We start from the raw sequence: 576,716 nt of genomic DNA on the forward strand, positions 1-576,716 counted from the left end.
GTTAATTCTGCAGAGTTTAGTTTTTCTGTAGTACCACTTTCATGGCCAAATGTTGCTGATGGAAAAACCATAGCTTTCAGTAAATGGACACCTTTATTGCAGGTGATGTCTGCTTATTAGTATCCTGTCCCAATTTGCCACAGCTTCCAAGGAGCAAGTGGTTTTTAATTTAATGGCTGCACTCACTGTATGCAATGATCTTTTAATCTAAGAATATAAAATCTGACACTGCTTCCTTTTTTCTCTCCCTCTATTTGCCAGGAAATGATGAGACAAGTTGACATGATCTTTGTATTTTTGATGTTTTTAAGCTTCAAGTGACTCTTTACACTCTCTTTTTTCACCCTCAACAAAAATTTTAATTCCTCTTCTCTTTTTGCCATCAGAGAGATATCATCTGCATAGCTGAAATTGTTAATATTTCTCCCAGCAATTTTAATTCTGGCTTTTGACTCATGCAAACTGGTATTTCACATCATGTACTTTCCATGTAAGTCAAATAAGGTGACAACATATAGCCTTGTCACACTCATTTTTCATTCTTAAGCTAACCATTTGTTCATATTTGGTCCTAACTGTTGCTTCTTGGCTTGCATAACAAATTCCTCAGGAGACAAATAAGGTGATCTGATACTTCCATCTCTTGAGGACTTGACACATTTTTATGATCTACATAGAGGTTTTATTGAAATCAGTGAAGCAGAAATAAGATGGTTTTTCTGGAACTCCCATGCTTTCTCCATAATACAGATGTTGGCAATATGATCTTTGGTTTCTTTGCCTTTTTGAAAATCAGCCTGCATTGTTAATTCTCAGTTTATATTTTGCCGAAACCTAACTTGAAAAATCTTTTAAGTGTAACCTTGCTGGTATGTGACATAAGCAGTTAGTTGTTCAGTAGCTTGAATGAATATTCTTTGATATTGCCTTTCTTTAGAATTAGAATGTAAACTGATCTTTTCCAATCCAGAAGCCACTATTGCATATTCCAAATTTGCTGACATATTGAGTGCAGTACTTTTAACAGCATCATTTTTAGAATTTTAAATACCTTCAGCTGGAATACCTTCATGTTAGTCCCACTTGACTTTACTCCCCGATGTCTGGCTCTAGATCAGCAACCACACCCATTGTGGTTTTTGGTGATATTAAGGTATTTCTTATACTTCTTTTTGAAGATTTTTTTTGTCCTTACTGTTCAGTGTTTTCTTCTATTTTTTTGTATTTCTAGCTCTCCTTGTCATTTTCTGGAATTCTGCATTCATTTCAGTGCATCTTTTTCTTTTTCTATACCTTTCACTTTCTGTCTTTTCTTAACTACTTGTCATCAGACAGCTAATTTTGCTTTTTTATTTTGGAATGTTTTTTGTTGCTACTTCCTGTACAGTGTTGCAAACCTCTGTTCATAATTTTTTAGGCACTTATCTACCATATCTAATACTTTAAATTGATTCATCACTTTCTCCTTCCTATTCATAAGGGATGTTTGTTATTTAGGTCATGCCTGTAATGGTCTGATGGGTTTTCTCTTCAATTTATGTCTGAATTTTGTGAGAAGCAGCTCATGATCTGAGCCAGTCAGTTCCAGTTCTTGTTTTAACTGGTTGCTTAGAGCTTCTCCAGGATGTTGATATTGACCATTTGGTGATGCCCACCTGTAGTCACCTTTTGAGTTGTTGAAAAAGTGTTTGCTATGACCAGTGAGTTACTGTTAGTATCTGTCCTCTTTCATTTTATACTCCACGACCCAACTTGCCTTTGATGCTAATTTCCTTTTGATTTCCTACTTTAGTATTCCAGTCATCTGTGATGAATGTGATATGTTCTTTTTTTGGTATTCTCGAAGATGTAGTTCTACATAGAACTGATCAACTTAGGCTTCTTTGGCATCAGTGATTGGAGAATAGATAGAATTCTGTCTAGTCCTATGATGTACTCCTATGATGCTGAATGGATTACCTTGGATTCTAACATGTCTTTCTGTCATTTTTGAGATTACTCCCCCAGTAAATGGTTATTCCGTTTTTCCTAAGGGATTTTTGCCCACAGTACTATATGTAATGATCACCTGAATTAAATTTAACCATTTCAGTTCACTGACAAACACAAATGTACTTTCATGAGAAAAAGTATCTTTAAATATCTGTAACTCATAAAAGCAATCACACCATTTTAGAATTTTGAGGTTTTTCTACATCGTTCTCTAAGGGATTTGAGTGATAGGAAATAATAGGATTCAGAGCTATGATTTCAGTGTTATGGGGAATTCTAGGATGAAAAAATTTCATCGGCACCATCTTCTGAAATTGACACCAAATTCTGAGATTTGCCTAGAGCACTGAAAGGTTGTGATTTTTTTCCCAGTCAGCCAGTGTGTCCAGTTGGATTTGAACCCAGTTTACTATATTCATACTAGTTCTCATTTTATAAATGTGAATTTAAAAAAACAAAAAAACTTTTGTGAATGACAAACCACAATTTTCAGAGGACTCAAAAGAAAAGCACATTACTAGCCACATTCAGCCACTGTTACATTGCTGTTACAGTAGGTCTTCTATTGATCCCATAAATGAATAAATGAACCATGAACAATAAATCTCAGAAAGTTACTTGAAAACACTGCTTTGACTTATGAGGTCAAATCCAAGATCAACAAAGATTTGGGGGCCTCGGGGTGGGGGGGAAGGGAGAGAATTCTTCCCCCAAATATAACATTCATTTTCACACCGTTGTAAAGTTGTGGATATGAAGCAGTTTGTGACATTTCAACTTCTGAACTTAAGTAATCATGATAGAAGTGAGATTGATTTTGTCATAATATATACTAGTATTTTACAAATGTCTGAAACCATCATCTTATACACTGATTTTTTTAAGTTTAACTGACATGCTGCTACAAGATGACAACCTAAGGATTTTAAATTTTTTTTAGAAAACTTGACAATTAAAATATGGAGGTCACATTATAGCACCTGTTGATTTTTCTCCTTTTTTTGATCTTTGCTTTTAAAAAGCTTTTTAAAATTTAATTAGTTTTTTTAAAAACTTAACTACAAAGAAGTTTTAAAGATTAAAAAACTGAATTAGTTGATATTTTTAGTATCTCTCAACTTTAGTATCTCCAAAAACATACTGTTGATTTTCACTGACAAATCTATGAGGGTCTTTTCCCCTCTACCAGCAAAAGGAGTTAGAATAGAAAAGTAAAGAAGTTGTGAAAGTTGCTTATTATTTTTAAATCTAAATTTCAATTTAAAATCATATTTTTTGTTGTTGTTCAGTTGGTTCAGTCATGTCTGACTTTGTAACCCCATTTGGGGTTTTCTTGGCAAAGACACTGATGTCATTTCCTTCTTCGGTTCATTATACAGATGAGGAAACTGAGACAGTTAAGTGGCATGCTCAGGTCACACAGCTAATACATGTCTGAGAAAAAAATCTGAACCCAGGAACAGTATTCTTCTTAACTTCAAGCCTGGCATTTTATCCACTGCTGTTTCAAAATTATATTATCATAATTGGAACTATTTTTAGTTTAATAATATTCTGAAACCCTTATCAAATGCCTTATTTGATATGTCCCCACATATGTATTTGGAATCCAAACAATACTAAGTCTGTTAGCATGCTACAATTAAATAATACTGCCATGTACACATAAATTCTGCAATTTATTTTCAAATTTATTTTTAATATGCAAATTAAAATAAACTGAGTTTTTTACATTGTAAATTTGCCAATATTTTATGCCAAAGAAAAGCTTCCAAATGCTTTACAAAACAATACAGAGGCAGGTAAACCTGATTTCAGGATCATCATAAAAAACAAATGGAATCTTCTGGTTGATCCTATTCAGAAATAATGGTCATATGAAAATGGTTTTCTTCAGCATTTAAAATGTTTTATGGGTGTGATAGAGCAACTTTAGTATTCTCTGAATGAAACAATCTCTTTCTCAGAAAAATGTTTCCCGGCACAGTGGACAAGTAGATTTGTTGCTGGATGTAAACCATTTGTACTGCAAAAAATAAACATTAAAAAACATTAAAGACAACAAAATATTCAAGTTACTTTTTTTCTAAGCCAAAAATCAAGATGATAATAATAATAATAAAGATCTGCTCTACATTACTGAGACAGAGTGTATCATGTATTCAGGACTTACAAATATGCAGGGCCTATCATTTTGATCTGTCTCTAATATAAAACTTCCTAAGTGAAAATAAGTAACAAAAGAACTATTTATGACTCTCTATTAACTAAATTTAAGAAATCTGAGATAAAGAAGGCAGCTAGTTGATGTAATGGATAGAGCATTAGCACCACCAGTCAGGAGGACCTGAGTTCAAATCTGGATCACTTAAGCCCAATTGCCTTACCACCACCACCCCCCTAAAAAAAAGAAAGAAAGAAATCTGACATAATACTGGTAAAATTATCATATCCCTTACATCAATTACAAATCAATGACTCGTAATTCTTGAACTTTTTTTTCCCAGTCTTACCAAACAGGCTGAATGGAATTTTTTTTTGCATGTTCTGCAAGCTTTCTTGGGAAGAGAATAGTTAAAACCATGAATGACTGAGAAACAGATCATGCAGTCTTCAACACCCTCAAAACGTTTGTCCACATTATTTTTCCATAATGCCAAGCCTTCCATAATACTTCCATTCTAGCAAGGAAGAAAAAAATATAATATCAATATGCATGCCATGTTACTGGTGTTATTTTTCAAATTACACTTTGTAAACTAAAAGTTTGTTAAAGAATGTGCTTAACTAACTTTTTTTTAACTGTTTGCTTTGTGGCTTCCCACTTTTGGGGAGCCAGATGAATTCTCTCCATCAAAAAGTTGCTCTGATTTAATCTGAAAAACTAATAGACATAGTTGAAACTCACCTGATGAGTGAGGTATGTGCTTAACTGCAGCATCCAATTACGCCACTGCTGAACAGCCACTCCAACTCTTTTTCCACTTTCCACTGTTATTGAGCCCAGTGGATAATTTAAAGGAAGCTGAATGATAAGTTCAATGAATATGTCATCAACTGAATAGGTAGCAATAACTTCTCTTGTAGTAGAGCGAGCTTTTACCTGGAAGAAAAAGCAGCAATCTTAAAATCATTATTCCCATGTCTATTGTAAGCAAGTATCTTAAGAAAAATCAATACATATGGGAATATATAAGTAAATCATAGTGTTAAATGTACTTATACTTATAAATGTCATTCTTTAATGATAGACTCCAAAGTCAAAGACACACTATCAAAAAAGCATGTTATATATATATATAAATTATCATATAATTTTGTAACTTTATATGATGCTGTATCCAAGGCAACCATGCCAAGTGCTAGGGAACATACAAAATTATATAGTTTCTTTCCTTTTAAAGATATAACAAGTCTAATAGAAAGTATGTATTATAAAGGAAAAGGAGATACCTAGACAACATAAGATATTTGATAAGAGACTTTTCATTTTGAAGCAATAAAAAAAGCTATGCCTTGAGGAAAGGAATTATTAATAGATGGAACTGTGGAGCTGATAATGTCTGGGTAAGAAGCACAGAAATATAGGGCATTAAACAAATCCTTTGCAAATCATACTCAATTTATTTTATGAATGACACTGATTGTTCAGGACAATCAACATTATCTTCTATTTACGATAAACTCACAAACAATCCTTTCATTTTAAAAACAAAAATATTCACAAAAGTTCATTCAACTTAATTATTTTGAAAACTATAATTATAGTTATAGCCAGCATTCTAAAAACTTTATGAGAAATTAAAAGATACTAACCGTCATGCCATTAAATAGCTGTGTACTTGTTTGCACAGAAGATATTTCTTGAAAAGAAAGCATATTACTCACATACTTGCTTGTAAATTTATCTACAACATTGAAAACACGCTTCTCGCAGCTATTCCACCAAAGTCTAACCATAGCTGGCAAATCTTTTAATGTGATTTGATAGACAGAACAAGCCAAGTGGGGAATCTGAGATGAGAGGGTTGCTGTCTCTAGGGGAGAAAAAGTTTTAATTATTTATCTACATATCCACACATCTTGAAAAATAAAGTTTTATTCATCAGCAACAACACTGCCAAAAACAAGGAAGTCCTAGAGCAGGGGTCCTCAAACTTTTAAAATAGGGGGCCAGTTCACTGTCCCTCAGACTGTTGGAGGGCCGGACTATAGTAAAAACAAAAACTTTGTTTTTGTGGGCCTTTAAATAAAGAAACTTCATAGCCCTGGGTGAGGGGGATAAACGTCCTCAGCTGCTGCATCTGGCCCGCCGTAGTGTGAGGACCCCTATCCTAAAGACTTGCTTCTTTTTTTACTTTTGCCAGTTCTACCTTCTTTAAGACACCTGGTTTGACTGCTACACCCCCTACTCCTAGTTCACCATTTTGATGGTAGATTTAATGCCAACATCTATCTGATTGACTTAATGTTAGCCCACTGAAGCTCAGAACTCCCAACCTCAAAAGATTTTTAAGCATTAGCTTTCCTTGGACATGGGGATTTTAGGTATGCAACACAATATCTAGCTCTTACCCAGTAAAATGCTGCAAAGGTTTATTAGCATGCTAAAGAATTCAGAATTAGTCAAATTCAATGACCATCCCAACCCCAAGTTCTGTATAGAACCAGAAAAATAATTGGAGAGAAGACATTTTGGAATATCTTAAGTCAGTTTTCTCTTAGCAACTATGATTTCTCTTGCCTTTAGGCTGAAAACAGCCTAAAGAAAAAGCTGTTTTCCCTGGAACAAACGTTTTAATTTCAAATCTGAAACTAGTTTCATAAAATAGAGAATAAAAACAATATGCTTTACTGACCTCTGACATGTAAATGGAGCTCTTCTGTAAAGAATGTTTTCGTCTCCTTATTCGGGACCTCACCAGCTAGTCCCATAGTGGGTACTTCTGGCATAAGCCTGAACAGGTGATAGAGCAGCTTATTCAGACTCTTTGTTCTTCTAAGGTACAATGAATAAAGGGCACGAAGCTGATAGAAACAAAATTATTTGTTAGTAATTCCAGATTAAACTACAATGAAAAAATACAAAAACAGATAAAGAAAGGTATGCAATAACAGTGTGGGGAAGGGAGGCTCAGAATAGGTGGCTCTGAATCCCACCTCCAACACTATCTGTGTGTAACAGCTAAGTCTCTTGACCTCCATGAACTGTAATCTTCTCATCTGCAAAATGAGAGGCCTGGGCCCAATGTGAAGTCTTTTCCAGCTCTAGATCTATGATCTTATGAAATAAGTCAGAAAATGAGATTAAAAACTCCTAAACTAAGAAATACTTACTATTTAAATTATATTCCTGACTTCTTCAAAATTATTTTGATAACTTCATTCTTCTATTTAAAAACCCCATGATAGCTTTCACTTGCCTTTTGCATCAAATATCATTTAACCCTGCATTTTAATTATACATTGCCTCCTCATTTACTCAAGCAGTGCAATGAAATAGGGTGCTGAATGTAGAAGGCAAGAACTCTGGAAAGGTGTACTTAAATCTAGGACAGCAGGGTATTTATAGTTAAGTACCTACTCAATGTGAGATAATGGTTCTCTAAGCACATACTCAATGTAATGAGGTAATCTAGTTGGTAATATGGTGACGTAATGTTCTACAATTGCACATGCTCGGTGTGATGTAGTAACATAATAGTACTGGAGTATTTAAAAGAAGTTTCAGACACAGAAGACTTTCTCTCTCAGCCATAGCTCTCGGCCACACCTCTCAGCCACAGACACAAGAGAAGACATCAGATTCCAGACACCATCTTTGACCAGCCATGTGGCAGCTTTCCCGCCTTCTTCATTTCTCCACTAAGACCAAGGACTTGGGCTGATCCCAAGGTCCTCCAGAGAGCTTGACATTACAGCTGAACACTGAGTTATGGACAGCCCAATACTCTTGAGTGTGGCAGAACAAGATTAAAATACAACTGGGAAATATTTAATAACATAAAAATGCAAAAGAACCTAAATTATGTGGTTTTCTAAGTCAATATGCAGCCTGCAAAAGATCCTTTAGGTTTGTGGCCCTGTTTCTATTTGTGTTTAAAATCATTCTGGTGGGAAACTAGAATATCACACTCTACACAATTAGAAAAAGGAATATGATTTGTCTATCAATCCATGAGAAAGGGAGATGAAGTATGAATGAGTATGAGAAAGGATGAGTATGAAAGTGTGAGTGTGTGTGTTTGCAAAGTGCTTTATATTTCATAAATGTGAATTCTTATTTAACTATTTTAAGAAACAATTTCTGTTCCTTCCAATCCACATTAGTCTTTTTGAAAATAGAAAAAGAGAGAAAGGAAAAGAATAGAGTAGAAAAAAAAAAAACTTGGCTTTACAATTCATTAAAAAATAAGTTTTTCTTCAGAGTTTCAGACTCAGAGAGAATGAGGAAAATCTGAATTCAAGTTCTACTGATAACAAATATTGGTTGAATCATCCTGTGCAAGTCATCTTTCCTCTCCATGCCTCAGAGATAACTATCTAAGAATAGGGGCTAAGGTAGTTTGGGAGTGGAGGCTCCCTGCAACAATGAAATTATGGGTCAAGTCCAAAAACCAAATACATGAAAACAAATTAAAACAACAACAAAACTACTACACATTATCTATTAACGTTCTGGACAACTTTTTTCAACTACAATCACATGCACGAAACTTGATAAATTAAAATCTTAATAACAATGGAGTAAATAATTTGAAGAGCTGCTTAAATAAGATGAAAGATATAATTTTTTTGTGAAAACGAAAAACTGAAATCAAAGGAGGTATCTACAGACTGAAGAAAATGGATCAACAAACTATAGTATAATAATGTAATGGAATATTATCATAGAATAAAAAATAATGAACACAAGGAACTCAAAATTCATGGATGATTTCTATGAAAAGTTATAGAATGAAACACAGGAAAACAATATTCACAATAGATCACAATGGTGTATAAGAAAACCACCCTAAAAAAATTAATTTTTAGATTAAATACAGTGGTCAGTCTTGGCTTCAGAAAACTAGTAATAAAACATACATCTGTCCTCTTAATACAGAGTTGGAAAACTGGTGTTCAGAGTCTAGTATATGATGTCTATCAAGGCATCTGTTATTCTATTTTAAAATTAGCAAAGAGTAATTCAGTCCAGTCAGATGAACTAGGATAGGGAACCACTGAGCATGACCACATCCATTCTGAAGAAAGGGGACTGAAAACCATTTGGAGTGGATACGTTCCCTCCAGAAGCTAGTAGACTACAGTTAGTCAAAAGCAAATTTCACAGAAATATGAAGAATAGATTAGAGGAAGTTTAACTACACTAGATCCAAAGTTAAAAAAAAAATTAGGAAAGGTGAAAAACCACTTTCATCTTAAGTGGGATATAAAGAATAAAAAGGAAGAGAATTAATGATTTTGGACATACCTGAGATGTAGCTGCTTTGAAAAAAGTAAGAATTAATTTCCAGGTGAGGAGGTACCCTAAAACATAGCAGAACTCCTCACTCAATGGCTGAATAACTGCAAACTCTCCAACAGGGTAACACTCCAGAATATTTTCTAGTAAATCTTCCAAGATGCCAAGGACAGTCATCAAAGCTGCAGGTGGTGACCTAGGAATTAATGATAAATTACAGACTATAGAATATTTTCTAAAATTTAAATCTTTCTATAGAACCAACTTACTGCCAAATCTGCCAATATTTAAATGCTTCAGATATCTTGGCGCTAACTTTTTTAAATTACATTTTTTAACTCAAGACACAACAAGGTAATATTGCAAACTGAAGGGCAATTAGCATAAGTCTGGCTACTAGTTAATTCCAAACCAAAATATTTTATCAACTTACTAAGATTATTTCCTTTTTTACTACATGGAGATTTGAAAGAAGGGAAAATGATAGTCAACACTTATTAAGCCCTTAAAATAGTGCAAACAAAACATTTTCTTTTATAATGGCTATTAGTCCTGCATTAGAGTAATAATTATCACATGAAAAATAATATTTCAGTTATTTAAGGATTCATGATATGGTTAATATGTATTCCTCTACTCACATAGATCACAATTCCTCTATGATTTGATGAATAGAAGGTGCTACAGTCAAAAAAAAAAAAAAAAAACCATCATTCTGCAAGCAACTTGTTGATAACTTTTCCAAAACTTAGGTTTGGCTGGCCCTCAGATGACAGACATAAAAACTTTAACTAAGCCTAAACACAAAGCATTTCTAGCTTATCCAGAAAGGCCAAAGAATGTAGCCCATTGACACAGGCTTAGAAAACCCAGAAATTCCACATCAAGATGAGAAATGGAAAAAAAAATTAGCTAATTTTTAGCACTGAGCTAATAATTGGAAACTCTCAGATTTAACATTCACCAAAATTAAGAAAGCTTCACATTTTATTTCTCCCCAAGATCAAAGCTGGCCAATTTACTAGCACTGTTTTTCTCACTGTGAGAGGAATGGATGACATATATTTTGTGCTACTCTTGGCTCCCAACTTCTTTAGTTTGGAAAAACGCTGAAATGCTGAGCTGAAAAAATTCCCAATATCCAATGATAGTTCTTTAAATTTACTGCTTCCTCCACTATCCTATATTAAGTATGCTGTGCCTTCCTACCACAAACATAGAACTTTCAAGGTTCTAGAAATTATTTCTTTCTCTACTTTTTTTTCTTCAGGGGTTGGGATGAGGGGGTGGAAAGAGAGGGTCAGGGTAGTGTAAGGAGGGTAAAAAAAGGACTGACTGTGAACACATTATTAAAGAAACAAATACCATTCCTACAAAAGAAATACAAAACCAAATTTCTCAGGTAATTAAATTGAATTCAATTTAACATGCATATTAAAGATCTATTATGCATAACACATATAGTATTCAAAAATGATACAGCCTATTTAAGTAATTTATCTCCTCTTCTATTAATCTGGGAAATTTATATTTTTGTAAATATTCATCCATTTCAGTTAGATTGTCAGATTTGGTGCTATACAGTTGGGCAAAATAGCTCCTAATTATTGTTTTAATTTCTTTTTCATTGGTAGTAAGCATTTTTTATGCTGGTGATTTGGTTTTTTTATTTCCTTTTTCTGATCAAATTAACCAAATCTTAGTTTTATTTATTAGTTGAATAGTTTTCTTATTTTCTATTTTATTAATCTCTCCTTTGAGTTTCAGAATTTCTAATTTGAGATTTAGTTGGAGATTTTTAATTTGTTCTTTTTCTAGCTTTTTCAGTTGCATGCTTAATTCACTGATCTCCCCTTTCTCTATCCTATTTCATGTAGCTATTTAGATGTAAAATTTCCCCTAAGAACTAACTTGGCTGCATCCCATAGGTTTTGGCATGTTGTCTCATTATTGCCATTTTCATGAATGAAATTATGGGTTATCTCTGTGATGTGTTGTTTTACTCACTCATTCTTTAGAATTACATAATTTAATTTCCAATTGATTTTTAGTCTATCTTTCCCTGGCCCTTTATTGAATATAATTTGTGGTCTGAAAAGGAAGCATTTACTATTTCTGCCTTTCTCCATTTGATTGTGAGGTTTTTATGCACTAATACATCGTCAATTTTTGTGTAGGTGCCATGTGCTGAGGGAAAAAAAAAAGGTCCATTCCTTTCTGTCCCTATTCAATTATCTCCAAAGGTCTATCATATCTAAGTTTTCTAGGATTCTATTAACCTCTCTAATTTTTTTGTTTATTTGGTGGTTAAATTTACCTGTGACTATGAGAGGGGAAGAATGAGGTTCCACTTTTGCTGCCCATTTCTTCCTATAATTGGCTTAAAATCTTTTCTAGGAATCTGCCTGCTCTACCATTTGGTACATACACATTTAGTATCGTTACTACTTCATTATTTATGGGACCCTTTATCAAGATGTACTTTCCTTCTTTATCTCTGGTTAATAAGAACTGTTTTTACTTTTGTTTAATCTGAGATCAGAATTGGTATCCCTGCTTTTTTTACTTCAGTTGAAACATAACAAATTCTGTTCCAGCCTTTTACCTTTATTCTTTATGTCTCTCTTTGTCAAATGTGTTTCTTTAAAAAAACATATTGTAGGGATTCTGGTTTTTATATACTCTATTTGCTTCCATTTTATAGGAGAATTTATCCTATTCACATTCATAGTTATGATTACCAGCTCTGTATTTCCCTCCATCCTATTTTATCCCCAATATGTATTTTTGTTCTCTTTCTATGCTACCCTGTCATGTGTTTTATTTAAATAGTCCCATTTTAGAAAAAGAAATTGAACGAGTCATTAATAAACTCCCTAAGAAAAAGTCTCCAGAGCCAGATGGACGCACAAGTGAATTCCACCAAACATTTAAAGAACAATTAATTCCAATACAGATAAAGAAAGAAAATTACAGACCAATCTCCCTAATGAATATTGATGCAAAAACTTTAAATATTAGCAAAGAGATTACAGCAATTTGTCAGCAAGATAATACACTATGACCAAGTGGGATTTGCACCAGGAATGCAGGGCTGGTTCAAAATCAGGAAAACTATCACCATAACTGACCATAGTGAACCCAACAGAAATCATATAATAATCCCAATAAACTCAGAAAAAATGATACAGCCTGTCTTGAAAGAGTCTACATTCCACAGGAGGCATACACAACATATCTATGTTAGAGATCAAATTGCATTTAACTGTTATTTAAAGCCCATTCTTTTTGATTCACATGCAAAAAAACTGAAGACATGACATGTAAAAGAAGTTTCTATACAACGAATCTGAGGAAATAAGCTCTGCCTCTACCCTTAAAATAGTGCTTGGCAAGATGACAGGAAAAGATAATGACAAATGTTGGAGGGGATGTGGGAAAATTGGGACACTGATGCATTGTTGGTGGAGTTGTGAACGGATCCAACCATTCTGCAGAGCAATTCAGAACTATGCTCAAAAAGTTATCAAACTGTATATACCCTTTGATCCAGTAGTTTACTACTGGGCTTATATACCAAAGATATTAAAGAAGGGAAAGGGACCTATATGTGCAAAAATGTTTGTGGCAGCCCTTTTTGTAGAAATTGGAAAGTGAATGGATGCCCATCAATTGGAGAATGGCTGCAAAAATTATGGTATATGAATATTATGGAATATTATTTTTCTGTAAGAAATGACCAGCAGAATGAATACAGAGAGACTTGGAGAGACTTACATGAACTGATGCTAAATGAAACAAGCAGAACTATACACTTCAACAACAATACTATATGAGGATCAATTATGATGGAAGTGGCTATCTTCGGCAATAAAAGGATCCAATTCAGTTCTAAGTGATCAGTGATGAACAGAACCAGCTACACCCAGAGAAAGAACACTGGGAAATTAGTGTGGACTACTTGCATCTTTGTTTTTATTCTTTCTAAATCAGATTTTTGTTGTGCAACAAGAGAACTGTATAACTATGTACACATATACTGTATTTAAGATATACTTTAACATGTTTAACATGTATGGAACTACCTGCCATTTAGGGGAGAGGGTGGAGGGAAGGAAGGGAAGTTGGAACACAAGTGTTTGCAAGGGTCAGTGTTGAAAAATTACCCATCCATATATTCTGTCAATAAAAAGCTATAATAAAAATAAATAAATAAAAATAAAATAGTGCTTGGCACATAAATATACATTTAATCCCTTTTTCTTTCATTGTCTTTGAAGTCTTTTAATATGGAGTGTCAGGGTATATAACTAAGCAGAAGCTTAGGTGGCTAAATGTTTAGAGCCTTGAACCTTTCAGTAAGAGAGACCTGAATTCAAAGTAAATTTCAGACACTAACTGTGTAAACTAGGTAAGTGACTTCACTTCTGTTTGCATATGTTTCAACATTTGTATAATGGGATAATTAATATAAAGCATCTATCTTGTAGGGTTGCTATGACAATCAAATCAGATAATATTTGTAAAGTACTTAACACACAATAGATTCTGCATAAATGATTATTCCCTCTCTTCTTATTACATATGAAGTTGTTTGAGATGATGTTAGAAAGAAAAAATAAATCTGCCACTGAATCCCTGCGTGACATAGGGCAATTCATTCAACTTCCAAGCTCCGTTTCTTCATCTCTAAAATTTGGGTTGTTGAGTCCCTCTCATTATTCAATCTTCAAAAGTCCCTTCTGTCTAGGTTCCTACTACTATCTAGTACTTTTAATATTCATTAAAAAACATGATTGGTATGAGTCCTTATTTTACATATGGAGTTGAAAGAGGTTTCAAAGAAAGTCCATATAAGCAAAAGAATATCATATAAGCAAAATAATATCAGACTAAGATCCAAGCTAGCTATATGATTGGGGGTTAAATCTATTTACTTCTCTGGCCCTCAGTTTCTTCATCTGTAAAATGAGGTGATTGGATCAGATAAGCTTTCTTCAACTCTTATCATTCTATAATTCTAAGGATGTTGGGACCTATCACATATCCAAAAATATACATAATGATCTTTAATATATATTTACTACTGATCAAATTAATATTCTTTGTTGCAAAAGAATAAAAAGGAAGTTATTTCATTTGAAGTTGACACTATTATTTAAGAAAAAAGGAATAAATATATATTTACAGAATACCAACTATTTGCTGTACATTCTTGGGGATATAAAATAAAATATAAGACACAGGAAACAATATGCCTGTCTTTGATGAAACTATAATTTAGTTTGGGAGAAAAATTTTCTGGACGAAAAAAGAAATTTAGAAAACAATAGTTTACAAATCAATTATTAAACTGTGGTATAAAAATTAAATTTTAAATAATTCTTAAAATTTGAAATAGTCAAAGAAAAATTCTTAGAAGAGTTGTATTTGTGGCTTGAATTTGAATAGGCAGAGAAGAAAGAGAGCATACTGCATTAAGAAAACAATAGAAACAAAGATAGAGAGTAAAAAATGAAAAATACACATGAGTTTTGCATCCAGCATATGAAGTAGACTGACTTCATTCAAGAAGAAAATTTGTATTGTGGAAGAGTAAAATATCAAGCTATAATATCAGAGAGAGGTTTAGACTAAGTATGGCAGGAAAAAAAGAGTGATATTATAAGTTCAGTAGAAAATTTTCCTTCTTTGTTATTATTCCCACTACTAGTAGGCTACCTTATATCCTCATAATTAAACTACTACAATTAAAATCTGACATTTTCAGTTTCACTCCCCATTTCCCTCTCCCTACCCTCAATTTTTATCCTGAAAATCATTTCTAAAGTACTACTATAATCAATGTCATACTTTTATCCAAAAATTTTCAATGAATCCAATGAACCTTACAAAGTAAGATGAAAGAAAAACAGTGTACAGGAGAGCTAAAGACTGAAGTAAAACAGCAACAAACAATTTGGATTCCACTACTGGCTCCACTAACTAGCTGTGTGGATGCCTCTGGGTAAGTCACAAGCTTTATATTCTTGATTTCCACATCTCTAAAATGAGAAATCTGGACTAGAGACTTCATTAATTCTCTTAAGTTCTCTGGCAATGCAACAACTTTGCCAGGCTTTTGAGGTGCTCAATTTCTACTTCTCTCGGGAGTGTTTTCTTTTCCTACTCATGTACCTGAGGTGTACAATAGACACAGGACTGGCTCTGGAATCAAAGAACAAGGGTTCAAATCTCACCTTTGGCATTTACTGAGCGACCTTGGACAATCCCTTAAGCTCTCTGAGACTAAGATTCCTCATCTGTAAAATGAGAGGATTATACAAACAAGATGGTCTCTGAAGTCCCCATCTGGTCCTTTATCCATAATTCTATGATACTATTGCTTACTCCTCTAAATTCTCAGAAGAGTTACTTTCTAATTCACTTGTCAATTTTTTGAACTTTTATCCAAATATTTAATCATTATGACTTTTTATGTTCATATCTTACAATATTCTAAGCTTCTTGAGGAGCAGGGAACAGTCCCTTACTTATATTAAACTATGTCTTCAGTATCAATGCCTTGCAAATAGTTAAATCCTTAATTAATCTGTTCATTTTATGTAAGTAATTTACAATTAATAATGCTAGCCAAGAGAATGTGGCATAGTAGATCAAGAACTGGCTTTGGCTTCAGGAAAACTTGGGAGTCAATTTCCATCTTGGCACATATTAGCTATGTTGACCCTGGGCAGTCACAGAAACTCAGTTACTCTGATAACTGCTGAAGATGATAGTTAGAAGGTAGCCTATCTCTATCGTTGAAGAGGAGCTCCTCTGTGAAGAACCCAGATTTATATGCACTTAAAAAATTGCATGTCTAAAACAACAAAATCTTTTTTTTGTTTTTATTTCTTTCTCGTATTTACTCCCCCCTCCCCTCTTTTTTTAAATAGCTTTTTATATACAAAACATATGTATGGGTAATTTTTCAACATTGACCCTTGCAAAAACTTCTGTTCCAACTTTTCCCCTCCTTCCCTCCACCCCTTCTCCTAGATGCAGATAGTCCCATACATGTTAAATATGTTAAAGTATGTGTTAAATACAATATATGTATACATATTTATAGTGATCTTGTTGTACAAGATCAGATTTTGAAAGAAGATAAAAATAACTTGAGAAGAAAAAAAACAAAAATGCAAGCAAACAATAACAGAAAGACTGGAAATGCTATGTAGTGGTCCATACTCATTTCCCAGTGTTCTTTCTCTGGTGTGTAGCTAGTTCTGTTCATTACAGAGCAACTGGAACTGATTTGGATCCTCTCATTATTGAAGAGAGCCACGTCCATCAGAATTGATCATCATGTAGTACTGACAACAACGAAATCTAACCAAATTTCTCTAATAAATTTCTGCTAACTTAAGGAGCAAAATCCCAAAACCAATGTTAAGAATCATGAGTCACAAACTCTAGGTAACAAAACCTTAAAAATTATACCAATACGATCTACTTGTAAAATATAAAGAATAACTTATTGAATGGGAATTTTAAAAGTAAGTAAAGATATTAAAAGGATTCAAATACAATTAAAATTTTAAAATTATCTCACAAGACAGGTTCTTCTTCTTCATCAACGTATGATTTAACATCATCATCATCAAACCTTGGCAATTCAGGCATCAGCCTAAGGAATAAAAGAAACATAACTTAATTTTTTTTTTCTTCTACAATATGCTCAATGATCTAAATGAACTTTTAATTATTGTATTAAAACATCAAACTTAAATAATCTATAGGGACAAATTTTATAAACTGTGTAAATGTATGTAATATAGCTTAAGATACCATAAAACCAGAACTTGTATGAAGTGATTTACAATGAAAAAAGCCAAATAATATAATGTTCACAATGAATATAGCAAATAAATGCAAATAAGGTCAACACTGAGAGGCAACAACAAAACTTTGTTTTTTAATTTTGCTATTAAAGCTAAACATCCCTTTCTTCCACCTGGCATATCCTTTTCTATCAACAATATTTTGGAAATTTATTTTTCAAAGTAGCTCACTTGCATTTTGTTAGAAAGGATCTGCTATGTTAAAACAAAATATAGTAGTATATTTTAAAATTTTAAAAATTTTACTACATATTAATTCCATGTTAATTATCTATTTGTCTATATTTAACATTACATAAATTTGCTTTTCAAATAATTTGCTTGGAAAATGTTTCTTTTTTAAGAAATATTAAATAATAACAAAAAAAAGAAATTGTATGCTTCTAAGTAAGCCTTTGATTCTAAAGTCAAATGAGTGGGAAGAACTAGATGAACTCTTAAGGGTCCTTCCAATCCTATAATTCTATGATTAATTTTATAAATAATTCCATGACTACAAAAGCAGAAGCAACTAAGTGGTGCAGTAGATAAGACTGTGGGATCTGAAGTCAGGAAAACTATATCAAAATGGGCTTCAGACACTTAGTAGTTGTGTGATTGGGAAAGTCACTTAAAAACAGCCTGCCTCAATTTATTTATAAAATAGGAATAATAATTGCCCCTACTTCCCAGGATTGTTGTGAGGATAAAATAAAGCACTTGAAGCACCACATAAATTCTACCTATTATAAACATAAAATTCCTTAATAATTTAAACACTTAAAATTCACCTAATAAAAATACAAATTTAGTTTTCTAAGAATAGAAAGTAACTTTTAAAATGAACTATTTTATAGAAATTAGCATTGTATTAGAAATATAGCACTTCTTCCACTTAACATATGCTTCATAAATTTATTGCATGGTTTTCTTTATACCACATAAATTTAAATTCTCTAAATTTTTACTAAACAAAATCTGTTATCAACCTTTTTTAATGAAAAAAAAATACATAATTTTCAAAGGTTTAAATCTAAACAAAATCCAACAATAACCAACATATTATTTGAATTCTTACTTGTATAATACATGATAAACTGCAATTTGCACAGGTCTAGCTCTGAAATGAAGTAATGGGGCTAGTGTATTTAATAAAGTCTGAAGCCGTTCTGGAAGGTTGGTCTTTTGGTCAGGTGTTAATCTAATGGCAAGATTATGATTGAGCAGTTGATCCTTTGATATGTATGTTAATGTTTCGCCCAAAGGTATCAGCACTGAATTCTGAAAAGATGTTTCAGATGTATCTTTGTTTTCCTCTAAAAAAGAAAGACAAAAGCAAAACAAAAAGATCCCAGGAGGTAGTTACTCCAATTAATACTTGAGAAAATCAATAGACAGCTGTGAAATACAAAATAATAAATAAATGAAATATAAAAGGAGCTATTTTGTTATCCATTGCATTTGTTACCAAATGCAATATTATGGCATTCAATTGTGTTTCTATGCTACTGATTTTTTTTTTAAATGTCCCATATTCAATTAAGATATTTTAATTAAGACTTTAATTTTGCAATAGCTTTTTAGCCAAAAGAAATATTCTGATCTAACAGCCCCCTTTCACATATATTTGTGGATATTCATACATATGCACATACATTTATTTTACTCCAATTCATATATTTTTTCTATTCATGAGTGGAGGTAAGTTTTTTTCATTGAGGTATATGTCAGTAGAATTTAAATACCACAAAGTTTTGCACCTTAAGTTCTTAATGCTTCATTTATATGTTACCTACTCTGTATTGCTCACCTCCACAACTTTTGATTTTTTTATATTTAATGTTTTGTTTTCCCTCAATTGTTAAAATAATTTTTAACAAATTTTTTTTAGTTTTGAGTTCCACATTCTACCCCTCCTTTCCCTTCCCTGAGTTCATAACCAATCAGATATAGGTTATACATATGCAATCAAGTAAAGCATTTCCATATTATTCATTTTGTAAAAGAAGACCCAAGGGGGTGAGGAGGAAGCATGCTTCAGTTTGTATTAAAACAATATCAATTCTGTCTCTGGAAGTAGATAGTATGCTTCATCATTAATCCTTTGGGAATGTTTCAGAGATCATTGTATTTCTGAAAATAATTAAGTCACTCAACGTTTCTTCATCATATGATATTGCTGTTATTGTGTCCAATGTTTTCCTGGTTTTACTTCATTTTCCATTAGTTCATGTAAGTCTTTTCCAGGTTTTCTTTAAAAGCATTCTGCTAATCACATATGATAGTACAATTCCATAATCATTATAAGCTCTTTTTAGCCATCAGGCTAAAATGAGCATCCCTTCGATTTCCAATTCTTAGTCACCACAGAAAGAGCTCCTATAAATATTTTTGTACAAATAGATGCTCCCCCCATTTGTTTTTTGATGTATTTGGGATACAGACTTAGAAAATGTTAACCTATATTTTAAATAATCAACCTATTAACATCTTTCTCTCCCTTATTAATAATTATAATCCAATGTTTCTTTTATTAAAAAACAAAATAAAACAAGAAACACTCTAAGAAATAGGTCTCCCTGATTTAAAAAGCAAAGGAACTTTGAAATTTCCCAAACAACTAAATGCCCACTGTACCTTTTGGGTTAAAAAATTCCTTTGCTTCAGACCATTCTCTACCTTCCTTTTCCTTTTTTCTCAACAAGAACCTACTTGTACACTGTAGCCCTTAAAAGAAAAGTGAATTTGGAAATGATTTTGTACACTACATATAGTTACTGCTTAGACTTGGATGGCAAGATTTTTTTCAAAGCACTTGTATTCAAAGGTAGTTCCTAACAAGATCAACAAATTGGTATAATTGGCAAGCTAAATTATCTTTCCAATTAGAATTAATGTTTAACTGTTTATGTTACCCTCTTTAAAAAAAATTAAATAGGAAAGATAAGTATTTTTATCGAACTAGAAATAAAAGGTTTGTCTTGTGAAAAAGAACTGGGAGATCACTGTGCACAATAACAGCATTTTTATAAAGATGATCAGCTATGAAAGACCTGGCCACTCTGATCAATACAGTGATCCAATACAAATCCTAAGGAATGATGATGAAAAAATGCTCACTTCCACTGGAGAGAGAACTAATGAACTCTAAGAGCAAAGTGAAATATAGTTTTTCTTAACATTTTTTAATCTATTTATTTTTGAGCAAAGTTAATATGGAAATATGTACTGCATGATTTCACAGTGGTCAGGAATAGCTAAGTTCCTCTCCCTTCCTGAAAAAGAATTTGGAATTCAAAATTTAAAAAGTATTGAAAAACAAAAACTAAGTTTTTTGGGGAAAAAACTTATTTTTGTATTCTCTCTTTCTTCCTTTTGCAACTGTTTTAGGAGAGATTTTCTGTTAGATGTATGCGCAACTCCTAAGTTATAAATTGTCATATTATCTGAATGATATAAAAAAATAAGTGCTATAATTTCTACCTTCTCAGCATTCTTCATCATACCCTTCCCATATTACTTCAAATATTTATAATACCTTTAAATTTCCTTTAGTCTTGAGTTTTTATATCTATAGTTATGAACCTATAGGTAATTTTTTGGATCTTATGATTATCAAGCTAGCATTTCAAGAATAGGACACTATTTCATTTTTTACTTGCCTGTAATCTTCACCAAAAGAGGTAAAAGTAAATTGTGTATGCCTTCAGAAAAAAACTCATGCCATTCACTGATTAGGTTTACAGGAAGATTGCTGCTTATGGAATTGAAATAAGCACTCAGTGTACAAGCCAAATCACAGCTAACACAGGCAAACAGTTGCACAAGTGGAACAGGATACAGTACATGATTTTCACTTGTTGTCTGGAATAAAAGCCAGGTAGAATTAATTATGCAAACTTCTAATAAAATCAGATGTAATAATGGTAATATATTTACAGTATATCTTTAAGACATAATAAAGCATTTCAAGAATATCACTTCATTCAATCCTTAAAGTAATCCTATAAAAAAAAAATTTAAGAAATTTTTTAAAGCTAGGGAAACAGCCAGAGAAGTGATTTTCCCAAGATAACATTTTTAAAATTAATTTATTTTTTCAATCAGCAAAAATGAACTTTTTCTTTCTTCTCTTCCCCTTTAACTCCTCCTGTCCTCTCCCCACCAAATCCCATTCCCTTGAGGACAAAAGAAAAATAAACCCTGTTAGAAATATATATAGAAATAAATATATATATATTTAAGCAAAAAAAAAAAAAAATCTTCACTGGTCACTCCCCAAAAAGAAAAAAAAACACAACACATACATCTATACCCATATATGTATGTATAGGAGTGTGTCTTATACTCAGTCTTTTATCTACAGGAAGTAGCAATATGTTTCATTATTAGTTCTCTGAAATTATGGCTCATATTATCCTGAATAGAGTATAAATTCTTCTTCTGGTTCTATTCATTTTGCTCTGCTTTAGTCCATACAAATATTCTCAGGTTCCTTTGATAGCATATGCTTCATCATTTCTTACACCAACAGTAATCCCATCAACATTAACGTAATTTCTTAAAAAAAAAAAAAAGATTTTTACTTTCAATATATATGGATTCACCCTTGCAAAATCTCTTATTCTAACCTTTAATGTTCTGACTCCTAGCTTTTCTTACCAAACCATAGGTGCATCTGAAATAAGGGATAATATGTACCATATTCTTTACTTATTTCAAAATTCATACCACTCTCCAGTCCCAACAAGAACTATTAAATCTTACATTAAAAAGAAACTTCTTATTAAGTAGCATTAAAGATTTAATGTTCAAAGGTTGTGTTTTGTTTTTTTTGGTTTTTCCTTACATGCTGCAAGTATGAAGAGGTCACATCCTGACTCTCAATTGGCCAGGATAAAAATATAATAAACTCTCCCTTTATGATACCCCTTCCTCTTTGAAATCTAAGGATAAAAATTAGTTTCATATTAAGTAAACTTGCATTCGCTCTAAGTTGCATTCTCTCATTAATTAATGCAAGTCTTTATCCCAATTCATTAAGAATTTATTAATGAATACTCTGTAGAAACCTTTTGCCATTAGTGATCATTTTTGTCTCAATAATTAAACATTAAAATTGCAAAATATATACAACTTAAAATTGCAAAATATATACAACTTACTAACCAATACAACCTATAACAAATATAAAGACATACATGATTTAGAATATTTTGTCCATAGGGAAGATTAGTCAGAGTTACTTCAAACATTCAATATAAAAATAGATGACGCCTCTTCATTTTTATGACAATTTAGTCTCACATTATTCAGTTAATTCCAAATAATGATAAAAGTCATTTAAAATTCTTCCTTATATTTCTTCTCAATATAAGTCTCTTGGGAAGTAAATTAATTGGTTCTTTTTCTTTGACCAAACTTTGATCATTACAAAACACAAGTCTTCTAAAGATATTATGATATATGAATGTAATAGAATATTATTGTTTCATCAGAAATTACAAAAGTAATGATTCAAAGAAACCTGTGAAGACTTGTGCGGACTAATGTAGAGTGAAAGGAACAGAACCAAAAAAGCAATGAATAAAATAACAACAATATGCACTAAAGAAAAATGAATTTGAAAGATTCAAGAATTCTGATCAATCCAATAAGCAATTTATGACTCTAAAGGATGGATGATGAAATAAACCTCATGAGAGAGGTAGCAGACTCAAGGGGAAGTTTAAGGGTCTGGAGAGGAAGCTCATACAGGGCTATAAGGAAGTACAAAGGCCATGAAGCCTGAGATCCCCAGATGTGGTTTTCTGTGACCAGCCCAGATGGCTCATAAGGGGAAGCTCTGGTCGCACTGAGATCGTGTCATCAATAGGAGGCATCTCCTTCTCTAATTGGCTGTGCCTGTGACCTATGAGAGGTCTATGAGACCCTATATAAGCTGCGGGGACCAGGAAGTAGATGGAGTTTCCTAGGAGTTCATCAGGAGTTCACTAGGAGTGAGAAGAAGGTCAGCTAGAACAGGATGTGAACATGTGGAATAAAGACCTTGAACTTGCATGTAGCTGTCCTTGGGTGCTCTGTTAAACAGGAGAACCACCGCTCAGAGAGGTGGTGGCCAGAGATCTCTGAAGACCTCTGACTGAGGTAAGATTGGTAAAGAAACACTGTGCGAGACAGTGGCCAGAGATTTTTCTGAAGGTCTGGGAATTAGATGTGACTGGTAATGGTAGTTTCTGGGTGAAAACTACAGGGAAGAATGACTGAAAGATTTTCAAGTATGATAAATGTTTGGATTTATTACTTGCCCATAAATATGTTACAAAATTTTTTTTGTTTTGTTTTTTCCAATTAGGGAGGGTAGTAGTACAATGGAGATTAAAAGAGTGAAAGGGGCTAATGATAGGCTTCCCCCCCACCCCCAGGTCACTCTAGTATCTAAAATATATAAAAGAAAAAAGAAGGAAAATCATAAAGTAGCAGATAAGCTAGATACATAAATTTCATATATAATTATTTTTTTAAAGCAAGTTCTTTATAAAGAAAAATTTCCAATTTCATATATAAGTTATTTGTTTCTATCACTTTTTGGTATTTAAGTATAACAAAGTATTTGTGAGCAGCCCATTTTTTAGAAGATTTGTTTGTAACCCATCACTTAAACAGCTTTGATGACAGAAGTTTCACATCACCAGAATCATCAGAAGAGAGATGTTGAGGAACTTTTTCCTTCTCCCTTCTGTCTTCTTCACAAAGCCCTCAGAGCTCCTTAAGAAGGCAAAAATACATCACTTTTTTTTGCTGACTCCTTAGGGAAACACACCACTTAGTAAAATATTTCTCAACTCTCAATTCAAAAATGCCAATATGAGCTGTTTTTACTAAATATCCTATGATCTAAAGAGAAAAAAATAGTTTCTCTGGGAAAAACTTTTTGAAACATGGATTACATTTACAGACAGTTCTTACTTTAAGTGGATTGTTCAGAGGAGACTTCTACTTAAAGATCTGCTGGGCTATGTAGAAGCCAGGAGCAGAGAAACAAGAGCAGGAAGGACACTAGGAGAGAGGAGGGTTGGTAAACATGTGGGAACCTGACAAAAGACAGGAGAGAATGGGTGACAAGTTGGAGCGGGGTACAGATGCAAAGTATTTGAGCATGAAGGGGCAGAAGAATATGTAGGGATCAGATGAATGGACAAGTGAGTGGAGGGGCGCAAAGGTCTCCTTCTCTCCAGGCTGAAGGTATCCACACAAGTGCCTGATTAGGCCATAGTGGTGGTACTCTCTCCCTATCCATTTTTCTGCTTTCACATATAGGATATTTTTTTGTTTTTGTTTTTTTTGTTTGTTTGTTTGTTTTAGTTTTTTTTATTTTTTTTTATGGGGGTTGAGAGTCACAGAGTGCTAAGCCAAGGGGCAGGGGTGGAAAGAGAGAAAGAACACACAGTAATAAGAAAAAGTACAGTAAAATTAACATATGGGTTTTTGGAGTGCAGGTTCTTTCAGAATTCTTTTACATGAAGTCAGATTTGTGTAAGGCAGGGGTCCTCAAACTACGGCCCGCGGGCCAGATGCAGCAGCTGAGGACATTTATCCCCCTCACCCAGGGCTATGAAGTTTCTTTATTTAAAGGCTCACAATCTGAGGGACAATGAACTGACCCCCTATTTTAAAAGTTTGAGGACCCCTGGTGTAATGTGAATATACATAATGCTTAAAGCAAGAATTGTTCGCAGCTGAGAAGCATAATCCTGAACTTAAATGAAACCAAACCCAATTGACTCAAGGGTACAAAAGGAAAAACAAGAGTGCTGAGGTCAGGAAGACCTAAGTTTAAATCCTATTTCTGAATAATATTTTATAAGACTATAAGACATTTGCTATATAAAGTGACTGGGGCATTTCAGAAGACTCATTTACAAAGCCAGAGGCAAGTTAAATATGGAGAAAGTTCCTATACCTTAAGTTTCATATAATGATGAACTAACAAATCTTTTGCACATTCACATATCACTACATGCAAGAATAAATACTGAGCCTATTTACTTCCTCTTTCTACATTTTTTCTCAGTACTCTCAACAACTCTTACCAGTAAAAATATCAACTCTACACTGATGTGTCAAAGATCTATATTTTCTACTCTAACCTTTACCCTAAATTTCAGGCCCACGTCACATAAATGTATACTGGATGTTTAAAACTAGATATTCTGGAGATATCTCAAAAATTCAACATGATCAAGAAGTAATTTATTATCTTTTCTAAATGTCCTTATTTCTATAAAAAGCATTACCTTTCTTTCAGCCTCCTAGGTTTCCTCACCTACTTCCCCCCAAGAAAATCTATTGCCAATTCTTGCCATTTCTTCTCTACAATATCTTTCATATTCAAACACTTCTCTGTTCAGGCCCTTTACTCACCTAGACTATTTCAATGGTGTCCTAATTCGTCTCACCAACCATGATTTCTCTCCATTCCAAACTTACCTCCACTCAACTGCTAAAATAATTAAGGTACAGAACCATGTTACACCTCTACTCAATAATCTCCACTTTGTCCTTATTACTTCTAGAATAAAAAATAAATTCCCATTAAGCTTTTTTTTGGGGGGCGGGGGGAAGGGGGACCAGAAGAGTTGGGAATGGAACTTCCCTATCTTGCCCAGTATAGAAGTACAATGGTTAAACATGGGCTCTATCCCATTGCTGATCTGCACAGATTTGACCTGCTCCACTCCAAAAATGGGTTGGTTCACACTTATTAGACTATCTTGTACTTCTAATTCTTCTCCTAGAGATCCCCACATTTTGTGTCAGACTTATTAGCCTGATCAACCACAGCATCTCCAGAACTCCTGAGCTCAAGCAATCCAAGATCCTCAGCCTACTTATTGTTCCTTAGGTACAGGTGGTAGAAGGATGTGTACCACCAAGCCCAGTTCTCTGTTTGGCTCTTAAAGTCCCTCATAACTTTGACAACAAGATTCCTACTTTTTCTTTCTAACCTTATTCATCAAAATAGGTTTCTCTCTATTTCTCACATGATACCAAGATCATACTTCTCTGTGCTTTTGTACAGGCCATTCCCCAGGCTTGAAATGTACTTCATCTTCACCTCGACCTTGAAGTATCCCTCACTTCCTTCAAGACACAGTTTAAGTACCATCTTCTATATAAAGCCTTTTCTGATTTCTCCCAATTGCTAGTGCTCTCTCTTTCTCCTTTGTATTTTTTCTGTACTTATTAATAAGGATTCTTTCATTCTTTTTATTTGTATTCCCAGCATCTAGCACAATGTCTGTCAAAAACAGGCAAAAAAAAATACTCATTAATTGGTTGATTGATCATTAACTGATATACTTCTGTAGAGTACTTGCAATTTCATTTTATGAATTTTTTTGAATATGTACATTCATAAGATACTAAGAAATATGATGTAAAGAGACTCTTGCTTTAAAGAATAAAGCTGTTAAGAACTCTCCTCATGGCAGAAGTTAATGAGAAAGAGCACCTGAAGAGAAATATGAAGATACATATGATACAGTGGTCAGTTGGCTTGCAATTTCTTATCCTTCATTTTATTAATTAATTGACATTACAACTGATGTATAATTGTGAGGGAGAAGACAATATAATGGAAATAATGTTACAACTGAAACAAGAAGTCTTAGAATTTAGCCTCCTTAATAGATCTGTGAATTTTATTAAGTCATTAAAGAGTAGTAACCTTGTTTTTTCATTTGAAAATAAGACTACTGCCACACTTAACCTCACAGAACTACTCTGTGCAGATAAAAGTAAGATATTGGATATAAAATTTATAAGTAACAAACTTATTTTACAGGTATAACATGTTTTGAGCTCCTTTAAAATAATTTTCATAAGAATTAGAGAATTACTAATGCTTATGTAGAAACATAAGAAATTATATTACCTCTAACCAAGCCAACATTGAGCACATGATGAAATCCCAGTCAGTATCCACCAAAAGGGATGAAGAATACTTCAATAATATAGAAAGTAAGTGGATTATTTCTATATTTAAGCCAAGTAGTTGAGGACTTGCTTCTTTCAAATTGCTGCACCAAAAAACACAAAGGATTAAAAATGTTAAGTAACAAAAAACTAAAGATAATTCATTTCAACCTTGCCATTAGCCTTTTGAAAATTATTTTTGATTTAAAAAGGTCTACAATATTGTTAGTTTAACAAGCTATATTTGGAAATACACTTTATAAATAGAAAAAAGGAGGAAATTATAGTATAGTACATGACCTACCAACTGAAAAGAAAAATATCTTCATGGTCACTCTTCCATGACATTATAATTTTTAGTATTCCATAGAGTTTCTCTCTACCATCGATGCTTCCCTTTTTCAGACAAGAATTCAAAATGGAAAGATATCCAAAACTTCCTAAAACAAAAGCCAATGTGAAAATGACATAGCTATTATGTAATAGGACCATCTATTCTTTTAAAGGATCAATTTCTTCTTGAACGAATAATTATTACAAGAAATCTATACAGCACTTACATAGAGTCAAACAACTTCTTTAGACTCAGGAAAAGCAACATAAACTAGACACCTGTGATTTAACTAATACAGGGAACTCCTAACTCCTAAATGAGGAAACTCCTACTACTAAACTCAGGTTAGCACCTTCACTAGTTTGGGCTTATGTCTTAGAAGAACTTGAACCCAGTATTTCTGACTTGGTAGTTAGACTGCTTGTAGTATATTCCTTAAAGTTTTTCCACTCATGACCCCTTTTTGTATGAAAAATTTTTATGTGACCCTGAATATATAGATATATAAAATAGGTATAATACAAATAAAACATTTACTGATAATAAATCATTAATTCTGTGATCCCACACAAACATTCAATTATTCTATATGGGACTGCAAGCTACAGTTTAAGAAGCCAGGTCTTATATCATGCTGACTCAACTTTAACTTAAAGAAAAAATACATGAGAAGCTGATTACAAACTATATGCCTTTGGTATTTAGTTTCCCAATAGTTTTTTTTTTTTAAACATGTTTTTTAATGTGTGTTAAAAACAGTTCCCTCTATTTTCCTTTATCTTCCAAATGTCATTTTCCTTTATATTACCATTTACATGGCAAGCATTAAAAAAAAAAAAAAAAGTCATGGTAATTTCTATGAGCAGTAAATAAAATCTGATTCTTATTAGCCAACCTAAATAATCAAGAGGAAATACTGAATGGATTGAAATTACAGTATAAAAAGAAAAACAGTTATGTTTCCTTTTTCATTCATATGTCCATTCAACAGTTAAGGAAAGAGAAGGGTTAAGCTTTCAGAACAGTATGAAAAAGTTTGAAATGTATTAAACTAGCAATGAAGCAACATATACATTTAGAGCTAAAAAGAAAAAAAAGTTTAACAGTCTGAGGAAGAAGCACCTATATATCTAAAAAGGATATATAGAATTATCTACATATCCTTCAAGTTCAAGGTAATGAAATGAGGAGGAAATTTGCAAGAAGTAATTTGAAATAACTGATGAAGATGCACAGAAAACTCAAAAATCAACCTAGGTTTTTTAAAAGACTATGTATATAATAAGAAATGAGAGTAAATAAAAGGTAAACATAAAAGTGTAGAATGATATTATAGAAATGTAACACAATAATGCAAAAAATTCAGGGAAGGGGCAGCTAGGTGGTGCAGTGGATAGAATCCCTCAAGTCAGGAGGATCCGAGTTCAAATCTGACCTCAAACACTTAACACTTCATAGCTGTGTGACCCTGGGCAAGTCACTTAGCCCCAATTGCCTCAACAACAACAACAAAATTTCAGGGAAGCATGGAAAACTTTGGAAAAACTGATAAGCAAAATCAAAAGGACAAAAAAAAAAAAAAAAAAAAAAAAAAAAAAAGAACCACAACAATGTAATTTCATTAAAAGAATGCTAAAAAGGAAGCTGAAATGTGAGTAAAAATCATAATGATCCAGGGAAAGAAGTAATGGAAATATACATTTTTCTTTATAGCAGAGAAGTATACATAGACAGAAAGGAGTCTTGTGGACAAAATACTGAATACATTTACATTGTCAAATAGGGTCACTGTATTCAAACACTTTTGCTTAATTTCTTTATATATTTCTATGATATGAGAAAAGCAATTTTTCCATTTTTTCCTTTAAAGGATTAATATAAATACTACCCTTATATTACATCATATATATAGAGATATAGATATAGATATATCAAAGGGGTAAACTTCAGAGTGAATTACAGCTGGCAAGAAAAACTAAGAACAACAAAAAGATAATTATAAAATTTTTTGATTTGGTTTGTATGGATTTTTTTTTTTTGGAGGGGGGAAAAGAATCGTATTGCTTAACTGGGGAAAAAGCAGCTCAAAAGAAAGGGTTGGACGGTTGTTTGTGGATGGATAACATGGTAAGTAACAACTCAATTCAAAATTTCCTTCTCTGTCAAGAAAGACTTTTGATAAAAAGAATGATAATGACTAAGTGAAGAGATAATTAAGAGAGAACCTCCTTGGTCTTAATTCAAATATCCTATCCCTATTTGAACAATAGCCTTATTACCAAAAGAATTGACAGATGTTAATGCTGGGGTAATGTCAATGATATCTAAAAGACAGTAGAAAAATGACATCTGAAAAGGAAAAGGCAATGTAGGATTGAACTGGCAAGGCCAAATGTACTAGTTTTCAAAAAATGGAAGAGAATGGAATGTGCAAAACTAAAGAGCAGCTTGAATGGAACAATTTAGACAAGTATTAATTAAACAATTTATCAGAAAGGAAACAATGATTATTAAAAAGTATAACTTCATTAATAATAGCATGCCTTAACAAACTTATTAAATTTATTTTTTTCACTTTTTTACTAAGTTACTAAACAAATAAATCAGAGCAATATCATAGTTTGCCTAGATATTAGAAGATAATATTTGTTTTGCCATTTTTGTAATTAAAAAAAAAAGGAAAAACATAGTAAATTAAATGGACTAAGAAATAGTTAAATGGTTAAACTCTTATCTTAACACATAAGACAACTAAGCAGAACTAATACAATTCATATAACAACACCTTATAAAGAAAAACAACTTTGAAAAACTTGAGAACTATAATCAATTTAATAACAGACTACAACTCTAATTGTTGCTTGTCCTTCATTCTAAAAGAGGACCACGACATCAGGGAGATGACACTATGATATGCCAGTGAACTGGATTTAAGTGAGGGAAGGCTATGCAAAGGCCACCTGCTTCACTTTCCCTTTCAGAGCCATCCAAATCCAATGGCAAGATATACAAGTTGACTGGAGATGGCCCTGGAGAGTTGAAAAAATATATTATTCACTCTTGACAAAAAGGTGATAGACACAAGGCATGCTTTTGAAAAAAATTCTTTTGAAAGGCTTGGTTTTTCTTTTTCTTTTTCAAATAGTGAAGACTTGGAAATAAGAAAGAAAACAAAAAAAAAGGGGGTGTTGTTCTTTAAAGGAAGAAAAGATAATAGAAAGAAGGTAACAAGCAGCCTGGACATGAAAGCTACAAATTGAACTCGTATATTTAAAAGAACAAGATGTTCTAAGTAATAACCTGCAGATATCTTTAATAGCAATCCTATTTTCTGTTCAATCCTATTTTCTGTTCAATTTTATTTGGTGTCTACTAAATTAGACAGAATAAGTCATAATAAGTTAGTTTAAATCAGAACTAAAAAAAAAAAAAAAAACCCTGAAAAAACACCTTTAACAAAATGTTCCAGGAATATATGTTTGGGCCTATGTTCTTTAATATTTTTAAAAGACAAGTGAAGATGCATAAAGGTTTTGTCAGACTAGAATATTGGACTGAATAGAACAAAATTTAATAGGGACAAATGCAAATTCTTACAAGATGAGTTCAAAAAAATCAACTTCAAGAGTGTAACATGGGAGATGCAAGTCAGATAACAGATTGTCTGAAAAAGATCTGGGGAGTTTGGTGAAGTATAAGTTAAGTATATGAATATAGCTGCCCAAAAAAATAATAATAATAATACTGTGAAATTGGGCTATTAAGAGAAGCAAAACTTTCAGGAATGAGGAAGTGGGAGGTCTGCTGTACTTTGTCCTCGTCAGAACATACCAGGAATACTGTATACTATGCTAAGTTCTATGAACCCCAGTTAAAGAATATTTATCAACTGGAGAACATACAAAAGAAACCAAGAGTGGTAAAGGAATTCAAGTTCATAATTTATAAAGATTAGTTTACAGTATAGGGAATGTTTAGCTTAAAGAAAGAAAAGAGTTGAAAAAGAAATGGTAGCTATTTCACAGAATCATAAATAATGATCATAAATTAGAGGCAAACTTAGTCTTTATCTTAAAACAAAACGTCCTCACAATTAAATCTATCCATAAGTGAAATGATCTGATGCAGCAGGTGTGGCAGGCTCCCATTTGCTAAAAGTCTTAAAATAAATATTAATTGAGCAGTTGCTGCATATGCTACAGTGAGAATTCTTTTTTTTTGGCCAGGTGTAGAATCCACTGTGAAATTCTGTGATTTTGTCATCTGGGTTCTCAAAGTCACTGAACTCCTTGGTTTTCTCATCAATAAAATCAGAGGACTTCCAAGATTACAGGGAATCTCCAACTTCCATAATATTTTGGCAAGGTATTCTATGTATATAAATAAAGAACTAGACCTAAAGGGCTCACTATGGCTGTAAACACTTCTTATGATGGTATGAAGCAAGATATTACTATATAACAGAAAAAGACAAGTTATCATTATCTTCCAGCAATCTACACTGCTATGTTATTTACATATCATATATTCTACTTGTTAATTTTTAATTCTAAAAATAAATATTACCTCCAGTAATAACTACTCAATGGAGACAAATAAACATGAAAGTATTTTTTTAAAGTAACTTACCATCAATATTACAAAGATCTTTCTTTGTGCATGTCAAAAGTCTAGCTGTACACTGGTTAACTAGTTCTTCCTTATCTTCTAAAGGCAAAAATGAAGAGAGACTCTGAACAGTATGCAAACTACCTTCTGTTACTGGAAAAAACCTGTCCACAGAGGGGAGAAGATATCACAAATTTTAAAAATTACAACTCTACTATATATTTGTATAATTAATTCAGAAAAATCCCCAATATTTATCCCTCTTATTTAGGCTATTCAACTCATATCACATAATTCATAAAGAGAAATGCAAAAAAAGTCTGGGCAAAAATAAGGATTACTGCAAATACTACACTATCAAAGTTAAGGATATCTCTCTCCTTTCTGCTAATAATTCACCAATTTTCTTATTTTATGTTTTGTTTTGTACTTTTCATATTGGATCTCCCTGTCTTACCCCCACTCAGAAGTAGAATAACCCACTCAAGTTATTGTTATATTTTATATTATAATTATTTGTAAATTTGTCTGATTCCTTTTACCAAAAACTTTTCAAATTGGGATCGTATACCTTGACTTTTAAAAAATTTTATAGCTACATTTTGTACTCATACAGTAGAAAACAATTCCCCTTACAGAGGAAAGTTAAATTTGAAAAAGTTAAAGTATGGGGAACACTTCATACCTCTCAGATTAGCTAAGATGACAAGAAAAGATAATGATAAATATTGGAGGGAATGTGAGAAAACTAGGACACTGATACATTGTTAGTAGAGTTGGAAAATGAACCATTCTGGAGAGCACTTTGGAACTATGTTCAAAGGGCTATCAAACTGTTCATTATCAAACTGTGCACACTCTTTAATCCAGCAGTGTGTCTCTACTGGATTTGTATTCCAAGGAAATCATTTTTTAAAAGGGAAAAGGACCCATATGTGCAGAAATGCTTGTGGCAGTCCTTTTTATAGTGGCAAGAAATTGGAAGCTGAGCAGATGCCCATAAGTTAGGGAATAGCTGAATAAGTTATGGTATATGAATGTAATGGAATATTGTTGTTCTATAAGAAGAGATAAGCAGGCTTTTCTTTCTGATGAGCTTCAGAAAAGCCTGGAAAGACTTACACGAACTGATACTAAGTAAAGTGAGCAGAACCAAAAGAACATTGTACACAGCAAAAAGATTATATGATGATCAACCACTATGGACTTGGTTCTTTTCAACAATGAGATAATTCAAGACTTCTGATGGGAAGAGTCATCCGCATCTGTAGAGAACTATGGAGACTGAATGCAGAACAAAACATAGCATTTTCGCCTTTTTTGTTGTTGGTTGATTGCTTTTTTCCTCGTGTTTTTTTCCCCTTTTGATCTTATTTTTTTTGCACAGCATGATAAATATGGAAATATATTTAGAAGAATTGCACATTTAACTTATATCATGCTGTCTGAGGAGTGGGAAAAGGGGGAAAAAATTGGAACACAAGGTTTTGCAAAAGTAAATGTTGAAAACTATCTTTGCATGTATTGGTAAAAATAAAATACTATTAATTTAAAAAATAATAATAAACTATTGGGAAACATTTATAAACAAAAGAGCAATTGCTAGTAAAGAAGTCAAAGTCACAGTTAAGATAGGGAAAAAGAATTAATACTGATGACAGAACAAGATCAGAAGAAAGAAATGGGTTCCAAAAAATCCAGACAGACATCACCTTAGCAAGAACTATCTCCTCCTCTGAGATAGTAAGGAAGAAAGAAAACTGAGGGAAAATAAGAATTCTGAGTTGAGGGAACTCAAATCACAAATTAGAAGAAATAATGAGGACTAAGATATTGTTGGAAGTAATGTAGTGAAGGAAGTGAAGGTCATGGAAACTGTACAATGAATCTGAGGAAGTCAGAACTGTAAGGTTTGTGTAACAAAGAAGTGAAGAAAGGAGGAACTAGAAGAACACCATGAGCCTGATATTTCATTACCAAGGGAATACTACAATTAAGATAGGTATATAAGATGATGTGGAGTTCAAAACCAAATGGTTCTTGAGTGACAGGGCAAAAGCAATATGTGGAAGGAATGGAATAAGTATGCTTATAACATGTGCCTGAAGGAAAAAGTAACCTTCACTGGAAAGGGTTTCATGAAAAGAAGTGTGTCATCAAATGAAATCTAGATTTTAGTGAAGAAATGATTAAAGAAAAGGTTAATAATGTCCATTATTTATTTTAAAATGTTGATAGATTACTATACTGAATGGTTAGCATTTCTTTAGTGATTTCTTTAAATATAGTAATAACACCAATAGGAGGCGCTTCAACACATACAGAAAAAGCTTAACAAGTTAGTACATGACTGAGACAAAATAATAAAGTGCTCTAGAAAGAGCTTGGATGGGGGAGAATATTTTCAATTGGGGTAATCAGATAGAGAAGTTGTAATGACCTTCCTATTATACCATGTACTTTCTTCACACAATTTGTTCTTCGTATTTTAACTTTTGTACTTCATTACATCTCTTGGTATATGACTAGAAATACTTTCAATTAACTTTTTAATTTAATTATTAAAAGCTACTTGCATACTATCACACAAGATAGTTCTAAACATTTGCTGCCTAACTTTCTTAAAGAACTCTAAGAAACTATTTTATTTAAATGCGATATTTTTCTTTTAACAGCAAAGAATAACAAAGCTTTATTTCTACTACTTTAACAAGCCCCAACAGGATAAAATGTCAGAGGAGTCTTATTTCAAAGGAAACAGACTTTTAAAATATATTGTTTAGATAAACAAAGTGACACCAAAATCAATTACTTTCTCAAATAGAATTAAATTGAAAACACCTGTTACAAAAATGATAAAATTTTAAAAATACACTAGCCTTTCCTAAGACTATGTAAGTTCATTTTTTTCCATCAAAGGCAGCATGATTGCCTAAGAGAAATTATAAAGTAATAATTATAAATTTAAAATACCCTTCTGTTGTCTTATAAAGTCGTTTAACTTCATCAGGTAAAATGTTCTTTGAACGCATCAGTTTAGAAAGAGTTAGAGCCCAAAGTGTGCCACTATCCCTGGACCTAAAAAAAAAACAGAAATAAATTTTAAGAAAATCTATTTTCTAAAATTTATTACTGGTTTTTAAAATTGGTCATAAGGAACCCATCTGTAAAAATGTTATGTCTCTTTCAAAATGCAAATAAAACAACTTTGACCTCTCACACCTTTTAATTTAGCAAAGAAAGAAAAAGTCTGTGTTGAAGCAGTTGTGAGAAGGTAGGAACACAAATTCAATAATAGTAGAACTGATCCACCCATTCCATAAAATTTAATTAGAACTATACCATAAAAGATAATCTTTCATTTAAACTTTTTGATCAAATGATCCCAATGCTGACCAGAGGCCAATTAGAGAAAGGTTGCAAATGTACCAAAATATCCAAAACCATATTTTTAAAAACAAAAAAGCTGGAAAAACAAAGTGTGTGTTCAACTATTCTAGAGAATGCTTTAACTATATGTGGTATATAAAAGTAATGAAAATACAGAAATATTTGCACAAATTAATGCAGTATCAGTAAATAACAGACACTGATGACAACAATTTAATGAAGATAATACTAAAAGGCAATAAAACAGATTAAATATAATAATGTCCATTTCAAGTTCAAAAAGCACACATTATTCCTTTTTTTTTAACAGTAAATACAAAACAAAATTGTTTGAAGCATTTGAGTATTTTACTGGGAGGTTTTATGTAAAGGTAGTATATTATATGTGAAAGTACAATATGTAGTTTATTTATTGCAAAATGGAGGGAAAATACCAAATATGTCAATTTAATGGTTTTTTGACAATTTTCACAGTTATTTACATACCCTATATCTGTATCCAAAATATTATTTCCTTAAGCATTTGCTATCCTCAAAAATACATTATTGCTACTCTTTATATCAGCTAATACTCTTAGCTTCCCAGAAGGATCTAGAACCTCCAAGTCCTATGGGGCAGTGATAGAATGGAGATTAAGGTTAAGCCTGTTTATTATGTAAAGTGGTCATGACTAAACAAACTGTGTTACAGGAAAACTATGGAATATAATTGTTCCATAAGAAATATAGATTTAGAGAAATCTGGAAAGTATTTTAAAAGCAATGAAATCGTAGCTAAAATAAATATACACACACACACACCTTATTTTCAAAATTTTTCATAATGCTTCATATATATTTTATGTAATTTTCTAATAATTAGGAAATGTAAATTGTATTATACTAATAATTTATTTCCTATATAACATCTTATCCTAATTATGAAAATAAGACAAAATGAGATTTGGGAAACAGTAACTGACTTTTTCTTTCCTATAGTTATAAAGCTAGGACATTTTTCTACCTACGATGAAGCATTATCTTCAATACAGTTATTATCAATTTCAAGATAAAGAAAGAAATTTAAATCAGTTATCTTGGTGAAAAAGCAACAGATGATGTCAACTAAGAATTCAGGAACTAAAATGGCTTCTTACCTGATGAACATCAGTTGTAGCAGTCCAGGTATCTTGCTAAGTACACATAAATTATCATAAGTAATGCCCATTTCTTGAAGCATTTCACGAAATTCAGTTAGCATACTATATGGATTTTCTAATTCTTCACACCACTGCAAGGAATACAGCAATTCTGCAACTAATGAAAAAGAGATCAAACTAAAATATGTACTGTGCATAAAACTTCTGCTATTTTGATTTGCTCAATCTCACTTCCCAGCACTGAACATTGTCTGCTACTACTAAAAATTGTAAGGACCACATGAAGTATAAACACAGACCTAAACTAAGTTCAAAGGGATATGTCAGAGCCATGGATTCAAAAATAAAGTATATTTACATTTATAAAAGTCCACTTAGTAGACAAAGAATAAATTCTAGGCTCTTCTCTTTTCCACTCTTTTTTTTTTCTTCTCTTTTCCACTTTGAATAATTAGCTAGCTTCACCACTTACACTTCAACTTATTCTGTTCACAATACATGCTTACTCCCCTGTGAGTAACCCCAAAGTTGTGTGGGGGAAAAAAGTATTTCTTGAAAATTAATTTTATTTCTTTTTTTAATATCCTTTTAAGTTAAAAATTTTCTCCCTCCATATTTTCCCACCCATCATCATTAGAGAAGGCCACCATTTAACACAGATATCTGTATTTACTTATCTAAAACCATATTATGCATATTTCAATTCATTAGTTTTTCCTGGAAGTAAATAGCATTTTCCTTTATAAGTCACTGGTAGCTGATTTGACTACTTTTAAAACTAAGAATAGTTTAATCATTCACAATTATTGCTCAAATAATACTCTTGTTTATATATGTTTGTGTGTAATGTTGTCTTGATTCTGCTCATTTTACTTTTATTACCATTTAGTCTGTTTTTCTAAAATCAACCTACTTATAATTTTTTTCAGTAGAGTAGTATTTTCATCACAATCATATACCATAAATTGTTTAGCCATTCTCCAATTGATGGGCATTCTTTCAATTTCAGTTCTATGGTGCCACAAAGAGACCTTTGGACCTAATAATGGTATTGCTGGGTCACAGGGAACAGACAAAGTTCTTTGGATATAATTCCGGATTCTTCTCCAAAATGGTCTCATAATTTCATCAATAGTGTATTAATATCATCTCCTCTATATGCCCACTAACATTTGTCATTTCCTCCTTCTACAACAGCCAATCTAATAGGTGAGGCAATATTTCAAAGTTTTTTTAATTTTAATTTCTCTAGTCAATAGTGATTTAGAACATTTTTTTGTTTTTTGTTGAGGCAATTACTTGACTCCAAGTGACTTGCCCAGAGTCGCACAGTAGAGAATTTTTTTCATGCTTAGATAACAATTTTTCAGGCAAAATTTCCTTCATATCCTCTTTGACCTTTTATCAATTGGAGAATGATTCATATTTTTTATAAATTAGACAAAGTTCTCTATTTAAGATATGAGACTTTTACCCAAGAAACCATCTATAAAAATGTTTCTCAATTCCTTTCTTTCTAATTTTGGCTGTGTTGGGTTTTATTTATACAAAAAACTTTAATATAGTCAGAATTATCCATTTTAAATCTCAAAATGCTCTTTATTTATAAATTCTTCTAATTGACAAATCTGATATTAGTTCCATGTTCTTCTAATGTGCTTATAATAATTTCTCTTTAGGTCAAGGTTATGAATCCATTTTTAACTTATCTTTATAAATGGTATATGATATTGCTCTGTACCCAATTTCTACTAGAAATTGTAGCAATTTTGTCAACGTTTTTTCCCCAAATACTGAATTGTTAAGCCAAAAGCTTAAATCTTTATATTTTTAAAACATATTATAACCATTTACTCCTGTATTTTGAATGTCTTATATCTTGGCCAGTAGCACATAAGTTTTGATAATTACAATTTAATTTTACAAAATAAATCAACTTAAGATTTGGTACTGCTAAAACTCCTTACATTTTTTCCCACACCTTACTTCTATTCCTGACCTTTTATTCTTCCAAATTAATTGTCATTTTTTTCTAGCTCAATGAAATCACTTTTTGGTAATTTAATTGGGATGGAACTGAAATAAGTAGATTTAAACAGAATTGTCATTTTTATGATATTGGTACCACGTACGTATAAATAACTGCTATTTTTCCAATGATTTATATCTGACTTAATTTGCATAAAGTGTTTTATAATTATGCTCATGTAGTTCCTCAGTCTGCTGAAATGGGAAGACTAGGTATTTTATGCTATCTAAGTTTGTTTTTTTTAATAGGATATTTCTTACTATCTCTTCTTGTACTTTTTCCTTGGTGATTATAGAAATGCTGATGTAGGTTTATTTTGTATCCTATTACTGTGCTAAAATTGTTTCAATTAGCTTTTAAGTTGACTATAGCAGTTTCCAAGTATAACATAATTATTACCCACTCTGATCGTTTCCATGTACTTCTTTCTCTTATTTTTACTGCTTGAACGTCTAATAGAATATTGAATAATTCTGGTTCATGTTATTTTTGTAATAAGATATTTCATATTCTCTTTTATTTTTTTTTCATTCTTTAAATGATTTTGCTTTATTATTTCTTGGTGTCGTCTTATGATATCATTTGCTTCTGCTTCTTCAGTACTATTTTTTAAGGACTTACTTTCTTCCTAAGTTTTTGAATCTCTTTTTCCAATTGGTTGACTTTCATTTCACAGTTTTCTAGCATTCTTTTTTTTTTTCCTCCTAATTTTTCTTCTTTATTTCTTCTCTTGTTTTTATTTTTTAAGTCCTTTTTAATCTCTTCCAAGAATTCTTTTTGGGCTTGGGACCATTTTACATCTTTCTTTGAAACTTTAGAAGAAGCTATTTTGATCTCATTTCTTCTGAGTCTGACCCCTGATCTTCTCTTCTTCATCACCATAGTTGGGTGGGTTCTTTCTCATTTTTTTTTAACAACTTATTTATTGGCTGTTAACTTTAAGTTCAAGTCAAGCCTTAAACCAAAGGTATTGGGGATGATGTCTCAGACATCAGGTTTTTTTTATGATACTGTTTTTCTGAACTTTATCTTAATACTCCTCTCAGGCACAAAGCCACAACTAGGGACCCCCCAAGCATTGTGATAACCACAAATGCTCTTACTTCCTGCCATCACTCCCATGGCTACAGGTTTCAGCTCAGGTTTGTACTCTAGAACTGAAACCTGGGACTCTGCTCTCCTGCAAGCTACCATAAACAGCAGAGCCCCATCACTGTGCCACTGCACTCACCAGTGGCATATGCTCAATCTTTTTCCTCGCCCACAGCCTGGGATTGCATCTCATCAGCACATCTGGAATCCACATCCAGCACCCGCAGACAGTCCTAAAATCTTCTCCTGATACCCAAAATATGTGACTCCCACCCTGTCCATGATTGAATGTTCCTGAATCTAAGGCTACTATATTTATATATCTATCCTCAGGACTTGTGATTTGTTGCCTCAAGGTACTTTCACTTTCCTATTTTCCTATTGTCCATCCCAGTTGTTTTAGGACAGTTAACTACTTTACCCTTACTACTAATTATTTTTTCTCCTCTAAAGCTCACATTAAGACATCATCTTAAATTATCCATAGTGCAATTTAAGAAAGGCAGGTTAATTTTCTGCCTTATTCTGTCATCTTCCCAGAATCCCCCTATGAAAAAAAAATAATATAAATAATACAAGCCCTCGAAATTTCTAATTCAATTAATTTGACAAAAGTCTTACACCTTACCCAGACAAAATTTTAAAAACCACGTTATTTGGATCTCTTATTAACTTTTAAAAAATTAAGGACTGAAGTAAAAAAGGAGCAATCTGACACAGAAAATTGATATCCCTAAAAAAATAATAGCAGTTTTTTTAATTTAAAATACAGAATTCCTAACTAAACACTACAACTTCTCATATATCATTTTCTATAGTGTATGTATCATGAAACACAATAATTCAGTTCATTAAACATCTATTATGATGATGTGTTTATTATTATCGTCATTTATTAAAATTACCCTTTTGATAATTATAAAACTAATTCCTTCTTAGATCAAACAAGACAAACCTACTTTATGCTTAATTGCTTATAATATTCTACTAAAATGCCAATATGCTCCCATTAGATTTAATATCTATTGCTTACATCTTTCAACTTCCCTCAACACTAAAGCAATGTTACATTCAAAAAACTAAAATTGTAATGTTTACTATTCCTTTTCACACATTTTATATGAAACAGCTTTGCTTATTTTTATCAAAAACCAATACTTACTAATTTTTTCAGTTTTATTATCTTCAAGAATTATTTCCTCTTTCAGAGACAACAAGACTATTTTGCTTAATAATGCTGTGGTACACAAATGGCTTGGAAGTTTCACTGTACTATGTTCCTGGAAATCTGTTCTGGAGTGTTCATAGTTCAAACTCAATCTTCCTTCCAGAAGAGGTTTATGTAACCACTGTTAAAATTAAAATTTTAAAAAAGAGTGAGAGAAAGAAATTCTCCTGCTATATCATTGTAATGATAATTGTTAAGTCTGAAAAACCTGAAAAAATATGGTCAGGGATATGCAATGCAATAATAAAATTCCAAATTTATACTATAAGAAAGGTGTACATTAAGATTCAAAGAGGGAGTAGAAAGTTTTACAACTCTTATCAAATTTCACAATAGATAGAAGATGCTAATTTGAATGAACTCCAAAATAATCACTAAGAGAGAGCTCTGAAGGAGACAATGTTTTAAAGAGTTTTTCAGTCTCTAACGTACCTGTGTAGAAAGAGAATGCCTCAAATGTTCCCATTCACTATCATTTGGCATTAGATTTTCAACATAAAGTCTCAGAAGAAAAGGTGAATTAGAAGCTTCTAGAAGATTATTTAGTAAATCGTCAACAGTGGATATCATAACTCGAAGACTAAAAACAAAAAAATATGTTGCATGTTATTTTCATTTAAGGACAATTGTATAAGATAATAACTTTCTTGAACTAGAGATACATAAATAGTTTTCCCACAGTATATAAATTCATAAATGAAAAATACAGGTCTTTTAATTTTAAATCTCATGCTTTATTCACTTCTCTTTTGAAACAGTACCATATACCTAAGAAGAATTTCATTTGGACAAAGAAAATGAAGAGAAAAATAATACCTCATCCTTTTCACCCTTACAGTTTAACTATTCTGTAGAAAATCTGTAGGGGAGATCTGATCCCAGTTCATCTCTAGTTATATCCATCTTTCCTGAAAAACCTCCATTTTCAGAGATACCGGGACCAGAAAACCTAAGGGTGCTCCCAATAAAAATAGACCTCTTCTAATTCTCCTATTACTTTAAATACCTCTCAATGTTTGATTATCCTTAAAAGGATAGCATGGTAGCTTTTAATACTCATTAGTAAGAAATCATCATTCAAGAAACTTTTATTAATTTTATGCAAATATACAACCAAGTACCATAAATCAACAAAGCTTTTAACAAAAAGAATATGTTAAAGAGGATAGAGAACTTACCTTTTAACATCCAAGGATGAAGACTGAATTTGATCCTTGAGCCAAAGAGCAGATAAACGTAAGAAAGTGCTCTGCTTATCTGCATTTCCAAATTGAAGAACCAGAGAACGTAAGCCACATAACCAAGTATGCTTCAGTTTACAAACAAGAAAATCTAAAATCAAGCAGTTAATATGGAATTTGTAACACAAGATATCCAAATACGTTACTCATCTGAATTTGGTCTTAGTTTACAATGTTTCAGCTTTTTAAAACATCATGTACACAGATTCAACCACCAAAGCAAAGAACAAAAGTAAACATATTATAAATATAAATTGACTTGATTTCCTACTTAGAATTCATACAAGTCTTTGCTTCAAATGGTTAGAAAAATGATATTATTTCCAGAGAGGGTAATAATGAGGTCTGTTGTTTTTTTTTTAAATCTGTACTTCTTTTCCTTTCATGCACAGGAGTATACAGGGACAAAGGTGTCAAATAGAGATCAAGAAAGATTCCTGAGGACAAGCATACTGACTTAGAAAATCACAAATTTATTTTGTTAAACATTTCCCAATTATATTTTAATGTGATTTGTATAGTCTGGCACATGCAGGCAGCAAGTCTGGCACCTCTATGTTATAGTAAGGATTGAAAAACATAGCTTTCACAATAGACAATCTGGATATGACACCAAAAGTTGATTTTATTTCATCTTTTAATTATGAGACAGGATAATGTCACACTACAAAATAAGCAATGAGAAAAAGGAGACCTATTTTTTCAGTCCTAGTTTCAATATTAACCAGTTATATGACCTTTAGGAACTTATTTCATTCATTTCTCCATAGTGGTTTCTAATGTTAAATAGAGGGAAAGAAGGGTGAAAAGGTAAATGACAAGATGCTATCTAAGTCCCTTCAAAATCTAATACCTTATAATACTCAAAATGACACGTCACATGTCAAACTATGACTTACAATAACTAAAAATGTTTTATATGCCAACAAAAGGAATGCCATCTTCTGAAATACATTAGATATAAAGTCATGGGGATAGCTATATGGTAACTCAAAAAATTTTTTCACCCTGACATTCATTATCAAATAATCAATCAACATTAAGTACTTTTGTCAAAGCACTATATTAAATGCTGGGTATAAAACGTAGATGTAAAACAATTTATTTCTCTTTCTACATTCTCATAAGAGAACAATCAGATGATTTAGATGTTTTATCCCTAGAAACGCTTAAATGAATCTTATGTCTTAGACAACATGATGGACATTTCTAACCTTCTAAAACAATGTTTTAATTTCCACATTAAAATGAGAACATGTACAAATGTACTTTCCAATTTCCAAAGTTGATATTCCCAAGAATAGAGTTTAAAAAAATAACTATTCAGAAGTATGCATATTGCTACCTGATAAGTGTGTAAAATCCTGATTCTGGGCACACAACTGAAAGATAGTTAATAACAATTCTTCAGATGATGGCATTAAACAACATCCTTTCATAGAGATGAAAAAGCTAGAGGCCACATCACAGATGAAAGATATAGGTGACTCAGTATTTCTAACTTCTGAAATATTCTTTGCTTTGGATAGAGCTGCATTAAGCTTGCCGATAATTCTTTCAACATACGATTCTCCAATCAAGTAATCTATGGAAAAAATTTAAAAGAAACAAAATAGTACAAATATTATCACTGCATTTCCAAGCATCTCTATTAAATAATATTTTATTATAGTGGTCATTCTTTTTCATCAAAACAATTCTCCAAATATACAGGTAGCATGGCATGGCATGGAATGGGAGATGAGAGAAAGACTGCAAAGTTATGCCTCTGATACTAGTTATGTAACCAAGGGGAAGCAATTAGCCCATCAGTGGCCTAGGAAGCCTCTAAAACTGTAAGTTATAGATATTGTGAGTCTCTACTTCACAATAATGAAGTCAAAGATCCAAACCAAAAAGAAAATAACATAAATGAGCATTAATATAAATATACAAACACATACACAGAAAACTCAAGTTGACTACTCTCAATCTATATCCTCAAACTTAGCTCAAAATTGTATAAAATAAAAAGGCTGATGTTTTAAGAAGAAAAGCAGATTAGCTTAACGAAACAAATTAAATTTCTGCCCAGTAATGCTAAAAGGATTAAGAAAGCACTTTAAAGACACCTACAACAGATCCTGCAAATCAAAAGTTTTTACATATAAATAATAAAATTCTTACTGTTTCTCTAGGCCAATTACCAAGAAGCTAAACGAACCTGGATCACTACCTTGTTGCAACAAAAGGGTTTGCATAGAGAAATGAAATTATGAGCTATGACATACAAGGTTTACCTAAGACAGATAGATCATAGTAAAGAGTTCTGATAAAAAGTGATCCATTAGAGGAGGAAAGGGTAAATCATTCCAGTATTATTACTAAGATAAAAGAGATAACACTAGATGATGAAGCACTCAGGTCTCAAGGTATCCAGGGAATTGAGAAAAAATGAAAGACAACTACAAGTAGTAACTCCAGTATTAATTAAGTGGTTGGACCAAGGCCAAAATGAAACTCAGATGTATCTGTGTCTAATGACAAAGTTAGGTCCAATGCAATAAAGATCAGTATTGCACAGGAATCTGGAATGTAAAACCTATGAAGCAAGGTAGGCATGATATGGTCTAACAGGATATGGAAAGATAAACATCAGCATCTTATGGATGAGAAGTTAGTAAATGAATTGGAATGAATGAATAAGTGATCACCATATAGACTACTGTGTGCAAGAATTACTTAGAAGAAATGAAGTAATCCTCCTCATAGCTCATAAAAGGGTGAGAAAAGTAGTCCTAGGGGTATAATCTAAAAAATGATACAACATTATCTGTTTAAAACCAAGGCATATCATTCAATATAATAATACAAGTCTATGCTCCAACTACTGATGCTAAAGAGATTTAAAGTTGTCAGTTCTGTGAAGATCTACATCATTTTCTAGAAATAACACCCCAAAAAGATATCACATTCATCAAAGGGAAATGGAATGTTAAAATAAGAAATCAAAAGGTAACTGCCATAAACAGGCAAGCTTGGTCTTGGAGTACAAAATCAAGCAGGACAAAGACTAATTGTTTTGTAAAAACTTATTAGTCATAACTTTCAACAACCTAAAAGATGATTTGAAATACATGAATATCACCAGATGGTCAATATCAAAATCAGACTGATTATATACTTTGTAACTAAATATGGAGAATTCTACCTAGTCAGTTAAAATATGGAGAATTCTACCTAGTCAGTAAAACAAGAGCTGGCGTGGCTCCGATCATGAGCTTCTTATTGCAAAATTCAGCTGTAAATTGAAGAAAGTAGGGAAAGCTATCAGACCATAAAAGTGTAACCTAAATAACATTCCTTATGAATAAGAAACAGATGATAAATAGATTTAAATGATTGGATCTGGCAGATAAAGTGCCTGAAGAACTATGGACAAGGATTTGCCACACAGTATAAGAAGGAGCGACAAAAAACATTCCAAAGAAAGCAAAATGGCTGTCTGATGAGGTTTTATAAATAGTCAGACACAACTAAATAACAATATTAAAAGCTGAACCTGGACAAGTCTAGGTTCTACAAAAAGTTACTCCCAATTGGCAAAATAAACTCACCAATGAACATACCATTTTTAATACGCTGAGACAATACCAAACTTAATAGGGTCCATCCTTCTGATGTAGAGGATTCTGAAGATACTGCAACTTCCAAGTCCATATTACACAAATGATCAGCCAAAGTTACCAATTTCTCTCCTAGAATATCTCCCTTTAGCCAAATAGATACTAGTAAGTGTTTATCGGGACTTGAACATGCCTGAAAGCATAAAAGTAAAGATAAGCATTAGCAAGATTTGTGCCAAAGATATACCAAGTTTATTTTAATTCATTAGTTTTTCTAAAATATATCAATTCCTTGCCTCAAAACCTCCAATTATTCACTATCTAAAAAAAAGTATCATAAGCTTTCTTCACAACAATCTTGTGAGGTAAGCAGTACACATAAGTATACTATATCTCCACTCTACCGATGATGAAACTGAAGCTTGAGGAGATTAAACAACTTGCTCATGAGCATACATTCTCTGTAGCAGATGTGAATGCAGATCCAAGGCCAGTACTCTAGCCCCTCAGCTGCTTAAACTGTGTTTGTTCACAACCCTATAAGGGGTCTTATATAATTGAATGCAGGCATCAGGAAATTATTTTTTATTATCAGTATATGTTTGATTTGCATACCTATATACCTGGGGTGGGAAAGAGGAGGATCATAAAATTTCTCAGGCAAAAAGGGGTCTACAGTGCAAAAAGCTTAAAAAGCCATGTTCAAGGCAGTATGCCACATTATTTCCCCCTAGATTCCAAACTCCTCAGTTAACCCCAACCAACATTTCAAACTTTTGTTTCCCATTATTTTTAAAATACATAGCCTCTTCCACTTAGGTTTGTCTATGTTAATATTTTCACTTCTGTTCATTCTTAATTTCTTAATGCTATTCCCTCTTACCCCCATACAAAATCTACTGACTGTGTATTTCTGCAACTACTCCAGACAATGATGATCATTTCTCTCTGAAAAATTCTGTCCGTGAACCACTTATTTGGGAATTTACTTATATAACATTCTGTACTTCCATTTTCCAAATGTATGTCTTCTTCCCAAACAGACTGTAAAGTTCTTGAAGATAAGGACTGTTTTATAATTTCTTTGTATTCCCCACAGAATTTAGCATTGTGCTATGCATACTTTATTGTTGATAAAAATCTTGAGGAATAAATTTTAAATAAAAAACCTAACAAATTTTATTTTCTAGTTCTTTAATTTTACTAAAATTACTAAAACTAATCTTACTAAAATTAAAGAGCACTAAATGTCTAAAGTAGCAAGTTACTTCTGTATTAAAGATTAAAATTACACTGCCATGAAAAAAAAAAGAAAAACTTAGGCCCAGAAGCATGTTATTGAGCCCAGATGTCTAACTGCAAATGACCGATCTTCAAGGAAAAAAAATCCATCAATCCATTCCAGAAACATGCTGATCCATGTTCCTCATGCTCCTTTTGTTTTGGGGATTGAGGAAGAAGGGAAATTGCAACTTGGTTCATTTCAAAGCAATCTGGAAAAAAAAAAAAAAACATCCAAAAACCAAGTGCGGATTGGGAAATACCTTACAAATCATTCTTTGGAAATAATCTATATTTTAAAATGGGCTAAATAGCACAAAAGCAAAGCTTAACATGTTCTATTCCTAGCTTTGCCACTAAATTGCTATATAATCTTAAATAACTTCTTGATCTCTATTTCCTCACCTGTAATAAAATGAGAGAACTGAATTGGATAAATTTTAATATTACTTTTGTCTCTAATATTCAAAGATCTTTTTTTCTCAAAAAGCTTATTTTATAATCCTCTTTAGCTTATGGGTAATCATAATCAATTTACTTTTTAATTAACCTTTAATCAATTTACTTTTTAAAATTTGAACCATGATTTTAAATGAATTGTTCAATACATATAAAATAACATAAAACTAAATTACAATAGCAGTAGATTACTACTGGTCTAAGGAGGAAATCTATTTAAAAAGTTTTTTAATTGCTTAGAAATGTAAATCTCATAGTTAAAACAAAAACATAATATGAAAAAGCAAGAATTTTAAAAAGGCAAACACAAAAATATTTTATCATGCTTAGGCACTACTAAGAAAGGATACAAATCATTTCTCTAGTGATAATCTGTGACTTCAATGGTACAATTAACTTCTGAATGAAAAAATACCTTCTATGAATGAAAGATGGCACCTTTTCTGCAATTTGTAGTCTTAAAAAGGTACCTGTAGAACTCAGGATCACTCAGCTAGTATATGTTAGAAGTGGAACTTGAATCTAGGTCTTCCTGCCTTTAAGACAAGGTCTCTATCCACTAAAGTCACATTATCACTCCTAAACTTTTTCCACACAAAATGAAAATGAAAGGGATAAGTAAATTATTATTACAGTGACTATATTGTCTTATTTTTAAAAAATTACAGATTCAAAAACAACTATGACAGAATGGACTGAAGACAAAATATACTATGTACTTTAGTACTAAAGAGAGATGCATTCAAGATACAGAATGAGATATATCCTTTTGGACATGGCAAATATGGGAATCTGTTTTATTTGGTTATGTATATTTGTTTTAAAAGATTTTGTTTTGTTTTTACTGGGTAAAAAAGATAGAAAAAACAAAGAAAAATAAATACTAGCTGAAAATAATTTTAATTAAAAAACATTAATAATCTGTTGCCTTATGTAAGAAATGAAACTATTTAAAAAACAATTTTTCAACATAGTCAATGAGGGAATTTATTTTATTTAGCAAAACAGATTTATTATAAAGTGTTTGCTTTTTCCTCCCAATGGGGAATGAGATAGTAAAAGTTAATAAAAATATTACGTTGGATTACTGAAATTAAAAATTATTTTAAATAAAAGCTGCATATTGTGCGGTAGGAAAACAAACTTCCTCTCCGCCCCCCCTCCCCAAGTCACACTGGATTTCTCAAAATAGGTTCTCCCTTTTTTTCTACTGAAAGCCAGGAAAGAACAAATTATCAAAAAAAAAAAAAAAATCTTCCACCAATAAATTCGTTGGCAGGAAATATATTCTTGAATTAAGGAAGGAAGGACTTAATAATGGCAAAATTTTCCAAAATAACACATTGGCAAATAAATATGGAAATAGATGTAACTGCATCACTGACTTATCAATTATTAAGTTTGAAAAATACTAATTTTTTTTCAAAAACTACAAAAAATTAACCATAAAAAAAAAATAAAGAAAATACCTTTTGTATAATCCGAAGAAGAATATTCCATTTCAGGTCCAACTGAGTGAGGGAAAAAAAAGTTATTTACAATCCACTCTATGGCAAAAACAACTTCTGAAATATCAAAATTGCTAAGGGACACAAAGAAAAATTAAAATTAATTAAGCTAAGAAAGTCACTTAAAGTAAGATGCTTGGCAATTAAGGTTTCCTAAAATAAAAGAACCTATTCACAATTATAAACTGAAGGCAGCAACTGAAAAAAATTTGTTGCTAAATTCTCATAAGAAATCACAGAATTGTGAAATTGGAAGGAACCTCATAAATCAACTAAGTTCTATAAGTTTTCTGCAAGTAACTCATTTATCTATTTTAATATTTCCAGTAAAAGAGAACTAGATACTAAAGCCACCCATTGGCTCTAATTATGATGAAGCTTTTTTGAACTTTTTTCCTATAGTTCCTACTTCTACCTTTCACTGACACCCAAAACAAATTTAATCTCTCTTGCACATGAATAAGTCTTTCAGATATATGAAGACAACTATCAAGTCTAAATCTTTTTTTAAACAGGTATTCCACACATTTGTATAATTTCCTAATATTATCATATTACATCTTTTCTTTAACATATCATATTTTCAACATATCTTTATATCATATTCTTTAATTTATAGCTTTAGTGCCTCCCCCCCCAAAAAAAGTAACCATGTTACAGTTTTTAACATGTGTTTCTGGCACATATCAAGCACTTAATAAAAGTCTTGACTAATAAATGACTTGTTGTTTAGTCCTTTGTTCTCAAAGAGGAACCATGACATGCAGGTGAATTGGATTTAAATAAAGGAGGGCTATGCAAAATTACCTGCTTCACTTTCCCCTCTTCCAGAACCATCTGGATCCAATAGAAAAATATAGATCAAGAGGACTGGAGATGGCCCTGAATGAAATAGACACCTTGGCCTTTTTAAACTCAGATCTTCAAAAAATTTTAATTTGACTGAGACCACACCCATTCAATGATTAAGGCTAGATAGCCATTGTGATAAAGAATCTCCTCTTTCACTTAATCAAAAAAAAAAAAAAAAAAAAAGCTAAGGAGATAAAAGGAGATTCTTTTACCTAGCCTACATCACTGAATAAAATAACTTGACTACGGGAATGTGAAAACAAAGTAATCCCCCCCCCCCCAAAAAAAAAAAAATAATAACTTTCTAAATTTCAACTTATTCCATCCACTTTTAATGTGCTCATTGAATGATATCCATAAAAAAAAAAGAAGCAATAATAAGAGCTGCTATTTACTTATAGCACACTCTAAGTTTTACTAAATGCTAACATCATATCATTTAATCCTTACAGGAATCCTATGAAGTAATACTACCCATTTTTAATGGGTTAGAAAACTGGGACTCAGAAAGGCTTGACTTGAGCATAGCTACCAAGTGTCAAGAAGTAGGCGTCAACCTAGTGATACCTTTGTTAAATCATCCAGTATAGTTTTTCTTTCTGAATTAGTTTCACAGCAACAGAGGATGCTGTACAAAATATCAACCAGAAAATCAGTGTTTTGCTTCTTGTCTTCACCAAGCCAATTTAATAATCTTTGATACATAAATTGTATTGCAGGATTGTCACGGAGAGGTTTTACTATTTCTTGAGGTAGTGGAATGAAGTCTCTGTTACTGGCATTTTTTTCTTCGGCTAAGTCCAGCAGAGCTTGGAATATCTGGCATGAAGAGAAAGACTTTAGAAGAGAAGATAAAAAGCTTAAATGCTGTTCTGACTTCAGTTCACCAATATGTTCAATACTCTGTTCTGCAAGTTTACAAACTAAGTCATACAAAGGTCCTTTCCTTAGATGAGATACAGGAACTGGAAGAGCCTCATCCCAACAGAATTCAGAATCTTCACCATCCTCTTCTTCACAACTATCTGTTTTGTTCTCTTCTTTTTTGTTTTCTGTGCTACTTTCAGGCACCTCAGTTATATATTTGATCTTGCAAACTTTTCTTTTTCTTTGTTTCCATGAATTTTCTGCCTTTTGAAGAACTTCTAATAAGGTAGATATGCCCAATAATGATTTCCCATCAGTTTCTTGCGCATTAATTTTCTCAAGACAAATTTCTGATAGACTTGTCCAAAAAGTTTTCAGTACATTCTTCAAAGTTTCAACTACTGTATCATCTCCTTGAGTTTCTGCTTTAGTTTCCCAGGAATTTAGTGTTTCTGCTAACTGATCAAAGAGCTGTTCATTCTGCAGTCTTGGGTCTCTCAGTGCTGTATCAACAAAAGGGATCAACTAAAAATCAAAGGCAAAAAAAAGCATTATTTTTTTTGAGGAAAAAGAATGTGACAAACTGTGAGAATACACAGAAGTTGTTGAAAAATATTTCTCCCTACAATTCTGAAAGTTAAAGATCCTATAGTCATAACTAGAGTCGTCTTGAAATGCTTCTGTAAACTTTCTTTTTTAGCCAAACCTGTGATTTCCCTTAAGTTGAGCTTCGGTTGGAGCTCTTAGGGAGTAATTTCCCTCTATTAATAAAATTTGGGGCAGTGAAACATTAAGTGACTTATTCAGAATCACAAATCCAACACATTTTTCTGATTCTGAGGCTACCTCTCTATTTTTTCATTAAGCAACATGATCTCTCTTAGATATGAAAAAGATTCTTTGTATATTTGTGTTTATCCAAATCTTTTAACTTCACTAAGGGCTGATAGATGATATAGCATATGGTTAAATCCTCACTTCATGATTTTAAGTTTGGATGTAGTAACTATAAAATTGTAGAATATAAGGTTACTCAATGAATAAATGAAGATAAGTAAAAAATTATAAACATCAATATTAAAAAATAAGATATTTTAAAAATAAGTTATTTTATAAATACCTGATCATTGATAAGCATCTTCTGCATTTTTACTGACTCTTCTTTTATACCTAAATGTTGCTGCATTATAAACCGTAAACACTCAAAAAATGCAGATACTACTGCAGAGCGTTCTGAATGGTTGGCTAGGATTCGTTCTGTTGATAGCCTAAGACACATATTAAATGATAAGAACAATAATTTTGCAGTTTTGATTGGTGAATTATCTCATACTCAAATAATTAAAAATAAGAAACATTATGGCACAATAGGTATTATAGAAACATTCTTCCAACACCAGAATGTCACATTCTTAAAACTACTAAACAAATGAGAATAACACTTAATTCTCTCATTTGAAAAGTTCATATCCTAGTTCTGTCACTGAGATATTTTAGGCAAGTCACTTAAATCTTCTGGGTTTCACTTTATTTTTCTATAGAATGAGGAGTATGAACTGGATAATCTTTAATATTTATGAATAATAATATGAACTGGATAATATTTAATAACAATATATAATCTTCTACACTTATAATATAGCTTTGGAGGATAGTGGATAAAATACACAGGAATTACAGCCTGTTCAAGCTTGAAAGAACTTTGGGTGATGGGATAAAAGGGAGCTTGGAGGCCATCTAGGCCAGTTCCCCCACTTTACTAAGGAGTAAACTAATGAGAATCATAAAACTATAAATGTTCAATTCAGGATTTGAATTTGAGTCTTCCTGATCCCAAGTCTATCATTCTCGCCACTTAACCTCCAAAGCTATTAGTATAGAAGATTATATACTATTAACGATTCTCTAGTTCAATCTCCTCATTCTATAGAAGAGAAAATGAAACCTCGAAGATTTAAGTGACTTGCCTAAAATATCTCAGTGACAGAACTAGGATATGAACCCTTCAAACTTTTTATTCCATAATGATCAGTAAAGTCCTCCTTATCCTCCTTGTTAGGCTCCCATACTGTCCTATTGAATAATTACCAACAAGGTAAGTATTAACTTTTTAAGTATGTTAACGTGTATTAACTATAAGTTACTCCCTCATCCTGTCAAAAGAACACCTGTAAGTTCACACATCTAATCCAAGCACAAAAATATTACTATCTATGATTTTTTTTATCCATGGAGACATATAATATTTTGTTTCCTACTTCTCTACTTCTTGAAGAAAATTACTTATACTTAAAATAAGATTTAGGATAGCTTACCCTTTAGTTATATAACTGAAAAAATTTTTGAAGAATTCCAAGTTCAAGTCTGTAGCAGAAGTAGGGATCTTGCTAATAAAAGGCAAGAGATAAGGATATATAACCGTAGCTAAGCCTCTTCCTCCTTCAATAAGAATAGTTGACAGTTTGGGAAAGACATTTTTTTTTGCATTTACATGATTCCAACAGTCCTACCAAAAACAAAAAAATAGAAATAAAATGAATCATTTAATTCATCTCTCAAATTCATCCCTTCTTGTAATGCTCTCCACCACTAAAAACATGAAATTTAAAAAAAAAAAAAAAGATTCAGTCATTCCATAAGCATTAGTCATATTCTTGATATAGTCAAATAAGATAAATCGAAGTTGATCAGAATTCACATGGATAAACATTAAATTTAGAATAATTCTACCAGGGCTACTTTCCAAAAATGACAACTCAATCTGTCAAGACTCATATATGTTGTCCTTATTTGTCTACAAATTATTAAGTATTAATGGTTGTTGCTTTAAGTAAGAAACTAAATGTAAGTTTTGTGAATTGCTTATTTCTATATCCAGGTTAAAATTTGTACCAAGATTTAAATGAAACTTCTACCATCTTTTTGTTTGCATAATGGACTTCTTTATGTTTAAAGACAGATATTCACCATTAACAAACAAGGGACAAAAATAATTTTGCAGTTCTCTTACATACCTCAATTGTAGTAAGGATATAAAGCACAGCTTCCCAAAGTGGTGGACAAACTATTGGATCACTTTCATCAATGTTAACAAGAACTGCAGGAGATATTTTGGATGATTCAGCTTTCACAGACTGAGGAATATACTGACAAAAGGCAGAAACTAACTCAAAAAAAGCTGAACGAACCTAAAGGAGGCAACAAAGAGAAATAATATAAAAGTTACGAACACTTGAAAAGCTGTGTTAAAACTGAGGCCTAGTTTTTTTCATTTCTCTTACAGACATAAAAATATCCAAAAATAAAATACATGGATATGGTTTTCTTGTTTTTGTCTTAAAAAATAGAGAGCATAGTTAATATGCACATCAAAAAACAACAATTTTCAAACCTATTAACCAGAATTTCAATTAACTCTGATTTTCCATAACAATACAGGAAAATATCAATGGCTCCAAGTTCTTGTGAGGAGAAATGTAGATCTTCTTGAAAATTAGATATGTAAATGTCAAATATATATACAACCAAAACATTAATGACTAAAAAATGACAGAATTTACTTCAAGTAAGCCATCAGAATTGATCAAAGAAATGTAAATATGTAATTACTTAAGGTATTATTCTAAAGTGGAGAGAGATTAAGATAGACATTAAAATTTTAAAAGGACAAAAATACCTGGGATGAACTATGTTTTCCATACTTCCAAAATTTGTTGTGTGATAGAAGAGGTTTGAGTTTCAGCTCTACAGAGGAAATCTCACTAGGAGGCAACATGCAAAGCAGTTTCTTTAAAGCCAACAGGGAAGAAGTTAAAATTCGAAAATATTTGGCTTCTCTTTCTTCTTCTGCAACAGTTCTTAATTTGAAAGGGTAATGGAATATGTATTAAATATGAACAAAACAAATAATAAAAGTAAAAATTATATATTATTAAGACACAAATGCTCATTATAAAATCATTACAACAACTACCAAATTAATCAATAAGCATATATTAAGTATTTACTCTGTCAAAGATTGTGCTAAAGGGAATACACAAAGAGGAACAATCTTTCCCTCAAGGTATTTTCATTCTAGAGGAGACAAAATATATATGTATATAAACACACACACACACACACACATACATATAGATATAAGCATATACATGAAATATGTAATTTTTAACAGAGTGCCTTACATAATATGGATGTGATTTTTTTTTCCCCCTGAGGCAACTGGGATTAAGACAGCTAGGAAGTGTTAAGTGTCAGAGGTCACATTTGAATTCAGGTCCTCCTGACTTCAGGGCCACTGAGCTGCTTCATATGCCCCATAATGTAAGTGTTAAGAAAGATTTGCTGAATAAATGAAAATTTATATTCAGAGGTTTTAGCCTGGAGGATTTAAATCCTTGCCCCACCCTCTGTGGCTGACCTCTAAGGCTCTCTTTTCTCTCTTAGTGAGAATAATCAATTAATCCATAAATATTTATTAGGTTCCTACTGTGACAGGTGAAAGATGAGATGACTGAGGAAACAAAGATATATACTTCCAAGAATCTCAGTTTACTTATCAATACATGCCTATTGCCCAACAAATTGAGAGTAGTAGCCTTCCTCACCTTTGGCACTAAACTCCAAATACAGAGGAAACGAACTTTTATGCATTAAAAACAATTAATCAAAAAAGACCAATTAATTAAAAGAAAATAATTAAGCAGGTTACAAAATTAAGTAATCTGATTTCTAATTGAAGGAAAGATTAGGGAGAATGAACAGGTGCAATTCTCTGAAATCAGAAAAAGAAGTATCCTATTCCCCCCCAAAATGTCTGTATATAATTAAATGAACATAGAAACAATAGCTAACCAGTACAAGGCCGGTTATCAGATAAAAAAGCACAGGTTGCTTGAGATACATAATTGTGAGAAAACACCTTAATCTTTGGATCTGATTGAATACTATACATAACCTAGAGATCTTTTATTAAGAGTCTCTAAGCAGCAGGTAAAGAGGATCCAACTTCTTACCCACACACGCCTAGGTTCAAACAATGAAATAAAGTCCTCTCACAATTCTCATAAATTGAATTAAAATTTTCTCATAGTTCTTAGAAATTTGACTAAACCCATAACTAAATAGGAAGGGAGCTGAGCTAACTCCAAAATTAAGTCACAAGATGAAATCAGTGTGAAATCAGTGTGGCTCACAATCTCCATTATCACTTTCTGTTCTAACATCCTCTGTTCCTTTACTACAATGTGTCAGATACTTTGCAATTCCTGCTCTCAAGGGGCTCACAATTTAATGTGGAAAATAAACACATGTATAGAAGATAAACAGGAAATAAAGAAGAAGCTAGAATGAAGAGGGATTGGCAAAGGCTCCTAGTAGAAGCTGAAATTTTACTTGGAACTTAAAAGGAAATCATGGAAGCAACAAAGACAAGAAGTGAGAGAATTTCAGGCATAGGGAACAGCCACAAATATCCAGAACCAAAAGATAAGTGACTTGAGTTCATGAGATATCAAAAAGGTCAATATCACTGATCAAAGAATATGGGAGAGAGTAAGGCTGGAAAGGTAAGAGGAGGCAGCTAAGTTATAGAGGGCTTTGAATGCCCAGCAGAGGAACTACTATCTGATCCAGGAGGTTATAGGGAGACTTGGGAATCAATTTAGGAAAATCATTTTGTTATTCTCAAAAGAGGACCAATGATATCAGGAAAGAGTTTTCTTGACTTGTAACTGAATTGGATTTAAGTGAGACAGGGCTATGCAAAGTCTCTAGCCTCCCTCTCTCCTTCACAGCCTTCTGGATCTAACCTTAGAGTGAGCTTTTACTCTTCCCTTTCCCTTTCTCAATTTCCCTTAACATTACTGCATTTCAAATTTATCCTGTACACACCTTGTTGGTACATAAGTGTTTACAAGTTGTCTTACCATCAGACTGCAAAAATCCTTAGAAGGATGAACTGGAGGGGTTTTTTTTTAGGATTTTTTATTTCTCTCTCTCTGCATTTAGCATATACTGCATGGAACATAACAGAATTTTATAAATGCTTGTTAAATCACTGACTCCTATATATGGGAGATATAGGAGTCACATTGATGCTTTCTATTATTCCTTTTTCTCTACACAGCTGGTTACCCTAAGTCAGGTCCTCATTACCCCTCACCTTAATTATTTCAAAAGCCTATAAAAACTAGACTTCCACAGCTTTAAAATTTTTCTTCAAACCATCCTCCAAAGAGTTGCCAAAATAAATCTTTGTGAAGCACAAATTTAATCACATTCCTCTGCTCAACTTCTTCAATGGCCCTTAATTGTCTCCAAAAGAAAAATTTTTTTAAGTCTTCAACATTTACACTCTTTTGCACTCAGATTTCAGCCTATCTTTCTAGACTTGCTCTACATTACTATCCTTTCACAAATTCTCTGTTCCAGCTGACTTACTGAATAGGATTTCCTCTCCAACTTCCATGTAACAGAACATGTTAAAAACATGCTAGGCATGCATTCCCTCTTCAGGTCCACCTCTTAGAATTTCTAATTTATTTCAAGGCTAAAACTCATATCCTATTTCCTATGGGAAGTCTTTCCAAATCTGTTCATGTTAAATACCCTCTCCTTTTCCCTCAAATTCCCATGTAGATAAGTATATCCAGTTAAATATTATATCCCACAGTGGACGATAAATGAATTGATAGCAAAGACTCTTTTAGGCCCAGTGCCTGCACATAGCAAACACTTAACTGAGTAGGATTTAAGTTCCCATTGTACATTATATGTCCACAGCATGTATTACACATATATACATCATATATATTATGGGTGTTTTAAAATTACAGTATACTGTTCTCTACTCCTAACAATATACAACATTTTTTCCACTATCCCTCTCATCACTTTGTCTGGAGATAATATATTACTAAATAAGGGATTCTAGAAGTTATAAAATTATTAAAGTTGATGACGGTAAGAAGATCACTGGAAACTGAAATGACTGGATGTAGGAATAAAATACCTCTTTGATGAAGACTCTAAAAGTTTAAACAACCTCCTATTATGTTCACAGGGTTATTTATGATTCTTTAATCATTCTCCATAAGCAGGGATAAATGGGAAAAGGGCTGCTGCTACATTTGACCAGGAAAAAAGTAAGGTGGAACAAATTAAAATATTTTATTTGCAAAATCAAAATACATGGGAAAATATTTTGTAGTGAAAATGTAATAGGTGATTTTGAACATTGCAAGAAGACACACAAGTAGGTGAATCACTATAAATTCTTTCCACAATAAGGTTCAAAAATTATGGAAATTAGGTCTTCCATTCTATAGAGATTCCCAATTATGAGGGTCAGAAATTATAATTACTTGAGTCATATAATGGAAAAACAAGGAAAAAAGAACATTAACAAAACAAAGTAAAAACAAAAAACAAAGAAGACTATCACCTTTTGTTTTCCATATGTGTCCAACATAATAGAGAAAATATACTTGGAAAAAATTTTCATTCATTTACTTTGATAAAAACTACTTTAGTGAATAAAATCTTCATTTAGAAGTCATTTTTTTTTTAACTCAAATTGTCCTTTAATAAATAACGAGCTATATCTAGGTGAATTCATAATGAAAAAAAGTGGCCCCTTAATATGAGATAAATAGAAATGTAGTATAACTTACTGTGGGTCACTAAGTGTATCTGCTGTTTCTTTTAGAAGATGATCCTGTAGCACCTATACAAGGTGAAAAGAAATAGACCACAGTCACTTAATAAGAGATTTAATTGCAGTCAATGAAGGACAGATATAGCATGGATCTGTTAAGTTAAAGCTAATTCTAATAAGATTTTCAAACTCTTCCTTATCAAAATTATTTCCAGAGTTGGTACAAGGTATCAAAAAACTGATTTGAGTTTCTCCTCTTTTATACAATACAGACTACACATTTATATAGGTACCACTTAAATCAATCATCTCTACTACCTGTAATATAGCTAAAAACATAGGAGCAAAAAAAAATATCTATGAACAGGCACAAAATATGTTACCATGTCCATAAACAAAATATCATATATTTTACCCATAAAATGATTTCACAAGCTCTTAACTCAATTCTAACAAGTTTCATTGTATTCCTAATTGACAGGCGTTCAAAGCTTAAAATTTGAAAGGAGGTAGTTAAGAGAGACAGCACACTAACTGGAATTAGAGACAAGCCAAGAAGAAGGGCAAACAAGAAGAAACAAAAATTTCCTATCTTTTACTACTTTATTTCTAAAGTACGGAATGGAAACAAAGAAAAAATTAATTTTACTATATTGTGAATGCTTTCAATGTTTTTAATCCAAAAAAAAGTTAGAGGAAGAAAGGGAAGGAGGGGAAAGGAAGAAGGAAAGGAGAGGGAGAGAGACAGAAACAAAAAAAGAACTTTGACCATAGAAAGCTACCATGATGACAGGGAAAACCAAAACACCATCTCAAGAGTACCAAATGTCTACATGCCAAACCTCAAAGTGGCAAATAAACTGGTCTCAAGCTCAATGAGCCTTTTCTGAAAAATTCATAATGGATTTTAACAGTCAAATAAGAGAATGTAGAAGAAAAACTGTGGGAAAAAAAAGAGATATGAAAGAAAAGAGTCAATAAATTGGAAAAGGACAAAAATTGACTAGAGACAACAACACATTTAAAAGTAGAATTAGTAGTGGCAGCTAGGTAGGACAGTGAATGGTTAGAGCACCAGCCCTTAAGTCAAGAGGACTTGAGTGCAAATTTGACCTCAGACACTTAACATTTTCTAGCTGTGTGATCCTAGGCAAGTCACTTTTAACCCCAACTGCCTCAGGGGGAAAAAAAATTAGAATTAGCCAAATGGAAAAGTAAGTACAAAAGCTAAGTGAAGAAAACCATACATTAAAACTAGAACTGGGCAAACGGGAGCTAATAATTCTATGAGACATCAAAAACCAAAAAAAAAGAATGAAAAAATAGAAGGAAATGTAAAAACAACAGACCTGGAAAATAAATCAGGAGAGACAACTTAAGAATTATTGGACTACTCTAAAACTATGATCAAAAAAGAGCCTGCACAGCATCTTTCAAGAAATCATTAAAGAAAACTATCCTGATAAACTAGAATCAAAGGGCAAAATAATCATTGAAAAATCCATTGATCACCTCCTAAAAGAGATCCCACAAGGAAAACTCTCAAGTAATATTGTAGCAAAATTCCAGAACTATAAGGTCAAGAAGAAAATATCTTTAAGCTGCCAGAAAGAAACAATTCAAGTATCATGGGGCTAGTGAGAATTATCCAGGATTTGGCAGCTTTTACAATAAAGCATCAGAGGGCCTGGAATATCATATACCAGAGGACAAAGAAGCTTGGATTATAATCAAGAATCAACTACCCAGTAGGATTGAGGATAATTTTTCTGGAGAGAAGATGGACCTCCAATAAAGCAGGTAACTTTCAATCATTTCTGATGAAAATATGATCTTCAAATATAAGACTCATGAGAAACATAAAAAGGAAAAGAGGAAAGGAAAAAAAAAAAAAAACCAAACATGTTATTTAAAGAACTGTTTATATCCCTCCATGGGAAGTCGATATTTGTAACTCTTGAGAACTGAATCTTTTATTAGGGCAGTTAGAAGGTGTACACATAGACAGAGTGTATGCATATAAGTTGACTCTGATGTGATGATACTAAAAAAAAGACATTAAAACATAGAAAAAGGATTGTACTGGGAGAAGAGGAAAGAAGAGGTAAAGTGGGACAAATTAGATAGTATGAAGAAGTACAAAAGACCTATTTACAATACAGGGAAAGATGGGAGGGGATAAACAATGTCTAAAGCTTAATCTCATCATATCTGCCTCAAAGAGAAAAAACACACTCAGATGAGTATAGAAATTTTTCTTACTCTATAAGGAAGCAGAAGAAAGGGGAAAGAAAAGGGTAGGGGGCTTGATAGAAGGGAGGGAAGAAACAGTAAGAGAAAGGAAGGATAAGAGAAGAGAGAAGATGTAAGGACAGAGTGAGGAAGGGGTTGGTCAAAAATAAAACACTAGTAAAGAAGGACAAGTTAGAAAGAGAGAAAAAAGTATAAACAAGGGAGAAAATAAGACAGAGGGAAATACACAGGTGGTAAACATAACTGAATGGGAATGGGAAGAACTTTAACAGAAAGAAGTGGATTAAAAAAAGAATCCTACAAAAAGTTGTTTATAAGAAACACATCTGAAACAGAGATACATGCAAAATAGAAGGTAAAAGGCTAGAGCAAAATATTGCATGCTTTAGCAGAAGCAAAAAAAAAGCAGGGTTAGCAATTATGATCTGAGGCAATTTCATCTACTCATTCAGTACTGTAGCGGCCAAAAAATTATTTTCTACCTAAAAAATAATTATGAAATTAATCTGTAAAAAACAAAAGGCCAAAAATATGAAGGGAATTTTTTTTTAAAAAAAGATAAAGGACAGTGGCTTTGCCTTACCAAACCTAAAATTACATTTTAAAGCAGCAGTCACAAAAACCATTTGGTACAAACTAAGATACAGAGTGGTGGATCAGAAGAATAGATTAGGCACACAAGACACAATAGTCAAAGACTCTAGCTTCTGGAATAAGAACTCATTATTTGACAAAAATTGCTGGGAAAACTGAAAAACAGTATGACCTAGAAACTGGGCATAGAGCAACAACATATACCTTATACCAAGATACAATCAAAACTGGTACATGATTTGATTATATAGGGAGATCCTATAGGCAAATCAGGAGAGTAAAGGATAGTTTACCTGTCACATCTTTAGAGAAAGGAGAAATTTATGACCAAACAAGAACTAGAGAACATTATGAAAAACAAAATGGATACTTTTGTAACATTAAATTTAACACAAACAAAACCAATATGCAGCCAAGATAAGGGAAGCAAAAATCTGCAAAACAATTTTTACAGCCAATGTTTCTGATAAAAACCTCATTTCTAAAATATATGGAGAACTAAGTCGAATTTATAAGAATACAAGTCATTCCCCAATTGGTAAATGGTAAAAGGATATGAGCAATTTTCAGATGAAGAAATTAACGCCATCTATAATCATATGAAATAAATGGTCTAAATCACTATTGATTAGAAAAATGCAAATTAAAACAACTCTGAGGGACTAACACCTAATCAGATTGGCTAAGATTACAAAATATTGTGATATTTTGTATATATATAGTACAATATATAATATATAATATAAGATAAATATTGGAGATGTAGGAAAATTAGGACTCCAATGCATTGTTGATGGAGTTTTGAACTGATCCAATCATTCTGGAGAGCAATATGGAACTATGTACAAAGAACTATGCATACCCTTTGATCCAGCAGTGCCACTACTAGACCTGTATTCCAAAGAGATCATAAAAGTGGGAAAATGACCCACATGTGTAAAATGCTTATAGCAGCTCTTTTTTGAAGTAGAAAAAAATTGGAAAATGAGTGAATGCTCATCAATGGAGAAATGACTAAGTTATAATATATGAATGTAATGGAATATTATTGTTTTACAAAAAATGATAAGTTGATTTCAGAAAAGCCTGGAAAGACTTACATGAACCAATCCTGAGTGAAGTGAGCAGAACCAAGAAAACATTATACACACCAATGACCATACTGTGTGGTGATAGACTAGCTCTTCTCAGCAATTCAGTAATCCAATAAAATATGGATGGAAAATATCACATATCTGGAGAGAGAACTAGAGAGACTGAAGGTGGATCAAAGCATACTACTTTCATCTTTTTCTTGTTTTGTTTTTTTCCTTTGTCGTGGCTTTTCCCTTTTGTTCTGATTTTTCTTTCCCAACATGACTCACATGGAAATATATTAAAAATGAATGTACATATATTGGATTTAACATATATTTTAACATATTTAACATGTATTGGACTACCTGCCATCAAGGGGAGGGGGTGGGAGGAAGGAGGGGAAAATTTGGAACAGAAGGTTTTGCAAGGGTCAATGTTGAAAAATTACCCATGGGGGCAGCTAGATGGTACAGTGGTTAGAGAAACAGCCCTGAAGTCAGGAGGAATTGAGTTCAAATATGACCTTAGACACTTAATACTTCCTAGCCGTGTGACCCTGGGGCTTGCAAGTCACTTAACCTCAATTTCCTCAGGAAAAAAAAAAAAAAGAAAAAGAAAAGAAAAATTACCCATGCATATATTTTGTAAATAAAAAGCTTAAAAAAAATGTAGATATAAAACCTATATCAGATTGCTTGCTAGAGTGGCGAGAGGGGAGGAAAGGAAAGGAGAGAGAAAAAAATCTGGAACTCAAAATCTTATAAAAATGAATGCTAAAATCATTTTTTTCATTTAATTAGAGAAATCCCACTTCAGACTGTAACTTAGATGATTTTCCCTCCTTTTTCCAAAACATAGATCTAATATTATACTCCTGTTCAATTAGCTCCAATGGCTTTCTATAACCTCCAGCATTTAAATACAAACTTCCCTATTTGGCACTTAAAAGTGAGTCATAAATCTGGCCTCTTCCTTACATCTTACTCCCTACTCCACACATTTCAAGACAAAGTAACATTGGCCTACTTGTACTTTCTTAAACGTGATACTTCATCTCCACCTCCATGCCTATGAAAAATCATGGAAGTCTCTCTTATCTAGAATGCTCTGTCCCCTCACTTCTGCCTTTCAGTTTCCGTGGCTTCCTTTAAGACTTAATTCAAAAAACAAAAAACAAAGCAAACCAAAAAGACTCATACCATTTTCTGTAGATCTTTTCCCCTCGCACCCCCCAGAATGCTAACGCCATGTCAGATTATTTTTATCTTCTGTGTGTGTATACACATGTTTATATGTGTGTATGAATATATATATATATACATACATACAGGTGAACATGTGTTCTGGGGGAGAGGTAAGGGTATGTGTAGAGAGAGATAGAGTGCATAGTCAGATAGTTACAGGGTGTTTCCTCTACTAGAATAAAAAACACTCCTTAAGGAATATTCAAGAGTTCTATTTTGTCTTTCTTTGTACTTGTAGCACTTACCACAATTTCTAGCACATATTATGTGCTTAATAAATTCTTGATTGACCAACTAGAAGGTAATAATTGAAGGAAAAAAACTTACTGATCCTTGAAAATTAAAAAGAAAAAAAAAGGACTGCAAAAAATTGGAATCTAAGGGGAATACCTGAAAGAATGGTTAAACTTATTAAGATGTATGAATGTAGATTGCTATTCCATAACAAATTGTGAACGAGATTAGAAAAATATGAACCACTGCCAAGTCAAATGAACAGAAGTAGAACAGTTTCTACAAGGACAACATGATAAAGGAAAACAATTATGAAAAATAAAAGCAGTGACCATCTGTGAGCTCCAGAGAGTTAATGAACTCTAGATGAAGAAAGAAAACATTTTGCACATGGCCAGTGTGTGGATCTGTTTTGCCTGATTATGTTTTCTTGGTTTTTAATTGAGGGATAAGTGAAAGAAGGGCTGAAAAAAAAATTAAGGAAAGATACTGAAATGTTATTTTTAAATGTACAAGAGGAAAATAAACAAGCAGGGCAGCCTTTAGAAGAGAAAAATAGACAAACTGGACAGTTTTATTATATGCTGTTTATAAAAAGAGTATAAAAAAATGGAAATTCTAGTTTCATATACAATCTTCTTTTTGCATTCTTCAGTGTATAAAGAAATGCTCAGTCTCACTAGTGGCTCTGTATCCCAAAGAAATCATAAAAAAGAGAAAAGGACCTATAGGTGCAAAAATGTTTGTAGCAGTTCTTTTTGTAGTGGTAAGGAACTGAAAATTGAATGGATGCTCATCAGTTGGAGAATGGCTGAACAAGTTATGGTATATGAATGTAATGTTACTGTTCTATAAGAAAAGATCAGCACGATGATTTTAGAAAGGCCTGGTAAGACTTACATGAACTGACGCTAAGTGAAGTGAGCCACAGCATTGTACATAGTAACAACAAAATTATATGATGATCAACTGTGATGGGTATAGCACTTCTCAACATGCCTTAACTGCAGTGATTTAAGGCAATTCCAACAGACTTGAAATGGAAAATGACATCTGCAACCAGAGAAAAAACTATGGAGACTAATGTGGATTAAAGCACAATATTTTTACACCTTTTTGTTTTGTTTTGTTTTGTTTGTTAATTTTTTTTTTCCTCTTTTGGTTTGAATTTTCTTGCAGAAATGACAAATGTGGAAATATGTTTAAAAGAATTGCACATATTTAACTTATAATCAGATTGCTTGCTGCCTTGGGGATAAGGGAGGGAAAGGAGAAAAATCTAGAACACAAAGTCTTACAAAAATTAATGTTGAAAACTATCTTCATATATATTTGAAAAATAAAATAGTATTGAAATGTTTTTCAATGTATCTAGTGTTAAAAAAAAAAAGAATGTTTATTTTGGTCTTTTAACGTCAGGAAGAAAAAATGAACAGGATGGAACAATCAGAAGTTTCAATAAAACTTTTTTAAAGTTAGTCTATGTTTAGGATAAGGAAATGTATAATGCTTCTTAGGAAGAAATAAATAAATGAATATTACAAAAATGAATAAAAATAGTTTTATCATTTAAAGGGTAAAATTATTTTGCATTTACTTTTTAATATATTTTGCATATTTGTATCTGTGAATTTGGTGCTTCCTTTCCAATAGAATGTAAGCTCTTCAAAAGCACTTTCATTTTTACTTTACCTTTGTAAGTTCCTGTATTCCTAAAATAGTTCCTACTAAAGTGGATATTTAGTAAAATGCTTGCTGAAAGAATAAATGAAAAATTTTTAAATATGTTTTTCCTCTTCAGGTTCATATAAAGCTATCTTCCCCCAAATCTAAAATGTATTTCTCCTCTTTACTTTCAATTCTAGAATCATTACCTTTTTTTCAGGGTCAGTTTAGGTACCACTTTCTTGTGCTTTCTATTTTCCAAACAAAACACATTTTTCCCAGAGCAAGTAAAACATTACATTTTCTAATTCTACACATTTAAACAAGTATCTTCCTATATCTGGAATGTACTTCTTCCCCCCAAACCTTACTTCCACTTCTCTGTATCTTCCTTTAAGGATCAAGGGTAGATACACTGCTTTCAAGCAGTTTTACCAAGTTCCCCTAGTTATTAATGATCTTTCTATCCTCAAACTGCTTTTTTGAAGAAATATTTTGCTGATCCCATATTAAACTGTAAATTTAATAATGGTTTTTTTTTTTAATTTTTGTTTTTATATCCAAAATGCCTAGGACAACATATACTAATGACTTCATGAAACGATTACTGAATTGAATTACAAATAAATACAAAGTTGACAGAAAGCCTTGACAGTCAGAACACTTGGTTTCAACCCCAACCTTTGATACAAACTATCTCTGTCTTCTTGTATTTTACTTCTTTTGCCCTCATTTTTCTCAACTCTAAAATCAGAAGGTTGACAATGATTTATATGATCCCTTTTAATTCTAAATTTATGATTCTATATCTTAGCCTCTCAATGCCCCCAAGTAATTAAGCAGCTGCCCATCTTCATTACTTAAGGGAGTATTCTTACCAGAAGTTCTCTACACCAATAAAGTCACAAGACACAGACACAAGATACAGATAGACACCCAGACATAACACACACACTTTAATAGAAATATAAATTTTTTTTAACTTACATTAATAATTTCATCTTTACAAAACACTAATGCTTCGGACTGCTTGCTTGGAGGGAAAGCTGCTTCAAATGCTATTTTTGCCGCAATTGCAGCTGGGGCAAAAGTATCACATTGCGCTATTAGCCAATATCCCATAAGACTTTTTAAATGAGGTGCCAAATGTTTCTTTACTTTTAGGACAAGTTTTTCAAAAGCTATTTGTGTGGCTTCTCGAACTCGACGGTCATAATCCTATTGAAAATACAAATATTGTTAAAAAACATAATTGCCTCATCCTCCTAAGAATATAACTACATGCACAATTTGACATATGATTAGATTTATTTCTTTTCAAACACCAGTAAAAAATAACCAAGATTTTATGATCTTACTTGGGAAGTACATGTTTTTGTCTGAATTTTTCACTTTTCAAATAAAGGTACTAGATGTTGTATAGCCTCAGCTTAAAAAACAATTGCTTCTGAATCCAATTTATTGGAAGACTTGCATAAGAAACCAATTTAATATTTTATTTCTCTTATCTTAAAAACTAAACAAATAATGATTCAGAATAAGTAACTTTAAAAATGAGACAGTATTTGTATAAGTCCGTAATTAGGATCTAAAATGTTTAAAAAAAAAAAAAAAAAGATTAGACAGTATTTGTATAAGTCCGTAATTAGGATCTAAAATGTTAAAAAAAAAAAAAAAACAGCTATAAATATATAGTCCCCAGTCTCTCTCTGCAGCACAGGCTTTTTTTTTACTTTGCTTTCACAAAGTTCCTTAGAATTTACTGTTCTTAAATTAAAACAATGCTGAGATACCACTACACACCTCTCAGACTGGCTAGGATGACAGGAAAAGATAAAGCTGAATGTTGGAGGGGATGTGGGAAAACTGGGACACTGATACATTGTTGGTGGAACTGTGAATGCATCCAACCCTTCTGGAGAGCAATTTGGAACTATGCTGAAAAAGTTATCAAACTGTGCATACCCTTTGATCCAGCAGTGTTACTATTGGGCTTTTATATCCCAAAGAGATATTAAAGAAGGGAAATGAACCTGTATATGTGCAAGAATGTTTGTGGCAGCCCTCTTTGTAGTGGCTAGAAACTGGAAACTGAGTGGATGGATGCCCATCAACTGGAGAATGGTTGGGTAAATTATGGTATATGAATGCTATGGAATATTATTGTTCTGTAAGAAATGAACAGCAGGATTTCAGAAAGGCCTGCAGAGACTTACATGAACTGATGCTGAGTGAAATGAACAGAACCAGATCATTATATACTTCAACAATGAGATGAACCAAATCAGTTCCATTAGTTCAATAATGAATAGAACCAGCTACACCCAGCGAAAGAACTACAACATAGCATTTCCACTCCCTCTGTTTTTGTCCACTTGCATTTTTGATTTCCTTCTCAGGTCATTTTTACCTTATTTCTAAATCCGATTTTTCTTGTGAAGCAAAATAAATATGGATATGTATATATATATTGTATTTAACATATACTTTAACATATTTAACATGTATTGGTCTACCTGCTATCTAGGGGAGGGGGTGGAGAGAAGGAGGGGAAAAGTTGGAACAGAAGGTTTTGCAAGGGTCAATGCTGAAAAATTACCCATGCATACATATTGTAAATAAAAAAAAATTAATTAAAAAAAAATTACTGTTCTTTTCAAAACCTCATCAAAGGAAGATCATACAAATTTAACTGCATTCTTACTGCAACAAAACAGTAATTTTAAAACAAAAAAGTATTTTAGTACTTACAAGAGATATTTTGCAATAAATTCTTGGCCAATATGGAAGAACACCTTTTACAATCTCTGCATCTCTTATATCGCACATTGTCCCAAATTCTTGCATAGCCTAATGCAAAATGTTAATATATACAATGTTACTAATATTCTGCAGAAACAAGAGTAGCAAAAGACCTCCACAGTATACTTGTCACATTTATTTTATTCAGTTTGGCAAAAAGTTTTAAAAATGTAAATGGAAGCTATCATGTAAATGGAAGTTATCTATTCTAATTTTCATCTCTGTCACTTGGAAATACTGAAGACAATCCCTTACAGGGTAATATATTTTTATTTAGGAAATTTTGACATTTTATTAAATCATCTTAAAATAATTTAAATTCACATTATTTTTCCTAATATGTATCAAAGTAGTCAAAGTTCTAAAGAAATTAATTAATCACCTGGAGGCAGAACTGGCTACTATGTTTCTAAAGTTTGTGCTTCAAAAAAAAAAAACCACTATGTAATACTCATCTAATTTTCCTTATAAATAACATAACTAACATAAGAATATATGTTTTTGACTCTTCTAATGAAATACTATTTTAATAAACAGGCTTTCTTGACTAAATTCTTAGGTAAAGAAATAAACTTGCTTTTAATTTTGTTGTGACATCTTTCTTGGAAAGTTTTCGTAGGACCATCCGGAAATCAGAATCCACCAGGCTGTCTATTTCATCTGCTCCTTGTACAGCGGGTACATAGCCTAGGTCACTCTGAGATGTACCAAAACCAATAAATCCAGGTACTGTTCCACGTTCTTTTGCTAGGAGTTCTGCAGCACGGCCACTGCTTGAGGGCTGATGAAAAGCAAAGAAAATAAATCAAAGAATTATCTGTAAGACCTAATAAATTCCTTTAAATTGTTTTCATAGTTGCTAAAGGTCTCCAAAATTTGTCTTTTGAGTTGCTGTATTTTCCAGAAACACTAGAGTAGGCAGGAGGCCCTGTATATATCAAGAATGAAGTCTGTTCTGAGCTTCAAATTGGATTCAAGATAGGCACCAGTCGGTCTTCACTAGACTGGGAAACTGCTTTTGCAGCTGGCACTCTGGTAGATAAGCAGATTATCCTATCTTCAAAGTCCAGTATAGTTTGGAAGGGGGAAAAATACTGCTTTTGCCACCTTAATCATTCATGATTTCTCTTCAGGGGCAGCTAGGTGGCATAGTGGATGGAGCACCAACCCTGAAGTCAGGAGGACCCGAGTTCAAATCTGATCTCAAGACACATAACACTACCTGTGTGAACTTGGGCAAGTCACTTAACTCCAAGTGCCTCAGGAAAAAAAAGTTTTTTTCTCTTCTGCCATTCCCATTAAGTAGAAATGTTTCTCCTTGTTTTGTCAAAATTTCATAAATATGCAAAAGCTTCTTTTTGTATGGTGAGTTCTTTGCTTGGCTTAGAGTTCCACATGCAAGTTCATTTCTCTTGTAATAAATTTAGTTGCAATACAATGTCTCACGGACTTGTGGTATTGTTTTTTGGTTAGTTAGCACAGTACATTTTCATCTGAGAAATTTTTTTAGTCAGATTTAGGACATCAATCATTCATCTATAGAATGGTCTATCTCAGCCTAGCAATACAGGTATTTCAAACTATGTTAAAAAGCATTAACTATGAAAATAATCTAGTATGGCTAAGAAATTAAGTAGCAGATCAGTGGAATACGTTAAGAACAAAATATACAACAGTAAAATACTCATAATAATATGACAATATTGATAAACTCAAAAATCCAAGCTTTGAGAGCAAGAACTCACCATTTAACAAAAATTGTTGGGAAAACTGGGGATCAATTTGGAGGAAACTAGACAAGCTAACTCACATCCTATTTTGAGGAGTCAAACAAGTAAATGATTTAGACACAGGGGATAATTAGTTAGGGAAGAATAGAAAAATGAACCTATCATCTATGAATAAGGAAAAGAGTTTGTGACCAAACAAGGGAGAGATCATGGGAACCAAAATAGATAATTCTGATTACATGAAATAAAAAAGGTTTTTTATAAAATGCAGTAAAAATTAGAAGGAAAATAGGAATCTAAGAAAAAAATTTATAACAAGTTTCTCTCAAGGTCTTATTTCTCAACTATATAGGGAACTGAGCCAGTTTTTTAAAAATTAAAAGCCATTCCCCCAAATTTATAAGTGGTCAAAGAATATAATCAGCAGTTTTCCAAAGATAAAATCAAAACTATCAATAATCACATGAAAAAATGCTCTAAATCATTATTTAAAATATGCAAATTAACAACTCTGAGATACTACTTCCCATCTACCAGAAGGGCTAACATGATAAAAAAGAAAAATGAAAAACTGGTAAAAGGAATGTGTAAAAATAGGGAGGCCCAATTCATTATTGGTGGAATTATAAACTAGACCAATCATTCTAAAGAACAATTTAGAATTATGCCCAAAGAGCTATAAGACTATATATACCACCCTTTGATCCAGCAAGACTAGATTCTGCATCCCAAAGAAATCAAAGGAAAATGAAAAGGACTAATATATACAAAAATTTTCAGAGCATTTTTTTGTGGTGGCAAAGATTCTTAAAGAGTTGCCCATCAATTGGGAAAAGGCTCTACTAGTTGTGATGTGATAAAATACTACTATATTTATGTATTACAATAAATTTCAAGAGGGACTGTTTCAGAAAAAAACTTTGAAATTTATACAAATTGATGCAAAATGAAATGAGAAGAACAAGAACATTGTACACAGTAACAGCAATATTGCAGCAATGATTAATTACTGTGATTACTGTGAAAAAAAAAAAACAGCTACTCTGATCAAGACAAAGATTTAATATAATTCCTAAGGACTCCTAATGAAAAATGCTATCTACACCTCCAGAGAGAGAAGTGATGAATTCTGAGTGCAAACTGAAGTTGATCTTTTTTCACTTTCTTTTTCTTGCATTGGCGGGGAGGGGGAGGAAGGAGGAAAGGAGAGGGAGAAAGGAGAGAAATAACATAGCTTTTATGGAAATATATCTTACATGATTTCATATGTATAATCAATATCATCTTGTTTGCTTTCTCACTAGACAGGGAGGAGAGACAGGAAGGTGAGAATTTGAAATGCAAATTTTAAAAAATGTAAAAAAATTTTCATGTATTTGGGAAATATTATTTAACAAATATTTTACAATATTTAACAAAAAAACAAAAAAAAAATTTAAAAAGAATGCCTATCCACATATATTGTATCTAGGATATACTGTGCCATATTTAACGTGTATAGGACCTGTTTGCCATCTGGGGGAGGGGGTAGAGGGAAGGAGGGGAAAAGTCAGAACAGAAGTGAATGCAAGGGGTAATGTTGTAAAAAATTACCCAGGCATGGGTTCTGTCAATAAAAAGTTATAATTAAAAAAAAAAAAAAAGTAAATAGAAAAAATAAAAAAATAAAAGAATTCCTGTCTTTTTTCATTAAGGAAACAAATTTGCTTCCCAGTTTCCAAAGCACAAAATATTTATCTAGTTCAAAAGGCCACTGAGAGCTTAGTGAATTTTGCTTAGATGGCAAAAATGTCAGAAATGAACCTTAAAGTTAGCTCACATAAAGAAACCTAAATTTGTTTTTATAAATTTGTTCCATAGTACTCCAAAAACATTTTCTTGAATCTTCCAGACTACTGATTACTTAGTTCTCATAAAGTATCTTGATGCAACTAAAAAGGCATCATTATTTCTAAGTGAAATGAGCAGAACCAGGAGATCATTATAAACCTCAACAACGATACTGTATGAGGATGTATTCTGATGGAAGTGGATTTCTTTGACAAAGAGAAGATCTAACTCAGTTTCTGATCAACGAGGGACAGAAGCAGCTACACCCAAAGAACATGGAGAAATGAATGTAAACTGTTTGCATTTTGATTCTTCCCAGATTATTTTTACCTTCTGAATCCAATTCTCCCTGTGCAACAAGAGAACTGTTCAGTTCTGCACACATATATTGTATCTAGGATATACTGTGACATATTTAACATGTATAGAACTGCTTGCCATCTGGGAGAGGGGGTGGAGGGAGGGGAAAAGTCAGAATAGAAGTAAGTGCAAAGGATAATGTTGTAAAAAAATTACCCAGGCATGGGTTCTGTCAATAAAAAGTTATAATTAATGAAAAAAAAAAAAAAAAGAAAAGAAAAGCCATCATTATTATCACTTGTGTTTATGTAAATTTGTTTATAAATCTCATTTTCATCATCTAAAAAAGGGAAAGGGTTTGGACCATATGCTATTTAAGTATCCTTCCAATTATGACAATGAGTTTTTAAATATTTTTCATTCACCCCCCACTATTCCTTAGAGATGCTAAGTTTCCAGATGATACACACTGCCCAAGTTTTCAACTGACTGAAGTTGTACTGACTTTTTTCTCTTTCTCTAAAGTACTATTTGTCATCTAGGATGACTGTCTGGGTAAATGAGTGGAAGAGAGACAAGGGTACTATGGTGATAGAAATAAAAACTTGGTGATGAAATAGTAATAAAAAATTATTTTTAAAAATTGACTGTCTTTCTCTATAAATTCCTCAACAGCAAGTCCCTGATATTTTATTTCACTTCTTTTTGCAATTCTTCTAATAACCACTAAAAAAACTCTAAATACCATGTATGTCCAAAAAATCTTGCTAGTTAAATATCTGAAAGACAGGTTTAACCTGGTATGTAAGCTTTTATTTTAAACATCCATTATATATGCTCTTTATTCACTTAAGAAAAAAACATCAGACTGCAATGCTCACATCTTATGAGAAACATGATTTCCTGTTATACAATGGAAAAAACTAGGAACCAGAATCTCAGAACTGCAAATACATCTTATTATGAATAAAGAGCATTCTTATAGTGCTTTTGGATAGTACTCCAGTAAATCATATGTAGAAACACTATCCCATATAATATTCACAATAACTTTTCACTCACTTTTCTTATCAAAGAAATAGATCCAACTATGACAGACTTGGTTCTTCTCAGTGGTTCCGTGATCCAAGGCAATCCCAATAAACTTTGGATGAAAAACACTATCCACACATCCAGAGAGAGAATTATGGAGACTGAATGTAAATCAACATACTATGTATACTTTTTTTACCTTTTTTCCCCCTCATTTTTTTCCCTTTTGTTCTGATTTTCTCTCCCAATGGACTCATATGGTAAAAAAAAAAAAAAAAAAAAAAAAAAAAATGAATGTACATATATAACAAAAAAAAGTTGTTTTACATGTAACTGGGAAAAATAAATTAAATACTAAAAAAAGAAAAAGAAAAATATCCCTTTTTTCCATTATATATTTCCATAGTATCTCAAATATTTATAATACCAAAGAATTAAGCAGAAAGGAGCTTGTTAGGGCCTCTTTACTGGTAAGGAAAGTCAAAGTAGGGGGAAAACCCACCATATTTCCTCCACTTAACATTCAGTACAATTTGTAGCCCAGTTGAATTTGTAGCATGCTTGGCACCCCCTTCTCTCTTTTTAGTACTTAGTAAATACTTGTAAAATTGAAAATAAATAAATAAATAAACACCAACTAGTGTAAGATGATCTAATTGGTTTGTGCATAAGAGACTTATACATTCTTTTCAGCAAAAATAAATTTTATTTTCATTCCTCTTTATTAATGTGTCTAAAGCAATCATTTGACACAGCTAATCATCATTCTTTCCTTTCTGAAACTCTCTTCTGCTAGACTCGTAGGGAAAATAAAAGAATGAGGAGTATTTAAGACAACTTCCCTAGATCCTCACAATTTCTCTTAAAAACCATAATAGAAATATTTAAAAAGAACAAACTAGTAAAATCCTCAAAATAAAAATGTTCTGGGGGTGAGGGGAGGGAGGGAGGAATCCTCAAAGAAATGAAAAAACAAGAGACAGGGCAAAGAATGACAAAGTAGAAGGAAGCAATGCAGCTGAGTTAATACCCACAACTCCTCCAAATATCTCTTAAAATGCATCAGACCAAATCTTTAAAAAAAAAAAAAAAAAAAAAAGGTATATATTGGTCAACCTGCCATCTGGGGGAAGGGGTGGGGGGAAGGAGGGAAAAAGTAGGAATAAAAGAATTTGCAACTGTCAATGCTGAAAAATTACCTATGCATATATCTTGTAAATAAAAAGCTATAATAATTTAAAAAATGGTAAAAATGTTTGTAAATCCAATATAGGCATACATTACATATTTATACAATTACCTTGCTGCATAAGAAAAAAAGATCAAAGAGAAAAAAATGAGAAAGAAAATAAAATTCAAGCAAACAACAAAAGAAATGAAAATACTATGTTGTAGTCCACATTCAGTTCCCACCGTCCTCTTTCTGGGTTCAGATAGCTCTCATGATCATAGGATCATTGGAACTGGCCTGAATCGTCTCATTGAGAAGAGCCACATCCATCAGAATTGATCATCATAATTCTGATGGATATGGCTCTCTTCAACAATGAGAGGATCCAAATCAGTTCCAATTGATCTGTAATGAACACACCAGCTACACCTGGAGAAAGAACACTGGGAAATGAGTATGGACTACAACAAAATATTCCCACTCTTTCTGTTACTATTTGCTTGCCTTTTTGCTTTTTTCTTCTCAGGTTATTTTTACCTTCTTTCTAAATCCAATCTTTCTTGTGCAACAAGATAACTGTATAAATATGTATACATATATTGTATTTAACATATACTTTAATATATTTAACCTGAATGGTACCTACCTGCTGCCATCTAGGGGAGGGAGTGGGGGAAGGAGGGGAAAAGCTGGAATTCAAGTGATTCAAAGGGACAATGTTGAAAAATTACCCATGCATACATGTTTGTATATAAAAAGCTATTAAAAAAAAAAAAAGAATTGATCATCATATAATCTTTTTGTTGTATACGATGATCTCCTGTTTCTGCTCATTTCATTTAGCATCAGTTCATGCAAGTTTCTCCAGGCCTCTCTAAAATCCTCCTGATTGTTTCTTACAGAACAATAATATTCTATAACATTCATATTCCACAATTTATTAATCCATTCTTCAACTGATGGACATCCATTCAATTTCCAATTTCTTGCACTACCAAAAAGGATTGCCACAAACATTTTTGCACATGTGGGTCCCTTTCCCTCCTTGAAGATCTCTTTGGGACATGAGACCAGTAGAAACACTGCTGGGTCAAAGGGTGTTTGATAGCCCTTTGAGCATAGTTCCAAATTCTCTCCAGGATGAATGGATCAGTTCACAACTCCACAACAATGTACTAGTCAGACCAAACCTTAATGGAGAAATCCAGAAAAAGTTAATGATTCCTTCCATTTGGCAAGCCCAATCTGGCAAAAGGAAACAGACAAAAAGGTCTACAGTTGCTGGGGACAGGGATAGAAACACAGGACAAAATCTAATGACTAGGGAGAGGCTGCACAGCAGCAGAAAAAAATCTCAGAATCATTATTGGGAAACCTTCAGATCCACACTGCGGGTACAGCAACAAGGAAAAGAGCCAAATGGCAGCCTTGTGACATACTATCCAGTCCCAAATATACATGTGATAAGAGCACAGTAATGACATTCCCCTGTAGGGAATATTACTGAGGAAGGAGGAAGTTCAGAAGACAATAGCAGCAGTGATGTCACTCAAACTCCAAACTCTGAGCAGTCTTACTTCTGCCATTTAACCCAGTTTGCAGAGGAATAATCAAGGCAGAAACTCAGATCAAAGAATAGTCTACAATTCTATCACTTTGAACCAACAAAACTTTCCATGCAGTTAATGGGGACAGATTCTGGAAGCAATCTGTTCTTGCATGGATCCAAATTCAGGTCAGTGTGAAGATAGTGTATTTTTAAATCGACAGGAGTCAGGAATTCAGGTTAGGGGAAAATCGTCAGTCTTTATTCTCAGTGAAGAAGGATAGGAGGTGGAAGAGAATCGGCGATAACAATGTGTGCAGCTGAGTCAAGAAGCTAGCTCGACCAGCAGCCACACAACCAGCATCTCGGAGTCTGGAAACCAGGCCCAATCTCTCCCAGCTTCTCTTCCTCTCTCTCTCTCTCTCTCTCTCTCTCTCTGCCTCCACCCACCAAAATCGTCATTTCCTATACAACACATCAGGACTTGCACGGAGAGTGGGCAGGGACCATTCTTTATCCAATCATGTATATTAATAGAGTATAGCCCAATTACTATTTAGCCTCACGTACTTGGGATCTCAGTGCATCAACTCAAACCTCAGCCCATTACAACTTACAGAGCTCAGAATATGGAGGCAGCCATTAGACTGTGCCCTGGATCAGACTCTTTGGGAATACTAAAAGCTTACAGGTCCCCAGACTGTCCCTGAAGATCTTGGAATAACACTTTCAATAACCCAAGAAAACATCAACATGTCGGAGTTACCAGAAAAAAATAAAACTATTCAATAGAAGGAAACAAAATAATAGATTTGATTACATAAAGAAGGGAGAAGAGGCACAGGGGGAGAGCCATGGAGTGAGAAAGGCTAAGATCAAATTCTCTCCCCAAACATCCTAGACATAAATCTAGAGAAGGTACCAGATTAAATTCTTAAGTGAAGCTAAAAAGTCACAGTGAGTCATTTTTCAGGAGAAGGGAAATCAAACTAGAGCTTGGGTTGTTGCAGGGAGTATTCCAACAACCCAGAGACTGAAACAGAGCATCAGAAAATGATATCAGGAGATCCTTGAGTAAGCATTAGGTATAGGCATGGGTAACATTCAAGTAGTCCTATCACCCACAATTTAGGAAGGGCAGGGCCCTCCAGCTGCACTGAGCAGGGTAACAAATTCCAAGTAGCAAAAAGTAAGGGGGAGTGGCTTCAATGGCCTGAGCACAGCAGAGTCCCAGGCCATACAGGAGCCAGCAATTCAACTGCTATAAATCTAAAGAGCACACAACAGGCCAAGAAGTAAAGTTAAGCAACAATCTATTGAAACTCTGAACCAGAAACAAGTCAATATGGCTAAACCAGGGTCAAGAACTAGCACACAGCTCAGCCCAAGAAGGTTTACTGCTCAATTATAGCATTCAAGGCACTTCCAAGTTAGCATATCCCCACCTAGAACTGTGAAAAGAGCAGAAAGATATAAAATGAGAGTTCAGGCCAAATATCCTCCTAAATATATAGAGATCAATATGAACATAAGGTCCAAACTCAAGACATAAATACAGAATTAGAAAGTTAATCAAAAACAATTATAAACAAAGTCTCAAAGAAAAAATATGGCTAGGATGCAAATCCAACAAGAATTGCTAGAAGAAGTAAAGCAAGAGTTAAAGAAGAAATTTTAAGATTTTTAAAAATCTGTTGAGGATTCTCAGAAGAGGAAAAAATGGGAGAAGAGAAAAGAATTAAAGAAAAAAAAAATATATATATATATAAGAACTGCCTGAAACAAAGAATAAAATCTTTTTTTTTTTTTTTTAATTATAGTAACTTTTTATTGACAGAATCCATGCCAGGGTAATTTTTTTTACAACATTATCCCTTGCACTCACTTCTATTCCGATTTTTCCCTCCCACCCTCCCCTAGATGGCAAGCAGTCCTATACATGTTAAATAAATTATAGTATATTCTAGATACAATATATGTGTGCAGATCCAAACAGTTTTCTTGTTGCACAGAGAGAATTGGATTCAGAAGTTAAAAATAATCCGGGAAGAAAAACAAAAATGCAAACAGTTTACATTCATTTCCCAGTGTTTTTTCTTTGGGTATAGTTGCTTCTGTCCATCATTGATCAATTGAAACTGAATTAGGTCTCTTTTTCAAAGAAATCCACTTCCATCAGATTACATTTTCATACAGTATTGTTGTTGAAGTGTATAATGATCTCTTGGTTCTGCTCATTTCACTTAGCATCAATTCGGATAAGTCTCTCCAAGCCTCTCTGTATTCATCCTGCTGGTCATTTCTTACAGAACAATAATATTCCATAACATTCATATACCACAATTTACCCAACCATTCTCCAATTGATGGGCATCCACTCAGTTTCCAGCTTCTAGCCACTACAAACAGGGCTGCCACAAACATTTTGGCACATATTGGTCCCTTTCCCTTCACAAAGAATAAAATCTTAGTGAAAAAACAACTGTGAAAATTAAAACTGACCAGATGGAAGAAGCTAATGATTACACAAGAAATCAAGAAATAATAAAATAAAATCAAAAAACAAGAAAAAAAATTTAAGTATTTCATAGGAAAAAGTGACCTACCAAAAAAAACCAAAGAGATTTAACAATTCACCAGAAAACCATAAAAAAAGACTGGACCACACATTTTAAGAAATCTTAAAAAACTGTTCAGGTAATTCAGATAGAAACAGAGGGCAAAGTAAAAGTTGAAAGAATTCACATTCTCAAAGGAATTCCAAAATAGAAATTTCTGGGAAAAATTCAAGGCTCCCAATGCAAGGAAAATTATGCAAACAGAAATAATCAAAGTATTGAGGAATGACTCAGAGTCGCACAAGATCCTATCCAGCAAAACTGAGTATAATACTAGAGAGGAAAATTTAAGACCTTTAATGAAATAATTTTCAAAAATTCTTGATGAAAAAAAGTTGAATAAAAAATCTGACATATAAGCATAGGATTCAAGAAAAGTATTTAAAAAATGAAAGAAAAATCACAAGGGACTAAAAATTAAACTGCTTACATTATTTTACAGGGAGATGATACTAGTAGCCTCTCAGAATAAAAAAGTTTAATTAGAGGAGCTAGGTGTGACTCTGTACTGTTTGGAAGATCTCCAAGGAAAAATGGAATGGGATGGACAAGGAAGAGAAATGCAATTGGGGAAGAGAAGTACTATTATGTAAATTGAGTGTTTGAAAAGGAGTTTATACAATAAAGTAATAATAGTAGATAGGAACATGATATTTGAACTACACACAGCTTCATCTGGTTAAATGAAGGAAGAATACAACTACACATAATTTGGTAAAGAAATACATCTTAGTCAAAAAGAAGAGAAAGAAAGGATTAAAGAAAAAAGGGGGGAATAAGAGGAAGAGATCAAGAAAGAGAGGGATTAGTCAGAAGCAAAACATATTCTTAAGTGAGTAGAGGAAGAAAAGGATAAGTGTGAGAACAGGATGGATAGAAATACACAATTAGAAATAATAATTATGAAACTAATTGGGATGAACTCTACCATAAAATGATAGAGGATAGAAACATAACTGAACAATAAATTCACAAGAAAACCTGAAAGAGAAAGATACATATAATTAAAATAAGGGACTAGAAAAGAACCTTTTATGCTTCAGCTTTAGTAAAAAAGGAAAAAATAATAATCCTATTCTCAAACAAAGCTAGTTAAAAAAAAAAGGCATTAAAACAGATAAACAGGGAAACTATATTTTGTTAAAAGATATCATAAAAAAGACGAATTAATATCAGTATTAGACATATATGCACAAATAGCATAATATTTCTAACTTCTCAAAGAAAAAAGGAAAGTTAAATGAGATACAGAATAGTAAATGTGGGGTCCAAAATTTACTTCTCTCGGACCCAGATAAATTCAACAACAAAGAAAGGGAGGGAAGGAGAAAGAAAGGAGCAAATGGATTAAAAAAGAACATAAACCAAGGGATTTGGAGCCTTAAAGACTTATAAAACCTGGTTCTGCCCCAACTAATTGTAAAACCTTAGGCCAGATGTTTCAATTGTGTAAAAAAAAAAAAAAAAAAAAAAATGTATGTGTGGATATATATATATATATATATATATATATATAAACAATGAGGTTGTTGGCTGAGATGATCTCTTAAAATTAAATCAAGTTCTGAATCTTTGAACATATTTATATCTACAAATTCGAGCTAAATCATCTACAAAAATGAGCAATCCATAAAACCTCACTTGAACCTAAAGGGTATGTTGCTACAATTTAGACTCTATCTCGGGACCACCTACATGAAAATGGCAAACAGTTTTGGCAAGATCTCTGTATTTTATGCCTCCCTTGACAATTCGGCTCAGAGTTGCTTTTGCTGTTCTTTGTTGTTTCAGAGCACTTTGTCTAGCATATAGTAAATGATTAATAAATCCAAATTGGCTGATTAAGAAAAAAGTATTCATAAAGTTTTTTTCAAAATACACAAAATAGAGCAGAAGGAAGTTCAGTACAGAGACAAATGAAACAGCATTGATATCACATTAACTGTTACAAAAAAATTTTAAAATCCACAAATTGCATGTAAAAGATTCATTGTTTCATTTTTTCCTAATCTTTGCATAGATATTTGTTTTGTGAAATTTTTTTATAAAATGTATAAATATGAATACATTGAATATACAGAATCATGAGAAAATGTATATGGACTGATGAAAAGTAAAGTAAATAGAATCAGAAAAAAAATATATAAATGGCTACAACTACATCAATGGAAGAACAAATAAAAAGCACCCAAAAATGAATTCCATGAAATTTATAAGACCAGGCTTGATCTCAGAAGCATACATAAACATTAAAAGGCACCTTGTTAAAAAAAATAATAATAAAATAATACTGCTCAGAAAACCACTTAATAAAGTTACAACTCATATCTTTCAAAGAATCTTGTATATTTTGACATTCACAGGAGATATCTTATTAGAGAAAATCACTTAAGAATGTACACTTCCCTCTACCCAAACTTTTTTTTAAACAGCCAATAACTAATGAACATATGGGTATCTCATATTCACTATATGCTTTCAAGGTATCTTATATTCACTATATGCTTTCAATCAAGTGACTATAAAGACACGATCTCTTGCAGAATTTCAGGTACAAAGATCCCATACTTTGGAGATTCCTTCAACGTGAGTACAAATTTCATTAAGATGGAAAATTAGGCATTTAAGTCAGTAATTATTGACATTTTCCCAAATACCTTATTGTGGCCAAAAAACCCCTCTTACAAAACAAAAAACAAACAAAAAAAAAGGGTCTGTGATTTTTTTCAAGCCTTTTGAATTATTCCTTCTTTCAGATACCTAGAAAATCAACTTCAATAATCTTAAAACTGTGTTGCCTTTGGCAGACTTATTCTATATACACTTGTTCTAGTCTAGCAAATCATAAAATCTTTGTTTCTTTATTTCCTGGCCAGACTATGTTTTCTATGGGAAGTGGATTCACCGTTGGACCTATGGCCAAAATGATGATGGAGGAAACTGAAAGGACCCCAGAAAGATCAAAGATAAAGAAAACAAAACAGAAAAACAAGCACCTCATTTAATACAGAATAGAAAAAAAAAAAAAAAAAAAAAAAAAAAAAAAACAATCAAAACCAAACAGACAGAAGTTGACAAGGGAATCCATTATGCCTTGGGTAAACATGACTAGCAGAGGGGGGAAGTCTATCAAGGATTTCCACAAAAGAATCTCAAACTAGAGTCTAAGGATAGCCCATCAAAATAGAAACAAAAAACAGGCTGAGACAAAAACTTTGGTTTGAGATAGAATTAAGTTTTAACATTAGATCTTCTGCAAAGTAGCATTCAGATGAAAGAGAGAACAGAATATCAAAAAAGAACTATTCAACAATATTAGAGAGGAACTGGCTGACTGGCATGAACACAAAATTCCAACTGAACTGAGGTTGAAAAAACAAGCAAACAAAATACTGATATAATGAAGAAATACTATAGCTAAAGAGAAACCCAAGATATGGACCCAGAAAAGGAAACAGAACTCTCCAAGGGGGAAAAAATTGGTTAGATCACAAAGACTATAAAAGTCCCTAGAGAAAATTAAGAGATTAAAAATTAGATTAGTAAACTTCAGAGATTACTGATTTTTACTTTATTACTTGTTATACTCATGTTCACCCTTCACCAAATACTAACACACTAACACATTCATCTGATAACTTTCATCTGCATTTACATTACATTTACATACAATGAGGATATAAAGTATATAGTAAAGTACTGAAAAAGCTTCATGGTGATTTTATAGGGCTATGAATCTGGGAACAAATAGTTTCTAAAGAATTGGAACTTCAGATGACCCCAAAACACTGGGTTATCAATGTGGTGGGTATATTAATAATACCAACTCAAGGTTTGCAAAGAGCTTTAAATACATTACATTTAAATAATTTTTTCTTATGTGTGTACTCTTATTTGTAATATGTCAACATGCGTTTGTTCATAAGATAGGTCCTACACAGACCCTGGATATCTGAAAGGCATTTCAAATTGCACACATTCAAACAAAACATTAAATTCCCCTGCCCTCCTCTAAACTTCCTGGTTTTTGCTTGGGTACCACAATCTTGTCAGGAATCTGAGTTTCAAGAATCATTCCTGAGCAACCCCCTCTTGTCCCTCTCCTTTTATAACCTTATCTGCAACCAGTTCTGGTTGATTTTACTTCCATATCTCTCACATTCATCTTCTTTTCTCCATTTAAAGTCAACACTCTAATTCTGGCCCTTATCTTCTCTTGTTTAAACTACTATAATTATCCTCATAACCTGGTTTCTTTTCCAAATATGTTCTTTTCACTGTATTATGCTATCTCCTTAAATTACATAAAAATACTGGGAACAATTCATATTCATGCTTCCAAAAATGTTTTTCACTGAAGGGAAAATAAAGACTGATATGCTATAAATTGGTTTTTTGAGATTCACAAACATTTCTGTAAGTGAACTAACACAAAAATTAGTAGTGTTTAAAAAGGTTTGGAAAGAAAAAAAAAGTCAAATGGTCATCTGAATAGGAGGAAAAAACCTGGACTAAAATAGAATCTACTTAACTTTTTCTAAAGTTTAGCTTTGTTTTCCAGATTCGATATCTCCATGTCAGGGTGTTTCATGAGGAATGAAAAAGAAAATAATGTAACTTCAGCAAGCAGAAGGAAATGTCTATGTTAAGACATTTAAAATACCTGAAAACATAAGGTAAATCATCTGTTCTCAAAGTGCTATATACACAATGTTTTAGATATAGCTTGTTAAAATTCAGATGGAAGAACAGTTATAATTGCTGAAACCACTAAATAATTTTTGAGAATCAAACTTATTTTTAGTGGAAAGTTACTTTTAAGTAGTTAAGTAGTTTATTTTTTGACAAAGAGAACCTATTCTAGCTATCAAATGGCAGATTTAAATGGGAGACAAGAAATCCTCTTGTTATTTTACTTCTGGCAAATTAGTAAAACAGAGATAAACATTTCGTTAAGAGTTGGAGACAGAAGTTTAGCATTCAGGGCTCGAATTACCTAAACTACAGTTTCTTCATCTAAAAAACAAGTGATTAACATCATCATCTCCACCACCATTTCTACTTATAAATCTTATTATCTTCTTAGAAGTGATTGTTGAACCTGTAAAGTTAAATGGCCTAGACTAAGTGAGTGAAAAATGGAGAAAGAAGAAATAACCATGAATAAAACCTTGAGAAACCACCAAAAAAAAAAAAAAGATAAGCAACTATTAAAAGAGGTAGGAAGAAGCCAGTGTGACACTGTGGCAGGAGCAATGGATTTGAAGTCAAGTCAAGAAGCATGTATTTGTTAAGCACCCACTGAAGTGTCAGTATTGTGTTAATTACTGGGTTAAGAAGAAAGCCCTCTCCCAAAAAAATCCCAACTCCTCAGACTCTCAAGAGATGGCATGTAAACAATCCCACAAAAACAAACTTTGTACAAACTAAATTGGAAATAATCTCAGAAGGAAACAGCAAATTAGGAAAAGCTTCTTGCAGAAGGTGAGTCTTTAGCAGAGATTTGAAAGCAGTCAGGAGTTAAGAGTTGAGGAGGGAAATTACTCCCTCCTCATGAATTACTGCCAAGTTAAAGACACAGAGTAAAAAGATGGAGTGTCTTGTTTGTGGAACAGCAAAAAAGTTGTAATCACTGCATGGCAGAGTGCATGTAGAAAAAAAAGATAAAAGAAGTCTGGCAAGGTGGGAAGGCTCAGGTTTTTTAAAAGGCAGAGGATTTTTACATAGATCCTGGAGCATAAAAAACAAGCCACTTAAAGTTAACTGAATAGTGTCCATGTGCTAGTGACATCCCTAACCTGCTCTAGAGGAAAAAAACTGATTATTTTGGTTATTTGGTTAAAATAGAGGAGAAATTACAGGCAGAAAGACCAACCAAAAGGCTTTTACAAAGTCCAGGAGTGAGGTGATGAGGGTCTGAATCAGGGTGGCAGAGTCAGAGAAGAGAAGGAAGCTTTATCAGAGGAATGTTGCAAAGATGAAATCCACAAATCTTTGCAACAGATAGGATGGGACAGGGCTTCTTAAACTTTTTCCATTGGAGACTCCTTTTCACCCCAGGCATACAGATATATAAAATAGATAATACAATCAATCATTACTGATAATAAATCATAGGTTCGAGACCTCTCCCCCCAAAAAAAATTTCAGTTCCAAGACCCAATGGCGTCTCAAGTTTAAGAAGTAGGATAGGAGGTGCTGAGAGAATGAGGAATGAATAGAGGATGATAGTGTCCTCAACAGTTAACAGTGAAGGGGAGAAAAATATGGGGGAAAAGATAAGGAGTTCAATTCTGAACATGGTGAGTTTCAGATATCTATTGAAAATCCAGTTTGAGATGTCTGAAAGTCAATTGGGGGGATCTGATATCAGCAGAGTTAGGGCTGGAGATTTAAGATTTAAGAACCATCAGCAAAAAAGATGAAAATTAAATCTATGAGAGTCAATAAGATCATCAAATTAATCTAAAAATTCTGCAAATTTTTAAAAGGTTTAAAAACAACAAATGCCAGCAATTAGTAGTAGTATTAAAAAGCAAACCAAGGAGACTATTATCTCTTAAGACAAGAGTGTCCAGAAGGATTGGGTATATAAATGCTGCAGAACAAGTCGAGGAAAGCTCTTTGAGAAAGCAGATTCAAAGAAATTATTAGTAGGGACTGCTAGGTGTTGAGCAGAATTGTTGGGAAGTAGCATTGAGTGCAAAAGCTTTTCCAGGGGTTTGGTTGTGAAAGGTGAAATCAAGGTGCAAACATCTGGGCAATTTCCACATTTAGAAGGGAGGAGCAGGGGAGGAACAGGGGGTGGAGTCTGAAAAAGAAAACTAAGCCACTGACTATGCCTTCACTTGCAACCAGCTCTCAGTAATTAAACCACCCAGGCCTGCAACAGGAACAGACTGCGAATGTGTCATTTTCCTGTAAAGGCGGACTTTGGCCTAAGATGGCCTCTAAAGTTCCTTCCAGAGGTAACAGGACGCTAGGGATGACGGAGCAACAACCCAAAGTGGACTAGAGGGGACAGGCGCCCAACCGTCTCCGGATTCCCGGAAGCAGGAGCCCCGCCTCCACCCAGCCCTCCCCCTCTACTCACCCTCAGGTTCCCCTTCGTCCGCTGCTTGTTCTTCCCACCCATGGCATCTGCCACCGTCCTCCAAGCCCCGGGAAACCCAGACTTCGCGCGAACCAAATCACCCAGCCAGGAGAGTGACTTCCGGGCACGCAGCGCTCGCCGGAAGAGAGCTAGCAAGAAAACACCTTCCCCTCCCTTTCCTTTCCCTTCTTCCCTTCCCTTCCCCTCCCCCCCCCCACCTCCCGCGTCCCGCCTCCCGCCTCCCGCCTCCCTCCTCCCTCCTCCCTTGCCCCAGCCTCTAGAAACCCGGTCCCTATCTTTCTCTCTTTTGCCCCCCCGGAAACGTCATAGTGTGAAGCCCTGCCCAAAGGCAAAATAACCATTCTCATCCAATAGAAACCCAAGGACGGATAGCTAGGAGGGGCCAGGGCAGGTAGAGGGACTAGACAGGTATATGGGTCCGGGAGCGGGGCAGGGGCAGGGCCAGAGGCTGAAGCTGGGATTGGGGATAGAGCTGGGGGGTGGGGGTGGGGGGGAAGAAATGAAGGGACAAGAAAGAAATGCGTCACTTCCGAGATTCCTAGGATCAGGTCTCCCCTACCCTTGGCCACGTGAGCTTCTGCCCTGGGACGTTCTGGACCTAGTGTGCAGTGGTGGGTTTTATTCATTTATTTTTAACGTCAGCACTGGGCTGGCTTGGTTAAAATGTGGGGTTTTATTGGGGAACGGATAAATTAGTGACTAATGATTGATGCAAGGAAAAAAACCACCATTTAAAGATACACAGAATAAAATATAAAAGTCATCAGGAGAGAGCACAAATAGGTCGGTTTTGTTACTACCCTGTTTAATATCCACCTATTACGGGTATAACAAATTTATGTTTTTCATATATAGTCTTTGGCCTTTACATACAGAAATTTTCTTGTCGATGCTTAAATTCTAAATAAAAAAATTTTTCAAAGAAAAGCATTAGTCCCAAAACCACACTCACAAAACTTTAGAGCTAGAAAGGTACTGAAAGATACTTCTTCATCCTTATAAGTGAGATTCCAAAGTCTCGAGAAATGGTAAAAATGACGAGTCAGTCACCTCATAGGTAATAAGAGGAAATGAGTTACCCCCTTGCTACAACATGTCAAAGAACTGACCTTAAGTAAATTAATCTCTGTATTTCAGTTTCCTTTCTTGTGAAATGGAAATAATACCGCCAGCACACTAGCTCTTTGGAAAACCCTTTGCAAACCTTAAAATGCTTTAGAAGTGTGTTAGGGGAACTATGCTCAAAAAGTTATCAAACTGTGCATACCCTTTGATCCAGCAGTGTTACTACTGGGATTATATCCCAAAGAGATTATAAAGAAGGGAAAGGGACCAGTATGTGCACGAATGTTTGTGGCAGCCCTTTTTGTAGTGGCTAGAAACTGGAAACTGAATGGATGTCCATCAGTTGGAGAATGGCTGAATAAATTGTGGTATATGAAAATTATGGAATATTACTGTTTCTGTAAGAAATGACCAACAGGATGATTTCAGAAAGGCCTGGAGAGACTTACACGAACTGATGCTGAGTGAAATGAGCAGGACCAGGAGATCATTATATACTTCAACAACAATACTAGATGATGACCAGTCCTGATGGATCAGGCCATCCTCAGCAACGAGATCAACCAAATCATTTCTAATGGAGCAGTAATGAACTGAACTAGCTATACCCAGAAAAAGAACTCTGGGAGATGACTAAAAACCATTACATTGAATTCCCAATCCCTATATTTATGCACACCTGCATTTTTGATTTCCTTCACAAGCTAATTGTACAATAATTCAGAGTCTGATTCTTTTTGTACAGCAAAATAATGTTTTGGTCATGTATACTTATTGTGTATCTAAGTTATATTTTAATATATTTAACATCTACTGGTCATCCTGCCATCTAGGGGAGGGGGTGGGGGGGTAAGAGGTGAAAAATTGGAACAAGAGGTTTGGCAATTGTTAATGCTGTAAAGTTACCCATGTATATATCCTGTAAATAAAAGGCTATTAAATAAAAAAAAAAAAAAAAAAAAAAAAAAGAAGTGTGTTAGGGTGCAACTCCCAACCCATTTATATTATCTCATTTTGTGTGATATTTTTCCATGACACTTAATGGCTTTTGATATTTGATTTACTCCATTACAAACCTCCGTGTGTCCATCCCTTATTCCTCTTGCTATTTACATTGGTCCACGTCCTTTGTAGATTGCTTTTTATACCACTTCTTACTTCTATGTCTTTGGTAACATTCTACAATCTATTAATATACACCATATTTATCTGTTCAATGGATCTCCTGCATGTGTGATAGCCAGTCAACAAGCATTTGTTAAGCACCTATTATGTGTCAGAACTTGAATAAAGGCAAAAATGAAAAGAAAAAAAAAAAAAACTGCCCTCAAGAGGCTCAAAGTCTAATGGGGGAGAGAGACATGACAAATAAATATTTACAAACAAGATACATACAGAATTAACTGGAGATAATCTTTGAAGGAAGGTACTAATATTAAGGGGGGATCAGGAAAGACTTCTTGTAGAAGGTAGCATAACTGGCATTAGAATGTAGCCAGGAAGATGGAGATTAAGGGGGATGGGAGGGGGGAGAGAGAGAGAGAAAAGAGAAGAGAGAGAGAAAAAGAGAGAGAAAGAGAGACAGAGACAGAGACACCCAGGGAGGGAAAAGGATAGATAGAGAAGGAGGGGCAGAGGAGGGACAGAGAGGGAGAGAAGGAATGGGAGCCAGAGAAAGAGAAGGAGAGAAAGAGCAGAGAAAGAGAACATCACAGGCATGGGGGACAGCAAATGAAAAATGTTTATGAGACAAACATCAAGGATGCTAATATCACTGGATTACACATCATGTACTGGAAAGGCAGATAATGAAAGCCTTTGAATGCCAAATAAAGGATCCTGAAGATTGTAGGAAGTCACTGGAGTTTTGAATAAGAAGATGATAGGATCTCATGATTAGACCTGTGCTTTAGGAATATCAATTTGACAGATGAGTAGACATTACACAAGAGCAGGGAAATACTAGAGTCAGGGACACTCAGAAAATGGGCTATTGGGGACAGTTAGATAGTGCAGTGGATAGATCACCAGCCCCTTTAGTCAGGAAGACCTGAGTTCAAATCTGCTCTCAGACGCTTAACAAGTCTCAGCTATGTGACCCTGGACAAGTCACTTTACCCCACTTTTTTTGCCTCAGCAAAAAAAAAAAAAAAAAAAGAAAAAGAAAAAGAAAAGAAAAAATTTTCTATTGCAAAAATCCATGTGTGAAGTATCAGTGTCAGAAGAGTTAAAAATACATGAAAGATAATACCAAGGTAGAATTTATAGAATTTAGCAATGAATTGCATATGGGGGAGGAGGGAGAAAGAATGAGAGAAATCAAAGATAGCACCTAGGATGACTAGTAGAATGGTACCATTAACCTAACTTTAACACTAATATGGAATTTAGGGGAAAGGGAGGACTTGAGATGATAATGAATTCACTTTTTGATATGCCGAGTTTAAGATAATCTGTCTATATGATATCTAGTTCTAAACGTCCATTAAGCAGTTGAAAATGTGAGACTACAGGTTAGAGCTGGATAAGTAGATCTATGAATCATCAGCCTATAGATGATAATTAATTCCATGAAAACTAGTGAGATCAAATGAAATCATAGAGGGAGAAGAGGCTCCTGGACAGAACATGGGGAGATATCTGTTATTAATACTGTTCAATGGTTGTGAGTTGGATGAAAAGTCAGCAAGGGAGACTGAGGAGTGGTCAGAGAGTTAGGAAGAGAACTATGAAAAAATAGCATCATGAAAATCTAGGGGGGAAAAAATAATACCAAGGAGGAGCGGATGGTCAAAGGAAAAAGATAAGAAAGAAGTTAAGTATATGAATAAAACATTAGAATGTGATAGACCTGTGGTCATTATCAAATAGGAATAGAAAGTTTTACATATTTTGCCATGCAGAGCAGATTTCCAAAAATTGAAATGTTTTAGGATATTAAAAAATGTTTTAGGGATACAGAACTCTCATAAATGCAAAAATATTAAACATATCTTTTTTACTGAATACAATGCAATAAAAATTTGGCATATGAGACCTTGAAGAAAGGATTAACAATTAATTGGAGGTAAAATAATTTAATTCTAAATATTTGGTGGGTCAAGGAACAAAGCAAAGAGCAATAGAAAAATGTATTAAAGGAAATAATGATGAGATGTGTCAAAACTTTTGAAATTCTATGACTACTGTCATTGTTACAGTGGTCAATATTGCTAACTACTACTCCTGGGGTTGGTACAACTGTCTTCTGTGTCTTACATAGCAGTCTGCTATGTAAGTATGTGACTGCTTTAGGGGCTATTACTCCAAAACAGCCTCAATTGCCATTGAAGCAATCCAGTGTATTACTTTCCTGGTCCAGGATTTGTTCCCCTTTCCTTAAACGTGTTGCTGTTTAAAAAATAATAATAATAATAACTTTTTTTTCTTAATTCTGAGTTCTAAAATCTCTCCCTCCCTCCAATTCCTCCCCAATTCATTGAAAAGGTAGGCAATATAATATCAATTATACATGTGAAATTATATAAAACATTGGCCATGTTGCAAAAAAAAAAAAAAGAAAAGAAAAGAAAAAAAGCAAGAGGAGAAAATGAAAAAAAAATTATTTCAATTTTTATTCAGAGTTCAACAGTTCTCTCTCTCTCTGGAGGTGGATAGCATTTTTCATCACAAGTCCAGAATTTTTTTGGTTTATTGTCTTGATGAAAGTAGGTAACCCCTTTCAAATCATCTTTGCAATAGTGCTGTTACAATGTTCTTTTGGTTCTGCTCATTTCACTTTTCATCAGTTTATATAACTCTTCTAACAATTTTCTGAAAAAAATCCTGCTTGTGATTTTTTTATACCACAGTAGTAGTCTATTACAACAATTTCCACTTAATGAATATTCCTTCTATTTCCAGTTCTTTGTCACCAAAAAAAGAGTTGTCATAATTATTATTGTTGTTATTGTAATTATTTTACATAAAGTTCCTTTTCCCTTTTCTGTGATTTCATTAGGATACAGACCTAGTACTAGTCTTGCATGAATAATTTGGAACTATGCTATAGAATGGTTGGACTATCACAATTCCACCAACAATCCATTAATGTCCCTATTTTTCCATAACCTCTCGAGCATGTCATTTTTCTTTTCTGTCATATTAGCCATTCTAATAGGTCTAAAGTGTAAGGTGTAAAAGAAATTCAGAGTTGTTTTAATTTTCATTTCTCTAATCAACAGAGCATTTTTTTCATATGATTATAGATATCTTTGATTTCTTCTGAAAATTGCCTTACACATCATTTGATGAAGGGCTTTTATTTTATAAATGTAAGTTCACAAGAAAAAAGACCTTAATCAGAAAAACTTGCCATAAAATCTTTTTCCCAGTGTCCTTTTTTTCTTTTAATTTTGGCTACATTGGTTTTGTTGCTGAAATTTTTTTTTAATTTCATGTAATCAAAATTATCCATTTTACTTCCCATAAACTTCTCACAAACTCTTCCTTTATCCATGGATCTGACTGGTACATTTTTTCCATGTTCATCTAATCTATACCTAAATCCATTTTGACCTATGTTGGTACCATTACATATTAAGTAATGTTGATTTATACCTAGTTTTTGCCAAATCATTTTCCGTTTTCCCAGCAATTTTTGTCAAATGATAAAATCTTTGAGCAATCCACTACTAGATTAACATAGTCATTTGCTACCTTATATTGTGTATTTAATCATTTCGATTACTACAACACTATTTTTTAGACAGAAACATTGTTTTGATATTTATAATTGATATTACAATTTGAAACCTGGAAGTGCTAGGCCACCTAACTTCATCTTTCGTGCTTCCAGATGTTTATTACTAGTTTTTTCTAGTTCTATAAAATAATTTTTTAATAATATGAGTGCTATGACACTGAATAAGTAAATTAATTTAGGTTAAATTGTTATTTTTGTCATTATTTCAGCCTACCCATGAGTAATTAATGTTTTTTTAGTTCTTTAGATCTGTCTTTATATAAAAATTGTTTTGTAATTGTGCTCATATACTTTCTAGATTTGTCTTAGCGGGTAGATTCCCAAGTATTTTATGTGGTCTGTAATTATTTCAAATAACATTTCTCTATTTCTTCTGCTACATTTTGTTGCTAACATAAAAATGCTGACAATGTGTTGGTATTTATTTTATATCTTGCAATTTGGCTAAAGTTGGTAATTATTTCAACTAGTTTTTTGGTTGATTCTCTAAGATTCTCCAAATATATCATCATATGGTCTACAAAGAGTGCTAGTTTTGTTTTTTTTTTTTTTGCTTATTCTTACTGCTTCACTTTCTTTTTCTTGTTTTATTACTGCATCTAGCATTTCTAGTACTATATTGGAAATTGGTGTGAGAATGGACATTCTTGCTTCAACTCTGATTTTACTGGGAAGATTTTAGGTCATGCCCTTTTGTAAAGGGCTGGAACTCTGGAAAAGTATACTTGAAACAAAGATACTTACAGTAGGATGTTTACTCAGTGAAATTGATAGGATAATGGTTCTCTAGTTAAATATATACTTAATGTGATGTAATGATGTAATTAACTCTAGTTGGCATATACTTAGTGTAATATGGTGATGTAATGATTCTACAATTGGCATGTGCTCAGTTGCTGTAGTGATGTAATGGTACTTAGTAAGGGCTGAGAGGATTGGGAACTCAGGGGTCTCAGACACAGACACAGAGAAGACTCAGACACTGACACAGAAGATTCTTGAGGCTTAAGACTTCAGGCTCCAGACTCCATCTTTCACCAACCTCATGGTGGCTCTCCTGCCTTTTTCACTTCTCCATCTAAAGACCAAGGCCCATCCAGAGAACCTCCAGAAAGCTAGCCCGGATATTATACCCATTACAAAAAATGTTTGATTTCTAGTGCCAAGATGGTGGAGTATAAAGGAATCCACTGAAGTCCTTTTAAATTCCTCTCCACTTCAGAATTGATGTAAGAGTGGGGAAGCAGCTTACCATCTCTGCAGGAAAGGTCTGTTTCACTGGGGTGGGAAGGGACTATTCTCCAAGAGCAATAGAAGGGGCCAGCCTCATAGCAAGAGATCTGAAAAACTCCAATCCTGTGACAATCTATCAGAGAGGCCATGCCCTCCTGCAAACTTGCAGCCCCCTAGTGAGCATTTTGTGCAGCACAACAGGAGACTAGCAGAGCCTTGAACCTATTACTGACCAGTAGTGAAACCCCAGCTTGGGCCTGGCCAAAAACAAGATCCAGCTCCTACCACCAACTACCACCTAGCTACCACCAGCTGCCTTCTGGAGCCCAAGGCCTACCAAAAGAGAGAACCTGTTTCCTAGAAAACCAATAGCAGGCTCTCACACCTCAGGCAAATCAGCAAAAAAAAAAAAATTACTCCTCCAGGATTAACCACCAAAAAGGCTGTTACCACAACATCCTAGCAGCAAGGCCTCACATCCAGGCGAGTCTAATAGAGAGACCCACCCCCAGGTAAAGCCAAAAGGGTAGCCTACTTTCCCAATGAAAGCAAGCAGCTAAGCCCTAAAGTCCAGTAAAAGCAAGCAGTGTTAAAAAAAAAAAAAAAAAAAAAGCTTGAGACAGTATAGGACCAGAGTCTAAATCTCACATTAAAAAAAAAATCAGTTTGCAAAAAAAAAAAAGGCAGAAAAAATAAGCAAAGAACAAAACAAAACAACAACAACAAAAAGTTGGATTATAAAAAGTTACTATGATAAGGATCAAGGCATAAATTTAGAAGAGGACAATAATATCAAAATGGCTACATGTAAAGCCTCAAAGAAAAATGTAATTTGATCTCAGGCCCAAAAAGAATTCCTGAAAGAACTTAAAAAGAGTTAAAAAAACAACAACAACAACAACAACAACAACAAAAACACTAGAGAACTAGAAAAAAATGGGAAAAGAAATGGGAGTAATGCAAGAGAATCATGAAGGGAAAAAAAAGTTGATAGCATGGGGAAAGATATACAAAATTTTGTCAAGGAAAATAATGCCTTAGAAAATAGAATTAGCCAAATGGAAAAGAATCAAGGCTCATTAAAGAAAATAATTCCTTTAAAATTGGGATTGACAATTTGCCTTTCATGGCAGGGTGAAAGATTCCAAAAACTAGGAATTGTAGTGGCATGTACCTGAATCTGGAATGTCACTGAGGGTAATTCTGGCAATTTCTCAGGGATAAGCATACCCCCAAGCAATTTGGAGACAGCACTCTTAAACCTGCTTTTCTTGGGAACTAAGTGAGCACTTATATACTGACCCAATTGGCTATTCCTTTCACTCTGTTATTCTAAGAAGAAAGTAGGACTGAATCAGGGAGAATTATACCAAGGATAGTAACTTATGAATTCAAGGCTAGAAATCTAGTTAGTTCTGGATTTGGGTCATTCCTATTCTGGTGGGTAAATAAATTACACCAGAGAGGCAGTGAAGGGAATAACAGAGTAATTAGATGCCACTAGCAGGGAAAACAGAATGAATGACTCTGGACAGTTTATTGGCAGGAAGAAGAGGTGGAATGTGTGTTGAAACTAGAAGTAGTTTTACTTCTAGTACAGCCCTGTCAGAAGAATTAGCAGGGAATTCTGTGTAAGGAGATCTGTGCAGAGGTGAATAGACTTTTATGAAGTGGGATGTTTTAGTCAAATATGAGGGGTTAGAAAAGGATGTGGAAACCAAATTGCAAAAGAAAAGAAAAAAAAGAAAAAGGGAGGAAGGAAAGGAAGGGAGAGAAGAAGGAAAGAAGGAAGGAAGGAGGAAAGAAAGGAAAGTAAAGAGAGAAGGAGGAAGAGAAGGAAGGAAGCAAGGAAGCGAGGAAAGGAAGGAAGGAAAGAAGGAGAAATGGAGGGAATGAAGGAAATAGGGAGAGAGGGAGGGAAGGAAGGAGGAATGGAGGGCAAGAAGGAAGGAAGGCGGAACGGAAGGAAGGAATGAAATAGAAAGGGAGGAAGGGAAGGAAGGAAAGAGTAATGGAGGGAAGGAAGGAAGGAAGGAGGAATGGAAGGAAGGAAAGGAAGGAAGGAAAGAAGGAAGGAAGGTAGAAAGAAAGGAAGGAAGAAACAAAGAAACAGAAAACAAAAGAAAAAAGGGGGAAATTGTGAGAAATGGATGAGCATACATTTGGTTTCCACAATTATGAAAACTGGAGAAATGAAATTTAAATTAGAAAATTGAAACTCACAAGGATATCAAAGAATAACCAAGAGTGGAGATTAGTTATTTTTCCCCCAAAGAATGTAAGCTTCTTGGGGCAGGGACTGACTTTTGTAATCAGGGGTGATGGCCTGAGATTTGAAAATAATTTTTTGTTATTGCCCTAGCCCTCCATAGATATCTTCCTTCTTCTAGAATGTAAGCTCCTTGGAGGGCAGGGACTGACTATGTAATGAGGGATGGAGAGTCAGTCAGGTCCTATAACTTCTATTAATTGATGCAATTAATGGGGAATTGGGGAAGAGACTTGTGCTTTTGGACAGGAAATAAAATGCTGCCCTTGGAGTTTCAAAAGTGTGTCTACTCACCTAGGCACCCTTTTTTTTTTTTTTAGTACTGGGGAAGGAGTTTTTTTTTTTTTTAATTAAATAACTTTTTATTGACAGAACCCATGCCAGGGTAATTTTTTTACAACATTATCCCTTGCACATCACTTCTGTTCCGATTTAGGCACCCATTCTTGCAAGAATGCAAACTAAATCTTTCCAGCATTAAAAATAAATAAATAAAGTAAAATTGGGATTGAGCAGCAAGTGCAAGCCAATGACTTTGTGAGACATCAAGATACTGATAAAACAAAATCAAAAAAGTAAAAAAAAAAAATGAAAATATGAAATTTTTCATTGGAAAATCGATCCAGGAGAGAGAAGAATTACTAAACTACATGAAATCCACAATTAAACAACAACAACAAAAAAAAAACCTGGATATCATCTTTGAAAAATTTATCAAAGAATATTTCCTTGTTATATTGGAACCAGAGGGCAAAATAGAAATTAAAGAAATTCACCAATCACCACCTAAAAGAGATCTCAAAATGAAAACTCCCAGAAATATCATAGCCAAATTCCAGAGCTCACAAAAAAAGGAAAAAGCACTGCAGGCATTCAAAAAAAAAATTCAAATATCATGGAGTTATAGTCAGGCTTACACAAGATTTAGCAGTTTCCACATTAAATAACCAGAGAGCTTAGAATACAATATACTAGAAGGCAAAGGAATGAGGATTATGACAAAGAATCACCTACCCAGAAAAAGTAAATCTAATCCTTCAGGGGTGAGGGGGGGAAATGGACATTTAATGAAATAGAGGACTTTCAAGGTTCCTAATTAAAAGACTAGAGCTGAATAAAAAATATGATCTCTAAATAGAAGATTCAGGGGAAATATAAAAAAGTTTAAAAAAAGAAACAAGAAAAAAAAACACAAAAAATTTAGTAGGGTTAAACTTTAGATTTCTACATAACAAGAAAATATCTATAACTATTAAGAGCTATATTATAATAAGATCAATTAGAAGGAGTATATATAGACATAAAGTGACTTTGATGGATAATACCCCCAAAAAACAAAACAAAGCAAAAAAGAGAAAGATTGTGCTGGAAGAAAAAGGAAGGAGGAGATTGAATAGGGTAAATTATCTCATATAAAAGAGGCATGAAAGAGTTATTATGGGAGTTATAATGGGAAAATGAGGGGTGGGGATAAGATAGTAGACAAAGCTTAAATTTTACTCTTATCAAAATTGGCTCAAAGAGGGAATCAAATTCACAGTTGGATACAGAAACTTATCTTACCCAATAAGAAAATAAAAAAGGGAAAGGGATAACAGAAGGGAAAGAAGGACTGATAAAAGGGAAAGTAGAGTGAGGAAGGTGGTGATCATACATAAAGTAACTATGAGGAAGGAAAGGAAGGGTAGGAGAGAGAAGGAATAAAAATAGGGGAAAATAGCATGCAGGGGAAAAGACAATTATTTATCAAATCAATAAATGTGAATGGGATGAACTCACCCATAAAATGATAGCAGATAGCAGAATGAATTAAAAACCAGAATCCTAGAATATGTTGTTTATAATACATTTGAAACAGAGATACACAGACTAAAGGTAAGGAGCTAGAGCATAATTTATTATGTTTAAGCTGAAAAAAAAAAAAAGCAAGGGTAGCAATTGTGATTTTAGACAAAGCAAAAGCAAAAACAGATCTAATTGAAGAGATAAGGAAGAAAACTATATCTTGCTGAAAGGTACCATTAATAAGTCATACGAATACTAAATAAATATTCACCAATTCTAAGTTTTTAAAGGAGAAGAAATTAATGAATTATGTGAAAGTATAGACCGTAAAATTATACTATTAAGCAGCCTCAATTTTCCCCTCTCAGAACTAGATATATCTAATTAAAAAGTTAACAAGAAAGAAATTAAGGAGGTGAATAAAATTCTGGAAAAGTTTAAATATGATAGATCTTTAGAGATAGATTATGAATGGGCATAAAAAGAAATATACCTTTTTCTCCGCAGTACATAGCACCTATGCAAAAAAAAAAAAAAAAAAAAAAATCATGTATTAGGACAAAAACTTCACAATCAAATGTAAAAAGGCAAAAATTGTAAATGCATCTTTTTTTCAGATCATGATACAATAAAAATTACATTTAACAATGGACAATCCAAGAGAGATTTAAAATTTTTTGGAAATCTAATCCTAAAGAATGAGTGGGTCAAAGAACAAATCATAGAAACAATTGATAATTCCATTAAAGAAAATGACAGACCACATGCCAAAATTTATGGAATATAGTCAAAGTAATACTTTGAAAAAAATTTATATGTTTAATCACTTAAACAGAGAAAAAGCAGGTCATTGAATTGGATATGCAACTAAAAAAACAAACTGTAAAAAATTTAAAATCTCCAATTAAATAAATACAACATTGGAAATCCTGAAAATCAAAGGAGAGATTAGTAAAATTGAAAATAAGGAAGCTATTGAATGAATAAATAAAACTAGGATCCAGTTTTATGAAAAAAAATCCCAAAAAAGACAAACTATTGGCTAATGATTTAAAAAAGGAAAGGAGAAAAATTGATAGTATCAAAAATGAAAAGGGTGAATTCATCACCAACAAAGAGGAAATTAAGACAATTGATAGGAGTTATCTTGCCCAATTCCTTCCAATAAATTCTAAATGAAATGTATGAATATCTACAACAACATAAATTACTCAGATTAACAGAAGAAATAAAACTCTTAAATAATCCAATCTTAGAAAAAGAAATTGAACAAGCCATCAATGAACTTCCTAAGAAAAAATCTCCAGGACCAGATGGATTCAAGCAGATTCTACTAAATATTTAAAGAACAATTGATCCCAATACTATATAAACTACTTGGAAAAATAGGCAAAGAAGGAGTCCTACCAAATTTCTTTTATGACAGAAACATGATGCTGATGTCTAAACCAGGAAGGTGCCAAAGAGAGAAAAAAAAGTAAGACAATAAATAGGCATTTATTAAATGTTTATTATGTGTCAAACATTGTGCTACATGTGAGTAAGATATTAAAAATCAGATAATACACTGTCATTGCCCTCAAGGGCCATATAATTTAGTAGGGCATGGAGACATCAATACAAAAGGCTACTTAATAAACATTACATGGTAAATGCATTAGAGTGCTACAAAATAAAGTGTTACATGAGACTTGGAGCAGGTTATTTCCAAGGAAAGATTTAATATAGGGAGTAATATTTAAAAGTTAGACTGTCAAAAGGCAGAGAGAAGTTGAATGACTACATTCCACATTCAGAAAACAAATGAGTCAACCTGAAGGCCCCACAATATATATTGAATTGTCATAGTGTTATATTTTTGTTCAAATTGTTCCCTATAGATGCCCATCAATTGGGGAATGGCTGAACAAGTTGTATATGATTGTGAAGAAATACTATTGTGTTATAAGAAATAATGAGCAGGATGTTTTCAGAAAAACCTGGTAAGACTTGCATGCATTGATACAAAGTGAAATAAACAGAAAGAGCATTGTACACAGTAACAATATTATTGTATAATGATCAACTGTGAATAATGTAGCTATTCTCAGCAATGCAAATGATCCAAAACGATTCTGAAGGACTTATGAAGAAGACTGTCATACACCTCCAAAGAAAGAAGTGATGGAGTCTGAATGTCGATTGAAGTAAACTGTTTTTTACTTTATTATTCTTGGGTTTTTTTGGTTTGCATTTTCTTTTGCAACATGGCTAATAAGGAAATGTTTTGCATGATAACACATATATAATTTTGATCAAATTGCTTATCTTAAAATGGGGAAGGAAAATAGGGAAGGAGAGATTTTGGAAATCAAAATATTCAAAAATGAATGTTAATTTTTTTTGTTTACATGTAATTGAGAAAAAAACAAAATAAAAATTAAATATCTAGAAAAAGATGTTTCTTTTCTAAAAAGAAATTGTTTAGTATATTTGAAAAGCTCTCATCTTCCCATATTAAGCAACCCATTTCATGTAAGGATAGAGATTGGACCTGTAATTTTACTTGTAATGAAACTTTGATGAGACACTCTCTGTCAAAGGAGGTGAGCACTTCTCTGCAATTCTTCAAATATATATATATAATTCTAATATTAGACTACTTCTTAGGTTTTTAGGGATCACTCAGACAGATTGGAGTTTCTAATACATATACATTCTAGTATATAGGTCTCTACCAAAAGGGCGTTTTTACTAAGGTGGTATAACAAAAATAATTGTTATAAGATAGCCTTCCCTCAACTTGGAGTACTCTCCTTTTGCACACAGAAGGAGAAACTTGTTTTTCTAAGTATATAAGTTGAACCTGTAATGTGAAAAGTTATTCTACATCTCTGTGATCCTTTGTGTTCTCTTTGCTATATTATTTGGGGAAAAAAGTTTTAATGTCCTCTGTTTTTTGTCTTCCTTTTTTTTCTCTTTCTTTCTTGCCCTGACCTTTCTCTGAACTTCCAACTCCTTTTATTAAAAAAACAAACAAAAACAAAGACCTTTTAACAAATATGCATAGTTAAACAAAATGTTGTTGTTTGATTCTTGCATGTCTAGCTACTTTATTGCATAACCATTTCATTGGCTTGTTCTTTTTCCTTTTTTGTTGATGAAACCACATATAGAGATACTCATTTCCCCCTTATGACTACGTTAGCTGCATTTCATAAGTTGTGGTCATTTTGACTGATGAGAATTTCCATTATTTTTATGGTTTGTTCTTATACCCACCAATTCTTTAGGATTATTAAATCTTTTTGGAGGGAAAAAAAAAAAAAAAAAAAAAAAAAAAAACAAGCAAACAATCTTTGCTCCACATTTAGTCTTCATAGTTCTTTGTAGATGCAGATGGCATTTTCCACCCCAAGTTTTTTGGAATTGCCTTGAATCACTGTGATGAGGTTTAGGTTTCGGGAACCAAAATGAAATTAGGGTTTCTGGTGGTCAGGGAGTTAAATAATAAGGTCTAGTGGCAAATAGAGAGATTTGGCTCTCCTGCAACCCCTTGGTATTCGGCACAAGGATGGTGAATTTTGGGGACTCCCTTCTGGCGGCGCAGAGGTTCTTTGTAAAAGAATTTACAGACCTGAAAACCTAGATTGATAAAAGGGTTTATTATAGGGATTGGGAGTAAGGTTAAAAATCCTGACAATGAGGCATAAAGTCTGGTTAGGAAAATAGGTGAGGATAAAGAGAGGATGGTGCTGGAAAGAGTATTCCAGTGGACAGAGGCTCTTAGCATGCCAAGCATAGAGCTGGCATCTTTGGAACCTCTGTAAAGAGAGGGGTTTAGTTTGGCTCTTTTATAATAGGGGGCTTTGGCTGTTGTGCCACAGTTCCCTTTTAATGTCCTGATCCAGTTTCCCAATTGTCCTATTTAGTTACTCTGCCTCTGGTTATAACCTTTCCCTCTGAATGTTTGATGAGATAAAGGTCTGTCTCAGTTGCTCTGTCCCAAAACCTCAGGCTATAATCATTTCCTCTTAAATGTTTGATGAGATAAAAGTTTTATATCTTTTGGTTATAATCATTCCTTCTTAGGGTTTGACAGATAAAGGTCTATTTTAGACATCATTAGAATATCAGTAACCTCTCCAGTATTTCCCTCCATTATGTCATCCTAGGTGCCTCCCCCCATTAGGTTATCCCCATCCAGATTTCTCCCCCATTATGTCATTGTTCTTGTTATCCTATAAAAAAAATCTTGCTGTTTGTCTAATACTCAGGGCTGGATTCTTTGAGATGATAGTCTCATTCAGCCCTGGGACCAAACATGGATCTGTTTGGTCCCCCAAAAAATCTCTCCATTTAATAAACTACTAAATTGTTCTCTAATCTCTGTCTTGCTCAGTTTCTCCAGCATTACATTTTGTTTTTTGGTTTTTTTAATTTATTTATTTATTTTTATTTAATAGCCTTTTATTTACAGGATATATGCATGGGTAACTTTACAGCATTAACAATTGCCAAACCTCTTGTTCCAATTTTTCACCTCTTACCCCCCCACCCCCTCCCCTAGATGGCAGGATGACCAGTAGATGTTAAATATATTAAAATATAAATTAGATACACAATAAGTATACATGACCAAAACGTTATTTTGCTGTACAAAAAGAATCAGACTCTGAAATATTGTACAATTAGCTTGTGAAGGAAATCAAAAATGCAGGTGGGCATAAATATAGGGATTGGGAATTCAATGTAATGGTTTTTAGTCATCTCCCAGAGTTCTTTTTCTGGGCATAGCTGGTTCAGTTCATTTCTGCTCCATTGGAAATGATTTGGTTGATCTCATCAGCATTACATTTTGGAGCTCTCCAGGGAGATATTAGAAAATGAGCAGGATTAGAGATAAGAGACTTTCAGGTCTCTGCTTTGGGCAGGGTGGCTGCGGATCTGAATTCTTGGCCTGGAGAGACCGGGTCCCCCTAGGTTTTTTTTTTTCCAGAGCCTCCAGGAAAGAGCGGTTTCCAGCCATAACAGCCTGATGATAGACAACCCAATTCCGGCCACAGGAGAGTAAGTCTGTCTGGGTACCTTTTGGGGTACCATCTGGTTATGTCTTAAGACCTGATCTGTTCTGTCTTTATGCTAGCATCTGTATTACCAGAATTATGAAATGCTAATGGGTATAAATTCTGGGAGTATGTCTTCTGGACACAGGGAACCCTACCTGGATGTCTAAGCCACATCTGTGTGCTAGTTGGCACAACTCTGGGCATTCCAGAGTATAAATTTGGGGGTCTTTTTAAGACACCATCTGACTAAAAAAAAAAAAAAAAAAAAGGCTCTCTTTGGATTATGGGAGGAAAGACTGGAGCCAACAACTTCCCTCAGGGCTATTCTTTCCAAAAAGCCCCTAGTCTGTGTTAAATGTTTTGACTGCACAGTCTATGTGTGTTCTGTGTGATTTGTTTGTCTGTTTTGTCAATTTTAGAGCTCTGTTAAATTTAAGAACAATGATCAAATTTGGGAATTGGTTATTTCAATACTGAACTCCAGCTGGAAAAAAACATTTGATTAGGAATTTTATGATGATTCTAAATTTGGGAAATTTATTAGTTTGCATCTGCATACCAGATTTGCTCTGAATATTCTTTTGGGAAGTTTTAAAATTGTGGGAAATAATTTTACTGTTGCCTATGCTGGCTAGATTGAGTTATCTTTAAGTATAAGATCTTAAAAGAACAATAACTTGTTAAAGTTCTGTTAACTTGCCTGAAAGGAGTCATGTGCCTCTAATTAGGTAAAGTATGTAGCAAAAAGGTTCTGACTTTTCTGAAAGCTTCAATTATGGCCAAGTTGGAGCTTAGGAGAAGTCCATTGGGAATAATGGCCACATAGGGCCAGAGGGAGAGAAAAACTACCTATATTATAACATTGTTAACTTATGCTTTAAATCCAACAGCTCTGCTGGACATGTGGGTTTTATGGAATCTTCCCTACCCATCCCCCACTGATTTCTGCTACTTTAAATGTTGGGTGGGGTAGGGATCTTTTGTCTTCAAAGGTAAAGATTTAAACTTGCCCCTCACTGCTGTTACTTGAGCTATTGGAGCATTTTGTTAGCCTGGAGTGAAGTTTAGTTTGACTTCTCTCCCTTCCCTGTCTTTTTGGAGATGGGGTGGGGGGAAGGGCAGCCACATAGAATCCTCTCCTCCTCCCTCCCTCTAAACTGTTCCAGGCGTTCTTTAACAAGTTGTAGCTATATGGTTTTTGGCTAAAAGCAGCAAACTGATTTGTATAAATATAAGGTTATGGTAAATATCTGTTTAGGATTTGTTATTGGAGGTAAAATTTCTTGGGTTTATAGTTAATATGTCATTGCATTTTTTTCCTCCTGTAAATGATTTCTATAATCAGAGCAATGGTCAATAAGAAATTGTTAATGCAATTCAATTATGTCATACTTTGCTGTTTCCAATATGGTTATCTATGATCATTATATCTTAAATACTTGAGCAAATAAGTATTTAGTCTGGTCATCTATTGGTTACTAGATATTGTGTCTGGATATTCAAGTTTTTTTAAGGTTTATAACTAATGAGAGGCCACATCTTATAGCAGTCCTTGTGGACTAATCTTTCTATCTCAGACTGTTCTAATCTTTCTTTGTTAGATTTGTTTTTGTTTCTGTTTGGTTTCAAGTTTTGTTTCTGTTTGGTCAAATTACAGATATATTGATTTGATTCTGGGATCTAGATCAAGCTTTGATTGTCAGCACGCCACACCACACCCATCCCCCTTCCTGGACTGAACATCTCTGCCATCTTTAACAGGAAGCAGCTTTTGAGATAACCATCGCCCCTGCTCCTGATGTAATTTGGACTGATATGGGGGAGTGAGAAAGTGCTTGAATTGTTAGAATTTTAATTGTATTACTGTGTGTTTAAGACTTGGGATGGAAATTGTTAAACTTGTGTAACTATTGCTGTTATGTTTGAGGGATTTTTATTCTGTTATGTATATGTATGTAATTTATATGTGGGATGGTTATTTGATAATTCTTTTCTGTGAAGAAAAAAAAGGTAGGAAGAAATAGGAAATTGGGGAAACTGGTGTATTTTCTTAGGCACTTCTGCTCTACTCTCTATCTTACTAGTTCAGATTTAATTGGAAATCCTTTAAACAGTCCTTTTCATTTTTTACTACTTGTTTAAATTTACTGGACTATGATTTGCTTGTTATGCTTTAACTTTGAAATCCCTTATTCTGTTGGAATTGCCCTGGCAGACTCAGTTTTTGGGATTATTTTTTTTTAGAAACAACCAGAAATCAGATATCTGTCTTGGGACTGGCAATCTCTCTGATCTGTTTCTCCACTCCTGTTACCCCAGGTTCTTAATTAGTATTTCAGTGTACTTAAAAGGAGCTTGTAGTTTGATATTGGGCCTCTAAAAGTTTGGGGTTTGCTTGCCTTGGTCTAACTGTGCATAATTTGCTCAGGAATCTGATCCTTTCTGCAGCCCTGTCTGTTCCTCTGGGCAGGGACAGGTGGAGCTACTCCAAGCCTCACCCTTCTCCCCTGGAGCAGGCTGCCATTCTGAACGGGCAGCGCAACTGTCTTGAGCCCTGCTGCGCTGTAAGCAGAGGCAGAGTCATGCACAAATTACCACAGTCCTAACTCACAGTACACTGTCCATATGCTCCCCAACTTCAGAGGACCTGATATAATTGTAATAAGGAACTTTGTGTATTTCTGATTAACTCTGGGGTTATAGGGGAGAGACTTGACCTTGCCATAAATCCTTGCATTGTTCTAGCTTTATTTTGATTTTTATTTGGTCTATTTACTTCACATAGGGTTAGTCTAAATTTGAATAGTTAGAAGAGAGAATGTGGAATGTTGTGCCACAGTTCCTTTTTAATGTCCTGACCCAGTTTCCCAATTATCCTATTACTCTGCCTCATGTTATAACCTTTCACTCTTAATGTTTGATGAGATAAAGGTCTACTTCAGTTGCTCTGCCCCAAAACCCCAGGCTATAATCATTCCCTCTTAAATGTTTGATGAGATAAAGGTTTTATATCTTTAGGTTATAATCATTCCTTCTTAATGTTTGATAGGATAAAGGTCTATCCATTTTAGATGTCATTAGAATATCAGTAACCTCTCTAAGTACTTCCCTCCATTATGTCATCCTAGGTGCCTCTCCCCCTTAGGTTATCCCCATCCAGGTACCTCCCCCATTATGTCATTGTTCTTGTTTTCCTATAAAAAATCTTGCTGTCTAATACTCAGGGCTGGATTCTTTGAGACTAGTCTTATTCAGCCCTGGGACCAAACATGGATCCATTTGGTCCCAGAAAAATCTCTCCATTTAATAAATTATTAAATTGTTCTCTAATCTCTGTCTTGCTCAGTTTCTCCAGCATTACAGGCTACAAGCTGAAGGGGGCTCATGGGTGGAGTCCCAAGTTGGGTCCTAGCTGTTTTTCAGCTTGAGCTGGAATTTGAATTGAATTCAGTGAGTTTTAGGACTGAGCCCACCCCACCCAGATAACAAGGGTGAAACTGTTTGTCCTTCGGGGCAGGGTCCCTTGCTGAGGCAGAGTTGAGATTTTCTCCTTTAAGGATTTTCAGAGTTTCAGGATCCCCTCTTCATATATCTGGCCTCCAGTTTTCCTTCAGTTTTTCCCTCTGGCCTGGAACTCCAATCTAAGAACTTCACCCTCCTGTAAGTTTCAGTAGTTAGCTATGATCCTGCCCCACTGCTTTTACACTTACCAGGCATGAGCTGGTTTCTTCTCACCCACGGCCCCATATGGGAAGCACAGGTGGACCTGGTGTTCCTTCTCAGTACAGGTTCCCTTAATCCTCCCTGATTCAGAAGCCCAAGTCTGTCCAGGTGCTAAAAGTTCTTGGGGCTTGGGCTACTTTCCAGTTATCCCCAGGGCTTGCCACTTGCATTAGTTTTAGAACTAATTTGAAGGTGTTTACATTTCACAGGGGCCAAACCTGGGCCCTGGGGTCTTTCTTGGCTCTTCTCTGATGTCCCAGGAGGAGTTCTATTCTGCCCTCTTATTTGTTTTTAAGCATTCTACATTCACCCTGAGGTGCAACTTTGTCTTGTTTTGGGGAAAATCTGGAGAGCTTCAAATTTTCTCACCTACTTTGCCATTTTCCTAGAATCCTCCTTCTTAAAAATTATTTTTTCAGGGGCAGCTAGGTGAGAGAGGCAGTGGATAGAGCACCAGCCCTAAAGGAAGGAGGATCTGAGTTCAAATCTATTCCCATACACTTAACACTTCCCATCTGTGTGACCTAGGCAAGTCCCAATTGCCTCAGCAAAAAAAAAAAAAAGAAAAAAAAATTTCTTCAGAGAATCTTATAGGACAAAATTTTTATTGCACTGTGTTCAGTAAAGGATGTTTAGTATTACTGTCTTTCTGCTTTTGCTTGTAAAGGTTATATGCATTTGTACCTAGTACATAGTCAATTTTTTGTGAATGTACCAATACCTTCTATATATAGAAATATATATATGAGGCCAGATTTGAACTTGTCTTCCTGACTTCCAGCCCAGTTTTCTATCCACTGTGCCACCCAGATGCCTACAGAGGTCTATTATCTCAATTAAAAAAAAAAATCTATATGGCCTCAAAGTTCGTTGTTCTTTATTTTTTCATTAGTCTGTTTATATATGTTTATTGAGGTCTCCTGCTGTTTAGTGTCCATTTCTCTCTAAAATTTGATGATCCTTATATCCATTTAATTTCTATGCACAAATACTAAAGAATGTGGACTTGTCTCTGGTGCCTTTAAGCATAATATAGTGTTATTCTTTTTTAAACCATTTTTACCATCACTTTTTCCAACATTATGATCACTACTCATGTCTTTTTTTACCTGAACAATATTAGATTTTATTCCATTTTTTTCATTTTAATTGTGAAATTTTGTTTCTTTTTTATTTCCATTTTATTTTGTCAGGTCCACATTCTCCCTCTCCTAACTTTGCTATCTCCCCACCCACTTTGAGAAAGAAAGAAAACCAAAACCCCTTACATATGTGTTTGCAAAACTAATTCCTGAATTGGCTTTGTCCAAAGCTCGATCTGCACTGTCTACTACTTCTCTATTTGGAGATGGGTAACGTGAGTCTTTGTTTCATATAGGTTTCTAATGAACAACATAGCATTGGTTTCTGCATTCTACTATCCTATTTCATTTTAAGAATTCATTCCATTTGTTTATAGTTATAATTGTTAATTATGTATCCTTTTTCATCCTGCCCTTTTGTACTTTGCCTTTTCTTTAAAAAGATGGTAAATGAGTAGTTTGCCTAAAACTTGTACAAATGACACAATCTATTTCTGATTCTTTCCCCGCTATTCTTCCCCTCTCTTTGCCTGATCATACATTTTTATTTCATTTCATGCTCTACTATAAGGTAGAGCCAAAGTTGTAAACATACATTTTTGGTGTTTTTTCAAAATGTTTTAAGATTTCTTGTTCTGTCTATTCTATTCTAATTTTTAAGAAGCAAATTCCTGGGTGAGACTTATCACTGTTTGTTCTAAAGTATTAATTCTTCTTGTCATTATTTCTCTCTAGTCATTCCATTTCATTCCTTCCAAGTTTTCTTGTAATTATTGTGGCTAGGACATTCTTTTCTCTGGCAACTTTCCTTGGAATGGTGAAATAACTCTATGTTTACAACTTTGGCTTCTCAAGATTGTTCTATATTACATTCACATTTGCTTTTATTTTCTTATATTTCTAGTGTGTTTCTATATTAAGGGATTTATGCTTTAGTCAAATTCTGTTACTCTATTTCTATATATTAGAAAGTTTGATCTGGAGGTTGATGGTTAAAGCGAAGTAGATTCTGCCTTCCAAAGGAATTCTCTGGTCTTATCTTCTGCTGTTTCAGACCCAAACTACATGAATTTTGGGTTAGGTGTAAGCTGCTAGTATGCCAACATGGCACTTTCTTTTCTTTTCTTTTTTTTTTTTAATAGCTTTTTATTTTCAAAATACTGCATAGATAATTTTCAACATTTACCCTTGAAAAACTTTGTGTCCAAAACAGAGATAGTTGGGCTTTCTTTTTCATGCCAAATCAGTTATGGCTGAGCACCTCCTAAGTCAGCTCTTTGCCATTCAGCCAATTAGAAGATTTCTTTTAAATCACCAGACAGTACCAGACCCTCAATTATGCAAAGCTAGAAAATTTCCCCTTAACTTTCTATGAGGTCACTTGGACTGAAACTCAATAGGAAAAAATCTGCGCTTGTTTGAGAGAATGGCATCAGGCAGAAAATCTTATATGTACATGCTTCAATAACTGGATCCTTATATAATATCTCTTAATTCTATTTTTAAAACGTCATTGCCCAGAACACAACACTATATACACATTTAATGGCAAAAATTTTCACCTCCTTAACGTATCCCAGAAATTTATTAGCTTTTTGGGGGGTACTATATGAGCTTGAGAAGGAAAAAGCAAGTTCTTTCTTTTTAAAAAAAATTCACTGTGTTTAGTACTATGTTTGGCATGTAGTTAACTACTACTGCTACCTTTTTTCAAGCCACTGATAAAAACATAAAATAGCAATGGCTCATAGATAACGAACTGAGACAAATAGGGTTAAGCAACTTACCCAGGATCATACAACTAATAACTTTCTGAGACCAGATTTGAATTCAGAAAGACGAGTCTTCTTGACTTCAGATCTAGCATTCTATCTATTGTGCCATTTAGCTGTCCCAAGTAAAAAGGACAGATCCCTAGTAGACACCACTGCTTTATTCCTTCTAATCTGATATTGAACCATTAATGACAAATTTTTGACTATTTCCAAATCTATTTATCATCTAGGCCATGCCTCTCCATGTTTTCCACTAAAAAATAATTTTTTTTCTATTCCTATTGCTGCTACTCTCAATTTATATTTACATAAAAGATATTACAGCATTATTAGATTCTCTGTCTGAACCAAGCATCATAAACACCACTGGAATTGGACTCTGGTAGAATGAATTGGGTTCAAATACCACTTAGGGCATTTAGTACTGTGTGACCATTGGCAAGTTCCTTATTCTCTTTGAGCTTTTCTCAACCATAAATGTGACAACTATATTTACCATATAGAACAGTTGTGTGCTCAAATGACTTTATGCAAAATACTATTATCAATTGTTACCTACCCTGAATCTACCATACATGGTCATAATACATTAATCTTTATCAAATAGCATTTATATCAAGTCACTGGTATAACAATTATCGATTACCACCGTCTCTAGGACAAAATCTGGAATTTTTTTTTTAGGCTGTCATTCCAGGCCCATTTTAGCTAATCAACTTTACTTTCCAGCAAGAATTCTCTCTTCCACCTAATTTCTGCCTTTGTTCTTTATCACAGCATTCTATTAAAATCCTACCCATTTTTTCAGAAGCAAGGTTCCTTCCTCTATAAAGACTCTGCCAAGTCCACATTCATCTCTTCATAATCTAGATTCCTATAGAACTACTTGTAATAAGTTGTCGTGGAACTCCCTTACTTCATTTAATAGCTTCAGAAACTTACTTTATCTTTCTCTCCTGCAAGATTGCACTAGCCTTAAAAGTAGAACTATATCTTAAACATATTATGTATTTTCCATAGTGCCTAGTCCACAAAAAGCATTCACTTGAATTTAAATATCTAGAAGGCCTTGAAAAGAGGGCAGTATATTTTGATTTGATGCAATAACTAGATCCTAAATAGTGACGTGATGCCTAAATCATGTAGTGTGATTCCTCATTGTGATATAAATGTGATCCTCAGTTCTTCAACACTATGTAAATAAAATCTTAATAAGGCACAGCAAGACCTATTTTTTTTTTTTTTTTTGGTCTGAGAATTGTATGTGAAACTGTACATAGCGATTCCCTACCAAAGAAAAAAAAAGTATGTAATAAATAAAACATTACTTTTAAAACTCTCAATTGTCAAGAGAGGCATTCAGTTTGTTGACCTGTGCTGATGGCTTTCCTATCACCTATGGGCTTTTGGTTAATATTCTGTGTAGTTCTGGGATAAAGTCAATTAGTGTAGTTTCTCACTGGATTTCACAATCAATTGGCCTTATACTACTTTTAGCTTTTTAGTGGAATTGGTCTGTGGGAGCTGAACTGCTTGTTGTGGTTCAGTCTGAAGTTTAAACACACCCAGACCCTCAGCAAAGAAGTGTAATAGGAATGAAAATTCAAAAGTCTATGACTGGAAAAAAAAAAAAAAAATGATCTATGTACCTTTTATTCAATTACTGTCCCTCTATGCCAAAATAAATCCGAAAAATATCAGCACATCCCTTGGCACTTAAAAACTGATAAAGTTGACCCAAATCCATATGATTTCCTCTGTTTCCATTTGTATCAAAAACTTTTTCTTCAAAATTAAAAAATTTTCTTTGTTTTTGCATTTCATCATGTGTGCCATCAAAAGTAATGTCCTCTCGATGACGAATTAATATTCTCTTCCATGATAATCTTCGGAGTCTGGAAAGAAATTTTTAAAGAAAAAAATTTTCAAAATGTAAAATACATTCAGAAACTTTAAAAAATAGAAACTGTATATACAAGAAAGAAATTGACTTACTAATGTCAAAAAATTCCCTTACTTCATTTAGTAGCTTCAGAAACTTACCTTATCTTTCTCTCCTGCAAGATTGCACTAACCTTAGAAGTAGAACTATATCTTAAACATATTATGTATTTTCCATAATACCTAGTCCACAAAAAGCATTCACTTGAATTTCAGTGCAAAATCTGTTTTTACTCCATTGTACTTAGGATAAGGACTGATAATCATATATTTAGGTATAGGAAAAGACCCTCATTTTAGAGATAAGGAAACTCATATCCAGAGATCAATTGATTTGCTTTTGGTTATGCAAAGTGAAACTGTCAAATACAGAATTAGAACCTCGGTTTTCTGACTCCAAATTCAGTACCATGCTATTGGGGTTTTTGGTTTGTTTGTATTAGTTTTAATTTTAGGCCAGTTATTTAACCTCTAATCCTTAGGATTCTGTAAAATAAGGAAGCAATACTTGCACTAGCTACTTAACAAAGTTGATTGTAAACAAAATGTAAAATGAGAAATTCTCTAAGTATCCATTAGTATAGAGGCAGTTGAATGTGTTAGAACAGTGGACATGGATTTTGAAGATTTGATTTTACCATTTACTAGCTGCATAATGTGAGAAAAATCACTTAATATCTGTGCCTCAGTTACCTCCTCGGTAAAATAGAGATAATAATAATTGTCCTATTTTTCCTTTAGAGTTGTCTCAAGAATCACATAAGACAAAATATATTAAAGTTGTAAAAGTATAGGTTACTATATAGTTACATTTTTATATAAGTATGATGGATGTATAGTATTTACTGACCACTTAGGCAAAAAGAAGAAATATACAAGGAGTCCTGAGAAACAGGATCACAAGACTGACAAAGAGGAATAATAATATTGCATATAAGGAAAGCTAACAAGAAAAAAAAAATTTTAAGCTATTCTAAGAAAAAGAGAGGGATTATGATGGATACAAAGGAAAATAAATGATAACTAACAACATAGAGAAGGTTCAGTTATTTTGTCTTTTTTTCTCCCTTTGGATAGATAAGGCCAGAACACAAATAGATAACAATGAATTGATAGTAGATAGTAATAGATAGAAACACCAAGCAGTCCATAAGAATTCTCATCATTGAGCCAAGATGAATTATGCCCTTGAGAAATCACAGAACTGGCACATGTGATTGCTGAGTCATTGTTAGTGATTTATGAATCACTGTAGTGAATAAGAGGTATTTTAGGATCCGGAAAGTACAAATGCCTTAAATTAAAAAAAAAAAAAAAAAAAAAAGACAAGTGTCTAGAATCAACAAACCATAGAATCAACAACCATAGGGAACTTGACTTTGATTACTTGGAAAATTTTAGATTAGAATAATAATTTTTTTTTTTTTTCCCAAATGGCTGCTTGAATTTATTTGCTTGATCCTTAATGGTCCTGGTACAAAATAAAAATTAACCAATATTAAGAGAATGGAAACGCCAATTAAAAAACCATAACAGCTTGATAAGAAATTAATGTTTACACAAACAAAAAAGTAACTTTAAATATTTTTGCCAGCAAATAGAAAAATGAATGTAACAGAACACTAAGAAGGCTTTATACATTTACTACGTTCATCACCTGACCATATTTTAGTCACCATAATATCTTCTCTCCAGATTTAAAAAAAACAGTATGTTGTTAGAATAATAATTTGAAAACATATTATTGTGGGGGAAAAAAAAAGAGGGCTTGTGGGCTAGATCAGGGGTTCTTAAACTTTTTCCTGTTATGACTCCTTTTTGCCCAAGAAATTTTTAGGCAATCTTGGGCATAGGGGTATATAATATTGGTATACAAATCAAACATATGATAATAAGCTATAATTTTGCCACCCCCTCTTTCAGTTATACAACCTCATACACAGTTTAAGAAGCTTTGGGCTAGATGATAGTACCAGATGGATATGGTACTAGATGAATGGCCAAGCTCATATGCCAACCTGTGCTTGGTCCTGAGCTGTTTAGCATTTCTTCAGTGACATGTAGCTAAAGGCATAATGCTATATTTATCTACCCTTTAGATGACAGAAAGCTGGGACTACTAACACTTTGAATGTTGACAGTCAGAATCCTGGCAATCTTGAGCTTACTCTAATAAAATGAAATTTAATCAGGGATAAATATTTTCTTAGATCTGGATTAAAGAGATCAATTTTACAAGCATAAAAATGAGGGACAAAATGTTTTTTCTGAAAATTATAGTTTGCAGGCTCAGTATGAGGCAGTGGACTGTAAGCTAATGATAAGTCAATAGTGTCAGAAAAAAGAAAAAAAGCTAACAAGATTTTGAGTTCCATTGTGGAGGAACCCTTCCGGCAATAAGATATAACTGTATCTTTGTCAAACTACATCTATCTGAAGTACTGTGTTCAATTTGGGTGCTACAGTTTCCAGAGAACCACCAGTATGGTAAAAGATTTTATGTCTTAAAAGGAACAATTGAAGAAACTAGGTAGCTTTCCATTGGAGAACAGAATAATCAGACCAAAAAAACTGTAAAGTGCTATCAAGCGGAAGACTTGTTCCATTTGGCTCCTGAGGAACAATGTATAAAAGTTTCAAAGACTCAAATTTCAGCCTGATTTCAGAAAAAGTTTCTAACTTTAGAATTAAAGTTATCAATAAATGGAAAGGGTGGCCTCAAGAACTGGATACTACTTGTTTGCTATCTTTGTAATAGTGATTCCTTTCTGAGTAAGAGCTGGATTAGATGTACAATGGAAATCTACAAGGACAAGTGAGAAAAGTATAAAAGTGAACTATATCTTTCTGTCCTTAGTGTGCTGGCCCAAACTGATTGGTTCTTCCTTTCTTTTTCCTGCTAATTAGTTCAAGCTCCCTAGGGGCTGAGCAAAAAGCAAAGAGATAGCTACTTTTGCTCAAACTGTATTTGGTATGTGGTACTGCTGTCTACTTCCATTATTGCTACTCCCTGTGCTAGAAGAAGGGATCATCTAAGAGCAGGCTTATTTTCATGTGACTATTTTCTTTACCCCATTTTATGGCTGCCCTAAAGGTTTACTTGATCAAAGTTACACAGTTAAGTCTGCAATACAGCTTAAACTTCAATCAATCAGACTTCCTAGCTCAGTATTTTCATTAGTGTATGACACTTATTTCTAAACATAATCCTGGATTTTCCCTATTTGCCTCCTCTATACCTACTTATGAACTGCTAAACGGAGCTTGAGAAAATTGCATGCCATGATGATTAAGTACATTACAAATTCAAAACATTTAACCTAAACAAATTTGCTGTAGCACAGCAAATTCCCCACAGCTATTCCAAACTTTTGCTTCTTTCCTCAAATCTTCCACATCTCTCTTCCTCTCAACTGAGAACTTTGACTTAACTTTATTAAGCAAATTGAGGTTATTTGCTGTTGAGCTTTTCTTTTCAGAATCCTGTGATATCTTCCCATTCTCTTCTCCAAGCCTTCACTCTCTAATGATGTGGTCCCTCTTACCAATGCCTAAATATGCCCTCAATCTTATTCACTCCAAATTTTCCAGTACTTTTCCCTGTCTATCTAATCTACAATCTCTCTCTACCTTTTGATTCCTTCCCCACTGCTTTCAAACATGCTCAAATCTTGCCATCCTTAAAAACAAACAAAAACCCTATCATTCTCCTTAAACCATTATTCTGCTCAGCCAAACTCCTAAAAATGCTGATTGCAATCATTGCCTCTATTTCTCTTCTGAAACCTGGCTTCTGATCCTATCGCTCAAATGAAACTGTTCTCCAAACTCACCTTTTAATTGCCAAATCTTAGGTTTCTTTCTCAGTCCTCATTTTTCCTGACTCTCCTGCTGTTTATCAATCTCTCCTCTAAGATATCCTCTTCTTTCTGGATTTGATGACCCTACTCTCTACTGGTTCTTTCTTTACCTATCCAACTGTTCCTTCTTAGTTTTCTTTTTGGCTCAACTTCCATATCAGGACTTCTATATTAGGACTTCTAATGATTAATGTAACCCAAGAGTCCATCCTAGGATCTCTTTTTATTTCCCCTCTACATTCTATACAGATGACTCACCAATCTATACATCAAGCCAAAGTTCTCTTCTGAGCTCTAGTCCCACATTAACTGCCTACTGAATTTTTCAAAGTGGATGTTCTAGACACATCTCAAATTCATCATATCCCCAAAAGAAGTTATCATCCTCATTACCCTCTATCCATTTCTATCCTCTTTCCAGCAATTCTATTTGTGTTAAAAGGTACCATCATTCTTTCCATCTTCAAGGTTCATAATCTTAGTATTATCTTGAACTCTTCATTTTCATTCAACTCATATACCTGATCCATTAACACATCTTGTTATTTTTCTGTTCTTACATCCAACTCCTTTTCTCTACTCACACAGCTACCATCTTGTTTTAGGCTGTCATTATTTTTCACCTAGATTACTGCAATAGTCTTCTAAATGGAGTTCCTGTCTTAAATATCTCCCCGCTCCAATTTATCCTCCACTAAGCTGAAAAATTATCTTAAGTGGAGATTTGACTATGTCACTCCCCTCCTCAATAAAACTCAGTGGTTCCATTGCCTCTGGGTTTCAATATAAATTCCTCTAATGTGTTTAAAAATTTCATTTTGGCTTTAAACATTCTGTTCAGCCTCATTACACATTAATTTTCTTCCAATATTCTACAGTTAAACCAAATTAGCTTTTTCTTTTTTTTTTCCTCTACACTGAACTCCATCTCCAATTACACTGCCCTGGTTTTCACCTATAACTGAAATGTACTTCCTTCTCACCTTCACCTAAGATCTCTCACTTCCCTCAAGACACAGCTCAAACACAACCATCTACCAGAAAACTTTCCTGATTACTCCAATTGCTAAAATTTCCCTCCCTCCCAAGAGAACATAATTTCCTTAAAAAAAAAAAAAAAAAAAAAGTATTCATGATGCTGTATTTATTACTTAATAACAATACTTAGGTAATTAAGTAATAATAAGAACTAATTGCCATCTATGTACCCAAGCACAATACTAGACTCTAGAAAGCCAAAGACAAAAAATGAACTTTTTTTTTAAAGTAATAAATACAGCATCATGAGTTTTATGATAATATTTTGGGAGGAAGGGCCACAAAAAATAAACAAACCTTGCCCAGAACTCTTCACATGTACTTTGTGAACCTTCAACACAAATAACCCCAGGCTTCCCAGGCATGCTAAATCCAGAGAGGGAGAGATCCTTTGCCCATTCCATAATATATTTCCTTTTCTGTTTGTTGTAAATATGATGGCTATAGATCCAAAGTCTGGTGAAAATGACATCTGTTGGATAAGTTGGATTTGTGGTGGTGATGGTGGAAGATGTGGGTTCTCTTTTGATATAAGTTGATGCATGTTCTTTAACCCATTCTGTTGCATTTAGTATACAGACTTCTCCACAGTATCCTTTCTGAAGGTAGGCAGTTAGGTCTGTGTTCAGCTGAGCCTGTTGGGTTCTACTTAATGAAAGTGATCTGATGAAAAATATAAACAGAGAAAAATCTTTCTTAATTTTCTTATGCCAAATTTTGAAAATATTAAAAATAATTTAGTTCTTTATTGTAATCTTTGGCAAAGAGTCTCTATAACATTTATTGTTGTTGTATGTTCCATAACATACCTGACAGTAATTTCAGGCAGGACTGTGGGATACTGAAAAGGGAGGGCACAAGATAAAGAAAACATAACCTGAAATTAGAGAACAATAATGTTTTAGGATTTTGTACTAACAACTGCTATGTCTACATTTCCTTTAAAAATGAAAGTAAATTACCATAGATTCGTCAGGAATCTCTACTTTTATATTTATAGTAAAGTGAACTTTTGAAGATGGAATTTCTGTGGTCTTCATTTCCACGTAGTCTTTCAGTTCTGCTAAAGCCAGATGATCATGCATTAGGAATTCATTCTCATCTGGAAACATGCTAGCCAGCAGGTCTAATTCAGATAGCTGAGCTTCAGCTTGCTGAACTTCAGTCATTTTAGGCTGTTTAGGGGAATGAGATTTTAAAAAGATATTTTAAAAACATGATTTCTAATAAAGCAAATATAAAATAATCAGGCCTTCAAAATTGTGTTTGTCATTTAAATCTCAAATTTAAGTATATCTATTATTTCTCCTTTCCCTCAAATTCAGTTGCAATTTGAAGGGGGATATTCAAACAGTGTAGGGGTTTGAAGTAGAAGTATGATCCATATACTAAACTTATTGGTAAGAAAGCAAAGTGACCCAAAAGTCCAAAGATCATAGCAATAAATATGACCAGAATGGAATGAGTCCTCTAAAGAAGAAACAGCCATTTTGGGAGAGTCACAATGAAATGTGGTGTCTCCAGGAACAAGTTAAAATTTCTAGCAGGTACTAGACGAGGTTTAGAAAACTTGAAGGATCACAGATTTAGGGCTTGTATCTCAAAGGAACTTTGGAAGTCATTTAATTGAACTCTTTTTTTTTTTTTTTTTTTTAAATTAATAAGATACCCAGGAAAGGAAAGAGGCTTGATTGCCCAAAGTCACAAGGGAATAGGAGAGTAAGGATTTGAAACTAGGAGCTCTACCTATATAATAATTCCAGTTATCTTCTTTTGTATCATAACAGAGAGAGGTTCTCGGACGACAGAATGGAAAAGGAGATCAGAAGACATTAACTAGCAGGTGGGAAGAGGAGTTGGTCGAATTTACCCTGCCTGGTCTCTTCCCATTTCCCCGTACATCTTGTCAATTAATTGGAAAAGGAACGATCTGTCAATAGTTTAGAAAATAGGGGTGTCTCAGGCACTGCATTGGAATACTTCCCTCTAGAAAATTGGATAACATCGCAAGACGATTCCTACGCAGGCTACGCCAGTCTGCCCGGCCTAGCTCTGATTAGGGAGGAACTTTCGCTGCTTTTTCATGCTCACCTAAGGTTTGATTACAGATGTGAGTCGGACAACTCTCATTCCCCACCCCGCGTCTCAAGTTCTGACGCAGCCCAAAAGGCACGACCTCTGCGTTTTCTTGCAACCCACAGCCTGGAAAGGCCAACGTAGAATCTGCTTTTCCAGAAAAATGGTTTAGAATTAAATATGGATTCTCTGGATCCCTTTGAGAAAGGCTCGGGAGGTCATAGGTAAACTGAGGAGCTGCAAGATTTTGAATTAAAAAATCTCTCCACTACGAATACAGGAACCGAATAGAGATTCCGGAAGGTGGAAGTTACCCACCCCAAGGGTGGGAAGCAGGACTTCCGGGTCCTCCACCCTGCGCGCGCATCTCGAGGCGGACGCGCCTGGAAGAGCACAAACATTTAATTCCTATCCCATAATCCCCTTTTCCGGAAATTAACACGGGGCCTCGGGCTGCTCTGGGCGTAGATTTTGTCGTGGTGGAGGCGTCACTTAGAAGAGGTGGGGCCGAAGGGTAATCGCGGACTCTTTAGAGGGGCAGCTATGGGAGCAGTATCTGTAGGTGAGTCCCGTTTCTCTTGACACGCCATCAGCGCCGCTTCTCGTCCTCCGGACTGTGAGTCTCACACCCGCGCCTTCTTTTCCTTAGACCGGGAGCTGCCCTCTTTAGGGCCTTTTCCTCCTTCCTCGAATTCTTTGCTCAACTGCAGGCTCTTCAGTCCTACTGGCTGCGCGTTCCGTCACTTAGGTGAATTGTCCAATGAGAGAAGTCGATGGTGGCTTCCCCTTATCTCGGTTGAAGCGACCACTGGGTTTGAGACCTCCAAGTTGCATAGTTGCTGGGTAGCAGCACCGTGTGGGGGGCGAGGTTCGGGACTCGCGGGCAGCTTCGGGAAACCACGTGGTAGGAAGAGCTTTTGTGTTAACTCTCACGTGGCGCTGAGTCGGGGCGTCCGAAATACGGGGTACCCCCTTGAACTTGAACTTGGATAGAATCTTCTCGGGCCTGCTTCTTGCTCCAAATTCGATCCTGTGACTATTAAGAGTCTTTAATGTCGCTTCTAATTCTAAAATTTTGTGATCTACCACAAACCCTTGGTGATCGAACATAAACTCACCATACTGAAGAGCTAGTGGTTATATTCAAAGGAGATGTTATATAGTTTGAGGGAGAAGAAATTGACTGGGAGGAAGAGACGAGGATTGGAGCCTAGACTTGTCTAACTGGTTGTGGTGTGGTGTGCGCTGCCTTAAAGATGTAATTCACCTAAGATCACTTCCTCTAAAAACTCTCAGGCTTTGTGGCTTTAATATAGCTGATGCTGCCCACTTGTCTATATACATATACATATTATAGCATATATATAATATACATATTATAGCAGTATACTTGCTTTCATGATGTTCTGTATAGTTATAAAATGTTGTGTACTGTGTTTCTCGCTCTAAGATTAACTCAGCTCCCTTATCCTCAACATGCGCCAAGTTTTTAGTGGATTAAAAAATAGTTAAGTAATGGAAAGAGTACTAGCCTGAGATCGGGGGACCCATCTGCCACTATATAACTTTGTTACCTTGTGTAAGGCACTTTTTCTCCAGTGCTAACATGTTTTGGTTTCATAACTAATTATAACTTTAGGAATATAAACATCTCCTTTCCTTCTTTTTCCTATTCTCCCAGATCTCTTTTCTCCCCTTCCTAATGGTTTTATGTGATTTGTCCCTGGAATATCTTCTTACCTATATATTGAGTAGTTCAATCCCAAATATTTACTCATCATCTAGTTTCCACTAATATTCTGCTAAATGTTGTGAGAAAATGCAAAAGAAGATAATAAATTCAGTCAATCAATAAACATTATATGCCTATTTGTGTCAGGCATTTTGCTGGTTTGGGGATACAAAGAAAAAAATGAAACAGACCTTTCTCCCAAGAAAAGTTATATTCTCTTGAGGGAGACAATGAATACATATGTAAAAGACACATATAAATTAGATACAAAGTAGCTTTGGATGGAAAGGCACTGGTAGTGAAAGGAATCAGGAAAGGCTTCCTGCAGAAAATCAGCACTTGAGCTGAATTTTAGAGGAAGCCAAGGATTACAAGAGTTAAGGTAAAAAAGGAAAGAGAACATTCTAAGCTTGGGAGGACAATGCCAACAGTTGGAAGTGGAAGTTTGAGAAACACCCATGAAAGAAAACAAGTAGATTTTTATGGTGAAAGACTAATGTATAAGACTAAAAAGATAGGAAAGGCCCAGGTTTTGAAGGGGATTGAATGCCAAAACAGTTTGTATTTTACTCTAGTGATAATATGGAACCACTAGAGTTTTTTAATTGATTTGGGATGGGAAGATGACATGCTCAGACTTGTATTTTAAAAAGCTCACTGTAGTGATGGTGAAAAGGAGGATGAATTGAAATTTGGAAATGTGTAGCTCAAATTGGTGAGTGGTCACCATTTAATAAAACTAGAGAGATCTTTAGGAGCAAAGCAAAAGTTTATTGTACATTCTGGAGAGAATCTGGCATCCCTCCTGTGGAGCAAGCACCTTTTAGGACAGCTTTGACACTTTAAATAGTCCCTAACACAAGTACTCCTCCCAGCACTGACCATTGGTTGAGGGTCTTAAATTCTAAAGTGGGGAACTACCCCAGAAATTGTACTTGGCCAATAAGTACATAGATGCCCATATTTGATAGAAATAGGGAGAAAATGATGTTATGGGAGTATAGCAGGAAGGGGACTTAAGTATGCCCTTGAGTCAGTGCTCAAAGACCTTCAGGCCTACTCCAACTTTGAAGTAGATGAAGCCTTACTCAATTTTCACAACTGTCTTGGGAGATCTCACCTCATCTTGTTCTTTGGGGGAAAAGCAGAGAGACTATTTATATGGCTATTGTAATAATCCATATCAGAAGTAATGAAAGCCTAAACTAGGTTGGTAGCTGTGTGAATGGTAAGAAGAGGACATTGTTAGGAGAAAGGAGATTGTGAATTTTGAGAACAAGAATTAGCATTTATATAGCACTTTAATGTTTACAAAACACTTTACAAAATGGTATCTTATCTTGCCCTCACAAAAACCCTGAGAGAAAGGTGCTGTTATTTCTATTTTCGGAATATTATTTCTATTTTACAGATAAGGAAACTAAGGCAGATAAAATTGCACAAGGTCACACAGCAAATGTCTGAAGTTGGATTTGAACTTTGATCTTCCTGACCAAAAGTCTAACACTTTATCCATGGTACCACTTAGCTGCCTCAACAGTACAGTGGAACTCTCAACAGGTAGAGCTTGTATGGAAGAAGAATTTTGTTTTTGTTTGTTTTTAATGTATCCAGGTCGAATAGATTGAAATATCTAATGGGCTCCTTGTGATGTGAGATTGATCCTCATGAGAGCGTTTGGGAAAGATATTTTATCAGGGGGAAGCCATGAGATAAATGCTTGAGAAACTCCTTGAAGGGGAGAAATTCTTGAACTCTGGAGAAACTCCTCTAGGAGAGCCCTGCCTCTGGGAATCAAGATAGAGTGGGTTTCATTCTGTTATCTTGGTGGGCTACCTCTATTGAGCTGAAAATTGGCTCAGGACCATTCCCAGTAAATGGTCTCATTCTATTGGAAATCTAGGCCTGGGGGGGCAGTGACAGCATTGAGATTAAAACTTCTGTCTCATATTTCCTTATAAAAAGGGCAATTTTAAACTTATTTCTTTGCAAAGGACCTAAAAGCAGGGCCATGCTATCTTCAAGGACCCTCTGCCCTCTGAGAAGACATTCTTTTTTCAACATTAAACCCTCTTTATCTCTCTCACCTACTTCTCTGTCAGGACTTGGCAGAGGCCCAAAGCAGGACCATAACTTGTCAAGGAACCTTTCTTCTCTGATCACATCACCACACCTTCCTTCCAAATCCCCACCTCTAATTATGTTTTGCTTTTTGTTTCTTATTCTGAGTCTCCGTTTCTGAGTACATTTTACAATCATTTACAAGTCTTGAGTCTCCCACTCCTGATTACATTTTCCTTTTATCAGTTTTATTTCTGTCTTGTGACTTCCATTTCTTAAGTTTCAGTTTTATTTTTCTAATTTAGGTTTCATTTCTCTGTTTCACTAGTTCTCTAATTCTCATAACTGTGGAAATCCAATTTCCATATCCAGTTCTGTGAGAATTCTTCCCTTGACAGCTCCCTTTCTCAGTCTTCCCTAGATCTCTGATTCAGAAATGGGTAGTGGATATCAAAGCTACAAATTGGTACCTTTTTCCTACATGGTGCAGGAAGTACCCAAGTATAGAATTGGAACCTTCTCGTGCCTTGGTGCACAAGTACTTTGTGGTTATTAGAGTGCTCCATAATAGAGTACTTCTAGCCAGACTCCATTTCCAATATCCTAAGAACTCTGAATCAGTTTCCCTGATCTAACCTGTACTGGACAAATGATTCATGGACTTTTTCCTCATCAGTATTCAGTCTGGTGAGTCTTCTAGATATTTTTGCAGAAGCTTGGAAATAGGGTGATGGAGTAGTCTTCCTTTTACTGTACCAGTTTGGTTCTACCTTCCAATTCCTAATAAATAAAACTTCTGAAAAGTTCAGGACTTTCATACCTTACATGCCTTTGGAGGGTGGGTAAGGTATGAAAGTATTTATAAAAATACTCATCTATTTTATTTAAATTACCAGTTTTCCTGGCCTCTAGTTGGGCATAACACCTCCTGATAATTATTTACAGATAAAATAAGTGCTTGAAGGGTAGACTTCCTGGAACCTTGGTGTATTGGCAAGAGGGGGTCTGTCTCACTTGCATAGTAGGGGAGCTCAATGCAAGATTGGAAGTTTCCCAGCAGGCCAGCAGCAAGTGCTACCTTGGCAAATCATCAAGAGAACTGGAGCTCCTGTAGGGTAAAGCAGATAGACACCAACACTAGGACCTTCTATATGCGTAATGTTCTTTTTTTCTAAAATATGATCGTTCTCTGGGAGCAGATTTCTTGGGGAGCTTCTGGAGGCAGCCTTAGTTTCAGTTCAGATCAATAGTCATCTCAAATGCAGCCAGCTGTTGAAAATTCAGATCCTTTATTGTCTCTTTCAAAATAGCCCGGTAAGCTTTCCTTGGTTCCACGAGCTCTTGCTTGTCCTTTGCTTCTGCCAGCTTCAGCTTCCAGCTCTCTCTGAATCTCCAGTTCAACTGAGTCCTAACTGAAGCTCGTCCTTTTATATGCTCTTTTAGAGGTGTGAATTCAAAGGTTGATTCCTCCTCGGAGAAGTGGGATTGTGGGAGGTGTGACTTCTGAATCTCCGCCACTGAATCCAGACTTGTGAATCTCGAATGCTAATGCGTGAACTAATGTGTGAACTCTTAAAGGTGTGAAAGGTATGAACTCTGAACTAGAGAACTGCTAAGCACAATGCTAAAATTAGACAACTGACTTATCACTTTGTAAGAATCCTAACATGCATGCACTGGCATGACCAGTGTAACTTGTGGACTCTGACTCCAGGAACCAAGTACTTCAGTGTGGCCCTGGGTAAACGCGCATCTTTCAGCAGCTAGACCTCAACATGTTTCAGTACAGCTCCTGGCAAAAAAGTAGATACCAATCCAGTGGATACCTGGACTAAAAAAGGAAGCCTGCAGACTTCTATGCCATGTGCTTTCAGTATAATCCCAGGGAAATGCAGAAACACCCCATCAGACTTCAGCACATCCCAGATACCACCACTAGATCCCAGCTCAGCACCATATAAGCTGCCAGATCCCTAGGGCCACCTGCAGCACTTGCCACCACTCAAACACCACTCAAATGTCCTTTGGGCTTCAGGGAAACAGCAGTATAGCACTAAGTAACAGCCAGAGTCTGCAGCCACTGACACAAGAAGCCTGAAATAGTACCCCTTCCCCCATGGGAACAAAGTTCAGATTTAAAAGAAGGGAAAAAGGCCAAAAAGAAAGATGAGTAAAAAACAACAAAAATAAAAATCTATTCATAAAAAGTTATTATGGTGACAGAAAAGACCAAGACAAACTCAGAAGAAAACAGTATCAAAACACCTGTGGGCAAAACCCCAAAGTAAAATAGGAGTGGTTTCAGTCCTAGAAAAAACAGTCATGGAAGAGTGTAAAAGGGAGCTTAAAATCATATTAAGAGAGGTAGAAGAAAAATTTGGAAAAATAAATGAGAGAGATGGAAGAGAATTATGAAAAAAGAGTCAACAGCTTGAAAAACTGCTTAAAAAGTAGAATTGGCCAAATGGAAAAGAAAATACTTTTTTTTTTTTTTTAATAGCCTTTTATTTACAGGATATATACATGGGTAACTTTACAGCATTAACAATTGCCAAACCTCTTGTTCCAATTTTTCACCTCTTACCCCCCCCCCCCCCCCCTCCCCTAGATGGCAGGATGACCAGTAGATGTTAAATATATTAAAATATAACTTAGATACAATAAGTATACATGACCAAAACATTATTTTGCTGTACAAAAAGAATCAGACTCTGAATTATTGTACAATTAGCTTGTGAAGGAAATCAAAAATGCATGTGTGCATAAATAAAGGGATTGGGAATTCAATGTAATGGTTTTTAGTCATCTCCCAGAGTTCTTTTTCTGGGCATAGCTAGTTCAGTTCATTACTGCTCCATTAGAAATGATTTGGTTGATCTCGTTGCTGAGGATGGCCTGATCCATCAGAACTGGTCATCATCTAGTATTGTTGTTGAAGTATATAATGATCTCCTGGTCCTGCTCATTTCACTCAGCATCAGTTCGTGTAAGTCTCTCCAGGCCTTTCTGAAATCATCCTGTTGGTCATTTCTTACAGAACAGTACTATTCCATAATTTTCATATACCACAATTTATTCAGCCATTCTCCAACTGATGGACATCCATTCAGTTTCCAGTTTCTAGCCACTACAAAAAGGGCTGCCACAAACATTCGTGCACATACAGGTCCCTTGGAAAAGAAAATACTAAAGTGAATGGTGAAAAACACCACCTTAAAAGTTAGAATTGGGCAAGTGGAAGCTAATGACTCTGAGACATCAAGAATCAGTCAAATTCACAATGAAAAAAATAGAAGATATAAAATACTCATAGGAAAACCAACTGACCTAGAAAATAAATCTAGGAAAGATAATATCATTATCATTGGACTACTTGAAAGCTGTAATCAAAAGGAGAACTAGATAACATTTTTCAAGAAATTACCAAGGAAATGGCCTGATATCCTGGAATCAGAGGGCAAAATAGGCATTAAAAGAATCCACTGATTACCTCAGGAAAGAGATGCCAAACTAAAAACTGCAAGGAACATTATAACCAAATTTCAGAACTGTTAAATGAAGGAAAAAATACTACACATGGCCAGAAAGAAACAATTCATGTATCAGGGAGTCACAATGAGGATTACACAGGATTTAGCAGCTACAATATTGAAGGATTAGATCATGAAGTATGATATTCCAGAAAGCAAGAGAGCTAGAACTACAACTGAAAATCATTTACCTGGCAAAATTAAGCATAATACACCAAAGAAAAAAATGGTCATTCAATGAAATAGAGAGATTTCAGATTTTCATATGTAGATGACCAGAACTAAACCAAAATTTGATGTAACTATTCTCAGTGTACAGGGATTCAAAACAGTTCCAAAGGATTTAAGGTAAAAGACGCCAGATAAAGAACTGATGGTCTGAATGCAGACTAAAGTATGCTTTTTTAAACATTGAAAAACATGTTAAAAATTGTTTTTAAGTGTAATTAGAAAAATATATTTCACAAGTTAAAAATTACAATAAATCTTTAAGAAAAATAAAAAGTAATCCTCATTAACATTTTAATAGATATCAAATACCACTATTTTCAACATCTCTGTTTCAGTTACCTGATGGCATACAAATCATACAAATAATCATACAAAATTTAGCTTCTAAATTTATCTTGATCACCTTGATGCTGTTAACTCCTTTCAAGGAGGCAGAGCCAAGATAATGGAATAGGAGGTCGATTTTAGTTTTTTCTCCTCCATCACCCTCAAAATGATTTCATTGTTGCTGAATCATTTTTCAGTAGTGTCTGATTTCATGAGCTTTGAGGTTTGTTTGGTTTTTTTTTTTTTTTTTTGGGCAAAAATACAGAATTGGCTTGCATTTTCTTTTTCCAGTTCATTTTATAGCTGAGGAAACTTGAGGCAAACAGGGTAAAGTGACTTCCCCAGGGTCACATAACTAGTAAATGTCTGAGGCTGAAAATTTCTGATTTCAAGATCAGAATTTTATTCACTATACTACCTTGTTGCCCCCTGGGGTGCAGTCAAAGCAATACTTTTAGGAAATTGTGTAACTCTCACTGCTTATAGCAGAAGAAGAAAGACTAGATGAACAAGTTGGGCACAAAACTAAACTAGAAAAATAAGAAATGTAACAACCCTAATTAAAATCCAAGTTTAAATCCTACAAATCAAAGAAAATAAACACATCACTAAACTGATAATTAAAAGAAACTAGATGTTGCTGTTTCTTTTTTTTAAAAAACAAATAATAAAACAAATAACTAATTTTTAAAAAATTACTAGTAGTAGCATTGAAAAGCATCAATTGATAACCAAAATATACAAGCACTTTTTTTTATTAATTGGGCATTTACTTTATTTTTAAATAGTATTTTCTGCCTAGTTACATGTGAAGAAACTTTTTAGCATTTATTTTTTTTTACAAGATTTTGAGTTCCTTCCTTTCCCTATTCTCTTCTAAAAATGGTAGGCAGTTTGATAAAGTTTATAATTGTGCTATCATGTAAAACATGTGTCTATTTTAGTCACAGTGGTAAAACAAGAAAGTGATCAAAAGGAAAAAAGAAACCCACAAGATAGTCTTAACCTTACGTTCTAGGTGAATTTTGGATATAATTAAATTTGGTTTTAAAGTTTATTTGGGGATTTTGTTTTTTATTTTCTTTCAAGTTTTTCTTAGTTTTTACGTTCTAGGTGAATTTTGGATATAATTAAATTTGGTTTTAAAGTTTATTTGGGGATTTTGTTTTTTATTTTCTTTCAAGTTTTTCTTAGTTTTTAGAGTATAATGGAAATTTTAGTTTTCATTCCTTGAGAGGATCATAAAAATTATCTAGGGAAACAAGCACTTTAAAAAAAAATGGTAATTTTAAAATTGTCATTTTCAGTAAAGTCTTTAATCAAGAATTGAGCTTGATTTAGTAGAAAGAACACTATATTGATCACTAGATTAAGTATGTGGAGACATAAGTACCTTTTGCTTATTAGACCTGTAATCGAGAACAAGTCTTGTAAACTTAGCTGAAGAATTAAATAAAATGAAAATAACAATACTTGTCATATATATGAAAATACTTTATGAAACATAAAGCATTCTCAGAATAGAAATTATGGTATTTTAGGTATTTCTTAGTTATGTTCCTGTTTCACATATACTCACAGTTTTTGTTTCTTTTATGTTCTAGGAGATTGTTTATGCATTATTAGGTAATCTGCAGAGCGCTAATATGGGAAAGAAACGTACAAAGGGAAAACCTGTACTGTCCGATGATGCTGCTGAAATTTTAGGTATAGTCAATTGGATTTTTTTAATTGCTTGGAGGGGATAATTTTTATATTCTGAAATGTATTGTTTTTTTACTGCATTTCTTGATTAAAATAGGATGAAACATTAGAAGGAAAATTAGTAGAACTTCATATTATGTATGTATGTCTTTATAAACTATTTAAAATGAGTTTGGTCTGTTATTTTTAAAACATTTTAAGTAAGATAAGTTTTATTGTTAAAATGTTTTTTTACAAGTAAACTCAGTTTTTGTTACAAATTTAAGATTAGAAAGTTTTTTTCTAAAATTTATTTATAAAAAGTTTCTATATTGTACAGAATATGCATATATCATGATCCAGTTTTAGCTTTCAGCTTGTAAAAAATTTGATGATAGGCTATGCAGTTATTTTTACACTTATTTGCCATATGCCAGCAAGGAAGTTTTGACGCTTAAGTTTGAATTTTTTTTATGTGTGTGATTGACATTTCTTTTTTTTTTTAAATTTTTTTTTATTTAATAGACTTTTATTTACAAGTTATAGTGATTGACATTTCAAAAGCAAAGTTAACAAAATATCTTTGTTCTTTAATGCTTCTTTTTTTTTTTTCTTTTTTTTTTTTTTTTAAATAGAACATCTGTGCAGACATATTCGAAAAGGAGTAGAACAAAGTAATTTGAAAAAATCTTTGATGAATGTTTGCCAATGGAATGTTTGCCAAGAATGCAAGACTGACAACAGAACAAAAGATAAACCTGAAGGGGATGATGAAGAAAGCCCTTCAATCTGGATGTGTCTTAAATGTGGCCATCAGGTATTGTTTTGATTTTGTTTAAGAGGTAGTGGAATAAAGAAACCTCGGTTCGAATCCTGCCTTAATAAAATCCTGTGATTTTATTCCCTTACCCTATGACAGTCTTAGTTTCATCATCTGTAAATTGGAGAGAATAATACTTGTACTGTCTAATCTACAGGGTTGTTGACTCCTTACCAATGTTAAAATATATAAATGTCAGTTATGTGGCAATTAAAATTAATAAATGTAAACAGAGGTATAGGGTATTGAGCAAAATCACTTTATTAACCATTACTCATATAACTATTAACAAAGCAGATCAGAGTGTCTAGGGCAACTAGGTGCCACAGTGGATAGAGCATCAGCTCTGAAGTCAGGAGGACCTGAGTTCAAATCTGGTCTCAGACACTTAACTACTTCCTAGCTATATGACCCTGGGCAAGTCACTTAACCCCAATTTCCTCTGGGAGAGCAGGGGGACAAAGCAGATCAGTTTTGACAGTCTCAGTAAAACCAGCAACCCTAGGATGAGAAGGAAGAGACCCTTGTTATCAACTCACAACAAAGAAAGGGGTCTTGGTAGGCATTGAGAAAACGTTGATAGCTTCAAGGGTTTGGAGCATTACAGTTGGCTATCCTAAGAAAGGTGGACATTGTTTTACAGGACTTATCTGTATCTTGTAGTCTTTGCTAGAGAACCAAAACTATCTGACTTGCTATCTTCTAGGAAAAGATAAATCAGATGACATATCTTTTGGTATATACCATTGTACCAAATGGAGTTAACTTCTGGAGCTTAATGGAGCTACTCATTTTCTTTTAGTTAGAATTTGAGACTGACTCAGAAATCTCTCAAGCTTCCTAAGGTCAACTCAAAGACATAGAAAGATATTTTTAGGAATCAAAGTAGTATTAATTTCATTTTCTTCAGTTATTATTAAATGTGGAAATGTAGAATCAATCCTTTGCTGAAATGAGCCAGAGATATTTCCCTAAAAATAGAATTTTCATCCCATAGGATAGTATATGGTCAGAACATAATTTCTAAAAATTTTATTTTTGCAAAAAATACATTTTCTATGATTTACTTAATGTTTCTAAATTGTTTGTGCCAAATAACTTAAGATTGAATGCGTTGAGCTAACTCGACTTCAGCAGCAGTCTCTTACCTGCAATGAATAAGTTTATAGTAATTTCATTTATTTTACTACCTCTATATTTCCCTAGGGAAGGGTATATATCCTGCTACTAGCATAATATTTTTCCAACAATAAAACCCCCTTTCACTCCTGTGCTATGAGCTTTCCTCCTTGTGGGTATATTACCAGAGGTACTCATTTCAAGGAGTGTTACAATTATTGAAACTATTCATTTTAATCCACTTTATTTACCTTTCTGTTAATGTGATAACTCTTAGTGAGAGAAGGTTGGGCTGAAGATTCAAGGAAGAAGAGAAATCAAATAATATAAATGTTCATAGTGAAAAGTTTGGAGCCAGTAGTTTAGATTTTTAGTTGTATGTCAATTATCCAAGGTAAATTGGATTTGATCAGTAGCCTAAGGCAATTTTTTTTGGTCCAAGCAGTGAAGAACTTTACATTTGGACCAGGTCCTGCCCCCTGTTGAATTTGTGGCTCAAGTGTTGGCCTACTAGGTCCTTAGGCTTATGTCTACCTCCAGAATTTAGACTCCCTGAGATTTTTGAGTTTCTGAGCACGGTTATGTTTTTTTTAAAGTTTGACTGTTTTAATATTATGAAATAAAAGCATACAGCCTTTACAAAAACACCATTTACTACTTGAAAGCAGAAGAATATGGTTCTAATTTTGGCAAACTGCATCATGCAGTAGACAAAACAAATTATTTTTTTCAGTACAACTCTTTTATAATCCTATGTAAAGTTTCATTTTTAAGACAACTTCTATACATTCTTTTAAAGGAATTAACATCAAAATTAGTTTCCTATGTTGAGATTCTCAATTGAACTGTTAGGCTATTCACCATAGCTTAAGCCAGGAGATTTTCAGTATATTACTTATTACATAGGAGCAATAGACATTCAATTTTCTTTTTAATTAATAGGAAACTCTGGAAAGAAGATAGGCAAAGAATGTGTGGCCTCAGCAAGCCTTGATACTGTTTAAATATATTCCACTTCTTATAAGAATATAGAGAGATCCCTTCATGACATCTCAGGACAGAATAGAGAACTTATTCTATGTCTTATAGTTTGGGCCTTGTTGGACTGTTTTCATCATGTCTTCTCTAGTGATTTGTAGGGTTCTACAATGTCTTCCCAGATCACCCTGGGGTTTTTTCAGGGAGTCTTCCTCTCTGCTTCTAAATACAGTGCTATAGTATTTGGCAGGTTATATATTTCTACTAGAAGTGGATCATGGCTGGCTTGTTTGCCTTTGATGGTTCTAGCATTGCTGATAGCTTTCTTTCGTATTGCCCATGGATTTCTCCCTGACTTGTGCAAAATTTGTATAGTTTTGGAAGAATTCTTTTTGTAGTTACGTAATGAATTCCTTAATAATTTTTCAGCCTGTTGCATTTTTTGGGGGGAGGGGGGAGGGAGGATTGTTGGAGTTGTGTCCCAGAGTAAATTACTGTGCTTTGTAGTTGGCCTCTTGCCTGTTCTTCTTTTAACTCCATTCTTACATCATCAGCTGCTTGCTGGACATTCCTTGTTAGATGTCCCATTCATTATTATTTCAAATTCAACATGTTCAAAGTGAAAGTTACTTTAAACTCAACTCTTCATCACACTTCTAGTTTTATTGACATGACCATTGCCTCTGGTCACTTGGGTTTGCTGCCTCAAAGTCATACCTGGCTCTTCCTTATCCATCACATGTATTAATCATTTGCAAAGTTTTTTTGATTTTAAGTTCTTGCTCTATTCCCATAGCTGTTACTGTCTGTTATTTGCCGTATCACAACAATGTCTTAATAGGCATCTTTATTTCCAATATTTCCCTGCCAGTCCCTCCAATAGATAACTGCCAAATGAATATTTTTTGGTAGTAGCCCTACATTGGAAAATAAAGAAATGCATACTGGGGAATGGCTAAACAAATAGTTGTATATGAATGTAATGGAATATCATTGTCCCATACAAAATGAGAAAAGTGGATAGTTTAAAGGAAACTGGAAAGTTTTGAACTAATAGCAAAGTGAAGTGAGTAGAAATAGAACAATTTATGCAGTGATACCATCATAGCGGTTTCTCTCTTTGATGACAAAACTTGAAAGACTTTAGAATGCAATCATAAAATATGAGTCTAGAAGACTGAAGATGAAACATGCCATTTACCTCTTTCCAGAAAAGTAATGAACTTAAAATTCAGCCTAAAACATCCATTTAGGCATGACTAATGTGGGATTAATGTGGACTAAGAATCATAAGAATTTAATTTTTGTTCCATGAGAAGCAGTGAGGGAATAGATTATAAAATGCATGTAAAAATAAACAAGTAATTTTTTTTTTTTAAATTGATGTTTCTGAAACAATTCCAATAGTTTTAATCCCATTCCTAAAAAAATTATCATTAATTCCCGGTAGCTTCTGGGACTGGAAATTATTAATCTGGAGTCCATGAATTTCAAAAAAACCTTGATATCTATATTTCACTATAATTGGTTTCCTTTGAAATCTTAATACTTTAACAAACTGCTGCAATGATTCATGATACCAAAAAAGTTGAGAACTGCTTTAGGGTGAAATACACAAAACTTATTTGTGTGTGTGTATACTTATTTTAATTTAATTTTAATAATATAATTTTTCCTATTGACAGTTTTTTTTAAGCTTTTTATTTTAAAAACATAGGCATCGATAATTTTTAAGCATTGACTCTTGCATAGCCTTAAATACACAAACTTAATCTGATAATCTAATTTTTAAAAATAGGACTCTCACATAGCTTTTGGGACTTGTTTCATATCAATTCTCTTCATGTACTTTGTTCTAGCCAGACTTAAATCAATTAGTTGTTCTTTAAATTTGACATTCTGACTCTTTCTGCTTGCTTGCATATACTTGCTCCCGTACTTGGAACATTCCCACAGTGTCCAGATGCCAGCTCTTCTATAATTTTTTTTCTGATTTCCAATGGCTGATTCTCCTCCTCTTTTTTTTTCCCTTCTCAGTAGTATTTTATTTTTCCAAAACCATGTAAAGAGAACTTTTAACATTCATTTTTATATTATTCCGTATTATGTGGAACTTTTGTGTTCCAAATTTTTCCCCTCCCTTCCTTAAGTCTCCCAAACTCAAGACAACAAACAATCTGTTAAACTCAATTTCCAATTCCTTGCTGCTTCAAAAAGAGCTGCTACAAACATTTTTGTACATGTTGGGCTGACTCTTCTTAGATTACCTTGTATTAATTTTTTAATGATTATAGGCTTCCTCTTTGGATTCAATATTCAGAGAATTTAAACTCATTAGGCTTAATGGAGCTTATAAACTCATAAAGGCTTAAAGGGCAGGAGCTATTTCATTTTGTCTTTGAATCCCAGGCCTTAGTTTAGTGCTTTGTATATTGTTGTTGAGTCCTTTCAGTAGTGTCCAACTCTCTTTTACCCCTATTTGGGATTTTCTTGGCAAAAGACAATCGAGTGGTTTGCTATTTCCTTCCTCAATTCATTTTACAGATGAGGGACTAAGGTAAACAGGGTTAAGTGATTTGCCCAGGATCATACAGCTAGTAAATGTATGAGGCTACAGCACTCTATCAGCTCTGACACCTAGTTGCCATGCTTTGTATATAGTGGGTACTTCATATTTATTGCATTGAATTGTGAAAAGGATAAATGAAAGGTAAGGATGACTTACACTGAGATTTAGAGGGAATGGAAAGAGGAAATGGTTGTGAGAATTACTTTCAATATATATGACTATCTTATAAATATCAACATATACAAACATATAAAGAATATGTTTACATATGTGTATACAAAAATTAAGTGAACTGAATAGACAACAACAAAAACAAACATTTCCACAAAATACACACAAGGTGGTATTTAAAGGCATTGATCTAGAACATACAACTTATTTTTTCATTACATGTTAATTTTTAATCTAATACCAGAACCTCCCTGAATTCTTTTTTAAATGTTTCATTGACCTAGTTTTCTTTTTTCTTCTTGCCCAATACCTTCCTTTCTGCAAAAGTCCTCCCTTATGAATATGTATCTGATTTTTTTCATAATTACCTTCTTCCTCAAACTTAAATTTTGGCTTTAATTACTTTGGAGACTCTTAAGTTTTAATAAAGCATTGGAGTCTTAATATTTAATTTTTTTAAAAAACAAGTCATCTTCCTTGTTCATGTTAACTTGTAGATTTTTGCATAAAATTTTGTAATTTTTAGCTTCTTTCTTTCATTAGGGTTGTGGCAGAGATTCTGAAGAACAACATGCTTTGAAGCATTATACCACACCAAGATCAGAACCTCATTGTTTGGTGCTTAGTTTGTACAACTGGAGTGTGTGGTGAGTTTGGGGAACTATTGAACACATTTGCTTGCAAAAGACTTTGAACTAATGAGGATTTTTGAAAAAATTTTAAGAACTAAACAGTTAACCATGTAAAATATATTTCAAGAAAGTAGACTATGTAATAAATTTTTATAGTGATTTCGTTAATGATATTCTGCTTTGCAGAAAAATGTTATGAAATTCCATTTTAAAAAATAGTTCTTAATGTGAAAGTAATCACAGTTCAGTGTAAAAATTCAAAGATGTTGAGAATAAATGAAGTTTTTACAAAATCTTTGCAGGGAAACAAACATAAGTTATATTTTATTTTAATGCATTCAGCTGTGTAATATAAAGTAATTTCTCAACTCTAGCCTTTCAGATAGGATTCACCCCACATGTAATATTGCTTAATTGTAAGATCTGATAAGCACATTGTTGTTGAACTTTGCTTTGAAATTGGTTTATACAAAATTCGTTGACATTTTTCATTTTAATTCATCATTCCACTAATAGATTACATTTGGATTTTTGTTGATATTATATTGTTTTTGAAATCTTGCCTAACTTCGTAGTAAAAACAGCTTTATTAAAGATGTACAGAATTCTAAAAAAAAAAATTACTTATATGATATGACAAAATGCTTTTTTATTTTTTATAAGATTTGACATTTAAAGTTAATGTCTAAATTCTAAGACCTTTGAGGTTTGGTTTTTTTTTTTTTTGTTTTGTTTTTGTTTTGGTTATTGTTTTCTTCTGGTACTTTTTGGGAGGCAGGTGTTACTTGTGTGAGGAAGAGGTCCAATATAGCAGCTCAAGTCGATTGGGTCAACTTGTGGATTATATTAGAAAACAAACCAATGTCAAAACTCCACGACCAGGTAAAGTCTTGTAGTGAATATATACTTTTAAATATTGCTCTACACTTAAGCAGATGGGTGAATCTTATGTATAAGGCTTAGATCTAAATCTCTTTATCATTAATTATTGAATTCTAATTATATGGGAGTCTCATTCTGATATAGTCGTTAGCATCTATACTCTGGTGTATACAGGATTATAATTATTTCATGTGGAAAAAAAAAGGTCTTAACATCTAAAAAATTATTACCTTCTGCAGTATTTACTAGATCTTGTTAAAATCAGGCTATTAATAAAGCACCTATTAATTCATTGGAATGACTTGTATTCATGTTGACTTGTTTCTCTGATTCATCTTCATTTTAGATGTAATTGTTTATAAATGAGTAAAATAATGCTAAATATGTTAAAATATGAAGCCATTGCAGAGTTGCCTTATATTTATTGTTTTTTACTGTCATCTATTTTATTTTATTTTTAATTTTTAATAATAGCTTTCTATTTTCAAAATATATGCAAATATAGTCTTCACCATTGCCCCTTGAAAGAGTGTTCCAGATTTTTCTACCATCCTTCTCCTCACCCATCTCCCCTAGACAAGGAGCAATCCAATATAGGTTAAATATGTGTAGTTCCTCTAAAAATACTTCCACACCCTTCATGCTGCACAAGAAAAATCAGATCAAAAAAGAGAAAGAAAACAAAAAGCAAACAACAGCCAAAAAGGTGAAAATGCTATATTGTGATCCACATTCAGTCTCCATAGTCCTCTTTCTGGCTGTAGATGGTTCTCTCCATCACAAGTCTATTGGAATTGGCCTGAATCACCTCATTGTTGAAAAGAGCCACGTCTATCAGAATTGATCATTACATCATCTTATTGTTGCTGTGTACTATGTTCTCTTGCTTCTACTCACTTCACTTAGCATTAGTTCATATAAATCTCTCCAGGCCTTTCTAAAATCATCCTCCTGATCATTTTTTATAGAACAATAAAACTTTATAATATTCATATACCATAACTTATTCAGCCATTTCCCAGCTGATGGGCATCCACTCAGGTACCACCAAAAAAAGGGCTTCTACAAACATTTTTGCACATGTTGAGTCCTTTTCCCTTTTTTTAATGATCTCTTTGGGATGCAGACCTAGGACAGACCTGCTGGATCAAAATTATGCACAATTTTGATAACACTTTGGTCATAGTTCCAAATTGCTCTCAATGCATCAGTATCCCAGTTTTCTCACATCCCCCCCAACATTTATCATTATCTCTTCCTCTCATCTTAGCCATACTGAGGTGTGTAATGGTACCTCAGAGTTGTCTTAATTTGCATTTCTCTAATCAGTAGTGATTTAAAGCATTTTTTCTTATGAGTATCATCTATTTAAACAGTAAAACAGTGCACTGTTAATGGTATCTTGAGTCCTCAAGTACCATTTTTGATGAAGAATATGCTATTGAACTATTGTTTTAATTTGCATTTGAGTTGTAAATTTAAGATGACCTTGAAATTGTCTTGGAAATGGAAATTTTTGGTCAACTACTTTCCCTTTATATCTGCATTCTTCACCATTTTTCTTTTTTCTTTTCAATAGTATTTTCTGAATATATGTAAAGATAGTTTTCAACATTCATTTTTGTAAAACTTTGTGTTCCAAATTTTTCTCCCTCCTTCCTTACCCATAACCTCTTTCCCATCCCCTGCTCCTCAATATAGCAAGCAATCTGATATAGGTTAAATATGTATCATTCTTTTAAATGTATTTCCATATTTCTCATGTGGCTTTACCATTTTTCTTTTTCTTTTATTTAAAAAAAAATATTTTTTTTTGGCTTTACCATTTTTCAAGAAGAGCTTATCCTTATTATTCAAGAAGAATAGAACCACAAATTTATATTCATCTTGATACTCTTCAATGTTAAAATAAGTACTTATACCAATTTAAATTCTTTGAATTAAACAAATTAAAAATAAATAAAAATTACTTCTGTTTACCTAATACTAATTACAAACTTTGTGATATAAGAGGCATATTAGCAAAAAAAAAAAAAAAATCACAAGTCCATGAGACATGTTAAAACTGAATGTATTATAAGACAAATGAACATGCATGTGGAACTCCTATACCAAGTGCAAAGGAATTTACAGTCTATGCTGAAGCTGAATATTTATTATGAGTTACAGAAAGGAAAAGTCTCATGTGAGAAATGAAGGACAGTTTCTTCCCAAATGGGAGTGATGGGAGGAAGAACAAGGGAGCAGTAGGGTAAGGAGAATTGGAATTCAAGTAGGATGGCAAAAGTAGCATACTTTTCCCTTGGAAACTGCTAGACTATGAAGATATAATGGTCTGCTTATCTCTAAGGTTCCCAAGTACACACAATTTCTCAATCTGGTACAGACTGACTGGTGTCTGTCTTGTAGGTGGTTTGACCTTACAAGGACACACGAAAGCCTCAGAGGTGAAAATTAAGTCAACATGGGAAGAGATGCAGTACAGGGTGCAGATGGGAGGCTGGGTGCCATCCTTGACTTATTCTGGCTCCTGTATATCCTAGGACCAGTGTTTCTGGAAAAATTTGGCAACCCGGGAAGACAGGTTAAGATGGCTCCAGAGCAACAGGCAACACTGTTTCAATCATTGGAGATACAGAGTTATTAAATAGTTCAATATTGCCCCCAAATTGCTTATGATGTGATGGAGTGTATCATGTGACATGTTTATAGATAGGTGTGATACAAGGTAGAATGTCATAAAGAGAAAAAAGAGATCCAAATAAAGTTTGCAGGAAAATTTGAGGAAATAAGTAGGTAGTTGCCCTCATTTTTTTTTTTTTTTTTTTTTTTTGAGGAGAATTTTTAAGAACTATAGGTGGTGTCACCTAAACTGGATCTTGAGGAAAAGTGAAGATTTCAACAAGCAAATATTAATATAGGTGTAGTAGCAGCGGCCATGAGAGAGTAAGTTTTAAGGAGGAAGAATGGTGTGAAATGTTTCAGAGAGGTTTAAAAAAAATGTGGATTGAGAAAAGACCATTGAATTGATCTATTTGGTAATTTTAAAAGAAGAGATTTAGAAGCCACGTTAGAAGGAGTTGAAAAATTAATCAGTCATTAAATTTATTAAGTTTCTACTATGCACCAGGAATTGTACTAAGTAAGGAGGATGCAAGTAAGGAAAATAGACAGTGTTTGCCCTCAGGCAGTTTATAATCTAATGGGGGAAGACAAAATAGAAAAAGAAACTGAAAGGGAGAAGGGTGTTAACTGCCAGCCAGTGCCCTGCACAGATCTACAGTCAAAGCCAACCAGAGCAGGCTAATAGCAAAGGAAATGAAATCACCAAGTTTAGAACTTTCTTTTTAGAAATTGAATAGTGAAGAAGTAAGGGGTAAGATTATAATACGGTCAAGCAAAAGTTTATTTTTGTTTAAAATTATTTGTAGGCAGTGATAAAGAATTCAGAAGAAAAGTAGGGATTGAAGATGAGAAAAGACATCTAATTTTTCTTCTGACATTAAAGCAAAGGAGGAGAAGATTGGTAGGGACATATAGAGATTTTGAAGTAGACAGAGGAGCTCATGATATGTGACCTCAGTATTGATAAATGAAGGAGAGGCAATCTACTAAAATAATGATAGAGGTTGGAAATTTAAGGAAAAGGTCTGCAGCAACCCCATTAAGATTGTGATAGGGCATCAGGAATACATAAAAGGAACTATTGAAAACTGTTGATTCATTTATACTTCATGTAATTTAGCAATGAATTCTGTAATTGTGCAAGTGTAAAAAAAATCAGTAAAATCAGATTGGTTCCGTTTGAATTATACTATTAAAATTCTTAAGTCTAGCTACATTCTCACTGATCCTTTATGAAATAATGAATGTTTTTTACACATTGATTAAACCTTTATTTTTTTTTAATTTTTTTTAGCATTAAAAGATCAAGGGAAAACTGAAATTGAAAATAAAAAATTAGAAAAAGACAGCAAAAATGAATTGGAGAGAGAAAAAAAGGAAAATATGACTAAAGAAAATTCTCCACTGAATTCTGCTATTCAAGTGACTGTGAAAGGACTCAGTAATTTGGGGAATACATGTTTCTTTAATGCAGTTATGCAGGTGATCAAGTGTTAAATATTTATTTTAATGCTGCACATTATTTTATAGCACTTGTTTATTTTATAAAATATTTTATTGCATCTCACAAGATAAATTAATGAAATGTTTTACTTTTCAATAACTTTATGTATAATTTTGCCATCATTTATATTAAATACTTTAATATTTTGCTAGATCTTTGATTTCATGTATGTGGATTTATCCTCCGAGAGCATAAATCACAACCTATCCATACTTTCTCATCAAAAATCTTCAGCAGAGGTTTTTTTTTAAGATCTTGTGGATCTATTTATAGATATTTTGACATTACTTAGATAGTAATAAAATACCCCAGATATTCTTCTTTGTTTTTAATACATGAATAGCCCATCTCCTTTCCCATTCATTCATCTCTAGTTAGTTTTATGCTGCTTCTGATATTCCAGTGTTTATAATTTGCTCCATCCTATTTCTGTGTTCTTTGTGTTTTTCTCTTTGCTCCTTTGGTGAGCTATTGCATGGATTCAGAGACTTTTTTTGTGGCTATATAGCCATATAGCATAGTTAGAAGAAATTTTTTTCTTTAACAAAGACATTTTTGGTATTCATAAAGTCACTGTATGAAGCAGAGCAGTAAAGCAAAAAAGTCAAAGTATTTTACTTTTTTTTTGTTTTGTTTTTGCTTTGGGGATTTTTTTTGTTGTTGTTACTTGCCTAACATGCTTGTGTTATAAAAATAATTAATAGGGAAATAACTTTAGATGATGGCTAGCTTTGTTTAATGTTACACAGTTTTCATGAACAATCCAAGTGTAATTATTAAGAACATGCATATTAAATTGATGTAATTGAAATAAAAGTTTTATAAATGGGGAGAAGAAAACAGCTTGGTAATAGACAGCTAGCTCAAAGTTAGCAAGTCTTACTTTGTCAAACTCCTCTGCTCACATACTGATCCTGGGCTAATCCTTTTTAACTTCTAAGTATCCTAGGTAACTTTTCTAAAACTGTGTTACAGAATAGTTCCTGAGAAGTATTTGGCAGTAGAAAATTTCATCATGAGCTCCCTATACCAAATTCAGAATTGAAATAAAAATTATGAGCTTGTAATTTAATTTTAATTAGTGTATTAGAAACTCAAATATCGAAGAGGTAAAAACTGAAATGTGAGAATTATATTCTTGTTAAGAATATATTTTAAACTGAATGTTAACTAGATGATAAAATAGTAAACATTTACTATGTACCCATCAGTGAGCCATAAATTACTTTGAGAATTTTATTGAATTATTATTATTGAATTACATAAAGTCAGTTTTTGTAATATACAGACTAGCCCTCTTGAGGATCTTGGCATCAGCCTGAGTCCTTGGTCTTAGTGGAGGAGTGAAAAAGGCAGGAGAGCTTCCATGAGGCTGTTCAAACATGGAGTCTGGAGTCTAGAATCTAGAGTCTTCTCTGTGTATGGCAGAGGGACTCCTTCCGAGTCCCTCCAGCCCTTAAATACTTCAGTACAATTACATCACTACAGCACACAGAGCATGTACCAATTGTAGCCATTACTTCACCATATTATACTAACTATGTGCTTAACTAGAGAATCATTATCTCATCACACTGAGTAGGTGCTTAACTATAAGCACCCGCTCTCAGTATCTTAAGTATACTTTTTCAGTCCAGCCCTCTACAAGTTTTTGTACATTAGTGTTTTAATACCAATGTAAAAGCTAGGCATGTTCAGGAAATTTGATGTTACCCTGAGAAAAATTTTCCAAGTTACTTTATTGGTGGAATGAATACTGAATATTGAACACATTGGGAAAAAAATGTTAAAATGGAAAATAAAATTCTCAAGAAGATATTCAAATTTATAATTCCTGATCCTAAATTTGAAAGAATTTCTGCATGCCTTAAAGTTAATAGATTGCTTATTTTTAAAAGTAGAATATAATTATTTTATCATAGTGCACCCCTTCACTTCGAGAAAGAACTACATTTGTAACACTGATATGGCAAGAATGATGTACCTGTATCTAATGGAGCTTTTGCCAATTTTGAAAAAAAGTTACACCATATTTTTTTAGAGGTGTAATTCTATTGTTTTTCTTTTACAGTTTACATTATTCAAATCTAAAACTTTAATAAATGAAGCTTTAATCTTTTTTGCTTTCTTTTCTGGCTAATTTTATACTTTTCATCTAAAGTAATTTTTACTTTTTTTCCCCAGAATTTGTCACAGACTCTAGTGCTAAGAGAACTATTAAAGGAAGTAAAAATGTCTGGAACAATAATGAAAATTGAACCACCTGATTTATCCCTAACAGTATGTATTTTTATTTGTTATAATGAGAATTTTCTTTCTTTGAAATAAATACATTATCTTCTAAGATTAAAAATATTTTTATATGGATGTTCAATATGATCTTGAATCCATAACATTTATAGGTTAATAAAACTAATTGAATAATTATGAAACCTTTTTATTTAAATAATTTTTAAGAGTTGTATATTTTGTATGTATATCTTTATGCATGTTTCCTTACATACATTTTTTATTCTAGAGAATGCTATTGACAGCTTTACACATTGGCAGTATCATAGCTAGTGAAGTTTATCTAAGGCAGTTATTGCTAATTGAGAATGCTAGTAATACAGATATTTTGGCAGGCATTGCCAAAAATATGTTTTGTTCATAAATAAAAGGAAATAATATTTTATTACCATTACTGTATCTTGTTTTCATTCTTGCATTTTGAACTCAGCAATCTACAAATGAAAATAAACATTTAAAACTGAAAATTGTGAAGATAAACACCATAAAATTTTAAGCCAGAAAATAACATTAGTTAAAAGTGAACAGATTGTAGGATAAGGAAACAATATGGTGGAGTGAGTAGAAAGAACATTTGGGTTGGAGTTAGAAGACCTGGGTTTCAATCCTGCCTCTCATAACTTAACATCTGTGTGAGTAGGCAAATTGCTTTCTGGGTCCAAGTTTCATCGTTGGTAAATTAAAGGTGTGGTGGGACTAGATATTCTTCCTGGTATCTTCCATTTTTTTGTTGCTATAAATGTTTTAATTAGATAATTGTCCCTAGTGTTGATTGAACAATTTTTATTTTTTTGCATTCAGGAACCTCTAGAAATCAACCTTGAGCCTCCAGGTCCTCTTACTTTAGCCATGTGCCAATTTCTTAATGAGATGCATGAAACCAAAAGGGGAATTGTGACACCTAAAGAGCTATTTTCTCAGGTCTGTAAAAAGTGAGTACCTGTTAAGATTGTATATTGAGCATTTGAAAAGGCACTGCCTAAAACACATTTTTATTTAGGAATAATATAGAAAAGATGTGATTACATATTCTTTTAGGTGAGCAAATATATTACATTATTTTTCTTGTATTCTCAAAATTGTAAGTAAAAATTAGATATTCCAAAGATGGTAGTATCAGATTAAATAGAAGTTAAAATAAACTGAAAAGACCCCAGAATTAGAAATGTGATTATTGGGATTTTATAAATGTGTTTGATGTTAGTAATTTTTGCTTTTTTCCCCCTTTTGGTTGATATAAATAGAGCAGTGCGATTTAAAGGTTCTCAGCAGCAAGATAGTCAGGAACTGCTTCGGTATCTATTGGATGGGATGAGAGCAGAAGAAATCCAGGTAAATCTGTCATTATAAATTTTGCTGTTTATAATCTGATCATTTATTTGTCTTTGAGTTAGTAATAGATTTTTAAACTCGATAATGAATGAATCTGTAAAAGTGCTTTGTTAAGTCTTTGAATACAAATAGATATTTCCTGCTCTCCAGGAGATCATCTTGTATTGGGGAGACAACATATGAAAGGTTTCAGGTACAAGTTAGTGGAAAGGTACCCACAGTTTTTAGGTTCAGTCACAAAGTAGATAGTAATGTTTCTGCCTTTATATCATTTCTATTGATAAAATCATTGCTGGTTGCGATATTAAACAGTACCATGGAGTTAGTTGAAAAGAACTTCTTTCCTGGGTCTTCAAGTAGATGTGGCTGCAGCACAGTTGTCAGATTGTGTCTCCACCTGGGTTGCTTCCCAAGATGGTGGCATTAGATTGGAAGCATTGCTATTGCCAGGACTTTGGGATTCAGAGTCCTGGATCATGTTCATTGGAGTCTGAGGGAAGAGATGAGAAGTTGGGGGAAGCAGGTCTGTTGGTTTGGAGGACACTTTTCTCAGTGCTCTTGGGCTGAGGATACTGGGCTGTGTTCAACAGGGTCTGAAAGGAAATAGTGGTCACAGTGCCCTGGCACATGTTTTAATTCTGTGTCCCATTGCATCAACTAAACTGATTTACCTGCCTATGAGTGTGGTTTTATAGCACAATTTTGATTCTTACATTTCTTGGAAGTTTTCACTCTATTATCTGTTTAATTAAAAGGCTTTATAAGGAATTAAAATAAATTTCTTAATGTTTTAATAATTATTATAAATCGTTGATTTTATTTTAGTGACATTTTTCATTTCTTTAAAGTCTTTTAGACCTTAGATGGTAAGATGGTAAAAGTGGTAAAATGTAGAAGAAATTATTGGCTAAAAGCTATGTTTGATTAGCTCCTTAGATACAGAATTAATTTTTTTCTGTAATTTTTACAGATTATTAAGTCTATTACTTGGAATACCCATGATGACGCACACTTTCCCATCTCTTCATACAAGTGACACATAGAAATGCAGAATGAGACATACATTTATAGGCAGCCAGTGTCTGGATTTGTTTTGCTTATGTTTAATTTTTATAAAGAACATATTTTCTTTTGATTTTGGGGGGGTTAGAGTGATCATAAAGATTCCCCTAAAAAGAAAGAAAGAACATCAATGAATTGGGGGGAGGAGGGTATTTTTGTTGTTTTATTGAACAGACAAGACTAGAACTAAGTTTAGAGGAAGAATTAGACAAACTGTAGTTTTTGTAACATGTAGTAACATATTGAACTTATGATATGCTTTTCAAAAAAATCTATCCTTTTTTCTCTTTTGCATATGGAAATTTTGTTTGCTGTCTTTAATTCAATATAATAAGAACTTTTGAAAATCGGTTAACTTTTTCTGTATTATAAAAGGTTAATTGAGTAGAAAGTTTTTAAGCATTAGAAATATTTTGAATTAGTAGGCTGTGTTTTTATCTATCAGTAGGACTTTGTTAGAAGACTTTTTACTCAGTTATTTTTGTTAAGTGTTGTGATTTAAAAGTACACATATGGAATACAAAAAAAATAGAGGAATGGCTTGCTAGTTTAGATATTTCAATTCTTCCCCTAATCAATAATGTTCACCTTAGGAATTGGAAAGAATAAGAATATGATTAATTTTTACAATTGTTTTTATTGTAGATAGTGTTTTATAGGCTTCTATTTTAACTGTGATTATGCAGAAATTGATAAAATATAATATATGTACTCAATTTGTTACTTTCAGAGAGTAAGTACTGGTATTCTTAAAGCACTTGGCAATTCCTCTGAAAAATTAGATGAAGAACTTAAAAAGAAAATTAAAGGTAATGTCTGATTTCCAGAATACAAACACCAAACTAAAATCATATTTGTTATTAGCATATTTGTATTTGAGAATTTTTTATGTATGAATCCTTTGATACTTCCATTTTGCTGTTAGTGAAGCAGTTCAAATATGGATATACCAGAAAAGGACATTATGGTAGGCTTTAGTTGTATAATAATGTTTATTAGAGAAGTTAAACCTGTGGCTATTCCCCACTTTACCTGTTTTAGTGTATTTAAAAGCATTAGAAATTACTTTGATAATTGACTTTTTACCATTTGATGATATCCTTTGGAACTAGGCCAGTGAAACAAGTATTTGACACAGCCTTGCCTTAGATACATTTCTGTTACCTAGATCAAAACTTCTTAAACTGAGAGTCATAACTCAGTGTGGGGGTCAGGAAAAGTTAGTAGTAACTTTTACTGTAGCACCAGTAAAAGATATCAAACTAATTTTTTATGTAAAAATAAGCATTCATATCCATCTCATTAGTATGCACATTTGCTTTCTTAAATGATAAAATTATATGTATAGCAAAGATTTTTTTGAGGTAAATTTCTTTATGATTTATTATAAGTAAATTTGAATTGTAACCTATTTTACGTATCTGTATACCAGGGGATCACATAAAAATTTCTTGGGCAAAAAGGGGTCACAAGTGGAAAAAGTTTAAGAAGTACTGACCTAGATGACCAAAGTTGATAAATATATTTAGTATCTGTAGAAAGTATGACTTAGCTTTACATCCCTGGGGTTAATATAGTGGAAAGGAAAAAAGGAGAAAATGGCTTTGGGCTTATATTTGATAACATATATCAAATATAATATTTTTTATTATTATGTCCTTTGAATATATTTTGGGTTTTTTTTGTGAATATATAACTTCATTTTAGAATGATGTAATATTCTTGAAGACAGGAATGCTTTTTTTTTTGTATTTATATTCCAAGAGTCTTAATACAATGCTAGGTACAATTCTTGTTCATTTGAATTCAAGGAAGTGAACATATTCTCATACTGTATTTTTTAACCATATTGTGATTAAAATTAGTAAACCAAATCTACTACCTCCAAATATCAGAATTTCTTATTGTAATTTTTCTCTAGTAGCAAGATTCATAGAATTTTAGAGGGATAAGGATAAGAGACTTTAGTAATAATGTTCCCTTCCCTCATTTTTAGATGAAATGAGTGTGGTCTAGAGGTGACTTTGCTAGATAGTAGAACAGGGATTAGAGGACATTCCTCCTGGCCTTGTTCATTATACCACCTTTCTACTTGAAGCCCATGAATATTAGATAATATTGCCTTTATGTAAGTTTGTTGATTAGGGGACCTTAAATTTTATCCAGTTTATAATGACTAATTGCTGTATCATCTAGTTTATTTTTTTCCACCTGCTTTATCTGTTAATTTTATAGAATTATTTTGTTAAACCCATTTTTTTATAGAGCATGAAAAAAAAAAGACAATACCAAGCTTTGTGGATAGAATATTTGGTGGAGAACTAACTAGTACAATCATGTGTGAGGAATGCAAAACTGTAAGTAGATCTTTTTGATAATGGCTAGATTTATTCAATATATAAAATATAAGTTTAAATTTCTACTTTACAAATAAGGTTATAACTTCTAAATTGCAATATTATAAACATCTGTTCAGGTGTATATGGTATTGTGTTAATACAAAGCTAATTTAAAAAATTTTTAGCCTTACCCTGAAATATTTCCTAGTTATTACATGATCATATTTCTTTCCATGAATTTATACTCGCAGCTTACAGTGATAATGATAATATGATGATATAATAATAGTATATTTTAATAATAATGCAGTTTAATTTTAATTAGCAATTAATTGGATATTGATAATATATTTTGAAATTACATTTCTACCTGAAGTATTTTTGTTCATTGTAATTTGTTAGCCTCACAATACTTTCTTCCATACTATAATACAGAATTACAATAATTTCTTCAATTGTAGCAAAATTTATCCAAAACATTTTTAGTGTGTTTTTAGGCTATGTAGGCATTCTGGAAAAATGTGGAAAGCTGGGCTTGGAATCAGGAAAGCCTGAATTCAAATTTAATCTCAGACAGTAATTAGCTTTATGACCCTGGGCACTCAGCTGATAGTTGTCTGCCTCAGTTTTCCTCAGACTATAAAATGGGGATAGTAACAGTTCATTGTTTTGAAAATTAAATGAGATAATTTGTAAAGTACTTACTATAGCACCTAGTACTTAGTAATTACTCTATATATGCTTATTCTCTTCTCCTTCACTTTTAAAATAAAGAAATCTCCTTATTTTTTAATGCTTTAAGTAAAATTTTCTTTGCCTTTAAAAAGTGTTTTTGGTGTTTGGTTAAGGTCTCGTTGGTTCATGAATCTTTCCTTGATTTGTCCCTCCCTGTTTTAGATGATCAGGTAAGATTACTGAGTTTAATTTATGTAAAAATTTTCATATTATATATATAGAGAGAGGAATAAAGACTTTAAAACATTTATTAAAGAAGCTATTTACTATCAGCTTGCTTTAGATTGATATTATTTGCAAAGTCTCCTGAAAATAGTGAAAAGTGTGAAAAAAGTCAATTCTATTTAATTATAATGGATTTACTGAAACCTCCTTAATAGTCTTATGTATCATGTTATAGCTTAGGTATTAAGAATAACACTGTGTTAGAACTGGCTTGTACAAGATGATAGAGAAATCTCTGTATCTTTAGTATATTAATTTTGTTCTTATAGAGTAAATGTTAGGTACAAAACTGTCACATAAACGGGATAGGCTTGATTTAGTAAAAAAAAATGAATTGCTATAATTATGTTACGTTTACCTCCACATAATACAACAGAATATTTTATGTAGAAATGTTCTTAGTTGCATAGCAAATCTAGTACATATTGATTGCATACCTGATTAATTCAACCCATTTTCTTTTTTCTTCTTTTTGCTTGAAAAAGTAATAATTTTTATCCTGATTAATTTTAATATTTTAGGAAAATGTGTGTTAAACTATAACATAAAAAATTTAAGCAAAGTTAAGTTCTTTGTTAACTACTGTTACTAATATTTAAAATTTACATTCTGTTTTAAGAGCGGTAAGAAAAGTATAAATAATAAAAATATCAAAAAAACAAAGGAAGATGAAGACAGTGAGGAAGAGAAAGATAACAATAGTTATATGAAAGATAAAAATAATATTCCTTCTTGTACAAGTAAGCACTTGCAGAAAAAGGCAAAGAAGCAAGCCAAAAAGCAAGCAAAGGTTAGTAATTACAAATAATGATCTTCTACCTTGTTTTTTTTATAATGTGCTGTTTGGCTTATAGTTAAGAGAATTTTCTTTTCCACCTTCTCATTTTATGAGTGATTATTTCATTTGTAAGGGAATTGGTTATATTTGAAATTTTGATTCATGATAATATATTTTTAAACTGCCTTTTCTGCCTGGAGTATTTTTTGTTCCATGTGATTTGTTAGACTTACTGTATCAATAATAGCCCTCTTTCACTTACAGCAAGGTTATTGACATAATCTACATTTACTTAAATTTCTGATACTGAGTTTGCTGGCATATTTAAAAAGACCCAGTAATGGGAGTCAGATGACCTGAGTTTGAATTGCTCATGAGATGCTGTGGTCATAGACAAATCACTCTGTTTCTGTAAAATAATGCACATCCAATATTTACTCCCAGATTTGTTCTGAAGAAAATTTTTTTGCAAACCTGGAAATACTACAGAAGTATGTTATTGTTTTATTATTGGTTTTGTTGACATTTTAAGCTCAGTATATAAAAAATAGAGAATTCATTATTTTTTCCTCTAAACCTTCCCTGTTCCTACATTCTTTATTATTGTAGAAGGGAACACCATCTTCCCAGTATCAAAAACCCACAATGGGAGTCATCCTGGATTTCTCATCATCTCCCACATCCCCATATCCAGTATTTTGCTACGGTCTATTAATTTCACTTTTGCAGTATCTCTCAAATACATCCTCTTTGTTCCTCTGACACTCCCACCATTCTAGTGCAGACCTTCATTATCTCATCCCTTGATTATTGCCAACAGCTTGCTGGTAGGTCACCCTGCCTCAAGTCTCTTCCCACCCATTTTATCCTGATTTTCTCAAAAGTTTAGATCCATTCATGTTACTCCTCTTCCTCAACAAATTCATATTATTTCATATTATCTCCATGATCAAATACAAAATGCTTTGTTAAGCTTTCAAAGCCCTTTATAACCTGGCACCCTCCTGCTTTTCTATTTTTTTTTTTTTTTGTCTTTTTCCCCAAAACGTCCTCTTAACCCAGTGACACTGACTCTCCTGGCTGTTCCCAAAACAAGAAACTCCATCTCTCAATTTCACACATTCTCTCTGTGTCTCATTCCTAGAAATGGTTTTCCTCTGCTACTCTGGTTTCCTTTGAGCCCCAACTAAAATCTATTTTCTTTAGGAAGCCTTCCTCAATACCTCTTAATTCTAGTGTCTTCTCTATTATTTCCTATTTTTCTTGTATATAGCTTGCTTTATATGTTTGTTAGTATATTGTCTTCTTCATTGATTGTGTGCTCCTTGAGGGCAAAAACTGTCTTTTGCCTCTTTTTCTATCTCCCAGGGCTTAGCATAGTACATGGCACATAGTAGGCATTTAATTGATATTTATTAATTGACTGATTGATTTTAACCTCATTAAGAAGCTCCCTGAAGGAACTTGACTTTTACATTCCTGTCCCCAGCATTTCTTAGTATGGTATTTGATAAACAGCAAGAACTTAATTCTTTTCTATCATCTTCCTGCCCATTTTTCAAAGCCCTGCTCAACTTCCACTTCCATGACTACTCTAGTTCTCATTGATTGATCCCTTCCCCAAATTTCCATTATACATATAATATTTGCTATATGTATTTTTCTTAACTGTATATACACCAATGCCAAATAGAATTAGGCATTTTTTTGCTGTTCATTGTTGATTGACTGATGGCCTTGGTTTAGGTGGCTCCAAATATAAAAGTATTGTTTGGAGTTTTGTTTTTCTTTTTGCTTGCAAAGTGTTTGAAATAAGAGTTCTAGACACTGATACACCTCTACTAAATAATTCTTTTTTTCATTAATAATCTTTATTTTTGTCTTTTGTCAAACTTTATGCTTTGTTTCATAGAACCAACGAAGGCAACAAAAATTTCAAGAAAAAAGTATTCAGTTAAATAATATCTGTACTACTGAGTATCCTGAAGAACATCAACACATTAATGAAACTTTGCCACAAGAAGGAATGGATGATGAATCCAATTGCTTTTCACAAGAGAAAGAAAACTCTGAAGAGTGTTGCTTAAATCAAAACGATGTAAAAGACAAAGAAAATACCATAGAAGCTTTTCCAGAAAATCCAAATTATACAGAAGAGGAAAATGTGAAAAATGTAAATGATGCAGGTGACACTCTTAGTGTTTCTTTTCCTGTTGAATGCGCTAGTAAATTAAATGGCATATGTCTCAAGAAAGAAAGTGATGAAGAGGAGGACCTTGCCAGTGATTTTAAAAACCTTAAGTTGGATGCACTTCTTCAGCCTGATGAAATAAATGTAGAGATTATGAATGATCCTTATCCTGTTGGGACAAAGATCTATGAAGTAGTAAATGAAGTTCCAGAAACTGCTTTTTGTACTCTAGCAAACAGGGAAGCTATGAATATTGATGAATATTCAATCTATCATTGTTTATATCAATTTACTAGTAATGAGAAACTCCAAGGTTCAAACAAACTACTTTGTGATGTTTGTACACAGAGGCAGCATAGTGGACCAAAGACAGATTTTAAAGGTAATAGTTTTCCTTATTAAATATAAATTAAAAAAAAAATTTTATTATGATGAATTTCCATGGTAAATAAAAGTTCCCTTCTTCCTCTTACATACTTTTCATTTACTTATTTTCATTAAAGTCTGGCTTTACCCAGAAAATCTTATACCTCTTCATTAAATTTTGTCATTCTCTCTTTTTCAGTGAGGCAAATACTTATCTTCTCCTTCCCAGATTTGCTTTTATACTAAGAGCTTACAACATCTGTTTGAATGTCTCTTAACCTCATGACTAATTCTTTGTTCCACTTCAACTGTACACAGGAATGGTCATAACGTGAGCCATCTTTCCTAAACTGATTCTTCATCCTCATAATTTCCAATCTCTGCTACTCTTACTTCATTTTCAAGCTTACCATTTTTCAGATTTTACTTTTATTTCCCCCAGTATTGACCCTCTAATTAATTAATTGCAGTGTTGTCTGTGGTTGTCTATATCACTTGTCCCCTTCCTTACCTTATTACCTCTCATTCCTTGCCAAATCACAGCCCTTTCTCAACCCTCTGAAATGCTAATGCCCTTCCCCTTCCTAAATACTTTTATCTTATCATTATTTATTTTATTTGAGTTAAAATGTAAGCCCTTTCTGAGAAGAGGATTCCTCTTGTATTTATATTCTTAGTGCCTTAAGAAAAATCCCTGGCACATTGTAGGTTTGTTGATTGATTTGTTTCCCCCATTACTTTCCAGGAGATTGGGAAATAGTCTAAGCCAGAACTATTCTGAGTTAGTTGCACATGCCTTTCAGTCTTTTCAAATCTTGCTTCATGTATGGCTAGAAAAAGATGATTTTAGCAACACCTAAAATGGTTTTATGTAAACGTGGAAAGAATTTTTTTTTTCCAGTTGTCTGATGGGCTGCAAAAATGCTCTTTCAAACTTCTGGGTTTTTCTGTTTGTGTGTATGTGTATGTTTTTTTTTTTTAGGTGAAAAGAAGCATGTTTACACTAATGCCAAAAAGCAAATGCTGATTTCTCTGGCTCCTCCCATTCTGACTCTTCATTTAAAGAGATTTCAACAGGTATCAGTGTTTAAGATTTATTGTTATCTTTGTTAATATGTTATCTTTACTATTTTTAAGTAAAATTTTTGAGAAGCAACATGATGGAGTGGAATTTTGAGTCAGGAAGACCTGGGTTCAAATCCTTCATATATTTACTATATTCATGATTCTAAGCAAGTCATTTAGCCCTTCTGTGCATTCATTTCCTTAACTCTAAAGTGGATTGGACTTCACATGTTACCTAAAAGGCCCTTCTAGCTCTAACTCGGTAATTATTTTTTTTAACAGCTTCTTGAAATCTTTTTAAAATTTCAATCTTAAAAAGGGAACTAAGTACCAAGGATTTGAAAAGTTATTATTGGTAGAGTATAAGAATTACTGGAAAATGTATGAAGTTCTGATGGAGAAATCTAGAAAATATTACTATTTACTGTTGCTATAAAATTAGTTTCAGAGGAATAAAGGCTAAGGTATTTATAACCATAGCCAGGCTGTTTCCAGTGCCCCATAGCAATGTGGGTGATTTTTTTCCCTCTGCCATTCTTAGATTTTTGCCTTTTCAAGGATTTACTCATCATGAAAAGTTGTGATTACTAAAAATATTTTTTGCGTATAAGTCAATGTATTATCATTTTGTATTGTCATATTAATACCATCATGATGAGGTTTAGGTTTTGGGATTCTCTTTAGTAGGGAACCAAATGATATGGTCTAGATTTAGGGTACCAAAATGAGATTAAGGTTTCTGGTGGTCAGGGAGTTAAATGATAAGGTCTAGTGGCAGTTCGGGGTTCAGGGAACCAAATGGAGAGGTTTGGCTCCCCTGCATCCCCTTGGGATTTGGCGCAAAAGTAGGGAGTTTTGGGGAACTCCCTTCTGGGGTCACAGAGATTCTCTGTAAAGGAATTTACAGACCCGAAAACCTAGATTGATAAAAAAGGTTTTTTATAGATTGGGACGTAAGGTTAAAAATCCTGACAGAGAGGCATAAAGTCTCCTTAGGGAACTAGGTGAGGATAGAGAGAGGATAACACTGGAAAAGAATATTATTCCAGCGGGCAGGGGTTTCCATGGCATAGCCTAGCATGGCATGTTTGGAACCTCTGCAAAGAGAGGATTTTAGTTTGGCCCTTTTATAATAGGAGTTTTGGCTACAAGCTGAAGGAACTCGTAGGTGGAGTCCCAAGTTACCTCATCTACTGGCTGGGTTTCAGCTTGAACTGGAATTCAATGAGTTTCTTCAGTTCAGTAGGATTGGAATTCCTTTTGCTAGATAACAGAATGAAACTGTCTTGTTTGCTTTCCCTGTGCTGGGGTCCCTCACTGAGGCAGAGTTGAAGATTTTCTCCTTCAAGCATTTTTAGAATTTTGGGGTCCCTTCTTCAGGGATCAAGTAAAATAATCTACGTAAAAGCACTTTGGAAACTTCAAAGCATAAATGGCCTATTATCATCATATTTGGGGTCTCTAGTTTACTTAAGCAAACAAAAGGTAGATAACCTCCCATTGATGCTCTGCAGTGATTTTTGTGGCCCTTCCTTAGATTAATTTTGATTGTTAAAGGCTAACTTTAGAACCATTTGGAAGAGCTCTATCTAGTCAATACACCAATAAATGGAAATTTAGACCTACACCTAAATTAGAGAGCTAATACTAATGATTTTGCCAGATAGTAGCAAAAGGTGGGACACCATGGGTTCTTAAATTCTTGGTCAAACTAACGAGAAACACAAAACTAGGATTTTTCTTAAGTTTTGACTCAATTGTCTCCTTTTAGGCTGGACTTAATCTGTGCAAAGTGAACAAGCACATAAAATTTCCAGATGTGATAGATTTGGCTCCTTTTTGTACCATAAAGTGTAAGGTAAGTAAAAATGTTCCTTATATTTAAATGATAACTTAGAATACCAATTTTGTTCATGTAAGAATGAATTGTAATTGTGGTTAGGGGAATGGGAGAATTTTAAAGTTAAAAAAACATAAACAAAAACTAAATTTTAAGTGCCAGAAGGCCTGAAACACTTTGGATAGATGTTATTATATAGTTATGAGAGAATATGGAAAAGATTCTGGAAAGGTTCTACGCAGTATAAGAATGCTATTTAAAGCTACAAATGCCTACCTTGCTGAGATTTATAGATCTTTTTCAGAACTTATCTGATCTCATCAGTAATCTGAAATGGCTATTTCTGATTAGCACTCAAATCAGTTTACTGTCTTGACCAGTTTTTAAATAGTATTTACTCAAAAGAGTGGTACTATCTTCCCATGGAGATGGAAGTGCAAATGCTTTGAAGGAAATGCAATTGTTTTGAAATCTTTCAATTCTTACAGAATGTTGCTGAAGGAAATACTAAAGTATTGTATTCCTTATATGGAATTGTGGAACACAGTGGTACTATGAGACGGGGGCATTATACTGCCTATGTGAAGACAAGAACTTCAAATAGTCATCTTTATAATCTTGTTCTTGATGGATCTAGTCCACAAGGTAAATATCTGGGAATATTTATTACTACTTTAAATAGGAAAAATACATCTGTATCTTAATCCTGTTTTAAATTTTCTTCTTGATAGAATTTGAAAATGAATCAACGAAGGGGCAGTGGTTTCATATCAGTGATACACATGTACAAGCTGTGCCTGCAACTAAGGTTCTTAATTCACAAGCTTACCTCCTGTTTTATGAGCGAATTAATCTGAAAAACTAATCTGAAAAAGATTTCCACCCCATGTTTGTTTGGTTTTTAATAAAAAAAAAAGTCAATCATGTTCATATAAATTTGAATATTCCAGAAAAAATCATGTCTCCTGAAATGCTGCAGGGAAAATGCTAAATAGAATCTCAAGTGGCAAATGTTTTGTTTCTGTCTATGGTTGAAAGGAAAAATAAAGATACCATGTACTGGTCTAATAATTTTAAGACTTAGTTTGCTGTGTTGAAACTTGGTTAGCAAAATTTACACTAATTTCATAAACACGTTACTCAAGTGTGATGACTTTTTTGGTACAAACACTGGACAAAGGATTGATAAGCAACCTTATGAAATGTTTCCTGGATACTTACTTTAGCTAGCATAGAGTGGAATAATGGAATTGGTTTTATTTTATAGGTGTTTGAAACTGGTATTTGAAACCAGGGGCTTTCATCTGTCTACTCTCATAACCCCTATCAATCAAAATCAAAATCTTGAGAGGCCTGACCTGGGAAGGAGACAGAAAAAGGAGGTGTCCTGGGGAAGGGGAAAAATTCCTCCAATCCAGACCTAACCATCTCCAGCAAGGACCTCCTTCCAACCATGCCTCTTTCCAAGAGAAAAAAAGCAAATAAAGAAAACTAAGTACAGCCCTCCAGGGTTGGGGGAGGGCCAGACCCCAGGGGAAATTCTTAAAACAGGGATTCTGGCTGGTCTGGCATATTGCTTTTCTCCAACCATTCATTATTACATAGGCACATTATCATCTAAGTGATAAACCTAGCTTCTCTTAAGTTTAAATAATTCATATACCTCAATCAACAAAGTTTTTTTTTTTGAGGGGCCTTACATTCTAAGAGGACCTGGAAAAGAACTTCTAAGGACACAAACTTCAAAGTGGGGATATTGGGAGTTGTTTGCTATTTTAAAAAACCAGTATGTATGAGTCATTTTTCACAGCATCCATACACTTCCAATCTGAAATATGGCAATGGAAAGATTCTTTAACTTGGACAGAGGATACCCTTGGATCTGACATTTAGTCAAGACAAGACAAGCAATTGCTGTAAAATTTCTCTCTAAAATAATCTGGAGATTTCACCTTTGTAAAATAAAGTAATTCTAAACTTAACCCTATGTTTCATCTTTACATTTGTTCGAGTGCCTTAAGATTTAAATTGTCACACAAGAACACTGAAATCCTGGTAAAGCTCACATTTCTGTCATTTTAGTATAGTAGAGTTTGAGACAGTTTTTTTGGAATCAATTTTCTCATCTGTAAATGAAGGAAATTTTATTTCATGTAGAAAAATCCTCAATCCACTGGAAAACTGATATGCATTGCAATTAAAATTGGGAAAACCACCCTCCCAAAAAGAAGCAAATGTGAAACAATATTGGCCATAAAAATTTGATAGCATTTATTTATCATCATGGAATACAAACAGGATCTTTTAACTTGAGATGTTTATAGTTAACCTGTTCAGTCATTTTGATCATCATCCCAATCCTTTTTTCCTGTTGGAGGTTTTGGCCCACCAGCTGGTCGTGCCATGATTATCTTTAAAAAAAAAAAAAAAAGAAAGGTGTAAGAAAGGTGTATAAATATTAAAAAGTGAGCTACTTTGCAAGTTATTTCCTCCCCCCAATTTTGTTACCACAAATCGCTAACCTGACAAGCTTAGTCTTTTTATCCCAGCTTTATTTTGGAATAAAATCTCTATATATGCATCTAAAATTTTATGCTGCTTAGAACATTAACTTTAATCCCATCCACAAAGACATTATAAAAGCCTCATCAGATGAAGTTTTTGTTTACAATTACTTTGTTTACAATTACCTTTACCAAAAATTTCAGATATACTTTTCAACTCTATTCTAGTCTAGGGGGGTGTACACTCCTTATATTCTAAGATACAAAGATATAATTTGAGTATTCTTTTTTCTTAAACTCTCCCATAAAGACGACATTCATTCACTTAAATTAATTAACATATAACCAAATTTAAAAGTTACAGGAAACATTTGTGATCTTTAGAAGGAAAACAATTTAATTTAGAAAATTTAGTTTTTCCAATTATAATTTTACTTTTCCAACACACCTGATCAACTCTGAGTACAGTAACTGCAGCATTAGTAGCCAACTTGATAGCCCAGTATTTTCCAAGATAAGTATCTAGAATGCCAGCTTCCAACATATCCTTTACTGCAGCAGTTTCAGCCTGCCAATAAAACACAAAACTTTTATTTTTCTTTCTAAATACCTATACATTCAAAAGCAAATTATAAGCCACAAAAAAAATTCTTTAAATAATTTTGTCAGAGGGTTTATTTAAAGCGATGAAACCTGGATTCTCATTTAGTGGAACCTATTAAGGAATTAAATGCACCTCAATTTTATATCACTAAAGCTTCATTAGTTGCAGGAATGCTAAAAAAAAAAAGCTTATAACAATCATACACTTAAAAGAAAGTAGGTGTTCTCCAACCTCAATATCTAATCCAACATTTTTGTTTCCTTCTTGATGAACTGCATAAAGTTTAGAGATCACTTCATTAGCCTTAACTCCAGAATTTTCTGCCAATGCCCGGGGAATAGACTCAAATGCTTCTGCAAATTTCTTGATAGCATATTGTTCAAGTCCAGGACACGTCTAAAACAAAATAAAATGTTTTTAATATTTTAATTTTGACCTAAGTTAGAAATGAACAATAGAGAAATTGGCATACCTCTCCATAAGATGTGATTTGTTTGGCCAATTCAATTTCTGTTGCTCCACCTCCAGGCACAAGACGTTTATCCTACAATCAAAATCATACTCAAATTTGTAACAAAACCTTTTATTCCTAAAAAACTTCTTACAGTGCTCTAACATTGAGATATTGTCTAATTAAAGAGAACTTGAAAGCTATTGTGGTGGGAGTATGATTGGAAAAAGGTAGTGGGAAAGAAAAGTATCTTTACTTTAGAAGATTATAGATTTTTAGAAATATCAAGACATACAAAATATCTGTGGATAAAAAAGTTCCCTTAAATCTCACACCAAACAAGTTGTTTTTCACATACCCTTGTGAGAACTTTGAAAGTATTAACACCATCATCTACTGCTCTTTCTATGTCATCCATTAGGTTATCTGTAGAACCTCGAAGTACTATAGTAGAAATGGCACCATCTTCCTTTTCTGTAAGAAATGAAAGGGGGGAGGTATGTTTTACATTCTTGTTTTTAAGGCAAAGAAAAAACACTGTCAACAGAATTATTCTTGAAAAGCATACTTACCATGTTTAAAAACAACCACTTGTGTGTCTCCAACTTCTGATAAATAAACACTGTCACAATGGCCCATTTCTTCAAGTACAGGGGCAGTCTGGAAAAATAATTTAATATAATCAAAGTAATAAAAATATTCCAAACATGAACTTAATTTAACTTGCTTACCAGTCTAGGAAGAGCAATAGCACCAACAGTTTTACATAGTCTTCGGAGATCCCACTTTGAATTCAACCTTTTAAAACAAAAGAAACTTGTAATTCACTGGGTTACTACACACAAAACAGCTGTCATATAGACTGCACGTGTAAATGCAATTTTCTACCACAAATCACCTCTAAAATATTTTGCAATGAAAAATTTTGCCTTATGACAGAATTTTCTGGTGTCCTTCAATTTATACTATTTATTTAAAAATCTTTTAGAGAAGGGGTTTAAAAGACTGATTTTGGAATCAAAAAAAGAATCCACGTTCAAATTCCAGGTCTGGTGTGTACTATCTGTATGACCTCAGATAAATCATAAACTCATTCTTAAATTTCCTTATCCACAAAATGGAGAAGAGGAAGCATGCTGGAATGATGTCCAAGGTATCTTTTAGTTTCCAATCTACATACGTTCCAATGAAAAGAGAACTGTACATATGCTTTCATAGTCAGGACATGCTCATTCTTGAAGGCTTAAAAAAAATTGTGTTCCTCACAAGCAGTATAAATTATTATTCCCTATTTCGCACATAAAAAATTAAAGTAGTGACTTGCCAGAAGCTCAGAAGTACAAAAATAGTTGGGACTCAAGCCCAGGTCCTCTGATTCTTGGTCTAGTGCTCTATTATACCTTCCTAGAACTATTTTTCCTCCTGAGGTTGTCATTCCACAGTAAATAAAAGTAAAATTCAGTGTAAAAGAAAATGAAACTCATGTTCAAAAGGGGCCTTATTTGCTCTATATATGGAAGGGCATACATTCTTCTGTGCATCAAAACCAATGGGAAAGGGGAAATGTATAAACACCAAAGATGAAAATCACAGAATTTCTCAATTCATTATATCAAATTCTGTCTTTAAAGAGGTGCTTAATTGAGTTGCCAAAGCCTATATATACATCAATGAAAATCTAACATTAAGATCTTTGTTCAACAACCATGTCACATATTGAACTCTACCAATAATATTCATGCACTACATAAAGCTGAGGAGATATCGAAACAGAAACAAAAAAAGCTTTTCATGGACTAGCACAGTAGGCCGAAATGAATAGATAAAACTTAACAGGATTAAATGAAAAGTTTTATATAGGTTTAAAAATAAAAGACAGCAGAGATAAGGCTTTACAAATGACTGTCTAAAAAAGATCTGGTCATTTTCAGCATTTATGTGAAATGACCCTGTGATATGGCAGCCAAAAATTTAGTTTTAGGCTAGGCTCCACTAACAGATAAGCTTAGGGCTATGGAAATAGTAGTCCCACTTTTTCTCATGTATTATTTGCTTTCCAAGGGAAAAGATCCTTGTTTGGCTGCAGCTTTACTTCTTTTTGATTCATTTAGATTCAAAGCATAAGATGCAAGCAATTATGCCTTATTTTCATTGATTTTATGAGTAAAGATAAAAAAAAAAACTAAATACTTGCAATTTGACAGGAAACAAATGGCAATCAGTGGGGGAACTGTTTCCAAACCACTAATCTGTGTAAAACCTATCAACATGTTAGAGCAAAGGTCAAAATCAGTATCAAATTAGAAGAATAAAGATAAGAAGATACTGAATGGAATTACTATTCCATTTAAAAAAGCAGAAAAATAATAAAGGACATTAACAAATATCGTCACAGTTTTCTATTAAGGTTAACAAGGAAAACAAATAGTCCCAGAACAGCTTTGATACTTTTTCTTTACCTGTTAAGCAGGGATATACATAAGCCAAAGGCAATTACCACTTTAGCAACCTATGACCTACTGCCTAATACAACTAGCTGCTTATGTTTTATGTAGTCCATGAGCTTGAAAATGTTTAGTTGTTTTTTTTTTTTTTTTTTTTTTGGGGGGGGGGTGAGTTTGGGGAAGTGAAGGTTGGAGGTGGGTGAGTTTGAGGGTTTTTTTTTTAAGTTATTTGATAATATTTATGAGAAAACTTTCCTCAAAAATGTTGTTAATTTGCCACCCATAGGCAGTCAGCTTTCATATTACAGAACCAAGGACAACAAATAATAAACAAAAAATTAAACAGATCTATTAGAATTTCATCATTACTATCAGTTTCAGAATCTTATTTAATCTAAAATCTTTTTAATTGAGACTGGTTTTTAATTAGAATTATGGAGGATTTCCTGTTGACACAGCTAAACAGAAATAGAGTTCCATTTTATATAACTACAAGTCATCTGGAAAATTATAAGGCTTTCCTAAAATTCACTGCTGTTTAAAAGATTGCAATGTAATGTGAAAATTAATTAGTATCGATTATTTCATACAGTAGTCCATTTCTTGTCACATATTCATAAGTGGTACCTATAGGATCACAATTTTTGAATTTTTGTTTTTTGGCAGATTGCCTATTGACAATGAGAAGTAATCTACTGAATCATTCCATAGCTTTAAGAGATACTGCAGATGAATATATGAATATATGAAAAAGCAATACTGCATTAGGACGTGGTAGGAGGCAAAGTATACTAGGAGAGTTCATTCAGCTTTAGGGCAGATAAGAAGGCCTGGAAATTCCAAGGATACAGAAATAAAATGGATGTCAAAGCCCAAAAGTTTGTGTAGTGTGTAATAGTTCAGATGAGTGATCAGAAGACCTTAGGACACAGTGTCAATTTAATGGTATGGGACTGGTGGTCCTCCATCACAATAGGAGAATTAGAATGGGAAATTCCCACCTCATCCAAGAGGTGTGAGCAGCCAGGTTTCTGTTCTGCACCATGGAATGTGTATGTAGACTCATAGTAAGGAAGGTGGACAATTAGTTGGCCCTAAAATGAATAGATCTGGATTACATTTGGGAAACTACATCCCTTTTAAAAATATTCCAACCTTTTTCCTAAGAGAGAATCCCAAATACCACCATTATTCTTCAGATTACACTATATGACACAAATCATGGAGTATTTAAAATTCCAAGTGACTCAAAGGGTATATATATTGGCCACTCATATCACAATGGTTTGTGTCTAAGAAAAACTATTAAACAAAACACCAAGGAAATTCATGATCAGAAAATGGAGTAAAGGGTGTTTATGGAACCAAGTGGGGGATAAGATGACCACCCAAATTATGCTGGTACCCATGGGATTCTTTTTCAGCAGCTTTCAAAAACTGGGAGGAATGGGCTGAAGATCATAAGAAGGGTCCCTGACTTTGAATTTCAGGGGGTCCACAAAGTAAAAGTAATTTTATGATATCAAGAGATTTTAATTTTGAATATAGTAAATATTAATAGATCTAACCCATATAATTAATAAAAATTCATTAGGGAGAGAAGACTCAATTTTTAAGAACATAAAGTGATCGTGAGACTCAAAAGTCTGAAAACCACTATTCTAGAGAGATTTCAAATTTGTTGCATAGATCTCCTATGTAGGATTTACGGAAGGGCACTGACAAGAATCAATGAGTGATTGCTGGTTTCTTCATAAATATTCCAAATATGCTTTTTAAATGAAAGTAATATGCAATTAACCTTTCTTAAAAATATAAAATGGCATTCAATTCTTACCTGACCAACATTATATTGTATTTGTTAGCATAATGAAGAGCCATATCTGCAACTTTGCCACCTGTAACTATTACATTTGCACCAGCATCAGCAATAGCTTTAACTTGTGAATCCATAAGATTTTCTTCTCCTTTGCTAAAATTCATTAGTTCTTCTGCCGTCTTTATCAGTACTGTTCCCTGTCAAGATAAAATTTCATTTAAATTATAAAAATCTTTTTCAACCATTTTCTTTAACAAGTAATTTCTTATTTGTGCATTCTGAAAACACAACTTCTTTTTCTCCTCTGGCTCTGTCATAATACAGGAAAAAAAAAAAAAAAAAAAATTGCACCAAAAAACCCTTTCTGTGTTTCTCAACTCAAACTTCAATCTCAATAAGCTAAATAATTCTTAAATGGGTTTTACAGATTCTCAAGATCACAGAACCCTTAAAACCCCTGTGAGGAAATCCAAGAGTACTGTTGAAACTTTGCAGTATAGAGTGCAAGTATGCAGCCTGGCCCTCTGAGTTTACAGATCTTTTATTAAAATGTACACTGTCATTTTGTATAGCTATATTCTATATTACTGTACACTATTTTTTTTTATTTTTTTAAAAAATAATTATACCTTTTTATTGAAGGAACCCATGCCTGGGTAATTTTTTACAACATCCCTTGCACTCACTTCTGTTCTGACTTTTCCACTCCCTCCCCCAGATAGCAAGCAGTCCTATACATGTTAAATGTCTACTGTACACTATTTTTTTTTTAAACAAATACTTTACTGTATTTAAAGGAAGATAATTTGTGGGCTTTTAAAAATTTGGTTTTGCAAGGCATTTGGGGTTACGTGACTTGCCCAGGGTCACACAGCTAGGAAGTGTTAAATTGTCTGAGGCTAGATTTGAACACAGGTCCTCCTGACTTCAGGGCTGGAGCTCTATCTACTGAACCACCTAGCTGCCCCCACGCTATTCTTTTTCAAGAAATGTTACCCACACAAAACTAACCAAAAATTAAATTATCTGTCATGTTCCCATAAGAAGAGAATTGTTTATTACCATTTTCCTATGTTTTCAAGATTGCAATTTAAACATAATTCTTTTTTTTTTTTTTAACATGGAAGGAAATCATTTACTAAGCATACACTATAAACAAAGAAATTTTCAATTATTTCATTTAATTCCCACAGTAATACTATGATTCTAATTATCCTTATTTTAAAGATAAGAAAACCAGGTCAGAAAGAGATTATTAAGTGACTTGACCAGGGTCACAAAGTTATTAATTGCCTGAGGCAGAATTTGAATCCAGGTTTTCTTGACCTCAGATTGAGTATAAAACCTAACTGCCTCTAAGAATGCAACCCATTTTTTGAAATCAATATTCTGGCTATGACTTTAGAAAGAAAAGTGAATGCACATCTCAACAATCTTTGAGACCATTAATTCCTAAGTTAAAATCTACGTACCTTAGTTTCAGTTATCATGCCATCAAAAGGACAAGAATACACGGCTATTTTAGCATCTTTCACTGAAGTTATATCACCTTCAGTTTCTTTCTTAAAAACCATACCATGCAATACTGAAGAGGAATAGATGCCAGAGCCCTGTGAAAGAAAATAACATCCTGAGAAGGCACATATCTAAATGTATTTTTAATGTTATTCAATTAAAGCCTCTTATTTTCAAAACATGCGTGGATAATTATTCCAACATTAAACATTGTTCCAAATTTTCTCCTACTTTCCCCCCACCTCTTCCCCAGATGGCAAGTAATCCAATATATGTTAAATATTTTAAAATATATATTAAATCCAACATATGTATACATATTTATACAATTATCATGTTGCACAAGAAAAATCAGATCAAAAAGAAACAAAAACAAGAAAGAAAATGAAATTCAAGCAAACAGCAACAAGAAGAGTAAAAATACTATGTTGTGAACCACTCCATTCCCAGTCCTCTCTCTGGATGTAGATAGCTCTCTTCACAAGATAATTGGAACTGGCCTAAAATCATCTCATTGTTGAAGAGTCACGTCCATTAGAATTAATCATCATATAATCTTCTTCTTCTTGTGTACAATGATCTCCTGGGTCTGCTCCTTTCACTTAACATGTTCATGTAACAGTTCATGTAAGTCTCTCCAGGCCTCTCTGAAATCATCCTCCTGATCGTTTTTTTAGAACAATAATATTCCATAACATTCATATACCATAATTTATTCAGTCATTCTCCAATTAATGGGCATCCACTCAGTTTCTAGTTTCTTGCCACTGCAAAAAGGGCTGCCACAAAATTTTTGCACACATGGGTCCCTTTCCCTCCTTTTTAGAACTCTTTGGGATATAAGCTCAGTAGAAACACTGCTGGATCAAAGGATATGCAGTTTGTTAACTTTTGAACATAGTTCCAAATTGCTCTCCAGAATCCGTTCACAATTCTACCAACAGTGTATTTGTGTCCCAATTTTCCCACATCCCCTCCAACATTTGGCATAATCTTTTCTTCTCATTTTAGCCAATCTGAGAGGTGTGTAGTGGTATCCCAGGGCACATTTCCATATGATTAGAAATGTTTTTAATTTCTTCATCTGAAAATTGTCTGTTCACATCTTTTGACCACTAAATGTATTTTTAAAAAATAAATTAACACAAAGAAACATAATTAGCTAAGACTCAAATGAACTAAATAATCAGAATACCTTCCTTCCCAAAACAAAGCAGTTCTATCTAAGGTATTGAATTTGTAAAACTTCAGTATGCTTCAATCAATTTGAATTAAATTGACATGGTACTCTTCTTTTAAAGACACAGATCATAATTCTACTATTACCCAAGAAAGCTACTATTTTAAAGGAAAACAATTTATTATTCCATAGTTAATCTGGTGATAAAAACCGTCTGAATTTAGCTAGTCTAATCCTAAAATATCAGATATAAACACCTGCCCGATCCATACTTTTAAGTCAAATACTTCAATAGAGAAGACGATCCAAAGTTACAATCAATTAATTGGCATGGCCTTTAAGAACCAGGCGTCTATCCCTATATGTGATTAGCATTAGAGAAAAACTCAATGTACAATCAACAAGTACTATTTTATTATAGTGAGTAAAATCTACCAATTTCAACCGCCTTCTGGGTCCGTTTACAAATTCATTTGCTATAGTCTAAACATTACTAAAAATAGTAAATTTTTAAAAACCATGATTTTTAGTGCCTGCATTTTAAAAAATTAATTAAAAATATCAAATTTAGGGTTATCCCCAAATAGAAAGATATAAAATGATCACATTTTGAATTAAAGGCTAGAATTCCTAAAAAGCCAGATGTTAACTCTGAGGTACCACTTCACACTTCTCATATTAGCTAAGATGACCGGAAAAGACTATGATAAATGTTGGGGGGAATGTAGGAAACCTGGGACAATACTACATTGTTGGAAGTATCGTGAAATGATCCAGCCATTCTGGAGAGCAATTTGGAAATATGCTCAAAGGGCTGTAAAACTAGATACCTTATGATTCATCAATGTTACGATTGAGCTTACATCCCAAAGAGATCATAAAAAAGGGAAAAGGACCCACATGTGCAAAAATGTTTGTAGAAACTATTTTTTAGTGGCTAGAAATGGGAAACTGAATGAATGCCCATCAATTGGAGAATGGCAGAATAAGTTATGGTATATGAATGTAATGGAATATTATTGTTCTTTAAGAAACGATCAACAGGATGATTTTGGAGAAGCCTGGAGAGACTTGCAGGAACTGATGCTAAGTAAAGTGAGCAGAACCAAGATAATGTTGTACAGAGTACAAGATTATGCAATGAGGGACTTGTTTCTTTTCAACAATGTAGTGATTTTCAAAGCAATTCCAATAGACTTGTGATGGAAAGAGCTGCCCAAATCCAGAGAACCTTGGAGACTAAATGTGAACTGAATTAAGCATAGTATTTCCACCTTTATTTGTTTTTTTCCTTTTTCATGGCTGTTCCCCTTTCCTGCACAACAAATATGGAAATATGTTTAAAAGAACTGCATATTTAACCTATATCAAATTGCTTGGGCTCTTGGGAAGGATGAACGAGAGGAAGGAGCGAGAAACATTAGGGGCTGTTGTAATTTATTTTTCCAAATACATGTAAAGATAACTTTCATCACAAATTAAAAAACAACCACCACCACCACCACCACCAAATATTAGTAGTAATTAATAAGTAGTAACTGGGACTTGAACAAAGGCATGATGCTAACATAAATCAGTGGTACTCCTACTATGCTATTCAGTTTATTATAATCTCGGGTGAAGAATTTCTAAATAAATCTCAAAATTAATTATATACAGACTATTTTGGTTTTTAAAAAAGTTAAATAAGTTTGATTTTCCAATGTCCAAAGTTAAAGATAAAATTTAACAAAATGTTTTGTTGAAATTAAAATTAAGCAAATGATTTTAATAACTTACCAGAATTTTACATACTCTGATGTTATCAACATTGAAGTGACCGGAATCAGGAAAAATAGATACTGTTGAAGAAATAATATTACCAGTCAAAATCAATCAATCAGTAAGTATTTATTAAGCACCTTATTCTGTACCAGGTATGCTGGAGATATAAGTTCAAAGAATAAAATAATCTTTACAGAGAACTTAAATTCTCAAGAGGAAGATAAGTACATACATATATGAACAAATACAGCATAAAAACAAAATAAATAAAAAATAAAAATAAAATAAAAAAGAAGATTCCTGTTCCTACATCTCCCATCTGACATGCACTCTGACAACTGTCATTTGGTCACAAGGCAACTTGAAGGAGGGAGAATAAGAAAAGACTTCATGCAGAGGATGTGTCTTAAAAGAAGAGCTGCTTCTCTCTGGGGCAGAGACAAGGACGAAATATATTCCAAGTATGAGAGAATGGAGTGAGGGATTTAGCATAAAAGCATGGAGACAGAAGATTAAAGTATTGCCTATGAATTGCAGAGAGAAGGCCAGTTTGGCTAGATCAGAGTGCAGGAAAAAGAATAATATCCAATGAGGCTGAAAAAACAGGTTGAGGCAGATTGTGAAAGAGTTTAAAAGGGGGGTAAAAGATGGGGGCAGAAGGATCTATTATGTTTGATATTAAAGGCAACAGTCACTAGAATTAACTGCCTTATTAGGACAGCCACATGGTCAGCTCTGTGCTTAAGTAAAATTACTTTAATAGCAGTATGTAGGACAGAAAGGAGTGAATGAAGACTTTAAAGAACAGAGAGAACAAATAGGAAGGAAGAATTCCAGAGCTGATGTGAAGGTAGAAAAAGCAACATTTGTAAATTGATTGGATATATGGCATAAAGAAGAGTGAGGATCTTGTCCAGGAGCCAAAGTTAAAAATATGGAAAGGAAGTGGCTGCAGAAAGGTTGGAAAGCCTTAGATGAAAAAAAAGATGATTACATACAGCATCTAAGTTATATCACTGATAACTGCAAAATGCCATCAACATCCAGACTAAGATATGGGTTTATTTCAGATTAAGCATAACTAAAATAAAATAAAATAAAATAGAAATGCCAAGAATTTACAAACAGAATAGAAAAGACCATGAACTAGGAATCCTCCCTCCCCCACTGAGGGAAAATATTCTTGAAATAGCTTCTCTTTATGTGATTTTATTAAGAGGTAATTAACTATACCTCCATAGAGCTTTTTTTTTTTAAATATAAAAAAAACTCTTCTTTTACCATATAGAGAAAGAACACAAGAAGTTGTTTAAAAGAACACAGAGGAATTTTCTGATTAAAACAAGAAAGAAAAGGAATTTAAAACTAATGTTACCTCTACTTTTTAATTCTACTGGCTTAACAGACTGTCTTGACCATGGGTGTCAAACAAGCATCCCAAACCAGATTAAAACTAAGTCACTATACAGCCCCCACAGGGATCCTGATTCAATGATTCCTATTGATACCATACTGGGCTAATAGTATAAAAAGATTTTTACTGCAGTGAAATGCTAACATGAGAGATACATGAGAGAACTAAGACTGAGAAAAAAGAAGATTCCTGTTCCTCTATCTCCCATCTGACATGCACTATGACAATTGTATTCTTTTGGTTTTCCCCCCTTTCAGTTCAAGCACTACACATGCACACACATATGTGCATGCTCACATGTATATTTATTCCACTAATATTTTCAAGTTTCTTGAAATCACCACCTCACTATCAAACCAGACAATAACATATTGAACTTTTGGAGGAAAAGGGCTGTGTGCATTTGTGAAAATTTTACTCACCACATGCTTGGGAAATAAGCTTTGCCAAAAAGACTTCGCTTCCATACTGCTTGCTCATAATGGAAGTCTGAAGCAGAGATGATACTTCATCTACATCGCGAAGATTTTTTGCAGAACAACAAACCAAATCAGGAAGAATTTCATGGGCTTTTCTACAAGCTATTTCATAACCTTCAATGACCTAAAATATAAAAGTAGAATTACTTTTCCAAACAATAAATAAACCTATGATTTTAAATCGTTACTTTGGTTATTTTAATGTTCTAATATGTTGTAGAGTGCTATATCATTCCACAAAATGTCTGTGCTGAAGCCGGAGCAGAAGAATTGTAGATATGAAAATATCTTTGGGAGAAAATACTTTTTTTTTTTTTTTTTTTTTTTTTTTTGGCTGAGACATTTGGGGTTAAGAGACTCGCCCAGGATCACACAGCTAGGAAATATTAAATGTCTTTGAGACTACATTTGAACTCTGATCTTCCTGACTTCAGGGCTAGGAGAAAATATTCTTGAAAGGGCTTCCTTCAGGTATAAGTGTGATTTTACTAAGCATGTCCCAGGAGCTTCGAGAAGATCTGCTACCAAGACAAATGAAAACATCTACTTAGTGATTCTTAAGCCCACAGTAGGAGATAAAACCAAATTCAGATTCTAGATTGAGCAAGGAGAAGGAAACAAGACCAAAACCTGAATCAGATCACCAGTAGATTAAGCAAAAAATCAGGTATGCCTGTAGATTTTTTTGGGGGGTAGGGAGGGAGATGGGAATAAGGAGGGGACTGGGCCATGTAGTCACAAAAAGAGAGGCAATGGCATCTAGACCAGACAAGGTCTGCCCACACCATCCAAAAGGAAGAGAGGGAGTGGAATATAACTCAAGTATCTACTTCCAATCAACAAATTGAGGCTACATTAGTAAACGAAAGACAATGTTCAATAAATAAACACTATGAATTAAATGAACACCAAGAGGCAAACTGAAAAAAAGTCAACAATTCCAAAACGAGTTCAAATACAAGCTTAGAGAAGACTAATGGCTTGACAACAGTACCAGAAAGAAATGTAGAAAAAAAAAATTCAGAGGACAAATTGGAAGACTAAACAGCTTAGAATAAAAGATGAAAAACCTTATAGTCAACAATCTAAAAAACATTAGAACTCAAGCCTCGATGAAACAAAAGTAAATAATAGAACAAAGTCTTAAGATTAAAAGAAATGTATTCATCTACCATTAAAAATAAGTGATCTTGGGGCAACTAGTTGCTATAGTAGATACAGCACCAGCCCTGTAGTCAGGAGGACCTGAGTTCAAATCTAGCCTCAGACACAACACTTCCTGGATGTGACACTGGATAAGTCTCTTATAACCCCAATTGCCTCAGCAAAAAAAATTATACAAATACACACACATATATATATAAAAAGGAAATGAGAAAAGAGATGTTTGACTAAAAAAGGATAATGAAAAGGAGAAAATAAGTCTTCCTTCACTTCTGATTTATTGTAAAAATCCCTGTTTCTCCACTGCAGATAATTCTGATTGTTGGTTTTAGATAGCTATTATTTACTGTTATAAAAGAAAATCCATTACCTTTTGTTTTAAACAAATTATTATCTTATTAAAAGATTTTTCTACATCTATTGATAACATGATTTTTTATTGTTATTAAATCATGTTTACAATTTTTCTAATATTAAAGTAATCTTCTTCTTATAACTACAACCGTATCAAAATTTGTAATATTAATATTTATTTCTTCTGTGCTAAAGATTTTTGCATTCATATTCACTGACAAGATTTTTCTCTAATCTTATTTTTTTCTTCCATCTAAATGATGTGGGATTATCATCACCATAATGATTTAAAAATGCAAAAAAATTACATTCTTGGATTATCTTTCATGATTCTTACAAATAGTTTATAAAAATTGGAGATATATACCCAATGTATTTTATTCAACCAAGTATTTATTAAGTGCCTACTCTGTGAAAGATAAGTAGAGTAGTACAGAGAGATCCTTACTTGCCGGAAGCTTAAATTTCATGGGACATACAAAATGAGTAAATACATATATACCCAAAATAGTTTGGGAGGGGAAGGCACTAAGTAATTTGGGGAGGGAGGTTAAGCAAACAAACACTTAATGCAGGAGCTGGAGCTGGGGGGGGAAAGGCTAACTTTTCAGATATCGGGGAAAAGATATTAAGGAGTTCTGAGATAAACAGAATGGGTGAAGAGGGAGTAGTTCATACTTAATGCTTCCTGGTTGTTTTTTCCTTTTTCAGTTAGAGATATAAAAGACCATAACCGAGGGCAAGCAGAGTAAATAGTGGTTTAGGATCTTATGGAAGAAAAAGATTTGTAATAGTTTCTATGGGGAATGAAATAGGGAATCTTTCAAGACTCATTATTCAAGAAAAACTGAAAAGCAGGTGGGCAGAAATTAGGTTTAAACCATATCCCAGTATATACCACAATATTTTCCAGATGTAAAAGATTACATCAAGAACATATTAGAGATATAAGGAAGAAGATTATCTTTCCCTACTAAGGATAGGGGAAGAATCTTTGATCAAAGAATAGATAAAATTGGAAAATTCTGATTACATAAATTTGAAAGGCTTTTGTATAAACAAAATCAGTGAAACCAGAATTTTGCTGCATTTAATTATCAGATAAAGGTAGAAGTTGTGAAGAAAAAGAATCATTCTCCTATAGTCAAAGAAAATTAATAATTATTTTTGTTTTTCTTTTGGGGGGAGGCAATTGGGGTTAAGTGGCTTGTCCTGGGTCACACAGCTATCTGAGCTAATCTGAGGCAGGGTTAGAACTCAGATCCTCCTGAATCCAGGGCCAGTACTCTATCCACTGCATCATCTAGCTGCCCCAATAAATAGTTCTTAAAAGAAAAAATACTCCAAGTCATTAACAATAAAAGTACATTAAAAAAACAACATGAATTTCATCACATACCTATCAATTAGTAATGATTAAAAAAAAAAAATGAAAAAGACAATTGTCAAAGTCTACGGGAAGATAAACATGCTGATGTATTCGATACTAGTGAATCTGTGAATCGGTCCAAACATTCTGGAAAACAATTTTTAATTATACCCCAAAGTCACTAAATTCTATTTGCTCTTTGACCCAGCAAATACCACCACTAGGGCTTGTACTCGAGAGATAAAGAATGTTACAATTACAAAATACAAAAAATTTGTAACAGCACTTTTTGTTGTAACAAAGAACTAGAAACACAGTAGGTGCTCACAAATTGGGGAAACCATTAATAATAATGGTTTATGAAATGAAATGGAATAGAATACAACTGATGAAAGGAATGGATTCAGAAAAACTTGTGAAGACCTGTAAAAACAGCTAGATTAAGTAAGCAGAACCAGAAGAATGATCTACAGTAATTTATAATGAGTACAACATAAATGATAAATTTTTAAGACTAAACAACTCTGTCAATGAAACAAACATTCACAACTCTGAAAGACTGATGATGAAGCCTATTTCCCACCACCTGGAAAAGTGGGTACAGAGAGACACACATTTTCAGGTATGATTAATATAACACAAATTTATTTAGCTTGACATATTTATTACAGGGAAATATTGTGGAAAGTAGTGATAGTGATGCCAAAAACCCAACCCAACCCAACCCAACCCCAAACCAAAAACCAAAAAACAAAAACAGGACATCAACGAAAAACACAAAAATATATAGACAAGAGCAGAAGGCAGTTCAGAAGTAAACATATAGTAAGGACAATCCCTAATGCTATATGTTCAACTTAATGGACACTTTAAATACAATGTAGATTCAGTGTCATAAGCAAATCTTTCTGATCTTTATGGAAACAACATTTTTTGTTGATGAATAAGTTCCTAATTAAAAAAAAAAAAATCAACAACAGAACAGTAACATACAAAAAATCAGAAGTTTCATTTATGGCCTATACTGCATTAAAACTAATTACAAATAATATATATTAAGGCCTCATCAAAATGAAAGAGGAAATGATTTAAAAGTATAGACAGATGTTTAATAATCTTGTTTTTAATTACATTTCAAATGAGAACAAATTACAAAATGAAATACTTGCCTCTGAAACAGATAATCCAATTCTTAGCAGTTCTTCAGCTAACTCTAGAAGGGCTCCAGCAAACACAAGGACAAAATTTGTGCCATCCCCAACCTCTTGCTCTTGCATGTGAGAAGCCATCACAATCATTTTTGCAGCAGGATGCTGCACCTATTGAGGGATACAAATTTTAATTGAAAAAATTCAAATTTTTTCTTTGAAACTGCCTAAAATTTAGCAAAACTTCCAAAATGTGTAACTTAGCTATACATCGGGGGGTGGGGGTGGGGGGGGGGGGAGGCGCACATTTCATTGAAGTTATTATATTAATTAGACCAAGGTTGAATATTTAATTCCTAACACAGACAAGATAATTGTTTGGGAAAAAAAAATAACCAATTCATCATTACTACTGAAAACTATGTAACAGAGCAAAGCTGTTCAAGAAAAACACTGACAGGAATGACAAGACATAAAAAATTCAAGGATTTTTAAAATTTAAAAAAAAAAAAGGGGGGGGGGTCCACATACTAAGGGAAAAGGCCTTATACAAATTATATCCTTAAGTCCAAGCATATCTATTACACAACAGAAGAATCATTTATGTTCAGAATGATAACCCTAAGACATAAAGAAGAAAAAGTCCAAATTATGAACACAAGGTCAGGAAAACTTTGAATTTGAAAAGATTTCTCAAAAAATGCTCAAAATAAATGCTAGTTCTTAAAGAGGTGACCAGTTATTTAGAAAATTCCAAATCTAAAACACATCATTCTCTGGAAATGCTAGCTAAATGAAGTATTGCTTTACTGTTATTACTGGAACAAAACTTTATGGTAACATTTGTTACCATACAAATGAGCCAAGACAGATGAAAAACAAAAAATCTCAGTCCTGCTTTGCAATGTCAAAATTGGCTTGGCTTTTTTTTTTCATTAATGTTACTACACTAACCAGTTCTGGAAGCATGAAGGTAGCATGTTTCTGTACTTTTATATCTACCATGTCCCTATAAAGCTTAAATCAAAATGCTATGAGCCTTAACATTTCATGAACAGCTCCTGGAATGTATGTCATCCCTTCTTTCACAAATCCTATCATCATTTCTAAGGCCCTTTAAGTCATATACTTTTCTTATCATATATATATATATATACATATGATATGTTTTGTCACATCTTGTCCATACATGTTGATAATGGGCGACAACTTACATTGTCTATGTTATTGTCTATATCACTCTTTGAATCATGTGCTGTGTTAATTCTTCTTCAGAGATCATGGTTTAATCAGAAGAAGATTTGCTGGTTTTAAAACAGAAGTTGTGTGTCAAAAAATAGTTTGAGACTTTTGAAAGTGTTGTATATTTCCCCAACTGCAATCCATTGCTCTCTTTTTATTCAATTCTGCTTCCAGCTCACTGCCAGGCAGTGCCTATCTAATACACATACTTAATGTACTAATCCAAAGAATTGCCCACTGAATGTCATAATCTGGCTAATATACATTCATTTCTATTTACAAGAAATTTCATACATTTTAACCCAATGAATTATTTATAGTCTAAATATTAATTTCCAGTGTATTTAACTAGCAAAATAGAAAAAAAATATATATATATATATAAAAACAGCAATGGATTTCAGGAAATCCCTGTAATTTTATAATTTGCTGAAATAAATTCCTAAAATCTATCTTTCTTTCTGCGTACTACATTCATTGAAAATCCTCCATAATAAAAATCTGAAGTAAATGATATTTCTTGAATATGACAAGTTTTTATTATTCTACCAAAAAAATCCTTATTTACTTACTTCTAGCTCTCTTAAAATAGTAGCTGCATCATTTGTCACAAACAGCTTCTCCAGATGATTGATAACCATTTTGTTCATTCCTAAAAATAACATAGCAACTCTTATTTCTATATCCCCTTAAGGCAACAATCTAAAACACCCCCCACAAGTACTGTCTTCCCGTTACTCGTAATTTAATTTCGTTAAAAATTTTTTTTTTTTTTACTCTTTATACAACTTCACATGATCCTAAAACCTTTGAAGGCTAATTTATTCCATACCTCTTGTATAAAACCTTCTGGGTCAACCATAAGTAAAAGTGACCTCTCCCACCTCTGTAGGAATTCCTAGAATTTGTGGCCTTCAAAGCACTTCAGAGAATGCCAAACCTAACCATTTCATTTCAGAGATGAGGAAATTGAAGCCTAGAGATAGAATGATTTGCCCCAAAAATCACACATTTAGTGTAATTGCAGGGGTTGAGGATGGGTGAGAAATAACATCTCTTAAATTCACAATCTTTCCATTACAGAAAATTGTGGAATGGAATCTTTGAAGGCAAAGATTCTGTCTCACTTGCTTTTCTATCTTCTTAGCTTGCATAACAAAAAAATAAGATCAAAAGTTATTAAAAATATTCTTAATTAGTGACATTGATCTCTGCTCTTTCAATTCTAGATTCCTAGCCCAAGGTAGGTAAGACACTTATATAGTGTCTTAAAATTTCTAAATTACTTTTTCCAGAGCTACAGATTTATCAGAAATGTCTAATTTCAAATAACTGTAAAGTAAATCTTACAACAATAGGCAATAATTATTAGTAACTCATATGATAAGATTTAGAATTACCATTTGGTCCATATGCTGTACGGGTAGTCTGGGCAAGCTCCTTACATGCTTGTATATTCCTATACACAGCTTCCTCTAATCCTGAAAAATGCTTAAAAGAAAAAAGTCAAAATTTTACAGCTGATAAGTGTAATCTTTAAGACAGGAATTTGTGAAATATAAAGTATATCTTATTCATTTTTATGCAACATCCCCTTTCCCTACCCCTTCCCTCCCATCTGTCAAATCCTTCAGGAGCACCAGGAACACAAGAGATACCGATTTTTTAGAATTATAGATCAGTTTAGACATCAAAAAATGCTGCTCTTTCTCAAAAGGCAGTGAAATATTAATTGTTAATTTGTCATATTTCAATTTCAAAGGTATTGTGAGATCCAAAATCTTCCCTTTATGATGATTCTCAACTCTTATCACAAGATTTGGAGGAAATTCAGATTTTGTTTCAGACTACAGGGACATTCTATGTAAGAGATACAATTTTTGAATGATATGGAATGCCAACTTTGTCATTAACACATCTGCTTCTCCAAACTACTGGGCTTCTAATAAGTTCTTTGGGATGAGAACTGTTCTAGAATCCGTTGTATATACTAATAGCCTCACAATATGAAAAACATCATTATCTTACTTTATTTTGACAACTATCCTGTGAGATAGATACTAAAAGTAATAATGTTATAGATTACCTTATTACATACAAGAAAATGACTCTCCAAGAATTCTAGTTACTTCAATGTAAGGAATTCCTATTTATCCAGATTGTGACCCTGAGGAAGTTCCTTAATCTCTCATAGTCTCGATCAATTCTCTAAATTTCTTTATTGCAAGGCAGGTGCCAAACCCAGTCAAGGCCTAGCACCAAAGTGTTCTTAATTCTGAAGATAGTCAATGTTCTCTATTCACTATAATAGTTTGCATATTGCCCCTAATAATAGGTACGATGGAGTGATATACTGTTTTTTTTTTATCGTAATTATGACCATAATTTACAGAGACAAATTTCTTAAGTTTCTATTAGGAAGACAGTTTTCAAACAAGCAACTGGAATGTATTGTACATCTCCATGCTACTTGCAAGACTCTAGACTCCTCAAACCATTTAGCCTCTGTTTTTTAATCACCATTCAAAACCTCAACTTTTTCAAAATATTCTTTTGCTCTGCAGGTGAAATTACATATCCAGATATGTAATTCAGCATTAGCAAGCTTAGTCAGTTAAAACGATAAAAATGAGAGAGCACATTATAACGTTACCATAAAAAAAAAAAAAAAAAAAACAACTCTTACCAAAACTGGAACACAAGGTTTTTTGCAAGGATTAATGTTGAAAAATTATCCATGCACATGTTTTGAAAATAAAAAATCTCTTACCTATATCCCTGAAATTACATTTAAGACCTGGCCTTGGGAACATGATCACAATCTGACTAATTCTAATCTTCTGGGAGAAAGAAAAGTAAAAACCACAAATTTAAATAAATTTAGAATTAGGCAAGACTTTGATTTAAGTCTCGAGTAAGACATCTTATGAGGTAAAACCATGGAAAAGTCCGAGCCTCAGTTTTTTTAAACAAACAAAAAAATAGGGATGATGACAAAACTTGTACCAATATCATAGCGTTGTTAAGAGAATAAATCATTAAATACTAGCAGACCTAAAAGCTATGAAAATCAGAGCACTTTTCAGGATCATAGATCTATAGTTGGAAGGAACATCAGGGACCACCTATTTATAACACTTTCATTTTAAAAATCATTAAATGGAAGACAAGTTCACACGTATTAAACACCAGAGGAGGGATTTATATCCTGGTCCCTAATTGCGCAGACAGCGCTCTATCCACTGTGCCATGCATCCCATGGTATCTCCATTCAACACAATCCTTGAAAGGAAGGAAACCTGCTCCCATGAACCCCCCAATAGAGTTTTCTTTTTCTCTCATACACTTATTGGTGTTAATACAGGATCTCGGTTAATAGGTGTAGAAGCCCTTTAAGACTATAAGCCCCTTGACAATAACGTAACCATTTAAAAAAAAATCTGCAGACGAAGCTGTTAGTACAGTAGGTGCGTAAGTTAAAGGCCGCTTCTTTCCCCCATAATTCCATGCCTACATGCACAACGTCCCTTCCTAAACGGTCTCAGCAGGGAAATGAACTCGCTTAGGGCCAGGGTGATTTGTTTCATGAGATTTAAGGGCCAAGAGCTAACGCGTGTCCCAGGGTGGCGGCCCCGGAACACGTGATCACGTTCCGGGGCGCCGCAGCGCCCTTTTCAGTCGGAGTCGCGCGCCCCAGCCTCGGGGATCGCGGCGCATGGGTCGCTCCGGTCTCCGCCCCTCACTTCTGGAACCTTCTCCTTTCTAGCGGCCCGGCCTGGAGGACGGCCCACCCACGTTAGCTCGCCTGGTTTTTTTTACCCTTTCTCCACAGTCGCCCGTACCAAGCCGGCATTCCCCCCGACCGATCCCCTCTCATTCGCTTACTTTAGCTCCTTCTTTCAGCATCTGGGCGAAGCCCGGGGGCTTGGGAACGTGGAGAGCCATAGCTAGATGGTAACTATGGATCACAACGCACAAGGAACCGAACAAACCGGAGAGAAAGCACGCACTGCCCGCTGGGAAGCCTGCGCGCGCAGCGCCCCACGCCCCTTCCCTGCAAGCTCCTCACTTCCTTTCCCTCCTTCCACCGTTTCCCCCTCCCCTCCTGTAGGCGGCTCCAGCTAGCCCAGCCCACGTGCTAGGGTTCTGGGCGTGGCCGGCGCGGTCTCTCCTGGAGGAAGACGCCCCGGAGCCGGCCGAGCTTCGCGTGTCCTCCCCCTTGGGGTCTGGCGGCCTTCGTAGCCTCCCCCACCCTCTGGAGTGGGGGCCGTCAGTCACCGGCCGCAGATACGGCTCCTTGTATCCCAGAGTTGTACCCCAGCATCCTTCTCTCGCGCCATACTCTCGGTGATATTACCAGCTGCCCTTGATTTTAAAACAGCTCCATACTCGGGCCTCCATCCCACAGGCTGCGCCGCAGACTCTACAGCTAAAACGGACCTCGCGATCTTTCCCTTTCACCCCACTTATATACCCATTTTTGTGGAAGATGTCACCCCGGCCCGAAACCTCTGCAATCTGACCAACCCAGTGGTCAGATCTCGGCTTCTCTCCCGCCCGGCCCATCTCTTTGGCCCAGACTGCTGCCGCTGACCCGTCTCTCTCCATTCCCATCCCTTATTACATACGCCGCCTAAATAATCTTTCCCAAAGTGCTGCGATAAACCTTGACACTCCCCTGGTCAGTAAACGAAAGGACATCCCTAACCCTCTTACTTGAAGGATCAATCTGCATAATAATAGCATTTATATAACGTTTAAAATTTGCTAAGTATTTAAATATGAATTAGAAAAGCCCTGAAAGATAGATACGATTATTATCCTCGTTTTATAGATGAGGAAACTTGCCTGAAAGGTTACAGTGACTTGCTCAAGATGGGTCACTCCGATCTTCCTGACTTGAAGTCTGGCAGTCTTATCATCTAGCGCTTAAAGCCCTTTACAATCTGTCTCTAATCTACTTTTCCAGGTTCCTCTTCACCTACACTGAATACTTTAGCCAAACTGACCTTTATAATGTTCCTCATACAGGACAGTCTTCCCAATAACTATGCCAGTTGTACCCTAAATCAATTCCCTTCCTAATCTCTGCCTTTTAAATTCTTAGGTTTACAACAGGATGATTTCAGAAAGGCCTGGAGAGACTTACACGAACTGATGCTGAGTGAAATGAGCAGGACCAGGCGATCATTATATACTTCAACAACAATACTAGATGATGACCAGTTCTGATGGACCTGGCCATCCTCAGCAACGAGATCAACCAAATCATTTCTAATGGAGCAGTAATGAACTGAACCAGCTACGCCAGAGAAAGAACTCTGGGAGATGACTAAAAACCATTACATTGAATTCCCAATCCCTATATTTATGCACACCTGCATTTTTGATTTCCTTCACAGGCTAATTGTACAATATTTCAGAGTCTGATTCTTTTTGTACAGCAAAATAACGTTTTGGTCATCTATACTTATTGTGTATCTAATTTATATTTTAATGTATTTAACATCTACTGGTCATCCTGCCATCTAGGGGAGGGGGTGGGGGGGTAAGAGGTGAAAAATTGGAACAAGAGGTTTGGCAATTGTTAATGCTGTAAAGTTACCCATACATATATCCTGTAAATAAAAGGCTATTAAATAAAAAAAAAATATGCAAAAAAAAAAATTCTTAGGTTTATCAAATGCCACTTTCCATATGAGGCCTCCTAGTGTTTTCCTGCCAAAACATATCCATTTTGCATATATTTAAATGTATGTTGTCTAGGTTGTTATTTAAATTAATAAGCCAATCAGGCAAGCATTAAGTATTTACTATATGTCAGATGTGCAACAGAAAATACAAAGAAGAAAACTAACTCGACAAGGAGATTACTTTTAATAGGGTAAAATAAATGTTTGTATAAATAGCATCTCTAAAAGAGCTACTTTCCAGGTTCCTGCAGGACTTGATTACTTCTCACAGTTGTAAGGGTAGCTTTAAAGCTGATAAAGAGTTAAGCTGCTAGAACTACTGCTTAATAACTCCCAACTTGTGCACTCCCTAATATTAAATTAGCCACAGTTAATGAACTTTTAGGTAAATAATTAGCTTTATTTACTAAATAAGTATAGCTATAGAAACACTTTGAACTGTTGAATGTTTTCCCTTTGTGGCAAACAATAAAATGAAATACATAGGTTATGAAGCAAGCCAATTATATTGATATATAGTTTATATATAGATTCTCCAGAGAATTCATCAAACTTTTAAAAAGCAGTTAATACCCACACTTCCCAAAATAGTTTCAGAAATTGAGAAAGAAAGCACCCTAACAGAATCCTTTCATGTGACAAATATAATCCAAATAAACTATGGAAAGATTAAACTTTCCAGAAGGAAAATTATAAGCCATTATCACTAATAAAAATTGACTCAAAAATGTTAAAATTCTCTCTAACATACCACAGCAATCCAAAATATTCATTATGACCAAGAGGGCTTAATTCCAGGGATGCAAGGTTCAATATTGAAAGAAATAAAAGGTAAGCACAGAAAAAAAAAAAAAAAAACTATTCCCACAACTTTACTAAATATTTTCTGCATATATTGTTTTGTAGATGTGTTTTTGATAACTCCCTCATTTTGGGATTTTTATCCTTGTCACTCTTTTTAGTTTTATTGGTTTGTTTAATCCATATTTAAGTACGAGTTAGGTTTCTCTTTTCTTCCATTTGTTCTAATATTGTTGGGTTTGATTTTTGTTTGTTGTTGTTTTTAGGAAGAGAATCGCAATCCCTTCCTTTTTTTTCCTATTTCAATTTCTCTTCACCTCACCTGCTGCTTATCTGTGCTCTGGTGAGTCCTGTCTTATCTGTTGCATGAATTATTTCTTCTTCTCTGTTAACCTTTGACTTGATTAGAATACATTTTACATATTCTCTATGTTATTGCTCTTCTTTCCATTTTATGTGATAATTTAGTTCCAGAAAAGCAGAGATTCATCTGTAGTTGGGTACTGTGAAATTTAGTCCATAAGGCCTGAAAAGGCTTGTTTCTTCATTATTACTTCTGTTTACCTTCTTTCATCTTTGTCTCCTGACATATCTTCAGAAAGAAACCTCAATACTTTGTTATTTAGTTGTTGTCCTTGGTTGCTCTATTTGTTATCTTGTATTTCTTTTCTTTGGGGTGGTGAGAAGCAAATAATTTGTTTAGCTCTGGTTTTCTTTTTAGAAATGCTTTGAACACCTCCTTTTTATTAAATGGCCATCTTTTTTTCAGGAATGATTAGGTTTAGATTTTTCAGGATATGAAATTTTGGGTTGCATTTTGAATGTCTTTGATGTTTATTAACACAGTATTCCATTTCCTCCTTCAGTTCAGATGCAAAACAGTTTTATATTTTTAAAAATTTCTTTTCCTTTATATTAGAAGATCTTTCTCCTGGTGGTTTGAAGAATTTGTTAATTTTTTTATTGGAATTATTATACTTTACCACTTGTTTCTTAGAGTATACTGCATAGGTTTATTTGGGGTATTTTTCAGAGTCCAGAAGTTCCTGGTAGTTTTCTTGCATTAAGGAATTCATGTTTTTTAACTTGTCACATTCATTTCTGAGAAATCTTTTATCCTTAATTTGTTTCTATGCACTCTGTTTCTAAGATCAATAGAATTTGCTTGAATGGAGATTTTGCTTTTTTTTAATACTATTTTTTTTTGCTCCTTTTCTTTTCATTGCTATTTATTTTCATTCTCTCATGGTTCTGCTCCTAACTGTTTGATCTCTCCTCCTTAGTATTCTTTATTAGATGAAGATCTAGGTCATGTCCACTAAATGTGAGTATCCCATGAGACTCTGTCATAGGCCCTTGTCTTTCATATTACTTCACTTGGTGATCTCATTAGCTACCATGAATTTCATTATCATCTCTAATACTGATGATTCTAAAATCTATTCAGTTCTAACCTTTCCCTCCCAGTTCTGTTCCTTTCTCTAGATTTCAAAACCATTTCCCTTCTCTTAAAGTTTAGTCCTTAAACTTTCCTTAGTGTCTGGGGTCTTCTTGTTCTGGAACAGCTACTTAGGAATGATAAAGTTTGGCACAGGGCAGAGAGTTGTAGGACTCCCTTCTGGTCGGTGCAGGTCCTTGATAAAAGAATTTACAAACCCAAAAAGTTAGACTGGCAAAAATAAGTTTATTGGCACTGAGAACTCAGCTTTTGCTAGGAGGCTGACTTCCTCAGTGGCAAACTGAGAAGCAAAGGTTTAGTAGAGAAATCCTGGCAGAGAGATAAAGAGGGGTTAACACTGAGAAAAGAGTGTCTTCTCAGTGGCCAAGGGGTCCTTGCAGGCAGCTATGCCAAGGAGAGGCCCCTTGGCCTGGTATGATTTCTGCTTTTGGCCCTCTGCAAAGAATTGAGTGAGCAAAAACCTATATTTATCTTGGCTGGGAGCTAGGGACAGTTTGAATTAAAATCAGACTGAAATCTTCCAGTTGAATAGAAGATTTCCAATTGAATGAATGTCCCTGGACTAATGTTCAACTCAAAAGAGGATAGAGGGTATAACAGAATGAAACTACTTCTCTTGATTCCCTGGGGTGGGTCTTTCTCAGGGGACAGCAGAAGCTCTGAACTCTGAGAGTTCAAGAAGAATTTCTTGGAGGAGTTTCTGAAGCATTTACCTCATGGTTCCCCCCAAGTCAGGAACTCACATGGAATATTACTCCAAAAGTCTAACACCTTTTTCCCAATGTCAAATTGCTCCTGGAGCCTCCATTTTTGTAGAAGGGCTCAGGCTGGCTTACCTCCATTCCCTTTCTGACCTTGCTCCTGAATGTCTTAGGGTTTCACAACTGTGCCTCTCAATTTCTGGCTCATCCTAGCCCTTTCCTCAGTCATTTTATTCATTCTTTGATCACTTATTTTCAGCTTATTTTTGTGTGTTGTGTTCTCCCATGAGAATGTAAGCTCCTTGTTTATGGACATTTTTCTTTTTGCTTGTATTTATATCCCAAGATTTAGCATGGCTCCTGGCACATAATAGGCACTTAATAAATATTTTCTTCCATTCTTCCTTTTTTCCCCTTCCATTTCTCTTTCCCTCTTTTCCTTTTTTCCTTCCATCCTTTGGCTTAAAGGACACAGGATTCTTTCTTCAGTGGGAGAGACTAATTACTCAATTTCCCATGACTGTGGGAGGACTCAGGAGAGAAGGAAGTGAAGGAGAAGAAAAACCCTAAATTTTAAGAAGCTCTAGTTTAATATATATTCTCTTATGTATATTTCCTCTGATTTATTTTATTATTGACTTGGAAAAATGAACTTATTTGCTATTTGTCATGTATGCTTATTGTAGATCTGGCATTTGGTGGTAAGGGAGTCAACTTGGGGTCATCTTTTGTCATCAAAAGATAGCTGTCAGATTAAAGATGCTGGGGATGGAGCCAATATATTGGAGTAAAGTCAGGAAGCTGCTGGAGCTCTCCCAGATTCCATCAAAAACCACATGAAACCAAGCTTCTGAGCAGAGTATGAAGGAATGAAACCCCTCTTTAGCTCAAGATACACTGAAAACACTTCAAGAAAGCTCAGTCTCACTAGGCTGAAAAGAGTGTTCAGGCCAGCTCAGATAGAATCTGGGAAAGCCTGTAAGAGGATCTTAATCCCAGCCAATCAGCAACTCAGACTCTCAGTCCTAGCTCAGAAGAGAAGCACAGTAGTGGGGCAGCCTCCAGTCCCAGCTCAAAAGGCAAACTCTGGGAAACCAGGCTGTTTCCTAAACAGAGCAGGCAAAGCTACTCTTTGCAAACACAAGATGGTGCTGTGCTCAAAGCCAAGGCTCAGAACTGCACAGGCAGCTTGGGGTCAGAGCCCCTCATACCCCAGTAGGCAGATCTTGACCTCAAAAATAAAAAAAAGGAGAAATATCAAAAGAAAAGGAAAGAAGATGAGCAAGAAACAGAAAAGAACCTTGGCCATAGAAAACTACTCTGGTGATAGGGCAGACCAAAACACAAACTCAGATGAGGACAGAATGTCCACAGAGAAAATCTCAAAGAGTGGGATAAATTGGTCTCAAGGGCAAAGAGGCTTCTTGGAAGTGTTCATAAAAGATTTTAAAAGCAAATAAGAGAGGTAGGAAAAAAAATGAGAAAAGAAATGAGAGGCATGAATGAGAGTAAACAGCTTGGAAAAGAAAGTAAAGAAAATTGAAGAAAATAACACGATCAGAAGTAGAATTAACCATATGGAAAAAGATATACAAAAGCTAATTGAAGAAAATCACATATTAAAAACTAGGACAAGACAAATAGAAGATGATATGAGACAGCAAATGAAAAAAATGGAAGAAAATGTGAAATACATACAACTTAGATTGAGGATAAAGTGGAAAGAGAGAACAAAAGTATATACAGGGGAGAAAATAGGATAGAGGGAAATACAGAACTGGTAATTATAACTGTGAATGTGAATGGAATGAACTTTCCCATAAAACGGAAGCAAATAGAGTAGATTGAAAAACAGAATCCTACAATATGTTGTTTACAAGAAACACATTTGACACAAAGGGTAAAGGTAAAAAGCTGGAATAGAATTTTTATTATGCTTCAGCTGAAGTAAAAAAAAAAAAAAAAAACAGGGGTCGCAATTCTAACCTCAGATAAAGCAAAAGTAAAAATAGATCTTATTAAAAGACATAAGGAAGGAAAGAACATCTTGATAAAGGGCCCCTAAATAATGAAGTACTAACGATACTAAATGTGCATGCATCAAGTGGCAGAGAAGGAAAATTCCTAGAGAAGATTTTAAGCCAGTTACAGGAAGAGATAGCAAAACTATTCTGGTGGGAGACCTCAACCTTCTCAGAATCAGACAAATTTAACCACAAAATAAATAAGAAATTAAACTAGGGAGGTTAATAGGATCCTAGAAAACTTAGATATGATATATCTCTGGAGAAAATTGAATAGGGACAGAAAGGAATACATCTTTTTTTTGGCAGCATATGACACTTACACAAAAACTGACCATATATTAGAATATAAAAACCTTACAATCAAATGCAGAAAGTCAGAAATAGTAAATGCTTCCTTTTCAGACCACAATGCAATAAAAATTACATTCACTAAAGGGCTAGAGAAAGATAAAATAAAAAATCAATTGGAAATTAATCTAATTCTAAAGAATCAGTGGGTTAAACAACAAATCACAGAAACAATCCATAATTTCATTCAAGAGAATGACAATAATGAGACAGCATACCAAAATCTACGGGATGCAGCCAAAACAGTTCTTAAGGGAAATTTTATATTTCTAAATAGCTATATGAATGAAATGAGATCAATGAATTAGTTACACAGCTAAAAAAAAGGTAGAAAAAGAACAAATTAAAACCTCCTAATTAAATACCAAATTAGAAAAATGAAAGGGGGTGAATTCACCACCAATGAAAAAAAAAAATTAAAGCAATAATTAGGAACTGTTTTGCTCAATTGCAAGTCTGAGAATCTAACTGAAATGGATGAATATTTTCAAAAATATAAATTGCCCAGGTTAACAGAAGAGGAAATAAAATTTTAGAAAAAGAAATTGAACAAGACATTAATGAGCTGTCTAAGAAAAAATCTCTAGGGCCAGATGGATTCACAAGTGAATTCTATTAAACATTTAAAGAACAATTAATTCCAATAATATGTAATCTATTTGGAAAAATAGGTAAAGAAAGAGTACTATCAAATTCCTTTTATGATACAAATACAGTTCTGATACCTAAATCAGGAAGAGCCAAAACAGAGGAAAAAAATTACAGACCAATCTCCTTAATGAATATTGATGCAAAAATTTTAAATAAAATATTAATAAAGAGATTAGAGCAACTTATCAGAAGAATAATACATTGTGACCAGTAGAATTTATGCCAGGAATTTGGGGCTGGGTTTAATATCAGGAAAATTGTTACTATAATTGACCATATGAATAACAAAACCAACAGAAATCATATTTCAATAGATGCAGAAAAAGCTTTTGACAAAATACAGCACCCATTCCTATTAAAACCATTAGAGAGCATAGGGATAAAGGGAACTTTCCTTAAAATAATAAGCACTATCTAAAACCTATAACAAGCATTTTTTTTGGGGGGGGTTGCTGAGGCATTTGGGGTTAAGTAATTTGCCCAAGGCCACACAGCTAGGAAGTATTAAATGTCTGAGGCCAAATTTGAACTAGATACTCCTTACTTCAGGCCCAGCACTCTATCCATTATGTCATCTAGCTGCTCCCTACAAGCATTATTTGTAATGAAGAGAAGGTGGATGCATTCCCAATAAGATTAGGGGTGAAACAAGGATGCCCATTATTGCCACTATTATTCAACATTGTGCTAGAAATTATGGCTTTAGCAATAAGAAAAGAAAAAGAAATTGGAGCAATTAGAATAGGCAGAGAGGAAATAAAACTATCACTCTTTGTAGATGATATACTTAGAGAATCCTATTAAATTTTCCAAAAACTATTAGAAACAATTCACAGCTTTAACAAAGTTGCAGGATATAAAATAAAACCACATAAATCATCAGCACTTCTATATATTACTGACAAAGCCCATCAGCAAGAGATAGAAAAAATTTCATTTAAAATTATGGTAGACAAAATAACATACTTAGGGGTCTACTTGCCAAGACAAACCCAAGAACTATATGAACACAATTACAAAACACTCCTCATACAAATAAAGTCAGATCTAAACAATTGGAAAAATAGCAACTGTTCATGGGAAATCTGAGCTAATATAATAAAAATAACAATTCTGCCTAAATTGGTCTACTTATTTAGGGCCATACCAATCAACTGCCAAAACTATTTTATAGAACTAAAAAAAAAAAATAATTCATCCGAAAGAACAAAAGGTCAAAAATATAAAGAGAATTAATTTTAAAAAGTAAAGTCTGGTGGCTTAGCAGTATCAACCTAAAACTGTATTATAAAGTATCAGTGATCAAAACCATTTGGTATTGGCTAAGAAAAAGAATGGCAGATCAGTGGAATAGTTTAAATACACATGACATAATCAAGGCCTATTGCAATCTTGTACTTGATAAATCCCCAAATTCCAGCTTCTGGAATAAGAATTCACTATTTGACAAAAATTGTTGGGAAAACTGGAAAATAATATGTTAGAAACTCAACATAGATCTATATCTCACACCCCATATCAAAATAAGGTCAAAATGGATACATGATTTGAGCATAAAGGATGATAACATAAACAAATTAGAGAACAAACAATAATTTACCAATCAGATTTTTGGAGAAGGGAGGAAATTATGACCCAAGAAGAACTAGAAAACATTATGAAGAACTTTGATTACATTGAACTAAAAAGTTTTTGCACAAACAAAATCAACATACAAGATTAAAAGGGGAAAGACAAAGCTGGGAAAAAATCTTTACAGCCAGTATTTCTGATAAAAGGTCTCATTTCTAAAACATATAAGGAATTATGTCAAATTTATAAGAATACAAGTCATTCCCCAAATGATAAATTGTCAAAGAATATGAACAATTTTCAGAAGTTGAAATTAAAGCCATAATCATATGAAAAATACTCTACATCATTATTGATTAGAGAAATGCAGATTAAAATAACTGAGATATCACCTCACACTGCTCAGATTGGCTAAGATGACAAGAAAAGATAATGATAAATGTTATAGGGGATGTGGGAAAACTGGGACACTAATGCATTGTTGGTGAAATATGATCCAACCATCTGAAAATATGACCAAAGGGCTATCAAACTGCATAACCTTTGACCTAGCCATGCCATTACTGGGTCTGTATCCCAAGGAAATCATAAAAGAGGGAAAAGGACCCATATGTGCATTATAGCAGCTATTTTTGTGATGGCAAAGAATTGGAAAATGAGAAGATACCCATCAATTGGGAAAGGTTTAAATAAGTTGTAGTATATGAAGCTTGTGACTATTGATCTGTAAAAAATGAACAAACTAATTTTACCAAGTCCTGGAAAGATTTACACAAGTTGATGCTGAGTGAAACAAGTAAAACCTGGAATACATTGCACACAGAACAAGAGTTTCCATGATCAATTATGAAAGATGTGGTTTTTCTCAGCGGTCCAATGACCCAAAGCTATCCCAATAAACTATGGATAGAAAATGCCATCTGCATCCAGAAAAAGAACTGAGGCTGAATATAAATGAACATCCTATTATGTTCACTTCTTTTTTTCTATTTTTTTCTCTTTCCCATGGTTTTTCCCTTTTGCTCTGATTTTTCTCTCCCAACATGATTTATAGGTGTGTTAAAATAAACAAATTAATAAATGGGAAAAATAGCCGGCAGGAATTTAGTTTGAACCTAAAAATTATGTCCCCTAGGCAAATAATTTTTAAGGGAACAGATAGTTATAATTCTAGCTCAATACTTCTCTTTGAAAAGAGCAAAGAGACCACACTCTGGTCCCAATATCCTCCTTTCTTGGGGAAGACTTGGGTAGAAGAGATTCTAGGGTCATTATTCTTGCCTCCCTTTAAGCTACCTTTAGACAGACTCATGTGGATATATATAACCCACATGAATAAAACAAAATAGCATCCACATACCACATTTAATTTCCTTTCCTTCCCTGTTTCCCTCCTTTCTTTCTCTCCTTCCCTCCTTTTGTCCTTCCTTCTGTTTTTATTTCTTTGCTTGATCTCTCTCTTACTCCCTCCCTCCCTTCCCTCCTTCCTTTCTTCTAATGAAGTAGCAATGAGTTGTCTTTTCCCCACATGCATTCCTTGCACATAGGACCCTTTTCATAGTATTTATTCCAGGTAGGCATTGTGTGTGTGTGTGTAGTTGAAGAACTTCTAGCAGCTGAACTTCCAAGGACATTTAACTTCCTCTTCTGTATTTTTAGTTTCTCTAGGTCTCTGTGACCTGCGTGAGTATGTTGAATGGTAGCCAATATATACTTAGATTTTAGACATATGTATTTAACCTCGAATGATGACATTTATCACTGTTCAAGTTACCAACATCTGGCCAATTAGTTGCTTGATGTATGGTTCCTCCCAGAACTAGGAATCTGCTGTTTTTGGCATGAATAACATTCAATTAAGGGGTGGGGGTGGGGGGCACCTATCTCTTAATGTTCTCCAACTCATGATGTATCCTTTGTATCTAAACCCTATAAAAACTGTATACCTTATCCCCTTCTTTAGCCCTTCTACCGTGAGCTCTCTCTCTCTTTCCCTCCTCGCGGTGGAATTGCTCATTCTCATGAGAATTAATTAAATAAACAACTTTTCTGCTTTTTTACTTCAAGAGGTCTCTGAATAATCATTTTTGGATAGGATTTTCTATCCCTCACAGCATAAACAATACAGAAATACAATCCTACTTCCTCAAACAGGTTTTCACATGGGATGAGCCCTAACCATACCACCCTAAGGGAAAAGTAGTCACCTCCCCTCTAGCTAACCAGTCCACCAGTTTCAGTAAGGAATTAAGGAAGTAGCCCATTAAATATTTACTTTACAAGGAGATATTTTATGACTTCTTTATAGAATCTTATAAAATTGTTCCTTTTAAAAAAAGTCACATTTACCCATTTTCTTCATCCCCTTGGCTCAAAGGGCACCAGACTCTCTTCATTGGTGGAGACTTATTAGTCAATTTCCCATGCTTGTCAGGTGAGAGGGAGTTGGGGGAGGGGAGAATAGAAGAGAAGAAGTCATGGGTGGAAAAAGTTTTAGAAGCTCTGATCCAGTATATATACTCCTATGTATATATATTCTGATTTATTTTGCTATTGATTTGGAAAAATGAATTTATTTGCTATTTGCTATGTGTGTTCATTGTAGATTTGGCATTTGGTGGTGAGACAGTCATATTTATCCAGGTAAGTGTGTTCTAAAAAAATAATTGTTTTTGTTATCTAAATTCACAAAACTCCTTAATGATTTGATCTGTATAGTCACTGGGGAGATAAACTCAGGTATGTGTTTAGCAGATATTTTTGGTTGATCACTCAAGAGTTACTCTGTATTTAACCCTCATTTTTTTTTTTCTACATATAACTCCCAAGAGTTTGACATTGATATTTAATCTGATTCACAAAATGTCACAGGAAATTATTTTTCAAAACATGCCTTCGAGAAGATTAATGTTTTGGTTTAGAGATATATTAGATAACCTCTGGGTCATTTCCAACTTTGAAATTCTGTGATTATTGATATAATGGAAAACATTTCAGATTTTTCTAAATAATTAAAATAAAGTTATCAAGTCATAAGTCCATTTATGGCAGAGTTAACACTTTCCAAAATTAATATAAATGCAACACTTTATTAAAGTAAGAGATCTTTACTATTAATTTACAAATGGTGAAGAGTGACAAATAATTTTGATATACTGTAAGTATAATTTCAATGTATTTCATAAATACAAAACCTCAACATTCTCAGTATAATTTTTACAGTTTAGTTTAAATATACATTTACAGCATTTCAGAGGGACATAGTATTTTAAAACAAAAAGCTAACCTTGTGATATCTTACTTCTCAACACAGAATTTGAGTAGTATACAATCCAAGTATACATGTAAAGTAAATTCTATTGAAATATGACATGTAATTAACATGTATTGTACACACAATGGAAAACACATATCAAGTGTTTCAAGTGTATTTATTTCTAATAGTTTACATGTTCATAGCAAGATTTAAAGGCAAACTCTACACCATGAACCACAACATTCTTTCAAGGGTCAGAAACCAAAGATTCATGATGTTTTAAACACAGTGTCTTTTATATTGTGATTCTCTCTACATTAGCCTATTTATGATCATAACCTGGAGTTCAATCCTGTACATTTGCATAAGACTATTCTAATTGATAGAACTGTTATTCAGCATTATTCTTATGAGGGGATAGAGTTGGCTCAAAAGTTTGGGAGATTTTCTTTTGCTTCAAAAGAGAACATCTTGGGGTGGGAGGATGACATATTTTGGAAGATAGACATATTTGGAAGGTATTTCTTCTCTCCAACATATTTTTGATTTCAGGTTTGCCTACTTAAAGACCAATGAGAAAGTTTCTTCTCCAAAAGTCTTGAACCAGTTTTACCCTTCATACAGGCATGTAGCATTAATAGTTATTCTGTCCTAAGGACAGGTCATATGCAAATGTAGCAAGATTGAAACTAAGGGTTAAACAAAATAGAATCACTGAGGTCTCTCTAATGTAATGTTAACTCTCCTGTTCTTCAATCTGGGTTCAAAATCTAAATGTTTTTTCCTCCTCTGGATTTAGTTCAGTATTTCTTCCTTTTAAAATTTTCTTTAAAAATAATATTCACATATACATTAGTTTGCATATTTTTAGTTTTTAATCATACGAACTCATATCAGAGTTTGAAAGATTCTTTAAATATAAACATTGATCTTTCCTTAATTTAAATGATCATGTTGAAATTTTTAAAAATGTATATTATGTGGCAGAAATATTGCAATTTCTCCATTATCAAAACAGAAGGTTCTGTGTATTTTATTAAACCTGTGGGCCGAATGATATACTAAATGATGGATTATCTTAAAATAATTTTTAAAAATTTGAATATTGTAGTACAGAATGCACCAATATTTATAAAAATAAAAACCAAGCATTATTTTTTACTTTACATGAAATCATGATTTTTAGTTTCAGGGGCAAATAAATTACTACATAATATTTTTGGTATTTGTTTCTAATAATATGAAATACACTAATAAATATATTGTTAAATGGTCTAATTTCACCTGGGAATATTGTAACAACTCATGTATCAGTTTTGTTTGAAATATTTCCGATATAATAAACTGTTATAATTGAAATTGTTCCTGCCATTATTTTAAGCTTAACAAATGTTAGATTTAGATCAATAGTATAAGCTTACAAAATTTCTCTAAAAATAACTTTAATTGAGGGAAACTGGGCAGGAATTAAAAAAAAAACACTTCAATATATACAAAACTTTTGTTTTTAAAGATAATGTTAGGATATGTTTGTTGAAAAATTTCTTTACCTCATCCAGTGTTTTGTTTTTATTGTATTTAAGATTACCAGTTTGAATCTGTAGAATAGTCTGTAAGAAGAATTTGAAATTAACATTTTAATATTTCCAAGTTAAAAAGCAAAATGCATTTTACAAAAAGCTAATAGTGTAAGTAAAATTTATCACTTTTAGTCTGTGACTTAAAGTCAGTGATAGACTCCAATTATTTGAAACAAAAAGATAAAAATCGATTAATTATTCAAGATGTGTGACTTTTTAGTGTAGGAGTTAGAATGGGGAAGTACACTGGCATAGATAGCTCCATGGAGTGTGATTCAATCTGATCTCTTTTATTCCCATCACCATCAATAACACCAAAAAAAAGTTTGTGGTCCTAAATTATATTTTAAATTGAAATAGGTGGAAAAAAGGCCCAAATTAGATTACAAAATGTCTTTTTTTCTATCAATTTAAAAATTTTGAAGAATAATTTTTAGTCACAATGTTGAGGCTATTTATTTCTCAGAATTGGTAAAATTTAGTGTCAACAGATTCTGAAGGAAACCAGTACATGGATATATTTAAAAAACAAACAAACAAAAATGGTTAATCTCAGTGAAAAGTTCAAAAAAGGGTGGCTATAAAATCTTTATACAGCTTTAAACACATTGGATTTGTAAATGATAAAAGCACATTGTAAATGACATTAAATTTTTATGTTTTATTATTGTTAATTTCCATTTTTTTCAGAAATTCATTCATGAAATTACTGTGCAGCTACTTAAAACTTTTGAGAAATGTTTTACAAATGATGGTAGTAATTATAAAGGTTAAAATCAGAATATATTTCTTTAGAACACTAATATGTCAGCTTTTATGTAACATATTTCTATCATATGTATATCAAACTTACCAAAGTTTAAAGTTGCACTAGAACTTTATAATCACCCTGTATATTTCAGTTGTTTTTTAGACTTCATATTCATGAAAATTTATGTATTTTGAAAACTAAGAATTAAATTTCCAGTCAAAATAAATTTATACATATCATCAAAGTGTCAAATTTTTTGGCAAAAATCTATCAATAAAGGTTGAAAATATTTTAAACAAAATTTGTGGGAAAACTGAAAGTTTTTTTCTTTAATAAAACAATTTCATATCAATCAAAAGCACAAATACACATTAGTACTTTTAGAGAAACAGAAAATACAAGCAAGACTTAAGTTTTAAAATTCAGTATATGATACTTAAATAATTTGTTTATGAATAAAAGACACTTGCAAAAGGAATTTTTTTTTATTAATTTCTTTGAACTAAGTCTCTTGAGGGCAGACACTTTTTAAATTATTTTTCTCCCTTTTGTCCCCAGAATCTACCACAATGCCTTATAAACATTACAGGCATTTATTAATGATTGTTGAATTAAATATAATACTCAATTCAGAAAATAATATCAAGTAGAATTTGCTATATCAATTTTAATGTACTTTTTACTTTGTTAAAGTTACAAAGATTAAATGAATTAACTTATCAATAATAAACATTAGAATCAACAGAACAGTAATATTTCTGATCTAATTCATGATATATATATATATATATCATGATATATATATATATATATATATATATATATATATATATACACACATATGTCAAATATAGGCATGTGTATCATAGGATCCATAAAATTCATTTGCAAATAATTTCAATAATATAACAAATTCATTCATGCCAGTGTAAATGAAAATTGAGAAAGGCAGCATGGAATAGCGGAGATAGTGCTGGATTTGGAGTAAAAAAGAATTGGGTTTAAATTTTGCCCTATTTACTAGCTGCATGGCCCTGGGCAAGTCACTTAAACTCCATGCCTTAGTTTCTTCATTTGTAAAATGAAGGGGTTGGACTTGATGTTCTCCAAGTACCCTTCCAAGACTGTATCATTCTATGATGTTACTCTTTCCTTTAATCTCTTATTGAATGTGATTGTCACTGCCTATTTTCATTTAAATTACCAAAAACTGTCAATATTTGAAATGAGATTCTGGTTTAAAAAGTATATAATTCAGATTATTTTATCAGTTCTGTCAGTTATATTCAGTCAACTCTTCTGAAAATTCATATGAACACAATATTATTCTCAGACAGTAAAAGTAATATTTATACAAGTATCTGCATAATTGTCTAGAATAAGAAAAGGAAATTGAGAAAAAATGTCATTTAAATTCTATGTTTATCTTACAAATTACTATAAGCCATCTCTTATTAGGAAACTTTTATACACGAAGACATATTTGACAATTCTATTGCATGTAAAAAAAAAATCAGTCAAGATTTTGTCTTGATCTTACATGGCATTGATTCTAAGGACAAAAGGCATAAACCACTTAGGAAAAGAACAGATTACACCTGTTACAGGCATTTGCTTTGTTTAGCCCCAGGTACTATTCATCTCAGATTGTCATTTATTATGCGCGGTAAGAAGTTGAACTATGGATGAAACGGAAAAAAAAAATTCCATAGACTGACCTTTCATGTATAGCCCAAGAAAGTGAGAAAAAAAGATATTGTTAATACAACACACAAATCTTTCTCTGTCTCTCTCTTTCAGAGTACAGCAGAAGTACTGTATAAAAATGAGTAGAGAACCAACTCACATTTTGGGATTTGTGGTTTCAGAAGGACAAGCATTTACTCTCAGCCTTGGGAGTAATTTTGACTATGCATTACTATTCATAAGGTAAAATCTATTTTGAGTCACATTTAGAAATTTGAAAAAGACACACAGATTGAGAAGTACTGCATGAGCCGAGAAAATACCAATAGTGTTAAGATGGTATTCTGTGCTCCACCTAGGACTTAATTGACTGAGGTAGGAAGACATTTTCTCCTTCAGACTCCTGCAGGCTTATTTGTAGTGAATTTTAATTGATTCTTCAAGGGCTAAGTGGAGTTCCAAAAGATCTACTTTTCTCCCATCTTCTTCCTATGCTTGTTCATTACCAGATACTATTTTATATCTTCTTTCTTCTTTTACATGTTTCCTGTATCTTGATTTTACTTCATAAGTAAAGAAAAGTGAGTTTGGCCATAAAATTTGTACTGTATAATCAGTCCATGTTGAGATAAGGAGATTGAAAGTAGCTAGGGATTACTAGAAAAATTAAAAAAAAAAATTAATCCTGGCAAAGAGCCAAACCTTTGTCTAAATTTGACTAACTTAATAGACTCTGGGTTATTGTCTGTATTAATAAGTTTTCACTTAACATTAACTACATAAAATAGCATAGAAAGGGACCACCCTTTTTTGAATGCCATTATATTTGGTCTTAGGCTAAAAACAAGCTAATCCTTATAATAAGGTATTTCTGCTTAAATCTCCAGAGAAGAAAGGAGCTGGGGATAGAGGACTGAAAGAAACATAACACTTATATTCCTCTCTCCCCTCTCCATTCAAGGGAAGAAAGACAAGGCTTAGGAAAGATTCAACTTTGACCCTTTCCAGAAAAAAACAAACAAACAAACAAAAAAAAACAGGAGCAGAAATGCTCAAGCCGAATTCTCCAGCCCAGACAAACTCACAGGTTTTACAATGATTTGCATGATATCTAGACATTCCAGCTTTTCTAATTCCTTCCCTGTCATTAATTTGTCAATTTAGAGCCTAAATTAATCTCCAAAAACTATTCCAACTATTTTGACTGCCATTATAACAAATTAATTTAGCAAGTTGTTAATCAAAAAACTAGTTATGCAGTCAAATCTGTAAGAATGGTTCAATATGTTTGTGATAGGGATATAATCTACAGCAGTTTTATAGTAATAACAATAGTATGCCTTGAGAAAATTTCATAGTAGATATGAAGGGATGATAAGCTCCAATTTCTATTTTGTAGTTATAGCTAACTAGCAACTCACTGACTTAAGAATGACTTCTGTCTCACTAAGATCCAAAACAGTAGTGGACAGTTAAAAAAAAAAATAGTTGTTTTTGCTTGACTTGATGTTTCAGGCATTAATTTGAAACTGAAGCTGGAGCATAATATTTTTATTTATCCGTTACTTTAAGAACAAAGTTCCAGAGCAGCCATTCTTCACAGGTGTTAAAATTCACCCAATGCTCTTTTAGATAATTTCTCTAAAGATGAGGAAGATGCTTTCTACCATTTCAAAATTAGAGTTAACAAAACATCACTTGAAATGCTGAAGAGAATTTTGATACTTTGGGAATAGGAATATTTTAAAACTTGCTCCTAATGGAATAGATATATACATATACATGTAGTTGTGTGTATGTGTATTGTATGTGTGTGTATGTGTGTAAACACATACATATAGCATTATATATATATATATATATACACCTATCTTTTTATGGGTATATTTCTATTTAGAGATATACATAGTTAATTTGCCTTGTATAAAGGCCAAATTTAATAATCAGTGGTTGCTTTTTTTTTTCCTTTGTGAATTTTGCATAGTTTGTAATTTATTCTGGATTAGGTTTTAAAATAATACTATTCCAAACAAGTGACATTAGCATATCATCTAGATTGTATATATTAGGACTTACAAAAGAAAAAACAGCTGATCAGGAAATTATATCTCTAATATAATAATAATATAATAATAAAATCCTTACTGGAAAGATATTCTGACTTACACTACATATTAATCAACCAATCAACAGGCATTTACTAAGTGCCTACTCTGTGCCAGCACTGTGTTAATGTGTGAAGATACAAATATAAAGAATGAAACATAAAATATTTACCCATTAAAAATTATTTTGGATTTTAGTCAAATGTATTTTTTATATTTCTTTTAACCTCAAATCATTCATGAACAGACATTTAAGGTTGGTAAAATACAATCTTAAAGTATGTATGGCAAAGATTAAGGATACATCCATTAAAAAATACAGGCAATGTCATTTGATATATTTGAAAATCATGGCTCCTTGATCTGATAAAATCACTAAAAATAAAATAAAATGAAAATAACCTAAATATATACATATATACACAATATGTATGTATATATTAAGGTAAGGTAACAAACTGAATGTTTCCATTTAAGCTTGTTTGAGGGCCATACCATAAATATATTTTCATTTTGATTTCTAAGGTTTCAATTTAAACATGATTTCTTCATAATGGATACAGAATATGTCTACATAATAGATAACATGAGGGATTTTCTAAGCCATACTTTCAAATATGGCAATAATATCTTTCATCAAAATATAATCATTTTGATCTATATCACATGCTGATTAGTTTTTCACTCTGTAAGAAAGATCAATCATGGATATGCACTGTAGTTATAAAGTAATCTCAAGTCTTGTCAGTTATTATTATCAATAATTGGAATATCCCTCTAGACCATGGGTATGCCATATTTCTTACTGTAATCAAATGGCCTCTTCACTTTTCCTTTAAAGGTGACTTAATGTACTTTTTAAAAAAAGACCAGATTCAAGAAAACACAGTACTTTTTTTTCTTATTAGTTTAACTTGAAATTATGATTTTTTTCCTATCTGGAATATAGTTTCTGGTTAGAATTATATTTTAATAATATATTTTCTTTAAAAAATTTCACTTTGTAATAAATTACACTACTTCACTGGATTGATCAGAATATCTCAGAATCATTGTCAGGCAAGAATACACACAGTGGCAAGATAAACACAAAGAGAAGGGTATCATGGACCAGAATAGTTTGATCATCTCTATAGGGAATTGATAAAAAAGTTGGCCAAGAAATTAAGGTAAGCTGTATAGTTTTGGTTACAGGGTCATTGCAGTTTGCATTTGTTGTTTTTGCTGTGGCACTCCTCCTATTACGCTTTGCTATCTTCTTTTGACTGAGTTGTATCGATGGAAATTTTTGCTTCTATAATTTCTGGGTTTAAAACTTCTTTTTCATTTTCTTCTTTTAATGGCAGTTTTCTGGATAGAAATAAGAAAGGAAACAACTCTTTAAAAAGTAATATAATCAGTTTGTTCTTGTTTCATAAATTGCTTGGGTCAGCCAAGCTTTCGTTTGAAAGCTACAATTCTTTAAGACAGCATGTTATGATGATGACTGATGACCACTTGCTTTTTATGAAAAACATAAGAATATTTTACGTAAATGTGCATTAGAATAAAGTTTAAACTCTTTTCATTTGTCTTTAGTATTGTATTTTAATAAGAAATAGCATCAAATTTGACCCCAAAATTTTAAACTGACATTAAAAATTGACTATCTATAAGGACTTACTAAATGTTTATTACATCAGTCAGTAAATAAATATTTATTAAGAATCTAATATGTGCCAGATGCTAGACACTGTGCTAAGTCTTGGGATTATCAAGAAAAACAAAAGACAATCTCCTCTCTCAAGGAGCTCACAATTTAGTGGAGGAGACAACATGCAAATAACTATGTACAAACAAGATACATACAAGATATATTGAAGATAATCAAAAGACAGAAGGCGCTTAACATTAAGGAGATTGGGAAAGGTTTATTATAAAAGACTACATTTTCACTGGCACTTGAAGGAAGCCAGGGGAGCCAGAAGGTAGAGATGCTAGTTAATTATTATCCTGCATCTATTTTGTTCTTTTTGGATAAACTCTTTGAGAAGGCAATTTACAATACAAGTGGCTCTGTCCTCTGCTCTTATTCTTTTTTTTAATTCCCTGACATCATTATTCTGCCAAAATTGCCCTCTTCAAAGTTACCAGTATCTTAATTGCCAAATCCAGTGGCTTTTCTCAATCTTCATTCTTCTTGACTTCTTCATAGCCTTTGACATTGTTGATCACCATGACCTCTTCCCTAGGTTTTTTTGGACACTGCTCCTGATTCTTTTCTCACATATTACATTGTCCCTTTTCAGTTTCCTTTGCTGCATCCTTATTTAGATCACACCAATAACCATAGGTATTCCATAGAACACTGGACCATTTTCTTTTCTTTCTATATTATTTCACTTGATGATCTCATCAGCTCTCATGGATTAAATTATCATTTCTCTGCTGATAATTCTTAAATAAACTATCCTGCTCCCATCTCTTTGCTGACCTCCATTTTTTTTGTTTGTTTCTCCAACAGTGATACTTTGGATCAGATGTCAGTAATTCACTCATACACAGTCTCACCCTTCAAGTGTTTGCAGTTATTTCAGTGGCTGTCCCCTATGACCAGAATGCTTTCCCTCTTCAACGTAGTGAGCATTTATTAAATGCCTATTAGGTGCCAGGCATTGGACTAAGCAGTGGAGATACAAAAAAAGAAGCTCACAATCTAACAGGGGAGCCAGCAAGCAGATAAGTTACATATAGGATAAATAGAAATAATGAAAAGACAATTAAGAACTAAGTGAGGTTGGGAAGGACTTCCTTTAGAAGGTTGGATTTTAGACTGGACTTGAAGGAAACCAGAAGGCAGAGATGAGAAGGGAGATCATTCTAGGCCAGCAGAAATAGTCAAAGAAAAGTCCTAGAGTTAAGAAATGGCACGTTTTATTTGTGGAATAATAAGGAACCACTGTCACTGGATTGAGAAGTAAACAGTGGAAAGTAAAGGATTGGGAGGGGGTAAAGGTAGGGCATAAGGAGCTCTGGATGAGGCTGGATTGGAGTAGAAAGAGATTTGTGGAAGGCAGACTAACCAGCAGAATAGTAGAAGCATGATGGCCTGCAGCAGAGTAATGGCAGTGTTAGAGGAAAGAAGGGGGCATATTTGAGGTATGTTGCAAAGGTAAAATTGATAGACCTTATCAATAGATTGGATGGGGAGGGTGGAAGATTGAGAGAAGTTAAGGATAACAGCTAGGAAGTCAAATCTGGGGGACAAGGAAAATGGTGATGCCCTTGATAACAATAGAGAATTTAGGAGAGGTCAGAGTTTAGGAGGAAAGATAATGAGAGGTTTTTTTGGACTTATTGAATTTAAAATGTCTACAACTAATCCATATTGAGTGTCTAGTGTGGAACAAGCAGAAAATGTTAATGATGGTTAGGCCAGCAACGTGAAATCATGCTGATGTTTCTAATTGAGGCATGGCTTTGAGGAGGTGTCAAACTCTGTTAATACTTAAGTACTATAAGTAGTTGTAGTTGTGATTTCAGAAATCAATTGAAAGGTTAGAAGTGGGTAAGCAGACATACAGATGACAACTGAATCTTTGGGAGCTGATAAGGTCATCAAGAGAAAGAAGAGACAAGGGCCCAAGATGGAACTCTGCACTCAGGCCTTGCAGTCCTAAGAATGACAGCCAGGGTTTCAGATTCACTTGGATGGAGACAGAAAAACCTGCTAGGGGTTTGTTAATCATTCACTAATGAGATTAGGTAGGTTATTAATTTTACAAATACTAAAAATTTTAATACTAAAATGAAAGTTCAATACCAATTAGACGTTATTTCATTGGTTATAATACTATTAAGGAAAAGGAACTCATAGCACAATAAGGCAAGCAGTTTAGATCTGCTTAAAAGAAAGAAAAGGAAAAAAGGTCAGGTATTGAGCTATCTGTGGCTAAATAGTTAGGTAATTTTTAATATAAAATAATATAGTATAGGAACATAAAAATTATTAATACTTAACCATTCTAACAAATAAAAATTATCTAAAAGGAAGTGGTCTGAATTGTAAGGAAAATCATGGGAGATGACTAATTACAGTTTTTAAAAAATGGAGAAAAAGTATTTTTTTTCTAATGGGTACTTGAAAATTACAATATTAATAAATGAGCAGTCTGGATGAACGTCCCTAGTGGGTCCTTTATATAGATGACTCTAAAATTATCCTAGATAAGCTCCTGCCCTAGTGTACTAGTACTTTGAGGGGTACTTTCTCAAATATGGACTCACAGAGGCTGGATCCACAGATACACAACTACTTTTTTGCTCAGTGTTCTAGGTCTAATTTTGGGATTTCTCGCTCTGGAACTAGAAACTAATGTTTTCCTAATCAATAATAATTAGTTAATTCCATTAGGAAATGGATTTACTAATAACACTGTACAAAAATCCTCCAAAATGTGGAGCATATTCTTTCACAAATATATTGAGTCCCTGAGAAGAGTGGACACTAATTTAAAGTAAAATGACAATGTCACGTACAGAATACCTGTGGCAAAATGGTAACATAACTTGTGCTTGCTGGAAATCCTTGTCTCCTTTTGTAGTTTCCTCTTAAAGCTTACATTAAGTTCTGCTTTCTAGATTCCAAAGGTCCTTTAGGATTTTAGTCCAAAGCTGGTATTTTTCTCTCCAAAGTTGCTTCTTCCTGTCTGTTTTTCTTGTGTACTGGCTGGATGTTTTGTGTTATACTAGTTTTACCTCTTACCCCTTCCTCCCACCCAATCTCATAATTTTGTTTTTGATTCAATACTTGACTGACTTTGATTTTTTGAATTTATCCTAAGACTAACTGTTCTTTTTATAGACAGTCAGAGAGATGTGTTGTGCCTATATATATATTTTTGGCACATCAAAGATGTTGCTTATGCAGCATTATCTGACTTCATTCAACAGTCAAAAGCACTAGAATCCTCTGAAATTGACAAAGACTTATTCATACTTTTACGCTTTTGGCTGATTAATTTAAATGATATATCTAGGCTTTCTATAATTACTAGGGGATATCCATAGGCAGACAGAAGCTTCTGAACCCTGGGGCTGTGACATAGTTATAATGAGAATATCCTTCCCCATTTGCATGGGAGAGAAGAAAACTTAAAATGTCATAAGAGGAAAATTCTTGTGAGCCTGGGCTGAGTGGTGGAGGAGGTCTTGAAAAAGAATGAGAGGCCCAATTATCTCATTTACCAAATATTGTTACATTTGTCACTAATATAGATATGGTACACTAAAATTTTTTCTTATTTTTCTTTACAGACCTTCAATTTTCTTGACTATTTAAATTCTGTGATTATGAATTCAGAATATATTAATTTCAGGATTTAGAATATTCAAATGGATGTTTTACCAAAAAAAAAAAAAAAAAACAACCCAAACCAAAACAAAAAAACAACTCACATTTGAGAAGGCCAATTATATTTTTCAAGTGTTTTTTTTTAATGACATAAAATTAGTGTCTATGAGCAAAATTCTGCTCCTAGTTAATGACTTAAAAAATCTGAATTAGAATTCAGCAATATATGTTGATAAGTGATTTCTGTTCTAGGCATTGTTCAGAAATAAACTGTTCTGCTTTTCAAAATTCAAAGGGCCTTTGAAGTTCATAATTATAATACTTTTAAAACAATTAAAAAATTTTAATTTTACTTGTATAAAAATCTTTAAAACACATTATGGATCTCACTAATGTTTATTCAAAATTTTAAATTCTAGGCTACATACTCGGGTTCTGTGAGTGGAGTGGTTTCATTTGGCTCATTTATTGGGCTTCCATCTTCGTGACTGGTAATTCTTTCATCCTCTGTTCTCATTTCCACTATTGGCTCTTTTGATCCGTCTTTCCTAAAAAAGTATGGGAAAAAATTCTTAACCTGAATAATGTAATCAAAATGTCATTCATTTTGTGACACAATCTAAAACCCAAAAAACAATATTTCCAGATTTGGAGAACCTTCAAGAATTTGTTTTTTAAGTTCCCAATAAATTTTTGGCTCAATACAGAGAGGAGAGAGAAATAAAATTATTTTAAAAGAATGTAATTTATTAGAAAGCTACTTGCAACAAACAAAACATTCAAAAGTTATTTTTTTTTTCTACTGCAGCTTTCTGGATAATAGAGTCATATATCTTATAAAGAAAAAAGCAGATTATAGCATCTGAGGGCTAAGAAGCTCTTCTGATTTAATTCTTTCATTTACTGATGAGGAATCAAAGGTCCACAAAGTGAAGTGATTTGCCCAGAGAATAACTGACAATGTGGAAATTAGTGCCCAGACTCCCTAACTTATAGATCACTGTTCTTTCTAATAGATTATGCTGAGTTTTCTAATAGAGCTCTATTAGCTCTAATAGAAAGCTCTATTAGAAAACTCAGGGTACCTCCACATGATATAGTTGCTAAAATGACTAAATTAGTCTTAGATGGCATTAAGAGACTCAGGTTAAACCAACCAAGGAAAATAGTAGCCATTTCATATTCTTCATGGAACAGTCACCATCTTTAATATTAAATCATATTTTGTATATGTACTCCACAAAGTGACCCTCCAAGGCCTCATCAAGGTGTGGTGATGATTCTGGGTTCTCAAAAGTCATGCTAATAGAGCAAAAGAAGAAATTTTTAGATCCTAGAAATAGACTAACAATTTTCTGAATATTAGCCTAGCTAAAGACATAAAGAAGCTCATTACTGTACTTGCCATTAAGTGAATTATTTGGCTATGATGAAATATAAAATAAAGATATATGCAAAGTAACCATCAGTTCTCTGAAGCTCCCTTTTATTTCTACAGTGGTGATGGCAGCATAAAGAGGCAAAGTACGAAGTACAAAGTACAAAGAATAAGACAGATTTTAGACTACCTATAAATATTATCAACTTGGGATTCTAATTATGAGATTCTTGTCCAGTGACTAACAAACAAGGAGACACATCCTAATGCAACTGGATTATATTAAAAATAAGATTCTTACTTTTAATTAAGCTTGCAGACAAAAGTAAGTTGCACTACATGGAATGATGGTTGATGAGGTAAATATAGGAGTTATAAAATTGTTTTTATTATGCAAGGTACTGATTATGTAAAGGTACTGATCCAAGCCTAATTTCTTCCAGACTACTTTGCAGTTATCACAATGGTTTTTTTGGTAATTGGATAAGGAAATTTTTTCCCCTAATAATTTGTTTTCTACTTTATCCAACACTAGGTTACTGAGTTCCACTATTTCTGATTCTCCTTTGTTTAATCTGTTCCATTGAATGATCTCTATTTTTTTAAACTAAAATCATATGGTTTTAATGACTGCTATTTTATGATATAGTTAGGTGTCTGAAAGAACTACTCTTCTTCATCCTTATTTCTTTTCATCATTTCCCTTGGGAATATAGCTCTTCCGTTTGTCCAAATGAATTTTATTATTTTTATCAAGTTCTATTAAGAATCTCCTCAGTAATTTGATTAGTATGTCATTATAATAACTTCCAAAAGTGATTATGAAGCCTCATAATTTTTATCATATTGGCATGACCTAGACATATGCCCTGAATATTCCTTCAGCTATTTAAATCATTCTTGATTTCTGTAAGCTGCATGTTATCATTTATACAAATCTTTTATGTGTTTTGGTTTGTCCATCATAAGATGTTTTATGAATTTATAATTATTTGGAAAGATATTTCCTTTTCTATTATAGCTTCTTGGATTTGTTATTTTTTAGAATTTATTTCATAGCTTATAACTATATGAAAGCAATTAATTGTATCAATTAATATCTTTCCTGATTCTTTAAGATTTTATAAGTATACCAACATATCATCAACAAACTGGAATAGTTTATTTCTTCTTTCTCTATCTCTATGTTTTTAATTTCCTTCTCTTCTATTTTTGCTGTTGTTAGCATTTTTAGAACCTACATCTTAAATAACGGGAGTAGAGTGAGCATCTTTGCCTCACTCCTGAATTTATTGGAAAAGGTTCTAAGGCATTCTCATTGCATATGATATTTTAATTTAATTAAAATTAGATAATTAATTTAATTTTAATGATTTTTTTACCTTTTTATTATTATAGCTTTTTATTTACAAAACAAAAGCATGGATAATTTTTCAACACTGACCCTTGCAAAACCTTCTGTTCCAACTTTTCCTCTCCTTCCCTCCACCCCCTCCCCTAGATGGCAGGTAGTCCAATACATGTTAAATATGTTAAAGTTTATGTTAAATACAACACATGTGTGTATATATATATATATATATATACACACACACACACATATTTATACAGTTATCTTGCTGCACAAGAAAAATCGGATCTAGAAATTCTAGAAAGAAAAAAATCTGAGAAGGAAAACAAAAATGCAAGCAAACAATAACAGAAAGAGTGGAAATGCTATGTTGTGGTCCACACTCATTTCCCATAGTTCTCTTTCTGGGTGTAGCTGATTCTCTTCATTATTGAACAGCTGGAACTGATTTGAATCATCTCATTGTTGAAGAATGCCACGTGTTATGATTTTTTAAAAAAAGAATCTTCTATGCTTCTAATTCACAGGATTTTTATTAAAAATACTATATTTTGACAAAGGCTTTTATGAATTTGTTGAAGATTATCATGTGTTTTTGGATGTTCTACTTTTTAATATGATTATATAAATCATTTTCCTGATGCTAAACCACTTTTACATCCTTGGTATAAATCCCACTTGATCATAATAAATATTTCTTGGATAAAACACTGTAGTATATATGATGGGATTTTGTTAAAAATTTTTTGAGTCAATATTCATTAATTATATTGTCCTTTACCTTCTTTTTATATTTTGTTATCTTGGTTTAGGCATTGAGATTGTATTTGTCTCACAAAATGATTCTGGTAGGGTTTGAGAATAATTTGTAAAGTATTGATTCTAACTGTTCTTTTAAAAGTTTGATAGAATTCTGTGAATCAAGATCCAGCTTTCTTCCCCTTCCCCACTTTGGTAACTCCTTTACAGCTAGATATATTTTCTTTTCTGAGATTGAGTTATTTAACATTTCTGACTGACCTTCTGATAGTTTGAATAATTTAATTATTTTGATGGTATTAATTTCTTTTGTGTTCTCCATTGTGTTAGCATATAGCTATGCTTATATATGTTCTGAATATTCTTTCTAGTTCCTCTAGTTTTATTGTAATTTGCCTTGCTCATTTATTACTTAATTGGTTTCATTTTTTGTTACTTGCTTTTTAATAAGATTAACTAAATTTTTATCTCTTTTATTAGTTTTCTCAAAAAACCAGTTTTTAGTTTTAATTATCATATCTCTGGGTTTTTTGTTTTCTAACATTTTTTTCCCCTCTAATTTTAAAAATATCCTCATATTTGCTTATTTTAGGGTTTGTTTATTTGTTGACCTTCTAATTTTTAAAAAATTTATATTCAGGATGTTAATCCTATTATAATATAAAATAAATATGTATTTATTATTTCTGCCTTTTTACATTTTGCTTGCAATATCTCTGTGTTCTAATTTATGGCCAATTTTTGAAAACTCCCATGACTCACTGAGATAGTCTATTTTTTAAAATGTCAATAACATTCACACAAATATAGATATATATATATATACAGAGATACATACATACATATATACATATACACACAAATATATACTTTTATAATCTCATCAAGATGCCATAAATCTTTTAGTTCTAGTTTCTTCAGAATCTGTTCAGTTTCATATATTCCTTTTTGTTTAGTTTTCTATTAGATTTATTTTAAATGGAGAGAGGAATATTGCAGTCTTCTGTCACAATTATGCTACTGTATATGTCTTCTTTTAGCTCAGTTATTTTTTCTTTAAGCATTTGAACGTGAAGGCATTTACAACGTATAAGTTTATCACTGATTTGGTTTGTTGACTATGGTTTCTTTCATTATAATGTAGTTTCCTTGTTTATTCCTTTTTATTTTTTGAATGCTAATTTTCTTTGTCATATTGCTTGGTTACCTCTGCTTTTTTGAATTCACCTGATGTATAGTAAATTTTTTTCTGTCCCTTAATTTTCATTCAATTTTATCTTACTAAATTTGTCACTTTTTCATTTAATTGGATTGTCATTTACATTTAAAGTTATGAGAGTTATGCTTATCTTTTTCTCCAATTGTTTATAATATTTTTTCAAGCTATAATTTCTCTCAGTATTCTGCTATAAACACAGTACTATTTTCCTCAAGTTCCTGGAACTGATCTTTTTAAAGGTGGTCCAGTTATCAATGGTTCTCTTTTCTTTACCACCAATGGCCCCTCCCATTTGTTATGTCTTGCTTTTTAGAGTTTTACCTATTAATTCCTTTTTCTTTCCTGATTTAATTTTTTAATTTAATTCTTGTCTTCTTTTTTCTCCCATTTCTCATTCTCAGTTAATCATGTGGATTTTTGCTTCCTTTCCTCTTCTTCAACTAATTTTATTCATTACTTTTTAATATTTTATTTCCAAAGATTTCTCCTATTTTCTTTATTATCTACCCTCTTTTTTTTTTTTTTTTTGTCTAGATATGCATTCTCTAGTTTGGAATTTTATAATTATCTAGTCCTCAATTATCTGGATTCTTTATGAAAATCAATGCATTTGAAATATTTGTTACAGGACTTTTACTTCTAGGAAGTTTCTGCTACTGCCTTATAAATCTTGGCCTGTGAATTCCTGTTTTCCCCTTGTCCTTCATTCTCAGAACAATACTAATTTCTGCAGGTGGCATAAAAGACACTTTATCATGGCAATCCTCTCCTTTCCCACTTTCCTAATTAGGTAGCCCATTTTCCTTCTGGTTCTCTTCTTTTTACATTTGCATAAAAATCCCCCTCCTGGATCTTTGTTCTTCTACTCTCCTAGGCGACAGCTGCCCTTGAGTTCTAACTCATCTACTCCTGAAGTAGAACAAGTAGTCTTTTCAAATAACAAATTCTCCAGATCATATCTAGAATAGGGTTCCCCTCTTTGTTCACACAACATCTTTTTACTCACAGTATTCAATAACAGAACTCCATTTTACCTCTAAAGAGAGATTCCCTCATTTTTCCTTTTAAAGTCCTTTCCCCCCTCTTTTTCATTCATTCCCTTTCAGTCTCTTCTCTTCCTAGAGAGCATAAAGGTCGCTCTCCTCTCAAGTGCTCTTGATTTGACATGGGCACATCACTCACTTCCATCTATTTCTCTGTTCCTTTTCTCCATTTCATGCAGCCTTCCATTTTGCAGTGTGGTGCCACAAAAACAACACAAAAGCAAAAAACTTCCTCACTGATTTGCCCACAAGGTGGGTCCTATCAAGTTCTGTTCAGAGGGATCCTTATTCTGCTCTTCACTTTTACCTCCTCCTGATTTCTGCCTTCATCACTGTCTCCTTAGAAAGAAGTCTCTGCTGTCACTCTGTTGTTTTTGCTATCCTTGGCTGATATATTTATTTACCTTTCCTGTATTTCTTTTGTCTTGGGTTTTGAAAAAGCAAATAATGTCTTCAGGTCTGGTTTTTTTTCTAAGAATGTTTCAAATATTTGTTTATTATTGGATATTAGTCTTTTTTTTTTAGTTAAGGTTTGATTTGTTGTATTTTATCATTAAGAATCAGACATGACTGAAACAACAAAACAACAAAAACATGTAGAAAGGGAAGCAGTGATAATAAAGAATCAATATGGTTTCAAAGAATAGGATATAACAGTAACTTTATTTTCTTTTTTTTGGAGATAGAATTACTAATTTTGTAGAGGAAAGAAATTCAATAGGCAGTCTGCCTAGAATTTAGGAAAACTTTTCACAAAGTATTTCATGTTAATTTTATTAATGATTCAATGTCAACATAGTTGGGATATTGGTTAATATTTTGAACATAGATTTGGTCAAAGGTATAAATAGCGTGCTTATAAAATTTACAGATTACACTAAGCTTGAAAGATAACAATAATAATGTACTAGATGATAATATACTGAATGACAGTATGAATATACAAAAAAAAAAATGCCAAAAGCACTGAGATGAACCTGATAAAATGAAACTCAAGATTCTTATTCTTGGGCATAAAAAATCAACTTGAAATATCAAGATGAAGAAGGCATGGTTAGTTAGCAGTTTCCCTGAAAAAGATTGAGAGGTTTGCTTAGAATATAAACTCAATATGAATCAATTGATAATCTGGACAGTGAACAGAGGAAAGAAATCAGGATAGTGAAGGCCCTTGAGTTTTTGTCATATGAGAATTACATGAAGTGATTGGAGATCTTAATTTGGAGAAAAGAAGAATTAGGGAGACATTCTAGTTATCTTAAATATGAAAGCCTGCCACATAGAGAAGGAAACAGACTTATTCTGTTTGGCCCCAGAAAGTATAACCTGTGTAAAGAAGTTTCCTGAAATCAGGAAAAACTTCCTAACTTTTAGAGTTGCTCAAAAATTGAATGGCTTCCCCTCAAGAAATAATGCATTCCCCCTCTCTGGAAGTGTTCAAGTAAAATCTGAATAACTAATAATACACAGCATAGTGCAGATTCCTTTGGGGTATGGGTTGGACTAGATAGTGACTGAAGTTAGTTCTTAAATTCTGTTATTAAATAATTTTTTGATTTTTTGAAATTATATTAATTTATGGAAATATAAGTATAAGAGGGAAGAAAATAGCATTAGATATAACAGTCTTTCTAGAAAAATTGACAACTCAGTTCATACAAAATAATTTTTATTGGGGCAGCTAGGTGGTGCAGTATATAAGAGTACTGCCTTGAAGTCAAGAGGACCTGAATTCAAATGTGACCTCAGACACTTAACAATTCCTAGATGTGTGATTCTGGGCAAGTCACTTAACCTTAATTGCCTCAATCCCCTCCCCACCCCCCCAAATAGTTTTTTGTTTTTAATGTGCTCAGAAATTACTTGAAATAAATAACAGGTTAGAATCTGAGATTAAGATGTTCTTAAAATTTCATAAATGATACTCACAAATATGCAGCCTTTCCATCTTCTAGATCTTTACTTTTGCTGTTGGGACCACTTTTCTTTCCACAAATTCTTCTAGTAATGCACATCAGCAATCCACATTGTCGGATAAAGAAGCAACTAACATCAGTTACCACAAAAATTAGTAGAAGTGCAGCAACTCCTATGCCAATAATTGCACCAAGTCCAAAGCCATTAAAAAGTGTGTCTTTAAAATAAACAAAATATTACATTTTAGAAAATTAGTAAGAAAAAAAGGAGTTGTGCTATTATTCCCTGCCCCCCTTCACTTAACCCCATTCAGGAATGTCCAGCATCCTTGGGCTCAGACAAGAAAAGGAACTTTGGGGTAAAGGAGGAAGGGGTCAGGTGTGAGAGGAGGATAAAGGGAAGGGAAGGAATTGAGGGGCAGAAAGATCTTGAATTGCTCACAGTCCTCTTTCCTGACTTGGGGGAATGGAGACCTTGAAGTGCATCATTCTTTTCTTTTGTCTTTTTTTTGTAAAATGTATTTATTTGATCAAATTTTAAATTCCTGTTTCTCTCTCCCTTCCAATCATGTACTATAGAAGGCCACCATTTGATCCACAAGTATGTATATGTATAATATGTACATATTATATATGTATATATGTGTAATATACACATATACACATGTCAAACATAATAATACTAAAATCATTTACTACTAGGTATTTTATGTCTACTCTGTTCCATTGATCTACCTTTCTATTTCTGAGTCTGTGCCAAATATAATTGATAATTACTGCCTTATAATATTGTTTAAGATCTGATACTACTAAGCCTTTTTCCTTTACATTTTTTCATTAATTCCTTTGATATTCTTGATCAAAATTTTGTTCTTTCAAATGAATTTTATTTTTTTAGCTCAATAAAGTAATTTTTTGGTAGTTCAATTGGGATGGGACTTAATAAATAGATTAGTTTTGATAAAATTGTCCTTTTTATTATATCGGCCCTGCCTATTCACAAACAATATAATTCCATTGACTTAAATCTGACTTAATTTGTATAAAAATGTTTTATAATTACATCCATATAATTCTTGTATTTGTCTTGGCAAGTATACTCCTTAGGCTTTTATGTTATCTATAGTTATTTTAAATGGGGTAACTTGCAAAGTTTTGTTGGTTTATATAGAACTGTTGATGATTTAAGTGGGTTTATTGTGCTTTTTAGCTAAAATTATTAATTTTTTCAACTAGCTTTTTAATTGAATCTCTAGGATTTTCCAATTATATCATCAATTATCTGCAAAAAAAGAGATAATTTTATTATCTCATTGCCCATTCTGATTCCTTCAGTTTATTTTTCTTCTCTTAGCACTTCTAATAAAATGTTGAATAATACTGGTAATGATGGGTATCATTGTTTAACTGCTTTTCTTACTGGGAAGGCTTCTAGTTTATCCCCATTACAAATAACGTTTGCTAATGGTTTTAGGTAGATGCTTCATATTATTTTAAAGAAAGATTCTTTTATGCCTATGCTTTCAAGTGGTTTTTTTTTTTTTTAAATAGGAATGAATGTTGCATTTTGTCAAAATCTTTTTCTGCATCTATTGAGATAATCATGATTTTTGTTTCTTGTGTTATTAATATAATCAATTATATTCCTAGGTTTCCTTATGTTAAACCATCCTAGCATTCCTGGTATAAATTTTACATGGACACAATGTAGAACCTTTGTGATATATTATTGAGACGGTGTTATGTCCAGATTAGTTCTCTGGAGGACCTCAGTACCAGCCCAAGTTCTTGGTCTTAATGGAGGAGTGATGAAGGGAGACTCACATGGATGTTCAAAACATGGAGTCCATTTATTCCAAAATTTCTCAGCCTTATATATCCTAACACCTTTATATAACCAAAGCAGCACTGCACATGTGCTAACCTGCAGGACCACATAAACAACTTGCTCTTGTATGTAGGTGACTCTTTGCCACCTGGTATCACTCTGCTTCAATCACAAAACAGGTTGTCTCCATCCCCTGACTTCTCAGGAAGGCTGAGAGCCCTTAGGGGAGATAGGGAGCTGAACCAGACACCCTGGGCTGAAAGGTCTTATACCTCACCCAGAGTTCCCCCACTGTGGCCCTCTACAAGACTCCTAGCTAGTATTTTATTTAGGATTTTTACATCCATATATATTAATGAAATTGATCTAAAATTTTCTTTCTCTGTTTTTGCTTTTTACTTTATGTATCAGCACTATATGTCATAAAAGGAGTTTGGGAGGGCTTGTTGTTTGCCTATCATTCCAAATAATTTATTTAATATTGGAATTAATTGATATTTAAATGTTTGGTAGGATTAGTTTGTAAATCCATCTGGCCCTGATGCTTTTTTTCTTAGGATGCTCTTTATGGCTTTTCAATGTCTTTTTCTAAAATAGGTTTATTTAGATATTCTATTTTCAATGTTTTTTTTTTTACATTCAATTTTTATTAATTTTTTCCTTATATTCAATTTTTATTAATCTTTAATTTTTTAGGATTTCCAGTTTGGTGTTTAATTGGATAGTTTTTATTTGTTATTTCTTTAATTTTAAAAAATTCCATGCCCAATTCATTGGTCTACATGCAGAGAGCATGAAGATGGGAATTGACTTGGAGGACAGTAAAAAAAATTGATCTAAATGAAGCAGAGAGTAGAGGGAAATTAGATTTGATACACAGGGTTTGATCAAATTATAAAAGCTTAGTCAAGGAATTTAAACTTGAGGTAGTAGGTAACACATCAAGTTTCTTTGTAGCATCTTGAATTATAAGTCATACTTAAAAAGTGAGTTTTAGGAAGATATCTGTAGCCTATTGAAAATGAATAAGGGAAGCAAAACTGCCTTTGGACACCATGCTGGAAAGAACGGTGAGTTGGTCTAGAAGTCTAGTTTTTGAGCTTAGTATGGTTATGGTAATAGTCATTCAGAGGTCAATTATAGGAGGAATTGCTAAAGTTTGGCATCAAGAGACAAAAGAAAAAGGATTCAAATCAAATTCATGTCAAGATATACATTTGTTGTTATTATCATCCAATAAATCAGTTACCTCCTAACTCTGTGACCATAGGATGCTAATGTTCTACAAGGTTTTCTTGGCAAAGATAGCTGAGTGGTTTGCCATTTGCAATATATGTGTACCATAAGTAGACCACACAAACAACATAAGTAACATGTGTCTGTATAAAATCAAAGACTATGAGCCTTTTCCTAGGCATGTGTATGCATTTAGTCCTTGTCCTTAAGGAATATATCCATGCTCTAGATGAAAAGACAAGTACAAATGCAGGATGTGGCCTATGGTAATGTAGATTAATTGTGGAATTTAAATGTACTCTGAGTTCAGCTCTACTATAGACTTTGAATATTTCATGGAAGAGAGATCTGATATAAGAAGAATAAATATAGAATCATAATGTTGGAAGGGACCTGAAAAGTCCTTTAATTCAACTGTCTTCCTACTTCAGAAATCCTTTCTCCGATGTATCTATTAAGTGATCATGCAGCTCTTTCTTGGTCATATAATGATAGGAAGCCCATCATTTTGCAAGGTAAAATCTCTGGATTTTTTTGGATAGTTGTTAAATTTTTTTCTCATCTTGATAAGCTTAAATTTGTCTTACTCTAACTTCTACTTTAACTTCTATTCATTTTTTTCTCCTACTCATTTATAGATCTAGTGGTTGGAACTATATAGATTGTTTATGTGACAATCTTTCAAACATCTACAGACAACTCTTATATTTTTCTCTTTTCCAAAGTAAGTATCTGCAAGTCACTGAATTAATTATCCCATTCATTTATTTATTCAGAATTCATTAAGGGCATATATGCAGTGCTCTAAACTAGGTGGGGTAAGGTATACAGAGATACAGAGGTATTCAGAGATAAAGAAGAAAAAAATTCCTGCCTCCAGGGAACTCACATTCCACTAAGAAGAAAAAACACATAGGGAAAACCAAATTTAAAAAATTACATGGCATGTGAATCAACTGCAACAAAGCAAAATAAATTTATTTACATATTAGAAATTTAACAATTTTTAGCTATCTAAAAACATTTAATGTGTAAAATTATCCCTTTTTATTTTATTATTATTATTATTATTATTGCTATTATCACCTGTTTTTACAAATTTTGGCATTGAACTCACAAGATTAAAAAAATTTTTTTCTTCCTTATTTTACTCATTCATGTATTCCATTCTTTTAAAAATATTTTTACTTAAATTTTTGAATTCCATATTCTACCTTTCCTTCTCTTCCTAGCTTTCCCTGTCCCTCAGATAGTAAATAATCAGATATAGGTAATACATGTGCAGCTATGTAGAACATTTCCATATTTATCATTTTTACAAGATTCTGATACATTTTAAAATCATAGATCATAAATCTAAAGATATTAGGGAACTCGGTGGTCATCTAGTTTAATCTTTTTTTTTTTTTTTTGCCATGGAAGAAAACTGAAACACAAGGAGTTTAAAAAAGTAACCCACAATTATACAAACAGTAACTGAAGTGGAATAAGACTATAAAGCCTCTTTTCTCTTCTACTAAGCAAGATATTCTGCTTTTCAGAATATTTTTCCCTGTTCATCATTCCTCAATGGTGATTTTCAGACCATCTGAAAGCAAAAATCTCTCTTGAGTTAGTAATTTTTTTTCCAACTGTTGTTTTTAGTTTTGGATCACACTTTCATTGGTGCTTTTGATGCAATTGATAGTGTTTCATTGTGGGTTTGAATGATCCTTGAATCACATACTTTCTTATACCTATATTTGTTGCAATATTTTTAAGTCATTGAGATATACTCTTTAAAACCTACAACCTTTGCATGTTTACCTAATCCAATTTTGGGGGTTGGGCATTTGGGGGTGACTTGCCTAGGGTCACCCAGCTAGTAAGTTTAAGTGTCTGAGGCCAGATTTAAACTTGGGCCCTACTAACTTCAGGGCTCTAACCACTGTGTCATCTAGAGGCTCCAACTTTATCCATTCTTAAAAATGACAAAATTAAATTAAATTAGAATAAAAAAAAAACAAAAGAAAAAGAACAACAAAATGTTTATATGACATGAAATCAAATCATTTATTTATGGAAACATAGGTAAAAGTTGAGGAAACTAATTTATTCTGATTTCATCTTGCTAAGGCCTGGTAGTCACAAGCTATAATCCTTTCATTAAGATGGAAGATCACTAGGATTTACCACTTATTATTTCACAACACCCTCTAGATCCCTCCCAATATAGGTCAAAATGCTGTTGATATTTTGTATCCTGAAAACTTACTGAAACAGTTAATTTCTTTACTGATCCTCTAGGATTTAAAAAATAAAGCATTATCTCATAAGCTAACAGGGATAGTTTTATCTTCTCCTTGCTTATCTTAACACCTCTTATTTATTTCTATTATTTTATGGCTATTGCTAACATTTTTAGAATTATGTCAATAACAATAAGGATAAGGAGAAATTTTTGCTTTACTATTGTAATTTTAAAGAAAGTTACAAGTGTTTCTCCATTGCATATAATGTTAACTTTTGGTTTTAGACAAATATTTTTAAGTACACATAAAAAGGAAAACATATACTCATATACATGTATATCCATATGTCTATTAAATGAGTTTGCTTTATTTACATCAGCATAATAACTATAGTACATCACCATAATTACTCTCAGAATGTTTCTACTCCCTCCTCCCTGTTTTCTCATAGCCATTCAAGTCATATTCCATCTTTACCTTTTATAATATTCACTTCTGCTTTTTATGTATGGTTGCTGAATTTTTTATTTATATTGTTTTAATTACTGTGTACATTGTTATCTAAGCTCTGCTTATTTTACTTTGCATCAATTTCATATAGATCTTTCCATGCTTCTTTGTGTGTGTATATATATATATATATATATATATATATATATATATAATTTCTTATAGACAGTAATACTCAATTAAACCTGTGTATAACAATTTATTTAGCCATTTCACAATAGAAGGAAATCTACTTTGCTTCTAATATCTTTGCTGTCACATAAAACTGCTGCTATAAATATTTTGGTATATATGAAGACTTTTTTCTTATTGACAGTTTCTGCTGGATATAAAGCCAGGCATGGAGTCTAGTTCAAAAGGTCATGGATGTATCAATCACTTTTTAACATATATGCAGGTTGTTTATAAGTTTTATATACCAAACCCTCCAAAGAAATTTGGAAAAAAGATTTTTTACCCTATTTTACCACTTCCTTCTTACCCTAGATACATTAATTTTGTCTATGCAGAAGTCCTTTGGTTTCATGTAATCAATATTAGCTCTAGTATTGTTGAAGTAGCATCTATCTCGTTTGGTTAAAATCTGCTTCTCTTCTGATTTTTAAAATCTGATTTTTAAATGTTAAGATTAATATAGATATAGAATAACCTTATATTCTAATAATATAATATAATAAAAATAATATAATAATATAAGTTTTTCTTCATGAAAGATAGTAAGTTATTTCAGCATGTAAGTAGAGCTTTAAAGTGTCACTTAAGTGATTTGTCTAGATTCTCCTTTAATTTCATAATTCTATATAGTTAGAATACACCACTTTAAAGATAATGAATAAAGTATGTCATATAATTAATTGATAGAAAACAAATAATTAAATATTTTTATAATTAAGAATCACTAAGTGCAATGAAAAGGCACACGACCCCAATATCATCTATATTTCCAGCTTTAATATTTCAGATATATATATATATATATATATATATATATATATACTTATACTTACCTTTAATTATATTGGGTTTTGGTGGCATGTTAAATTCATATACTGTTGGTTCAGAGTATCCAAGTCTATTTGCAGCTGTAATTTGTACTTCATAACCCATGGTCCACTGTAAATGTTCCAAAACTATGTGATCTTTGTTACCCTGAACTTTTTTCTCAAGCCACTGGTCTTCCTTATCTTTCTGTCAAAAGGAAGTAAAAAAATGCATTTTGAATATCCAATAGCTAATAATTTTTTTTCAAATGTTGGGACATATTTAAAAATGATTTTATGAAGATTATCTGCTTTATAAAAGAATATACATTTGTATCCTTTTTCACTTTTTTCAATATTTTCCTAAGAGAAGCAAATTTATTTTTATATATTAAGGCAATGCATGTGTGATATGAAGGTCTGTAATGTAGTAGTATGCTTAGAGTAAAGCTTGTTGGTCATTCAGTCATTCAGTCGTGTCTGATTCTTCATGACTGTGAAACATAATGTCCATTGGGTTTCTTGGCAAAAACATTGGAGTAGAAAGGCTAGACTATATTAATATCTTTTTTCTAGACAGAGACAAATGCTCACAATATAATTATGGCTCTTTCGTTAATCTTAAGAACTGATTATTTTCTAAGACAAGGTATCTTATTTAACCAATATTTTCACTTAAATCTTTTTCACATTTTATTTTGTATATCATCAGATGTTCATGTCAATTTTACTCCAGTTTCATTTAACTTTTTCTGTAATAATGCCACATTTTATACATCTGAGCCCCATTCCCTGGGGGCCAGTATAGAAACATGAGTTATGTTCTTCAGCATACAATATCTGCAGAACTTTCTCCTCATATGTCAAAATAATTCCCGATAAAGACATCATGATGATGTTTGAACTAACTGGTGGTCCAGGTTCTGGGCCAGATCTAAACTAGGCCAATCTAGTAATTTTAGGCTTGACAGTAAAATGCAATAAAAGGAATTTAGGGATCATAAGGGCAATAAAAATCACTCTGATTAATAATAATTAATAAAAATAATTTAATTAATTTAATTTATTAATTTATTATTTATTATTATTAATTTAATTAATTAATTTAATAAAAAATAAAAATAAATAATTAAATAATAATAATAATAATTAAAAGAAATCATTTGAAAGAAAACACACTTAAAACAAAACACGATTCCCCCTGCTTTTGGAATAAGCCCAGCCGACTGTCGAGTGACAGTATATTCGAGTGACAGATATATTAGAAAAATATCCCCTAGAGGGCAGCAACCACTTAGATACAGCTTCTTGGTATTTCAGGCTAGGCCCCTTTTAAATCTTCCTGTGACCAAAGAGCCTATCAAAAAACAAAACAACTCCCCTCACCCCCCAAACTAGCCTAACACCATGCCTGTGTGGGACTATCAAGAAGGGAGGGAATGGAAGGGGGATGATGGCAAAAGGAAAAGCAGAAAGAAGCTTTGGCAAAAAGTGTGTGTGTATGTGCCCCTAGCACAGATAAGCACAGTTAGCTTTTAGGTAGTATGGATTTTATACGTCTTTACTAATGCAGAGTTTTAAAAAAATTATATACAATAGTTTTTTTAGTTTTTGAAAGATGTTATTGGCCATTAAAAATGATTTTTAAGATTTACGAGAAATGTAGTTTTTACTTAATCCTTACTTTGGATTAAATAAATAGCAATCATTCTTGAGGTGATTTCACGTTTTGGGATTTATTATAAAAAGTATATGAGATTGATTTTTCTATTAATTTTAAATTATTTGGAGCATAGATATGTTATATATGTATACATATAACACACAAAGATCATGACTGTGATGTGAAAATATTTCTTCTGAGGAATTTGTCTTCAAAACATCTTTAAACTGTCTACTCTAGAGTGAAAATTTTTCATGTCAAAGACCTCCATAGATGTTTTAAAAAATTGATTTAGCCAAATCTGAATTTAGCAATTCTTGCCCTGAAATAATTATTCTTTACTTTCAATCTATAAGTATGTAAATACTCACAATTATGTCATTCAGATTTAGCCTTTGTAGGCAGATCTACAAGCAGAGTAAATTTCTAAAGACTGACAAGTACATGGACCCTGTAAGTCTATATTATATTGTAAGCAACAGTTGTCAAAGTGTGGTCTTTCCTCCCCTCTCTCCCCCCAAGTCCTTCAGATCCTTTCATGAGATTCACCAGGTCAAAACTATTTAATGTAACAATACTAAAATGCTCTGATTTGTATTAAGGTAAATTTTCATAGATGTGACCTGTGAAGTCCAGCCTAGGTCTCTGGAGACCTCAGGATCAGCCAGAGTCGGGATAAGTTTTGCCAAAGATCTCTTCTCCATAATCTCCACCTTTCTTCTCACCCTGTGGCCAAGAGAGTTCTTGCCTCTCTCACCCCACCTTCTAATCCTTGCCTACTATTATCTTAACATCAAACATTGAGCCAGGATCAACTGTGAGAAGAGCCATTTATCCAAACATATGCTAATAGAGTCATTATCTCATATAGAATATATTGGTAATTAGCCTTAAGTGCGGTTGTCTGATTCAAACAAACCTTTTTATTGTTTCAGCCCTTTACAGTGACCCATATAAATAAAAGTTCTTTGGGGGAATGATCAATTTTTAAGAATGCAAAGGGGTTCTGATATGAAGTTGAGTATTGTTAGTGTAATGGATAGAACATTGGATCTGGAGTCAAGAATACCTTGTTCAATTTCTGCCATAGATGCGTATTAGCTGTGTGATCATGGGCAAGTCATTCATTTGTCTGTGCATTATTTTTCTCACTTGACAAATGTAAGGCTTGGACTTGATAGTCTCCAAAGTTCCTTTACATTTAGTTCTAAGATCCTATGATTTTATAATTAGTAGTCCCATGGCTTAAAGAGCCCCATCACTCTAACCTAAAAAAGATGGAAGGAATATTGTATGATTTGGGATTGAACTGTATGGGATTACAGATCACCACATACACAACATGTGGGAAGCCTAAGGGGCTCTGGAGTAGAAAGTACAACTAGGAGCATTAGCAGGGCAAAATCTAACAAGTTCATAGCATTGTAGCAATGGACCTGGCTGTCATCATGGCCTGCAACTGAAAAGAAAATGAAAACAATAACAGTGGTCAGAAAGACAGAAACTACCTATGGTTGTTTCTGTCAAAGCTCAGATCATGTGGTATTAATTAAGGTCATAAGAACATACCTTTGTGGAAAAAGTAGGTGAGCTATTCTGGGAAAGAATAGCAAGGTTTTTCACTTTTTAATTCCATTTCTCCTCTATAGGTTCTTTTGTTAACATGTATCTGTTAACATTTGTTTTTTCATTATAATCTGTACTCCAATTTTATTTCTGTTTTCCTTCAGAGAGAAAAATATGCAGTCTATTTCAGAATTGTGAATTTCCCTATGTGTAATTTCTGTTGTGTATTTATTAGCAAACAGTGCAAACAGGGGAGTTTTTTGGTTGTTTGGTTTCATAGAATATAACTGGTGGATAACTAGTCTCTCCAGCTTCGTGGATAGATGCTATATGGGGTCATGACCAACTGTAATTTGTATTTTATTTCTAATTCTATAAGCTACATAAAACAGCAGAGAATAGATTGCACATGGCTTCAGTCTATTCCTTCTGGATGTTAGCAAGTCTGTTATTGCAAGCTGAATTTGGTTCAGAAAGCCTTACCAAAAGAGAGGGGGAAATTGGAGGGAAAAAAAATGACTGAAATGGAAGTTGGCTTCAGTGGGAAGAGATAGTTGCTCCAGCAATGTTTGATTTATTGTATGTCCAGAAAATAGGAGAAAGTATTCCTTAGTCACTTAATGTTTCTGTCCAAAGATACCAGTAGCTAATTATACAATTAGAGATATGATTGTTAATTGACTATACATATACATATATATTCACTCACTACTTAATCTCAATCACTAAACTTTATTTTCTCAAGGATATATAGAGTGGTAAATTATGTACAACTAATTGTAAATGATCTATTCCCTCCAACATTTATCATTTTCTTTTTCTATCATAAAAGTATGAGGGATTATATGGGAGTTATTTTAATTAATATTTCTTTAGTTATTAGTGATTTAGAGCATTTTTTCATATGACCATGTATAACTTAGATTATTTCCTCTAAACAGTGCCTGTTGATATCCTTGATGTCCTCTGACCATTTATCAATTGGGAAATGACTTGTAATCTTATAAATTTGATTCAATTCTCTACATATTTGAAAAAGAAGGCCGTTATTAGAGAAACTTACTGTAAAATATTTTTTAGATATAACTATTGTGTATTTCCTTACATCCTATTATTTCCCCTTTATATGGTATAGGTTCCAGGGAAATATAGAGGTGGTTTTGGGATCCCCTGACCTTACAGGGTTTGTTCTGGCAATCTTTTGATTCCAAAGTTCTCTGGCTTTGCCTCTTCATGCTCAACCTAGGAATGCTATTGTTCTGATAATCTGCCTGATTTTGGGGACCACTCCTCAATTCATTGATGACTGATAATCTTATTTTAGGAGAACCAAATTCCTGACATGACCACTCTTCTCTAACTCTAACCCTAAATTACTTTATCTCTGCCCAGTTTTCTGATTTGTCAAGAGAAATAATTGTTTGTGAAGACCATATGATTGCAAAAAGTGCTTAGCATAAAATATATTATACACATGTTAACTGCTTTACTGGATATAACTGCTTCATCTTTGATAACTATGTGGTTTTTTTGTGACCAAAAGAAAAATGATTTTTATGTGTGCATAAAATAATTTGGGAATTTGTTTAAGATATAATAGTAAAAGTAATTTTAAAGGAAAGCTCACTAAAGGGATTTATTTGAACTGATAGTGTTAAGAGAGTTTTGGAACTTTTTAGGAAAACAGAAAAGCAGTTTGCCACTACTTTAAAAATTCTAGTTATCTAGAGTCAGACTTCTGAGGGCCCTGTCAGTAAAAACTGGTACCTTAGCTTTTTCCTGGCTCACAAAAGAGAAATGATTTGTGTGAATTGGAAAATAACCAAATTGCAATTCAGTTTGTCTAAAACATTTTATTAGAATCTAGGAATTCTCATTAACTAAAGTTAAATCAATTTAAAAATATGTTCTATCTCAATTTTAAGGATTGTCTTGTTTTCTCCCTAAAACAAAAGGGAAACTTATTTAAGGGAATAGAAATTACAGCTATTATTTAGGAAAATTCTAAAATTGTTAACTAAGTTACTTGGAGTTATTTTCATCATGTTAACCCTTATCAATTTAGCTCCAAGTATGACTTACGGATTCCTTTCCCCCTTCACAGAGTGGGGGGAGATATAAAACAGCAAGCTTAGCTCCTTCCCTGGGGTCTCTGTCCTAAGGGGTCCCCTTAGTTTGTAAGCTTGCCAGTTTTCTTGAAACTATCAGGGTAAACAAGGTCATCAGTCCTGAAAAATAAGTCTGTTTAGGATTTATAGTTTCTAAACAAGGAATTATTTTATTAAGGAATTGTTTATTAAGAATCTATATGCTTGTTTAATGATAAATCCTTTGAACCAGGATAACTTTAAATATATAAAACAAGATTAACAAGATCTCCTATGGGTTTAAGTCCTGGTAAACTTTTAAAATAATATAAATAGCTCTAAGCTGCGATTGGTAGAATTTGCTATTAGAGAAGAAATCTCTTGGGACTGTAAGTGAACTTTTGAGATCTGAATTTGATTGCCTGATCATTAAGTCAGTAGCCTACCATTTGAGAAAAAAAAATTCCATAAATTACTCAGAGAATGCCTTTCTGAAATGTCTAAGTGGATGACTTATCTGGGCAAAAAGCTGGGAGGATACAACCTTAGTCTCTGCCTCAGACTCAGTTTCCCAGTTCTGTTTCTTTATTTCTCACCTGATTATTCCTGAGTCTGAGGTGGAATTATTACTGTATGATCAGTTGTCAAACAGATCTAAGGATGTTTTATCTTGTTATAGATATGTTCTTAGGCTGAGGCCTGAAGTACTGTTTTGATGCTGTTATAATCACGTCCCTGCTTTTTCCTCTTATAGCAAATTTCTATAATCAGAGCAAATGGTCAGTAGAAGCCATGAGCCCAATACAAGTCTTTCAGGGCACAAAATTGTTTTCTGTCTTAGATCTTAACGATGCTTTCCTTTGCATACAGATTTACAATTTATTTTTGCCTTTGAAGGGACAAATCCAGGGGAATGCAACCCCCTCACCAATGCACAGGGACAGTATGGGTTAGATGGCATCTTGATCTGCTGCTCAATCCCGAAGGCTTCTCTGACTGCAGCATACAAACCCTTAACTTCCCTTCCTCCCAGACAGGACTTTGAAGTTTCTTTGTTTATAAGGTTCATACAATCTTATCAGTTTATTAAGATCCTGAAAGCTCAATTAATCTCTTGCCCACTTCTTAGCTCTATCTAAAGCTGCCCTAGGAGTCTTGACTGGGGCCCAGACATCTTGTTTACTTCTCAAAGAAATTTGGTGTTTTGGGGGTGGCAGTGGCTGCCACAGCCCTTCTAATTGAGAAAGCCTCCAAGCTCACCCTAGGCCAACCATTGGAGTTTTTAAACCCCCACCAGGTTCAGAGCATTTTTGCCCTCAGAGTTTAGAATTGGGGAAAGGAATGAGAATGAACTTCTATATTGACTTCAATATACTTTTCATATTTTGCACAGTCATGGATTATATGTAAAGAAAGGGAACTTTTGACAGCAAAAAGCTCTCCCATTAAATATGCAGATTCAGACGCCTGTGCCCATTTGTCTTTGACCATGGCACCTTTAATTCCCCAGCTCCCCACCCCTACACTCTTCATATATCTCTTTTGGGGAAGAAAGGAGACACAGCCTTTCTCTTTCTGGGTGGTTTCAAACATCCTCAGGCCAGCTTCTAATCCCTGAGACAAGCCAGGGGAAACTTCTGTTTGGCCTGTCCAGCTCTTTGCAAGTGACAAGGGCCCAGCCTTCACTTACCAAATAACTCAAAAGGTGGCTGAGCCACTTAAGATTAGCATTTTCTCTCCAGCTCTCTTGGTCACTCTGTGCAGTGGGGAGATAACTCCTTAGTCCTTGGTCAGGCTAGGGAGCTCCATGGGCAGTGGGGCATCCAGAATTGTTGGATGGGCCCTCAGCATCCTCAAGGGAGCCCACAGATGCGACCTGATGCATTATGTGCAAAAGCCTCATTCCCAAATGTCACCATTCCCACCCTAAATGCTGCCCCATTTGTTCTAGCTACCCCCAGGAGAATAACTTAAACCTGACTATCCTTTGTCTTGCCAGAAAGATAATAATTGTAGGATATCCATTCCAAAACTATTCTGGTCATAATGCTTCTACACCACCTTCCTTGAAGCTTCCTTGTGAAACCTATTTTCACTGGTCACAAGCTAGGAGAAATAATTAAACATCTGTCATATATGCCCAGTTTGTGAAAAGGCTGCTAAACCCCCAACCTGAAGACTCTCTGGAGGAGGAGTACATACTTAGGAAAGAACTGGCAGACACGTTTTACACATATACCCTCTCTCAGGAGCTTCAAACTGCTTTTTGGTTTTTATTGTCACCTTTACTAATTGGGTAAAAGCCTTCCCTTGTAATATTGAAAAGGTTCAGAGGTTTTTGCTAAAGGAGATCAAACCCATTTAAGATTAATTATTATCTCCACTCTGCATGCCATCCTCTCTACCCAAAGCTTAACACTTTTTTAAACATTATGGGCGCTTGCACCCTAGATCATCTGAGTGCTCCTTTCACTGTGTATATTGCCACTCCTTCAGACACTGCCCTCACCCCTTCAAGGAGACAAAAGCAGGGATTTGGGGGAAAACATTCTTTGGTATTTATCCTAGGAAAAGCTGTCTGGACGAGAAGCCTTAGCCTCATCTTTCCCCTCCCAGCCCCGCCAGCCTTCCTCTAGGTGGGGTTTCTGGCTATTGTCCCTATTAACTCCACTTTAATTCTTTTTGCTTATATTTGGCCTCTGCATTCTAACCTACTTGTGAGATTTGTTGCCTCCAGGAACCAAACTATAAACTTCCAACTATTTGTTCACCCTGAAATCCATTGGCTAACTGATTCTGATACTCAGCACCTAACTAAATGCTGCTGCTGCTGCCACCTTGCCTCCCCTCCTCAGTAACCTACTGGGCTGGGCCAGCTCTACACCCCTTGTCAGCCTGAAACAGCTCCAGAAGATGAGACCTCTATCCCTTTATCCCAAATTAATTTGGGGATGACTGCTTGAGAGAGGAAGATGATATGGTATAAAACTTCTAGGGAAATATAGAGGGAGTTTTGGGGTCCCCTGACCTCGGGGCTTCTGTTCTGGCAATCTATCTGATTCCAAAGTCCTCTGGCTTTGCCCCCACCTCCAACCTAGGAATGCTATTGTTCTGACAATATGCCTGATTCTGGAGACCACTCCTCAGTTCACTGCTGACTGCTAATCTTGTCAGCAAGAACCAAATTCTTTAGACCACTCCTCTCTCCTACCTATGAGCCATAGAATTAGCCTATCTATAATAAAAAGCTGGAAAAATGTGTCTCCTTGCTTCTGTTTCTCTGCTAATTTCTTTTGGAAATGCCACACAATTACAATGAACTTTGACAATAAACTTTGCCCCTTGACTTGGAATGGGTTCAAGCCTGCACATTCTTTTGAGACACCTCGTGACACCAGTTTGTGACCCCAAACTTTTGGAGTCCCCTCCCCAACCTCAACATCCTCATTTATCCTTCTCTCTCTCCTTTCAACCCTGTTGATCCTCAAAAGTGTTTGCTTTTACCATCTCCTCCAATTCACCCTCCCTTCTATCAGCTTCCCCCTTTTTCTTATTCCCTTGCGCTCCTACTTTCTTATAAGACAGATTTCTATACTAAAATGAGCATATATATTATTTCCTCTTTTAGATAAAAATAAGGTTCAAGCAATGTCTGCCATGACCTCCCTCCATTTCCTTTTCCACTATAAAAGCTCTGTAGTGCTTCTTTTATGTGAGATAATTTACCCTATTCTACCTTTCCCTTCCCTCAGTGCATCTCTTTTTCTCACTACTTAATTTTATTTTTTTGTATATCATCCTATCATATTCAATTTATATCCATGATGTCCTTCTAATTACCCTAATAATGACGAAGTTCTTAGGATTTATAAGTTTCATCTTCTCCTGTAGGAATGTAAACAACCTAACTTTGTTGAATACCTTACCATCTCTTTCATATTTACCTTTTTATGCTTCTCTTGAGTCTTTGTATTTGTATTTGAAAGTCAAATTTTCTATTCAGTTCTGATCTTTTTAAACAGAATGCTTGAAAGCCTTCTATTTAATTGAATATAAAATTTTTTCCCCTGAAAGATTATACTCAGTTTTTCTGGGTAGGTAATTCTTGTTTATAATGCTAGTTTCTTTGTCCTCCAAAATATCATATTCCAAAACTGAATCTTTAATGCAGAAGGAGTTAAATTCTATGTTATCCTGATTATCTCTCTACAATATTTGAATTGTTTCTTTCTGGACACTTACAATTTTTTTCCTTTGACTGGGGAGCTCTGGAATTTGGCTATAATATTCCTGGAAGTTTTCATTTTCAGATCTCTTTCAAGAGGTGATTGGTGTATTCTCTTAATTTCTATTTTATTCGTTGGTACTAAGATGGCAAGGCAATTTTCCTTTATAATTTCCTGAACTATGAGGTCCAGGTTCTTTTTGATGATGACTTTCAGGTTGTCCTGTAATTCTCAAATTAAGATCTCTCCTCAATCAATTTTCAGATTCAGTGGTTTTTCCAATGGAAGTTTTGATATTTTCTTCTATCTCTTCATTCTTTTGATGTTGTTTTTATTTTATTTTATTTTTTTAATGGCTCATGGAGTCATTAGGTTCCACATTTTAAAGGAATTATTATCTTCAGTGTATCTTCTTTTCTATCTGGCCAATTCTGCTTTTTAAGGAGTTTTTTCTTCAGTGGACTTTTGCATTTCTTTTATTATTTGAACTATTCTGTTTGAAAAGTGTTGTTTTCTTCAGCATTTTTTGTGCCTCCTTTACCAAACTGTTGACTTATTTTTCATGATTTTCTTACACTACTCTTATTCTCTCTCCTCCCTTTTCCCCTCTATCATTCTTATTTGATTTTAAAAATCCTTTTGGAGCCTTTCCAGGAATTCCTTTATGGCCTGCAACCGATTCACATTTTTCTTTGCAACTGCATATAGCTGTTTCAACTTTGTTGGCTTTTGAGTTTGTATTTTGTGATATCCTTCTGACCAGCTGCCCAACCACCTGACTGAGAGCAGAGAACTCTTGAAGCCATTGCTGCTGCCTTCCATTTTCCATTATATTTCCTTGATTTCCTTGATAGTCTTGACTATTTGTTCTTCCAGATGAATTTTGTTATTATTTTTCTATCTTCATAAAATAATTCTTTAATGATATGATTGTTATGGAACTGAGTAAATAAATTAAACTAGATAAAACTGTCATTTATATTTATATTTATATTTATTTATATTTATATTATTTATATTTATTTTTATATTTATTTATATTTATATTCATTTATATTATATTTATTATTATTTATTTATATTTTATTTATATTCTATTGGTTTCGCCCACCCATGAGCAATTAAAAATTTTCCAGTTATTTAGGTCTATCTTTATTTGTATAAAAAAAAAATTGTAATTGTGTTAACATAATTCCAGGATTTGTCTTTGCAGGTAGATTCTCAAGAATTTTATATTGTCTGCAGTTATTTCAAATGGAATTTCTCTATTTCTTCCAGTTGGCTTTTTAGGGGGTAATATATTTAAATTTTGATGGGTTTGTAATGTGAATTTATTTAAATCTTGCAACTTTGCTAAAGTTCTTAATTATTTCATCTAGTTATTTTAAAATTAATTCTCTAAGATTCTTAGTATATCATGCTTATGTGCAAAGATTTTGTTTCTTCATTTTCTATGCTTATTCCTTCCATTTCCTTTCTTTCTCTTTTTGTTAGAGCTAACATTTCTAGTACAATTTTGAATAATAGTGGAAATAATGGACATTCTTGTTTTGGGCTGATGCTATTGGGAAGGCTTCCAGCTAATCTGTATCACAGATAGTGTTTGCTTTATAGATACTGCTTATCATTTTAAGAAAGACTGCATTGATTCTTAAACTTTTTATTATTTTCAATAGGAAAAGATGTTGTATTTTGTCAAAAGCTTTTTCTGTATCTTTTGAGATAATTATGATTTTTGTTGTCTTTGTTAACTTTCCTAAAATTGAATCAGCCCTGTATTCTTACTATAAATCCCACCTGTTCATAGTGTATGATTTTTGTGATATATTGTTATAATCTCCTTGCTAGTATTTTATTTAAAATTGTTGCATTCACTTCATTAGGGAAATTGATCTATAGTTTTCTTCCTCTGTTTTTGTTCTTCCTGATTTAAATATCAAAACCATATTAGTGGGAATAGAAAGAATATACTTTTTTCTTGGTGGTACATGGTACCTTTAGAAAAACTGAACATATAGTAGAACATAAAAACTTGATAGTTAAGTACAGAAAAACAAATAATAAATGCATCCTTTTAGATCTCAATACAATTATATTCAATAAGGGACAATGAAAACAGATTAAAAACGAATTGGAGACAATAATCTAATCTTAAAGAAAAATCATAGAAACAATTATTTTATTAAGAGAATAATAAGGCAACATGTCAAAACCTAAGGGATCTAGCAGAAAGAACAGATCAATAAATTGGGTATGTAATTTTTAAAAAATAGAAAAAAACTAAAATTAAACATCAAATTGGAAATTTTAAAAATAAAAGGTTAGATAAATAAAATTGAGTGTATAAGAGGACCATTGAATTAATTAAAAAACCTAGGAAGTGGTTTTATGGAAAAAAATCAAATAGATAATCCATCATTAATATGATTTTTAAAAGGAGAGAAGAAAGCCAAATCACTAGCATTAAAAATGAAAAGGGTGAATATACCAATAATGCAGATGAAGTCAAAGTAATTATAAAGCTTTGTTTTGCTCAATTATGTGCCAATAAATTCAACAATTTAAGTGAAATGGAAGAAATTTACAAATATATAAACTGCTTAGATTAATAGAAAAGGAAATAGAATAATTCTGTTTTAGAAAAAAAGAAAATGAATAGGCCATAAACAAACTTTCTGAGAAAAAAAGTATCAGGATTAGATAGATTTACAAGTTAATTCTACCAAACATTTAAAGATCAACTAATTCCAAATCAAGTATATAAGACCTATAGAGAAGATACTATCCATATTCAAAGAAAGAACGGATAAAACATGTATAGCATAGTTTATGAGAGAGAGAGAGAGAGAGAGAGAGAGAGAGAGAGAGAGAGAGTGTGTGTGTGTATTTGTGCCTTCTCAAGAGTAGAGTAGGGAAGAAGAAAGGGAGGAAAAAAGTACACAATTTAAATTATCTATTTTATTTTTCATAAAATCAGATCCTAATTTTATTTATTAGTTCAATGGCTTTCTTGCTTCCAATTTTTATTATTATTTCCTTTGATTTACAGGTTCTCATTTTGGTATTTAATTGGGGATTTTTAATTTAATTTTTTTCTAAGTTGTCTTAGTTGCATGCCTAATTCATTGATTTGTTCTTCTCTGTCTGTTTTTCCTTGATGTGTTTTAAAAAATAAAATTTCCCCCGAGTACTACTTTACTACTTCCCACAAATTTTAGTACATTGTCTCACTGTTGTTATTATTTGAACCATTCATTCTTTAGAACTGGATTAATTATTTTCCAGTTGATTTTTAATTTATGTTTTCAAGATTCATCGATTATAGTTTTTATTGCATTTTGTCTGGAAATGGTTCATTTAATATGTCTGCTTTTCTGCATTTATTTGTGAGGTTTTCCTGTCCTAATACATGGTCAACTTTTGTGACAGTGACATGCATAGCTGAGAAAAACGTATACTCTTTTCTATTTACATTCACTTATCTCCAGAGGTCATTTATATCTAACTTTTAAAAAATTCTATTCATCCTCTTAACCTTTTCTTCTTTATTTGGTAGTTAGATTTATCTACCTCTGAGGGGAAATTTGAGGAACCTTTACTATTTCTATAACTCATTTAATTTTTCTTTTAGGATTTTGGATGCTATATCATTTGTTATGATTGCTAACACTTTATCTTCCTCCATCCTAGTTTTTTCCTTCTGTTTATCCTTTTATCCCTCTTTTTACCTATTCTCAAAAGTCTGTTTTACTTTTGACCACTAGGCAGGTAGTAGATAGAGTGCTGGGCCTGAAGTCAGAAAGGCTTATCTTCCCAAGTTAGTTCCCAATCTTACTTCATATTTACTAGTCACTTAACCCTGTTTGCCTCAATTCTTCATCTGTAAAATAAGCTGGAGAAAACAGCCACAAATCATAAAAAAAAAAAGAAAGAGATTAAGGAGATGAACAGAAGAAACAGCAAGCTATTTTGTCAAGAAAATCCCAAAAGGGATCACAAAGATTTGGAAATGACTAAAATTAATGAATGATAACAGCATCACTTTCTTTAGTCTTCTCTCTCTCATCACCACACCTCTCTCATACTCTTATCCTCTTACTTCCCTCTTAGGTAATGTAGATTTCTATACCTAACTAAATGTGTGTATATGTTCTTACCTCTTTGAATGAGTTCAGATGAGAATAAGGTTCAAGTTTTGCCCTTTCATTTCCCCCTCCATTGCAAACTTCCTTGTGCCCTTTTTATATGTGAAATAATTTCTACCATTTTTTCCCTTTCCCCTTCTCCTAATACATCCCTTTTTCTTTTCTTTCATATTTTTGAGATAATTTCAACATAATCAACTCACACCTGTGCCCTCATGTAGAAGCCTTTTAATTGCTCTACTATTGATAAAGTTCTTAAAAGTTACATATATCATCTTCCTGCATAGAAGTGTAAACAACTTAACCTTTTTGAGGCCCTTATGATTTTTTTTCATAATTATTTCTGCATACTTGAATACTTAGTGTTTTGAGTCATGTATCTGAAAGTAAAATTTTCTAATCATCCCTGATCTTTTCATCTGAAATTATTGAAAGGTTTTGCTTTCATTAAATGTTTATTTTCCCCTCTGAATACTTATATTCAATTTTTCTGGTTGTTGGTTGGTTGGTTGGTTCTTGATTGGTCATTTTTGGTTGTAATCCTTTGCCTCCCAGAATATTATTTTCTAAGCCCTCTCTTTCTCTAATGTGATAGGTATTAAATCCTTTGTGATATATATGGCATCTTAATATTTTCTTCTTAGCTGATTGTAGTATCTTCTCTTTGAATTTTACAGAGCTTCTTGGTAATTTGGCTGTGGTGTTCCCAGGAGTTTTCATTTTGGTATCTCCTTCAAGAGGTGATTGATGGATTCTTTCAATTTTTATTTTACTTTTTGATTCTAAGATACTGGGAAAGTTTTCCTTGATAACTTCTTGAAATATGGTATCTTCTCTTTGTTGATCTTAGTTTTTATTTAGTCCAATAATTCTTAAATTATCTCTCCTGTATCTATTTTCCAGGTCAGTTGTTTTTCTAATGAGATATTCCATATTATCTTCTATTCATTTTTTTGACTTTGTTTATTGTTTCTGATTGTCTCATGGTGTTATTAATTCTCACCTGCTCAATTCTAATTTTTAAGGAGCTATTTTCTTCAGTGAGGTTTTATATTCCTTTTACTATTAGGACAATTCTGTTTTTTTTTTTTTTTTCTTAAAGATGTTATTTTCCTCAGTATTTTTTTGGTGCCTCTAACCAAGCTTAATTGTTTTTTTCCATAATTTTCTTGCTTTGCTTTCATTCCTCTTCTGTTTTTCCTGGACTATGCTTATTTGATTTTGAAAATGATTTTAATGCTCTTTCAGGAAATTTCTTACTGGGCTTATATTAAATTCACAATTTTTCTTTGAGACTTTTTCTTCTGAGTTATGGCTTGATCTTTTCTGTCACTACAATAGCTTTTTATGGTCAGGTTTGTTTTATTTTTGGTTGTTGTTTGCTCATTTTCTCAGCCCATTTCTTTTTTTTTTATTATAGCTTTTTATTGACAGAACATATGCATGGGTAATTTTTCAATACTGACCCTTGCACACATTTCTGTTCTGACTTTTCACTTCTCTCCCTCCAACCCTTGCCCTAGATGGCAGGCAGTCTCATACATGTTAAACATGTTAAAAGTATATCTTAGATATATGTGTACATATTAGTACAGTTCTCTTGTTGCACAAGAAAAATCAGATTCAGAAGGTAAAAATAACCTGGGAAGAAAAACAAAAATGCAAGTAGTCCACATTCATTTCCCAGTGTTCTTTCTCTGGGTGTAGCTGGTTTTGTTCATCATTGATCAATTGGAACTGAATTGGATCTTCTCTTTATCGAAGAAATCCACATCCATCAGAATTGATCCTCATACAGTACTGTTGTTGAAGTGTATAATAATTTCTTGGTTCTGCTCATTTTACTCAGCATCAGTTCATGCAAGTCTCTCCAAGCCTCTCTGTATTCATCTTGCTGGTCATTTTTTAGAGAACAATAATATCTCATAACATTCATATACCACAATTTACCCAATCATTCCCCAGTTGATGGGCATCCACTCAATTTCCAGGTTTTAGCCACTACAAAAAGGGATGCCACAAACATTTTGTCTCAGTCCGTTTCTTGACTTTGAACCTTATTTTAAAATTGGACTCTGCTTAACTTGAGGTTCATACTGTCCCAAGCTTCAGGCTTATTTGTGCTGCCTTCTTTTGGAGTTAGTTCTTAGGGTTTGGAAGTTTCCAATGCTTCCAAGGTGATGTGATCTGGGGAGAGGACTGGTCACTGTTCTCCTAGTCTTCATTCTAGCCCTTTCCCAAGAAGGAATTCCTACTGCCTTTAAATTGCAAGCACTCCTCTATGATTTAGAACTGAGATCTGGATCTAAAATTATATTATAAAGCAGTGGTCACCAAAACCATTTGGTATTGGCTAAGAAATAGATTAGTTGATCAGTGGAATAGGTTAGGTTCACAGGACAAAATAGTCAATAACTATAGCAATCTTGTGTTTGACAAACCCAAAGATCCCAACTTTTGGGATAAGAATTCACTATTTGACAAAAACTACTGGGAAAACTGGAAATTAGTATGGAAGAAATTAGGCATGGACCCACACTTAACACTGTACACCAAGATCAGATCAAAATGGGTCCATGATTTAGGCATAAAGAATGAGATTATAAATAAATTAGAAGAAAATAGGATAGTTTACCTCTCAGACCTGTGGAAGAGGAAGGAATTTGTGACCAAAGAAGAACTAGAGATCATTAGTAAACACAAGATAGAAAATTTTGATTATATCAATTTAAAAAAAACTTTTGTAAAAACAAAACTAATGCAAACAAGATTAGAAGGGAAGCAATAAACTGGGAAAGCATTTTTACAGTTAAAGGTTCTGATAAAGGCCTCATTTCCAAAATATATAGAGAATTAATTCTAATTTTAAAAAATCAAGCTATTCTTCAATTGATAAATGGTCAAAGGATATGAACAGATAATTTTCAGATGATGAAATTGAAACTATTTCTACTCATATGAAAAGGTGCTCCAAGTCACTATTGATCAGAGAAATACAAATTAAGACAATTCTGAGATACTACTACACACCTGTCAGATTGGCTAAGATGACAGGAAAAAATAGTGACAATTGTTGGAGGGGAAGAGAGAAAACAGGGACACTGAGGCATTATTGGTAGAGTTGCAAATGAACCCAACCATTCTGGAGAGCAATTTGGAACTATGCTCAAAAAGCTATCAAACTGTACATACCCTTTGATCCAGCAGTGTTTCTACTGGGCTTATACCTCAAAGAGATCTTAAAGAAGGAAATGGGACCCACATGTGCCAAAATGTTTGTGGCAGCCCTGTTTGTAGTGGCCAGAAACTGGAAACTGAGTGGATGCCCATCAATTGGAGAATGGCTGAATAAATTGTGGTATATGAATGTTACGGAATATTATTGTTCTGTAAGAAATGACCAGCAGGACGAATACAGAGAGGCTTGGAGAGACTTACATGAACTGATGCTGAGTGAAATTAGCAGAATCAAGAAATCATTATACACTTCAACAACGCTACTGTATGAAGATGTATTCTGATGGAAATGGATATCTTCGACAAAGAGAAGATCTAATTCAGTTCCAACTGATCAATGATGGACAGAATCAGCTACACTCAAAGAAAGAACACTAGGAAATGAATGTGGATTGCTTGCATTTTTGTTTTTCTTCCCAGATTATTTTTACCTTCTGATTCTAATTCTTCTTGTGCAACAAGAGAACTGTACGGATCTGCACACATATGTTGTATCTAGGATATACTTTACCATGTTTAACATGTATAGGACTGCTTGCCATCTGGGGAGGGGGTGGAGGGAGGGAAGGGAAAAATTGGAACAGAAGTGAGTGCAAGGGATAATGTTGTAAAAAATTACCCATGCATATGTTCTGTCAATAAAAAAGCTATAATTAAAAAAAGAAAGAAAGAACTGAGATCTGGAAATGGATATAGACAATGGAATTGCCCAATAGGGCCTCATTTTGCATCCAATGCTAGCACAGGATTCATCTGCAATCTCTTTCTGACCGGTTGTCCAGTCTCTGGGCTAAGAGTTCATGAAGCTGCTGCTGCTGCTGAATCACAGCCTCCAAGGCTTACATCTGGTGTTACTGTCATGTATATTGTGGGGCAACCCTCACCTAAGTGCCATAGACCTCTGCTTTGGCTCTCCTAAATTCTCTTGAGCTGGCAAAATGTCTCACTTTGACCTTTCATTGGCTCTGCCACTCCAGAATTCAGTTTGAGACATTTTTTTAGTTGTTTGGAAAGAAATGTTGGAACTGCTTAACTGTAAAGCTTTCTCTATTCCACTCTCTTAGGTCAGCCTCCCCATACTCTTTGATAAGATTGTTAATCACCTCATAATGATTTTAGATTGATGAGTCCTGTGATATATTAACATTGTATTTTTTTTGACACATCTTAGATTGATGTTCAAATTAACTATGCAAAAGTATACATTAAGCATGTTATTATGTAGGTATTCAGTGCTATAAAGTATTCAACTTTGAATTCAGAATGCTATTCATTGTTGATACTTAGCTTTAACTTTCTTCTTGAAAGCCTTATGTGGCTTTCCTACAGAAGATAAAAGTATTTATTATAAGTATTTCCTTCATCCACTAGTTCAGTTTGACTTCCACATTTGAACAATCTGGCTTAGAATTTCTTTGCTTTTTAATTTTCTATTTCCTCTATTTCCTCAGGAAATGAATGATGTTTTCGCTTTTTTGGGGGGCGACGGGATGTCAATTTCATCATTAATTTTTTTTTGAATTTAAAAATTTCTTAATTTGCTTTTTCATAATGTTCAATAACACTGAGTGAAATGGTCCTAGAATAATTCATCCTACTATTAGTATCTTGTAAAGGTATGGATAAGATGATGGCTTTATGTAATTTAATGTCTTAGAATATAAAGTTGTCTCTGTTAGAGTCACTGAAAAAGTATCTTTGGGATAACTCCAGGAGAAGACTTGATATCAGAAATGATAGTTCTTCCCACATGCTTTTGATATACACAAGGCCTCTATGTTTGGAAAGTTTTCATTTTGAGTATTTGTTATAGTGAAATCTATCAAAAAAGTTTTTAATTTCTTATGAATCAATGTTTTATCAGCAATTTGATCAATAGTTTTAAAAAATGTGATAATACTCTCATTTCAGTAAAGTTTATTTGTGGAATTTTTTTTTTTTTTTTTTTTTTTGGCTGAGGCAACTGGGGTTAGATGATTTGCACAGGGTCATACAGCTAAGAAGTACTATGTTTCTGAGACTGAATTTGAACTCAGGTCCTCCTAACTTCAGGGCTAGTGCTCTATCTACTGTGCCATCTCACTGCCCTTATTTGTGAAATTCTTAAGAATAATTTGAGGTTTGTGTTTATAATTTGGGCAGCTAAGTGGTTCAGGGAATGAAATGCCATGTCAGGGGGAAATCCAACCTCAGATACTTACTGATATGTCATTCTGGACAAGTAACATAACCCTCTTCCCCCGAGTTTCTTTTTGCAAAATTTATTTCATTTTAAACTTTTGGAATAAAAGAAGCATTTCTATAACATAGGACAATAAAGAAGATGCATGCATATAAAACTGCAAACCTATTTTATATAACTTGCTATTTTGTTTAAATAGATAAGTAAATGTATATTAAATGTGTAAAATTCCCATTTAAATATATATTCCTTTTAAATATATATTATTATGTTAATTTTTCTTTTTTCTTCCCCCTTTCCCCTTTGCCTAGAGATGGTTACCATTAGATACAAATATATATGTAAAATTATTTTTATATATTTCTGTTTATCAGTTCTTTTTCTGGATGCAGATGTCTTCCTTTCCATGTCTTTATAATTAATTTGGGTGTTTATAATAATCAAAATGACTGATTCACTCAAGGTCATTCTTAAAATAATATTGCTGTTACGATATACAACGTTCTCTTGGTTCTGTTCATTTTGCTCTTCATTATTTTGTGCAAATCTTTTTTTTTTCCTTTTAGGATCACTGAGATCATTTCTTATAGCACAACAATATTCCATCACAACAGTATTCCATACAATAACTTGTTCAGCCATTCTCCAATTGATGGGCATCCCTGTAATTTCCAGTTCTTTGTCACCACAAAGAGATGTTACAAACATGTTGAAACAAATAGGTTCTTTTCCTTTTGCTCTAATCATCTTTGGGAAAAGACCTAGTAATGGTATTGCTAGCTCAAAGGCTGTAAAGGCAATTTAATTAATTCTTTGGGAAAAACTCCAGATTGCTCTTCAAAATGGTCAAATTGTTTAACAATTTCACTGACAATCGATTAGTTCCCAATTTTTCCACATGCCCTCTGATATTTGTCACATTTCCCTTCCTTTAAGCCAGTTTGATAAATGTAAAATAATATCTCAATATTATTTAAATTTTTCTCTAATCAATAGTGATTTGGGGGATTTTTTTTCTTATAATTATAAATTGTTTGATTTCTTCATTGGAAAACTGCCTGTTCATATTCTTTCACCACTTTAGGTGAATCAATTAGGGAATAACTCATATTTTCATAGATTTAATAAAGTTCTTTATATATCTGAGATATGAGACCTTTATTTGAGAAACTGTCTATACAACTTCTATTTGCCTCAGTTTCTTTATCTAAAAAATGAATAAGGAAATGGCAAACCACATTAATATTTTTATCAAGAAAACCCTAAATGGGGTCACACAATTGAAAACCAACTGAACAACAAATTTATATATTTGTTAATTTATAATTATAAGCTATTAAAGAATCTGAAAATAAGCTATTAAGAATCTGAATTAAGATCTTTCTGATTCAAATCTAGCACTATTAATTATGCCATGTAGACTTCTTTATTCCTTTAAGAGGTGTGGAGTTCCTTGATTATAAATTTATTGAAAATGTAGGGTCAGATTTTCATTGCAGAAAGAAAGTTGATTATTTTATGCAAACCACTGGCTGGCTGAAGAATCAGATATGCCTCTGGTGGCCTAAAAAGGTATGAACAAGCTCTGAGAAAGGAGTCATGAAGAATCCAACTAGAGAGACAATTAACCTTTGATTTTTCCCTTTTCCTGTTTCCAGAATAATTCAGTGTAGAGAGGGAGGAATTTTCCTCTCAGAACCTAGCTTCTCATGTATAATTATGATCACTCAATGATGTCTTGATTCAATATGTGTTCAATTTTTGTAACCTATAATATGTTGCATAGTTTTAACCTTTTTTTTTTTGCTTAATTATTCTTAAAAAAAATCTTTTTTTTTTTCTAATTTCTGATGTCAGTGATCTGATCGTATACTTATATTTAACTTTCTTTACACAAATTCAAATGATTCAAACATTTATTTGACAGGTATTTTTCAGTATATTATTTTGTGAGTGTATTATTTAGTTGTCCTCCATGATTTCCCCCTTAGATCTTAGCCTTTTTATACTATCAGGGGATAAATTTGTTACATTTGTCAAATCCAGCATTATGCACTTATTGTCAGCCTATACCATTACTTTAAAAAGCTATGTCTACTTGCTCAAAAAGTATTTTTGTAAATATTTTTTATAACAATGATGACAAGGATAGCTAACATTTAAATAAGTCTCACTATGTGTCAGGCACTATGCTAAGTGCTTTACAATGTCATTTGATCCTGAAAATAATCCTGGGAGGTATTATTTATTTCCATTTTGCACATGAGGAAACTTCAGGCAAAGTGACTTGTTCAGGGATGTTCAGCTAGTAAATGTCTGAGACCAGATTTGAAATGAGAGTTTTCTGACTATAAACCCATTTGCTATACTACTTATTTACGTATTGTATTCATTTTGGAGGGGTTTGCAAGGCAATTGGGGTTAAGTAATTTCCTCGGGTCACACAGCTGGTAACTGTCAATGGCTGAGGTCGGATTTGAATTCATCCACCCGGCCATTAAGCTGTTCCTTGCTATACCACTTATGCTTACTTAGCATATACTCTAAGATCAGCTATCATCTATCTGCGTCCTTTCTGATGATATAGTGTTAATCTTTCTAAGCTATCTTGATATGATGGTCATTAATATTAGAAAGGTTTTTGTTTGGATTCCAAGTCTATCTCATTGCTCCATAAGTGCCTGTTAGTGCATGTGTTATTTCTTTTAAATGTGTTTTCCCCAATAAGTTTTGATTTACTAATTGTGACAAAAACTTGTATTTGATAGTCAAAAAGTCAATGAACATTTATTAAATACTTATTTTGGGCTAGGCATTGGGCTAATAAGAAATGGAAATATACCAGAAATAAAGATAGCACCTGTTCTCAAGAAGTTTATATTCTAATGAAATAACACAAAAGGAAACTGAAAATATGTATGTGTAAGGGAAAAAATAAAAATACTCAATGTAAGGTATGATAGAAATAGTCCAGGATATTGCCTAGAAATGAATGGAATCTAGCTGTCCTGGGAGCCTTCTTTAAATGCAGGGTTTGTGGGGAGCCATCATTTCTTATTTTTTCTATATCTTTAAGACCTGGCTCATACATGAGATGTCTTGGCATTTGTAGAAGCTGAATTGATTGACTTGCAGAGCTAGATAGTCTCTATAAGGAAAGCACATTATTTACACAATCTATTGGTTGGCTAAAGGATCAGTTTAGCTCCTGGTAGCCTACAAAAGCATGAGCAAGTACTGAGAAGGATATTTGTTAAGGAGGAAGAACCTAATTCATAGGAGGCAATCATTCTTTGATTTTTCCCTTGTACTTCTTCCAATGGAGGGAAAGAAGAATTCCTCTCTCCTCTTCTCCTCCTCTATATGGAAACAGAAGAGCAAACGCACTAGTGAAGACATGGCCATCAGTGGAGACCAGACCCATGGCACCTGGCTGCAGAGTCAAGTTAAGGGGCAGGTCTATGGAAATTAACTGAACAACCTGCTCAGAAGATGCACAGTATCCAGAGGGGACAGAGGAAGACATCATGAGAAAAGATATCAGTATCCTGAAGGGCTGGAGGTCTAAGTTTCCTTGTCTGTAGGTGTGTTCCCTTTATGTGTAACGTGTATCCATTCTTCCCACTGCTTTGTGTAGCCCAAACTGTTTTTTTTTTTTTTTTTTTTTTTGAAAATGGCCAGTTTGGTTCAATAGAGAGTCTTGCTACATTTCCTTCCTTATGTGTGTGGGTGGCCTCCTAGATTAGCTGCCTGCATTTAACAGTGGTAAGATTGAGTCATTTGCTCTTTCTGCCATTTTTTCAGCTATGCCCTTTTAGCTGCAATTCCTTTCTTCTCTGCCCAGTGTGAATGCCATGAACTGAAATGGTAAAAGAGGAGACCCTTGCTTTTCCCCTATTTCCTCTGTTTTACCTCAGCTGAGAAACAGATCTGGTGGTGTTTATTTCTGTTCTGTGTTGTTTGTCCTCCTCAGTTTCTGTTTTGTGCCACAAGTGATCTCTACAGGACCTGGAAGTCTGAGCCATGATGACTCTGGAGCTAGAAATGCAGGTGGGAATTGTGCAGCCAGCCAGGCAGCATGGAAAACTTAAGAAGTCAGGATGTTTGGAGTTATGTTCTAAGCGAACCAATTTTTAAACCTAATACTCTTTCCTTCCCAGAGACTGAGATGGTACAAAAGGGGATAAGGATTATGCTTCTAGAATAAGTTTGTGTGTTTAAGATTATACTTTCTGAAGTAAGTGTGTTAAAGCTCCACTGCACTACATGTGTATTTGTGGAATAGTACACCATAGATTTATGAGAAGAAAGTTTTGTTATTATTATTCTTGTATTGTCATTTCAAGTAATACCTTTGCTTTGAGGTTCCCTGGTTGACTATTGAAAGTGAAGGTCTGGTGGGGACTTGTCAGCTGTACTTTTAAGAGAATGGTCCCATAGAATGCCTTGAGCATGAGGTAATTAAATTTGGGGGTGGGGTGAGGCAGCAAGTGTGACAAAATGGTAGATGGTTTTAGGGGGCAGTATACTATGAGGATTCATCCATGATATATTTGAGATATCTCTTTTTCAGACGGATTGAAATTTTCAGTTGAGATATAGTGGAAAACAATGCACAGAAACACCTAGGACAATTTTAATTTCTTTCTTCTTTTTACTAATGTAACTGTTGCACACATGTGGACAAAACAAAAAGTATGGAATAATTATTAGAGGGCAAGATGTGAAGCCAGGAAGATGTATGATCAAGTACTGCTTCTAAAAGTAGGTGTATGAAACATGGATAAGTCATTTAACTTCTTTGATCTTCATTTTTTCTCATCTGTAAAATGGGAGTAGTAATTCTGGAGATAGTCAGGAATATCTAGCTTCAAATTTCATCTCTGACACATAATGGCTATGTGACTTTTGGCAAGTAACAAACTTTCAGTAACCCAGGCTACTTTCTATGACCATAGGGAATTTCCTGATAGGAAGTTTCCTTTAACAAAGAAATAACATCTGAAGTAAACCTATAGCAAGGTCCTTCTACTCCACCCCTGATATGATGATCAAATGAATCGTTCATGATTTTATTACTACTACAACTTGTTATAAAATGTACTTGGGTAATCATTTACACACATTAATTTCATCCCTACTCTTCATTCACACTGGGTAAAGAGAGGCTAGATGAATAAGTAAATATGTAGTCTGGGCCTATAATATCACCTTTTTCATCTTTGTGGAGATCTAAAATATCTTCTATATAAGAAGAAACATCAAAATTGGAAACTAACCATGGGAAATGAAACGTCTAGGATTCTCCCTAGATCAGAGAGAAGACACTGGAAACTTTCCTGACACAACTCTGCTCAGGGGCAGTATGACAGCCACCAGGACAAAAAGAAGGAAACTTGTATTTTTCAGTGCTCTCTTTATGCTTTCTGTATTCCTTTCTCCAATGTTGCTGTTGGGATTTTGATGAGTGAAGAGAGACTAGAGATTAAGTAGACATTTTAGTAACCATTCAGAAGTTATGGTGCCATTAAAATGGGTCAGTTTGAGTGGTAGTTGTGACAGGTTCTAAACAGTTAGGATAGCTACTGCTTTTGAAGAAAAGCTAGTAACTGAGAATTGTATAAAGGAATGAAATCATCAGTTGCTAAAATCATGTGTCAGGAATATTTACAAAATCTAGAGCATTATGGGAGTAGGTAAGGTACTAAGAAAAAGTTTGCTAAATCATTCAAATTTAGCTATGCCATTCAGTAGAAAGGAGAAAAGTCCCCTCAACTTCTGATACAGGTAGACAGCTTACTCTATTACTCCATATACTAGTAGCATGATGGCAGACAAGGTCAGACAGACAAATAAAGAAAAGATATCTATTCAATATCATACAACTAATGAATACTGTATTCATTTTGAGAATATTTGAGAATGGACTGGATGTCCAAATTGGAAAAAATTCGCTTCTACTAATCCCTTAACATCTTTTCATATATGAGCAATGGATCATCCAGACATAGAGAAAATAGAAAAATAGAACCATGGGCAAATTTGTTTCACATGGATGAAGATCCTCTGGATCATAGGAGTCTGAGGTAAGAGCATCTTTAGCAGAGCACAAATGAAGGGGAATAACTTTTGCTGTTACCATGATTCAGAAGAATATTCAAATGTAGTGATGTACTGAGAGGTGAATAATGAATTGAGTTAGTGGAAGCTGCCACCTTAAAGGATAACTTCTGGGACCAGGAATCAAGTCAATTCTGGACCCTGTAAACATTAAGTTTGAACTTATTTATTGTAATCCAGATAGGAGGTACAGTAGATAAACCTATCACTGTGTTTGCAGTTAGGGAAGTCTCTTAACCTCTCTCTACTTCAAGTTGCTCAACTATGAAATGAGGATAATAATAGCACCAACTCTCACAAGGTTGTTGTGAGGATCAAATAAAATAATAATTATAAAGTCCTTAGTACGAAACCTGGGGCACACTACTCTGTCCACTTAATAAATGTTTATTTCTTTCTTTTCCCACTCCTTCAAGACCTTGAAGATCCTATGCAGAAAATACATAGTACACTGCTGTGCTGAACAGTAGATCTCAAGTGAATGTTAAATTTAAAAATAATTTTATTTTAAAATTATTTCATCAAATAAAATTCAAGCTATCTTATTTTTTAAAAATAAAATTTTATTTTTTTAATCAGTAAAATTTTTGATACCCCCATTCCTCCCACTGAGAATAAAAGAAAAATATAAACCCCTTTATAAACATTTGTAGTCAAACAAAACAATCCATATTAACCATGTCAAAAAGATATACATATATTTACATATATATGTGTGTGTGTGTATATATATATATATATATATATATATATATACACACACACACACACACATATATATATATATATATATCTCATTTTTCACAGCGAGTTTTCATCTTTCCAACAGGAGGTGAGTAGCATGCTTCATCATTATTCCTATGAAATTCTGGTTGGTGATTACATGGATCAAAGTTTCTAAGTCTTTCAAAATTGTTTTTCTTTATAATAATGTTGTAACTGTACAAATTGTTCTCCTAATTCTGTTCACTGCATTCTATATCAATTCATATATGGCTTCTTGTTTTTTTCTGAAATCATCTTCATCATTTATCATAGCATAGTAATATTTGATCTATTCTCCGATTGCTTCTTCAGATTTCAATTCTTTGAATTTTTTTGGTACATCTTAGAGTTTGTTTTGTTTAGGATTAACCTCTGCCTTAATCTACTTTCCCTCTTATTTCCTTGAATTAAATGTACTTCTGTACTGAATTCATGTGAGCTTATATATATATATATATATGTATATATGTGTATATATATGCATATATTCATATCCATCTATCTATCCATTATCTATCCATCCACCTATCTATCTATCTATCTATCCATCCATCTTTTGTAATCTTTACAAACTGTTAAGTCATTAAAGTTGATAGAGACAGGAATTATCTAATTTAGCATGGTTCAGTATGATTAATCTGATCCTACAAGGAGATGTTATAGGCCAGAAGAAACAAGGTACTAAGTAAGACTGATAGAAACAATGCTTATTTTCACACCTTTAGAGAGCTCATATAAGCAAGAAGTATTTAAGTACTCATTGGAGTTTACACGTTTGGGAGATTTCAGGATTTAGTATGAGATATCTGAAATCACACCTCCCTTAATCCCTGCCTCCAGAAGGAGGAGTTAACCTTTGGAAGATCATATATAAAGAGGCTCTTGGCTTCGGGTGAATTACTTCGGAACATTGTCAGGGGTCGGAGAGGAGCACTCTGAGAGATACAGAAGCCCTAGAAAGCTGCCCAGCCCCAGGCAAGGAGGTGCTGGCTGGAGGATGAAGAAAGCAGAGGCAGAAGCAAGGGACAATCTGCAAGAGCTCTTGGAACCAAGCAGAGAAATAGGCCTCTAAAAAAACTAACCGGGCTATTTTGGAAGGAGAAAATAAACATTTGGATTTTAATCAGTTGGCTGCATTTTGGAGTGATTAATACTTTTAACTGAAACTAAGGCTGCCTCCAGAAAACCTCCCCAAGAAACCTGCTCCCAGAGAGAACCATCTTATATTATATTTTAAAGAACAAGAACACCATATCCATCCATCTATCTGTCTATCTATCCATCCATCCATCTATCTATGTATTCTTCCTTCAGCCAGTCAACCAGTTCAGATAAGATAAAGGTCATATGCTCCCTGCCACCTCCCTTTACTTCCTATTTGGATATATTTCTACTTGAGTGTCCCAATTAAGAATACATGAGATAATTTCCCCCCAATCTTTGTTTCCCTTCTTCAAATAGTGTATTGCTCTTCTTCTCCCTTTCTATTGTCTTTTTAAGATAATCAAGGCATATTAGAACCACTCCCAGGTCTTCTTTTACTAGTCTCCCTTTTTCACCTCTGATGATAGTGTTAGAGGGATCACAAATATCATTCTATAATGAAAGCAGTTTATCTTTGTTTAGTCCCTTATTATTCATTCATGTTTATATGCCTGTGTTTCTCTTCATTACAGGTTTTAACATCAAAGTTTCTACACAGTTCCAGTTTTTTCATCAGGATTATCTTCTATTTTATTAAAGATCCCTCCTTCTTCCTCTTTCCTCACCTGCACTATGATTACAATCAGCTTTTCTAGATAAATTATTCTTATTATAAGCTTAAATCTTTATTTTCTGGAATAAGCTCTCCACTCTTTTACAATAGTGGCAGCTAAATTCTGTATGATCCTACTATGATTCTTCTGTACTGAACTATTTCTTTTTGATGCTTGTAATATATTTTTCTATGACTTGGGAGCTCTAGATTGTGAGAATTTTCATTTGAGGATTTCTTTCAGGAAATGATCACTGAATCTTTTTCCATTTTCATGTTCCATTTTCATTCCATTTCATGAATTCTTAGAGATCTAGGCAGTTTCTCTTATTCTTGAAATAAGATGTTCACACTCTTTTATTTGGTCATGGATTTCAAGTAATCTATTGATTCTTAAATTTTTTTCTTCAATCTGTTTTCTAGGCCAGTTGCTTTTTCTATGAGATACCTTATATTTCCTTCTTTTTTCAGTCTTTAGACTTTGTTTTAGTATTTCTTGTTATCTAGTGATGTCATTTGCTTTTATTAGATCCATTTTAATTTTCAAGGAGTTTTTGGTTTGGGCAATATTTTCTACCTCTTGTGCCAAATTATTAATTCTCTTTCCAAGTCTTTCTTCCATAGCTCTTATTTATTTTCCATTTTTGGTAGTAATGTCATTTCATTCATAAAAATATATTAATTTCTAACACTTTAAAAGTTTTTTGCCTTATCTTTAAGAACTTTCTTTGAATGAGTACACAAGTAGCATTTTCTTTGAGGCACTGCTTATAGATGTTTTGGAATCATTCTCTTCTGGATTTGTGTCCTGAGCAATTATGTAGACACAATAGATTATTGTGATGGGCTTCTTTTTTTTTGTTGTTGTTTATTCTTCTAGTCAACTTTCTGACTCTGGTCTTTATAATTAGGACTGACCTCTGAGCACTTCTGGAAGGAAGGCTGGTCTGATCCTGTGACTGCTTTCTTGGAGTGTTATGTTATTCTAGACATTCAAGACAGAACAGACTGGCTTTCTGAAAGCTTTTGGTGTTCCCAGTGCCGCAAGCCTGATTTGGCTTGGGACTAAACCTGCTATTAGTCATTATTAGCTGACTGGAAAATTTTGCTGGTTTCAGAAAGACAAAACTATAGACTTCCCTTTGGTCTTGGATTTCTACCCTGGTTATTTCTCTACAGATTTCAGATTAGGCTAGATGCTGGAAGTGAGATCCTGCTTGGTTCTTGGGGTTCAAACCAAGCTGTTGCTTCCTGCTTCTGAACTTGCTCCTTGCTTAAGGCACAGGTAGTGCCCACAACTACTCTTCACCCCAAAATGCTATCTCAGGTATGCCTCTTCCTCATTCTGATTTAGACCTGTAACTCAGAACTGAGTAGGGGGAGACAAAGCTGCCTTTTCCCATACTCCAGAAAGAAGTTGAGATGCTTCAGTATGGGTATCAGCAGGTGAACATCATGGGTCTGATATATTCAAATCCAGTAACTACCTCTGGAATATCACTGCAAGAACCATCTTCTACCTGTTTTAATTATTAGTTGGATACTGTAAGCAGCAAGACTGAGATTCAATATACATATACTTTACTTATTTATACAGCCTAAGTAAAAGTTTATAGGAAGATGAAGAGCTTAATTTGCAAAGAATAAACCAAGAGCAATGGCTCTATGACTTGAAATTAGATCATAAGAATTCTGATTTTGGTGATGTATCAGTTTTTTTTTAAATGGAGGGATTAAGGGAAAAGTTCAGCATGAAGACAAGTATCTTCTCATTGTAACACTGTACAATGGGAGGCACCCAAGGAATAATTTGCAGAATCTATATCATTTTTTTCAAGAGCAGCCTAGGAAGGTTCTGCTATATATTTTAAAGGACTTCAGAAATCATCTGAAAGATCTTCTGGGCAATGGCATCATCCAAGAGTCCGGTAGCATACACTTATTGTGTACAATGGGAGTAGAAAAAAATGAGGAAAGATGAATGTGTGTAGACTACCAGAATTGGCACAAGGTAACTAAAATGGCCAGGAGCTCAAGATTTACTGGATTATCTGCTAGACAGCAAGTAGTTCCTAATACTGATTTCCATATGAATACTATCAAATTCTTATGGCAGAGAAAAAGAAAAAGCACGAACCATTCATCTGCTCAGCTAAATTTTTACCAGTTTAAAATGTCTCAATTTTGGAGGCTCCCAAAACATCTTGGGACATCTTGTACTTTTTAAAAGTTAATGAAGAAAATGGGGATGTGAATTACATAGAATTGTTTGTGTACTTAGATGATGCTATTTTCTTTGGAATGATCCTGGAAGTACATCCTCATTTCACATTTCTCTTGATGTTATCCTCTACTATCTCTTCCTTCATAACATGAAGAGGTACCATTTCTCACCAAGTCCAACCCCTCAATATTTATTCTTGATCCCAAGAATGAAAAAGCATTTATTAGCCACATGCTCCATGGCCAATCATTCTGCTAAACCCTGAGGATACAAACAGAAAATGCAAGATGGTCCCTTCTCTCAAGAAATTCACAATCAATTTGGAGGAGACAGCACAAATAATACAGTTTAAGTACAGGACAAATAGAAAAGCTCTGAAAGTAATAAAGGTGATATTAATATATTTGATCATATTGGGTGTGTGTGTGTGTGTGTGTGTGTGTGTGTATCTGTTGGTGTATCACCAGGACTGATGGTACCTGATCACAAGGCTATAGGACACAGTAACACACCAAATAGTGAGGTCTGACAGTTTTCCATCTTGCTAGCAAGACTAGTTAATAAGACCTATTTCATCAAAACAGTATAAGAAGCCATGTGGCTCTAACTACCCAACCACTCTAAGTTGGCCCAGGTGGCTGGAAAAGTAGGACAATGAGGAAGCAAGAAGAAAGTCCACATCTTCAATCTTGTCCAGCAAAAGCTTGTCACTTTGATCCTTCCTCTCATCTTCAATCACTCTCTCTTTGTTCTTTCCCTACTTCCTACAAACTAGCCCAAACATCCTTATCCTAACAACAATAACAACAATAATTCTCATTAGATCCTACCAGCTCTACTGGCTGCCATTTTAATACTTCTTAGAAAAATTCCTTGAAAAAGTTTCTACTTCTCTTTATAAGTAGAATCAATGCTTCTACTTATCTTTATTCTCACTCTCTGCAAAACACCCTGCATTCTAGCCTCTGTCTTTATCACTCTACTGAAACCGTTTCTTCCGTTAATCTTAATTGTCAACTCTAAATGCATTAATCAACACTGCTGATCATTCTGTTGGTATCTGTTGGGGAGGGTGAGAATACATCTACAGAAACCTGGTAGTGACAGCAATACTGTCTCCTTGATCCCAAGGATGTCAGATTAGTTTATCCTTAAAAACAGCATTAGAACAATCCTCAGGACTTAATTATATCAGGGAATTTAATTAAAGGTTTGGGATATTGGCAATACTTCCTAATCACTTGGGTACAAAATAGGCTTGAGGAACTCAGAGTTTTTTGATGCTTGTTTAGTGGAATGGTGACTCAGATGGATTGTTCACTTACTCACTGAAGGTTGGTCACTTACTCCAAGGGCAAACTGACTGCAAAGCCTAGATTTTCCTTTTCTGCTTATTCCTTACACACCATAGAGGGCAGCAGAGAAACAGGCTACAATGGGAGACCTCAACTCTTTCACAGTATAGATAATGCTAAAAGGCAATTCAGAGACTTGTCAATTAAGGGGTCAGTAGAAGGAGAGGGTGCAGTGACCCTAAAATTAAGAGGACCTGAGTTCAAATTTGAATTTAGATACTTAATAGCTGTGTGATTCTAATCCCAACTGTCTCCAAGGGAAAAAAAAAGATCAATGGAGAGAGCAGTTTTAGCACAAGGATAAAGACAGAAGCCAGACTTTAGAGTATTTAGCAGAGAGTGAGAATATAATAAGTAGAAGCACTATTATAGATAACTTTCTTAGAAAAAATTCTTTGAAAAAGCTAAGAGAGATCTAGGATGGCAGCCAGTAAAGATAGTAGGAGCTAGTGAAAGTAGGTTTTTTTGTTTGTTTTTGTGGTGTGTTTTTTAAAAGGATGAGGATGCTTGGACTAGTTTTCAGGCTGAAGGGAAAGTGAGCATAGAACAAATTACCTATTAGATCCATAGTTAGGGGAAGAGTTTATGAGCAAACAAGAAGTTCTTAGATAAAATGAGGAAGTAAAATAGACAATTTTGATTACACAAAATCAAAGGCAAATGAAGATCAGAAATAGGATTTTCCTTTGTTTTCAACTTTATTAATCTGATGAAAGTTAGGTGATACCTCAAAGTGATTTTAATTTGCATTTCTCTTAATTCTTATGATTTAAAGCATTTAAAAATATGACTACTGATATCTTTGATTTCTTTCTCTGAAAACTGTCAATTTCTATATCCTCTGAACAGTTGGAAAAATGGCTCTTATTTTTATACATTTGAATTATTTTCAAATACATTATAGAAATGAGGCCTTTATCAGAGAAATTTGGCACAAAGATTTTTTTTCCTCTAAGTTTTTTGCTTGCTTCTCATCTAATTTTAGCTGCATTGATTTTATTTGTGCAAAAAACTTCAATTTATATACTGATTTTAGCAGTTTCTCTCAAACAAAGTTCTTTTGATCTTTCTAGCAGCCTAACTGTTCATATATTAAAGGAATACATTCTTAAAAGAAATGGAGAAGAAAAGAGAACTAAAAGAGTAATCAAGACTGAAGAGAAAATTCATGAGAAAGTGTTCCACAGTGTTAAGTGCTGCAAAATGGACAAAAAAGATGGGGACTGAGAAGAGGTTGTTAAAGTCGAGAATTTAGAAATACTGAGTTTAAAGGTGCTAGAACTAATAAGTAAATATAAAATTTAATATGTAAGAACAAATATCATACTATCTGAATATTTATAGAAAAATTGATCAAATTGGAGAGATAAATAGTAAATCTACAATAGCAGTGGACTTCAAACCCTTCCAGACCTAAATAAATCTAATCAAAGATAAAAGAAGATATAAGTTAAGCATGCCTGAATATAACTTTAGAAAAATTGTAGATGACTGATCTTTGGTGATTACTAAATGGGAATAGAAAGGAATTATATACCTCTTATTTTGTGAGGCACTTAAAAAAACCATTATATATTGGGATTAAAAAAAATCATCAAAAATGTAGTAAAACAGAACTAATAAGACTGAAATAAAACTATATTAAATAAAGGGCCCTTGAAAAGAAAATTTAAATACAGTTGAGACTAAATTACATAATTCTAAAGAAATGGTGGGTCAAAGAAGAAACTATGGAAACAAAAGAAAATTTAATCAAAGAAAAATCATAACATGCAAAACTTTGGGAGATACAGCTAAAACAGTTCCTGGTAAAATATATTTCTAAAAACTTTCAAGAACAAATGAAAGAAAGAAATCAATGGCTTAGATACGTAAGTTAAAAAAAAAAATTGAACAAGCACAAATTCAAATCCTTTTAACCAAGCAACAAAGTAGAAGTTCTGAATACTTAAGAAATTAATGACAACAAAAACAAACAAACAAAAAAACCCAGTGAATTTATAAATAGTAAGAAAAGCTAACATTCACATAGTACTTGAAGTGCTTTATAAATATCTCATTTTATTCTCAACAACTTTTAAGAGTTAGGTGTTAACTAGGAACTATTCAAAAAACTAATTAAATAAAGTTAACTAAACTAAGCTTAAAAAAAAAAAAACCAAACGGTTCATATCAAAAATGAAAAAGAATTCATTATCATTGAAGAGGAAGTAAAGTATCAGAAATATGTTGTCTAACTATATGCTAACAAAACTGATAACTTAGAAGAAATATATACTTATAAAAATATCAAATAACCAAATTAACAGAAGAAATAAACCATTTAAATAACTACATATAAAAAGAAATTTACAAAGTTATAAGCTCCTAAATAATCATGATCAGGACTTACAAATAAATTCTATCATTTGAAGAACAAATTAATTATATTATAAAAACTGTATAAACTATTACTATATGTAATAACAGAAAAAAAGACATCCAATCTCTTTTTCTGATACAAATTTGACCTTGATACCTAAGCTAAGGAAAGATAAAAGCAGGGAATGAAAACTATTAATATCCCTAACAGCAACGAAAAAAAAATCAAATAGAATATAACATATTGGAAAGATTATACTCTCTGACCAGGTTAGAGTTATATCAGGAAGGCAGAACTGGTTCAACATTATGGATACTATAAATATAACTAAATATATTAAAATGTAAATAATAAATACCACAATTATATTAGTGGATATGGAAAAGACTTTTGACAAATATAGCACCTATTTTATTAATAATCTGGAAAACTGAGTTATAAAAGAATCTTTTCCTTAATATAGGAAATAATATCTATCTAAAACCAAATAAAATAGATAATGGATAAAGATTATAGACTTTGCAATGAAATCAAACATAAAGCAAAGATTCTCATTAACACCTCTACAATTTAACATGCTAGAAATACTAGTTATAGGAATAAGACCAGAAAGAGAAATTGAAGAAATAAGTATAGGCAAAGAAAAAGTAAAAATTATTAATTTTTTTCAGATGATATGATAATTAATCATTTAGGAGAAAAGGGTCAATAAAAAATTAAATGAAACAATTAGAAACTTCACCAAAGTGTCAACATACAAAATAAATCTACATAAGTCATCAGCATTCCCGTGTGATACCAACAAAACCCAGCAGGAAGATCTAGAAAGAGAAAATCCATTAAAAATAATTACAGAAGTTAAAAATAAATATTTGGGAGTGTATCTACCAAGATGGACAATGGGAAGTATATGTATCCAATTATAAAATATACTAACCAATTGGAGAAATATTCATTGCTCATGGTTAATCCAAGGCAATAAAAATAATAAATAATGACAATACTATTTAAATTCAGTGCCATACCAATTAAACTATTAAAAGCTTATTTTAAGGATTTAGAAAAAAAAAGAAAATATTTTTGGAATAACAAAAGGTCATAAATCTCAAGTATAGCGATTTAAAAGGTGGGAAGGGACTTTATCTCAAAATATACTATGAAACAGTAACTGGTGAAATGATTAAAATGGTTAAAAAAAAATGTTGATTAGTGGAACAGAATAGGAACACATCATACAAAGGCAAATGGATATTCTATCCTAGTTTTTGAAAAAAGCCCAAACCCTAGTTACTTGAATAAGGACTGTGACAAAAACTACTAGGAAAAATGGAAAACATTTTGGCAGAAATGAAGTACAGACCAACATCTCACATATACTATGATGATCTCCAAATGGACACATGACTTAGACATAAGATATAAAGTCAAGTTTAAAGAGTTGAAGATGAAACATAGCATCTACCTCTTATCATAGAAATAATAAATCTTAAATACAGGTTGAGATGTATATTTTTGTATTTGCCTATTGTAAGAATTTATTTCTCTGAATTATGCCTGAGGAGGGAGGCAAGTAGGCAAAAATAATAAATGTAAAAATTATTTTTTAATTTAAAAAAAGATCATTGATAACTTTGGATAGAAGAGTTTTTGTTGAATGATGAGGCTGGAAACCAGAGTATAGAAAATTTAGAAGAATGAGAAAAATAGGAAGGAGCAGCACCAGTTGTAGATTACTTTTAAAAGAAGTTGAAACTGAGAAGGAGAAAAAAAAGATATAGTTGGCAGACATGTTAAGATTTACCAGTATAAAGCTGAAGATTGTTCATATTCAAATTTTCCTTAATTCTCTTAAATTTCTCTTCTCAAATCAAATCTTGAAACTCTTGTTTTGTTTTGAAGAATGGTTTACTTGGCAAAATGAGAAACTATCTATAAATCTTGCAGATTCAATTTTGATCAGAGAAATAAAGCATGATACTGAATCATGATAAAGAAATGATATTGAATCAGTAAAGAAATGTTCAATTCCATGATATGCCAGGTTAACTATATATTAATTGGAGTTGGCAAAAGAAAAGAAAGAGGGGGGAATTTTAAAAATAAATTAATGATACATTGAAACAATACAGATTTGAAAATCAATTAAAGGCACTGAGAGGTTTACAAAAGTATTCTTAAATGTAGACAATTTTAAAAGTACCTCAGATTGATTTCCAAACAGAAGGAATATTGAACTAGTGATTTTTTTTTACCCAAACAGGAACATCACAAGATTCTCATCTTTTCCAACCATCAGAATTTCCAGGAAAGGCCAGAAAGAAAAAAACAGAATTTCAGGAAGTTTTTAATTTATTGAGATAAGGGAATAGAATTATTGTTGTTGTTGTTTAGTTATTTTTCAGTTGTCTGATACTTTGTAACACAATTTGGTTTTTTGGTGAAGATACTGGAAATGTTTGACATTCCTTCTCCAGCTCATTTTTCAGATGAAGCAAATAGTGTAAATTCACTTGGATAGAATCACTAGCTTGTAAGTGTCTGAGGCCAAATTTGAATTTAGGAAGATGAATCTGACTTCAGGTCTGGCACTCTATCCACTGCAACAACTAGTTGCCTAGAAAGACTATCAGCTTGTAAAGCTGTGAACTACACTTAAGACAAATACATTTTCAGGAAGTTGTAATAATGAGATTATTTATATTTTCTAAGTTGGATTTCACAAATCTTAAAAAAAATTCTTGTGGATGTGGAGAAATAACTAGAATCATGTAACAAGGTTTAAAATTGAGTGATTTGAAATGTGGATTTACATTGGGATTCACAAATTAACTGGGGAAATTATTATTTGAGTATGACTGATGTGTGCTTTGAATGGTACCTGTTGGCAATACACTTTTGTAGCTATGACAGCAAAAGGGATAACTGCTCTACATTGATTTTTGAATGAAACTAGTATAAGTTACCAAAACTGATAAATGAATGAAACTTTTTTTCATATGTCTGATTTGGAGATTTATTGAACAGATTTAATATTACTTGACAAGCAATAAGTTTTTATTTATGCTTCGTATTTTAATTTTGTCATACTGTTTTATGTTATGCTTATAGTTGCTTGCTTTGTGACTTTAGGAAATCACTGTATAAAAGTACTATTGATTTGAAGGAAGATACCTAGAGTGAGAAGCATTTGTATTATTAGATCAAATACCCTTTTGATTTGTACGCTGTGATTTTATAACTCTGAACTAATACTTATTATTAGACACATTTGTCTGAAAGACAGAATGTTCTAGTTAAAAATGGTCTAATTTATTGAAATGGGCATAATCTGGTTTGTCAAAGTTACACTGGTACCCAGGGGAGTATCTATGTCTCTGGGAACCTTCATGTGAATTTACCAGAACCTCTGGATTTTCTGTCTTGATTAGATCAAAAAAAAAAAATCATCAGTTCTGTGAATGAACTTATAGGAAAGTGAATGTAAATTGGATGTAAGACCAGAGAAAATTAGAACATTTATACAGAGGTACTAAAATCCCTCCCCCAACATTAACACACAAACAAATGTTTGTCTAGAGTATAAAAATTTTTCATATGGTGAATTGTCTGATTATAGAATATATGGAAAGTCATTGAATAAAGTGATTCATTTAGTATTTATTAAGTTTGGATGAACAAACTAAAGTTTAAAAGTTTTCACTTCTGTGAAAAGCATTCAAGCCAACTGTAACCACAGCCTTTTGGGATTTGTATGGATTCACTCTATGTGTAAACTCTTGACAACTATTTTCTTACTTTCGAATTTTCCTTTAAGTATCTCTCCTGCTTTTGAAATGCCCAATGCTTTCATCTTATAAAAAACTATGACTATTTCTCAAGTTCCAAACTTTCCCTTCCTTTACCTGTCCTTCAAACTCTGCCAAATATCCATTCAAGTGTAGCTGATATATCAGCTCAGTGATTATTTGCTTTAAGTTGTTTCTAATGAGGTGTGAATAAATCATTAGTTTAACTTTCCAAGGGTCTTCTTTATTTTAAAAAAAGGAGTCTGTAAAGCCAAAATGAATCTCTAATTGATAGAATGTGTGAAGTAGCTCTTTGTATCTACTTCTCAACACTGATGTGTAGAAATGATTAAATGCCCAACATATAAAGCTAAATTATCATTTCAGTAATGTGTTTAGACTTTGTCTAGAAAGATTCTTACAATTTTCAAAAACCTAGAATAATAAATTTCAGTTAGAAAAATTTACATTTGAATTCATGTAATTTTTTTATTGTTTCTAAACTTGGAAAATGTTCAAAATTCAAAAGTGTGTTGACTTAGATTTAACGAATCTCAGTAAAATTTTAAAAATAGACACTGAATATAATGAATTGGGTACTTACACTTCTATATTTCACAATATATTCCAAAATGGGTGCCCCTCCGTCATCTTGTTTCATTATGCTAAGTTTAAAACTCTTTCCATTGCTAGGCTGTCCATGGATTGATGGAGGACTTGGTTCACCTAAACATAAAATATAGCATGTTTGAGATTTATTTTCTTAATGACAATTAATATTAGTTTCTCTTGGTAATGTATGTTAATTTTATTATGATAGAATGAAATAGCACAGTTGAAATTTATCTGGTGATACTTTTTCTTAGTGATAATTGATAATAGTTTCTCTTGGTAATGTTTTGAATAATTTCCAGAAGTTTGGGTATTATTATTTTATTATGGTAAAGGTCTGGACCAGGAATTGAAGAACAATGTTAGTCCAAATTCTGCTACTAACTAGGCCATATGACCTTGAACAAATTTTCTAACATTTCTAAGCTTCAGTTTTTTCATTTGGAAAAGAACAGTTACCCTGCTGATCTAACAGGATTGTAGAGAATGAAATAACTTTCAAAACTGTAAGATGCTATGCAAATATATGTTAATATTGACAAGAATCCTTTTTAAAGGCAAATTCAAATTCAAACATGTTAAAAAATTATATGTATAATAACAATAGTAATAACAGTATCATATAATGGAAAGAGTGCAATTTCTAGATTTAGAGGATCTAGGTTCAAACCATGCTACTGATGCTTATTGCTTTTGTGATCTTGGACAAGTCAGGTTTCTTCAAATACTAACTTTATGATCATTGTGAGCACAAGCTTGTTCACAGCACATTTACCTACTGATTTAAGATTTGCAATTTTTATCCTGTTTTACATACATAATCTCTTCTGAACTTCATAATAACCCTGTGAGTAGATGTTATTATCATTTTTATTTTATAGATAAGGAAATTGAGACTCAGGGAGGATCATTATGACCAGTGATCTTAGTCCTCAGGGATGACTACTATCACTAGTAGTTATCTAGGACAGGAGTTGAAGGCTGAGTCTCTGAGTCTGACTTCTATCCACTATGCCAGTTATATAACCAGCATGATTATAATTTTATAAAAGATAATTATCTAGTAATCAGTTGTCTATTCATAACAGATTTCATTTGACAAAAAAATCTTGAAGATATTTTGTAGCATCTTATTTTATAACAATTCAACATTTTTCCAATTTAATTAAAACATTAGCCTTTGGTGCTATTTATCACATATGGAAATTGTATTGTAAAAATGACATTTATAAAACTATTTCAAGCAAAATAAATCTTTCAAGAATTTTGCATTCATACGACACTCAGAATACTTGAAGACCTAGGTGGATGCCTGCTGTATCATTTAATTGACGTTCAGATATGCTGTACCATCCCTCTGGCTTTGATTCTTCCAATCTTCTAAAAAAGCAGTGCATTATAAAGATTTAAAATATTATACATTGTGAGCAGAAGTTCCTGGCTTGTTCAGAATAATGTAAAAGAGATATGCATAATGAAGCAACGTGATACATGGATTGCATATCCATTAGGATGAAGGAAATAGGAGATCTTAAATCTTATTAACACATTTTTTTTTCTGATATTAATGGTTGAATTTTTTAAAATGTTAGACCAATTTGATTTTTAAAAAGAGAAAAGCTGATTGAGCTATGAAAATAGAATCTTAGAATGTAAAAAGAGGGCTTGTTAAATGTTAGACAGCTTGGAGATCATTCACACCTCACATGCTTACTGAATGAACTAATTTAATCCAATTATAGATGAAAAGCTGGGGCCCAAGGAGGTTGAATTATACTCCTGGAATTATACTCTTTCTAAAAACCAGGTCTGGAACCCAGGTTTATTAAATCTCAATTCTGTACTCTTTCTACTACACAATAAAGACTTACCAATTAAAAGTCTGTAGGAGAGATCTGATTATGAGCCCTCAGATTAATGGATTTCCCTTTAGTACACCTGATGAAATTACATAAAGTAATAGGCAAATAACAGAGATAACAAGGCTTTAAAGCCTTAAATGAAGTGCACAATGGCATTTACACTTTGTTACCTATTTACTAGGTGTGAAGTTTTTCTTCTGATTGGCCAAGTCCTTTTATAATCAAAACATTCTCTGTAGTGTCACAAACAAACAACCTTGGAGTAAGCCCAAGGATAATTTGCAGTGTGGGGAAGGGGTTCAGAGCAACCTGAGGACACTGTGAATAGGAAATAACATCAAGAGCTTGCATTACCAGAAATGTGAATCATCTTGGCCAAATGTATCCCTTAAGCATGTGCCTCTCTACCATATGTGTACGTATCCACTCTTCCCACTGATATTATATATAGATATTTGTGGGAATGTATAATGTAGGCTTATAGGGGGAATGTTTTATAGCTATTATTCTTAAAATGCTATCCCAGCAAATGACCTTGCTTTGAGCTAACTGTGTCAAGCTGACAATTAAAGGTAGATGCACCAATGAGGCTTTGTAAGCAAAAGTATTTTGAGTAGCAACTTCTTTGGGAACAAACTTGTGATTGTGTAGGGAAGTGCTTCATTATGAAAGTACTCCAGGATGTATTTAGGACTCTTTATACATTTATAGATTTCTACTAGAAGGATTGTCCAACTGGAATCTCTTCTCTGTGTGTGATATCCTAGTTTTGAAAAGAACAATTGGTGACATTTCAGGTCCCCTATGTTTCAGGCACCCAGAGGCATTTTCACTTAAGACAGTTTGGTTTCTCATCTGAAGATGAGGGGAAGACTCACAGTCAATTCCAATGCTGTCTCTCTTTTGAGAGGTCTGCTTGAACTGGGCTCTCCCTCTGAAGTTCAATTTCCCTTTAAAAAAAATTGTCTTTAGGCAAACCTTTTTGTATCTACTAGTATGATCTTAGGCCCTTATGGAAATTTGTTAATTTTCAGATTGTCCAAAAGTCGGTGTCAGGATTAATCAATATTTATTAAGTATCTAATATGTGCTAGTCACTGTGCTCAGTGCTAGGTATACAAGGAAAGGCAAAGAAACTCACAATCTAATGGGAATAAGATGACATAAGGGTACATTATCTGGCATAGAGCATGATGAAGTTCTGTATCCAGGGAGGATAATGATCTTAAGAGGTAAGTTTCAGAATTGATTTTATCTTACAGAATGAGGAGTTTCTATAGATTATGAAGCAACTGGGAAGGAAATGATGAGGTGAATTTCCAGAGAGACCTCCTTATATGGTGTAGAATCAGGAAAGAAGCCTCCAATATCCACATTTAACTCTCCAAACAGAGCAGGAGGGTCCCAAAGTTTGTAAGGTGTGTGTGAGGACTAATTTCCAGAGCTAATTTTATCTTGTAGAATGAGTTTCTGCAAATAATTAAGCTCAGGAAAGTAGATAGATGGGAAATGAAGTCCAAAAAGTGTGTCATGTGGACTTTGTTGTGACCCTTTAAAGCAAGACCTTTTTTGAGGGGGAAAGGCACTTGATATTATACTTGATATTCTTCAACTCATAAGAGACCTGTCCAGAATAAAGATGGACAAATGTATTGAACAAATGTTTAAATTTAAGGCCAAGCTATAAAAGGATTTTTCCCTCTAGCCTACTTGAGAATGAATTAAATGAATTGCAAAGAAATGTTTATATTTTGTTAGGTCTTTAGAAATATGAAGAAATTTCTTTAAATGGGAAGTTAGTCACTAACTGGCTAAAGGATCAACTATATCAATTCAAAAAGCAAGACACTCTCTGAAGGGTCACTTGAAACAGAGAAGAAAGTCATCCAGGGAGGAAGAACTCGATCCTTGAGAGAAAACATTTTTTTCACTCTTAGGAGGAAGAAAAGATGATGTGGGGGTAGAAGAGGGATAAAAGAAGGAAAAGGTGGAAGAGAAGCAAGGAAATTTCCTTTTCTCTACTTCCCCATTGGCTTACCTGAGTAAAGCTATCTGCCTAACAGCAAACATTTCCTTTCCCTTACCAGGTAGGCCCAGTGATCGAAGGCATAAGATGGAGGAGCTGGGTGAATAACAGTATTAACCTTGGAACTGTGCTAGTTTCAAGGAAGAATTTGTCCATGGGACCCAAATGAATGACTTGTCTGACTGCAAGGAAACAGCATCAGCACATCTTAAGAAGAAAAAGGATACTAGGGCTTCAAAATATCCTTTGATAGAATTAAAAGTGGGACTCAGCTTGTTAACCTTTCAGAGTCAGGAAGAAATGAGTTCAAATTTCATTTTAGAAATTCTAGCTGTTTGATATTGGGCAAATCACTTAACTTCTTTGTGAATTGGTGCTTCTTCTATAAAATAAAGGGATTGGGTTTAATAGTCTCTAAAGTTCCTATTAGCAAGTGACTCTTGAAATACTTTCAGGGAATGATCCAGACATGTTTCACTTCATTCCTGAATTTCTGGTCATTTTTCTTATAGCCTGACCAACTGCCCCTTTCAGAGAAACTTCTGCCTTGTTGCCTTGCTGCCTTGTTTCAATAAAAACTTCACACTTACTTCATTCCCAACACTCTGGCCATCTTCTCCACAGTCTTGCTAATCGTTTTGTCCTTGCCTAGTTTCAAACATCAACCATCCCTACCTCCCAATTCCCTAGTTCTAGAGTTCTGGAATATGATTACATTTTTGCTGTCATCGCCCTGGATGGACTGTGTCAAATTATTCTCCTTTGGTTTTCTGGTTCCCCTCTTACCACTTCTCTAACTTTCTGGGCCCAAGTGCTCCTGTCTGGACATCACTTCTCTTTATGTGTTGTCTACCTGTTAGAATGCAAACTTCTTAAGGACAAGGACTTTCTTTGTTTTTGGTATTTTTATTACAAGAATTTATCATGATACTTGGTAACAGCTATAGTTTAAAAACTCCCCCAATGCACACAGATACATTTAAATTTAATCTGCGTAATTAACATTTTTCTTCATCACTTTCTTAAATCTAGAAATCAACAAAACAATAAAATTAGCCCTAATTGGCATTCGCCAATTTTGTTCACACTGAAAATTTAACAATCGGCTCTCAGGAGCCAGTTGAAGCTACCTCCAGTATATTCTTGAGTATGTCTTTCTCTATTATGTCTGTTCTTCCCAGGGATGCCCATGTAATTGGGAAAGAGTACCAAAATTATGGGGGAACTATTTTGTGGCTTATAATCTTATGCTGACATTTCAAGAAATGACTTTACTTTGAGACAATTGTGTTCTCTATTAAAGCCAAATGTTCCTAAAATGTTTTAAGCTAGTCTTAGAAGTGTGGACCTGAATGGGGTGTGCCAAAATTGATGAAGGGGGGGTAGTTGCCCCTCCTCACCCCCACTTCAGGCAACTAGATTATTAGCATCTCAATTGCTTCCTCACTTTTTACTGAAGAACTTCACATATTTTAAAGGGGTAGACAAGTCTAGTCACTTCTTTTTACTTTAAAGTCTTAGCACTTTCCTCTTTGTTATCTCTTCCTTTGGCTCTTACCTTTGGCAATTTCCTCAAGTGAGCTGAGGGAAAATCAATTGATCAGGGTTGTCCTGAAAAACTTCCCTCCCACATTCCCCCCTCCCCCACTACATCTATAAGTAATATGGTAATAAAAATTATTTTTAAATGTTTGTAAAATGTTTAATGGTTAATGAATCCATTTGGAAACAAAAATGAATTATAACAGGAATTGTATAGTCTTCTGAGAAGTTTAAATTAAAATATAAATTTAAGATGGCATATTATTGTAAATATTTTAGATGAAAGTACTTTTATAAGTTTCCTAAAAATAATTTCTTATACATTTTAGAGTGGTTTAAAAAATTTGAAAGAGAAACCTAAAGAAACTTAAAAAAGAATTACATACTTCAGAGTTCATGCAATTTAGCAGCAATTCTGAAGTTAGTGTCTTGCTCATTTTATAAGTATTCAATTCACAATAATAGGATTTCTTTGAGATAGGGACTATAATTCATTTTAAAAGCCTAATTTATCATGTATATTTAGCTTATTCATAGCTAATGATCCTCTATTTGAACTGTCAACAATATTTATGTAATAATGACTGAATAGAAAAAGAATTGTAGAAGCAATAAAGGTTTTATCAGAAAAATCAATTAAAACCAAAAGGAAGTAAAATCAAGTGATAATCTCAACTTACTTTTTAGATGTAATTAAATGCAAAATATTTTAATTTGTAGTATAAAAGAATACATGTTATTTATGTGCTCTAAACATTTTTGATTATATATACAAATGGTGAGGAACAAAGATTTGGACAATAAAAACCATGGAAAATATGACAAATTTTAAAAGATTCATACAAGTTAAATCTCCTCTAAATTAAGCTTTACCTTAAACTTTATTTACTACATGCTTATAGTGATGAGTTAAAAGTGGATGTATAGAACCTTGTGATGACCGCGTATTTAAAATTAGCCAGAGTCAGGAATTCAGGTTAGGGGAAAATCTTCGATCTTTATTCTTAGTGGAGGTGAAGAAGGATCGGAGGTGAAGGGGGATCATGATAGCAACGTGAGCAACTGTGACAAGAAGCCAGCCAGCAGTCTCTCTCCGCCTCTCTTCCTGCCCCTCTGCCTCCACCCACCAAAATTGTCATTTCCTATACAACACATCAGGACTTGCCCAAAGAGCGGGCGGGGGCCATTCTTTCTCAAGCATGTATATTAACAGAGTATGGTCCAATTACTAGTTAGCCTCATGTGCTTGGGACCTCAGTGCATCAACTCAAGCTTCAGCCCATTACAGAACCTCAATGTTTATTAAGTCTTAGGGGCACTTACATAACTATAACTTTTGAAAGAATTACTAATAATATAATATCTCCACAGTCTATTCTGACCTGCAACAACAGGAGTCTAAAATGTCACCTGTGGCCATCTGACTGAACTGAATGTGTGTGGCAAAATTAGGAGAAGGAATTCCTCTAAAGAGAGAGGGAGGGAAAAGGGGAAAATATAAATGGGAAGAAGGATCACAGAAAAGGAAGGGAAGGCAGAAGGCAACAGAAGAGGTTTTAAAAAAAGGATAGAAAACATCAACTCCTTTGCAAAGCATTAGATTATAATATTTACTTATGTTGCCTCATCTGGAATATTCCTTTCCTCCTCATTCCCCCAAATTGGTTGAAGAAAATGGTAGAATCCTGAAGGCAATGTAATGATTTAATAACTGCTTATAACATTTCTTCCACTTGGCACATGACTGGTAACTGATAAAAATAATTAATAGTCTTGGACAATTTAAGTAATCTAAGGGACGATTTGAATAATAGCACAAATTTAACAAGAGTAAATGGGGGATATTAATGCTGTTTTGTGGCCTGGAAGGATAGATATTCCTTTGGGCAGAGAGCACCCATGTCTCGTGTCAGAAATGGAAAGAATGTTAGGGCTCTTTGAATTTATAGCTGTTGTGAGAGATCATTTAGTTCAATTTTTCATTTTACAGATAAGGAAGCTGTGGACTCAAGGAACTAAGTGACTTTCTTAAAATTGTAAAGGAATTAAAAGTAGAACCAGAATTCCTCATCAGATATTTGGATTCTAAAACTAATCTTTTTTTTTTCAACTAGACTGTTCAAATTTTGTGATAAGGATTTGTGTGTTATTGGATCAGTGGTAATAAGAATTCCTAGGGAAAAGCTTCAAGGATAGAGGGTATACAATTTTGGTAAGGTGAATCTAAGAGCCTCTTCCTGATCATCCTTCACAGAATTAAACCAACAAAATTAAAACAGTGCCTTTTGTGCTTTGAATATTTTGAACAAAAGAATGATGTTCTCATTTAAATAAAAGGAAAGCTTGGACTGTTATTCAGAGCCATAAATTCTCAATGAGATAGAGTTTTAACCCTAGGTAGGATAGGAAAAATAACTCCTAAACCTTACCTTAGAGCAAAAGGCAATGGATCTCCCAATAGCTATCAAAATATACATGAAAGAAATACTAAAAACACTATCAGAGGCAACAGAGCTATGGCTGAAGACAATGAATAGAAAAGAAAGCAGGAATTTGCCAATCCAAGGAGAAACATTTGAAGAAACTTAGTGGTATTATAGAATATTTAGTATCCAACTTTGGGAATACTATAATTAATATAAATAATATATAATGTTCTTTAATTCTTTTTCTATGAATTAAATTTCTTTTGATATATATGGTATTCCAAAGCTTTTAGAGTTAAAAACTCCTCCCTGTATTATAATGGCTAACATACTTGCAAATGTGGAATTGGTGCCATGATACTGGGATGTATTTACTTGAGGCATTTTTGATACAAAGATTATGTGAATACTTTATTTTACAATGCAGACACCTAGTTATATATTCACCTTAATGCTCGACTCTAATCTGATTCCAATTTGGTAATATTGCAGGACCAAGGGAAACATTTTAGAATAAGTGAGCAATATAATCAGTGGGAACTCTGGAAAATCTGTCTATGGTAAAAGAAGAAAATGGCTTGCTATTAGAACAAAATCTAAAAATAAGTGAAAGTGAATGAGTTTATTATTATTTTTCCTGATAGACAGTAATCCTGTTCTTATTTGATATTTAGAGGCCTTATTTCTGTATTTTTAGATAGGATTAGACAGAATATGCCAATGAACATTGTTGATTTTTGTCCTTCACATATTTGGAATGAGACAGCTGATCAGCAGGACTTCTGAAAAATAGATTTTCCTCAAAGTCGCTTGATGAAATATAAAAGGCAGGTGATAGAGACAATTAAGTATTAAATAAATGTAAAGATTTATGTTTTTGTGGAATTATTAGGTACTTAGCTACTGACTAAAGAATCAGCCATTATTGTGGTGGCCTTTAAAAAGCAAGACATTTTAAGTTGGATATAGTGAGTCAGTTAAGACAAGAAATAGCTCTGATGAGTGTGACCTCTGGATATGGAAGAAGAATAATTTCTTGGGGGATAGGCATTTTTCAACTCTCAGAGGGCAATTTCTCTCTCTCCCCCTCCCCATTTTTTATTGTGCAGTGGAGTTACCCAAGAGACTCCATGAGAAGAGAAATGACTTAGGGTCCTGCAAATGTGAGCTGCCTTGGCCATTTGTATTCTCTAATTGTCTGCTTCTAATTGTGTGTTCTCTCTTCCCACTGACATTGTTATATTTGTGGGAGATTATGCCCAGATTGGGGGGGGGGGCTAAGATGACAGAGAGTAGACAGGATTTTGCTCAAACTCTTCCTGGCTTCCCTTAGAATCAACATTAGAACAAGCCTCTGAACATATTTTAGAGTGACAGAAATAAATTTCCAGCAGAAGACATCTTGGAAAAACTTCAGGGAATGCCTATCTCAATTGGGCAGGGGGGAATGCAGCACAGCGCAGGAGCGGGGAGGCCCAAGGTGGAGAGTTCCCACATGGGGAATCTTGAGGGAGGCTCTTAGCCAGAATACAGCAGGTTGGCTACTCTGTCCTGGTTCAGAAGCCAGCGAATCAGCAGACTGGCTGTGAGACCTCCAATGCAACTACAGAAGGCAAATAGTGAGCTCCTAGACCCCAGAATAAAAAGCAAGCCTTGACCACGCCCAGCCAGCTCAGGGAGGAAGCCTGGAGCAGTAGGGGCCCCAGTGTAAAGTTAAGCACCTGTCACCCTATAGGGGAAGCTTGGGACAATCTCCCCAATGCCCTGGGAGCAGACATCATCTTTTAAAAATGAACAAAAAAGCAAAAAGTGTTCTGACCATAAGGTATTTGTTATGGAGATAGGGAGAAGAGATTGCAAACCCTGAGGACACCAAAGGCAAAATGCTTCAGATGAAGCCTTAAAGGGAGATACGAACTGATCTCTAACTCAAAAGGCTCTCTTGGAAGAATTTTAAAAAAGAACTTAAAAGAGTAAGAAGAAAAACGGGGAAAGGGAATTAAAGTTTTACAGTAGAGTTTGGAAACAGAAGCACAGAAAGTGACTGAAGAAAAACAATTACTTAAAAAAATACATTTGGTAAAATGGAAAAAAAAATATATTTATACTGAAGAAAACTACTTCTTTAAAAACAGATTTGGCAAAATAGATTTTGGCAAAAAAATTACTCCTTGGGGGAAAAAAGAAATTATATCCCAGGTTTTTGGAAATGAATGTTTTGTAGTTATTGCTCTTATAATGCCATCTCAATAAATGCCTTTGTTTTGAGTTAAAGCTCATGTGGTAATTGTTACCCTGGGGATCCTACCTGTGAATGTTAGTTTAACACAGTGAGGGGCAAGGGAGAGTTAGCTCAGAGGGTGCATGGTATTAATGTCAAATACTGATTGACAAAGCACATATCTTTTGTGAAGTATTGTTCTAAGTGGAACTAACTTTTAAATTAATAATAATTCATAAAGTTCTTTAAGGTTTACAAAGTGTTTTTCTTATATATCTCTGTGGTAGAGATAGGATAAGTACCATTATTTTCATTTTACAGATGAGTAAATTGAGCATTAATCCTATAATAGAGATATTAAATTATATATATATATATATATATATATATAGAGAGAGAGAGAGAGAGAGAGAGAGAGAGAGAGAGAGACAGACACACAGAGAGAGAGTGTGTGTGTGTGTGTGTCAGACAGACAGAGAGGGTGAGTTGTGGATCAAGAAATTCACCACTCTGGCCTAGCTGTATCTGATCTAAAATTATATTATAAAGCAGCGGTTACGAAAACCATTTGGTATTGGCTAAGAAATAGACTAGTTGATCAATGGAATAGGTTAGGTTCAAAGGACAAAACAGCCAATAATTTAGTGTTTGACAAACCCAAAGACCCCAGTTTTTGGGATAAGAACTTGCTATTTGACAAAAATTGCTGGGAGAATTGGAAATTAGTATGGCAGAAACTAGGCATTGGCCCACACTTAACACCATACACCAAGATAAAGTCAAAATGGGTTCATGACCTAGGCATAAAGAATGAGATTATAAATAAATTGGAAGAGCATAGGATAGTTTATCTCTCAGACCTGTGGGAGAGGAAGGAATTTATGACCAAAGAAGAACTAGAGATCATTATTGATCACAAAATAGAACATTTTGATTTATCAAATTGAAAAGTTTTTGTATAAACAAAACTAATATAGATAAGATTAGAAGGGAAGCAATAAACTGGGAAAACATTTTTACAGTTAAAGATTCTGATAAAGGCCTCATTTCCAAAATATATAGAGAATTGACTCTAATTTATAAGAAATCAAGCCATTCTGCGATTGATAAATGGTCAAAGGATATGAACAGACAATTCTTCAGATGAAGAAATTGAAACTATTTCTAGCCTATTGAAAAGGTGCTCCAAATCATTGTTGATCAGAGAAATGCAAATTAAGACAACTCTGAGATACCACTACACACCTGTCAGATTGGCTTAGAATGACAAGGAAAGATAATGCTCAAAAAGTTATCAAACTGTGCATACCCTTTGATCCAGCAGTGCTACTACTGTGCTTATACCCCAAAGAGATATAAAGGGAAAGGGACCTGTATGTGCCAAAATGTTTGTGGCAGCCCTGTTTGTAGTGACTAGAAGCTGGAAAATGAATGGATGCCCATCAATTGGAGAATGGTTGGGTAAATTGTGGTATATGAATGTTATGGAATATTATTGTTCTGTAAGATATGACCAACAGGATGAATACAGAGAGGCTTGGAGAGACTTACATGAACTGACACTAAGTGAAATGAGCAGGACCAGGAGATCATTATGTACTCCAACAACGATACTGCATGAGGATGTATTCTGATGGAAGTGGATTTCTTTGACAAAGAGATCTAACTCAGTTTCAATTGATCAATGACGGACAGAAGCAGCTACACCCAAAGAAAGAACACTGGGAAATGAATGTAAACTGTTTGCATTTTTGTTTTTCTTCCCAGGTTATTTTTACCTTCTGAATCCAATTCTTCTTGTGCAACAAGAGAAGTGTTTGGTTCTGCACACGTATGTTGTATCTAGGATATACTGTGACATATTTAACATGTATGGGACTGCTTGCCATCTGGGGGAGGGGGTGGAGGAAGGGAGGGGAAAAGTTGGAACAGAAGTGAGTGCAAGGGATAATGTTGTAAAAAATTACCCAGGCTTGGGTTCTGTCAATAAAAAGTTATAATTATGAAAAAAAAAAAAGAAAGAAATTCACCACTATTTCCATTGTGTCATATCTTCTCTTTTAATGATTTAAAAAAAAATATCCAAATGAGTATTGTTCTCAAAACAGTTTCTCTGGAATATTATACATGGATTTTGGAATTATTGTTTTGGAGGTGCCTTAATAATCAACTTACAAACTAAATAAAAAAAAATTCTCTATTACATTATAGCTATAAAATTTTTGATAGTATATTGTGGAATTTACCTGAAGCACTTTTTCACTATAATTGCTTCTTAGAGTTGAAATAGTAGTAGATAGCATTTATGTAGTGCTTTAAGATTTGCAAAATGATTTACAAAAATTAGCTTATTTTAGGTCCACAATAATCCATATCACAAATGAGGAAACTAAGGAAAATATTTAATGTAACTTGCTCAAGGTCACCACTAGTAAATGTCTGAGAATGGATTTGAACTCTGTTCTTCATACTTCCTCTACTGACTATGCCAGTGATCTGCCTACATGAGTTCTGGATAATTTTTATGGTTTTTTTCCCTAAAAATGAAACTTTCTTCAACAATGAATATTTGCCATTTAAAGTATATTAAAACAATGTGCACTGACGAAGACAATTCCAAAAAAGAAATTTTGAAAAAGACCTAAACATCTTTGGAATAAAAGCAGAGCTTTCTAAAATGACTGTTTGAATATTCATCTGCATCTACAAGTTTTCTGCTTTTTACGGAAAACAAATAAACAACCAACCAGGCTTATATAAAATATGCCATAAAAAGAACCAAGAATAAGAACATGGGAAAAGAAAAAAAAATTAGCTAATATAAGGCAAGTGCTAAATTGTGTAGTCATTTTGATGAATGGCTGTGTTCAGAGAACTAATTCATCAAGAGTCAGGGGGAGAATTTATGAAAAATATATGACTTCAGCTGGCTGTGAGAAAATAGACTTGGGAAATGTAGAACTAAGTGGGGAGATCCCCAAAGGCTTGTTAAAGCAAGGGGTTTTTATCTTTTTCTGTAATAATCATCAAACCTTTGGAAGTCTGATGAAGGCTATGGACCCTATATAGAATATCTTTAAATGCATAAAATTATATAAGATTATAAAGGAAATGAATTTCACTGAAATACAGTTATCAAAATATTTGTAAAAAAAGAAAAAGATCAAAGACTGTTGGGTTTGAGGAACAAACATTTATTAAGCACCTATTATGAGCTACGTATTACCATAAGAACTTTTCAAAAATTCAAAAAACTCATTTGTTCCTCATGGGTTCTTTAAATGTCCCCATTTTACAGTTGAAGAAACTTAGGGACATAGAAGTTAAATGACTTGCCCAGTTTACAGATCTGATAAGTGTCTGATTTTGTTTTGAATTCAGATGTTTTCGGCTCTAGGTCAACTCAATGTTTTATTCATTGAACCAGGAAGTGAGAATAAGTTTATTTCTAGTGCATATAAAGAAATCAGCCTGAATGAATGGAGAAATTAGCTATAATGAGAAATATGGGGCATAATTCTGCCATTTCTTTTTAAACATTTTAAATTCCATCTAGTAAATTTCATAATCCAAAAATGTCATGTATGAAAGTAGGATTATCGAAAACTTTTATATCATTATTTTTGTCATTGATCTTCCTTTTACCTAAAATCAAGAAAATTTAATTGTCTTTACAAGAGCCCAAGAGGGGAAGTTATGTGAATGAGCCTATCTCAGTTATTATTCTCATATCATCACTGTTAAAGATGTAGATTAATTTAATGGTTCTATTTTCTCTTATAACTTATAAGAGAATAAAAGCAATAGCCACACTAAATTAAAGTAATAGAATATTGAACATTATAGTAGACAGAAAATAGAAAAACTATGACCTCATTAATTAAGATATAAATAAATAATAACCCTTCTTTATTAGAAAAATTTTCCCTTGAGAAATTTGTGTTTTAATGCATTTCTTTGTATTAGTGTAGCACAAAGAGGCTTCTAGAATTCTGAATAGATTATATACTTCCCAATTTACCTTGAGTTAATTTATGATTTTGCATGCAAAGAGAGTAGCAATTTATAATACTTTTAAAGTCTTGTATTAGTTAAAAAGGTTATTACTTACGGACTGGTAATGTTTGAAAGATTTCAGTTTTACTGTAGTCCCCTTGACCTTTTCCATTTACAGCTGCAACCTTGATTTCGTAGGTTGTATTTGGTTCTAAATTGCTTAAAACAACCGTTGCTGAGGAGAGAAAGAAAGAGAGAGAGAGAGAGAGACACAGACTTAATACAAATGGAAGGCTGAAGGAAGATATAAAAGAATTACAATTTCTTCACCATATTCAGATTATTTTTTTTTCCTGTAAGTTACTAGGAAAAGAGAGGAAAGAATGAGAATTTTATGATGAAATGGGAGAAAGGGGCATATCCTCAAACTGTTAAAACCTTTCCAGCCTAGTAACGTGGGCACAGTTGTTTGCAAAGGTTAAGAGACACCAAGGAACTTTTAACTGAAACAAAGGACATATAAAAACAGAACAAAAAAATTAATCCTTTAAAAACCCCCTATGAATACAGTAATAATTTTTTTATTAAAAATTCCTTTAAAATATTTTCCTTGCAAATGTACCAATAGAGAAATTCTAGATTTCATTCAAAGATGTTAATGAGAAAGGCTCCAACTAAAACCTAATTTTACTGAGAAAAGCATAGAAAAAAAAAAAAAAGACTCACATGAAACAAATATTCAAAAAAACTTCAGAGGCACTTCCAGCTTGTCCAGGATTAAACCAGAAGATGACTATAAGTCTGAGGTTTTTCTATTCAGGGGATTTCTGGGAAAGGTAGAAGTCAACATTATTTCCTGTAAACCAGGGCCTAAAACCAGAAATGGTCTGGTTAGGGTTAGTTGGGGCCAAATCATAGGACAAGTTAAAACTGGGAATCTATTGGACAGGTGACAGCACCAGGAGATAGAGATGGAGCTGGGGCAAAGTCAGTGCATAGGAGGAGAAGTCAGTACCTGACCTGAAGTCAGTACAATCTCTGGAAGATGAAATAAGAGACTAGTGAAATTTTAGGTCCTGTTGCAGCAAAATCAGGAGACAAGCCAAGTCCTAGTTGATGCACAAAGTGATAGAAAGGCAGAGGGTTAAAATGTGACTATGATCTTTCACCTGTAATAAATCCCTGTATTCATGTGGGTAGTTATAAAAGAAGATAAAGGCAGGGACCGAGGTAGAGCACGGGCCTGGTCTCATACCTAGATCTAGCTCCTCATCTTCGGCCAGAGCTACAAAAGAAGTCAAGAAAGGAGAACAGGATCCAGTTCTCCTATCTAGAACTACAGCAGGACGAAAGGAGGGACAGAAATTGGGCTTCGCTATCCTACTGAAATGTAAAGGAAAGAATAGCATCTGTAACTAGCACCAAGATCCAGTGGAAATATAAGGATGCTCCTAAAACCAATAAAAAAAAATAATATGGATTGAGAACCTGAGAAGAAAAACCCAGAAGAGGAAAGTAACTTTGTAATAAGAACACATAGAATACCAGAAAAGAGAATGCATTGATAGCAACGACTATAAGAACGGGATAATGAAATGAAGAAAAAAATGAAATGTGATAAAGAGTGAAATTAAGAGTGCTTGGAAAGAAAATAAATAATTCAGAACAGAAAGTAGAAAACTAAATAGATATCTAAAATATCTACTATATCAAAATAGAAAAATCCAAAAAAAAATTGGAACAGAACAAGTAGAACTTAATGATTCAATGAGATAAAAATATGAAAAGTAAAAAAAAAAAATGGAAAAATCATAATATATAAAATACCTGCTATCACAAACAAGTGACCTAATAAATATGATGAAGAGAGATAATTTAAGACTCATCAGACTCCCAGAAGACCTTAGCAAAACAAAAACCCTCAAACTGGGACATCATATTTCAAGAAATCATAAATGAAAACTACCTTGAATTATTAGAACATAAAGGAAAGCAAAAATGACAAAATATCAACACATCAAGATATGTCACCAAAATTGTTATATACAAGAACTAATAGAATTTACTGTCCAGAAGAATTGAATTCAACTTTTGTGTTGCCAAGAAACATACAGAGAATTCTTGAGAAAAGAATTTTATTGGTGTCCTGAGAAAAATAAACGGTGGGCCTGTGTTTCCAGAATTGAGAAAGTCAGTAGTTATGGTAAATGGTGATTTTGGTCATAATCTTTTTATGATTAATTAATAGTCAATCAATAAGCATTTATTAAGCAGTCATTTTTTGCCAGCCACTATGCTAAGCAATGGAAACACTAAGAGGTAAAAATATGTTAGAGTACTGAGCTTGGAGCTAGCAAGATGAATCTTCCTAAGTTAAAACTGGCCTCAAACACTAGCTATATGAACCTAAGCAGGTCACTTAACTCTATTTTTCTCACTTTCCTCATCTGTAAAATGGACTGGAAAAGGAAATGGCAAACTCCTCCAGTATTTTTGCCAAGAAAACTCCAAAGAGTTGGACATGAAATGAATAAACAATCTATGTGGAAGCTACTTTACAAGTTTTGAATTTTTTTTCTTTCCCATAATCATTTTCTCACTTGTTATAAACCCATTATAATCGTAAAGGCAAAATGCCTGACAGTGTTGTTGCTAATATGTTCATTTTATTGTTTTTGATACATATTAATTACATATAGTTATTACTTCATCATTTCTTACTTTACATGCTGAATAAACATTTAATGATTATTTTTAAATTATTACTTTGTTAAACACAATTTTATTTTACCACTTCTTGAAAAAATAGAACATAAAATGTTTAATAAATATTATGATTTTTTGAACTAGAAATATATAATTATTTCCTGATTTTATGAGTCAATCCAGAGAATAAAAACCAAGACAGTATAAGGAAGGATGTTGAAAAGAAAGGTCAAAACTGAAATACTGCAACGTAATTCATAGCAGTGTCAGAACTCAGAAGACTTTGTTAACTAACTGATCTATTAGATAAAGTAAAAATATCAGACACATTAACAGGATGAGACAGCAACTGGAAACTGACTTTGACATTCTCTTTTGAGGAAGAATTGTCAAGAAAGTTTAAAGGCCATAAATTCAATGTACTTAATAATAAAGGGCAAGATAATAACAAAATTAGACACACAAAAAGTTTGATGTGTAAATACATTTAATTCATCTGGGAGATAAGTAAGAATAGGTAGAGATGAGGGAAAAATTAGAAGGTAGACTTGGTAAGAGAATGATTACAAGACATACCAACTTCAACCAGGACTGATCATAAAGGAAGGATTAAATAAAAAATTTAATAAAGGGTAAGAATTAATAACTCTTATTTAGCCTGGGTGAAGAGAAGAAAGGCAAAAAAGCAAAATCAAATGACTGTAATTATACATTATTGGTGGTGTTCTAATCTCTTTTTAAATGAATGTTAATGAATAGGGTATGGAGTAAAAATTAACAAATTAAAAAATGAATTAAAAAATAGAAATTCAGAAAATTAAAGTGACAAAATTAAAAATAAAAACAACCATGTAATTGGAAATAAAACTAAATACTGTTTTTAGGGGGGAAGAAGCAATATGTTAGTTATTTAGAATAAAGAGAAAACCAATTTGCAAAATTCAGAAAGAAGACTTTAATAGATGAAGAGAAAATAACTTATTTTAAACTATTTTTCCTATTATACCAGCAACACAGAAAACAGAATAGTTATAAATATATCTATAAAATATAAAATACCAAAATTAACCAAACAATAATCAGAGAAATTTTTAAAAAAGAACTTAGAATATTTTATTGAATAATCTATAAATAAATTTCCATGGCAGTAATGAGGGTGGGGAGGAGGAAGAACTTAAGGCTTGAATGGATTAATTAATAAATTCTACCAAACATTTTTTAAAAATTTAATTTATATGTAAATTACTTTTTGCTCAGAAAACAAAACTATTCTCTGATTTTTGACAAAGAAAATATTAGTGACGTGGAATATTTTTTAAATGATCCTGAAAACTTGGATTTCTTCATTTGATAACTACCTTGACATAATTTTTGATTTTATATATTTTTGAGACTGTCCTTTATATCTTGGCTATCAGACCCTTCTCAGAGATGTTGGAAGCAGAAGATTTTTTTCCTCAGTTAACAGTTTTGCTTTATATCTCCTTTGCATTTCAAATTTATGTCTACACCTAATTTCTGCCAGATTACTTTCTGGTCTTTTCAGTAATTATATTTTTAAAAGATTTTATTTAACTTTTCTATTTCATATATTACCATAGTTATCCTAAAAAAAACTTTTCCCTGTCCCTCCCACACAAAAAAAATCAACAAAACTGATCAATATATTGAAAAAGGAGTCCCCCCAAAATATACTATATGTAACATCTATGGTCTTTTTACTTCTGCAAAGAGGTAGGTTGTGGATAATGTCACACATCTCTTCATTCTGAGTCCTTTTTGGTTGTTATAATTTTATCAGATTTATTTTTGACTTTGGGATGTGTTGTTCTTGGGGTGTGTTTGAAATAATGATGTACAAAACTAACACTTTTGTCTATGATATGATCAGTATGCTTAGGGAACCCTAAAGAATAACTAAAAAAAACCTAATTGAATTGAAATAATTAACAACTTTAGCAAAATTTCAGGCTATAAAACAAACTCATACAAGTCATCAGCATTTTTGTGTATTACTAACCAAACACTACAGGAAGATATAGAAAGAGAAATTCCATTTGAAATAATAGCAGACAATATAAAGCACTTGACAACTTACCTGCCAAGACAAATACAGGGACTATATAAACACAATTATAAAATGATTTCCACATGAATAAAGATAAGTCTAAACAATGGAGTAATGTTGATTGCTCATAGGTAAGTCAAATCAATATAATAAAAATAACAATTCTAAGTGAATTTACTTTATTCAGTGCTACACCAATCAAACTATCAAAGAATTATTTATAGAGCTAGAAAAAAAAATTCAATTGAAGAAAAAAAAAAGTCAAGAAAATCAAAAGAATCATGAAAAATAATGTGAAGAAGGATGACTTAACAGTACCAGATTACTAACAATATTGGTGATCATCAAAACAATTTGTACTGGCTAAAGAATGCGGATCAGTGGAATAACATAAGTGTATTATATGCAGGAGTAAATCATGATGGTAACTGAGAAACCCAGATTCAAGCTTTTGGGGCAAGAACTCACTATTTGCCAAAAACTACTAAGAAAAATGTGAAGCTCTTTGGCAGAAAATAGGCATATGCCAATATCTCATACCATATATCAAAATAATGTCAAAATGGATAAGCGATTTAAATATAAAGGCTGGCATCATAAGTAAATTAGGCGAGCATGGAAAAATGTTCCTGTCAAATTTATGGATGAGGAAAGAATTTATGACTAATGAGATAGAAAGGTTCATAGAAAGTAAAATGGTTCATTTTGATTAAATGAAATCAAAAAAGGTTTGCACAATGTAGTCACAATTAGAAGGAAAGTAGCAAATGGGGAAAATTTACAGCAAATTTCTTTTATGAAGCTTTATTTTTCAAATATATAGGGAACTGAGCCAAACTGGTAAAAATAAAGAGTCATTCCCAAGTTGATAAATGGTCAAAGGATCTGAACAGGCAATTCTCAGAAGATAAAATAAAGCTATCAATACTCATATGGAAAAAAATGCTCTAAATTAGTATTGATTAGAGAACTGCAAAAAACCAATTAATCAAAAAAATAACAATCCAAAAAACTCACACTCTGAGACACCACTGATTAACATGATAGAAAAGGAAAATGATAAATGCTGGAGGAGATGTGCATTGTTGGTGAAGTTGTGAACTGGTCCAACCATTATGGAGAACGGAACAACACCCAAAAGGCAACAAAACCTTGCAATAGCACCATTAAGTCTGTATCCCAAAGAAATCAAAGAGAAAAAAAAAAGACCCATATGTATAGAAATATTTATAGCAATTCTTTCTGTGATGGAAAAAATTGGAAACTGAAGGGATGTACAGCAATTTTGCAAATGGCTGAACAATGGGGAATATTATGAAATGAAGTAAACAGAACTAGAACACTATACACAGTAAAAGCAATATTGTAAATGATAACCAATTAAGAAAGACTTAGCTGATCTAAATCTGATCAAGAGTATGATCCAACACAATTCCAAAGGACCCAAATTGAAAAATACTATCTACCTCCAAACAGAAAATGAATGAATTGAGTGCAGATTGAAGCATACATTTTTCAGTTTCTTTAACATTCTTTTTTATAATGTGTATTATCTGAAGGAATTTCTTTTGTTGTGTTATCTATACTTACAGTTTAAATATCAAAAGTAAAGATAAACAAAAAAAAAAGTCTTTTCTATCTTTTAATTGTGGTCAAAATAAAGTGACGGACAGAGAAGAATTTATAAAAGCACATAAATATGAAAGTAGAATCTGAGAAGGATTTTTTTCTTTGGGGCCTTTTCTTGAAATAAAAATCAAGACTTTTTGGGAGGGTGACATGGAGTGGGAGGGTATGTGCTGAGATAAGATCTCAGGACTGCTTCCCACAGAATCTATTTTAAAACAGATTGGTTCTGTTAATCCAGTCAATTTCTAAGGGAAATTCTTAGATCAGTTTATGAATTCTTATAATTATGGGAACTAATACTAGTAAAAGTAGCATAGCTAAAGGGATTCCTTTATATAAATCAGAGAAAATATTGAGGGAAAAAATCTCTAGATGACAAATCTTTCTCCCTCTGATCTCTTCACCTGGAGAAATAATATCCCCAGGTATGAAGAAAATTCAGGAGGAGTGATCATTTTGATGAAGTCCTGGGTAGCCAGAAGGGTCTGAGCAGAGAAAGCCTGAAGCTCTGACAGGATAAAGATCTCAGCCTTAAGTGAGTCTTTTGTTCTTAAGTAGGTCTCTAGACACCCCACTTTTACTTATCTAATCAGAAAGCCAAATTATGAGGTCAAACTTTTACCCTCCCTGATTATATTTCCCCTGTAAAAGATCTGTTCATAGGGTAGATCTTTCTGGTTAATTGTGAGCTAGCCCATCATGGGTACTCCTGCCTCATGGTATCTTTTTTCTTGTAATAACTAACTTTTAGGGTACTAAAGCCTTTTTAGAGGTTAGCCCACCAGTCAATAGTATAATTCCCTTTAATCCCCAAAGGAGGTTAAAAGAGGAGTCTGCTAAACATCTCTGGATTTAGGTTGCCAATCAATGGCATACTCCCACTTTTGTGCCACAGCTTCCTTTTATTGTCCTGCCTCAGTTTCCCTAAATTGTTCTGCCTCAGTTCCTTGAATTGTTCTGCCTCAATCTCCCTGTTTGCAATACTCCCCCCCCCAGTTCCTGATTATTAGGACTGATATCACTTAGGGTTGACTACTCTAGGGTCATAAATTGTAAATGTTTAATCTCAGATAAGGGAGAGTTCAGACATCCTGGCTCCTAAGTCCTCCTAAGAGTTATCAAGAATTTATAAGAGTTATCAACCTGTCAGAAACAAATTTATGGTCCCTGCCTGGAAATTCCTGTGCTCACCAGTATTCAGACTTCACCCCTTGCCTTTGACTCTCCTGATCATTTGGAGCCATATAAAAATCATTGGAGAATTCTTTGAGATGAAATTCCTGGGGGGAATAATGGATTCTGTTCTGCTCCCCAGAAAATCTCTCCCTCTCAGAAACCCAAACAAAATATTAACAACTCTCTAATCTCTATCTTGCCTCAGTTTCTCTGGCATTATACCACTCCTTAGGATCTTGAATAGCTTTTTCCTCTTGATTAATTGTGTTTCCTTAGGGAACTTGTCTTTTCCCCTGATAAGTGTTAAAACCTCTTTCCTTACTAATTCCTGTGTGCTATTCACATAATAAAATAGCAAAACCTTAGTAATCTGTGATAGACGTCTTGTCATGGTTGTAATGTAAATTGTGTCTCCCTTAACCTTTGGGGGAGGCCGGATGTAAACTGTGTCTTCTTTGGGGGGACTCTCAAATCCTGGGAAAAGCACACATTTCTGTCTATGAGGGAAACTCCTCGTTAAGTAATCTCATTCAATTTTGAATTGAATTGAAGCCCCCAGCCTCAGACAGCTAATAAAAGACAACTCTGAACAACTAATCTTTGCAGACATCCTAACAAGACTATGTCCACTGTTGAAGATATATTCCCTGCCCACTAAGAAGGCTGACTTCCTAGCAAGCTGTCTTCTTAGGGGAAATAAAATTCCTTTTGCCACAGATTTTGGGTTTGTGAATTCTTTCACACAGGACCTGCAGCTCTGACCAGATGGGATCTCCCACCCCAATTCTTGTACCTCATCAGTTGCTCTGTGTTGTGAACTTTTATATGATATTCTTTTACAATTATGCTCTCCCAAATCTATTGCTCTTCCAAAACCACTCCTGATGCTTATTTTACCTCTTCAATTTTAATAATTAAAAAAAACCATAATTCATTTAATGGTGACTTCGCTCAACCCAAATGAAGGACCAATTATGGAGGCAGCTAATAGGTTAGCCCCCACAAAAGGGGGAATCCCCAATTGGTCTTTATTAGATCCACAATGGGACTCTAATAATCTTGACAATTACAACAGAATGTAGTAGGCCAGACAGTTTTTATTTGAGGCTTTGGTTATTTGAGCTTCCCCAGCAAACTGGAATAGGCTTTAGGAGATAGTACAAGAGGATGAGGACCCTATTTATTTTTATAATTGGCTGTGCAAAAATGTTAAATTTTATGGGAGACTAAACTCCTCTATTTTGAGAGATGCTCGGATCATTTGCACTCTTTTTTATTAATTAGTCCCTGCCTGAGACATGAAAGTATTTCCACAATAACTGCTCAGGTTAGCATGAAATGACTGTTGTGTAGTTAGAGGGAATTGCTTTTTAAGTCTCTGAAGGAAAGCAAAGGGACCAGAGTGTGAAGCCTGTTTTAGCCCAAACCATTCTTTTAGGAGTTTCTATACAGGTCATTAGAGAGATTGTTGTACAAGCTGTGTTGAAAATGATATCTAAACAACTCTGGGCATTTCAAAAATGTTTCTACCATGGAAGGAAAGGTTACATTATCCAAAATTATTTTAAGAGAAAAATGGAATCTAGAAATCAAGAAGGAAATGGCTTTAAGAATTCTTTAACCAGAAATAATGCAGGAAGAGGGAAGTGGTAAGGACTATGGAGCTTTAGGATAGATTTTCTTTTTTTTTTTTTCAGACCCCAAGCTGCCAGATTTTCTCCAGTTTCTTTTACCCCTACTTTCCTTCACTGATTTTACAAGTTGGATAATTAATCTTTCCATTGATAGAAATTTAATAAGTGCTTAATGACTAACTGAAGCCGAGTGTGGAAATGAAATTTTTTTACCTCAGAGAATCACCAGATAATGTAATTTATCCCCCAAATCCACCCATGAACTATTAGGGACAAGATCTTGTAGTCAAATTTTAGAATTTTCTATTTTAACAGTATTTTATTTCCTACAAATTGCTCACCCCAATCTGACCAATGGGTTTAAAACTGCATAAATAGTCTTTTAAAGGCCTTAAATGCAATCACTTTAGAATTTCAGCAATTTATGTCCTAAATTATGTTATGAATTATTAAGTATTAACTCTCTGCAGATTCTAAAAAGTGAAGAGTAAGTAAGCAGAAGAAAGACGACAGTATTTTTAATTTGGAAAACTGCTTTGAGTTAATTTCTGTAGGTAACATAAAAGAACTCTACTGTTAATTGGATTGGGAATAGACAGAACCCCACTCTTGTGTTTCATCTGGAATATAATGAGACACTGCATGTCTCCTAAGTCTTTGCAATCACTTAAAACATCTTAATGATTTAAAAGAGGATTTGTCCCACAAACTTTTTCTTGGACAAGGAACAGGTAGTACAGTAGATCTCTCGATCTCCTGAAGAATAGCTGATATAGCTAATTGAGCAAGAGATTTATGGTAATTGGGATAGCAAATTAATGAAGAGAATGGCTTGGGTTGAAATTAACTCTATAGCTTGTGAAAGTTGGGTTATAATTTAACAATACCATGTGTAGTATCTGTAAACCAATACAGAAAGGTTAGATAGAAGGTTATATATATAGAAGGTTAGAAAAAATTTAATTAGCAAGGTGTTCCCAAATATGATAAATTGGGTTTATTTTAAAATGTTTTATATAATAGATTAGCTAGAAAAAGTGAATCTCATAATATAAAATAAGAATAAATAGTCCTTGTGTAAAATATAATATTAAATAATTGAAATTATATATTGACATTCTATATGATACCATTTGGTAAATAGATCCAGGTGTAATTGAATTTATTCTGGTCTCATTGTAGGGGAAACTAGTTATTTATTATTATTATCATACTCTATTGGAAAACTTGTTATCTGTGTGGTTTTTAAGCCAAATTATCACAGTTATGTGATTTGTAATATGTATAAAGACAATGCTTAAATTAATTTGAAATTTTATTGTATTAGAAATATTGTTAGAAAAGTGAACTTGTCTTTTATTCTTGTGGGCTATGGATTTAATTGGTAAAAGACTAATGTAAATAGTCTTATTTTCTTAAAAACCTCCTTAGAAATTTAGAAGATAGTAATAATAGGTTCCTGTGAAGTAGGCATAGAAGGAACCTTTTGTCATCATCTTGAAAGGCAGAGTCCTAAAATCTTACTAAACCTGCTAATACTTTAAAGTAATGCTGAGTGCTTGCTATTGTGGCAGATTAACAACTGTGTAGGGTATCAATATTTTAAGACTTCAAGCTCTGGAGCCATTCTCAGATAAAGGTACAATGATTTTATTTTAGTTAAGAACTAGAAATTACAAAGGAAAATATGCTTATTCTTACACATATACACAATTTATATTTTTATTTATTAAGTCTCTAACCATTGTATCTTACTGTCTTAAGAATGATTTTTCAACTCTGGCTTTAATCTCCTACAGTAAGATTAAATAAGTATCTTATTAGTTCTCTCCATCCATATTTCAGGATATTCTATAGAAAACTTATATTGTGTATCAAACACTATAAATATAGGACATTATAAAAATATTGGTTACTATAGGACACTAAATATTTCCTCATATTGTTCAAATTAAGAATTATTTAATACCCCTTTTGTGAAAACTCAGACTTTTGCCTGGGGAAAAGAGATCACATCCTACAGCATTAAATCAAAATCCTTAGATCTTTTTTGCCTAGGCCAAAAACCAGCCCTTCAATTGGACTTTTAGACTGAATACATAAGCACATTTTAAGTTACCTAATAATAACAGATGTGAATTAAAACTGATAAAACTTTATGTATATTTCTTAGTATTGTTAATGTAAAGATACATTTATTATCATCAAACTTGGTAATACCAATAGTTAGAAAAATAGATTTTCTTTCAGTCAGGAAATTGTTACAATATACTTTCAGTGTAAAAAGTATTTTATTCAGATTACAATACTGAAAAATATTTTTTCTTCTGTCTTTATCTAAGAAGTTTGACATAATTATAAGTTTGTTTCAATTCTGCTGTGACATGTTATAAATGCTATAAGACTTACATCTAAAAGACAGGTGAAAGTACTTACAATGTAATTAGAAGGCTCATTAATCAGTTTCTGTAACTTCAGAATGATTTTGTGGCATAAGGTAATTTAGAGATGTTTTCAACTGAACTGAGAAAGCTTTAATAGAAATAGATTTTGTTATATGTTTCAAATTCATAATACTATTTATGATACTATTAGGATTACAACTCATTTCTAATTTAGATGTTGCTACATTATGAGCTAAACTATTAAAAGAAAAAGAAAATGTTTGCAGACTATTAATATTCTGAAGTACTTGCCGAGAGTAAAAAGGAAATTTCATCTAAAATTATTTAGCCATCACTTAGGAAAATTATAAGATCATTCATTAAGTTATTAAGGGTTATTATGATAAGGCCAATTTAATTGAGTATATTTTTGGCATTGCTTCACTTAGAAAACTAAATCTCCTTCCCCACTGAGAGTAATTTTTGATGAGAAGAGGGTGGTAATTAGGAAAATATTTGTGGTAATTAGGAATTTATAGCATAAAAATATTATGGATTCTGAAGTTATATCTGGAATGATCTGTACTGAAATTAAATTTTAACCAAATTAATCTTAACAAACTCTAATTTAAAACTTTTTTTTTTCTTTAAGGGTTGAATAAGAGATAGATATGTTACTTTAGAGGTTTCTTGCTATGTTACTTAATGGAAGTCTAATGATTATCATCTTTTTACATCAGGATAATTTTAAGGTGTTTTCAGAAAGAGAAATACTAGTAGAAAGGAATGTTAAGTAAAATTATTTTGTGTGGTTTTTTTTTAGAAGGCCTAATTAATTTTTCTTGCTAGTTAATTTATTACAACAACTTGAGAGTATTGATGAAAACTATCTAGCCCTACTATGATAAATGAGACTTTGCTATTTGAAGCAAAACCTTTTTAGGATTCTGAATATTCTTTTTCAGCTTCATTCTTAGTTTTGTTGTATTCTTGGGCCAAATTTAAATGAGTGCTTCAGGAAAAATGCCAGTAGTTTAAAAGAAGTAACATCAGAGATCTGAGGCCAGTGGATACATGTCTTGGCAATAAAGATTGGAAGGGCAACCTCAGGAAGGCTAAGGTTGGACTCTTAAGTATATGGAACCAAGAAAACCCATGTCTTGTATGAATTGACTACTTATAATTATTCTAACCCTTGGGCCATTAATACTTGCTCTCCATGACATGTGATCCTTAATAAATGAATCTACCCAAAACTATGATTACTGGAACTTGCTGTTTAAGATCAAATGGGATTATAATTGAACCTGCTTCCAGGTATGCTCATCAAGATGGACTGAAGGTGGACTTCTGATGGGAAAGGTTGGGAAAATGACTTAAGTACAATTAATCTGATTTGATTTTCTCAGTATGGATTTCCCCTTGAATGGAAAGCATCCTTGTAAGCCTCAGTCACAGCAGTTGACTATCTATAAATCTATAAATCTCTAGCCTGGAATTGACATCAAGAAAAAGGAATATTTTTCCCTTACTATTTTATGGCAACTTTCTTTAATCATGTTGGGTAGTCAGTATGAATATAATATTAAATCTTTATCTCATAGGCTAATACTTGAGCATATCTCAGCTAGTATAATAAGACGCAAATGTTGGAATTTTAGTACTTTCTGTATTTTCAACAACAAAGTAGGTGAATATTTAGTCTTGGCATCTTCCTATAGTTCAATATAAGATAAAGATCTTTAATATCTCACAATAATTAGGCAATGATGTACAGATTTGCAAAATTAGGATAAAATTCACTTAGTAAAGTTAATATAAACTGTTATCTGTTTGGATTTAATGAAAAGAATTTCTGAACAATTAGTTATTTTAAAAGAATAGCTTGTGATTTATCTTATATTGCTTTAAAGAGACAGCTCCTTTTACTCATTCATTTGTACATAGTAATTGAAAATGTTGTATTTATTATAAGCAACCTATTTTGATATATACTGTTTGTAAACTGGTTACTCAATGTACTTGTATATCTCATCCTAGAACATTTTGCTACAATTGAAATTATTCTGGAAACTTTAAAATTAATTCATTCTGGTATTAGAGGTCATCTTCTTATCCATAGCAGATCTCATCCTCCTGAAGGGAGAATGAATAGTTAAAAGAAAATAACAAAAATAGATAATGAAATGAATAGCTAGAGTGAATTTTATTTTTGGTGAAAATTTTAAGATTATATATGCCAAATATATATTCAAAATATATTTTAAAGAATCAAAGAAGGAAATGAGAAAAGTGATTATTTTTCTATTATATAAATAACCAATTATTAAACTGGTATCCAGGCCTTTTTTCTTATTTCCTCTTCCAGGAGCCAGCTCCTTTAGGTCAATTAATAATCTCTGAAGGACAAGTCTGATAGATAAGATTGTCTAAATCTTACAATCCTAGAAAAAAAAAAAAAAACCCTTTTGATCTTGGACAGGACTCCATCCACCCAAGAGACTTTACTTCTGTTTAGAGTATAAACAGAATCTAATCTTGATAAATTTCTGCCCCAAAACAATGAGCTCATGCCTTTGTACCCTTCCATGGCAGTTTAAACGATCCAGTTCATGAAGAAGAAAACCAAGTGACGTAGGTCAAGAAGGACTGAGGTGATAGGGAAGCAAGAGGGATAGGTCCCACATATTATGGAATAAATATGTATGTTTCTGATTATACAGACAATTCTAACTGTGTAAATTTGCATGATGCAAATGTGACTTTACATAAAGAATTCTGAAAGAAATTCATATTCTATAAAACCCCACATATGTTAACTTTACTGAACAATACTGCGCTTGCTCGCTCTCTCTCTCTCTCTCAGCTCCTGGCTCTTGATTTAGCACTCCAGAGTCTTCCATCCACCAAAACAAACAAACAAACAAACAAACAAACAAACAAATTCTAGTTCTTAAAAGATGCTTGCCTTGAAGGGAAAGGAAAAGAATGAATACCCAGAATTAACATTAGGGAAAAACCACTTTTTGTAGAGGTTTGCAGAATGGTTCATTTACATAAAGAGCTGTTTGTATCTTTGAAATCAATATCTCCTTGTAAAAGCCTATCTGTTAGTAGCTAATTGTAAATGGGGTACGGGGACCACCTACTACACTCCTCAGAGAGCTTAGACAATTCTTCCCCAATCCCATTAAAATTACCAGAGAACCTTGGGGAAGGAGTAACATGTGACATATTTGCTCTTCAGGCAATGGGATGTTCAGGGTTATCAGTGTTAAAGCTTCAAATACTTGCCTCAAAACAAACCAGGGTTTAAAAATCTTTATGATTAAAATTATACAATTTTCCTGATTTGGGTGTTTTCTAATTTTTTTTTTTAATTTAAGAAGCATCCTCTATAAACATTGTTACTATGAATCAAGTAATTTCAGTTAAACTTCCTATAATTTTTTTCCCCAAAGTTTTGTTCACTCAATTTAGGGCAATGAAACTTTTATTCCCATTCCTCTGAAATGCAAAATGTAACAGATGAAACAAAAATAAGAACTGACTTTGAATTGATAAACAGGATTCCAAATTTGTTGACTCACTTGAAATTCCATGGGAACGAAACACTTTCCATGTTTCTGAAGTCACTTCTTTTACATCCAATTGATAGTGATGAATAGGTACACCACCATGAGAATCTGGTTTGTTAAAAGAAACTTTGGCAATAGTTTGTGACAACTCTATAATTTTTACTTCATAGGGACTGGATGGCACATCTATAAGAAAATAAAAACATGGAAACATAAAAAATAAATTGAGAAAAAACAATGCTAAAATGTACAGTATATTTAATAATATAAATAATACAAAATTCTTATTCAGGTAGTTTAACAGATATGAACTTCAAAAGTGTATAGTTAGCTATTCTTTTTGAGTAATGAAATCAAAAGTGGGAAAGTCAGCATTAAATCAATGCAAAACCAAATTTCATTTTATTAATTTCGGTTTCCAATGTCATTTTTTAAATGAGATGATGTTTTCACTAATTCAATTATTTGGGTGAGTGCATGGTTACTGAACAGATCTGGAACAGTAGTACAATTTAAAAATTAAAATTTTAAATTCAGACTAATTTACATGGCATCTATAAAACATAAGTTATCATTCTTCAGAAAATCAAAATAGGAAATTCAAAGGATAGTTTCATCTACTTGATACTCATTTAGAATAAACATTCAGTTGAGATGGCCTGACTTGAATACACTTATTTTTAAAAAAAGATTTACTAATATACTACAAATGGAAATATTCATTATTTTATTTCTTACATGAAATCTAAATCCTCAAAAAGAAAAATCTGGGATCACATTTTAAAAATTATATTCTTCTGTGTCCAATGAATTTGTGAAGATTAACAAGTAACTGTCCATATCTATTTTAATAAAAACGTATCAAAATAGAAATAATAAATCTAGTCAATTTTATAATAATCTGCACAGATTAAAATTCCAAAGTTGTCATTTTTTTCTTCAAAATCTTTGATATATTAGATTCAGATTTTTTTTAACAATTTTTTTCAATCAGCAGAAATGTCTTTCCCCCCTCCCATTTTTATCTCCTCCCATCCAATTTAGAATGAATGAAAAACTAAACCCCAGTCACAAATATGTATAGACAAGCAAACTTCCATGTCTGAAAGAAAAAAATGCAAGTGTGTATATGAACATGTATACATGTTTCTTTCATTTAATGCAGAACATTTTTAGGAATTATTATATTTTCTTTCAATGAAATTGAGTTCAATAGGTAGATTTGAATTTTAAAGAGCATTATAACTTTATGTTTTTGGAATTTCTTTTTGAGATGGCTTTGACAGAAAGAATAAAAAATTAAAAATTTTTACGATTATTTTTTCCTTTGTTTTGTTTTCCTTTGATATTTATTAAGTGTCTCTTCTGTGCCAGGCATTGTGCTAAATGCTAGGAATAAAAAAGAGGCAAGAGATAGTCCCAGTCCTCAGGGAGCTTACAGTTTAATAGGGGAGACAGCATGTAAAAAAGGGGAATTAGGAAAGGTTTCTCATAAAAACATGGAATTTTAGCTAAGGAATCCAGGGAAGTCAGAGGGCAGAGTTGGGGAACATGAAGGACAGTCAGAGAAAATGTTCAGAGCCTTGAGAAAGACTGTTTTGTTTACAGAACAGCAAGGAGACTGAATTGAAGAGTGTGTGGTGAGAAGTAAAGTATAAAAAGACTGGGTTGCACACTTAACACTGTACATCAAGATAAGATCAAAATAGGTTCGTGATTTAGGCATAAAGAATGAGATTATAAATAAATTAGAAGAATATAGGATAGTTTACACCTATGAAAGAAGGAATTTGTGACCTAAGAAGAACTAGAGATCATCATGGATCACAAAATAGAAAATTTTGATTATATCAAATTAAAAAGCTTTTGTACAAACAAAACTAATATAGACAAGATTAGAAGGGAAGCAATAAACTGGAAAAATATTTTTACAGTTAAAGGTTCTGATTAAAGCCTCATTTCCAAAATATATAGAGAATTGACTCTAATTTATAAGAAACCAAGCCATTCTCCAATTGATAAATGGTCAAAGGATATGAACAGACAATTTTAGGATGATGAAATTGAAACTATTTCTATTCATATGAAAAGGTGCTCCAAATCATTATTGATCAGAGAAATGCAAATTAAGACAACTCTGAGATACCACTACACACCTGTCAGATTGGCTAAGATGACAGGAAAAAATAGTGACGAATGTTGGAGAGAATGTGGAAAAACTGGGACACTGATACATTGTCTTTTTTTTTTTTTTAATAGCCTTTTATTTACAGGATATATGCATGGGTAACTTTACAGCATTAACAATTGCCAAACCTCTTGTTCCAATTTTTCACCTCTTACCCCCCCACCCCCTCCCCTAGATGGCAGCATGACCAGTAGATGTTAAATATATTAAAATATAAATTAAATACACAATAAGTATACATGACCAAAACGTTATTTTGCTGTACAAAAAGAATCAGACTCTGAAATATTGTACAATTAGCTTGTGAAGGAAATCAAAAATGCAGGTGGGCATAAATATAGGGATTGGGAATTCAATGTAATGGTTTTTAGTCATCTCCCAGAGTTCTTTCTCTGGGCATAGCTATTTCAGTTCATTACTGCTCCTTTGGAAATGATTTGGTTGATCTCGTTGCTGAGGATGGCCTGGTCCATCAGAGCTGGTCATCATATAGTATTGTTGTTGAAGTATATAATGATCTCCTGGTCCTGCTCATTTCACTCAGCACACTGATACATTGTTGGTGGAGTTGTGAATGAATTCAACCATTCTGGAGAATAATTTGGAACAATGCTCAAAAAGTTATCAAACTGTGCATATTTTTTGATCCAGCACTGTTACTACTGGGCTTATACCCCAAAGAGATATTAAAGAAGGGAAAGGGACCTGTATGTGCCAAAATGTTTGTGGCAGCCCTGTTTGTAGTGGCTAGAAACTGGAAAATGAATGGATGCCCATCAATTGGAGAATGGCTGAATAAATTGTGGTATGTAAAAATTATGGAATATTATTGTTCTGTAAGAAATGACCAGCAGGATGAATACAGAGAGACTTGGAGAGACTTGATGTGAACTTGATGTGAACTGATGCCGAGTGAAATGAGCAGAGGAGATCATTATACAGTTCAACAACAATACTATATAAGGATCAATTCTGATGGACGTGGCTCTCTTCAACAATGAGAGGATCCAAATCAGTTCCAAATGATCAATAATGAACAGAACCAGCTACACCCAGTGAAAGAACACTGGGAAATCAGTGTGGACCACAACATAGCATTTATACTTTTTCAATTATTGTTTGCTTACATTTTTGTTTTTCTTCCCAGGTTATTTTACCTTCTTTCTAAATCCGATTTTTCTTGTGCAACAAGATAACTGTATAAATATATACACATATATTGTATTTAACATATACTTTAACATATTTAACATGTATTGGACTAGCTGCTATCTAGGGGAGGGGGTGGAGGGAAGGAAGGGAAAAGTTGGAACAGAAGTTTTTGCAAGGGTCAATGCTGAAAAATTACCAGTTGAAATTAGTAACAAACTTGTAGTGGACTCAGAAAGAATCATTGTATAATTTTCTCCATTTTAGTCCAGCAACATAATTTAGGAATAAAGGCAACAAATGGTGAGCTTATCCAAGGCTGATGCATGGGAGAGTATAAATGGCAATATGAAAAGAGGGCTAGGAAATCAAGAGAGAGGGAACAGCATGGAGTTGAATTACTTCACTAAGATTGGGAAAAGAGGAGAGGAGGTGGCTTGAGCAAGTTGATGATCTGGGATTAAAATTGGAGGATCAAGATATTAGAGGCTGTGGTATGGACAGAGTAGAATTTTGTAATGAAGGCAGAGGAAGTGGTGAAAAGTCAGTAAGTTATTGTACAATAATGGAACTTTGTAATTCTTAATGTGGAGATGGTTATATTTGTGGGTAAGGGCAAGAACAAAAGTATGATCATTTATGTGTGTGGCTAAGGTGGGATGGAAGAATAGCTCATGGGAGATGGATAGATTAAGGAACTGAGTGGTTAGAGTATTTAAGGGAGAGTCAATATGTATATTGAAGATAGGAACTGGAGAAGACAGAAAAATTGTGAGCTATGTATCACTCACTGAACATAGAAAGGAAATGATCTAGGCATATGTAGCATACAAATACTAGGATTTTTATTAGATAGCAGATATGAGTAGCATAAAGCACAAAGGAAGAGATATTGTTGAGTGATGAAGATGAGGGAAAAACTGGAAGTGCCAATGGAGAGGAAGGAATCCCTCTACCAGTGAGCCAAGGGAAATGAATGAAAGTGTAGTTAGTACTGGAAAAGAGTGGCTATGGAGCCTGTGTCATCTGGGGAGACTCGGGTATCAGTAATAATGGAAGGAGGGGGAGAAGAAAGGATTTAGGATGAAGGGAATCTTGTTGGGGACAACAAATGGATATTCCAGAAGGCACAGTGGAAAGGTTAAGTGGGGTTTGCTCAAAACTTTGCAGTGGGAAGGATCATTGGATGGGAATAAGAAATTAGATGGTGAAAGATAGGAAATTTGTTTTGGATGATGATCTAGGAGAGGAAGGGAATGGTCAAGTGTGAGAATGTTCATCAATGTGTGGAGAGTGCCTCTCATCCAAAAAGAGGTTGGAGATCAGAATGGATATTAGTTATATATGAGATGAAAGGTTCATGGTCAGATTGTCTGATGGCAATTCCTGTTTCATTATTCTTCCATAAAAGGGCAGGAAAAGGATGCAATAAGAGATGGAAGTCAAAATTGCCCAGCAAATGTTTTTTTCCTGGTATTGGAAAGTAGCAGATGGAAGGTCTGAGATCAAAGGGTAGGTTGCTGCTCCTTGCCCTGGGAGATCAGACTGGCAGTAACAGAAGTTGCCTTGTGCCAGTACAGATGGAAGTCACTGCTCTGGGGCAGATGGAAGCTTGTCCTTCGCTGCCTTCCCTCAGGAGGACATGCTGCAACCAGCAGGAGATGGAAGGCCCAAGGAGTATGGTCAGAGCAATGTTCAGGTCATCTTCTCAGCTGGGGGAGTTGGCAGTGAGGGAGCAAAAGGAAGCAGTATAATCCTTGTGCTGGGAGGAGTCCTTTGGACAGGTGGAAGCCACCTGGCCTTACTACCTTCCCTAAAGGGGCACACTGTTCTAAGGAGGGGAAAGAAGGCACAAGAAGCTCTTCTCTTCACACGAGGAGGCTGGCAATAAAGCAGCATATAATCATTCAAATCTTGGAGATGAACACATCCAAAAATAAAAGAGGATTTTGGTATAGAAATAGAATTTTGTTATACATTTTACAAATTTCCACATGAATGTTGAATGCAATGTAATTATAGACTCAGAAATTTGTATGTGAAAAGGACTCTCAAGATAATCTACAGAACATGAGAATTTCTGGCTCAGGCTTCTTGCCACCACTAAGCCAAGAAAAACTATATCCCAGTCTTAGACTTTATCTTGAGCTTCTTGACATGGCTTCAAGCAAGCAGGCTACACATCCTGCTGGTCTGAAAAAAATCAAGTTTAGGACATTTAACTTATGCTCCAATACTGACCATCTTGACCTATAGCTTTGACCAAACTTTCCTGACCTTCCCAATGTAGACATCCTTATCTACCCTTTCTGTTAACTTGTTTCCTGATGTGTATACCCTCATCTTCCTCTGTTCTACTTTGGCCAAGTTTCTAGTGTTTCCATCCTGCTTATATATTCACATTCCATATAAAGTTGTTAAAACTGATGCTCTTGGCTCATTGACAGACGTAAGCTCTCAGTGAAGCTTGAACACTGAGCATAATAAAACTGCAGTTATTATTGATTCACAGCAGTACTGAATCAGTGGACCCTTGGATAATTTTTGTTTTATCTATTCTGACTCTTATTTTCTCATCTTTTAGAGGAGAAAACTGAAGTCCAAGAATTGTGACATTAGCTTCTTGAGAACAGGGACTGCTTTTGCTTCTTCTTATATATCCTATACTTAGCACAATGCCTAGTATATTGTAAATACTTAATATATGTTTACTGTTTGATTGACTAATTAGAAAAGTAATTGAAAAATAAAAGACTACAAGTCTCCTACAACCTAAAACAACATTTATTTTATTATAATTATTAACATATGATTTTCTTGCTTTCCAAACCTGGACTTACAGGTGAATTTTTTCTTTTAGAGAAATCCTGATTTAGTGTAAGAAAAGGATCTCACAGGATAATAAGATAAGGTTTGCAACATGAAACACAGAATCAACTGAATTGATGAAGTCATAGATACACTATGGATGCTAAAGAATGTTTTAAACAGCAATGATTTATGCTGAAACCCTAAGAATATTAAATAAACATCCACTACCCTGGAGCATCCTTTTTCAAGCACTCTTACTTATTAATTTTATAGTCCTTGCTATTACAGACCTGGAATTGAATCTTGTGAATAGAATATTCCTTAGATGGAAGTTGAATGACTTTTCATGTCTACATAATTCCCATCACTGTTGACGCCTTTTAGTATATACAATGGCATTATCAAGTATATATAATACACTACAATGTATCACTCAAATATCTCTGCTTCTATATTTTCTGAAAGAACCTTTGGCAGGATGGAGTCAAGACGGCAGAGTAGCAGGAAGAAGTACATTCAAAGATCTAGAAAACATACCAAATTGAATTCTAATTGAGGAATCCAAGAATAATCACAATAAATCATTTTTCCAGTCCAGGTTGGCTTAGGGAGAGAAAAAGAGATAGGTCTGTAGACTTTGGGAATTGTGTGTAGCCAGAAGAACGCAGCATATTGAGCATTCTAGCATTCAAGTACTGAAAGAGATTTGAGACAAGAAGTAAACCCAAAAGGATCCCTGAACTAGCTCAGAGTACAGAAATGAATGCTGTCTAGCAGGTTTGTTTCCAACCTAGTTCTAGGTAGGACTGAGGAATAGGTTTGGGGGGAGGTGGAAGTCTATATCTAGGGGAAGAAGAAAGAAGTGGCTCCTAACAGATCTTAGCTGTATAGTAAACAAGGAGTAAGTTTGGAAGCAAATGGAGCTGTGTGACTCTATAAACAAGAGAAGAGTCTTAGATCTAGACTCTAGACCAGGCTAAAGTCTACAACAGAATAAGCAGGAGTCTTATACCAAAGGGAGGTATGAACCTGTAGATCCTCCCATTAGGCAAATACAGGCTGGGTTCAGCAGTAGTCTACTGAAACAAGAACAAGGTAAAGGGGTCTTGTTCAGACCAAAACATGGATTAGGAACATGTAGCAGATTTCACCCTGAATCATATAAATTTGGGAGCACTGAGCTAAAAGGAATAAAACCTGAAATGTGAAAGAAGTAAAAGGAAGTAAGAGGACCAAAACTTAGGGTAGATATTCCCTGCTAAAAAGAGTACAGAGCCTGGTGCAAACATATCTGTAGTAAAAAAAAAAAATAGGTTTGAAAAATGAACAAACAAAAGAATCCCACCAGAGATATTATGGTGACAGAGAAGCCCAAAACACAAACCAAGAAGAGAAAGACATGTAGATATCTATGAGTAAAGTCTCAAAAAAAAATTATAGTTTGTATTCATGTCCAAACAGAATTCTTAGAAGAATTAACACAAGAGTTAGGAGAAGAGCTAAAAATGGCTTTAAGAACTAAATAAAAGTGGCAGAAGAACATATAGGAAAAGAAACTAGAGCTATGGAAGAAAGATACAAAAAGAGAAATAACAACTTGAAACAAAAAGAACAAAATCTAACCAAAGAAAATACCTCACTAATAATCAGAGTTGGCCAAATTAAAGATAGTGACTTCAAGAAATATTAAAATATGACCAAATAGAAATTGATGACTCCATGAAACCTCATTGGACGACTTGAAGCCATGAACAACAACAAAATAGCCTAGTCTTCATATTTCAAAAAATCATCAAAGAAATTTCTCCTTAGACCCAAAAGGCAAAATAGAAATTGAAAAAATCCACCAGTCACTTCCTAAAAGAAATTCAAAACTAAATATTCCCAGGAACATTATATACAAAATTCAGGTTAAAGAAAAAAAATGTAAACAAAGAGAATAAAGTACTAAAAAGCCACAGTCAAGGTCACACATAATTTTGCACTCACCAGAAAGAAGAGCTTCAAGTATATTTCAGAGGAAAATAATATAGGCTTACAACCAAGAGAAATTTACTTAGAAAAACTGAGTTTTAATATGCTGGGGATAAAAAGAGATTTATTGAAAGAGAGGATTTCTAAGCTTTCCTGATGAAAAGACTAGAACTGAATAGAAATCTGACATACAAATATAAAAGACAAGAGAAACTTAAAAGGTAATTTTAGCAAACACTCATAAGAGACTAAACAAGATCAAACTGTATTCTTATGTGTGGAGTGTGTGTATATTTTATATTATATATGTGTAAGTGACATATTTAACATATGTATAATATACATAAAATTAATATATATGAAAACCTCACAGAAATGAAGTATTCAAACAAAAGTTTATACAAGAAGGAAGAGGGAGTGGGAGATGGAGTAGGAATACTTGAAACTCATTCTCATCTAAATTTGTCAAAAGATGAAAGAATACATATACAACAAGCTGGATATAGGAACATATTTCATTCAATAAAGAAAAAGAAAGGAAAGAGGTTAAGGGAAAATAAAGAATAAAAAAGTAGGTAGATTAAGGGAGGGCAGTTAGGATAACGGATAGAGCACGGGGCCCAGAATCAAGAGGACTCATCTTCCGGAGTTCAAATCTGGCTTTAGACACTTACTATCTGTGTGACCCTGGGTAAGTCACTTAACTCTGTTTAGCTCAGTTTGTTTATATGTAAAATGAGCCAGAGAAGGAAATGGCAAATCTCTAGTATCTTTGCCAAGAAAACCCCATATGGTGTCAAGAAAAGTCAGACATGATTGAAAAACTGAACAAGAACAACATATGAAGGAGTGTTCATCAAGTGAAGAATGGAGGAATACATTCTAATACATATGAATGATTCAACAGTATTGTGTTGAAATGATGAAGAAGATGGTTTTAGAAAAATCTGGGAAGTGAACATAAAATTGCAATATTGTAAAAATAATCAACTTTGAAAGACATAGTAACTGTGATAAATACAATGCCCTAGGACTCATCAAAGTTCCAAAAGACTTATGATGGAAAATGCTATCCACTTTCAGATAAAGAACTGATGGACTCAAAGTTTTTTCTTTTTCTTTCTTTCTTTCTATTTTTTTTAAAAGGATGTGGCTAATAGAAAAATTTGTTTTGCATGACATAATGTAATGGATTTTGTATTTTTTATCTTCTCAATGGATGGGGGAATGCTGTGAGAAAAGTAAAACAATTTAGAATTTAGAATCAAGTAAGACAGAATAAAAAATTGGAGTGAATTAGCTGCTAATTAAATATCAAATGGGCAGTAGATTATGATTACTCTTTGACCCTTAGAATTAGTTCTACAGTTGTAGAATAGGACTTCTCCTATTGTTAGGAACTGTCTTGTTCCTAACAATGCTTTGAAACACTGAGAGATCCATATTTATTGGAAGGGGGCACTAAAATTATTTACAAGACTCCAATATAGATAGAGCTCTAAGCATAGGAGATTTTGAAAATTGGGTTGGTAGAGACAGGGAAAAAATGGTGGTAGAATCTGGAGAATCTTGAAGATGCAAGTCTAAGCAGCAGAGAGTCAGCTGAAAAACAAGGGATTTTAGTGAATTTATTCTGTGGTTTGTCTCCATGTCATTGGGCTGAGTGAGCTGAATGGACAGTGTAGTTCACATTCTATGCTTTAGTAACATAATAGATAATAAAACAGTGAGCAGTTTCAGTATGTCTAACTTTTGATGAAGGCTGTCCATCCTACTAGGTCAAGGAAGGTGATTTGGTGGGACCATTTGTAAATGTTACCCCTTTATAAGACCTGTGCAAGAACAAGACTGATAATCTCTCTAGAATATTTAATTTAAAGTTGACTAATGCTTACAATAATCACACTAGAGAAGTGGCAGCAATTTTAGGAATGGATGCTAGATACCTTTATTGTTTATATTAGTTGACTTGAATTCTTAAGTTAGGGCATCTAGTTAAGTTAGATTCTGCATGGATAGAGCACTAGCCCTGGAGATAGGAGAATCTGAGTTCAAATCCAGTCTAAGACACTGAACTCTTACTAATTATATGATCCTGGGCAAGTCATTTAACCCTCACTGCCTCACACACTCTCTCCAAAAAAAAAAAAAAAATGCTTATGTAAATGTCCATTTTCACTACTGTGATGTCATATGATTAATAATTTATGTCTTTTTTAGGAGGGAATTCAGAGAAGAAAAATTAATTGTCATTAACAGTGGATTTTATCAGTTTTTGGTTTAAGGAATCTGTGCCATGGTTGGGGAAAATGAATGTGCTTAAGATATAGTGAATGAAGGTCATGAAGGATACAGGAGGTAATAGGATCAGGGGTACTTGTATCTGAGTTTCAAATTTAAAACATTGTTCTGTTTGATTTTCTGGCAATAATTAGTGCCAAATATTAAAGAAAAGTCTGAGATGTTTCAAAGAAGCTAACAGAAATATTCAGACACTTAATAAATTTATATTTATAAATATCTAGACATATGATAATAATGAATTTTCATATATATATTTTAGTTTTTGGTTTTCAAAAGTTAAAGACAAAATTTGCACATCTTTCTTTAAAAAATAACTAAATTTTTGTAAATTAAACAGTTGTTTCTAAAAACAAATGAAATATCTATACAATAAAAATAAGATTTATAAAGATTAAAAAGTGGTATTTACAGAAGAATGTAGTACAACATTTAAAATATTAAATATTTATTATAACTATTAAAATAAATAATTATTTAATAATTCTATTAAATTTTCTGTATATTTAAAGTATTTGTCTCATAAGATCTGATATTAACATATAAAAAAACTTAAAAATAAGGATAATTACATTATCACAAATAGACAAAAATAATCTTTAAAATTATTTATTTGGAAATGTATAGCATTGTATAAAATATAAACATTGTACTTACCAGCCAAAGCAAGAATATATTCCTGAAATCTTGTTCCAATTCGATTTGTGGCAGTGCAATTATACCGTCCAAAGTCATTGTCAGATGTAGGTGCAATCTTAATGAGAGAGACAGACAGAGGGAGAGAGATAGAAAGACAGAGAAAGAGTCAGAAACAGATAGGGAAAGAGGGATAGAGAGAAAGGGAGAGAGACAGAGACAGAGACAGTAAGAGAGGGAGGGAGAGGAGAAGGAAAGGTAGAAGGAGGGAAGAAGAGGGGAGAGGGGGAAAGAGAGGAAAAGGGGGAGAGAGAGAAGGAGGAGATGGAAAGGGAGAGGGAGGGGGAAAAGGAAATAGGAAGAGGGGGGTAGAGAGGGAAAAGGAGAAGAGCAGAAGGGAAGAAGACGAAAGGTCAAAGAGGGGTGAGGAAGAAGATAGGAGAGGGGAAAAGGGGAAGAGGGGAAAAAGGGAAGAAGAGGAAGAGGGGAAAGAAGAAGAAGAGAGAGAGAGAAAGAGGAAGAAAAAGAGAGAGAGAGAGAAAGAAAGAGAGAGATTTTGAAAGCATGTTCTATCCATATCTAATTCAGGATAAGTAATATTTTAAAGTCAATCAGCAGTTCTTCCTTGTATTCATCCATAAGCTTGGTGGGAATAACTAATAACAGAATATTTAGAATAAAATTTTATTTTATTAGAAATTTTTTTTTCTAAGAAGGATGATCCACATTAATATGAAGAAATTCCTGGGAAGGAAACTGCTTGGAAACATTTAAAGACAAGTCATTTAACTCCAACTGCCTGGGAAAAAAAAAAACAAAAAACAAAAAAAACAAAAAAAATATTTTTAAAACCTTCCACAAGTGAGAGTGTTTGGATTTTAGAGAAGAGGGAGACATTGCTTCCTGTCTAGTGGCAAAATGGAATTTGGCCAACCTAAAAAGCAGTCTCTCCTTCATAGACTGAAACAACAACTCACTCCCTCTTACTCTCATTTTATCTCTTTTTTTTCCTCTCCCTCTTTCTTCTTCTGTCTCTCTTATTTCCTTTCCCCTTTGGGGAGAGAAACTGAAGCAGTTATGTGGATTATGCATTTGTGGATTTGGAGTTTATGGATTGGGAAGGAGGAGACAGTCTGCTCTTAAGTAGTTTCTTTCCTCAGGGAGCAGTTAAGGGTGATTTGTAGTTTAAGAACAAGATGAGTTGCATTTGTCCAGAAGCCCTAAGGGAAGAATTTCTGGACTTCAGGTTGCTGGCCACCTCTGCTTTTTTTTTTTCTGAGCACAGGTTGGATACTAGAAATATGATAATGGATTTCTCTAGCTTAAAAAAATAATAGCAGATGTAGCGCTGAGTCATTTCCTCCAAAAGCACATGGAAGAAGCAGACATGTTAAGACAAGCTTAGATGTTTCCAAGATTTTAATTATTGCAAAAAGGTTCCTTGGAAAGAAAATCCAGTGCATATATTTGGACAAGGAAATGGAACTGCTTGCTCAGTAGCTCTAATAATATTTAGTTTCCAGGGGAATTCTAAACCACAGGGAAACATTATGTATGTGTCAGAGATTATGTGTAGCCCTGTGGAAAAGGTAAAATTTACCAGTATGTCAGTCTTATTCTGGAATCAATCTCAAATTTCAGGTCCCTTCTGAAAGAAGTAGATGCACCATTAAAAAAAAAAAGGAAAGATTTGTTAACTATGTGTCAGACATCGGATAAGTGCTGGGGATGCAAAGAAAGGCAAAAACAAAACAAACCAGTCTTTGCCCTCAAGAAGATTGTATCCTAATGGAAAAATAGCATGTAAACAGCTAGATACAAGACTTATCTATGGAATGATAGCTAGTGGGGATGGTAGGATCAAATGAAGGTTTGTTAAGTATGGAGGATACATGGGAATAGGAAACAGGGAAAGAGCAAGTAGAAAGGAATAAATGAAGATATGAGATAAAGTGGGTATAATAATGGGGTCAGTCTAGTGGAGAAGTCAGGAGGGGCTGGGCCCTTTATTAAAAGTACCATATCTGGCATTAACTCTAGCATTTCTTAGCACTTTGAGGATCTGTAGTACCCCAGGGTTGTTGTGAGGATCAAATAAGATAATAATTGTGAAAGTCCTTGATACATGCTTGGCACACAGTATGTGCTATATATATGTTAGCCGTTATTATTGTGTTAGCTTTTAGCCGTAACGGAGCTGAGGATACTTTCTTCCCCCATTATTTGGATATAATATAGCTTAATATAGAATACATTGTATATTATACATTACAATGTATTATATGTAATATATGTAAATATAATTAATATATAGTATTACAACATTGCTTACTATAGTATTTTAGATATCAACTAGATTCTTAAGTATATTAGAAAATTTCCTAGAGTAATTATAGGTAAAGGCAATGAGCCATAGAGAGAAAATTTACCTTTTTGGAATAAGGCCCTATAAGAAACTGGGAATTGGTGGATGATTTTATAGGAAATCAGGTTAAATAAAAGCTTTTCTTCAATTTCAGTGATAATAATGACATTCTCTAGGCCTGATCTATAGAATTATATACCCCAGCTCCTTAAGTAAGGTAGTGAACCTGCCCAGGTAAACTGCTTTTACTATAATTGTCTACAAATTCTCCAGGTTGTAAATCTATGCAAACCTTCTCTCATCTCTTGCCTGGAGATGGAGACAAACAATCCCAGAGTTGAGGCTTTAAGAGAATCAAAAGCAAGAAGTTTCTTCTGATTCTTGACCAATGGCCATTTCCTTAGCTGAAAGATCTCTGTGCTCTCCAGCTAAAAATAACAGGGGCATGAGGTGAAAGCATGGAGAAGAGAAAAGGAATTTAAATATTATTAATATACATGTCAGGCACTGTGCTACACAGCTTTTTGCAAATATTATCTCATTTGATTCTCATAATGTTGTGCCACAATTTCCTTTTACTGTCCTGCCTTAGTTTCCCTAATTGTTTTACCTCAAGGAAACTTGAATTGTTCTGCCTCAATCCCCCTTCCTAATCATTAGGACTGATATAATTTAGGGCTGGCTACCCTAGCATCATAAACTGTAAATGTTTAATTCCAGATAAGGGAGAGTTCAGATATCCTGGATCCTAAGCCCTCCCAAATTATCAGAATTTATGGTTCTACCCCCAACCTGTCAGAACTGAATTGATGGTCCCTGCCTGGACATTCCCAAGCTTACCAATGCTCGGACTCCACCCCTTGCTTTTGTCTCCCCTGATCTTGGAGCCACATATAAAAATCATTAGAATCTCACATTTGCTGCTGGATTCTTTGAGACAAAAGTCCAATTCAGCCATGGAGGCAGAATGGATTCTGTTCTGCCTCCAGACTATCTCTCCCTCTCAGAAACCCAAATAAAATATTAAAAAACTCTCTAATCTCTATCTTGCCTCAGTTTCTCCAGCATTACAATAAGAACTCTGGGAGATAATTGATATTTATTATATCCATTTCACATTTGAGAAAATGGAGAAAACAAATTATTTGCTCAAATCACATAGCTAGTGTCTGAGACTTTATTTGAATTCACTTCTTCCTGATTCCTGACCCAGTGTTCTACACACTGCATCATTAGTTGCCTCTTATCTGTATAAGTTTAAACACATATATGTATATATCCACATATGCACATATATCCATATGTAGTTCCCTCTCATATGTATATATGTAAATGCTTATATGTACACAAGTGTGTGTACACATTTATATGTGTGTGTATATATGTATGTATGTACATGAATCTTGGAGTATAGGTAGGGAATTGAACCATATATTGCATTAGTAGATACCTATATGAGATCATGAATAAACAGGGCAGCTGAAGCTTATCTATCTTACTAAAATAAATGCTTGTGACATTATTTGTTGTCCTCAATTATATAGAAAAAAAATCATAAAGTATTTTACAACATAAAGAATATACCAGTAAGCCTTTGAGGATATAACTGATCTATGGAATATAACTTAATGTGTTATGTGATAGTTATTTTTTAATTTTTACTCTATATTTACTACCTTTATAAGAGACTTGATAAAAATTTAGGAAGGATTCAACAAGATTTTAATTAACCTTACTTTTTTATGGTATTACCTCTAAACCACAGGGTTGGGAAGAAAAACTATTTCATTTTAAAAACTCCCCCTGTAAAATTTCTTAGTATACCATAAACAGGAATCATTGGCATGTTTAGCAGTCCTTAAAATCTCTGGCACAGAGGAAAGAGTACTAACCTTGTTCCTCAATTCAAACCCTGACTTTGCCTTTTAAGACCTATGTGACCTCGGGCAAATTCTTTCTGGGTCTCAGTTGGACAAGACAGTTTGTGAGGGCTCTTACAGTTCAAAATTTATGATCTTAATAAATGCTTATTGATTGATTTTATAACTCTCTTGATATTTAAGACCAGTTTTTAAAATTGAATTTGAGCTTAATTTCTATGATTTTATTGCTACTCTAGATAAAGAAGGGGTTAAAATTATTTGAAATACATTCAAAATTAATTTGAAATGCATAATTAACCTTATAGGCTGTTATGCCTTAGTGCTCAAATTTTAGTCTTAAAACACACAATTTTGAAGGATCATTTCAAGGGAAATAATTGCCAGTAGAAATGGGTTTAATTTCAATTTCCATAGCTATCATTAAGAAAGTGTGTTTGCATCAGATTACTGTTAACTTCAACTCTAATTTAAAGAAAAAGCAAAAATATGTGACTAATAAAGAGATAATATTAACTAAAAGGTCAGTTTCAAAGTTTATGTTAATTTTAAAAAGAAAAAAGAATATGTTAATTATATTTGAGATAGCTATTAATTAGCAGATCATCAAATTGTGGGCTTCAAATGGCTAACATTTGTTGTAAATGACACAAAAATTGTTCAAGTATGTTGAAATTTTTGTATGTTCAATTCTAAAAATAACAAAGTAGGAAAGTGTTTAATAAAATTTTTCAAGGTTCTTATGATGACAGAATGCTAAAATAAATAACTTATTTTAAAAGTAAGGAAATGCAGTGACAAATTAATGAAAAGAAAAGTTATCTTTTATATAATACTTTGAGTTTGAGAAGTACTTATAGATCTTATCTCATTTAATCTCTTTATATGTTATCTCAAAAACTCTGTGAGTAAGTTACAATGAATATTTCTACTTATGGAGGAGAAAGGCTTAGAAAGGTTCATTAACTTGTGTGGAATCACATAGAGTTCAGTAAGTGTCTGAGGCAACATTTGAACTCAGGTCTTCCAGTCTCTAAATCTAGCACTTATATTCTGGGCCACCTAACTGTCTATTAATTATTATAGTTAATCAATCATTAGTATTTCCAAACCCCTGAGGCTGGCAGAATGATTTCTTATGTAAGGCTTGGCCCCTTTCATATGTGAACAGCTTGGTTGCTAAGAGGGGTAGAAAAGGAACATTTGTGTAAGGAGAACTGATAAAAATCAACTCAGAAACAGTCTTTCAGAGAAAATTTCGAGGAAAGACAAAGATTATTCTGAGAACCAGATTGAGAACCATTCTTCAGATATCTGAGAGCCCTTTTTTGAAAGCAGAACAATAACTAAAGTAATGACGGTTGTAGAACACTGTGGTCCATCAGCTCATTTACATTTGACTGTTTTGAGTTTTAAAGTATGTTAATGATAAATTATGAACCCAATAATTGTGAATTATGAAAAGATTATATAGGGACTGTTGTACTTTATAGAAAGGTAGCTTTCTTTCTTTTGTCTCTCATGTATTTCTGCTGGATTTCTATAAATGTGCCACACATTGGTGAAAGAGGAGCACTCAAGTTTTTGAGTGATGTGGTACTTTAATTATTCCTACTTTTTAATGATTATTATTATTATTGTGTTTATCAAATATTTTGTGTTTAATAACAGTCACTATGACAAAGTAAATGGAAAGAATACAAGTACTAATTATTTGAACATATTTTACTTATAATTACTTGTACTTTTAATTTTTTGAAAGTACAAGTATCAAGAAATAAATGCTTTACAAATATATCATAGAGGTCATTCTCATTTATTATATGGTTGTTAGGTATCATGATACAACTTTATAACATAGTTTATTATTACACAGATTTATTTATTATCTACCCAGAAATCATCTACTCTAGACCAATGGTTCTCAAAATGTGGCCCAGAAAACCCTAGAGATCTCTGAAAGCTTTTCAGAGAATTTACAAATTCAAAATTAGTTTTTAATTTCTAATATGACAAATATCTATAAATATAACTCATAAAAACAAAAACTCTTTGGACAGATCCTCAATAATTTTTGATAGTATAAAGGTATACAGAGAACAAAAATCCGATAACTACTGCTGTCCTTCTTAAATTTTTCCCATTCATGACCCTTTTTTACTTTAGAAATTTTTATGTGACCCCAGGTATATAGGTATATAAAGTAATTTTAGAAATCAAACATTTACTGATAATAAATCATAACCTCCTGACCCCTATATTCAGTTATGAAACCCCCATATGGAGTTGTCCATTATAGTTTAAGAAACTGGGTTATAGAAGATTAGCTTAATAGAGATTTAGATGAAAAGGCTGATAACAATTTAATAGTTTAGAGAGATGTTTATAAAGCCAATGTTAGTAAATATCAATTTTGTAGAAAAATTTCAAAATAGATATGCTATTCAAGAATTATATTAACAATATTGATTGCTATAATTTATCTAATAGTAGGGATATCTCCATTTGAAACCTCTTCTTATTTAATATCCAATTGGGCAAACTGTATTCAAGATTTGTAAACTGTTTGCAAAACTGACATGAAATATCAATCATAGTTGGCAAAATTTAGACAGAATTTGGAATATTAAGAAGGTAGAACAATATAATTATTGAAAGAATTGATCTATTTTTCTTCAATATTTCTTCTGAGTTCCAAGCACACTTCTGTAATCACCTATAAGTCATTTCTACCTGTATATATTACTGGCATTTCAAAATCAACAGGTCTATGACCAAATTAATTATATTTTTGAATTTAATTTTAATTTGAAGGTTACTTCTTGACAAAAGAGACTTGTTATATTTTTGTCTATGTATATCCATTTCCAAGTTTGAGAACTTGAGATTATCTTTGATTCTTCTCTTTCCCTCCCTTCTGACTTCCAAATTATAAAATTCTGTCAATGTTACTTCAACAGTCTTCTTAAATATCTCTCATTTCTATTCCATCCCAACCCTACTTATGAATGAAGCAATTATTAATTTTCCACTGACTGAACTACTGGAATAACTTCCTAACAGGTTCTGTCACTACTTTTCCTTTTTCATTAAAATAACAAAAGACACACAGACACATAGCTCCCCAAATGGAAGAATTTTACATATATTAAAGTAGGAGATGATATTATTTCTTAATTTCCATGCTAAAATGGAAAAAGTCTATCTAAAGTGGCAAATAGTATTCTATTCACATTTGTTTTTTAATGCAACAAGTTTACTTAATTCTAAGCTACTTTTAAAGAACTTTTCATTTGTTACAGAACATGGCCTAGGCCCATTTTACTTCACGATGAAATCAAGAACACTAAATAAGATGTTGAAAGTCTTCTTTTAGAAACTGGCTCTTTTATTGATTGATTCATTTTAGCACATTAATAAAGTAGAACAACAGGAGGAAGAGCCAAGATGTTGGAGTAAAGGCAGGAACTGGTGCAGCTACTTCCCCAAACCACTCCAAATTCCTTTAAATAATGACTCAAAACAATTTTTAGATCATCAGAACACCCAAAAAGACATAGCGAAACATTTTCTAGGAGATGACAATTTAGCAAGTCAGCAGAAAAGGGCTGTGGAACCAGGACGCAGTCCCAGTGCAGGAAGCGCCAGTGGTCCGGTCCCAGCCTGACCAGGCCAGTACAGTAGGATCAGTTCTGGGATCTCTGAATCAATCTCAGCACTGATGGTTTCCAGATCTCTCAGCCCAGAGATGCTAAAGACAATTTGGAAGGTCATCAGAAAAGGTCTGTGGAACCAGAGTGAGAGCCTACCGGGCAATCCCAGCACTGGATATGGGAGCACAGCCCTGGCCCAGGTGTTGGCAAAGCAGGATTGTTGCTTTAGCATGCACAGTGGGGCAGGGGCACTCCTAACAGTTCCAGGGCAGAAATGAGGGCTTGTGGTTAGGTACTTAGAAGCTGAAAACAGCTTGGGACATTGAGTCTGGAAACAGAACCCTACTTTATCAAGCTGAGTAATAGGCTAAGAAAATGAGCAGACAAAAATTTCTGACCATAGAAAATTACTGTGATGACAAAGAAGATCAAAACACATATTCAATTATTGTTCTATAAGAAACGATCAGCAGGATGATTTCAGAAAGGCCTGGAGAGTGTTACATAAAATGATGCTAAGTGAAATGAGCAGAACCAGGAGATCATTATATACAGCAACAACAAGATTATACTATGATCAATTTTGACAATCATGGCTCTTTTCAACAATGAGATGATTCAGACCAGTTCCAATGATCTTGTGATGAAGAAAGCCATCTACACCCAGAGAGAGGGCTGTGGGAACTGAATGTGGATCAATAGCATTTTCCCTCTTGGTTGTGTGCTTGCCTTTTTTTTTCCTAATTTTTTCCTTTTTGATTAATTTTTCTTATGCAAGTGTAATCATTGAATAAAGATGTATACATATATTTTTAACATGTTTAACATATATTGGATTATGTCATCTAGGGGAAGGAGTGGGGGGGAAGAGAGGGAGAAATATGGAACACAAGGTTTTGGAAGTATCAATTTTGGAAGGATAATTGAAAAATTATCCATGCATATGTTTTGAAAATAAAAATCTAAAAAAAAAGATATTAGTGAAAGGGGCAACTAGGTGGCACAGTGGATCAGCCCTTAAGTCAGGAGGACCCGAGTTCAATCTGGCCTCAGACACTTAATACTTCCTAGCTGTGTGACCCTGGGCAAGTCATTTAACCCCACTTGCCTCAGCATAAAAAAAAAAAAAGTTGTAATAAAAAACAAACATATTCAGAAGAAGATAACAAAGTCAAAGCTTCTACATCCAGAGTTTCCAAGGAAAATTAGAATTGAGTTCAGGCCATGGAAGAGCTCAAAATGGATTTTTGAAAATTAAGTAATAGAGGAATAATTAGGAAAAGAATAGAGAATGGTACAAAAAGAAATAAAAAAAACTAACAAGGAGAGGAATACCTTAAAAAGCAAAATTGACCAAATGGGAAAGAAGGTATAAAAGCTCACTGAGAGGAAAATGATTCCTTGAAAATTAGAATTGAATTAGAGGCTAATGACTCTCTATGAGAAATTAAGATACAATAAAGCATTACCAAAAAAAAGAAGAATAAAGAAAGAAAGAAGAAAAAGAAAGAAAGAAGAAAGAAAGAAGAAAAAGAAAGAAGAAAAGGAAAGAAGAAAAGTAAAGAAGAAAAGGAAAGAAGAAAAGGAAAGAAGAAAAGGAAAGAAGAAAAGGAAAGAAGAAAAAGACAATGTGAACCACTGATGTGGAAAACAAATCCAGGAGAGAGAGTTTAAAAATTAATGGAATACCTGAAAGTCATGATCAAAAAAAAAAAAAAAAAAAAAAAAAAAAAAAAAAAAGAACCGGGACATCATCTGTCAAGAACTTATCAAAAAATGCCCTGATATTCTAGAACCAGAGGGTAAAATAAAAGAAAGAACAAAAAAGATCCCAAAATAAAAACTCCCAGGAATATTATAGTCAAATTTCAGAACTCCCAGGTCAAGGAGAAAATATTGCAAGCATCCAGAAACAAACAGTTCAAGTATGGTGGACTCACAGTCAGGCTAACACAAGATTTACATTTAAGGATCAGAAGATGTGGAATATGATATTCCAAAGAGTAAAGGAGCTACTTTATAACCAAGAATCACCTACTCCGCAAAGCTGAGTATAATCCTTCAGAGGAAAAGGTCAATGAAATAGAGGATTTTTAAGCATTCATCATAAAAACACCAAAGCTGAATGGAAAATATGATTTTCAAATACAGGATTCAGGAGAAGCATGAAGAGGTAATCAAGAAAGTGATAACATAAAGGACTTAATAAGGTTTATCTGTTTACATTCCTATATGGAAGGATGATACTTAAAATTCATTAGAAGTTTCTGATTATTATGGTAGTTAGAAGGAATATATATAGACAAGAGGGCACAGGTGTGAGTTGAATATGGGGGGACAATATTTTTTAAAAAAGATGAAAGTAAGGGGTGAGAGAGGAATATACTGGGAGAAAGGGAGAAATGGAATGGTATAAATTATCTGCCATAAAAAAAGAGGCAAGAAAAAGTTTGTTTAGTGGAGGAGAAGAAGGGGAACAGTGGGGGAGTGAATGAACCTTACTCTCATCAGAATTGGCTCAAAGAGGAAATAACATACACATTCAATATGGATATAGAAATATCCAGGAAAATAGGAGGGGAATAAGTGGGGAAAGGGGGAGTATGAGAAAAGAGAAGATATATTGGGGGAGGGAGTAGCAAAACACTTTTGAGAAGGAACAGGGTGAATGGAGAGAGAGAGAGAATAAATGGGGGGAAAGAAGGTGGAATAATAAACTTATTTTAATGAAGTATGTCTCCAGCTCAAACCTTCTCTTAGATAAATATTTCTAATTTCTTCATCTACAAAACGAATACACTGCATCTTACACTGTTATTTATATTATTAGTTTATATTAGGTACTTATATAAAGTACAAAACACTATATAACACATATAAGCATATTATTATTATAATGATATTATAGCCAAAAATTGATTTTTGTTGTTTGAGTATATTTTAAAGCAATGAATTAGAAAATGTAGGTATATATACATACATAGAAGATGGGAGAGAAGAAAGAAGAAAAAACATGATATAGTCAATAAAGAAAGTCATAAAGAACTGGATTAAAGACCTGACATGACATTAATAGTTGGATGATCTGGGCAAATAGTCAATCTAAGTTTTACTCATCTGTAAAATTGGGGGGAGGTTGGATTCAATCACCTCCAAGATTTTATCTCTCTATGATTCTATGATTCCTCAGTGTCCCAGAAAACTCTCTAAGTTAAAAGCAAAATTATTTGCAATTGAAACAGTTTGCTTAATCTAGAGAGGGTGAGAAGATCTTCCACCATTTCAATTATGTGTATATACACATATATATTTATACACATGTATGCACTCACACATTTGTATTATTACATATATCTATGCACACATACATTATGCTATTTATTAATTTGTCAATAATATGGACAAATCAAGAAATGCTTAATACAGTATGTCTTTATCATGACATCTTAAATGACACCAGAAAAAACTTAAGGAGGAAGTAACATAAAGAAAGGAGACAAAGGAAGGATCTAGACATGGTAGAATGCATTAAACTCCATCCATCAAATTCTGTTATAATTATTTATTCTCTCCTCTTCCCCTCCTTTTATAAGAAGAAAAAACAAAAGATAAAGAGTGAAATCAACATTCAGCATTTGCTATTATAAAATACTGTTTGAAACAATACAATTTCCTCTCTTACTATATTAATTTTTAAAAGCCTTCCCTTTCTTGGCCTAGATAGAAGAAAAGCTTATGCTATACCTACTCTCCCCACCAACACCAATATATTTGAATAATCTTTTCCCATATTTTGCCCTAATTGCAATGAATAATAAAAACTATGCTTCCTCCCTATATTTTTCAGCTTCATTTAAAAAAAAATACTCAATCCTACAACTTCTCTTTGTTCCCTAAGTGACACTTAAAGATAAGGGACTCTGAAGGGACAATAACAGCTTCATTCCTTTCAGAAATTAAGAACCTGAACATTATTTTAAAATGTATTTTGTCTTCTGAACTTGCCTATCAAAGGCTCTTTTGGCTCCATTTTTAAAAAATAGAAATTGTTCTGTTAAAATTTCTTTTCCCCACTCCAGGCTTCCATTATAAGATCAATTATTCTCTTGAACAAGTTATTTCTTTTTTGCTTTTTGGAACATCATAATCTAATCTTTTCTTTCTTATATAAAATCACTAATACATAATTCTAACTCAGTTTTGACTAGTGGTCTTTGTTACCTAGTTTTGTTTCTTGTTCTTCACTTATAATAGAAATTTGGCTATCACATTGATTCTCTTTCTAGTAAAGACCCATGAACTCTATTTTCCACTTTGCCCAGTTGCCCAGTGGTGTCAATATATCTTTGGCAATTAAAATTTCTATACACCTGGCATTTATTTTTATTCCCCCCACACACAATCTTTTGAGAGTTTAGTAATTCTTAGATTATATCTCTGAACTCTGTTTTCTGGGTCATTTTTTTTTTTTTTGACAAGAGATATCTCATTCTTCCAATTAAAAATCACTTTGTTTTTGTACTGTTTTGTTTTGTCATTGCATTTTTTTTTTCGAGTTTTATTTCCTCTGATGTTTTGAAGATAGCTTGCTGGTACTGGATTGAGCTCTGGGCTTGGAGTATGACAACCTTAATTCAAATGCTGCCTCACAAACTTATTAGCTAGGTGAGACTGGTCAAATTATTTAGTTTCTTTAAAACAGCCTATTTTTCTGTCAGAATATAATAAGAGCATCTACTTTACAGGGTTATTGCAGCAATCAACTGAAATAATAGACATAAAGCATCTTGCAAACCTTCAAAGCATTCTCTAATAGTACCAGCCATTCACTATGATTTTTAAGAATTTCTTATGCTTGGGGCAGCTAGATGGTGTAGTGGATAGAATGCTGGCCCTGAAGTCAGGAGAACCCGAGTTCAAATCCAGCTCAGACACTTAATACTAGCTGTATGACCCTGGGCAAGTCCCTTAACCCTAACTGCCTTAGCAAGAAAAAAAAAAATCTTATTCTTTGCAAAAGATTTCTTTCTGTTCTAAATTTTCTATTCCATTCATTATCTTACCTTTCAGTTCTTTTATTTGCACTTGAAACGACATTTGTTTCTGAGGTACTAATGCTAAACTTTTCTCTTTTACCCTATTTCTTTTTTCTCTCAGCTAATTTTTTTTATGCAGGGCTATAACTTTTGATCTACCACCATTTGATTAATGGATAATTTAAACTGAAATGCTACCACTGGGAGACTGCTACATTATGATGATGTTGGGGTACTTGGTAAAAATCTTTTGTGGAAGTTGCCTACATGGCCACAGTTCCATTCCCAACCTGATCCTATTTTGGCAACTATTTGCCAATTAATGTGGCAATGGGTTGCCACGTTCCATAGAAAAGCCAGGATTAGAGGGTGGGAGGAGGCAAGCATGAAGGGGATAAAGGACAAAAATATGGGAGATCTTTGTTAGGGTGATTGGTTAAAGTTTTGGTGGGTGACTTCATTATCCATTATTCTTAGTCATCCACTTTCTCTAGGTCCACATTTGATAATGATAACCCATAATGCAGAGGGAGGCACTCAGGGTAGGATAGAGGCTGGAATATAGATAGGATAATGTAGAGATAATGATATGGGAAGGTTTTAAAACAATTTTTCTGTGAGTTTTAGCTTACAGAAATTCCTTTTTTTCCTCCTCTTTTTAGTTATTACTCTTACTCTTGCTTTCTTTTTTTGGATGTGAATAGTAATTGGAGTAATATTCAGTCTTTTACTTGACCATATTGCCACAAGTCTATTTTCACGAACAAGAAGAGCATGTCAAACCCTCTGCATTATGGCTAAGGCAAAATGCAAATGAAGGTCATAGTTTTATAGGGAGAAGGTTAGCTCTTTTTTAGCCATGTCTATTAGCCAGCCAGTCAGTCAATAAGCAGTTATGAGGTTACCACTATAAGCCCAGCATTAGGACAATGAGTCCCTAATTTTAAAGAACTTGTAGTTTAATGGGGGAGACAACATGAAAACAATTATATATGAACAACATAAAATTGAAGATAATCAACAAATGTGGAAAATAGACAAATTTTAGCAGAGACTTGAAGGAAGCTTGGGAAACTAGAAAACAGAGATGAAGAGGGAAAAATCTCTCAGGCAAAGGGGGAAGACATTAAAAATGCTCTGAATTAGGAAATGGAGTAACTTTTGTGAGAAATGGTACAGAGATTAGAGGCCAGTCTCACCTTATCACAGAATTTGTGGAAGAAATTAGGTTTACAGTAAGACCAGAATATGATGGACTTTACAAGCCAAAGAGAAGATTTTTATCCTGAGGGTAATAGCAACTACTGGACTTTACTGAAGGAGGCTCTGATGGGATGAAAGTCAGACGTATATTTTGGGAAGATCAGTTGGAGAGCCGGGTGGAAGATGGGTTGGAAAGGGGGAGAGATGTGATGCAAGAAGGCAATGTACTAATTCTGTTATGAGGTGATAGTGACCCTCAGTGGGATGGTAACTTGTAAGTTGAAAGGAGGTACATGAGATGTTATAAAAGTAGAAATGTCAGGAATAGCTAATTTAATAGACAAAGAATGGGATTATACAGTGAGAAAAGTCAAAAATGTCTCTGAGGTTGTGATCCTGGGTGACTGGAAGAATAATGGTATTCTCAACAGTAAATCAGAAGTTGGAAAAGTTTTGGGGGTAATGATGAGTCCAATTTTGGACATGCTGAGTTTAAGATTTCTACAGGACATTCACTTTGAGATGTCCAATAATAGATATGTGAGTCTGGAGGTTAGGGGTAGAGTAGTAGATATGAAAGGTATCTGCAGAAAGATGATAACTTAACCATAAGATCTAATGAGATTGCTCAGAGATTTCTCAAGGAAGAAGAGAATTCCAGTGGGTGGAGGAGACCCACCATGACTGAGAACTAACTGGTTAAGACTCAGCAAATGCGACTGAAAATGATAAAAAAGGTAGGAAGAGAACAAGGAGCGAGTAGTGTAATGCAAATAAAGAAAAGTGAGTATCTGGGGAAATTGTCAAAGGCTGCCAAGAGCTCAAGAAAGGTGAGGATTCAAAAAAAGACACTTGATTTGGTAATTAGAGATCACTGGTAACTTTAGAGTCAGCAGCTTCAGTTGAATGATGAAATCAGATGCTAAAAAGCAGATATCTGAGAAGAAAATCAGGGGAAAGGAGAAGCTAAATGATTGCCTTCTCAAAGAGTTTGGTCCAAATAAGGAGGAAAGATGTGGGGTGAAAGTAAGGATGGATGGATCAAGTTAGGGTTTTTCAGAATGGGGAGATGTAAGAATATCTGTCTGTTTAGATTCGTATATCTAATAATCACAGGAAAGGAAAAAGGGAATTGGTTAGAAAGGTCACATATATACCATAATCATGGAAATTTCTTAGGAATTTCATTAGAAAGGGATGAATATAAGGTAGCAGCATCTCGTGGGAAAAGAAATGTTTTGGAATATCATAACAACAGGTTCAGTTACTCAAATAAATCTCAAAAAATTAGAAATCAAATTGGGACAAATCTAATAAGATTGCATATATACATATACACACATTTTTATACATATGCACATATACAGACACAAACATACATATATATGTGTATATATATATATACATACATATATACACATTTTAAAACTTGATAATAGCTTTTTATTTTTCCAAATACATGCAAAGATAGTTTTCAACATTCACCTTTGCAAAACCTTGTGTTCCAAATTTTTTTCCCTCCCTTCCTCCACTCCTTTCCATGTATAGCAGTAATCCAATATAGGTTAAATACGTACAATTCTTCTAAACATAATCAATACATATATATATATACATATGTATATATACACATATCTATACACACATATATATTAAAAACCTTTGTTAGCCTCCTTTCTAGAGTATTATGTTTATTCTGGACATTACGTTTTAGGAAATATTTAGAGGTGAACTCAAGACTAGGAATCCAGGACATATAGCTAATATATAGCCTTTATATAATACTTTAAGATTTGTAAAGATCTTACAAATTACACTGGCTCCTTGTAATATTATTTCACTGGATTCTCATAACCCTGGGAGGTAGTTGCTATTATTATTCCCATTTTACAGATAAAGAAAGTGAGACAGACAGAAATTAAATGACCTGACCAGAGTCACACAGCTAGTAAGCATCTGAAGTAGAATTTCAAGTCTTCTCAACTCCAAGTCCAGTGGTCTCTCCATTGTACCATCTAGAAGTCTCCTACATATGAAAAATTATGTGAAACAACCAGGATGTTCAGCCTGGAGAAGACTGGGGGAATATGACAGCTAGAGGCTGTTGACAGTAGTAAGAATGAATGACTAATAAAATGAAGAAATTTAAAGTTCTTACTATGTGTCAAGCATAGTACTAATGGCTAAAGCTACAAATAAAAAAAGAGAGATAGTCTTTAACTTCAAAAAATTTAAATTCGAATGGCAAGAAAGCAGCACACAACTAAGTGTTAGTTAAGGATTTTGGTTTGAGAATTCACCAGGATGGCAAGTGGTACCCTAGGGTAGTCATTTGACATGTTCATTCCAGAAACATCAACTCTGCTAGGCTCTGGACAACAGAACCATGAGGAATGAGTTGCAAAGAGATGATTTCAGATTTGATATGATGAAAAACTTTCTAATAAGTGATTATCTGAAACTGAGGACTGTGTGAGATAAGCTGTCTTGGCAAACAGTGTGTTCTAGTTCCTAGCTGAAGGTTTTCCAGTTGCCCACTTTGGGAGATGCCAAAATGGCAGCATGGAGTATTAGATAAAGAACAGTCTTTGGAGTAAGGAAGATCTGGGTTCAATTCAAGTTCTTACAAATGTTGGCCTGAAACCCTAAGCAATGGCTAAGACCAGAATTTGCAGAATACGTGGCAAAATATATTTGTAGAGTAAGTTTCTTCTTCATACTAATGAAATCACATCCAAAAAAAAAAAAAAGAAAAAAAATGACTAAAATAAGCAGTAACTTTTCTGTCTATATTTATGAACTATTATAATTTATTATTTATATTAAAATAAAATAATTACATTATAATTATTTGTTTAGTGTTATAATTTAATATGTACATTTGATTTATAATCATATACAACTGCATATTAATAATAATGAGGCATTTCATAAAATTGATTTTAGAACACACTTACCTCTAAAATCATCTTTCTTCCTGCACTGTAAGTCTTTAAATTTGTGGCATTTTTGGAGGGTAAAAATGATTTTTCTCTACTCCAAAGGATCGATGCTGGAGGATTAGCTTTCACATCACAACTTATGTTGATGGGATTTCCTTCCCAAGAATAATAGATTGTTTGATTTGATACAAACTTGGGAGCATCTGAAAAAAATAAAATTAGCTTATTCTCTGCCTTTCAAAAACAAATAGATATTTAAACTTCAAGGCAATTTTTTTTTTAACCTGGGCACAAATAAAAATGTCCATTGATGCTAGTACAAATATTAAAATAGTGGTTATTGTAACAAATGTTTAGCTAGACTCTTGAAATATTGGTTATTTGATCAGCAGGATGATTTCAGAGAGGCCTGGACAGACTTAATGAACTGATGCTGATCAGCAGGATGATTTCAGAGAGGCCTGGACAGACTTACATGAACTGATGCTAAGTGAAATGAGCATAACTAGAAGATCATTGTACATGGAAATAACAAGATTATATATGATGATCAATTCTGATGGATGCGACTCTTCAACAATGAGATGATTCAGGTCAGTTCCAATGGTCTTGTGATGAAGAGAGCCATCTGCACTGAAAGAGAAGACTGTGGAAACCAAGTGTGGACCACAACATAGCATTTTCACTCTTTTTGTTGTTTGCTTGCATTTTATTTTCTTTCTCATTTTTTCCTTTTTAATTTGATTTTTCTTGTATAGCAAGATAATTATGTAAATATATATGCATATATTGGATTTAACATATATTTTTACCATGTTTAACATATATTGGACTACTTGCTATCTAGGGGAGGGGGTGGGAAGAAGAGGAAAGTGGGACACAAGGTTTTGCAAGGGTTAATGTTGAAAAATTATCCATGTATATCTTTTGAAAATTAAAAAGCTTTAATTAAAAAATAGTGGTTATTCTAACAAATGTTAGAGTTGGATTCTTATTACTGTAACAAACGTTCTAGCTGGACTCTTTGAATAAATATTTCTTGATGTATTAATTTACCTAAAATATGATATACTATAGATTACAAAAATATTGATTAAAATTATTTTAACCTTAAAGAATATCAATTAAACAAATTTGCAAACCCTTTTGTGGGTCATTGTCACACTCCACATTCTGTTTTGAGTTTCTAATAAAGGATCATCTGGCAAAAACTGGTGATTCAGCAAAATATTTGCTTTTACTTCACATGACTTTAAATTGTATTCATAAATTAATGATATTTCTATCTACTCTATCTACAATTCTTATCCCTATTTCATTGTATCTTCTTATCTGTTTCTTTTTCATATATATGTTTTACTGACCCTTATCTCAAAACTAATATCTTTATTTTCTACCTTCTCATAATTTAATAGATCCAAATATATCAAAATAGTAAAAAGTCTATATGAGATTGACCTCTCAATAGGATCTGAAAAAGTGAAGATAACAGTTTATTTCTATGATTTGGACTACATAAAGGAGAAAAGATATTAAACCATAAGAGATAATAGCCTGTGTGAAGGTTTTGTTTTGTTTTGTTTTGTTTTTCTTCCAAGAAGAACAGGGAAGGAGTAGGTAGGGAGACATTAAAAATTATCTTGTAAATGGGAATGACTAAAGGGTACAGGATCTGGAAGAGACTTGAGCTAATGGAATTAAAGGCACCAATAGAGGTGGACAGGGATTGATATTTTTAAAAATATCTTAAGAGACTGGAAAAAAAGCAGGAGATTGAGAGCTGGTATTAAGGTGATGTATAGTGTTGAGATGGGGAACAAACAGGATTTAAGTTTTTCAAAACAGCAAGAGCAAAGGTTTTAGATGACAAAAGGAAAAAAGAGGTTTGGAATAGATCTTGAGACAGAGAAAAGTAAAAAGAACAGCCTCAAATAACAAGAATCAAATTGAGATTGGATAATAAATTTGTAAAAAAATAAAAAAATAAATAAAAATAAATCAGCAATTGTGGTTGATTGGCTTCTCCAAGGGTGTTCAGTCATGAATGAGTAAGAACAGAGAGGAAAAGTGTTGGGAATAATCCAGTGTCTGGATTTGCTAAGGGCATCAAAAGTAAGAAGGCAAGGGGGCAAAGGATTTAAGGATGAAGGATCATGTATAAGTGAATTGGTTAACTATTGAGTCAAGATTTTAAAGGGAGAAAAATAAACTAAAATAAGGGTGATGGCCTGGGAAATCAGGCAGATGTTAGAGTGGTTAAGAAACAGACTGAAGGTTAAAAATAGGTTTTAGGGGGGCAGCTAGATGGTGCTGTGGATTGATCACTAGCCCTGAAGTCAGGAGGACCTGATTTCAAATCTGATCTCAGGCATTTAACACTTCCTGGCTGTGCTATCCTGGGCAAGTCATCTAACCCCAACTGCCTCAGGGGAAAAAAAATAGGTTTAGGAAGGTGCACAGAGGTTATGGTGAGACAGCAGAAATTCAGTTATAGATTTATGGATTCTAGAGCTAGGATACTAATAAATGTTGATGAGATTGAGGGTCTGATGATCCTTTATTTGAGCTGGAGAAAGAAATGAAAATTCCAAAAACTGAAAAAGTTTATGAATTCAAAAGCAAGGGTGACATCAAATAGTAAATTGAATTTCCTAGATGTAAGAACAATGTTTGAGTAGAAATATGACTTTGAGCAAGATACTGAACTTCCTGAGAAAAGAGGGAAGACATAGATCTCAGGATCTCAATAGAGTGATATTATGGATAGATTGAATCTCAAAGGAAAATAAATTGCTGAGGGACAGCATTGGGGAGTCATCAAAGTAGCAGCAAAGAACAAGGACACACTAACTCCTCCTGTTGACACAATGTGCCAGGGAGTTATGAAAAAAATGGCACAAGTGCTAGAAAGCAGACTGGGATTCATGATCTTCTACTTCTTTTCAGGAAGATCCACTTTTCTAGAGATTTGTTCTGTCAAAGATTCTCTCCCATTAACTGAGGGAAAATGAGGCTCTTTAATTCACTTTTTGAGATTATGAAATCATGCTTCTTTTTTGTCTGTTTTATTTGATGTTTTGCTGGCTCCTTCTATTTTTCTTCTGTGAATTACTTGGAAGGGATGGGTCTCAATTCCTTTTCTTTTTTCTACATTACAATTATGTTTCATTACATATTATTATATATGATTATGTATTATATATATATTATTCCATTATTTCATATATATATATATCTATTATATAATGTAATATTATTTATATTGTCATTACATATCTTATTACATATATGTAGGGTAAAATAACTAATATATATTATACATATATGTATATATAAGAACATTTAGCATAGCAGTGAGCATTTTAATAAGTTTCCTTCCTTTGTCCCTTCATTCTCCTACACACGATTGTCTTCCTATCATTTCCCTTTCACTTTTTAAAAATTAGATTTGCAAGGAAGATATTGAAGCCCTAATAAATGGGACTCCATTCTTTAAAAAAAAATCTATTGTACCTATATCTTAATCCATCATCCAGAAATATAAATTCTTTTCTCAGAACTACCTTCTTAATCAGTGATCACATTCCAAATCTGTCTTTCACTTCAAAACCCCCTATTATCAACTGGAAAAAGTAATAAAAATGCCAACTTGGATTCCAAGGTCTTTAATTTCTTGCTCAGAACATTACCATTCAGTCTTGCTTTCTTGATTCCTTCTGGCAGAATGGTTTATACCTTTATTTGTCACAAGAATGGAAACTGGTTATCCTCTCACTACTCTCAGCAGGGAGTTCTAGTGACCACTATTCATTTCTTCTTCCTTTGACCTTGATTGAACACTCTCCTCTGAAAGTATCTCCTAACACTATGGTTTAACATCATATTATGTGAATTGCAACAAGCCCTGAAACCTCTTCAGTAAAATCTAATAATACCAATGAAAAGAATGAACACATGAAACCAAATCTTAGATGGGCGCTTTAGACCAACAATTATGTTGATAAATGCGATGGCTGATCTTGCCAAAGGGAATGATTAATTAAAGGAATTAATGATGTTTAACTTGGAGAAGAGGAGACTCAAGGAGATTATGATGTGACAATAATGGAAGGGCTCTAATGTGAAAGTTAATAGTCTGCCCTTCTAGCTTCATGTCAAAGTCCGAGCAGCTGCTTTTTTAATATTGTTTTTCTAGTATATCAGTGATTAGATTTGATTTAGTGCTGCAATAAATTTTATTCAAGAATCCTGAAGTATTATGAATTTGGTACAATTAGTAGTAGATTGAACTTATTCTTTCTTTATTCTACAAATAGAGGAAATAAGTAGAAATTACCAAAAGAAAAAACAGACTTGAAAGGAAAAAACTTCCAGTTAAGAATGGAATGGGAATATTGAGTTCCCTCTCACTCTAATTTTCAAGAAAAGGTTTGTTCAGGTATAGTATAAAATCATTAATTTAGATATAGGATGGAATAGGAGACGGCTCCAACTCTGATTCTGTTACTCCTTTAGGCTCATAATTTGGCAGAAGGAACAGATTAGGCCGCATTATTACTTTTACAAAACTCTATAATATGATCAATAATACCAAAATTAGTAGGGGCAAAAGTCAGTCTATTATCCATACTTTTCTGATAATGTAAATGCTTGTGAATAAGGGAACACTATAATCTCAGAAAAGTTTATATTGGGGACAGGTTTCAGGGCAAGGTACTGCAGATCTCAGGGTTGTGTAGGACTCCACTATAGCTAAGAAAAGGAGCACAGTATTCAAAGAGGGCCAGTTCTGATCATCTAAAGCTCAACTGAGTCAGAGATCTGGGTTGGTTAATTGTGAATTACCCACTGTAGAAGATATTGTTTGTCTTCTGTTCTCCAAAAGAGTTGTGACATAAGGGAGGAGATGCCATGACATGCACATAAACTGGATTTAAGGGAGGGAGGACTGGACAAGGTCACCTGTCTCCTTTTCTTCTCCAGAGCCATCTGGAGCAAGATAACCAGAGATGGTCTTATATGCAGTGGGAGATCCATTGCAAAAGATGTTTTGAGATTAAGCCCCCAAGGAAAACACGATTACAGAGTCCAAAATGAATGATAAGGAAAATAAGAGAGAGGCGTGAGACTGAATGTAAAAAGAGTTAAAGTACCAAAAATCTGAGGAAGAAGAAAACTCAAAGATCTTGAACATAAACAGATTAAATCAACAAGAAAGACAATATGAAGAACAGAAGGAAATATAATCTTCACATCTATTAAATGAGTTAAGACATGTATAATTACTAGAAAATAAAGGAAAATGATTTAACACTTGATGAGAGAAAGAAAATGTACAATTTAAGGAGAATATGGAACCACACAGACTGTCTCTGAGTAGTCCAAAAGAGAACTGAGAATTATAAGAAGAGAATTTATGTCCTACCACAAAAATAAAGAACAGAAGAGAAAAATATGAATTTGCAATGGCAAGCTCAAAGAAAAAAAAAAAAAGAGAATACCATATTAGGAAAACAAATACCTAAAGGAAAAGGAAGGTCTGGAAGAAAAAAAGCAAAAAGAAAAAAATTAGTATGCATTAATACCATTAATAGATTTGTGCCCCAAGGAGATCAAAGAAAAAGGAAAAGGGCATACACACACACACACACACACACAAAATATTAATAGCAACTCTTTTTGTCGTGGCAAAGAATTGGAAATTGAGGGGATACCCATAAATTAAAGAATGGCTGCACCAGCTGTGATATATGATTGTGATGGAGTACTATTGTGCTAGAAGAAATGACGAGGGAACTGGTTAAAAAACAAAACAAAACATACATACACAAAAAAAATATGGCAAGGTATATGTGAACTGATGCAAAGTGAAGTGAGAAGAACCAGGAGATCAGTGTGCATAGTAGCAGAACTGTAATGACAATCAACTGTGAGATTAGGTTATTCTGATCAATACAATTATCCAAGATAAGTCCAAAGGATTCATGGTGATCAAATGCTATCCACTTCTAAAGACAGAATTGATGAACTCTGAGCACAAACTTAAGTCAAAATTTCTTGCTTTCTTTAATTAATTTTTGCAATATGACTAATGTGGAAATATGTTTTATTGCACGATTTCAAGTGTATAATTGACATAATTGTGCTTGCCTTCTAAGTGGGTGGGTGGGAATGGTGAGAAAGAGGGAGAGAATTCAAAATGCAATTAAAAAGAAAAGAAAGTTAAAAATTAATAAATAAATTTTTAAAAGGAAAAAAAATTACTCATAATGCAAGCAAAAATACTGATCACAAAGGTAAAATATACAGAGGCAACCAAGGATTATAGGTCTCCCAAAACCCCTTAACACCATAATGAAGGTAATAATAGAACTAGAACTTCTGAATTCAGAAAATGAAATTCAAATTGAAAGAATTTACAAATCACTTCAAAAAAAAAAAATCCAAGACTGAAAACTCCATGACACATAATGATTAAATGTTTAAACAGTTCAATTCATAAATAAGTTCTACAATCCAAGGAAAAAGATATTTGAATAAACCAAGATTATTCTGCATCTCCTAGAAAAGGGAGAAGGAAATAAAGAGTTCTAAAGAACAACAGAGCTCAGGATGTAGTCTAGGGTGACCCATCTTGCAAACATGAGCTTAACCATACAGGACAAAAGATGGACATTTAAGAATAAAGAAGAATTTGAAAGATTTAAAAAAAAATCCTAACCCAAACTGAAGAGATTATTTGCTTCTTGCAAACCCATAATCTCCTACCTTTGCAAAAAAGGGAAGGAGGTGTATTTTTATTAACTCTTCTCAGGGCTAATATTGGTCATTAAATACACAATTTTAAGTTTCATTCTTTTGTTCTTTCACTTATATTGTTGAGGTCTTGTATATTGTTTACTTGCATATTCAATTCATATAAGTCTCTTGATACTTCTCTGAATTCTTTGTATTCATCATTTTTTGGTGTAGTATTATGTCATTATATATTCAACGTACTTCAATCTTTAGCATTTTTTCTCAAGAGATGGTTACTTTGTTTCTGATTTTTTTTTTTGCAAGCACAAATTTGTGCTGTATTTTGACATACAAGATGATGTTTTATTTTCCTTTTAATTTCTGATCTTTTGGGATATATGCCGAGCAGTGAGATTTTTGAGTAATTTCATGCTGTTTTTAGAACTGTTGGACCAATTCACAGATTCATTAACAATTCATCATTATGCCTGTCTTGTTATTGCTCTCCAACACAGACTATTCCATTTTTTGTCACTTTTGACAATTTACTGAGATGTAAGGTAAAACTAAAAAGTTGTGAGGATTTACATTTTAATTAAGTATTTGGAGCAATGCTGCATGTGCTGTTGCTAGTTTGCTATTCCCCTGAGAACTGTTTTTGCATATCCTTTGGTTACTTATCCATTATGGAATGATCCTTGGTCCTAAAATTTTGTGATAATTCTCCATATAACTTGGGTATCAGGTTCCTGCTAGAGATATTGGGTAAAAAGATTTTCCCCCCCTCCAACTTAATACTTAATCATTTTATCCTACTTGCAGTGATTTTTTTGTGTGTGTTTATGCAAGCACAAAAGCTTTTCAATTCCACATAAATGATATTGTTTGTTTTCTTTTTTCTTTTTTTTTTTTTCCTTAGTGAATATCTCTATCCCTTATTTGGTTAAGAATTGGGTTAAGTAATTTAATCTCTCAGTGTTCCAAATTAATTTTTTAAGAAGATAAACTACTATAGAATAGCCACTGATCTGCATTGTAAAGGGAGGTTTCCTAGCATCAGATCTGTTTTGTTATTCTTTATTTGTTTAGTTGTATCCCACTTTTCACGGATCCATAGACCCATGGACCATACTGTCCACTGGGTTTTCTTGGCAAAAATATGCCATTTCCTTCTCTAGTGGATTAAGATAAATTGAGTTTAAGCTGTTTACTTAGAGTCACACAGTAAGTATATATAGATAGTAAGGTCAGATTTAAATTTAGGTCTTCTTGATTCCTGGCCCAGACCCCTACCCACTGAGCCATCTAGTTGCCGCCATACCATCCAAGGCTTAGTCTAAAAAAAACTGTAACTATGTCAAACATTTTCCTAATATTGAACTATACTTACATCCCTGAATAAACTATGCTTGTTCATAGCGAATAACTCTTTGGAATTATTATAACATTTTTAGAAAACTAGAATTTTGTTTTAAAATCCTGCATTAAGATTTATTAGTAATATTGATATATGAGAAGAGTGTGACACAGGAGATAGAGAATTGCAGCCAGGAAGATGCCAGTTCAAGTCTGGCTGTATCATGGGTATATCAGTTGATTTTTCAGTGTCTTGGGCAAATCTCAAAGACTATATGTAGAAGGAACCAATCACATTTCCCTTATCTGAGAATTCCCTAGACAAATAAAGTCACAAATCCAATCCCTAACCCAAATGGCCTACAACATTTTTTCTTTGCTTTATGTTCCCCAGTATAAGAATCAGGATTATATTTATTTTAAAAAACATATCTGGTTATGAGATATGGAGCCTACAACTTGGTTGACTTTTCTATTTCAAATTATAAGAATTTTTGTGGTGCATAAATTAATTGTACTTTAATGTACTTTATTGTATTTATTTAATTATATATTATTATATGTATTAATATAAGTATTAATATATTATTAAATTATTTATTTATTTAAAGTGCTTAAATGTACTTTAATGATTTATAGCATTCACCATTAGCAGATTTAAAACCATAATATCATTAAAACTATTTGGAACTGGCTAAAAAAAAGAGGAGCTGATCAGTGGTACATAAGACATGGTAGAAAGTGACTATAGTAATCTACCGTTTGATAACCCCAAAACTGATGGTTATAAAATAAGAACTCACTATTCTACAAAAACTGCTTGGAAAATTGGAAAACAGCATGGCAGAAACTAGGTAGAGATCAACATCTCATACCACATACATATTATTGTTATTTTTTGCCCTTTGTTCTTGAAGAGGACCAATGACATCATGAAAGTGTTGTCTTGATTTGGATTTAAGTAACACAAGGCTGGACAAAGACACAAGTATCACTCTTCCTCCAGAATCCTATGGGACCTAAGATCAGGGCAATGGATGCTTCTGGATGTCTTAGGAGATAGGATAAGCTTAAAATGGGTATATGATTTAGACATAAGCACATTTGTTCAAGCGGGAATAGTTTATCCATCAGACCTAGGGAGAATGGAAGAATTTGTGACAAAACGAGAGCTAGAAAACATTATGAAATGTAAAATGGATGATTTTGATTACATTAAATTAAAAATGTTTTGCATAAACACCACCAGTGCAAGCAACATTAGAAGGAAAGCAGAAAGCTGGGAAACAATCTTTACAGCAAGTATCTTTGATAAAGGACTCACTTCTCAAGTATAAAGAGAATGGAATTCAATTTATAAGAATACAAGTCATTTCCCAATTGATAAATGATCAAAGGATATTAATAGGCAGTATTTAGATGAAGAAATCAAAGCCATTTATAGTCATAAGAAAGAATGCTCTAAATCATTATTGACTAGAGAAATGCATATTAAAAGAACTCTGAGGTCCCACCTCCCACTTATTAGTTTGGCTAATAGGACAAAAAAGGAAAATAATGGATGCTGGAAGGAAGTAGGAAAAGTGGGACTCTAATGCATTGTAAGTGGAGTTCTGAACTGATGCAGCCACTCTGGAGAGCAATTTGGAATTCTGCTCAAAAGGTAATCAAACTCTAAATACCCCCTAACCTAGTATTACTGCTAAGAAGTCCATATCCCTAAGAAATCATAAAAAAGGGAAAAGCACTTACATATACAAAAATATTTATAGCAGCTCTTTTTTTAAGGTGTCAAAGTATTGGAAACTGAAGGAATTTATATCAATTGGGGAACAGCTAAACAAGTTGTAGTATATGAATGTAATGAAATATTACTGTTATATAAGAAACAACCAGGAGGCTGATTTCAGAGAGGCCTGGAGAGACTTATATGAACTGATGCTGAGTGAAATGAACAGAACCAGGAGATCATTGTATATGGTAACAACAAGATTATATGATAATCAATTCTGAAGCATGTGACTCTTTTCAACAATGAGGTGATTCAGGCCAGTTCCAATGATATTGTGATAGAAAGAGCCATCTACACTCAAAGAGAGGATTGTGGGAACTGAGTATGGATCACAACATGATATTTTCACCTTTTTTTGTTGTTTGTTTGACTTTTTTTTCTTTCATTTTTTTTCCTTTTTGATCTGATTTTTCTTATGCAGCATGATAATTGTGAAAATGTTTCTAAGAATTACACATGTTTAACCTATATTGGTTTACTTGCGGTCTAGGGAAGAGGTGGGGAAGGGAGGAAGAAAAATTTGGAACACAAGGTTTTGCAGGGGTGAATGTTAAAAACCATCTTTGTATTGTGAAAATAAAAGAAATCAAAAAATTTGATAAGTAGGAAGTAGGCTTTTAGAAAAACATGGAAAGACATAAAAACTGATGCTGAGTTAAGTGAACTTCATATCAGGAGAAAATTCTACATAACAGAAATATTGTGAGATAATCAACTATGACAGACTTAGCTCTTCTTAGCAATACAATAATCCAAGACAATTCCAAAAGATTCATGAAGGAAAATGCTATATACATGCAGGAAAAGACTTTATGTAGTTTGAAAACAGACTGAAGCATACTATTTACACTTTTTAAAATGTGTGACTTTTTTCCTTTTTCTGTTTCTTCTTTCACAACATGATAATGTAGAAATATGTTTACATGATTGCATATGTATAATTTATATTAGACAGCTGAAGGGGAGGAGAAAAAAGGAGGGAGAAAAATTTGGAACTCAAAATCTTGTAAAAAATGAATGTTGAAAACTATCTTTACGCATGAAAAATAAAATACTACTTACAATACAAAAATCCCTATTAGAGATCATAGGACCTCTAATGATAAGTAGTATCTATTTAAAGCCATCAGCAAGCTTTTGTGTAAAGAGGATAAGCTAGAAGCCTTCCCAATAAAATTAGAAGTGGAAAAAGATGCCTATTATTACCACTATTATTCAAAGTTTTACTAGAAATGTTAGCTTTAGCAATAAGAAAAAGAAATTGAAAGAATCAGACTAGGCAATGAGGAAACAAAACTATCATGCTTTCCAGATGATATGATGGTTATACTTTAGAGATTACTAGAGAATTAACTTTAAAAAAATTACTTGAAATAATTAATCACTTAGGCAAAGTTTCAGGGTACAAAATAAAGCTACATAAATCATCAACAACAAAGCAAAAGACTGAATGAAAAAACTGACTTAAAATAATTGTAGACAATGTAAAATATTTGGGAATTTACTTGCCAAGACAAATCCAAGAATTATATGAACACAATTATAATACACTTAACATACAAATAAAAATCAGATAAAACAATTGGAAAAATATCAGTTGCTCATGGTAGGTCAAGTTAATATAACAAAAATGACAATTCTACCTAAATTAATTTATTCAGTGCCATAACAATTAAGCCACCAAGATTAGTTTATAGAGATAAGAAAAATAAGAACTTCAAAGAAAGATAGCTTAGTGATACCAAATCTCATTCTAAACTGTATAAAATGGTAATCATCAAATCTGGTGTTGGCTAAGACATATACAATAGTGGAATAGATTAGACATACAAGGCACAGTAATAAATCACCACAGTAATCTAGTATTTGATAAATCCAAAGATTCCAGCTTTGGGATAATAACCAACTATTTCACTCCTGGGAAAAAAACAGAAACAGTATGGCAGAAACTGGGTATAGATTAACATTTTACACTGTATACCAAGATAAGGTCAAAATGTGCACATGACTTAGATATAAAAGGTGATATCTAAGCAAATCAGGGGAATAAGGAATAGTTTACCTCTTAGATCTATGGAGAAGGGAAGAATTTACAACCAAACAAGAAGAAAGCATTATAGTATGTAAAATGGATAATTTTGATCATATTAAATTAAAAAAGATTTGCACCAACAAAACCAATGCAACCAACATTAGAAGAAAAGCAGAAAATTGCAAAACAATCTTTACAACACATTTCTTTGATAAAGGTTTTATTTATTAAATATATAGAGAAGTAAATCAAATTTATAAGAAGTCATTAATCAATTGGAGAATTATCAAATAAATTGAAATAAGTGAATTACTATCACTTATCAGATTGACTAATACATGTAGAAAAGACATATAAGGAATACTAATGAAGATGTGGAAAGATTGGCACAGTAACTTATTGTTGATGAAGTAGTGAATTGAATCAACCATTCTGGAGAGCAATTTAGAACTATGCCCAAAGGGCAATCAAACTTGCATAACCTTTGTTCCAACAATACCACTACTGGGTCTACATCTCAAAGAGATCATAAAAAGGGAAAAGGACTTACAACATAAAAATATTTATAGAAGCTTTTTTTTTTTTTTTTTTGTGATGTCAAAGAATTAGAAATTGAGATGACCTTTAATTGGGAAATGGCCAAACAAGTTGTAAATACATACATGTTATAAATGTATTACATGTAAATACAAAAGAATTCTATTGTGCTATATAGAGTATGATGAATAGGAGGTCTTCAGAAAAACCTGTAAAGACTTATAGGAACTGATAAAAAGTGAAATGAGTAGAACAGGAGAATGTTGTACACAGTATTAGCAATACTGATTGATCAACCATAACCGATTTAGCTCTTCTCAGCAATACAATGATCTAAGACAATTTCAAAGACCCATGATGGAAAATACTATTCACATCCAGAGAGAGAACTAATTTTAGTCTAGATGCAGATTGAATCATACTAATTTCACTTTATTTAAAAATTTTTTTCTTTCATTTTGTTTTTATTTTACTAGTCTAATATGGGAATATGTTTTATATATTTACACACATATAACATTTCATTTTAGGGAAGGAGGAAGGAAAAGGAAGGGAGAAAATTTGGACCTCAAAAATTTTATACGAAAAATTGTTAAAATTGTCTTTATATATAATTGGAAAAAATACTGTTTAAAAGAAAAGTTAAGATTATCTCATTTATGTTTATTTAGAATGTTTATTTTGTTGTGCCATAGTTTCCTTTTATTGTCCTGCCTCAGTTTCCCTGAATTGTCCTGCCTCTATTTCCTTAATTGTTCTACCTCAGTTTCCCTGAATTGTTCTGCCTCAACCCTCCCCTTTCTGACCATTAGGACTGAGGAATTAGGGCTGGAAGCCCTGACCATCAGCATTCCATAAAGCCATAAATTGCAGATGAGTTGCTAAGAGATATGCTTACATATGTCTAGATTTCAGACTTTCCGTCTCTAGTGACTACCCTCTTCACTCTCAGTTTATCAGAGTTTATGATCCTACCCCCAACCTGTCAGAACCAAAGTGATGACTACCCTGCTTATCAATGCTTGGACTCAACCCCTTGCCTTTGTCTCCTCTGATCTTAGAGCTACATATAAAAATCATTGGAATCTCAAATTTAATGCTGGATTTCTTTGAGATGAAAGTCCAATTCAGCCCTGGGGGCAGAATGGATTCTGCTCTGCCTCCAGACTATTTCTCCATCTCAGAAACCCAAATAAAATATTAAAAACTCTGTAATTTCTATCTTGCTTCAGTTTCTCTGGCATTACAATTTTATATTTTAATTGAAAACTCAGTTCACGAATATTTTCTTTTTTTCTATTTTATTTATCTATATATTCAAAAATACAATATTTTCCTCTGAAAATGTTTTAGCTTCATCATAGAAGTCTTGGAATATTTTTTCATCACTATCATTCTTTTTCATTTAATTGTTAAACTATTTCCATGTGTTTTTAAGAGTTCTTTGACTAACCTGCTATTCCGAATATTGTCATTAAGTCTTCATTTTGGTCAAAAATCTAGAATTATTTGCAACTGACAAATAATAGAAGCTTTTACCTTGCTACATAGAAGCTGACCTTGCTATATCTCAGGGCTGCAAATATCTTGAAGGTGATCAAAACCATTTCAAAGAGACTTTTTAAGAACAAATTGAAAAAAGAAAAGAGCACCTTTCAGACTGAAAATTTAAAAAAGAAAAGAGCACCTTTAAAACCTGAAGTCATTACTGGGAAGCCTACACTAACCTTCTTTATGGACTTTTAGTTGTTATGCAAAATAGTTTACTTAATTATGTCTCCAGGCTGTGTCACATAGGAGACTATCTCCAGCTTGAAATGTATTTAACCTTATTTCCCTATATGCTCCTTTTGGATGCTCTAGCATCCTTGTGCTAAGGGGTCCTCTGGATTACCATTTCCTTGCCTTGGTAGAAAAATATAGTTTTTGTTGTTTGGGAAATCTATTTCATACTGACATAACATAATATATTTCCCCCTCTCCTCACAGTTATTTGGTTTCTAGAAATGTTAATGAGAGCAATAATACAAAGAAATTAAAGGCATAAACATAAAGAAGAGACAAAATTATCCCTATTTGATTATTCATAAAAAAACCAAGAAGTACCAGCAGAGACTTTCATATAATTAATAGCTTCGGTAAAGTAGCAGGAAGCAAGACAAATTGGCTGTATGTATGCATACATGTATGCATGTATGCATGTATGTACGCATGTATGTTTAACAAAGTCCAGGAAAAAGCAATAAAGGAAAATAAACTATAAAAATGCATAAAATATCTGGGAGTAAATCTAATGAGTAATAAGGCACATTCAAGATTTATCTAAATATCTAAACTGTTTAAAGAAGTAAAGATTGAATTAATAATAGATGAATATTCAATGCTCATAATTTGATCACATTAATGCATTAAAAACTGATGATGCTACTTAAATTAATTCACAAATTTAGTACAGTGCCATTTAACCTACAAAGAGGATACTATATAGGGTTAGACAAAGTAATTAAAAAATTTAAAGAACAAAAAGAATATCAAGGGAAAGAATAAAAGAGATAAAATTAAAGATGGAATAACATTTCCACAACAAAATTGTATTATAAATCAGTATCTTCAAAAGTATTTAATACTTGTTAAAAATAAGTAAATAAATAAAAAATAATCAGGAGAACAGCTCAGTTAAGGAAGAATAGGAAATATACTTGATAACTCACTGATAAATCTTGATAAGAGTATGAACTCTAAAAATATACTGGGTTTCAGGCTCTCCTGTATGGTCCAGCAAATGTTGGGGAGAGGTTTTATTATTATGTATTGACTGGCATGTTAAGTTCCAAAAGGGAGTTTTAAAAATTAACAAAGAGAGAGATGAGAATTCTTAACTCACAGTTAACTGGGGAAAGATGCCATAAGGCAAGCAATGTTAACTGGGGCCATAAGCCAGGCAGTCCGTAATGAAGCCGTGGAGAAGTGGGAGATTATGCATTGACTGGTTAGCAATGAAGGAAAGTACAGATAGATTCTTTTATGAGAGAAATAACTTCAGGGATTGACATCATAACATAATTTGGATACAGAAACTATAGGGTTTGTCAATGCTAGGAACTGAGCAAGGAATTCAATCAGGGCCTACTGCAATAAAGGCCTACTTAGGATAACAAAATGCCTAATCAAAATCCACTTTAAAGAGATAACAGTAACAGCACTTCTTCCTCTTGCTTCAGGGAATAGTTTAGCTGCCAGATTGTTTACAGTACCACCTAGCTACTAAGAACCCCATCAATCTGAGAAGATAAATTACTTAAAAGGAAGAACTTTCTGCTAGACAAGAATTTGGGAAAACTAGAAAGCAGTTTCCAGGTATTAAGTTTAGACTAACAGTTTATAGCATACAAAAATAATGCCTGCCTGCATATCATGAATTTTAAAGATGTAGTGAGTTCCTAACTAAACTCAGAAAAGAGGAAATCAAAAAAGATAAAATGATCTTCATTATATGACACTGAAAATCTTTTGTGATAAACACATCAGTGATAGGATAAGAAAAGAAAATGCCCGTTGAGGAAGGGGGGGACCTGCATCTCATATGATATCTAATACTCAAGTTATATGGAGACTTAACACATAAGTCCAAGAACAATTCCCCAATGAATAAATGGTCATAAGATATGAAACAAATAGTTCTCAAAAGAAGAATTTAAAAAGATTAACATTTGAGATTACTGCAACTTATAAAAGTTAGAATACTAATCAAAACAACTCTTTGAGTTTTTACTTTATGCAGAGAATTTGAAAAGATGCCTAAGACTAGGAATTGTGAAAGTTGTACAAACCTAGCATTTATGAAGTTCCCATCATGTTACAGCCACTGACTAAGATATAGGAATGCAAAGAAAGTTCTCAGGGAGCTGGTAGTTTAATAATGGAGACAACATACAAACAACTAAGTACAAACAAATATACAGGCCAAATTGGAGGTATACAAAGAGAGGGATAGCACCAGTATTAGGGCAGACTAAGAATGGCTTCTTGAAGAAGACAGGATTTTAAATGACTTGATTTAAAGCTGATGGGAACTCTAAACCAGCTTATTATCAGGAATTACTAAAAATGAGCCCATCCTGCTCCTCTTATCAACCATAATGGGAACTCTTGTTTCCCAGACTGCCTTGTAAGCATCTGTCTCAACATCTCATTATACACACCTGTCACTCCCTAAATCCTGCCTTTATTTCCTCCTCCTTCCTCTGAGCTTTAAAAGATCATGTCCCTCTAAAAGCAAGCTGACTCTGCCTTGCATTTTAGTTATGGTTAATTAAATCCATGAGGCTATTTCACGAAATAAATGGCAAACCTTTGTAACCTGTGAAGGATGTTTATCTCATGGTTGTTCCATGTTATCAACCACTATGCTCTCCCAAATCTATTTTTATCACTTCTTGTGCCTTTATTTTCATTCCAAAGCTAGAAAGCAAAGATGAAAAGGGAAAGAAGAGAGTTCCAGGCATTAGTGACAGCTAATGAAAGTGCCTGGAGTAGTAAGGATATGGAGAATTTTGTGTGAAGGACATCAAGGAGACAAGTATATCTGGAAGAGGAAATATAAGCTCTAAGAACAACAGAAAGACATAAAGTTAGAGAGAGGGCTTTAAAAGCCAAACACAGGGTTTTATATTCAATCCTGGAGGCAGTATAGAGACACTGGAGGTGATTAAATTGAAGGACGTGATCAGAATTGCCTTGTACAAAGAGTAATTTGATAGCTGAGTAAAAGGATAGATTGGAGGCAGAGATCAATCTGGCTACTGAAATAGTCCAGGTATGAGGTAATGAGCGCTTGTAATGGGGTAGTGAAAGTTTCAGAAGAGAGAAAGGGATACATAAGAAAACCTAGGTTGTAAGCATGGGTGATGAAGAGATGACTCCATGATAGTAGAGAAATAAGAAAGAGGGGAGGAAAAAATGATTTTAGTTTTAGACATGCTAAGGTGAAAATATCCTGAAACATACAACTGGAGATGTCTAGTAGACATCTGAAGATGAAACATGAGATTAAGAGAAATTTCAGAGCTGGACAAATAAAGCTAAGAGGTATCTTCATAGAGATTAGTTGAATTCATGGGAATTTTATAAGAAATGTGTTAATTGGAAATTGATATTCAGAGAGTGATACAATTCTATTGTTGGAAAAATCAACTCCTCTTGTGATAGAGACTTGCTATCATGGTTTTTAAAATATCATGTAATTAATAGTGTATAATTTATATAAAATGAATGCTAATGATTATGCAATTACTTAGAGTTTGGGAAAAAACCGCAAATTTGGTAAATATCTGAGAAGTTCTTTGTGGACTTTCCAGATTTTTATTTCCCTAGATCTTTAGTCTTATTTGAGGTTATAAATATTATAAACTGTGAGAAGCTGCTGGGAGAATATTGTAGAGTTCTAAATTATGAGATTAATAAGAAATTAATATTGAAATAGAGGGTTTACAAACTTATTTTATAAAAAGTGATTTTTGCTTGATACACTCATCATTGCATATGAAAAATATTTGTATACCTGGAATAGTATGTATTGAAGTTACATCTTTGAGCCAACTTAATAACAACACATCCCAGATTTATGATTTTCATTTTTCTTGTTTTCTAATGACAGATTTCTGCACTAACATAGACATACTAGAAAGGATGAATAATAAAAGGCTTTTATGTTTTTATTGTTAACTGTTTTATTATAGAACATAAAAAATATAATTATACCTAATTCAATCATCTGAAGTAAAATCACGTGGGACCCTAATTTGATAGTATTCTGAGTTTTGATTTCAGGTATGACTGAATTGTCAGTGAGCCAATAACCCATCATTTAAGGTAAATGCCAGGTGCTGTTCAAAGGGAATACAATCAAGCACTGATATAGATCTGCGCCTGGAAAAGTTGAGGGGGCGATATTGTAAATGTTATGATTCAGTTCCATTTCCCCATTGTGCTGTCTCCTTTCTCAACAGAATATTTTCCTTCTGATTGATTTTTCTCTGTAAACAATGTGGAACTTTTTTATATGATTGGTTATTCCAAAATAAAGGTTAACTATGACTCTTACCTGGAATCAAATAAATTTAAAGAAGCTTTATCCTGTTATGCTTATGTCAGGTCAGTCTTGGTAACCATGTCCATGTAGCAAATTTCTATAACAAGGGTAGGGGAAGTGTAGAAGTTTTTATATGATGAATTCTGTTGTAATATTCAAGATCTCTGAGTTATTCTAATAGGATGCAAGTATGAAAGATCTTACTGTTTTAAATTTTACTATTCTAAATTTGTGTCTACTAATAGATATTATACATAATGTTTTATATTATGTAATATATATCATTAAATCATACTATAATAGCTATATATTTATGTATAGGATTAGGCAAAGTATTTCATTCTTTCTAGATAATCTGAAGGTAGTATATAAGATAATTAGGACAAAAACACGATATGATAAAGATGTAAAAGTTTTGAATTGTAGTAGAGTAGTAAATTTAATTTTGCCAGGAACAAGATTAGATCCTAAGAACTAAAATATGTGGGGGTGTATATACGTATGTATGTGGGGCTGTATATATGTAAACATGTTTGTGTATATATATATATATATATATATTATATATTTATGTGTGTGTAGATATTTGTTTCTGTGTCTGTATGTGTATATGTACACATGTAGGCAGGTAGATGGTACAGTGGATAGATGCTAGACCTAGAGTCAGGAAGATGAGTTCAAACCCAACCTCAGACACTTACTAGTTGTTTGATTCTGGGCAAGTGACTTAACCCTGTTTGCTTCAGTATACTCCTCCATAAAAAAAAAAAAAAATGAATTGATGATGGAAAAGGCAAACCACTCTAGTATTTTTGCCAAGAAAACACCAAATGGGTTCATGAAGAGATGGATATGAATAGATATGAAGCACATATAAATTATGTTTACCCATCTATCTTGTTTACATATAGTTGTTTGCATGTTATCTCTCATTAATAAGAACGGGAGTCCTTTAAGGTAGCAACGGTTTTGATTTTTCTTTGTATCATCAGTGTTAACTAAGTGCCTGGAACACATTTAGGGAATTAATAAATGCTTGTTGACCTGATTTTATGTTCCGATAAAGTTTACTATCATCCTCCCAATAATCCTAGTTAAAGTTTACTGCATCCTCTTCTATTAATGAAGAAAAGGAAAAACATTTCTTTTGTGTGTAAGAACAAATTACTTGGCTTCTACCTGATTAATATTTTATACCGTGTATTTTTTTCCCCACTACTCTTCCCCTTTGGGGGATTTTCTTGGTATGAGCCATCATCTAATTTATTATAATTGAATTTGTCTCTGGAATGATGAGGTAGAAGATTTAACACTCTAATAATTTTGAGAATAGAGAGTCTAACTTATTACATTCAGGTTCCTCTAGGACTGAACTAAATTGCATGTTTGTGCTACGTAGTAGAAAAAAAAGTGGCACAGAACCTTAGCCCCTATGGGCCCCAGCAGCAGGGCCTCAGGTTCACTGAGGTCCAAAGAGATTAAGCATTATAGCTGGTTCGTGGCACAATTAGGACTATTATAACTGTATCCTTTCTTGGTCTATCTTCTTCCTAGTTGTCATGGCCTTGGTACAAGGTTCATATGGTTGTGATAATAAATATTATGGCCTAATCTATCACAACATTGGCCTTCATCCTTTCATTATAGTACTGGACGCTGAAAGGATTTAAGGGAAAATATATATTTTTCACATTTAGTATTTTTTTAATGAATAAAGAGTTTAGAAAGACTTTATTTCCTTCTAAGTTATTTGTGTAACTTAAATCAATATTTTAAATGTGATTTAAATCAAATCTACTATTTCATTTTCAAATTAATAGAAGCAAATTTTAAATGTGCCAAAATTCTACATTTTTTTCTTCTATTTCAGTCCATATTCTCCTAAGTTTTACAAATCTCATCATCACATAATTCATTTCATAAAATAATGGGCAATTTTCCAATATTTTTGAAATTTACAATCCCAATTCCAAAGCAAACACATTAAATCAAGAAGTATATATTATATATATTCTTATCTTTATCAAAATTTTTAAACTATGTTAATGAATTAAGCACTAATTTTATGTTAATAACTATTCTTGACTTTTCTTAATATATTACATATTATAATACCTTTAATATATTCCAATTTGGGATGTGAAAGTATAAAAATAGATGGAAAATTGAACATTTAAAATTAGGTTAATCTTGTTTCAGTTTCATATTTATATAGCTATATTTTCTGAAATGAATAGAAAGTGACTTTTAAGTCAGTGTAAAAGGTGAGGAGGGGCAATGGTTTGGAATAATAAGTTGAACCTATACCCTAGCCACTTCCAATGACTCATTTTCTGATGGAATTTGCCCATAGAGCAGAAACTGAGTTATGACCACTTCTGAAAGCAAGAGGCTAGAGTACATCAGTCATCAGAAGTGGCCAATGTACAGGTTCAGCTCGTGTGTGCTACATGGATTTGTTCTTTGCAAGTCTATCACCAAGCATGTACCATGTGGGGAGTGCCAATCCATCTCCCCTGTAAAAAAAAATCTGAAAAAATAATGTTAAGACAAAAACATACCAAGCAAATTAAATTCTTTTGTCCTACCTCCACTAGTGCTTTAACATGTTTAACAGTGTTTGAATATATCACAACAGGAAACCTAATTTAAAACTACTGAATAAAAAGTTTTTATGCCTTGTCACCAACAAAATTGGGTTCTTCTAAATAACAAAATAATGCTGAAAATTCTGAGCAGACTACACAGGCTTAAAAGTCTAGAATCACATATTTTAACATTTATTATTATTACATATTCATTTATGTTTCTATCAAATCAAGATTGATATACTCTGATGTCTGCCAAACTTTTTACTCCCTCTTAGCTTATATATTTCTAAAATCTCACATTATGTTTAAGTCCCTTAACATATGCTATAAATGTTCAGAATACTTCCCAGTTACTCCTTTTCCAGATTACAGATATCTATTTCATGATATTTTTGGGGGTTAACATTACTTAGTACTTAAGCAAATTGAGTATTGAAACCTCAAAATATAGTTGATAAATAAAAATAAATGGCTTTTTACTTTGTATTAACATTTCCATCATATTTCCCAAATAAATTTAAAATATTTAATATTAAATAGCTATGTAAATAGCTATATTAAATATTAAAATATTTTACACAAGTAATAGTATTATTGAAAAGGGTTCTAATCAATTAGAACATATGATTAAGAGGATTAGGGAAAAAACCCTCAAATTTTAAAATAGAGGAATAGTTAAATAGTAAATACTAAAATGTAAACCTATTCCAATTCAATTCAAGATCTACAATTAAAGCTACACAGTATTTTCAACCCATTTGTCAGTGAAAAAACCTAGGAAAAGGGAAAACTCTCTAAAATATGTAACATTTTGAATATCAAAATGTGTCCATTATATACCTCTGCTTATTAAATCTGAAAGAATATTTTTCCTTTACTATGCTATACTATTAATACTACTATTTTGACTTTTCACTCAAACTTTATTTCTATTTCTAAATATAATCTATTTTTAAAAAAGATACAAAATATGAATAACTTACATTCAATATCAAGGTACATGCTTTTTTGGTGCCCACCAATTCTACTTGCAGCTTCACAGTCATATCTCCCTGAATCTGACAACTTCACATCTTTAATGTGCAGTAACGATCTTCCATGTTGCCCTTTGACTTCAATATGGCCATCTGGGCTCTGTTTACATAAGTTCAGGAAAAAGAAAGGTATTATGCTTGCTATATTTAATTATGAATGAACTTATGGCATTCAGCACAAAATCATTTAATAATCTAATGAATTTAAAGAAAATAAAATTTGACCAATGCATTTTTATAACATCATTACAATAAACATTTGCAACAAATAACATGAATAGCTATATTTCTCTACCTTAACTCTTGAGAACTGATGTAACTTTAAAAATATTCAAATGTAGAACAAATTATTATTTATTTACTTTTACCTCTGTGAAAAGGTAAAAGCAATTTAACAATAATTTGAGCCCCATGATTGTAACATATAAGTTACTAAAATTTTATTTCATCAGTATGAGGGAATTCTAGTACAATAACTTTCCCCACTGATGCAGAATGGCAACTTAACTGAAACTAAAAGTCATATTTATTCCCCAATTCTCTTCACCTAATTCAGATCACTAATTTTTACCCTTTTTTCTCTTATTTTAATCTTGTTTTTATGATTTACTCTTTGGAGTTGAAGTTTGATCTTTTTGGTGATGATTCTCTCCTCAGTTTTGCTCTCCCTCTTAATCCTATCTTTTCTTTGTCTCCATCAATTTTTCTGTTGAGTTTTAATGTATTCATACAGCAAACTGTCTCTCTCTTTATATATATATATATATGTGTGTGTGTGTGTGTGTGTGTGTGTGTGTTTATATGTGTTCAACTTTCTTTTGTCTAGTTCAGATTAATGGTGAGGATTATGTGATACGGAGCTCTTCCTAACCATGTTTATATGGCTATTTGCTATTCACTCATCCTAAGAATGAGTAATAGTGAGTTCTCACTTTTTCCCTAGTGTATTTCTTTTCCTTCTTCCTCTCTTTTATATCACCAAAATATAGTTATAAACAATATCTAAATTCTGTGTTTGACTTTCTCAATTCCATTTGTGATCTTTAAAGATAGTAGGATTCTAAAGGTAATGTTTCTTTTCTTCCTATTAGCAAGTATTTCACCATTATGTAACAACTTGTAATTGCTCCAATGTAATTTATTCCTCTTGTTTTCTAAGTTGGAATTTCAAAAATTCTACTTAGCTCTTTGCCTTTTAACTAGAATGTTTTAATATTTATTAAAAGCTAATTTTTCCCTTTTGGGTCATAGTGAGTTTTTCAGGGCAAGCTATTTTTGCTTGCTCTTTTGCCTTTTAAAAATATCATATTCTAAAATTTCCTTTCATCTATGGTAGTTGTAGCATTGTCTTATGTATATGTGGTTTTTTTTTAAAATCTAATTCTTTCTTCCTGCCCACTTACAATACTTTTTCTTTGACCTGAAAGCTCTGAATTTTAGCTAATACATTATTAAATAGTTCTAATTTGGGGTTTCTTTCAGGAGGTAATTAGTACATTTTTTCTATTCTCAAATTACTCTCTCTGATTCCAATCATTCTAAGTAATATATTCTTATGATTTCATCAATATAGGGTAGTCAGGGTTTTTTTTGTATTGTATAATCATGGTTTTCAAGAAGTCTGATGATTCTTAAATTTACTTTTCTGTATCTGCTTTCCAGGTCAGTTGTTTTTCTATTTATTCAATATTTTGACTTTGTTCTACTATTTTTTGTTGTTTCATGGAATTGTTAAATTTTATTTGCTACATTAAATTTTCAAGGAGTTCATTACAAAAGATTTTCACATTCTATTTTAAAGTATTTATTAAGCTTCCATTTTTTCTTCAAGCACTCTAAATTCATTTTTTCAGCTTTTTTTCTTCATTTTACCCTTATGAATTCTTGTAATTAATGCCATTTTCTTTCTTTAAGATCTTATCTGAACATGTTGTTTTGGATTTGTCTTACTTTATAGTGTTTCTTCATTGTGTCTCATGTTTTCCTCTGGTTAGCTACATCTTCAACTTCAGTTTCTGGATTGGTACTCTATGCTAGATTATTCTCCGCCTCTACCCACACTTTTGGATGAATTGTACTGACTTGATTTGATTTCTGTCCCATCTGAAATCTAGATTATACACTGATGTTTACCCTTTGAAACTTTCTAAGTTCTATACTTCTGTCTCCCTTTTTCACAATCTACCTAGAGATGGCACAATTTATTAACTGAATAATATAGACAGTATCCATCTCAGATCTTTCTGAAGACCCAAGGTAATTAGGCTATAGTTATGATCACTCTGTTCCCAATGTTGTTCTGCAAGACCAGTTGTTTTCAGTCTCTGATTATCAAAAATCATTGTCATTTACTCTCCCTAGAGTTTCCTCACTCAGAGAATTCTATGCTGGTTCCATCCTTCCTAACAGTACTCATAGACCTTCTCTTCTATGAGAATGCCAGTTCAAGGCTTTCTTTGATTATTTCCATTAAAAAATTTCTGTAGGTTTCAGATCATTTATTAGATTTCATAATTAGTTTTTGCATTTCCTGCCATAGCCCATTCTATACATTTTGAGGAGGATTCAAGTTAATCTTGGTTCTACTTTTTGATACTTATAGTTTCTTGTATGAGTTTCTATATCTGTCTAGGTTTTATATTTTATCTTCTATAAAATGAGACTGGGGTTGAACTAGAATCACTTCCAAGGTCCATTCTATTTCTAAATTCTATGATCCTTTAACCTTGCCTATAACTTGTTATGGAATAATTTTCTCAGTAACTATCTTTCATAGAAAGAGGTCTTTCCTTAAAATGTATTGAACACACTGCATTAAAAGTTACTTTAATTAATTTAGGGAAATTTGAATTCAAGAATAAAAATAAAACTCCTTATTCATTAAAAATAATTTGCATAGAGAATTTACTCTAATATGTCTTGATTGTTCAAAGAGAAAAAGCAAGTACAGAGAAGGAAGATGGAGTTAAGAATTCAGGAAAGAAAAGAAAATACCTATACATACAGCAGATTGAAAATCCGAGAAAGAAATATAGGCTATAACTCTTAGGACAGGAATATTTGAGAACATAGTATAGAGCAATAATGATATTTTAAAGGTATGCTGAAATGTTTGAGTTGCCACAGCTGTCAGGGTGCCATGGTTCTGTGATTTCTGATGGAGACACAATTCAGATAACAGAGAAGGACTCAGAAGGCATTGGCAAGAATATACTTGTCATTGACTTTGAGATATAGTTAAATGCTGAATTCTGTGTCTAAAGGTCATTATTCAGTAAGAACCTCTAGAAAATGTAAACACTCACACATACAAACACGGTAACATAATGATATGAATAGATTTTTTTTAAAAGTCACTTTCTTTTGCCCACTATGCTCATGCTTAGAATTTACTCTGGATAATCTCAGGAGATTGCTAATGTTTATGTTTCACAGATATGGTTGAAAGAACCTCCAGGATTCATATGAATACTCAAGGTTATTGGATACAGAACAAACTTTATTTAGAGTTATAGATTATGCAGAAAGTGCAAAAATTCACTAAAATAAAAAATATAATAAGAACATTTATATAGCTAAGTACTTTACAAATCTAGTTAGATAATAATCTACTTAGATAATAACTTTTTGAGCCTCAAAACACACGCTGGAAATAGGAAATATTATTATGCTCACTTTATAGATGAGGAAACTGAGGTAAACAGGGGTTAAGTGACTTGCCCAGGATCAGATGACTATCACCTATATATGGCTGCATTTGAATGAAAGCCTTCCTAACTCAAGGATTAGTATTCCATACACTGAGCCCCCTTGTTGCCCTAAATATACTCCTAGATCTTCTCCAGTTAGTTTCATATCCAAGAGGACACATACAGTGCCCAGAAGGAACAAATAGCCATACTGTGATTCAGACTCATCCCAGAGAGAGGACTGTGGGAATTGGATGTGGATCACAACATAGCATTTCACTCTTTTTGTTGTAGTTTGCTTGCATTTTATTTTCTCTCTCATCATTTAATTTTTTGATCTTTTTTTTGTGCAGCAAAATAATTATATAAATATGTATGCCTATTTTGGATTTAACATATATATATATTTTTACCATGTTTAACATATATTGGATTATATGCCATCTAGGGAAGGGAGTGGGGAGAAGGGAGAGAAAAATTGGAACACAGGGTTTTTCAAGAGTCAATGTTGAAAAAATTATCCTTGCATATGTTTTGAAAATAAAAAAAAAACTTCATTAAAAAAAAACAGAAAAGAAGGATGACAAACAAAATATCCTGAATATGTTCAATTATCAGAGGTAGTCTTTTTTTTTTTAATTTTTTCCAAAGGTAATAATACAATTCTGATATTTGGTCATAAAAAAAAAAGCATGTCCAAATCCTTTCTGGAATGAAGAATGTCATCCTCCACTATGTGACAAAGTGAACTAGAGGAAACTTTGGCTTCTTCAAGCCTCTTCCTGGAGCTATTAGCTTTAAACTTCATTTTTCTATCCACTGGAACACTTGCAGCTATTGAGGACCTGGTGTGGTTTGGAAAGAAGGGAGGCAGATGAAAGCTGCAATGATTTTGAGGTGGCTATTGAAGGGCTTCTTCCAACTTCACACTTTCATAAACTTCACTATTTCACTAGCAAATAGACAATACATAGTGAAAGGAAGGACAGAGGATAGGCCAGAGGTACCTAGACTGTGGCTGCTGAAGTCCCCCTTACTGTCTATTTCACTGGCTACTGCTTCAAAGCTTTTTGGGGGGAAGAAAAGGAGGAAGGGATTATCCTGAATGAGTATGCAATTTTTTTGTTTGTTCTTCCCACCTCTAACCTCAACATAATCTCTACTACTGTTTCCCCATCCTACCTTCACTTTTCAAGATTTACCTTGTGGGTACTTTATTTTCTCTCTCTTTTTAAAATTGTTTTTCTTTCACTTCCCTAGACTCATTTATTACTGTTTCTGAAATGGTTATATAATGAGTCATAGTTCATTCTGCTTTTTAACTAATTTTCTTACTCTGTGATGAAACATTTTAGAGAACATGGATGATTAATAAAAGTACTTCCAATATAAAGTAGTTTGTCTGGCAGTGAAAATTTCTCATTCCTTTGCATGAAGGATCACTCAAAAGAAAAGAATGATTAAAATTTTTGTACTATGTTGAAAATTATTTTCAATAGTTCTATAAATAACTAAATAAGGAAGTCCTGAACCATAGAGGAGAAGGGGAAACAAAAAAAAAAAAGAGAGAGAGAGAGAGAGAGAGAGAGAGAGAGAGAGAGAGAGAGAGAAAGAGAGAGAGAAAGAGAAAGAGAAAGAGAAGCCTAGAAATATATTTAAAAATACATTTACTTAATTTTTTTTGGTTGATTAAGGAATTAGAAAAAAATCACAGGCCAAAATTTCCAGGGAAAGAAAGAAGAATTGCCCAGAGCAATCATCTTAAAAATCTCAGGCTGTTCAGCCTGAGAAATGGTGTTTTGTTTTGTTTCTAAGATAGCTAATTGAGAAAATGATTTATGTTGATGCTCTATAACTCAGAAGAAATAGTATCAGAAATACTAACCAAAGAATTGCTTAATTGGCTCATGATCTGAAGAAGAAATTGAAGAATATCACAATTCAGAGAGAAATTTTGATGGGTGTTTCTGGGGGGGGGAGGAATAAATAATTGATAAATGTTTCTTAACTGAATCTAGATTTTTTTTGTTTGAATTTTGTTCAAAATGATAATTGTATCTTTATGTAACTTACATAATTGTATCTTGATGTAACTTACATAATTTACTACAATATTGTAGTAAAAATGACTTTTACTTGAGAAACATGACTTGTTAAGTTTCTCTAACTCCCATTCATCAGAGGGGAAACAAACAACAAGACTTTTATCCTTGCTAATGCAGAATTCTGGTTCCTATTTTCTCCAGAAGATTCACCTAAATCTCACTGCCCATCTCTCTAATCTTCAACTTCTGTCTATCTCCTTTTTACCTCCTTGCTATACTAAAAAATACTTGGGTTTCTCCAATCTTTGTTGTTTCTCTGATTTTTAAAAAAACTTTTACCATCCTCTACCATTCTCTCAATTGCCTACCCAACATTTCTTCTCTTTTTCTCAGCAAAATTCTTAGAAAAATGTGTCACCATTAACTATCTTCGTGGACTCTCATGGACTTCTCACTTCACTGAAACTTCTCTAATATTATCATTGACTTTCTAATTGACAAATTTGATAGTCTTTTCTCAGAATTCATTTATGTTGCTCTCACTACTATCTAGATACTTTCTCTTCTCTTACTTTTCATGTTATTCTCTCCAGGTTCTCTTTCTACTTACCTGAAATACCTTTTCAATTTTTACTTTTTCTCTTCATTAGCTTCAATAGATTTAATTACCACTGCTACATATATGACTACAAATCTATATATCTAGTCCTTCTCAAGATTTATTCTCCTATCATCATCTGCTTTTTCTATATTCCAAACTGGACGTCCTTGAGAATTCTCAAACATGATATGTCCAAAAGCAGAGCTCATTATCTTTCTTCAAAATCTACCCTCCTTCAAAACTTCCCTGTCTTTGTTTAAGAAGCCAACAAAGCTTCCCTTCCCTTCTTTTACTCAAATTGATACCAAGTCAAGTCAAAAAGAATTTATTAAACACTTAATATGGATCAGACAGCTTGCTAGGTGAGGAAAGAAAAATAAATACAGTCTCTGATCTCAAGGAGCTCACAATCAAAAGATACAAACAAGATATATACAAGCAAAGTGGAGATAATCCTAAAAGAAAGACATAAACACAAGCGGGGTGAAGGGGGGGGGACTGGGAAGGACTTCTAGTGAGATGTTAGCAGAGATTTGGAAGAAAGCAGGAAACCAAGATGAAGCTGAAGAGGAAGAGAATTTCAAACATGGGGGATCACCAGTGAAAATGGCCTGAGGAGGGAAATGACTATGAGGAACAAGTAGTTCAGTGGATTTAAGGATTGTAGAGAAGGAACACAGTGAAAAGTATAAGAAGGAAAGAAAGGCAAAGATTATGAAGGACTTTAAAAGTAAAAAAGATGATTTAAATTTAATCCTAGAGGCAAAAGGGAACTGTGATTTAATGATTAGGAGAGTGATGTAGTTACCTTGTGTTTTGGGAACATGACTTGCAAACTATTATCAATTGGCTCTTGAAAGAAACGATAAATACATTTATGTGAATAAGCAGAATAAATATAAAGCAAAGAGCTCAGACTCTCAATTCTAGCCTATATTATTGCAAACATCCTCCTGAATGTTTTTGCCTCAAGCTTTTCAGCACGTTGATTTACTTAAATGTAGATCTGATTTGGTTCTTCTATGTAATAAACTCTGGTACTTCCCCAGTGCTTTTAAGATAAAATATGAACTTCTTTATTTAGTTTTTAAAACCTTTAATAACAGGAATACAATCTATCTTTCCAGCCTTATTGTATACTGCCCTCCTCCCACACGCTGCTGTGATGTCTAACAGTAGCCTTTTCTCTGTTGTTCACACATGGCTTAAATCTCTCATTCCTGTACTTTTGCCACTGCCCGTCCTATTTTTCCTGGAATGCATTACTTTCTGACCTCTTCATCACAGAAATCTCTTCCAGTTCAATTTAAGCATCCTTTTCTGAATGACGCCTTTCATTCATCTTGCAACTGCTTGTACCCTCATTCCCTATGTTACATTGTATTTAACTACCTTGTATTTCTTTGCTTTATATTTATTCTGCTTATACTTATAAATGTATTTATTATCTCTTTCTTTAGCCAGTTGGTAAACTTTTTTTAGGTGCCTATTATGTGTCAAGTACTGTGCTAAATGCTGGAGATTCCACAAAAGCAAAAAACAGTCCCTGTTCTTAAAGAGTTCACAGTCTAATGGAATGTAAGCTCCTGAGGAGGAGGAATTATTTCATTCTTTTTATTTGTATCCCCAGTGGCTAGAGCAGGACATGCACAAACCTGGCATTTAAATGCTTGTACTTATTGATTGATCATTACAAACTATTGATCTGAATTACAACTATTTACTGATATAAACCACCGTCATGATTTCTACAGCTCTGGATGACTGTATTAGGCATATATTTTCTATGTCCTTGAAGCACTTTATTTAACCATCTTCTGTCAGTTCATAAAGAATAAGCAGTTTGAGAATTTATACTCTTCCATAGTATATTGAGATTTTTTTCCATTACAGAGTTGAGGTAGCATTTCAAAAATTGGGCATAATATTCTTTCTTTATATGAAGTGTTCAAAGTAAATGGTTCATAAAAAGATTTGGACTCTTAAAAGAAGTAGTAATAATTCATATATAGGCATTGCTTTTCAAAAGTTTTCAAACTGCTTTCCTATCCATTTTTCAAAGAATTCTCATAATAGCAATGTGGATAGATATTATAGGCACCTTTATCCCCACTGGTTCAGAGAGATTGGCTATTTTATAATTGTTATGCTCAAAAACTCATAATAAATTCCCAAGTAAAGTTGTCAACTAAAATTATAGTTTTGTACATTTTTATTTTAGCTTCATGTCATACTGCTATAATCTCATCCATAAATTCCTTAACCTGTCTCATCAAATTCTTCACTGGTAGGCAATAAAATATTAATTGACTGATTGTCAGGTTCCAAAGATCTAAGATATATAAAATACTATGGAAACGTAAAAACACTATATAAATATCAACAAATATTATCATTTTTATCATTATCACTATTTTCTTTTTTTTTTTTTTACTGAGGTTCAGATAGAAAAAGGGCTGAGGAAAGTCATGTTTGCTTACTTATAGTTCCTTGGACTATTGCTCATTTGGAAAGAATAGGTAGTGGAATATAAGATAAACATATTGAAAACACCAGGAAATCTTCAGTAGTAGACAATGGGGATAATATGTGATTCATTCTGGTTTTATTCAAGTCTCACAGGTTACATTAGAAATCTTTCAACCAATTCACACAGCTTTCTTATGTGACATTATTATGCTTAAGCTTGACTCCATGAAGTCTAGGCCTTTTTCTACAACCTTTTATGACTGCTTGTTCTCACTTGACAAAGGTATAAGAAATATGGCATTTTTGATACTTTATGTGGGGTGGAAATAAGTTCATCAACTCAAAGTTCCCCACTTTCACATCAGAAGAGACAAGGATCGCAGCAGCTAGGTGGCACAGTGGATAGAGCACTAGCCCTGAAGTCAGGAGGATCTGAGTTCAAATTCAGCCTCAGACACTTAACACTTCCTGGGGACATCATTTAACCCCAATTGCCTCAGCAAAAATAAACAAAAAAACAAGGACTGTAATGAATGGGGAGAGCCACATGATGGTGGAGAGAAGTCCCCAATATCCTTAGGAAATAAAGTTAAATCAAGCCTTTAAATGGATTCTGAAGTGACAGAACTCATAAAGAGATAGAATTAAACAATTTTCTTGTTAAATTAAGATTAATTAGAAGTCCTTAAGCTTAAGATAAATTAGAAGTCCTTTAGGAAAGGTCTGTCTCACTTGGGCAAAAGGGAACACAGTCCAACACATAAGGGATGTGGGCAAGCCAGTGGAAAACTCTTAGCTGCAGTACAAATAAGCAACCAAGAACCCTTGGTCCTGGCCTCCAGCACCAGTGCAGAAGGCAAATTGCCAGCCTTGGAATCCTGGCACAATTAGGCCAGACCAGCACAATGGGCAAGCGGCCAGCACCTCCAACACAAGCGGGGAAATACAGAGAGGAAGCTCCTGGTCTCCAGCACAAGAAGCTTGGAGCAGTGCCCTAGGAACAAAGTAGAACCTAATTTTAAAAAATGAACAAAAACAAACAAAAAGAGCTTTGATCACAAAAAGTTACTATGGTGACAGAGAAGCTCAAAATACAAACTCAGAAGACAGCAATGGCAAAATGCTTACATGTAAAACCTTAAGGGGAATATCTTCTTGGAAGAGCTCAGAAAGGATTTTAAAAATCAAGTAAGAGAGGTGGATAAAAAATCGGGGAAAAAAATGAGAGTTATGCAGGAGAATTATGAAAAAATAGTCAACAGTTGAGAAATGGAAGCACAAAAACTGACTGAAGAAAATAACTCCTTAAAAATAGATTTGGCAGGGCAGCTAGATGGCGCAGTGGATAGAGCACCAACCCTGAAGTCAGGAAGGACCCGAGTTCAAATGTGGCCTCAGACACTTAACACTTTCTAGCTGTGTGACCTTGGGCAAGTCACTTAGCCACAATTGTCTCAGCAAAAAAAAAAAAAAAAAAAAAAAAAAAAAAAAAGGCCAAATTGGGAAAAAAAAAAATCCACTGAAGAAAAAAAAAAAAAGGCTTTTTTAAAAGCACAATTGGCCAAATGGAAAAGGAGGTAAAAAAGATAATTGAAGAAAATAATTCTTTAAAAATGAGGACTGGGCAAGCAGAAGCTAATGACATCTAATGACATCAAGAATCAGCAAAACAAAATTAAAAGAATGAAAAAAACATAGAAAAAAATGTCAAATACTTCCCTGGAAAAAGAGTTGACCTGGAAAAATGGAACCAGGAGATATAGTTTAAGAATTATTGAACTACCTGAAAGCCATCATCAAAAAAAGTGAACAATTATCTTTCAAGAAATTAGCAAGGAAAACTGTCCTGGTATCCTAGAACCAGAGGGTAAAATAGTGACTGAAAGAATCTGGTAATAACTCCCAAAATGAAAATTCAAAGGAATATTGTAGCCAAATTCCAGAATTATCAGGTCAAGAAGAAATTGCTGTAGGCAGCCAGAAGGGAATAATTAAAATATTAAGGAGCCACAGTTAGATTACGAAGAATTTAACAGCTTCTACATATTTCAGAAGGAAAAGGTGCTTACATTACAACCAAGAATCAACTATCCAGCAGAAATAAGCATAATCTTTCAGGGGAAAAGATAGATATTCAAAGAAATAGAAGACTTTCAAAATTTTCTGTTGAAAAGACCAAAACTGAACAGAAAATTCAATCTTTAAATATAAGATTCATAAGCCATTCTCCAATTGATAAATGGTCAAGGGATATGAACAGACAATTTTCAGATGAAGAATTTAAAACTATTTCTTGTCATAAGAAAAGGTGTTTCAAATAATTGTTGATCAGAGAAATGAAAATTAAGACAACTCTGAGATACCATTACACACCTGTCAGATTGGCTAGGATGACAGGAAAAGATAATGACGAATGTTGGAAAGAATGTGGAAAAACTGGGACACTGATACATTGTTGATGCAACTGTGAATGGAGCCAACCATTCTGGAGAACAATTTGGAACTATATTCAGAAAGTTATCAAACTGTGCATACTCTTTGATCTAGCAGTATTACTACTGGGCTTATATCCCGAAGAGATCTTAAAGAAGGGAAAGGGACCTGCATGTGCAAAAATATTTGTGGCAGCCCTTTTTGTAATGGCTAGAAATTGGAAATTGAAAGAGAATGACTGAATAAATTGTGGTATATGAATGTTATGGAATATTATTGTTCTGTAAGAAATGACCAGCAGAATGAATACAGAGAGGCTTGGAGAGACTTACATGAACTGATGCTAAGTGAAATGAGCAGAACTAGGAGATCATTATACACTTCAACACCAATACTACATGATGATCAATTCTGATGGATGTGGCTCTCTTCAACAATGAGATGCTCCAAATCAAATCTAATTGATCTGTAATGAACAGAACCAGCTACACCCAAAGAAAGGACACTGGGAAATGAGTATGGACTACAACATAACATTTCCACTCTGTTATTGTTTGGTTGCATTTTTGTTTTTTTCTTCTCAGGTTATTTTTTACCTTCTTTCTAAATCCGATCTTTCCTGTGCAACAAGATAGCTGTATAAATATATATATATATATATATATATATATATATATATATATATATACACACACACACACACATATATTGTATTTAACGTATACTTTAATGTATTTAACATATATGGGACTATCTGCCATCTAGGGAAGGGGGTGGGAGGGAAAGAAGGGAAAATTTGGAACAGAAGGTTTTGCAAGGATCAATGTTGAAAAATTACCCATGCATATGTTTTGTATATAAAAAGCTATAATAAAATTAAAAAAAATATATAACATTCAAGAGAATCATAAAAAGGCAAAAAGGAAAGAAAAAAACAAGAACATGTTTTTCAATAAGATTAAATTTTTAGGGCAGGTAGAAAAAATACATAGATATGAATATGTATTCATATTCATGGGTATGTATATATGAATATAAATTGACTGTGATGTGATGATATAAGAAAATTAAGAGGTGGAAAAAAGGGTTATACTAGGAAAAGAAGAAAGAGGGAGGCAGAAAAGGGTAAGTTATATCACATGAAAAGATACAAAATACTAGTGAGGGATCTTGTTTATTTTATGATTAGATTTACCACAAATGTTCAATAAACAAGAAAGAAGTTAAGGAGGTAAATTAAATTTTAGAAAAACTAAATAAAAAAGCTAAAACTCCGGAACAAACTAAATGGGGATAAAAGAAATAATTTTTTTTTTTTTTAACAGTACATGGCACCTATGCAAAAAAAAAAAAAAAAAAAAAGACCACATATTAGGTCATAAAAACCTCAAAATCAAATGTAGAAAGGTGGAAATATTAAATGCAGTCTTTTCAGATCATGATGCAATAAAAATTATGTGCAATAAAGGGTCATGGAAAAATACACTAAAAACTAACTGGAAACAAAATAATCCAATTTTTAAAAAATGAACCAGTTAACAAATCACAGAAACAATAATTTCATCTAAGAGAATGACAATAATGAGACAATATACCAAAACATGGGGTGCAGCAAAAGCAATTTTTAGGTGAAATTTTATATTTATAAATGCTCAAATGAATAAAATAGAGAAAGAAGAGCTCAATGAAGTAAGCATACAACTAAAAAAATTAGGGAAAAAAATTAAAATCACCAATTGAAAGACAATGATTATAAAGAACTGACCTATTATCAGGTGCTAGCTGACAGAAGTGACTTCATGTTTGACCAGTGACTAAAACTTTAAGTGCCAAAAAGTTCCCCTTAAGCAAGGTTCTCCTGGTCATAATCAGTTTGGCAAAATGTTTTTTTAATCCTAATGCTCTTTCTTGTGATTGATAAGTGGGGTCACAGTCTCTGCCATTCACTGATTGACTGCGGCTAAGGTCTATCTCCCACTTGTCCCCTGTGACTCTGCCTAGCAATAGCAATCAGATATAAGGCAGAGGCAGAAAATCCTGAGCTATTAATCAGGGTATAGATCCAGTGATGCGCAGGAGTCATCTTGAATCTACTCTTTATTTTTCAGTGCGAGCATATATATCTTAGAAATTAGGAAATGCAAAAAATCAGGGCTTGACATTGTTTTGCTGATTGTCTAGACTTTAAAAAAGTGATGGAGAAATTCTTAATAATTCATTATGATTACATACATATCCATCTACACTCACTTTCCCCCCCAGAGAGCTTATTGTTAAATGTTTGCCATCATACTACTAAACACATTTCACCATATGCCTCTCAGAGAGGAAGACAAGGATCAATTTGTTTTCAGGAAGGAAGAAAGGGAGGGAAAAAAGGAGGGATGAAGGAGGAAAAGAAAGGAAGGAGAGATGAATGATGGAAGGGAGGAGAAAGGTAAAATTTCTCCTAATGATTAACATTAACATTACCTAGATATATCCTATACCTGAGGTGTCAAACACATTACCCATGGTCCTACAAATGTAGCCTGAAGCAGATTAAAATGCAATTGGGGAATATTTAGCACAATGCATGAAAATATAGAAAAAAAAACCAGGTAACATTAAACTAAGTCAATAAGTGCCCTGCAGGGATTTTTATATATGGATTAATGGCCTCCACTCAATTTGAGTCTGACATCACTGTCTGACAAATCCCCAAGATTCTGAATCCCTGGAGGATCATCAAAAAAATTTCTGTTCTACAGCCAACAGATTTGCCTTCATCTTCAATCTTTTCCACTCCCAATCTTGGTATCTCATTAGGGAGACGTAGCTTCCCTCATTCACTCTCCTGTACTTTCACACACTCCCCTCAGTTCACTGGTCAAGATGGGAGAATTATAATATTCCTTGCTCTCCAATGACATTCCAGAGTTCTCTCCTATATCCATTCCTCAGTAATCAATTCTCCTTTTGGGGTCTATACCAGATATATCTTCCACCCAATCAAAAAATTTGCTAACTGTTGTCTACAGACATTTAGGACGCTCCGTCCTTTTTCTTTCTACAGACATTTAGGATGCTCTGCCCTTTTTCTTTCTTCCTCACTGACAACCTCTCTCCTCCTCAATCCCTGCCTTCATTCTAAGCATTTATTTATTTATTTTGCTGAGGCAATTGGGGTTAAGTCACTTGCCCAGGATCACACAGCTAGGAAGTGTTAAGTGTCTGAAGTCAAATTTCAACTCAGGTCCTCCTGACTTCAGGCCTGGTGCTCTATCCACTGCACCAACTAGCTGTCCCCTTACCTTCATTCTAAGAGACTCCAACATATATACTGATTTTTACTAGCAGTTCTCCAATTTCCTCCCCATGACTTACTCTAGCTCACCTCTTTTCAATCTTTTCCAGCTGTATCCAACTTTTTGTGACTTCATTTGGGGTTTTCTTGGCAAAGATACTGGAGTGGTTCGTCATTTCCTTCTCCAGTTCTCTTTACAGAGGAGGAAACTGATGCAAACAGAATTGAGTGATTTTCTTAGGGTCACCTAGCAAATGTCTGAAGCCAGATTTGAACTCAGCAAGATGAGTCTTCCAGCACTCTAACCACTGCATCACCTAGTTACTCCACCACAGATGATTCTACCTTTTAATTCTGCCATAAGCCACAAAAGGCTGTTGAAGATACCATTGTTCTCCCAGTCCCTGGGGCCTGGCAACCTGGGTGTCATTCTTGGCTCCTCAGTATCTCTTATTCCCAATATCCAATTTGTTCTCAAAGCCTATTGATTTTACCTTTGTAACATTTCTTGAATAATTCCCCTTAGCTCCTCCAATTTTCCCACTACTCTTGTGCAGGCCCTCATCACCTAAGGCTAGAATTGCTGCAATGGGATGATGATTAATCTGACTATCACAAGTCTCTCTCCATGTCAATCCATCTTCTATTCAGTAATCAAAGGGATTTTTCTAAAGTGACAGTCCAACTATGTAACTTCTTCATCCCTAGTAAATTCTAGTGGCTCCCTATCATCTCCAGAATTAAATACAAAATTCTAATACCTTATAACCTGCCCTCCCTTTCCACTCCACCTTAGCACTTTCTTAATCTTCTTATACTTTACACTTTCCAAGTTATTTTCTCTTCAGTCATACTGGCTTTTTCAATGCTGTAAAAACAAAATATTCATTCATTTATTTATTATGAAATACATATTCTCCGGCTGCTTCCTATTTCCTTCTGATTTCCCTGGCTTCCTTTGAGTGGTAACTAAAACACTTTTACAACAACAATAAGAGTTAACATGCATAAAGTGCTTATTATGTGTCAGGCATGGTGCTACATGCCTTACAACTATTATCTTTCCCAATTCCTCTTAATTTTAATGCCTTCCCACTGTTAATTATTTACTATTTATCATGTATATGGTTTCTCTGTATATATTTGCTTGTTGTCTCCCTCACTAGATTGTAAATTCTTCATGAGCAGAGACTGCTTTTGCCTTTATTTTTCTCTCCTGTACTTAGTACAATGCCAGCACATAATAGGAACTTAATGTTTACTGACTCATTGAATATTATCTCTATTTTACAGTTGAGGAAACTGAGACAAGGAGAAATTAAGTAACTTTCTTAAGGTTGCACAGCTAGCAAGTATCTGAGGTTGGACCTGAAATCAAGTTTTTATGTAATTTGTGGTCTAGGGATTTATCTACTGAGTTACCTGGTTGTTGTATCCTACCAGAGATACTTGAATAGTCGCTCAATTTGTCACCAATGAGTACAGTGGATAGCATCTAGAACTCTTGCCTTTTGGGATTATAGTCCTACAAATAAATAGATTGCAATGCACTATTTGACCAAATGGAACTTAAGGTGGAGTGAACAGATTTTTCATTTCATAACTCTGTAAGGGAAAGGATGAGCTAATGACCTTGATAATCCTAATTCAGTGATGACTGAAGGATTTAGCTAAATAAACTTGTCAATAGAATAGCTGAATCAAGAATGTGAGATTTTTAGATACCTGAGCTGTCAGTACTTTTAGAATATACCATGATGATAACAACTGACATTTATAAAGTGCTTTAGTGTTTATAAATTTCATTTCATACACATTTATCCTCGGAAAAACCTTCTGAGATGGTATTATAGGTAGTATTATCTGAATCATATGGAAAAGGGAATGGTCTCAAAGAAGTAAGTAGTTACCAATCTGCAATGTTTTGTTTTTCCAAAACAGAAGATCCTTGAGGACAGATTTTCCTTTTTATCTTTCTATTCCTAGCCTAATACGGTTCTCTACATATTACACAATTAATAAACATACACATACACACACAGAGAGAGAAAGAAATAGAGAGATTTCACCTCCTTTTAACTTGCTAAATTTGCTTCTTTAATCAGGGTTAACTGAAATAAAAATTCCTTTTAAACACATATTTACCAATTTAATATTTGAGGTAAAAATTCAAAATTGTTTAACTTTTCATTAATCTCATTATTAGTGGATTTTTGACATTTTCATATGGGTTTTTAATTTTCTACATTAAAAAATCCCTCTTTTTAATCTTTGACCATTCAGGGAAAGGACACTTTATCTTCTTTAGCATATCAATTGTCTATATATCTTCAATATTAGACAATTGATCAACTATATGATGTAAAGCGGTCTCTCCATTCAGCAAGTTCTTTTCTTATTTTAGTAATGCTGATGTTTCTCGTGAATTTTAATTTTATATAAACTGCTTTTATTTTATGACCATCTTTTTATGAAAATTTTTTTCTCCAAATGACATACCTGAACGTTGCCTGAAATTTTTGGTTACTCATGGAATAATAATGTTAAGGGAAAGTCAGGTCTCTTTGTTCCCTAGTTGAGAGAGGTTGTTGGGCTGGGTGAAACCAATTCCACAGGATGTGAAAATTTACTTAAGGTCTTAAAAATTCATTAGATAAGAAATCTGAGGAAATATCTCACTTATCCCTGAGCATTTGGCAACATATAAATCTTCCTTCTCAATTACTGTATTTGTGAACTCTCTAAATACATTTTAAAATATAATCTGACTTACTTTGCCTATAGAATTTGTTTGATGAAATTTGTTTCCTTATCGGCTATATGAGATTGTAACTCTTAGTATGCCCTCCAATGTCATAAAAGTTAAAGTTAAAGAAAAGGAAGATTCATAATAGTTTATTTTATTGCCTAAGAGGAATATACAAGACTGCTATGTGTAAAAGAATTATTTCTCTGTCACTCTGATGTAATTTTGCTTATAACAAAGAAGCTTTGTTAGAATCCTAATGATAGTTCAGGGATACTATTTTCTCTAAGATAGGAACTTATGCTTATTTTTTAAAGCATAATAATAAAACCTATGTTTTTATTGTTATAATTTCCATGTTGCAGTAAATATATTTTGGCAGCAGTTATCTACTATAAAAACTCATAGAAAAGACATTTCTCCCATAACACTACTCATTGATTTTTGTTTTTAATCCAAATGTATAACTTAGTCATCTTCCAAATTTAATTATATTAATTCTAGATCAAAACATACAGGATCTATTAATAAGATCCATAATACATGAAGTCAAACGGATGAAAAATGTAAATTCTCCAGACTATGCCATATATCTTAATCGACAACTCCCTGAATTATTACATCAATATCAGTATCTAGAACAATTATTTCAAATCAATAGTGAGTTTCACCTGAAATTGTATAAAAGAAACCATTAAGTTATAATTAATCTGGCAAAATGGGAAGTGTTTTTAATTATCCAAGGTTTTTTTTTTTTTGAGTTACAAAACCCATTTTTTGAATATATATTTTCCCAGTGATGCTGAATGGTTGCAAATCTTGAAATATCACAATCTATGAAGAAACAAAGTTTCCAAAATGGAAACAGCCAATTTTGGAGGAGGTATATGATGAGAAAGTATCATTGGTAGATATGTGAATGCACACAACTATTTTGGATTTCAATTTATAGAAATATATTGATTGAGAAGGGAGCTGGGGTAGAGCGCTATTTCTGAAACATTCCTAAGTTTCTGAAATTTTGGCACAAATTGCGGCTTCAGCCCATGTCTTCTTAGTCTGAATTACCTATATGGTGAATGGCCTTCCTTGGTCCCTGAATCTGCTGTAGCTCAATCCTATTTTTTTCTTTCTCCTGCTTGTTGTCCCTATGCTATAGATTCTTTCCTGCTCAGTTCCTGAAGGCAATCTCTGTCTCTCTCTGTCTGCATCTCTCTGCCTATTTCTCTGTCCCTGTCTTTCTTAGTTACTTTTCCATATTGCTGTCAGGGACTTGGCTGGAACTTCGGTCTCTGTTTGCCACTTGAATCCTAGTTCCAAACTGGCTTGCTATTTTATGGAAGATTACATTCTGGAGAATGAAGTTGAGTGAGCTTTAGGAAGTATTGCTAACAATAAGGTTAGTGGAGGTGATGGAATTCCAGAAAATGCTATTATTAAAGTGTGACACTCAGTAATCTAGCAAGTTTGGAAAATTCAAGAGCAGTCATTGGATTAGAAAAAATCAGTTTATGTTCCAATCCTAAAGATAGGCAATGGCAAAAAATGTTCAAATTACTGAACAGCTGCACTTATTTCATATGCTAAGCTTCTGTAAGTGAGGCTTCAGAAATATATGAACTGAGAATTATTGGAAGAACAGTCTGGCTTTTGAAGAGGTAGAAGAATTAGAGACCAAATTGCCAACATTTGCTGTACTCCAGAGAAAGCAAGGAAGTTTCAGGAAACTACTTCTGCTTCATTGACTACAGTACGTTTTATTGGATGGATAACAACAAAATGTGAGAAATCCTCCAAAAGATAGGAGTACCAGATCATCTTTTCTCCTGAGGAACCTGTATGTCAGCCAAGAAACGGTTTGAACAGAACATGGAGTAATTGATTGGTTTAAAGTTGGAAAAGGAGTAAGACAAAGCTGTATATTATTACCTTATTTAACTTGTATGCAGAGCACATCATGCAAAATGACAGACTGGATGAATCAAAAATCAGAATTAAGGTTGCCAGAAGATAAGCACTTCATCCCACTCTGATGGCAGAAAGTGAAGAGGAATTAAGGAACTTCTTGATGAGAATGAAAGAGAAGGGTGTAAAAGTTGTGAACATCAACCCCCCCCCCAAAAAAAAAAAAAACTAAACAACCCACTACAAACAACCCACTAAGATCTTGGCAACTGCTCCCATTGCTTCCTGATAAACAGAAGGAGAAGACATGGAAGCAGTGTCAAATATTATTCTTGGGCTCAAAGATCACTGCATTGTGGCAACTGCAGCCATGAAATTAAAATATGCTTGCTTCTTGGAAGGAAAGATACGGCAAATCTGGATAGCATCCTAAATAAAAAGCAGAGACAGCACATTGCTAACAAAGGTCCATATAGTCCAGGTTATGGTTTTTCTAGTTGCAATGTACGGCTATGAGAGTTGGACTATAAGGAAAGCCGAGTGCCACAGAATCAATGGTTTCAAATTGTGGTGCTGGAGAAGACTTTTGAGAGTCCCTTGAATAGCAAAGAGATCAAATCAGTCAATAATTAAAAAAATTAATTAGATTATTCACTGAAAGGTCAAATACCAAGCCAAACGCTTAAATATTTGGTCACATGTTAAAAAGATGGGAAAAGACACTGATGTTGGGAAAGACTGAAGGCAAAATGAAAAGGGGATGGCGAGATCGAGATGGATGGTGTCATGGAAACAATGAACATGAACTTGAACAAACCTTGAGAGAGTGAAAGAGAAGGACCTGGGATGCTATACTCCATGTGGTCACAAGCTGAACACAACCAAACAACAACAGGTACATGGTTTGGAAGCTAGGTGGTACAACAGATAGAGCATCTGGTCTGAAGTTGGAAGCATTCATCTTCCTGAGTTCAGATCTGGCCTCGGACATTTACTAATTGTGTGACTCTGGATAATTCACTTAACCTTATTTGCCTTAATTTCCTCATTTGTAAAATGAGTCAGAGAAGGAAATGGGAAATTACTTCAACATCTCTGACAAGAAAACTACAAATGGGGTTACAAAGAGTGGGATACAACTGAAATGGATTACCACCACCATGCAAGAGAGTATGGCAGTCTTAGCAAACACACAAGCATCTCCTATGTAACTTCAGTTCATCTGATGGCCTTCAATCCTGCCATATTGATAAATTAGGTTATTTGAATACAACAGGATTGAGAGCAGCTAGATGGCACAATGGACAGAGCAACCAGCCTACAGGAGGGAGGACCTGAGTTCAAATCCAGTGCAGACACTTAATATTCACTAGCTGTGTGACCCTGGGCAAGTCACTTAACTACAATTGCCTTGCAAAAATAAAAGAAGTCAATATGATGCTTCTGATTTACTGATTAATTCAGTAGAGGTGTTTTCACCTGGCAGAGTATTTTTTACTTAAAGTGGGGTAGAGTGAATTGATTCAGTTGATCCCCACCTTGTGCTACTAGAATTTTTCAAAATCAAATTCAAGTTCATTGTCATATTGCTTACATATTTCAACATCTTCCATTTACATATGCATCTGTTATGTGTGTGTGTGTGTGTGTGTGTGTGTGTGTACACATGTGTAACTCCTGTCCCAAAGCCAGTTGGTATTGTATTCTCTCTTTTTGGTGAAGAAAGCCTTGTTCTTCATGGCAGATAGGACAGAGTTGGTCAGAAGGAAAAGCATCAGTTCTTAGCCAGTCCCTTTCCTTTCTTTAACTGTAAAATGATTTGCAAGTGCTTCATTTCATTCCAACATAAACTATGTTGAATGTTGTTGTTTAACCCACCTTTTTAAGCTCCATGCATAAACCAAAATTTAAACGTTCCTGGAAAATATGACAATGAAAATAAACTATCTTCATTAGCCTTCTGACTAGTAATACCAGATGAAGTGCAATGCAAAGGGAAGTATGTATATTAGTCAAAATTGTTCATGGAGGAGATACAGTGCAAAGTCCAAATTATTTCTTTTTTTCTTTTAAATTCATTGTTTTATTTTTTTCTTGGTCATACATGCATATTAACATTTTAAGTACACGCTTCTTTATGAATCATGTTAGGAGAGAAAAATCATAACAAAAGAGCAAAACTATGAGAGAGAAAAAAAAACAGAAAAAAGAAGTGAACATAGCATGTGCTGATCTACATTCAATATACATATTCCTCTTTCTGGATGCAGATGGCATTTTTTATCCAAAGTTTATTGGGATTGCCTTGGATCAATGAACCACTGAGAAGAACCAACATTTTCATAGTTGATAATAATTCAATCTTGCTGTTAAATTGTATATAATGTATTCCTAATTCTGCTTGTTTCACTCAGCATCCGTTCACTTAAATCTTTCCAGACCTTTCTAAAATTAGCTTGTTCCTCATTTTTTAACAGAATAATATTCCATTACCTTCATATACTACAACTTATTTAGACCTTTCCCAATTGATGGGTATCTTCTCATTTTCAAATTCTTTACTACCACAAAGAGAACTGCTGCAAACATTTTTGTACATGTGAATTCTTTTCCCTCTTATGATTTCCTTGGGATATAGACCCAATAGTGTCACCGCTGGGTCAAATATGTGTTCACAGTTTGATAGCCTTTGGGCATAGTTTCAAGTTGCTCTCCAGAATGGTTGGATCATTTCACACCTCCACCAACAATGCATTAGTTTCAAGGTCCACTTTAAAGAAAGATTTCTTATAGGATGGTCAAATATTCCAGATGCTCCCTGCTAGTGGATGACATTATTCTGGTTATTCAAGCCTTGGAAACCCTAAAAAAAATCCCTCAAAAGAGTTTTTGTTGTTATTCAGTCATTTTTTAGTCATATCCAACTCTTTATGAACCTATTTGGGGTGTTCTTGGCAAAGATACTGGGGTAGTTTGTTACTTTTTTCTCTAGCACATTTTACAGATAAGAAAATGAGGCAAATGGGATTAAATGACTTGTCCAGCTAATAGATATTTGTGGCAAGATTTAAATTGAAGAAAATTAGTCTTCATGACTCTAGGCTCAGTCCTTTGTCCACTGTGTCATCCTGTCCAGTTGCCAAAAGAGTTTGGACTACAACCTACAGCCTTACAAGGGAAAAAATAAAATAGAAAAGAATGTCTATTTTATAAACTATTGTATATAAATGGATGGACAACCTAGATAGTTCATCTATCACTATAAATGGAAAATAAATGGGGCATAGAATTGAGAGTAGGTTAAATTTCCTTTGGGAAATGGCAAACTTATTCTAATGACCCCAGTGCTTCTTTCTGTAACAAAGGCTGATCTTTTTAAATTCTGATTTTCTTTCAGTGATTTTGTATGGCTGCAAATTATTGAACATAAAATTCTTCAAAGAATTGAAAGTGAGGTGGGTATAGAAATCTTTTTTTCCCTATATAAAAGTAGGAACAGAAGATGACAAGAGAAGGGGGAAAAGTCTGATAGAAAGGAGGGAAAATTGGGGGAGGTGACAGAAGCAAAACACTTTTGAGGAGGGATAAGGTGTTAAAGGAAAGAGAGAACAAATTAAATGGGAGGGAGTGGTAACTGAATGTAAGGAAACATGTTTAGTAATTATAACTTTGAAAAACCTTTGAAGCAAATTTCTCTGATAAAGGCCTCATATCTCAAATACAAAAAGATGGAGCAAAATTTATAAAAATAAGAGACATTCCTCAATTGATGAATAATCATAAGATATGAACAGTTTTCTTTCTGGTGAAGTAATCAAAGCCATACAAAGCCATCTGAGAAGGTGCTCTAAATTGCTATTGATTAGAAGAATACAAATTGAAACAATTCTGAGATACTACCTCTTGCTTATTAGACTAGCTAATAGGACAGAAAAAGAGAATGACAAATGGTGGAGAGGACATGATAAAATGAAACATTAATGTACTATTGGTGAAGTTGTAAACTGATTCAATCATTTTTAGAGCTATTTGGAAGTATGCCCAAAGGGCTATAAAAACATGTAAACCCTTTGACCTAGCAGTTGCCACTACTAGCTCTGTATCCAAAGAGAGGTTTTTTTTAAAAGGGTAAAAGAACATATATGTATAAAAATATTTATAGCAACTCTTTTTTGGTGGAAGGGAGTTGGAAATTTGGAGGATGCTCATCAATTGGGAAATGAATGAACAAACTGCATTCTCCTATTTCAATGGAATATTATTGTGCTATAAGAAATGAGCAGGATGCTCTCAAAAACATGCTAAGATATGAGCAGATACAAAGTGAAATGTGCTGTGAACAAAGTAACAGCAATATTGTAAGATAATCAGCTGTGGGACTTAACTATACTTGGCAATACAATGATCAAAGCAACTCTGAAGGAGTTATGATGAAAAATGCCATCCATCCCCAGAGAAAGAACTATTGGTCTCTGAATACAGATTGAAACATACTTTTAAAAAACTTACTTTATTTTTCTTGAGTTTTTTTGTGTCTGTTTTCTTTCACATCATTATTAATATGGAAATATGTTTTGCATGACTATACATAGAGAACCTATTAAAATTGCTTTTTTTCTCAATGGGAGGGAGAGAAGAGGGAGAAAATTTGGAGCCCAGAGTATTAAAAGCAAATATTAAAAATAGTTTTTGTATGTAATTGGGGAAAATAAAATAATAAATTAAAAAATTGAAATTTAGGGTCATACAAAAAGTAATATTAGAGGGCTCATGGTAGGCTTGAAATAATTAGTTATCACATAACAAATGAGAATTTATTCAGGAAACATGACATAAAATATATCCTCAAAACATGTGTGAATCAAAAATTTGGTTAGGATGGGGGATAACTAATGGATAGCATGCATGTTCCATTGGTATCTTTACATTATGAAGAGAATACAGGGAAAGTCCCCAAGATGTTGTGTGATGAATTTATTTATGCTAGATGTGAGTCAGGAATAGATAGGCTATGAACTGCAGCATATCTTGCTGTTCCTTACATGCAATGCTCAGCTATGGGCATTTTCAGTGGCTCAGCTTTATGTCTGAAACTCTACCCCTCTTCAATTTCTGCTTTTTGGCTTTCATGGATTCTTTTAAGTTTCAGCTAGAGTATTATTTTTTTCTATAAGAAGCCTTTCTAGATCTTCCCTAATGTTAGTGATGTTCCTTGGAGATTTTCTCTAATTCATCCCATATAGATTCTGCTGTACTTTGCTTGAAATCACAGAGCTGCTGGAGAATAATGACCACTGACAATATGAAATGGCTTACTGAGTGAAGAAATTTTTGAACCAACAAGACTTTGTTAAGCAAAGTAAGAATTCTTCCATCCCTTGCCAGGTGACAAAAAGTCTCAAGGTTGAAGCTCTTCACAAGTCAAAGGGAAGAAGTTTCTCCCTACACTTAGCTAAGATTCAGTTTCCTATTCTACAGTGCTGAAGATGAAAAGATTAAAGTATCATGCAGCCAAGCCAATGATTGATGGTGAAAAAAAAGACCATGAGGGCCACTTAGGAGAATTTAGGAGATTCCAAGAGACTGACTTGTACAGCTTTAAGAGGTCTTTCCACACTCTTAGAAGAGCACAATGGTTAAAAATATTACTTACTATAAAGCAGAACTCTCCTAAATAGCAGAGGTACAAAGCAGAATGCATTAAAAACCAGAACCCTACAATATATTGTTTACAAGAAACACATGTGAAGCAGAGAGACACAGAGTAAAGTTAAGGTGCTGTAACAGAATTTATTTTGTTTCACCATTAGTTAAAAAAAAAAAAAAAGGCAAAGACAGCAATCATGATCTCAGACAAAACAAAAGCAAAGATAGATCTAATTAAAAGAGTAAGGAAGGAAATTATCTTACTCAAAGGTAACACAGACATTGAAGTAATATCAGTATTAAACATATATGCACCAAGTAGTAAAAGTAAAGTGAGCTACAGTAGGAAATAGAAACAAAGCTATACTAGTGGGGGGGGCAGAACTTTCCCCCCTCTCAGAACTAGATAAATCTAACCACAAAATAAATAAGAAAAAAAAATTGAGGATAACAGAATTTTAGAAAGATTAGATATGATAGATCTGTGGAGAAAACTAAGGGGGGTTAGGAAAGAATATACCTTTTGTTTTTTTTAGCAGCACATGGTACCCACCCAAAAGCTGGCCATGTATTAGGGCAAAAAACTTCAAAATCAAATGCTGAAAGGCAGACATGTATGCTTTTCAGATCATAATACAATAAAAATTACATTCAATAAAGGGCTTTGGAAAGACAGATTGAAAATTAATTGAGAACCAAATAATTTTATCCTAAAGAATAAGTAGGTCAAAGAACAAATCATAGAAACAATCAATCAATTTCATTAAAGAGAATGACAACAATGGAACAACATACAAAAATTTATGAAATTCAGCCAAAGAAGTACTTAGGGAAAATTTATTTATTTAAATTCTTACATCAATAAAATGTAAGAGAAAGAAAGAGCATATTGAACAGGCACATCCTATACTTCACAAAGAACAAATTAAAAATCCCTTATTAAAACAGTACCAAACTTGAAAACCAAAAGTGAGATTAATAAAATTGAAAGAAAACTTATAAGTAATAAATAAAACAGATAAGATACCAGTTAATCTGATTTTTTAAAAATATAAAGAAAACCAACTATTATCAAACAGGAAAAAGAGAATTCACCAACAATGAAGAGGAAATTAAAGCAATCATTAGGAAATATTTTGCTGAATTATATACCAAAATTTGACAACCTAAGGAAATTGTTGAAAATATAAACTGCCTAGATTAACATAAGAGGAAAAGAATATTTAAATAATCCAATTTTAGAAAAAGAAATTGAACAAAATTTCTTAGGGAAAAATGAATTCCCTAAGAAAAAATTCAGATGGTTCCACAAGAAAATTTTACTATGTATTTGAAGAACAATTCTAATACTAAATGAAACTATTTGGTAAAATAGAGTCCTACCAAATTCCTTTTATGACAACACAAAGAAAGTGTTGATGCCTAAAGTAGGAAGAGCTCAAATAGAAAAAGAAAAGAACAAGACAATTTTCCTAATAAATACATATGTAAAAATTGTAAATAAATTATTAGAAAGGTAATTATAACCAAGTGGGATTTATACCAGGAATTCAGGACTAGTTCAATATTAGGAAAACTATTAGGAAAACAGCATAATTGACCATATCAATAACAAGAACAACAAAAAACCATATGACTATCTCAAATAATGCAGAAAAACAACTTTTGATAAATATAGCACCCATTCCTATTAAAAACACCAGAGAGCATAGGAATAAAAGAAGCTTTCCTTAAAAAGATGTAAATTATCTATCTAAAATCATCTTCATGCATTATCTATAATAGAAATGTCAGAAGACTTCCCTATAAGATCGGGATGAAGCAAGGACATTTATATTCTCCATCTTTGTTTAATATTGTTCTAAAGATGTTAGCTTTATAATAAGAAAAGAAAAGGAAATTAAAGGAATTGAAACAAGGCAATGAGGAAGCAAAATCATCATTTTAAAGGTGATATATTTTAAGAATCCTAGAAAATCAACTAAAAACTATCTGAAACAATTACCAACTTTAATAAAACTTCAGAATACAAAATAAACCCACATCAATCATCAGCATTTCTATATATTACCAACAAAGCCTAGCAGAAAAATGTAGAAAGAAAATTTCTATTTAAAATAATTGTAGACAATATAAAATATTTGAGAGTCTACTTACCAAGACAAATCCAGGACTATATAAACACAATTACAAAACACTTTTCACAAAAATAAAGGTAGATCTAAACAAATGGGGAAAATATCAATTGCTTATGAGTAGGTTGAACCAATAAAATAAAAATGACAATTCCACCTATATCAATTTTCTTATTCAATGCCATACCAATCAAACTACCAAAAATATTTTGTAGAACTAGAAAAAATAATAACAAAATTCATCTGAAAGAACAAAAGAGTCAAAAATTTCTTGGGAATTAATGAAAAAAATGTAAAGAAAGGTTATCTAGCTGTAACAAACCTCTTTAAAATAGGAATCATCAGAACTATTTGGTATTGGCAAAGAAATAAGAGTGGCAGATCGTGAAATAGATACCATAAGTAATAAATGACTACAATAATCTAGTGTTTGATGAACCCATGAAAGATCCCAGTTTCTGGATAAGAACTATTTGACAAAAACTGTGAGAAAATTGCTAAATAGTATGACAGAAACTAACATCTTACACCATATACCAAGATAAGCTCAAAACGGGTACATGATTTAGAAATAGCAGAGTGATACCATAAGCAAATTAGGAGAGCAAGAAATAGTTTACCTAACAGATCTTTGGAGAAAGGAAGAATTTTTGACCAAACAAGAGACAGCAATCATTACAGCAAGTAAAATGGAGAATTTTGATTATATTAAATTAGAAAGTTTTTGCACAAACAAAACCAATACAATCAAGATTAGAAGGAAAACAAAACTGGGAAGCAATTTTCATTACATATATCTCTGATAAAGACCTAATTTTTCAAATTAATGTATAACCGAGTCCAATTTATGAGAATACAAGCAAGCCATTCCCCAATTGATAAATGGTCAAAGAATATGAACAAAGAATTTTCAGACTAAGAAATAAAAATTACCTATAGTCATAAGAAAAAATGCTCTATACCACTACTGATTAGAAAAATCAAAATAATTCAGAGGTACCACATTATACCTATCAGATTGGCCAATATGACAGAAAAGGAAAATAAAATGTTGGAGGGGATGTGGGAAAACTGGGATATTAACATACTACTGGAGTTATGAATTGACCTAACCATTCCAGAAAGCAATTTGAAACTATGACCAAAGGTCAATTAAACTGTGCATACCCTTTGATCCAGCAATACCACTACTAGGTCTATATTCCAAAGAGATCATAAAAAGGGAAAAGAACTTACGTGTACGAAAGTATTTATAGCAACTCTTTTTTTTTGCGGTGGCAAAAATTGAGGATATGTACATCAATTAGAGAATGGCTGAACAAGTTGTGGTATATGAATACAAAGAAATGGATATATTATTGTGCTCTAAGAATGAGACTTACATGAACTGATGCAAAGTGAAGTGAGCAGAAGCAGGAGACCATATGATGATCAACTATCAATAACAGCTCTCCTCAGCAATACAATGATCCAAAACTTATTCCAAAGGATTTATGATGAAAAAAGCTATCCACATCCAAGGAAAGAAATGATGGATTCTGAATATGTATCTAAGCATATTTTTAAATGATTTTTTTACTTTTTGGTCTTTTTCTTCTCTCACAACATGATTAATCTGGAAATGTTTACATGATTGCACATATATAACCTATATCAAATTCCTTACCATTTTAGAGAGAATAAAGAATATTTGGAAGTCAACAATTTTTAAAAACAAATGTTAAATTTTTTTACATGTAATTGGAAAAAAATACTATTTAAAAAACTGGTCCCTTTGCTCCCTACCAATTATACACTGACATTCCTATTCTTTGCAGTTCCCCTAGGCAAGTCCCTAACTTGGACCAATCTGATGAGGAACTAACACATCAAATGACTTGCCAGACCCAATCCAGAAGTATGCTGGCCCACCGAGTCAAAATAACAAGAGCAAGCCCAGGAGAGCTACTTATTTGAATGGAGATAGCTGTACAGTGCCTTGTGGATGACTAATGCCGAGACTACTTTCTTAATGAATGTCATCAGTATCTTTCAGAAAGAGAAAAACTACTTAAGTCTTGTAGTTCAGGAGCTATGAGTTTTCTATACTTTATACCCATTTTTCTCTTCTTCTCTACTTTGGATGTATTTGTGGAAGAATGTTCCTCTGGTGTTTTGTAATTACTGCTCTTGCTATGCCATCTAAGCAGTAAATAACTTGCTAAAGAATTGTTTATTGGCTAATTATTAAGGAAAAGTACCTGGTGGAACTTGTGAAGTAATGATTAAAAGTAAAGTTTTATTCTTAGAACTCTTAAAGTAGTAACAGCTATCCCTTGGGGAACCCTACTTGCCAGTGGAAACCTGAGTAGCGTGAGGGAACTCCGAGGGTATTAGTTACAAGTAAAATATATTAACATGGATTTGGGATTACTATCCTGGAAGTGAAAAAATAGGGAAGTGAAAGGAGTAAGCAGCTAAGCTAAAACAGGTATGAATTTTTAAATCAGACTTGGCTCACCAGCCTAATAATATGAGAGAGAATGTACACTTTTAAGCTGAAACTTCATGGAAATTTCAGGACAGAATAAGAGGTGGATTTATAGGAAGAATCATATAAATCTTATAAAAAGAATCTTCTTTTTCCTAAGAAATCATTCTGGCAGGATATTTCAAGGGGCTAATTCAAAATACTAATTAGATTGGAAGGAGAAGCTGACATAGCTTCCCGATGCTAATCTTTTGTTTTATTAGGACAATTCCAAGATAAGACACATTTGTTTTATAATTTCTTAACTGTGTACTTTGCAAACTATTTTTTTTTTTTTTGGTTGACAGTAGCATCTTTTTGTCTCAGGTAAATTATGGAAAAGTGACTGCTAAACAACGTTGTATTGGAGTACTTTTGAAACCTAGTAAGAAGGGGTGACACTGATAAAGGGAAAGATACTGTCATTCTAATAACTCTAGAGTATGGGTCTATTAGAAAAAAAAAGTTGAGAAACTGTTAAGACTGAGTTGGGCTATCAGTCTTGCACCTCTTCTTGACTGCAAATTTATTTAAAAGTCAAAGCTGGGAAGAAAACATATTAGATTATTGAATTTTTTTCCTGTCTTACGACTACTGAAGTCTCACAAACATAGAGAAATAGAAAGGATTTTTTGTGTCACATAATCCAACATTTTATTTTACATAAGAAGAAACTGAAATACAGAGAGGTTAGTTGAACTTTGTCATAGTAGGAGAAGTTGAACTAGGGATGCTTAATCTGGAGAAGATAAAGCCCTTGTATAAGAGATTGCAATTTAGCTGAGATGTGAAGGAAGCTTGGATTTATAAAAGGTAAAGGTCAGGAAGAAGTATATTCTAGTTATGTGATATGGGACCTATATACAGGCAGAATGTTCTTATAGCTTTATTTATATTTTTATTTTTGCCATGAATATTTTAGGCAGTCTGTGGAAGCCTATGAATCTCTTCTTCTCATGTATTTAAAAGCCAAAGAAAGTGCATAAAAAAAAACAAAAAAAAGTATTATAATGAAATATAATTATAATATCTTTAAAACATGGAAATTCATAGATCTCAGATTAAGAACCCCTGATTTGGAAGGTAGTGTGTTTGGGGAAGAAAAAGGAGATCAGTTGGATTGGAACATCAAATGCATTAGAGGGAACAATGTAAAATGAGTGTAAGGGGTATTTTAGAAACATGTGAAAGACTTTAAATGAGCAAGAGAGAGAAGGCAAATATATTGTTAGTATTTCTCTGAAATAATGGTAAGGCTAATTTATTGTACTTTGGGTGAAAGTTATTTGTGCCTTTTAGTGATCAGTTTTAGTATTTTGTAGTAACATAAAGAATTCAATAAAATTTCTAAATATTAAAACATGATTTTATAACAAAATAATTAGGATTTTTTTTACCTTGTCTCCTTCAGAAAAAATTATTCCATCCTGAGCTCTTTTCCATGTGATTTCAGGAATGGGTTCTCCTTCTGCCTCACATACAAGTGTTATTTGACTATTCTCAAATGTCGTTTCATTTTTAAGTTGTATTATGTGAGGCTGTACTGTAAAAATAAAATATATATATATTAACGAGTAAAATCATTCTAGGACTTAACAAAAACATTTTTAACTGCTTAAAACACATTTAACATAATCCCTGAAGTTATTTAGTTACCTAATACAAGAAAACATAAAATATTAATAGATTTAACTTATTTTATGAAGAAAATGATGGTCTGATATTTTATTTAAGGCGACAATGTCTTTTAAATATGTCTACCACATTTAATATTTCCTTGCAAAATGGTACCAATATTTATTTTATGATTCATCAAAAGGTTTAATAATTTAAAATTAATCTGATTTTATCCCATGAAGCCTACTTTTCAGTGATTTTACTTTTTCTTCTCTGCATATTTTCTATTGTAAAGGTCAAGTAATAGATTTAAAAGCTGTGTTCTACATAAAGCAGTCAAATAAATGTTAGAACTTTAAAACAACTTCACATAAGAGGAAAATATTGAGTGATTTTTCCTTATCTCAAATACAGAAAATAGTTATTATCTAGATAAACACTAACATTTTGATTAGCCCCAGGCTTACATGTCTTAAAAATCAGTTGGCAATGTCTTTATAAGGGATTACTTATGTTCTAAATTCCTCAAAAACTTTCAGTCCTGAAATGAAAAAAAAAAAGTTTGGATGATTTAGATGTAGTAACTAATTATTTAAAAGAGCACTTATTATTCATGTAATATCCAAAGGCTGGCATCACAAGGAAAAATGGGAAATATATTCTAGCATTTTACTAATTTTCATAAGTAATATCTTGTAGTATTCAACATTTTTTATGTATTTTCATTTGTATATGTTGATTTAATTACATTTAATGTGTATATTATAATCATATCATGTTTGAAAGTATTAAGAGAATGCATATTAAAGTTAGCAATTAAATCTGTAAGCCAAGAGAATCTAGATTAAAAGAGAATTTAATTTTCTAACAATATTTCTAATACAATGATTTACAAAATTTATGTTAGGCACCATGTTAAGTATTTTATAATCATTACATTGTTTGTTCCTCCCAAAAATGGTGGGGATACTATTTTCATCCATTTTACAGATTAGTAAACTGAAGTAAACAGATGAGAGGTAACTTGCTTAAGATCAAACAGCCAATACATTTCTGAGACCAGATTCTGAAAAAAATTTGTTTTTTCCAATTTATACATATTTCAGCATATTACCTTAATGCCAAATAATAAATGTAATTTGCATTAATTTCTGATTTACCACAATTTTCCTAATAGAACATATTTAGAACATATTGTGATTTAATTTTAAGACAGACTTCAACCAAATAAAAATCTAGATTGTATAACCACTAATGTAACATTTAAAATCTCGAAAATTTCTAGTAGCACTTCAAAACTGAAAGGCCACTCTTATCAATTAGCTCATTTTCAAAGATATATGGATGACATTCTAAGGTTCCTATAACCTTTTATATTTTTCCTTTTAAATCATCCAAAGAGCAGGATCAAATTCCTTTTTTTCATAACTCAGTTCCCATTCTTTCATCTGTCCTCAAGTTTTAACCATGTAAGAGAGAAAGGGAAAGGCTCCACATGGATGGTTCATCCTTCTGTTTTGGACCGTGGGAATTTCATGCTGCAATTTGCATCATGCAAACAGAAACTATTACTACAGTTTTTATATCATAAAGAATAATCACAAAATGTGCTCACTAGTAAAATGCTGTATTTCCCATTTTTCCTTGTAATGTCAGCCTCTGGATATGACTAATAAGTGCCCTTTTAATATAATGTTTCTCTTTTTGTTTCAAGAGCTCAAAAAAAAACTCCCTCACCTAATTGCTTAAACTTTTACATCTTGAATTTCATAGTCTTATTACAACTTGGCAACTTAGCTACTAATTTACTCAAATATTATTTCAAAGTAAGTTCAATTCTGTTTATTTTCTAGTAGGCAAAAAAAAAAAATCACCTTTTAAACTACAGCAATACATTTATCACCTCCAAAAAGAGGAGAGAGCTAGGTGTTGTTCTTAACAGATTTTTAGAGGTTTGTTAAACTGATTAAGATATTTTTAGCAAGTATAAAAAAACCCTTTAAATCATAATAAAGTTTTCCATAAAATATTAGAATTTAGTTGCAAATTTCAATTTCTAATACATCTCACAATTTTTTCCTCATAAATTGAGTACAGTCAGAAGGGGTGACAAAAGCGATGGCACCCAGAGGTCAAATACATCTGAAATACAGAATACAGGGAGTAAGCTTGCAGTAGGTTATGCTTTCTAATGAGACCCAGAAAAGAATCTAAGTTCTCCCAGCCTTGGTTAACAACTTTCACTTCCTAGTCTATTCAAACATCAATTAAATTGTTCGCAAAAATATCACAAAGAATTTTTTCCATATTAAATTTTACTTACTTTTTAGTGTTCCCTAATTTACCCAAACTCTTCTTTTTTGTAGGTCAGGAAAGAATTAATAATAGGGAGTTCCTAATAAATTGGTTAACTGCAATCTGCTTTTTTCCCCTTCACTTTGTAGTGGTCAAATGGCCCAGTCCCTTTATTATTAAGATCTTTCCCAAACACCTTGCAGGGGTCCTCAAACTATGGCCCGTGGGCCAGATGTGGCAGCTGAGGACGATTATCCCCCTCACCCAGGGCTATGAAGTTTCTTTATTTAAAGGCCCACAAAACAAAGTTTTTGTTTTTACTATAGTCTGGCCCTCCAACAGTTTGAGAGACAGTGAACTGGCCCCCTATTTAAAAAGTTTGAGGACCCCTGCAGGGTTCTATAACTTGCATATCAACACCTGAGTCCTATTCCCCTTTATCATCAGTCAGCTATGGTACTCCTCAGCTTGGCTAACTTCCCTGGGTTTAATTGCTTTGACTAAAGGGTGGAACAAAGGGACCACTTGGATACTATTTTAACCACTATAAAAATTCTGCTATATAGACAAAACCATCTCCATGGTTTTTTGTTGCTTCCTAAGGACCTCGTGGAAATTCAGAAACATTAAGGGCAGAATAGAAGGTAAATATGCAATAGAGAAAGTGGCAGTCTAAAATGTTTTGGTTCTTCTTCTTATTTTAAATGGAGATGTCAATTATAATCTCCCTAGTATTGCCAGATTATAATATACTTGGGAAATATTTAACAAAATTGAAATATAATAAAGCATAGATATTATATTTTAAAAATAAGTCAGTATGTGGCTTCAGGAATCCTTATGTATGATCCCTATTTGAGTTTGACATTATTTTTAAAGTAAATTTGTTACTGTCATAACACTAGAGGACATTGTTAATGATTTGCATTTATATGATGTCTTAGATTGATTTTGAGGCTTCAAATAAGATTACTCTTAGGTCATTCCTGCTTTGGTAAATGAAATGGAAAAGCTGGATGTATTTTTGTCATATTAGAATAGAAGTTTCATAGCTCTGCAGTCAAAAATTCATGTCTCCAAAAGGACTATTAAATGATACCTTAATAAAAAAAAAACCTCTCCCATATTCAAAAAGAAGTATAAAACTGTCTTCCAAAGACAATTATAAATGATTTGGAGGTCTTTTCCTTTGGAATTTTCTCTTCTCTAAAGTGCTTTCCAGTCCTTAAAGCACTATAAATAGGGGTGTCAGTTATACAACCAGTAATATAATTGATAGATGACTATAATTCAGTCTATCATGCAGACTGAAGACTTTAGATAGTAGTAGCAGCACAATTCCCTTGTTCATGTAGCTTGTAGTTCATTTTTCTCACAGCCAAACTCCTGCTCAGAGTTTGGCAATTCCAATTTCAATAAGCTATAAAATTCTAATCAGCCATTTTGCTACTTTTTAGTACCTCTAAAAGAGAATTGGCTAGTGAAAAAGGTAAAAAAAATTAAATCATCTTCTGTATTTTCTTCTTAATAACTATAGAAGAAAGGTAGGCATGAAAGGTGTTTGATGCTTAGTGTTAAAATATAATTTAAGAGAACTGTTTATTAAGATATCTATCATTATTGGAAAAATTTACTTCTCAGTAGTAAGGCCTGTTTCATCATTTAAGAGTTCATATTTTGAAATGTTTCTTACTTTGTAAAATTCATTTCAAATGTAAAGACTTGGCAAAACCATCTTTTCTTTTTACTTTCTAGTTCTAATAGCTTTAGTATTAGTTGTAGCTGGATCATTAATATTTATTTATTATAAACATGAATTGGTTTAATGTTCCATTAAAGACATATGTGGGGCTGGGGTGAATGGTGTTTTTTATTTTTATTTTTTAATAAATATCACTATAGGGATAGAAGTCCTTTTCCCTTTTATAGTTCTTTAAAGAAGAAATAATAATTGTGAGGAATAGTAGTATTTTGATTAAACTATAAGGAATGGTGAAGCAGAAAAAATTTTTTTAACCATGAAAAGAATTATTTCTAAAGAAGAATAAACAGAATTCCAGAGAGATTTATGGTACAAGGAAATTACTTGGCTGCTCACCTCAAGAAGCAAGAATCTAATCATTCCAAAGTTTCTAAGGAATCAGTGAGTTCTAAGTTTGAAAATAGCCAAGTAGCTTGGATCTTATTTCCCAGAGATTATTTAATGTTTTAGCATTAGAAAAAATGTTTTAGCAAAGCAATCCCAAGGAAACTTCTACATCTTGCCTACTTATTCTCTTCTCTCTGCTTAGTTAAGCAATATTTTAACAAAATAGATGGGTAACACCTACAAATTTAAACCAACATATAGAGTATTTTAGTGTATTAAAAAGAAACAATAAGATTTTAATGTGAAAATTAAATATCCCTCAGTAGACAAAAAATTTTAAAACTTTGTTACATATGCCAGGGTGGTTCTATTCATATTCTTTAAAGCCACCATCCCTATGATTAAGCCATATACACAATTACTCTCAATTGGTCATTATTTTTACCTTTAGGAAAGGGGTATTACAGTTATAAATTAAAGATCAATGTCTACTAATTATAGCATTTTTGATTAATACCTATTAAGATCTACCTATAGAAATAAAATTCATTCCCATGTATTTTTGGAAATCATTATTAACCTGTTATATTGTCATCTAATTTAGGCAGGCTGTATAAAGCAATCAGTTAATACTTACCAAAGACTTGTAGGAATGACTCCTTTTCATCTTTTCCTGCTATGTTTGTGGCTCTACAGACATAAGGACCCCCATCACTATTTATAATATTCCTGACACTTAGTTCAGAATTATTTTTTTTCAATGTGTATTTTTCAGTGTCTTCAATAAGTTTGCCATTTCTGAAAGAGAGAGAGAGAGAGAGAGAGAGAGAGAGAGAGAGAGAGAGACAGACTACTTACTTTTTATAGTTTACTTCATAATTTTATTAAAATTCACAAAAATTTCTGAACTAGAAATAAATGTTTATCATTCTGCAGTTACTAGTATTGACAGTTATGGTCATACTGCCATAAAAAATTATTCTTAGATGTTCAATTCAAGCTCATTTTGGTATAAAGGATTATACTTGAAGATGTTCTTTAAAATATAGAATCATATTTTAATAACCAGAAAATATTACATTACTAATAACTCTCTAAAAAATTCAAACATTAAAATTTATTTGTATTTATTTATTTTCCTTTAGTAAAGGGACACTTTGGCTCCATTTTTTGCTAAAGATGGACAAAAGGAGGAAATCGATGGAAAAAATAAGAATAATTAATTATTTCCTAAATTCCAAGTTCTGTGCCAGGTGCTGGTGATATAAATGTAAAAGTGAGAAAATTTTTATAAGACTTCAGATAAAGATAGGAAGAGTTGAAGCAATACATAACAACCCTGGCAGAAGAAGGAAATAATAAATATAGGGTGCTTCACAAATTATTTGGGCATCTGGTAAAGCAGATGAAACTTTCACCATGTTAAGAAAAAAACAGCTAATGAATTATTGGTTTTCTTGAATGATAATCAGATAAAATAAGAGCTGTTAAATGCTTTGAAATTTTTAACACTTTTGTAAATTTTATATTTATGTTACTATAAAATGCTATTATAGAAGTAGCTGGTTGGCATAACAAAGTGCTCATTTTATGGTAGAGACCCAAGTTCAAATTTTGTCTCAGTGACTTAACCAGCTATATGACTGAGCAAGTCACTTCTGTAACTCTGAACAAGTCACTTAATATTGCTCTGCCTTAATTTCATCATTTGTAAAGTAGAGATTTTGTGAATGATAAAATGAGAAAATATGGTGTTATATAAATTAAGATAAGATAATAGCTGATATTCTGAACCTAATCCTGATTAATGGAAATTAACTTGGTTTTAGGTAGAAATATTGACTGTTTTAGGAGAAAGCAGTCACTCCTTCTTAGACATTGTAAAAGAGGAAAACAAAGTCTACAGTTTTGTAGAAAACAGATTTTCAAAAAGTTGAGAGAAAAGATAGGTAGAATCCTATGGCTTAAAAATTCATCAGCAAAGTTTAAGGAGAGATGGTTTCTTAAGAGTGAAATTTTGAAGATTCAAATAGAAACAAATCCACAGAGATACCTCAAAAAGGTGAGACCCTCTCAAAAAGGAACTAAAGAGATTAAATAAGTACACAGTTTATTCATAGATCAGCAGAAGTTTTTAAAAGACATATATGTTAAAAGAGAGAAAGAAAATATAAGAACTAGTCAGAGTCTGGATCTGATGAAGAGAGGACTGGCAAAGGAGTAGAATAAGATCACTTCAATAATAAAGCACTATTGCTGATCCTATTACCTTTGTTTCAAACTTTATATTTTTTAATTTTTGGTGACAGTATTGGGGTAAGTGACTTGCCCAGGGTCACAGAGTTAGAAAGTGTTAAATGTCTGAGGTAGATTTGAACTCAGGTTTTCTTGATTTCAGAGCCAGTTCTCAATCAGCTGTGCCATCTAATTGCCCCCAAATCATATATGTATACACATAGATACAAACACACACATATATATTTTTAAATTGTAAAAATGGCATGAAAGGTCAGAGAAAGGTAAATTTCCAAGAGGATATGATGAGAGAAAAACATTAATTAACAATCATGAACATGAATATAAATTAGATGAACTGACTTCCAAAACAGAGAAGGGTAGCAGAATGGACTGGAATTCCAATTGTAGGTTGTTTATAAGAAACATTCTCAAAACAAAAAGATTTTCACAGAATTAAAATGAGAGGAATTTGTATGATAAAATTTATTACACTGAATTCAGAAAAGCAAATTTAGCAATCATGATCCTAGACAGGACAACAATAACAATACACATGGTTAAAAGGGATAAGCAGAGATCCTACATTATATTTAAATATATCATAGATATTAAAATAATTTCAATATTTATAGATTACATAATACATATATAATGTATATACATTTATATATGCAAGATATACACATATACTTGAAAATGCAATATTCTGTTAAGTTATGGTCCCTTCATCAGGAAAGATTTAAAGTTCCCTATTTCATTGAATATCCATTTTTTTTCCCTAAAAGCTTATGTTTAATTTTGCTGAGTAGTTGTTTCTTGGTTATAATCCAAGTTTTTTTGCCTCCCAGAATATCATATTCCAATCCCTCAGGTCCTTTAACATGGAAGCTGTTAAATCCTGTATAACCCTTATTATATTATTATTATTATATTATATTATATTTGAATATTTGATATTCAAATTGTTTCTTTCTGGCTGCTTACAGTATTTTCTCTTTGACCTGATAATTCTGGAATTTGGCCACAACATCCCTCAGAGTTTTCATTTTGGGATCTCCTTCAGAAAATAATTGATAGATTTCAATTTTTAATTTCAAATTTAAAAACAATCAGTTTTTCTTCCAATTTCCATTTTCCTTTCTGATTCTAGGATATCAGGAAATTTTTCCTTGATAATTTTTTGAAAGATGCTATCTAGTCTCTTTTTTCACTCTTGGCTTTAAGGTAGCCCAATAACCCTTCAACTGTTTTTCCAATGAGGTATTTTACATTTAAAAATTTTTTTCATTCTTTTAATTTTGTTTGACTGATTATTGGTGCCTCATAGAGTCAATAGCTTCAACTTGCTCAATTCTAACTTTTAAGGAATTATTTTCTTCAGTTAGCTTTTGTAACTTCTTTTCCATTTAGCCAATCCTATTTTTTTTTTACCTGAACAGCATTTTACTTTTCCAAATACGTGTAAAGATGGCTTTCAACATTCATTTTTTGTTTTTGTTTTGAGGCAATTGGGGTTAAATGTTCACAGGTTCACACAGCTAGGAAGTGTTAAGTGTTTGAGACTGGCTTTGAACTCAAGTTCTCCTGTATTCTGGGCTGATAACTCTATCCACCGTGCCATATAGCTGCCCTTCAAAATTCATTTATGTAAGATTTTGTGTTCCAAATTTTTTCCCCCTCCTTTGCTTCCTTTCTCATATCTCCCTCCCCTTTTTTTTTGCTGAGGCAATTGGGGTTAAGTGACTTGCCCAAGGTCACACCGCTAGGAAGTGTTAAGTGTCTGAGGCCAGATTTGAATTTAGGTCCTCCTGACTTCAGGGCTGGTGCTCTATCCACTGCACCACTTAGCTGCTTCCTCCATCTTCCCCCTTCTCAAGATAGCAAGCAATCCAATATATATTAAACATGTACAATCCTTATAAATATATTTGGATATTTGTCATGTTGTTCAGGAAAAATCAGACCAAAATGAAAAAAACAACAAAAAAAGAAATAGCAAACAAACAAACATAAGGTAAAAACACTATGCTTCCATTGATAGTCAGAATTCTCTCTCTGGATGTGGATAGCATTTTCTTTTCTTTCTTTTTATTTTTTAAAAGCTTTTTATTTTCAAAACATATGCATAGACAATTTTCAACATTCACCTTTGCAAAACATTGTGTTCCAAAATTTTTTCTCCTTCCCTTGCCCTCACTCCCTCCCCTAGATGGCAAGTAATCTATGTTAAATATGTGCAATTCTTCTATACATATTTCTTCAATTATTATGTTGCACAAGAAAAATAAGATCAAAAAGGGAAAAAATGAGAAAGAAAACAAAACACAAACAACAACAACAAAAAAGTAGAAATACTGTTGTTGTGATCAATCCATCTTCAGTTTCCACAGTCCTCTCTGTGGGTGTAGATGGTTCCCTTCATCACAAGACCATTGGAACTGACCTGAGTCACCTCATTGTGAAAAGAGCCATATAATGGCATTTTCTATCTTAAGTCTGTTGGAATTGTCTTGGATCACTGCATTGCTGAGAAGAGCTAAGTCTATCATAGATGATCATCACATAATCTTGCTGTTAACTGTGTATAATGTTCTGGTTTTACTCACTTCACTCACATAGGTTCATGTAAGTCTTTCCAAGCTTTTTGATTTAAGAATCAATCTGTTCATCATTTTTAAAGAATAATAATATTTCTAACATTCATATATCATAACTTATTCAGCCACTACTCAACTCATGGGCATTCACTCAATTTCCGGTTCCTTGTCACTACAAAAAGGGCTGCTACAAACATTTTTGCACATGTTAGTCATTTTCCCTTTTGTCTTCCCTTTTTAAAGATCTCTTTAGGATATAAGCCCAGTAGAAACACTGCTGGATCAAAGGGTATGCAGTTTTACAGCCCTTTGGGTATAGTTCCAAATTGTTCTCCAGAATGGTTGGATCACTTCATAATTCTATCCACAATGCATTATAGTCCCAGTTTCCCTGCATCCCCTCCAATCCAGTTTATCATTGTCTTTTCCTGTCATTTAGCTAATGTGAGAAGTGTGAAGTAGTATCACAGAATTGCCTTAATTTGCATTTTTCTAATGAATAGTGATTTAGAGCACTTTTTCATATGAGTATAATGACTTTAATTTCTTCATCTGAATATTGTCTGTTCATATCTTTTGGCTATTTATCAATTGGGGAATGACTTGTATTCTTATATGAGTTAGTTTTCTATATATTTCAGAATTGAGACCTTTATCAGAAACAATGGTTGTAAAAATTGTTTCCCAACTTGCTGCTTTCAATCTAATCTTGGCTACACTGGTCTTGTTTGTGCAAATGCATTTCATAATGTTCTATAGTTCTTTGGCCATAAATTTCTCTCTTCTTCATAGATCTGACCAATAGACTATCCCTTGCTCTACTAATTTGCTTATGTCTAAATCATGAATCCATTTAGACTTTATCTTGGTACAGAGTGTGAGATGTTGGTGAATGCTTATTTTCTGCTATACTATTTTCTAACTTCTCCAGCATTTTTTGTCTTATTCTTATTACAGAAACTAGAGTCTTTGGGTTTATCAAACAATAGATTACTATAGTAATTACTATAATTAATATTAATAACTAATATTAATAGCAAGTGATTACTTAGTATTATATTAATATTAGTTATTAATATCAATTATAGTAAGTAATTACTATAGTAACTTAACCTATTCCACTGATCCACTATTCTACTTCTTAGCCAAATAGTTTTGATGACTGATGCTTTATAATATACTTTTAAGTCTGGTATAGCTAGGTCACCTTCTGTTGCATTTTTAAAAATTAATTTTCTTGACATTCTTATCTTCTATTCTTCCAGATGAATATTGTTTTTTCTAGGTCCAGAATTTCTTGGCTTTCCCACTGTGCTAGGATGGCCTGGCCTAGTTGTTCCTGCTGTACCCTGTGGGACTGGCAATTTGTTGCATGAGGGTTGGAGGCCTTACAGCTGGTCTGCTGTACCACTAGCCTTATAAGATCTTGATTGTCTGATCTTTGCTGTGGCTAAATACCTCCTTGTGGTTTAGTGAACATCACCTGCACTGGGCTGTTCCCCTCTTTTACCCTAATTAAACAGACTTTCCCTAAGTTCTTCTAAGTTATATTACAGCTGGAAAATTATTTCACTCTGTCTTTTTGTGGGTTCTAATTATTCCAGAATCCATTTAGAAGCTCAATTTAATGTTGTTTCCTAGGGAAACTGGGGAGAGATAAGGGAATTTCCTGTTTTTTTTTCCTGCCATTTTGGTAAATACAACTTTAAATGACCACAAGACAATTAAAATTATAATCAACAAAGCTCTGAAAAAACAATATTTAAGTGAAGACTAAGTGATATAATCCTTAACAATATAGAACTCAAAGAACAAATTGTAAAAATATTTTAAAAGATGGTAATAATGACACATCATTACACACCTTTTGGGATGCAACCAAAATAGTACCTTTTGGAAAATATATTTCTGTAAACAAATTCATCAAAAAAATGTTTAATTGGACATGTAATTAAGAGCCCTTCTTTCCCCCCAAAATCAAAGAGATAATGATGATAAGGCACAAATGAACACAAAATAGAAACTCTGAAGATTAATGAAGATATGAAAAAGTTACTAAATTGTTAAATATAAATAGTACTTTAAAATGCTAATAAAACAAACTATTATATAATTTGATAAAAGAGGAAAAACTAATTACAAAAATGAAAAAGGAAATTACCAGAAACTTTCTTTGCCCCCCCAAAAAAATTACTTGAAAACATGGATGAATATTTTAAAAGTATATAAAATTTATAGATTAATGGAACAAGAAACAGAAGTTTCAATAATCTGATCTCAGAAAAAAGTCATCAAGAAATTCCCAAAGTAGGGATAAAAGACCCATGATGGATTTACAAGTGAATTCTATAAAGCAGTGAAAGAAAATTAATTTCAAAATTCCATAAACTATTTCCAAAATAGGGAATGAAAAAAACTTATGCATTTCTTTCCCTGAAACATACCTAGGACATTAACAGGAGATTAAAAAAAAAGACTAAGAAAACCAAAAAAACTCTAATGAATATCAACCAAAATACCAAAATCAAATATTAGCAATAAAGCTATAGAAGCATATTCAAAAGACTGTTACACTATTATCAGATTGAATTAGTCTAGGTTTGAGTCCACATTAGAATAAAAAATCATATGCTTATACCAACAGATACAGAAAAGGTTTTAGATAAAATAACCTTAATTTATATTCAAAAATGACAAAAACAGGAATGCACATATCATTCCTTAATACTAATAATTAAAGTATTAAAGAATAAATCTAAATCTAAGAAACAGAAGCATCTATAATGAAGAAATGACAGAATTTTTTCCAGTTACATCAGAAAAAAAATTAGGGTAAGTGTTGTCAGCATTATTATTTAATATAATACTAGAAATGCTAGCTATTACAGTGACACAATAGAAAGAAGTTGAAAGAATAGGCAAAAAAAGAAGCAATCTCATTGTTATTTACCCAAGATACAATGGTTTACTTAGAGATCCAAGTAAAAACAATGAAACCAATAACAACTTCATTAAAGAAATAGGAAATAAAATAAATCACCAACAACATATATTACTAATAAAATATAGTATATGGCATAAAATATAATACATATTAGTAACCAAACCCAAAAGGAACAAACAGAATTAAAATAGGATTCAAAATAATAACTGAATTTAACGATTACCTACCTGAAAGTCTACTTTGGAAGACACACTCAGGATATTTGAGAATACAATTACAAAACTTCATAGGAATAAAAGAAGACAAATAACTGAAGAATTATCTAAACTTATTTTTAGGCCATGATAACATAAAATAATAATAATAATATTATCTGAATTTATATAGAGATGCATAGCCATGCTAATCAAGCTACTAAGAGGATACTTTATAGAAAGAAACTATATCTCTAAATGCATCAGCAGTATAGAGAAGCAGATCAATGCATTGGCTATGTAATTAAAAAAAAAACAGAAAAAAGACAAATGAAAAAATCCCCACTTAAAAATTAAAATAGAAATTCTAAAAATCAAAGGAGATATTAATAAAATTGAAAATAGTAAAAAAAAAAACAGGCCACTGAATTAATAAATAGATCAAGGAGTTGGGTTTTGTGGAAAAAAACACAATAAAATAAATAAATCATTAGTTAGTTTGATTTAAAAAGAGGAAAACCAAATTACCAACATCAAAAATGAAAAGAGTGAAAACTTTGAAAGAAGATGAAGATGAAACTAAAGCAATTATTAGAAAAATATTTTGCCCAATAATACGGCAATAAAACTGACAATCTAAGAGAAATAGATGAATATTCACAAAAATATAAACTGCCAAGATTAACATAAGAGGAAATAGAATGCTTAAATAATTAGAAAAAAAATTTGAAAAAAAAAACTATAACTAGCATCCTAAGCAAAAATTTCCAGGTCTACATGGACTTACTACTGAATTTTACCAAATATTTCAGAAACAATTAATTCTAGTATTATATAATGATTTTTAAAAATAGGAAAGAAGTCTCATCAAATTTCTTTTATGATACAAATATAATTTTGATACGTAACCTAGGAAAAGCAAAAACAGAGAAAAATACAATGGGTCAATTTAAATAATGAATATCAATGCAAATTTTAGAAATAAAACACTAGCAAGGAGATTACTGTAATATATCACAAAGATTATATGCTATAACCAGGAATTCAAGGCTGATTCAATATGAGGAAAACTAAAAGCCTATTTGACCCCACTAATTACTAAACACAACATGAATTATGTAACTACCATTGTACTCCAACATTATATCAATAAGACAAGAAAAAGAAAATGAAAGAATAAAAATAGGCAATAAGTTTCATCTAAAATAACTGCAGATAATATATAAAATACTTGAGTCTCCTTGACAAGACTCACATAAGCACTATATGAACACAATTTAAAAAGTTTTCATGAAAATAAAAATCTAAACAGAGAAATATTAATTGCTCAGGGAGAGGCAAAGCCAGTGTAACAAAAATTCTGCCTAAATTAACTTATTTATTCAATATCATGCCAATCAAACCATGAAGGCTTATTTTTAAAGCTAGAAAAATAATAAAATCCATAGGGAGGATTCAAAGGGTCAAGAATATTAAGAGACTCAATAAAAAAAAAAAAAAAGGTAAAGAAAGGTGACCTAGCAGTACTGGATTTCAAACTACATTGCAAAATAGTAATCATGAAAACAATTTGGTACTGCTTAAGAAACAGAATGGGCTGATCAGTGTAATAAGTAAGTACTCAATATATAGAAGTAAATGACCATGGTACCTAAATGTCTAATAAACTCAAGAAGCCAAATTTTTGTGACAAAAACTCACTTTTGACAAAAAACTGTTGGGAAAACTGCCAAGTTTCAAAGTGAAGTGAGCAGAACCACTAGACAGTATACAAATTGTAATTTTATAAGGATGATAGACCATAAAGACAAAGCTACTCTCATTAATACAAGGATTCAGTCTAATTCCAAATGACTTGTGATGAAAAGTGTTATCTACTTTCAAATGATGAACTCTAGATGCAGATTGAAGTATAATGTTATTTAATGTTTTCTTGTCTTTTTTTTTTTTTTTTGGAAACATGGCTAATACAGAAATATATCTGGCATGACTTCACATCTATAATGGGTATCATATTGTTTGTTTTCTCAGTGGGTAGAGAGGGGCTTTAGGAAGGGAGACAACTTGGAATTAAAATTTAAAAAAATAATGTCAAAAAAAAAAGAAAAATAGATTAAAAAATAAAAATTTATTTGGAAGAATCAAAGGTCATAAAATTAAAGGGGAATAATGAAAAATAGGAAGAAGGCTGGGTAATACTAATTCTCAAAATCTGCAAAATTATAATTATAGAAACTGTATAATTGTTTAAAAAATACAAAGCTTTATCAGTGGAAAAGAGTGGAACTGGAATTAACCAAATAATGTTGTACGGTGTTCAGTTAACTCAAGGATGCTAACTACTGGGAGAAAGACTTATTATTTATGATTCTTGCTTACCTAGTCTATTCCACTGATCTTTTCTTTCTTTTAAAAAAAACCATTACCAAATGGCTTTAATGATTACTGATTTGTATAACAGTATGGAAATGTTTAAAAATAGTATGGCATAGGATTCGCAAGCTGTACTTGCAAACATAAAGAAATGAATCTTATTTTTTAAGGTAAATTTTATTTTATTTACTGAGGAAAAATATATAGAAAACTGGGCCATTTCTACTTTTCCACTCCTACATTTTCCACACTTTCCACTATCAGTCAAAAATCATTAGCATGCAGAAGAAATTAAGGAAATCAATGATATCTTCTTCAGAAAAAGCATCTGTGTAGCTAGTTATATAAACATCAGCAAATAGGATAAGTTTAAAGTAACATCAAAAGGTAAAAAATGGGTTTTAATCTCTTCTCTGAGAACACATGAACTCTCTGACCCTAGACAATGCTATAACAACTTTTTAAGACTATAAATCACAGAGATGATAACCTGCATTGATTGAGAGAGTTTCTTCACCTGGGAATTTTCTATGCCAATGAAATCACAGGATCTGCATCCCTATTCTCTACAGAAGTACTATTCTTTAATAATTCTCTGAGATTTTCTAACTCATTTTTATCTAACCTTTTTTTTTTTCACATCCCATCAATAAAAAAACACTTTTGAGTAGCATGCCACAATATGCATACTTATTTATGTTATATGCATTTAACAATATGTTAATATATGCATTATAAAACAGAGAAACATGCATTAAAAAGAAAAGCAAAATATTTAAAATAATTTTATCTCTTAATAATATAGAAAACTTTATTCTCATTAAAAAGTGTTTGAATGACTGAGTATTTTTGAAAAATTTAGTCTCACACTTTGTGGTACAGCAATAAAAATGTCTGGTTCTAACCAGTTTATTTGCTATTTTTAAATGAGTTGATTATTTATTGCCTTTGGACATAATGGTTGTCACATATGAAAAAGATATCACACAAATCCGTAGGACCAAATGGAAGGAGTATATCTTTGGCTATATTACTAAATCATAACACTCATTTTTTATTCCTGTTCCACTGATTATGCAAAGCGTTTTGTTGACCTCTGGCTAGTAAATCTCCATATTCCTTGAATTGCATCACCATCCATAATGTCTTGGAAAGGTATACTTTAGCAAAAGAAAGCGTTTATATTATATTGATGGTTATTACAGATATAATTATTTTTCATGCATGACATTACTTAATCAAATTGAAGGAAAAATGTCCTAGCCAATTAACCTAAGTAAAGTAGAAAAAGTTACTTCAAAGGCAACATCCAAATCTTTGATTTCACAAATTTCATTAGTGAAAGGTGACAGTTTCAATTTAGTGCTTGTTTGCTGATGTACTATTTAAAATAAAACTTACCTATACCAGCTGATATTTGGCTCAGGCGAGCCAGTAGCCCTACAAGATAATACCATTTCTTCTTGTCGATCTGCAGTAGCGTTGAAGAATATAAGTGGCATTGTAATTGCTGGTGGAACTAAGAAAAAAATAAAATTATATCTGAAGTAAATATTATTTTAAACCAACATTGCCAAAGATCATTTAAAAATAATTACTTTTGATTATTATTTGTATAAATATCAAGTGCTCTCCCTCTCTATACACAAGGCTATTCCTTTTCCATATATGTATATAATATAAATATACTGTGCATGTCTATATACATGTATAGAGACATGTGTATATACACATATATTTATACATATATACATATTATATATGAGCTCTTATTGCTATTAGGCAATTACTTTACAACTTCCTAACTTATCTCATTACCCCAATCACCACAGCAACTCTTTAAAACCCTTTCATCACTCCTGAACTTCCCATGGCTTCTTCTCTCCCTTACTCTCTGAGCTTGCCTGATATTTTATTTAAAAAAATGAGGCCATTTTCTGAAATCCCTTTCTCCCCTTCTCCTCACCTTGTTATTCTGATGCATTCTGCCAGTTTTTTATCCTTGTCTCAAATGAAAAAAAAAACTGCCTTTCTCTTTCTTTTAAAATAGTGATCCCATTTCATCCTGTCTTCTTCAGCAAATCGCCCCCTCCTTTCACCTATAGCCTCTCATTTATCTTCAACCTTTCTGCTTCCTTATTGTCTACAAACATACCCATGTCTCCCACATCCTTAAAAAAAACCCTCACTTAGTTCACCCATCCCTGCTAACTATTATTTCTTATCTCTACTCTCCTTTGTGACTAAACTCCTTGGGAAGAACAACTTTAATAGGTATTTTCACTTCCTCTCCTCTCACTCACTTTATAAATATACAATCTGGTTTCCAATCAATCTCATTATTCAACTTAAGTTGCTGTCTCCAAAGTTACTATTATTCTTCTTTAGCTCTATGCAGCCTTTGAGATTATCAAACTAACCTCTTTTCTCTCAATTTTCATAAGACCTTTATCCTTTGGTTCCTTTCTTATATATATTACCACTTCTCTCAGTCTCTTTTGCTGGATCTTCATCTAGGTCATTCCTACTAACCATGGGGGTCCCATAGGGCTCTGTCCCAGAACCTCTTTTTTCTTTTCCCTCTAAACTATTTCACTTGATCTCCCATGAATTTAATCATCTTAATATTTATGATTCTCAATCTACATATCCATCCCTGAACTTTCTGCTCCAGTCTCTATTATTCAACTCATTATTAAACATCTCAGACTAGATATTTTGTAGACATCTTAAATTCAACATAGCCCAAACTGAACTCATTCTCTTCCTTTAAGGCTTTCCCTATTCCAAGCATCCCCAAAATCGTTGGTTTACATTATCCTTGATTCCTCATCATATTTCATCCTCCTCTCATTCATTGGTTACCAAGGCTTGTAGATTTCATCTTTTCAACATCTCTCAAAAAAGCCTCCATCTCTATGTAGCACTACCAACCTGATACAGGCCCTCACCTCTTCATCCCTGGATTATTATAATAGCCTAGTGTTTTGCACAGAGATGTAATAGGTATTTAATAAATACTTACCACCTAAAATATAATTAGCTTAATCTCCCCATAGTAAGATTACCTTCAATAAATCGATTGAAAGTAATCAGCAATTTATTAAGTTCCCACTAAGTGTCAGGCACTAATACTGTGATAATAATAGAAAGAATGAATCAATCCTTATTAAAAAAGAGCTCATATTATAATGAGGAAGACAAAATCAAATCAAACACAAAATAAAAAGTTAAATAAAAATAAAAAGTAATGTAATACATTGGAGGAAGGACATTAGCAGTTGGGGGTATTTAGGAAAGGCTTCACATAAAAGTTCTTGACTGCAACTTGAAGAAAGGGACTTTATAAGGTAAAAATAAGGAGAGGTTATTTTAAGCATGGGGTGCCAGTGTAAAGACAAGGAAATGGGAGGAGAGTCATATGTGAGGAATCTCACAGAGTGTGGGGGAAAGACTCATGGGAAGGCAGTGACTGGTTCAATGAGGCTACTTTGGAGGCAGATGGCAGAGCTTTAAAAGTTAAACAGAGTAGTTTATAGTTTATCTTTGAGACAATAGGAAACCACTGGAATTGAATGAATCCCTGGGGAGTCATAGTGTCAACTTTGCACTTTCAGGAAAATACTTTGGCACCAATGTATAAGTGGGGAGAGACTTGGGGTTGGAAGACCAAATAAAAGGTTATTCTAATAACTTAGATGTAGAAGTTACAAAAGCTTGAAATGAGGTGGTAACTGTGTGAATGAAGAGAAGGGCTCAGATAGAAGAGAAATGGTGAAATCAGAAGCATTTACAACTGGCAGCTCAATGGAATGAGGAATTCCTCAATGAGGAATCAAATAATAAATACATTGGAGACAATAAATAAATTGGAGAATAGAAGGTTGGAAAAGGGGAAATTTAAAAAAGAAGGATTTGGGAGGAAAGATAATATATAGAGTTTTGGATATATGATTAATCTGATGTCCCAAATGGCCAACAAATGCCAATTAGATCCAAAATTTATTGGACTGAAGATAAGTGAAGAGACCTGATCAACTCGATAGAGATGATACTTAAACTCTTGTACTTCAAGTACTTGATAAAGTTACTAAAGAGAGTGTAGAAAGCAAAGAGAAAACAACCTAATGAACTTTAAGAGGACAATAAGGAGCCACAGAAAGAGATTAAGAAGGAATAGTAAATGGGCAGAACTAATGAGAAAGAGAACAGTGTCACAAAAACTCAAAAAAGACAAGAATATCCCAGAGGAGTGGTCGATAATGTCAAATGCAGGAGACTCGTCAAGAATATGAGAACTGAGAAAAGATCCTAAGATTTGGCATTTACAAAATGATTGGTAACTTTGAGTAGTGCAAATTCAGTTGAATGATATGGTCAGAAGCCACATGGTAAAAACTGAGCAATGAGAAAAAAGGAAGTGGACACTGCTTTTTTGAAGTGTTTGGCTAAGGAAGGAAGATACAAAATGATAATTTAGGAGAACAGTAGGGTATGGAGAAGATTTAAAAAAAAACAATCTGAAAGAAAATAATAGGAAGAGGAGGACATTTCAAAAGAGAAGGGATGACTGCTGGTACAATCTGGTGGTAAAGACATGAAAGGATGAGATCAAGAATATTTTTCAAGTGATTGGTCTTGGCAACAGAGAAAGGGGAAAAAATTTGATGAAGATGTTAAGATATTCTAAGGTGAAAAGAAAGGGAGAAGAGAGAATTCACTTCCTTTTGGTCCTAATTTTACTGGCAAAATTTGATGACGATGTTAAGAGATTCTGAGGTGAAAAGAAAGGGAGAAGAGAGAATTCACTTCCTTATGGTCCTAATTTTACTGGCAAACTGAGAAGAGGGAGAGGAAGTGTAGGAAGTTTGAGAAGGGTGTAAATTAGAAAACTTCTAGGGTGACTGAGAAATGGAATTGGGAAAAAATACAAGGGTTGCCTTGCTGCACTGAAGATCCAGTTAAGATTGGATAATGTGGATTTTTTTTTATAGACAGGAGCTTGTGAGATTTGCTCCAACTGTGTTCAGCTACTTATGACTAGAATTGCAAGAAGCAGATGGTTTGGCAATGAGCAGTGATAGAACAAAAGAAAAAGAATTTTGAGAGCAGGGGACAGAATAATTAAGGAGATGACCTTGTGTCCTTAAAGACCATACCAGCAAAACACAAGGTCCTTTAGTTTCTCTGATGGTGTATTATGTTGGTAAGACTGAGCTCTTGGTTGAGGAAGAACAACTCAGGTAAGCACAGAAAAGTTTGACACAAATCCACTAAGTGATAAATTAAGCATGGAAAGCCCCCAAAAAAATTAAAAAAAAATTTTAAATGCTCTCAGGTCTGTGCAGCAGCCTGCTATTGCAGTAGTGATGGTAGAGAAGTGAAAGAAATTGAGACAGAATAATTGGTTTTAAGACCATCTATAATCATAAGCTTAACTCCAATTACATTAAATATGAGGTCTTTGTTCAATGATCAATAATACACTGAAACATTATTGAAAGAAATTAACCACATCAATCAATGCTGATATCTTCACAATAAATTAAATTAAAAGTTGCATCTAAATGAAAGAATGGCTCAAAGTTTCTCCTTGAAGAGAGAGAAAAGGTGATAGGAGGATAAGCAAAAAAAAATATCATTTCTTGGAATACTTGGTAATCTTGATTTATAGTGCTCATGAGTATAATTTTAAAAAGATCATGTAGAAAACTGCAATTTATGAACCAAGATTTGTTACACTGAATGAAATGGTAGAGAATTCTTTGGAGAACATTGATAAGATCCTCCAAACAAAATCAACATGTATTTGTCTTTTAAAAAGTTTTATTACTTATATTTTTATATTACTATAACCTTCCAATGACAACCCTCCCATCCACTATATATATAGTAAGCAACTGACAACAAACACAGCCCCTTTGAGTTATACAAACATATTCTTCTTTCTTAAATCTCCTTTTTCTACTATGTTTTTCTTTCGAAGTCTTTGACCCTTTATGGTTTGTTTGGTCAACAAGAGTTTTTGGAAAACATACTTTATTACAATTCCTATTTTGTTACCTATAGGATTCACGATTGACTTTTAGGTGAAATTATTCTGAGTTGCATGGTAATTTCTTTTGATTTTCAACATAACATTCTAATCATCTCTTTCCTTTATGCATAGTATTATGTGATTCTGAATGTAGCTCTGGTTACTTGTAGACTGTTTTATCATTTACAATTTTTTTTTTTTTTTGGCTTGGGTGTTTTGAGACCTTAAGATTCACATTTCTGAATCCATTATATAAGTCCATTACAAACTCTGGCTTATTTCTCATGGGTGACCTGTAAATTTTATCAACTTGCACTTTCTCCTGCTTATAGTATTTCTTGGCAATTTTTATGGCTTCTTGGAATATGCTATTCAAGTTTTTTGTTTTGTTTTGTTTTATTCATCATTCCCTCTGGAAAACAAATGATAGTGAGATTATTTCTCTGTGTATTCTTTTCCATTTCATTTCTGTTATTTAAATTTTGTTTTCTTTTTTCAGTGTTCTATATTTTCCTATGTTATTGAATTTTGAAATGTTTCCTCTATTTTCAAGGGTGTCCACTGTTTCATTTAAGACTTCCAGTCTCTTTCCTAATTTTTTTTCCTTCATTTTTTTCTCTGGGCCTTCCTTTTACCACTTATTTTTGGAAGACTTCTGGTCATTTCATATTCTTTCTTGGAGTTATTGAAGAATTATTCATTACTTGTGGAATTTTATGCTAGGATTCTCTAAATCCACAAGGTTTCTCCATTACAGTAAGAGTTCTCCTTTGCTTGGTCATTTTATCAGCTGTTTCATTATTCCCCTCTTCTAACATCTATGAAGTTTAGCTACTATTAAGAAGTGGAGTATTCAGACTAATTTTTTCAGAAATTGAAAGTAGCTACTAAAATCCTTTGATAATTTTTCCTCTGAAGAATTAGAATAAATTTTTCTATACAGATTATTCTTGGTTGTAATCTTAGCTCCTTTGCTCTCCAGAATAATATATATCAAGCCTTCTGATCTTTGAATATAGAAGCTGCTAAATCTTATGTTATCCTGACAGTGGTTCCATGATATTTGAATGGTTTCTTTTTGGCTACTTGCAATATTTTCTCCTTGAACTGGAAGTTCTGAAATTTGGCTATACTATTTCTGGTAGTTTTAATTTTGGGATATTTTTCAGTAAGTAATTGGTGAATTCTTTCCATTTCTATTTTATTCTCTGATTTTAGAATATTAAGACAATTTGTTATATATTGTGTTAATCTGTGTTTTCTATAGAGTGATATGGCTGCCAGTTATGGAGTACTCATTAAATCCTCTAACATTTATAGCCAATTAGAAGCAGGAAACAAATAAACAAGTTTGTGCAAGAACAAACAAACAAACAAGTTTGTACAGAAAGAGTAGAGAAGAATGCTATAGATTTATATGCATTTTTCCCCTTGATTTTATTATCAAAATGAGGAGCAGGTAGGAAAATGGGGAGTCAAAAATACTATTTATGAGTGAATACATAGTGTTTGTCTCTTTTAAACCAATATATTCCATCATTATATTTTCATAAATATTGTAATATGTACTTGTTAATAGTGGCAGAGAAAATTTTATAACCTAATTGAATCTTACTAAGATTTAAAATGTAAATCTACTTAACCTTTAAAATATCTCTATATGCAGCTAATTTTTTCAGAGAGACAACTAGTTAGATAACAATGATAAAATATAACATTTTAAAACTATTATATTAATAGAATTTTAGCCTGGGAAAGGATCCATGAGTCCATGTGGTACCACTCTCTCATTTTAAAATTAGGGAACAAGGCCCAGAGAGGTAACATATGTTATGAATGAACAATGCATGATGAATCTCTTGACTCATTTCATTTGCCATGATGGCCTAATTATTTTTTCCTGTAAAGCTGTAGGACAATCCTTTTAATCACTTAAAACTCACATTGTTTCTAAATGATAAATAAACAGCAACTAAAATTAAAACAAAAATGAATTCTAAGTATATACACTGATTTATGGCTTACCATTAACAATAACTATGATATCTCGAAAATCAATTTCTCCTCTGGCTTCCACTCTTCCTTCACATCTGTATATCCCTTCATCACTTTTGTTGATATTAAGGATCTGGAGATTATTATTCGCTAACATAGCAAATCGATCTGTAAAGTTCAAAAGTAGAAGAAATGGCATCAATAATTGAAGGTAGAGTCTGATATGCTTTAATTACAGAGTTAACATATGACTGATTTTATAGTTTTCTTCAACAAAAAATTGAAAGTTTAATTGTAATTTAATAAACTCCAAATAATATTGCCCCTCCCCTTTTTCTGAAAATGAATTACATATTTTCTTTCTGTATAAAATGGAAAGACTATTATCCTTTTCCTTTTTACTAGCCCTATACTTTGATACCTAGATACCAAAAATCATATCCAGAATAACAATACATAGAGACTACATATATCATCCTAACCAAACGAATCAATGTTTTGATTACCTTTAAGAAGTATTTTGGGGCTAGAAAAAGAGCTGAATAATTTTCTTTATAAAATATTCCTAATAATAAATCTACATATACTAAAGAATTAAGTAACTCCATAATTTTTAAGTCACACAATAATAGTACATATGATTACATTATTAAATTTCCTTTTGGGACTTTGTAGTAGGCATAATATACTAAGGTCTCAACTCATGTGGGTTATATTAGATTTTCTTTAAAAGGGACTGAAATTTTCCTTGTCATTAACTGGCTCAGGGGACTAAGGCTCAGATTGTTGATATAATGTCGTGGTTGTCCAGTTACAATTACAAAAATAGCTAGTTCATAAGGGGCTGAAGTTCCTCCCTCAGGTAAGCAGTATGATCAACACCAGCAGCACAGAAGAGCTGCACTCAGCTAGAGCAAGACTACATACTTGATGAATATCCTTTCCTGCTTCTGAATATCCTTTTACTATAGCTAAGTAAACCTTCTCTTATCAACTATTAAGCAGAATGAGTCTCTCATTTTAGTCCTATTTCTGAATTGCCAGGCTGGCTAGCTCTAGCCTAATATATATATCTATATCACTAAAATACATCATATAGATTGTAATTAAGACTATATAATATTTCCATATTATGCAGGTAAACCTGCATCTTTATAATTCATGAATTACATAATCTTTTATGGCCAATAATGAAATGCTAGCCAAGGAAAAGTTTATGATACAATTTATTCAAATACACAAGCTCTCCTAATACCTTGTATTTTGGAACCTGAATGCCCCCACAATCGTATTGCCTCCAACAATGATGTCTACATGCAAAATATTTGAAGGAGGGGAATAGTACATACATCTTTTCAAAAGGATAGGAAAAATCCAGGACCTTACTATACCTGAAAAAAGAACACTAAAGAACATCAATAGTTGTCAAACTATTTTCTTGCCATTCTATAATTTATACAAGAGTCAAAGGTATCATCAATTAGAAAATTATAGAAGCCATATATTAACCTGTGCCCCATGAATATTATATTAGTTTTTCCTCTAAAATGTATTAATACACAAGACTTGGTTGACTCAGGTGACTAAAAGCTTGGGCTGTAGATATCACTTTCTAATCACCAGAATTCAAAATTGCCACAAGGAGCTTCAGTAGTTCTTTAATGCTTGTCTATGGATCCCAAATGGCCAATTCAAGCAAAGGGAGCTTCTCTCAGATGAGGTGTTGCTTCAGTGACCATACTTTCTGAATATCCTCCAATTTTGACTAAGTAAATCTCCATTTAAACAATCTACAATTATCTCATTTTGTTCTAATATCATATCTAACCCATCTAAAGAATGGGTCCAGAATACAGTATATTAGAAAAAAAGCAGGTGAAACTCAACAATGAACCAAATCTTTATCATTTTACAATTATTGCAGAAAGAAAAATGTAGAAAAATTGTTTTCACCATGCTTTATTACTTGCTGTTAGAATAAAACAAACCTGATAATCTTTTGTAACAAGGTACCTCCCAATGATGTATCAGAATCATTCAATGTTCTGTGTAATATGTAACTTATATAATTATTTAACAATTAAACCTCTTATTGTAGATGCCATCAGAGGCATTAAAATGATACATATTCTGAATCCTTGAGTATCAGTGTTCCTCCTCCATCCCCATTGCCAATTGGTTGCTCCCTATTTATATCCACCTCACTTTCTCTTCCACTCCCCCCCCTCCCCAATATTACACTTCAGATTAGCCTGTGCTCTCTGGATTGCCTTAAAACTTTTCTTTTCTCACATATCCCTAAATACTCATCTCCCTCCTGATGATGCTGCACCCCTTGCCACCACCTTCAGTGCATGCACTTTTATTCAGACATGGTGACTCACTGGTTGGGATGTCAGAATCATAACACTGAGCTCCACGGTACCACTTCAAAATGCCTTTTACCATTTTTGGTAAATGGTCCTCCTGTGGGGTCCATGCTACTTAAATTTATTACCCAATCCAGATTCTGATAGCTGCTACCTTTAGATTCCCCAGGGCATTCTCCTTCTTTCCTCAGTAAACTCAACACCCAGTTCAATCTTTGACTACTTTATGCACTGAGAGACCTCCAAATATATACTGATGTTCCTTCAGTTATTCTAATTTCCTAATTCTTCAAAGACCTTAGCTTAAAAAGGCCAAGGTCTCTCAATGCCTCCAGGGCCATCTATGGTCTTTCACATTTGTATCTGAACACTGGATCCTCTCTCTGAAAGAGAAAGTAGGGCAGGTGACCTTGTCCAGTGTCCTTCACTTAAATCCAATTTATTTTCACTGCAGAATATCCTCTCCAATGTCACAGTCCTTTTCAAAAACAAAGAACAAACAACAATTCAATCCCCATGACTATCTCAACACAAAAGTGGTTGATTCTGCCATGTTTATGAATCTCATAATTCATGTATATGATCATTAATCTTTTATCATTTCACATTTTCTCATGCCTTATGACCCCTAATTCTAAGCTTCATCCTCAAGATGTCATCTCTCCCTTTATCATTTGGTTCTTTCCCATCCTTAGGGCACTGGTCACACTATTCTCCTTTTTCCAATTCCATCTCTTATTGAATCAACTTAGTTCTATGCCGTCCTCTACTCTTGATTCATCTGTCCTGTTTTCCTATTGTTAAAATGATTGGACCAATTATTTGGATCTTGTCAAGTACCAACTCTAGATTTTTATCACATTCTACCTTTTTTGCTCCTATTTACATATTTCTGAATGGTGGAGGAAGTCAGATCATTGCACTAAATTGAGTTTACTAAAAATTTATCTCAACTAGTACTTCATAGTATCAAACTGAATTATTCCCCCTTAATCGATTGGTTGTTTCACTCCACAGTAGCTATTCCTAACCATAACATCTTTCCTTAAGTTCAAAGCACCCCTATAATTCATCCTCTTACTTTAAGACTTTTCTTCATTGAGGTCATTTTCTGAAAGCTCTTTTTTATCAGCTCATCTCACATCATTCAGTCATCTTCCCTTATTCTCTGCTTCTTTACTCCTGGCTCAGATGGAGACCCCTTTCCTTTCCAATTCAAAATAAAAATTTCTACTTGCATTTGTTTTAAATGCTTCTCACATTCTCTAGCACTTTGTAGATAATGAAGTGTTAAGTAACACCCTAAAATGCCACTGATTGTATTTTAATAGTTAGGAAATGATTCTTTATTGATATGGGAATCATTCCTGAATAAGTTGCATGTACAGTCAGACCACTAACTTGTCAGAACAAAGATAGGAATTAATGCATCATTAGAAAAATGAATGATGATAAAAAAGATGAAATAAAATTGAAACAACTTGAAAATTCATTCTCCACTGATAATGAAAACTGGGGAAGATGCAGAAAAAATGACATATAAAATTATGATAATTTTATACAAAAGGAAGTCTGAACAGCCTAGAACTGCCTTAGTTAGTAAACACTCGATGAGCTTCTCAGTTATGGAAAGATAAAAACAAAAGATTATGGCAATTTAGAATATAAAATCATTTATGAAATGTCATAAAGAGTAATGAAAGCTATTGCCTCATTTATTTGATGTTTTTCTTCATATTTGAAGAGGGCCAAAATGACATCATGATGTCAGGGTCAAGGCAGAGTGTGTCTGGCTATGGCTGATAAGAATAATACAAACCCAGAAGCCTCAACCACAAGTCAGGTACAAATAATCCATATGAAATAGTTCATAGATATTTCTAAATTTGTGCATCTCATGTTTCTTTTGAACTATTTTGATTCTGCTTTACTCAGAGAATAGCACCTTCCCACACCATGCTAGTAGTCTCCTGTGTCTCACAATTAATACCAAAGATCTTCAGAGAGATCTTGTGGGTGTCCTTTTATCACTTCTTACCCCAATGTGAATGTTTGCTTGTGTGAATTTTCTGTAAAATAGTCTTTTAGGCAAACATACTTTTGACTTTTGAACAACATGGCCAGCCCATTAAGAGTTAAGCTGTCTGTATGAGTTTGAATGCTTGCTCAATTCAGTGCCAGTTCAGTGTCTGGTACTTTATCTTGTCAGATGATCTTCAGAATCTTCTCAAAATAATTCAAAAGGAAGTGGTTCCTTTTCTGGCATACCACAATGGGGTAGCACAATGGCTCTGTAGACCTTTAGTTTGATAGGCAGCCAATAATACCTTTATTTTCTCAGATTTTTTTAAAGAGTTTCCCAAATACCAAGCTAGTCCTAGAAATATGTACATCAAGTTTATCATCTATGTGACGCATCCTTGGAAAATATACTGCCAAGGCAAGTGAACTTATCCACAGGATTCAAAATCTCTCCAGTTGCTTTAACTAATGGTTCCACGTATCGATGGTGTGGTACTGGCTGGTGGAGAATCTCTATTTTTGTGGTGTTGTTAATTGTCAGGCCGATATTATTAGCAAAAGTAGCAGAGAATCGATGCATATTCTGCTGCATCTCAGTCTCAGAAGCTGCACTGAGTGTACAATCATCTATGAACAAAAATCACACACCGACTCTCCCTCCACTTCAGTTTTGGTTTATAGTCTTTTTCAAGTTAAACAATTGACTGTCAGTTTGGTAGCTGACTTGTAGTATTTAGCACAGCTTTTACTCCTCTGGGCCAGAATACTTGCAAATATCAAGATCTGTTTGATGGGAAATGATGGGGCAGTCCAAAAGCAAGTAAACAAAAAATGAGAACTCTATTGGATTTTCCAGCGGGATAGTTTGTCCAGTCTCTATGAAGGCAGTGTTATGAATCTCTTAATTCATTAATATGATCATAACTCTTTTATTATTCCACATCTTCTCATGCCTTATGACTCCTAATTCTATTCTTCATCCTCAATATATCTTCCTTCTCTCTCTCTCTCTCTCTCTCTCTCACTCTCACTCTCACTCTCTTTTGGTTCTTGGAGGTTCCTGTCCTGTCCTCTCACTCTCTTTTGGTTCTTTCCCGAAGTGTAAGCAAAGGTTACAGAGTCAGGATTCTTGTCTCAGTTTTATGTAGAGGGCCAGTATTGAATAAGTTCATAAATAGAAAGGACCTGGTCCTGGTATTACTTTAAACCTGCTCTTTGTTAGGGAGAACTATTCAAACTATATCAGCTCACCATCTCCCTTTCAATTGTAAAGATATACTTGGTAAATTCAGGATGATCTTGATGGAGAATGCATGCACAGGAACATAGCATTTTAACTACACAATGAAACAAAGACATACTTAGTAAATCCTGACAGGTACAAGGCATTTTTACTATATAATGAATCAAAGACATACTTTGTAATTTAGGATAAGTTTGACAGGAACAAAGCATTCTTTACAATGAATCAAAGACATACTTAAGGTAAGTACATTAGTATGATAATTTCTGCTCTGTATTGATAAATATCACAACTATTTACAATTCTGTTGATGCTGATAAGTTTCACAATCATGCTATTTAAAATTCTGTGTTAATAAGCACCTTGGTATTGACAGTTAAGGTGGATACGGAAATGCCCTGGAAGCTTATAATTTTGTAATACTAATCTAAAAGGTATATAAACACTGATATTCAGATTAATAAATGGAGACTGCAAAGCATATCTCCTGCCTGCCTTGAATATTCATTCACACTCTTAATATTTCACTGGAGCTGGACTCCCAACAGTTTTGCACTGATAGTAACAATCCAAAGCACTTCAAAGCCCTGACAGCTATTTGCAGAAGAAGGACTTATGGTGCATCTCAACTACCCAGTGATGATGGAACTACATAATGAAAGATGATTAAAAAATACTCTTTTTTTTGTCCTTCATTTTCAAAGAGGACCAATGACTTCATGGGGTGATGTTTTGACTTGTGCATGAATTGGATTTATATGAGTCCAATTTGCACAAAGTCATCTGTCTCATTTGTGTTTCTGGAGTCCTAGACAGAAGTTAGGATGAAGTTAGTGATGGTTAAGGATAAAGTGGATGACCTTGAAATCTAAAATGTCTGAATAAGTGCTGCATAGAGCCAGTTCCAGTTGTCTTAATGGCCTGTGGAACAAATCATTCTCATTCTGTCACGAGAAGTCTTCAAATGCTTGGGGCAAACATTCCCCTGAATCATTGGTGGGTTTGAGGCCTGTTGGTTATTCTCTATATGCTTTAGTTCATCTGCCAAAGCAGTCTTTTCAGGGTATGGCTGCTTCACATGCTGCAGCTTCTTGGAGCCACAGTGGGAATTGGGTGAAAGGGGGACACCAAAGGTGAATATATAACCTTGAAAACACAGAGATGCTAATCCTCCTTGAACATCCCATGGACCTCCCCATATTGCTTAAATATGTCATAAAGAGGGGAATACAGTGTCGGACAAAACTAGTTTAAAGAAAGCTCGATAAAATATTTAATGAAATAAATTTACCTTAAGAGAATTTGAGAACAAAAATTGAATGAAAGTGGAAAAGAGAATTGTTTAATGCACTTTGTACATCAAAGACAATGTAGCCACTTCACTTGCGTGCTAACACTGCACTGGGTACTGGATACAATTATTAAAAGGCTTAGAATTGAGCAGCAATATAAGAGTCTTCAGGAAACTGGAAAACATCTTTAATGTCAGTTTCCTTCCCAAAACAAAGGTCATCTTTTAAAATATCAATATTCTATCATTATTATGGCGTGGTAAATGGTAGTAAAAACACATAATAGAAGAGTTAACAAAAGAACTAATGATGAATGTCCACAACAATGGAGAGGCTGCATATGAGAAGGTTACAGTTTATAATCAATAGAAAGCCAATGAAGAACAAGGATAAAAAATAATAAACTCCAGGGACGTGTACAATAGGAAGAAATGGTCAGTGCAAGTGGAAAGGGCAAGAGATGACAGACAATAAAGTGCTCCAATTGTATCCTCATAATGTCAGATGAAAAGAAGGAAAGACCATCCAGCATATGAGGTGGACCATGATGAACTTAAAGGATATGGACAACTTATGGAAGATGATATGTTCCAGACTGTCTCCAAGATAGTGAAATCCTAATTGGCTTCTAATCCACATTCTTAGAGGAAATATACAAATTTTATAGAGCTCAGATCCTTGATTTTATGTGTTTGCATTAGATGTACATTTCAGATAACCTTTCTAAACCTATAACTTATCAGTAGTATATTAATATATCATAATTCAAATATATCACAATAGTATCAAAATGAAATTTGGCTATTCAAGAAAGAACAAAAAGGAAAGCAATGAAATGCTAACATTTAAATAGCATTTTAACAATTATGCTCCACAATCATTCTGATTTTTTGTCATCTTGGATAAAAACGGTGACATTAGGAGCTTAAAGACATTGCCATATAATCTCTGAAAGATTTTATGATGCTGAAACATAAATAGTCTTGGTGAAAAGACTGAGTCTGTTTTCTAAGAATCAGCCTCCATAAGAACAAAGAACAACAATATTAGTAGGATGAGTAATAGGCTGTGTTCATCCATGAAAACAAATATGGTTCTCAGTCCTTTGTTTCAGTTTTCCTCTAGTGGCAGGAGAAGAAAGGTGGAAAAGGAGGCATCAGGCACTCAGAATGATATTGCTGCAAAACCATCCATCAGCATTAATTTTTGGTTACTATGGAGCCAGAGTTAGCACATAAGATTTAGCAGCTTCCATGTTAAAGGAGAAGAGAACTTGGAAGATGATTTTTTGGGGGAAAGCAAAGGTACTAGGATTACAACCAAGAACAACCTACCCAAAAAACTGAGTCTAATCCAATTAGTCGGAAAACATTTAATGAAATAGAGAATACCCACGCAAAGCATATTTGATACAAAAAGAATAGAGCTGACAAAAAAAAAACAATACATTCAAATATGGGACTTAAGAGAAGCATAAAAAAAAATAAATGTAAGTGAGAAAGCCCTTTAATAATTGTATCCAGTACCCAGTGCAGTGTTAGCACGCAAGTGAAGTGGCTACATTGTCTTTGATGTACAAAGTGCATTAAACAATTCTCTTTTCCACTTTCATTCAATTTTTGTTTTCAAATTCTCTTAGGGTGAATTTACTTCATTAAATATTTTATCGAGCTTTCTTTAAACTAGTTTTGTCCGACACTGTATTTCCCCTCTTTATGACATATTTAAGCATTATTGGGGAGGTCCATGGGATGTTCAAGGAGGATTAGCATCTCTGGTGTGTTTTCAAGGTTATATATTCACCTTTGGTGTCCCCCTTTCACCCATTTCCCACCTGTGGCTCCAAGAAGCTGCAGCATATGAAGCAGCCATACCCTGATAAAACTTCTTTGGCAGATGAACTAAAGCATACAGAGAATAACCAACAGGTTATTGACAGAAATAACCAACAGAAATCAACTCTTATCTGAACTAGTTCAAAGAAGGAAGCGTGTCTATATGTGTATATACACACACATATATATGTATGTATTATATGTGTATTATATATGCATATGTGTATATATACACACTTACATAGAGATAGCAACATACATATGATTTCAGACAAAGCAAAAGCAAAAATAGACCTAATTAAGAGATAACCAAGAAAACTATGTTTTGCCAAAAGATACCATAGACAAATAATATCAATATAAAACATAAAAATACCAAATGGCATAGCATCCAAATTCTTGGAGGAAAAGTTAATTACTTCAGAGAAGAAACAGACAAACAACTCTACTATGGAAGGAACTTAATTTAACATTCTCAGACCTTGATAAATCAAACCATTAAAAATAAATTAAGGAGATGAATAGAATTTTTAAAAACTTAGATACTGCATATGAATAGGGAGAAATATAACTTGTTCTCAGTTGTATATAGCACCTTCACAAAAGTGACCATTTATTAGAACATAAAACTTCACAAACAAATGCAGAAAAGCAAAAATATTATATATGCCTTTTAGAAATTATAAGGAAAGAAAAATTACTTTTGGAAATCACAGAATAAAAATCAAGTGGTAACTAACCTAATCCAAAAGAGTAGGAAATGAAAAAAATCACAGAAATAAATCAATAATTTTATTAAAAAAAATTTGTGGGATGCAGCCAATATTGTACTTAGGGGCAAATATTTTACATATACTTACTTCAATAAAAGCAGAAAGAGAAGATCAATGAATAGGGCATGCAATTAAAAAAGAATACTAGAAAGAGAACAAATTAAAAATCTCTAATTAAACATGAAAATAGAAATACTAAAAATTAAAGATTAATAAAGTTGAAAATAAAAATACTCCATCAAACTAATAAAAGAGCTGGTTTTATGAGCAATATCAAAACAATAATAACAATGAAACAGATAAATTATTAGTTAATTTGATTTAAAAAAGAAAACCAAATTATCAATATCAAAAATTAAAAGAACATTTTAAAAGAACACAACCAATAAACATGAAATTAAAGCAATTATTAGGACATATGTAAGCCAATAAAACTGTTATAAGCCAATAAAACTGACAACCCTACAAATGAATGGTTACAGAGATATAAATTGCCCAGATTAACAGAAGAGGAAATCAAATACTTAAACAACCATTTTAGAAAAACAAATTAAACAAGCTATAAATAAGCTCTCTAGGAAAAAAAAATCCCAAGACCAGTTGGATCTGTAAAGAAATTCTACTAAAACATTTAAAGAATAATAAATTTCAATAACACATTAACTACTTAAAAATAATTTAAGAGGCCTATCAAATTATTCTATGACATAAATGTCATTTTGCTCCAGCAAACATACACATACCACACAATTCACGTATATGTGCATATGTATATTCATACATATGTGTATATTACATATATGTATATACAGACTAATTCAAATTTGAAATGATTAAATAGTATGTATCTAAAACCAAGAGAAAACATAATCTTAAGCCTTCACAATAAAATCAAGGGTGAAGAAAGGCTATCTATTATTACTACTATTATTGAATATTGATTAGAAATATTATAGAACAATAAAACAAGAAAAGTAAATTGAAAGAATGAAAATAGACAATATGGAAATAAAACAATCATTTTTTGCAGATGATACTAAGAGAATCCTAGAGAATCAATTAAGAATAACTTAAAAATCAATCAAAAATCAATAACTTTAGTAATTTTGCAAGGTATAAAATAAACCTACATAAATCATTAGCATTTTTATATATTACCAACAAAAAGATCAAAAGAGAAATTCAGTTTAAAAGAACTGCAGATAATACAAAATAATAACAGAATATATAACACTTGAAAATTGCCCTGCTAAAACACACAGGAACTATTCAAACACAATCATAAAACACTTTTTCACCCAAATAAAAACTTATCTAAACAACTGGAGAATATCAATAGCTCATGGATGGGCCTAACCAATATAATAAAAATGACAATACTACCTAAATTAATTTATTTAATGTCATACCAGTCAGGCTAATAAAGAATTATTTTATAGAGCTAGAAAAGCCAAAGTGCATCTGGAGGGACAAAAATGTGGAACTGTTAGGTTACCTTCCCTCACTTTTTTTTCATTGATTTCCTTATATTCTTGACATTTTGTTCCTCAAGATGAAGTAGTTTTATGATTTTTTATTATACTGGTTAGGCCCACCTATGAGCTATTAATATTTTTTCTCATGTTCCTTTAAATTGTTTATGATATCCCCCTTTATGTCTAAATCATATAACTATTTTTATCTTATCTTGGAATACAATATGACATGTTGGGCTAGGTCTAGCTTCTGTTGGATTGCTTTCTAGTTTACCCAGCAGTTTCTGTCAAATAGTGAATCCCTATCCCAATATCAGGGATCTTTGAGGTTATCTAACATTAACTAACTGTGATCATTTCTTTTTTATTTTTAGTTTATTAATTTTTAATACACATTGTTTTATGAATTATGTTGGGAGAGAAAAATCAGAGCAAAAGGGAAGAACCATGAGAGAGGGAAAAAAAAACAGAAAAAAAAAGTGAACATAGCATGTGTTGATTTGCATTCATTCTGTTTAGTTCTTTTTCTGGATGCAGATGACATTTTCTATCCAAAGTCTGTTGGAATTGCTTTGGATCACTGAACCACTGAAAAGAACCTAGCCTTTCATAGTTGATCATCACATATTTTATTGTGCATAATGTATTCCTGATTCTGCTTGTTTTGCTCAGCATCAGTTCATGAAAATCTTTCCAGGCATTTCTATAATCAGCTTGCTCATCATTTTTAATAAAACAATAATATTCCATTGTCTTCATGTAACACAACTTGTTCAGCCATTCCCTAACTGATGGGCATCTACTCATTTTCCAATTCTTTGCTGCCACAAAAAGAGCTACTACAAACATTTTTGCACAGGTGAGTTCTTTTCCCTCCTTTATGATTTCTTTGGGATGCAGATCCAGTAATGGCAATGCTGAGTCAAAGGGTAAATATTTTTACACTTTGTGCCAAAGGGCACAGATTTATAGCCCTTTGGGCATAGGTCCAGATTGCTCTCCACTATGGTGACTTCCTTATGTATATTGTGTACAAAATCTGTTTTAGTGATCAACTACTCTGTTTCTTAGCTAGTCCCTGATTGTTTTGAAGATTACAACAATATTGTAACAATAATCAATTGTGAAAGACTTAATTATTATAATCAATGCAATGATCCATAACAATTCCAAAGGCCTCATGATGTAGTAAACACTTCCAGAGAAGGAACTGATGGAAATATGAGTATATATAGATTGAAAACTTTATTTTTCTTAGTTTTTTTGCAACATGGCTAACACAGAAATTTATTTTGGACAACTTCATATGTATAATAGGTTAATACTTCTTGCTTACTCAATGGGCAGGGAAAGGGATGGTGGAATGGAGAAAATTTGGAAGTTTAAAAATTAAGTTAAAAAGGAGATAATAAACTCAACATGTTAAATTTTTTTTAAAAAAAGGAATCTAAAAGGTTCGCTATATCACCACATTCGTTCAATTTCCTTTCTCTTACAATAATTATTTAGACAGTTGCATTCTTCTTTATGTCTTGATAGTCATCTTCCCTTTTGTTTAAATATCTCCCTGCTGATTTATCTATTTGTACTCTTAAGTTTTGTCTTCCTGGGTTCTTTGATGATTATGTTTTCTTTTTCTTACTTATTTACTTTGTTTTTTAACTTACATTCCAGTAATGCTTACTTTTTACTTTTTCAGTTCTTTGATGGCAGTATAACCCTTGGAGCTGGAACTCAGAACTGTCTCAACCCCCTCACACATTAGGAAATTCCTTTTTCACTGGCTTTATTCCTTACTCCAAGTTACATCTGAGGTGACAGACTAGCCTGGACAAAATACCTCTCCTCTCCAGCAGTATTGATGTAACTCAACAGGAATGTTGGTACCCAATTCAGTTCCCTCCAGTTGGGCACAGTCTCCCCAGTCAGAGTGCTCTTTCCTTCTTATGCCTTCCCTTCCTCCATAAATATCTGAGCAGAGCTGAGGTGTGATGCATCTTGTCATAGAATTGTGGGCAGTAGGAACTACAGCAGCAACAGGGGAATTGTTGAGTTGCTTTTAAAGCATAAGGTGTGAGTCAGGTTCTAAGCCTTCCCAGAGTATGGGGGCTGTTGGAGGGGGAAGAGTGTTGAAGAGTGAATACATTAAGGTTAAGCATTTTCTGTTAATGCATGATACTGGTATCTTTTCAAGCTTTGGCTTGTAGAGCCAGCTGTAGTTATTATGCTTCTGACATATAATTCCTCTTTTGAGGTATTTTGATAGTTAAGTGAGAATTGAAGAAAATGTCAAGTCCTCCATCGTGTTGTCATATAATCCCCTTCTATCACATTTTAAAAATATATCTCCCACTCCTCTACCCAGTTTGCCCTTTTAAGAATCTAAAAACAATTTTTTAAAGTTTAACATAATCAACCAAACAATACACCAACACTGATGGCACATGCAAAATTATGCAAGCCCAACCTTCGAATTTTCCAATGCAAAAAGGGAGGTACATTTTCTTATCTATTGTTTGTGGCCAAACCATTCCATTAAATAAATATAAAACTACTTTTTAAAAAATGTTCTTCCCTCTAATATTGCTGCTTATAACCCTCATTGCTCTTATTTCAACTTGAATCAATTGATGTTTCCCAATTTCTTTGATTTTTTTCCCCCTGAGAATCACAGAATTTTGAACTGGACAGGACCTCAGTGGACACCTATCCTAGCTCATATGCAAAAAGAATTCCTACTACAATATACCTGACAAGTGACCTAGTCTTTCCTTGAAGATTTCCAAAAATGTGGAATTGATCTTATCTCTTGAAGTAGCTACTTCCATTTTTGGATAATTCTAATTGTTCTAATTCTAAATTCTAATTCTAGAATTCTAGAATTCTAATTCTAAATTGGGATTAAGTGACTTGCCCAGAGTCACACAACTAACAAGTATTAAGTGTCTGAGGTCACATTTGAACTCAGGTTCTCCTGACTCCAGGGCCAGTGCTCTAGGTATTATACTATTTAGCTGCCTCTAGCCCTAGATTTTAAAATCTGTTCATTGTATAACCTTTCTAATCCTTCTTGATCCTATTCCTTCTTATGTCATAGGACCCAGAATGAGAAAAGGAAAAATTCTTAAATCTAGACTAGTATTTGGACAGAGAGGTTTTTTCTGTGTATTATCCTCAATTTTATCCTAAATATCACTTTCCAAATAAATTCTTTGATCTTCACTGGTCCCAAACCTCTCCTAATCGCCTACATAATTGCCTTGTCATTCACAAATCTTCCTCCTTCTTCCTTCCTCTCACAATCTTCTCCCATAAAACCATTCAGTACAATAATGTTCCACTATATTCACATGCCTTAATTTGTTTAGGCCTTCTTTAATTAATGGGCAGTCACACTGTTTCTGGCAACTTATTACCACAAAAAGATGCTTTTATACATATAAATAATTAGTAGGTGTAGGAATTATTTCTGTCTGAAACACATAAACATATATGCTTGGAAAATGGATCTCCAAGTCAAAGTTCAAAGATATTTCTGTCAGTTTACATAAATTTTAATTATCCACAGAATGGATGAGCAAATTCCCAGTTACAGCAAAAGGGAATTATTGTGTCATGTCAATCCCCCTGAACACTGGCAATTTTCATGTCTGCCACATCTGCCAATGCGCAGGATATAAGATGAAATTTCCATGTTGTCATTAGTTCTAATAAGAGAAATCACTTATTCTTTAAAAAATAAAATCAAACACCACTATATATGATGAGCATTCAAAGAATATTACAAAAAACCATGAAATTGACTACATGCATTAAAATTACATACATTAAAAGAAAGGGAGCAACAGCAACAGAAACTAAAGAAATTTGAATCAGTTCTGCATGCATTCAAACCCGGGGTGGGCTATTAGGGTAAATTTGAAAATCAGCCACTAATCAGAAGAGTAATAAGAAAAAAAATATATAACACATGCAATTGATCAAATATATTCAACCTACCATGTTGCTTAAATAAGCTACTGATGTTGAAGAATGGGAAATAATTAAAGGAAATGATTGACATAGACAATCACCATTTCCCGTGGACGTTTAATTGATAGAAAGTAATTACCACAACAAAGAAATTAAAAGATTCTGGAAATCAACACTGCTAGTATTTAATATGTTTGTCTAGTAGAAAGAAATGGTTGTCCAAGGGCAAAACTAGTGCAGAATACAAACTAATCTATAAAATCTTAAGGAGGAATCTGGGGGAAGATTATAAACAATATCACCTCATAAATAAATGAAAAGATAAGGTAGGGAAAATGAGTTTAAATATATCTTTTTGAGAACCTGGATCATCCTGAGAATATTTATGGATGAATCTGAAGAGAAGACAATAAAAATGTGAAAAATGAAAAAGTTCTGTCAAGATTTTTATAAAACTATTGTCCATCAATTGTAAGCAGAACCATAAAATATATTCACAATGTGCTACATATATAAGAATAAATGGGACTTAAGAGAACCAAAATGAGAAGAAAAACTGATAAACAGATGGGGTTCCTGGTATAGTCACTATAATGTTAATGGTACAGAGGAATCAATTCAATTTCCAAGATATGCAAAAGAAGGGAATTTTCTACAGGATAAGGAAAAATCATGGTCATTATTACTATATAAAATGGTTGTAGAGGAGATATTAATAATGAACCAACCATATGTCTACTCTTTCATTTCCACATTATTCATGAAAATTATCTGGCTCAGTTCAAGCTGAAAAATTTCAGCTGAAGAATCCAGGCTGGGCTCCACTAAGTGCATAGTCAATCTTACAATACTACCATCTTCATTTTCCTTCAAGGTTAAAGCCACTAGTCTTCATTTTTGTCTCTCATCAGGAAATTTTATCACACTGCCAAAACTATTCAAACTTGAAGCTGGGCCTGACCTGTGTTTGTCTAGCTCCCATATCTTTAGCATTAGGATGATTATTTTTTTATGTATTTGCTACATTTTTCCCTGGGGCAAGAAATTTTACAGTCTCTGGAAAAATCCTTAAAATTATAGGATATTAGACACTGAATTCCACAGTCCAACTTCCTCATGTTACATTTGTAAAAATTAAGGTCAGAGAGATATATGTCACTTTATGTCACATGTCACTTTGACATACAAGTAGTAACTGCCAGAGCAGTTGGAACTGACTCATGCTAATTCATTAGTAATCCAAAATTTGAATAAAAAATATTCCTGTGCTCTAACAATTAACCCAACGTTTACTTAGACATACATTCAGAGCAGGATGGGATTGTGTTTTTTGTGATAATGTTTTCAAACTAGGAGCAGAGCTAGGAGTTAGGATGTGTCACTGACCCAGAAAATGGTCACAAAAAAGCTTACAGATGTGTACCAGGGCAAGAGACCAGGTTAGAGGTTCTAGCCTAAGTATGGAACAGGGAAAGAAATAAGCAGCCAGGATGTGGCTCTGAGCTTAATTCAACATTTTAGATTTCCCAAATAAGAGTTGAAGCCTGCAACTTAGTAATAAACACTGCAAGAAGATGAGTCCAAGGAGGAGCCCACAATTTTCTTTTTTTAGAACCTATCTCAAACTCAAACACGGGCAGCTAAGTGGTACAGTGAATACAGTGCCAGGTTTGGATCAGGAAGACTTCTTGAGTTTAAATTCAGCCTTAGACACTTATCAGCTGGGTGACCCCAGGAAAGTCACCTAACTACTAGCCTCAGTTCTCATAAGTAAAATGAAAAAGAAAATGGTAAACCATTCAAATATCTTGGCCAAGAAGACCCCAAACAGGATCACAAAGAGTCAAACACAATTGAAACTACTAAACAAAAACAAAAAAAAATATTTAAAAAGAGACTACAGCAATATATCACAAAGATTAAAAATATTATGGCTAGGTTAGTTTTGTACCACAAATGCAGGGTTAATTTAATATTAAAGAAAATATCAAATACAATATTTACTTTTATTAAAGTTACTAGAAAAAATAGAAATAAATGGATGATGTCTTAATATGATGTCATCTAAAATCAAGAATCAACATAGTATGTTACAAAAATAATAAATGCATGCCTTTATAACAAAATTAGGATACAATCTTTACATCAGGGATAAAGCAAGAATACTCTTTATATTACTGTTATTTTATAAGTGTTATAAATGCTAACTATAACAATAAATGAAAACAAAAGAAACTGAGAGCATAACTTTGATAGGACAAATATCTACCAAAGTCCTCTCTGCTCAGGATACAACATTGATTAGGAAAATATCACCAAAAAGGACTTGAATGACCTATAGTTGGTATAAGGCTCAAACCGTGCCTCCCTAGTGGTCTCAAATGGGCTACATAAAGTTCTAGCTTACCAAAGGGCATAAAGGTTCCCACTCATGTGAAATTGGGATAGCTCCCTGGGGGATAGCTGAAGACCATGAAGATCCTGATATGTGGCCCCTGTGGAAACCAGGAAGACCACAACTATAAAAGCTAAGAGGTATTATATTTTTGCTGCATATTCTTGCTATATTAGAGATAAGTAAACCTATTTTTGTTACTTGGTTATTGATCTATGAATGCTTTATTTTGTCCTAATATTGAACTTGAACTAACACATTATCAGGATCTGGTCTATTATTATTGGGTGCAGTCAGTAATTGGGATGAAATGAAATGCCCACATGGCATAGATCCTGGTAGAGTTTGGAGAAGTACATTAAAAATCTGGTGGGCAGGGTGATGAAAGGACAGCCAGATATAACTGAGTGGTACTCAGGAGCACTGGACTTTCTGGTCATGTATAGGCAGGCCTATCAATTGAATGGGAGGCAGGCTCTTGTTCGTGTTAAATAATTAATTCAGCAAGTGCCAGAGGAATCTGCCAGGAATGGTAAAAAAAAAAAATGCCAAGCCTAGCATTTCTTGGAAGTTGTTGATCATCTTGAAGAAGTTAGAGTTTCAGAATAAATGGCCCATTTAGCCAGGAATTAGAAGTTGAGCTTTTGACTTTTAAGTAAGGCTTTTTGGTATTTAAATGAAGACTGATTGATGGACAACTATTGGAGTTAGTGAGGTCATGTAAAAAGATCTCTCTTGACGAGTTTTGGTACTGACAAGCCACATTCAGGAACCCACTAATTATACTGGTCCCTGACCTAGGGGTTCCAGTTCTGCTGAAGTCATGATAAAAAAAAAATGGGATTAAAAATGAAAAAAAAAACTTGGGAACTCCCACTAATATGAAAGAAAATAAGATATTATTACTATATATCTTTACTGCTACTTTTGGGGGGAAAAGGTGATTTCCTCCAGTGAAAAAGCAAAGTCAGAGAGTCTTCACAACCAAGGGACTGGGTAGGTTTCATGTAAACTTCAAAGAAAAAACTAATGAGCCATAAATTCAATTGATCCTATTATCATGGTCTAGGAAGTTGAGTTCAAGAGTTAATTAGTCAATTAGTTTCCAGATAGAGTTGCCCTTTGTCACTTTTTAAATGGATGAGATGTTATTAAGAACCAGCTACATAAGAATGAATTGCATAGGCTTTCCAATTTGCAGAAGAATGGTGAAGTTCCAAAAGGAAATGATTTTGATAAACTGGATCAATGTTCTTTTCCTGTGTCCAGTCATATATGTACAGCCTGGCTCAGGAACAATCAAATCTTGCCTTTTGGTGGAGCCCCAAAAGAATGGCTTGAGACTTTAATTATGTTTCTCCACTTCAAAATTATACTGACAAAATTTAAATATGAGGTCAGGATAGCTATATCTGGGGCAAATGTCCGAAGAATAGGCACTGGGAAGAAATAATGAGAGAAATATAATTAAAGCAGCTCAGAGATTCCACTTTTATCTATTGGATTGATAAAGATGACAAAAATGGGAAATATTCATTGTTTGAAGGGCCATGGAAAGACAAACACCTTAATGTACTATTGATAAAATAATTTATTAATCCAGTCATTCTAAAATGTATTTTATAGCTGTGGTCCCAAAATCACTAAATGTTGTGACAAGAGATAATATTACTAGGCTTACACCTCAGAGTGATCAAAGAAAAAGGCTCATATGTATAAAATATTTAAAATTTGGTTAGACCACAAGAATTTATTAAGCACCTATTATGTGCCAGCTATTATGTTAAATGTTGGGGTTACAAAAAAAAAAAAAGCAAAAGATGGTCCTTCCTCTGAAATGGCAAAGAACTAGAAACTAAAGGAGTGCTCATAAATTGGAGAATGGTTGAATACACTATGGCAAATGAATGTAATGGAAATACTATATTGTTGTAAGAATTGACAAAAGAGAATTTCATTGAATCCTCGGAAGTCTTGTATAAACTGATTTGTAGTAAAATGAAAAAAATGTGCACAATTTATATAATAGTAGCATTTTTAAAACCAAAGAATTTTGAAACACTTAAAAATTCTGATCAAAATATAACATCTAGCCATAATTGCAGAAGACCAAAAACCAAAATAACGTAAAAGCACAAATAACCAAAATATCACAGTCACCCTTATAATGTGGCTAACTATCTTCCCACCACTAAATGCACTATTCAGGAAGGAGAATAGGTGGCACACACTTACAGAAACCCAGAAGGGAGGTATTTATATGATTTGGGAAACCCACGTTTTGCAACTAAGAACTGGTTCTGAGCATCATGCCTTGTACATTTTTTTCTACTCATGGTTCTTCTAAAAGCCAATTAATGACATCATATAAGGATTAATGACATCATATAAGGTATGGTTATATTTCTTAAAAACAAACACACACATAATCACAAGGAGGCCTTGATCTCCCTGGTTACTTCTGAACCACTTTATATCATATGGTCCTCTCTGCTATCATCTTTGGGAAAGCTGTTATTCCACTCAGATATGCAAATTGTTGCTTTGTCCATTCAACTCCAAATCTTTCCTCACAGCAAGATACAAATCACAGTAAAAAAAAGATATGAAACCTATTTACCCCCTGTTTGTCTTTCTCAAATCATTGTGTGTGTGGGGGAGAATATTGGGTTAACATGTAGCTGAGAGGTTTCCTTTCTCTCATTTACCAGCAGGATTCTAATATCAGCCAATGAGTGTCTAAGCGCTGCTGCCTTTCTCCAGCCAATCAGCAAAGCAACTGTCATTCTTCCAATTAACACATTCCCAACAAAGCTACCGAAGGGTCAGTTTTCTCAGATAGAAACCTTTTTCTATTTCTTCACAAAGCTTCTTCATAGCCTGGGGAATAGCTATGTAGGATTTTTTTTGCAGGGGAGGGGCATGATATTATTACAAAATTTTTACAAAACTGGCTTCTTAACTACTTTCCTGCTGATTTCTTAACTGCCTTTTACACTTCAAAGCAAATCTTCCTGATGATTCCTTATGAAATAAAACTAAAAAAAGAAAACTTTTCTGTCATATATGAACTTTACACTACTTGTATAACCTTCTCATAGCCACTGAACAGCTATTTGATTTTTACAATTATGATTTTATAATTCTGACAGTTATAAACTTCAAAATGCTAACATTCATCATATAAAAATAAGTGGATAGACCACAATGAACTGCAGTCATTGTTACCTCACTTATTGCTCTCTGCAAGTAAATCTTTTTAGCACATTCTAGGGCATAGCACAAGTCAAGGACAGTTTCTCTAATTGTTTTTCAGCACATTCCACGTCCTTCCTTAACATTTTATCTATAAATGTTCTTTGAAAATGGAACTTTGTGCATTTTCCTTCCACAAATATATGGTCAAGAGGATTCCTTATGTACAGGTTAACCAGGTGATCTGCAAAAATCCTTACATATGAATTAGTCCCCAATTTCTGTTTGAGTTTAACACCATTGGTTGTGTTTTAAATATCTGTTAAAAAAAACATGGTTATGAATTTTTTTGCATTTTAAACATTATTTTGTGGTTGATGAAACAAATAGCGTTCTTATTTTTTACTTTTATAACTTTCTGAAAGGGATTATGTCATTCCCTTCTTAAATAAGAGGCATATCTTAAAAATTATTTATAAAATTTTCCTTAGAGGATGTGTGTGTGTTTATGTTTATATGTAAGTTATAAGGCAGACAATGGCAGAAAAGTTTAATTTTCTCATCTAGTTGTCCTTTCCGTAGACATGAACCTACTCTAGGTGAGTCTATAGCCAGTGGAGAAGGGGGAAAAGAGAAGTTGGATCAGAGCAAGAAGGCTTATGAAAAGCCTCCTATAGAAAGGTGTCCTTGCAGTGAGCTTTGAAGGGAACTAAGGAGAGGTAAGCAGGGAGGCCTTTCAAAATGCAAGACAGCCTGTGCAAAGGCCAAAGTCAGAATAGTTTATGATCTGCATCATTTGAACAAGTACACAAAAATACAAAAACAGACACACAGACAGACACAGATATAGCTAAGACCATCATAATGTTAAAAGTACTCAAGTGCTAAAATAGTTATAGTACTTTTCAGACCATAACCATTCAGAGTCATGTAATAAGTAAGATTAAGTAACATTATTTGATACTATATTCATTTTATAGATAAGAAAATGAAGAATTGAAGGTATTAAGTAATTTTTCCACTACACAAGTCCATGCCTTCTAACTGCAAGTTCAGTACTGCATCTTGCAATTTTTTTCCTACTTATTTTTTTAAAAAATCAATTAATCGCATCATGTAGAGTACGATTATATTTCTTTCTTTTTGTGTGTGAAGCAATTGGGGTTAAGTGACTTGCCTAAGGTCACAATGTATTAAATGTCTAAGATTGTATTTGAACTCAGAGCTCCTAACTTCAGGGCTGGTCCTTTATTCCTTGCACCATCTAGCTGACTGCATGACTGTATTTCTTAAAAATACATATGTAATAATAGTAACAAACTTACTGAGATTCTTGGGCACCTAAGTGGGCAGTAGATGGAGTCAAGGACTTGATGATGGAGTCAAAAAGACCTGATATTACTTTGGAAACAAAGACAATATGACACAAAAATGCAAATGGAACTAACTGCCCTGTGGTTTTACATAGATATGTTAATATTGTTATCAATTAAGTAGTATTCTGCAGATTAGTATTCTTTGCACATTTGCTTAAGAATATTTATGGGGAGTGGGGGAAAGGGAGGGAGAAAAACTTGGAACAAAAGATTTTGCAAGGATGAATGTTGAAAACTATCATTGCATGTATTTTGAAAATAAATAGCTATTAAAAATTTAAAAAACTATGGGAAAAATATTTACAAATCCATATTTCACAGGAAGAGAATGATGGGAGGGAAAGAAGGAAGGACTACGGAATGGTGTAATATGTAAGAATACATATTAATTATGACACAACTGAATAAAAAAGACTAATCATATGCTCATATACAATTACAATTAGTACTATTTCCATTCAAATTGCAAACTTTTAATTTCTGAAACATGCAAAAAATTTTTATATTTCAGCTAGGAAACAGAATGTAAAGTGATTCATTCATCTTATACCTTTCCATAAACAGATATAAAAGAAATGCTCTATTTTGAGATTGCTTCTACTACATGATAAATACCATAGTATAGATAAATGATTATTTCCAATTCTAATGTCAAATTAATTTACATTTTTAGTTCCCTCAATAAAAACCTTGAAGTTGATTTGAACAAATGCTCTCATATTTATAGCATTTAATAGTTATCCATGAATTGATCTTAGTCATACAAACTTATAAATGGAAAGAAAAAATCACTAGGCTGTGTTATTTATAGCTGGACTGCCACATGACAGACCCTTTTACTCTTAGTGTCACATTGATAGCTTTCTAATATTTGGCATTTTATTTACCCCTAGAGGCATATGAGCTTTCCAAAATCAATCAAGATGTATTTTTGTGAACTTACAAATACTTTAGTCTAGCATGTTAAGGTTCTAGAAATCGGTTACACATATAATGAAAAATAAAGCTTACATAGCATGCATGTAGAAAGTCTTCCCATTATCTTTTAGGAATATTAAAAAATATATTTTCCAGTCTGAAATTTCTTCCAGACTTACTGGAATGATAAACTTTATGAGTACTTAATTAAACTTCTAGGAAGTCCTTTTCTTCCCTTTATTGAAGCCATAACTATTTTCTGTGTAGAAATTGTTTAAAAGTACAGTGGGGTTTTGGAAAAAGGAGAGAAATTCTACTTTCTCTGAAGATGGAATTAGAACTGTGACCAGAAAAAATGGGAGTGGGAGGTGCAAATCATGAGTGAGTATTATGATCACACTAAGAAAAGGAAGATTTTTTTTTGACTAATTTAGTTAACATAACTATCTGATGAGTTCATCTTTGACCAGGTAGAAAGTAGAATCTTTCAAGGAAATTGATGAACAGAAAACTGAATGGCTTAGGAAAATTAATTTTAAGTAACTCCTTTTCTGGGTGATGAATCAAGCTATTACTTAAACCTTGTTATTATTGTAAAATTTTGTCTAGTACTTGGGAATAATATAAATTGTAATACAAACAGCTTGATGAGAAAAAGATGTCCAAAAATAGGATGAATTTCTGACCCTTTGGATTCTTTCTCTAAATAGAGGAGATAAAAGCTAAAAAAATTTAATTAATAAATTTTATCTATCAGGCTTTGTGCTTCAAACACAAAGTATAGTATTTTTTTTCTTCCACATACTTTACACTTTCAAAGTGTGTTTATGTTATTCTGTCTAATCCTCACAAAACTCTGTGTAAATATAGGGTTATTATCCACATTTTACAAATGAAGAAAGAGTTCATGAGAATGTCCAAAATCACCAAGTAAGTAGTAAGTATCAGAGTTTAGGCTTAAATCCAGATCTTCTGACTTCAAATATTGTGCTAATTCTTTAAAAGATAACTTATTAATACCAGAGCATATTCTCATTTTACTTAACATTAATTATAGATTTTAATGGGAAAAGCTTAAATTTTGGAATTAAGTCAGAGAAAAATAAATGTCTTTTAATTATGCTGCAATTATAACTTAAAGCTTAGCAAGTTACCAAGATACTAACTGTTGGGATGAGTAGTGACTTCCTCATTATGATACAACCAGCTAACAATGGGTGCAGGTGAGCTGCTAACTTGGCAAACCACTTCAGCATCCTCTCCTTGTTTAAATTCTTGAGGAGATACCACTTCTTTGAAAGTGAGTTTTTCTGTAATAAGGAAAAACAAACAACAAGAAGATAAAATGTAGTATCTTTTATTTTTCCACTCAAATCCATGGATGGATTTACAAATTTACACATTAATTTACAAATTCATGTAAATTAATGTAATAGCAGATTTGTAATTTAAGCCAGTCCTGCAAAACCTGTCATTCTTTTTCATAGCATTACATGATTTAAAGCTAAATAAAATATTAACTAGATCACTTAATCCCACCACCTCATTTTGTAAGTGAAGAAAATGGTTACAGATATGATATAATGTGCCCAGAATCTTATGGGTAAAGATCAAAATTTGATCTGAAGTCTTCTGACTCTAAACTCAATGTTTTCTCCACATGCATGTTTTTTTAAAATAAAACTTCATTAAGAGTGATATATTATTTTGTATAAAATGCCTTTTTCTTTTCTAATGAATGAAATTTCAAAAGTGAAAATACCAAATATCTTCTTGTGAGAAGTTTAGTAGAATGTCATCAACCTGTCTAAATTTCCCTATTATAGGCCTATCAACCTAAGTTGTTTTAAAGAAAGATTTCATTGCCACCACCCATTACAAAATTACTTCTAGAGTGATCTTTCTCTAAATGATGTTTTTGCCTCTGAAAGATTTTCCCTAGTAACACTATAAACTAAAAAATTATCATGTTAAGTATTACAAATATTGCATAGTGGTCTAAATGAATTAAAGCATTTTCAATTCTTTCTATTTCACCAAAAGAATCAAAACTAAAAGATTTATATTTCCTTTGCTACTATAATACTATTATTACTAAAATGTAATTGTGTTCTATGTGGAATTATCCAAATTTCTTTACTGAAATGATTTTTACTTTTTTTTTTTTTTAGTAATAACCTTTTATTTTCAAAATACATGCAAAATAACCTTGCAAAACCTTGTGTTCCGAATTTTTCTTCCTTCCTCTTCCCCAGATAGCAAGTAATTCAATATATGTTAAACATGTGTGATTCTTTTATAGAAATTTCCATATTTATCATGCTGCACAAGAAACATTAGATCAAAAAAGAAAAAAAAATGAGAGAGAAAAAGAAGCAAGCAAACAACAATAAAAGTTGAAAATACTATATGATCCACATCCAGTCCCCCAAATCCTCTGAAATGATTTTTAAAGTACTACATTGAAAATCAATTAAAATTTATTTTAAAATGACTTACGGTAAATCACCAAAACAACTGTAGCTTCTTGAGTCTGTCCCTTAGTATCTGTTCCTTGACACCGGTATATTCCAGCATCCTCTATATTTGCATTATAAATAGTTAGTCGGGACCTAGCACCTTCTTTTTGTACAACTACTCTCCGTGTAGAAACTATCTTCTCTCCTTGAGGATTGTACCAATCTATATCTTCCAATTCTCCAATTGCTGCAAAGAATAATTTCCAAAGAGAAATTTAAAATGCATTTAAAAATGAATTTACTGGAATTAACATTTGTTTCTATTCAACTAACAATTTGAATAACTTAGAAAAAGAGGTAAAAGTATATGTTTTAAGGCCTGATACATCAAAAAATAAGCACTCAGTCAAGTCAGTCAATCAGCAAGCATTTATTAGATACTTCCATTGTGTTATGAAAAAACAAGGCAAAATCCAATTCTTGTTCTCAAGTATCAGACATTGTGATGGAGAAAGCAATCTGTAAAAAGCTGGGTATGTACAAGATAGGGAGAGTATTGCTTGGTCATTTGAAAATAAATAGACATTAGCTGGTAGCTAGATGCAGGATAATCTTCCTGCAGAGGTGGGACTTGAGAGGTAAAACTATAAGTCAGAGATGAAGGAGCAAAGCAAGGGAAAAGAGATTTTTTTTTAATGATGGGAAGGACCACTGACATTCTTTGGCTTTTCAGATCAAAAAACACAAAAATTTTAGTGATTCAAATTTTGTATATTTCCAGAGTAGAGAAAAAAAATGGAATTTGGTTCCCCAAGGCAAAATTAACAATTTTGGTTGGGGGACCTCTGGAATGAATGGTAGTTAATATTCAAAGTATCACTTTCCTTTTTCTATTGTTTCCTTCCTATGATCATTATGAGAGTTAAGGTTAGAAAGAAAGTCCCTCCAGAGGGACAGGACTGGGAAAGAATGGCACTATCCATCAAGGGTGGAAATCAGCCTTCTCTTCAACAGCTCCTAACACTTAACTGCTGGACTTAAAACATGTAAGACTCCAAAATGTGCAGTATTAACTTAGAATAGGAAAGAGCAACCTAACGCTCCTACTATGTTCTGTGAGGGAGTTGATGATTAAAACTTCAAACATTAGACATTTTGTGGGACTGAAGGGTTATTTCTTGACTCTACACTGCCCAGACAGTTTTTTCAAAATTCCTGTCTTCTGATCAGACAGTGGATGGCTTGGACTCTCTCCCCTATTTCTTCTCCATATTATCTTCTCCAAGGACATACTGTCAGAAAATCCTAGCTGATTTCTGTCAGCTCCAAATGAAGAATCCTTAACTTGTCTCCAACGCAAGAACATCAATCTTAGAAGTGTTCTTTGATGACCCATGCTCAAGGAAAGAGACGCATGCAGAAGAGGCAGCCAAGGAAATAAAGTCCAGAATAAAGTTTTTAAAGTCAGAACAGGTGTTCAGTGCTATATATGAGTAGTTGCGATAACCATGGAATGGGAAAGTACTCTCAATGAAGAAATTGCCAAAAATGGACAAAAGGAAGCAAGAAATCTGCTCCCTTTGAAATCTGCTGAGTGATCAGTAGTAGTCAATTCTATTAAAAATTTTTTTTCATATCAATAAAAATCTATCTTCTCTCTTTCCTACATCTCCCTCCCTGCAATGAGAAAGAAAAACAAAATTTGCATGCACAGCCATGTAAGACAAACTTTATCAAGAGTTATATATATTTTAAAATCTTCATTTGAACTCTGAGTGCCCCAATTTTTTTGTTTGGAGGCTGAGAACATATTTCATGATGATTTCTTCACAATCGTGATTAGTTATTGTGTTAGTTGATTGGTGTTCTAATATATTTTAATGTTTGTTTTTACAACGATGGTATTATATCAATCATTTTCCTGATGCCATTCATTTCATTCTTAATAAATCTTTCCAACATTCACTGAAACTATCCTCTTCATCATTTCTTATCACACAACAACATTCTATCATATCCCCCAATTGATGGGTATCTCTTCTCTTTCTAATTCTTTCCAACCAGAAGAAGAGGTTCTATAAATATTTTTGAACATATGTGTCTTTTTTCCTATTTCATTTCTTTGAAATATAGACCTGTAACCAGGGGCTTAAATCTATTGCCTAAGACATTTTTCATTGGTGGAGAGTGATTACATGAGACTGTGCCTTTGAGAGCATTAGAGCTGTCAAGGACTTGGGAAAAGTGAGATCTGTTCTGTTCTTCTGGCTTCTGCTTTTGAGAAAGGACACATAGGGAGATAGAATCAAGATAGTATGATGAGAAGTATTTTTCTCTAATTCACACCTCTGCAACCTAGAAGTTGCATCAGACCAAATTCTCATTGGTAAATCCAATAAAAAAAAATCACAATGAGTCATTTTTTCTAGCCCAGGGCATTTTAGCAGAACAGAAGTCTGCAGACACTGAGCTGGGGATTGTCCTGCAGCACAGCAGGAGCAGTAGTGAAAGAGAGCATTCCAATCCTCAGATATAAAAATAGAGCTAGACAGATCATCAGGGTAGGAAGAACTGGTGTAGAAAGACATCTCTGGTCTCTGGCAGGAACTTTTTGTAGGAACAGGTACCATCCAGTATCTCTGTTACCCATTACCCAGTCTTAGGTCACAGCTGGGTACTGAGAAAGGAGTGAATTCCCAAAATTTAGCTCTGTGGTTGAACCTAGATGCAGAACAGTGACTCAGTTGTGGTTGTGAACCCAGCTTATTAATCTACAGTGGAATAATCAGGGAAAGAGACCAGCAAGCAGTCACTATGAACTTGCATCATTTCCCAATAAGCTAATAGTCAATGAATTCAGAAGTAGTCTATTAAACTCAACTACAAACAAGCCAACAGGTCCAACTTGCAGAGCTTAGAGTAGGAAGGCAGGGAACAGACCTTTTTGCATATTACAACACTTTGGAAGCACTCAACATTTAAAAGACCACAGATTGAGATGTGAAAACAGCAAGACAAAAATGGACAGTCTGAGATGCTGTACTACCCCAGCTTCTCCAAGTGAACTGAGACCAACAGTAAGAAAGTAAAAAGTCAAGAAGTTGGAAGACTAAACAAAAAAGCACCAAATAATAAGTCTAACACAGAAGATGACAATGTCTTAAAAAACACATAAAAACAAGGCTGCAAAGAAAAGTGCAGATTGGAATAAGCCCAACAAGAATTCCTAGAAGTGTTAAAGAAATAGTTAAAGGAGAAGCTAAAATGATTTTAAAAATCATACTAGAGCTATGAAAGAAAGATATGAAAAATAAGTGTGTTAAAAAAGGTACAAAGTCTTAGGAAAGAATATAAAAACTGGCCAAAGAATGACTCCATGAGACATCACTAAATGATAAAACAGTCAAAAGATTAAAAAATAGAAGAAAATGTAGACATATATCATAAGAAAAATAATCTGGAAAATATAAAGTGAGGGGAAAAAATTTAAGAATAATTGTACTGCCTAAAACCCATGAATAAAAATGATACTACATACCATATTTCAAAAAATTATAAAGAAAAACTGTCCAGATATTCTAAGATATCTTAGATCCAGAGAATAAAGTAGAAATTTAGAGAATTCACTGGTCACTTCCTGAAAGAAACCCCAAAGCAAAAACTCCCAGCAATATTAGAGCCAATTTCAAGAAGAGACAAAAATGGAAGGAACCAGAAAGAAAGAATTCAGGAGCCACTGTTAAGATCACACGAGATTCAATAGCCTGGATCCAACATGGAATATGATATTTCATAATATAAAGGGTTTAGTATTATAACCAAGAATGACCTACTCAGCAAAACTGAAAATAATCCCTATGGGGGGAAAATTTACATTTAATTAAATTGAAGACTTTCTTTTCTTTCTTTCTTTTTTTTTGGCCTATGTATTTTATACAATTATCTTGCTGCACTAGAAGACAGATCAAAAGGAAAAAAAATTAGAAAGAAAATAATATTCAAGCAAACAACAATTAAAAAAGTAAAAATGCTATGTTGTTATCCACACTCTGTTCCCACAGTCCTATCTCTGGTAAATCAAAGACTTTTAAACATTCTTGAGGAAAAGATCACAGCTGGATGAAAATTTAACCCAGGGTTCAAAAAACACACAGAAAGTGAGCAGAATCAAAAGAGCACCATACAAAGCAACAACAAGATTATGTGATGATCAATTCTGATGGATGTGGCTCTTTTCAACAGCAAAGTCATTCAGACCAATTCCAATGGCCTTGTGATGGAGAGAGCCATCTAAACCCAAAAAGAGGACTGGGGACTGAATGTGGATCACACAACATAGAATTTTTACTTTTTAGTTGTGTTTCCTTGCTTTTTAAAAATTTTCTTTTTTTTTCTTTTTGATCTGATTTTTCCTGTGAAACATGATAATTTGGAAATATGTATAGAAGTACTGTACATGTGTAACACATATTAGATAGTTTGCTGTCTGAGAGGGGAGGGAGGAAGAAAAATATGGAAAACAAGGTTTTACAAGGATGAATGTTGAAAACTAATTTTTTATGTATTTTCAAAAAATAAAGTTGTTGTTTTTTTAAAGAAAGGCACAGAAAGACAAACATAACAGAAATTGTAAGGAATTAAATAAGATTAAATGGTGTACATTTTTATATGGAGAGATGATGAATGTAATTGCTCAGAATTTTATCATCACTAGGAATCTTGGAGGGAGTCTAATTAGACAATGGCTTGGATGTGATTCTCTTATGTTTGAATGATTAAAAAAAAAAAAGAATAGAAGGGCTGGTGAAGAGGAGACCACTGGGAGAAAGGGAAAGAGAGAAATGGGGAAAATTATCTCACAGAGGGTACACAAGGAAAAATGTATACACTTTAGGGAGGAGTGGGCAAAACTTGAAACCCACTTTCATTTGAACTAATTGAAGGAGGCAAAAATAAACAAACATGCACACACAGTTGAATATAGAAATCCATCTTCTCCAACAGGGAAGTCAGAATAAAAAGAGATAAAAAGAAAAGGGGAAGGGAGGTTTAAGAGAAAAGGTAAATTTAAAGAGGAAATGGTCAGAAGCAAAAATCATTCTTAAAGAAGGATTAGCATAAAAAAGGAAAGGATACTTGTAAGAAAATAGAATGGAGAGAAATATACAATCTTAACTGGGAATGTGAATGGGACGAACTCACTCATAAATCAGAAAAAAATAGCAAAATGGATTAGAAATCAGAATTCAACAATATGTTGTTAATAAAAAAGCACACTTGAAATAGGAAAATATCCAGAGTTAAAAATAAAAGACTAGAGTAGAATCTATTATGCTTCAGTAAAAGCAAAAATAAACCTAATTAAAAGAGAGAAACAGGAAGACTACATTTTGTTGAAAGGTACCATAGAAAATAAATTAATATCAATACTGAGCAAATATGTACCAAATGGCATAGAAACTAAATTCCTAAAGGAAAAGTTAAATGGAGGAATAGTAAAACTATACTACATTTAGAATTTCAATTTACTCCCTAGTTCTAAATAAATCTAACTATAAAATAAATAAGAAAAACATTAATGAAATCCAAAAATTTTAGAAAAGTTACCCCTGGAAAATAACGAATAGGATAGAAACAAAATGTATCTATTTCTCAGTTGTGCAGGGCATTTTCACAAAAATGTACAATATATTATTGCAGAAAAGCAGAATTATTAAATGTATCATTTTATGAGTATAATGCAATAAAATTATTCAGCAAATGCCTTTTGAAGAATAGATTAAAATTGATTATTTAATCCTAAAGAATCCTAAAGGGTGTCAAAGGCAAAACATAGACACAATAATTTCATTAAAGAGAATAAAAACAGTAAGACAACATTCCAAAATTTTTAGAATATAGTTAAAGCATTGATTAGGGGAAATATATTCCAATAAAACTGACTACCTAATTGAAATAAATATTTAAAAATATAAATCACTCAGATTAATAGAAAATAAGATAAAATGATTAAAGAATCTTTTCTTAGAAAAAGAAATTCAGCAAGCCATAAATGAACTCTGAGGGGGGAGGGAAACTTCTAATCCAAGATTAGAAGGATATACAAACAAATTCCATCAAAATTTTTAAAAAATGATCAATTTAATACTATATAAATAGAAAAAAAGTAAAGAATGAATCATATCAAATTCTTTCTATAACACAAAAATGGTCTTGAAATCTAAACGACAAACAGAAAACAAAAACTATAGATCAATTTTCCTAATGAATACTGACACAAAAAAGTACAGAAAAATATCACAAAAATCCTATACTATGACCAGGCTGGATGTGTACCAGTAATACATGACTAGTTCAATATTAGGTAAACTATAATTATAATTAATCAAATTAACAAAAAATGAATATTTCAATGGATATAGAAAAAGATTTTAGAAATCCCATTTCTATTCAAAACAACATGGAGCACACTAATAAATGGTGCTTCCTGATAAGGTGTATCTAAAACCAAAAGCAAACAGTATTTGTAATGAGGATAAGCTAGAAGTTTTTTTAATAACATCAGGAAGGAAGCAAGGATGTTCACCATTACTATTCAGTATTATATTAGAAATGTTACCTAAAACAAAAGGACAAGAATTTGAAAAAATAAGCAGAGGCAATAAGGGGGAAAAACTCACTTTTTGCAAATGATATAATAGTTTATTTAGAGAACTCTAGAGAGTCAATTAAAAACCTAACAAAACAATGATTTCAGTAAAGTTGCAGGGACAAAACCAAACTACACAAATCATCAGCATTTCTATACATCACCAACAAAATCCAGCAAGAAGATACGGAAAGGGAAATTTCAAGTATTTTATACTCTCTGTAGTTTACCAAAGGAAACTTTGAAGGTGAACACCTAGTCACCCATAAAGAGTGGGAAAGACTAATGAAGCTTGTACCTGAAACAGCTGTTCCAACCATCTGTAATATTAAGGAGCAACTTACTTTCACTGACTTTTTTTAGTAGATTTTCAGGGAAAGAAAAGAAAGAAAACTTTAATTTTTTTCTCTGCCTTTACAACTCTGATCAGATTATTAATTACAGAAATACAGATAAGGAATAAAAGGAAGGAAATCTTTTTCCTGGTTTGTATAAATTTATGGCACAGTAAACTAGAGACCAAATTTATAAGTAATATCTTTACTATAAATTTCCAAATTGTGGTTTAAAGGATTTTGTAGGTGATAAAAACATTTTAGTGGATTTTGGGAAGTTTTTTTTTTATTAAATGTAATTATTCTACATATATTTTTAATGCAATTGGTATAGAATGCCAAAGTGATGGTGATTTTCTACATAAAAGGATTTTGAAATGCATTCAACTGAATTGCTGTTGACTAACAAAAAATTTTTGTGTTGTACATTAAAATTCCAAAATATTATTTATTGTTAAACTCCTACATTTTACCATATTGTGATTTTTGAAAAATCGTTGTATAAAAATGATGTTAATTTGAAAAATGATATAACAATTTTATCACTAGAAAAGTAACATTTTTTAATCTGTATGCTGTTAAATTATAAATTGAGCTCAAAGAATTTTGTCACAATGTATGAGAACTGTTAAGTATTTAACTGAATACATTTTGCTTTAAAATGGATAATAATATTAATTTATTGTTGGCAGGGGGATAAAGGCACCACAGACTTCTTAAGCTATCCTTAACTGTGAGATTCTTTGAAACTTTCTATTTGGGTAGAGTCATAAGATTTTATTAACTCTTGAGAAAAGCAACTGATAACAGATTGTAAAATTGTAAAGAAGTTACAAATTTCTTATAATAAAGTTTTGCCATTGTTTATAAGAATTATGAAATTGTACCTGTTAATAAATAGTATGTATTGAAGTTACGTCTTTGAGTCAACGTAATAACAACAGGCCTTTGTTCAAAAATTTTATTTTGTCTTACTAGTTAATGGGCAATAAAGATAGCTGTTAGTCTGAAGGCTTAACAACAGCAGCATTTTTCAGAGGGTTGTGAATCAATTATGTATTCACTGTATATTTGAAATATAATTATTCTTAATTTATTTTTAAAATTATTCTTAATTTCTAATAATTGATTTTGACTTTAGGATGGATTTAAACTAAAAAGGATAAGATAGGATTTTATATGTCCTTATATGTCCTTTTAACTATTATTCCAACATTATAAGAAAACTATAACTTAAACCTAAGCTATGATTAGTGAAATTTTGCTATTTGAGGAAAATTTTGGGGGAGACAGTGATTTGATATTGTTTTGAGTTTTGATTTCAGATATGATTATCTGAATAGCCATTATTCAAGGGAAATGGATGTCCATGCCTGGGAAAGTTGAAAAGCCAACCCTTGTATAGACAAAGGTATGATCCTTTTGATTTGATTTCCCCATTATGCTATTTCCCCATTGAACAGGAAAATTTTCCCACTTGATTACTCCTGAGCCTGTCTATGATACCCTGTGAATAATGAATAACTTTGTTATATGAATGGTTGTTAACTAGGACTCTTTCCTGGAATTACAGAGCAAAGGGAGTTTATTCCCCGTTTATGGTGATGTTAGACATGACGTGGTCAGTCTGTACTCTTTAAGGGACAGACTTGATATTGTTATAACCATTTCTCTCCTTTTTCTTTTCATTGAAATTTACATAATCGGTACAGGTGAACCACAGAAATTTTTGTCATCGCAATACTAAATCTATTAGCAAAGTAACATTAAAACATCTCTGTGTTACTATAATGAGATGCAAGTCTGAAAGATCTTACTATTTTTAATCTAAATTTGTGTTCAATTTAAACAAATAGGTAGATGAATTCTCAGGATCGTTATCCTTAAGTATCTCATTCTTTCAGGATGATATGAGAAATAATCTATATCCTCAAAAGGAAAGGATAAAATAAAAATGTAAACATTCTAAAATTGTAATGAAGTAGTATACTTCACTTGGAAAATGCAACAAAATTAGCTTTTAGGAATTAGGATATCATGCATGTACATATCACATACATACACATATGATTTACTTCTAAATGTTTCTAATTGTATATGAATGTTTTGATTTTGTTTTAATAATAAGTTCTAAAACTTCGATTAAAGATTTTTAGATGTAAAATTGCATCAATAATTGTAAAGAAAAATTTTTAATCATTTTTTCCTGTTTTGAAGTCTCTGATAACATTAAACACAAAAGGGCTCTCTTTATAATTCATAGATCCTTTTAAGATTCTTCCTTCAACCTGTAGATGGCATTGTCCATATCAGGTACAAAGTTCAAGTAAAAATATAGCAAGTATTATATAAAACTGAAATTCTTTTAATTTTCAGATAAATTATGGGTTCCTAATTTGATGTTCTTTTTACAGCTCTGTTAGTAGGATTAGCTCCATAAGGTTTAAGCTAGTTTTCACTAAATGGACCAGTTACTGGAAAACCAAATTTAGATGGTTTGATTAAATTGTGTTAAGGCCTTATTACTGGTAGATTTAATATCATTAAATAGCGAATCTCTGCAAGTGACTTGGAACCAGAGCAGTAGGTCTGATAGGAGGAGCCCCCTCCAGAGTTGCCCTGAGAACAAAGCCTATTACAAAATATCCAAGGGAAAACATTTCTAGGCACCAGATGATTACATGGGGAGTCTGGGACTCAAGATGAAATGTGCTGATTAAATAGAAATTGGGAGTGGGTCACAAGGAGACAATTATTTAATATTGTTGATCATTATTGTATTAATTTGGCTTTGATGTTTCATGGTGTCTTTTTGCCTGGAAGAAGGATACATCCTAATTAATTCCTTTTATTTATTGTTTGGAAATCAGGGCCATTCTTCCAATAACTTTTGGTTAACTGAAAGCCTATCTTCTATTTTTATTAATCTCACTTCTCCAAAATTTGATTTATGGAATAATAATGTTAAATATATAACATTCCTCAGGTAGAAGCCAAAGGGAAGTTTCCTAAAGTAATTTAATTATTTTTCAGCAATCCTATATAACTGAGTTTTCTTGGTTACTTTGGTTATGTAAAACACCCCCTCTCAATCACTCCACTGTAAAATCTCTAAGAAATGTAACTAATCTGTAACCTGATTTAAATTATTTCTACAATCTATTTAACAATGTTTGTCTCCTTAAGAGAAAAAGGACTTACATATACAAAAATATTTATAGTAGTTCTTTTTTTTTAGTGGTGACAAAGAACTGGAAACTAAGAATGACAAGTTGTGTACATGAATGTGATGGAAAACTGTAATAGTTATGTTGAATGAGGGTATTTTCAGAATAAGACAGGAAAACTTGTATGACCTGATGCAATGTAAAGTGTGAGAAGAACCAGGAGAATAATTTATATATTAATAGCAATATTGTCAAGATAATCAGTTTTGACAGTTTTAATGATGCTAATCAACCAAATAAGCAACCAAAATTCTTAAAGACTCATTAGGAAATCGAGATAGAGAACTGATGGATTTAGAATTAAGATTGAAGCATACTTTACATTATTTTTGCTACTAAGAAAACATGAAAAGTAGAGTTGCATGGTAAAAAAAAAAGCTGGCCTTTCAACCTGTAAAAACTGGGTTCAAGTCCTGCCTCTGGCAGTATTCAACTTCTCAGTAATTCTCTAAGACTGGACACTGCAAAGCAGGTGCCTATCTGCACTGATGGAAACAGTTGACTCACCTGGAGATATTTATAACAGTGAAATTTCAGATCCAGTTTAAAAAAATCTTACATTTACTGATCAGTAAGCATGCTGTATCCCTCTAGCCTGTTAGTAATGGTGATGATGATGGTGATGGTGATGATGATGATGATGATGATGATGATGATGATGATGATGGTAGTGGTGATGCATGCTCTTTGAGAGGGTATGGACAGTTTCACTTTTGTATTTGTATCACCAGGACACAGAACAAAACCTGGCACATCATAGACAATTAAAGTTGTTAATTGACTCATTTATGCAATATTTTGTAAAATGATGCTTTAAAACTTTTTCTCACCAAAATACTTTCTAATTATTCCAGAAGTTCTGGGTATTAAATTTTTATTTATATTAATATTTAATTTCTAATTTATATTTATTTATATTTAATTTCCAAATAAATCCCTCCCACATTCTCTATCCAGAGTGATTTCCTTTATACCAAAAAAAAAGGGGGGGAGTAGTTGAACATATTAGCTGAATCTTATTAAATATATGTATACATATATATGTGTTTATGTCTATCTACATGTATCTGTGTATGTATATTCATACACATATACATATTTATTTCTACATCCAAAGTTCTTCTCACCTCTTCAAAAAATAGAGGAAAGTTTATCTTCTTATGTTTCCTTCAATGGGTTTTTTTCATTTATACTGTTGCAGTCATTGTGTATATTGTTTTCCTGATTCTCCTCACTTGCCTTTGCATCACTTCATATAAACCTATCCATGTTTCTCTGAATTCTTCAAATTCACTGCTCTTTGGAGCAAGATAATATTCCATTCCATTACAACCACTATTTACTTATTCCCTATATTAATGGGCATCTGCTATATTTATACTTCTTAGACACTATAAGATTTTGATGAATATTTTGACATACATTGGGTGTTTCTACTTTTTGGGGTATGTCTACTGGATTTTTGAGTCAAAGGAAATTTTTGTCACTTTCTTAATATTATTCCAAATTATTTTCCAGCATAGTTGAAGCAATTCTACAATTGTATCAAGACTGTATTAACAGAGCTTTCTTTCTATAGCTCTCCCAAGATAAATTATTCATTTCTTTCGAATATTTTTGCCAGTTTGGTGTGATTAGGTATTACTGAAAAAAATATAAAATTCCTATTAGAAACCTTTTTTTTTATCAGAGAGAGAAAAAATGTCCACAACAAACAGAAAACTGATTTTTAACTAATTTTGGAGTTAACAAACCTACCATATAAATGCAACCTCTAATCCATGTTTCTTGAGAAACTGGCCCTTTGAAAATATTTAAGCTAATAATCATTAAGTTAGTTTGAATCTGTAGCTTAGGGTAAATCGATCAAGTAATGTGATCTTTATAGTTATACAGATAACTGGGAGAGGAAACAAGCTGAACCCAATTTTTGTTTGATTTGGAGTATATTTCAATTATTGCCATAATGGAAAGGGAGACTGAAAGTAATAAGTATTTATATAGTACCTACAATGGACCTGAAATGCTACTAAGTGCTTTGATATTCACATAACAACCCTATCTGATAAGAGCTATTATTATCTCAATTTTAGAGTTTAAAAAAATGAGACAAACAAAAATGTCTTGCCCAGAGACACACAGCTCTGAACTCAGGTTTTCCTGATTCAAATCTCAACACTATCCACTATACCACCTAGCTGGGGGAGGAAATAAGTCATCTCTAGCTTATTATTTAAAATAATAATGCTACCTATGTGACAAACTCAACTGTTTTCTTATACAAAGGTTCTCGGTTCACTCTAAATATCAAAATCCTAACTGATATGTCCTGCTTAAAATACTTCTGAGACAACCGAAATTATTTAAATGAATCCATCAGCATGAACACATTACTTATATAATGGAATTATTTTCAAAATAAATAACCTGGCCAGTCTAGCATTTAAAAATAACAGGGCATATATACAAATACAGAGACTATATTAACCAATGCTATTTCTCACAATATAATTTTAGGAAAAACAAGCTGACAGATAATACCATTTTTTGTAAAGTTAAATTTATGAATATTTAACAATTTTTCAAGAATAACATTAAGCCTGAAATGTATCGAGTATAATATTAAAGGAATACTCAAATACATACCTGTACATGTGAAGAATTTGGATTCACCAACACTAATTTCTACTTTACTAAGTGAAATTGTCACTTGTAGAAGAGCTGAAAAATATAATTATTAAGCCATGATTAAAATAATGATTTAAATGACCTTATATTAGCAAAATGTATTTCAATATTTGGACATTTTTCTCCAAGATAATATAACTTAACTTACCTTCCATGTTGAATTAACCCCAAAATTTATTAAAGTGACTGATTAATTTATATCTTAACACTCATCTTAACATTTATTAATCACAGTTACTATTTAGGTTAAGCTGATTTTGTGTCAGAGAATGTAGTTTTGAATCCTAACTTGGCTGCTTATTGCAATTATTACCTTGACCAAATTGTCTCACTAGGAGTAGCAGCTTTCCCTGTCAGAAAATGAAGGATTCTAACTAGATGATTTCTAGAACTAAGGCTAGAGTGAAGTCTATTGAGAAAAATGAGAATTAAGGAAGAAATAGAATGAGGACAATAAATGGGTGCAAAAGGAATAACTATAGTGCTCAGAACTCAAAATAATACTCCCAATGTGGTCTAACAAGAGCAGAATTCAGTAGGAATTTCAAAAGTATTCCCTTCTTGATGCAGCCCAAGTTTAGCATTAGTTTAAGGCTGATATGCCACACTGTTAAATCAAATTTAGTTTACAGTTCAACAAATCTCATAGAAGCTTTTCAAAACAATTGCTTTTTAATCATTTTAATCACCATTGTATACTTAGGAAGCTGACTTTTTTTTTGAGAGGAAGGATGGTATTTCATCTTATTAGATTCAGCTCAATGTTCTAGCCCAAAAATATAAAATTCACAACCAGGCAAAATTCCCAAGTGCTGGGAATAAGATTAAAATGAAATTGTTTATCAAAATAATACAAATACAATAGAACATATAAAATATTAATTTGTGGTTTTCTGAATCAATATGTGGTCCACAGGATATGTTCAATCTGAGTTTGACATCAATGCTCTCTTCATTCTGTCTTACCAACTATTCTTTCCAGCACTGTGACTTGCAAATTTGATAAGCATATCATTAATGCTTGTATCCAACCCAATATTAAAAAGAAGAAATTAAACTGAGATTCCTGGACTACTACACTATGGAGAATTTATCCCAAATTGACACCAAAATAAAGAACTACTCTATGAACATGTCCATCCAATCAGTTGTGAATCCATCTGACTATATTGTCATCTAATTCATATCTCTTCATTTTCTCTGCAAGAATAATAATTTGATACATTATGAAAAGCTTTGCTAAAATCTATAACATTCCCTTCATTTACTAGTTTAGTAATCCCTGCCAAAAAAAGTCAATGGATGAGGCTGATAAAACTTATTCTTGAAAACAGACTGCCTTTTAACCACTGCTTCCCTTTCGAGATGTTCAACAGCTATTCTAATAAGTCTTTCAAATATCTTCCCAGAAACTGAAGATAAGTTCACTGGCTTATAACTTTTACACTCTTTGCTGAGAAAAAAAAGGAAAAAATATCGACCAGTTTTGCCTTCTCTATTTTCAGTTATAATCTTTCCATTCTTCTCAAGCGAAAGTCCTATCTTTTCTTTGATACCCTGTTTTCTCTCAATATAGCTCAACAATAGTCATCCTTTTCTTTGTCCTTATCTTCCCTCACCAGCCTCAAGTTATTTTCAGCTAGCTTAGCATTCCTGATACTAACTTTTACTCAGTATTACTACACTGTTATATTTCTGTTCTATTACTTGGTCTTGCTTTCAACTTAGGTACAATTTCAGTTAGTGTGTTCACTGTACATCCACAGTGATTTTTTCAAATTGCAATTACTTCCGTGTCTCCTTAGAATTTCACTTTCAAAAACATGACAATTTTCCAAAAATTGTCATCTTAACAAAAACAATCCAACTCCCCCCCCCCATTTTTCCTTTTCCTTGAAAAACCAAAATTCTTAGAACAAATAATGATAATAAAAATAGCTAACATTTATAAAGCACTCACTATATGCAATGCATTGTGCTAAGTGCTTTACAATTATTACCTCATTTGATCTTCACAATAACTCTTAAGATCAGGTACTATATGCATAATCAAGCAAAATAAAATTCCATATTAGTCATTTCTCCCAAAAATCAATCTTTCTCTCTGTCTCTCTGTCTCTGTCTCTGTCTCTGTCTCTGTCTCTGTCTCTCTCTCTCTCTCTCTCTCTCTCTCTATATATATATATATATATATATTCCATCATATTTTTAAGAGGTGGGTCACATGTTTTACCTTGAATTCTCTAGAATAGTGCCTGTATAATACATTTATCAAAGCTCTTAAATCTTTCTAACAGTTTTGTGTAATTGTTTTTTGAGATTGCCTGAGCTATAACTATAATAGAAAAGCTCTGATCTGCTTTGTTCTAACTAAAGCAGATCTGATATTCCTTAGCTACTTGATATCCACACAAATGAGTTCTGGACTCAGTGTGAAATTCTACTGGTTTAAGTCAGTTTAAGTTTTAAGTCAGAACTTCAGAGCTCAAGTAACGTACAGGCTTTAGCCTCCCCAGGGAGAAGAAATTACATGTGTATGAAAGCAGATCTGATGGGTATGAGGCAGAACTTCAGAATTGCTTTAATCTGAAATTCTCTATTGGTGATTTGGAACATTTATTTTTCATATGGCTACAGATAGCTTGTATTTCTTCCACTGAAAAATGCTTGTTCATATCCTTTTGCCATTTGCAATGGTAAGGCACTGTCTCTCATTCTTATAAATTTGAATTAATTCCCTCTATGTCTTAGAAATGAATATTTGATCAGAGAAATTTGCTAGAAATATTTTTCTCTATTACTTTTTTTTGGGCACATAAAGTAGGTGCTTCATAAATTCTTGCCAATTTGTTGACTTATAGCTTCATTGGTTTGTATTAGATAAGATAAAATTTCTGCTTTTTTTACATTTGTTTGTGAGGTTTTTATGCTCCCAGATATTGTTAGCTGTAAATTAAATGGTTACATTTTGCAAATGAATGTCTAATTTTTATAAGGGAGAAAAAAAGGGAATAAATATTTGCATATTATGTATTATGTGCTAGGCACTTTACAAATATTATCTCATTTGATCCTCAGAAAAACCTTGTGATGGAGGTTCAGTTTTTTTTAATCCCCATTTTACAGTTCAGAAAAATAAGGTAAACAGAAAATAATTAACTTACCCACAATCATAATGCTAGTATCTACTCAGGTCTTTCTGATTCCAGGCAGAGCTTTCTATTTATTATACTTCCTAGCTGCCACTGATTCTATTCTATTCTTTACTTTTTTTAAAAAAAAAAATTAGATTTTATAGATTTATTTAGGGCTAAAATGAGTAAAGTGAGGAAGCCCATTCCCACCTCCACTGTAGCTTTTTTGTCTATTTCTCCCTGTAAATCATTTAACATTTTGATGCTATGTATTCAATGTATATATGTCTAATATTGAGGTTAATTCATTCTCTATGGTACTTTTTAACCAAATGTTGTTTTGCTATTCATCTTTTTAAATTAAGTTTATTTTTGCTCTTGCCTTGTCTGAATTATGATTTTGGCCTCTGCTTTTTATACTTAAATTGAAGCAACCTGCATTTTCCTCCAGGCCATCATTTTAATTGTGTGAATCTGAATGTTTCAAATATGTTTTTTATAACGAACTAAACTTTTGGGTCATGTAACCAAGAAGATGGAGGACTAGATATTTTCTTTGATCCTTATGTCTCAAAATTCTTCAAAACATAAATTACGTGCCAAAAATAAAGCATCTTCAGCTGTCTCTAATAGAGGTGTTAAACTTGCAAAACTCCCTGCAATCTGAACTAGATTAAAATATAATTAGGAGACGCTTAACAAAAGAAATAAAAATACAATAACACAAAGATGATATTAATTTGTAGTTTTCTAAGGGAATATGTAACCTGTAGGAATCCATTTCTATTTGAATTTGAAATCTCTTTGTCTAGGATAACAAGAAATCAAAAGTTAATAAAATTCCAAAACATAAAGCCTAATTTATCTAAAGTAAAGCCTAATTTATGTTCATTTAGTACATTATCATCCAATGATTGCTATTCTTCTGGAAGCAGGATTGCACTAGCCACCTAATCCAAGTATTTGCAACAAAATATAATCTTTTTTTCCAGTGTCAGAAGGTTTAAGTTCCAAACTGCAGAAATTTGCTGTGGATTTAATAGCCAGCACCATGGCAATATCATGAACTGCAAAGGATTTCTGCATGAGAGTCAAGAAGAAGTTAAAGGGGCAGGACATGTGTCTGCTCTTAAAACAGAGATCAATTCTACATTCTCATCCTTTTCCCAGAGGTGAGGACATCCAAACTCCTCACCACAGAGTGAGCCCAGGATTAACATGAGTGCTTTGTTCTACCAGGCCAGAAAACTGAACAAGAGAGGGAATGGAACAGGACGCTATATCCATATATACCATGTGGCAAACTGCTGAGGCTGAGAGAAAAAGCCCAGTATGTAATAGTCAGGTAGGTTCAGTTCTGTTCTTCAAAAGTCTCTTGGGACAGAGATCTAAGTTGGTAAGCCATGGGAACTGGCATAGGAGGAGGCTCAGACACTTTCAGATAAAGCCTCCAGGGAAAGTACATCAGAGGTATATCAGAAAATTATCAATAAGAGAATATAAGAGGGAAAAGACAAATCACCAAAGAGCTCAAAAATATGAAAACTTAAAGAGTATAAGCAGATTAATAAGGCAGAAAATATTAACAAAAGATTTAAGAAATGAATTTAGTAATTTATGAATAAATTCTGGAAAATTAAGGAAAATGTTTCAACGCTTGATGAGACAGAGGACTTAATAGACTTTGAGAATATGGAATCACAATTACATTGTTTTCAAGTGGTTTAAAAGAGAAATCAGAATTGTGAGGGAAGTTTATGGCCTGCACAGCAGAAATAATTGACAGAATGAAAAAAAAAACTTGAATCTGTAATGGTTTAAGTTTCACCACAGAAACAAAAAAGAAGGCAACAGATTGGAAATATAAATACAGCAGATTGAGAATATAAATACTGAGAAGTGAAGGACAATTAAGAAGAGAAGCCACAAACATTAAAAGAAAATATGCCATCTATTCAAGCAAAACAAATCAATGGATATGTAAAGCAGCCTCAGTTTTTATAGGTCTCTCAGAAGAGCATAAGTCAAAAAATCTGAACACTACACAATAAAGGAAATATTATAAGAAAATTGCCCAGAACTTCAAAGAATCCATAGTTGACGTCTAAAAAATTAAACCAAGGTTGAAAATTATAATAAACAGAATGGTGAAATTCCACTGAGAAAAAAAAAAAACAAATTCTTTAAGCTACCAAGATAAAGACTTTCAAACACAAAAGAAAAGAAATTTGAATGACAAGACCCTTCTTCATTTCCCAGAAAACACAAGATGGAATGAAATAATGAGTCCCAAAGAACAATGACGCATAATTGCAATCCTATCTTGCAAATCTGAGCTTAACTATAAATGAATAAAAGAAGAATGCTCAGAAATAAAGAAAATCAGACCTGAAGAGATAATTTGCTTCTCAGACATTCTAGACAAAAGAAATGTAGGCAAGATATATATATATATATATATATATATATATATATATATATATATATATATATTTATATATTTATATATTTATATATATATGTATATATGCACACATCTCAATAGAGTGATAGAAGTGTAACTAATAAGATAAGTCATTATTTTTGATAAGTAGACAAAAGAGGGATTGAAAAATGGAGGAAAAGAAAGAAGGAAAGGACTTGTTTGGGAATGGGAAGGGCTTCCACTGATGAATACTCCTATAAATAAAAAGAGATATTCTCTGAAGGAAGATGGGCCCATTGTGCAGGGTTTGGCATTGAGGATTTGGTGTATGAAAAAGATCATTTTTCATACTGGAGCAGGGTGGGAGTGGTATGTAGGAGTTAGAGCTAATTGTTGAGGGAAATATGGGAGGAAAATAACCAAAGGAAGAGTACAGGGCAGTAGTGAACTGCAAAATCACTGGAGGAGCAGGGTGGGAGAAATTTCCCAAAGTTAAGTTTGCTAAAGACTTGTTGAAGTAAAAAACGTCCAAATCAAGTACAGTTGTATGAGAAATTAGATATCTTCTGTTTTATAGGTGAATGTATCCCATTCATACTCACAGTAATTATAAAGTATATTTTTACCCCACCCTTACTCTCCTCCTTTATCACTTAGCATATTTCTTTTCCTTTCCATTTTTTCTTAATTTCCCCCTCATATTTTCTTAAGATTATGAAAACATAATATTACTGGCAAGCTTTGTCTTTAATCGGGCTGCATGACCCTTAAGGATAATAGAATTCTGAGGATACAAACTTAGCATCACCCTCATTATTCCTTATGTTTGATTGCTTATATTTCCTTTTTATGAGGTTACTGACCCCTATGTTTGTGTTTCAAAATTTCTACTCATCTCTGCTCTTTTTCATTCCAAATGCTAAGAAAAGTACTATTTCATTAAAAATCCATTTTCCTGCTTTAAGGCATTATATCAATTGAGCTGACTAAGTTATTCTTGGTGATAATCCTTTATCTTTTGCTTTCTGGAATATCATATTCTATAATATCTCCATTCCTTTACATGAAAGCTATTGAATGAATTGAATATTATATAAAAGCTTCTTGAATGATTTTTTTGGAGAGTAAATGTATAACTTGCTTACTGTAATTTTTTTTTTCTGTGACTTGGAAACTTTGCATTTTGAATATAATTTCCTAGTGTTTTGATTTTGAGATTTCTCTCACTCTGCCTTCTGATTCTAAGAGATCTAGGAAATCTCCTTTTATAATTTCTTGAAATATTATGTCCAGGCTTTATTGTTGATCATTCTTTTTAAGTAACCCCATGATTCTTCATTTTTTTCTCTTTGATCTCTTTTTTCAGATTAATCATTTTTGCTGTAATATATCACAAATTTTTCCTTTCCAAATTTTATTTTATTCTGAACTTAAAAAATGAAATGTTCCATAACTAAGACAGAAAAAAATTTGATTGAATATGAAATCACCAAGTTATTATGTAAAACGTGCTATTTCTTTTAAACATATAAAAGTGATCATGTAACTTTCTTTCACCACCACCCCCTTTTTCTTCCCTTCTGTTTCCCTAGAAATGGTAACTATTGGCACAAATATGTGTATATATGCACATATATAAATAAAATCATTCTGTATATATTTTTATTTATCAGTTCTTTCAATATGCAGATAGTGTCTTCCTTTACAAGTCCTTTGTAGCTAATCTGGGTATTTATAACAGTAAAAAATGGCTTATTCACTCAAAAATACTATAACTTGTTTACCATTCCTCAATTGACTGGCATCTTCACAATTTCTAGTTCTTTGCTACCACAAAAAGAGGGGCTATGAATAATTTACAACATATAGATTCTTTTCCTTTTTTCTTAATCATCCTGGGAAACAGATCGGGTAGTGGTATTGCTGCATTAATAACTCTTTGGGCATAATTCCAGATTGCTCTCCAAAACGATTGGATCAATTCATAAATAGTGAATTGGCACCCCGATATTTTCACAACCCATCCAACATTTCTCTCTTTCCCATTCAATCACTTTAGCCAGTCTGATAAGTATAAAGTGATATCTTAAGATTGTTTTAATTTTCATTTCTCTAGTCAATAATGATTTGGATCATTTTTTCATATGACTATAAAATATTTAGATTCCTTCATCGGAAAACTACCTGTTCATATCCTTTGACCATTTATCAATTATAGAATGACTGGCATTCTTACAAATTTGACAAAGTTCTTTTCTTTATATATTTGAGATATGAAACCTTTATCTGAGAATATGGTTATAAATTCCCCCTTCCCCCATTTTCTCCTTTTCTTTTGATCTTGGCTACATTTATACACAAACTTCTTAATTTACTGTAACTAAAATTATCCATTTTATACTTCATAATGTTCTCTATCTCTATTTTATTCATAAATTGTTTGCTTATCCATAAATTTTATAAGTAATATGTTTCATGTTCTTCAAATTTTCTTGTAATACCTTTCTTGTAATACCTTGCTAATATCTAGGTTATATATCCATTTTGACTTTATCTTGGTCAATGATGTAAGATATAGATCCATGTCTAATTTCTACCAGAATGCTTTCCAGTTTTTCCAATAGCATTTTTTAAAACCAGATAATGATTACTTATACCTCAAATTTAAATATTTATATTTGTTAAATACAGTTAAATATTTATTAGCTAACTATAGATTTTATGTTTACTTTGTTCCACTGATTTATTGTTCTAGTTCTTGGCCAATACAAGATACTTTTGATAATTACAGTCATATAATATATTTAAGATTTGGTATGGTAAAACCTCCTTTATAAATATATATATATGCATACATATTTCATAAGCGTACATCTTTCCCTTAATTCCTTTGATATTCTTGATTTTTTGTTCGTCAAAATGAAGTTTGTTATTGTTTTTTTCTAATTTTTTTGTAATTTAATTGGAATGGTGTTACATATATAAATCACGTTAGGTAAAACTCTCATTTTTATTCTATTGTCCCTGCCTACCCATGAAGAATTAATATTTTTCCAATTATTTAAATATGATTTTACTGGCATAAAAAGGTTTTTTATATATTTTTATTCATATAATTTCTGGGTTTGCTATGGTAGGTGTATTCCAGTATTTTATACACTGTTGAGTTATTTTAAATGGGGTATTCTTTCAGGGTTTTATTTGTAATATATGTAGGAATGCTGATGATTTATATGAATTTATTTTATGATTTTACTACTTTGATAACATTACTAATTGAACTAATTTTTTAGTCGTGTCTTTGGGACTATCTAAACATATCATCTTATTATCTACAAAAGAAAAAAGTTTTATCTCACTTTTTATTCTGATAATTTCTTTTTTTCCTCTTATCACTTTGGCCAGGATATTCCATACAATATTCATTATTCTTGACAGTGAGCACTCTTGTTTCACACTTGGTCTTATTGGGAAAATTATGCTTATCCTTATTACAAATAATATTTGCTGATAATTTGAAGTAAATACTTAACAATAAGAAAAAAAATTTCATTTATACCAAGACTTTTAAGTGCTTTTAATAGAAAAGAACACTGTACTTTATCAAAAGATTTTTTTCTATATCTATTGATAGTATTTTAAAATTTTTATTATTGATATTCTCAATTATGATAATAGTTTTCCTTGTATAAAATATCCTTGCATGCTTGGCATAAATCCTACTTGGTCATAATATATAATTTTTGTAATACAGTGTTGTAATCTTTTATCTAGTATTTTATTTAGGATTTTACATCCATATTCGTTAATTACATTGGTCTATAATTTTCTTTCTCTGTGATATACCACAACTCATTCAGTCATTTCCCTACTGATGGGTATCCACTCAAGAGCTACTGTAAATATTTTTGCACATGTGGGTCCTTTCCCCTTTTTTCCCCCTGAGGCAATTGGGATTAAGTGACTTGCCCAAGGTCACACAGCTAGGAAGTATTATGTGTCTGAGGCCAGATTTGAACTCAGGTGCTCCTGACTTCAGGGATGGTGCTCTACCCACTGGGCCACCTAGCTGCCCCCCCCCCCTTTTCCTTTTTTATGATCTGTTTTGATGGATCAAAGGTTATGCGCAGTTTGATTGGCCAATCACATATCTTAGAGTTGTTTTAATGTACATTTCTCTAATCAATCAAAAGTGATTCAGAGCACTTCACATATGTATAGGTAGCTTTGATTTCTTCATCTGAAAACTGTCTATTCATATCCTTTGATCATTTATTTACTGGGGATTATGTTCTATGTCCTTGTTAAATTCTCTTGCTACTTTCACAGAGTCTTGAGTAACATGTCATTCAACAATCTCAGGGACAACTCAGAATTGGGACCTGCAAACTTTCATTATTGCCAAAGTAGTCTGATCGAGGGCCAAATCTGGTTGCTGAGCTTCTGGTATGAGCTCCATAAATTCCTGACCTGGGTTTGTATTTGAGCAACATAACTGTGAGCTTGTCCCTGTTTTAGGTTCCAGTAAACTGGTGCTGGACAGCTACTGATGATGATGGTGGAAGAACAGACTTAAAACACCATGAACTAAACCCATAACTCGGTATATAAATAGATTTTGTGGAACTAAGTTACAGACTGAGAAGCTGCATAAAGAGGATAAAAGGAGATGGAGGGCAGAAGGGGAATTGGGTAATATAGCTCAAACCAATCCATTGACAATAAAGGGAAAGTCTATATAAGGATGGATGAGGCGATAAAGATAGGAAACAGAAGTTGTAAACTCAATGGGCAGGGTGAGTCCCACAAAAGAATATTCCCATAATGGGGAGAACATGGTTATACTTTTTTCATGTAATTTTATTTTTAAATTTTAAACATTAATTTTTCATAAGATTTTGAGTTTTAAATTTTTTCTTCCTCCCTCCCTGCCATCCCTCCTCTCCAAGATAGCAAGCAATCTCATAGAGGTTATACATGTATAATCATGTAAACATATTTGCATTAGTCATGTTGTGATAGAATTGTAAAAGCCACCAAAAAAATATGAAAATACATATGCTCCATTTTCCATAGCTCTTTCTCTGGTTATAGATAGCATATTCCTTCATGAGTCTTTGAAACTTTCCAAACTTTCCACTTTGAAACTTTTCTTTCTTTTTTCCTGAGGAAACTGGGGTTAAGTGACTTGCTTAGGGTCCCACAGCTAGGAAGTATTAAATGTCTGAGGCTACATTTGAACTCAGGTCCTCCTGACTTCTGAACCGGTGCTCTATCCACTGCGTCACTTAGCTGCCCCCCCCCCCCTTATAAAATGTTATTTAATGGTAGATCTAATCTGTAAGGATTTGGTGCTCAGAAAGTCCACTTTTTGAGAAAGAACTAAAGCATCTCTCAGATTTCCTAGGGGCAATGGGATCAAGAGGAAAAAGGGAACAAGACCCAGGGAGAAGACCATATGGCAAATAGAAAGAAAAACTATCATGTGGAAGACTCAGGCATAGAACTAGACTACATAATCTGCGATGGAGGGAAATGTCTACATGAGGTAAAATCTAATATCTTCTATCTTCATTACCCTCTCTTGGACTGATAAAATAAGGAGGGGAGAGGAAGAGAAGAAGAATAAAATAACTAAATAAAAGGGGGAAAAGGAACCAATAAGTGAATTAAAACTTCAAGTTAAAGGTTGACAAATTTGGGGTAGTGAGTTTAAGAGTAAGAGAAATAGAGGTTATGGGAAGTTAGTTTGATCAAAACTATTCACAGAGACTAAATGCTAACTTAAAAGAGGAACAAAAAAAAAATCCTAATTCAGAAAAAATATCATAGAAACAAGTAGAAGAAAATGTAAACCTCTTATGACTCTAATTGTAAACTGATTAAATAGTAAAATACAATGAAGGAAAATTGGATTTTATTGGATAAGAAAAGAAAACCACAATTTATTGCTTATAAGAAACATAACTAAAAATAAAGACATGCAGAATAAAAATGAGAGGGAGAAAGAACTTTACTACACATTAAACAAATCCAAAAAAACCAGGCACTACAATTATGTTATGAGACAAATCAAGCAGAAATATTGCAAATATAAACAGAAATGAAAAATAAAACACATTATGCTAAAAAATGCCAAACAACAAATCAGCATCAAATACATATTCATCAAATATCATAGCACTTAATCCATAAAGCAAAAATTAACTGAATTGCAAGGTAGAAAGTAATACAATACTGCAGGAAACTGTTTTTCTCTGAGAAATCTCAGGGAAGTTTAAACAAAAGGAAAAATATAGAATTGAACATATTGCTGAAGAAAACAGAGTTAAATGGCTTATGGCTTCTTTTGAATGAGACAACTGATGAATATATGTATTTTTTAGCACTGCAAGAAACTTTTTAAAAAATTGAACAGAGCAGAGATATTTTGAAATGGCAAATTCATCTTTTGGGGGATCATAATAAAATAAAAATAATAATTAGTGAGGAAGAACAAACAAAAAGAGATCTAAATGGAGATTTAATCATGAAATCTTCAATGATAAGTAAATTAATGAAGAAATCATGGAAATAATGACTGTGAATTATAAATACTAAAGATACTAGAATTTCTGAGATGTAACTAAATTAGTTCTCTCTAAGGAAATACAATATCCTTAAAAACATATATTAGCAAAACAGATAAGATAAGATTTTAAAACAATAAGAAACCCAACACAAACCAAAACAAAATAAGCATAATCTTGAAAATCAGAGGAGAGATAAATAAATTGGAAATTAAAAGAATTGTAGGGATGATAAAAATTAAAAAGATTCTTTACAGCCATAAAAATTGATGAATCTGACTAAAAAGTAGAGGGCCAAAACCCCCAAAATTAACAAATTACAAATGAACAAGGTAAATTCAAAACAAAACTATGAGAAAAAATTATCAAAACCTCACCTGAATGGTTATAACCCAACAACCCTGTGAATCCTGCTTTCAGAAATACAAAATATCTAACCAACAGATATCAAATAGTGATTTTAAAAAGTGTAATATCATAAATGGGAATAGAACCAGCAATAATATAACCAGCAAAGAAAAACTTCCAGTTTTGATAGATCTACAGGACAATTCAAAAAAAATTTTTAAAAAAGAAATTAAGACTATTCTCAAAAATTGAGGGAAAAAGCACTACAGAAACAAATAACCTTTGTGGATTTACACAGACTTTTAATATTTAAATGAGGGAAAATGAAGCAAAAAATTAAAACTATGAGCTAGTATCATTAATCAATATAAATTATTAATTTTTAAAAATCCTATCAAGTAGATTACAACTTACCCAAGACATCACTCATTATGACCAAGTTGCATTAACAAAGGGATGCAAGGATGCTTCAACATTAAGAAACAAATAAAAGCATTTAATCATATTAAAAAATAAAGATATGACATGACATTATTATCTCCATAGTTGCAGAAATTTTTTTTGACAAAAACAACCAGAGTTCATCTCTTTTTCTGCAATACAAGTTAGGCTAGCTTTCCCCTGAAAGGTAAAAATGCTGTCTTTGAAATGTGATTGATGCAGTATCAAAGGCTTAAACTTTTCCCTCTTTTGGTGAATCTTCCCAGCTACCTAAAACATATAAAGGCTCACTGACATGAAGTCAAAACAATTCAGAGTTGGTACAAGCCCCAGCTCAATCAAATTGCTATACCCTGTCCTGCTAACCAGACATATTTCCATATGGCAATAAGGGGGGGAGGGAGTAGGTGAGGCATTTTTACCCAAGCTAATTATTATGGATATCCTTGTTATACTACAGTTAAATAAACCTCCTTTTATTACCTGCTGAATGACCTACAAGTGGTTCTTTTTTTTTTTTTTCCCAACATCAAGCCTGAACAAAGTAGTGGCCTGAATAAGGACCACTATGAAAATGCAGCATGATCAGTAATTAAGATAAGATAATTTTATGTTTCAAATCATGAGTAAAGTGGAGGGAAGATGCTGTAAATATGGAGGATGAGGTGATCAGATTTGATGCTCTATGGAGAATGCTCTCCATGGAACAGGAAGAATAGTTCTGTTCATGTGGAGCAATTAGTTCTTTGAATACTGCAAGAAGTGTTAAGGGAGGGTAAAGAAAGTGCCAAGTTGAGCATCTTCTAGTTGTTGTTGACTATCCTGCAGAAGTTGGATTGTCAGCATTATACAATTTAAAGTGAAATAGCCTAGCACATTCAGCAACTAGAAATAGCTCTTAGCTTTTAAGGATCATGCAACAAAAGTTTATAGGTCAATGAATGAAGCTAGTAATCACAAAAGAGAAGAGAGCTCTTCAAATGATTATACAGACCAACAGCCAAGGGACCCACATACATGGAGATGGAAGTATGATCTCTAATCTAATCTAATGATCTTCTCCTGCTGAAATTAATGTCATTATATAGAATGAGAGAACTGAAGAAGAGACATAGATTTCTGGAATCATGTGACCAACAAGCTGGTAGAATGAACATTTTCTCTGATTCTTACCATTTTAAAAATCTCTATAAAATAAGAATTATGTGCAAACCCCTTAAGTCTTTACCTCATGAATCTCTTTCAAGAACTGGGGAACTGAAAAGAAAGGGAGTGTTGGAAATGGTGAGCATCAAATAACATCATAAAAATGAAACTGGTTATATTTTTACAGAGAGGGAAAAACTTATTATTGATATAGTGGCCATTCATAAACCAGTTGTTTATGTAGAGTAAGACCACCAACCTGTTAAAGCAAAAGTCAGAATTAATTAAAAGGTAGAAAAATAATAAAGAGAAAAGGCTATGGCTAGCATGCAACAATTAAATCCTGATTAAACAAAGTAAGTAATAATAAACGTGGATAATGAATAGCAGAAATTTTATCAACATGGATAATAATTATATATATATATATATATATATATATATATATATATATATATAAGTTTGACCAATACAAATCAACTGCCATAAGAAGGCTGAACAAACTTCAAAAATGCCTTAGGAAATATTTTGGTTTCCTACCCACTGAGGAGAAATATGGCAACCATATGCAAAAAAGTTAGAATATATATGTATCTATTTGCTTAAGAAGACTTCATGGATGATTTTGAGCAGCACCCCCTCATAAAACAGGACAAAGTAAATAGAGAATATTCAGCAATACAATTAAGTAAAATCATTCCAAGGTCAAAATGAAGAAATTCGAAAGAAGACAATAAATAGAAGAAAAAAAGATAAGGGGGAAGGGGAAAAAGCTGCAAAAGCTTTTCTTTTCTTAAAAAGAAAAACTCTTCATAATCAAGGATACTAGACCACTCCATTTTGCCTCTAACATCAAAGTCAAGACTTTGCTTAAAGAGGAAGCAGAATTGTACAAAAGAGAATTAAGATAGGAAAAGTAGCTAGATTTAACAGAGAGAACCCATCCTGGAAGTGACAAAATTAGGAGATTCACAAGGTAACTGAAAGAAGAGGAAAAAAAGACGAGGACAAAAATCTTGGATCTTATTACTCACTACTGGAAAAAGAAACCAAACGAATTACAACAGCTATGGACCTATATTCCTACTTTAGCATCTATACAAAAACTTTTGACTCACCTATACATGCATCAGGAGTATCCTTGATGAGGGTACTAGTAGGGAACAGGCAGCTTTTTGAATGCAATATTCTACAATGGACCACATCTTTACCATCATGCAGTTCACTGAAAGAAGTAGAGAATACAAGGTGTCACTGTGCTTTTTGTTTCTTGATTATGAAAGAAAAAAACTCATTTGATTTGATAGAGCAAAATCTTCCTAAAAGGCTTTGATAGCTATCGGTCAAAGTTATTCATGATCATTTTGAAAAATATAATAGTAGATCATCTTCTTCAATGACCCTTGCTTACTGGATAAAGTACAAAACATGGAGATCGTTGCTTTGCCAAGGGTTTTTGCTCCTGTGATTAATGAGATGCAGTTCAGAACCAAAGTTCCTTATGGATAATAAAGTCCTTGGGATGACCTGTTTTGTGGAAGGCATTGTGATGGTTATTTGAAGCACCAGAATATATCAGTTTCTCCTGGAATTATATCATAGCTGCTCAAAAGAGTTTGTTCTGACTATCTAATATACTAAAAAACAAAGTGGATAAAGAATATCTATCACTTGAATTATGGACCACTTGTAGAATTCTGCATCAAAATTTGGTAGCCAGATGGCAGAGTTCAAATAAAGTTTAGACATTTAACTGATTAACTGTATGACCTAGGCAAGGTAACTTAATTTTTTTAAGTCTTAGATTTAGCATTTATGAATTAAGGATTGTAAGATCACCCACCTCATAAGGTTATTGTGTAGATCAAATAAGATAACATGAAAATCACTTTACAGATCTTAAAGCATTATATAAATGCTAGCTATAATTGAATCTGGAACAAGTCAGGCACAGAATTAAATAGGAAGAGAATAAGCTGGATATTGTATTGCTTTAAAAAAAAATGAAAAGATCCTTTAATAATACCGAACTCCTCCAGGAAAGAAAGGCCCATTTTTTAATATTCACATTCCAATGGTGTTGCTATGTGGCTGAGAGATGAGGAACCCCAACAAGCTCCCAGGAACTGAAAATAAATATCACATGGAGGGCTGTAGGAAGGTTCAGGGTAGGTGTGAGTGGGCTGCATCTTAACCAATATAGAACTTCAAATGAGAACTAGAATAAAAACTGGCATCTGGGTCTATCATCAGTATGATAGGAAAAGAAGATTAGCTATCTTATGAGCAAGGTAAGGGATGAAAGTGGACAGTTTGAGGACTCTGATGATGATTTCACACCATCAGAAAAATAATTAAGGCACAGTGATCCCCTTTGGTGAACTTACAGGAAGATATAAACAAAAGTCTCATGGGATAGGTAGATCTGTCCTATTTGAAGATAGTAAATGATAGCTGTCTTTTTCTCTCCTTTATCAAAAAACTGAAGACAAACTGTTTTTCATTTTTCAAAGAATCAGATTCAAAATAGAATTTCTCCTTGTTTCTTCTGTACCTTAAGGATAAGTATCAAAAAAAATTATTAGCTTCTCTACATTTGGTAGAGAAAGAATATCAACAGATGTCCTGGGGATGGATAGAATCTCCTGTCATAATTATATCATGCTGTTTTTCCAGACTTGCGATCTGTCCAATAAATTCTGCATCAATTTTTTTCTTTCTATTCAGGTGGTATATTATTTCTATTCAATGTAGTATATTGCAATGACAAAAATAACTTCTGATTTTCATCATTCAAACACTCCACCAAGTCATTTAACTTCTGTTTACCCTAATCTATTGAAGAAAGAAATGACAAACCATTCCATTATCTTTGCCAAGAAAACCTCAAGGATGGCACTGGTGTCCTATGGTCCAAACAACAACATACCTACATACCAAAGAAAACTATATTGAAAACATTAAATATTCAATGTTGTATTTCATCTCCTCTATGCTTTATAACCTAAACTGGCAATTATCTATTCATAGTTCCAGATAATGATCTGGATTCCTTTAGCTAATTCAACATTTTCATCTGTCCTCATTTTTTTTTTTAGGACCTTTCAAAAGATAAGATAGAACAACCCTTTCATGTTTTCATTCATGTCTGCAATTACTTTCTCCATCAGTCAGTGGAAACTGGAAGATGCCCCCCAAATACCTTGGGGAATATGCTCAAAATCCTTCTAAACAGACGAAAATCATATTTTTCTTGTTTTCCTCTGCTATGGGAATCTAGCCACTGTGTAAATTCCACTACTGAGAATTACTTTGTTTTCCCTGCTAATCAGTAAACAATTGAGGGTATCTTGAATTTTTGTCATGGTGACCTGGTTTATTTTGGTCTTTGCATCCAAAGTTCAAAACTCTATGCACATTCATATATTTCCATTCTTCTTCCATGATATACTATAACTAATCTATATGAGCTGCTAGAATGATGATACTATTGACTGGCAAATGTTTTAAGTGATTTCTGAGGTTTTCCATCAGAGATAAAAACATCTTCCTATATTACTCCTGGAGTCCTGGGAAGTAAGTAAATTAGCCCATGTGTGTTGTTCACCAAATGCATTTTATGCCCCACTCACATCAGGGGTACTCTTGCTGAGCTTTTGCTTCAACTCAGCATTCTACTTTTATAATATTGAATAACTGCTCTAGTCAATCATCTCAGGATCATTGTACATGTATCCCCAGCACTTAGTAAAGTGTTTAGCAGATAGTTGTGCTTAATGAAATTGATTCCAGGTAGTACTGATGGTAGAATACATGGGGTACAGTTTCTAAGGGAAATATAGCAGTAATCCTGAAGTATTCTGGCCTTAGGAATATAATAATATAGTTATACATTTCTTTCCCTAGATTTTAGAGAAAATATAGCAGTAATATTGAGACCCCCTTACCTTAGGAATGCTATTGTTCTAAACAATCTGTCTGCCAATCATTCTAAAGTCTCCTGGCCTTAGGATTACTATGGTACAGTTTTACAACATTACATTGCTGACTGTCAGATAAACAATCTGTTGGTCAATGATAACCAAGTTCCTGAGACAATAATGAATAGAGCATTCCTCAAATCTACCTGTAAGCCATAAAATTAGCAAATAAGTAACATGAAGCTCTGGTTTCTCTAACTTTTGTCCTATAAATTTATCTTTTTGCTCCTGGTTCTCTGCTAAATCCTTTTGGAACTTAGCCCGCTTCAACTGTATTACAATTAGAATAAACTTGGCTCCTTGACTTGGAAATGGGTTCAAGTCTGCAAATTCTTTTGAGACACCTCACAACACCAGTCTGCAAGCCCAACCTTTTGGGGTCTCTTTTGAACTTTAAGATTGATAGATTAAAGATGTTTTCTGGGTTTGTGTATATCAGAGCCAAAGTGCCCACTTTCCCATTCATATCAACATTTTATCTGGCAAACTCCCTTTTTAACATATCCAGTATATGGGTAGTACTTGTCACTCAGTCCATCAAATTCAAACCATTCTAAAGGCTATGATGCATTTTAAAAAATATCTCTTATAAGATGACTAGAAAATGATGGTCACTAGTGACTCATGATGCAAGAGTCTTGTATTCCAAATCATTAATATTCATAGCTTGAAGTGTAGGGTACTAGGAATCCTGAAAGACAGGAGACTTTAGAATCCTTGCCAGATTGTTAGAACAATAACACTTCTAGCTGTACATAAGGTGAGAAGTGAGTTTTATGGGTAAGACCATAGGGCCTTTCCCTTTCCATCCTTCATTGCTTCTACTGTGGAGCAGGAGCATGGATTCAGCAAACTTATCTGGGATAAATAAGACCTGCATCTGAGTAACCAGAGCATGAAGCAGAAGCATGGATCGGGGAGGCCGTTAGTTCTTTCACTCTGAATTTGTAATGTCTTCCAACTATCTTACCAGGGTTAAGGCCACCAGCTGTTTGCCAGAGCTCTGACAGTGGCAAGGATACGGCTGACTCAAACTACAGTCAAAAACCTGTAAAAGCTCAAACAGAGAAGGCAGTGACCCAAATGCATCCTACATCAGACCTCTCATGGAAAGCTGCAAGATTACAACGTTCAGACCTGTGCTGTACATAACTTTCTTGAAAAACACAATATCAGGAGAAAAAAGCAGAAAGATCCAATCCAACACAGATCAAGCCAGTTTGTCCTTGGTACAAAGTTCCAAATCAGGAAGTAAGATATTAAGAACAAATAAACAACCACAAAAGGATACTGAAAATATTTTTTTATAAAGTAGTAAATGCCCAAGTCATAAACTTATAAGAAGAGAGTAATTCTATATAACATCTATCTACAAGCAAAGTAGCAAAGCAAAACACAATTTGGCCAAAAGGTTAATGAAAATTTCCAGAAGAAATGAAGCAAAGGTTAAAAAGTGATATAAATTCAAGGAGCACTCTTGATTGGAAAAGAAAATAGAGTTCTTTCTTAAAATAAGACTCAAAAGGAGAATTATAGTTAGTTCCAATGGAATCAAAGAGAAAAGTGAAAAAAGTGAAAGAATTCACTAATCAGGTGGTTCCTGAAGAACCATCAAAACAAAAACTCCTAGGGATGCCATAGATAAAATCTAGAGGTTCCAGGTCAAAGAAAAAAAATGCAGACAAAAAGGATTATCAAGACAGAAAAGTCATTCAGAATTATATAAGATTTGGCTTTCACTTTAAAGGAGAGTTCATAATATAATACTTCAAAAATCAAAACAATATTATAATTAAGAATAATTTACATATCAAAACTAAGTATAATCTTAAAGCAGTAAAAATGCATCTTTAATGAAAAAGAGGATCTGATAAAAAAAAAACGGCTTAGTAGAAACTTTGAAATGCAAGCATAAGAGTTAAGATATATAAAAGGTTGCTTGAGAATTAGATGAGACAATATAAAGATAAAGTATTTTCATTCTATTGAGGAAGAAGAAATCCTAATATCTTCAAGAATCATGGAGAAAGTTAAAGTCAGAAGGCCTGGGAGTGCTCTTGTTATGTTTAAATGATTTTTTAAACAAAAAGGAAAGGGAAATAAAAAGGAATACCCTGGGGGAGGAAGATGAGGAGGAGGAGAGAATTCAGTTATCTTATATGATTTGGAAGCATAAAGAGAAGATTATACAAACTAGAAGGCAAGGGTGACAGGATGGGATACAATTTGAATCTCATTTTTATCTGAAATAGCCAAAAAAGTGCAACACATACATAAACAAAGAGTTTGGCAAAGTAATACATTCAACTCAATAGAAACACAGCAGGGAAAACAAGAGGGCAAGAGTATTTAAGAGGGAGAGGATAATAGCATAACTATATGCTCTGAAATTGGTAAATGGGACCTTCCATTATAGATGCCTGGAAGTAAGTTCCAAATCTCTACATAAATTAGAACTCAGTATTGCATTTGGACATGCTCCAAAGACTAGGCCTTCACCCAATATATAAAGTTTAATCATCAAAAACAGAAACAAAGCAAAACAGAAGAAATTAAATCAACAGAACTATGCAAAATTACATGCCAGAAAAAAATAAAGGATTATTGGTTTGTTTTCTAAAAGACTAAGTCTCCCTATTTCTCCCAGATCAAAAATGTAGGGGCTATTTACAAGCCCATTTCCACTACTGATCAGCACAGGAGCTTTTACCTTTTGGTGCACCCCTCCTTAAGTCAACTAGTGACCTCTGAAGGCTTACTATACTAAGGCTGAACTTAACATGGACATCTCAGGCTTAGCTCAATCAGTGCAGAACTGACAATCTCAGCCTTCCAGTAAATGGGATTATAGACCATGTCCAAATGAGATAAAAAAAAAATAGATTACTAATAAAAATATATAATATCCAAACTAATGGAACATGAAGAGACCTTAAACAACATATCTCTATCTATCTACCTATCTGTCTAAAAAGAAATATAGATAGATTTATCTATAAAATAACAATATATGTAGATATATAGATAAATCTATATATCTTTTTTAAAAGGTCATTTTATATAGTCAAAAATGCTTAAAAAGAGAAAAGACCTAGTTGCAGATGAATTTATGGGTAAATTCTAAACAATACTTAACAATAACACAATATTTTCAAGAATTAGAAAGAAAAAAACCCTCCAAGTTCCTTTAATGAGACAAGAATAATGTTGATACCTATACCAAGAGATGATAAAGCAGAGGGGAAAAAAAACTATAGACTAATATCACCAATGATTATTGATGCACATTTTAAAATAAAATCCCAGAAAAAGATTACAACAAAATGTAGCTAAAATATATTTACCATGATCAAATTTAATGTACACCAAGGATACAAAAATGGTCCAAAAATTAGGAAAACAATTATTATGATTGATCATTAAAAACAAAAACAGCTCATGATTATAGGGGAGGGAGTTTTTTGATAAAAGACAAAAGTAAAACACTTTTCTTATCTTCCTAGATCCTCACAACAACCCAGTGAGGTATCCCTTTTTTACAGATTAAGAAACGGAGGTTAACTAACCCCTAGTAAGTTTCAGAGCCAGGATTCACACTCAGGTCTTGTTGCCTCTACTTGTGGTATTCTTAGCCACTATGTCCCCTAGCTACCACAGTATAGCACTTATTTGTGCTAAAAAGCTGGGGGACCAATGAAAAGGGGAACAAATAAAATCAAGAAACAGTAATAAATTAAATTACCATTTTAAATATGTGAGAAAATTTTTAAGGACAGCTGAGTTTTTCCTATGAGGTGTTAAAATTAGCTGACGACTCTCATGAATTTTCTTTCTCCAAGATAAGGAACCAGACCAAATAAAAAGGAATTTATAACACCTGCCCCTCATGGTCTAGACTTCCAGACCATTCCTCTCTCTTTGTGTATTGATGTATCCACAACCAGGCTTTGGCTATGTAGTCATCTTTTGGCATGTAAATCTCCCCTCTCAATTGGTCCATTGTAAACTCTCCAAATGTAGTCTTAAAGTGACTCTCACAAGCCTAGCTTTGAAATGTAATTCTCTTTAGTTTATATCTATATGCCAAACTGTTTCTCCAGGGTCTATCAGGTGCTTGAGTTTTGGGTGAGAATCTGTCTATTCTTGCCACTAGGATAAAATTAAAAATTATTTTGTCTCTAATGTAACTGAAAACTATATAAGTTTGGGAATATTCTAATCAGCATTCCGAATTTTGTTCTCTTTTGTTTTAAATTCTGGGCCTGTGCTTAAAGCCAAGGTTTTGCCTCCTGATCTCTGGTTATTGATAGTGTCAAACCTAGAGAGGACTCTGATTATTTTCCCCATAACACTGGAATAAAAGAAGAATTCCCATGTCCACAATGTTATTTGACATGGTTTTAAAATTTTTTACTGGTAGCAATTAGAAAAAAATTAGTCATAAAATTATCTTTATTTGCTGATGTCAAGAAATTGAGTACATTATTTTCTCTTTCAATTTTAAAGAAAAATCTGTTTAGCTTAGTCTTTACTCTGAAAGCTAAGAGAAATAATAGCTTCAGTAAAGTAGCAGAGTTCAAAATAAACTGAGAAAAAAATCACCAGTATTTACATAAAGCAATAACAAGTTTCAGGAGAAAAATATGGAAATCAAAATCCTATTCAAAGTAATTATAAAATACATTAAATGCCTAGAAATCAGTATATGGACATACACACTTAACAACTACATAAATACTATATAAATAAATAAAATATAAAGAACTAATATAAATAGAACAAGAAATGATGAAAGAGTGCTTGAATGAATGAAAAAGAATATAGAAATTATTTACTAAATGCAAAGTATATACAAAAAACAAAAGTGAAAAAAACCCATTGTCAAGGAATTTATATTCTAATTGGGAGATTCAATACATGAGAGTGAAGACACAAAGGAGTTTTTATACATGGGGAATTCCAGGACAGCAAACTCACCCCCCTTTGCAACAGCAAAGATTAAATTAATCTGGTTACTGTTCCAAAAGTAATATAGTGAAAGTAGTGAAAGGACCACAAAACAAATGAGAAGATGCTCAAGTTGGGTAGGTCTCCTTCCCTGGGACAACTCCATGAAATGTGATGCATGAGTTGAGGTGAATAATCAGAATAGTTCAGCCAAAGCTGGATTGAATTCCCTCAGGATGGGAGCCATAGTCTCTGCAAGTTTGGATCTGGCTGGGCTGTTTTTAAAAAGAAAAATGGGTAAAGCAGGCCTAGACTCTAATTTCTCTTATGGAAGACTTGAAGGCTAATTTAAATAATTGGTGGAATATCCATTGCCCATAAGTTAGACATGCCAATATAATGGCAATTACCAATGCTGCTGAAATTAATTTATAGATTCAATAATATACCAATGAAACTTCTAATAGAATATTTATAAATCTAAGAAAAATTATAATAAAATTTATTTGGAGCAACAAAAATTGTATAATCTTTAAAAAATGTACCCAAGTAGGAATGAAGTGGGAATATCATTTTACTTCTCAAATTATATTATAAAGCAATAATAATTAAAATTATAGTGGTTAAAAACAAATAAATAGAACATAAGGGCAGAATAATAAAAATCAATCACATTCAATAATCTATAAATTTATAAATAAGAAAAATTAAATTATTAAAGGAAGAATTTCTTATTTGACAAAAATTAGTGGAGAAAATGAAAAGTATTTTGGCAGAAATTTGGATATTATCAACATTTTATAACATATAAGATAATAAGCTCAAGGTAGGCAATTTGAATAAAGGTTTTACCACCCACTTCCAAAATTAGAAGAAAAGATTAGATATCTTTTACAGATATGACCAAAGATATATAATGCTCAACTAAAAGATCAGAAAAAGTTTAAAAAAGAATCATTTTGTTCACATTACAGTTGAAAGCTTTTGCATAAAAATAAATCAGTGCATCTAGGATAAAAAGGGATATGCCAAATATCTCCAAAAAAGGTCATAATATCCTAGACTATATAAAGAATTAAGGTAAATATATAATCTAAAGAGCCTCATGAATAAATGGCCAAAAGTAAGGACAAAGTTTTCAAGATGAGAAATGAAAATTATTAAGAACAATATGAAAATTTGATGAAAATTACTAATAATGAAAGAATTGTAAATCAAAACAACTCTGAAAGTTTTATTTCACACCCAGCAAATTGGCAAACACAAGAAAAGATGGAAATAGGTGATGATTAAGATGGGAAATCAGATACATTAGTACACTCATGATGGAGTTATTGAATGATCAAACCCTTGGAAAGCAATTTTAAATTATGAAAAACAAATATAAAATGGTCATAACATTTTGCTTGGAGATTCCACGGGTACCCAAGATGAAAAAAAATTCCTCTCCACTTCTTTCTGTATATAATGATATAATGCTAGCATAAAGTGCTTCTATGAGAATATGTGCATATGGATTATGTATAATACTAAGTATTATATTGTTTACATATCACATACTATGTTATATGTCATATTATATACTATAATCTTTGTTACATGATAATTAATATGCACCATATTACCTAATATATTGTATAATGTATATTATATAGTATGATACAGCATATCTATATATTAAAGGTAGAATAAAATAAATCTAATATTTAGTAGTATATATTATATAATTTATAGTAATATTTTATATATAATACATGTTTGTGTATTATATAAAATACTACATGGCATATAGTATTGATAACATAGTATTATATATATTATATTTTATGTATTACACTAGACACATAATATCCCCTACTATATTTGCCACATAGTATATAAACAAATTATATGGAATACATATCTAAATACATTCATTTACAGCACTTTTACAGTAACAAAGAAAAAGTAGCTGTTGATTGATTGGACAATGGCTAAAAAAGTGGCAAGTGTGATGGATTTTAGTGCACAATAAGAAATTATGAACAATATAGAAAAAAGGATAAAAACATATAATAGAAAGTGAGAAAAGAGGAACCAAAAAAAGAATATGCACTATGATTGCAATAACACCAAATGAAAAAAATGGCAAAAAAAAAAAAAAAAGAAAAGAAACTGTAATTATGCACTTCTTCCCCTTCTTTGAATTTTGTGGATTACGGGTTTCATGTCATGTTTTATATGTTGGTTGTTTTTTGCTAAACAACTTTGTTTCTTTCTTTAAAAAATTAAACACATGTTATATGACAGGTATTCTGTTAACCACTAGGAGAAATTAATTGGTGAAGACAGGCACAAAAGGAGGCTACCTAAATAGAGGGCCTGGAATATTCTGTCCTGTAGTGTCAGGGGATCCAATCAGAGGACAGAAGGCACTGATGAGATGAGTGTCAAGGCAGAATCATCTTGCAGGATGTTAGTTATAAGGAATGAATGGGTCTTTGTGTATGGAATAGTAGCAGGATTATATTCAGAAACAGAGATGATTTTAAAACAAAATATCAATATAAAAATAAGACAAAAAAGGAAATGCACCATATATATTCAGTTTTATTATTGTTATTATTATTATTATTATTATTAGTATTATTAGTATTATTATTATTAGAGGCAATCTTCCACTAAAGTCCTTCTTTGATGCTTAATTCCATACAGAGGTGAGCCTGGTTTCTCAAAACTGTGCAAGCAAATAAAAAGTTAAGTCAAGGAAGATCAGCCAAGCTGGGAAAGTTTTGATTTTCAACCCAGAGAAGTTGTGTAAATTTCCCATTCGAGAATCCATGTCACTAAATGTAGATAAGATGAACACCAGAAAGTGACAAATTCTTTCATTCTCAATAAACCTATATAACTCTTTAGTAAGAATAGAAGGGTTGTGATCTTTGGTGTAAAGGATCAGAGATCTCTGAAGTAGTTATTTCATAAACATTCTTGTTTAATAAACTGTATTTTAAAAAAATCTATATGACTCAGATGCTCATTACTCAAAATTACAAAATCACATAATTTTAGAGTTGGAAGAGATCTCAGCAACCATCTAGTCTTACGCGTACCCCAAAATGAAGAAGCCCTAAAATTGGTCACCCAGCTTTTCCCTACAGACTCATCTTAAAGGGGAGACCACTTTCAGCAGCTTGCTTGGAGTTCATTTCTCTTTTAAATAGCAAGTTGTATTTTTTTCTAAACCTATTATTATTATTATTTTACCAATTTTCCAATATATTTCCTGACACTTAACTTCAGATTACTTTCCTGAAACCAAATCTAAATTTGCTTCTTGGCATTTTTTCACTTATTGTACCTGACTCTTCCCTCTGGGGCAAAAATCAATGGGTCAACTTTCTTTTCCATATTTTCCCTTCAAGTATTTGAAAATTGCTATCAAACTTCTTTCTCCCGTCTGGCTTCTCTTCCCTAAGCTAAACATCCCCCAGTTTTTTAAAATGGGCTTTATATAAAATGGCCTAAAGGTCCTTCTCTATTCTGGTTGCTTTCTTCTGGTACTTTTAACTTAGCAATATCTTTCTTTAAATTGTAGCATCCAGAAATGAATGTAAAATAATTCCCCAGCTATGTTCTGACATAATACAGAGGGGTAACACTTTCTTATTCCTTATTCCTGGAAGATATGAATCTCAGTATAGCCCAAGATCACATTAGTTGTTTGTTTTCTGACTCATGTTGAAATTATAGTCCACTAAAACCCCCAGATAAAGGGTTATTAATCTGTCGTCCATTGAACCCTTAGGTTAATTGGATAGATTTCAGGTAGTCTGTGAATTTGGATAAGAAAAAAAGTGCATCTTTATTCTTCTTAACTTCTAACTAAAATTTGGCTATTCTTTAAATTATTCTAAGAAAGGTCCATAGGTGTAATTAAATGACCTAAGGAGTCTATGATATATATATATATATATATATATATATATATATATGAGAACCTCTATCTTAGATCTTTTTCAAATAATCTTGTCTAACCATGCCTTAGTTCCCTTGTACTTAATTTTTTGAACTCAAATATAAGATTTTACATTCACATAACTTTACTAAATTCAGTTTACTGGGCTAGCCACCTTCCAAGATTTTTTCTGATTCATCATTCTATCATCTAGTATGTTAGGCATCCTTTCCAGTTTTCTGCTATCTGCAAAGTAGATGAATATGCCATCTATCCCTTTATTATTTCATTGATAAAAATGTTAAACAGCATGGGACACTCCATTTGACTTCCTGCCAAGTTAAAGATCAAACTTAATGTAGTTAACAACTACCATTTCAGTTCAGTCATTCAGTAATTCCAAATTTAGCTAATTTTATTATAATTTACTCCACATCCCTTCATCCTATCTGCAAGAACAGAAAAGGATGCATTATTTAAAAACCTTGCTAAAATTAAGCAAATTATATCTACAATTTCTCTTATCATTTCTAAATAACCTTATCAAAAAAGGAATCAAGGCTACTTATTTCTGATGAATCAATGTAATTACCACTTCTATTTCTATATGTTTGTTAACTATCTCCTTAACATTCCATGTAAGAATTTTCCCCGAAATCTAAATTAGGTTCATTGTCCTACACTTTACAAACTCTTTTTCTTTTTTTTTAGAAAATTCTCTAATCTTATGACACTTCTCACTTTCTCGGTGATCTTTTCAAATATTTTGGACAGTAGCTCAATATCCGTACCTTCTAGTTCAAAAGGATGTAAATCTGGGCCAGATGACTTTAATTCAGAAAGGAAAAAAAAAGTGATTTTTTTTTTACTACATTCTTACTTATTTTTAACTATCGGCACCTTACTAAATATTTTTGTTCCCTCATTTCCATTGAAAAGTATATTACACTTATTAGAGAAAACAAAAGTTAAAGTTTTTTGTTAAAGAGATGGTTGGTGAACATTTAGGGAAGCTGTAATTATGAAGAACCTTCATTAAGAACAAGTCATGGCAAAATTTGTTTCCTTTGTTATTAAACTAAGGGGAATACGATAAATATATTTAAACTAAACCTCAGAAAAAACTCTTGATAAAGTATATATCACTTACAGAAAAGATGGAGAGATGTGGACTAGATGATAATGCAATTAGATGGATTCAGAACTTATAGGATTTCTGAACTCAAAGTTGTTAATGGTTCATTGTGAAAAGGGCTCAGAGTCTCTAATGGTGTCTGTTATCATACATGACCCTATGTTAACCAATATTTTTATCAAAGACTTGGATAAAGGTATAGATGACATGCTCATCAGATATATAGGCTGCACAAAGCTGGTTGTAAAATCTGGATCCAAAATGATCTTTAGATCATTGACTAAATCTAAGAAGAAAGGAATAAATGTCAACTCTTACATTTGAGCACAAACCCCCCCGACAAATTATGTGTCCTAGATGGGAAACATTGTTAGACATCAGCTTTTCTGAAAAAGATCTGGGAACTGTTAATACATTATAAGGTTAAATTAACATGATATGAGCAAAACAAATAATTTTGGATTGTAGACATAGTTCCCAGAAATAAAAAAAAGTGACCGCTCTTTCTTATGCCCTTAGTATGTCATCCCACAGCTAGAATACTGTATTTAATTTAGAGCATGACAATTAACAAGGAAATTGAAAAGCTGAAAAGCTTCCATGGAAAAGCTACCAAGACAATGAAGGGACTTTCCATGTGTTATAATCAGAGGTAGCTGGAGATGCAATGGATATTTTGCTGGACCTAAATTTGGAGATGTTGTCTTACCTTAGGTATAATACTTAAACTTTAAGGAAGCGGGTTTGTTTTAGACTTCTTGACTCCAGGAGGGAAAAACCAGAAGCAATAGATGCAAATTGAAATTTATACTTAATTTCATGGACAAACCATTAGCGCATACTAAAAATACAATGGTTTTTCTCAACAGTTGCCTCTTCTTTGAGTTCTCTAAGCAAAATTTAATGACCATTTGTCACATATAAAATTGAGGATGACTTTCAGGTACAATCGAATTAGCTATCCATTAAAAGTGCCTTCCAATTTGTAGATTTTGTGATTCTGAATTGAACCAATATAACTAATTTCTACTGTCAGTTATTATCATTCCATCCACCCCAAACAGCAATCCTTTTTGATCATTCTCTTTCCTTCAATATAACTCTCTGAATCTTGTTATATATGTGTGTGTGAATTATGTTATATTCCGTTAGATTAAGCTTAAAAGCCCACTTTGGGCAATTTTAAGCTTTAACAGCTCAATACACTAAGTTTGCACTGACTTTTGGGATGTGCTGTATATGTTGGACATATACAGTTTTAATGCTATAGAATAACAGACACTTTTCTCCAGTTTTATGCAAATTATCTCCTAAACTCCTTTAAAATAGAGATTATTTCATTCTTTCCAAATGTATACCTATCATTTAACACAATTCCTAGTACACAGTGATTCTTTAATAAAATGTTTGTGATTGATAGCAGGAATATGTAATTAGTTCTTGAAAACAAGATAGCAGGAATATGTAATTAGTTCTTGAAAACAAGTTAGCCATAACAAGTAGAAGTTTCCTATTCTGAACTGTAAATATGTAACAAAAAAGGAACAAATTAATGAAAAATCAAGGAAACTTTGGAAGTATGAACTTGAAAAGTAATTGAAACCTGCCATGAATGAGTCTCAAGCTACTGTTATATGTTTTGTAGTTCTGTCTTGAGAGTTTAAATATATGGAAAAACAATAATAGAAATGTTATAGAGCTCTTTCTCTAGTTAAATACAGGCCTTGCTAGCATCCATTAGTCCTACAGAGTAGATAGATTTTTTCTGCTATTATTTAGGGAAAACCTCCACTTAAAAAGATTTCCCTGTTCATTTCCCCTGTTATTTTAAAAGTTGTCTTATTAGTTCATTATGATAATGATATGCTTTTAAGTCAAAGGTAAAAAAAAGTTTTACTTTTCTCCTATTCAGGTATTGTAATTCAAAACATCTCAACTTCTAACATTTTCTTTTCTCCTAGTCTAACTGCATCCCACTTTTCAAAGCAATAGTTTCATGATATCAACTGTGAGCATATTGTTGGAATCATAAATTAAAAAGCTGAGCTTTTAAATGTTTCTAAATCTAAAAATTTACCAGTGCATCCCTTCTTCCTTTTTTTTCCCTCTCCCCTTCCTTCAGTCAAGTAGCCACAGGATTTAAACACAAATGATTAGGTATTTACGCCCCTTATCCCCTTGTCAAGTGTGAATCTCAATTTCTCAATCTTGGTATTTCTCCTTTCCCCCTTTCCTCTGCCTCCTTTCTTCTTTGTCCCTCTTCTGTCCCTTTCATTAAATCAAAAGGGGAAGTGGTCATAGACAATCTGAAAAATTGGCACCGTTTTGGAGATTTAAAATAGCTTAACTAGAGAGTTAAGCAATTGGAGAAGTAATCAATTTAAATCAGTCCAAGCTGCAACCAGACTGGAGCTACTTGGCCAAGAGGACATACTTCATTCAGCAGCAAGAGTCAGGTCCAGACAATTCAAGGCACAATTGAGAGATATATACTCTCCAGACAAACACAGACATGGAGGAGAGTCAGTGGAGGCCAAAAGCAGCTTCAAGGACCATGAAGCCTAAAAAGAAGGAAGGAAGCTAGCCCTGGCAAATTGAGCGATGGGCTGCATAAAGAAACAACATTCAGGCCCTACAGTACCAGAAAAGTACCACAGCTTTGACTACATGTATTTCATATATTGTTCTCTACTACCATTGTAATCTAAGTTTGTGTCCACTTTTATAGTGGGTGTTGTTAATTTATTTGTGGGAAATTGGGCTGCAAGCTTCTGAAAATGTTCTGTAGCTACTGTTCTAAGTGAGCCATCTTACTAAATGCTTTTGCTATGAATTCATTACGTCTCCTACCAGACGATAAAGGGGAGACAAACTGGCGGGGCTGTAGTGCTAAGAGTGCATACTTATAGGGTTCCTTTATAACCTGAGAGTAGCAGCTGCCCTCTGGGGAACCAATTCATGAGGGTAAGTGCAAGTTGAGGAACTAGCCTAAAGGGGATGCTAAAGACAAACCCCAAAGATTCCCAACTGACAGCTTTTCCTTATCCCTATTTACAATAGAATTTATAAAATTATGGGTTACACCAGTCTCGTTTTCTAAAATACTTCTCACTGTTATGACTGGTACTTGCCAACATATCCCCAGTTAGAGAATAACACACAAGCATGTAAGATTAGGTAATTCTCCATTACAGTTAGGAATCCTTCAATTAAGATATGATTCAACCCCACATCGTTTCTGTAATTATTTGGTGCTTCAACTTATAATGGGCCTCTGTTAAGTTAGTTTAACCATAAGCTTATTTCTATTTGTGCACATTTGTGCTCACAGATGCAAATAACAGTTACATATATATACCTCTATATTTGCAGAAATATATAGGTGTATGAAGATATATAGTTATTAACAGTATTTAAACCTATCTGTTTAAAAACTTCAAGCTTCCTCTTGCATTTCCAAATTTCAGCTGCTTGATATCTGCAGTATTAGTTCCCAAATGTGCCAATTGAATCCAATAAGCCACAAGTATATTCGTGTCTAACAAATTTGCTTCCTATAATGTCTCTTGTTGTTATTTACTGGAAAATGAGTACGTTTTTCTCAGTGACTGCTGCTTATATTAGGAAAATTTTATCTAAATCACAAATTAATATCTGAATACAATGAGCAGCTCTCCAATGCTGCAGCTTTTCTGCAGAACATAACAACATCTACTACTGCACCTTCACTGCCATAGCAATGACTGTCATACAACAGCTTCAAATGGACCTACTTGTAATGATCCTAATATTTGGATGTTACATATTCACTGTTATTAATGAAAAACATGAGCAACTCAGGCACTTGATAAACACCACCACAATCTCAGCTTTTCCCTTCATAGTTCTGGCTCTCTAACCTATTCAATTGTATTATCTCAGCTCCTGGTTCTACAGATCTGAAGAAAAAGATATGGACACCAAAGCTTCACATCACAAAATGTCAAGCTAGATTACATAAAGATTTAAAAAATCTAAGTTAATGAGTATGTATGATATAGAAATAATTTTTCCTTAACAAACCTAGAACAAACAAATCAAACCCCCAGAAAGGTATTCTACCACCCCCTGTTGAAAGAAATGAACAGTACATTAATAGGTACGGTGAAAAGAGCTTGGAATCCAGTAGATTAAGATGTTCTTATTCATTTTATAATTTGTTTTTTTTCTTGTGAAAAACATGTTTTTGTTACATTAAAAAACATACCACAATTCCCAATTTACAAAATATTTAAATGAATATAATTGTGGATTCTAAAGAAACATGCTCTAAGCTCCTCCTGTGTTCTAAATTAAATGTCCAAACTTGTTTGCACAATTGAGATAATTGCTGTTCATTTTTGATAAAAGTCACCATGAACATAGTTCTATAACAACAAAAGGAGAATAAAAACCTATTTAATCTTTACGTCTGATACATGTAGCTGTCACAAGAATCTCTCAAAGGCCAATTGTTCTGGTGTTGACTATTTAAGAGACAAAAACAAAAAACCCTAACCATAATCTATTTTATGACATTTTTCTAGATGCTTAACACGTTAACATTTTAAAAAATAGAAAATGAATGGCTGCAATGCATCCCTAGTTTTACTCCTTTGCTTTCCTTTACACAGCATCCAAAAACCTTCATTTAGTTTTCAACAGAAATGAACTTATTCAGAAAATGAGATCTTGAACTATTTCTTCTTAAACAACAGGGAAATTTCCTCCAAAAAGCAAGTTTAATGATCATAATATCTGTGACTTCAGAAAAACTAATATCTGTGGGATATTTTAAAATATTTAACATGAATACACACATAGATGATAACCACATTTTGGACAATACAGTAAAAGAGGAGCTTTCTGAGAAGAAGCAGTTTATCACATCCTGTTATTTCATCTTTCTCGGGTTCGGTCATTTTCCTCTTATCCATAGGAATAGGAGGGGGGTCCTAATTTTTAGTGTAAACAAAAAGAGAGGTCAAAAAAGGTGCTGCTTTAGCTCTTGCATTTATTTTCTTCAGTCGTTCCTTTATCTCTCTTTTTGCTTTGTGCCTTTCTTGGGTTGAAGGGAGAAGGGACAGGTAAATGAAAAAACCCGACTAAACAACAGCCCTACACATACATCGCGGTCCTACCTTGCCCGTTACTGACAAACAATCCCAGCAAGTAGAAAGCAAAGAAAAGGTTCATCTTCTGGAGATGACACTGGTGGGCAGCTCCAAAAACGACTGTGTCTAACAGGAAAAGAAAAAAAAATCCTCTGCTGCTGCTGCTGCTGCTGCTGCTGCTGGTGCTGCTGCTGTTGGTGCTGCTGCTGGTGCCGCCGCTGCAGCAGCTTGTGCAGAAGCGGCTGCTCACGATCCTAGCGAGGGATTGCAAGCACCTCTTCTTGCCGCACTGTATGCAAGCAGGAGCCGAACTGGATAAGGAGGGAAGGGAAGGAGGAGAAGGTGGAGAGGGGGAAAGAGAACTTGTTTTGCAGATTGCACGAAGTATCCCTCCGCACGCACCATGATCAGGTGCACCGTGCCTGAAGAGGATTCGTCCGCGCCAGGATTCAGCCCAGTCGCGCGGCCCCTTCCCCCACAGGAGGAACCCGAGGGCAGGACATTCTGCACCCGTGCGCAAGGGCACGGCACTCACCCGCGAGCCGGCCAGCCTTCCTTTGGGGAGCAGGGCACTTGGTAGTGATCTCAACTAACTGATGTGTGTGCAAGAACTCTTGTAGCGGGGACAATGGCTGAGTAGGGCTTGTGGCTGTGCTGTGTCTTTAGTAAGCATCTATGTTACTACCTTTTTTCTATCTTCAGTATAACTTCTCCCCTCTCTACATTCCCCAGAGCATCACTGCCTGAGATGTGAAATTCGGGTTTTGTCCCTTCCAAAGCCTCCATCCTGGGAGAGCAGACGGGAAGACAGTTCTCCATGTCTATTTACTGTAGTGGTATCTGGGATTCAGGACTATTCTGGGCTTTGAGAAAGTCTTAATGTTTATTTTCCATCACTCTCTACCTCTGAGACACTCAGAGATGAAAAACACTTGTGGATGCTTGGTGATATGGGATGAACCTGGAGAAACTCAAAGGGAAGCTACCTGGAAATATCTCTTCCTTCAGATTCCACCATTGTCCCCCAGATTCCATTAACACCCTTCCAGCTTCTGATCACAAAGACAGATTTCCTCATGGTGTAATTATTTTTTGGAAAATCTAGGTGGATTGATAATGGAATTCTACTTACCTTCCCACCACAAGGAGGAAATGAAGATTATTATTTTTTTTAATTTTGAAGTATGGTGTGGTTCCTCCAGAAAAAGGCTTCCTTTAGGTCTCTACTGGAAGGAAAATAAAATGCTTATCGGTTAACATGTCAAACCTGGAAACAAGAATAGACATGAGGCAGAATCACTGGTCCCATTTCCACTGCTTGTGTTTCTACTCAGAGTTTCTGTATCTGGAGGAGAAAGCTGACTTTTTTGTTTATTTTGCTCCTGTGTTTTAACAGCTATTCTTGCAGATACCCACAATGACAAAAATCACTAGGAATAGAGATCGCTATCAAAAACAACTGAATCCAAAATTTTAATTGTTAAGGGATAAAGGAAAGATGCTTAGGATAACATACATACAGCTCATGGGGCATGGAATGCAGCATTCCAAAGAGGTTTTGATTTGAAATGTAAGAGTGGAATTGAAACCTCTTCATTTGGCAGTCATGCCTTGACTTTGTATATATATATATATTTTGTGGTTGAATTGAACAATCAAAACAGAGTGTAGGGAGGTGGAGTCAAAATGGCAGAGAAAAGGCAGGGACTTGCCAGATCTCTTCCCCAAACCCCTCTGAATTCATTTAAATAATGCTCTAAAACAAATTTGGGAGCAGTAGAACCAACAAAAGGATGGGATGAAATAATTTTTCAAACAAATACAACTTAGAAGGTTGGCAGGAAGGGTCTGTTACATCAGAGTGAGCATGCACCTTACTTGGGGACAGGCCACAGCCCTGCAGATCTGGTTCCAGGGTAGACCAGGCCCTCCTGGTGAACTAGTTACAGGCCCTGGGAGCCTCTGAATCAGCCCCAGCACTGGCTGCTTTAGGAGCTCTCAGCCCACAGATGATAAGGGGGCTTACAGCTGGTCAAAAGGAAATTATAGAGGTCCCTTTGCTGGTCCCTTTGCTGGCTCTGGGGACGGAACTCTATTATTTTACTCACATTTGGATGCAGGTCACAGGCCTAGGGTGCAGTCCCAAAGTTAAAAGGAGCACTAGCCCATCAGTTACAGGGGAGCAGGGATCCTCACACAAGAGGAAAGGAATGCTTGTGGTCCCTCAAAGACAAGGGCACAGGCTAGAAGAATAGTACATTCATTTTTTTCTTAAGGCATACCACTTTGGAAAAACTGAAAACTTAAATGTCCCTAAAAATATTTCTGAAAATAGCTGCACAAAACTCCTAAGGCTTGGGACAAGCAGAGCCCCACTTTATCAAAGAGTTAAAAATCAAGAAATGGCTGGAAAAATGAACAAAAAAACATTCTAACCAACGAAAGTTACTGTGGTGACAAAGAAGATCAAAATAAACTCAGAAGACAACAAAGTCAAAACTTCTACATCCAAAGCTTCCAAGAAATATATTAATTAGTCTTACACCATGGAAGAGCTTAAAAAGGATTTTGAAAATCAAGAAAGAGATATTGAGGAAAAATTGAGAAGAGAAATGGGAGTGATACCAGAAAATCATGAAAAAAGAGTCAGAAGCTTAGTAAAGGAGGCACAAAAATTAATGAGAACTATACCTTAAAAAACAGATTAGGCCAAATGGTAAAAGAAGCACAAAAATTTATTGAGGAAACAAAGTCCCTGAAAAGTAGAATTGGCTAAATAGAAAAGGAGGTATAAAAGTTCACTAAAGAAAATAATTCCTTAAAAATTAGAATCAAGCAAAATGGAAGCTATGACTATGAGAAATCAAGAAACAATAAAACAAACCCAAAAGAATGAAAAAAAAATAGAAGACTGAAATATCGCACTGAAAAAAACAAGACCTGGAAAAATAAATGCAAGAAAGATAATTTAAAAATTATGGACCACCTGAAAATCATGATCAGAAAAAGAGCCTATGAGTTTTTTTTCAAGAAATTACCAAGGAAAACTGCCCTGATATTTTGAAAAGAGAGGGTAGAAACAGAAATTCCAAGAATCTACCCATCACCTCCTGAAAGAAATCCCTAAATGAAAACTTCTAGGAACATTATAGCCAAATTCCAAAGCTCCCTGGTCAAGGAGAAAATATGGCAAGCATCCAGAAAGAAACAATTCAAATAATATGAAATCATAGTAAGGATAGCACAAGTTTAGCAGCTACTATTTTAAAGGATCAGAGCAGGGCAGGTATGTTTATGGTGGTTAAATGGAGGGGATTTGGAATATGATAAGAGTACAAAGGAGCTGGGATTACAAGCAAAAAATCAGCTACCCAGCAAAACCAAGTATAATCTTTCATGGGGAAAAATGGATATTTGGTGAAATAGAAGACTTTCAAGCATACTTAATGAAAAGACCAGAGCTGAATAAAAAAAATTGACTTTCAAATAAAAGACTGGAGAGATGCATAAAAAGTTAAATAGGAAAGGGAAATTATAAGGGTAACTTAAACTTAATTTATTTACATTACTATATGGGAAGATGAACTCATATTTCTCATTATTAGGGCAATTAGGAAAATGTATAGACAGAGAGTGCAGGTATGAAAATTAAATAGAATAAATAGAAAAGGATATCTAAAAAAATAAAAATAAGGGTTGAGAAAGAGGAATGCAGTGGCAGAAAGGGAAATGTAGAGGTAGAAAAGACGCAAGAAAGCTTTTACAACGGAGGGAAAGCTGTGGTAGATGGCAGGGAATGCTTGAGACTTCCTCATCAGAATTGGCTCAAAGAAGTATTAACATACACACTCAATTGGGTATAGAAAATAGGAAGGAAACAGAAGGAGAAGGAGTGATAGAAGGGAGGGTAGATTGGGGGAGATAGTAATCAGAAGGAAAACACATTTCAAGAGGGCAAGGTGAAAGGAGAGAGAGAACAGAATAAGCAGGAGAAGGGAATAGGATGGAGGAAAATAACATTTCATAACTAGAAAAAATTTGAAGTCAAGTTTCTATGATAAAAACTTTGTTTCTCAAATGTGTAGAAAATTGAGTCAAATTTATAAAGAGCTATTCCTCAAGTGATCAATGAGCAAAAGATATGAAGTCAGTGTTCAGATAAAGTAATCAAACATATCTATAGCCATATGAAAAAAGTGTTATAAATTACTATTGATTGGAAAAATGTAAATGAAAAAACCCAAAGATACTAGCTTATATCTATTAGGTTGGCTAATAGAACAGAAAAGGAAAATGGCAAGTGTTGGAGGGGGTGTGGGAAAATTGAGATATTAATGCATTGTTGGTAGAGTTGTGAACTGGTGTAATCATTCTGTAGAGTAATTTGGAATTATCCAAATGGCTACAAAACTATGCATACCCTTTGACACAGCAATACCATTACTAGTTCTTTATCCCAAAAGAGGTAAAAGTAAACCCAAAAAGGAAAAGGATCAAGGTGTACAAAAATATTTAAAGCCGCTCTTTTCTAGGGGCAAAGAACTGGAAATTGAGGGGATTTGCATCAGTTGGGGAATGAATGAATAAATTGCGGTATGTGATTATGATGGAATATTATTGTTCTATAAAAAATGACAGGCAGGATGCTCTCAGAAAAACCTGGAAAGTCCTCCATGAATTCAAGCAAAGTGAAATGTACTATTTACAAAATAAGAGCAATGTTGTGGGATGATTGGTTGTGAATGACTTTACTATTCTCAACAGTATAATGATCCAAGACTACTCTGAAGAATTTAAGATGAAAAATGCTATCCATACCAGAGAAAGAACTGATTGTGTCTAAATACAGATTGAAGAATACTTTTTTAAACTTTATTTTAAGGGTTTTTTTTGGGGGGAGGAGAGATCTGTTTTCTTTCACAACATGATTTTTATAAAAATGTTTTGCATAATTTCACATTTGCTTTCTCAATGCGGGGTATGAGGAGGAAGGAAGAGAATCTGGAACTCAAATTTTTAGAAACAAATGTAAAAAAATTGTTTTACATGTAATTGGGGAAAATACAAATATTGAAAGAAAAAACAAGAAGTAATGAACAGGATACTCTCAGAAAAACCTGGAAAGTCTTACATGAAGGAGGCAAAGTGAATGTACAATGTTCAAAGTAACAATATTGTGGGATGCTCAGCTGTGAATGACTTAGCTATTCTTAGCAGTACTGTGATCCAAGACAACTTTTTAGGACTTATGTTGCAAAATGCTATCCATTCCCAGAAAAAGAACTAATGGTGTCAAAATACAGATGGAAGCATGCTTTCTTTTTACTTTCTTTTTCATAAATTTTTTTGGTCTATTTTTTATAATATGACTAATTTGGAAATAGATTTTGCATGGTTACCCATGTATAATCTATATCATTTTGCTTACTTTCTCAATATTGGGGTAGAGATAGAGGAAGAAAGAATTTGGAACTTAAAATTTTAAAACTGAATGTTGAAAATCGTTTTTACATTTAAGTATTTTTTAAAACACTGTATAATAAGGGAATGAGTGTCTTGAATCAAACATTTTGCAAGAGATTAAGGTCTCCTATAGAGCCAGCTAAGTCTCTAGTGGATAGAGAGTACTGGGCCTGGAATCAAAAAGACTCAGCTTTGTGAATTCAAATTTGGACTAGGCATCTACTAACTGTATGGTCCTGGGCAAGTCATTTAACCCAGTTTACCTCCAAAACCAAAGTATTCTCCTTTGTAAAATAAGCTAGAAAAGGAAATGACAAATCATTCCAATATCTTCGCAAAGAAATTCCCAAATGGGATCACAAAATATTGGACAGACTGAAATAAATGACCAGTAACAAATCCTACCATAAATATATAAAATAGAGAAGTCATTTCAGAATGCAGGAGGCAAGAGATGTTAAAGGAAGCCTTAAGAAAGGTTAGCTTTTCCCTCAACTTTGCTTTCTAATGTCTATTTAGCCCCAGACGTTATCCATATAGATTGTTCATACATAGCTACTATTCATTACACAAATGTTTTTACATTTTGCCTCAACCACAAAAAGACTAGTTGTTGAGTAGACATACAGATAAGTTTAAGGTGAGGTATGGAACTCAACATTACACACACATATGTGTTTATATGTGTGTGTGTATAAACAAACATATGTACATATGTGTATTTATATGTGTATATATACAGAATTTCCTCAACTAGGAGTTTGGAGCAAGTGTGAGAGAACAAAGAGCTTAATTTTTTCTTCTTTTTTTTTAAGTTTTTGTTTTTGTCTTCTGTTTTATATTATCATAGTTTCCCGCAGTATCTCTATCTTCTCCTTCCAAAGAGCTATCCCACATAAAAAATGGCATTTTTTAAAAACAAAAAGGAAAAAATCTCCATAAACAATAAATTGGAAAACATTTGACATGCAACACCTGTTGACCCCTCTCACAAAAAGGCAAGGAAATTTCATCTCTTTGAGACATGCTTGATGTTTATAATTTTATTAAATTAATTTATTTTTATTTTATTTTTCTCAATACATGTAAAAATAATTTTAATATTCATTTTTTAAAAAAAATTTGAGTTCAAAATTCATTTTCTCCTTCATATGATTTTTCCTCCTTAAGAAAGCAAGCAATTTGTTAAAATTACATTTTGCAATCATGCAAAATATATTTCCATAATAGCCAAATAGCCAAAACCAAGAAAAATAAAGTAAAAAGTATGCTTCTATCTGCATTCAGACTCCATCAGTTCTTTCTCTGGAAGGGGAGAGCATTTTTTATTTAAGACCTTCAGAATTTTCTTGAATCATGGTATTGCTAAGAATAACTATGCCATTCACAGTCAAGCATCTTACAATATTGCTGTTACTGTGTAAAGTGTTTTCCTGATTTTACTCACTTCATTTTCTATCAGTTCATATGAGTCTTCTCAAGATTTTCTGACAACATTCTTCTTGTCATTTCTTATGACCCAATAGTATTTTTTTATTATAGCTTTTTATTTACAAGATATATGCATGGGTAATTTTTCATCATTGATTCTTGCAAAACTTTCTGTTCCAGTTTTTCTTCTCCTTCCTCCCAAACCCTCCCTCACATGGCAGGTAGACCAATACATGTTAAATATGTTAAAGTATATGTTAAATACAATATATGTATACATATCCATATAGTTATTTTGCTGCACAAGAAGAATTAGAATTTGAAATAAGGTAAAATTAACCTGAGAAGGAAATCAAAAATACAAGCGGACAAAAATAGAGGGATTGGAAATGCTATGTTTTGGTTCATACTTATTTCCCATAGTTTTTTCGCTGGGTGTAGCTGGTCCTCTTCATTACAAATGGAACAAAGGGAACTGATTTGGTTCATCTCATTGTTGAAGAGGGCCACATCCATCAGAACTGATCATCATATAGTATTGTTGTTGAAGTATATAATGATCTCCTGATGAACCAATGGTATTCCATCATTCTTAATTGATGGGTATCTCCTCCATTTCCAGTTCTTTGTCAACAATTCTTTGCTCTATTTGAGAGCTGAAAATGATATTTGTTTTACTCATAGATCCTTTTTCTTTACCCTTGATCCATTTGGGATACAGACCTATGGATGTATTTCTGGGTCAAATGGTATGAATGGCTGTAAAGCCCTTTAGACATAATTCCGAATTTTCTCCAGAATGGTTGGATTACTTCACAATTCTACTAACAGTGAATTACTGTTCCAATTTTTCTACATTATCTTTAATAATTATCATTTTCCTTTTTTTGTTATATTAGCCAATCTAAGAGGTATGATGTGGTATTTCAGAAGTATTTTAATGTGCATTTCTCTAATCAATAATGATTCAGAGAACTTTTTACATAGGATTTTTTATTTTAATTTCTTTTTCTGAAAACTGTTTTTTTTTTCTTTGACCTTTTTATCAATTAGGGAAAGACATAAATTTGGCACAGTTCTCTATATATTAGAAAAATGAGGCTTTTATAAGAGAAACTAGCTTTAAAATTTTCTTCCAGTTTTCTGCTATCCTTCTAATCTTGGATACATGCATTTTGTTTAATTTAATGTAATCAAAATTATCCATCCTACATTCTGTAATGAGTTCTTCCCTTATCTATCTAACAGATAAGCTATTCCATGCTCCTCTAATTTGCATATGGTATCACCCTTTATGCCTAAATCATACATCTTTTTTGACCTTATCTTGGGATGTGTTGTGATATGTTGGTCTACCTAGTTTCTGCCAAACCACTTTCCAGTTTTCCCAGCAGACTGAACAAATAATAAGTTCTTATCCCAAAAGTTTTCATTTTTTGGTTTATCAGACACTAGATTACTATGGTCATTTATTACTGTGTATTTTGTGTGTGTGTGTGTGTGTGTGTGTGTGTGTGTGTGTGTAATCTATTTCCTTGATTCCCCACTCTGTTTTTAAGCCAGTGCCAGATTGTTCGGGGGATTATCATTTTGCAATACAATTTGATATCTGATACTGCCTTTTTTCACATTCTTTTTCATCGATTCCCTTAATATTCTTGAGCTTTTGTTCTTCCAGATGAATTTTGTTGTTTTTTCTAGCTCTATAAAATAATTTTTGATAATTTGATTGGTATGGCACTGAATAAGTAAATTAAGATAGAATTATCATTTTTATATTTGTATGGCTTATCCATGAGCAATTAATATTTTTAAAATAGTTTTTACATGATTTTATTTATATGAAAAGGCTTTTATAATTCTGTTTATGTAGTTCTTGAGTTTGATTTGATAAATAGACTCCCAAGTATTTTCTACTTTCTACAATTATTTTAAATAACTTTAAAAATTTATATATTAATTAATACAATTAATTAATTAATTAAATTTAAAATTTAAACTTCCTGCTGAACTTTATTGGTAATATAGGTAAATGCTGATTTATATGTGGTTTAGTTTATACCCTGCAACTTGGTTGAAATTGTTATTTCACCTAGTTTTTTAATTGATTCTCTAGGGTTCTCTAAATATACAATTATATCTTATGCAAAGAGTGATACTTTTATTTCCTCGTTTTCTATTCTAATTCCTTCAGTGTGTGATGAATGAAAAACCTGAAAGACAATTTCAGAAATTAATCATAAAGTTATTAATTAGGCTAGTTAATAACCAATAAATTGATAGACAGATAGACAGTGGTAAAGAAAGACCAAGATATGGACAGACTAAAAGCTTTATTATAATTTTAGAAATGGGATGTCCCTGATAAGTAAAAATCAACCCTGACTATTCAACAATTAAAGAGGAAGGCTAAAAGTTTTCAGCTCCTCATGCTGAGAACATGGCTAGCTTATGATGAGACTCAACCATCTCAGCAATCTGGACAAAGGAATTTGTCTCTATCTAGACTATTCTGGTTGGTTTTCTCCTTCGTGAACTTGATTGCCCTGTATTCCAATGAAGGGGGATACAAGAACATGGGTTTATTGCTTTGGGACAGAGATTCATCTACTTTAGATTCTTTACACTCTAAACAGAAATAGGGTTGGATAGGGTTCTGTCCAATATTGAGGAGCTTGTACCCCAAGAATCAGAGCAATCTCTTTTATCAGGTATGCCCTTCAGAGAGTAGTTGACTGACTTACAGGGGCTTGTCCCATGAATGAGGAAATGTGGAGAAAAAAATCTAAATCCTAGTTTAATTGAGTATCAATAAAATAGAGAAATAATTTCCCTTAATGTCTTTTTTCTTTTATTACCATAGTTAATTAATGTTTCTACTATAGTATTGAATAATATTGGTGATGATGGGCATCCTTGCTTCAATCTTGATTTTATTAGGAAGGCTTTGAGTTTAATCCCCGTTATAGATAATATCTACTGATGCTTTTAGAAAAATATTTATTATCATTTTAAGGAAAGCTCCATTGATTCTTATGTTTTACAATGTTTTTCAAAGAAGATTAAATGTTATATTTCCTCAAAAGCTTTTCCCCCCTCCAATTTTTAAGATAATCATATGATTTTTGTTGGTTTTTTATTGATACTGGTCAATTATGTTAATAGTTTTCCTGATATAGAACCAGTCCTGCATTCCTGGTATAATTCCCATTTGATCAGAGTGTATGATCATTGTAATATATTGCTATAGTCTCCTTGAAAGTATTTAATTCAAAAGATTTGCATCACTGTTGCATCAACTAGTTCTTCCTTTTCTTTAGTTTAATGGTTTTTTATCATTGGTCCAAAGTTTTTCTTCCAATTTTATTAGTCTCTCCTTTGGTTTTCAGGATTCCCAATTTTGTTTTTGATAAGAGATTTTAAATTTGTTCCTTTTCTAATTTTGTTTTTAAGTTGGAATGCAATAAATTAACCTGCTTTTTCTGTTTTATTGATGTAAGCATTTAGAGTTATAATTATTCTCCCAAGTACTGCTTTTGATTGCAACACATAAATTTTGGTATATGGTCTCACTATTTTCATTAATGAAATTGTTGATTATTTCTTTGATTTACTCTTTGACCTCCGCATAATGGTTATTTAGTTTCCAATTAGCTTTTTCCAGGTCTTATGTCTTTTATTCATAGGATAAGCATATTGCTTAGAACTTTGTAAGTACTTAATAAATGCTTTTTTCATTCATTCCAGGCTTAGATACAGGTCTGGATTCTACTCTGGAGATGAAGAAAAGAGCATCATTAAGGAACATATTAAGAAATTAAGGACTATCAAGAAGGATTATAAATTAGAAATTAAAGAGCTAGACTCAAGAAAATGAATGTAGTTGGCAAGACAAGGCAAGGTAGATAAGAAAAGGTAAGTGGAACAATTGGAACAAGGATTTTTAACCATTTTTCTATTATGGTACTATTTTCCAATTAACTTTTAATTTAAATTTCCATGGCTCTTTATTGAATATAATTTTTACTGTATTATAGTCTGAAAATGATTCACTTAATATTTCTGCTTTTCTGCATTTGGTTGTGAGTATTTTATGCCCTAATGCATGTTAGTTTTTGTTGGGTGCCATATACCTCTGAGAGAAAGATCTATCCCTTTTTATTTCCATTCTGTTTCTCCAAAGGTCTTCCATATCAGACTTTTAAAAATTCTATTCATCTGACTTAGTTTTTCTCAGAAATGCTATGATCCACGACAAAAGATTAATGATGAATCATAGTATCTGCCTCCAGAGAAAGAACTAATAATGTTGGAATATAGACTGAAACATGCCATTTTTCACTTTATGTCTTTCACTCTTTTTCTTTTATTTGTCTTCTTATATAAATTACTCATATAGAAATGTTTTACAGGACTGAACATGTATAACTTATGATTGCTCACTATCTCAGAGAGAGATCAAGGAAGGGAAGGGAGTGAGTGATATTATTTAGAGCTGAAAACCTTAAAAAAATGCTGTATGTATTTGAAAATACATATATATGAATGATAGATGAAAGGAAAAAATAAAATCATATAAATACTGTTATTCTTGTTAAAAAATAAAATTTTACTCCTTAATTTCTTTCTTGTTTATTTTTTGGTTCGATTTATCTGGTTCTGAGAGAGGAAATTTGAAGTCCTTCTCTAATATAGTTTTTACACTCTCTTTCCTACAATTATTCCTTTAACTTTGAATTTGGATAGTGGATCATTTGGTGCACATATGTTTAGTATTGAAATTATTACTTCATTGTCTCTGGTATCTTTCAGCAAAATGTAGTTTCTCTGCTTATCTCTTTTCATTGTATCTGGCTTTGCTTTTGCTTTATTTGAGATCTTGATTATAATCCCTGCTTTTTTACTTCATCTTTTTTTATAAACATAATGGATTCTACTCTAGCCCTTTTCCATTACTCTGTGTGTGCCCCTGTGCTTAAAGGCTATTTCTTGGAAACAACATATTGTAGGAAACTGGTGGTTTTTATTGTACTCCGCCATCTACCTGTATTCTTTGAATGAATTCATCAAATTAACATTCACAGTTATTACTGATAATTGCATATTTCCCTCTATCCTGCTTTTTTCCCTTCCTGTTTAATTCTTTCTCCTCTTACCTTGTTTCTCTTCAAAAGTGTTTTGCTTCTTAACACTTCCTCTCCCAGTTTCCCTTCCATTTATCATTTCTTTCTTCTCTCTCTTCCCTCATACTTTCATGTAGAATAATATAGATTTCTATACCCAACTGAGTATGTATATTGTTTCCTCTTTGATTCCAATTAGAGTAAATTTAAAGCATTTCCTGCCACTTTTCCCTCTCTCTTTCCATTGTAAAAGTTTATTTATAACTCTTTAATGTGAGATGATTTACTCCATTCAACCTCTCACTTTCCCCTCCTTTCAATGGATCCATCTTTCTTACCCCTTAATTTTATTTTTTGGGGGAATATCATGACATTATAATCAACTTTTGCTCGTGCCCCTTTTATATGCACTCCTTCTAATTGCTCTACTTTTGATAAAAGTCTTAGGAGTTACAAGTGTCATCTTCCCATGTTAGAATGTAAAAGTTTAACCTTACTAAATTCCATATGATTTCTCTTTCCTGTTTACCTTTTTATGCTTTTCCTGAGTCTTCTGTTTGAATGTCAGATTTTCTATTAAGCTTTGTTCTTTTTATCAAGAATGCTTGGAAGTCCTCCATTTTGTTAAACATCCATTTTATTTCCCCTTTGAAGAATTATACTCAGTTTTGCTGAGAAGTGATTCTTAGTTGCAGTCTTAACTCTTTTGCTCTTTGGAATATAGCATTCTGAGCCCTTTAATCTTTTAACATAGAAGCTACTAAATCTTGTGTTATCCTAATTATGGATCCATGATATTTGAATTGTTTCTTTCTGACTGCTTGTAATGTCTCTTTGATCTGTGAGCGCTGGAATTTGACTGATATTGCTGAGAGTTTTCATTTTGAGGTCTGTCAGGAATTGCTGGATAGATTTTTTTTCATTTTCTATTTTTACCCTCTGCTTCTAGGATATCAAGGTAACTCTCCTTGATAATTTCTTGAAATATGATATTGGAATTATTTGGTCTTGTTTCTATCATGGTTTTCAGGTAGTTTAATAATTCTTAAATTATCTATTCTGAATCTACCTTCCAAGTCAGTTGTTTTTCCAATGAGATATTTCATAATTTTTTTTCCTATTTTTTTCATTCTTTTTATTTTATTTTATTGTTTCTTAATGTCTTTTGGAATCATTAGCTTCTGCTTGCCCAATCCTAATTTTTAAGGAATTATTTTCTTTTTTGAGCTTTTGTATTTGCTTTCCCCATTTAGCTAATTCTACTTTTTAAGGTATTCTTAAGTTGATTTTTGTGTCTTTTACCATTTTGCCTATTCTGTTTTTAAGGCATTATTTTCTTCAGTATTTTCGTGCTTCCTCTACCAGTATCACTATTATTTCTTTTCCCATTTTTTCCTCTCCATCTATTATTTGATTTTTAAAATATTTTTTGAGATCTTTCAGGAATTCAATTCATATTTTTCCTGGAAACTTTGAACATACCTGTTTTGACTTTGTTTGACTACTATGTTTGTGTTTTCATCTTTCCTGTCTCTATAATAACTTTCTACAGTCAGATCATTTTTTTGGTGGTTTGCTCATTTTCCCACTCATTTCTTGATTTCTCACTTTATATTAAAGTTGGGTGCTGACCTGACCTTTTTTTTTATCATCTATGAACTGAAAACTCTGACAGCCCTCATCATTGATTAGCTACAGTCATCTTCAAAGCCTCATGCTAGCTTGCTGGGCCTGTCCTGCTCTGCACTGGACTGGACTTCATTCTCATCCCAATGATACAGACTTTTCTTGTCAACTTTCTAAGTTGTTTTGTAACGATTGTTTCATTCTGTCCTCTTATTGGTTCTTCTACTCCATTCGTTTTGATGTATTATTTGAAATTTATAAAGGAGGGGAATTCAGGAGACCTCAGGTGGTATGTATTCTATCATCTTGGTTCTACATGAAGTATTATTTTAAAGTTGTTTAGAGGGGAATTGGGGAAAGTTCAGTTGAGTTCCTGCCTTTTCTCCACTATTTTGTCCCTTCTTGTTAATTTACCTTTGACTTTTGGGTATATAGTAGTTTTTTCCCATCATTATAGTAATTTTGCACATTGCTTCTTTGGCTCTGTTTACTTCATTCTCATGTAGATTTTCATCACATATAATTTCTTAAGGCACAGTGATATTCCATTACATTTATCTACTACAATTTCTTTAGCCATTCCCTAATTGACAGACATCTATTTTTTAAAAAGTTTTTTTATTAATAGCATTATTTTCAAAATACATGAAAATATAGTTTTCAACATTCATCCTTGCAAAACTCAAATTTTTCTCCCTCTTCCCCCTACCCTCCTCCTCTAGATAGCAAATAATCCAACATAGGTTAAACATATGCAATTCTTTTGTGTATATTTCCACATTTATCATACTGAACAAGAAAAATCAGATGAAAAAGGAGAAAAAAAAGAAAAAAACCCAAGCAAACAACAACAAAAAATTAAATTGTGATCCACATTTAGTCCCCATAGTCCTTCTTCTGGATGCAGATGGCTCTCTCCTTCACAAATCTATTGGAATTGGCCTTAATCAACTCATTGTTGAGAAGAGCCACATCCATCAGTATTGATCATTGTATAATCCTGTTATTGCTATGTATAATGATCTCCTGGTTCTACTCACTTCATTCAACATCAGTTCATGTCAATCTCTCCAGGCCTCTCTGAAATCATCCTGCTGGTCATTTCTTACAGAACAATAATATTCCATAACATTCATATACTATAACTTATTCAGCCATTCTCCAACTGATGGGCATCCATTCATTTTCCAGTTTTGTGTCACTACGAAAAGGGCTGCCACAAACATTTTTGGGTCCTTTTCTCTCCTTTATGATCTCTTTGGAATATAGACCCATCAGAAACACTGTTCGATCAAAGGATATGCACACTTTTATAGGCCTTTGGGGATAGTTCCAAATTGCTCTCCCGTTCACAACTCTACCAACAAACAATGCATTAGTGTCCCAATTTTCCCACATTCCCTCCAACATTTATCATCATCTTTTCCTAGATATCAATCTTGTTTTCAGTTTTTTATTTGTTTTTTGCTATCAAAAGACATGTTATAATAATAATTTGATTTATATTAGGACTTTCTTCTTAGCAGTGGTCTCCTTAGTAGAAGCAAAATAATGAAGTCTTTTGATCACATTATATAGACATTTTAATCATTTTATTTGCATGATTCCAAATTGCATTTGAAAATGATTATACCATTTCACAACTCTATCAATAATGCCTCAGTGTGCTTTACTTACCACAAGTACTTTAACTTTTTTGTTCACCTTGCTGATCTGTAGAATCTGAGATGAAACCTCAAGATTCTTTTGATTTACATTTCTTTTATTTTCAGTGATTTGGAATATTTCTTTCATGTGATTGTGAATACTTTGTAATTCTTCTATTGAGAATTGTTTATTCATATTCTTTAACAACTTACCTTTTGAGCATGTGATGTTTACAAAGTTAGAGAGACATAGTTTCTAAGTAATTTAATAATTGTATTAATAATAATAACTAAAAAAGGAATTCAGTAACACTTTCAAATGCCAAAAACTCCTCATAGCAGTGAGCTCACAGTCTATATGCCCTTGGAAAAATAGATGTTCCTAAGGGTGGCAACCAGTTCTGATTGGTTCATAATTAATGAGAAAATGAATGATACAGTGGGAGGTAGACTATATTGCAATGAGGGAATTGCAGCTGCATGATTTGGATCACCCAAGTCTTGGTCAAAGAGACTTATCAATTTCCATATCACCTATATGACAAAAGGAAGAATCCATACTTTTGCAGATCTGTCTGAATAAACACAATGAGCTGGAATCCTCTCATTAGTCAAAACTTAGAATTTTTTTTATTGTCTGATTAGATCTTGACCTGTGTAAGCCTTTGTCTAAGATTTCCTATGCTGGTTAATTTCTGAATGAGGAGGTAGAAAAGAAGAACAACCTCTCTCAATACAACAATTATTTATTAATGCAAGAGATAAGTGATTATTTCTCTTGGGAAATAGGTAATAGTCTAACCTTTTAATTATACTACTAACCTTTTAACATATCTTCAATATTAAGCCCTTATCAGAGAAATTCGATTTTTTTCTTCTAGACTGCTTTTCTTCTTATCATAAATGTAATAATTTTATCTGTGCAGATACTTTTTCATTTCATGTAATTAAAGTTATCCATTTTGCCCTTTATAATTGCTTTGTTAATAATATATCTTTTATCCATAGTTGTGAAAAATATAAAATCTGCTTCTCTTCTGACTTTTTTGCAGTATTATCTTTAATATCAACATTGCATTTTGCTTTGAATGTATTATATAGTATAAGGTATTGTTCTAAGCCTAATTTTTACCATACTTCTTTTCAATTTTTCCCAACAAATTTCATTAGATAGGCAGTTTTTCCCCTAATAATTCATGTTTACTATTTTCCCAAACACTTGGTTATTGAGTTCCATTGTTTCTGATTCTCCCCTGTTTTGTGTGTTCTACTGATCAATCTCTGTTTTTCAGCCCATGCTAGATGGATTTGATGACTGATGTTTTATAATATAGTTTGATATTTGGAAGTATAATTTTTTAATTATAGTTTTTTATTTACATGATATATGCATAGGTTATTTTTCAGCACTGGCCATTGCAAATCCTTTTGTTCCAACTTTTTCCCTCCTTCCTCCCACCCCTTCCCCCATATGGCAGGTTGACCAATACATGTTAAATATGTTAAGGTATATGTTAAATACAATATATGTATACATGTCCAAACAGTTATTTTGCTGTATAAACAGAGTTGGACTTTGAAATAGTGTACAATTAGCCTGTGAAGGAAATCAAAAATGCAGGCAGACAAAAATAGAGGGATTGGGAATTCTATGTAGTGGTTCATAGTCATCTCCCAGAATTCTTTCCCTGGGTGTAGCTGGTTCAATTCATTACTTCCCTGTTGGAACTGATTTGGTTCATCTCAATGTTGAAGAGGGCCACGTCCATCAGAATTGGTCTTTTTTTTTTTTTAAATAAATCTCTGTAGTCTGATACAATTTTGCTTAAATTTTTTGAGTTAATATTCACTAGAGATATTAGTCTATTATTTTCTTATTCTGTTGTATCCTTTCCTGGTTTCAATTTATTCTCCTCTAAATTTTAATTTATCTTATTTTGTGCTGATTTTAGTGTTTATTTGTTAATGTTCTAATTTTTAAAATTTAAAATTAAAAGAATTAATGTAAAAAATTAAAAGAATAGAAAAAATTCATATTCAGTTCATTGACCTAACTTTTTATCTCCTCAATTAGTCCTGCTTATTAATTTTTTTAAAATTTTGAGTTTTTATGCTTATTTCCAGAGAACATTTTATCTATGAATCTCTTCATTATCTACCCTCTCTTTCTTTTTATTCTAGGTCCTCATTCTCTGATTTATGTCCCCTTTATTTATTTATTTCCTCTGTATTCCTCATAGAATCAAAATTTCTGAAGCACCCAATATAGACTCTCCCCCTAGAAGTTTCTCCACATCTTGTAGAGTTTCCCTTGCAGATTTCCTTTCTCTATTGTAATCTTTAGCAGAAAATGGCCAATTCCTGCAGGCGGCAGAGAGTATACTGTACCATGGCAGAAAACAGTATTTCTACTGCCTCCAGTCATTCTTTTACCACTTCGAGTTATACAGCCCACCACTGAACTCTTCCTTCTGTTCACCTTCCTTCCCCATGTATATCAAAATCTCTTCCCCCGGTCCATGTCCTCCAATTCCCCCAAGTTCCAGTTAATTTTAGGAGTTTTAACTTCCCTCCTAAAATTCCCTCCATTCTGACAGAGGTAAGACAAGTTATCATTTTAAGCACCAAATATAAGGATACCAGATTTATAGGGGACAGACTCCTGCCAACTATGTCATTGTAAGGAGGCTGATCTTTTCAGCCCTGATGTATATAGTTACTAGCTTTTTAATATATCTTGAATATTAAACTTTTATGAGAGAAATTTGATTCCTTTCTTCTAGATTGCTTTTCTCCTTATCTTAAACGTGTGGGATACAGATCCTCAGAAAGAATACTGAGATACCCACAAAAAAGGGGAGCCCATCCCAGATCAGCAGGAAATACATGTAGATTTATTAGAATTTGGTAGGTTAATTGGATTTTTTGGCTGCTTTTACTCACAAGACCCAGTTTTTGATCAACAGGAGGACAAAATGACATAAAAGATCTTTGCATGAATTCCAGGCTAGGTTAGATATTATTTGGAAACAATTATTATTGTTTTTATTATTTATTATTTATTATTAGAGGCCCAGATAAGGTTTGGGCCTAAGCTTCTCTGACATGAACCTTATTCCTTTCTCTCTTTTCTTCCATTCTCCTGCAGAGATCTTTTTTTTTTTTTTTTTTCTTTTTTAGCATGTAATGCTACTGAAGTAGGAATTATTGAGGCTGTAACAAATGTCTGCATTTTGGAGTTTGGATCTCCATGGCAATGGAAAGAGTAATGGAGAACTAGATTGTAGGGTTATATTTTGTTGTAAATTCTTGAGTCCCATAGTAAAGCATTGATGGCAGGAGCATTGTGGGTGATGGCAAAGTGAATGAACATGAGTTAGGGGTTAGTACATGGAGGTTCTTTTTAATCTTCTTTTAGATTCCCATTGCCTTGGACTATTAAAATTACTGAAGCGACTATATCTTTGGCAAATAACTTTTTGGCTTTGAAGAGGTTTGAGAATCAGATCAAAGAAAATGTCCACATGATCTGGAAATCTCAAATTACAACTTTTCATATGTAAAAAATTCTCCAAAGCCAAAATTGGAGTTGGGTATGAGTATGCATGAAGGATTAAGAGAATTCTGAGAGCATTTCTTTCTGCATACTTAAAAAAATTTTTTTTTCACAAGATGACACAAAGGCTTTATTGAGTCTATGGAAGGGAAAAAAGGAGAATATGATATAGCCACAGGGGAAAATATATGGAAAAATGGATTTCCTTTTATCTAGGTCCTTAGATGGACAAATTTCGCAATATTCATTTTTAATTGTTTTTAGTTTATTTGTTTACAGGTTAGTCTGTTCTATCACCTAAACTAGGGCTTATAAATGTTTTGTAGGGTGTTATAAATAGTTTAATTGGGCATGTCTAGGACTAGATCTAGCTCAAAATGGTCAGGATTAGCCGAAATCTTTTAGGTGTAAGCTAAATACTTTATTTAAGCTACATTTTGATTGTCCAAGTGCACTTTCCAGTACACTTACCATGTTATCACTTTTCTCCTCTTTTTGGCATATTCTTATTAGGTATTTGAAGTTACTTTATTGAGGAGGGTGACAGGTGTGTGTATGCACCCTATTGCCTATTTCAATTAAGCTCTCTATTCTTAATTTACTACTAAATCCTCCTTCATGTCTTTGTTTCAATAGACAATCCATTGTGTTCTAACATAGAAAATGTAGCCCATTGCTTCCCCCTTCATATGCTACACCTTGACCTAACGTTTTTATGGTTTCATGATTTTGGAACCCTGTTGGGGTGAGCTGATGATGGCGGTATATAGACTGATAAGCGAGAAGGGGTGAGGTGTATCGGGGTTTATCGATTATAGAATAGGCTCCTCTAGGAGGGTCTAGGGCACCACCAAGTCCTTTGAGTTTTAAGCAGTGGCTAGTAGTTCTCTGGCGAGTAATTTTGTTATTTAATTACCTCAGTTTACAGCTAAGCATAGTGGGGTCTCTAATCCCAGTTTGTGCCTTAGCTTTAGTGTCTTCAGCATGGGTAAAGTCACATAAGTTGTGCATTTTAATATTAACTAGGGCTTATTACAGCACACTTGAGCTTTAACTTTATTTGGTAGATTGACTGCTTAAACACCTTTTATGCCTTTCTTCTGTTAATTTGAGTTAATCATATGACCGCGGTGGCTGGCACAAGATTTACCAACCCTTTTTATTATGATTTAGTCAAACTTTCGTTTATAACTGAATGTTAGTCACTGCTGTAACCTGTGGGGGTGTGGTTAAACAAGGTGTCATGGGCTACTTTTGGAAATGTGCCTGATACCCGCTCCTTTAAACTCAATGGAAGTTAATAGGGCATACTCACAGGGTTGTGGAAACTTGCATGTGTAGGTCTAATAAAAATTAACAGTAAGGCCAGGACCAAACCTTTGTGCTTGTGGAACTGATTAAAGCCCATCTAAGCATTTTCAGAGCTTTGCTTTGCGTTAAGCTAGCAAAATTTGTTATATGAATTGTTTTATGAATTATGTTGGGAGTGAAAAGTCAGAACAAAAGGGAAAAACTGGGAGAGATTAAAAAATAGAAAAAAGAAGTGAACATAGCATGTGTTGATTTACATTCAGTCTCTTTAGTTCTTTTTCTGGTTGCAGATGGAATTTTTTGTCAAAAGTCTATTGGGATTGCTTTGGATCTCTGAACTGAGAAGAACCAAGGCTTTCATACTTGATCATTGTACATCCTTGTTGTTATTGTGTAAAATGTATTCTTGGTTCTGCTTGTTTTGCTCAACATCAGTTCACATAAATCTTACCAAGTCTTTCTATAATCAGCTTGTTCATCATTTTTTATAGAACAATAATATTCCATTACCTTCATGTACTGCAACTTGTTCAGCCATTCCTCAATTGATGGGCATCCACTCCTTTTCCAATTATTTGCTACCACACAATATTCATTTATATGAATCCTACAGACAAAACAGTAAGATTCTATTTTGTCTTGTTTGTTTTCTGGAACAATAACAAACATGGCACAGCATAGAATACATCCTTGATCTCTCCCTTCTCTGCCACAGAGTTCTACTTTCATATGAATTCCACAATTCACCTATTGAACTGGCTATTGGCATTTTTTTTATAGCTCAGCTTGTTAAGTCCTTGACAGTGTCATTGCTGCTAATTTTCAGCTACTGAGATCCCTACCATTTCCCCTTAGTCTCTCTTTTCAGCCGTCTCCTACAAAAACTTAAAGCTCCCATTCTAACGGAAAACCACCCCAACAATTCTCAGTCTTCATTTTGCAATCCCTTAATAGTTTCCTGCTTTCCTCATCTGGAAAGAAATATAGCTCCCTGAGTCTTTCGTGACCTTGTGAGGCTGACAGTTATAAGTACATTTGGTAAATGGAATTAACATTGTAAAGGGTCTACTTTGGGATGTAAGTATTATGTAGGTCTGCCAGGTTTGTGCTAGACAGAATGAATACTGCATAAAAGGCCAGGGGCAGAGGTTGATGGCTCCATCTGCTTTCTGCTCCCCAGTTGTCCTTGTCCTGGCTTTATTTGCATGACAATCATGATGAATAACCCTTTCCCATGCCATCCTCAGCTCCTAATTTTTATCTTTTGATAGGTTTACTGTAATAGGAATTGGAACTGTAAATTCACAATCAGAGATTTAACAAGAGTTAAATTTTCTAACCCCAAATCATTAATTGTTTAAGACCAAGAATACCAAATAGGTACCAGAGAATAGAAGAACATTGTGTTATATTCTATGTCCTCAAGAACCTCTATCTTTCCCTGCCTGAATTATGTTTTCTCTCTATTGCATTCCACTAGAAAATAGCAAATACAATAACAGATGGCTCTGAAAAGAATAAATAGTTGAACCTTAACAGTATCAACAAGTACTCGAGATCAGCTTAGTGTCATAAAGACCAGCAGAGAAGATGTTCAAGAGAAATCATGGACCTAGCAGAGTCCTGTACCATGACATTACCTGAAACAGCATTTCTGTATTTGAAGAGTGTATGGAAAATGACTCACAACTAGCTCTTTGAAAAAAAATGTGTGAATGATATGCTTTTAAATTTAATCGGCATCATTATCATTCTTCTTCATTTTCTTAAGTCTAAATAATCAGCAAAATAACGAAGCAAGCCATGATTTCTTTTCTTATTTCTGAGGTATAAATGCTCAAATTAAAAATTATACAGCTAGCTGTAGCAGGCTGGTCTGAGCTGGTTCCAGCATATCCCTGATTTAGAGGTATAAGTTGCTTTGAATATATGTGTTTTTTGTATGTCCTAACATGAGTGCTTTCCATGTTTGAAATGCCTTTTCTTCATGGTTTCATGGTAAGCATTCTTGCATAGTAGTAAAACCAATATGAGAATAATATATGTTTCAAGGAGAACCATCCCCAAAAATATGTAGTTTTCCTCAGCCAAAGAGAAAAACTAAAAAGAAAAGCAATTGCTTGGTAGCTTTGGTGGGGACATGAGAAAGGAAATGCAAATAGTTGATAAATTCTTAAAACTCTCCTTTTAAGATAATAGTATCCTAAGTATTTCATTTTATGGAGTTCATTATTTGTCCCATGTCCAAATGATTGAATCCAAATGGATAAGAAGAAACTCACAGAGAAACAGAAAACAGAACTGGGATTCTAAATTGTTATCCTACTAATAAGACAATATTAGTATAGAAATAGGGATGAATGCCTTTACTATTAAGAGACACCTTGTTTTCTAGAGCTAAGGTCCAGCAAGCTAGCTTTGCCCTGAGCTTGGCTTATCAACAATCCTTTATACTCACCCTCTGAATAAACTCAGATGCAGCAAAATCATAAATTGTTTCACACTATCCCAGGTTAGATAAACACCTGCAGGGACCATGTTCTGGTCACGAAGCCTGGCAATGAATCAGATTTGTCTCATTATCACTGTTACTCCTCATTGTCATAACTAGGGTAGCCACTGCTATATGTATTAAGGCTTTCCTTCGCATCATGAGGTGTCCTCCTAGAGCAGGACCCAACATACATCTCTAGTTTTCTTTTTCCAATAGAATAAAGAGAACTTTTTGCTTATATAACCACTATTGGCTCTTTTGTTTTGTTTTGTTTTATTTTTTTTTTCAGAGTGATTAATTCTGTGTGCTCTTTGGTAATTAAAAAAATAACAGAAGCTGCATAATCTCTATGACTCTTTGGTCATTTATTTTTCAGGGTTTGACATCTTAAAAAGATGATGAGATTTTCACACATGTCAGACTTATGGGTCGTAAAGATAGAATAGAAATTTGACTAGACTGGTAAATCAGGAGAATGTAATAGATTGTATTTCCCTAGATTTCAATAAAGCATCTGACAAAATCTCTTGTGATTTTCATGTGAATAAGTTGAAGAGATATAGGTTAGGCAAGAGTAAAATGTATTAGATACTAGTCAAATACCCTAATAAATTGTTGTGGCAATTTTGAATAAATATTAACTTGTTTACCACTGTCATAGTATGCTTTCAAGACTGCAGGCCAGCTCAGAAAAATTCTGTTAAATCAAATATCTAAGTTATAAGAAATTTAATAAAAACTATTTTGTCTGTTTTTTTGAGTTTTGTTTATTTTGACATGAGGTCTATCTGTTCTTTGCTTTGTGAGCATTAAGATTTTTAACCATGATCCAATTTGTATATGACACAAAGCTGGGGGAAAGCTTAAACAGTGGCTAGATGGATGGTTATAAATCAAAAAAATGGTCTAGACACTTGACCAAATGTAATGAGTTGGAATTTCAGAGTGATAAGTGTGAGATTTTAAACTTGGATTAGGATGGAAAGTATAGGATTCAGAGTCAGAAAGATCCAGAATTCAAATCTCACTTCAGATATTTGTCTCATCTATTGTGAGAGAAGTATATAAAGTTGTCTTTAGTATCCCTCCAAAATCTGAATATATTATCTTCTGACTCCATGAATTTCAAAGTATAAGCTGAGGGAAGTGTGAATAAATAGTAGGTCTTTCTGATTAAGACCTGAAAACTTGGGAGATTTTGAGATGTATATGAATCACAATAAGATAAGGCAGTTTTAGGTTACTTTAAGACAGGAGATCCAGGACTAGAGAGTTAATAGTTTATATTATGCTCTAGTCAGACTACATCTCGAATATTGTATTCAATTCAGAGTGACATATTTTGGAAGGACAATGATAACCTGAAGGATTCTAGAAAAGAGGACAGAGTAATGAAGAATCTTGAAATTAATTGTTACATTTTAGTTGAAGGAACTGTAACCTAGATCAGACTAAAATTTTAGGGGATATATGATGACTTTATTCAAGTGTTAGAAGGGATGTTATGTAGAAGAGAGATTAGACTTGGCAGAACTAGGAACAATCATTAGAAATTGAAATGAGGCAGATTGAGGCTTGTTATAAAAGGAAACTTCCTGGCAATTCAATCTATTCGAAAGTAGAATGAGCTGTTCTGGTAGTTAATGGGTTTTTCTTCACTATAAGTTTTCAGGCAAAGATTGAATGACTATAAGAGTATGTTGTAAAGGGAATTTTAAAAGCTGTTCTTGGGAGTATGTTGTCTCTGATGTCCCTTCCATCACCAACATTCCAAAATTGTATTTTTAAAAATTTCTCAAAAAGATTTGGCCTGGCACATCCAAAAGTATTTCTTCTTGCCATATACATGTGAACACATACTTTATGCATGCAACAAAGGTCATCCAGGAGCAAGATTTAAATTGTTTTCTTTTGTGTCCTCCATGTGTTAATGTTATTTATTCTTTGTGTTGACAACATTCATATGCATTAATATTATATTACTAGGAAACAGAAAATTTTATAGTTCATTTATGACTTAAAATACTACAAATTTTTCTACATGTTCATTTACTTTCCAGGTAATTGTTTATTTTGACCATTTTTTATTATTACAGAACAGGGAGAAGGAGGATATATGCTGTTTAAGTGTAGCCTCAAACCACTATAAAATAAATTACCTTCTGCAGTTTCCTCTTTATTAATGCTAGTTGCAACTTGGACCTCATTTTAGAGATTTACTTCTTTATTTTTAAACACCAATATCATGGATAGTTTAGTGGGATATTTTTAGCACCTTTTTACCAGCTCAACTGGTATTTTGTCATTTTCCCTTGTAAATATTTCTCTTTCTTTGTTGTGTTTGATGTTAAAAAAACAGAGAAGAGATATTTGTAGTGCTGTGAAGCAACAGATTTACCAGATAGTTTTAATTTCTTCTAAGATAGATGGGATCATTTTCTTTCATGGATATTTCATGTTCAATGGCATAAATATGGCTTGCTTTTCTAGGCACTTATATGTTAAATATCCATAATTTGAAACTGACAACACAAGATGTTCTAAATTTATCAAATACGAGAACATAACTTTCTATACCAAAGAACCACTTGGAAATAAACAAATAAAATAAGATAAAATTTTATAAGACATGTAAGAAACACTGAAAGACATGTTTTAAATAGTAAAATGATAATTAGAAATAAACCTTTAAAATAACATATGTGAATGAGGAGCATTATTTGGTGATGACAAAGATCATGATATTTTAAAATCATAAATTTAGAGATGACAACTGATCTATCAGATAAACCTCTATACAGATGAGGAAATCAAGGTCCGAAAAAGGTTAAGTTACTTATCCAAGATCACATGTGTAGTCAGAGCTAATTTTGAATTTGGGTCCTTTGACTCCAAATCCAGCTGTTTTACTTATTTACTTGAAGATGATATTATTACATGAAGATGATAAATGTGTTTGGGTTTTCAAATATTAAATTAGGAAATATAGTGGAAAAAGCAGTGACTCATTTCAGAGGACCTGAATTCAAATTCTATCTCTAACATTTGATTGACACTTTTGTGAATTTGAATCACTTAATCTCCCTGAACTTTAAATTCCTCTTCTGTAATATGGAGTTGAGATAAATGATACAGTGAAAATTTTTCCAACTCAAATCAGAATTAAATATTAAATGTAATAAATTAAAATTTAAAATTTAATTTAAAAATTAAATAAGAAAAATTTTACCTTCCTAGGCCAAAACAATCCACAGGAGAACTATCAAACTATGGAAAATAAGATTTGACCAAAAAATCTCTCATAGTTGATACAAGTTATAGAACAAGTTGTTAATCTAATCAAACGTGCTCAGATAACCATAAGAAATTAAATGAATGACAACTAATTATTTGATAGAAATAAAATCTCAAACTAAGATTAATGCTGAAATCTATTATAGAGAAGTTACAGGTTCATGAAATTTGGGTATAGGAAGGGATCTCAGCATCTGTGTAATTCAAACCTCATTTGAAAGGAATTTCTGTTTTAAAGCATAGCCATTAAGTGGTCCTCCAGCCTCTTCTTGAAAACCTCCAAGGAACAGTGATCCACTATCTTTGAATGCAACAAATTCTATTTTTGAACAGCTCTACTTATCTCTTTTGATTAAATCTATTTTTTGCTTTTGCTTTGTCTGAGCTGAGGATTATTACCCCTGATTTTTTTTTTTAACTTCAGATCCTCCATTTACTCTCTGTGTGTCTCTGTACTTACTACCCATGTGTTTCTTGTAAACAACATATTTGTAGGATTCTGATTTTCATTCCATTCTGCTGTACACTTCTGTCTTATGAATACATTCATTCCATTCACATTTATTTTTATAACATTTATTTCTCTCCATCCTATTTTTCCCTTCTTTATCCTTCTTTATCTCCTAAATTTTCCTGATCCTTCCCACTGCCTTCCCCAATCTGTCCTCCTTTCTATCAGTCTCCCACTGGTTCTCTTATCTCCATCCCTTTTTACATTGTTCTAGAGTAAGATAAACTTCTATATCCAACTGGGTGTTTATATTTTGTTGTTCCCTTTTTGAGCCAATTCTGATGAGAGTTCAAGTATTGTCTGCTACCTCCCTCACCATTTTCCCCTCCAGTTTAATAGCTCCTTCACTCTATTATATGAGATAATTTACCCTACTCCAATTCTTTCCTTTGCCTCTTTTTCCAATGCAATCATCTTTTTCACCCCTTAATGTTGTTTTTTTAATATCATCCCATCATGGTAATTTCACATTTCCATATTCTTTTTATGTATTCTCCTTCTAATTGCCCTTTTAAAATTCTTAAGAGTTACAATTATCATCTTTCCATGAAGGAATATAAATGGTTTAACCTTATTGAATCTCTATTGTTTTCTCTTTCTTGTTTGTTGAACTTGGTTTTTTTCTTGAGTCTTGTATTTGAAGATCAGATTTTTTATTCAGCTCTGATCCTTTAATTAAAAATGTGAATATTCATTCCCCCTCCCCAAGGATTATGCTCAGTTTTTTCTGAGTATGTGATTCTTCATTGCAATCTTAATTCTTTTGCCTTTCAAAATATTATATTTCAAGTCCTTTAGCTCTTTAATAAAGAAACTGCTAAATCCGGTGTCATTCTGATATTTGCACTGTTTCTGGCTGCTTACAATATTTTCTTCATTACTTGGAAGCTCTGAAATTTGACTATGATATTCTTTGGAGTTTTCATTCCGGGGGCTCTTTCAGATAGTGATCATTGGATTCTTTTGATTTCTATTTTGTCCTCTGATTCTAGGATATCAGGGCAGTTTTCCTTGATAATTTATTGAAATATGATGTCCAGACTCCTTTTGTTTTTAAATCATTATTTTCAGGTAGTCCAGTATTTATTTAATTATCTCTCTTGGATCCATTTTCTAGATCAGTTGTTTTTCTAATGAGTAGTATAACAATTTCTTTTTTTGTTTTTCTTTTGATTTTTTAATATCATTTTTTGATGTTTGATGGAGTCTTTAGCTTTTAATTGTTCAGTTCTAATTTTTAAGGAATTAATTTCTACAATGAACTTTTGTTTCTCCATTTAGCCAATTCTGTTTTTAAGGAGTTATTTTCTTTGGTGATTGTACATCTTTTCCCATTTTTGATGTTTCTTTTACCAAACCATTGACTCTTTTTTCATGATTCTCTTCTGTTATTTTTTTCTAACTTTTCTTCTTCTTATTTGCTTTTAAAAATCCTTTTTTTGGGAGGGGGTGGTCAAATAGATGGCGCAGTGGATAGAGCACCAGCCCTGAAGTCAGGAGGACCTGAGTTCAAATCTGGTCTCAGACACTTAATACTTCTTGGCTGTGTGACCCTAGGCAAGTCACTTAACCCCAATTGCCTAAGGGGGAAAAATCCTTTTTAAAAAAATTCTAGGACTTCTTTTTGAGCCTGAGATGAATTTTTATTTTTCTTTGAGGTTTCACATGTAGATATTTTGACACTGTTGTACTCCTCAACGTTTGTACCTTAATCCTCCCTGTCACCATAATGACTTTTTATAGTCAAGTTTTTTTTTGTTGTTGTTTTTGTTTTTTTGCTTATTTTTCTATTTTGTGACTTTGTACTTTTATGTGAGAGTTAGGCCCTACCCATTTATTGTCCCAAGCTGCTTCTGCTGGGGAATAGGGCCTTGCTGCTGGCTTTCATGAGCCTTAAGGCTTTAGCTGCTGGTTTGCACTGGAGGTGTGGAGGGAAGGTCTGCTCATTGGCTGACCTGAGGGGGCCATGAGGCAGGAAGTCTTTTGTACTGGTAGTCTGAGACTGCTAGCTTGGCCCTGGTGCTGCTAGCTGGCACAGAGGGCAGGGTATGCCTAGTAGATTGCCCTCCAAGTAAGATAGACCTTTTCTACTGTTCTAGTAAGTTGTTTCCTGCTTCTAAAATGGCTCAGAGGCATTTTTCAAGGATGTTTAGTAGAGAATTTGAGAGGGCTCCAGGGAGTTCTATTCTCATGCCATAATCATTGTACCAGAAGTCCAACATTAAGATTTTAAAGGGACACTTTTTCTTCTCCTTTTATTAGAATGTTAGCCCTATATCATCATGCAGTTCCTTTTATTTGTTCAAGTAAATATACTCATCTAGATTTTCCTGGATTCTTGTGCTTTTATTTTATAATTTCACCTCATCTCTGATTTTTTGATCAAATAATGCTTTAAAGTCTTCTTTCCCCTAATAGTCCATTTTCTCCCCACCCACTTTTCAAAATACATTATACTCACTTTTAAAGAATACATTATTTTATTTTAGGCATATGTATTTGGCCTTTTGATATATATTCTAAAAGCTATTCTGATTTATAAAAAGCAGCTTCCAGGTTTTATGTGATCTAGACTTTATTTCTTTGGTACTTGAACTACTTCTTTATGGATATTTACAATATTTTTTCTTTGAAATGGGAGTTCTGTATTTTGGTATGATATTCCTAGGATTTTTACTTTGTCATTCCTTTGAGGAGGTGTATACTATCTATTGGTGTATAATAATTTTTTTTACATTACTTTCTGGTTTAGCTAGATCTTTGCAATTTTCATGTGTGATTTCTTCAACTATAACACTTAGGCCTTTTAAAATTTTTTTTTAATTTATCTTATTCTGAATTTACAAAATGAAACAATATTTCTATAACATAGTTGAATAGAAAAACAATGATTTCAATGAAACTGAAAACCTATTATATAGAAATTTTATTACTTTTAGATATATAATAATGTTACAATGTAGTTTTTTCTCCCTTTTTTCTTTCTTTCCTCTCCTCTCTTTTATAGAAATGGTTACTATTTGTGTATGTATATGTGTGTACACACACACACACACACACACACACATATATATAATGATCCTTCTACTAATCAGTTTTTTTCTGGATGAAGATAGTGTCTTCCTTCATATATTCTTTGTAGTTAATGTGGGTGATTTTAATAAATAAAATGACTTAATTGCTCAAAGTTGTTGTTAAACCAATATTGGTGGGACAGCTAGGTGGTACAGTGGATGGAGCACCAGCTCTGAAGTCAGGAGGACCTGAATTTTAAATCTGGCCTCAGACACTTAATACTTCCTAGTTGTGTAACCCTGAGCTAGTCACTTAACCCCAATTGCCTCATAAAAAAAAAGAAACAGACAAACAAAAAACAATATTGTTGTTGTAATGTTATTACTTTTTGTAACATTCTCTTGGTTCTGCTCTTTTTGCTCTTTGTTATTTCATGCACATATGTCTGTGGTTTTCTAAAATCATTGAGCTCATCATTTCTTATAGAATGTTAGTATTTCATCGCAATTATATACCACAACTTGTTAAGCCATTCCCTGATGACAAGCATCACTACAACTCCCAGTTTTTTACCATCACAAAGAAAACTGTTATAAATATTTTAGAACATATATATTCTTTATCTTTTTCCCTGAACTTTGTTGGAAGCAGACCTAGTGCTGGTATTTTCAACACGATTTTAAGAGAGTACAATGATTTTTAAGTTATTTCTCTACATGTCTATCATACATTTAATATTTTCTGCTCTTTAAAAATCTTAATTTTGTGCCACTATTTCTTACTGTCTCATTGGGTCCCTCATTTCTGTTAGGCCTATTTTAATTTTCAGAAAATCCATTTTTTGGATATAGTTTACTTCTTTCTCCTCTAAGCTACTTATTCTCTTTCCAGTTCTTTTCTCAAGAGCTTTAATTTAATTTTAAATCTCATTTATTCTAGACTTTGTATGGTCCTTGGTAAAATTCATTATTTCCTTTGAGTTTCTGCTGACATTAGATTTGCAAAAGTTTTTGATACTGGTCAGTGATTTCATCTCTGCAGCTTTAATTCCTGAACTGTTTTTTTGTTTTATTTTGTATGTACCTGGAGCTTAGGGAAAATAGGGGAAATGAAAGAGTTCTTCCCTATTTGACCTTGCCTGGATTCCTAGGGTTTTTTTTTTGCTGACCTCCACTTTCCAAGGTTTAAATTCTCTTCTTTTATGATCTCTCTTTCTCTGCTGGCTCAGGGCAGAGCATTAGAGACTTAGAAACCCTTAGAACTGGGATGACTATTGGTCTGAGTATTTAAACACTTAGTTTGAATCAATTTGAGTATTTCCACATTCAGCACCATCATGATCAGTACTATGACAGACTTTCCAGGTTATCACCTGGAGCTTCTGTGGAGAAAGCTGCCTCTGAATACAAAGTTTTAAAAGCTGCAAGTTTTTTTCTCAGGTGACAGTAGAGTTGGGTTTGTTGGAAAGGTTCCCTTTCCTTTTGCTTATGGATTTCTGCATGACTAGTTTTGCAATTCTGGGTTGTTAGAAATCACTTAAAATAGTTTCTCATCGGATTTCTTTATAATTAACCAGTCTGGTGTGAATTTAAGGCTTTTATTGAAATGGGTAAATGGGAGTTACGTGGTATGACTCCTATTGAAGGAGTTATCTTGGCATTTAGCTTCTATTTCAGTTCAATCAGTAAGTCAGATGCAAGTAAAAACAGATTGAGTATATTTCTTTGAATCATAGTCATTGGAGAAGTGACATTTATTATCTTAAAGAATTTGTATAACAGCAACAAGAAGATTATGAAGTGATCAATTTTGATGGATGTGACTCTTTTCAATAATAAGGTAATTTAGGCCAGTTCCAATGGTTTTGTGATGGAGAGAGCCATCTGCACCCAGAGAGAAGACTGTAGGAACTGAGTGTGGATCACAACATAGTATTTTCACTTTTTTGTTGTTTGCTTGCATTTTGTTTTCTTTATCACTTTTTCCTTTTTGATTTGATTTTTTGTGTAGCATGATAATTGTGTATGCACATATATATATGAACTACACATGTTTGACATAGATTACTTGCTGTCTAGGGAAGGGGTTGGGGAAGGCAGGGAGAAAAAATTTGGAATACCAGGTTTTATAAGGGTGAACATTAAAAACTATCTGTGCATATGTTTTGAAAATAAAAAAAGCTTAAAAAAAGAATTTGCATAGGGACTAAGAAGGTAGAGAAAGTCTTTGAACCAGCTAGAAATGTCAGTGGCTGGAAGTAGAAGAAGGAACAGGGTCATATACAGTCAAGCCATATATAGTTAAGCTAAAAACTGGTATCACTACACTAACCAGCAAAAGGAGAACGAGAAGGTAGGACCAAGCTGTGAAAACTATGAATTCTACAAGCATCTTGGAGCAAAAGACCCTGAGTGATACACTAGTTCACCCATTTACTCAAGAATTGAAGTAAGTCTAGTAAAAAAGGTCAGCTCTTTCCCAACTTCCCTTCTAGTTGTTTGCTGAAATTGTACAAATGGATACTTATTTTGGATTTTGTATATAAATATTGTATTAAAAATTAGGAGATTACCTTCAAAAATCATTTCAGAGAAACCAATTTTTAAAAGAAAAAATCGATATAGTATTTTGGCTGAGCATTTATTCAAAATAAATAGAAACACACATATGCACAAAAAAGTCTTTTTCTTCAAAGGCATCACAATGTAATGGGGAAGACAAAACATAAAAAGAAATTGAAAAGGGTGGAGTGAGTGTCTCAGCTTGTGGTGGTGGGATGATGAAATCTTCCAGCCAAATATGGAATAGTAGGATGATTTTTCTGCTACCTTCTTAGGCAGAGGATTTGGAAAGAGCTCTCTAATGTGCATCTTGTGCTCTTTTCTACCAGATCCATAGAGGACCTCAAGGGCAGGGAATACTGAGGAGGGATGAGTTTCAGAGTTCTTATATGTGATCTTATAGGATGATGATTTTCTGCAGACCAAGATAAAGTCCAGGAGAGCAACTGGGTGGGAAATGGGCATATAACCCTCCCACTCACCACCTGCCACATTTTAAAACCTGTTAAGTGTCACATAAGTCTAAAAGTCAATTTCAGCTTATTCAACTTCATTTCCTGATGATAAGAATGCTTTTCTTCACCTCTTTTCCTTAGTGTTAAATGGACAATGATTAGTGAGGAAAACTGTAACTATTCCCAGCTTCTCTGGGAATTCTACAAACTTTGTGATTCCTTCTGACATAAAGTGATATTTAGTATTTTTCCCATACTTGGTCTATGTGGTTCTTGACCTATGCTTACAGATGGAAAAGCTGGTTGTGGTTATAAGAAAAACAGAGGAGCTGTTGTGGGAGACAAAGCAGAATTAATAGAAACTTATACAAGACCACAATTAAAAAAATAAAAACTATGAAATTTGAGACTTAGGTCAGATTATTCCTTGTCAGTGAGGTTTAAAGTCAGGTTTTAAAAGTGAGTCAGTTCAGTTCTAGTTAGTAGACTTTGAGACACACCACAAAATAGGGAACAAAGCATGAAAGGAGAGTTTCCCCTTTAAAAATGAAGCCAGCACTTTTATGTATAACCACAATAGAAATGAAATCTATAAATTCTAAGACAAATTGAATTCATGTATTAAAGCTTTCTTTCAAAAGAAGGCTCCTTTGATCTGAAATAGAGGGCACCAAGTAGATTTTTGGTCGAATGAATAAATGGTTGCTTGCAGTGAAATGTTTGTTTTTATCATTCACTTTTGTATGTGATAAAATGTGTTCAGTGAAAAGGGTGTTCAGTTCCTGGTCGAATTGAAATGATTTTTTTTTTCTCTCAGAAAAGTAGAGATAAACCTCTAAAGCAGTTTTTGCAGCTCCCTGAAGTTCAGTTTATCTGGTGTTCTAGACTCCACCCTGCAGTTATTGTCCTTTTAACTTTTTTTTCTCACATATCTAAACTAGAAAAGGGAACCTTTTCTTGAACTCTTAGAAAATAGTCTTGAGGGGAAGTATATCTCACAGGAAAAGTGTAAATAAAATATTTTTGAGAAAAAAGTTTTGTTTTTTTTTAGTAAGTAGTTTTTGGACCTCTCTGAATGACTGTTAAAATGTAATTGTTAGTAAATTTAGAAACAAAGTCCCTAAAAGGGGAGAGGAAATTAGAATAGACTATAAAGTTGAAAATTCTCAAGTAAAAATCCAAGCTGGAAAATGTTTTATGTGATAAAAATGGAATGATACCTGTTAACTTAGATGTTTCACCAGTGATTGCCTTTAGCAAGGTTTTATAGTGGATTGCAGTTTCATAAAAACACAGTACTAATTAGCAAAAGAGACAATGTAGAAAAAATGGAAAAAAAGAAACTCGTTCCTACACATCTGAAATATGATTTTGAAGCAGAGAAATATAAAGTTATGAAAATGAAATACAGTTAATAAAAATGCAATTTTATAATTTGTGACAATCTGACATTGGAAAAAGAATGAAAAAAATTTAAAGAATTTAAATTGGAAAAGTATAGTCCAAATAAAAGGCAATGATAACTGTAGATATGCTTTTGGGTGTAGTAAATAGAAAAATTAAGGGCAATTTTGTGTGTGTGTGTATTTTTAATACATACATGTGTATATATATATATATATATATATATACACATGTATGTATATATGTTATTGTTCAGTTCATTGTTTTTAGTTAGGTTCAACTCTTCCTGACCCCAGTTAAAGTTTTTAAGGCAAAGATACCAGAATGGTTTGCTGTGTCCTTCTCCAGTTTGTTTTCCAGAAGAGGAAACTGAGGCAAAGTCACTTGTCCAGAGACACATAGTAAGTGTTTGAGGATATATTTGAACTCTAGAAGATGAGTCTTCCTGACTCCAGGTCCAGCACTTTATCCATGGTACCATCTAACTGCCCAGCATATGCATATGGCAAGCCATAATTAATTAAGTGAATGACAATGAACTAGTAGTGACTTTTCATTTTAAAAAAGTTGTCCCCAATACTTGATTGGCCAAATCTCAAGCTCTGTCTCCTTTGACATAGCTTCAGATTAATCTCTGGATGTTTAATATAATTTCTTGGTCACCTAAAGGCATCCAAGTACTCTAAATTTGGAAGTCCCCAGACTACAAGAGTCACTGCACCCTGATCTACAATCCAGATGCATTTCCATTCCATATGCACATGAGGTTAGACCAAAGTCCTTGTTAACCAGTAGAAGAGAAAATCCTTGCAGGGTATCATTTAAAAACAGTTTTATAAAAATGGACTCTTCAGGATGCACCAAAAATTATTGTTCATTTTCATGAAACAAAAATTTAATTGAACTTTCATCTGAACTCTTTATTATTAAAGCCTATAAATTGCAATTCAGAAATAGTTTATGTAGATATATTTAATCTGTCCCTTTTGGAATTTTCTATCTAAGCAGAAATGCCTAGAATTAGATTTGCTTCATTATTATGCTTATCTCTGATAAAATAAGGAATAAGTGAGAGCTAAATTGTAAAATAGTATGATCTTAGGGCATAGTCACCTAAAATCAACCAATCAATAAATCAATTAATTAATGCCAAGAACAGGTATATATCCTTGACAAATCTAAACATAATCATCATCCAATGTTATCATTGCACCCAAGCTCTGATAAACTTAAAAATAAAGAAACATCTGGATGACAATTCTGAAAGATAAGTCCAAGGAAATAGTTTTATTATGCATGAGTTATTTTTAGTTAACTATAATAGTTACTACTGTGCTACCTATGTAAAAAAAGTGCTATTGCTGATTTCTTTTCATAGTCTCTCTCAGACTACCTATTTGCATATACTCTGGATACTCTTTTCAACAGTTTTCTATTATGTCAAGGATTGTCTCCACATGGATTCATTTCAACCTAATAGTAGGCTTGTGCCCAAAATTTAGAGTGCTGAATTTTTTCTTCAGCATATCTTATTTATAAAAGAAAAATAGACCACATTACAGGTAGAAAAGTCATATTGGACTCCAAAGGAATTCAGGCAGGTAGGTGGGACAGGAAACAAAAGCTTTGAGCCTGAAGTAGAAAAACTTCAGTTAAAATTTGGCCTCTGTATAGCAGTGTGACCTTGAGCAAGGTATTTAATCTTAGTTTTCTTCAGTTTTTCTCAACTGCAAAATGGGGATAAAAACAGTACCTAACTCTCAGGGTTATTGTGACAACCAAGTAAGGTTCTGTTTATAAAGTGCCTGGCTATAATAGGGACTATAAAAATGCTGCTTATCATTGATAATATTAATATAGAATTCCAGAACCAAAAGGATAATGCAAAAAAAAAAAAAACTAGGTTGATTAAAAAGTATGAAGTGAATGAAAATCTAGGGTGGTTTGGAGTGAGGAGGGAAGATGCAGGAAGACCAATTGATAGGTAGTAGTCTAGACATGACATGATAAACATCTGAATCATGTATAGACTGGGGAAGGAGAAAAAGGGAAATATTTATTTATTATTTTAAAATTCTTTATTAATTGTTTTATGTTGTACATGTATATAAACTTTTTAAATACACATGTCTTTATGAATTATGTTGGGAGAGAAAAATCTGAACAAAAGGGGAAAACCATGAGTGAGAAAAAAAATCAGGAAAAAGAAGTGAACATAGAATGTGTTGATTTACATTCAATCTCCATCATTCTTTTTCTGGATGCAGATGGCATTTTCTGTCCAAAGTCTGAACTTCTGAGAAAAACCAAGTCTTTCTTGGTTGATTGTCGTACAATCTTGCTGTTACTGTGTACAATGTATTCCTGATTCTGCTTTTTTCACTCAGCATCATTTCATGTTAATCTTTCCAAGCCTTTCTAAAAATCAGTTTGTTCATCATTTTTTACAGAACAATAATATTCCATTATCTTCATATATCACAATTTGTTCAGCCATTCTTCAATTGATAGTCATCTATTCACTTTCCAGTTTTTTCCTATCACAAAAAGAGCTGCTGCAAACATTTTTGCCCACATGGGATCTTTTCCCTCTTTTATGATTTCCTTGGGATATAGACCTGGTAATGGTACTGCTAGGTCAAAGGGTATGCACAGTTTTATAGCCCTTTGGGCATAGTTCCAAATTGCTCTTCATAATAGTTGGATTATTTCACAATTCCATCAGCCATTTAATGCATTAGTATCCCAGTTTTCCCACATCCCCTCAAACATATATCATTATTTCCTGTCATCTTAGCCAATCTGAAAGGTATGAAGTGGTAAATCAGGGTTGTTTTTATTTGCATTTCTCTATTCAATAGTGATTTAGAGAATTTTCTCATATGACTATAGATGGCTTTAATTTCATCATCTGCAAATTGTCATATCCTTTGATCATTTCTTAATTGGAGAATGACTTGTATTATAAATTTGACACAGTTCTTTATATATTTTAGAAATTAGATCTTTATCAGAAACACTGGTTGTAAAACTTTTTCTCCAGCTTTATATTTCCCTTTTACTTTTATTTACATTGGATTTGTTTGTGCAAAAACTTTTTAATTTAAGGTAATCAAAGTTGTTTATTTTGCATTTCATAATTCTCTAATTCTTCTTTGGTTATAAATCCCTCTGAGAGGGAGATATGTCAAAGTAGAAAAGACAATGCTTTGAATCACCTCATTGTTGAAAAGACTTAAGTCCATCACAGTTGATCATCCCATAATCTTCTTGTTGCTGTGTACAATGATCTCCTGGTTCTGCTCACTTTACTCAGCATCAGTTCATGTGAATCTTTCCAAAGCTTTTCTGAAATCAGCCTGCTTATCATTTCTTATGGAACAATAATATTCCATTACATTCATATACCATAACTTATTCAACCATTCCCCAACTGATGAGCATTCATTCAATTTCCAGGTCCTTGCCACTATAAAAAGAGCTTCCATAAACATTTTAGCATATACAGGTCCTTTCCCCTTTTTTATGATCTCTTTGGGATACAGACCCAATAAGGACACTGCTAGATCAAAGGGTATACCATTTTTATAGCCTTTTGGGCATTGTTCCAAATTGCTCTCCACCATGACTGGATCAGATCATAACTCCACCAACAATTCTTTAGAGTTTCAGTTTTTCCACATCTCCAACATTTATCATTATCTTTTCCTTTCATTTTAACCATTCTGAGATGTGTGAAGTAGTACCTCAGGGTTGTCTTAATTTGAAATTCCCTTCAATTTCTTTTTCTAAATTTGGGTTATTTAGATATTATTTATTTATTGTTATTTTTATTATTAAAATATCCATTCTTTATTAACCCGGGTGATTTATATTTTTGGAAATATTCTTTTATTTAATTTAGATGGTTAGTTTTCCTGGCATTTAATTGTGCAAAATATCTCCTAATAATTACTTTAATTTAAATTTTTTTGATGATGAATTCACTCTTCATTTTTTTTATACTGGTAATTTAGTTTGCTTTTTAAAAAATCAAATTAATTAGTGTTTTTTTTTCTTTTTGTAGTTTTTTCATAAAATCAACACCTAGTTTCATTTATTAATTTAATATTTTTTTACTTTCAAATTTATTAATCTCTCCACTGATTTTCAGAATTTTGGTTTTGGTGTTTATTTGAGGGATTTTAAAATTTATTTAAAAAATTTTTTTAGTTGCATGCCCAGTGCATTGACCTTTTCTTTTCTTTTCTCAATACATTTTGAGATATATACTTTTTTCCTCAGTACTGCTTTGGCCTCATCCCACAAATTTTGGTATGTTGTCTTATTATTAGCATTCTCTTTAACAAAGTTATTGGTTGTTACTAGACACACTCATTCTTTAGGATTCCATTATTTAATTTCCAGTTAACTTTTAACATATGCTTTCAAGAGACTTGGTTAAATATAATTTTATTGCATATGAGTTGATATAGGTACATTTTTTGCCTTTAGTTGTATGGTTTTTATACTCTAATAAACACATGGTTAATTTTTGTGAAGCTGCTATGCATAGAAGAGCAAAAGATATGTTGTTTTCTCTTCATTTTTTTTCAGAGATCTATCACATCTAATTTTCAAGGATTCTATTCATTTCTTTGATTTTTTTAAAATTTATTTTGTGGTTAGATCTAAATAACTCTAAAAGAGGAAAGTTGAGGTCCCCTACTAATAAGTTTTACTATTTTTTCCTATAATTAATTTAATTTCTTTAGGAATTTGGATGCTATGTCACTTAATACATATATATTTAGTATTGACATTGCTTCATTGTCTGTGCTTCGTTTTAGCAAGATGTTTCCCTGCTTGTCCCATTCAATTAAGTCTGGTTTTGCATTAGCTTTCTCTAAGATCATGATTGCTATCTTTGCCATTACAGAACATACAGAACATAAGTTCTGCTCCTGCCTCTTACTTTAACTCTGGATGTGTCTCTATATTTTAAGTGTGTTTCTTGTAAATAATATATTCCATTCTTCTATCTGCTTCTGTTTTAGGAATGAGTTCATCTCATTCACATTCATAGTTATGATAAATAACTGTGCATTTTCCTCTGTTCTGTTTTCTTCCATTTATTGTTTTCTTTTGCTTTTTATCCTGCTCTAAAATCTATTTTACTTTTAACTAGTGTTTTCTTTTATCTGCTCTCCTTTTTATCATTCCCCTTTTCACTTCATCCCTTCCCCTTCTTTTTCCTTGTTAGGTAAGATAGATTTCTATTAACAATGGACTATGTACATATACTTTCTGTTATTGATCCAATTTAGATGTGAGTGGAGTTCAAACATTGTGCTCTTCATCTTCCCTTTCACTTCAAGTTTTTCCTTGCATGTCTCTTTTATGTGAGATAATTTTTCTTCCATTCTTCCTTTCCCTTTCCCCTTTTTCTAGGAGATCCCTCTTTCTTAGCCATCTATGACTTTTACATCATCCCAACATAATCGACTCACTCTTGTACCCTCTTTCTATATAGAATCCCTCTAACTGCCTTAATGATAAAGTTCTTAGAAAATACATGTATCATGTTTCTATGTGGAAATATACATTATTGAATATCTTATGATTTCTCTTTCATGTTTACCTTATTATACTTCTTTTGAATCTTATATTTGAAAGTTATTATTCAGTCCAGGTCTTTTTATCACAAATTGCTTGAAAAATCCTATATTTCATTAATTATCCATGTTTTTGCCTCAAGAATTATGCTGTTTTAATGGGCAGATCATTCTTGGTTGTAATCTACTCTTTTGTCTTTCAGAATATCATTTTTCAACCCTTCCATCTCCTCCAACATAGTAGTTGCTAAATCTTGTGTGATACTGACTGTGACTCTGTACTATTTGAATGATTTCTTTCTTGCTTCATGAAGTATTTTCTTTTTGATCCAAGAGCTCTGTAATTTGGCTATTACATTTTTCAAAGTTTTCATTTTAGGATCTCTTTCAGGTGATGATTGGTTGATTTTTTTTCATCATGAATTCACACTATTAACTGGAATCTGCAACTTTCTGGTGGTCTCTTCTCTCACATGAGGAGTAGGGTCCTTTTTCTCCCTTATCAAAACCCCAATACAGCCATCCCCTCTAAATTCTGCTCTTTGAGAAAAGTGGCACACTCTTGGGGAGGAACATTTAGGGTTTATATTCCTTTATTAATATCTGATTTTTCCCAAATTAAGAAAAAACTTGGTCTTTACTCTGAGATACAACAGAATTCATCTGAAAAGAAAACCTAAAGAATATTAATATTACTGTATTACAAATCAGTAATCATCAAAACAGTCTGGTACTGGCTAAGAAATAGAATGGTAGATCTGTGGAATAGATTAGATACACAGTACACACAGTGGTAAATGACTATAGTGTTCTAGTGTTTGATAAATTCTTATTTATGATGATATCTTATCTTCCCTTTCTGGCAAGAATAAAAATTTCCCTTGGCAAAAGTTGGGTAGAAGAGATTCCTGAGATAATCGATCCCCTCCCTGTAAACTATATCTAAACAAGCATACATACACAGACTGCATAGAGGCTAAATGGGCACTTACACACATACATTACTATACATCTCCCCTCCAAAGGGATGGACTGGTCTTGAAGAGTTCCCACGAGGGACTCCCACTAGAAGAGTCTCCAGTAAGAGAATGGCTAAAAACTAAAGTTCATGCCTCCCATCAACTCTACCCTGCCTTTCATGTAATGCAGGGCGTTCATGTACGCCATGAGAAAATCCCATTCCAGTGGGCTTTGGGATAGAAATTACATTATCTACCTCTCTCTCTCTCTCTCTCTCTCTCTCTCTCTCTCTCTCTCTCTCTCTCTCTCTCTCTCTCTCTCTCTCTCTCTCTCTCTCTCTCTCCCAATCTATCTAATCTTTATATCTCTCTATATAGCTATTTCTATCTCTATTTCTATTTCTACATCTGGTCATCCACAAAAAATTGTTATAAATATTTTATAAATATGATTCTTTTTTTCTTTCTTCAATCTCTTCAGTGTATAGAATTAATAGTAGTACTGATGGCTCAAAGGGTACACACAGTTGAATAGTTCTGTAGGCATAGTTCCAAATTGCTTTCTAGAAGGATTGGACTAGTTCAAAGCTCCACCAGCAGCAAATTAGTGCACCTCCCCCACTCCCCCACCCACAGCCCCATATGCCCTCCAGCATTTATCATTTTCCTTTTTTGTTAGAGATTTAGATAATTTTTAGTATGACTATTGATAGCTTTGATTTTTTTCCTCTGAAAACTGCCTATTCATATCCTTTGACCATTTTTCTAAAATGGTCTCTTACTTTTGTAAATTTGACTCCATTCTATGTTTGAAAAATAAGACCTTATCAGAAAACTTACAGCAAAGATCCTCTCCCCATCCCAGTTTCCTGCTTTTCTTCTGATTTCAACCAGATTGATATTGTTTGTACAAAAAGTGTTTAATTTTATGTAATAAAATTTGTCTCTTTTACTTCCTGTGAATCTATTTCTTATTTGACCATGAACTCTTCCATCATCCATAGATCTAAAAGGTAATTCTTTCATATTTCAGTAATATGCGTTACCATTTATGTCTAAATCATATACTCATTTTGAGCTTACTTAGGAATACAGTTTGAGATATTGGTCTATGCTACAGTTTTCCTGACAATTTTTGTCAGAATAGTTTTGCTTCAGTAAGTGGTTTGGGCTTATCAAAGCACCTCAATGTACTCATTTTTTCCTGCATCTTATGTACCTAATAATTTTCATTGAATAACCTCTCTATTTCTTACCCTATACCAAATTGTTTGGGTTATTACAGTTTTTTTAGTATAGTTTGAGATTTAGTTTTACTAGTGCCACTTTCCCCCCTTTTAAAAACTAATTCCCTTGAGATTCTTGACTTTTACAATAATTTTGTAATTTTTTTTCCTAGTTCTATAAAGTAATTCTTCAGTAGTTTGATTAGTATGGCACCAAACAAGTCAACTTAGGAAATATCATCATGGTTTCACCTACCTATGAACAATTAATATTTTTCCAATTTTTAGTTATGTTTTTATTTGTGTGAAGAATGTTTTATAATTGTGTTCACATAGTTCCTGTGCATATCTTGGTAAGTGAATTCCTAAGTGTTTTATACTCTCTGTAATCATTTTAAATAGAATTTCTCTTTCCATATCTGTATGCTATGTTTTTTGGTTAATGTACAGAAATTCTGTTGATTTTTGTGGGGTTTTTTTGCATTCTTCAGCTTGGTTGAAATTGTTGTTTTCCATAGCTTTTTAGTTGACTCCCCTAGAGTTCTCTAAATAAGCTATTTTGTTAACTACAAAAAAATGATAGTTTTGTTTTCTCATTGCCTATGCTTATTCCATCAATGCATTTTTCTTTTCTTATGCTATAGCTAGCATTTCTAATACAATATTAAATAGTAATTGTGATACTAGATATCTTTACTTTGTTACTGATCTTATTGTGAAGACTTCTTGCTCATCCCCATTATAGTTAATACTTGCTCTTGATTTTAGATAGATATTACTTATCATTTTCACAAAAGTTTATGCAATCTTCTTATATTGCTAGTATCATTTTCTGTAGTATTGGAATTGTTTGGTACAATTTCCTTGTAAATTCATCTGTTTATGGGTATTTTTTCTCAGGGAGTTCTTTTATGACTTATTCAAAAGTTTTTTTCCTCCTAAGATAGATTTATTTAAACATTCTGTTTCCTGCTCTGTTTGATCCCAACAATTTCTGTTTTTGTAAATATTCATCTATTTCATTTAACTTTCAGTGTTATTGGTATAGAAATGGGCAAAGTAGTTCCTAGTCATTTCATTTTATGCTTGTTGCTTGTGATTTCCCTTCTCCCCCTTTTGATCCTGATAAGTTGGTTTTATTCTTTCTTTTTTTGAGAATCAGAATCATCATACTCATCTATTTTATTGTTTTCCCAAAAACAGTTCCTTGTTTTTTCATTCAGTAGTTTTAAAACTGTCAATTCTGTTCATTTCTCCTTTCATTATTTTAGGATTTTTATTTGGTGTTTAATTGGGAATTTTTAATTTGTTAGTTTTCTAATTTTTTAAGATGGATGTCCATTGATCTGTTCTCTTTCATTAACATATGCATTTGGACATAAACTTTTCCCCCTGCAAACTACTTTGTATCATACAAATTTTGTTATCTCATTGTTGATATTTTTAATGAATTTATTGTTTCTATGATTTGTTCCTTGTCCCACCCATTCTTTAGGATTAATTTAGTTTCTAAATAACTTTTAGTCTATGCTTCAAAGATCTTTACTGATTGTAATTTTTATTGAACTGTGGTAAAAAAAAATACATTTCACCATTCTTTTCCGTATTTACTTATGAGATATTTTTGTCATATATGGTCAACTTTTGTGAAAGTGTCATGCACAGGTGAAAAATAGATTCTTTTATATTCCCATTCAATATTTTCCAAAGATGATCTATGTCTTTGTAAAATTTTATCCATCTCTTTAACTTTTTACTTCTTTATTTTGTGGTTAAATTTATCTAGGTCTGAGAGGAGTAAATTGATTATTTTCAACATTTTAATCTCTTTTCATTCTTTACTATTGTAGAAGTAAATAGTTAAATTTATGAAACTTTTTTCCCTTGAGTTTTACTACTTATTACTGGCATAATTTTCCTATTAATAAGAGCTAATTTTCAGAGGCTATTGAAGTAATGAATCTCTCTATACATTGCTCTTCATTTAATATCAAATTCTAAATGGATGGTTGGTTTTATGGTAATTTAACTGTCACACTGGGGAAAGGAAGTGACAACTCAACAAAATATTTATGTATCTTAGCAAAACTTAATGAAGTATTTTTTTTAGTATAACTCTGCTACCTCTTCTGGATACTTTCAGGAAGGGAACATTTTTGTTTAGGAAGATTCTTTTTCCTATACCAATTTTTATCAACACTCTCATGTTAAATACCAGCATCTCAGGATGAACTTACTCCAAGTGCCTTTGATTTTCTTTTCATGTTTTCTTTGATGTTTCTTTTTGATGTAATTATTAGAAAACACAGATAAGCCTACGTAGAGACAAGGCCAGCTGTAGGAGAGCAAGCGCTCTAAGCACTCTTGCTCTCTAAGTCATCGATTTTCTTCTTAATCAGGCAGAGTTTCAGTGAGTCTGGCTAATTGATTTGGTATTTGGTCCAATCACTCATTCTCTTGAACCTGTTTTCAACTTGTAATGAAAAGTACATAGGTTCAATAAACAGGTTAATATTCACTCATGGTTATTGCAGAGTACTTCAATATTAAAATATTTTTTATTTGTGAGGTTGGCTGAATAAATTTACTATAGAAAGCCATAGAGATTATTCAATATAATAATTAATACCCATCAATATATTAAATGTAAACAAATGGTCATCATTTCAATTTAATACATTTAAAAAACAGAAACTTAATTCAGCACCAACTCATCACTTTTATTGTTCAGGAGATTTAAAAAATTGATGAAGTTTTGAAAGTATTTTGAACTTTCTAAAAAAAAGTCTCCTTATAAAATACCATTATTTAACAGGCTTAATACTATCTAATAAATTTGGAGTATGCCATACTATATCCCATCTCATACATATTAAAAGATACATATTCTATGCATTAGAGAAAGAAAAAATTCAGTGATGTAGTTGGTTCTTTATTTGTGCTGACAGAAAAATTTTATATATATATATGTGGGAGATGTATATTTATTTAGCCTATAAAAGGTATCTTTATTAATCTACTTATTATTAATAGAAGGCCAGCATGGGATAGTAGTAAAGTTCTGATCCTGACATATACTCTATTATTTTGGTAAAATCACTTAACATCTTGGTTGTGTATTTCTGATACTTATTAAAGGTTTCCTCACTATGAGTTGTTGTCTTTAACTGAGTACTCCCCCAAACAATTTGACTACAAGGAGTCAAAAAGTAGGGATATGACTCCATACTATTCTTGCAATGACCAAACAGGGAACTTTTCTCCAACACGACTACATATAGACCTTCTCATTCATTTTTGAAAGCATTTTCCTAGTATATTCCCTCCTGTAGCTGATCTGCTTTCGATGTGCAAGCTCCAAACCCCTCAGGGTGGATTGTAGCTGAGATACCCATTGCAGCTGGATGGGTGCTGTTGGGAACATACTCTCCTTGCCACTTTACCCACAGATGGCCAGATCATCTTGTAGCTGCAACAATACCACTTCACAGACAGAACTTTGTATCCATCAGCTGGAGAGTAAGAATTCCACCTCTCCTTTTCTGTTTTTGGTGAGACAGAATGAGCCACATAAAATCATTATGTGTGCTGGACAAATCACATATTTTAAAAAATCATAAAAATGCAACACTTTCCAATTAGTTTGCAAGAATAACTGGTTGACATTAGGAAAGATAGAAATATCATAACTAAACTTCAAGAAAAACATTTGCATTTTTAAGTACAAACAATGATGTACTTCTTCCATGTGAATCTTGGAATCTTTGTTTAGTATCTTTTTTAACTATAGAATTATAAATTTGGGAGATGAAGATTCCAGATCTCTGACATATAATTATTCTTCAGGAAGAGTGTCACCCTATGTTCTCCCACTTCCATCCTTGACTGTGTTAGTAGGGAGACTAGAGGCAACATATCTAGTTGAGAATAGAGATGTGCTAAGAGCAAATAGAATCTCTCCTTTCCTGAGAAAAGACAAATAAATATTTGTGGAAATAAACAGAATTGACCACGTTATTGCCTTGTAAATTTAAAAAGGCCGGAAAACTTGAAGGTCTTATATATGTGCATTGCTTGGTCATTGGATAGTGAAGGAAGAGGTGAATGAGAGCAATTTCTTCTCTCAAGAAAGTTTCTACTTCAGAGTCTTGTAATCATCACCTCTTGGAGTTCTTTGCCATTCAACTGACTATCTTCAAACTAGCTAATATAAGATATTTCTTTTAAGGCATCATCTGTCTTTATCTATTGATCCATATGATACTTTCACCTTGATTATGAACTTGTTTATATTTGGTTTACTTTTGATTAATTTATTCAAGTGAAATATCTGACCCTTCTGTGATTAACTGGGATTAGGATGTCCTATCCTTTACTTTTATATAAGCAAATATATATCTACTGAGGGATTGTGTTCAAAAATTGCTTATGGAAAAGAGTGGTAGTTTAAAAAGCACTTTCCACCAATGAAATCCCAAAGCCAATAAATAATACCTCCCAATAAAATAATCCACTATTAATTAAATGTTAAATATCTTCAAGACAATGTAAAATGTAAAATGGTAGATAAGAAATTCCTCTCTTATTTTGGTCAAAAAGAACTTAAATATTGTTTATTAAAATTTTTTCACTTTGCTTTATTAAATCTTTTTTATATTCAAATCACCAGCAAAACTCTTTGGCTTAAAAGGAATAACTAATTTTCCGGCCCAGTCTCCTTATTTCTTTTCCATTTCTCCTTCACCTCATTTACTTCTCTTACATAAATAAATGCAAAAATCATATTTGGAGTAAGAGTACGAGCAATAAATTTACCTTCAATTGTGCCTTACACTGCATGTGAATGTTCCGACTCCTCTACTTCACATGCACTGGCACATGCACTTTCCTTGTAGCAAGCAAAATAGGCAAAAGACAATGAGAGCTTGTATTTGGTTAAAAAGCTTGTTGGCTCTGTTTCAGACCCCCAGAGTTTGGCCTTTGAAAAACAACAAACTGAGTGATAAAAATAACTCTTGTAACTTTGGAAAGATTTAGTAGTTTCCGAAATTAAATGCTCATTCAAGAAACTATAACCAGTCAATTCAAATAAAATTTTGTTTTCTTTTAAAGTTAAAAGCTTAATTTCCTTTGCAAGAATGAAATCACGTCTTTTCCTGTCCCTAATATGTTGTCTGCATATGACTCTGAATTTATTCATTTTCCTTCCCAAGGGGTCAGTCCTAGAAAATACTGTGTACACATTCTTCTTCCACTACATTTTTCTTTTTCTTTATTTTTTCAATCAGAAATAGGATGATTTATCACACATATTCAGCCACAAAGGAAAGAGAATCAGTGTAGAATTTTGAGAGGGCTATAATATACCACTGTGAGCAAATTGATTGTTTACCTCAGAAATATGATTATCTTACATTAAAGGATGAAATCCTAGATCAGATTGGACTCAACTACAGGTAAAAATTCTATCTCGGATGACAAAGATAAAAGTTCTGGATTGGTTTAGGGACATGCAATCCTCCACTGTGAAGACTTTTTAGCTTAGTGCCCAGAGGTCTGGAATTTTATAGCTCTGATCCTGTGGCCTCTGGGTAAGCATAATCAATCTATTTGAGTCCCTTTCTTACATTGCTCTACATATACCTCACACTGTACATTTGCTAATGTACTTGGTTCCCAGGACAAAGAGGAAATTGACAAAATATCACCATGATCAAGTATCAGCTTTATGTTCATTTTATGGTCCCCATTCCTTGTTTTTGGCCACTCTGATGTTCTCCCTTCTTTCTTATCAAAACTTGTTTTTAGAGAAAGAATTGATTCATTCTTAATATCTTGATGTGGAATTGTCATTATATTACCTCTTTTGGTTTGGTTTGTTGGTATTCTTAACTTTATCTTTAAGTAAGGTATGTGGGAAATGAGCAAAAATGAGTTATCTTGGGCTGAGAGGCTGCTTTCTGTTATGATTAAGTTTACTTTTTACTTGCTTTTTTCCATTTATTTTATTTTTAACTTATTGAATAAAACAAGTATTTACATAATGTAATATAATAAAAAGATAGTGACACACAAAATTGTAAATTTCATTTATATAATTTGTTTTTTCTTTTAAATATATAATAATTATCATGTAATTTTCTTTCTTTTCTTAAAAATTATTTTTTCTTCCCTCCTCTCCTGCCCTAGAGAAGGCTACCTTTAGACACAAATATATATGTATATATGTAAAATTATTCTATACTTCTTTGGATAGAGAGAGCATCTTACTTTATATGTCATTTCTAGTTAATATGGATATTTATAATAGTCAAAATAACTTCACTTTTAAAGTTGTTCTTAAAATAATATTGCTGTTACTATATACAGTCTTCTCTGGTTTCTGCTCATTTTACTCTTCATTATTTCATGCAAATCTATACATGTTTTTCCTAAGACCATTGAGCTCATCATTTCTTATAGCATAGTAGTATTTTATCATAATCATATTCTACAATTTGTCAGCCATTCCATACATACACACACACATATTTTAAAGCTAGGAAACCAAGCTTTCCCTGACGTATAAGTATTTATTTCATGATAAATCAGGTTACACACGTTAAAATGGAGTTTGAAAGCTTGCAGTAATACATAGAGGAAGTAATTTTCAAACCTTACCTATAGTACACCAATGTCTTGTTTTATTTATGAAAATGGGCCTTCTTTTTAGTGGTGGTGATTTATAGTTATTTGTAAAAATGATTCTCTATATAGTTCATGTTATTTTGAATTTTCTTTAAGATATAACAATTTTCTTCATGCCTAAAATATTATTCCTTGTTATAAAGTTGTCATGTATCTTTGTCATAGTAGTAAAATCCAAAATGAATTTTGATTTGAAAACAAAATTACTGAACCAAATTAATGAGATTATGCTTCACCACCATTTATCGTGTGTAGAAAAGAGAATTTCTTGCATTCCTTTTCTCATCATCAATTCAATCCAACTCAATTCATGAACATTTTTATTGAGTATTTTACTTTTCCCCAGTTACAAGTAAAAAAATTTTACATTCATTTTTAAAACTCCAAGTTCCAGATTCTTTTCCTTCCCCTATCCCCAAATCCCCATCCCCATTGAGAATATAAGTAATTCAAAATAGATTATACATTGGTAGACATGCAAGAAATTTCCATAATAGTTATGTTGTGAAAGAAAATATAGAATTCTGCCCCTCCCCAGAAACCCTCAAGAAAAATAAAATTAAAAAAAAAGTATGCTTCAATCTGCTTTCAGACACCATCAGTTCTTTTTTTGGTTATGGATAGCATTTTTCATCATAAGTCCTTCAGAGTTGTTTTGGATAGTTGTATTTCCACAAATATTTATTGAGCATGTTCTGTATTAGATTCCAAACACATGAAATTTAATTAAAATTCAGTTCTCACTATTTTGTAGCATATATAAGATGTATTTACAAATAACTATCCTATGAATTGGAATGTTAAAAACAAAATAGAGGACAAAAAACTCTCCTTCAAGGATTTGAAAAAGGAAAAATCACTCTTATCTGGAATATTATCAGAAAAGCCACTTCAGGAGAGTTTTGAAGGAAAGATTTTAATAGGTAGGAATGGCAGGAAAAAAAAAACATAGCTAAGATGGGATGCCTGGGGTTTTCGTACTAAATTTAGAGGGTGCTAACAGCATTTAGAATCTTTTAGCAGCAGAGCCAGAGTTTATCACCTAGCTAGCAAAAATAATTTCTTAAACAAAAGTAGTACAAGATGGCATATTGAGGTAGCCTCTTTCCCCCTCCAATTCAATAAAAATTATACTTCATCTTCTGACCACAGACACAGTTTGAATTATTTAACTTAAAAAAAATGTCCTGGTTACATCTTATAACTCTTATAATTTCCATTCTACACTTGGGGACAAACTGAACAAAAGCACAGAAGGGAGAGAAGGCGGGATGTTATTGAAGAACAATGAGTTACCAGGTTTGATTAAAACACTGCATTTGTGAAGAACCTAAGAGTAAGAATAAACCTTATAAGACAAGATTGGGAAATTAGGTTGGGATTATATTATAGAGAAACTTGGATATCAAATTGAGCAATTCATAAGTTATCAAGTAGGCAATGGAAGCCTTTTCAATCAGTGACTGATATAATCACAACAGCACATAAGAATTTTAAGAGCAGTGTTTTATTTCAGCCAAAGGGAAAATTAGCTAGGAGAATTAAAGGGAAGTAAATGCTTAGAAAGTATAGGGAGAGATCAGTGATAAGGACATTCCAAATGGACTGATCTAATTATTTGTATTTCTGATTATGGTTCAGTTTTTGTTTTTTCTGCATTAGGATATTAGAGAAATGTGAGATATGACAATCATAGAGATATGAACAACTTGGACGAAAAAAGTGGGAGGTTTAAATTAAATAGCTAAGTCCAACCACTTTTAATAGGTATGTCAAACCAATTACTTTGAATAGGTATATCAAACCAAGCACTCTGAATAGTTATGTTAAAGTGAAAAGTCTGGCCCATTAATCATTTGAAACAATCAAGAGGGCTTCTCAGAGAGACAGACAGACAAAAACAAAGGGACACTGAAAGAAGACAAGACTGAGCATCTGACTTCAAGAAAGTATGAATGTCAGTTCTTCCATTCACATCCTATTTTAGATAATTGCATCTGTGTACCTTTTACCATACAATTTTACTTTTTAGAATCACCCCATAGTATTCAACTCAGGCCCAATCTTTCTTTCAAACTACTCTAGTAAAGATTTGACTGTTTACTGCTACAAATATCATAATAATATTTTCATATATAGAAAGTTAAGTTTGTCCTTAATGAGTCTTTTATAATTAGCCTTTAATTTTTTTCCTTACATGTTTTTTTCTAAATCTTATGTATAAAATTTTCCATTGAATTCTAGTCTTTTTTTAAAATAACTGAACATCTTTCACTTCATTAAATTTCATTCATTTTTCATTTAGGATTATACTTCACTTTTCTGGATGAATTATTCTTGGTCACAATACCAATTCTTTTGCTCTTCGAAATATGATGTTCCAAGATTATGGTCTTTGAAAATATTTGGAAAATCACAAAGATACAACTAAAAAGTTAGTTGAAACAATTTTAGCAAAGTAATGGGATATAAAGTAAATACACATAAATTATCAGAATTTCTATATATCCCAAACAGAATCCTGCAAGAAATGATAGTAAGAGATTCCCCATTTAAAATAACTAAACAGCATAAAAATACCTAGGAACACACCTAACAAAACAAACCTAGGAACTATATGAATAAAATTATTAAGAAAAAAACTTTTTTATACAAATAAGATAAAATTTAAATATAGAAATATTTATTTTTCATGAATAGGCAAAATCAATATAATAAAAATGACAATTTAACCTCAAATTTACATATTTAATGCTATTCTGATTAAATCACCAAATTCATCATACTAAATTAGAAAAAAAATAACAGAATTCATTGGGAAGAACAAAAAGTCAAGAATATCAAAGGAACTTATGAGAAAAACATGAAAAAGAACATTTGACAGTATCAGATTTTAAATTATATTATATACTATATATATATATATATATATATATATATATACACACATACATACACATATAGAATCAGCTGATATCTAGAAGAAATAGTTATCCCAAGATTCTGGATAAGGGAAGAGTATACCGTTTTAGTTTGTTAGTTTTTTTTTTTTTCCTTTTCCCTTTTGTTATGTGCCCAACTACCAAGGCCTTGATTCGTGTGTGCTGATATTTTCTTCCTCTACAATCTTGGTCCCCCTTTCTTTTCTGCTAACAAATAAACAGTGACTATCAGTGATACTTAGATTGCATTTCTCCAAAAGGTCTCCCTCAAGGAACTAGCTTTCTGGGCAACATCTTTTCCTGGCCCAAATGGCTTCTCATGGCATCTTGGCTTATACTACACTAATTCACTGTTGGTAGAATTGAAACAATCCATCCTTTCTGGAGAATAATCAAGAATTTATCCACAAGTATACTCTTCCCTTATCCAGAGTCTTGGGATAACTATTTTTTCTAGATATCAGCTGATTTTCTCTATATAATATACTTTAAAATCGGATACTGAATGAAAAAGAAAAATTCTTTTTCATGTTTTTCTCATAAGTTCCTTTGATATTCTTGACTTTTTATTCTTCCCAATGAATTCTGTTACTTTTTTTTTCTAATTTAGTATGATGAATTTTGTGATTTAATCAGAATAGCATTAAATTTCCTGTACCCTTTTCCTCAGCAATACTATCATGAGGTCTATTTTGAAAGATAATTAAGGAAAAAAGAAAAGAACCTATATGTTCTAAGTTTTATTTGTGATGGCAAAGAACTGGAAATTGCAGGAATGCATGTCAGTTGGAGAATGGCTGAGCAATATGTGGTATATGACTATAGTGGAATACTACTGTTATAAAAAATTGTGAGTTTTTTTTTATTATAAAAATTGTGACGACCGCACTAGCACCCAGAATCAGCCAGAATCAGGATAAGCAAAAGTCCTTAGTCTTTATTCTTGGTCTTTAGGGGTGGAAGATTAAGGGATGGAAGCAGAATCTCTGTAACCTCCTTCTTCCTCATCCACTGCAAAAGTGACCCTGGCTAGTCTTACTCCACCCCCTAGTCCCTCCAACAATTCTCTATATACACCAATCATCGAGCCAGCACAGGATAGTGGAAAGGGCCATTTTCCAAGCATATGCCCATAGAATATTGTCCAATGGGTAGTTAGCCTCAAGTGCTTGGCTGTCCTGATCTCAGTGCATGGACTCAAGAGTTTCAGCCCTCTACAAAAAATAGATTTATATGAAATTATGAGGAGTAAAATGAGCAGAACCAAGAGAACTTTGTATATAATAACAGCAATACTGTTTTTAAAACAACTTTGAGCAATTAAGGCATTATGATCTTTATAAACATGAACCTATTAAGGAAGATACTATCTGTTTCTAAAGAAAGAACTGATAAATAGACGTATACAATAGAAATATTTTACATATATGTGTGTATGTATGTATACATACACATATATAAAATATATATAAATGTTAGAGTAGCATTGTGTATTAAGAAGATAGATATATATGAATATACACATACACGCACATCTACACATTTGTGCCTAATAGTAGCCATTTCTAGAGTTGGAGGAGAAAATAAGGAGGAGGAAAGAAATTAACATGACAACTTTACTAAATATTTAAAAGGAATATCAAATGGTATATAATATATTTGAAGTTTCATATGTAATTAACTTTTTTTACAAATTCTACTCTGTTATAGAAAAGCTTGCATTGTTTCATAAATTTTTTAAAAGTATGATTATTACTGTTTCCTTACTTTGGTACAATTTGCTTTTTACTGACATTTTAAACTTTCATTTATAAACATGTGCATTTTTTTATCTGCATTTATTTTTGGTCTGACCATGCAGGACTATGCTATATAGCTCACCTTATTCTAGACATACAGGAAGAAAATGGCTTTTATTGTTGTTCACTCATTTCAGATGTATTCAACTCTTTGTGACCCTATTTGGGGTTTTCTTGGCAAAGATCCTGAAGTTGTTTGCCATTTCCTTCTCCAGCCCATTTTGTAGATGAGGAAACTGAGGCAAACAGGGTTAAGTGACTCAACCAGGGTCATATAGCTAGAAAGTTTCTAAAGCTATATTTGAATTCATCTCCTCCTGATTCAAGGCCCAGTATTCTATCCCCTGTGCTGCTTGGCTGCCCTAGTATTTAAAGGTGAATCAAGTACAAGAATATTGGAAAGAAGGAAAGGATTGTGTTGTTCCTTTCATCATTCATGTCAATCTTAATCTCTATTGGTTATGATCATGGTTATGGTAAATTCCAAACCATATTAGGGAGTGATTAGAGATCTATAATCTCAGATATTACACTTTCTTCCAGTCTCAGGAGAGTAGAGTAGAAGTGGCTAAATAGGTCATAACAATTTGAAGCTAATTTGATCCCAGAGGGATCTCTCGGATTTGGTGAAATGATATTCATAACTTCAATATTGCTCCAGGAGAGTATACTTTATTCAAAAGTAACATATATATATATATATATATATATATATATATATATATATATATATGTTAGAGTAGCATTGTGTATTAAGAAGATACTCATGTAAGGAAATCTAGGAAAGCAAAAAAGAAATTCAATGGAAAATCTCAGTAGAGGAAGAAACAGAAGAAATATGGTCATCTATATAGAAGGGCGGAATACCTGGACAGAAGAAGGAATTAAATGAATAGTCTAAGAAACAGACTACAAACCTAGTGGGACGATACAGTATATTTGTAATAGGGAATAACAGTTATCTGTATATTGAGTGTAACTTTCCCCCCTGAAAGAAGAGCACTTGCCAAATTTGGGATTAATGTTAATGATAAATTTATCTTTTAAAAAATAGAGAATGCAACAAGGATTGCTGTTTTGTGTCAGATTTTGATCAACAAAGAGTTTGACTGTTGCAATAGAAATGATACTTACCATGGGAACAAGTTATCATTCCATTGTAGAATTTTACAGTGGCTTAGATTAACTAGATTTATCTCAACTGTATACTAGTTGATCAAGGCAATCCTCCTCCTTCCTAATTGATTCCTTAATCCCAGTCTCCCCAATGGTTGTTCCAAACTCCAATCTCCCAAAGCACCACCTCCCTTAAAACTACCTAACTGAAATCCTTGCCAGAAATTTTACTGAGAAAATTGAGCTCCTTCTTCATCCCTTATAGCTCTTTATATCATCCCTCATTATTTACCCTTTATGAAGAGGAGGACTTTCTTCTTCCCAAAGCTAGGCCCTCGACATTTATCCTTTATTCTTCTCCTTCAAAGCTTCTCTAACACACCAACTATAATAAATCTGCAATTTCTTTTTTTTATTGCTTCAAGTGCTATCTGAAAACATATTCTGCAAACATTCCCTTTTCTCCCATATCCTTATCAAATCCTTACTAAATCCCACCATTCTGCCAGACATTGTTATTTATCCCTCTTTCCTTTCTCAGCCAAACTTCTTGAAAAACCTATTTATACTTTCTGCCTCCATTTCCATTCCTCTCACTTTCTTCTAAACCTTTTCAATTTCATTTTCACCTTTTATCACTTAACTGAAATGCTGTCTATATAAGTTATTAATTGCCAAAGCTAATGACCTCCTTTTTCATTTTGTGAAAATTTCATTTACATGTATATATATATATATATATATATATATATAATCGCATATGTACATATTGTCTTCACCAAAATCCAGTCTCAGACGCTTTCTAGCTATGTGACTCTAGGCAAATCATTCAATGTCTCCTTTTTAGTTTCATTATCTAAAACATAGGGAATAGTAATAGTACCAACATGAGAGAATTAAATGATAGTTAATATCTAGAAAGTACTTAAAACAGAACCTGACTGTTGTTTAGCTAGATGTTAAAGAAAATTTCCTAATGATTGGAGCTAATCAAAATAGAATGGGTCATCAATATAATGGATTCTTGCTCACTAGAGGTCTTCAATCCAAAGTTTGGTGAACATTTTGTCTGATGTATTGTTGTGGGAAATAATTTCGTATTATAACCTTGAGGAGCTGGGCTCTTCTCCAGCTTTAAGATCATGATTCTAGAATTTAAACAGGATGAAGGCTGTTTATAGGGAAACAGTTTTCTAAGAGTTAAATTATCATATATACTTTAGAGTTTAAAAATTGCATTATAAAATATTTTATATCCATTTCTCCATTGTTTATTTCTTTCTCTTACCCTCTTTCTTAGCCTGAATAATTATGATTTTCCCTTTTTTGTTATCTTTGCCAATATGAGGTGACATAGAAATTCAGATTAATTATGATTTATCATTTGTTGTGATTTGGTACATTTTGTATGGCTCTTTATAGTTTTCATTTCTTCTTTGGAAACTGGGCCAGTTAGCAAATGTTTAAAATGGCATCAGTTAGAAGACTGATCAAGAAAACTAAAGATACAAATACAAAGTTCCTCTATTCTGTCCATCAATCCAGAAGTCAGCAGGTAAGAGAAAGAATTTTTATAAGGGGTTGTAAAAACCATTATGATGTCTGGGAGTGTTATGATTCTTACAAGGTGCTAAGTCACTGGAATTGATAGACACTCCGGGAGATTCACAAGTCAGGATTCAGTCGGGAGATTAACAAGTTGAGGAGATTCACAAGTCAGAAGCCCACAAGTCAACTAGAGACTAGAGGAGATTCACAAGTCAGGATTCAGTGGAGGAGATTCATAAATTACAGAGAACCCACAATTCCACTCTGGGAGGAGGAATCAATTCATTCCATATATATCACCTTTATGCGGACTGGAGGCTTGGGATTCAGGAGAAGAGAGGCTGAAGCTGGAAGAGGCAAAGGACTAGCAACAGGAGATCTTGGAATCAAGGAGAGAGATAGGTCTCTAAGAAAACTAACCGGCTATTTTGGAAGAGACAATAAAGGATTTGAATTTTAACTCCTGGCTGCATTTGAGGTGATTATTACTCAGGATTGAAATTAAGACTGCCTCCAGGAGTTCCCCAAGAATCTGCTCACAGAGAACATTATATTTTAGAGAAGAGAACACTACATGGGGGTATGAAGGCAAATGTTTAACAACTGGCCCATCAAAAGAAAAAAGTATATGCACAGTACATTTTTAAGTTTAATCTGTTATTAATATTTTCTCTATCATAGTAAGTCTATAAATCAACAAAATAATAAGCCAAGCCTTGATTTTAGTGTTTACTGATTTCTGATATATACATGATCATATTGAAAATATTTTTTTAAAAAAATTATATTTTTTCCAATTACATTTAAAAAATCCTCTTCCCTTCTATGAGAAAGCAGGTAATTTAATATAGTCTATATATGTGCTATTATACAAAATATATTTCCATATTGGCCATGTTTCAAAAGAAAACAAACCCCAAAAATGCTATGAAAAAATAAATTTAAAAAGCACTATGCTTCAATCTGCATTCAGACTCCATTAGTTCTTTCTCTGGGGGTACATAGCACATTTTTCATCATTAAGTCCTTTAGAATTGTTTTGGAGTATTGTATTGCTGAGAATAGTCATGTCATTCACACATATTGAAAACTTAACAATTGATTCTTATGAGCTGATAGAAGCTGACTCCAGCACATCACTGCTCATAATGTATCTGAAAGCCACATGAGGATACATCAGGGACCTAAATCTATCCCTATTTCACAAGACTGAAAAAATTAGAAGGAAAATTTACAGCTTAGTGCAAAATCTCACCTAAGTAACAGATTCTCTAAAGATTAGAATATACTAGTCAGAAGTTAATCATTGTATGAAAGAATAAGAAATATTAAAACAAAATCAGAAAATCAGAACAATATAGAAAATTTAAGTTGTCTTATAATATAAGAAACTAAGATAGAGAACACCTTCAAACAAAAGATAATTTAAAATGATTACTTGAGTCATGACCAAAACTAAAAACATTTATTATTATCATTTAAGAAATTATGAATGAAAAATTTTCTGATTGCTCAATACCAAAGGTCAAAGATTCTACCAGTCTTTTTATAAAAGAAATCCCAAAATGAAACCTCTTGGGAACATTAAAGAATATATAGATTATATAGAATAAGAATATCATAGATTCTAGAGATTCCAGATCAAAGAAAAAGAAGAAAAAAGTATTCAGGTTACTAAAGATATATAACTAGGATCCTGTCACAAATGAATCTGAGGCACACTTTATTAGCAAGGTTAGCAATTGACAATAAAATGAGAGTCCATGCTTCTCAGTGTCTAGGGATATACCTTTGACAGCCAGAGCAGCCTTTTTATAGATATGAAAAGATAGGTCCTAAAAACTGTTCTGTGATGAAAATTAAATTAACGTATTAATCGGCCTATAATCAGAGGTAAAGGTGGGCTCACATTTGGTCTAAATCACATGAGGAGATCTCCAGGATCCATGAAAATAGGGAAAACATAAAATTGTTCAACATTCTCCAGAAAATCCTGTATTTATGTAATGGGGATAAACTAGAACCCTTCCCAAGAATATCAGGAGTGAAACAAAGATGCCAATTGTCACCATTATTATTCAATATTATATTACAAATGCTAGCAATAGCAATAAGAGAAGAAAAAGAAATAGAAGGAATAACAATGGGTAATAAAGTAATAAGGCTATTTGTTTTTGTAGATGATAATGATAATATACTTGGAAGATCCTAAAGTTTCAACTAAAAAGTTGAAACAGTCAATAATTTTTAGCAAAGTAACAAGTTTTAAAATAAACCCACGTAAATCATTAGTATTTTCATGTGTCACCAACAGAACCCTGCAAAAAGAGATACTGCATTTAAAATAATTATAGATGGTATTAGATATCTGGGAGTATACTTATCAAAGCAAATCTAGGAACTACATGAATATAATGATAAAATACTTATACACAAATCAAGTCAGATTTAAATAATTAGAGAAATATTAATTGTTCATGGGTAGACAAAGCCAATATGATATATATGACAAACAGGATAAATATGATAAATATGACAAATTTACTGTAAATTTGACTAGTAGAATCTTATGAATATATAATCAATGTATTCAGTGCAATCCCATTTAAATCAGCAAAAATTATTTCACTGAGCTAGAAAAAAACATTAAAATTTATTTGGAAGAACAAACAACCAATAATATTAAAAGAATTAATTGTTGGGAGGGAAATGTAAAGGAAGGAGGGTTTAATAGTACTGGATTTCAAACTATATTATAAGGCAATAATTATCAAAACTATCTGATAATGGATAAGAATTAGAAAAATAGGGGCAGCAAGGTAGCACAGTAAATAAAAGTACCTGCCTTGAAGTTGGGAGAACTTGAGTTCAAATTTGTCCTCAGACATTTGGCACTAACTATGTCACCCTGGGCAAATCAAACCCTAATTGTCTTGCAAAAAAGAAAAAAGAAATATAAAGGTAAATCATTGGATCAGAGCTGATATATAAACACAAGAGAAAGTGATTATAGTTTGAAAGATTTAAGCTTTGGGCATTAAAATTCATTATGTAGTAAAATAGTTGGGAAAGGAAGAAAGTAGTCTGGCAAAAACTGCCTGTAGACCAGTAACTTACACCATTTACCAAGATAAGGTCAAAATGGATACATGACCAAGATTTAAAGAATGATATCATAAGAAAATTAAAAGAAAGTGGAAACATATCACTTATCAGATTTATTAATAAGCAAGAGAAAGAATATTGTGAGAAGTAAAATGGATAATTTTGATTACATTAAATTAAAAAATTGTACAAAAATTAAAAATTTTGTACAAGACCAATTAGAAGAAAAGCAGAAAACAGATGTTTGTATATGTGTGTGGGAATTTTAGAAATAATTTTTCGGATAAAGTCTTATGCCTCAAAAATATAAAGATTTTTGGATTAAAATCATATCCAAAGCAATCCAATAAACTTTGGATAAACTCTGCATCCAGAAAGAGAATTTTGGAGATTGAATGTAAATCAACACATGCTATATTCACTTTTTTTTCTATTTTATTTTCTTCTCTCCTGCTGTTTTTTCCCCTTTTGTTCTGATCTTTTCTTTTTCAACATGATTCACAAAGAAATGTATATTTTAAAAGTTAATATACATGTATAGCCCGAAAAAATAAAACAATAAAAAGAACTTTGTCAAATTTATAAGAATGAATCATTCCCTAATTGATGGTCAAAAGATATGAACATGCAATTCTTCAATGAAGAAATAAATCCATATATTGTCATATGAAAAAAATATCCTAAATCATTATTGATTGGAGAATTGCAAATTAAAACAACTATGAGAAATCTTATGCCTATCAGATTGTCTAAAATGATAAAAGGGGAAAATAACAAATACTGGAGGGGCAATATGGAAAAACTGCTCATTGTTAGTGGAACTGTGAATTGATCCAACCGTTTTGGAAAGCAATTTGGAATTATGCCTAAAGAGTTATAACACTGTGTATATACTCTGATCTAGCAGTACTATTTATTATTAGATATTTCCCAAGCTGATTAAAGAAAGAAGAAAAGAGCATATATGTTATAAAATATTGATACAGCTCTCTTTGTGGTGGTAAAAAACTGGAAAGTGTAGGGTTACCAATCAATTATGGAGTGGCTAAACAACTTCTAGTCTATGATTCTGATGGATTGCTACTGTGCTACAAAAAATGATGACCTGGTAGATTTTTACAAAAACATGGAAAGATCTGCATGAAATTATGAAGAGTGAAATGAGCAAAATTTGTACTCAATATGGCAATATTATACACACACCTTGAGAATCTGTACACAAAACAGTAATATTGTTCTAAGAACAACTTTGAATGACTAAATAATTTTGATTATTATAAATATTCAAGTCAACTACAAGGAACTTATGAAGGAAAATGAAATCTATCTCCAAAGAAAGAAATAATAAATAGAAGTATATTTAGTATGATTTAGACACACACGCACACACACACATATATATATGTATATACATATATTTATATACACACATATTTTTGTCTAATGACAAAGTGGGGTGGGAGGGAGAACAAAATATATGAAGCACAAAACAAAACTTAGAAGGAATCATAGAAAATGGGGGTAGTTTTGACTATGTTGTGAAGTATTTATTACACTGGTGTTGTTTTTTTTTTAAGTAAACAACATGAAATAGAGGAGGGAGAGAAAGTGTCCCATGTTAAGCAGTTCCCTACAACATAAGAATGCAGTGCTAGATTTATGACCAGGAAGAACTTCTTATGACCACACGGAATCATCCTCCCTCATCCTTTCCAAGTAGATTGAAACCAACTGTAGCCCAGAAAAATGGGAAAATAAAATTCTTATAAAACTTAATACTAATGAATTTATGATTAAATCTAACTCTAATCCATAAGTACTGAAGCCAGTGATTGGATAAAATTCTCAATCAATAATAAATAAGACAATAAAATGGGGTATCAATTTTCAATTAATTTCACAATCCCAGAAAATTAGATAGCTGCCAACAGGGCTTTAGAATTTGGTATTCCAAAAAGTTAATAATATGGATTTATAGTGAAAAATAACCATCCAGGAAAACTGAATGTAATGTCTAGAGTAGGAAAGGAAGGGTATGGGATGAGAGTGGGATAGATATGAATATTTAAGGAAATATAGAACTTCCATACATTCTTGATGAAAATGCCAGAGTTGAGAAGAAAATTCTGAAATGCAAACAAAAGTCAAGATAATCATAAAAAGGAACTATAAAAAGATAAAATGTTTCTATTCAAATAAAAAAGACAATACGTGTTCTTTCAGTAACCTAAGCCATCAGGGCATCAAAGAATGAATTAAAGGAATGAGATGTATATAGTACTATCATAAGTCAGATACTGTGCTAAGTACTTTTTTAAAAAAAGCAAATATTATCTCATTTGATTCTCACAACTCTGTAAGGTAAATGACACTTTTACTCCATTTTATAGTTGAGGAAACAGTCAAATAGAAGTGAAATGGCATGCCCAGTGTCACATAGCTAGTAAATTCTTTAGGTCAGATTTGAACCCAGTTCTTCTGGACTCTTGTCTTCTTGATTCCAGGGCCTAGCACTCTACCTACTGCACCAGCAGTTGCTGAGTTAAATAAGGAAAAAAGGTCTGATATTGATTTTCATATGTTCTGATAATCATTTTTGTTTTTTAGACATAAAGTACATTTTATTTTTCCTAGCCATTCATGTGTGTGTGTGTTTTCAAGGATTGGGACATGGTTTGTGGTGGGAGCCATTTTGAACATCTTCCTCTATCCTCCCCTTTTCTCGACCTTTCATATCCCCCCATCTCTCTCTCTCTTTTCTCTCTCTTCCTTCTTTCTTTATAAAGAAGAAATAGAAATCAAAGAGATAAAAAAGAATAAAATATAAAGATATACAATTAATACAACTTTGAATGTGACCGTGATAAAACTGAAGAAAATTAAAAGCAGAATCTTACTTGAAACAAAGGAGTGAGAAAAAGGGATGGAGTGGGAGAAAGGAAAATGGAGAGGTAAAATGTAGTACATTTTCTTAAATTCTTCTCTCACCTTCTTTCCTTTCCCTCCCTTCTTTCCTTTCCTTCCCTCCCTTCCTTCCTCTCTCCCTCCTTCTCTTCCTCTCTTCCTCCCTCCCTCCCTCCCTCCCTCCCTTCCTTCCTTCCTTCCTTTTTTCTTTTACATTTAGTATCCATCCCTCCCTTTCGTTGCCCTACCATTTAATAATAAAACAAAAAGAAATCTTTATTATAGATATTCATAGTTCAGGAAATACATTTCTACATTGTCTATGTCCAAAAATGTATGTTTCATTCTGCATTTTAAAACAATCACTTGTCTAGCAGGAGGTAGATGGACTGTTTCAATTCATTTCCAAGTCTCCAGACTTAAGTTATCACTGTATAAATTATTCTCTTCTGTTGGTAAACTCTATTATTTCAGAGTTCTTCCTGCTTTTCTTTGAAATTGTCCATTTCATCATTTCTTATGGCACATAAATATTTCATTACATTTTGTTTAACCGTTCCCAAGTAGCACCTCTATACTCTCTAGTTTCTGTCTATTATAAAATAGAACTGCTATAATTATTTTTATACTTCTGTGTTTCTTTCCTCTTTTTCAAATCCTTTTGGGATACAGACAAAGTAGAGGTTTAGTTGGGTCAAAGGAGACAGATAGTTTAGTAACTTTGAGGGTATAGTACCAAATTACTTTCAAAAATAGCTCTATTAATTCACAAATCTTGGCTGATATGCAGCAGTGTGCCTATTTTCTGACAATCTCTCCAAAATTTGATGTTCTGAATATTCTAAAGGAAGAAAAGCAAGGCAGGAGAAAATGAGTACTGTATTAAAGAAAGAAAGAGGAAAAGGAAATTGGGTGAGCCTGGAACTTCAGTTTCATCTGACCTAGTCAAAAGAACATAGCATATAAGTAAATGGTTGGTGTTTGTTACACATATAATTGACTTAACAGGGAAATAAAAGGGAAAAAGGAGGAGATGAGAAGATAGTGAAGGTAGAATCAGGGATGAATTAGTCATGAGGAAAACAAAGGGATGTTTGTTTTCTTTATTTATAAAAAAAAAAGAATAGAAACCAAAGAGACAAAAAAAAAGGAATGGAATATTATATATATATATATATAATGCAATTTTGAATATACATGTGATAAAAAAGTTAAGAAAATAGATTTAAAATAGAATGTCACTTGAAACAAAGGGGTGAGAAAAGGGGATGGACTGGAAGAAAGGGAAATAAATGGAGAAGTAAAATGAAGTTCATTTTCTTAAATGGCAGAGGCATGAAAGGAAAACTTTTTAGAAATAAGGAGGAAATGGGGAAGCTGGGCAACACTTGAATCTTCCTCTCACTGTAATTGGCTATAATTGGAATAAGACATACTCCACTGAGTATAGAAATCTATCTTTCGCTACAGGGAAGTAAGAGGAGAGGCAGATAATACAAGGGAAATCTGATAGAGAGGAGGGTTGGATTGGGTGAGGTGATGATCAGAAGCAAAACATTTTGATTAGGGATAGAGTGAAAGGAAAGAGACACAGGGAGAGAGAGAGAGAGAGATAGACAGAGAGAGAGACAGAGACAGAGAGCGAGAGAGACAGAGGCAGAGACACAGAGATACAGAGAGAGACAGAGAGATAGAGAGTTATATTAATTGAGAAGGAGGAAAGGAAGGAGGGAAGAAAGGAAGGGGGGAGAAAGGGAGAAAGGGAGAAGGAGGGATAAATGAGGGCTATGAAATAGAGAAAAAAAAGAGTAAGCAAAACTGGGAATATGAATGAGATGAACTCACCCTTAAAGCAAAAGTGGATAGCAGAGTGGATTAAAACCAGAATTCAATAGTATGTTGTTTATAAGAAACACATTTGAAATAGAAAGACACACATAGAGTAAAGGTAAGGGAATGGAACAGTTTATTATGCTTCAGTTGAAGTTTTAAAAAAAAACAGTTGTAGCAATCTTGATCTCAGACAAAACAAAAACAAAAATAGATCTAATAGATCTAATTAAAAGAGAAAACAGGGAAATTTTTGCTAAAAAACAAGTATAATAGATAATGAAGTAACATCAGTACTAGACATATATATACCAAATGTTATAGTATCCAAATTCATTTTTAAATAATAGCTTTTTATTTTCAAAATATATGCAAAGATAATTTTCAGTGTTCACCTATGCAAAACCTTGTGTTTCAGATTTTTCTCCCTCCCTTCTCTCCACCCCCTCCCCTAGGCAGCAAATAATCCCCCATATGTTAAACATATACAATTCTTCTATACATATTTCTACACCCATCATACTACTCAAGAAAAATCATACCAAAAAGGAGGAAAAATGAGACAGAAAACAAAAAAGCAAGCAAAGAACAACAAAAAAGGTGAAAATACTATATTGTGATCCACATTGAATCCCCATACTTTTCTCTCTGGATGCAGATAACAAGTTTACTGGAATTGGCCTGAATCACCTCATTGTTGAAAAGAGCCATCTCCATCAGAATTGATCATCACATAATCTTGTTACTGTGTACAATATTCTTTTGGTTCTTCTCATTTCACTTAACATCAGTTCATATAAGTCTCTCCAGTCCTCTCTGAAATCATTCTGCTGACCCTTTCTTTTAGAACAATAATATTCCATAACATTCATATACCACAACTTATTCAGCCATCCCCCAACTATGACATCCACTCAATTTTTAGTTCTTTGCACCCAGGTGGTGCAGTGGATAGAGCACCAGCCCTGAAGTCAGGAGGACTTGAGTTCACTTAACACTTCCTAGCTGTGTGACTCTGGGCAAGTCACTTAACCCAATTGCCTAGCAAAAATTAAAAAAAAAAATTAGGGAAACTTCCATCATATCAATAACAAAAAACAAAAAGCATGTGTCTATATCAGTAGAAGTAGAAAAAAGCTTTTGAGAAAATATAGCAATAATTCCTATTAAAAACATTAGAAAACATAGGAATAAATGGAGTTTTCCATAAAAATGATAAGTACTATCAATCTGAAACTGTCAGCAAGCATTATCTATAATAAGTTAGAAACCTCCACAGTACAATCAGAGATGAAACAAGGATGCCCATTATCACTACTATTATTCAATATTATATTAAAAATGTTAACTATATCAATAAGAGAAGAAAAAAATGGAAGAATTAGAATAGGAAATAAGGAAAAAATCTCACACTTTGTAGATGCTATAACAGTATACTTAAGAGAATCAATTAAAAAAATTGTGTGAAATAATTAACAAGTTCAACTTAGTTTTAAGATGTAAAATAAACTCACAGAAACATCAGCATGTAACAACATGCAACATGCAACAAAACCCAGGAGGAAGAGATAGAAAAAGAAATTCCATTTAAAATAACTATAGACAATATAAAGTATTTGGGAATCTACCTGCCAAGATAAACTCAAATGCTACATGGACACAATTACAAAAGAGATTTTTGCATAAATAAAGTCACACCTAGTGGCAACTAGTTGGCACAATGGATAGAGCTCCAGTCCTAGAGTCAGGACATCCTGAGTTCAAATCCAGTCTGAGACACAGTCCTTATTAATTGAATGACCCTGGGGAAGTCACTTAACCTCAATTGCCTTTCAATAAAATTAAATAAACTCATACTTGAACAATTGCAAAAAAAAATTAATTGAACAATTAATGTTTACTGACCCAATAAAATAAAAATGACAATTCTAAGTTAATTTATTCAGTGCTATACCATTCAAATTACCAAAATTTATTTTTTATACAGCTAGAAATATAACAAAATTCATTTGTAAGAATGAAAGGCCAAGAATATCAAGTGATTCCAGGGGAAAAATGTAAAGGAGGGTAGTTTAGTAATATCAGACTATATTATAAAATGGTAATCATCAAAACAGTTCGGAATTGTCTAACAAATAGAGTGGCGAATCAATGGAATAGATTAAATACACAATCTAGAATAGTAAATAACCATAGCAGTCTAGACTTTGATAAACTCAAATATCAAAACTTTTAGGACAAGAATTCACTATTTGACAAAAACTACTGGGAAAAGTGGAAAGCAGTTAGTTAGAAACTATGTATAAGTCAATATATCTCACCATATACTAAGATAAAGTCAAAATGTACTTTATAGGCATAAACATAAACAGGGATACCATAAACAAGTTATGTGAACATGTCAATTCTATAAACAAAAGAAGAAATTATGATGAAAAAAGATATAAAGTATTACAGGATGTAGAATGCATAACTTTGGTTACGCTGAATTAAAAAGATTTTGCACAAAGAAAACCAATATAGCCAAGATTAGAAAGCAGAAAACTGGAAGAAAATTTTAATAGCAAGTTTCTTTGATAAAGGTCTCATTTCTCAAATATATTGAAAACTGAGTCAAATTTATGAGTATATTAATTATTCCCAGTTGGTAATCAGTCAAAGAATATGAACAGGCAGTCTTCGGAGAAAGAAATCAAAACTATCTATAGTCAGAAGGGAAAAAAATCCTTTAAATCACTATTAATTAGAGAAATACAAATTTTAAAAAATTTTGAGGTACCATATTCTCACCTATCATATTGACTAAAATGACAAAAGATGAAAAGAAAATAATGTGGGAAAATTGTGGCATTAATGCTTTGAAGAGTGAAATTTTAGGACCCTTGGAATGATCAGATAGTATTGTTTTGTTTTGATTCTGTATGTTGTGTATTTAATTTGTCCCAGTCATGAACTTTTAAAAAAATTGTGTCAAATCATTTTTATGGTTACCACTTTGAATTATAATTTGAAATCTGGTTCTTGTAGGCCCACTTTTTAAAACAACTTTTCTAAATCATTTATTAAATATTGTTGATCTTTTTGTTCTCCAGATTTTTTTTATTATCTTATCATTGAAAAAAGTGATCTTTTGGTATGGGACTTAGTTAATGTGTTAATTTAGGTAGTATTGCTATTTTTTTAAACTAGCTAATTCTAACAATGAGTAATCATTATTCTAAGAGTAATTTAGGTATATCTATTTCTGCATAGTGTTTTGTTGGTTTATTCATATAGTTCCTGTGTGAGCACTGATGGGTAGAATCTCTGTTATGTTATATATTCTGTTGCTTTTTTCCATTTTAAATAGAATTTCTATTTATGACTCTTCATGCTCAATTTTGTTGGTAATATATAGAAATACTGAAGATTTGTGGGGATTTAAAAATATCCTTCACCCTTGTTATAGCTATTTTTTCAGTTAATCTTAATTAATTAGCTAGAGTTTACCAAAATAAAATGTCATTTCATCTTCAAAAAGTGCTTTCCTTTTTGCATATTCTTATTCTCTCAATTTCTTTTTCCTTGTCAAAGCTACAACTAATATTGTTGCTACTATATCAAACAGCAATGATAATATATCCTTTCTTTACTCCTGATCTCACTGGAAAACTTTGTAGCTTAATGCTTATACACAAAATGCTGTAGCTTGGTTTTAATTAGCTACTATTAACCATATTGAGGAAATGTCACTTGTTCCTGTGTTTTCTAGAGTTTTTAACTGAAATTCATATAGTATTTGTTTAAAATATTTGTATTTATTGTTATAATCACATGCTTCTTGTTTCTTCTTATTAATGTGATCCATTATATTGGCTATTTTTCTAATATATTAAAATAATCCTGAATTTCTGGCTTAAATCCTACCTTGTCATATGGCATGATCTTTTTGAATATATTTCTGTTGTCTCTATGCAAACATATTATTTGACTTATTATCTCTTATTTTAATCATTTTGACTCTTTCTTTGACTTAAGGATGAAAACAATACTTATACCAAGGAATTTGGTAATATTTCTTTTTTTTTCCTTTTGCAAATACTTAATGGAATATTGAAAGTAAATGTTCTTTGAGTGTTTGATAGAGTTTATTTATAAATCCATCTTGTCCTCCTAGGATTTTTCTCCCTTTGGGAATTCATTTGTGGCTTGTTAAATTTATCTAAGAAAGATTTACTTAAACTCTTTATTTAATGTTCTTTTAGTCTGGGAAGTTTTTGCTCTTGTAAATATTCTTTTATTTGTTTAAATTGTCAATTTTAGTGGTATATGCTTTTTTATATACCCATTTGGATATAATTCTTTGATCTTTTTGAGAGTTGAAACATATGTGTGTATGTATACATATATATATATATATTTATATATGGACACATATGTATGTAAGCATATATTTATGTATATTGTATATGTGTCTATATCTCTATCTATACTCAAAGGTCCTTTTCCTTTTCCTTTTATCCTTTTAGAATATTTCACCAACATACATTTGATGCTGGCAATTTGTTTTTCTTCTTTCTTTTTAATAATGAAATTAACCTATGATTTATTCGTCTTGCTATTGTTGGTTCCCCCTCCCCATAAAACTAGTTCCCAGCATTATTTATTAGCTCAATAGTTTTCTTATTCTAAATTTTATTAATCTCATCTTTGGTTTTCAGCATTTCTAGTTTGGTACTTAATTAGAGATTTTGAATTTGTTCTTTTTCTAGCTCCCAAAACAGTTTTCTTTCCACTATATTAGTCTGGCTGATATCTAATGGATATTTAACACATAATTGTTGATTAGTTGAACTCATTTGATCTGAGTTCTGTTGTCATTATTTACTAATTATTATTTTAAACTTAATGTATATTTAATTTCTTGTTCTACTTTCTTCATCAGTTGGCATACTTTTGTTCATGATTCTTAGTTCTTCATATTGGTTCATCTTAACAGTACACGAATATTCCATTACATTTAGATAGTGTTAGGGTATCATGAAAGGGACATTGGAGATCATTAAGTCTAACACTCTTCTTTTTCAGTTGAGGAACCTGAGATTTTGCCTATGGTCACATAACTGATAAAAGGCAAAATTTGAACCCAGGTTTTCCTTATTACAAGTTTTAAGACTTAAGTCCTGCACACTTTTAGCTGTATCATACCTACTCTCAATATGCCATAATTAATCTAGGTATTATTGAATCAATGGACCCCTTTGTTTCCAGTTTATTAGTATATTAGTATCCAAAAACCATACTAAAAATATTTTGTTATACCTGGGATCTTTTTTTCTGCCATTTACCATCTTTGGGTTTGTGCTTAATATTGGGACCATTAGGTTAAAAAGTATAAACAATGTAGTAACTTTAGACTACTTCATGGTCTGGGACAGATATCATTTTATAATACAGTTCTACCTTTTTTCCAGGATCTGGTTGTATGTATCCTAATTATTTCAAATAATTCTGTTATGATTTATTTCAATATTTTTAGGAAGCTAGCAGTTTTTCTTGTTAAATCAGTTCTTGATCTATACTGGATTTCTAAGTTTTTTATTGAACTAAGAATTTTTCCTATGGCCATATGCTTTCCCTTCTCTTTATCATGGAAACTGTATTAGATTTAGTTTTACAGTTGTTCTTTTGGATAGTGCCTAAAATATCCTAACCCCCCAACAGATTTGGAGTGTAATAGATTATGGAAGATAGTCATGTAGTTTACAAAATGTCTTGCCATGTTCCCATTTCTCTAGAAGTGTATTACTGGTGACCAGAGTCAACATTTGGGCTCTATATTAGATCTCCCTTTAAATAATATGTAAGAAGCCCAGGACTGCTTAAACTTTTTGGGTTGAGTGTTTGTAAGCATTCTTCACAGATTAAACCGTGAATTGTGTAGGATCAGAGAATCCACAGAATTATCTTGGACTCTCCCTCACCTATATATATTTTTTTAGTTGCTAAATGTTGTAATTTCTCTCTTCACAATATATTTGAGTCCTTCTTTCAACTCGGAGCCATCATATTAGTTCAGGTGCATACCACCACTAACCTAGATTAGTATAAGAGTTTTCCAACACTTTTTCTACTTCCAGGCTCTCGCCACTCGAGCACATTCTACACACTGATCCCAAAGTAATCTTTAAGCACAGATTTGAACATGTAATGCTCCTACTCAATCAATTCCAGTAGCTTTTCATCACCTCTAGTAAACTCTCTTTAGTTTAATAGATCTTTGCAACTGGCCCCAACTTATCTTTTCAGTTTCATTGGACATAATTCCCATTCTGCAGTGTTCCTTACACAACATTCCATCACATTTTTCTGTTCCTTTGTCTAGAGTTCACTCCTTTTTTTACCTCTGCCTCTAAGAGCTTCTCTTTTCTTTTAAGACAATTAATAAGTAAGTCTACTTTTAATCACATTGGTATCTTGCCTGGTTGTCTTTTAAGAAATAGCATAATGCTGATTTCTACTTAAAGCCTTTCTTGATCATACAACTACAAGGACGCTTGCTCCAAAACTACCTTTTTATTGAATTTTGTATATTATTTATATAAGGGTATTATATTATAATTATATTATTTATTATTTATTTTATTTATACAATTTATAAGTAAAAGGAATATTCACTTATTTTATGTCATATATGCATCTATACACACACAGTTGTCTGTGCCATTAGAATATAAGATACTTGTGAATATAAATTATTTAATTCTTTGTATTTGTATCCCCATCATTTAGTAGGTGTTTTGATAATTACTCATCAAGAAAAAAATTTATCAATCTGCAGCCAAATGGGTGATGAGCTACTCTTAAACATGATCTTTGGAAAATAACTGCATACTTTCTCATATGATCCAGACTCAAAACCTTAGGACCTACCAAAACATATATTCCATCCATATGAAACATGGATTTCATATGGAACATGTGTTCCAAAAAACTCCTATGCCACAGTGAGATATGTGTTTTGTACTCTAATGGTATTGTGTTGTTTTTGCAGGCAAACAAACAAATAAACAAAGAAAAAGCAGAGAAGATGCTAATAAGATTCAAAGTAGATTCACTGAAATTGATTGGGAACCAATTTCCTTTAATAATTAAGATGTAGTTTAGAAAGTTCACTATAAGGAGCCTTTCAAAATTTCAATTTTCTATTTTATTTCTGAAAGCTTTAAAAACTTTATCATTACTAATGTGGAATGCAAATTTGGGAGGTTGTTATTTTAATCAAAACAATTTCAGCAAATGTCTGAAATTAATCTGAACTATACTCAAGAAGTTGTAATAAATACAACTGAACTTTTAAGAACAATAAAAAGATACATGGAAATCTAGAAAAGCTTTTTACTTTTTATCTGATTCAATACTATGTAGAAATATGACAAATTGTAATAAAATACATGTGATTTGGCTTTAGTTTCACATTTGGTAAGATATAATGAATATGAAAATTTGAACAGAAGTACGTTTTAGATCCGTTCCATTTTAGAATGTTATAAACCCAAAGGTTAACTTCAGAGAGTAATTGCATCTTTTCTGCAACTGCAGAAAAAGATTAACTGGAATTTACTATAGTTTTTAAAAAACCTTGTATTAATGTCAGCTAAAGCCCTAGAGAACCAATAATACTAATTGAATTATAGTGCTAAAGTAATTAGAATTTGGGGGTAAACAGCATTATCCCATTAGGAAAAAAATGTTTATGGAGATGAAGATGGTCAACTGTGTTTCATTAATTAATAAAGAGTCCATATGTTCTGATTTTTGCAGTGCTGGAGGCTGAAATATTTTGTTACTCAATGGATAAATCTTGTATAATGTCTTATTTCTGTGAAGTAGGCAAGGAAAATAGATTACTTCTGTTCCTTTAGCTCCTATTGCAATATTTTATTATAAGTTAATATCAACATTTCTATTTAATGTTTCATAAGAAACAATGAGAAAAGCAATTAGGAAAACAAGGATATTAAATATTAGGAAGTTGTGACTGCTATGGCAAAGTACAAGCAAGTTGATATCAAGCTGTCAATAATTTTGCTCAAAATGTCATGCCATCTAAGAAAATGCCTTTTATAATTCCAAAAAAATTTGAGAGTAGCAGTTACTTTTTTCTTACTGAAAGCATGTATTTTGATCATTATCTTTTATTCTATGGCACCCTGTGAAATGAAGAAAAATAGAAATGACTCCCAGTCCTCTTCCAATTCTGCAGTAACTATTGTAGAATAACAGAAAAGTGGCAGAAAGTGCTAATAATAAATTTTGAAATAGTTTGTAAACATTAACTTTGAACATAATAATCTATTCAATTCAATACATATTTTATTAGATACCATCTATCTACTAAGCAAAAGAAATATTTTAAAAATCCCTTCCCTTATATCATATAAAGGAAAAATAAGAAGAGAATAACTATATAATATATATAAAAATATAAAATAATTATAAAGTAATACTTTTTATGGCTGTGGTTTGGAGGAGGTATAGAGGAAAATCAGGAAAGCCAGTGATTTAGCTCAGTCTTGAAGAAACTTGGGAGAAATACAATGGCACAGAAAGGTAGGAGTTGGCATGTCATGTTCAGAGGACAGCACCTCCGCTAGAATATGGAGTGTGAGGGATGAGATGTGGAGAAAGGCAGATTCATGATCAGCTTGCAGTGAAAGTGGTTAAATATTGCCTCCTCTATCCCCCCCCCAAAAGTATGAATTTTTTTCCCTAGAGCACATTTTGAGCCCTTGAACTTTTTCAGTAGAGAAATTACATGGTAAAGCTTGCTTTTTAAGAATGTCAATTTTGCAGTTTTATGTACTGAAGAAGTAAGAGACTGAATACAGAAAGACCAATTGGAAGATGATTGCAATAATACAGGGAAGAAGTTATATAATATACAATCAGGCATATAAGAATAGAATATGAGTGGGAAAAAAAGGGACCGATTAGAAAGGTAGTGAGATAGACTTAGAAATGATTAGATTTGCTAAGTGGTGATGGTGATATTAGAAGATGTTACACATTTAAAGAAAAAGTCCAAGATAGAAGTTAAAAAACTTTGAGGGATTGATTATCAAGATATCTGCTAAGGGCAAAGAAAAGTAACCTTGATTGAGATTAAGTTTATTAGTTCAACTCTCTCTTGTCCAAAACACCTTTTTCTTAAAGTAATTATTTCTTTGAAATTTTCTTTTAAGCTCTTGTGGGGAATTATTCCCCAGAAAATGAGGAGATCATTCAGGATCAATCAGGCTCTTATGAGAAAAGAATTTCAGAGAGCAAGTCAGTTCTCAAAAAAGTCAGATATTTTTGGCAAACAGCCCGCTGTGCTTAGTCTTTAAGGACCAATAGTAAGTTAGCCTAAGGGTCTTATATTTATACAGATTTCTGGGTGAGGTGTCATGGGTTGAATGAGTTCTTAAGTGGGCTGTTAGACACAAGGAACAGAAAAACAAGATGCACCCAGCAGTGGACTTGGCTCATGCTACATGTTTCAAAGATTTTAGTAAACAAGATCAGTTACATTTGCTCTAGTCCCCAAAACCAATCTTTGTTACTGGGCAAAATTTCCATTGTTGCTGAAAAAGTTTTCCACAGGGCATGATACAAGGCAAGAGCTAAAGACAATACCATCAAAATCTATTTTGTGATTATCTACTTTTCTATTATCTATCTATCTATTTATTTATGTATTATCCATCCATCCATCTATCTAGCTATCTAGCTATAATAATTATACCTATTATCTATCTACCACAAAGCTAGCTTCACTCCCAAAATCCTTTTCAGACAGTCAAATGAATCTGAGTAAGAACAAAAGCCAAGCAAAGAAGTCATTGTTAATTATATCCACATTCCTGCCTTTTAATACCTTTCAGTCAGCAACAGGAAGAATAGTACTTTCGATATATTTGTGTCCAATCTAAAATTGCATTGATTGCCTGTAGCTGCTTCCTTCAAACCCATTTATGCTCTGAGGCCCAGGGAAGTTAAGTAAATTTTCCCAAGATCAAGTAGGTAGTAACTAAGACAGCCATAATTTGAAGTTAGGTCCTCTGACTCCAAAAGCAGCAATCCTTCCACTAAAAACTATTACCAGAACTTACTACCTGAATTTTATTTTTTATTAGAAATTGCTTTCCCAATTATGTGAAAAGATGTCATACTTACATGTGATAAATTCATTCCTTTTATTTCACTGAGATAATAATTATGATCTCAGGCAAAGCAATAGCAAAAATATACCTAATTAAAAGAGATAAATAGTAAAACAGCATTTTACTGAATAATACCATAAATAATGACTTACTAAAAATACTCAACACATATTCAACAAATAGTATAATATCTAAATTTTTAAGGGAATGGGTAAATGAATTACACAGAAAACCGCAAAACTATTGTAAGGAATGTCAGTTTATCCTTCTTACATCTAAATAAATCTAACCAAAATTATGAAAAAATTATATAGAATTTTAGAAAAGTTAGTTGAGATTGATCTTTGGATATTACTGAGTAGAGTGGAAAACAGTATACCTGTTCCTACCTTTGTATAGAACTTTCACAAAAAATGACCATGTAGTAAGTCATTAACAACCTTTCAAACAAGTGAAGAAAATTAAAATATTAATCACATTTTAATAAAAACATAATGCAATAAAAATAAAAATAAAGGGCCTTTAAAGCAAAGATTAAAAATTAATTTTAAATGAGATTCTAAAAATTATTGGATCAAAGAAAATTAAAGATAATGATAGAAACAAGAAAACATAACAAATTTTTTGAAATGCAGATAAAGTAGTCCTAGGGGAAATTTTCATCAGTAAAAGAGAGGAAGTAGATACCAACAATGTAAGCATACAACTAAAAAAAAAAAAAAAAAAAAAAAAAAAACCAAAAAAAAAAAACCCAAAGTGTTAAAATCTACAAATTTCAAACTTGCAATTAAATACCAAAATAGAAATCCTGAAAATCAAAGAAGAGATGAATAAAGTGGGAAAAAACCTCATTAAATTTGTAAATAAAATTGGGAGCTGTTTGTATGAAAAATATAGAATAAAATAAATAAACCATTAGCTAATTTGATTTAAAAGAAAAAAATAAAACAGTTAAGGGTAGGAAAATGAAAAGGCTAAATTCACAACCAACAAAGAATAATAAAAGAAAATATTAGGCACTTTATTCTCCCATTTATATGTCAAACAAAGCTAAAAGAAATGGGTAAATATTTTTAAAAGCATAAACTATCTGGATCAACATAGGAATGAAAGAATTTAAACAATCTTAGAAAAAAGTTGGACAAGCTATAGGTGAATTTTCAAGGTGGAGTTAGGATAGGAAACAGATCAAAATTTATTTTCAATGAATTCAATCAAATATTCAAAGAACAATTAATATAACATATGTTGTCGTTTGTCCTTAATTCTCTGAGAGGACCAAGTCATTAGGGAGGTGTTGCCATGACATACAAGTGAGTTGGATTTAAGTGAAGGAGGGCTGGAAAGGTCACTTGCCTCACTTTCCCCTACAGAGCTAAGCTATAAATCAAGACAACTAGAGATGACCCTAAATGAAATGGGACACATTGATCTTTTTAAAGTAAGGTCTTCAAAGGGAATCGGTTTGACTGAGACTGTGCCCATTCAGTGATTAAGGCTAGGTAGCAATATAATATAAACAATTTGAAAAGAAATAGACAGGAGGAGGTCCTGACTAATTCTTTCCATGATGCAAATGTACTCTTGATAACTAAACCAGGGAGGGTCAAATTACAGAAAGAAAATTATAGTTCAGTATCTTTATACTGATATATATATCAGTGATGACTGATATAAAATAAAATCTTAGCTAGGGAAGAACAGCAACATATCACAAATACATTATGTATTTGCTATACATTATGACTAGACTATATTTTTTTTAACAAGAATACAGTTTTCCAAATGTTTGGAAAATTATAACCATAATATGATTATATCAATAAATACAGAAAAAATTTGACAAGATACAACATCCAATCCTATTTTAAAAAATAGAAAGCATAGGAATAATGATATTATGCTAATAATAAGTTATAATAATATAATTATAATAATATCCTTAACATAATAAGTATTAGCTATCTACAGCTAGCAGCTAGTATTTTATATAACAGAAATAAAATATTTGCTCATGATGAGGATGTCCATTATCATTATTACTGTTCCATATAGTGGTAGAATTGAAATTGAGGGAATAAACATAGTCAAAGAGGAAACAAATTTATCTCTTTTTGCAGATGATAAAATCATTTAATGAGAAAATTCTAGAAAGTCAACTGAAAAAATAAGTGAAACAATGAACAACTTTAGCAGAATCTCAGGATATAAAGTAAATGCATATGCATTATATGCATTTTTTTCTGTATTATCAACAAAATCCAGCAAGAAGAAGTAGAAATAGAAATTGCATTTAAAATAACTACAAATCATTTAAAATGTTTGAGTATTCCTTCTAAGGATACACAAAAAGTCTATGAACATAATTATAAAAAAACTTTACACAAAGATAAATCTCAATAATAGGAGAAATATTAATTTTCATAAGTAGCCTAAGTTAATAGTAATAAAAATGACAATACTACATAAATTATTTACTCAGTATCATACCAATCAAACCTAAGGATTAAGTTCTAGAGCTAAAAGAAAATGGCAAAATTCATCTGAAAGTACAAAAAAATATTAAAAGAATAAATGAGAAAAAAAAGTGGGGATGAAAGAGGTCTACTAGTGCCAGATTTTAAACTATACAAAAAAATAGGTAAAAACGAAGGTGATCAATGGAATAATTATGTACACATTATACTGAAACATGAGCAAAGTAGCTTATTAAAAAAAAACAAACCTTAAAATCTCATCTATTGGTAACCATCTGATATATCATAAACAAATAAAAAGAGCCCCCAAAATATTAACTGTTTGATCTATGAAAGGGAAGAGTTCATGACCAAACAGTTAGAGAGGTTCATGGGAAGGAAAATTGACAGCCTAAAATGAAAAAGTTTTTGCACAAATGAAATCAGTGAGGCTCAAATTAGAAGTGTAGGAGGCAGAAAATCTTTGTCATGAGTTTCTTTGATCAAAGTTTCATTTTAGAACTATATATGAAACTGATTAAGATTTGTAAAACTAAGAGCCACTTCCCAGTTGATAAATGGTTAATAGAGAATTTCCCTAAGAAGAAACTTAAAGTATAAATAGCAATAGGAAAAAAAATGTTTCAATCACTAATAATTCGAGAAATGAAAATTAAAATAACTCTACCATTTCAGCTCATACCATCAGAGTTGGCAAAGCTGAAAAAATCTTATTTATATTAATGTAATAGAATTACTATTAGTTTTATATGAATTAATAAATAAATGATTTCAAATTCTTCAGTTTTAAACTCCAATCTGCTAAATATTGATAGAGTAAGAAATAGCAAAGAATCCAGGATGACTCCTGGATTGTGAGCCTGAAGGGATTAGGAGAATGCCCTTTACAATAAAAGGGAAAATAGAAGGTGAGAAGGGTTTAGGGGAAAGAGAGTCTACTGGCCATGCAATTTAGATATCTGAAAGGCAGTTGGAGAAGCATGGTTGGTCAGCTCAGATTTTGGTTCAGGATAGGTAGATTTGATAGGTATAATTAAATACATGGGAGATGTATATTAAGATGGTAATTAAATACAGTTGATGAATCACTAAATGAAATAGTATAAAGGGAGAAAAGAAGAGGACCCAGGAAAGAACCCTGAAGAACACAAATGGAAATCTAGCCATGGAGACTAAGAAGGAGCTGTCAGATTATAAGGAGAATAGTGTTCCAAATATCTAAAGAGAATTGAGTATCAAGGAGGAGAGTTGTCAGTAGTGTCAAAGATTGCAAAGAGGTTAAGGAAAATGAAGACTGAGAAAAAGCCACTGAAATTGGCAACTAAGATATCAATGGTAACCTTTGAAAGAGGAATTTCAGTGAATGAAACCAGATTACAAGGAGTTAAGAAAAGAATGAGAGGAGAAAAAAATGGAAGCATCTATTATGGATGGCCTTTTCAAGAAGTTTAACTGCAAAAGGCAAAAGAGATAGAGGGTGATAGCAGGGATGAAAGGATTAAAGGAGGATTTTTTCAGGATGGAGAAGATATTGACATGTTTGTAGGTTGTCAGTAATGAACCAGTAGAGAGTGAGAGATTGAAAAATAAGTGATAGAATAGGGATTACAAGGGACAATCTATTGGAGGAAATGAGATAGAATTGGATTTCTTGAACAGGTAAAAGAGTTAGCCTTGATAGAGAATAAGGCCACTTCTTCATGAGAGATGGGATGAAGGATAAAATAGTGACAGAAGGCATCCCAGAAGTGCTGGGAGGTGAAGAAGAATGGAGAAGGAGTTTACAAAAAATGATCCCTTTTTTTCTGTAAAATATGAGTCAAGATGTAAAAACACGAATCTGTACTATCCAAATTACATCATTTGTAAGATGGCAGACTATTTCGTGCCATTTAGAACAAACCAACCAAAAAAAATAGTTCCACCATAATGGGAAAGTACTAAGATAGCAAAGAAAACCACACTAGATCACATTAGCATAGGTGTCTGTGTGTGTGTGTGTGTGTGTGTGTGTGTGTGTGTAGATTATTAGGGTTGATTGGGGGAATTTACTCTTAAGACTAGTTCTTAGTGGTAGGTGAACAGAACTAGAACTCTTAGGCTAGGTCAGATATTATATAGAAATAGCACAAAGAAGACAGAGTATCAGATATGACTCAAGATTATATGCAAGTTTTCCCATGGAATACTTGGAGTTTTTTCTTTTGTTTTGTTTGTGTAGTTTACATTAAAAGTAGTTTACATAAATTGAGGAGTCATATTCTCAAACTCTGACTTCCACCATACACAAGGATCTAAGTTGAGAGGATGGGAGAAGAGACAACCACAGACGGTTTAAGGAAAGATAAAAAGGTTTGGAAGAGCCCTTGTGGAGAATGGGATATTGAGTTGATAAGGGAAGTGTAATGTGATTATGTAATAGCAGCAGGGGTCCAGTTGAGGTTGTGTAATATAAATATGTAATATACCCAGTCAAAAGGGTTGCGTGATTTTTCTCCACCTATATACCACATTTACTTAATATGAATCTCTGGAGGTTTGCAGAAATGCCAAGCTGCAAGTGAGCATTATGTAAAGCTGGCAAATAGGGAGAATGAAGAGAATATTCATAATATTAGAAAGCAGAAGAGTTTGATCAGAAGTAGCTGGTCTAGAATCTGAAGCAGTTAGGGCAAATGGGAGAGAAAATTATTGGACTTTACAAGGTTAGTGAATTCAGGATTCAATTGTTGTTCCTAGAAATAAATCATGAATAAATGAGGATGGCAAGCTATGAGAGATGAGACATGAATGAGTAACCTTTCTTGGTGGGGTAAGACTGAAAAAAAAAATCCCTTCCCTTTAGGAAAGAAGAAAAGAGCTAAAAGAAAACCCTACCTCTCCCTATTCCTCTCCTAGTATTCTGGCTGCTCAGCCTGCCTTGCTTTCTCATGCCTCCTGCTGACTAAATCTTGTATGTAATGATGCAGTCTCTTTATTCTTCTCATATATCTCTCTATCGATTCTTCAGAGATTCTAGTGTTATGTGATTTGCAGCTATATAGCACTACAGAGAGAATGTTGGCAATAGTAAGAATTTTCATTTCAGGGAGTAGCTTGGAATCATTAAATGTGCTGCATTATTTTCCAAATGTAATCCCAGTCCACCTTTTTCCTTCTTTTTGATTCTGGATTGAGGTCACTGTTCAGGTACAATATATTTTCAAAATAGATTTGTTATATATGTGTGCTGACTAACTCAGTGGCTTGACAGGGACCTGTATATCATAGATTTGACGATACTTTCTTGATTTCTGTAGTTTTACCTTTGTGAATTCTTAAATCACTCTCCTTTGGTCATAGTGGATTTAATTTAGAAGAGAATAAAACCAAAATTTTAGTATATTTCCAATTAATTCCTCCCTTAAAAAAATTTTTATGGGTCTTTTGTTTTCATATCACTTTAATTACCCAATCCTTCTCCTAGAAACTTATTCCTTGCTAAAAAAAATTTTTAAAAAAGAATAAAAAAGACTTGGGGAAATTGTTCAGCAAAACTAGCAAGCATATAAACTAAGACCAATATTATCTACCATGCTTTACCCAATGGTCCCCTACCTCTATAAAAAATGAAGGAGAATACATTCTCTTCTTTATACTTATCTTAGCAATTATAATTTCACAAAACTCAAAATTCAATGAATTTCCTCATTGTGAATGCTCAAGTATTCCACAAATATTAGCTCTTTTCATATATTGTATCTACTTTTTCCTCAGATTCTATGAAATTCAATTTTCCTACTAAGAATAAAAATTCTTTAATAATGAAAATATATAGACTATTGGCACTTTTCTTCATAAGGGTCTAAAACTTGCTCTATATTCTCTATCCAACATTTCATTCATTTAAAAAAAAAATATATATATAAGTATTGATTTACAATCTATAAATTAATCAAGCAGTTAGTGAGTTCCTACTATGTGACATGTGACAGTGTAAGCAGGATACTAGGGATACAAATATAAAGAATAAAACAGTTCCTACCTTCAAAGTGCTTACATTTTAATGAGAGATAATAAGCATTTATGGAAGCATATGACTAATATGTGCTATATATACATATTTATAATAAATATCAAAAAGATAAATACAAATAAATTTTGCAAGGTAGTTAAATACAAGGTAGTATATTGGGAGGACAGTGGTATTAGGGAAGATCAGGAAAGACTTCATCCAGAAGATAACTCTTGAGATGGGTCTTGAAGTAAGAGACGGATTTTAAGAAGTGGAGAAAAGGAAGCAGATTATTTCAGATATGGTGGCACAACCAGGGCAAAAGTATTAAAGATAGGAGACATAGTCAGGTTGGCTAAATCATGAAGTAAAGATTATAATCTAGAAAGTTAGATTGGGGCCTACATATAGAATCCAAGCATGCTTGGTTGATTCAATGGAGAATCCATATGGTATTTATTCATATTTATTCTGCATATACTTATATTCATTTGAATCATGCTTGATCTGTATAATTTTATTATATTCGCTTTTTATTTGTGTGTGTATGTGTGTGTAGTTATGGTTGTTCTTTCCATTTACATTATTGTAGTTACTGTTTATATTACTGTTTATATAACAGTAATATTACTGTTTATATTTTCTTGACTTTGCTTATTTCATTCTGGATCAGTTTATATAGATCTGAATGTATTGTGGAGTGTAATGTAAGGTCTTGGTTTAAGCTTAATTTCTGTCAGATTGCTTTATGGTTTTCTGAGCAGTTGCTTATCAAATAAGGAGTTTTTCCCTAGGTAATATATGTTTTCTACTTTGTTAAATAGTGGGTTATTGAGATCAATTGTTTCTGATTTTCTCTTGTCTGGTGTGTTCTATTGATTTATTTTTTTTTAAACCAGTCCTAGAGGGTTTTGATGACTGCTGCTTTATATGCCTCTGCATTTGTAAATGAGACAGTAAACACTCTGAGAGATGTGTTGACTTGCCTGGCAGTGGGGATTCTTGTCAAACCTGAGGAGCACTGATTTTTCATAGACTTGTGATCAGGAAACTATATCAACATTTTGAACCCTAGTCCTTCAGATCAATCAAGTCTAATAGATGATTTTGCCATCCCTTTAAGGAGAAATTAGCCTAGCCTAGATGAAATAAATGTTATTCATATCACATCCTACCCCTTGATGGCTAGATATAAATTGCCATGGGATTTTCCCCCACTTAAATTGCCTTTAGACAATTACTCAATAACTCTCCAGCCTCAGGAAACAGATAATTCTGGCACAGAGAACATTGGAGGGGGAGATTAGTGGAAATAAAAGAAAAATAAAACAACAAACAATTTAAAGTTTTTCTGAGTCAAATGTAGTTCTAATAGTATGATTGACGTTAAGGGCAATCCACACTGGATCTCCAAATGCAAAGTGACTACAATGATGAGAAATAACATCATGAATGTAAGGGCTACAGTACTTACTTGTTGGTCACAATTCCTAGTCCCCATCATGTGCCATTCATTTCTGGTAAGGTTGTTTTTCTCTCTGAAAGAAAGCTCATAAACCTGAATTTATACTGAGATAGTACTCACTCAGTTACCCAACCTATAATACCTTTGTACATTTAGATGCCTTTACTTAGGGGCTGCTTCTTCCCTTCCTTTCACCCAGGAATCAGTTTAGACATCAAGTCAGCTAAGGAATTGTCAGCATTTGTCCCAGGAAAATCTGCATTCACCTGTTGGGTATTTTTACCTGAGTTGTATTGTTAGAAATAATAATTCTGTCAACAATTCCATCCTCTTGCTACCTCAAATCCTTTCTGATAAAGAATTGTCTTTTGCAGGTAAGTAGGACTACTAACTAAATCATTAATTTTTAGACATTTTCTGAATCATTTCCTTGGGGTATATGGAACAATCCTAGGAAACAGGAACCTTGAGGCCTTTCCCACTCTGCATGAGGGAAAAAATATGGAAGGATTGAATGAAATCAATAACGACTATATTTCAAAGTAATTCATGGTTATTAAGGCAGTTTTCCTGGAGTCCAGATCTAAGAATTCATAAGACCACGAGTTCCTTTCCGTTCCTAGGGTGGTGCCATCATGAAACTAATTATCTTTAAAAAAAAATTTTTTTTCAAAATAAATGCAAAGATAGTTGTCAGCATTCACTCTTGCAAAACCTTGCGTTTCACATTTTTCTCTTTCTGTTCCTACCCTCTCCCCTGGACAACAAGTAATCCAATATGGGTTAATCATGTGCAATTCTTCTAAACATATTTCCACATTTATCGTGCTGCACAAGAAAAATCAAATCAAAAAGGAAAAAAAGAGAGGGAAAAAACCCAAGCAAGCAGATAACAAAAAAGGTGAAAATACTATGTTGTGATCTATATTTGGTCCCCAAAATCCCCTCTCTAGATGTAGATGGTTCTCTCCATTACAAGAAATTAATTATCTTTCCCTAAAACCATCCCCATCTTCTACTTTCCTATTATTGTCGAGGTCAGTACCATCCCCCCAGTCCCTCAAACTTGCCATCTGGGAATCATCCTGGACTCTCTCCTGCACTCCTATATTGAATCTGTTGCCAAGGCTTATTGATTTCACTTTTGCAGCATCTTTTGAATATTTCCCCTCATCTCTAAAATCACCTGTGCTCTAGTGCAGGCTTTTATAACCTCAGTCCTAGATTTTTGCAACAGCCTACTGTGTTGTGTCTGTCTCATCTCTCCCTACAATGATCTATCTTCCATCTAGCTACTGAGGTGATTTTTCTACTATCTAAGTTCTATCATGTCATATCCCTACTCAATAAATTCCATAGTGCCTCTAGGATCAAATATAAAATGCTTTCTTTGGATCCAAAATCCTTCATAACCTAATCCACTCCTACCTTTCCAGTATTCTTATACCTTACTCCCATACATATACTATTCAATTCAATGACACTGGTCTCCTGGCTATATCAGAAATGAGATAATTCATCTCTTTGTTCCAGACATTTTCTCTGAGCCCTATACCTGGAATGATCTCTCTTTGCCGATCTGATTATTCATTTTCCTTACTTCCTTTAAGCCCCACTAAAATGCCATCTCTTACTGAAAGCCTTTCCCCATACACCTTAATTCTAATGCTTTCCCTTGATTAATTATTTCCTATTTATCCTATAGATACCTTGCCTTGTGTATATTTTCATGTTGTCTTCCCCATTATAGATTCTTGACTTCTTGAGAATATGGGCTCCCCCACCTCTTTTTGTATCCTCAGTACTTAACACATTGTCTGACACATAGCAAGAATTAAATAAATGTTTCCTAATTGAGGTAGGAACTTTCAAGGAACCAGGCAAGATAAAATTAGTCAAAATCCAGGCTCTTATAAGTAAGATCCTTTGTGCTGGTGGTGGTATTGATGAATGTAGTGTGGGATGTAAGGACCAGAGCAAAGACCAGTTTCTGGCTTTCAGAATTCAGGAGGGAGAGTAATAATCAGTGATAATGAAAAAACTAGAATGATGCTAGGTTATGAAGGACTTTAAAAAATGAACAGAGGAATTACTATTTCATTTTAGAGGAGCCTCTAGAGATTATTGAATAGGGGAATGATAATGGTCATGGATTTAGAAATCTGGTTTCAGACACTTACAGGACTGTATAATCTGGGTGAGTCATTTACCATTTGTTATTTTAGTTTCTTCATCTGTAAAATAGGGATAATAATAGTACCTACCTCCCAGGGATATAAGGACCAAATGACAATACTAGGTACAAAGTAAGTGCTATATAAATGTTAGCTGTAATTACTAATTATTAATAGTCAGGAAAACTGGAGTTCAAATCCAATCTTAGATAACCACTAGTTCTGTGTCATTTTTCTCAGTTGTAAAATTGTGCCTGCTTTCCAGTATTGTTGTGAGGATTAAATAAGATATTTGTAAAACTCTCAGCTCAATACCTGGCATATAGTAAGTATTTAATAAAGATTTATTTCTTTCCTTCTCCTACTTCAGCATGATATGGGTTCCCTTGATGGTCTTCCCTACTAAATCCTCTATGAAAACTGGGATGGATTCCTAGGGATCCCCTTGGGGACTAATTAGTATCCTCTGGTATTACAGTAATGTGGATGCTGAAATCAAAAGCCTCATATATTTAGTTACTCCCCACCCTCCTTTTTATCTTTCATTTATTTGTCTTTGGAGAATGACCCTAGTAGGGTTATCCCTAGGTCAAAAGGTATAAACAATTAAATATTTTTATTGAAATAGTTTCTCATTGTTTCCCAGAATGGTTGTACCAATTCATAGCTCCACAAATAGTATGTTCATATACCAATTTTTTCCCCACAGCCCCTTCAGCATTTTTAAATTTTCCTTTTTTACTGACTTTGCAAATTCTGAAGAATGAGGTGGTATGTCAGAGCTGTTTTAGTTTGCATTTCTCTAATTATCAGTGATTGAGAGTATACTTTCATATGACTATTCATAGCTTTGATTTCTTCCTATAAAAATTACATGTTCATATCACTTGACCATTTATCATTTGGGAAAAAGTTCTTAATTCTTGTTGGCTCTATTCTATACATATTTGAGAAATGAAACCTTTTATCAGAAAAAATTATGCAAAGATTTCACCCGATTTCATCCCTCTTTCTTCTAGTTTTAGATGAATTAATTTTATTTATGGAATGTTTTAAATTTTGTTCAATAAAAAATATCAATTTTTACTTTGTCTTTTTATCTATCCTTTTTTTGGAGGGGCTTGACCTCTTCCCCTATCCACAGATCTGACAGTTAATGACTGTAATTTGTTTGTGATGTCACCCTTTATGTTTCAATCATGTACCCCTTTGCAGCTTGTCTTGTTGTGTCTATGAGACATTGGTCCATATCTAGTTACTGTCATAGTGCTTTCAAGTTTTCCAAAACTTTTTGTCCTATAGTGAGTGCTTGTTCCAAAAGCTGGGATCTTTGAGTTTATCAAACATTAGGCTATTTACATCTGTGTATCATGTATGTAAAATGTTCCTATTTTTTTACCTAGTACTAAAGTGTTTTGATGTTTACAGTTTTGAAGAATAGTTTAAGATTTGCGACTTCTAGGTCTCTTTTCTTCCCACTTTTTTTCATTCCTTTGTTATTCTTGAACTTTAGTTCTATTGTGATTTTTTTCCTAGTTCTATGAGCTAATCCTTTGGTAACTTGCTTGGTATGGCCTACATAAGTAATTTATGTAGTATTATTATTTTTTGTTATTGTCTTGGTATCCCTATGAACAATTAATATTTTTCCAATTATTTAGGTCTATGTAGTTGTGTTCATATGGTTCTAGGATATGTTTCTTGACAGGTAGAATTTCAAGTATTTTATACTCCCTATACTTATTTTAGGGGCAGTTAAGTGCCACATGAATTAAGCACCAGGAAGACATAAACAAATCTGGCCTCAGATACTTATTACCTATTTGATGCTCAATAACCCACCCAACCCTGTTTACAACAGCTTCCTCATCTATAAAATGAATGGAAAATAAAATGGCAAACTACTCTTCTAGTATCTTTGTTAAGAAAACCTAAATGGGGTCATGAAGAGTCAGTCATAGCTGAAATGATGATGATATTTATTTTAAATTGAATTTCTCTTTCTGTTTCTTCATGTTAGATTTTCCTGGTAAATATGTAGAAATTCCCTTAATTTTTATGGGCTTATTTTATATTCAGCAACTTTGCTGATCTTGTAGGTTGCTTCAATTACATTTTTAGTTGATTCTTGAGAGTTTTATATTTTTAAGTTTTTTAAAAAGTATTTCCAAATACATGTAAAAACAATTTTACTTTGTTTTTTTAAAAATATGGTTTCAAATTCTCTCTCTACCCATTAAGAAGTATATAGATTATATGTGTGTAATTATGCAGAACACATTTCCATATTAACTGTGTTATGAAAGAAAAGACAAATAAAGAAAAATAGAATAAAAAAGAAACATGGTTTGATCTGCATTTGGATACCTTCAGTTATTTTTCTAGAGGTGGACAGTATTTCCCTCCCCCCACCTCCACCCCCAAAGCAATTGGGGTTAAGTGACTTGCCCGGGATCATACAGCCAGGAAGTATTACATGTTTGAGGGCAGATTTGAACTCAGATCCTCCCAACTTCAGGACTAGTGATCTATCCACTACACCAACTAGCTACCTTGTGGATAGTATTTTTATTTGTGAGTCCTTTGGAATTGTCTTAGATTATCATATTGCTGAAAAAAGCTAAGTCATTTACAGTTGATCTTAATATAGTATTTCTGTTATTGTATTTAATCTTCTCATTCTGCTTACTTCACTTTGCATCAGTTCATGTAATTCTTACCAGGTTTTTCTGAAATCTGATGCTCATAATTTCTTAATCTACTTTAAGACAACTCTATTCTGATAGGCTTTTTTCCTCTCACTGTCAAATTCCTGCCCCCTTCAATTTCTCATTGATTTTACTAGTTAAACAGTTTTACTTAATTTATTAATAACTTTCTTATATCTAGTCCTCTAATCATTACACTTTTTTCTCTCATTTAAATAAATAAGTAAAATCTACTTTTCTTTCCTCTTCAAATATATTTTGTTAGCTTTTAAAAATTTTTTACAACTTTTTCTAAAAATCCTTTAAAGAAAATCCATTGTTTCACCTTCTTTTATAAGTTTTCTTCTTTTTTTTTCATTTTCTTTTATTTTTCAATGACACATTTATTTTCCTTCCCCACCTCCTCTCACCTATTGAAGAAAAAACTAGAGAAATAAAGCACTTACAAAAATATGCATTCAAGTAAAATAGATTTCCACATTGAACTAATAAATAATGCATGTTTCAGCCTACATTTTAAGTCAAAGAACATGCACATAAATGGCAGAAAAAGACATTGAACTCTCCCAAACTCTCTCAGACAACCATAAAATAATAAAAACAATTTTCTAGCCCAAGGTAACTTAGAAAATCAGTAGGAAAGATCTGTCTCATTTGGACAAAAGTAGAACACAAGTTAGGGCAGCAGTGCCTGAGCAAACACTAACAGACCAAACCCTGCAAAAGCTAGTAGAGGCCTTGAGCCCCAACACAGGTTAGTGATTGATTTATTGGGATGAACACAGTAGGCAAGCAATCAAAACCCACACCCATGGCACATGCTAGGTCTGGTGCTCCAGCGGAGCAACAGAGAAAGGAATGGGCTGGTTATTCTGGTGTTGTGCCATGGTATAGCACCAGGTGAATGACTAAGAACCTATAACTCTGTGCAGCATCAGCTGGGCAACAAGAAGCTTGGGACAGTGCTTATCTGAGATAAAAGAAGCATGAGAGATTTTATAGTGGAGGAGAAAATGGGAAAGTATAGGGGGAGTGAATGAATATTATCCTCATCAGAAGTGGCTCAAAGGGAATATACACTTGAGTGTACATATACACTTGAGTGTACAAATCTACCTTTCCATACAGGAAGGTAGGAGGGGTAAGAGATAAGAGAAGGCAGGGCAAGTTGGGAAGGTCAAAGTCAAAAGCAAATCATTCTTGAAAATGGACTGGATAAAAGGAGGGATGGAGTATCATAAACGAGGCAATTAGGATGGAAGGAAATATATAGTTAGTAATATTATTGTGAAAAAAATTGCAACAAGTTTCTCTTTTAAAGACCTCATTTCTCAAATATATAGAATTTATAGAAACAAGAGTTATTCCCCAATTGATAAATGGTCAAAAGGATCTGAACTTTCAGATAAAGTAATCTAAACTATCAATAAGTGAAAAAAAATGTTCTCAATCATTATTTATTAGAGAAACACAAATTAAAACAACTCTGAGGCACCACCCCACACCTATCAGAAAAATGACAAAAATGAAGGGGAGGTGAGAAAATTAACTAAAACACTGTTCGTGAAGTTTCATATTGATTCTGGACAGCAATTTGGAAATATGTCCCGAGGGCTAAATATGTCTATCCTTTAACCAAGCAATACCTCTAATAAGTCGGTATCCCCAAAAGATAAAAAAATAAAGGGGAAAAGGACCTATATATACAAAAATATTTATAGTGGTGGCAAAAATATTTCAGTGGTGGCAAAGAATTGGAAATTGAGAAGATGTTCATCAAGTGGGGAATGGCTGAATTAGTTGTTGAATATGATTTATATAAAACTATTTTCTCTGATAGAGGAGTAGGAGGGGAGGATTAACAAAAAAGTAGTGGGTTTCTGACAGAAGGGAGAGCAGATTGGGGGAAGTGATGATCAGAAACCAAACACTGGTGAGAAGACACAGGGTAAATGGAAAGAGAGAAGGATAAAAAGGAAGAAAAATAGGATGGAGGGAAATTCACAATAATCATAACTCTGAATGTGAATGTGATGAACTCACCCATAAAATAAAAGCAGATATCAGAGTGGATTGAAAAACAATCTTATAATATATTGTTTACAAGAAACACATTTCAAGCAGAGAGACATACATAGAATCAGAACTGAAGAACCTATTATGCTCCTGATGAAGTATAAAAGTAAATAAATAAAACAGGGGTAGCAATTATGATCTCAGGCAAAAGTAAAAGCAAAGTTAGATAGATTTAAAAGAGATAAGGAAGGAAACTACATCTTGTGAAAAGGTACCATAAACTTGACAAAGAAGTGATTTCAATATAAAACATATATGTACTAAATGCTGTAGCATCCAAATTCTTAAAGAAATTAAATGAATTACCAGAGGAAATTAATACATCTATACTAGTGGGGGATCTTAACTTTCAGAACTAGATAAATTTTACCACAAAATGAATGTGAACATTAAGGAAGTTAATAGACTTTTAGAAACATTAAATATGATAGATTTTAGAAGAAAATTGAATGGGGATAGAAAACAATATTACTTTTTCTCAGCTATACCTGTCATTTACCCCAAAATTGAAAACTTCACCATCAAATGTAGAAAGGCAGAAGTAGTAAATGCATTAAATATGATCCTTTTCACATTATAATGCAATAAAATTATATACAATAAAGGGCAGTGGAAAGATGCATTAAAAGTATAAATTAAATGATCTAATCCTAAAGAATAAGTGGATAAAAAAAACAAATTATAGAAACAATCAGTAATTTCATTAAAGAGAATGAAAAAAATGAGACAACATGACAAAGTTTATGGAATGTAGTCAGAGTACTTGAGAAAATTTATATCCCTAAACTCTTATATCAATAAATTGTTGGACAAATTTAAGGAGCAGATTTAAAATCCCCCAATAAACACCAAATTGGAAATTCTGAAAACCAAAAGTGAGATTAATTAAATTAAAAGGAAGAAAATTTTTGAACTAATAAATAAAACTAGGGGTTGATTTTATTGGGGAAGGAACCAATAAAATAGATAAGTAAATGGTTAATTTGATTTTTAAAAATGAAGAAGAGAACCAAATTACCAGGATTAAAAATTAAAAGGATGGATTCAATTCCAATGAAGAGGAAATAAAAGCAATTAGTGTGAACTATTTTGCTAGTTATTTGCCAATAAATCTGAAAATCTAAGCAAAATTGGTGAATATTTACTAAAAAAAAAAAATGCCCAAATTAACAGAAGGAACAAAATACTTAAGCAAATCCACCTTAAAAAAAAAAAAAATTGAGCAAGCCATCAATAAATTCCCTAAGAAAAAAATCCCCAAGGTCAGATGGGTTCATAAGTGAATTCTACCAAGCACTGAACAATTAATTCCTATACTATACAAACTATTTAGAAAAATAGTTGTAGAAGGAATCTTATTAAATTCCTTTTATGACACAAATGTGGTGCTGATATCTGACTCAGGAAGAACTAAAAGAGAAAAAGGAAACCATAGACCAATTGTTCTAATGAATGTTGATGCAAAACAAAACTAAACAAAATACTGGAGATTTCAGCAATATATCACAAGGATGATAGGGTATTACCAGGTAGGTTTTCTATGAGGAATGCAGAATTAGTTTAATATTAGGAACACTAACAATAACAAATAAAGAAAAATAACAATTATTTTAATAGATGCAAAAATGGCTTTTGACAAAATATGACACCAATTTGTGTTGGAAAAAAATTCCTATGAGAGCATAGAAACAAATGGAGCTTTTTAAAAATAAGTGGCATCACTTTAAAAGCATAAGCAACTATTATCTACAATGGGGATAAGGCAGAAGCCTTCACAATAAGATCAGGGGTGAAGCAAGGATTCCCATTATCACCACAATTATTCAATGTTGTAGTAGAAATGTTAGCTCTAGTAATAAGAGAATAAAATAAATTAAAGGAATTCAAATAAGTAATGAGGAAACAAAACTATCACTTTTGCCAATGTTATGGTGGTCTCCTTAAAGAATCCTATCAACTAAAAACCTAGTTGAAATAATTATCAAATTTAGCAAAGTTTCATCATATAAAATACACCCTCATAAATCATCAGTATTTCCATATATGATCAGTAAAGCCCAGCAGCAAGAGATAGAAAGAGAAATCGTATTTAAAATAACTATAAATAATATAAAGTACTTGGGAGTCTACCTGCCTAGACAAACTCAGGAAGTGTATGAACACAATTACAAAACATTTTTCACACAAATAGATCAAAATGACTGGAAAAAATATAAATTCTTTATGGCTAGGCCAAAGCAATGTAATAAAAATGACAATTCTCCTTAAATTAATTTACTTACTTAGTGCCATACTAATAAAACTACCAAAAGAAAGTTTTATAGATCAAGAAAAAAATAACACAATTTATCTGGAATTACAAAATGTCAAGAATGTCAAGGAAATTAATGAAAACAAATAATGTGGCCTAGATGTACTAGGTCTCAAACTGTATTATGAAGTAGTAATCTTCATTCTCATATTTAGGTGAGCAGCCTGTTTACATTGAATACTGGAATGACATGACTCTTTCCTCCAATTCTCTTTCCTCTAAGTCTAATCTTCTCTACCTTTGAGAATTGTGAAAAAAAAAGTCAAGAAAAAGAGAGATAATCTTCAACAATGAGATGAACCAAATCAGTTCCATTTGTCCAATAATGAATAGAACCAGCTACATACACCCAGTGAAAGAACTCTGGGAAATGAGTGTGAACCACTACATAGCATTTCCAATCCCTCTGTTTCTGTCCACTTGCATTTTTGTTTTCCTTCTCAGGTTAATTTTACATTATTTCAAAGTCCAATTCTTCTTGTGCAGCAAAATAACTGTATGGATATGAATACATGTATTGTATTTAACATATACTTTAACATATTTAATATGTATTAGTCTACCTGCCATCTGGGGGAGGGCATGGGGGGAAGGAGGGGAAAAGTTGGAATAGAAGGTTTTGCAAGGGTTAATGCTGAAAAATTACCCATGTATATATCTTGTAAATAAAAAGCTATAATATATATATATATATATATAAATTTTTAAAAAAGAAAAAGAGAGATAAGATACATAGATGCAGTAGTACATTTCATGCCTATTGATGGTCTTTATTTTTTTAAAGTCATGACCAACTCTTTTTGATTCATTTGAGGTTTTCATGGCAAAGATATTGGCTAAGTTTGCCATTTCCTTCTCCAACTCATTTTACAGATAAAGTAACTGAAACAAAAAGGTCATACAGATACAATTCTCAAGTGAGAATGTATGCATTTTTGATATATTTCCATTTATGGAGATAACATTTCTTTTTAGCACATTTATTTGGGAGATCAAAGGAGGGATCCACTTCATATGAGAGCTGAATTTATTGAGACTTTGGGCATCCCAGACCAACAAGTTGATTGTAAGAATTCATTTCCATATCTGGGAACAAGAGCAGCCTGTTAACACTGAAATAACAATTACATGACTAGTGCCTCCATTTCTCTGCCAGGTGTGATCCTCTTTACCTTTGAGAGTTCTGGGAAAAGTAATGAAAGAACAGATGAGATGTACAGAAATAGTGGTGCATTTTATGTCTATTGTGGTTGTTGATTATTCCTTTCAGTCCTGACTGACTTTTCATTACCTATGTGAAGATTTCCTGGCAAAGATACCAGAGTGGTGTGCCATTTCCTTCTCCAACTCATCTGACAAACAAGAAAACTGGGACAAAAAGAGTTCAGGGGCTTGCTTGTGGTCACACAGCAAATAATTGCCTGAGGATGGATTTTAAGTCAAGAAGATGAGTCTTCCTGATTCCAAGCCAAGTGCTTTATTTATTAGCAAAACTAGCTACCCTTCTTGTCTATAGGTGTGAGAATAATTATTAGATCATTGTTCAAGCTCCAACAAGAATTCTGATAATTCTCAAGCAAGAGTATTCTGTGTCATAACTTTTTTTGAGGGGTCAGAGAAGGGAACTGTTTCAGCTGAGAGATTAGTAATTTGAGACTTTGATTTGCCTACAAGTATTCAGTCTCATATATAAGAGTAACAAGACTAGCTCATTTGCATTGAGTACTGGAATGACATGATTGTGCCTCCAATTCAGTTCCCACTAGGTCTAATCCTTTTTACCTATGCGGACTTTGGAAAACTTGGAAAAAGAAGAAAAATGAGATGTTCTCCCAATGGCACTATGTTCCTACCACATGATTCCCTCCATTCATTCCCTATTTCCAAGCATTCAGAAAATGGTATCGAATATTTTTGAAATCCCCTCTGATTTTCCTTACTCCATTTGGGCCACTTCATATTCCAACATGGGGCTTCTTACCTGCTCTTCAGTAAGACTAATTTACAGTATCCTTTGTCTAGATAAACTAGATATACTTTAATACATCAGGGCAATTTTATTTTTTGCTGTTTCTCTCATAATAGGTCCAATTTCCCTGTTTAAAAAAAAAAAAACAACAAGCCAGGTCTAGATGGCAAACTTTTTTATTGTCTTTTTCAAGATCTGCATGCAGTTAATTTGTTTGTCATACCCAGGCAACCTGCCACTATCATCTTCTTAATCCTTTGTGGAACAATTTGTTTGATAGTGGTAAGACCTCTGTTCTGCATATTTTCTTCATACCTATACATCCATATTATCAGCATTTCTTTCTTTACCCGGCAATAATGAACCTGCACTTGGTTACTTCAAGGGTATATAGAGAGCCCCCCCCCATTTTCTTAGATTTTACAGCAGTGCTTGCCCTCTGTCACTTTTAAAGTAGTTCAATAGGCAGAAAACCTGCTCCTAGCACCACAGACAGAGATTTATCAGGATAGGTGCCATCTATTGCTAGAGCTTTACCAAAGAGATTACAAAATCTCTAAGTCAAAAGTACAGTGGTACCTTCCAAAGGTAGAAAATATGGATTTTATTTCAGCTGCTGGGAATTAATTGTTTTTCTCCTAAGTACATTCAAGGTTTTCAATAACTTTCTTCCCCTTCCTCTAAGAGGCAGCTAAAGGCCATCCTAGGAGCAGCAGAATTTTGCGGGCAACCGTCCTTTGATGAGATTACCAATTCTCTTGTGTCTCTGATCAAAAATTCTGTTCCTGAACTTTCACAGCTGGATTCTCTACATCTCTCAGCTGTAATAGAGCTGAAATGGGTCCCGGTTATCAGCACCTGCATTGGGACTCCCACATCACAGTAAATGCTTCATTCTTATTGTACATATAGCTGCTACAGTTCTAACTCAACCATTACAGGTTAGAACCTGTCCTGCATCAAGGAGCTTATTATTCTGCTCAGTTTGCTGCTGGAGCTGCTGGAGCACTACTCTGCCTCCAGGCTGTGGCTGCCACTGCCATCCTGGGGGAGAAAATTTCTGATTTGGTTCTGGGTTCCCCTTTAATAGTTCAATGCCCCCATGAAGTTGATTCCATCACTAGACACAGTCCTTTTCAGATCAAATACTCTCTAAATATGAAGTGACTTTGCTAGGAAATGAGAATATTACCCTAAAACATTCTACAATCCTTAATTCTTCAACATTGCTCCTTGATTTGCCATTCCTGGAAAAAACCATTGTAGGGCTGTGCCTCTGGAGTGGACATGGCTGAAAAACTCTGTGATGATCTTTCTGACATATCTTTAGAGAACTTTGACTTTGTTTTCTACTCTGATGGGTCTTTTTTTATGAGAAACCCATCCCATAAACAGTGCTGTCGTCTCTGACTGTGACACTGTCTGGGCAGCTTCTATGCCCTCCAATCTTAGTTCTCGGGATATTGAGCTGGAGGCTCTCACTCAGACATATCACCTAGCCAAGGGAAAAAGTGTCACTATTTATATAGATTTAAGATATGCATTTGATGTCTGCCACACTGTTGGACTGCTTTGGTTGCAAAGGGAATTTTTGACCTCTGCTGGCAAAGTCACTGCAAATGCAGAATTCATTAAGGATCTCCTGTCTACCCTGAAATTTTCCTATACCCTGGCTATTGTTCACTGTTCTGCCCATGCAGGAGGAACTGATCCTGTCTCAAATGGGAATGAGTGTGCTAATGCTATGCTAAGCTTGCTGCCTGGAAGCCTCTGCATATATTTTCAACTTTTCACTTTCTGGTGATACTAACAAGCTCTTTTCTATGGTGACTGAAGTAGAGAAATGTAAGCAAAAGTTTAAGACAAAACAAATTAATGGCATCAGGGGAGAATAAACCATTCTCTTCTGGGCTATTTAAATTCTCAAGGGATTATTGATTAGATCAGAATTTGGGGAATGTCCCAGATGTCAGCAGCATAGCCTCCCATATGTGTGCCTCTTGCCCTACCTGCCAGGTTTATAATCAAAGCTTATAGTAGGTGCCCTTTTACTTCCACACCTTTAGAACCTTTACAAATTGATTTCATCTATGTGATTAAGTCTAGATATTGTTAGATTTTCCTTGTTATTGTTGACCAGCTCACCCAGGGGGTAGAGGTTTTTCCTGGCTCTTGTACCACCACTACATTTGTTGCTAAAATAGTCCTGGGAGATTGTTCCTTACTTTGGCCCACCAGCATGCATAAATTCTGACAAGGGTATCCCCCACTTCACTGATTCTTTCTCCTTCAAAATTTATTCCTATCCAGGGATGACTCCAAAAATTTACAACCCTTGTCATTCATAAAGCTCAGGCCAAAATGAATATATGAATAAGCAACTTAAAATCACGATTGGCAAATTTTGTACTGAGAATCTTTGAAACAGCCTGATGTTCTATGCTTGGCAGTATTCTATCTGTATAGAACAAGGAGAGAACTACATATATTGCCTTTTGAAATGTTTTATGGACACTTCCTATTCAAGTATAATCCTTTTCCCTACTATATACATCATTACTAAGAGGGGATACCTCTGTTGCTTCCCACATACAAGAGTTACAAGCCAGATTACACAAACTCCACAAGGTGGGAATGTGCGAGCAGGTTTTTTGGACTTATTACTTCATGATTTATTCCTAGGAGACAAGATGCATATCAAAACCTTTTAGCAGACTAGCGGATTCAGCCTTCTCGAGAAGGGCCATTCCAAATACTGCTGAACATTCTGACTGCCATCAAGATTGGAGAAAAAGATTTGGATTCATTGTTCCCACGGAAAAAATGGTATCATTCTTTGGTACATGATGTTTCTGTCTTCTAACTCTAGTAATTCAGCATTATTTATAGATAAGAGACTCAAAGAAACTTAAAATTTGCTTCTTTACTTGAGAGTATGATGTCATTTAATCTCTGAATTATTACCCACAATCCTCTCTTCTTTAGCTCCCTTCTCTTTGATGATTGGACAAAGCATAATGCTATTATTAGACTCCATAGTCAAATGGGATATACTTTACAAAAACAAAGCCATTGGATTTGGTGAGTGTTAGGTCTGGCCTGCTACCAGCTCCATCAGACTTTTATTATCTCCTAAGGGACCTATTCCTGTTCAACCAAATGTAACATTACCAAAACTTGCAATTGAAGAAGGTAGTTACAGGTTATCAAATAAACCATTAGGGAGCTTCCTCATGGTTTACTCAATTTCTTTTTCTAACATAGGGATTTAGGTATTAGAGTCAATTTATATTTTTGTAAACATTCATTGTATTTAGATTGTCACATTTATTGGCATATATTTAGGTAAAATAGCTTCTAATAATTGCTTTAATTTTCTCTTTCTTAGTAATAAATTTATTGTTTATATTTTTAAATTGGTAATTTGGTTTTCTTCTTTTCTAAAAAAAATTAAATTAATGGTTTAACTAATTTATTGTTTTTCCCCATAAAACTAGCTCCTAGTTTGATTTATTGGTTCAAAGGCTTTCTTACATTCAATTTTATCAGTTTCTCTTTTGATTTTCTAGATTTCCAAATCAGTATTTAATTGGGGATTTCTAATTTGTTCTTTTTATTTTTTTACTTGTATGTCCAATTCATTAATCAGCTTTTTCTCTATTTTATTGATGTGAGCATTTAGAAATTCTAATTTTATTTATTAGTTCAATGGTTTTCTTACATTCAATTGTATCAATTTCTCCTTTGATTTTCTACATTTCCAAATTAGTGTTTAATTGGTAATTTCTAATTTGATCTTTTTATTTTTTTAGTTGTGTGCCCAATTCGCTTTTCCTCTATTTTAATGATTTGAGCATTTAGAGATATAAATTTTACAGATATATCATCATATATATACAGATACAGATAATATCATCATATTTGGTGTTTTGTCTCATTGTTATAATTCTCTTCAATGAAATTATTGTTTCTATGATTTGTTCATCTCGATTATTCTCTGGGATTAGTCTATTTAGTTTCCTGTTATTTTGTGCCTCAGTTTAGTTTTATTTCTCTCAGAGGATGATCAAAATGAGATATCTGAATTTTCTCAAAAATTTTAGCTTTTGTAGAAACCAAGTCTGAGCAGGAAAAGATAATGAATGTTGGAGGGGATGTGGGAAAACTGGGACACTAACTGTGTCCCAGATAGAATTGTGAACAGATTCAACTATTCTGGAGAGCAATTTGGAACTATGCTCAAAAAGTAATCAAACTATGCATATCCTTTGATCCAGCAGTATTTCTATTGGGCTTATATCCCCCAAAGAGATCTTAAAGGAGGAAAAGGGATCCACATGTGCAAAAATGTTTGTGGCAGCCCTTTTTGTAGTGACTAGAAACTGGAAACTGAATGTATGCCCATCAATTGGAGAATAACTGAATAAATTATGGTATATAAATGTTATGGAATACTATTGTTCTGTAAGAAACAACCAGCAAGATGATTTCAGAGAGGCCTGGAAAGATTTACACGAACTGATGCTGAGTGAAATGAACAGAACCAGGAGATCAGTGTACATGGCAACATCAATATTATATGATGATCAATTCTGATGAATATGACTCTTTCCAACAATGAGATGATTGAGGCCAGTTCCAATGATCTTGTGATGAAGAGAGCCATTTACACCCAGAGAGAGGATTATGGGAACTGAGTGTGGATCACAACATAACATTCTTACTCTTTTTGTTGTTGTTTGTTTGCATTTTGTTTTCTTTCTCATTTACTTTCCTTTTTTTTATTTGATTCTTCTTGTGCAGCAAGATAATTGTATAAATAGGTTTATACATATTGGATTTAACATATATTTTAACATGTATAACATATATTGGATTGCTTGCCATCTAGAGGAGGGGGTGGGGGAAAGGAAGGGAAAATCTGAAACACAAGGCTAGGCAAGGGTCAATATTGAAAAATTATCCGTGCATATGTTTTGAAAGTAAAAATCTTTAAAAAAAATTGATTCTTTGTTAGGATGCAGAGAAATACTAAATAAATCTAAAAAGGAAGAATTATTATCTTCCTATCTTTGCTTCCCCCCCTCCTTGTTAAAGCAATTAATTTGATTTAGATTATGCATGTGTAGTCATTTCCAGCTTTATCATATATAAGCATATCATATACCATTCAAATGGTGAGTTCTTTAGCCAAAATAGGAATGAATCAGTTGCCAAAAAATATAAATATTCATTACATGGAATTGACTTAAAAAAATAACAACATATCAACAGATCTTAGATAAGAAAGGAAGGAAAGGGAAGGAAACATCTTTTTATGAAATATCATTGATAAAAATTTGATAGTAAATATATACCCTAATAGAGTGGAACAAAACAAAAAAAATATGAGCAAACAACAGGCATTTAGATAATATAATTGGTAGAATGCTGGACCAGGAGCAAGAAAATTTGATTTTTAATCCTGCCTCAGGTACTTGCTAGTTGTGTGACCCTGAACAAATCATTTAATGTCTGCCGGCCTTCATTTTTTCAACTATAAAATGGGTATGATGATAATACCTAACTTTTAAGGTTGTGAGGAACAAATGAGATAAAATCTGTAAATACTTACTGTGTAATGCCTGGCACATAGTATGTGCTTAATAAGTGCTTGTTTTCTTCTTTTCTTCTCAAAGGAAAAATTGCAACCTGTTAGCAACCTTATGAAAGAATACTTCAAAGTATGACCAATAAGAGAAATCAGTTACCCTGAGGTTTCACTTCATATCTAGATAATTGGCAAAGATGACAAAATGTAAGTAGATCAAATACATTGTTGTTGGAAATGATAATTTGTATTATCATTCTGGAAAGTAAATATTTAGATTTAGGCAAATATATCCATATATATTGTGACTATAATATATCCAAATCTTTGACTAAGTAGTAATTAGAAAGTCATGGCCAAAAAGGCTCCATATAGAGAAAGATAATTATATGAACACTTTCTGCAGTAGCCAAGAATTGGAAACAAAGTAGATTACTGTTGACTGGGAAATGGCTAAATAAACTGTGTTACATGAATATTATGAATTATCACTAGGCTGCAAGTGTGATGATGAACATGATAAATATAGAGAAGCATGGACTTTATCTAGATGAATTGAAGTAAAATGAAATAAACAGAACCAGGAAACAGTATATATGATGACTAAGACAATGTAAATTGAAAGAATACCTACAAATCAATCAAATCTTTATTTTTTTTAATTATGTAAACTGAGCCAGGAAAATAGTATATATGTTGACTAAAACAATGTAAATTGGAAGAACACCTACAAATTAATGAAATCTTTATTTTTTGAAATTATGAAGGACAAGTTTTCCCTTAAAGAAGAGATATGAGAAGACACTATCCTAACTTCTTCATATAGAATGTAGTCTACCTGTGGATTATACAATATCAGTTTTTTTCAATGTATTGAGCAGTTTTGCTGATTTTTTTCTCTTCTTGTCCCCCCCCTTTAAAAAAAATTCTGTGTCAAGTTCTGAATTACAAGGAAGTTGTTGTAAAAACAGAAAAGACAATAAAAGTGAGAAGATACTTCGTGTATTTGATCTTATTTCAACCTGACCTATTTAAACAAGTTGTTGACATTGAAAAATGAAGCAAGAAATAAAGAAGATATATTGTATTCAGTGTATAGCTATTTCCTAAGGAATAAAGGATCAAAATATGCTATAAATATTTGGACTAGTAAACCTTAATTTCCTTGCCAACCAGAGAGTTAATACACCCAGAGGCAACACTCATTTAAAATAATTGACTAATATTTAGGATGTATTAGAATTAAAAGCAGATATTATTATAGTTTCTATAAAGCTTTAAAGAAATTTAATATCAGATGTTTTGTTCTCCTCTGTCTACTAATATCTATACATAGATATGTACTTTACAAAATAAATTGTAATAAAAATTCCAGCACTCTGTAGATTCACAGGCATAATCATTTACTATTGAGTGAATATTAGAATGAAAATACATTGGAAAAATGGAATTCATTTCTTATAAAACAGTACAGCTAATATTTGTATGAAGTTGAATTTAAAGCAATTAGGTATTGTAACAGAGACCATTGGACTAAGAGTCAGGAGAACCTGATTTCATTTATTATTAGCTGAGTAACCCCTCAGATACTTATTATCTGTGTGACCCAAGGCAAATCACTTAATTCTCTCTTTGCTTCAGTTTTCTCAAATGTAAAATTAAGGAATTGACCTCTAAAGACTCTTCTAGAAGTAAATCTTTGATACTATAGATGATGTTTCCCTTATAACTCTCACACATTAAGAACACAGTGAATAGAAAAACACCATACAAGACTGTTACAGCCAAATAAAACTTTAATGAATAAATAAGATTACACTACAACAAGGCATTGAGTAAAATATTGTTTATTCAGCAATAGGTTTTAAAAGTTCTGTCCTAATCACCTAGAAACTTTTCATGGCATCCAACAAAAACAGTCTTTTTTAGTGAGAAGAGAACCCTTTAATTCCAGTGAAAGACTGGGTCCTAAGTCTTGTAACCCACCAATATTGCTTTCTGCCTACAATCAAAGTACCAGACAAAGATCCACACATCATACTTAAAGGAATGTTCTTACTGGGAACCTTGATACCTCTTTCCCATCCATATTATACACTGCTCTCACATCCATCTTTTAGAACTAGATACCTCAGCCTATTGCCCTGTACATTGTGACAAAGAAAAATGAACTCCAGTATGGACACATTGGTTTCCTATTACATTATCTAGATCCTCTACTCTGATAGGCAACCAAAGACCCAAACTAGATGCTAATACCTGCATCACCTGATGGAAGCATCTCATCCTGGGTTCCCCTGCCTCTCCCCCCCCCCCCATGCCCATTGCCTTATATTTCTCATTCTCAGGTCTCCAGATGGAAAACAAAAGCTTTCTGTCATTCCAAGGAAGGTGACAGCTTTTGTCAGCTGTTTGCCCAAGTTCTATAAATTATTAGAGATAAGTAACAGTTGCCACTTTAGAATAAGCCTCTATTTTCATATAAATAATCAGTCCTATGGATCTCCTTTTTTTTTTGCCTTTGGGAAGGACAATCAAAGAAAAGGGTCCCTCCTTGTCTTTAACTACTAAGAGGAATAACATATTATAAAGGTGGGGTGAAAACTACCTTTATCTATTTTAGCTCTGATAGTAGGTAACAATACATTTAAATTAATTAATAAATAGGCCTTAGATTAAATGCTAAAAGACATTGCACAAGAGTCATGTTTGGATAGACTACTGTAAAACTAATTATAATCCTACAGAGGAAAAAAGACTGAAATGGAATAGAGAATTTCTAATCATTCTTGATGAAAAGATTAAGAATTAGGGGCAGCCAGGTGGCACAGCAGATAAAGTACTATCCTGAAGTCAGGAAGACCTGAGTTCATATCTGATCTCAAACACCCTTAACACTTTCTATCTGTGTGACCCTGGGCAACTCACTTAATCCCAATTGCCTCAGGAAAAAAAAAAGATTAAGAATTAGATTATACTAGAAGGATTAGATTTAGAAATAAAAATACAAATAGCAATAGAAACCTAGAAAGGCAAGCATATAATTAATTGATTTTTATATTTTTATATTTCAATTTATATATAAAACAATTTTTTTGATTTTTAGAAATTTTTAGCTTCGAATTCTCTCTTTCCTAAGACAGCAAACAATTGGTATAGATTTTACATGTGTAGTCATGCAAAACATATTTCCATATTAGTTGTGTTCTGAAAGAGAACACAGGCAAAAAAAAAAAAAAAGGAAAGAAAAAAGAAAGTAAAAAAATAGTATGCTTTGATCTGAATTCATACTCCATCGGTTTTTTCTCTGGAGATGGATAGCATTTAAACATTTTTCTAGCTTTTTATTTTCAAAATATATGTATAGATATTCACCCTTGAAAAACCTTTTGTTCCATCTTTTTCTCCCTTTCCTTCCCTCTCCTTCTCTTAGACAGCAAGTAATCCAGTCATATATTTAATTTAAAGAGAATGTGTGAGGATAGTACATCTTAATAAGGAGATAAAAGGTGAATATGATCTGTCTAATTATAAGAGAATATGTGAAAATAAGAAATAATATCTTTTAAGAACCCTAATGCATTTAAGTGTCAGAAGGTCTGGAGATAATTTTTCCTATTTTAGTGATCTTAGGAAAAGGCAAAAATGAGAGGGACAGGAGACTATACTAGGGAAGAAAAGAGAAATAAAAAAGAGAAAATCACTACTGCATAAGTGCTTAGCTAGAGCATATAGCCATGAAGGAAGGGATAGGATGAAAATGCTCTCACTGCCATCTAAATCAGACAAAAAAATACATTTTTAAATTGTTGTTCAATTATGTACAGCTTTTCATGACACCGTTAAGGATATTATTTGCCAAGAGATTGAAGTGATTTGACATTTCTTTCTCCAGCTCATTTTCGAAATAAGGAAACCAAGGCTTGCTGGAGTTGAGAAGCTTCCCCAGGGCCACAAAGCTAGTATAACTGAGGGCAGAATTGGACTCAGGTTTTCCTGACTCTAGGCCTGCTCCTTTATCTACTATGTGCAGTTAGCAGATAAAGAAGGACTGAACACAATTATAACCCATTATCCTCTCTTCTACAAATACAAGCACAGAGATGTTGGTATAGAAATGCATTAAACTCAAGTGTGACAGAAAGATCAGGATAGATAAGGGAATGGTCATAAGAAAACACTCTCAAATATTGGTGGCAGGATTAAAAGGAAAGAAAAAAGAAAAATTTGGGATTGAGAAGTCAGGCAAGAAGAATTAAAATAAGAACATAGAAACTTTCACTTATCACAGATGCCAGGGAAATATCCTCTCTTCTACCAATTTCTTCTTATTTATAAAAGAGGAAATATGATGAAAGAGAAGGAAAAAGTACAAGAGGACAGAATGGAAAGAAGTAAACAATTAATATTCATAACCATGAACAAGAATAAGAACAACTCACCTGTAAAATGGAAGACAGCAAATTGAATTAGAAAGTAGAAGAATCTTGACAATCTTCACAAGAAACATACTTGAAACACAAATATTCACAAAGTGTAAAAATGAGGAGCAGGAGCAAAATCTATTGTACTTCAACTGAATTAAAAAAGTAGGAGTAGCAATGATGATTTCATATAAAATTACAATACATATAAATAAGATAAAAAAGGTAAGCATAAATACATTATGCTTAAAGGAACCATAGGTAGTAAATTGAAAACAATATTGAATATATATATATATATATATATATACACATGATAAATTAGCATATATACTATTTAAAAGAAAAGATAATCTAATATGAGAGAGAGGGAAAGAATAAAGTTAGGTCGTGGTGGAGAATTATAGTTTTCTTGGTCAGAATTAGATCAATGTAAAGAAGAACAAATTTAAAGACCTAAAAATAACTTTAGAAAAATTAGAAATGATAGATTTTGGCCATTACTGAATGATTATAGAGAAGAATTTACATACCTTTCGTTACACCTAGCACCTTTAGGAAACTTGTACATGCATTGGGCAATAAAGATTTTTCTGAAAAATGTAGAAAAAAGGAACTGTTAAATAAATCATTAACTGATTATAATGCAATAAAATAACATCCTAACAAAGAGTAATTGGAAACTATACATGATTCTTAATGTGACATAATAAAAACTAGTGATAAAAGAATAAATTATAAAAATAAAAAATTCACAAAGAAAATAACTAATGAAAAATTATAACAAAACATATACACTCCAACTAAAGAAAATCTGGGAGGAGAGGGTGGGAAATGCAAGTCTCTAAGTGCATTCATCAACAGAAGAGAGAAATAAGAATTTAAAAAATTGAGCATGGTATTTAAAAAGATTTGAACAAATAAAAAATTCCCAGGTAAATAACAAAGTAGACATTATAAAAATGAAAGAAGAGGTAAAAATCACAAAAAGAAAACCATTAACTTATTACATTAACTTAATTAAGTTACTAAAGAAATAGTACATAGAAATAGACATCTTTTTCTTGTTTAATTATTTTTCAGTTGTGTCCACTTCTAACTCTTTCTCAGTTTATTGTTTTTTGCAAAGATATTAGAGTGGTTTGCCATTTCCTTCTCTAGCTCATATTACAGATGAGGGAATGGAGGCAAACAAGGCTGGATGTCTTGCCCAGGATTATAAAACTAATAAATCTTTGAGGTCAGATTTCTCTTCTTGACTCAAGGACTGACATCCTATCCACTGTGCCACTTAGCTGTCCAGATAATTTTATGGAAAAAAAAGAGGAAAATCAAACTGTTCATTTAAAAAATGAAAATGCAGAACTCATAATTAAAGGAGAAAAAAGAAAATTACCAGAAATAATTTTTCCCATTTGTATTCTAGAAAAAATTATGACTTCGAGGAAAGCAATTGAATGCTCACAAAAACATAAAATATTCCAGATTAACAAAAGAAATATACTTTAAATAGTACAATTTCAGAAAAAGAAATTGAACAAACCATGAAGGAACTCCCAAAGGAAGAAAAACGAACCTTTACATCCAAATAGATTCCCAAAGAAATTCTATTAAGCATCCAGTAACAATTTAAATATTATAATAACTATTTGCAATAGTAAGAAAAGAAGGTATTCTTTCTTCCAATTTTTTTTTCTATAGTATAAATGTCATCGTGACAAATAATTCAGGAAGAAACAAAGTAGGGAAAGAAAATGATAGGACACCATGCTAAAGTAACATTGACATAATAAATTTAAATAAAATATTAGTAACTAAACTACAAAAACATAGTAGAAAGATGATATATTTTGACCAAGATGGGTTTATAGCAATAATACAGGGCTGATTTAACATAAGGAAGACTATAACAATAAATTGCATTAATAATTTGTTGTTATTGAATTGTGTTTTAGTCATGTCCAACTCTCTGTTACACCATTTGGAGTTTTCTTAGCAAAGACACTAGAGTGGTTTGCATTTCCTTTTCCAGCTCATATAACAGGTAAGGAATTGAAAGAAATAGGATAAAGTGACTTGCCTGAGGTAATCAGAGAGCTAGTAAATTTCTGAAGTTAAATTTGAACTCGGGTTCTCCTGACTCCAGAACTAGTGCTCTATCCATCCTAACAAACAATAAAAATTACATAATTATATTGATACTGAAAAGACTTTTGACAAAATCCAACACCCATTTCTAATAGAATCTTCTAATAGGATCTTTAGAAATCAGAAATAAATGGACCTATACTTGGTATAATATATACTATTTCTCTAAGAGCAAACATTTTTCAGATATGATTAGGGCTAAAACAAGTATGCCTATTATAACTACTACTGTTTAACATAGTGCTGGGAATACTAGCTATAACATAAAACAAACAAACAAAAAAAGAAATTGAGGGAATGAGCATATAAAAAAATAAAAAAATACCACTTTCTGGAAATATGATGGTGTTAACAAATCCTAAATTAATTGAAATATTGTAACTTCTGTAATGTTCAAGGATGTAGGATAAATCTACATAAATCATCAGGACGCCTATATAAAACCAACAAAACCCAACAAGAATTGTTAGAGAGATTACATTGAAAATAACTCCAGAAGGTTTTCCAGGTCATGTAACCAAGATGAATATTATATATATTTTTTATAATACTCATAACTTCTCAAAATTCTCTAAAAAGGAAATTCTGCATCAGAAATAAAACAACTTCATCTGCCTCCATCTTCTGAGAGATCAGGGATCCAAAAGAGAGTAAAATGCTCATGAACTTATGCCTAACTCGGGCTTATTTAGCACATTTACCCCCCTATCACTATGGGAGCAAAACTGCATTAAACATTCAATAAATAAACTTTCAACAAATGCAACCTGACACCACAGTCTCTTTTCCTCTTTCCAGTGCCATGGAGATCCATGCTTCAAACTAAATAAATTTACTGAGCCCTCTATAGTCTGTGCTATTGAAGCATTTTGTGCTTCAAAAGATGCAGGCAAAAAGGGCAGTATACTATCTTGGGTTTGAAATAGAACTCAGTTCCAATGTGAGATTACTCTGGTCAAGTCAAGGAGTAGGGTTAGAGTAAAAGGAAGAAAGGGGAAGGTGAATTTGAAGAGAAATAAATGAGGTGGTTGGGGAATGGATTTTAAAATATTTTTAAATTTAAATTTAATTTTTTTAAAACTGAAAAACAAATCCTCCATACATGACTATGAGTCACATTTAAAATCTCTTTCTCTGTATATAAGTTCATCATCTGCCAGTAGGTGAATGGTATATTTCCTATTCATTCTTTTGGACTCATTTCATAGCATGCTATTGGAGTAGAAAGTTGTTTTTCTCTATAATGTTATTAATATATATTCTCTTACTTTTTCTCACTTTGCATCATTTCATAAAGATTTTCCAAGTTTTCTCTGAAATTGTCCATTTAACATTTCTTATAACATAATTATATCACATTTTATTCATATGCCTCAGTTTGATTAGCCATTTCCCAATAGGAGGACATCTCTGTAAATTTCAATTTCAGGCTACTACAAAAAGCTACTATAAATATTTCTGTACTTAAAAGCTTTTCTTCCTCTTAATTTAAATTTGTTTTTAGAAGTAAAGGACTACAAGTGTTAAACATGAGTCAGAGAGCATGAACATGTTAGTAAATTTGTTAGACATAGTTCCAAATTGTTTTTTTTATTAAATTTATTTTATTCTAAACTTGAGAAATAATGCAAGTATTTCCATAACATAGTAGAATAGAAAAAAGGTAATATAAAACTGCAAATCTGTATGTACAGCTTCCTATGCTACTCCTTTAAATATATAATGATTCTAAACATGCTTCTTTTTGTCAATTCTTTCTCTGGATGCAAATAGCATCTTCTTCATAGATTACAATTGTGGTTAATTGGGGGTATTCATAATAGTTAAAATGACAATCACTCAAAGTTGTTCTTAAAACACTATTACTATTACTGTATACAGTATTCTCTTTATTTTGTGCAAGCTTTTCTATAATCAATGAATTCCTTTTTTTTTTTTTTTTTGGCACAATAGTCTTCTATCACATTTATATAACCTCTCCCCAATTTGTTCACCTCTCCCCAATTATGGATATCCTCACAATTTCTATAAATATAATTTGCTATAAATATTTTAGAACATTTAGATTCTTTTTCCCCCCTCTAATCATCTTTGGAAATAGAACTAATACTGGTCTTGCTGAGTCAAAGAGTATGGGCAACTTGATAACTCTTTGACCATAATTTCAGACTGCTCATTCAAAAATGTTTGGATCATGACAAATATGGAAATATATTTTAAAGGATTGCACATGTTTAACCTATATCAGATTACTTGCTATTTTGGGGAAGGGGGAAGGGGGGAGTAAGAGAAGAAGGGAGAAAAATGTGGAACACAAAGTCTTACAAATATGAATGAAAACTATTTTTACATGTATTGGGGAAAATAAAATACTATAGAGGGAAAAAAAAAGATTGGATCAGTTTACAATTCTACCCACAGTAAATTAATGAATGCCCCAATTTTTCCACATCCCCTCTAACATTTGTTGCTTTTACAGTTAATCATTTTAGCCAATCTGATAGGTATAAAACATTATCTCAAGCTTGTTTTCATTTGTATTGCTTTAATCAATAATGATCTAGAGAAATTTTCACATGACTGTAAATTGTTTTGATTTCTTCATTGGAAAACTGCCTGTTCATACCCTTTATCAATTGGAGAATGATTCTAATGGAGTTATTTGACTTAGAGATAATTGGATTCATAGGAGTAGATCAGATCACTAAATATAGAGACAGAAAAACAGACGAAAGCGGTGTCATAAAAGCCAAGAAAGGGGAATATCTATTGATCATTGAAGGTGTTTGAGACCTCAGAAAAAATTTTTAGACTTAAGTGTTAAAGAGATCATTAAGTAATGTTGGAGAAAGACAAGTTGCATGGAACTGAGAAGTGAGTTAGATGAGGAGATGAAAGTTGTAAGTTTAGATGACTTTTCTTAGAAATTTGGCTGTAATAAGGAAGGAAAATATAGAATAATAGATTAAAATGATGGCAGGAGCAACTGAAGGAAAAGTGGAAGAGAATGGATTATGCATGAAATAGATAAGTAGCCAGTAAATGAGAAGAATCTGAAGATGAGAAAGAAATGAAATAATAAAAAGGATCAAGCTCCAGAGAGATAGCAGAGATGAAAATCATGTTCCAGACAGAAGAAATTTTTGTCAAGAGTGTTAGAATAAAAAATTTTAGGAGTTGATCCAAGAGAATAGTGCAATGAAAGTCATGGTATAAGGGTAATCCCTTCCTCGGAGACTGGAGCAAAGGAAGAGAGAAGGGGGCATAATATAAAGAAGTCTTGATAAGTAAAGAGAAAGAACAAACTCATAGAGAATAGACTGAATTTTTGCAGTTAAAGAACAAGAAAGATCCTTTGATTACATACTTGAAAGATGATTTGAAAAATAAAAAACTTCAGAGCAGCCTCTATGGGAATTTTCAGTCATCAAAGGAAAAAAAAACCTGGATTGTCATGAGACAGTGAAGACCCAATTGAGATTAAATAACATTAATTTGTAATGGAAGCAGTGGACAGTTTTATCTATCTTCCTCTAGTGTTTTTAGCATTATGAAAATGGGAGAATTACAAACTTACAATGGATTTAATCCTGGAATTGAAGGTTAGCTTGGTATGAATGTCTAGAGACTGATGTGTCAACTTTATTGTGAAACTAAACAAGTTTGTATAGAGAAGGGGTAAAAAAAGAAAACAGAATTTGGGTTGAAGATGAAGATGACTTAGGCAAAAAGAAGGAGAATTGAAAGATAATAGTGTAGAGGAAGTACCAGTTTGTTATGGCATCCATTTATTAGGAGCAAGTGAAAATGGAAACTGCTGTCAGTCTTTTTTCCCCCTCCAAACACTAACAAATAGAATTTGGGCAAAAGGTGAATAGTTGCATTGGTAGATAGCTGATTATTGGGTCCCCATCATTTTTACTGAACTCATACTCTGTACTTGTTCCCTAACCTCACCCAATATTGTATAGGATAATATACACACAAATGATACCCACCCATGTTTTTTTATAGTTAGACCTCTTGGAAGTTATACTTAAAGAGAGCAAGGTGACATGGTTGTAGGTTTTTTCAGGTAATATGTAAAAAATGCATAGTAGATGATGCTTCTACACCTGATAACAGATCAAAGGTAAAAAGATGATTTCTGCAAAGATTTGTTACACCAAAGGTCTGGGATTGATGCCCCATTCTCTTGGATCCACTGATGGCCAAAATAAAATAGTAGGTGCTTGATGTAACTGCCATCCACCCATGTGAACACTCTATGGCAGAACAAAGTAAAGTGCTATTTTCTTTTCTTTTTTTTTATTTTTTTATTTTTGGCTTATACCCCAAAGAGATACTAAAGAAGGGATAGGGACCTGTATGTGCCAAAATGTTTGTGATAGCCCTGTTTGTAGTGGCCAGAAGCTGGAAAATGAATGGATGCCCATCAATTGGAGAATGGTTGAGCAAATTGTGGTATATGAATGTTATGAAATATTATTGTTCTGTAAGAAATGACCAGCAGGACGAATACCGAGAGGATTGGCGATACTTACATGAACTGATGCTGAGCGAAATGAGCAGAAGCAGGAGATCATTATATACCTCAACCATGACACTGTATGAGGATGTATTCTGATGGAAGTGGATTTCTTCAACAAAGAGAAGATCTAACTTAGTTTCAGTTAATCAAGGATGGACAGAAGCAGCTACACCCAAAGAAAAAACACTAGGAAATGAATGTAAACTGCTTGCATTTTTGTTCTTCTTCTCGGGTTATTTATACCTTCTAAATCCAATTCTCCCTGAGCAACAAGAGAACTGTTCGGTTCCGTACACATATATTGTATCCAAGATCTACCATAACCTATTTAACATATATAGGACTGCTTGCCATCTGGGGGAGAGGGTGGAGGGAGGGAGGGGAAAAATTGGAACAGAAGTGAGTGCAAGGGATAATGTTGTAAAAAATTACCCTGGCATGGGTTCTGTCAATAAAAAGTTATTAAAAAAATAATAAATAAATAAAATAAAATAAAATTTTTTCAACATTTAAAAAAACATTTTGAATTTTTACTTCTTATGCTTGTATTTTATTTTTATGAAGTATTTTTTTTATTTTCAAAGCATATGCATAGTTTTCAACATTCACTCTTGGAAAACTTTATGTTCCACTTTTTTTCTTCTTCCTTTCACTTCACCCTCTCCCCTAGATAGCAAAGTAAAGCAATATATATTAAACATGTGCAGTTCTTCTATACATATTTCCACAATTATCATGCTGCATAAGAAAAATCAGATAAAAAAGGAAAAAAATGAGAAAGAAAACCAAAAGCAAGCAAACAACAACAAAAAAAGTGAAAATACTATGTTGTGTTACACACTCAGTCCCCACACTCCTCTGTCTGGATGCAGATGGCTCTCTTCAAGACTACCGGGACTGGCCTGAATCACTTTGCTGTTGAAAAGAACCATGTCCATCAAAATTGTCCATCACATAATCTCCCCATGTACAATGTTCTTCTGATTCTACTCACTTCACTCAGCATCAGTTCATGTATATTCCTTTTTTTTTTTTTTTTTTTGGCACAATAGTCTTCTATCACATTTATATAACACAATTTGTTCTAATGGAGGCCAGTAGAGAAGGGGCCAGTAATACCTCCACACTATAAAAAGGGATGCTACAAAAACATTTTTGCACATGTGAATCCTTTCCCCTTTTTTATGATCTGTGAAGTACTACTTTCTTAGACATAATTATCCCCTCATTGCATTGGGTAGTGAGAGTGTGGTTTCTAGGATATAATATGCTCCAAAATCTGGGATATGATAGATTCAAAAATCTTTACATGAATGGTCTAGGACCAGAATACCTCTCTCACTATTCAAAAAATGTTATTCTACTTTCTGACCTTTGTTTCCAGTGCAGTTGTATATATTTTAGAAAAGTCTTGTTTATGCTTATACTTTGGACATGGCTAGCTAATGAATATTGTGTTCTCATGATCTGTACTCATATCTGCAAGCTATTTCTTTGCTTACATATTTAATGAGTATTTAATAGAACTGATATTTACTAATAATTAGCTTTAAACCAGTAGCACCCAGCCCATCTAATACCTTCAGTAGGCTTTCCTCATATTTTTCAAACATGTTCAAAGATCAAGACTCTCCATTACACAAGCCTAGAAGTAGGCTCAACAAGTCTCTATACTGATAGGAAGCAAGGTTGAGAATGGCACTATGCTGTCATTGACAAAGGTTCCCATTATACAAATGTACTGGATATTTTGATAGGCAGAAAGGGAACAAGTGTCTTTACTAGGAGATACAAGGATTCCAAAGATCAGAGAAGGTGAGACAGTCAGATAACATTAACCCAGACTAAAAATTCTCTTGCCACTCTTCCCAGGAGTTATAAATTATTGTTCCACCCCTCTCAGCTAGATCCTGACAGATAATGTTGGATCAGTGTTCAAGCCAGTAGTTTGTGATATGGCAGTTCCTTTTTCTCCTGGTCATCACTATATTGGTTCAGTTCCTGACATCTTCCAGTAGTTTCTTTTGGGTATCATCTTTCTTCTTCCCACACTTTCCTTGAACCCCAAGACTGATCAGAGTCAGAAGTGAAGCTTAATAATCCAGGTATTGTCTGTACTCACATAAAATCAACCTCCCTAGGGGCGGAGCCAAGATGACAGAGAAGACACATGCATCATTCTAAGCTCCCCTTCTACCCTCACTATTAATTATCAAATTCAGCCTCAGAAATAGTGCTTGACTGGTAAAATCCACGAATATTGGGAGTACAACAAATTACCAGCCAAAGATAATTTGGAAGATCACCAGATAATCTGCCTGATAAGCAGGAGCAGGCCAGAGCAGGCAGGGAGTTAAAATCAGAGGCTAGCATACTGAGTGGACAGGGGCGGGGGTGGTCTCCCCAGGTGGAGATTTTTATGGGAGGACTCTATCACAGGTTGGCTGCTGTTACACAACAGCAGAGAAGTTACACAAATGCCGAAGATAAAGTGTACACCAAAAAAAGCCAGAATTTAACAGGACCTGGCTACACCCACCCAGCACTGGAAGTGACTCAGCACGGACCACAACACAGCTATGCAGCTGCATTTTGCAGCCCGGGGCTTTTGCCTGGGGCAGTCACACTTCTGCAGTGGGGGGGGAGGGGAGGGGAAAGGTGGGAGGGGTTCTGCCTGGGGCAGCCACAATTCTGCACAACTTTTTTTTTTTTTTTTTTCCCAGGGCAGAGACACTTTTTTTTTTTTGGGGGGGGGGGGTGTCCTGCCCTGAGCAGTAGAACTTCCACAGTGTGGCCATGCTTCCCAGGGCAGAGACACTTCTGCTGTGGGGCTCTTCCCAGAGCACTTCTGCAGCTTAGTCGTTCTTTGCAGCCCGTTTGCAGGGCAGCTACTTTCCATCTATCTGTCCCTGGTCTGTAGAGGAAGCTGGTAACCTCCTTGCCCTGAAGGCAGACCCTAAGGGCTTTTAAAAAAATGAGTAAAAAAGCTAAGGAAATTCTAACCATTGATAGCTTCTATACAAAAAGAGAGCAGGTTTTCAACCTCCAGGAGAATAATAGCAGACAGTCTCCAGACAAAACCCCAAAGGGGGATGTAACCTGGTCCCCATCACACAGGCTCTCCTGGAAGAAATTATAAAAGATCTTAAAAGAGAGCTAGAAGAAAAGTGGGGAAAGAAAAGAGAAGTTCTGCAAGAGATTACAGAAAAGGCATATAACTCAATAAAAGAAAATTCTGATAAAGTGGAAAAAGAAAACAACTTCCTGAAATGTAAATTGGAAAATATAAAGACCTCCCAAGAAAATAAGACTTGTGAATTGGAAAAGATAAAGAACTCCCAGGAAAGTAGGATTTGTGAATTGGAAAAAGAAAATAACTCGGTTAAAAAAAATTAGTGAAATGGGAAAAAATTCATAGAGCAAAACAACTCATTTAAAAACTCAATTGGACATATACAAAAAGAAGTTTAAAACAGCTAATAAAGAAAATAATTCATTAAAAATCAGAACTGAACAAATAGAAATGAATGATTCATTGAGACATCAAGAATTAGTCAAGCAAAACCAAAAAAAAGAAAAAATAGAAAAAAATGTTAAATATCTACTTGGAAAAACAACAGACTGGAAAATAGATCTAGGAGGGAGAATCTGAGGATTATTGGGCTTCCTGAAAATTATAATGAAAAAAAGAGCCTAGACACTATTTTACAAGAAATCATCAAAGAGAACTGCCCAGATGTAATAGAATCAGAAGGTAAAACTGAAAGAATTCATCACCTTCTGAAAGAGACCCTAAAATAAAAACTCCAAGGAATATTGTGGCTAAATTTCAGAACTATCAGACTAAGGAAAAAATATTACAAGCAGCCCAGAAAAAACAATTCAGATATCGAGGAGCCACTATAAGGATCACTCAGGATCTAGCTACTTCCAAATTAAGGATCGAAGAGCCTGGAATCTGATATTCCAAAAGGCAAAAGAACTTGGAATGCAGCCAAGAATAAACTATCCAGTTAAGCTGAGCATTTTCTTCCAGGGAAGAAGATGGACATTTAATGAAACAGGTGAATTCCATTTGTTTCTAATGAAAAAACCAGAGCTAAAGAAACAATTTGACCTCCAACTACAGGACTCAAGAGAAGCAGAAAAAGGTAAAAAAGAATTCTTGAGAACTGTATTTCTGTTATCGTCATACATAAAAAGTGCATGTATAATTTGATTGTACTGATATAAAAAAGGAAGTAGAAGTAAAAAGGGGATGGTATCAGAAAAAGGGAAAAGGGGAGATAAAAAGAGAGAAACTACATCCCATGAAGAGACAAAGGAAACCTATCATATCTGAGGGAATTTAGAGAGGGGGAGGAACATTGTGTGAATCTTACTCTCATCAGATTTGGCTCAAAGAGAAAATAATTGACATATTTGTTTTACAGAGAAACTTCTTTCCCCTCATTAAAAAGTGGAAGAGGAAAAGGGAAAAGGAAAAGAGTAATAAGGGACAGGTATAAGAAAAGGGAAGGACCTCAAAGGGAATGGGAGGGATTCTAAAGAGGGAGAGCTGCATGAGGCAAGTGGTGGCCCTAAGTTTAATACTGGGAAGAGGGGTAATGGGGAGTAAGAAAAAGAAAAGCATAATCTGGGGATAATAAGATGGCAAGAAACACAGAATTAGTCATTTTAATCATAAATGTGAATGGACGAACTCTCCCATAAAGCAGAGGTGGATAGCAGACTGGATCAAAAACCAGAACCTTACAATATATTATTTACAGGAAACACATTTAAAGCAAGGAGATACATACTCCCTGGAGCAGAATCTATTATGCTTCAGGTGAAGTCAAAAAAGCAGGAGTAGCCATCCTTATCTCAGATCAAGCAAAAGCAAAAATTGATCTAATTAAAAGAGATAAGGAAGGAAACTATATCTTGCTAAAGGGTAACATAGACAATAAAGCAATATCAATACTAAACATATATGCACCAAGTGGTATAGCATCTAATTTCCTAAAGGAGAAGTTAAGAGAGTTGCAAAAAGAAATAGATAGCAAAACTATGATAGTGGGAGATCTCAACCTTGCACTCTCAGAATTAGATATATCAAACCACAAAAGAAATAAGAAAGAAGTTAAAGAGGTAAATAGAATATTAGAAAAGTAAGGTATGATAGATCTTTGGAGAAAACTGAATGGAGACAGAAAAGAGTACACATTCTTCTCAGCAGTTCATGGAACCTATACAAAAATTGACCATATATTAGGAGAACATAAAGACCTCAAAATTAAATGCAGAAAGGCAGAAATAGTAAATGCTTTATTTTCAGATCACAATGCAATAAAAACTACATTCATCAAAAAGCTAGGGGTAAATAGACCAAAAAGTAATTGGAAACTAAATAATCTCATCCTAAAGAATGAATGGTTGGAACAGCAAATCATAGACACAATTAATAATTTCGCCCAAGAGAATGACAACAATGAGACAACATAACAAAATTTGTGGGATGCAGCCAAAGCAGTAATAAGGGAAAATTTTATATCTTTAAAGGCTTACTTGAATAAATAAAGGGAAGATCCATGAATTGGGCTTACAACTTAAAAAAGCTAGAAAAAAAGCAAATTAAAAATCCCCAATCAAATACTAAATTTGAAATTCTAAAATTAAAGAAGAAACTGGTACAATTAAAAGTAAAAATCTGGAGTGAAACAAGGTTGCCCACTATCACCGTTACTATTTAATATTGTATTAGAAATGCTAGCTATAGCAATAAGAGCTGAGAAAGAGATTAAAGGAATAAGAATAGGCAATGAGGAAACCAAATTATCACTCTTTGCCGATGACATGATGGTATACTTAGAGAACCCCAGAGATTCTGCTAAAAAGTTACTAGAAATAATCCACAACTTTAGCAAAGTTGCTGGTTATAAAATAAACCCACATAAGTCATCAGCATTCTTATATATCACTAACAAAATCCAACAGTCAGAGTTACAAAGAGAAATTCCATTTAAAGTAACTACTGATAATATAAAATATTTAGGAATCTATCTGCCAAGGGAAAATCAGAAACTTTATGAGCAAAATTACAGACCACTTTTCACACAAATTAAGTCTGATCTAACCAATTGGAAAAATATTAAATGCTCTTGGATAGGGCGAGCAAATATAATAAAGATGACAATATTACCTAAACTAATCTATTTATTTAGCGCTATACCAATCAGACTCCCAAAAAACTATTTTAATGACCTAGAAAAAATAACAACAAAGTTCATATGGAAAAACAAAAGGTCAAGAATTTCAAGGGAATTAATGAAAAAAAAATCAAATGATGGTGGCTTAGCTGTACCAGATCTAAAATTATATTATAGAGCAGCAGTTACCAAAACTATTTGGTATTGGCTAAGGAATAGATTAGTTGATCAGTGGAATAGATTAGGTTCAAGGGATAAAACAGTCAACAAATATAGCAACCTAGTCTTTGACAAACCCAAAGATCCCAGCTTTTGGGATAAGAACTTACTGTTTGATAAAAATTGCTGGGAAAATTGGAAACTAATATGGCAGAAACTAGGCATTGATCCATACTTAACGCCGTACACCAAGATAAGGTCAAAATGGGTTCATGACCTAGGCATAAAGAATGAAATTATTAATAAATTAGAGGAACATAGGATAGTTTACCTCTCAGACCTGTGGAAGGGGAAGGTCTTTATGACCAAAGCAGAACTAGAGATCATTACTGATCACAAAATAGAAAATTTCGATTATACCAAACTGAAAAGTTTTTGTACAAACAAAACTAATGCAGACAAGATTAGAAGGGAAGCAATAAACTGGGAAAATATTTTTACAGTCAAAGGTTCTGATAAAGGCCTCATTTCCAAAATATATAGAGAATTAACTCTAATTTATAAAAAATCAAGCCATTCTCCAATTGAAAAATGGTCAAAGGATATGAACAGACAATTCTCAGATGAAGAAATTGAAACTATTTCTAGTCATATGAAAAGATGCTCCAAGTCATTATTAATCAGAGAAATGCAAATTAAGACAACTCTAAGATACCACTACACACCTGTCAGATTGGCTAAGATGACAGGAAAAAATAATGATGATTGTTGGAGGGGATGTGGGAAAACTGGGACATTGATGCATTGTTGGTGGAGTTGTGAACGAATCCAACCATTTTGGAGAGTAGTTTGGAACTATGCTCAAAAAGTTATCAAACTGTGCATACCCTTTGATCCAGCAGTGTTACTACTGGGATTATATCCCAAAGAGATTATAAAGAAGGGAAAGGGACCTGTATGTGCACGAATGTTTGTGGCAGCCCTTTTTGTAGTGGCTAGAAACTGGAAACTGAATGGATGTCCATCAGTTGGAGAATGGCTGAATAAATTGTGGTATATGAATATTATGGAATATTACTGTTCTGTAAGAAATGACCAACAGGATGATTTCAGAAAGGCCTGGAGAGACTTACACGAACTGATGCTGAGTGAAATGAGCAGGACCAGGAGATCATTATATACTTCAACAACAATACTATATGATGACCAGTTCTGATGGACCAGGCCATCCTCAGCAACGAGATCAACCAAATCATTTCTAATGGAGCAGTAATGAACTGAACTAGCTATGCCCAGAAAAAGAACTCTGGGAGTGACTAAAAACCATTACATTGAATTCCCAATCCCTATATTTATGCACACCTGCATTTTTGATTTCCTTCACAAGCTAATTGTACAATATTTCAGAGTCTGATTCTTTTTGTACAGCAAAATAACGTTTTGGTCATGTATACTTATTGTGTATCTAATTTATATTTTAATATATTTAACATCTACTGGTCATCCTGCCATCTAGGGGAGGGGGTGGGGGGGTAAGAGGTGAAAAATTGGAACAAGAGGTTTGGCAATTGTTAATGCTGTAAAGTTACCCATGTATATATCCTGTAAATAAAAGGCTATTAAATAAAAAAAAAAAAAATTAAAAGTAAAAAAAAAAAACTATTGAATTAATAAATAAAACTAAAAGTTGGTTTTATAAAAAAAACAATAAAATAGATAAATCTTTGGTAAATCTGATTAGAAAAAGGAAAGAAGAAAATCAAATTGTTAGTCTTAAAAATGAAAAGGGAGAACTTTACACCAATGAAGAGGAAATTAGCGCAATAATTAGGAATTACTTTGTCCAGCTTTATGCCAATAAATTTAATAACCTAAGTGAAATGGATGACTACCTTCAAAAATATAGGCTTCCCAGATTAACAGAGGAGGAAATAAATTGCTTAAATAGTCCCATTTTAGAAAAAGAAATAGAAAAAAACTATTAATCAACTCCCTAAGAAAAGATCCCCAGGACCAGATGGATTTACATATGAATTCTACCAAACATTTAAAGAACAATTAACTCCAATGTTATATAACCTATTTGAAAAAATAGGGAATGAGGGAGTCCTACCAAATTCCTTTTATGACACAGACATGTTATTCATACCTAAACCAGGTAGGTTGAAAACAGAGGAAGAAAATTATAGACCAATCTCTCTAATGAATATTGATGCTAAAATCTTAAATAAAATATTAGCAAAAAGATTACAGAAAATCATCCCCAGTATAATACACCATGACCAAGTAGGATTTATACCAGGAATGCAGGGCTGGTTCAATATTAGGAAAACTATTAGCATAATTGACTATATCAATAACCAAATTAATAAAAACCATATAATCATTTCAATAGATGCAGAAAAGGCATTTGATAAAATCCAACATCCATTCCTATTAAAAACACTTGAGAGTATAGGAATAAATAGACTTTTCCTTAAAATAATCAGTAGCATCTATTTAAAACCACCACTAAGTATCATATGTAATAGGGATAAACTGGAACCATTCCCAATAACTCAGGAGTGAAACAAGGTTGCCCACTATCACCATTACTATTCAATATTGTATTAGAAATGCTAGCTTCAGCAATAAAAGTGGAGAAAGAGATTAAAGGAATTAGAGTAGGTAATGAGGAAACCAAATTATCACTCTTTGCAGATGATATGATGGTATACTTAGAGAACCCCAGAGATTCTACTAAAAAGCTATTAGAAGTAATCTACACCTTTAGCAACGTTTCAGGATACAAAATAAATCCACATAAGTCATCAGCATTCTTATGTATCACTAACAAAATCCATCAGTTAGAGTTACAAAGAGAAATGCCATTTAAAGTAACTGCTGATAGTACAAAATATTTGGGAATGTATCTGCCAAGGGAAAGTCAGGAACTATATGAGCAAAACTACAAAAACCTTTCCACACAAATAAAGCCTGATCTAACCAAATGGAAAAATTATAAGTGCTCTTGGATAGGTTGAGCAAATATAATAAAAATGACAATACTACCTAAACTAATCTATTTATTTAGTGCTATACCAGTCAGACTCCCAAAAAACTATTTTAATGACCTAAAAAAAGTAACAAAATTCATCTGGAAGAACCAAAGGTCAAGACTTTCAAAGGAACTAATGAAAAAAAAGTCAAATGAAGGTGGCCTAGCTGTACCAGATCTAAAACTATATTATAAAGCAGTGGTTACCAAAATCATTTGGTATTGGCTAGGAAATAGACTAGTTGATCAGTGGAACAGGTTAGGTTCACAAGACAAAATAGTCAATAACTTTAATAATCTAGTGTTTGACAAACCCAAAGACCCCAGCTTTTGGGATAAGAATTCACTGTTTGACAAAAACTGCTGGGAAAATTGGAAATTAGTATGGCA

The 576,716-nt window shown here is 32.9% G+C and overlaps 5 protein-coding genes and 1 long non-coding RNA gene across 15 annotated transcripts; 2 read left to right on the top strand and 4 right to left on the bottom strand.

Annotated features, from left to right (window-relative positions):
- Positions 1-3,662: 3,662 nt before the first annotated feature.
- Positions 3,663-86,065, bottom strand: LTN1 (listerin E3 ubiquitin protein ligase 1). Of its 3 annotated transcripts, none has more exons than XM_012544345.2 (30): positions 85,777-86,065; positions 69,034-69,237; positions 68,406-68,504; positions 66,642-66,872; positions 58,604-58,656; positions 54,610-54,790; positions 53,948-54,121; positions 53,249-53,439; positions 52,054-52,201; positions 50,634-51,458; positions 49,176-49,217; positions 45,970-46,159; positions 43,707-43,946; positions 42,299-42,452; positions 41,553-41,700; positions 41,055-41,241; positions 36,769-36,928; positions 35,216-35,320; positions 32,264-32,406; positions 27,605-27,740; positions 27,260-27,404; positions 20,985-21,186; positions 18,401-18,638; positions 17,055-17,129; positions 9,467-9,653; positions 6,852-7,020; positions 5,809-6,029; positions 4,901-5,095; positions 4,506-4,673; positions 3,663-4,018 (listed from the first exon to the last, which is right to left on the bottom strand). In XM_012544345.2, exons 1-30 carry the CDS (start codon positions 85,816-85,818, stop codon positions 3,956-3,958), a joined length of 5,316 nt encoding a protein of 1,771 aa, XP_012399799.1. In that variant the 5' UTR covers positions 85,819-86,065; the 3' UTR covers positions 3,663-3,955. The 3 variants fall into 3 exon arrangements, with proteins under 3 accessions (XP_012399799.1, XP_031815110.1, XP_031815109.1); XM_031959250.1 differs by having other exon boundaries at positions 42,299-42,377; positions 45,958-46,159; XM_031959249.1 differs by having other exon boundaries at positions 45,958-46,159.
- Positions 86,066-86,218: 153 nt separating this feature from the next.
- USP16 (ubiquitin specific peptidase 16) lies at positions 86,219-153,593 on the top strand. 8 transcript variants are annotated; one of them, XM_031959252.1, is made up of 21 exons: positions 86,219-86,408; positions 101,872-101,942; positions 103,599-103,741; positions 117,148-117,203; positions 126,922-127,024; positions 127,636-127,817; positions 133,201-133,304; positions 134,068-134,171; positions 138,091-138,278; positions 140,485-140,580; positions 141,391-141,521; positions 141,834-141,921; positions 143,714-143,792; positions 145,249-145,340; positions 146,171-146,227; positions 146,902-147,072; positions 148,973-149,633; positions 150,600-150,694; positions 152,454-152,540; positions 153,011-153,167; positions 153,254-153,593. In XM_031959252.1, the coding sequence occupies exons 5-21, from the start codon at positions 126,964-126,966 to the stop codon at positions 153,385-153,387; spliced, it is 2,487 nt and encodes an 828-aa protein (XP_031815112.1). In that variant the 5' UTR covers positions 86,219-86,408; positions 101,872-101,942; positions 103,599-103,741; positions 117,148-117,203; positions 126,922-126,963; the 3' UTR covers positions 153,388-153,593. The 8 variants fall into 8 exon arrangements, with proteins under 8 accessions (XP_031815112.1, XP_031815113.1, XP_031815115.1 ...); XM_031959253.1 differs by lacking the exon at positions 103,599-103,741; XM_031959254.1 differs by lacking the exon at positions 101,872-101,942 and having other exon boundaries at positions 86,268-86,408.
- RWDD2B (RWD domain containing 2B) lies at positions 110,159-117,798 on the bottom strand. Its single transcript, XM_003763790.4, has 5 exons — positions 117,452-117,798; positions 116,323-116,535; positions 116,170-116,237; positions 115,658-116,023; positions 110,159-110,416 (listed from the first exon to the last, which is right to left on the bottom strand). The coding sequence occupies exons 2-5, from the start codon at positions 116,527-116,529 to the stop codon at positions 110,182-110,184; spliced, it is 876 nt and encodes a 291-aa protein (XP_003763838.1). The 5' UTR covers positions 116,530-116,535; positions 117,452-117,798; the 3' UTR covers positions 110,159-110,181.
- A 1,176-nt stretch (positions 153,594-154,769) lies between the features above and the next one.
- CCT8 (chaperonin containing TCP1 subunit 8) lies at positions 154,770-176,028 on the bottom strand. Its single transcript, XM_031959260.1, has 15 exons — positions 175,859-176,028; positions 173,374-173,464; positions 172,546-172,625; positions 170,753-170,902; positions 166,640-166,820; positions 164,819-164,880; positions 161,817-161,954; positions 160,363-160,541; positions 156,813-156,879; positions 156,654-156,741; positions 156,440-156,555; positions 156,103-156,174; positions 155,862-156,026; positions 155,475-155,594; positions 154,770-154,933 (listed from the first exon to the last, which is right to left on the bottom strand). Exons 1-15 carry the CDS (start codon positions 175,916-175,918, stop codon positions 154,856-154,858), a joined length of 1,647 nt encoding a protein of 548 aa, XP_031815120.1. The 5' UTR covers positions 175,919-176,028; the 3' UTR covers positions 154,770-154,855.
- An 18,750-nt stretch (positions 176,029-194,778) lies between these two features.
- NCAM2 (neural cell adhesion molecule 2) lies at positions 194,779-457,856 on the bottom strand. Its single transcript, XM_031959261.1, has 18 exons — positions 457,316-457,856; positions 424,053-424,127; positions 411,236-411,442; positions 409,903-410,046; positions 385,902-386,039; positions 379,241-379,358; positions 368,131-368,291; positions 362,890-363,035; positions 331,978-332,128; positions 309,873-310,060; positions 292,800-292,896; positions 281,732-281,905; positions 266,660-266,779; positions 252,464-252,585; positions 214,414-214,594; positions 207,615-207,819; positions 200,364-200,483; positions 194,779-195,953 (listed from the first exon to the last, which is right to left on the bottom strand). The coding sequence occupies exons 1-18, from the start codon at positions 457,368-457,370 to the stop codon at positions 195,845-195,847; spliced, it is 2,511 nt and encodes an 836-aa protein (XP_031815121.1). The 5' UTR covers positions 457,371-457,856; the 3' UTR covers positions 194,779-195,844.
- Positions 457,857-552,869: 95,013 nt separating this feature from the next.
- Positions 552,870-556,821, top strand: LOC116423097. The gene is made up of 3 exons (XR_004233568.1): positions 552,870-553,072; positions 555,925-556,043; positions 556,604-556,821. It is a non-coding gene; the product is annotated as an uncharacterized LOC116423097 (long non-coding RNA).
- The last annotated feature ends 19,895 nt before the right edge of the window (positions 556,822-576,716 follow it).

Source organism: Sarcophilus harrisii, chromosome 3 (assembly GCF_902635505.1).
Source record: "Sarcophilus harrisii chromosome 3, mSarHar1.11, whole genome shotgun sequence".
Taxonomy (NCBI): domain Eukaryota; kingdom Metazoa; phylum Chordata; class Mammalia; order Dasyuromorphia; family Dasyuridae; genus Sarcophilus; species Sarcophilus harrisii.

Bases quoted from the DNA above. Each gene is read 5' to 3' on its own strand.
- RWDD2B (XM_003763790.4), bottom strand. From the start codon at position 116,529: ATGACTGAAGTTCAGCAAGCTGAAGCTCAGCTATCTGAATTAGACCTG. The intron at 116,024-116,169 runs GTATGTTATGGA...ATTTTTCATCAG, and splicing joins CTGCCTGAAATTACTGTCAG to ATCACTTTCATTAAGTAGAA. The intron at 110,417-115,657 runs GTTTGTTTATTT...ATTTCTTTCCAG, and splicing joins TGTGAAGAGTTCTGGGCAAG to ACTCCGAAGATTATCATGGA.
- NCAM2 (XM_031959261.1), bottom strand. From the start codon at position 457,370: ATGAACCTTTTCTTTGCTTTCTACTTGCTGGGATTGTTTGTCAGTAAC. The intron at 281,906-292,799 runs GTAAGTACAATG...ATTTTCTTATAG, and splicing joins ATATATTCTTGCTTTGGCTG to ATGTGCCATCCAGTCCCTAT. The intron at 214,595-252,463 runs GTAAGTACCCAA...TCCTTTTGACAG, and splicing joins ATATTGTGAAATATAGAAGT to AAAGATAAGGAAGACCAGTG.
- LTN1 (XM_031959249.1), bottom strand. From the start codon at position 85,818: ATGGGTGGGAAGAACAAGCAGCGGACGAAGGGGAACCTGAGG. The intron at 46,160-49,175 runs GTATTTTCTTTA...TTATGCTTTCAG, and splicing joins TTCTTCGGATTATACAAAAG to GCATGTTCAAGTCCCGATAA. The intron at 27,405-27,604 runs GTAGGTCATGTA...TTTTTGGTGCAG, and splicing joins GATATTTTTCTTTTCAGTTG to CAATTTGAAAGAAGCAAGTC.
- USP16 (XM_031959252.1), top strand. From the start codon at position 126,964: ATGGGAAAGAAACGTACAAAGGGAAAACCTGTACTGTCCGATGATGCT. The intron at 134,172-138,090 runs GTAAAGTCTTGT...AATTTTTTTTAG, and splicing joins TGTCAAAACTCCACGACCAG to CATTAAAAGATCAAGGGAAA. The intron at 141,522-141,833 runs GTGAGTACCTGT...TGATATAAATAG, and splicing joins TTTTCTCAGGTCTGTAAAAA to AGCAGTGCGATTTAAAGGTT.
- CCT8 (XM_031959260.1), bottom strand. From the start codon at position 175,918: ATGGCTCTCCACGTTCCCAAGCCCCCGGGCTTCGCCCAGATGCTGAAA. The intron at 156,880-160,362 runs GTAAGAATTGAA...TTGTTTTAAAAG, and splicing joins TACAATATAATGTTGGTCAG to GTTGAATTCAAAGTGGGATC. The intron at 156,556-156,653 runs GTAAGTATGCTT...CATTTCTTACAG, and splicing joins AGTGGTTGTTTTTAAACATG to AAAAGGAAGATGGTGCCATT.